Source organism: Chiloscyllium punctatum, chromosome 3, assembly GCF_047496795.1.
Source record: "Chiloscyllium punctatum isolate Juve2018m chromosome 3, sChiPun1.3, whole genome shotgun sequence".
Lineage (NCBI taxonomy): Eukaryota > Metazoa > Chordata > Chondrichthyes > Orectolobiformes > Hemiscylliidae > Chiloscyllium > Chiloscyllium punctatum.
Window position 1 is genome coordinate 38,292,852 of NC_092741.1, and position 558,706 is coordinate 38,851,557.

The 558,706-nt window shown below is 42.1% G+C and overlaps 1 protein-coding gene across 6 annotated transcripts; it reads left to right on the plus strand.

Annotated features, from left to right (window-relative positions):
* The first annotated feature begins 439 nt into the window (after positions 1–439).
* On the plus strand, positions 440–310,690 carry LOC140457887 (sodium/calcium exchanger 1-like). Of its 6 annotated transcripts, none has more exons than XM_072551648.1 (11): positions 440–494; positions 10,589–12,804; positions 246,735–246,841; positions 248,129–248,149; positions 250,432–250,449; positions 250,571–250,585; positions 250,889–250,957; positions 256,873–257,003; positions 264,038–264,137; positions 285,939–286,214; positions 309,256–310,690. In XM_072551648.1, exons 2-11 carry the CDS (start codon positions 10,613–10,615, stop codon positions 309,630–309,632), a joined length of 3,306 nt encoding a protein of 1,101 aa, XP_072407749.1. In that variant the 5' UTR covers positions 440–494; positions 10,589–10,612; the 3' UTR covers positions 309,633–310,690. The 6 variants fall into 6 exon arrangements, with proteins under 6 accessions (XP_072407749.1, XP_072407768.1, XP_072407734.1 ...); XM_072551639.1 differs by lacking the exon at positions 440–494 and adding an exon at positions 9,171–9,840; XM_072551633.1 differs by lacking the exons at positions 440–494; positions 250,571–250,585 and adding an exon at positions 9,170–9,854.
* The last annotated feature ends 248,016 nt before the right edge of the window (positions 310,691–558,706 follow it).

The window sequence follows — 558,706 nt, forward strand, 5'->3', positions numbered from 1 at the left end:
TGTGTGGTTATGCAGGAAGGTTGGTCAGCATGAAAATGGCTGTGCTATCTACAGTAATTTACACTGACACAATCAGATGAATAAATAGTGTGAAAAAGATTATTTTAAATCAAAGCTTTAGCTTTCTATTTATTTACGAAGTTTATAAGTATGTTCTAGGAAATACATGATGTTTTTCAAAAGAAAAACAATATTTGAGCTGTTATTGCTAGAGCTTGTGTTAGTCATAAAGACATTATCATTTATATGTTGGATCCAGCTAAAGACTGCCAGACAATGCTGCTCAGCAGCACTAAGTTACTGTTGGGAACAGATCCATGTATGGAAGCAAAAGCACAAAACTACAGATAAGCTCTGACAGAGCTATGCAAACCATGTTTAGAGACACTTAAAGGACAAGAATCTTCCCTGATGTCTTTCTGTTAAATTTAGAGAAGCTATCACATGCTGTCTTTTTCCATAAAGCTCCAAACAGCTGCTGGGACTCTTCTAAGGTAAGCTTTATAGGTATAATTCTTTAACTCTCATTTTCAAATCATATGGCACTTATTCTGATAGTTGTGGTTGAGCCAAACAATTGCAGGATGCTGTGCAGCTTTAACAAAAGTAATTACATCCAAAATACTATTCACCAAGTTCATCAGAAATATAGCTATAGTGAAGACAGTGCAAAATAGCAACTGCCATCTTTAAAACATGTTGAATAGTATGTACAATTGATTAGTAAATATTAGGGTAATCATGATTTTGCATGGATGTAATCGCCCAGACAAGATCATAAGCAAAATTAAGACTAAACAGAGTGAACTAAACTGAGCTGTGTTTTTTTTTTCACTTTGAAAATAAACGGGTGATACTTTGAACTTTTCTACAGTCAGTCTCCCTTCTAAATTGTTTAAATGTTATTTTCATCATTGAAACTATCATATTTCTTAACCTATCCACTGTCTGATGAAGTACTGAGGGAGTGCTGTCTTGCCCAACAAAATGTTAAACTTGGGCCCTGCCTGCCTTTCCCAGTCATTTGGATAGACTTAGATATTCAAATACTGGATTAATGGTGCTGGAAGAGCACAGCAGTTCAGGCAGCATCCAACGAGCAGCGAAATCGACGTTTCGGGCAAAAGCCCTTCATATTCAAAGAAAGCTGTGAATTCCCCTGATATTTTGGTCAGCACATATCTTTCAGCCAACAACATCATAAATCATTTCGTTTCTAATTGTCTTTTCTGGTATGGGATTCAGACAATGAGCAAAAGATTGACCAATTTATCTACAAAATATAGTCAGTGAACTTCAAGATCAGTAACACTGCAAGAAATGCTTTGAGATGTTTTTGAGAATTGTGAAAAAGAATGATATAAAAATAAGTCTTTCTTTTCATCCCCTGAATGTATTGACTGATGCACAGCACAACTAATCCTGGACTCCCAGTGCCTTGCACAAGCAACCTTTATTTAGCTATAAACCTAGATCTTGATTATTAGCATTAAAATTAGAATACCATTGATTTCGCATTGCTGAAACTGCCCAGACTAGGTCAGTCCCAAAGTGAGACTAAACAGAATGCAGGTAATTATGTAATTCAGGCTAAAATTACAGCCAGATTCAATTTTGCTCTGACCCCAAATCCACTGGTACATTTTCAGAAGGAAAAGCTGCAGAATGACCAAGGAACCAGAATCTTGAACAATCATGTTTTTTTCCCTAACCCAGGAGTGTTGAGAGATTGTAGCACGTCCAGGTATTGCTGTTGACAGTTTTATTGTTCAATCGATTGACATTTCACATTTATGACCGTCAACAACAGAGCATTAAGTAGTGGGAAAATGCATAAGGACCATCTCATTCTGAGACTCCGCATACTGGGATAACAGAATTGAGGATAATGATTTCCATTTAAGTCTTACAATTCATATGCCTTGGGGTGTATTATTGTACTATAATGCACTGTGCAATAGGTCACTTAAACAAAAAGCAAACACCAATCTTATTGTCGCACACAAATTGTTCACAAGCATCAGAATTTGAAAAGCATATCGCTTGAAAATAAATCGATTCTTTAAAGTGAGTAAGAAAGCAAAATCATCACAAATAATCGAAAGGAAAACTACAGGGTTGAGATGAGACCCGGGGAGTGAAGTGAACAATTGAATTGTAGAATAATCGATTCGAGATTAGTAATTGGAGTTCCTGCAAAGCCACGAAGACTGGTTGATGTAACATCACTCGAACCGTATGATGATTATGAAATGTCTGGGGCTTCTGGTCCTCACATCTTTAATCAAAATGCAGCAATTAATGTCTCCTTTTGGCTCTAGGCCAGAGGAATTCCAGCTCTGTCAAAGAAAATACACCGGAGCGTACAAACCTGCCGGATAATGGATGTGATTTACACAGCTACTGTTCAAGAATGATGTATTTTCCAAGTGTACACATGATACAGCTTGTAGTCGTTAGCCATTCCACAATTCACAGGCATGTTGGTATCTGTCCTTGGGTTGTAGTAATCCGTAGGTCTGCCAGAGGGCACAGCGTTAAGCATTTTTAATTTTTGCTTGCTACAATCGCCCTATCGCTGCAGTAATCCCAGGGCAAGAATGCCACATTTCATCAGGTGACTATTGTGTTGTAGCCAATTGATACTTTCAAGAAATGAAGTTTGTGCCCAATAAACAAGCTGCTGTAACCTGGAAGAATATTACTGCCTTGATTTGAGATGGCAGTAAGTAATCCCACGATTAGTGATTTAGCAGGAATCTAGGACAGGATGATTACTGCGAGGTCTGACCGATATGATTCATTTTTAGACATTTTGATTGGACAGAAAGTTCAGAAATACTGTGTCTCCAAACGAACCACTAGCGAACCATTAACGACAGACATATTACATGGCAATTCAAATCCGCTTCGGGTTCACTCTACAGTGGCATACCGGTGTATATTTATGAAAATTATTTCTCTAGATAGCGACATCTCTTCAACTGTTAATTTCCAAATTCATAAGTACATGACAAAAATGCATAATCCCGCGACAAATAATGTTTCTTTAGATTGATAGTTTCTACGCAAAACGAGACGCTTCTGTAGAAAACGCTGGGAAAAGTCTCTGGAAGCACTTTTGATGAGAAATGAATATTCACATAGAACCTTTCATACTCTCAGGATGTCAATACCAAACAGTCAACAAAAACAGAGTTCGCTTAAAAATCTGGGCTGACATTACAAAACAGGACTGAAGCAGTGTTGCAATGGCAGAATTGTCATCCTTGGAATGAGAAATTAAATGGAGGTCACAAAGCCCTCATGAGTGAAGGTTAAAAAAAACAATGCCGCATTTGGAGGGAAGAGCATGGGAGTTATCCCTTGGTGTCCGAGCCAATACTTAGCCAACATCCACACAAAAATAGCTTACTTCACCATTGTCATATTGTTGTTTGTGGAAACTCCTGAAGTGACTCCAGTAATTGCACTTCAACACTTATCGTCAATGGCTACATATAAACTTAGCGAATTTGTTTGGTCATAAAAGGTACTACTGTAAATTAAGGTGATCCAACATCCTAAACACCAGTATATAAGAGCAAAGTCTTGCCAATAGTGGAAATCTGAAACAAACACCGAGAATGCTGGAGGAACTCAGCAGGTCTGGCAGTATCAGAGGAGAGAGAAACAAATGAGTTCGTTAGTACTTCATAACACATAAAATACCTTTATATAACTCAGTACTTTTGACATCTTAGATATCCGTTAAGGTGAGGCAGGTCGCCTCCCACCCCAACCTTGTGTTTTTAAATAGTGATTTGGCAAAAAGATATTTCCACCTCAAAGAACAACAAGGACTTGGACTAACTGCAAATATAGACTTCTTTGGGTGCAGCAGCACCCTCTTCACACTCAACCTGGATGATGCATGGAAGTCCAGAGTGTGTGTCTGAATCCACAATCTCCACTGACAGCAACAGCCGATTCTAATATCGAAAAAAACTCTCGTCTAGATGTTGCTATCACCGGTGTCGAGGAACATCCATTTTGGATAAAACACAATCCATTAAAAAAATTATGCAGTCAATAAAACATTGCTTGGAAATATGCGCTTGAAGAGAAAGCAGTTAATCTGGCCCGAAATGTTTTTCCCGTCATTCTTGTCTTCCGGGGTGATTTTGGGGGCTTATTGGCAATAGTCCTTCAGAATTTAACTCAGCAGTCTATAATTGTGCAGTAATTAGCCATGTCCTGTGAGCGGCCTAGTAGGGACGGAAAACCAACTTCATGATCTCTGTGGTTGCTCATGTAATAGATTTTAGACAAAAAGGTCAAAGAACATACTTGTAAACCTTTCGTTTCAGATAGAGTCGAGTACTTCACACCTTTCTCTTATGTAATGGTAACTCTTGTTTCGGTGGTGGGAATCACGTACATTTTGATTAGAGACATGGTACAAATATCTTCTGTCCAATATTACAACAGCACAAGCTATCAGTCTGTCTGCAACAGCTCAGAAGATATTGCAATCCGTACCAATGTAACTTACCATTTCATTGCACTTTGTTTAACCTACACCTTATATACTTCGTATTCCGAAATGTTCTTCTTTGAAGTTAGTAAATGCTGCTTTTTGTTTCACATGGTAGAATGGAATACTAAACTCGTTTTCGTTTTGAAGGTGTGGCCACTGAAAATAAATTAGGATATGTGTCTGTGTAGTCAAGATAAGATGATTGATGATTTATTACAATTAGATTGAATGCGAAAGCGGCAACCTATCTCCAGCCGGACCAACAAGAAACTCAAGGCCACTACACGAAACCAAGTTCAGAATCAAATCAGACGCAAGCAAAAGAAAATATTCTTTGTTGGAATCTAAAAAGTCTTCAATGGGTATGGTTGGTTTGAAGAAGAGAGCCGACACGGCCTCTAACTACTGTAAACAAAATATTCTTCGACATTCGTCGCTTCTCGGGTGACAAGAAAATCAGAAGTGTTCCAAAAGCTGCTGTTACATCATTATTTGATTAAATTTTCAAGAGATTGCTTAAAATGCAACCACTTGACTTGCTTCTCACTATTGTCTCCTGACTCAATAGAAAAGCATATCATCTTAGGCAAAGTGATACCAGATAGAAATAGAACAAACAACTGCTTTGTCGCAATGGAAACTAGCATTTGTATTCTGTTGTACCCACGAACCATTAAGTGTTGATTAGCGACTTAGAACAGATTAACTGCAACTACCAAGAATTGGGTACTGTCTTGTACAAAGGCTTTCAAGACATTTAAGCAACATTACTTTCTTTGCCACATTCGAAGCTAAGATGTGGGAAATCTGGGGAGGCAAAGGCCTAGGTGTATTATCATGAGACTACTAATTCAGAAACTCAGCTAATGTCCAGAGATACCTAATGCAAATAATGGAATTTGAATTCAGTAAAGAATCTGGAATTAAGGGTCTACTGATGACGATGAAATCATTGTTGAAAAATACAACCTGGTTCACTAATGTCCTTTAGGGAAGGAAATCTGCTATTCTTATCTGGTTGAGCCTACACATGACTCCTGACCTACAGCAAATGCAGTTGACTCTCAACTACGCTTTGGGGAATTAAGGATGGGCAATAAATGCTGGCCTAGCCACAGATGCCCACATCTCACAGATGAAGAAAAATACCTTTTGCCATGCATGCCAACACATACAGAGTGTATCTTTATACAAAATTGAAGTGCAAATGTTATTTGATTGTTATAGAGGCTGCTTTTCACCCCAATTCCGCATGAAACAGTGAACACAACATCAGAAACCCCAGAATAGGGTGAGGTCTTGATATTGTGAAGAGAGTCCCTCAGGTCAAGTATCTCAGCTGTTTAAAGGCACCTGACTAAAAAAAACTCGTACTAGCTTTATTAGCAAAATTGTTGCTGATGGACATAAAGGGACAGTGGTTACATAAGTAGAAACCTTTCTAGGAGACAAGTAGAGAGCAGCAATGAATATTTCTCAGTTTGATGAGAAATATTGGAGTGGTACATCCTTGGCATTGATGTTATTAGAATAGCTGATTTGTTGGTGAGCAATATTGAACTGGACTTTGATATCCTGGGCATAATTTCAATGTTTGAAGAGGACACAAATTTGGAAATGTATGGGCCAGTAAGAAGAATAATAGCAAACTTTATCAAGACATATATGAAGGTAATTAGAAAACACACAGCAGTTAAAATTTAACATAGGCATAGCGATATATTTTGGGAAGAATAAAAATTTAAAAATCACACATTTGAAAGGGACTGAAAGATCAGACACAATGGCATTTATATATATAAAGCTTTGAACAAGTTCACAAGGCTATTAAGACATAAAAGATCCAATGATTACTTGGATTACTTGCTGCACCTGTGTGCTAGCTTTCTCTGTTTCATTCACAAATACCCCTGGTTTCTTTGCTTTGCCACTTTCTACAGCTGTTTAAATACTGTCCTTTTATTCTCCCTTCCAAAATGAACAACTTCACAGTATATTGTACACTACTTTCCAACTTATTGCCCAATCAATACATCAATCTCTCTGTGCAAATTGATTGTATCCTCTTTGTAACTTGCCTTTCCACCTACTTTTGCAATGTCTTTAACTTTGGTTAGAATACGCTTGTTTCCTTCTAATATTTGTGATGCTTATTTTTGTAATAGGGTACAGAAAAAATGGAATTATGATGAATGTTTAAATATCACTGGTTATGCCCAACTGGATTATTGTGTCTATATATAGGTACATATTAAGAGGAAGCATGAAGCCTTTGACGTGACGCAGAGGAAACTAATTGAAATCACATCAAGGGTATAGACTTTTTTGTTTACTCATGGATTTACCAACGCTTATTGCCCATTGCTAATTGCCATTGCAGTGAGCTGCTTCCTTGAATCACTGGAGTCCTTAGGTGTACATACATCCAATTAGTAATAAGGAGGAACTTCCAATATTTTAACCCTCTAACAGTGAAGCAATCCCAAGTCTGTCATCTGGAGGAGAAATGGCAGGTTTCTTTTGATCTTGCATGTTTGCTGCCCTTGTACCTCTAGATGGTAGATGTTGCTGGTTTGGAAGGTGATGCCATGGAAATCGTGGCAAGTTGCTGCAGTGTTTTTTGTAGTTGTCATCCATTACTATTAAGGTGCTCTGGTGTTGGAGGGAATTAATATTTAATGTGGTGGATGTGGGTCAATCCAGAGGGCTGCTTTGTCCTTGAAGATGTAAAGCTTTTTGAGTATTCTTGAAGATGCATTCATTTAAACAATCATGATATATTCCATTACATTCATGACTTTTGCATTGTAGATGGTGGAAAGGATATGGAGAGTCAGTCGGTGAATTGTTTTGCACAGAATTTCTAGTCTTTGACATGTTCTTGTGGTCGTTATTTATAGGGTTGCTGCAGTTAGGCTTCTGGTCAATGGTGACCCCAGTGATCATCAGTGACGAGGAATTTCCTTGGTGGCAAGGGAGGTGGGTAGATTGACTAGAGACACTTGTTCAACACTTGTCTATTGCAAATATTATTTGCCACTTATCACCATAAGCCTGAATGGTGCTTAACTCTTGTTGCTTAAAAGCCCAGACCGTTTCGTTATCAGATGAACTTCAAATCGAATTGAAATTACAATTATCAGTGATATTCCCACTTTTCACCTAATAATAGACAGCATTATAAAGATGGTTAGATGTAACGCACTGTGTTGAATAACTCTGATAACTGTTTTGTGTTTTGGCTCAGATAGTTGCCTCCTGATAACCATATCCATCTTCCATGTACCAGGTATGAATTAAATCCTGTGGAGTTTTCCCTCAACGTCATTAACCTCAACTACATGAAGAGACAAGAGAAGTTGGGACTGTTTTTCTTAGAGAAAGTTAAGACATTTTTAAGAGTTCTAAATCTTGAAGATTTCTGATAAAGTGAGGAAGAAGTCTGAACTACACCACACTCCCCTGCCCCTAACACTACCGCCAAATCTTCAAAATGATCACTTTACAGGGCATTTAAGTAGTACTGCATTGGTTTATCACACAAGATCATGTGCTCAGATCCTTAAGATCTTAAATCCATAATATTTGACATATAAGGAAGGGCTACCATTACAGCAGGGGCAACACAACCTCACTTACATGCATCAGCATATATTGGACCCATATTTTGGGAAAATAGTTCTCACGTGGCAAAGATTAATTATCAACCATTGCAACTTTTCCAAAAATGTGTATTTGAATTTTGCACAGCCGAACTGGCCATACGAAAGCAAAATCATTTCATTAAATCAATGCTATCATGTAACACTCTGGATTCTGCCTTTGCCTAAATGGTTTTGATAAATGAAAAACGTTTACTTTTATCAGGAGCAATTTGCTGGTCTCGAATTATCATTCTCTGGGTACCAAACTTCAAGAGCAGGAAACTACTCACTACATTTATTCAGTGAAGACTACTATAAGACATAAAACAGGACTCCCTTAATGTGCTGGTGCCCCTTTCATCATCAAATTGGCTTTTCTTTTCATTGCATGCCTTTAATTTGCAAAACATAAGAACTCTATGAGGCGTGAGTATTAATGAAATGATGCACCTTGCAGTATTTGGAAACACGCTTCAAGGGCAAACAAAAAATGAGATGCCTCAGTGGTTTAATATGACAGCTACTGCAAGTACAATTGAGTTTCTTCAGTTACTGGTCCGTAGAGAGAAATTAACGTAACGCAGACCACGGCACAATAATAGCAACAACCTATTGATTGGTACTACTTTATTGAAACTGCATTACTGGATCTAAGAGTCCCAGTAATAGAGTCCTTCAACAAACGTGTCCAAGGTTACAAACGTGCATGCATGTCTGATGCACATGCACACATACTATTCATGTGCATGCACAAAGGACATACGAATTATGTCAAAATGGAATTAAATCGCAAAGATGACTTTTCACTTTTTTTTAATCCATCACAGTGAAGTCGTCAATTTAAAGTATGCTTTCCAAACGTGCAAGATTATAGATGCCTGTAAATGGAAGATTGCGCGTGGGTGGCTATACTTCAGTGTTTTACGGTTTGGCGCATCACACCAATATCAAAAAGACCATGTAACGGCAGACCACGAACAGTACGCTAGGTGTCTGAAATCATTCGGCAGCTTGCCATAAAATATGCACGGAAAGCAGGATATGCCTATTCATTTCGCTAAGCATGGGTTGCGGGAATTCTAAAAGACGAAGAAGATTCTCTTAAAACAAAACGTGTTACTGTTAGAGAATTTCCCTTTTTCGATTCCACTTCCCTAGCCGATTGGAGTTCGTTCCTCTTTAAGACGGCCGGCAGAATGATCAATGAAGTAGGTGGGTCACACCGAGATAAGAGTACTGGCAAGAAGCCCATGATGCACTGCAAGCCTGGGCTTTCTCACGATCAGAAATTGGAAAATAGTAATTGCCTTAGACATCCGTAGTGCTTGGGTTGCACAGTACTCAGACGCTTGGTGACCACGATGGTTATATTACGCGGAAATGCTCTACGCATAATAATGAAAACATAATGCGGAGAAACTTTGACCATTCCACATCTCATAGGTTTCATCTCAGCTTCATACTTTGTTCAATAACCATCAATATTCCGTCGGATATGAAACTGAATGGTTGATTCTATGGCTGGGAGTAAGCGCGAAGTCTAGCGGATTTCATTGCAGCTCGCTTCTCTCAACACTATCATGGTAAAAACCTTCCGCTCCTGATCTACAAGAAAGGCGAAGGCAAGGGTTGACGGACCTCATACCGAGGAATCACCACCGACTAAACGCTGTGGGGGTATGTTCGACTCGGTTTGTATAAAACAAAGACGCTTTTTTTCTTAAAAAAAAGTGAAATGGAAGGTGGATCTTTGCTCGTGCGTTTCAAATAATTTAATTTTTTTTGCATAGCAAATAGGAAATCGACAGCTGTCCGTGGCTGGAGTTATCCACCGCTCACTTTCGGGTCAATTTTTATAAAATTGAAAACGGATGTACGCTTAGAAAATATTGCCACGCCGATGCGTGTTTAAAACATTGTAAAGAAGAAAGCCACAGACGTGTAGAGTGAAACTGAAGTAGCAATGGTAATTTAGAAAATAACTAATTGATTTACGTGGCGAGGCAAGCCCGGCACATTTAAACAGTTCTTATGGCAACATATTGAAACTGACATATGTGACTTTGGCCTTTTTTTTGCAATTGCTTGGTACCACTAAAGCCGAATGCATAAGATGAGCTGAGTTTGGTTCCTCTTTGTGTTTCTGAGGCTTAAGTGACGCAGGGGCTTGCATTTTAGGCAAGCTTCCAGAAAGCATCCGGAAAATGTCAGGACAGTTTTACATGGTGAAGCATCATCAGGTAAACGCTTAACTCTACTGGCCGCCCATCGGGACCTTAGTATGTTTCCTTAAAATGCAAATCAGTAACACCCCAGTCACACATGGGACGAGGGAAAGAGTGATCTACTAAGTAATGCATTGACAAGCAGACACTGACGAATTATTTTTAATATGTGTGTGTGTTTCTCTTTCTAAATGTTGCAGACGGAAGGGTCTGGAAAGCGGTTGATGGTCATCATGGCGAGGTGGTGGAAAGCGGCGCCCCGTGACCGTGTGCTGGAGGTTGGCTTGTGGCTGGCGGTGCCTCTCTTGCTGTTGCTGGTGGGCGGCGTCCGGCAGGTGGAGGCGAGCGAGAGGGGCTCGGCCGCCGAGCAGCAGCGGCGGCAGCAGCAGCATCAAGGGGAGGGAGAGGCGGCGGCATCGGCCGCCGCGACCCTCAGCGACGGCGCCAACGCCTCGGCCAACCTGTGCCAGGGCTCGTACAAGTGCAGCGAGGGCGTGATCCTGCCGGTGTGGTACCCGCAGGACCCGTCGGTGGGCGACAAGGTGGCGCGGGCCATCGTCTACTTCGTGGCGATGATCTACATGTTCCTGGGCGTCTCCATCATCGCCGACCGCTTCATGTCGTCGATCGAGGTGATCACCTCGCAGGAGCGGGAGATCACGGTGAAGAAGCCGAACGGCGAGACCAGCACCACCACCGTGCGCCTGTGGAACGAGACCGTGTCCAACCTGACCCTGATGGCGCTCGGCTCCTCGGCGCCAGAGATCCTGCTGTCGGTGATCGAGGTGTGCGGGCACGGCTTCCACGCCGGCGAGCTGGGGCCCAGCACCATCGTGGGCAGCGCGGCCTTCAACACCTTCGTGATCATCGCCATCTGCGTGTACGTGGTGCCCGACGGCGAGGTGCGCCGGATCAAGCACCTGCGGGTGTTCTTCGTCACCGCCGCCTGGAGCATCTTCGCCTACGCCTGGCTCTACCTGATCCTGGCCGTCATCTCACCCGGCGTCGTCGACCTCTGGGAGAGCCTACTCACCTTCATCTTCTTCCCGCTCTGCGTGGTCTTCGCCTGGGTGGCGGACCGCCGCCTCCTCTTCTACAAGTACATGTACAAGAAGTACCGGGCGGGCAGGCACCGCGCCATCATCATCGAGACCGAGGCCGAGCGGCCCGAGGTCAACCCCGCCGCCGCCGCCGCCGCCGCCTCCTCGGCCAAAGTGGACATCGAGATGGACGGCAAGATGTTCAACTCGCTGCAGGAAGGCGCGGCCTCCACCTCGTCCTCCACCCCGCCGGCCTCGCCCCGGCCGTCCGCCGAGCCTGCCCTCGACGGAGCGGCCTCCGCCGGAGCCTCGGCGCTCTCCAAGGACCAGGAGGAGGAGTCGAGGCGGGAGATGGCGCGCATCCTGAAGGAGCTGAAGCAGAAGCACCCGGACAAGGAGATGGAGCAGCTGATCGAGCTCGCCAACTACCAGGTGCTGAGCCAGCAGGCCAAGAGCCGCGCCTTCTACCGCATCCAGGCCACCCGCCTCATGATCGGCGCCGGCAACATCCTCAAGCGCCACGCCGCCGACCAGGCTCGCAAGGCCGTCTCCATGCAGGAGGTCAGGCCCGAGATCGACGAGGGCCCCGTCAGCCGCGTCTACTTCGACCCGGGCAGCTACCAGTGCCTGGAGAACTGCGGCTCGGTGGCGCTGACCGTCGTCCGGCGGGGAGGGGACCTCACCCGCACCCTCACCGTCGACTACCGCACCGAGGACGGCACCGCCAACGCCGGCTCCGACTACGAGTTCACCGAGGGCAGCCTGGTCTTCAAGCCGGGCGAGACGCACAAGGAGATCCTGGTGGGGATTATCGACGACGACATCTTCGAGGAGGACGAGAACTTCTGCGTCCACCTCAGCAACCTGAGGGTGGGCGGCCCGGGGCCCGCGGCCGGGCCGCTGAGCGGGAACCAGCAGCCGGCCGCCGGCGCCGCTACCACGCCTGCGCCGGGCGCGGGCCCGGTTAGCGCGCAGGCGCCCTCGCCCAAACTCGGCGGCGGCGGTGACGTCAACGACGCCACCTCGGTCTCCAGCGCCAACACGTCGGCCGTCCCCGCCCCGCCCCCCGGCGCCACGGCGAACCACGTGGCGGGCGCGGCGCTGTCGTCCGTCGCCGAGGTCGCCTGCCTGTGCGCGCCGTCGACCGCCAACGTCACCATCTTCGACGACGACCACGCGGGCATCTTCACGTTCGAGGAGAAGGTGACGCACGTGAGCGAGAGCGTGGGCGTCATGGAGGTGAAGGTGCTGCGCGCGTCGGGGGCGCGAGGCGCCGTCGTGGTGCCCTACCGCACGATCGAGGGCAGCGCGCGCGGCGGCGGCGAGGACTTCGAGGACACGGCCGGCGAGCTCGAGTTCGACAACGACGAGATTGTGTAAGTGGCGGCCGGAGAAGGGACGGAGGGACAGGGTGTGGAATGGAGCGGGGCAAGGCTCGTCATTACCCTCGTACTCACACACTTTCATCCTTCCCTTCTCTGCTTGTTTTATTTGTGTGTGTGTTATGTGCCCGTCTGTCTATCTCTGTGCCGCTTGGCCGTCAGTGATGCCATATTATATTGGGTTGAGGCACCAGTGCATTTATCCCGGCGATGGATAAAAGCTCACGCATTGACTTTTCTTTAGGTAGCAACACAGAAAATGGGGACAGGAATAGGCCATTCAATATGACCATGTCTGATCATTCAACCCAGTAACCTGCTTTCACCCTCTGATTCTTTTAGTTGTAAGGACTACATTGATTGGAATTTGCAAGAATAAATGAATTGTAAAATTCTAGGCCGCATAATTGCTGGAAAGATGCTCCCTGATGGCAGGGGAGTCCATATCCAAGAGTCACAAGTTTTAAAGAACGCAGAGTAAGACCATTCAAGGCTGAGATGAGGAGAAATTTCTTAACCCACAGAGCCTTTGCAATTTTCTGTCACAGGAAACAGTTGGGGAACAAAACATTAAATATTTTCAAGAAGGTGATTCCTGTAGGTCTTGGGCCTAAAGTGATCAAAGGGTTGGGCCGAAAGTGAGAAGCTGAGTTGAATGATCAGCAAAGATGATATTGAACAGTGGCACAGGCTGGAAGGGTCTACTCCTGTTCCTACTTTCTATGTTTCTACATTGATTCCTTTTTTGGAAATCCCATGAATCTTTTTTTTCTCTGCTACCCAAAGGAAGTAGATTTGTCTTTACTCCCACATGCTCCTTTCCCCGTCAAATAAAGGATTGCAGAGAATTGTCAACTAGTGCTGGCCTGTGTTAGAGGTTGTTACAAATAACGACAGGCAGTGTTCAGAATTAGAGCCTGGTCCACATGGGGTGATGCCAAGTGTCACTTCAAACACAGTCATGAAAATCTGGGGTCCTTCTCCCAGAAAGAACAGTTGGTGCTGGGTGGCTGCTTAGTCCTTCAAAACTGAGATTGATAGATTTTTGTTCAGTAATAATGTTAAAGTTTTCTGAAACAAGCTGGGTGAATGGTGAGGAACCTAACTAAATGGCCCATTTGGGTTTCTGTGTTCACAAGTTGCAGAAGTTTATCCAAAAAAAGGGTAGTGCTAAAATAATTAACCTTTTACTGAGGCTCTGAATTGAACTTTATGCAAATTTTCTTTTTCTGTTTTGGCGAATCGATTTGCCAGTATGGCAGTATTTTAAAAGAGTGACCCAAAGTAGCTGTATTTGTAAGTTTGATCTGATAGTTATCTCTGCTCTGAAATGAAGTGGGACAGTTGTCATGCTACAGCCAATAACACTATGAAAATCAGAATTTAGAATTGATCCATCTGGTTTTGCTGCCCATTCTTCTGACAACATTTGCAGCGTAGCTTGGACACAGATGGTGAATCATCTGATTTCATTTCATGCACTTTAATATGGTGAGCAATCATGTTGAACTCAGTCAGTAATAGTTAGTCTATTCAAATGTGGCAGTCTCTTGAAAATAGATAATTGGTTTCTATTTGGAGATTGAAAGAAATTTAACAAAAGTGTATTCTGGTTTTGTTCTGCATTTTATTTTCCAGTTTCTCTTATCTTACTCTGGAGGTGCTTGTATCATTGTAAAATGAACATAATATTGAACAACTTTGAGGTCCAGGGAAAGAAGGAACAGGAGCAGCAGCTCCAGATGAGCCAGCTGTTGAGAGTCAGTGTTCCTTGATTTGAGATAAATTGCAGAAAGAAGAGTGGGTGGCACGGTGGCACAGTGGTTAGCACTGCTGCCTCACAGCGCCAGAGACCCGGGTTCAATTCCCGCCTCAGGCGACTGTGTGGAGTTTGCACATTCTCCCCGTGTCTGCGTGGGTTTCCTCCGGGTACTCCGGTTTCCTCCCACACTCCAAAAATGTGCCGGTTAGGTGAATTGGCCACGCTAAATTGTCCGTAGTGTTAAATGTAGGGGAATGGGTATGGGTGGGTGCGCTTCGGCGGGTCGGTGTGGACTTGTTGGGCCGAAGGGCCTGTTTCCACACTGTAAGTAATCTAATCTAATCTAAAAGAAGTGGTTGCTCAGACAAAGTCGTATCTTACTCATGGTTTGCAGACCTACACTGAGGCTTAGTGAAGTGAAATGCGGTGTAGGAGGGTAATGCACTTCTCAAGAGTCAATTGTAAAACCTTCAGAAAACACCTACATGCTAAGATCTATATCATTAATGTATGGCGTCATTCATTGCATTTATGGTCATTAGAACTTACCAAAATGAATGAAGCACATTCATAAGCTGCAGAGGATTCCTTTTCCAACTATCTAGCTGATTTTAAACACAGACAATGGTTCACGCAGATGTACACTCACTTTCCAGGTAGTCTTCATAATGCTTATATCCTGGAGCAATCTAGCATTTTGTTCACTGAAAGAAATGCAGCACATTGTAGACTAGTTGACACCAGATAATAGGTATACTGTGTTGACTTGACGGATTACCTGACTTTGAAATCCAAGGATACAAGTGGAGATCAGAAAAAACAGTAAATGTATTTCGACCACAACAGTTATCAAAGGGCGCCGAAACAACAAATCTGTTGCTTGGAACAAAGTTGGGATTTCCTACACTTTAGCCTTGGGAGAAAGCCAAGATAATAGTGGTGTGCTTCCTTCTGTGTATCTTTGCTACTGTTGTCTACAAAGGGAGGAGAGTGCTAATGATTCAGAGTGGTGGAGAATTTCAGTATCAGCCTGCAGCCTCAGCTGTACTCCCATCAACTCATCAACCATCACTTTTCATCATAGGGCTCTTGTAGCACAGTGATAATGTCCCTACCTTTGGGCCAGAAGACCCAAGTTCAAGCCTCACCTACCCCAGCGATGTGTAATAGAATTCCTATGCAGGTTGATTAGAAAATATCATTTTTAATCATTCATTCTTTTCTACTGCATCTTTATTCCCTAACCACCACCTCATTTGAACTCAAGTATTGCTGAAACAAGAGGCGTGCTGGTGAAACTTTAAATTCCATGCTCATCAGTGCAGATGCATGCCAAATTTCAAAGGGAACAACAACTTACACTGCAAAAGAAAAGTCTGCTGATCAGTTGTCATGTCACCTCTGATTGGTCAAGCTGTTTTCATGGAAAATATACCAGGAACCTACAATCTTCTATAATCCAATAAAGGCTTGTGTCTAGACATGCTCATTTTTCCTGCAGATGACAGACCTCATTGTCTGAATAAATGTAGTTCTTAGCAAGTTTAAGTGAGCAACATTTTGAGCCTGACTGATGATCTTCAGTTAATTGTTAGTATAATTTTGTTCAGTTCTCATACAGTATAAATTGTTGCTCCCTTTGAAATTTGTCATTCTCGCATTTGTTCTGAGACAAGAATGAAACGCTTCAACAGTGTGTCTTCTTTTTCAGCAATACTCAGGTTGTGTTCCAGCAAGCAACTATCATTTGAACTAGTCCATTTACTCTTTAGTACATGCTGTTATACCAAAAGATGTAGGAGCAAAAGTAGGCCTTTGAGTCCACCAAAATAATGACACCATTCCATGAGATCATGATCTGATAACCTACAACTCCATTTTCGTGTCAATTGCTGAAAATACTTGATTCCCGTACTGATTAAAAATCTGATGTCTTAGCCTTCAATATGCTTAATGGCACAGCTTCTACAGCTGTATGCAGTAAAGAATTGCATGGATTCATTACCTTCTGAGAGAAGAAATTCCTGCACATCTTTGCTTGAAATGGATAACCCCTTATGTGGAGATTATGCTCTCAATCCTGTACTGACTGACGAGGGAAAACAATCTTTACGCATCTGCCCTGTCAAGTTCCTGAAGAATCTTGTGTGTTTCAGTAAGGTTGTCTCTCAATTTTGTAAACTTCAGAGCATACACACCCAGCCTACTCAATATCTCCTAATGAGACAGGTCCTCCATAGTCAGAATCAATTTGGTGAACTCCCTCTGGACTGCCTTCCACCTCTGTGTATCTTTCCTTGAATAAGAGGACCAACACTGTTCAAACTATTCCAGGTATGGTCTGACTAGTGCCTTGCATAGATTTATCAAAGCATCCTTATTTTTATATTCCATTCCCTTTGATCTAAAGGGCTACATTCCACTTGCCTTCCCTACTACCCATTTAACTTGTATGTTCGCTTTTGTGATGTATGCACGAGGATTCCCAAATCCCTCTGTGCTGTAGCTTTCTGCTGTCTTTTTCTATTTAAACAGCATTCAGCTTACTTATTCTTCCTGCCAAAGTGTATAAACTCACATTTTCCCACATTTTATTCCATCTTCTAAGTTTTTGCCCGCTCAATTAACCTGCCTATCTTCTACAGACTGTTTGTATCATGTTCACCATTTGCTTTGCTACTTTTTTTTGTGTTATCTGCAAACTTTTCTATAGTACATTCACTTTCCGTATCCAAGTAACCAATGCATATTGCAATTAATTCTGGCCCCAATGCTGATTTCTGTGGCATTCAACTAGTTACAGTTTGCCATCCTGAAATTGTCCCCCTTATCCCAATTCCTGAAGAAGGGCTCATGCCTGAAACGTCGATTCTCTGCTCCTTGGATGCTGCCTGACCTGCTGCGCTTTTTCAGCAACACATTTTCAGCTCTGATCTCCAGCATCTGCAGTCCTTACTTTCTCCCCTTATCCCAACTCTTGTTTTGTTATCCACCACCTTCTGAAAATTAAAATATATTACAATCAGTGTTTCCCTTTTATCCATCCTGCTTGTTAGCTCCTGTAAAGAAATGTATTCAATTTGTCAGGCAAGGTTTCTCCTTCATGAGCCAAGTTGACTCTTGCCTAACTAAATGCTGTGTTGTTACATCCTTTATAGTAGACTGTGACATTTTCCCAATAGCAGATGTTTAGCTAACTAGCCTTCGGTTACCTCATTTTGTCTCCTTCCATTCTTCAATAAAAGTGTCACATTGGCAGTTTTCAAATTCTCTGGGACTTTTCCAGAATGTAAGGAGTTCTAGAGGATTGCTAACATTGCATCCACTACCTCTAAACCTACTTCCTTTCATATCCTAGGATGCATTTCATTGAGTCCAGGGGACTCAAAGTTTGCAGATAACACAAAAAAAGGTAGCCCCATAACACTTCTTCACTAATGATATGTATTGTATTTATTTCCTCTCTTCCTTTTGCCCCTTGAATATTTAATAATATTGGAATGCAGTTAGTGTCTGTTGTGAAGACTGAATATTTATTCAACTCCTCTGCCATTTCTTGGTCCCCCATTATTATTTCCCCAGCCTCATTCTTGTGGCTTATGTTCACTTTAGCTTCTCCCTTCATTTTTATATATTTGAAGAAGCTTTTACTGTTTGTCTTGATATTACTTGTAAATTTACTCTCAATGTTTATTTTCTTTCCCATTATTATTTTTAGTCTTTTTTTTAAAGCTTGACCAATCTTCTGGGTCACCAATAATCTATCTTTGCTACATTGTATGTTTTTTTCTTTCATTCTGATGTTATCCTGAACTTCCCTGATTAATCATGGTTGGCTTATCCCCCTTCCTAGAATCCTTCATCCTCACTGGAATATGTTTTTGCTATGAGCTAGTTTTTTTTTAATATTTGCTGCTAAGCTACTTCCCTATCCATTCTAGAAAACTGTGCTTTCATTCATTTTTAATTATCCTTATTTAAGCTTACCACATTTGTTTCTGACCCAAGTTTCTCTCCCTCTCAAACTGAATGCTAAATTCTACCATGTTCTGGTCAGTTAGAACCTTAGGTATACTCATTGATGGAGCGTCTTGATTTGGTCTGGACAATTCTAAAGATTTATAATATCCTCAGTGAACATATTCTTCTCATCTTAGTTCTACATGATCAGTATCTTGTTCTGAGACTTCGTTCTCTCCCCATCAAGCGCTTCACTCTCTCCCATGTTACAATGAGATCACCTCTCGAGCTTCTAAATTCCAGTACATACTGCCCCAGTTTAATCATTCGGTCATCCAAGGAACCAATTCACTGAAACGTTGCTGTACTGCCTACAATGCAAGAATATCTTTTCTTGAGGAGCAAAACTGTACACGTTCTGCTCTGGTTATGGTCATGTCAAAGATTTATACAGTTGTACCATGACTTCCTTACTCTCATAGTCGAATCCCATGTACTAAAGGCCAACAGGCAATATGCTTTTCCAGTTGTTTGCTATACCTGTATGCTAACTTTATGTTCCTTGTATGAGTGCATCCAAATGCTTACCACATTTTAATAAAATGTCCTGCTTTTCAATTCTTATAGGCAAATCTAACACTTATCATATTGAACATCTTGTTCACTCATTTGATCTGTCTGTATTTCTTTTGGCCTCTTTGTGTCCTTCTCAACCAGTTCAAAGCTCTCTTCACATTCTTCTAACCTGGGTGTGAGTTCTTTGCTAATATGTGTGCGTAGAAAGGACTGAAAAAGTGCTGACGTGGAAGAGGACTGATGATGCATCATAATGAGGGTGATCCCCTTTGATTTCTTGCAACAAATCATAGAATGACACAGAGAAAATTGGAAAAATCTTAGAGTCAGGAACTAATGGGAAAGTGGTACAAAAACAAACACAGCACCATGATTCCACAATTGTACAGGTGATTTCCTAACAACAGGATAGGTTAAAGGAATTAGGTTGCACTGTATCACACTGGACTCCAGCCTTGCGTGCTGTCTGCTTCCATTATCTCCCAAGCTTCCTCTTCCAGCTGATGAAAGATCTGTTCAAAAGCTAGTTCTGCCCTCAAGTTTGGTTGTCTTGGGGGAGATAAATGTAATATCTCATTTGAGCAAAAGAGGTAGCGAGAATCAACTGCATTCTTCATTGTTTGGATAAGATAATTGAACATTTTCTGGCAGACCATCAATGCTCTGGAGTTGACATTCTTAGACATGTACCTTACAGATCTGCTGCAGCATCTTACAGGTCACCCCTCTCTAGAGAAGCAGACCTGTTTTCAGATCTTCACTTATCCTATTAGAATCTCCACTGCTGCATTACTAAACGTGATAGTCCCTGTAGAAGATATTTATCACAAAACCACTGCAACTTTTTTTTCAGTGTTAAGAGGTCAATGTAAACATCAAATTTACCAGTTATCCTGTTCTCCAAAGCTACAAGCTGCCAATCAAAATTACTAATGTACAGGCAGTGCATTTAATAGACTGAACTGAAGCCTGACTATCAAAATGACTTGCACTTGATGTTAGTGACATCATGCAGGCACCCAAATTGTCTTGTTCCCTGCCTTCTGCAATGTACATAGAATTCAACCACTTTGGTTTGAAAGTGGTGTATTTATAGATTCTCTTTCTAAAATTTTGAAACTAGTTTGTGTGTGTACATGTAATCTTTCTATAATTTACTTGGAGGCAAATTTATTTAAGGTAAAAGCAATTTATTAACACTTAGAATGGAGTCTGTTTACATTTAATACAGACAATAATAAAATTTGTTTTATATTATGTGTTCTTGATTTGAAGTTGTGATCAAGGAAAATGTAGTTATTTAATCTCCATTTGACAGGCTGTTTAGAAATATAGTTCCATTATGGTAACTGTTTTGTGGAAGAATGAATAACACACATTGTAGCAAGCTCAGATTTGCCTATTATGAGCTTGCTCTTGTGGTAGTTTAGCCACATTAAAACACTACGTGCAGACACCATAAACAACTATATCCCTGCATCTTAACTTAAGGGATAACTATTTTTCAGTCCAAAGATGTATGTGCATTCATTGTAAAATGCATTTTCCTTGTTTTTATTGAATAAAGATAATGCATTTTTAATAATACATGCTAAACTAGTCACACCATGAAGCCGTTGCTTTGAGGTATATAAGTGCAGGAAGACTACTGGTCTCCGCTAAGTAATATCTCACTTGGTGTGTAGAAGTATTTAGACACTACTGCAGTCATACTTTACATAATGGTTGCTTCACAGTCAGCATTAGTGGAGCTTAAAGAGTACATAATTTGTGTAATTCTTGGCTAGTAAGTAGAATTTCATAATTTCGATATAAACATCAGCTGCAATTGACAGTAAAATATCACAGAAGGTTGTCCTGGGTCAGAAGTTATAGGTTTATTGTCAGCTGTATTAAACAGCAAACACTGAAAACTGAAGAAGCATTGTCAGGGCAATTGCTATTATGTCCAAGTGCCATTCAGCATCTTGTTTCTCACTTGCTGTTAATACTTTCTTAGAGAAGTCAAAGGACCAAGGGACATGACAACCAGATCAATGAGAAGAGCAATGAAAGGAATTACATCTTACCTTATACTAACTTTAAGTCGTAAATTCTTAAATAGTGTCAGTGGAAGAAGGACTAAAGAAAGCAATATAGCAATGGGCATCTTGGAGAAGCAGAATTAGGTATTGAGTTTTGATGCCAGTAAACTGGAGATGAAGGAAAGAGGAAGAACATACGCAATGGCGGTAAAAAATGAAAGTCCCTTTGAGGCACAAATAAATTAACTAGTTTTAGACTTGATTGACAGCAAATTATATTGGACTTTTGTAATTAGGAGCTAAGTTCTAAAGGAACTGTTGTGGCTCAGTGGTAATGACCCTACCCCTGGGCTGAGAAATCTGGGTTCAACTTCCACCTCCTCCAAACATATAATATCTCTGAACAGAGTGTTTAAAAAAATAGGTTAATTTAAAAAAAAGCTGTGTTATTCCCAGTTGTATCTTGGTTTCAGGGCAGGGAAATGGGCAAGATGGAAACTGGTATTTGAGCTACACTATAAATTTACAATAAAATAATTTTAATTACTGAAATTCTGTTTCTGCCTCATTCAACATTTTAGTAACAATGTATGAAATGGTCAGTGGTGCCCTTGTAGAAATAATCATAAAATTGAATCATAGAATATTGTAGCACCAGTTGACCTATTGAGGTACTGACGTTTTGCAAAAGCAACTTACAGTTTGTTCTGCTATAACATGTTTGGTTAACGCAAATTCGCTCTAATACAATTGATGAATTGGGACAGTGTTTCTGAAGTGCGTATGTTTAAAACGAGTGTTGGCTTTAATGTGATTACATTGCCAACACTTTAAGCGTTGTTTCTAAAGTGCGGTGTTTCTATAACACAACATCGCAACCATCACATTATTAGAAGAACTACCTGTAGTCAGTCTTATAAGCTGTTTGAAAGTTGAATCTGCCTGCACTATACCTACAGGCAATGCATCCCAAGATTGAATAACTCCTCACTGCAATATGGACATTTCCTCATTACACATCTGGTTCTTTTACCAATTACTTTAAACCTGTGATATTCCCTCAGCCATGGGAATAATTTCTTCCTATCTACTGTCTCCACTACCTATAATTTTGAACAGCTCTTATCAGGCTTTCCTTCAGTGTTTGAAAAGAGGACAGCCTCAATTTCTTCAATCAATCCATGTGTTGAAGCATTCTTGAACCGTTCTTGAAATCTTTTCTGCAGCTTCTCTAAAGAATTCACAACAAAGTTCAATAAACACAGTGCTCCAATTAGGACGAAATAACAAATTTAAAAAGTTCATCTTAGGTTCTAAAGCATGAGAACATGCTAAAGGAAACAACTTGATTGGAGGGGTGTAGGCCAAATACGAGAAACAGATTGATGATGCTAGACAAATTGAAAATAGGAGCTGAAAACGTGTTGCTGGAAAAGCGCAGCAGGTCAGGCAGCCTCCAAGGAACTGGAGAATCGACGTTTCGGGCATCAGCCCAGGGCTGATTCTCCTGTTCCTTGGATGCTGCCTGACCTGCTGCGCTTTTCAAGCAACACGTTTTCAGCTCTGATCTCCAGCATCTGCAGTCCTCACTTTCTCCTCGAAAATTGAAAATAGGAGACTACTACAAGCAACTGGAGGGGAAGGCTCAAGATTGTGAGATGTGGAGAAATGTGCACAAGGGATTGTTCTTAGGGAGATGACTGTTCTTTTTATAACTTTGCTTTTACGCTCTATGCTTCAGTTTATAAAGTTGTGGATATTGTGTTACTGTGATTTATTGACCTCATTCTCCAATTACCTTGGCCCTTCAACAGTTTGCACTAATGTAATCTGAGATCTCTCTATGTGTACACACCTTGTTGAAGTGAATCTTTAGTTCTTTTACTTATTCTGATTCCTCTTCCCAAAATGTATCACTTTGCATTTCTTTCCATTAAATTGCACTGGGTGCACTCATTCCTACCTATGTCTTCATAAACTCTTTTCATTACCCTTCTGACAAAACCAGAAAGTGTAGTTTGTTTTATTCACTCGTGGAATGTGAGCATTGCTGAATGGCCAGCAGTTATTGCCTCCTTAGTTGCCGTTGAGAAGGTGGTGGTGAATTGCCTTCTTGAACCACAGCACAGTGGAGGAATGACGATATATTTACAAGTCAGGAGGGTGAATGGCTTAGAGGGGAACTTCAGGCGGTGGCATTCCCATAATTGTATCAAATTCATATTCTGAAATTGAGTCCTGCACACCCAAATCTCAGTCATTGAATATAAAAGACAACAGTGGTCCTAGTGCTGACCCCAGGGACATTCATTGTACAGAGGAACCTCAATTATCCGAACGAAATGTGCTTGGAGTTTTCTGTTAAGTCTGCTCCCCATTCAGGAGACGAGGCAGCAGCACACCACAACCCCCCGCCTGCTCCCCAATCCTGTTCAACACTGCCCACCGCCGCACCCAACCCCGTCCAACACCACTCCCCGCCTGCCCCCAACTTTGCCTGCCTCCCGCCCCCACCTTTCCCCATCTCTGTCCAACACCGCCTCCATGCCCCTGTCCCCTCTCCAGGGCGGCAGGACTGGACACCAAAAAGGCTGCTGCCATTGCCTTTTGGGGGTGAGTCTCCACACACACACACACACACACACACACACACACACACACACACACACACACACACACACACACAACATTTTACTGCAACTTTTTGACGGGTTCCACCTTTGCCCTGTACAGGACAATGTTGGAAAGATTATCTGGGGAAGGTGGGGTGGGGGGGGGGGGTGGTTAAAGTACATACTTGTATAGAACTCCAGGGAAAATGTGTGTGGAGAGAGAGAGAAGTCGGACAGTCAGTCATTTGGAGACGGTGCCTCGGCTCCCATCAATGTTCAGGACTGTTCTCGGCAGCATTTCAGTAAGCCGAGTTCATTTTTAGTCATTATAAACAAAAGATACAATCAGTGTTGGAAACACAAATTTCATGTAATGTTTCTATCGGGACCTTGAGATCTCTTTCGGATCATCCGATATTCGGATAATTGATATTCGGATAATCGAGGTTCCTCTGTATATGTATTGCAGACCAAAATTCACTTATTCACTGCTGCTTACTGTTACCTGCCACTCAGCCAACTTTGGATCATACTGTCTTTCTCATTAATTCCACTTGTTTCAGCTTTGCTGATAACTCAATTACATGACAGTTCATGATACACATTTTGAGAGTCCAAATAAAAAGGATCAACCGTATCATCTGCGCCAACTATTGTCTCATAGAAACCCTATCAAATTAGGTAAACAGATTTTTCTTATTAATTCATACTTGCCCAAGTGATTCTTAATTTTGTCTTGAATTATTGTTTGTAAGGTTAAATTGACTGGCCTGTAGTTGCTGGGTTTATCCATGCAACCTTTTGAACAAAGGTGTAACATTTGCAGTTCTGCAGCTCTATATGTGTGGAGGATTGGAAGAATATCAGCATGCACTGTTTCTGCCATTATAAGAGTCAGCATCCTCAAACACATCCAATCTGTTTGCTGTGACATATTAACTGTTAGAACCTCAATTGCTTTATTTCATCTCCTTGGAGGATGGTTAGCTCAGTTGTTTAGAGAGCTAGCATGTGGATCAGATTAATGCCAAACAGCCTGGGATTCAATCCCCATTCTGTCTAAGTTATATTTGGGACCTGCCTCCTTTTTCACTGACTTGGTAAAAGAAATGTCTTAGCAATACTGACTGTATAGTTTTGATAATTTAGGGAAAGACTAGAAAAGCTATTATGATGGAATGAACATTTGTTTTTGGGTGACAGGTAATTTACACTCCAAGATTAACAGAAACTTCATTCATGCAATGTATCAGTAGCTTCACTGAAATTACATCTGCTGATAGGCAAATCTCTGAAGAAGTGCCTGACAATTATGCGTATGCAACCATGCAAGTGTAATTATATCTCTACAGATGTACATGGAAGGAATAGTCTAGTATGTTCTTTTACAGATGGATATTTGTGTTTTTAATGTCATTGAAGGGTTCACTAATTTGCTTTATCACGTTGATTAAAATTTGCTTTCTCTGGAACGTTTGTTTTGCATTGAATGATTTAACAAAAATGTTTTTTTCACATCTGACTTTCCCAGTGTTGTTTTGCATCTGTCAAACTGATGGGCAGATTGGGAATTTGTTCAAGATTCTAGTAGATTTTTTCAGTTTTTACAAAAATTATTCATGGATATATATGTTGCTGCCAAGACAAGTACTGTGTTTATTGCTCACACCTAACTTCCCTTGAGAACGTAAGAATTAGGAGCAGAGGATGACCCATCGAGCACAATCCTATAGGAGTCTGAATGGTATGTGCTTTGCTAAGAAGTGGTGGAAGAAGCCTGATGAGCCCTATCTCAAAGCCACGAATAACTCACTACATCTTTTAACTACATTCTGGGTGACATTCTCATTAGGTAGCAGCAATTTGCCTGTCAAGGGCATTTGATTGATTTGATTTTATTTATTGCCACGTCTGCCTAAGTACAGTGAACAGCTCTGTTTATAAGCAGTACAGGCAGATCATACTAAGCAAGGATCTTCAAATCATAGGGTGAAAAAAACTTGGACAGGTAAGGCATACAGGTTACACCGGACAGGACATGTGCTAGGCAACATTAACAAGGTCAACATTGCTTGAAGTTAGAGGGTCTATTCATCAGTCGAATAATGGCAGGGAAGGAGCTGCTTTTGAACCTGCTGGTGCATGTGTTCAAGCTTCTGTATCTTTTGCATGCTGGAAGAGGTTGTAGGAGAGCATTACCGGGATGGGGTAGGTCCTTGATGATGTTGGCGGACTTTCCACGGCAGCAAGCTGTGTAAATGGAGTCCATGATGGAAGGTTGGCTTCCGTGATGGTCTTTGCCATACCAGGCTGTTATGCACCCAGACAGACTGTAAAAATTGGTGAGAGTCCTCGTGGACCTGCCAAATGTCCTGAGCTACCTGAAGAACAAGAGGCAATATTGTGCCTTCTTGACCATTGCAGCTACGTGGGAGGTCCAGGACAGGTTGCCGTTTATTGTCACTCCAGAGAACTTGATGTTGATGGGGATGTATTCTCCTCCTTTCTGTTTCAAGTTAATGATCAGTTCTTTTGTTTTACTGACATTGAGAGAAGGGTTGTTGTCATTGCACCACATCACCAAGCCCTCAATCTCATTTCTGTATTTTGACTCATCGTTGCTTGATGTCGATTCTGCCACGGTGGTGTCATCAGCAAACTTGGAGGTGGCGTTTGTTCAGAATTTGGCAACACTGTCGTGGGTGTGCAGGTGTACAGTAGGGAGCTGAGAACGCATCCTTGAGGTCTCCAGTGTTGAGTTTATCATGGAGGAGGTGAAGTTGTCTATTTTCACTGTCTGTGGGTCAGGAAGCTGAGGATGCAGTTGCAGAGAGCAGAGCTGAGACCTAGGTCTTTAAGTTTTGAGATCAGTCTGGAGGGTATAATGGTCAAAGGTGGAGCTGTAGTGAATGAGCAGGAGTCTGACATATGTATCCTTATCCAGATGTACTCGGGTTAAGTGCTGGGCAAGGGAAATGGCGTCTGCTGTGGACCTGTTACGTCAGTAGGCAAATTGCAGGACATTGTTGCTTGTTAACGACTGTGTTAACTTACAGAACTTATTAATATGCACTTTTCTAATGTACCACCCACCATGAACAAACCACTTCTCAAGAATTGTTGACATGGATTTCAGATCTGGTACCTGGCAACTTAAACTTGGTGCTTGCTCCAAAGGACTTTTATGTTGGACATCAGGCACCAAAATCTTGGGGCAAGTTTCATATTCACTAGATTGAGGCGCCTCAGTGTCGTCAAACATTGGCATCCCATATGTGCCTGTCTCTAAGATCTCTCGTGGCACTTCTCTGTCTCACTTACAGTGCACTTTGTTCGCTGTACATTGTGGTGCAGAGGTCACTATAGATGTTTCTGGTGCAAAGGATGCTGTCAATTCTGTGATATTCTGGCAGGAGTGAGTTGTTCCCAGTTTGGTAAGTCATAATTGGGGCTAGAATCTGACAAGAGGGGCAACATAAGGGTGGAGTAAGAAGTTACAATTTGGTGAGATATAGTGAGAAAACTCACTAGACCTCGCAGAGAGAAGCCTTCCGTGAAACTATAAGAACTGCCGCTTAGTCAGGAGCATAAGATTCAGCCTCTGGAGTCTGTTCTGTCATTCAATAAGATCATGGCCGATCTGTTTGTGTTTCATATTCCACATTTCCATTAACCCTTGATAAATATAGCTTATTGTATAGGGAACTAATCTACTTCTGCCTTAGACCTATTAAATGACCTGCCTCTGCTGCCTTCTGAGGTGGAGAGTTCCAAAGCCTCTTAGTCTGAAATAAATCATTTTTCGTTATCTCTGTCCTAAAAGGGCAATTGTACTCTTTTTTTAAAGTTTCCTAGTGCTATACTCACCTACAAGAAGAAGCTTTCTTTCCACATCCACCTTGTCAAGATTATTTAGAAGATGGTGGAAGTTGCCTTTTTGAACCACTGCAGTCCTTGGGGTATAGATAAATGTAGTATGATACTCAGGAAACAGTTTCAGGATTTTGACCCCGGAATTGTGAAGGAGTGGAATCATAATTCCAAGTCAGAACATTCTGTAGCTTGCAGATGAACTTGTTGGAGATGACGTTACAACTGTCCTTGTTCTTCTAAGTGGTAGAAATGACATATTAGAAAGGTACTAGTGATGGAGCCTTGTTAAGTTGCTGTGGCACATTTGTCGATGGTAAACACTGATGCTACTGTGAATCAGTAATGTAAGAAGTGAATTTTTAAAGGGGTTCAGACAAGCCAACATGTATTATGCTGGTCCTTAGTCCAGGTAAATTGGGAGAGTTCGTGGCAGGAAGTACTTATATCTGTAAAACAACTTGTCAGAGCCAAACTAAATTTTACCATATGAAGAGATCACCAACGAGCATTGTGGATATCTTATGTATTTTGGTAAAAGTTAAAAGAGGAAAGATGGTGTGGAGATTTATGAGTGATTTTTGAGCTTCACTAATCAGGCAACCGGGGAGTATTTTGTCAGTGTAACTAAAGTTAGAGGAATATACAGATTACTTTTTAGTCCCATTCCTGGTTCTAACAATTTGCAAATTTAACCAGATTGCTGAAAAAGCCAAATACGTAGGTATTAGATTGTATTTATTTAAGTGCTCGAAACAGTTAGCCAAGTTTCTTAGTCAGCAAAGAAAAACTAGTTTATTACAAACAAAACCTATTCAACAAATAGCCATAGATTATTGGCAGAAAATATTTAGACTGTATCAATAGGTATGACTTATGTTCTATCACACCAGACTTAACATATGGCAGATATGGTGAATTGAAAAACTATAATCAATCACCACCCAGATTACCTAAGTTAGAAAATATGATCAAGACAGTTCCCACAATTTCTAAGCATCTCTAACATCTAAGGGATTGCTATAGATCATCTAGTTTCATGAGAACATCACACAGGATTCCAATTCTTCATCTTTGATGATGTAGCCTTGGAACTCCATCAAAGCCACTGCAGCACAGACTATCCCAATTTTTTTTTTGTGATTCACCTTTTTTTTGGGATTATGTTTCCTTGGAAACTGCAGTCTAGCATTTTCACTGGTGAGGTATAACTCCAACTTTTCACTGACAGCTAGTTAGTACCGCTCCATAATTTTTCTGAGCTCTCATTTGGGTTAGTTGCACAAAGCAAATACAATTTGTAGGTTATTTCAGCTTTGCTCAAAACTGTGTTGAACTATTCCTTCCCTCTGAGCCCCCATAGCTTCCAGAACTTAACTGGAAGCCTTACTCCAACATTTAGCTGCCTACTAATTTCTAGAATATATTGCTGAATTATAAGATCACAGAGCCATCCAACTGTTATTGACTCTTCACTAAGTACCCAACCACACCAACTCAGTATTGTACAGTTGCCTTTTCAGCAGTCCACATAATAAGTTGTTTCCTGTATGGAGCTCTGTCCCTAACTCAAAGTAACTGTGATTTGGGACCTTCTCTTCAATGATCCCTGAAATATTTTGAGTGACCTATGAAATGCCTTGGAATAAGGACTACCATCATTCCTAGGTGAATTGCATGGAACTAATGTTTTGGAACAGTCAAGTGTAGGAAGCACTCAAAGCTGTTTGTCCTGTCTTTTTATAATATTCTGAATACTGATTCCTGCAGCACAAATTCATTGAATAAAAAGGATTTCATTACATATTTCTGACTTTTGCCTTGCAAATGGTAGACAGGCTCTGGAAGTTCTTGCTGCAGAGTTGTCTGCTTCTGACCTGTGCATGTAGTAACAATAATTTTATGAGTGGTCTAGTTCAGTTTCTAGTGAATTGCAACCTCCAAAGTGTTGATTGTGCGGGAATGAGTGATTATACTGAGATTGGATGTCAAGGTCAAGTGGCTACATTCTCTTTTGTCGGCAATGGTCATTGTGTGGCATGAAAAGTAACTTGCTACTTGTGAACCAAAGCCTGAATATTGTCCAGGCGTTGTTGCATGTGTACACAGACTAGAGTCGCAAATGGTGCTGAATGTTGCATAATTATCAGTGAACACCTCCACTTTTGACCATATGATGGAGGGAAGATCATTGATGAAGCAGCTGAAGGTGGTTGGACTGAGGTCACTACCCTGAGAAACCTCTGCAGTGATGCCTTGTTCTGAAATTATTGACTAACAACTGTCATAACAATCTTTCTTTGTACTCGTTATGATTCCAACTATTGGAGACTTTTTGATTCTTATTGAGTTCAGTTCCATTAGGATTCCTTGGTGCCCTTTGAATCTGGACTCCACAAGGTCAAATGTTGAAGATAATAAGACCTTCACTCTGTCATTACCTCACTCTTCTGCCATTTTTAATGAGTTTGGCTTGGTAATGAGATAGGACATTTCTAGCATTGGTGATGTAGTAATGTGAGACAATAACTATGTGACTGTCAAACTGTTGCTTGACTAGTCTGTGGGACAACGTGTCAAATTTGTATAACATTGGGAAAATTATGAGTAGAAGTGACTATGTCTCTTGTGATATATGTAAACACTCTTTTCTCATAACCTCATGTAATGGACAGTTCTTGGAGGAGACTTGCCTTTGACACCACCATCCCACAGCATAGCCTATTATTGACTTTACTGTTTCCTAGATACTGACATGTAAATTGCATGTCACCTGTTTAGGAAGTTGGAAGCCTATTCATGCAGTGTACCTGCTTGACATTCAGCCCTCCTGAACTAGTGAAATATGCTACCTCAGTCAACTGTCCTCAATACATCAATAGAGGCTATGGAAGGAAGCATTTGCTTCAGGAGACACAGAATTTTCCCTCAGTGGCATGGTTTCCAGGAGTGAAGAATGCTGTCAATTAGGTAAAAATAAAAGTTGATGTTGAAAGTCTGAAGTAAAAACAGACACTTCTGCAGATCTGGCAGAGTTTTTAGAGAGAGAGAAAAGCAATTAATATTTTGAGTCAAATATGTCTCTACCAAATCAAAGACAAGTCATTTTGAACTCAAGCCATTAACTGGTTTTCTCCCCTTATGTTTTCAGCCCATTGTTAAGGCTTTCACGTACAATACAGACAATTGAACTTGACAGTCACCTCCTAATGGGCAAACTATACTTACGTCCTTTAGTCAGGGATGACAGGCTTCTCTTGTGTGCACTTTAGGAAGCAACTTACCCACATGCCAGTCAGTAGGGAATTCAAGGTATTACTTCTACATTACTGCATCAATTCCCATGAATTCTGTCCTGTATTTCCACATTGGGGTTTCAGCTCATATCTCTAAATCTTTACATCTTCCTCACTCCTTACATGTATGTAGTAAGAGCCTTTATGACAGCATTTTCTCTGCAGTTTCCATTAAAATTATAGCAAGAGATTGAAGAAGAGCCCAACATAACATTTATCCCGAAATTTTTAATGCACAAAAAAACCCTTGGAAATTATGACTTGAAATTCAAGTATTTTGTTACAAGCAAAATGAATAAAAGATAAGAACGTTTAGAATTCTGGTGAGTTGAACAAAAGGAATTATAGCATCATGGGCAGAAAGTCAGTTGATGGACAAAAACATGGGATTAAGGTTAGAAACATTGCTGAGATATGATTTGAATTGGTGGGTTGGGAGCCGGAGACTGAAATTTATTGTTAGTACAAGAATGGGACTTCTGGCAAATAACAAGAACCACCATGAAATACTTCAGGAGGACACAGATGTTCAGGGCAGAATCCAGAATGGCAGAATGAGGTATAGTGATGTCGGGTGAAACATAGAATGGAATATAAATTCAACAGTAATACACTGAATGGTTTGAATGAACAAAATGTTAAAGGGTTCCAACAAAATTATTCCTCATAAATGGAGTGTAGACACATAAGTCTACTAAACTCTACTGGATACAAGCCTAGCCTGTCAAAACTTCCCTTACAAGATAACACACTGATTCCAAACATTAGGTAAGAAAATTTTCTCTGAAATCCCACTGAAACATTTACATTCTACCTTAAATATGAATATAGAGATGAATACTGTATACAGTACTGCAGGTTCAGTCTCACTAATACCTGTGTAACTGACGCATAACACCTCTTCCCCACTTTTATCCCATTTCAATTCTCCCTGCAAAAACTATGTGTTTCCTAATTATTTGCTCGACGTGAATCATTTTCAATTGATGCACGAGGACATCCAGGTCTTTCTGCCTCCCTGAGCTCTTTCTTAACACTCAGACAATGTCATAGAGTCATAGAGATGTACAGCATGGAAACAGATCCTTTGGTCCAACCCATCCATGCCGACCAGCTATCCCAACCCAATCTAGTCCCACCTGTCAGCACCCAGCCCATATCCCCCCAAACCCTACCTATTCATATACCCATCCAAATGCCTTTTAAATGTTGCAATTATACTAGCCTCCATTACTTCCTCTGGCAGCTCATTCCATACACATACCACCCTCTGTGTGAAAAAAATGCCCCTTAGGTCTCTTTTATATCTTTCCCCTCTCATCCTAAACCTATGCCCTCTAGTTCTGGACTCCCCCAGGGAAAAGACATTGTTGATTTATCCTATCTATGCCCCACATGATTTTGCAAACCTCTATAAGGTCACCCCTCAGCCTCCAGTGCTCCAGGGGAAACAGCCCCAGCTTGTTCAGCCTCTTCCTATAGCTCAAATCCTTCAACCCTGGCAACATCCTTGTAAAACCTTTCTGAACCCTTTCAAGTTTCACAATATCTTTCAATGTGTTTCTGTTTATTTCATCTTTATAGGTCAGTTTATAAATCAGACAAAAGGATTTAAAATTCAGTTTTTAGAAATTGTCCAGTTCCTACCACAAGTTAACATGTATTCATTTAATGCAATGCCCTACTTAATATTGAAATTAATATGTTTAGACAGTATGAAAACACTTTCACGCAAGGCATCACAAACCTTTACATTTGTGAAAGTCTTACATCAGATCAGGTCAATCCATTCATCCAAGCAAGAGAACCAATGAATTAGAAGTAGGCCCCTTGACTCTTTGAGCTGGAAATGTGTTGCTGGAAAAGCGCAGCAGGTCAGGCAGCATCCAAGGAGCAGGAGAATCGACGTTTCGGGCATGAACCCTTCTTCCTGAAGAAGGGCTCATGCCCGAAACCTTGATTCTCCTGCTCCTTGGATGCTGCCTGACCTGCTGTGCTTTTCCAGCAACACATTTTCAGCTCTGATCTCCAGCATCTGCAGTCCTCACTTTCCTTTGACCCTTTGAGCCTGATCCACCGTTTAGTAAGCTTAGAACATAGAACAATACAGCACAGAACAGGCCCTTCGGCCCACGATGTTGTGCCGAACCTCTAACCTAGATTAAGCACCCATCCATGTACCTATCCAAATGCCGCTTAAAGGTCGCCAATGATTCTGACTCTACCACTCCCACGGGCAGCGCATTCCATGCCCCCACCACTCTCTGGGTAAAGAACCCACCCCTGACATCTCCCCTATACCTTCCACCCTTCACCTTAAATTTATGTCCCCTTGTAACACTCTGTTGTACCCGGGGAAAAAGTTTCTGACTGTCTACTCTATCTATTCCTCTGATCATCTTATAAACCTCTATCAAGTCACCCCTCATCCTTCGCCGTTCCAACGAGAAAAGGCCGAGAACTCTCAACCTATCCTCGTACGACCTACTCTCCATTCCAAGCAACATCCTGGTAAATCTTCTCTGCACCCTCTCCAAAGCTTCCACATCTTTCCTAAAGTGAGGCGACCAGAACTGCACACAGTACTCCAACTGTGGCCTAACCAAAGTCCTGTACAGCTGCAACATCACTTCACGACTCTTGAATTCAATCCCTCTGCTAATGAACGATAATACTCCATAGGCCTTCTTACAAACTCTATCCACCTGAGTGGCAACCTTCAAAGATCTATGTACATAGACCCCAAGATCCCTCTGTTCCTCCACCTGACTAAGAACCCTACCATTAACCCTGTATTCCGCATTCTTATTTGTTCTTCCAAAATGGACAACCTCACACTTGGCAGGGTTGAACTCCATCTGCCACTCCTCAGCCCAGCTCTGCATCATATCTAAGTCCCTCTGCAGCCGACAACAGCCCTCCTCACTGTCCACAACTCCACCTATCTTCGTATCATCTGCAAATTTACTGACCCACCCTTCGACTCCCTCATCTAAGTCATTAATAAAAATTACAAACAGCAGAGGACCCAGAACTGATCCCTGCGGAACTCCACTTGTAACTGGGCTCCAGGCTGAATATTCACCATCTACCACCACTCTCTGCCTTCGACCGGTTAGCCAGTTTTCTATCCAATTGGCCAAATTTCCCTCTATCCCATGCCTCCTGACTTTCCGCATAAGCCTACCATGGGGAACCTTATCAAATGCCTTACTAAAATCCATGTACACTACATCCACTGCTCTACCCTCATCCACATGCTTGGTCACCTCCTCGAAGAATTCAATAAGACTTGTAAGGCAAGACCTACCCTTCACAAATCCGTGCTGGCTGTCCCTAATCAAGCAGTGTCTTTCCAGATACTCGTAAATCCTATCCCTCAGTACCCTTTCCATTACTTTGCCTACCACAGAAGTAAGACTAACTGGCCTGTAATTCCCGGGGTTATCCCTATTCCCTTTTTTGAACAGGGGCACAACATTCGCTACTCTCCAGTCCCCTGGTACCATCCCCGTTGCCAGTGAAGACGAGAAGATCATTGCCAACGGTACTGCAATTTCCTCTCTTGCTTCCCACATAATCCTAGGATATATCCCGTCAGGCCCGGGGGACTTGTCTATCCTCAAGTTGTTCAAAATGTCCAACACATCTTCCTTCCTAACAGGTATCTCTTCTAGCTTAACAGTCCGTTTCACACTCTCGTCTTCAACAATACGGTCCCTCTCGTTCGTAAATACTGAAGAGAAGTACTTGTTCAAGACCTCTCCTATCTCTTCCGACTCAATACACAGTCTCCCACTACTGTCCTTGATCGGACCTACCCTCGATCTCGTCATTCTCAGGTTTCTCACATACGCATAAAATGCCTTGGGGTTATCCATGATCCTATCTGCCAAGGATTTTTCATGCCCTCTCTTAGCTCTCCTAATCCCTTTCTTCAGGTCCCTTCTGGCTATCCTGTATCCCTCCACTGCTCTGTCTGAACCCTGTTTCCTCAACCTTATGTAAGCCTCCTTCTTCCTCTTTACTAGACATTCAACCTCCCTCGTCAACCAAGGCTCCCTCACACGACCATTTCTTTCCTGCCTGATAGGTACATACATATCAAGGACACGTCGTATCTGCTCCTTGAAAAAGTTCCACATTTCCACCACATCCTTCCCTGACAGCCTATGCTCCCAACGTATGCTCCTCAAATCCTGTCTTACAGCATCGTAATTTCCCTTCCCCCAATTGTAAAATCCACCTTTATGTGCGCACCTATCTCTCTCCATAACCAAGGTGAAAGTCACAGAATTGTGGTCACCATCACCAAAATGTTCACCCACTAACAAGCCCACCACTTGTCCCGGTTCATTACCGAGTACCAAATCCAATATGGCCTCCCCTCTGGTTGGACACTCTACATACTGCGTTAGAAAAGCTTCCTGGACACACTGCACAAACACCGCCCCATCCAATCTACTTGATCTAAAGAGCTTCCAATCAATATTTGGGAAGTTGAAGTCGCCCATGACTATGACCCTGTGGCTTCTGCACCTTTCCAAAATCTGTTTCCCAATCTGTTTCTCCACATCTCTGCTGCTATTGGGGGGCCTATAATAAACACCCAACAAGGTGACTGCACCTTTCCTATTTCTGACTTCAGCCCATACTACCTCCAGAGGCAGATCCCCCTCAAACTTCCTTTCTGCAGCCGTTATACCATTTCTAATTAGCAATGCCACCCCCCCTCCTTTTTTACCACCCTCCCTAATCTTACTGAAACATCTGTAACCAGGAACCTCCAACAGCCATTCCTGTCCCTCATCTATCCATGTTTCCGTGATGGCCACAACATCGTAGTCCCAGGTACCGATCCACGCCTTAAGTTGACCCACCTTATTTCTGATACTCCTTGCGTTGAAGTATACGCACTTGAGCCCATCTCTGTGTCCGCAAGTAGTCCCTGTCAGTGCTACCTTCTCCACAGCCTCCCTACAGTCTTGGGCATCCTGACACACAGCTAGCTTACTTGCTGGACTACAAGTCCGGATCCCATCCCCCTGCCAAATTAGTTTAAACCCCCCCGAAGAGTGCTAGCAAACCTACCCCCCAGGATATTGGTGCCCTTCTGGTTCAGGTGCAACCCGTCCTGTTTATACAGGTCCCACCTTCCCCAGAATGCAGTCCAATTGTCCAAATATCTGAAGCCCTCCCTCCTACACCATCCTTGCAGCCACGTGTTCAACTGCACTCTCTCCCTATTCTTTGCCTCACTGTCACATGGCACTGGCAACAACCCAGAGATGACGACTCTGTGTGTCCTAGCTTTTAGCTTCCAGCCTAACTCCTTGAGCTCTTGAATGACCTCCCCAACCCTCTTCCTACCTATGTCGTTGGTGCCAATGTGTACCACGACTTCTGGCTGCACACCCTCCCCCTTAAGGATTCTGAAGACATGGTCCGAGACGTCTCGGACCCTAGCACCCGGGAGGCAACAAACCATCCAAGAGTCTCGCCCAAGTCCACAGAACCGCCTGTCCGTCCCTCTAACTAGAGAGTCCCCTATAACTAGCGCTCTCCTCCTCTCCCCCTTTCCCTTCTGAGTCTCAGAGCCACAGACCCCTTCACTGCAGCTTACACCTGCAAGGCTGTCCCCCCCAACAGTTTCCAAAGCTGTATACTTATTTTTTAGGGGAACGACCACAGGGGAACCCTGCACTGCCTGCTTCTTCCCCTTCCCACCTCTAACTGTTACCCAGCTACCTCTGTTCTCCGGCGTAACTATGTCCCTGTAGCTTCTATCAATCACCCTCTCAGCCTCTCGAATAATCCTCAGTTCATCCAGCTCCAGTTCCAGTTCCCTAACTCATTCGGTGAGGATCAGGATCTGACTGCATTTCCTGCAGACGAAGTCGGCAGGAGTATCGGTGGTCACCCCTACCTCAAACATCCTGCAGGATGAACATTCCACCGCCTGCGCTGCCATGACTGTACACTTTGTCTCCAAAAACAAGAACACTGAGTCAATAACACTGAGTCACTTACCTGGGGTCTAGAACACACCCACTCAAATACTAATCACTTACCTTCCCGCCCAGCTATGCGCTCCAACCTCACTTCCGCTGCCCGCTACAGGTAAGTAATTTTGAAACAAACTGTCTTACCTTAGCTGTAGTCTCCCGGGTTCGCTTTTCCTCGGCCGCTGCTCCCACTCAAATGACCGTTGGTGATTAAAGGGTGAGTATTTATACTTGCTTATGACTGATTGGAATGCTCCACATTCCTGCCTGACCTGAGAACCTTTCAGACCTCAGCTTACGGTAACATAGCTAACTGTTTTAAAAATATTCTGATTTTTACTGACTAAATGAGGAAGAGTTCCAAAGACTATGATCTTCTGTGAGGGAAAATATCTTCCGTCTCTTTATTTTAAATGGACAACCCTTATTTTTAGACTGTGATTCCTAATTCCAAATTTTCCCACAAGAGAAAACATCCTCTGCACAACTACCCTGTCAGATTACCTCAGGATCTTATATGTTTCAATCAAGCTCCCTGTCACTCTACTAAACTCCACTAGATACAAGCCTAGCCTGTCAAGCCTTTCCTCAAAAGGTAACTCACTGATTCCAGACATTGGTTTAGAAAACTTTCTCTGAACTCCCACTGAAACATTTGCACCCTTCCTTAAATATAAATATAGAGATGAATACTGTGTATAGTAGTCCAAATGTAGTCTCACTAACACCTGTACAACTGAAGTATAAGGCCCAAACCTTTTATCCCATTTCAATTCCATTTGCAAAAACTGATAATATTCCATGTGTTTCCTAGTTATTTGCTCTACTTGCATTCAAATCATTTGCAATTCATGCACTAGGGCATCCAGGTCTTTTTGCCCCTCTGAGCTCTTTCTCACCATTCAGACAATGTGCTTTTTTTTACTGTTTTGTACCCAATTGGACAACTTTCATTTTCAAACATAAAGCTATATTTGCCAGATGTCTGCACACTCATTTAACCAATCTATAGGTTTTGCAATAAAAGCAGAAAGTGCTAGAGAAACTCAGCATGTATAGCAGCATCTGTGGAGAGAGTTAAAGTTATAAGTTCAATTCCAGTGACTCGGATCCGAAGAAGTCATTGGACTTGATCTGTTAACTCTGTTTACATCAGACTTTCTGAGTTTCTCCAGCATTTTGTTTCTATTTAAAATCTATAACATCCTCAGTATTTTGCTTTTGTAGTTTCTTTATATTCTCTTCACAAATTACTTTCTCACCTATCTTTGTGTTAACAGCAAATTCAGCAATCATACCTTCAGGTCATTAACCCAGGTCATTTATATAAATTGTAAAAAGTGGTAAACTGTGTTTTTATTGTTTTTGTAGGCATGACAAACCTAGCTAGTGCTCCATTTTGCAGGGTAGATCCCCACAAACTACCAGCAGCTATCCAGTTAACTTTATAATTTGATTTGCAATGCATCTGCCATTTTTGACCCTAACTCTCAGGTGTTAGTCTGAAGAATTTTTAAAGATAAACTGGGATATCAGTGCCTTTGTTGATTCCAGTGTCTAGATCTGGTAGTCTGTCCATTTTTATTCTAATTGTACTGATAGTGGTTCAGAATAACTCACTGAGTTAATAGACCATTTTGGAGTTAAAGGTCAACCCAATTATTTTGAGTTTGGAATCGCTTTTAGGCAAGATCGGGGAAAGACAGCAAAATTCCTTTCCTGAAGGTCAGTAGTAAACCAGTTCAGTTTTTATGACAATTCAGAAGCATTTTGGTCAGTTACTAGTAACATTTTATTCCAGACTCCAATTTAAATACGTGTTCTTAAACATGCTGTATTTTCTATTGCAGCGTAAGTTAATAGTTAGGACATTGGAATGTAGGACTGTGAAGCAGAAGTAGGCTGAAGAAGAGGAAAAACCTACACATAGCCATCCTCTCTCATCCTCTCAGGACCTTAATATTTTTCAATATGATCACCTCACATTTTTCTAAACTCTGATGGAGATAGACCTAACCTGTTTAACTTTTCTTGATAATATAAACTTTTTATCCCAGCAGTGAGTCGAGTCAATCTTTTCTGAACTACTTCTCCAAATATGAAGACTATCATTGTCCACAATACTAAAGATGTGGTCTGACTAAGATTCCATACACCTCCAGTAATACTTCCCTATATTTGTTTTCCGTTCTCAGTTTTATTCCTTCATGATATCTGAGATTAAAATTCTAATACAGAGGTGTCTAGGTAAAGGCAGCTATGTGGAGTTAGATTAGGTTCCCTACAGTGTTGGCCCTTTGGCCCAACCACTCCACACAGTAACCCACCAGACCCATTTCCCTCTGACTAATGCAACTAACACTTTGGGCAATTTAAAATGGCCAATTCACCTGACCTGCCTGCACATCTTTGGACTGTGGGAGGAAGCCAGAGGAGACCCATACAGACACTGGGAGAAAGTGCAAACTCCACACAGACAGACAGTCACCCAAGGCTGGGATTGAGCCTGGGTCCCTAGCGCTGTGAGGCAGCAATTCTAACCACTGTGCCAACTGTAAGTTGTAGATGAGACATGGTCTCATTGAATTGTAAATGGAATGCAGGCATTCATTGCAAGAGGAGTCAGTTATAAAAGTAGAGAAGTCTTGCTGCATCTGAACCGGGTCTTGGTTAGACTGCATTATGATTTAGTTTGATAATTCAGCACAGTACTGAGAGACCATACACTGACAGAAGTACTGTTCTTTGGAAGAGATGTTAAATTAATGTTTAAGTGAGATGTTACCAGTAAAAGGAGCTTTACCATGGCCCTGGTTAAAATTCATACCTCTACAAACATCACTAAAAGTGGGTATAGTAGCTTTGTCTCATTGCTGTCAGAACCTGATCAGTGAAGACTGGTTGCTGTGTTTCACATAACATTGAGGCACATGGTAAACTTTTATTCAGTCAATTATTGTGCTCAGAAGACGAATTGTTAGAAAATCAAATGTGATATAGCTCTTTTATCTCAAGGGAGTTAAAATTCAGAGTGGAGAAAGTTGGATCAGTTGCAGAGAGCCTTGGCTGGACTCCATCTGCATAATGGCACTGCATCTCAGAAATGTGTTGGAGGATGTTTGATGCAGGCTTAGAATAATACAGAATAATGTTGCAGTTAAAAACGATTAAATTATGAGGATAGGTTATATACTGTTGAGTTTAAATGGTTGAGAGGTGTTCTGGTTGAGGCATTCAAAATTATAAAATGATTACATAGGAGTAGACACCAAGAAGCTAATTCCTCTCGTGGGCGATCCTTAACAAAGGAGCAATACATGAAAATTAGAACTAAGCCATTCAGGAGTGAAATTAGGAACCACAGTTTCACATGAATTGTGCTGGATACAAATTTGGAATTCTTTCCCCAAAAGGCTGTAGATGTTATGTCAATGAGAAAATTCAGTACTGAGATTGCCAGATTTTATTGTAACATCCAGAAATGTCTTTTATACTTGTCAATGAAATGCGATATACAAGGTGAAATTTTAAAATAATTTTTAAATGTAATTGTTTTTGTTATAATCTCATTAAGAACAATTGATTTATTTATTGTCATGTGTACTAAGGTACAGTGAAAAGTTTTGTTTACAAGCTGTACAAACAGATCAAAGTAAGCAAGAATGTACACATCAAAAAGACTTAGAGGCATACATGTTACATTGAACAAGGCGTGTGCTTGGCAAGATCAGCGTTAACAAGATCAGCATTATTTGACGCTAGAGAGTCCATTCATCAGTCTAATAATGGATGGGAAGAAGCTGTTCCTGAAACTGCTGGTGCAAGAGTTCAGGCTTCTGTAACTTCTGCCTAATGGAAGAGGTTGTAGGAGAGCATTACTAGGGTGCAATGGGTCTTTGATGATGTTGGCAGCCTTTCTGCGGCAGCGAGTCATATAAGTGGACTCCATGGATGAAAGGTTAGCTTCCATGATAGTCTGGACTGTGCACACTTACAGTCTGGGCTGTTTCTTACAGTCCTGGGCAGAGCATTTGCCATCCCAGGGTATTATGCACCCAGACAGCATACTCTCAATTGTGCTTCTGTAGAAGTTGATGAGGGTCCTTGTGGAATGCAAAATTGGAAGTGTTTTGCAAGAAAACACTCCGATTCAGTTTGAAGATGCAATAAAGCCTCTTGACTGAAAATCTCAGATATATTTACTGCTCTGGAAACAGTTGAAAAATGCCCCCAAAACAATAAATGGAATCAAAGAATTTGAATAAATTTCAACTATTCAACCTGCTGCCAGTATGAAGCATGTCTGAATATTATTCATCACCTTGGTAGCACAATTGAGAGAATTAGCTCCTCTCTGAAGCAAGCTGCCTGGTAACCATTTGCCAAATTATTATAACACTAATACTATCTTATAATCCTTGTGAAGAAACAGTTATCCAAAATAGCCAAATTTGCTGAATGACCCACCAGAAGGAAAAACAAAACCAACACAAATTCTGAAAAGGTAAACTTTATTCATGCAGGTTGAGTGAGGCAAGGCAATGTTCATCGCCGTGGACCTAGCGGATCATTGGAGAGAGCCAACTGGTGGTAATTTAACCTAAGGATCATTACGAGGGGAGAGATCGAGAAGAGACTTTCATGGTTCCATAGCCAGTGCAGAAATGGAACCTATGCCGTTGTCATTACTTTTCATTGCAAACCAGCCATCAGCCAACTGAGTTTTCATCTCCAGTTCTAATATACAGTTAGTTCTGCTATAAGCGGAAGTTCTGTTCTTGTGTAGTCCCATGTTACAAGAATATTGTGTAATAGCAGCAACATTTAAACTAATGAGGCCAGAATTACATTAAAACCAATATACGTTTTAAAACTCTGCGCTTTCGAAACAGTGTCCCCAATTTATCAGTTGCGTTATAGCGAATTTGTGTTAACAAAATGTGCATTATGGCAGAACAACCTGCAATTATCATCAGCAAAGCCTAGAGCTGTAAACAGTCTTTCCTGTGGTTTGTGATAGTCCTGAAGGTGTAGCTTTTCAAGTTTTAGATTTTTTTTTAACTAGACTGCACAGAACTCTAAGAAATCCTGTCTCCTTTTCTGCCAAAGAGTAAAACTGAGTGCATCTTGCATGGTTTATGTCTTGCCTGTCAAGAATATGGTATGTTTTTTTTCTGCTTTTTCTTTTGGGCTTTCACCCTCCAGCTCCTATGCTCTCCTTTGTGTCTGTCAGCCAGTTGACTTTTTTTTACCTTCCTTGCCTTTGGTACTGTTTCTAGAGGCACTAGATCACTTGGACCAGTACTATATCTTAATTGTAATTGATCCTTTTTGCTATTGATGCAAACACTGTATAGTCTTTTCAAATATTCCTTAAAATAAAATGACAGATTCCACAGATCTGTTAAAGAAATTATAAATTTTGCTTACTGTATTGCTCCTGGACCCAAACCAACCACAAGGCAGATTTTTGTGTCTGGAACATTTTTAAAAAGTCCATGAATATTGGGAAAAAAAAACTAAGTTACTACCAAACTAATTATTTTTTGTCACGTCCAAAATTATACAAAGTTAAAATATTTTTGGGCTAAATTGTGGCTTGTTAATATTTTATTACATTTTATAATAAATTGCTGCACAAATTTTTTTTGATGGACTCTTGTATGTCAGGAATTTTACATAATGCATCAGATTTTAATTAGCACTATTAAGGCCATTTGAGAATAAGGCATTTTTGCTCTCTACTAGTCAGAATTCCCTTATCATTAGAGTTTTGTTTATGTCTTGGAAACCTCATTCTGTGTTGGCTGCTTTGCTCTATGGTGCTGAATATATCTCATCACTGATGCATTGCTGTCCATCTCAACATTTTTTTACCTTTCCTATCCATTTCAGTATGGAGTCCTGCTTAATCATAAAAATAATTATCCGCTTGGTGTTTGTAATGATATGATGCCATATATCTACATTCAGTGATAATATTAGCTGTCTTGTTGAGGAATGGCAGCGTTCCTACCTCTGGACTAGAATGTCAGAGTTCAACCCCCTTCTCCCACAAGGTTGTGTCATAACAAGACTGAACAAAACTGTACTTAGACAAATGCTCTTGCAGCAGTTTGAGAAGTCAACTCACATCTCCTTTTCAAGAACAGGTATGGATGGGCAATAAATCATGGCACATTCAGTGAAGCCCACATCCCTCCACTGATCAGCTCCAGCTTAAAATACAACTGGCATTGTTAAAAAATGTTGTCAATTTCAAATCCTTATTTATTTATTTTAATTGGCATTTTAAGACAGTGGTCAAAAATAAATTGGAGATGCCAGTGTGGGACTGGGGTGTACAAAGTTAAAAATCACACAACCACCTGATGAAGGAGCAGCGCTCAGAAAGCTAGTGCTTCTAATTAAACCTGTTGGACTATAACTTGGTGTTGCGTGATTTTTAATGTCAAAAATGAAGTTGGGGGAAAAGTAGTTAGAAAAGATAGTCAAGTGTTGAAATTGTAAATGGTTTTATAGCATTATTTTTAAAAAAATATGTTCATGGACTCTAACATCACTGACCAGGTTAACATTAATAGCACAACCCGAATTATTCTTGATCCATGTGGATAAATCTGTCCATGATATCGGCGCTGACTGGCAAAGGAACTAAAGTTATGAGCTGTGGTAAAACTTTAAAAAGTCAAGCTTTGTTTTTGCGGTATGTTATCTATCAAAAATTATGTTTGGAACTGTGACATATTCTAAGAGCTTGGATAATTGTGTAAACCTCTAGAGATTTGCAGCTGAGATTAATGGTATCTTGCAAGTCTATTAACACTGTTGCAGCTCTTCCAGCCATTCCTATTTCCTGTGTTATAGGTTCTTCAAGATGATATTAAATGCTGGTTTCTATTTTAATGGAGGAAGCTATGCTTCATAATGACACAATGTGTTATTACATATAAGACAGCTTTTGTGAGAAAGGACTTATAGCTTAAATATTGTCTGCTTTTGGAAAAATGAAAGTGGTACGAAATGTTAAACTAGATAACCTGTTAAATACATATCACCTATTGGAGGAAAAGCAACATTTCCTGTAATTTATTTAGACATTAAGCAGTGGTGTACAAAGTAGCTAATTCAGATGAAACATTCTATAAGTTGAAACACAAAGTAAAGTTCATTACCAGAAAAAGAGCTTTCTTTGACTTTTACAGGCTACAATGTAAAGTAGTAATAAATTTACCACTTCGTCTGAATAAACACTTTCACCGCAGATTTTGTCAGATTAATGTGAAATGTTAAAAGATAAAGCATTTCTAATGATAACTGAACAACAGAAATACAAGCTACCAAATCAAATTAATAAATGATCAGATATGCTGAATTTGCTACAGAAAGTTTCTTTTTTCATTTTAGAGAACAAAACCTACTAGTAATTGGTGATCTTTGTTAGTTAATATTAGAGCAAACTGTCAGCTGCATTTTAAAATAAATATATCTTAAATGCCTATTAAGTGATATGACTTGGTGTCTTGGAAGTTTATTGTATTAATATACTTTTCTACAGCATGATTCTGTGTATGTTAATGTAGGAATTTCTCTACATATAGAGTTTCAGACCAGGTAAAAGTATTATGGTGGGCTGAAGGCTTCGCAGTAGGAAGAAATGAGATGATTCAATTCACCCTTCTTTCCTGAATGCTAGGGACATGAGAGCTAAGAGGACATCATATCACCAGGCAACTTGTTGACAGTGAAATAAGAATTGGGTGGTTGATTTTGACTAATCATTTGGTCATTATGTCAAATAGACATCAGTTTTAGCTCAATTAATCTTGCTGGTGAGGTACAGAGTTGTCAGTTCAAGTCTCATTTCAGGATTTGAATACAAGAATGGCATTGCACTTCCTATATTACAACAGTGATTGCACTTTTATAAAAATCTTTACTGACTGTAAAACACTTAAAGATATTTGGTGGTTGCAAAAGTCTCAATATAAACACATTTCCTTATTTTTAACATGTTGTATTCATAAAAGTTAAATTTATTATTTGCAAGACTGTATTGCTATTTCCTAAGCTTCCAGGAATACAATGTTCATATAAAAGCTTAGACTTCAAAAAATAACATTATTGATGATACTGTAACATAGAGTGAACACATTGTTCATTTTGTCAAATGAGGATAACTGATACTTTATTTCACTCCATACAGATGTCTTGCCAAATGAAAAATGATTGCTCTGATTGCTGGCACAAATCACAAAGGCCAACATAATTAGTGTTTAGTTCGAAACAGGAACCAGATAACGTTCTTCTCCTGAAACGTGAGAAATACACCAAAGCAGGGATTGGTTGGTTAGATAGACTGAAAGTCTTTCTTCTGAAACTGTTACTGTGTTACTTGGTACTTGGAAATACATTTGACATTTTAACTGAAAAAAATATGAATTTGAATCAGGTCATGGGGATTTAAATTCTGTCTGCATCAAACTGAGGTGCCCTGGGAAAATTGTGTGGGAGCTATGTTGGAAATAATCTCTGAAGCAGCTTGATCTTTGGAAATGGTCTGCTCTCGAGTTAAGACCCCAAATGGCAGTGATTTTTGCAGCCCTAATATCAGTGGAGCAAGAAGCACTCTGCTGCAAGTGGAGCTTACCAATTGTCCTTAAAAGAACAGTGAATATGAAAGTGGCCAAGTGAGTTTGCTTTGTGGATCATCAGGTTTATTGCTAGCACATGTAGACTTAGTATCTCATTTGGTCCTGACCTGGATATCCTGAAGCTAGTGAGATAAAACAGCTCAAAATGTCTCAAGTCTGTATCCTGACCCAATCCTGTCTTCAATCTGCCCATATGTGACTCAGATTTAAGTTGAAAGATGGGTAGGAGAGTAACCCAATATGGATAATGAGATATTGCTTTTGAAAACTTAACAGCTATCCATTTTTTTGACCAGTGTTGAGTAACCTTACAATTTCCTCAATGTTATAGCGAGGCAAAGAATAGGGAGAGATATTAGCTAAACAAGTGGCTACAAGGATGGTGCATGAGGGAGGGTTTCAGGTTCTTGGATAATTGGGGCTCATTCTGGGGAAGGTGGGACTTGTACAAACAGAGCAGTCTTCACTTGAACCAGAGGGGTACTAATATTCTGGGTGGGAAATTTGGTGCTATTTGGGTGGGTTTAAACTAGCTCACTAGGGGGATGGGAACCGGAGGTGTAGTTGCAGTGCACAGGAGGATGAGAGTAGGAAGGACAGAGACAGGATTTCAGGGTCACAGGAATGTGCTGGCAGACAACGAAGAGGTTTGAAGTGTGTCTACTTGAACGCCAGAAGTATCCGAAATAAGGTAGGTGAGCTTGCAGCATGGATACTTGGGACTTCGATGTTGTGGCCATTTCGGAAACATGGATAGAGCACGGTGAGGAATGGATATTGCGAGTTCCAGGGTTTAGATCTTTCATTAAGAACAGGCAAGGCGGTAAAAGATGGGAGGCGTGGCCTCGTTAGTCAAGGATAGTATAACGGTGGCTGAGAGAACTTTTGATGAGGACTCGCCTACTGAGGTAGTGTGGGCTGAGGTTAGAAACAGGAGAGGAGAGGTCACACTGCTTGGAGTTTTTTATAGGCCTGCGCAGAGTTCCAGGGAGTTGGAAAAGAGGATTAGCGAAATTATTCTGGATAGGAGTGAAAGGAACAGGATGGTCATTATGGGGGAACTTTAACTTCCCCAACATTGACTGGAAATGCTATAAATCTAGTACGTCAGATGGATCAGTTTTTTTTCCAATGTGTACAGGAGGGTTTCCTGACACAGTATGTTTAAGGGCTGACAAGTGGCAGGCCACATTAGACGTGGTGCTTGGTAATGAACCAGGCCAAGCGTTTGATTTAGTTGTAGATGAGCACTTTGGAGAGAGTGACCATATTTCAGTTATGTTGAGTTTATTGATTTAAAGGGATAGGTACATGCCACGGGTCAAGAATTATTGATGGGGCAAGGGCAATCATAATGCAATTAGGCAGCGTTTAGGATGCACAGAATTGGGTAGCAAAATGCAGGGGATGCAAACAGTGGAAATGTGGAGCTGGTTGAATGCACAAATATTGCTTGTCCTTGATAGGTATGTCCCTGTCAGGCAGGGAGGAAATGATAAGGTAAGGGAACATTGGTTTACAACAGAAATTGCATCTCTTGTAAAGAAGAAGAAAAAGGCTTACGTGTTGATGAGGCAAGATGGTTCAGATGAGGTGATGGAGAGTTACAGATCAGCTAGGCAGAATTTAAAGACAGAGTTAAGAAGAGCAAAGAGAGGACACGAGCAGTCTTTAGCAAATAGAATAAAGGAGACCCCTAAAGCTTTCTATAGGTATGTGAGGAATAAAAGGATGATTGGGGTAGGAGTAGGGCCAATCAAAGACAGAAGTGGTAAGTTGAGTGTGGACCCTGTGGAGATTGGAGAGGTGGTAAACGAATATTTCTCATGGGTTTTCACTCAGGAAAAGGAGACTATTGTTGAAGAGAAGAATGAGATACAAGATATTAGACTGGAAAGGATAAAGGTTAGTTACGAACAGTTATCAATTCTAGGAGTGAAAGTAGACAAGTCCCCCGGGCCAGATGGGATTTATCCGAGGATTCTCTGGGAAGCTAGGGAGGAGATCGCAGAGCCTTTGGCTTTGATATTTGAGTCATCATTGTCTACAGGTTTAGTACCAGAGGACTAGGGAATTGCAAATGTTGTGCCCTTGTTCAAGAGATGACCCAGGTAATCATAGACCAATGAGCCTTACTTCTGTTGTAGGAAAGGTTTTGGAAAGGATTATAAGAGATAAGGTTTATAATCATCTAGCCAGCAACAATTTGATTTCAGATAGTCAATATGGTTTCGTCAAGGGCAAGTTGTGTCTCACAAACCTCATTGAGTTTTTTGAGAAGGTGACCAAGCATGTAGATGAGGGTCGGGCAGTTGACGTGGTATACATGGACTTCAGTAAAGCCATTAATAAGGTTCAACATGGTAGGTTATTGGAGAAAATGCAGAGGCATGGAATTGAGGGTGATTTAGCAGTTTGGATTAGAAACTGGCTTTCTGAAAGAAGGCAGCAAGTGGTGGTTGATGGAAAATATTCAGTCTGGAGTCCGGTTATTAGTGGTGTTCCACAGGGATCTGTTTTGGGGCCACTGCTTTTGTCGTTTTTATAAATGACTTAGACGCAAACATAGGTGGATGGATTAGTAAATTTGCAGACAACACTAAAGTCGGTTGAGTCGTGGACAGTGTGGAAGCATGTTACAGGTTGCAGGGGGACTTGGATAAACTGCAGAATTGGGCTGAGAGGTGGCAAATGGAGTTCAATGCAGCTAAATGTGAGGTGATGCACTTTGGGAAGAATACCAGGAAGGCAGAGTACTGGGTCAATGGAAAGATTCTTGGTAATGTGGATGTGCAGAAGGATCTTGGAGTCCATGTACATAGATCCCTGAAAGTTGCCACCCAGGTGGATAGGGCTTTTAAGAAGGCGTACGGTGTGTTAGGTTTCATTTGTAGAGGCATTGCGTTCTGGAGCTGCAATATCATGCTGCAACTATACAAAACGCTGGTGCGGCCACACTTAGAATATTGTGTACAGTTCTGGTCTCCATGTTTCGGGAAAGATGTGGAAGCATTGGAAAAGGTGCAGAGGAGATTTACCAGGATGTTGCCTGGTCTGGAGGGAAGGTCTTATGAGGAAAGGCTGAGAGACTTGAACCTGTTCTCATTGGCAAGGAAAGGGCTAAGAGGGAATTTGATAGAGACATACAAGACGATCAGAGGATTAGATAGGGTAGACAGTGAAAGTCTTTTTCCTAGGATGATGACATCAGCGTGTACAAGGGGGCATAACTACAAATTGAGGAGTGATAGATTTAAGACAGATGTCAGAGACAGGTTCTTTACGCAGAGAGTGGTAAGGGCGTGGAATGCCCTACCTCTAATGTAGTCAACTCAGCCACATTAGGGAGATTTAAACAAGCCTTAGATAAGCACATGGATGATTTTAGGATAGTTTAGGAGGACGAGCTGAGAATAGCTCACAGGTCGGCGCAACATCGAGGGCCGAAGGGCCTGTTCTGCGCTGTATTGTTCTATGTTCTATGAACATTTGGTGGGATTCAGGACCTGTGTGCATTCACATCCACCTCATGGACAGGTGACTGCCACTCTCCCAGCTCCCTGATGGATTTCATATCCCCAATCCTGGCGTGGGCAGACTTTACTGCTACAGCCATTAGTGAACAGATTGGCACTTGGTGCCTGGACCTTCACTTGGGTGAGGAACTAATGGTAGAGTGATGTGCAGGTAAACTTCATGTCATGTGGGGAAAACCTCAGTTGTCGCTGCACTTCAGCTTTCAGGCACATTGGCTCCCTACAGTCAACTCAGTAAAAATTCAATCCTTCAGATTTTTTAATGAATTGGTAAAAGAGATAGAGAAGTAGATCAGTACAAGCAGGAAATTTCAGACCGTCACGCTTTAGCAGCTGAAGGCAATGAAATGCAAGTAGTAGCATGATTAAAATTGGGGTTGCCTAAAAGACTAGAATTCTGTTTAATGGTATTTTAATTTCTTCAGGTAAGCAGTTACAGTGTAGACTCAATATCAAATATCCAATCCTGACATATTTTGTATCAGGATGATCAATTGCTAATTTTATGACAACATTAACTGTTTTTCTTCAAGATTCTTGAGACTGTTGTTGCTGTTTTAAACAAATGAATGACTGTTTTTGTAATGACATATATGTTATAACAGATTAGTACACACATTTTAACTTAGGATTCTGACTGTTCTAATAAAATTTTTAAAAATGTCATGATACAGTCATTTAGTTATGCAGTAATGTATACACCCACGTAGTATATTGTAAACTCGAGATAAATTGTGGCAGAGGTTTGAGCTCTCAGTTTAGTTCTGTTTATCACCAAAGCCCTTTTGTAATAAAGATGTAGTTCTTGGAAACAAAGCATGCAATCTTCTGTCTCAGGCTTGCTGAGGTGTCCTGGAGGAGAAACAACATCTCATCTTCCACTTGGTGATCTTACAGCCTTCGGGACTCAACGTCGAGTTTAACAGTTTTAGAACATGAACACCTTCTTCCATGTCTATTGCCCACCCCACGCCCCTGTAATGACATGGGTTACTTTCACTGCAGCTAATCTATTTTCGATTGCTCATGACCCCTATTATCACTTATCTGGCTTCTTCTTACCTGGCTTACTATCAACAAAAGGTCTGCCTATCTATTTTTCTCTGGACTCTATCTTCACCTATCTGCTCAAGAAGTTGGGGATCACAGAGATAGCATGTGAGACAATTTGGTAACTAGAGTGTAATGTGGGAAAATGTAAAGTTATTCATTTTAGAATGGAGAACAAAAAAAAATGCATTATTTATAAAGAGAAAAATTACGGTCAGCTGAAACACAAAGGAGTATGGGTGTACTTGAGCTCAAAACACCCGAAAGCTAGTGCACAGAAAGGCTAATGGAACATTGGCCTTTATTTCAAGGGGGATAAGAGTAGGAAAATCTTCCTGCTACTGCATAAAGTGCTGGGGAGACCACATCTGGGGTACTGTGAGTAGTTTGGGTTCTTTTATTTAAGAAAAGATATTATTTCATTGGAGCATTTCAGAGAACATTCACAAAGATGATTCCCAGTATGGAGGGTTTGTCATATCAGCAAAGGTATAACAGGTTGGGATCCTACTGATTGAAATTTAGAATAATGCGAGGTAGTCTGATTGAAGGATGCAGGATTCTTAAGTGGCTTGACAGGGTAAATGTTGAGAGTATGTTTCCCATCATGGAAGAGTCTAGGACTAGAGGGCATAGTCTCCAAATTAAGTGGTATCAATTTGAGGAGGAATTTCTTCCGTCAGAGGTATTAGAGTTTTTGGAATTCCTTGCCACAGAGACCTATGAGGGTATATTTAATGCTGAGATAGATTCTTAATCAGAAGGGATCTGGAGGGTTATGGGGAAAGGGCAGGAAAGTAGATTTAGGGAATGTTAGCACAGTCTTGATCCTGTGGAATAGCGGCACATGTTTGAGGGTTAGGATGACCTATTCTGATCCAGTTTGTTATGATCTTACAAATGGATTACAGACATCATGTGGTCTGTTTTTGAAGTCATTAAATTCAATGTTAAGACCTTCAATGTGAAAGCCTGTGGTAGGGTGGAAAGCAAGAGACATTTAGTGGCAAAAGGGGAATGATGCAAGGCAAAAGAGATGGTAAAAGAACAGGTAAACCAAATGATGGCCCTGAAAGAGGTGAAAACAGCAACAGCAGAAATATGCACATATTACTGTCCAAAGAAATAAGAATAGTGGCCAAGATTTTGACAGTATTGTGCCTTCCTCAGAGTTGTAACTGAAGCTGTGTGTTTTCAGTTTCTGTTGTTTTGCCTTTTATCATGTGATTATAATCAAAGTTCAATGTATCAGCAGCATGCATTCAAAACATGTTCAGTTTACCATCTGGGACATTTTTCAATGGTGCAACCTGCCATACAGTATTGAAGAGTCTTGTGGTCAAATAAGGAGACTTTGCAGCACAGTCCTGCTTAACTCCATTGCCTTTAACATAAGACTTGAGTGAACAAAGGATATTTTTAAAAATCAAACTCAATTTGTAAATATTTCATGTTACATTGGTTTGACTTCATTCATGTGTGCATCATCATTTGTTGAGACTAGCTTAATCAGAGCTAAATGTACTGGTACGCCTTCTGGCTGGTATGCATTGATAGTTATAGGGATGATATGGATATTTCCTTTGTTGTACAAGAAATAAGTTATGTTTTGCATTCACTCTTTTTATTGAATGTCCATATTAGTACACAGAGTTAGACTCAGCACTCTGGGGGACATGGCTAAGCTTGCAGATTTAGCTGGCTCTTCTTTCTAGACTTTAAAAAGGACAGTGAAAGCAATCTCAGGAGGAGCAATTGAAATGCGTTAGTTAAACTCTTAAGTGTTGTAAGTGCGCTGCTAACAAAAAAAACCTGAGATGGGGACACATTTGGATGATAAACAAAGTCCTCTAGGGCTGTCATTTTCTTATTGTGACTAAGTCTTCCATCAGTATTGTTCAGTACACCAACCTATTCCTGATCTTTCAGCCAGTGAATACATGCTTAGACGTAAGCTTGACCTCGAAAGAAAATTGGTACCCAGATAACAGACCTGGAACAAGCCTGCCCAGAAGCCACAAAGTTATCTGGGTGGGCTAATCAAGCTCACAGTTGGTTTTCCACAACTTACTGAAGTGGAGATCTCATCTTCTGGAGCTGTCGGACAATCATAGAGTCATAGCGATGTAGAGCATGGAAACAGATGCTTCCATCCAACTTGTCCATGCTGACCAGATATCCCAACCTAATGTAGTCCCATTTGCCAGCACATGGCCCTGCTCCTCAGATGCTGCCTGGCCTGCTGTGCTTTTCCAGAACCACTCTAATCTTGACTCTGATCTCTAGCATCTGCAGTCCTCATTTTTTTCATATCTCTCTAAACCCTTCCTATTCATATACCCATCTAGACGCCTTTTAAATGTTGCGATTGTACCAGCCTCCATCACTTCCTCTGGTAGCTCATTCCATACATGCACCATCCTCTATGTAAAAAGGTTGCCCCTTAGGTGTCTTTTATATCTTACCCCTCTCACCCTAAACCTATGCCCTCTATTCTGGACTCCCCACCTCAGGGAAAAGATTTTGTCTATTTATCCTATCCATGCCTTTCATGATTTTATAAACATCTATAAGGTCAGCCTTCAACACTCCAGGGAAGATAACCCCAGGTTATTTAGAGTCTCACTATAGCTCAAATCCTCCAACCCTGGCAACATCCTTGTAAATCTTTCCTGAACCCTTTCAAGTTTCATAACATCCTTCCAATAGGAAGGAGAGCAGAATTGCAGTATTCCAAAAGTGGCCTAACCAATGTCCTACACAGACACAATATGACCTCCCAACTCCTGTACTCAATGCTCTGACCAATAAGGAAAGCACACCAAATGCCTTCTTCACTATCCTATGACTCTACTTTCAAGGAGCTATGAACCTGCACTCCAAAGTTTCTTTGTTCAACAACACTTCTTCAGACCTTGCCATTAAATGTATAAGTCCTGCTAAGATTTGCTTTCCCAAAATGCAGCACCCTGCATAAATTAAACTCCATCTGCCAGTCCTCAGCCCATTGGCCCATCTGATCAAGATCCCATTGTAATATGATGTAATTTTCTTCGCTGTCCACTGCACCTCCAATTTTGGTGTCATCTGCAAACTTACTAACTATACCTCCTATATTAATATAGATAAACCATCAGCTCCAAAGGTTGCAGCCGTGCCAGAACTCCACAGTGGGCGTTACCAGCAGTGATTGAATCCTTAATTAGGTCTTGGATTTTGGGGGGGCGGAGCTTAGCTCATTTTGGGAGGGGGCAAGGAAAGGTGAGTTTTAAAAATGCATGAAGAACAAAAGGAGACTTGCTACCTTTTTGTAGTGTGCCCTTCACGTGAAAGGGCACCTCACATGACAGTACTTACCCTCCTACCAACGTTTCTATTGCAAGCAGCAATCCAGTTTGAACACTGAGGGGATGGAGTTATTGGAAAAAATTACAGCATTTGTGGCAATGAGTGAATATGATATTTGGCCCGAAGAAATTGCAGCAAAATCAAGACTGGATTTGAGACAAGAATCCACAGGTCAGGGACAGAACAGAAATATAAGGGCATGGTGGAGATCTAGAACCGTGTGTCATTTACCTTTCTCACAAGACTTGAGATGTTAGGTGAGTGTAATGGAATGTTTTATTATATTGAATGCACTGTATAATCCAATTTATTGTATGTTGAACATTTAAGTGGTCAAATACTGTGAAAGTTTAGAGGCAAAGCGCATCTTAAAGTTTCCAGACATTTGTTTACAAGGGTACACCAGTAACTCATGATTTATATTGTTTATTATGATGGTGTAGAGTTAAAACATTCACTGAAGAAGTTGGCTAAATGAAGTGGCTTTAATTGATCCTAGGGCACAGGTAGGAAGCACAAGTGCTTGAAGAAAGGTTATTAACCAGTTCACTGCAGTCACGCACCTCCCTCATATCCCCCTCAATGTGGGGAATAAGCACACTGGTACTTGGACACAGCATGAGACATATCTCATGGTGGAACTCAACTGGAGCCTCATAACTGAACTAGAAATCCCTGAGCTTTTGAAAAGTTCCATAAAAAGAATTCATTTTTGTTTTGCTCAATTTTTATTGTGGCCTGACCAATTGTACCTTTCTTTATCAATTGAGTAGCTGCAATGAGATGTTGACATCAGTGTCAAAATGCATCTGTGCTATTAGAGTATTTGCTGTAGGGAATCATGGTACAATGTCTGAAGAACAATCCGTCTGTCTTCTTCACTTTTAAGCAATTGACGCATTATAGATTGTTGCTGACTCAAAGCATTTTGGCTGGTGCTTGGATTAATGGTCACTGAGGTATATATTGATGTTTCATTATGCAGCATGGTAGTTAACTTAGAAAGAAACGAAGTATTACTCTCGAAATTGAGTCCAATCCCAGCCAAGCAAAACTCCAGTGGGAACATACAAATTTGAGCAGCAAATTTCCAGCATTTTAGGCTTTGATTTCTGATTTCCAGCAGATGCTATATTTTAACTTATGTTATTTTAAGTATTTGTATCCCGGTTTTATGAGGAGAATATGGGGTCTATGACTCAACAAAATGCAGTGGATGAAGACTCCCAATCCCATGCATTCCCTTTTCTCTGTTGGATTTTGATGTATATATGGTGAGACCAAGTATACCAGAGTACCAAGTTACAGTTTTACAACCTCGATTGGAATCCAGATCTGGACTTGATCTTGAACTTTCAAAATTAATCTCATGTTCAAAAGACACATTTCCTTCACTGTCTCAGGCAATATTCTAGCAGCCTGCTTGATATACAAACTTCTAGTGAGTTTCTGGCATTTTTTGGGCTTAGGACTCTGAAAGGCTTCTTCTCTGACCGTGTAATCTTTATAAGGTTAATAGCAAAGTTCAGCAGAGCATGCTATTTTATCTGTGTAATTGTTTTTCTGTGGCATCTTGGTATCTGATCCTTCAGTATTATAATAAAAACTATGTATCATAAATTATAAAAGAATCAAACACATAAATTGATTTTTTTAAATGTTCATTCATGACATGTGGTGTCACTGGCCAGGCCAGCATTTATTGCCCATCTCCAATTGTCCCAGAGGTCAGTTAAGTGTGAATCAAGTTGCTGTAGGTCTGGAGTTGCATGTCGGCCAGACCAGGAAATGATGGCACATTTCTTTCCCTGAAGAAGATTAGTGAAATAGATGGGTTTTACAACAATTGACAATGGTTCCATTGCCATCCTTAGGTTCTTAATTCCAGATTTTTATTGGATTCAATTTCAGTCATCTTCCAGTGCAGGATTCGAGCCTGTATCCCCAGACCTATTACTGGATTAATGTCCAGAGATGAAAAATGTGGTGCTGGAAAAACACAGCAGGCCAGGCAGCATCCGAAGAGCAGGAGAATCAACGTTTCGGGCATAAGCCCTTCAGGAATCATTCAACTCTGGTACTCCAGCATCTGCAGTCCTCACTTTCTCTTCCTTAATGTCCAGAGATACCACTAGGTTATCATTTCCCTGTTAAAATAATAAAGGGAAACATAAATAAATTAGGGACACTCAATGTCATCATTTTGACATTGGGTCATGAATTTAGATTGAGTGGCATACAGTTAAGGTGAGAGAGAAAAGATTTAAAAGGGCAGGACAACATTTTCACGCAGAGGGTGGTGTGTATATGGAATGAACTGTCAGAGGAAGTGAGAGGCAAGTACAGTTTGAACATTTAAAAGTCATTTGGACATGTACATGGATAGAAAAGGTTAGAGGCATATGGGTGAAATGCAGGCAAATTGGACTAACTCAGTTTAGGAAATCTGGTCAGCATGGATGACTTGGGCCTAAGCGTCTGTTTCTGTACTATATGACTTTATCATTCAGTGTTGCTTTTGCAAAGTAGACTACCATTGGCCAGCAAATCTTTCACATTATTTATAATTAAAAATAATTTTCAGACCAGAATTTCAAAATAAGTCTGACAGAGTCAGCAGTGTCATCAGGATCTGAATATCATTGGCAGTTGACAGTGAAAAGAAAAAGGTCTGTCTGGAGGAAAGTATCTCAGACATGGTTGTAACTGGAAAGGCAGCAAGATGTTCAAATTTGTACCTCAGGGGTATGTGTTCAGTTCTGGGCCCTGCAGCTGAGGAAGGAGATTCTGGCCTGACAGGGGCATAGATCTATCCAAATAACACCGTGTATCTTTGAAAGAACTTTCATTTTTAGTCCCAATCACGTAATGCATGATTTTAACCTATAAATTCCTAGTTCTCAAATGCAAGCTCCATTTTATAATTACTTATGGACTCAGGGTTCCAGAACCCCTTCAGGTGGAACGTTCCAGAATCCAACAACTCCCTGTTGATCCAGAAACTGCTGAAGTCCATTTTGAGTCCAGAGTTTATAAGGTGCTGAAATGCAAAAGGAGATGCCATTTCCTGAGCTCTCATTGAGCATCATTGGAACAGAACAAGAGACTGAGGTCAGAGTGGATGTGAGCAGACAATTAAAATGAGAAAATGACAAGGCTGTACTGTGAATGCTGCTTGGCTCAATGAGTGTTCTTGGGAGTTGGGTGAAGATACAGAGGTCAGTGAGACAGGGAGAAGGTGAAGCTGAAAAACTGGGTGCGGTGCTCAGCCTCAATCTGGGCAATTCAGAAAATTACACGGTTCCCACAGAAACATCCAATTGGTAAGTGATACCTGCAGAGGTATCACTTACATTTCTTACAATTTTTAAAGTGTAATATATTAGTTTAAGTGAAGGTAAGGGCTTTTGGTTATAATAGAAGTGTTTGAAACAAAGGAAAGTCCCTTGTTTAATTAAATTCTCTTAAAGGGAGTAATGTGCTTACTTTAGAGAGAAGAACATTGAAAAGGCTTCTGGATAGGCATATGACTAGAATGGGTTTAGTGGGATATGGTCCAAATAATGGCAACTGGGACCAGGTCAGATTGGGATGTCTGGTTGGCGCAGGCGAGTTGGACTGAAGGGTCTCCGTCTGTGCTGTATGACTCTATGACTCTATTTAAACATGGATGATTTGGTAAATATCTTATGGTTTAATTCTCTGAGTATATTAGAATTTAATTTCTGAAGAAGTTTATCAGTGGTTAGCACTGCTGCCTCACAGCGCCAGAGACCTGGGTTCAATTCCCGCCTCAGGCTACTGACTGTGTGGAGTTTGCACATTCTCCCCGTGTCTGCGTGGGTTTCCTCCGGGTGCTCCGGTTTCCTCCCACAGTCCAAAAATGTGTAGGTTATGAGAATTGACCATGCTAAATTGCCCGTAGTGTTAGTTGCAGGTGTAAATATAGAGGGGAATGGGTCTGGGGGGGTGCGCCTCGGCGGGTCGGTGTGGACTTGTTGGGCCGAAGGGCCTGTTTCCACACTGGAAGTAATCTAATCTAATCTAATCTAATCTAATTTGAAAAAAAATTATTTTGAAAAGTTAGAAAGTACGTTTCAGCTCTCCCAAGGGAGTTTATGGTCTCTTAAAAAAATGAAAGCCATTATAGTTACCAGTTTGTACTGATTAATGTGGTAGGGTTGCAAATTACATAGAAGTTTAACAATTCCCCTCGGTACTTCAAACTAAAGGCATTCTAAACAGAGATGTCATTCTTTACTGGAAGCAGTTTTATTACCATATACAGCCAAAATAGTACTGAGTATTGCACTGCTATTGGATAAAAATTATTTCAGCAGCCCTCTCCAGCTCATTGCATTGTATTATATCTTTTATGGGAAATAATATAACTATTAGTTTTTGGCTTTTAACAGTTGCTTTTCCATCATCCAACATAAAAGTCCCTTCGTAGAGATAAACCCCCTCCTGATGAACAAAGTGTAATCTAATATGCAATATAATCATACACAGACAAATATAAACTTGCTCATTAACTCAACGTTTATAAATTGGATTCCCTTATCACTTCTGAAACTGAAATTGTTCCAAAGACATTTTGGAATCAGACTTAATTAGCAAATAATCTGATTTGCTGATAGAATTCTAAAACTGCAGTTGACAAAGTTAGTTCAAGTGACTTAGTATTAAAGTCATTCACAATAAAGTTGTGGGAACACATCAGTTCAGTAACTTTTTGAAGGCTTACTCTGCAGATTTTTCACTCAATTTGATTCATTTTATATGATATCAATGAGTGACCAAACAGACTGGATATTGGTGGCAGCCTTTAATGTCACAAGATGATGATTTGTGCTGTGGTAAGCTGCCCTTTACATGCATTGTAGCTCAGGAATCCTACTCCGGCTGGTGTAACTGACTCTGCCTCATTTGCTGCAGAGAAAGATGGTGGTACAAGAATATGCACAGTTTGCTGACCTTTGTTTTCTGTAGGCTGTTTCTCAGCTATCTGGCCTTTTACTCTATGCTTGCCACTTCCAGTGCCCTTGCAAGCATCAGCCTCCAGATATCATATCCATCAGTGATTATCACCCAGTTGTTGATGTCAGTGCCTGCCATTTTCATATCTTGCTTGCAAGTGTCCTTGTGGTGCTGGTGTCCAGTGGATCAAGAGCCATTGGGTACATAGCTTTCATCCATCTACTGAATGTGGTTGAACCAAAACAGATGATGTTGGCTTGTAGCAAGTATATGCTGATGTAATTAGCATGCCTCTGAACCTTCAAGGGAGTGACTTTGACCTGCAAAGAGATGGTATTAATATATCTGAGACAGTGAAGATGAAAACTGTTCAACCTTTTCAATCCAACATACATTGTTCAAGTCAGGGTGTCATGTGCAGCAGTAGTGTCTCTACGTTGAGCCAGGAGGCCCGAGTTCAAGTCCCACATGCTCCAGAGATGTGTAATAACATCACTTATCAAGTTGATTAGAAAATACATGTGTTCCTGAGGTTCCACTGCTGTCAAGGAGGTGGCTGAGTATGCAGTTGGATGTTCTCAGGTCAATTGGTGTTGTTTCACGTGCTCTTATTGAGCTGGGCATTGCAGCTGCATCTTTTGCAACATGCTTGTTTGTTTTAGCATCAAATGACAGATTGTTGTTGATTGTGAAGCTTAGATTTGTGAAATTATCAACAACTTCCAGTCTCACGTTATCAATGCTGATAGATGTCAGCATGGCAACATCCTGGACCATGATATTCGTCTTCCTGATAAGATTGGGCAAACCAAACTTCATACAGGTGTGACTGAATCATTTCCATTTGTTTGCTGCTTAAGATGCATGGAATGTTGATGTATCATTGTCAACTTAAAGCAACTCTCTATGGATTTGCACAGCTTTTATTAAAGTTCTCAGGTGAGCTAGGTTGAGCAGATCTCCACCATTTTTGGGGTGGTATGTAGCTACCTCCTCCAGATGACCTGAAGGCAAATGAGACTAACAACAAAGAAATGTATGTGACATATTGGAAAGATGAATTCATTGTCTTTGGTCCCTGACACAAACGCTGATGACTAGTCATCTTCAGTCTGTCAGCTACCTGAGGCTGAATCAGACTCTTCATAGTGTTTGTGGGACATTTACTCCTGAAGTGAAGTTCCAACTACTTCGTGTCATCATTAAATCCATCTATTTTCACTTTTGTAACATGACCTGACTGCACCTGCAGGTATGCTTCAATGTAATTTGGACAAGTTGAGCATGACAGCTGAAGTATACTGTGGATAAATGAGGTGACCCACCTTGGTAACAAAAAACAAAAATTGGATTACTGATGACAATGGTGATAGATTGAGAAAGTGTGCAACAAGGCCTGGGTTTCTTTGTACACCAGTCACTGAAAGTAAGTATTCAGGGGCAACAAGCAAAGAAGAAGGCAAATGGTATATTGGTCTTCATAGCAAGAGAATTCGAGTACAGGAGCAGAGATGCCTTCCTGAAATGGTACAGGGCCTTGATGAGACCAAAGCTAGAGTATTGTATGTAGTTTTGGTCTCCAAATCTGAGGATTAATGTTCTGGCTTTAGAGAATGCAAATTAAAAGTTTACCAGATAGAACTGTGATCCCAGAAATCAGACATGTAAGGACAGACTGATTCATTTAGGACTATACTCACTGGAGTGCAGAAAAATGAGGATGTGTCTGATAGAAACCAATAAAGGTCTAACAGGACGAGAAATGGAAAATATAGGAAGGATGACCCTAATATCCAAGGAGTCCAAAACCTTAGTTTAAGGATATTGAGTACACTGTTTAGGACTGAGGTGAGGATAAATTTCTTCACGCAGTCTGGTGAACCTCTAGAATCTCTATCACAGAAAACAATTGACACCAAAACCTTGAATGTTTTCAAGAAGGAGATAGATACAATACATGCAGCTAAAGGAATCAAAGGGTATGGGGGAGAATGTTGGAACAGGGTATGCTGAGTTGGATGATCAGCATGCTCATATTGAGTGGCGGAGCAGACTCGAAGGGCTGAATGGCCTACTCCTGTTTCTAATTTTCTATGCTTTTCCATATTTTACCCTGTATTAACTCATATGTTGGTGAATCTCTCAACTATGCCTTTGCTGTCTCCAGATTCGTCTATTCATTGTGATTCTGGGCAGCCTCCAACACAATCATGTTGATTTCAAGTTTTCAAAAAGTCTGCTGTCATGCTGTAATTATTAGCAAATTACATTAACCCGTAAATTGTTCGCTGACCTACATTGCTTTCAATTACATAATGCCTTCATTTTAAATTTCTCATCCATATTTTCATCCCTCCGTGCCTCATTCCTCCCTGTCTCTGTCATCTCCTGCAGGCCCATGTCTCTCAAAAAATATCTGTGCTCCTTTAATATTGGCCACTTGGATATCTGAGAGTTTAATTTTTCCACCATTGATGGCTGTATCTTCTGCTTTGGCTCAAAGCACTGAATTCCTTCCTTAAACTTCTCTGTGCCTATTTTTGTCCTCATTTTCTTCCTCTGAGACACTTTAAATCTAACTCTGACTAAGATTTTGATCATTTTCCCTAATATCTCTGAGTGCCTTTGCTATATTTTGTTCCAAAATGCTCTTGTGTGGCAACTGAGGACGCTGTAAGCCACTATGTAAAAACAAGTTTTGTTGGTATCTTTGAGAAGAACCTTTTTTAATGTTATACTTTCTAACGATATAAAATATACAGAAGTATTCCATTGTAAAGTAATAACTTCTTGCTACTTTGAACATTCATTGCTTTCTGTATTAGAAAATTTTCTAATACCGTATACAGCCCAAGGATGACAGTCTTTTTTTTAATGCATTGTAGCGCTTTTAGCAGTGAGAGAATCAGTGGACAAAACTACCAGCAATCTCCAAGGATATGGCTCAGTTTATTGCAGAACATAATATTTTAAATAGGGAATAATTAATGTTTGGTTAGCTACCATTCGTTTCTAAATGGAGTAGTAAACTCAGTTAAATACTGTGCATTAACCTGTGCATCATATTTACCTCTGCCACTGAAGGTGTGTGGAAGTAATGTTTTCACTCTGTTTGTTCGGCTATTAGTCTATTTGTCTATAAACAGTATATTTTTAAAAATCATGGAAGGATTTTAACCGGGTAGAGTATGGCCCAACAAGAAACTGATGATTCTGGAATTTTATAAAAGATCTGCTGTCGCAGCGGGAATAGGTTGAATTCACTTGTTTTTATAATTTTGAATTGTTTGATTTAGGATGTCGTCAGTTGTGTTAAAATGATGTGGATTGTCTCAGTTGCTGGAGGCTATTTATTACAGCTTTCAAAATGTACAGGCAGTTCTCTTATAACGTGGTAGTTGCGTTCCCGAGTGACACCGTGTTATAGAAACTCCCTCAATATAAATAATTGGGCCTATGGGAAAATCAAGGTCAGGGATGAATCTCCAAAATTATCAGTAAAAATCAAAACAAAAATAGTAATTAACCTAACACAGTCTAAATAAATCTTTAAATCATACATTTTAATTAAATAATACAGTAAATTTTGACACTTTAAAATCATTGGCTACAATACTGTACCTTTCATGAAGCTCTTCACCAGAAAGTGCGTGAGTCGACTGACCACATGATGCTGATGAGGAAGTCCATTCCTCCTAAAGATTCTCACATGATTTCTAAACGTAGACTACAATTCCTAGTTTCAGGCTAAGTTTCAAGGTTTGCAGAGCTGATTACATTCCTGTTTTACCTGAACACGTACATTGCGTTTTGCAGACAGGATATATTGAGGCTGGGTTTTGCTATTCAGCTAGTGTCAGGGATGGAATTGCATAACAGCGAAGGGGTGTTTGTTTTTTTAAGAAAAGGCTCACAGTTCACAAATTGCTTTACAACCAAATTGTGTTTAATAAACACGTGTTATAGGAGAACTACCTGTACGCAAAGTTTTCCATATAGTTTGTGGATTGGGCTGAGCCACCTCAGTGAAAGGAAGACTTTTCATTGACATTTGTTAATCTAATTCAAGAACATCAACCAGACAGGGAAAACACAAACGTATGAATGAGGAGTTGTTGTGGGCCATTCAGATTCTTGAGCCTTTCCTACCACTCAATTTAATAATTCATGATCTGATTAAATGTTCAAATCCATATTCCTGCCTATCCCGATAGTCTTTCCAGCCTATGATTAACAAACCTCACGGAAAAGCTGCTTTATTTTAATCATGTTGAGTTAAAACAGTATGGAAGAGATATGCATTCTACTGAATGCCCTTTCCACTTGTTGCTATTGTCTTTATCTTTAATATCATGGCATGCATGCTAAGCCATTTCAGACAGTTTATGACTCAACCCTGTAGTGAGGGATAGGAATTGTTTTGGGTGAGACTTGGCAGCAGTGGTCCTTTTCCTGAAATGTACGTGACAGTTTATCAGGTTTTGTTGTTCATTTTTTCAGGGACTATCAATTAATAAAATTATTGAATTTTACTTTATAGATTATCACATTTGAATTTAGTAGCATGAATACTACACCAACGTATCAATTCACCTCTACGTATGGCAAAGTAAAAATGTACAGTGAAATAATTGCAGGGGTTCCGCCCACAAAGTTGTCTTAAGCAGAATTTCGAGGAAGCTGTGGAACCTGATGTGCTCTCTACATCAATAAATGACAATACAGTATAAATGTGTAAAAATGTCTTTACAAGGTCAGATGACTGAAAATACAGCAAAAGGCATTGAAAAGTGTCAGCAGTTCCACCGGTCACACAGTTAGTTAGAATTTGTTGATTTCAGTCACCATAATGGCCACTTACTGCTTTCTGTACAATTATTCAGAATATTTAAAAAATAGCATGATTCATTAATTAATTTAAAATAAACCGTTTGTTAGGACTGAAACATACTCTTGAGATAAATGACAAACACTGATTGCAATTAATTTGGATTAGAGTCTTTGGAACTTGTCACAGTCCACCTTAGATCCTTAGAGGTGTACATCACGGAAACAGGCCCTTCGGTCCAACTTGTCCATGCCAACCTAAATTAACCTAGTCCCATTCGCCAGCGCTTAAATCCCATATCCCCCTTAAATCCATCCTATTCATATACCCATCCAGATACCTTTTAAATACTGTAATTGTACCAGCCTCTGCCACTTCCTTTGACTGTTGATTCCATACATGTGCCACTCTCTGCCTGAAAAAGTTGCCCTTTAGGCCCCTTCTAAATCTTTCCCCTTAAACCAATGCCCTCTAGTTCTGGATTCCCCTAATCCAGAGAAAAGAACTTGTCTATTTACTCTATCCATGCCTCTAATGATTTTATAAACCTCTATAAGCTCACCCCTCAGCCTCCGACACTCCAGGGAAAACAGCCCCAACCTGTTCAGTCTCTCCCTATAGCTCAAATCCTCCAACCCTGGTAACATCCTTGTAAATCTTTTCTGAACCCTTTCACATTTCACAACATCTTTCCTGTAGCAGGGAGACCATAATGGCACATAATATCCCAAAAGTGGCCTAATCAATGCCCTGTACAGCCGCAACATGATCTCCCAACTCCTCTATTCCATGCTCTGACCAATAAAGGAAAACATACCAAGCACCTTCTTCACTATCCTATCTGCCTGAGACTCCACTATCAAGGAGCTATGAACCTGCACTCCAAGGTGTCCTTGTTCAGCCACACTCCCGAGGACCTTACCATTTTGTGTATAAGTCCTGCCCCGATTTACTTTTCCAAAATGCAGAGCCTTGCATTTATCCAAATTAAACTCCATTTGCCACTCCTCAGTCCATTGGCCCATATGATCAAGATTCTGTTTGTACTCTGAGGTAACCTTCGTCACTGTCCACTACACCAGTCAAGGAGAGAGAGAATGGCAGACATGTCAAGTAATAGGATAATAGTGGACAGCGAAAAAGGTTACCTCAGATAACAAGAGGATCTTGACCAGGTGGGCCAATGGGCTGAGAAGTGGCAGATGGAGTTTAATTTAGATAAATGTGAGGTGCTGCGTTTTGGGAAAGCAAATCTTAGTAGGACTTATACACTTAATGGTAAGTTCCTAGGGAGTGTTGCTGAACAAAGAGACCTTGAAAGTGGAGTCGCAGGTTAGATTAGATTAGATTACTTACAGTGTGGAAACAGGCTCTTCAGCCCAACAAGTCCACACCGATCCGCCAAAGCGTAACCCACCCAGACCCATTCTCCTACATTCACCCCTTCACCTAACACTATGGGCAATTTACCATGGGCAATTCACCTAACTTGCACATTTTTGGATTGTGGGAGGAAACCGGGGCACCCAGAGGAAACCCACGCAGACACAGGGAGAATGTGCAAACTCCACACAGACAGTCACCTGAGGCTGGAATTGAACCCAGGTCTCTGGTGCTGTGAGGCAGCAGTGCTAACCACTGTGCCACCGTGCCGCCCGAAGGTGGATAGGATAGTGAAGTAGGCGTTTGGTATGCTTTCTTTTATTGGTCAGAGTACTGAGTACAGGAGTTGGGCGGTCATTTTGCAGCTATACAGCACATTGGTTAGGCCACTTTTGGAATATTGCATGCAGTTTTAGTCCCTTTCCTATTGGAAAGATGTTGTGAAACTTGAAAGGGTTCAGAAAAGATTTACAAGGATGTTGCCAGGGTTGGAGGATTTGAGAGGCTAAACAGGCTGGGGATGTTTTCCCTGGAGCGTCGGAAGTTGAGGGATGACCTTATAGAGGTTTATAAAATCATGAGGGGCATGGATAGGGTAAATAGACAAAGTCTTTTCCCTGGGGTCAGGGAGTCCAGAATTAGAGGGCAAAGGTTTAGGGTGAGAGGGGAAAGATATAAAAGAGACCTATGGGGCAACGTTTTCACACAGAGGGTGGTACGTGTATGGAATGAGCTGCCAGAGGAAGTGGTGGAGGCTGGTACAATTGTAACATTTAAGAGGCATCTGGATGGGTATATGAATAGGAAGGGTTTGGAAGGATATGGGCTGGGTGCTGGCAGGTAGGACTCGATTGGGTTGGGATATCTGGTTGGCATGGATGGGTTGGACCAAGGGTCTGTTTCCATGCTGTCCATCTCTGTAACTAAATCTAAGCGATTTCAACTTCCCCAGTAGTAATTGGGAAGGACAAAGTGTGAAAGGTGTAGTGGACAAACTCCTAAAATGTATCCTGGAGGGTTTTTTAAGCCAGCCTGTGAGAGAGCGCAACAGTGAGAGAGAGCCTGCCCGCGCCGGCATCTTCAATTTAAACCAGGTCGACAAAAATATTGGCATTTGGTCAGTCTGTCAGATTCTCAAGAAATTCTGCTGAAAAAAGGATTTCGGAAGGAGAGTTTCAGATTTTGGGGTGTATTATTTACAATGTTTCCAGAGTCTGTAATACTGAGTCCTGAAAGATTTGCTTGTCCATTCAAAAAGTCCAACAATGACCATCAAATCACTCATAAATCATCATTGTTTAAAAAAGAATGACTGGTTCACTAATGTCCCTTGAGAAACAAAACTGCTATCCTTACTTGGTATGAGCTCTACCTGACACAACACCAATGAGGTTGATTCTTGGTGGACCTCCAAAATAGTTTAGCTAGTCATTCAACTGCTAGAAAGGGAAAAAGGATTGAAACTGGATGGAGCACCTTAGTCGATGCACTGTCAACCTGCAAAATCATTCTTACTAATGTGGGGGTTCGTGCTGAATGTGATAGAGCTGTGTCACAGACTTGGCAAGCAACAGCCTTCTATAACCTTACCTTACACAACATCCCAGGTAACATGTGGCAGAGGTGGTGGCACAGTATTATACAGTCAGAAGGAAGCTGCCCAAATAGTTCTCGTATTAACACCAAACCCCATGAAGTATGATAGTGTTAGGTCAAACGTGGGCAAGGAAAAACCTCCTTATGGTCACCCTATACTATCTGTCAAAGCCTCTTTTCTCCTTTCTGTTTCTCTCTCTCAGTATCTCTCTCTCTCTGCCCCCCTTCCCTTTTCTACACATCATCCCACACAGGACTATTAATCATTATCCCTCCTTGCTGAAAAGCATGGAGAAAGCACTGAGGATGACAAGGGCTCCTTGAGTCGAAGACTCCATTGTCTAACTCCAATGTCAAAGCTGGTCAGCAGCTCCATCATTGATCGAGTTGGTTGAGTCATAAAGAATAAAGCTACTAAACTGGTTCTTTGGCAAGTGGTCAGCTGCCAACAAGACGTAAAAACATAATTTCCATCATCCTCACCAATATGTCTACCAAAGATGCATGAGTCAGGACTATAATCAGTACATGTGACCACCAAGCAGTCCATGTAAAGATTAAATCCCTTCTTCCAATGGGAATATACTCCATTATCGTTCATGGTTCTGTATGCTGAATGGGATAGACTTCAAACAGATTTAATAACTCAAGACTGATTATCCATGAGGCAGCGTTAACTATCAACAGCAGCAGAATCGTACTCCATCAAAAATTGCAACTTCATGGGTCGGCATAACCTCCACTCTACTCTTAGCTTCAAGTCAACACTAGTTCAATGGAGAGTGCAGCAAGGCATGTCAGCTGTAGCACCAGACATACCTAAAAATCAAATGTTAACCTACTGACCACTATAAAACAAGGTTATTTGATAGCCAAACAGCATATGCAGCAACTAGGACATGAATGTATGTGGGGAGCACCCACACCATCCATCTCATCCATGGCTTTCGTTTCTCCGTTCCTCAGCACCTCGTCTTCACCATGGACATCCAGTCCCTAGACACGTCCATTGCCATGGTAAAGGCCTATAAGTCTCCGTTTCTTCCTCTCCCGCCAACCCAACCAGTACCCCACCACCGACACACTCATTCGATTTCCGGAACCAGTCCTCACCTCAACAAGTTCTCCTTCAAATCCTCCTACTTCCTTCGGACCAAAGGGGTAGGCATGGGTACCTACTTATGCCTGCCTCTCCATAGGATATGTGGAACCGTTCATCTTCTGCAGTTACAGCGGTACCATCCCCCACTTTTTCCAGCACTACATTGATGACTATATCATCAGTGCCACTTCGTGCTCCCATAAGGAGGTTGTACCGTTCATCAACTTCACTAACATCTTCCACCCTGATTTTAAGTTTACATGGAGAAAGTGAGGACTGCAGATGCTGGAGATCAGAGTCAAGAGTGTGGTGCTGGAAAAGCACGGCAGGTCAGGCAGCATCCGGGGAACAGGAGAATCAACATTTCGGGCATAAGCCCTTCATCAGGAATGAGAGCTTATGCCCGACAGATGGATTCTGCTGGTTCTTGGATGCTGCCTGACCTGATGTGCTTTTACAGCACCAGACTTGTGATTCTTAAGTTTACATGGACCATCTCAGACACTTCCCTTCCCGGAACTCTCCGTCTCCATCTCCAGTGACCAACTCAACACGGACATCTATTTCAAACCCAGCGACTTCCATGGCTACCTTGATTACACCAGCTCCCACCCGCCTTCCTGTAAAAACGCGATCCCTTACTCCCAGTTTCTCCTCCTCTGCCGTATTTGCTCCCTGGAGGAGCAATTCTACTTCAGGACATCCCAGATGGCCTCCTATTTCAAGGACTGCAATTTCCCCTCCCACGTGATTGATGATGCCCTCCAGCACATCTTTTCTACTTACTGCACCTCTGCCCTCGAACTCCACCCCTCCAACCGCAACAAGGATAGAAATATATACTAAAAGTATATTTTCTAGCCCACCCCATTTGCATTCCTTCTGTGTTCATTCCTCCTGTGACGCCTTCGTTAGGTCCACAACCCCCACCAATCCACGCTCCACACCCACACCTACCCTTGCCACCGCAAGAGTGTAAAACCTGCACCCACACCTCCCCCCTCATCTCCATCCAAGGTCCCAAAGGATCATTCACTTCCAGCAGAGATTTTTCTGAACATGCACTCACCTGATCAACTGTGTCCATTGCTCCAGATGTGATCGCCTCAACATTAGGGAGACAGGACGCCAATTTGCAGAGCATTTTAGGAACATCTCTGCGACACTTGCACCAAACAGCCCCCCGCCCTGTGGCTGACCACTTCAACTCTCTCTCCCACTCCCCCAAGGACATACAAGCCCTGGGCCTCCTCCACTGATAAATCCAAGCCACCTGACAACTGGAGGAAGAACGCCTCATCATGGGACCCTCAACTACACAGCATCAACATTGACTTCACTAGTTTCCAAAACTCACCTTCCCCCACGTCATCCCAGATCCACCTCTCCAACTTGGCACCGTCCTCTTGATCTGTCCTACCTGTCCGTCTTCCTTTCCATCTGTCCCCCCAACCACCGACCTATCACAATTACCCCTCACCTGCATCCACCTATTTTCTTGCCCCCACCCCCTTGTTTATCTCTCAGTCCTCTTCCTCCTCCATATTCCTGATGAAAGGCCTGAAATATTGACTCTCCTGCTTCTTGGATGCTGCCTGACCTGTGCTTTTCCAGAGCCACACGTTTTGACTCAGCATAAGCGGCAAGTAATAGAGTTAAGTAATTCCATTAACAGTGGATCAGATCTAAGTTCTATAGTCCTGCCAGTTCTCGTCATTAATGGTGGAATACAACTAAACAACCCGCTGGTGGAGGTGGGTCCACAAACATCCCCATCCTTAATTATGGATAAGCCCAATATATCGGTGCAAAGGATAAGATTGAAACTTTTGCAACCATCTTCAACCATAAATGTGGAGTAGATTATCCATTTCAGCCTCCTCCAGAAGTCTCTAGCATCACAGATGCCAATCTTCAGCCAATTCAGCTCACTTTGTGTGTAACATCAAGAAATGTTTGCAGTCACTGGATACTATTCTGGCAATAGTACTGAAGACTTGTCCTCCAGAACTTAATGTGCCCCAAGCCAAGCTATTCCAGTACCATTACAACATTGATCGTGTAGAAAATTGCCCAGCCCTGTCCAGTATAGAAAAAGCAGGACAAATCCAACCAGCCAGTTACCACTCTGTCAATCTATTCACAATCATTGGTAAAGTAAGGGAAGATGTCATCAACTCTGCTATCAAGCAGCACTTACTTTGCAATAACCTGCTTATTCTGATACTCAATTTGGGTTCCACCAAGGCCACTCAGCTCCTGACCTTATTACAGCCTGGGTCCAGACATGGATAAAGGAATTAATTCTGAAAGTGAGATGAGAGTGACTGTGATTGTCCTTGATATCAAGCCTGCCTTTGACCAAGTGTGGCATCAAGGAACTCTAACAAAACTGGTGGAACTTTAGCAGTGGAAATGTGGATAACCCTCCACTGGTTAGTCATATCTGCAAAAAGAAAAATGATTGTCATGGCTGGAGGTTGTCTCCAGTATGTCTCTGCACCTGTTCCCCTCAGTCGTGACCTTGTCCGAAACATCTCCAGCTGCTTCATCCTTGAGCTTCCCTGCATTGCAAGGTCATAAGTGAGGATGTTTGCTAATAACTGCACAATATTCAGCACCATTTGGGACTTCTCAGATACTGAAGCAGTCCAAGCCCAAATGTGGCAAGATCTGGATAATATCCAGACTTGGGCTAGCAACTGGCAAGCAACATTGGCACTGCAAGAATGCCAGGCAATGACCATCTTCAACAATAGAGCATATTACCAGTGCACCTCAATGTTCAATTGTATTACTATCATCACCATTAACCAGAAACTTAACTGGACTAGTCTTTCAAGTACTGCAGTTACAGGAGCAGGTCAAAGGCTAGGAATCGTGCAGCAAGTAACTTATCACCCGACTCCCACTATCTACCAGGCAAAAGTCAAATGTCGGAATACTTCCCACTTGCCTGGATGAGTGCAGCTTCAACAATACTCAAAAGGTTGACACTATCCAGCCAAAGCAGCACATTTGATTAACATTACATCCACAAGCATTAATTTCCTGTACCACAATGTTCAATAATAATAATGTTTACTATCTATAAGGTGCGCTGTAGAAATTCACCCAGTCTTCTTGGACAGCACCTTCCAAATTGATGACCATTTACCATCAAGAAGGATAAGGGTAGCAGATAAATGGGAACGCCATCATCTGCAAATTTTACTCCGTGCAACTCACAATTCACACTTGAAAACATGTCATGTCCCTTCAGTGATGCTGGCTAGGAGTCCTGGTGTTCCCTCCCTAATGACATTATGGATAAACTTACACCAAGTGGTCAAGATGCCAGCTCTCCATGATCTTTCCAAGGTCAGTGGATTGTGAATAAATTCTGGCCCAGCCAGCTATGTTCTCTCCTGTGAGTGAATAAAAACAACCTGAAGAAATAGTCCCATTTGTCCATGTTAAAAATGTCTCTTGATGTTGGTGGTGTCAGTGAAATTGGTTTGTAGCTAATAATCTCTCATTTTAGCCAAAGCTATAGCACCTTCACCAATTATTCAGCAGATGATAGTGTTGAACCTTCTCAGTCATCTTTTGCTGCAGGTGAACTTTTCGCAGCCCAGCCTTTTTGTCAACTCTGATATATTTTTTGTTTTGCTCTTCAGTTTTCATTTGTTGTATTACCTTCAGTTCCTCTCCAATCAACAACAGATTTAAATTTTTCACAGGTTTACCCATATATGGAGAGTTTGAATGCTGTTTCATTGGGATATCTTGATGGAAAATAATGGCTTGCCCAGAGCTCCATGTATTTGCATTCTAGTTCACTTAACTCTGGTCTGTTTGGCACAGTCATTTGACAAACTTGTATGAGTTCAGCTAATCTGAAGTTATCAGTCTGGAACTTGGATTTATCATAGCCTTCATTATAGTGGGTTTGTTATTCTGCTGGCAGGAATGGCTGGAACAGCTTTGTAACCAGGATTTTGAGTTATCTAAATTTGAATCATCAGAATTTCACAATAAATTTCACCATCAATTCTAAAACTAGTCAGATTTCCTTTGCTATTGTTAGCTACATTCTTCTTTGTTGTACTGCCTTGGAGTCACAAATATAAAAATGAGTTTGTTTCACTAGAGTAAGCACAACAATTTTCTATGCAAAAGTTAATCTCTCTTCGCTATCATAAATGTTTCATTCTAGAATTTATTTGCTCTTCTGTTTTCTTTGGCTAAAAGCTAGAAGATTTTGCACAACAATGTTATTTGTACAACTGTAAATTGTGTACCAAAATAAATGTGAATTCATATTAAAGTTTATTTTGTATATCTGACAAAGCAGCAAGCAAATTAATAAATATTCAGTAGAGTACCAGTTTTGTTTTCCCCCAGATAATCATAAAACACTGTGATGGTCTCTTTAGTTTATAGGAATCAAAAGAAATTTGTTACATATACGTAATGTGTTTCATTACCTTGAATATCTGAAATTCATTTGTTTTGTTTATTTAAGTAGAAACTGAGGTAAATCTAGCAGAATTAATCTGTCACTGTATCAAGACAGTTTACACTGCAGCCATAAATCTCAGGAAACTTTCTTGTTTAAGGAAGTATTAAGGAATATGATTTCACCAGTAAGATGATCATACAGGATATTCACAGCTTCAAAATTCCTAAGGCATGTGTTCTGCTGAGGTTTACAAAGGACATTATGGGTATAATTCCTTGTGAAATCAGAGAAATTTCATCTGCTAAAACATGTGTTTCAGCAGATGGGCAGAAGATCCAATGCACCCCTGCCCCAAGCAAGTCCAGTTGGGGCAAAGCCCTGAATTAACAAGATCTTATCCCAGATTTTTAATCCTGGGATGACAGTCAAGGTTTCTGTAATCGCCTGCTGTTGGAAATCTTAAGAGTTACGAAATTCAAGGATGTCCACAAATGTAACTTTTATTTTCAAATAAACCTGTTTGAATGTGTTATGTGACCCCCCCCCAAAAAAAAACTCTTGACCATCACCACCTGAGGTAGGACTTGAACCTGGATTTTCAGGAAGCAAAATAAGGCAAAACTGCAACTTGCTCACAAATGTTATATTGCTATACTTGAACCAAGACACCCTCATGCAATCTCACTTTGATTTTTGCTCTGGAACTCCTCAATATCAGCAAGCTATCCTTTACCATTTTAAGTTGCATCACTTGTTATGTTTCTCGATTAAATTTCATCTGCCATGTGCTTGTTAATTGTCCCAATCTATCTGCTCCTCTGAGTCTGTGACTGTCTTAATCAACATTTACAATTACTGGCTCGAACAAAGAACACAAATAGGCCACTCAGACTTTTAAGTCTGCCCCACCATTCAATAAGACCACATCCATCTGATTTTAACTGCAGCTCTATGTTACTGCATGTTTACATTTTCCATTGGGTGGCACAGTGGTTAGCACTGCTGCCTCACAGCGCCAGAGACCTGGGTTCAAATCCCACCTCGCGCAACTGTCTGTGTGGAGTTTGCACATTCTCCCCACGTCCGCCTGGGTTTCCTCCGGGTGCTCTGGTTTCCTCCCCAGTCTAAAGATGTGCAGGTTAGGTGAATTGGCCATGTTAAATTGCCTGTAGTGTTGGGTGAAGGGGTAAATGTAGGGGAATGGGTCTGGGTGGGTTGCTGTTCGGAGGGTCGGTGTGGACTTGTTGGGCCGAAGGGCCTGTTTCCACACTGTAAGTAATCTAATCCCCTTGGTAATCAAAAAACTATCTACCTCTGCCTTAAAAGTCTGATATAGAATTACGAAAAAAAAACTAGATATTAAAAAAATGCCTTGTGATTTGGCGTGGAAGTTGCAGATGGTGGTTTTCCCATACATCTGCCCTTGGGTAGAGATTGAGGATTTGGAAGGTGGTGTTCAGAAGATTTTTGGAGGTTGTGGTGAGGTGCCACTGTGCATTTTGTAGGTAGTAGACTGTGTTGTCGCTGTGTGTCAATGGAGAGAGTGCATTTGAAGGTTGTGGAATTGGTGTCCACAAGTGGTGCTGGAAAAGCACAGCAGATCAGGCAGCATCCGAGAAGCAGGAAAATCGACATTTCAGGCAAAAGCCCTTCATCAGGAACAGTGGCAGGGTGCCTACAGTGGAGAGATAAATGAGAGGGGGCTGGGGTGGGGAGAAAGTAGCATACAGTACAATAGATGAATGGGGGTGGGGATGGAGGTGATACGTCAGAGAGGAGGTGGGGTGGATAGGTGGAAAGGAAGATAGGCAGGTAGGACAGGTCATGAGGGCGGTGCTGAAGCGCTTCAGGGCAGAGGAGATGACCTGGGGTTGCAGTGAGAGAGAGATTCACTGAGATTCTTGTAGAGAGAGGAGGAAAACTTCTTCAAGGCAAGCATTCTTGTTAGAGGATTCGCAGTAGGGTTAAAATCAACTAGGTAAAAACAATGACTGCAGATGCTGGAAAGAAAGCCATTTCAACACGCTACCGTGTTCTTTGGCCAGCACCTCTGTCTCAGTCTCGCCATAAAGCTCCAGTGAAATTTGGTGGAAGAATAGCACCTAATTTTCCTCTTGGGAACTCTACAGTCTTCTGGACTCAATATCAAGTTCAATAATTTTAGGATAACCCCAAACACCAGGTCTTGTTATCACATGGGCCTATACCACAAACAACCCATTATCAACTTTATAAAATTATAAAATTCCTCGTTAGCAGCTGTTCATTCTCCCAAATTGACCTTTACCAATTCCTTTGTCTGCTGAACTGTTTTTCTCTCTCTCTCTCTCTCTCTCTCTCTCTCTCTCTCTCTGCTCTATCTCCCCTATTGTTTACTCCTTAACCACCTCTCCCACCCCATTCCACCCTTTTTACAGCTACAGTCACTTCAGAAACAGGGTCATTTGTCCAGAAACGTTAACTCTGCTTTCTCTCCACAGACGCTGCCAGACCTGAGTTTTTCGAGCAATTTATTTTAGTTATGATTTCCAGTATGTGCAGTTCTTCACTTTATTTGTTTTATATCACTTTAAAGATTCCTTATGACTTGATCGTAAATTCATTTCCATCTATTTTTATATCAAAGTCACTAATTTAGATACTAAGTAATTGAGGTCCTCAGGCTAATCCATGTGACATTCCATTATTCACAAATTTCCAATCTGAAAAAGCCCCATTAATCCCAATTTTCTGTTTTCTGCATGTTATTCAATCTGCAATCCCCTATGTTGTCCCAATATTCATGAGCTCCTGTTTTGTGCCATAAACTTTTATGTGGCAATGTATTGAATGACTACATGTGCCTGTTTCAGTTACAAGCTCTGCTTGTTATATCCTCCAAGTATTGGAGCAAATTTGTCAAACGTGATTTCTTTTTGATAAAACTGTGTTGTCTCTAATTGTACTAAGCTCTTCTAAATACCCTGCTTTTTCTTCCTTATTGATGAATGTTAGATTTTCCCAATGACAGAGTCATACAGCATGAAACAGACTCATCTGTCCAACTCATTCATGCCAACCAGGTATCTTAAACTGAACTACAGGTCATTCTGCTATAATGCGTGTTTCATCAACAGCATTCGATGTAACACAAGTGACGAATTGGGGGATGCTGTTTCTAAAACGCAAACCTTTAATATGTGTGTTAGCTGTAACGCAATTACATCACCAACACTCTAAGCGCTGTTTCTAAAGCATGATTTTTCTATAACACCGGGTTGCACAAGAATGCATCTGTCGCATTATAGAAGAACTGACTGTTGTCCCATTTGCCTGCAGTTGGCCCATATCCCTCTAAACCTTTCCTATCCATGTACTTGTCCAAATGACTTTTAAATGTTCTAATTGTAGTCGCCTCTCACATCCTCTGACTGTACCATCCCTTGTTGGGCTTTCTTCATATTGATACAAAAGAACTCCCCTGGATACATTTCAAGAAATCCACCCCCTCTAAAACTATAGCTATCCCAATATATTTTGGGAAAATTGAATTCCCTTAGTATATAATTACCTGATTATTACTGTTATACAGTTCTGTGAACCGTCTACGTATTTGTTCCTCTATTTCCTGCTGACTCTTTGCAGGCTTATTATATATGTCCAGTAAAGTGGTTTCCCCCTTAACATTCCTTAGCTCTTCCTACAAAGTCTTGTTTGAGGACCCTTCTCTCCTTATTGCAGTTATCGATTCCTTAATTAAAAATGCTACATTACCACCCTTTTTACATCTTTTTCTGTCTCCCCTAAAGATCCTATAGCCCAGAATGTTAAGTTTCCAGTCAGTCCTTCCCTCAGCCATGTTCTGTGATTGCAACAAGATCACATTTCCATGTGTCAATCCATGCCTTTAACTCAACAGTCTTACTTATTACATTCCTAGCATTGAAGTAAAGACCATCCAGTCTTATCCTACTCTCTTGATATTCAATGTAGCTGAACTCACTCTTACTTGCTTCCTTTACTGTAGCATGATGTGTCTCTATTTCATTAATATTCTGTGTCCCCTTCCCCTGCCAGACTTGTTTAAATTCCTCCCAAAAGTACTAGCAAACGTAGTGCATGGATGTTGATCTCAAGTGTGGTTCAGGTGCAGACTATCTGTTTGTATATGTCCCACCTTCCCCCAAAACAGTCCCAGTGATCCAAGAATCTGAATCCCTCCCTCTTGCGCCAACTCTTGAGTCATGCATTCATCTGTCCTATTTTCCTATTTCTATACCCACTAGCACGTGGCACCGGGAGTAATCCAGCGATTATCATCATTGAGGTTGTGTTCCTTAATCTATTGCCAAGCTCCCTGAATTCTTGATGCAAGACCTCATTCCTTGCTTTGCCCATATCATTGCTCCCAACACGTCCCATGACTCTAAACATCACCCACCCCTTTCAGGATGCTTTGCAGCTGTTCTGTGACATCCCTGAACCTGGTACCAGGGAGCCAACTCACCATCCTGGAGTCACGTCTTTGGCTGCAGAAACGCCTATCTGCTCCCTGATTAAAGAATGTGGCAGGACTGTAGAGCTTAGATCTGCTTTGTTGGTTATGGGATCATTTAGCCCTGTCTGGATGCTGCTTCCAGTGTTTGACATGCAAGTGGGCCTATGTTGCAGTTTCACCATGTTTACACCTTATTTTTAGGTACACATTGTGCTGCTCCTGGCATGCCCTCCTGCATTTCAACAAGGGTTGATCTCCTGTCTTTATGGTAATGGGTTTTGTGCCAGGCCGTGTGATTAAAAGTTGCATTTGAATACAATTCTGCTGCTGATGGCCCACAGCACTTTGTGGATGCCCAGTTTTGAATTGTTGGATCTGTTCAAAGTGTTCCTGTTCAGCACAGTGGAAGTGCCACACAACATGCAGAGAGTTTGTTCAGTATGAAATCACACTTTGTTTCCACAATGACTAAGAGTCATGGGCAGATTCACTGTGGCTAATAGAATGGTGACAAGGTCAATTCAGTTTTATCTCATTAGATCTCTCACTATCTGCTGTTAATTCACTCTACATAAATAATATAAATCTTTTACTGAAGTGAGGACATACCTTCTGGCTGATCCCAGAGGTTGGCAATTCATTGTTCAAATTTAGACTTCTACCTATGTCCTTGTAAAATAAACATTTGTAAGTTCTTAACTGTAATTAACTGCAAGCTTGTTTGAAATTAATTCCCTTGAAATGCTGAAAATGTGTTGCTGGAAAAGCGCAGCAGGTCAGGCAGCATCCAAGGAACAGGAGAATCGACGTTTCTTCAGGTATGCCCGAAACGTCAATTCTCCTGTTCCTTTGATGCTGCCTGACTTGCTGCACTTTTCCAGCAACACATTTTCAGCTCTGATCTCCAGCATCTGCAGTCCTCACTTTCTCCTCCCTTGAAATGCTGTCCAGTTCCTTAACCAGATGACCTTAATTTCAGTTTAAACTTCTTAATTCCTAAAACTAAATGTTTTATGATAAAATATACAAATCTTGAACTAGGAATTTGCAACATACTGAATCACCTGATTCCATGGTGACTATTTTTTGCTGATGACCTTTCATTTTGCTTTTCCTTGTAAGTGGAAACATTTTCTCTGCTTACCTTTTCAAAGCCTTTCATAAATTTAAAGATCTTGATGAGGTTATCACTCTGTCTTCTTTTCATGGGAGAGCAGGCCCAGCCTACTCATTTTTTACTGATAGGTATAACCTTGCATTTTTGGAACCATACTTGTGAATCACTTTGCACCTAATCAGTGTCTGCATTCATTTTTATAATACAATGACTAGACTTGTACAAAGTATTCCAAGTATAATTAATCCATGATTCTGTACAAGTTTAACATATCTTCTCTATTTCTATCCTTCTAGAAATAAATCCTGCTGTTTAATTTACTCCTTTTATGGCGTTATTGACTTGCATGACTACTTCTAATGTATTTGTGCATTTGTACTCTACTAAGAAGTTCCCTCTCTGCTTCTACCCAATTTATAATCTTATTTTCCAATATATAACTTCTATATCTTTTCTTATCACAATCTATCATGTTACACTTGACTATTGAAATTGCCAATTATATGCTCACTTGTTCATTTTGTTGATGTGTTTTAATTCATTTCAGACCTCAGTATTGACTATCCTCTCCAATCTGGAAGCGCAAATCGGGGAAAAGAGTAACCTGACAAAGCTATTCTCCTGACCCTTCTTTCCCCATGACTCCCATCCTGATCAATAAATTTAAAAATTGCGTTCCTTCTTACTGAATCCCACAAGTAGTACGTCTCAACTGTTGAACTTTAGGAACCATAGGCTGTTAGCCTCTTATAGGCTGGCAGTGGGACTGTGATTGGCCAAGGAACTTGCCCATGCTGTCTTGCAAACTTGTAAAGTACTGGTGGGCAATTGCATAAGTTACCTTGGTAATGATATAGCATTTTAGTCAAAATGGAACATGCTCAAGGAATTCAATCCGACCAATTAGCATCCTAATGTCAGTAATTAAAATGATGGAAAGAATTGTTGAGTGCGCTTTCAAACAACATTTATTCAACAATAATTTGCTCACAAATATCCAGTTTAGATTCTTCCAACACTGAGTTAGTATCAGTCTAAATTTGGCCAAAAGAGTTGAACTCCAGTGGTGTGTTGTGAGTGACTGCTTTTGACATCAAGGCATTACTTGAGTATTTATCAAAGAATCCTGACAAAACTGAAGTCAGTCTGAATCAGGGGCGAAAACATTGGTTGGAATCATACTTAATTCAAAGAAAGATGATTGTGGTTGTTGTATGCCAGTCAACTCAGTTCTGTGACATCATTGCAAGTTTTCAGCAGCATTCTAGACTTCAGGATGTTTTAAAGGTCATTGATGAAACAGCTTGAAGTTAAATGTGAGAACGTTTGCTGGTAATTACATGATATTCAGTACTATTTGCAACTTCTTAGTTGTTGAAGCAGTCCATGTCTAAACTAAATAAGACATCAACTACATCAAGGCTGATATGTGACAAGTGGCATTTGTAGCATAACAGTGTCAAGCAATGACTAACCAACAAGAGAGAATCAAACCAACTTCCTATTTAGATTACTTAGTGTGGAAACAGTCCCTTCGGCCCAACAAGTCCACACCAACCCTCTGAAGAGCAACTCACCCAGACCCATTCCCCTACATTTATCCCTTCACCTAACACTACAGGCAATTTAGCATGGCCAGTTCACCTAACGTGCACATTTTTTTGGACTGTGGGAGGCACCCGGAAGAAACCCACGCAGACACAGAAGAATGTGCAAACTCCACACAGACTGAGGTGGGAATCGAACCCAGGTCTCTGGCACTGTGAGGCAGCAGTGCTAACCACCGTACCACCATGCTGCCCTGGCATTTTATGTTGTTAAAATTGCTGAATCCCCTACTGTCTCCTTCCTTGGAGTTTCCATTGCCAGAAGCAGAATCCATACAAATACTGTGACTATAAGAGCAGGTCAGAGAATAGGAATTATGTAGTGAGTAGCTTATGTAACTCCCCAAAGCAATTCTGCTATCTACGAGGTGCACTTCGGAGTCTGATCAGTTTTCTAGATGAATTTGCCTGAATGAGTGCAGCCCAAGCAAAACTCTCAAGAAGCTTAATGCCATCTACGCCAAAGCAGTCCTCTTGATTGACACACCATACACCACCTTAAAGATCCACTCCCAACTCCATCGATGCACAGTGATTGCAGAGTATACAGGATGCATAGTAGCAATGGCGAGGTGATGGCCTAGTATTACTGCAGAGGCTGAAGTAATGTTCTGGGGGACCCATTTCCTAATCTGCCATGGCAGATTGTGGAATTCAAATTCACTAAAACTCTAGAACTAAGGGTCTAATGATGACCATAGCTAATTGTCAGAAAAGTCCATGTGGTTTGCTAATATCCCTTAGGGAAGGAAGCTGCCATCCTTAACTGGTCTGGCCTATATATGACTCCAGACCCACAGCAATGTGATTGACTCCTAACTGCCCTCTGGGCAAGTAGGGATGGGCAGTAAATACCTTCATCCTGTGATTGAGTATATTAAAAAAAATTACCAAGGCTGCTGTTCGGGATTCTCAACTTCTACTACCTAGCAAGACAAGGGTAGCAGTTGCAGGGGAACACCACAAACTGCAAGTTGCTCTGCAAGCCACACATCAGCCTGACTTGGAACAATGTTACCAATATTAGTTAATTGCAAAGAGCTAGTCAATTTTGGAATACAAATTGCAAAAAAAAAGGTCTGTACAGGTTTTACATTGGGACAAATATCCAATATATTCCATGTTTATATACCATGTTTAACATATAAACAGTGGATAATTAATCAAAGTAATGTGAATTATATATTTTTAAATTTGAAATTAAGTGATGTTTAAACTCTTAAAACATGTTAGTCACTAAGCAAAGAGTTATAAATGAAAACCTTTTCATGAAGAATTTTTAAGCGACTTCTTAAAATCCAGTGGCTGACTTTTGCAAACAGCTTTATAATTTTCCATTGGCACAAACTTGTATTAATATATACTAGGCAAGTTCAAGCAAATATGTGACAATGCGAAGTTAAGTTGTACAGACATGACTGTACATAGACTGAAAGTTTTTAACAGAGCATTAAAATATTCCATTTTATAATTTATTTTGCAGAGACTTTCACAACACCCATCCAACTTTAACAATTTATTATTGAGTAGAGTAGGCCTATCTTTCCTGAAATGTAGATGGTAAGAAGTTAATTGAATCATGTAAAATTCTTCTGAGACTTGAAAATGCTGAGAAAACATTTCCTTTAGCTGGGAAATTTAGAACTTGGGGTCACTGTCTCAGGTAATAGGTTGGCCACTTAGGACTGAGATCAGAAATTTCTTCACTCAAGGGATTGTGAATCTTTGGATTTTTTTTATCCTGTAAAGCCATAAATGTTCCATTATTGAGTATGTTCAAGTCAGAGGTTGATACATTTCTGAATACTATTGGAATCGATAGATAGTGGACTCTTGTGGAAAGTTAGAGCTGAAATAAAAGATCAGTCCTGATCATATTGATAGATTGAGCGAGGTCATTGGCCAAATGGTCTACCCATAGTTTCTATTTTTTATGGTCTGAAAGGTTGGTCCACTAATGTTTTTTTAACTGTGTTTTATTATAATTTACAAATCGCATGGTCATTAGATTTATACAGCACGAAACAGGCCCTTTGGTCCAACTTGTCTGTCCCAATCTGACCTTGTCTCATTTGCCAGCATTTGAGTTATATCCTTTTAAACCTTTCCTATTCATCTCGCCATCCAGATGCCTTTTAAATGTTGTAATTGTACCCATCTTCACTTCCTCTGGCAGCTCACTCCATACATGCACTACACACAATGTGAAAAAGTTACACTCCGATTCTTTTGAAATCCTATCCCTCTCACCTTAAAGCTATGCCATCTAGTTTTGGACTCCCTTAATCTTGGAAAAGACCTTAGCTACTATCCATGCCCCTCATGACTTTATAAACCTCTCTAAGGTCACCCCTCAAGCTCCAGGGAAAAAATCACAAGCCTAATCAGCCTCTTCTAATACTCAAGACCTCCAGTCCTGGCAACATCCTTGTAAATCTTTTCTGCACCTCTCAATTTTAACAACATCCTTCCTATTAGAAGGGTGACCAGAATTGTACACAATACTCTAGAAGTGACCTTATTAATATCCTGTATAGCTGCAACATGACTTCTATACTTAATAATGTATATAATCTACATATTGCTTTTTAAAAGTTTCTTATTTGGTTCTTGGTTCTTTATTTTTACTTCACAGGTTTTGATGTTCACCACATGTGGTTTTAAAGCATTTTGTTCTAATAATGTGTACTTATTCATAAGTGAGGATAGCTCTCAATGCAGCATTAATGTGAATAATTATGATTCCAGCAGACCAGACAAATTATCCCAGCAATTCCAGTTAAAGAAGTTGCAACTTTCCAATAAAATTTCATCAACAATCTTGCTTGCTTTTTGACATTTGAGAATTTGCTTTAAGTGATATTTCGATCATCCTTTCATTATGATTTTTTAAAAGTAGTGGTTAGAGTTTCAAAAGATGAAAAGGGAAAAGACTGATAAATAAAAACTGATATTGACTTGTTGTATACGAACATTTGAGTTAAGAGCAGAAATAAGCCAATTAGCCCTTCAAATCTGTTCCATCAATTAATAAGGTAATGGATGATCTGATTCTAATCTGAATTCCCCATTCCTGTCGACACCTGATAACTTTTGACTCCCTTGCCAAACAAGAATCTGTCTATAAATTTAGAAAACCAAGAATCTGTCTACCTCTGACTCAAAAATATTAATTAATCCTGCCTTCACCACCACATGAGGCACAGAGTTCCAAAGTTGTACAAACTTTTGAGGAAAATATATTTTTAGCACTGCCTTAAAAGTATGACCCCTAATTTTAGAACAGCAGCCTCAATTTCTGAACTCATCGATTTATACAGCGCAGAATCAGACCCTTTGGTGCAACTGGTCCATGCTGACCAGATATCCTAATCTGATCTACTCATATCTGCCAGCCTTTGGTCCAAGTCCCTCTAAACCCTTCCTATTTTTGTACTTATCAGAATGCCTTTTAAATGTTGTAATTGCACCCACCTCCACCACTTCCTCTGGCATCTCATTCCATACACGCACCACCCCCTGCGTGAAAAAGTTGCCGCTCAGGTCCCTTTTAAATCTTGCCCCTCTCATCTAAAACCCTCTAGTTTTGGACTCCTCTACCCTAGGATAAAGACCTTGCTTATTCATCCTATCCATGCCCCTTATGATTTTATAAACCTCTGTAAGGTTACCCTCAGCCTCCAACACCACTAACAAAAGTAAATATCCTTGATACATGCACATGTAAAGAACATTCAGGATTTTATAAACTCCAAATTCCCCCTTACTGTTGTAAACTCCAGTGGAAACAAACTGAACCTTTTCAACCTTAGTTCATAGACAACCTGCTGAACCTCTTCTGAATTGCCAGCAAATCATTTCCATCCTTCCTTAAATAAGGATACCAAAACTGCACACAGTATTCAAGATGTGGTCTTACCAATGACCTGTGTAACTGAAGCAAAACACCCTTATTTTTATGTTTAATTCTCCTCACTTTTTGTTTCTTGTGCACTACAACACTTAAATTCCTCTGCAATTTGAAATGCTGTAATTATGCGTTGCTGGAAAAGCACAGCAGGTCAGGCAGCATCCAAGGAGCAGGAGAATCGACATTTCGGGCATGAGCCCTTCTTCAGGAATCTTCAGGCTCATGCCCAAAACGTCGATTCTCCTGTTCCTTGGATGCTGCCTGACCTGCTGTGCTTTTCTAGCAACACATTTTCAGCTTTGATCTCCAGCATCTGCAGTCCTCACTTTCTCCTATTCTGTAATTATGCTCTATTTAAATGATACTCTGATTTTTTTCTTCTTCCTGCCAAAGTGAACAGCTTCAAATTTTCCCATATTATACTCCCTCTCACTTGACTTGTCTATATTGGTCTGCATCCTTACCTGCATCTGCCACCTCCAAATGGACCCCACCACCAGGGATATATTTCCCTCCCCTCCCCTATCAGCGTTCTGAAAAGACCACTCCCTCCGTGACTCCCTCGTCAGGTCTACACCCCCCACCAACCCAACCTCCACTCCCAGCACCTTCCCCTGCAACTGCAAGAAATGCTAAACTTGCGCCCATACCCTCCCCCCTTACTTCCTTCCAAGGCCCCAAGGGATCCTTCCATATCCGCCTCAAATTCACCTGCACCTCCACACACATCATTTATTGTATCCGCTGCACCCGATGTGGCCTCCTCTATATTGGGGAGACAGGCCGCCTACTTGCAGAACGTTTCAGAGAACACCTCTGGGACACCCGGACCAACCACCCCGTGGCTCAACACTTCAACTCCCCCTCCCACTCCACCAAGGACATGCAGGTCCTTGGACTCCTCCATCGCCAGACCATAGCAACACGACGGTTGGAGGAAGAACGCCTCATCTTCCGCCTAGGAACCCTCCAACCACAAGGGATGAACTCAGATTTCTCCAGTTTCCTCATTTCCCCTCCCCCCACCTTGTCACAGTCAAATCCCTCGAACTCAGCACCGCGTTCCTAACCTGCAATCTTCTGACCTCTCCGCCCCCGCCCCCACTCCGGCCTATCACCCTCACCTTGACCTCCTTCAACCTATTGCATTTCCAACGCCCCTCCCCCAAGTCCCTTCTCCCTACCTTTTTTCTTAGCCTGCTGGACATACTTTCCTCATTCCTGAAGAAGGGCTCATGCCCGAAACGTCGATTCTCCTGCTCCTTGGATGCTGCCTGACCTGCGCTTTTCCAACAACACATTTTCAGCTCTGCATCCTTATTATGTCATCTTCACAACGTGTTTTCTCCTACTCATGTTTCTCTTTGTTCCTTGCTATGATTGATTTTGCATGCTGGTGTTTTGAGCTTTTGCCTTGACTGTATCCCTTGACTTGTTATATTTACCCACTGTTAAAGGCAAATTGGGCTGAAGTAACGTAATTTGATCTCTGATGAAGAAGCAGAAAGGATAATGCATTTCATATGAAGTATTGTTGATCTGTGTCATGGACTTTGGACTTTGAAATCACAATTAGCACATTGTGGTACTCGGGAGGAAATTTAAAGCCAGGGATTAATGGGACAATGGAAAAAGTGTATGAAATTGTCTAAGTGACCCAATATGGATTATTTTTAATTGTGGAGGGCATAGTACAGTAATGTTGCTCAAGAGACCAATTAAGATCACGGCTGTTTTTGATGTCTAGACCTAGAATTGGGTAGAGAGGGCATGATTGCAAAGTTTTCTGATGACCCAAAAGGGAGGAGAATTACCACAGTCTTCAGGAGAAGATGTTGACAAACTGCTGAGGTTTAATGCTGTGGAAAAAGAAGAGCTGCTTTTTTTGTGTACAGATATGCATTATAAACTAAATAATACAGTTTAGACTGAAATGCAAGAACAGGGAATTGGGTGTATGTACATAGATCTTTAAAGATGACAAGACAAACAGAATTTCTTTACAAAAAGAGACATGGAACCCAAATACAACTTGTACCAAACCTGTACAAAATACTTACATTAAGCCTCACTGGGTTAACACATTGAAAATCAAGCTCCTTTATTCCTGGAGTCATCATAAAGTACACAATCTGCTGCAATTTAACAAAAATTACTGTTTATTGCAAATATGTAGATTTTTGCTACAGGTAAATGATCATCAACCATCAATATATTACTCTACCAGTTAAAACACGAACAACCTTATAAAACTGCCCCAATACACATACACAGACACGGAAAAAAATGAGTAATTGAGGACTGGAAATGCTGGAGATCAGAGTTGCTGGAAGAGCACAGCAGTTCAGGCTCCTTGGATGCTGCCTGAACTGCTGTGCTCTTTCAGCACCACTAATCCAGAATCTGGTTTCCAGTATCTGCAGTCATTGTTTTTACCTCGCTGGAGATCAGAGTCAAAAAGTGGGGCGCTGGAAAAACACATTCCCAATGAAGAGCTTATGCTCAAAACGCCGACTCTCCTTCTCCTCAGATGTTGCCTGACCAGCCGAGCTTTTCCAGTGCCACACTTCTTGACAAAAAAAATGAGTGTTATGAGTGGAGGGAAGGACTGGGAAGAAATGGTCTTTATCCACATGGTTCACTGAGATGATCATTTTAGCTTGTCAGGACTTGCTGTTCTTCAGTCTTCCTTAAGGTGCTTTCACTTGCAGGAGGCACAGAGCGACTTGTTTGCACTCATAAGGTCTCTGATGTATTAGTTAAAAGCCACAGTTTACAGCAACTGATGAGGGAATGTAAATTGGCTTGCTTCAGGCTTGAGATTTTTTATTACAGCAGAGGAAAGCATGGCACCTTATTCAGAAGTCCAAAGGCTTCTGACCAAATATTGACACCCACAGCTGAGAGTCAATCACACAGTTGTTGGCAGGCAGAAGGCAGTAGCTGGTCACCATTTCACAGACCAATCAACTAATAGTTGTTAGCTGAAACTTCCTTTGTACATTCCCCTTGTCTCCAGCTAGTCTGCAGTAACCTCTTCCATTGCTTGAACAGCAATGTAAACGGCACGAAGAATGAGGGTTTCTTGTTTGAAAACATTAAGTAATCCTTTTCACAGTTCTTTGTTTCAGTCCACAAAAAAAAATGCAAAAAAGGTTAGTGTTCACACCAAAATCAGACCAAGAACTGCAAATGTTGGAGGTCTGAAACAAAAACAGAAATTGCTGGACAAACTCAGCAGATTTGGCAGCCGTTGTGGGAAGAAAGCACAGTTAAGATTTCAGTCCCAGTGACTTTTTATCAGAACTGTTAGTAGATATGAAACCGTAGTATTTAGGCTGAAGCTGAAGTGGAGGAGGGGGCAAGGGGACAGGTGCGTAGATAGATCGAGACAGAGTCGAGATATCTATATATGAAAGGGGTACGTAAACAAGGAGATAATAGATAGCAGGCCAGGACGAAGAGAACGGAATAAGTGATAATAAGAGTTAAGAGTGAAAATATGAATTAGTTGTGCTGAATGCATCCCATGTAATGTAATTATGGGCCTAAGAGTACATGAGAATGGGTGACTGTGCTAAAAGCAACCCATGTCACAACAGGAGCAGATGTGGGGTGGGTAAAGAAAGAACATGGAAGAATGGAATCAGGCTGTAAAGTTCTTGAATTTGATATTGAGTCTTAGAGGCTGCAGGGTCCCCAAGTGGCAAATGAGATCTTGTTCCTCGATGTTGTGCTGAGGCTCACTTGAACACTAAAGCCCTGCGACAGAAATGTTGGCATGGGAACACAGTGGTATGTTGAAGGGGCAGGCAACTGGAAGCTCAGGATTTTTTTTTAGGAAAGAACGTGTTCTGCAAAGCAGTCACCCAGTCTGTGTTCGGTCTTTACACTTGATTGACCCCAGCTGAGTATTCTGTATGCAGTCAAAGTGTACAGTGTATAAGTGTAAATGTACAATAGTTATATGAGAGTACACTACTTTAAGTTAATTTCTATTAATAGACCACAAATAAGGATCTTAAAATATTCTTTACATGTCTTTGCAACTAAAGAAGTTATTTAAAAAGAAAGATGCTTTACAAATTTAGAGAAATGCTTTTATTACATTTTGAAGTGCAGATTTGTGCAATAAAATTGTATATCTTTAGTGTCTTTAGTAAATGAGAGTAAATTTATAAGGTCTTTTATTCTTGAAGTATTACTGGACCTATTGCTTGTTAGTTCTTAGGATGAGATCTTTATTGGCTTTAAAATATTTGATGAAATTATAAGATAATTTTCTGACTGATGTTTCGATATGAAGTTTCACCAGTTGAAATCATGTTTGGGAAATTTGGGAATGCTCTCCATGTGATTTTTCTAGCTAGAGTAAGAGAGTCATAGATTCATACAGCATGGTAACCGACCCTTTAGTTCAACTTGTCCGCACCAACCAGACATTCCAATCTAATCTCATTTGCCACCATTTGATACATATCCCTCTACACATTTCCTATTCATACACCCATGCGTATAACACCTCCATTTACACTTCCTGCCACTGCAGAAAGGCCACCGACATCATCAAAGGTCCTTCCCACCCCAATAATGCCCTCCTACAACCTCTTCCATCAGGCAGAAAATACAGAAACTTGAACACATGCACAAACAGATTCAAGAACTGTGTCTTCCCTGCCATTTCTAGACTGATGAATAGATTCTCTAACTTCTAATAATGTTAACCTTGTTAATGTTGATCCTACTTCCCACATCTCCTGTGTGGTGTAACCTATATGCTTCGCTCTGTCTAAGCACCCTAGAATGTCTATGTCTTTGCTTACTATGAACTGCCTGTACTGTTGCAAGCAAAGCTTTTCACTGTAACTAGGTACACATGACTTCAATAAATCAAATCGAGTCAAATCAAAATGTTATATTTGTACCAGCCTCCCAGACATCCTCTGACAGCTTATTCCATGAAAAGGATGCCCCTTAGATCCCTTTTAAATCTTTCTCACATTAATTTAGTCAGAAAATCATGCGTAATCCATGTTTGAATATTTATATGGGTTGTTAGCTGGTGACGCCAAGTGTAGACTGGCAGAAGGAAGGAAGAACACAGCAAGCCAGGCAGCATCAGGAAGTGGAGAAGTCAAGGTTTTGGGTGTAACCCTTCTTCAGGACTTGGGGTGGGTGTAGGGGGGGCTGCAGATAACGGGGATAGTGGGGACGGGGTGGTGAAGTGGGGATAGGTGAGGACAGGCAGAGGGTCACAGTGTTGTGGCAGCGAGAAAGGGACTTACTGAGTGCATGTCTGAGGGAGGCAGAGAACTTCTTCAATATGTGCATGATGCCAGGTGTACAAAGTAGGAAGGCAGCTGAAAATGTGTTGCTGGAAAAGCGCAGCAGGTCAGGCAGCATCCAAGGAGCAGGAGAATCGACGTTTCGGGCATGAGCCCTTCTTCAGGAATGAGGAAAGTGTGTCCAGCAGGCTAAGATAAAAGGTAGGGAGGAGGGACTTGGGGGAGGGGCGTTGGAAATGCGATAGGTGGAAGGAGGTCAAGGTGAGGGTGATAGGCCAGAGTGGGGGTGGGGGCGGAGAGGTCAGGAAAAAGATTGCAGATTAGGAAGGCGGTGCTGAGTTTGAGGGATTTGCCTGAGACAAGGTGGGGGGAGGGGAAATGAGGAAACTGGAGAAATCTGAGTTCATCCCTTGTGGTTGGAGGGTTCCTAGGCGGAAGATGAGGCGCTCTTCCTCCAACCGTCGTGTTGCTATGGTCTGGCGATGGAGGAGTCCAAGGACCTGCATGTCCTTGGTGGAGTGGGAGGGGGAGTTGAAGTGTTGAGCCACGGGGTGGTTGGGTTGGTTGGTCTGAGTGTCCCAGAGGTGTTCTCTGAAACGTTCCGCAAGTAGGCAGCCTGTCTTCCCAATATAGAGGAGGCCACATCGGGTGCAGCGGATGCAATAAGTGATGCGTGTGGAGGAGCAGGTGAATTTGTGGCGGATATGGAAGGATCCCTTGGGGCCTTGGAGGGAAGTAAGGGGGGGAGTTGTGGGCTCAAGTTTTGCATTTCTTGCGGTTGCAGGTGAAGAGGATGAACTCAGATTTCTCCAGTTTCCTCATTTCCCCTCCCCCCACCTTGTCTCAGTCCCAACCCTCGAACTCAGCACCGCCTTCCTAACCTGCAATCTTCTTCCTGACCTCTCTGCCCCCACCCCCACTCCGGCCTATCACCCTCACCTTGACCTCCTTCCATCTATCGCATTTCCAATACCCCTCCCCCAAGTCCCTCCTCCCTACCTTTTATCTTAGCCTGCTGGACACACTTTCCTCATTCCTGAAGAAGGGCTCATGCCCGAAATGTCGATTCTCCTGCTCCTTGGATGCTGCCTGACCTGCTGCGCTTTTCCAAGCAACACATTTTCAGCTCTGATCTCCAGCATCTGCAGTCCTCACTTTCTCCCCAGAGTAGGAAGGCAACCTTATTTATGACAACAACAGTTGAAACTTTAAAATTATAAAGTGCTGAAGTTGTTTACAGAATTTTAATGGAGCAAAAATAGATGGTGAGACAAAATATTGGGAGAAATTATGAAAAGTTTGGCCAAATGGAAGTGTCTTTAAGAAATCAGCCTTATAGCAAGCTCTTGCATAATTTTAATATTAAACCCTTTGATGAAAATAGCCATTCCCTAGTAATGAAGCTTCAAAATCAGTCTTCATTTTCTTGAGCCTATTATGTTTTGACAATCAGACTTTGCCATGGATAGCCGAGGAGTCCACGTTCCATTTTAGAATAGAGTTATCACTGGGGCTTATTGGCAATGCGATAGATAGAAATAAATAACATTATATTGCCCCTTTATATTATTATAATGCTCCAAGAAACTTCACATCCATTAATGTATTTTTGAAGGACAGACACTGTTGTGATATAGGAATTACAGCAACTAGTTTGTGCATGTTGTAGATAATTATGCAGCAATGTGAACATAATAACATAATCTGTTGTTATGTTGAAAGATAAATATTGGTCAGTTCTTCAAAATAATGTCATGGAATAGTTTCCATTCACCTTAGAGAATCAACTGGCCCTTGATTTAAAGGCTCATTGAAAAGACAGTATCTCTGACAGTGCAGTATTACCTCAGTACTGCATTGGAGTGTTAAGCTATATTTTGGTGCTCAAAGTGTGTGGAATAGGACTTCAACACACAAAGATTTGACTTAGAGGCAATAGTGTAACCAGTTGAACTATACTGATCAGATATTCAAGATGTCCATATAATCAATGTAAAAGCACACATTAAGTAATAGAAACGTAAATGCAAGGAGTAGACATATCACTGTTATTCTTTATTTTCAGCATAAATCACATCAATAATAATCCATTTTTGCCCTGAATAAAACTTATCGGCAAAGAGCTTTCTTACTCACATCCTTAACTGACTCCTCAGCCATTGTAAAGATTATGATAATGTAGTAAACTTGCAGTATTTGAGATGTATAATTTTTGCTAGTTTATAAAGTGCTGGTTCATAAAGTGCCGAGTAATGCAAAATTTGTTGTAAATCCTTCTTAATGGTGTGGCGACCAGATCTACACACCGTACTCCTACTGTTGCCAAACCACTCCAACATAAGCTCTCTGCTCTTATAATTGATGCCTCATGTATCCCATATGCCTTGTAAACCACATTACTAACTTATTCTTCAGCTTTCAGGGATCTGTGGGCAAGCTTCCCAAGATACCTCTGTTCCTACAAGGTTCCTAATAATCTGCCATTTATTGAGCACCCTCTTGTCTTATTGCTTCTTCCAAATCGCATCATCCCCTACATTTCTGGGTTAAATTCCATCTGCCACTGATCTGCCCATCTAACCAACCTGTCTGTTTTCCTGTAACCTAAAACCTCCTTCCTCAGTATTAACCACCTGACAAATCTGAATCGCAATAAACTACATCAACTGCACTACCTTCATTTACACAACTGATTGCCTCCTCTCAAACGTTGATAGGTATGACCTCCCTGTGACAAAGGAGAAAGTGAGGACTGCAGATGCTGGAAAATCAGAGTCGAAAAGTGTGGCACTGGAAAAGCACAGCAGTTTAGGCAACATCTGAGGAGCAGGAGTGTTAACATTTTAGGCATAGGCCCTTCATCAGGGATGAAGGGTTTATGCCCAAAACATCAACTCTTCTACTCCTCAGATGCTGCCTGACCTGCTGTGTTTATCAAGTGCCACACTTTTTGACTCTCTGTAACAAAGCAATGCTGACTATCCCTGATCAAACCTTGCCTATCCAAGTGAAGATTAATCCTCTCTCTTCAAACTTTCTACTGTGGTTTCCCAACCACTGATCTGAGGTTCCTGGATTTGTACTTCACTGCTCTATCCCTACCATCTTCCTTGAAAAATGGAACCACATTAGCTGCTCTCCAGTTCTCAGGCGCTTCACCTGTGCTCAGAGAGGAATTAAAAATATGGCTCAAAGCCTTTAACTTCCTCCCTCACCTCCTACAGCAGCCCAAGATGCAACTCATCCAATCCTGGGGATTTGTCCACTTTTAAGTCCGCTAAATCCCCCAATCTCTCATACTTCTGTAGTATTTTTTGTTTAAATTTAGGACTCTACTTTCATAGAACATAGAAAAGAACATAGAAAAGTACAGCACAGAACAGGCCCCTTGGCCCACAATGTTGTGCCAAGGTTTAATCCTAATGTAAAATATAATAACTTAACCTACGCACCCCTCAACTCACTGCTATGTCCAGGAGTCGCTTAACTGTCCCCAATGACTCTGCTTCCACCACCACAGCTGACAACGCATTCCATGCATTCACAACTCTCTATGTAAAGAATCTACCTCTGACGTCTCCTTTGTACCTTCCTCCTAATATCTTCAAACTGTGACTCCTCGTGCCATTCAATCCTGCCCTGGGGAATAGTCTCTGGCTATTGACTCTACCTATTCCACTTATTATCTTGTATACCTCGATCAGGTCTCCTCTCTTCCTCCTTCTCTCCAGAGAGAAAAGTCTGAGCTTATTCATCCTTTCTTCATAAGGCAAGCCCTCCAGTCCAGGCAGCATCCTGGTAAACCTTCTTTGCACCCTCTCCAAGGCCTCTGTACTTTTCCTATAGTAGGGCGACCAGAACCGGACACAATATTCCAATTGTGGTCTCACCAGTGACTTGTAGAGCAGTAGCAAAACTTCGCTACTCTTAAACTCGATCCCCCTGTTAATGAAGTGAAAACACCATGTGCTTTCTTAACAACCCTAGCCACTTGGGTGGCAACTTTGATGGATCTATGTAGTTGCACACCCGGATCCCTCTGTTCCTCCACGCTGCCAAGAATCCTGTCTTTAATCCTATATTCAGCATTCGAGTTCAACCTTCCAAAATACATCACTTTGCAATTATCCAAGTTGAACTCCATCTGCCATTTCTCAGCCCGGCTCTGCATCCTGTCCATGTCATGCTGCAGACTGTAGTAGCCCTCTATACTATCGGCGACACCTCCAACCTTTGCGTCATCTGCAAATTTACTAACCCACTCCTCAACCTCCTCATCCAAGTCATCTATAAAAACTGCAAAGAGCAGAGGCCCAAGAACAGAGCCCTGCTAGACCCACTCAACATGACCTCCAGGCAGAATACTTTCCATCTACAACCACTCTTTGTCTTCTGTCACCCACCCAATTCTGAATCCAGATAGCCAGATCTCCCTGTATCCCATACTTCCTGACTTTATGAATGAGCCTACCATGGAGAACCTTATCAAATGCCTTGCTGAAGTCCATGTACACCACATCAACTGCTCGACCTTTGTCAACCTGTCTTGATACCTCACAAATCCATGCTGACTGCCTTTAATCACACTATACTTTGCCAAATAGTCATAAATCCTATCCCTCAGAATTCTTTCCAAAACTTTGCTGACCACAGACGTAAGAATGACTCCTCATTTTGTATGTCAACCTGTTCAAGAATCCCCCAGTCGCTCTTTCCAAACTCTGTTCCTAGATTTTACATCAGAGTGAAGTGGAGTACTCTTTTAACACCCTACCAATGTCCTTTGCTCCACATACATTCCCCCTTGTTCCCTATTGGACCCAACCCTTTCCCTGATTTTCCTCTTCCCCTTAATATGTTTATAGAATAGCTCCTTAAGAAAGAAGTCCTATGCATATTTCAAAAAAGAAATGGCTTTCTGAGATAATCAGAACAAAAATGTTATCACATCACAGAAATAGTACAAATTGATGAGAATTTAATTTGTCATGGAACTGATTTAATCGTATACACTATTTGCTCTAAAGTAACCGCTAGAGACAAGTACTGAGAAGAAATAGTGTGATTGGAAGTTCAATTACCTTGAGCCACAAAGTGCATATGAGTGCCGTTATTAGTTTACAAAATCAAAACCAAGTTAGAATTTACAAATGTTTTCTGAAATACCAGGAGATCGTGAGATGAGTGTACAGAGTACAAAACACCAATCTCAATATTTATAGGGAGTTACAGAGTGTGATGCTGTGATATTTCAACTTCTGAATGAAGTAAAGTTGCTGTCAAGACACACTGTAGTAAGTGCACTGCAGTGTCTCGATTGAATACTGCACAGAACAAGTGAATAAGAGCGATATATTGCCTGAAAATATGCACAGAGTTGCATTGCATTGACGACTCTGAACTGGTATCACTGTGCAAATTATTTCAGAGAAACAGTCAAAGCTGCATTTTGCAGAGACCAGAATTAATAAACTGTAGACTCTGTAACTCAGTGAACATGCATTTTGGAGTGAAAGGCTTCTTTCAAGTAAGTGATGTTGACGCTGCTGCTATCCTTCAACTTGTTCAACTTCTGTGTTGATCAGGCTGCAGTTACCAATGCAACTGATTATTAATTCAGAAAAGAGAGTGTTGTGCAACTTATATTCCACTCTTAGACCAACTATGATGAAATATGACCAGAAAGATATGTAAACAATGCTCCGATTTCAATTTTATGGTTGTAGAACAAGTCAAGATGAATTCCATTCAGATGTTGTAATTTAGTGGACGATAACCTACAAGGCAACCTTTTTCAAGAAATGTCCAATTATCTGGACATTTCTGCAACCTTTCAAGCATCAAGTGAGTGTGATTTAACTTAATGAACCTAAATAAATCAAAATCCAGAAATAGACTAGAAATAGATCACTTGAAGAACTAGACGCAAATGAGTTGTCCATTTAATCTGGACACAATATCAACCCGGATGTAATATACAATCATTGAGTGCAAAGAGCTGCTAAGAAAGGACTGAAGAAAATACTAGTGTCCTCTTTTGGTCATGTATTATACATGGTGTACGTATCACCACCATTAACAGATCCCCAGACTTCTGTGCTGAGCAAACACATTTGTTTATTTTATCAGGTAGAATACCTGTAATTCTAAAATAATGTAGATCCTTGCTTTAATATTTGATAAACACAGCATAAAAGCTTTCCTATTACTGTAAAGTAATATAATTGAACATTTTAATAGTCAATAAACAAACTGCAAAAATATTGCAGTATGATTTCTGTTCAATCAATGCAGTGCACCGCTCAGACTATTCAGATTTCTGTACAGGCACCAGAAAAATTAAAGGGAACATTAGTGGTAGGTGTCCAGAACTTGTTGCAAGTTAAGAAGTGGGCAACAGCTTTGGTTAATCCCAAATTTACAGAGGGTCGTATGTCAGAGACCAGCCACTAGTTCATTAGAATAATCAAATCTAAGGGTAACAAAATTATGGATGAGGGTTTGGTTAGCAGATAAGCTGAGATAGGGCAATATTACAGAAATGGAAATGAGAAAACATCTTGGCATTAGATATCATACCAAGGCTGTGATAAGACTGGTGAAGTCTCAGTTGTCAGGTAGAAGGAGGAGTTGGAAGCTAGGGAACAGTATTTGGAGCAAGGACTGAAAACAATAGAAAACAAATGTAAAAACTACAAAAACACTCTGAAGACCAGGGAGCATCAGCATTGAAAACAATGTAGTCAACACCTCGAGTTTCTGCTTTTTCATATGCTAATTTAGCAGTCTTATTAACTTACACTTCCACCTTCAAAGATTTGGGAAACGTTTAGATCTCTTTGTTCATGTATAGCTTTTCTCTTAATTTTTCTTCACACTCTTTTCAGTTAAGTTTCATCTCTCTTGGAACTTCCCATTCAGCAGTCTGACTTCTGCATGTCATGCAGTCTGGTCCATTCTTTCTCATTGTTCATAATGCGGGCAAGAATTATGTGTTCAACCCTGAGTTAGAACATTGTGGTCAGGTTTTGCACTCCACAGTACAGGGAAGATACGGAAGTTTTAGAGAGAGAACAATGCCAATTCAGTAAGATGTTTACTGGTATGTGGAATTAAAACTATGAAGAAGGACCTGAAAAATGAGGTCTGGTGTCATCACAACAGCATGGATTATGAGATGATAAAATTGAAGTGTTTAAAATAGACTGGTTGCGACAGAGTACATAAAAGTATACTGATTCACTCCTAAATAATTCTGAATGATTTTCAAAAAGCTAGAACTTGAATATTCAGCATTTTTTGTGGCAACGCACACTAAATTCATAAGGCCAGAATTTACTGTTGGTGGCAAATGAACCTTGCTAATTACTTCTTCAGTATATCCATGACCATTCATTTTTTCTGACTTTCTGCACATTGCAAATCCAGATGGCACAGAGTCTTTCTGGTAATTGTATTTTCTTGACCAACCATATTGGAGTATTGTTCATGAACAGCACAGAGTCAGAATCAGGAAGTGTAAGTTAGAATAGTGAATTCAATTTCAATTCTGGTACAAAAAGTGAAATTAAGTTGCTGACAGTACAGAACTTGAATATTGTGGAAAAGGAGGACATGTTGTGAAGCTTTTCACCTTACACTCCTCAGGACAAATGCAGGAATGCCAAATTTAAAACAATCACAAAATTCTTCAATGTGGCTTATTTTCAGGCTTAGTTGTCACTTCATCTCTCCAAAACAAACTTTTGCTTAATGTCTGTTGTCTGAAACTGTGGATCTTCTTTTTATCTTCTTGCCTTGGGCTGTCAGCTCTCTTGGGTCTGAGCATTGTTCCATCGTATGGCGTCAACTTTACAATTGATAACTTCAGTTTTGGGTCACTGTCTTGAATCACATGACAAAGATTTGCAGAGCTTATGATATTCCAAATATCGTGAATGTCTATGTGAAACTTCAGGTCCTTGATTACAATGTTGTCATGATTCCAAGGGTAACAGATCATTTTTTAACCTTGAGATTTGATGGTACCAATCATTTATAGGGTGTAGAGTGATTATTCAGAATCAGCATCTGGCACCTCTACATTAACGATCATTTTAGATTTTTTAGGTTTTGTTTTCTTCTTGCCAACAAACAATTCAGCTTCTTGCAGTTAATGCCACCTTTTCCCAGCCTGGACACGTTTCCTTTCCTTTTCTGGAATGCCCTTTGCAATATACACATCGTGTAATCTGGCTTTGATCTTTCTGCTGTCCTTCCATAAATAGTTCTTCCTTTCCTCCATTGCACTATGCTTGTAAGATTTAGACCACCTCTCCGTAGGCTGCAAAGTCGCATCACTTCCCCCATTAATACTGTGGAGCTGATGCAGAAGTGTAGCATCTATAGGTTTGTGGTAAAGTGAGGATTTAAATATGAAAGAACTGAAACCAACATGGTCATTTCACAAGATGAGAGACTTAATAAACAATCCAGGTCTCTTTCAGTTGCATCACACTGTAAAATTGTGCTATAAATGCTGTGTCTTACGATCTTATACTCCATAACCATCTGATGAAGGAGCAGCACTTCGAAAGCTAGTGCTTCCAAATAAACGTGTTGGACTATTACCTGGTGTTGGATGATAAACAACCTTCTGATCATGTCAGTAACATGTTTATTCTCCATTTTATAATTTATTTCTAAAATCTGCAATGTTGGAATTTTTACTTCTCTATTTTTATGTGAACTTTAACTGAAGAAGCTGTGCTGAGGGACTTAGGTGCCATAAATGGTGATTTACAATGTACTCATTTGAGTACATGCAACAATAATGCTAATTTTAATTCTGATTCTTTCTTGAGAGTAAGTTCCTTTTCTCTAATTAGGCATTCTCTGGTAATCTAGATTAGAGTGGTGCTGGAAAAGCACAGCCGGTCAGGCAGCATCTGAGGAGCAGGAAAATTGACATTTCGGGCAAAAGCCCTTCATCAGGACTGAAGGCAGAGAGCTTCCAGGGTGAAAAGATAAATGGGAGGGTGGGTGGGGCTGGGGAGAAGGTAGCAAAGAGTACAATAGGTGGATGGGGGTGGGGATACAGGTGATAGGTCAGAGATGGGGGTGGAGCGGATAGGTGGGAAGGGAGATTGGCTGGTAGAACATGGTTGAAGAGCTTCAGGGCAGAGGAGATGACCTGGGGGTTGCAGTGAGAGAGAGAGAGAGAGACAGACCCACTGAGATTCTTGTGGAGAGAGGAGGAGAACTCACAGCTCTTGAGACCCGGGTTCAATTCCCACCTCAGGCAACTGTCTGTGTGGAGTTTGCACATTCTCCCCGTGTCTGCGTGGGTTTTCTCCATGTGCTCCGGTTTCCTCCCACAGTCCAAAAATGTGCAGGTTAGGTGAATTGACCATGCTAAATTGCCCGTAGTGTTAGGTGAAGGGGTAAATGTAGGGGAATGAGACTGGGTAGGTTGCTGTTCGGTGGGTCGGTGTGGACTTGTTGGGCCGAAGGGCCTATTTCCACACTGTAAGTAATCTAATCTAAGTAGGCATCCTTGCAAGAGGATTTGCAGTAAGGTTAAAATCAACTAGGAAAAAGTGAGGATTGCAGATGCTGGAAATCAGAGTCTAGATTAGAGTGGTGCTGGAAAAGCACAGCCAGTCAGGCAGCATCCGAGGAACAGGAAAATCAATGTTTCAGGCAAAAGCCCTTAATCAGGACTGAAGGCAAGGAACCTCCAGGGTGAAGAGATGAAAGGGAGGAGGGTGGGGCTGGGGAGAAGGTAGCAAAGAGTAATTTAGGTGGTAGTTAGTTTCACCTCATGTTTGTAGGGACATCTTATCTCTGCTCATCCTTTAAATGTTCAAACTCTCAAGATTTAGTGATATTGCTCATTGAAAGCAATATTCTCCTCTTCCGGGGTTCTGGTATTGAATGTAGAGTGATCATAAATAATGGATTCAAATTTCAACATAGCAGCAGGAGAACTTTAAAAAGAAAGCTGGTATGAGTAATGGTAATTGTGAAACTCAAGGACTGTTGTTAAAACCCAACAGGTTCACTAATATTCTTGAGGGAAATCAATTATATGGCCGAGGCTAATATGTGATTCCAGATGTTTAGCAATTTGGTTAACTTTTGATGGCCTAGCAAGTTACTTAGCTGCTGTATTCAAGAAGCAGATTCACTACTACCTTCTCCAGGGGATATAGAGATGGGCAATAAATGTCTTCCTGCATTGCCCATACTCTAAATTTAAAAAAAAATGCTGACAGCCAGGAAATATTTTTACATACGAGCAAAAGTAAATGCTAGCAAATATATATGCAACAAAATTTGTTTTACTTGGCACCTTAAGAACCAGCACTCTTGATAAATTGACAAAAATTAGAAAGAATATAATAGAAATTTATTGTTACGTGTACTTTTACATGAAATATAGTAAAAAGTTTTATAAATCGCCACACCAGGACACCTATATTAATGACAGAAGTCATACATTATAATAAAAAATAGGAAAATTAAGATGAAGTCCATTACAGTTCACTTAATGACTTAACGGGCAAGAGGAAAGCTGATTAAGGAATGATGGAATGCCCAGAAGATGCAGTTAGGGCGAGACTGCCATGCAGGGATATGATAGGATGAGACTGCCATGCTGGGCTGTTGGAAGCCACCTCATTGCTATGCTGGAAGAAGCCTTCTGTTCCCCATCCAGTGCCTCTTCATATGTTACCGTTGATCCGCCGTCGGTCCCTTTTGTTGATGTTTCCACTCCTTCAGGTGTCAAGGCTTAGCTGCAGACCAGCAGCAATGCTGCAACCTGCGAGTCCGCACTGAGGGAGTAATGCCCGTGACCTGCTCCTCACTCAACGAGATTTTCCTGGCATTGTTGCTGCTGCCACAGGAGGCCTCCTCCGTCACCTGCCACCCGCCAAGCTTTAAAAGAAAGAAAATGAAGTCTGAAATACAACAAAGTTTATTATATTATTCTGTCCAATTATTACAGCTTTTCAATTCATTGTAAATATTCCTCTCGTTCAAACGGCCACACGAAACATCAACAGTTGATTCAGTTTCTCCTCAAATACCGTGATCTACTGCTACCTCCAAGTAGTCAGTTGAAGGTGTGAGTCAGAAGGCTCTCTGCCAGTAAGTTTTATTTAAGACAAAGTTGCATTATTATTTTATATTATTTTATTTGATTTAGGCTGTAAATAAAGTATAACAGTGATGTCCAGCATCTACAGTCTTCACTTTCATAACAGTGATGTGTGTACTCCCTTATCACGTTTCCATTACTTAGTGTGTGCTTTTACATTGATGATGTGGACCTCTTGATTATCCGGACTATTTGATCAATTGGCACACTCCTGGCCTGGTAGCTGGCAGACAATAATAAGTTAACTGTAAATGAAAATAATTGTATGAAAGAATATATTGGTAAATGTGAAAAGATGTCAGAGTCGATTTTAAAATTTTTCCAAATTTCCAAATAAAAACTTTTTATTATTGGGCATGCATATGTGCAGAATGAGAAAGATTAAAGGTGATCATATGCATATGTCAATTATCACTGGTGTCAGCAAACACTTAGCAACTCAAAATAAAGAGCTTTTAAGTTTCTCTTGTGAATTTAGTCTGTAATATGATACAAGGACAGATGAGCCAATGGACTGAGGACTGGCCATTGGAGTTTAATTTAGATAAATGTGAGGTGCAGCATTTTGTTAAGGCAAACCAGGGTAGCACTTATACAGGTGGTTCTGCTATAACGTGTGTTTCATCAATACAAATTTGCTGTAGCATGATAGACGAACTGAGGACACGGTTTCTAAAGCGTGAACTTTTAAAATGTGTGTTGGCTGTATCACGATTACATCACCAGTACTTTAAGCATCATTTCTAAAGTGCGATTTTTCTATAATATGGTGTTGTACAAGTATGCCGCCATTGCGTTATAGAAGAACTACCTGTGCAGTAAATAGTGGGACTCTGGGAAGTGTTGCCAAACAAAGGGGTGCAGGTGCATAGTCTCTTGAAAGTGGAATCACAGATAGAAGGGTGGTGAAGAAGGTGTTTGGCATGCATGCCATCATTGGTTAATGTATTGAGTATAGGAGTTAGCATGCTATGTTACAGTTGTACAGGACATTGGTGACTTTTGGAGTGATGCATACAATTCTGGTGGCCCTTCTGTAGGAAGATTGTTGTTAAACTTGAGACGGTGCAGACAAGATTTATAGATTCTATTAGATTTAAAATAGTGATGGAAAAGGATAGACCAGATCTAAAAGTTGAAGTTCTAAATTGGAGAAAGGCCAATTTTGATGGTATTAGGCAAGAACTTTCACAAGCTGATTGGGGGCAGATGTTCACAGGTAAAGGGGCGGCTGGAAAATGGGAAGCCTTCAGAAATGAGATAACAAGAATCCAGAGAAAGTATATTCCTGTTAGTGTGAAAGGAAAGGCTGGTAGGTATAGGGAATGCTGGATGACTAAGTAAATTGAGGGTTTGGTTAGGAAAAAGAAGGAAGTATATGTAAGGTATAGACCAGATAGATCGAGTGAATCCTTAGAAGAGTATAAAGGCAGTAGGAGTATACTTAAGAGGGAAATCAGGAGGGCAAAAAAGGGACATGAGATAGCTTTGGCAAATAGAGTTAAGGAGAATCCAAAGGGTTTTTACAAATACATTAAGGACAAAAGGATAACTAGGGAGGGAATAGGACCCCTCAAAGACCTACAAGGCGGCCTTTGTGTGGAGCTGCAGAAAATGGGGGAGATACTAAATGAGTATTTCGCATCAGTATTTAATGTGGAAAAGGATATGGAAGGTATAGAAAGTAGCAAAATAGATGGTGACACCTTGCAAAATTTACAGAGGAGGAAGTGCTGGATGTCTTGAAATGCATAAAGGTGGATAAACCCTCAGGACCTGATCAGGTGTACCCTAGAACTCTGTGGGAAGCTGGAGAGGTGATTGCTGGGCCTCTTGCTGAGATATTTGTATCATCAATAGTCACAGGTGAAGTGCCGGAAGACTGGGGTTGGCTAACGTGGTGCCACTCTTTAAGAAAGCACAGTAAGAACAAATCAGGGAACTATAGACCAGTGAGCCTGATGTTAGGGGTAGGAAGTTGTTGGAGGGAATCCTGAGGGACAGGATGTACATGTATTTGGAAAGGCAAGGACTGATTAGGGATAGTCAACATGGCTTTGTGCGTGGGAAATCATGTCTCACGAATTTCATTGAGTTTTTTGAAGAAGTAACAAAGAGGATTGATGAGGGCAGAGATGTAATCTAGACAAGGTTACATGGGAGACAGGTTAGAAAAGTTAGATCTCACGGAATAAAGAGAGAAGTAGCCATTTGATACAGAACTGGTTCAAAGGTAGAAGACAGAGGGTGGTGGTGGTGGTGGAGGGTTGTTTTTCAGACTGGAGGCCTGTGACCAGTGGAGTGACACAAGGATCGGTGCTGGGCCCTCTACTTTTTGTCATTTACATAAATGATTTGGATGCGAGCATAAGAGGTACAGTTAGTAAGTTTGCAGATGACACCAAAATTGGAGGTGTAGTGGACAGCGAAAGGGATTACCTCAGATTATAACAGGATCTTGATCAGATGGGCCAATGGGCTGAGAAGTGACAGATGGGGTTTAATTCATGTAAATGTGAGGTGCTACATTTTGGGAAAGCAACTCTTAGCAGGACTTATACACTTAATGGTAAGGTCCTAGCGAGTGTTGCTGAACAAAGAGACCTTGGAGTGCACATTCATAGCTCCTTGAAAGTGGAATCACAGGTAGATAGGATAGTGAAGAAGGCATTTGGCATGCTTTCCCTTATTGGTCACAGTATTGAGTACAGGAGTTGGCACATCATGTTACGGCTAAACAGGACATTGGTTAAGCCACTGTTGGAATATTGCGTGTAATTCTGGTCTCCTTCCTATTGGAAAGATGTTGTGAAACCTGAAAGGGTTCAGAGAAGATTTACAAGGATGTTGCCAGGGTTGGAGGATCTGAGCTACAGGAAGAGGGTGAACAGGCTAGGGCTGTTTTCCCTGCAGCGTCGGAGGCTGAGGGGGTGACCTTATAGAGGTTTACAAAATTATGAGGGGCATGGATAGGATAAATAGACAAAGTCTTTTCCCTGGGGTCGGGGAGTCCGGAAACAGAGGGCATAGGTTTAGAGTGAGAGGGGAAAGATATAAAAAGATCTAAGGGGCAACGTTTTCACGCAGAGGGTGGTACATGTTTGGAATGAGCTGCCGGAGGAAGTGGTGGAGGCTGGTACAATTGCAGCATTTAAAAGGCATTTGGATGGGTATACGAATAGGAAAGGTTTGGAGGGATATGGGCCGGGTGCTGGCAGGTGGGACTAGATTGGGTTGGGATATCTGGTCGGCGTGGATGAGTTGGACCGAAGGTCTGTTTCCTTGTTGTACATCTCTATAACTCTAAGCGTGTTACTGGGACTGGAGAAATTGAACTATAGGGAGAGGCTGAGAAGACTGGGGATTTGTCCCTGGAGCATTGGAGGCTTAGGGTTGACTTTAGTAGTGGTGTATGAAATCATGAGAGATATGAATAGGATAAATAAACAAGGTCTCTTTCTTAAGGTGGAGGAGTCCAATGCTAGAGGACACAGGTTTAGGGTGAGAGGGGAAAGATTTAAAAGGGACATAAGGGGCACCTTTTCATGCAAAGGGTGATGCATGTATGGATTGAACTGTCAAGAGGAAGTGATGGAGGCTGGCATAATTACAGCATTTAAAATGATAAGTACATGAATAGGAAGAATTTTGAGGGAAATGGGCCAAATGCTGGTAAATGGGACGAGGTCAGTTTGGGATATCTGGTTGGGGTGGATGAGTTGGACCAAAGGGTCTGTTTCCGTGGTGTATGACTCCATGACTCTTAAATATAGGAGCTTCCAAAGATAGAGTGCTGGAGAAAGTCAACAGATCTGGCAGCATCGATGGAGAGAAAAACAGAGTTAATGTTTCAATCCCAGTGACCTCTTGTCATAACTGAAAACAGCTTAGAAACTGAGGTTTTCATGCTGATGATAGGGGTGGGATGGCGAGACAGATGAATAGATGGAGACAGTACCCATAGAGTGAAGGAGAGAAAAAAAGGAGAAGGAGGCAAAGAGATTACTGATAATAGTAAATGCTGAAGAGGTGATAATTCAAAATGTGAATAGTTGAAAATTGGTTGGCTGCACAACCTGTGTAGGTCCAGACCTAGAGATGTGGGTTGTGTAACGCATATGGCGGGAATTTTCAAGCTCTGAAATTGTTAAATTCACTTTTTGGTCCTGAGGACTTTAGGGTTCCTAACTGTTGTTCCTCCAGCTTCCATTGAACTCCCCAGAATACTGCAGCAGGCCTGGGATGTTGGCATGTAATCTACAGTACGCTTGAAGTTAGAGTCAGGCACTGAAGGGACTGGTGCAACTTGAACAGCACCTTTTGGTATTTTCACTTTAGATTATTGCAGATCTGCAATAGTTAAAGTTGCAGTTTTATTTGCATATAACTTTGTTTGAGTTCTGTTATCTTCACTTTTTTTCAGTCAACTCTGATCCATTGCGTTTTTTTTCACATTTCAGAGAGAAAGACGATCTGAGAGAAATTGAATCAGATAGTGGTAAAGAGGTTGGTTAGAGAACCTTTGCCCTACTTTATCAAGGGTAAGAATTCAAAATAAGTGGCTATTTCTGGGAATGCTTACTTTGCTTAGTGGAAAGATCAAAGTATGTCTTGGCAGAGGATATGATTTCACATTTATTAATTTCACAATGAATAGAACAAATTTGCAACTTTTTGAGTTGCTATCTCAGAACAAAAGTTTTGAACTATTTTGATTTTATGGGCAAGTGATTATTATAATATCTATATGTTATTTTTATTTATGATAAGAACTTAAATAGAAATCAATATTTCCATAAAGGTCTGTTTATACAGCTGTGCTAATTATGCATTCATTGCAGTAGCTTCTTGAAGTAGGATAATCTCTAATTCAGTGAACAGTGCAGTGCAAGAGCTTCCACCTTATACTAGATTTTAAAAAATGATGAAACATTCTATGCTGCCCATGTGCCATGTTTCTGTCAAGGCATTGTTTATTTTTCAAAATAAGACCACATCAGATAAAAATTGAAGAATGTAAAAATCAAAAGTGCTAAAATTGGCTTGAAAGCAAAAAAAGTGAACAACCAGTCAGAAGAACGGAAAAGAAAACAGAAGTGAATAAATTAGATTGTTCCATATATTTTTAATGGTTTTTGATCAGTCCATTTCCCACCTCTACCCCACAACATTTGAAATATGCTTCTTTGAGGTAAACAGACAAAAATCTATTCCTATTAACTGACTTAGCAACAGGCCAAAAAAATTCTGAAAATTTTTTTTAGGTGAGGGTGAATCAGCAGTGGAAAAGACTTTCTAGCTTTTTAAAGACCTATATAAATTTTAATACAATAGATATAGTTAAAGCATGTGTGGCATGGGATTAAGTTGATCTGGCTGCAATGTGATCATCGAATGATACAGCGTAGAAGAAAGCCATTGGCCATCTTCTTTGTTCGACAGTGGTTGGCCAAGTGTTGTCTTCCTTCTATGCTGTGAAATTTTATTGTCAACAAAATAAGGGTTCTAGCTTAATAAATTAAACAAATGACATCACTAATTAAATTCAATGGTGACATTTTCTTTTGTATTATTCCAGAAGACGGCATAAGCAGGAAAGAACCAATGAACCAATAAGAAATTGAGAAAGAAAGGAAGGAAAGGGTTTTTCCCATCAAATGTACTTTCTTTTGTTAAATTCATTCAGTAATTATTTCAACATTTAAAAAAATAGAACATGATTAATAATTTAGAACATTTCCACAGTATCTTTTCTCATTCTGTAAACTGACTTTTGAGGTGAAGTGGTCTCAGTTGATTGTTACACAAAAAAAAACCTGGCACTGGTATTTTTAGACTTTTAGGTTAAAAAGATTCTGGTTAATGCAGTTATGTAAGTCAGGGAAAATGAAGAGCAAGAATCTTGAAACCACAGTTTTTTAATGTAATATTTTAGATATAAACTGTTATCAACCCTTCCTGCACTGCATTCATACTCCTGACACTATCCCTTTGTAGCTAAACTCCATGACTCTGTTTTTCAGGGCTACTAAAATTCAGGCATGTATCTCAAGATTGTACATAATTGGAATGCAAGTATGAGTGGACCATCTTGCAAACATCCCTAGCTGCAGCCTGGATTTTTTAAATGCAGGGAATGAGGGCAATGTCACCAATTGTTTCTCATTCCTAATTGCTCACAAGGTCATATGAAAGGGCAGTTAAGAGTCAACCAGATTGCTGTGAATGTGGCATCGCATGTGTGCAGGTCAGTTAAAGATGACTTTGTTCCATAATGGGGATTAGAGAACCAAAAGAATTTTTACAATAATAATGAATTCACATTTCGCAGTCTAGTCAAACGGACTTTCGACTCAAAATATTAACACTGATTTTATTTCCAAAGATAACGCCAGACCTGCTGAGTTTTTCCAGCATTTTCTGACAGTAATTAGGTTGTTCCTTGGAACACCTTTTTTCATACTGGAGGTCTGTGACCAGTGGAGTGACACAAGAATCGGTGCTGGGCCTTCTACATTTTGTCATTTACATAAGTGATTTGGATGCGAGCATAAGAGGTACAGTTAGTAAGTTTGCAGATGACACCAAAATTGGAGGTGTAGTGGAAAGTGAAGAGGATTACCTCAGATTACAAGATCTGAACCAGATGGGCCAATGGGCTGAGAAGTGGCAGATGGAGTTTAATTCAGATAAATGCGAGGTGCTGCATTTTGGGAAAGCAAATCTTAGCAGGATTTATACACTTAATGGTAAGGTCCTAGGGAGTGTTGCTGAACAAAGAGACCTTGGAGTGCAGGTTTATAGCTCCTTGAAAGTGGAGTCGAGGTAGATAGGATAGTGAAGAAGGCATTTGGTATGCTTTCCCTTATTGGTCACAGTATTGAGTACAGGAGTTGGGAGGTCATGTTGCGGCTGTACAGGACATTGGTTAGGCTACTGTTGGAATATTGCGTGCAATTCTGGTCTCCTTCCTATCGGAAAGATGTTGTGAAACTTGAAAGGGTTCAGAAAAGATATACAAGGATGTTGCCAGGGTTGGAGGATCTGAGTACAGGGAGTGGCTGAACAGGCTGGGGCTGTTTTCCCTGGAGCGTCGGAGGCTGAGGGGTGACTTTATAGAGGTTTACAAAATTATGAGGGGCATGGATAGGATAAATAGACAAAGTCTTTTCCCAGGGGTCGGGGAGTCCAGAACTAGAGGGCATAGGTTTAGGGTGAGAGGGGAAAGATATAAAAGAGACCTAAGGGTCAACTTTTTCATGCAGAGGGTGGTACGTGTATGGAATGAGCTGCCAGAAGTTGTGGTGGAGGCTAGTACAATTGCAACATTTAAGAGGCATTTGGATGAGTATATGAATAGGAAAGGTTTGGAGGAATATGGGCTGGGTGCTGGCAGGTGGGACTAGATTGGGTTGGGATATCTGGTTGATATGGTCGGGTTGGACCGAAGGGTCTGTTTCCATGCTGTGCATCTCTATGACTCTATGACCTTAAGGATGGCAGGACTGGTGGTGTATCATAATGCAGCATGTGTAAATTTATGGATACAGGATTGGTCCAGAGCGAACATGTTTGCAGCAAGTATTTGAAGTTCAAGCAACTTTGGCTCACAATGTATAAGCTGAAGGCTGAACTACAGACACTGCTACACTGCAGGGCAGGGGAAACTTACTGGAATCTTTGTACTAGGAGATAGTTGAACCTCTTAGGATTGGATCTTCTGATCTGGTCAACATTCGGTGACTGGAGGGTGTGACTGTGACTGAGGTGGGTAAGAAGCACCCGGGGTAAATGTGCAGGAGCCTTAGCCTTTCCCGTTGTTAAGAGGTTTGAGATTCTTTCAGCTTGTCAGGCTGAGAGTGAGGGCTGTGGCCTTTCTTTGTCAATGACCATTGCGCCTTGGTTCAGGATGCCACTCGTGGCAGGTTGAAGGGGGGGGTGAAGATAAAAAGGAATGTCGTGGTAATTGTAGTGAGATGGATTGACATGATTCTGCACCGCAAACAGCATGAGTACAGAGCCTGATACCAGGGTTCAGTATATCTGCTCAGGACTGGCAACAAATTTGCACTCCGTGTAGATACCGATGACATATGCAGGATAAAGGATGTTCTACATCATCAGTGTGAATAGCTAGACACCAAATTAAGAAGCAGGGTCAAGATTAAAGTAGTGCTAGAAAAGCACAGCAGGTCAGGCAGCATCCAAGGAGCAGGAAAATTGACGTTTTGGGCAAAAGCCCATCATCAGGAATGCCAGAACCTCATAATCTCTGCACTATTACCTGAGCTACATGCAAATTGGAATTGGAAAAACTAACTTAGAGAGCTGAATGCATAGTTCAAAGACTTTGTGGGAGAAATGGGTTCTAATACGTTTAGCACTGACATCAGTACTGGGGAAATTGGGATCTGTATCAATCTGATGATCTCCACTTGAACATTTTACTGGTGTCCTTCCCAACCAGGTAACAAGGGAAGTAGTGAAGGTCTTAAACTAAATAGTGGAGATAAGGGATCATTCATACTCCAGGCACTATCCCATTGCAGCTAAACTCCATGACTGTGTGTTCCTCAGGGTTACTAAAATTCAGGCACATATCTCAAGGTTGTACATAATTCGAGTGCAAATATAAGTGATAAATTAAAGAGTGGAGCCAAAGCCAAAGGGAAATAGACCATAACAGATTCATAATTTCCACTCATTTCTTAGAGTCAAGGACAAAAATTAACTAGAAATGTATCAACATCAAAGAAATAACTTATAATTTTGCAAAGGAGCATGCGAAACAAAACAGAGGAACTGAAGGTACAAGTAGATATAAGTCCAGTCTAGTAGCATGACAGAGACATGTCTGCAGGCTGACCTGGAATGGTCCTAGGTCTTGAAGAACACGGGACTTTTACGAATAGCAGGAAATGAGGAACACATGGAGGGTTGACTTTATTGGTTAATGGTGGTATCAGCACAATTAAAAGGGATGTCCTAGGTTAAAGGAACTAAGATGTGGAACCAGTTTGTGTAGAGATGAGAAATGATAAAGGGGATTTTAATCTACATGTCGACTGGAGAGGTCAGATGAGCCAAAGTGGCTGAGAGAAGGAGTTCACATCAGGTTCTGGAGCTGACCAGGGAGCAGAGTACATAAGGCCTGGTATTGTGCAGTGAGATATGATTAATTAATGATCTCATAGTTAAGATTACCCCGAGGTAGTAGACAAAATAATATGGTTGAATTTTAGATTCAAGTGGGAGGAAGTGAGGAATGGGTTCAGGACATTTTCTTTTTAAATTTAAGAAATTGCGAAGACATTAACATAGAGATAGCTAAAGTGAATTTGTAAATTAGATTAAAGAATATGTCAATAGAAGTACATTGGCAGAGATTTGCAGAACATGCAGAATGGATATATATTTTAATAAATAGGAAAAACTTCAAAGATGCGCTTACCATTCGTGGTTAACTAGAAATGTATCAAAATCAAAGAAATAACTTATAATTTTGCAAAGGCAGCTTCTGGGTCAAAAGATTGGACAGAAATTAAAAAACAAGCAAAGAATGATCAGAACAAAGAAGAAAAATAGACTATGAAAGAAAGTTGCTAATTGTTTAACATTTTTGGATAAGAGTTTCGATAAACATTTAAAGAAAAATAGAGTTAACAAGGTGACTATTGGTTATTTAGACTGGAGAATTAGTGGTAAACAAGGAAATGACAATAAACAGTAAGTGCAGGAGTAGGCCATTCTGCCCTTCGAGCCTGCACCACCACTCAATATGATCGTGGCTGATCATCCTTAATCAGTATCCTGTTCCTGCCTTATCTCCATGACCCTTGATTCCACAATCCTTGAGAGCTCTATCCAACTCTTTCTTAAATGAATCCAGAGACTGGGCCTCCACTGCCCTCTGGGGCAGAGCATTCCACACAGCCACCACTCTCTGGGTGAAGAAGTTTCTCCTCATCTCTGTCCTAAATGGTCTCCCCCGTATTTTTAAGCTGTGTCCTCTGGTTCGGCACTCACCCATCAGCGGAAACATGTTTCCTGCCTCCAGAGTGTCCAATCTTTTAATAATCTTATATGTCTCAATCAGATCCCCTCTCAGTCTTCTAAACTCAAGGGTATACAAGCCTAGTCGCTCCAGTCTTTCAGTGTAAGGTAATCGCGCCATTCCAGGAATTGACCTCGTGAACCTACACTGCACTCCCTCAATAGCCTGAATGTCTTTCTTCAAATTTGGAGACCAGAACTTCACACAGTACTCCAGGTGTGGTCTCACCAGGGCCCTGTACAGCTGCAGAAGAACCTCTTTGCTTCTATACTCAATCCCTCTTGTTATGAAGGCCAGCATGCTATTAGCCTTCTTCACTACCTGCTGTACCTGCAAGCTTACCTTCATTGAGTGGTGTACAAGAACCCCCAGATCTCTCTGTACTGCCCCTTTACCTAAATTGATTCCATTTAGGTAGTAATCTGCCTTCCTGTTCTTGCCACCAAAGTGGATAAGCATCCATTTATCGACATTAAACTGCATCTGCCATGCATTTGACCACTCACCTAACTTGTCCAGGTCACCCTGTAATCTCCTAACATTCTCATCACATTTCACCCTGCCACCCAGCTTAGTATCACCAGAAAATTTGCTAATGTTATTGCTAATACCATCTTCCATATCATGAACATATATTGTAAAAAGCTGCAGTCCCAGTACTGATCCTTGCGGTACCCCACTGGTCACTGCCTGCCATTCCGAAATGGAGCCGTTTATCACTACTCTTTGTTTCCTATCAGCCAACTAACTTTCAATCCAAGTTAGTAGTTTGCCCCCAATACCATGCATCCTAATTTTGCTCACTAACCTCCTATGTGGGACTTTATCAAAAGCTTTCTGAAAGTCCAGGTACACTACATCCAATGGATCTCCCTCGTCCATCTTCAGAGTTACGTCCTCAAATGACAGATGAATTGAGTAATGTCGTGCATCAGTTTTCACTATAGTTTATGCATGCAGTAATAACTCAGAAAATTGATGAAAGAGAGTAAATCGGGAATATCAGTCACCTCGCAGTTAGTACTGAGTAAATTATTGGAGTTGCAGGCTGACAAGTGCATGGGTCCTGATGGACTTTATGCCGGCATCTTAAAATAAGTGATTACCGTCATCATTGAATTAGTTTCAGTTTTCCAACACCCTTGATTTGGAACCTATCCCTTCAGATTGGAAGAAGGTGACTGTAACTCCTTTACTCAAAAAGGGGAGAGACACAGAAAGCAGGAAACTATAGACCAGCTTGTTTAACATTTGTCATAGGGAAAATATTAGAAGCTATTATTAAAGAAGTTATATCAGGCCATTGGATAAGTTTAAGGTAATCAGAGTCAATGTGGTTTGGTAAAAGGAAAATAATGTTTGACCAGTCTCTTGAAGTTCTTTGTGGAGATAGTATGTGCTGTAGATAACAGGGAGCCTGATGATGTACTATACTAGGGTTTGCAAAAAGGCAGTTGTTAAGATGCCCCATCAAAGTTATTGTAGAAAATAAAAGTTTGCGGTATAGTGGGTGACATATTGACATGGATAGAAGATTGACTAGAGAATAAGAAGCAGAGAGTAAATGGGTCTTCAGGTTGGTCATATGGAGAAAGTGAGGACTGCAGATGCTGGAGACCAGAGTTGAAAAATGTGGTGTTTTTCCAGCACCACATTTTTCAGCTCAAGGTTGGCCACATGTGCCATCTAGTATGCCGCAGGGATCAGTATTGGAACCTCAACTGTTTACAATTGACACGTTCTTGAAATGGCAGTGAGTGCAGAACCTTCAAATATTTCTAAGACAAACATAGATCAATTCTTCACTACCAGGGAGGTGAAAGATTCTCGGGGATATGTAGGATTGTACAGTTGAGGTTAAAACCAGATCTGCCATGATTCTGTTGAATGTAAAGGCATGGCTGAATGGACTGAGTGGCCTACTCTTGTTCCTTGTTCACATTTACGTTTTTATATAAATGACTTAGATAAAGAATCAAAGGTATGACTGCTGAATTTGCAGGCAGCCCAAAGATAGGTAAGAAAGTAAGTTGTGAGGTGGACAAAAAGTTATAAAATATTCATTAGTTAATTGAGTGGCTAAAAGTGTGGCAAATGCAGTATAACGTGGGAAAGTGAAATTGTCCATTTTGGCAGGAAAAATAAAAAGAAGCATATTTTCTAACTAGTGAGAAAATGCAGGCTCTGAGGTACAGAGATATCTGAGGGTCCTGATTCATCAATCACAAAAGGTTACATGCAAGTACAGCAAGTAATTAGGAAAGCTAACAAAATGTTATCATTTATTGTAAGTGGAATTGAATAGAAAAGTATATAGTGTTGTTCACCTTGTTAAAGAAAAAATGTAAATGTATAGTAGGAAGTTCAGAGAAGGCTTACCGGACTAATACCTGGAACGGGCTGCTTGTCTGATGAGACGGGTTTGGCAGGCTAGGCTTCTGTCTCCTGGAGTTTAGAAGAGTAAGAGGTGATTTATTGAAACATGTAGAATGCCGACAGGTCTTGATAGGGTAGATGTAGAGAAAATGTATATTCTGATGGGTAATGGCTAAAATTAGGGATCACTCTTTTATAAGCTAGAAGTCATCAGTTGAAAAGAGATCAGATAATTTTTTCTCTGAGGGCACATGTTTACTTGAAAAGTTGGCAAAAGCAGAGTCTTTAAAAACAAAAGTCGAGAGATTCATGTTAAACAAAAGACTGAAAGCTTGTCAGTGATAAGCAGAAACGTAGATTTGTGATTGCAATCAAATTTACCGTGAACTTACTGAATGGCGGGAGCAGACTCGAGGGATCAGGTGGCTTACTCCTGAATAATATGTTTATATGTCTGTATGTATAACCTTCTTGAGAATTGTTGGAACTGCACTCGTCTATGCAAGTGGGGAGTATTTCAGCATACTCCTGACTTGTGGCTTGTTCCAGACCTCCAACAGCCACAGCTATCTTCTTTTATACTACGTTTGACAGTTACAACTAATGGGTTATGCTATATAATCATCAAAAATATTACTAAATCATGACAAAAGACAATGAATGCAATTATATAATACACATACTACTTAACTTTCTTTGATATTGAGACCAAGTATCAGAGAGGGTATAATTTAAACTTGGTTTGATATAACTAATTACCCATTTAGATCACTACCTCACAGTAGCCTTATTAGTAAATAACATCTGATTTTTGTATTATTTATGGATACGTTTATAAACTGAAGCTAAGAAAGTTGTGAAGTAGAATTGATTGAAACACGAAGCTAAAACACAGATTGAACTGGGAGATACAGGACTGACACCATTGGCAGAGGGTTGTAGTTTCTCTGTGACATGATTACATAGATAATTTCCAATATTATGGACATAGGAATTTTTAAAGTACATGCTGATTTCTGTTTATGTGTATATGAATTCTGACTTATCCTGAGAGAACTTGCTTGCAACCCTTCCTAATATAAACATTAAGTTTCACAAAGGGCTATCTATAGATTTCTGTCTTCTGTTATGGAAATGCCAGACACCACCTGCAAAATAATTTAGTTTATAATTGTAGTTACAGATTTCTTGCCCAAGATCATTTCAGATCATGCTCAATAACAGTAATGAAAGCAAGTGATTGAAATAGCAACTTTTTAAAATAAGCTTGAATGATAGCATAACAAAACAATTGTTAATGTTCCTAAGGAAATAAATTGAATTATTCATAACTTTTAACGTTCATTTTGCTTTATTTTTCATCCGTGGAAATACCCATTGAGTCAGATGTTCTGGCACGAGTTCTTTTGGCTTCTTTCTCCATGCTTTGGCACAGTTCCTTGTTTTGAAAAGCTACATAAACTACAGCAGATTTTCCATTACCCAGGGTTTAAAAAAGTAAAAGAAACATACTTAAGAAAGGAAAGAAAACACTTGTTCAACATCGAGGAAAAATATTCAGCAAGATGTATAGGAAAAAAAATAAGCACGGTGGTCTACTGTTCAAACAAAAGTTTTGAGATTAAATCATGCTACAGCGTCATAGAAGTTCTGTTATTGAAGTAGCAACGGATCAAAATGCTAGTTACAATCTGATCACACTGTGAAATCTAACTGAATAGTCATGAAATTTGGCTCTTTAATCCTCTGTATTTTTGATGCAGTGAGTGCCAATTTGCCTGCAGAATGGTGTCTGATGCACCTGGTGCTGGATGGCATTTAGGTCATTCTGTTGGGTAGTATCAATCAGAAATCCAGAGAGTAGACTGACAGTGACATTAGTTGGCTTACAGCTGATTTGGTGCCACCACTGTCATTTTGGAGTTTTTGCACTTGCTTATCTTAACATAACTAAACACATTCATCATCAGAAAGGATCCCACCTGTCGATTGCTGCTCTGATTGCGGAAGTGTTGTGGTTTTGGAATTGTGGCTGATGTGTGGAAGAAGCTGTATGGCATGTGCTGTCAGACTTATCTGCCATATCACTTGTTCCTATACATAGGTCCAGTACTTAGGATATCCCTTTGATTACATAATGACATGCAAACTGAGCAAATACAGAAAATGAAAGCTATTCGAAGGGGGAAGATGAAGAATTGGAGAAGAGTTCTGAGCACGGGGCACAATCTGCCCAGCAAGCAATTCTGACCTGAACATCAAAAGGCAACACTATGGCAGACATTCTTGCTGAGATCTGCCACTTACAACAGTCAAAACTACAGTCTTGAAACAGGTCATGGACAACATTGACATTGGCTGTGTAGTTGACTCTGGCATCCGCCTGGTGTCAACAGATGATATTTGCAAAATCACTGTTTGCTTTCCACTGTTGCATAAGGCTGTGTATTCCAAAGAGAGCTGTATATATTTCATGCTGTAATGCCAGTCAGACAAAATTTGTAGTAAGTGCTGCAGATTAACACCGGGGCATACCTGAACTGAAAGACATTCTAGCAAATGTGAGACCATACATGAAGAATCATGTAGGTCAGTACTGGAATCCAGACAGCAGTAATAGTGCTTTAAATCTTTAGTCTGCTGAGTCATCTGCATTTCAGCCCGCGCTTCAAACCAGAGGTGGCTACTGGATAGTAAGTTCTAACAATTGGCCACAGGATTGTTAGTTCTAATGCATACATAGCCCATGTATGTGTGGATGACATGCACCTAACAAAAAGTTTGCTGCCACAGTAAATGTGATAGAGCTCTGGAGAATTGGCAGAGCGCTTGTCAAGCTTACTGTTGCCTGCTACACAACCTGACCATGAGGAGGATGTACCAATAGCTATATGAGATTCAATTGAATAGGAGGAAGTAAAAAGAAGGCAACCAACATATACCTTTATTGCTAGGCTGTCCATGAAAGACTTATCCAACTGAGAAACTAGTAAGCTTAGCTCCAATTCCCCATTCTTCAACAATCATATGCCTTAGCTTCATTCTATTACTGACCTTCGCAGCATCAAGTTTTCACAATGCTAAAATTCAATGCAAAATAAAAATTCCAAACAAAATTTATGGATTAAAGCATGTCATATCGCATTTATTTTTAGTAATCGATCTTGTGTGTTCTTCTAAGGCCTCTCTTATTTCATCCACACGGTGTTACCACACTTGCTCCTACACAATGCTACATGCGGCTGTAACGTGGCTGCTGTGTAGATAGTGGGTTACTCATGCAGCATAATCTCAAATAACACTGGCAGTAGAATGTCCCATTGTAGGTTCCCCAAACTCAACATGGATGGCAGTCATCTGAGCTGGGTAGCTGAGAGACAACAGCAAAGGCATTGGCAGAATGCTAGTGATGGGAAAAAGACTGCTGTTATCAGAACAGACAACAGCAGGTTTATGTTCTGTTGTAACACTATCATTCCTTCAGTGCTACAGCGGGCGCACAGAGAGGGGAGCCGGAAGGTAAGCGGAGACCAGTTTAAATTAACGTTTTTCTTTTTGCAGTCTCTGTTTTTTTTCAACTAGGACAGGGAACCCAGAAATCATCAACAGAGGCTTCTGGGAAGGTAAGAAGTTTGAGTGGAGAAGGAACCCGAGACACTACACGTGTAGTGTCTCCCATCCTCCCTCCTCCTCTAACCTTAAAAAAAAGACTCAGTCGGCTGAACAGGTAAGCTACTTAGTGTTCTTGCTTTGGAGACTAAGTGTAGAGTTATGGCAGCGCAGGCAGTGGAATGTTCCTCCTGCAGGATGTTTGAGGTAGAGGTGACCACCGATGCTCCTGCCGACTTCACCTGCAGGAAGTGCAGCCAGCTCCAGCTCCTCACAGACCACGTCAGGGAACTGGAGCTGGAGTTGGATGAACTGAGGATTTTTCGAGAGGCTGAGAGGGTGATAGATAGAAGTTAGAGGGACATAGTTACACCAGAGAACAGAGGTAGCTGGGTAACAGTTAGAGGTGGAAAGGGGAGGAAGCAGGCAGTGCAGGGTTCCCCTGTGGTCGTTCCCCTCAACAATAAGTATGATGCTTTGGATACTGTTGGGGGGAGGAACGGCCTAGCAGGAGTAAGCTGCAGTGACTGGGTCTCTGGCACGAGGTCCGGCTCTAAGGCCCAGAAGGGAAAGGGGGAGAGGAGGAGAGCGCTAGTTATAGGAGACTCTATAGTTAGAGGGACAGACAGGCGGTTCTGTGGACATGGACGAGACTCTCAGATGGTTTGTTGCCTCCCGGGTGCCAGGATCCGAGACGTCTTGGACCGTGTCTTCAGAATCCTTAAAGGGGAGGGTGTGAAGCCATAAGTCGTGATACACATTGGCACCAACGACATAGGTAGGAAGAGGGGTGGGGAGGTCATTCAGGAGCTCAGGGAGTTAGGTTGGAAGCTAAAAGCTAGGACGGACAGAGTCGTCATCTCTGGGTTGTTGCCGGTGCCATGTGACAGTGAGGCAAGGAAGAGGGAGAGAGTGCGGTTGAACACGTGGCTGCAAGGATAGTTTAGGAGGGAGGGCTTCAGGTATTTGGACAATTGGACTGCATTCTGGGGAATGTGGGACCTGTACAAGCAGGACGGGTTGCACCTGAACCAGAAGGGCACCAATATCCTAGGAGGTAGGTTTGCTAGCACTATTCGGGGGGGTTTAAACTAATTTGGCAGGGGGATGGGATCCGGACTTGTAGTCCAGCAAGTAGGTTAGCTGTTTTTCAGGATGTCCAAGAATGTAGGGAGGCTGTGGAGAAGGTAGCACTGACAAGGAATACAGACATGGACAGAGAGATGGGCTCAAGTGTGCTTACTTCAACGCAAGGAGTATCAGAAATAAGGTGGGTGAACTTAAGGCGTGGATCGGTGCTTGGGACTACAATGTTGTGGCCATCACGGAAACGTGGATAGAAGAGGGACAGGAATGGTTGTTGGAGGTTGCTGGTTACAGATGTTTCAGTAAGATTAGGGGGTGTGGCGTTGCTAATTAGAAATGATATAACAGCTGCAGAAAGGCAGTTCGAGGGGGATCTGCCTTTGGAGGTAGTATGGGCAGAAGTCAGACATAAGAAAGGAGCAATCACCTTGTTGGGTGTTTACTATAGGCCCCCTAATAGCAGCAGAGACATGGAGAACCAGATTGGGAAACAGATTTTGGAAAGGTGCAGAAGCCACAGGGTAGTAGTCATGGGCGATTTCAACTTCCCAAATATTGATTGGAAGCTCTTTAGATCAAGTAGATTGGACGGGGCGGTGTTTGTGCAATGTGTCCAGGAAGCTTTTCTAACTCAGTATGTAGATTGTCCAACCAGAGGGGAGGCCATATTGGATTTGGTATTTGGTAACAAATGCGGACAAGTGATGGGCTTGTTAGTGGGTGAGCATTTTGCTGATGGTGACCACAATTCTGTGACTTTCATCTTGGTTATGGAGAGAGATAGGTGCGTGCAACAGGGCAGGTTTTACAATTAGGGGAAGGGTAAACGCAATGCTGAAAGACAGGATCTAAGGAGCATAAATTGGGAGCATAGGCTGTCAGGGAAGGATGTCGTTGATATGTGGAACTTTTTCAAGGAACAGATATGACGTGTCCTTGATATGTATGTACCTGTCAGGCAGGAAAGAGATGGTCGTGTGAGGGAACCTTGGTTGACGAGGGAGGTTGAATGTCTTGTAAGGAGGAAGAAGGAGGCTTACATAGTGGGAAGTTTGGCCAGTTGGATAGAGAACTGGCTAACCGAAGTCAGAGAGTGATGGTAGATGGTAAATATTCAGCCTGGAGCCCAGTTACAAGTGGAGTTCCGCAGGGATCAGTTCTGGGTCCTCTGCTGTTTGTAATTTTTATTAATGACTTGGAAGAGGGAGTCGAAGGGTGGGTCAGTAAATTTGCAGACGATACGAAGATTGATGAAGTTGTGGATAGTGAGGAGGGCTGTTGTCGGCTGCAAAGGGACTTAGATATGATGCAGAGCTGGGCTGAAGAGTGGCAGATGGAGTTCAACCCTGTCAAGTGTGAGATTGTCCATTTTGGAAGGACAAATAAGAATGCGGAATACAGGGTTAACAGTAGGGTTCTTAGTAAGGTGGAGGAGCAGAAGTATCTTGGAATCTATGTTCACAGATCTTCGAAAGTTGCCACTCAGGTGGATAGAGCTTGTAAGAAGGCCTATGGTGTATTAGCGTTCATTAGCAGAGGGATTGAATTCAAGAGTTGTGAGGTGATGTTGCAGCTGTATAGGACCTTGGTGAGGCCACATTTGGAGTACTGTGTGCAGTTCTGGTCGCCTCATTTTAGAAAAGATGTGGAAGCTTTGGAGAGGGTGCTGAGGAGATTTACCAGGATGTTGCCTGGAATGGAGAATAGGTCGTACGAGGATAGGTTGAGAGCGCTAGTCCTTTCTCATTAGAATGGCGAAGGATGAGGGGTGACTTGATCGAGATTTATAAGATGATCAGGGGAATAGATAGAGTAGACAGTCAGAGACTTTTTCCCTAGATACAACAGAGTGTTACAAGGGGACGTAAATTTAAGATGAAGGGTGGAAGGTATAGGGGAGATGTCAGGGGTAGGTTCTTTACCCAGAGAGTGGTAGGGGCATGGAATGCGCTGCCTGTGGGAGTGGCAGAGGCAGAATCATTTAAGTGTCAATTGGATAGGTACATGGATAGGTGCTTAAGCTAGGACAAATGTTTGGCACAACATCGTGGGCCGAAGGGCCTGTTCAGTGCTGTATTGTTCTATGTTCTATTCCACAACAATCCTAATAATCTGTTGGAGGTGGTTGGATTGCTGAACCTGTTAGACAGCCTGCAGACTGTTTTGAGCACTGGGGCTGGATTTTTCATCAAGAGTCAAGACCTGGAAATGATTACAAATTCTAGGTCCTGACCCTCTGCAGCAAGTTTTAAGCATGCCCACTGCGATCCTCAATGATCTAGCCAATTACTATTGTTTACTGTTCATTGGGGATGGTAGCTGGATTCTGGATTTTACAGCACAATTTGGAGATCCTCTAGCACTTGGAGATTGCCAGCTTCACCAGCCAAGCTAGGAGCTACCAATGTAAGTATGGTGGCGCTGAAGACTCAATGTAGGCAAGTACTTAAAAAAAATACCAAAATCACCTGGCCATGCTCCAAGAGATCAACTCCTCCACAACTATACCAGCGGATCAGACAACACCACCACCCCCCCCCCCCCCCTCCCCCATCCTGAGGTTCACCATGTGAGACATCTGCCCCCATCCTGAGGTTCACCATGTGGGACATCTGCCCCCATCCTGAGGTTCACCATGTGGGACATCTGCCCCCATCCTGAGGTTCACCATGTGGGACATCCGTCCCCACCCTGAGGTTCACCATGTGGGACATCTGCCCCAATCCTGAGGTTCACCATGTGGGACATCTGCCCCCATCCTGAGGTTCACCATGTGGGACATCTGCCCTGACCCTGAGGTTCACCATGTGGGACATCTGCCCCCATCCTGAGGTTCACCATGTGGGACATCTGCCCTGACCCTGAGGTTCACCATGTGGGACATCTGCCCCCATCCTGAGGTTCACCATGTGGGACATCTGCCCTGACCCTGAGGTTCACCATGTGGGACATCTGCCCCCATCCTGAGGTTCACCATGTGGGACCTCTGCCCCCATCCTGAGGTTCACCATGTGGGACATCTGCCCCCATCCTGAGGTTCACCATGTGGGACATCTGCCCCCATCCTGAGGTTCACCATGTGGGACATCTGCCCCAATCCTGAGGTTCACCATGTGGGACATCTGCCCTGACCCTGAGGTTCACCATGTGGGACATCTGCCCCCATCCTGAGGTTCACCATGTGGGACATCTGCCCTGACCCTGAGGTTCACCATGTGGGACGTCTGCCCTGACCCTGAGGTTCACCATGTGGGACGTCTGCCCCAATCCTGAGGTTCACCATGTGGGACATCTGCCCCCATCCTGAGGTTCACCATGTGGGACCTCTGCCCCCATCCTGAGGTTCACCATGTGGGACATCTGCCCCCATCCTGAGGTTCACCATGTGGGACCTCTGCCCCCATCCTGAGGTTCACCATGTGGGACATCTACCCCATCCTGAGGTTCGCCATGTCCGATGTTCCCCCCTCCCCCGGCCATCCTGAAGTTCACCATGTGGGACATCCCCACCTATATCCTGATGTCCACCATGTTGACCAGGACTGGGGCTTCTCACGTTACTGACAGGAAATCTCGGTTGGCATGGATGAGCACGGTGCCTTCATAAGTTTTTTAATTAAAAAAGCTGTGAATGTTACAAATGGCATCTTGAGGAGTCAGACAGTTTGCATATGATCATAGAGTCATACAACAATCAAACAGCCCTTCAGCCCACCCTATCAATGCTGACCAACAAACATCAAACTACAGTAATCCCATTTACCTGCACTTGGTCGATAGCGTACTGTGCCCTGACATTTTAAGTGCTCATCTGGATACTTCTTAAATGCTATATGAGTACATGCCTCCACCACTCTCTCAGGTAGCACATTCATATTTCCACCATATTCTGGGTGAAAATATTTTTCCTCTGATGTCCTTCCTCTTCATCGGAAACTTATACCTTCTGGTCTTGAACATATTTGCCTGGGAAAAAATCTATTCTGTCTATGCCTCTCATGATTTTTATACTCAATCATCTACTTCAATCCTGTCTGAGCTGTCTTCATAACTGAGACTCTTCAACCCAGGTAATATCCTGGTGAATTCCCTCTGCTCCCTCTCCAGTGCAGTCACGATCTTTCAATAGTGTGGCAACCAAAACTGCACACGTCTGTGGCCTAGCCAATATTTTGTAAGAACATATCTTTGCTCTGATATTAAACACCCTGGCTAATATGTCACCTCTGAAGGTGTCTGTGCTGACACCTTCAGGGATCTATGGATTTGTAAACCATGGTTCCTTGGTTTCTCTGTACTCCCAAGGGAGCTACTATTCATTGTGTACATCCTTCACTTATTGACCTCCCAAAATGCATCACCTCACCCTTAGCAGGATTAAATTCTATTTGCCTTGCTCTGCCCAATTTACCAACTCACGATATTGTCCTCCTCACTATCAACACTACCACCAATCTTCATGTCATCTGCAAACTTACTAATTATACTTCTTACATTCACATCCAAGTCATGAATATGGATAATAAACAGCAAGAGTCCGAACACCATATCCTGTGGTTTGCTGCTGTTCATAAGCTTCCAATCACAACAGCCCTTCACTATCAACTTTTGCATCCTGTTTGCAAGTCAGTTTTGGATTCAGTTAGTCAACTTGCCCTAGATTCCATGGGCTCTTAGCTTTTGGACCAGCTTTCCATGTGGGTCCTTGTAAAAGGCCTCACTATAATCCATGAAAACCATATCAATTCTATTGCCCTCATCAATATATTTAGTCACCTTTCCAAAACTGAATTAAATTTGTCAGCCAGGATCTCCCTTTAACGAATCTGCACTGACTATTCCTGATGAATTCCCGCCCTTCCAAGTGTTGATGAATCCTGTTCCTCAGAATTTCTTTCAAGAATTTCCTAATGACTGTTTTAAAAATCATACTACACCAGGTTATAGTCCAACATGTTCATTTGGAAGTGCTAGTTTTCAGAGCGCTGTAGCTTCACCAGGTAGCTATGGAGCAGGATCAAAATACACAGAATTCATAGCAGAAAATCACAGTGTCATGCAACTGAAACAATATTTTGAACAAACCTAGAATGCTGTTAAGTCTTTCATCTTTTAGAATGGATTGCAGGAAATCTAGGTTTGTTCAAAATATCATTTCAGTTGCTGTAAATTCTGTGACCTTTTGCTGTAAATTCTGTATCCTCCCCTTTCTTTTAGCTTTACTTGTTATATTCTCTGTCACAATGTCCTCTCTCTCTCTCCACCCCCCCCCCCCCCCCCCACCCCACCCCACCCCACTCCACCCCAGTGGGACTGTCTGTTCTTTTCAGTCTGACGGTTAGACACACCATTGGTCCGCCATTCTCACATTCCAATCACTTAATCTGAACTATCAACATCCTTTCTCCCCCAGCACTCCAATCTCAGCCCCCACTATCAGATAAATGTTGCCCCCTTCAACACTTCACTTCAGCTCTGATGAAGAGTCATCTAGACTCGAAATGTTAGGTTGCTTTCTGTCTGTGGACGCTGCCTGACTCGCTATGATCTCCAGTATTTTTTGTTATTCAGTACAGATTCCAGATTGTGCTCCTATATTTAATATCTCCGCCAGGGTCCCAGCAATCTCTTCCCTTGCCTCCTTTAACAGCCTGGGATACATCTCAGCAGGCCCTGCGGATTTATACACCTGTATACTAGCTAAAACGTCTAAGTTAAAAATCACACAACACCAGGTTATTGTCCAACAGGTTTATTTGGAAGCACTAGCTTTTGGAGCACTGCTCCTTCATCAGGTGGTTGTGGAGTATAAGATCGTAAGACACAGAATTTATCACAAAGATGTACAATGTGATGTAACTGAAATTATATATTGAAAAAGACCTGGATTGTTTGTTAAGTCTCTCATCTTTTAGAATGTCCATGCGGGTTTCAGTTCTTTCATATGTAAATCACAAAACTTTTTTTAAAAAGTTACATTCTCAAGTGAACTTTAACAGTAGGTGCCATGTCGACCCAGATAATGCATTGAAGGTGTGAAGTACCCTGTGTGAGGCCGTCTGTGCCCCAGTGGTCAGACAAATTCTATTTCTAAAAAAGGGATTTACAGAATCTTACATGGATTCATGCAGTTTTGAAGTAAAATAAAATGTAATTCTGCAAGTACAAATTTAACCCACAAACTTTGTGTCTGTGTGCATTTGAGTGTGTGTCCTCGAGGGGGTATTAAGTGTCTGTGGGAGAGTGTGTGAGTGTAGTGTACAGGGGCATAAGTCTGTGAGAGGTTGCATGTATGTGTGAGCGTATGAGAGAGAGCTTGTGTATGAGAAAGGGTCTGCGTGAGTGTATGGGTCTGAAGGAGTGTGTGTGTGTGTGTCTGTAGGAGTGTTTGTATAGGAATTCTGGATTTGTGGTGCTGGAAGAGCACAGCAGCTCAGGCTGCCTGAACTGCTGTGCTCTTCCAGCACCACTAATCCAGAATTTGGTATCCAGCATCTGCAGTTATTGTTTTTACCTGTTTGTAATGGAATGTCTACCTTCTCCTTATTAATCTGAATATGTTCCAGACCCTCACTATCCCAATCATATCCCCAGCTACAAAGGCTTTCTCCACTGTGAGTACAGATGAAAAATATTCATTTTAAGACCTCATCCACATAGAGTCATAGAGATGTACAGCATGGAAACAGACCATTCGGTCCAACCCATCCATGCCAACCAGATATCACAACCCAATCTAGTCCCAACTGCCAGCACCCAGCCCATATCCCTCCAAACCCTTCCTATTCATATACCCATCCAAATGCCTCTTAAATGTTACAATTGTACCAGCTTCCACCTTTTCCTCTGGCAGCTCATTCCGTACACGTACCACCCTGTGTGAAAAAGTTGCCCCGTAGGTCTCTTTTATATCTTTCCCCTCTCACCCTAAACCTATGCCCTCTAGTTCTGGACTCCCTGACCCCGGGGAAAAGACTTTGCCTATTTACCCTATCCATGCCCCTCATAATTTTGTAAACCTCTATAAGGTCACCCCTCAGCCTCCGACGCTGCAGGGAAAACAGCCCCAGCCAGTTCACCCTCTCCCTATAGCTCAAATTCTCCAACCCTGGCAACATCCTTGTAAATCTTTTCTGAACCCTTTCAAGTTTCACAACATCTTTCCAATAGGAAGGAGACCAGAATTGCACGCAATATTCCAACAGTGGCCTAACCAAGTCCTGTACAGCCGCAACATGACCTCCCAACTCTTGTACTCAATACTGTGACCAATAAGGGAAAACATACCAAACGCCTTCTTCACTATCCTATCTACCTGCAACTCCACTTTCAAGGAGCTATGAACGTGCATTCCAAGGTCTCTTTGTTCAGCAATACTCCCTAGGACCTTACCATTAAGTATATAAATCCTGCTAAGATTTGCTTTCCCAAAATGCAGCACATAGCATTTATCTGAATTAAACTCCCATCTGCCACTTCTCAGACCATTGGCCCATCTGGTCCAGATCCTGTTGTAATCTGAGGTAAATCCTCTTCGCTGTCCACTACACCTCCAATTTTGGTGTCATCTGCAAACTTACTAACTGTACCTCTTATGCTCGCATCCAAATCATTTATGTAAATGACAAAAAGTAGAGGGCCCAGCACCGATCCTTGTGTCACTCCACTGGTCACAGGCCTTCAGTCTGAAAAACAACCCTCCACCACCACCCTCTATCTTCATCCTTAGATATCACACACAGATGCCCCTCTGGTCTCAAATGGGTATCATTCTTTCCTTGGTAATTCTCTTACTCTTAGTAAACTTATAAAAACTTTGTGTTTTCCTTAACCCTATCTGCCAAAGGTACTTCGTGGCCCTTCTTCGCCCTCCTAGTTTCTCTTTTTAAGCCAAGCCTTACACTCTTCATGACGAAGGCCTCCAAGCCCTCTGTTTCTTCCCCTCCCACTGACCCAAGCAGTACCCTTCCACCGGCGCACTCATTTGGTTGGCTGAACTGGTCCTCACAGTTTCTCTTTAGAATCCTCCCACTTCCTTCAGGCTAAAGGGGTAGGCATGGGCACCTGCATGGGCCCTAGCTATACCTGCCTCTTCATTGGGTGCATGGAACAGTCCATCTTCCACAGTTACACCAGCACTTATCCTCTGCTACATTGGCACTGCCTCGTGCTTCCACGAGGAGATTGAACAGTTCATCAACTTCACCACACCTTCCACCCTGACCTCAACTTCACCTGGACCACCTTGGACATCTCCTTCCCTTCTCTGGACTTCTCCATCTCCATTTCCAGCGACCTACTCAACATGGATATCTATATCAAGCCCACCAATCCCACAGCTACCTGGACTACACCTCCTCCCACTCCCCTCCTGTAAAAACGCTATCCTTTATTCCCAAATTTTCCACCTCTGCCACATCTGCTCCCAGCACCTTCCCCTACCATCACATGAAATGTAAAACCTGCACCCGCACCTCCCCCCTCACCTCCTTCCAAGGCCCCAAAAGATCCTTCCACATTCGGCAGAAATTTTCCTGCACATCCAAACACCTCATCTATTGTGCCCATTGTTCTTGATGTGGTCTCCTCTACACTTGCGGAGCGTTTCAGAGAATATTCCTGGGACACACTAAACAATCCCACCGCCCTGTGGCCGATCACTTCAATCCGCCTTCCCAGTCCGTCAAGGGCATGCAAGTCCTGGGCCTCCTCCACTGCCAAGTCTTAGCCACCTGGCAACTGGAGGGAGAACACCTCATCTCCGCCTTGGGACCATCCTACCACATGGAATCGATGTCGATTTCACCAGTTTCCTCATCTCCCTTCCCCCGCACCTTATCCCAGATCCAACACTCCAACTCGGCACCACCCTCTTGAACCGTCCTACCTGTCCATCTTCCTTCCCAACTATCTGCTTCATCCTCCACTCTGACCTACCACCATCACACTCCACCTTCACCCACCTATCGCATTCATAGCTATCTTCCATCCAGCCCCCATGTCTTCCCATTTATGTCAGCTGTTCTTCCCCCCCCCCCCCCCCCCCCCCACACACACACACAAAAACACACTCCTGATGAAGAGCTTATTCTCGAAACGTTGACTCTCCTGTTCCTTGGATCTCGCCTGACTTGTTGTGCTTTTCCAATGCCACACTTATCAAGTGCCTCTCCAATTCTTTAGTGTGCTCTACCTCATATTCTTTCTTTTTCTTTATCAAGCTCACGATATCTCTTGACATGCAAGGTTCCCTAGTCGAAAAGTGTGGCTCTGGAAAAGCACAGCAGGTCAGGCAACATCCAAAGAGCAAGAGAATCTACATTTTGGGACATAAGCCCTTCATCAGGAATATCAAGTTTCCCTAGTCTTAGTGCTCTTGCCATTCTCTCTATGAGGAACACACTGGCCCTGAATTCTCACGAGACTACTTCTAACAGATTCCCACTTTCTAAATGTAGACTTACCTACAAATAAATGTTCTGTGTTTGCCAGATCTTGTCTAATGATTGAAATTGGCCTTCCCCCAATTTAGACACAACTTCTGCACTATCCTCATCCCTTTCCATAATCACTTTGAAACTATTATCCCCAAAATGCTTACCCACTGACACTTTAACCACTTGACTGGTTTTATTCCCCAGGATTTAGTCTGACACTATCCCATCTCTATTAGGTCTGTCTGCGTACAGGCACAGTTATGTGGACAGAATATTATGCCCAATTAAGTTGATTTTGTATGGTCAGTGCCTGGATGCGGGACCAGTTGGCATGGGAGACGAATCTGCTGTTGGATCACTCTTCTTACCAACACATTCGCCACATCATTTATAATCTTTACAAAGACTTGAAATCTTGAACATAGAACCCAATTGCTTCGTCCCAAGTAATTGATATGTCTGTAGTAAAAAGCTGATGTCCCGATGCAGGTATGAAAATGGAAAATGTCAGAAAATCCCAGCAGGTTTGGCAGGATCAATGGAGAGAAAAGCAAAGTTAACATTTCAGATCTTTTCTTCAGATTGAGTTCTGAAGAAAATATAGGCCCAAAATATTCACTGATTTTCTCTGTACAGATACAGCCACATCTGGTGAGTTTGTCCAGCATTTGCTGTCTCCATTTCAGATTTATAGCATCTGTGGTGTTTTCCTTTTATTTAAGTGCCCCAATACAGATTCCTGGGGAGCACCACTTTTCACATTCTGACAATCAAAAGTATATGTATGTCTATTGATGTTCCCCTGTTCATCTTTTTAAATGATCTCCAATAAGATTAGTCAGACATTTTCCTTTCATGAATCTATGCTAGATCACTGATACTTGTCCAAGTGCACAGTCATTTTATTCCTGTTGAGATATTCCAATACCAGTCTCCACAGACACTATCTGCTACCTTATTTCTTGACCTTAGTTGCTTTAGTTCGGAAGTGGAGCTCTTGTCTGACAAGCAGACAGCTGCTAACTGTGTAGCAAATCCCTCGGGAGGCCTGAACGTGGGAAATGCTGACAGAAGGAATCCATGCCCTTTGCTGTGTCTTTAACTTCAAATGCCTTTTTAAGGATAGAAGGTCTACTGACCAAATATGCTTTTTAAAAGGCTCCAGTGTAAAGCTGGAATCCAATATATCTAGGTTCGAACGTAAACTCTGCACCTTCTAGCACTACCCTGCTGAGGTGATAATGAGTAAGCGTTGAAAGGCCATTGAATTTTGCCCTGAAGTATTTGGCACAAAAAAGTAGAACATATCATATTTTCAAAATATACCTGGATATTTCCTTGGAATTCCTCTCTTCAGTTTCACCATTTGTGAAGAACAGTATTGCTGGGTTGTGATGTTAGCAATTTCCCTTTGATCTCTTGACGAGGTGGCCTTTCATGTACAGTATAACCCTTTTTTACATTATTGTGCCAGGTACCCTGTCACCTTTGTACCTTCATATATTTGTTGGAGTGTTTTGGAGGCATTTTGTTGATTGGTATTGGTTTTGTGAACACTGTGGGTGCCAATGCAGACCAGCAGCTAGGAGAATAAATAATATTGTGGGTTGACTAGATTTCATACCTTCCTGCAGATTAGAGAATAAATTCAGTGTGGGAAATCTTGATTCCATCCATTACACCAGAAAATTAGTTTAGAGAAGTAGAGGAAAATTTAGGAAAATTTGTGAACCAAGTTGCCATCCTGACGTCTGTCGTGGTTTAAAGTAACATTTGAAAGCGTTCTATTTGGGCAATTTTTATTTCTCTCGTTCACAGGATGTGGGAAATTGGATGGCTGAGTTAGCATTTGTTGGCTATCTTTGTTCTCCCTTCAGAGGTGATGGTGAATTGCCTTCTTGAACTGCTATAGGACAAGTGGTGGAGGTACAGCTATAATGCGGTTAAAAGTAGAATCTCAGCACTTGGACCCAGCAACAGTGAGGGAGAGGTGATATATTTCCAAGTCAGGATGGTGTGTGGCTTGGAGGGGAACTTGCAGGTGGTGATGTTTCCATGTATCTACTGCCCTTGCCAGATGTGCCAAGCTGTTGTCAGGATAATATCAGGGTGTGGCATTATAGGAATGAGAAAAGACTAAAACAGGAAATACAAAAGAATGTCAAACCTACAGAGTAGTAAAGAGAAAGGATTGGTTATTACATTCTGGCATTTTTTTAATTATTGGAAATTTTTGATGAGCAGAAATGTGACATACCAGGCCTATTTTCACCGATGCAAAAAACTAAATGGAATATAATAAAATTGCCAGAAACACGCGAGGAACGTTTTTGAGAGTGAATGTTATTTGTCCCATTAGATTTGTGAGGTACTGATAACCATTTTGAACAGGTTGGTGAATGAAGCTGTTAGTACATCAGGAATAAGCCAATGTTATTTTTAATTTATAAAATGTAGTAGAGCCACCAGAGGCAAGAACAAGCTTATTAGTCTTATTTCAGTTCTGTGTTAAATAATGGTGCAATTATGTGAGCACAAACCTAGCAAGTAGCAGTCAACATGGCTTTAGGCATGGAATGCCCTACCTAACTCTTTATGTTCTGTCCCACGGTTGGCAGGGGAGCATCTGCGCACACATTCGCATCTCGAATTGCCCATCTGTTACCTTAATATAGTCATTAAAAGTGCTGATACCCAGGGGTCAATATCTGAAGCAGGTATTCACTGCTTTTCATGCAGAAAGTAAATAAAGTTGTCAATGCCATTTAAATGTTCTATTTCAGACTGGTTTTGCTCTTAACTATGCTAGTATAAACCAATTTTTGCATCCATACTCTTGCCATCTTGCCACTGTTGTCAATTGACCATGATTTTGTTCAAGGAAATGAAAGCCCAAGTCAACTACTATAATGCATCAGATCTGTGTAGTTAGACTTTTGAAGGAGAATTATTAAAAGTTTTGCTTGAGCAGCTAATTAACTAAAATTAAAGTTGTTGGAATTTTGTTGCATATGAATACACAATTGGCTAAAGCGTAAAAAACAAGTAGAAGGAAGTACTGAATGAGGGTCAGCAGGCTCAGTGTTGAGACATTGCTATACCGACATAACTCAGCGCAAAAATAAATTTCTCCTCCTGCCTCTCCTCACTTGGTGAGATTTTAAAATTTATACCATGTAGTTGCCAACTTCCTGTCCAGGCACAAATGTTTTTCTCTACACACATTTAATATTCTCCAAAATTAAAAAAAAATGATAAATATTCTCTTGAGCATCTATAATAGTCCCAGTATCTCAATTCTCTTCACATAAATGTCAATCTTAGAATCCCTGCAGGGTGGAAGCAGGTCATTCGGTCCATTGAGTCCACATTGCCCCTCTAAGCAGCATCCCACCCGGATCAACACTACTACCCTATCCCTGTCACCCTGCATTTCCCATGGCTAATCCACCTAACCTGCACATCCCTGGACACTGGACAATTTAGAATGTCCAATCCACCTGCCCCTGCACATCTTTAGACGGTGGAAGGAAACAGGAGCAGTCGGAGGAAACCCACATAGGCATGAGGGGAATATGCAGACTCCACACAGATAGTTGCCTAAGGCTGGAATTGCACCTGGGTCCCTGGCGCCATGAGGCAGAAATGAGCCAGTGTGCTGCCCATACTTTTATCATCATTCTTCACTTGCATTTGCTGCAGGGGTCATTTTTTTGAGGGCTTATTTTGAAATTTTACTCTGGAGCGATATTTTGATTTTTCAGTAGTTCCTTTCTTATTCTTACTAAGTCCTCAATTAGGAGATGTAGTCATATCGCATTACTTACTGTATCTGTGTTGATTTCTTTTTTAGAATTTCTTGCTTTGTATAGACAAGATGGCATAAATGCCAAATTTAAAAATCTGCATATTATATCACAATCCATGATTGACTGGATCAAAATAGTATATTAACCACATGTCTATACTAGACTTCTGTGAAGCAGCTCCTTCATTTGACATAATGTGGCTTATGCAAATTGATGTAAACAAAACCAGAACAAAGATGACATATGGAAATTGAGTAAACAGCAGTTTTGCTTGTATTTAAAGGCTCCATTATAACCAAAAGTATAAAATGCTTAAATTTAATCATTAGTTTATCCCACGTTTACCTTCTATTAACCATTGAGAGTGTCAAGAAATACACTTAGATTCATAGAGATATACAGCACAGAAACAGACCCTTTGGTTCAACTCGTCCATGTCAACCGGACATCCTAAATTAATCTAGTCCCATTTACTAGCACTTGGCCCATACCCCTCTAGACCCTTCCTATTCATATACCCATCCAGTTGCCTTTTAAATGTTGTAATTGTATCAGCCTCCACCAGTTCCTGTGGCAGCTCATTCCATGCACGTACCACTCTTTGCGTGAAACAATTGCCCCTCAGGTCCTTTTTATATCTTGCCCCTCTCACCCTAAACCTATGCCCTCTAGTTCTGGACTCTCTTACCCCAGTGAAAAGACCCTATCTATTTACCCAATCTATGTCCCTCATGATTTTATAAACCTCGATAAGGTCACCCCTCAGCTCCAGGGAAAACAATCCCAGTCTATTTAGCCTAAAACTCAAACCCTGTGACCCTGGCAGCATCCTTGTAAATCTTTTCAGAACCCTTTCAAGTTTCACAATATCTTTCCTGTATGTATAAACTCGCCAAAATACAGTACCTCCCAGAAGCTAAGATTGCCTGTAGTGTCACCTGGAAAGTCTTGCTTCTTCACCAACATAATGTTTCCAATTTGCAAAACTAAGAATTAATCTCAAATTCCAACTATTTGATGCAGTTAAACAGAGGCTAGACAAGACTAAGAAGTTTTGGTTGTTAATAAAAAAGCCATATGGATATGCACTTTTTTCATTGCCTTCCTAGTTTCTAATCTTGTCCACCTCCAGCACAGAAAATTAAAATGACTGACTGTCCCCTTTGGCTGCCGCACTTATTTTTATTGCCGGTGGTCTTCTAACCTTTTTCCCAGCTAGCTTTCTGGGTTTCTTGCATCCCGATCCTTTTCCTCCTTTTTTCCCCCCCCCAAATCTGCATCTTGGTCATCTAGGATGTCAAAAGTTTGCATTAAACTGGTTGTTGTGATTCTGAAGAATATGCAGTGTTTGAAGGAGCCAGACCATCAGCTGACAAATTTGCTTTAGCTCCTCTGACAGATCCATTACTCTTTCTGTCTTTGATGCATGTGTAATCATAACTTTTGCCTCTGGAGGAGCAGCAAAGGAAGAGGCAGTAGCCTGACATTAGAGGAGCTAAAGCAGCCAGCATGGGAGAGACAGAATCTGGGTTTGGAAGATCTGCTGCTCTCAGATTCTGAATCCCACACTTGTTCGCTGCTCCTGCAGTTATACCATAGGGTGCTTTCCGTTTGCTCGTGGCTTGACTTTTCGACACTGAATACAAATCAATGATTCATTCCTAGTTTGGTGAAGAGTCCAGGAGGGCATGCTAGGAGCAGCACTAAGCATACCTAAGAATGAGGTGTCAACCCAGTGAGTTACAACACAGGACTCATTACAAGTCTACCATTTAAACCAGCATGCAGTGGACAGTCCTGAGCAATTCCACAACCAATGGATTGTATCTAACTCTGTAATCCTTCCTCATTCAACTATGATTGGTTGACAGTTAAACAACTAAGAGGAGGAGGCATTTCCACAAATATCCTCAGTGATCAGTGCAGCCCAGCACATCAGTGCAAAAGACAAGACTGAAGCATTTGCAGGAATTTTCATTCAGAAATATAAAGTGGGTGATCCATCTCTGCCTCCTTCTGAGGTCTCCAACATCACAGATGCCAGCCTTCAGCCAGTTCACTCCATGGAATATTAATATTGACTGAATACCCTGGATACTGAAAAAGCAATGTGCCCTGACAATATTCCTGCAATGATAGTGAAGACCTGTTCTTCAGAATTAACCACCTGCTAGCCAAGCTGTTCAAAACAGCTACAATATTGGCATTTACCTGGCGAAGTGCAACATTGCCCTGATGTGTTCTGTCCATAAAAAGGACTGATCCAGTCCAGCTAATTACCACCTCATTTGCTTACTTTTGACCAGAGCAAAGTATTGGAAGGTTTGTAGGCAGTGTTATTGAATGTCACTTACTCACCAATATTCTAAAGCTATTCAACTCCTGACCTCATTACAGCATTATGCCAGACAAATGCAATGTACCATTGCTGCTGGGTTTCAAACTCATGTTTATGTACAACTGAGGAATTTGTGTGCAGTGAAGAGATTTGCAATGACGTTATTTAGCATCACTGACACATGGGGTCAAATCCTGAGCTCTTCCATTTTTGGCTCAGCAGTCATACTTGTATCTTATTTCATTTCCCATCATATTTTCCTGTCATTCATTAATCTCATAGCCTGCCTTTTGCATTTTAGTGAAAAACTTTCAGAGCTTTTCTTGCCCTAATATGACACTTCCCTTTCCTTGTGGTGGAAATTGGTCCGACCTGAACTAGGGCCTGTAATCAGTGGTATATTTGAAGATTTTGGACAACCTGAACTTGTCCTTGAACTTCATTAATATGTGTGTATAAGCTGCCTGCCTCAGACATATTATGTATATCAGTAAATTTCATATGAAGTTACTTGTAAAAGTAAGTGTTAGGTGACGTGGAGTGGATGATCACCATTTGTATGGCTGTGGGGATGCTTGTTTTCCTGACTCTCTTGAAACATTTTTAAAAACACCATGTTTTGTTAAGAGAACATTTAATGGTAATTGTACTTAAGGTATAGTCTCTGCTATCAAATCAAGAAGTGTTCATAACAACTGCAGAGTCATACAGTCATGCAGCATTGGAACAGATCCTTTGGTCGAACCAGTCCATGTTGATGAATATCCCAAACTAAACTAGTCCCACCTGCCTGTGCTTGGCCAATATCTCTGAACATTTCTTATTCATGCACTCGTCTAAATGTATTTTAAAGGTTGTAACTGTATCTGCCTCCACCACTTCCTCTGGAAGCTCATTCCATGCATGAACCACTGTTTGTGTAAAAACATTACCCCCATGTCTTTTTTAATCTTTCTCCTCTAACCTTAAAAATATGTCCCTTTGTCTTGAAATCTCTCACCCTAGTGAAAAGACACCTTATCTATGCCCCTCATTATTTTATAAGCCTCTATAAGGTCACCTCTTAACCTCTTAATGCACCAGTGAAAGAAATCCCTCCCTGTCCATGTTCTCCTTAACTCAAATCCTCCATTCCCACCAACATACTGATAAATCTCTTCTGAACCCTCTCCAGCTTAATAACATTCTTCCTTAAACAGGGAGACCAGAACTTAACACAATATGAGGCTCTTCTGGAGAGCCTCATGTTGTTATTACACTCAGATGAGGAGCCTAATGTCTATATTATCTCTATGGCAGCTCTCATATTGCTATTCAAATATTACCTCATGTCCAGCTCCTTTGATTGCTGTACCCGCTACACCTGCCAAATTAGCACTTGGCAATTAAAAATGATCAGTTCAGCAGGTACCTTACCAAAGCTCCCAGTGCTTCTGCGACCAAGAAAGAAAAAACAGCAGCATTGGGACACCATCACCACTGAATCACTAACCATCCTGACTTGGACATGAATTTTGTTGATTCTTCATCACTTGTCAAATCTAACTTAATGTTCTTGTGGGAACTGCATCAGCAAAACAATTGCAATAGTTTAAGTAAAAGGCCATCACACCATTTTAGGCAAACTATGAATAACCATTAAAATGACTTTACATCATTTTGGCAAGGTTACTATCAGTTCAAGATATCAGGTCTACTGTTGTGAATCAATTAAATCTGATTTACAGCATTAGATAAAAGACAAAAGGTTTTTCTGCTGCCAGATTTCTGCAGTTTGGAATGCTGATGAATTTAGTTCTTAAAATGCTGCTCCTGAATCAGTTAAGGCCCTTTTCTTGTGTTTATCATAACATTCAAATTGAGGTCATGGGTTTGGAAGATGCAGTCAGAGGGGCCCTGTGAATTGCTGCACTGTATCTTGTAGTTGGTACAATTTGGAGCCACTATGTATTGGTAGTGAAGGGATTGAATGTTGTCTGGAATAGAGTACCATTTAAGCAAGTTGCTTTACCTAGATGATGTCAACCTTGTTGTTGATTCTGCACCCATCAGGCAAATGTGGAGTATTCCATCATATTCTTGACTTGCAACTTGTAGCTTGTTAGATGGACACTAGGGAGAAAGGACGTGAATTACTCATTGCAAGATTCCTAGGCTCTGACTGCTCTTGTACAGACAGTATGCCGGTATATGGCCGGTAACATGTTTAATAATCTTCTAAGTATAAACATTGTTATATTGATTTTGTAGCAGCAAATGAAAGATATTGTACTAATTACAATGATTACTTCATTAATGAATAACATACTATAATGTTTATAAATTTTAATGAATCATTGATTAATTATTTACAGTCAGGAATGTCCATTAACACAGTGTGTGTCTTTGTTCTTTAGTGTATTAGGTATCAATGTTAAAACAGTAAAACAGCCTTGAGTGCCATTTTTAAATTTATGTAACTGACTTTACTGAAGTGTACAATATTGTTGAATATACAATATCAATCTGTCTAAAATTCATGATCTTACATAATGAATGGTTTGTGCATTAAAACATCTCCGTTTTACTATAATACTTTTTGTCAATACACAATATTCATCCTATAAGTTTGAAACTTTCTGTTTATTGAAACTGAAGTTGGATCATAAGCAGCTGTGAGTGCCTTATTGATTGGACAGTGGTAATGCAATTTAGTTGATATAAATTTCAGAAGCTTTTCTCACAATGAAGGTGCATTGGAAACCATAGATGGTATTACAGCCTCATAAAATACTCCTGACCATCCATTATTCAGCGTAATACTGTGTCTGCTTATTCATGCATCATAACTTGCGGTGTTTCAAGATACTGTTTATCCCGTTTAATGTAATAGATTGTAATGGAGTTTCATAATCTCAAAAAATATTTGTGAGACTGTTGCAAAGCATATCTGCTGCACTTCTACATTAAAACATTAATACTCTTGACACTCTCAGGGTGGAATTACGTTCGTACAGTGCATGCAACATCTGGTATACAGGAGTAAGGTAGAATTATTCTTTCCATTTATTACATTCAACATAATGGATAGGTGTTTTGAAAATAAAAATATGATCCACTAATCTGGTATATTTTTTAGCAGAGTAATTTTAGCTGGACTACCACTGAAGGGAATGGTAGCCCCGGCTCCTTTAGTGGGACACCTTTAAAGTAAAGGTAAAAGTTGTGTGTCTGAGGTTGATGTTATGGGAAGGGAGTAGAAGTAGTGTGTTTCTGTGAGATGGGAAAGCCAATCAAAATAAAATGTGTATAAACAAATACAATGTATTTTCAAAGTAAAAATATGACTTGCTGTGTAAGCCAGTCAGGCAGCATCTGTGTGGAGAGAAATAAGCAGCTGGTCAATGACTTTCAACTGGAATTAGAAAATGGAGTGTGTGTGCTCAGTGCAGGCAACAGGTGCCACCATTAAAGATCGCTGCTGAGATCCATTTATGTGTGTCCATGTGCACCCAAAGCACAACTCTAACTTGTAGAAACATACAGTAAGGTTGTTGCATATTTCACTGTCAGCATGGTCAGTGATATTCATGTTGTGTAGCATGATTCAACAGGGCAAAATGGTGGCTTAGTGGTTAGCAATGCTGCTTCACAGCACCAGAGACCCAGGTTTGATTCCAGCCTTGGTGGCTGCCCATGTGAGTTTGCACATCTGGTTTCCTTCCACAGTTCAAAGATGTGCAGGTTAGGTGGGATAGCTATGGAAAATGCAGATTTACAGGGATGGGGTGTAGACTGTCCCTCGGAGGATCATTATAGACTCACTGAGCTGAATAGCCTGCGTTCACAGTGTAGGGATTCAATGACTTGTAAAATAATTCAAACATGTAATTAAGAGAAATAAAATTTCATGCAGTAAGAACTTTGCCAATCATCAAGACTGGGAATGTGAATGGACTTGATAATCCAAGCTCATGATTTATCCCAGAAATTCCCTGCACATGTTGGGTAGCAATGGGCTTGGGACCGATGTGTACTGAACTGTAGGAAGTTTCTAATTTGAAACAACACTAAATGTCTGACAAGTAAATTCAATGTCATACTGCAATGCTGCATATCTGCACGTGTTCATTTAAACATAGCTATTGGACAAAAGAGATGTAATCAGGTTTTAAGCAAGTGCAGACGCAGGGAAATTGGGAGGGGAAAAAGGAAGAAAAAGGACAAGTCTGTGGTAAGGTGGAAGTCAGGTGGAAAGATTAAATGACAAAAGATGCGATCTTATCCAGCAAAAGGCGGATGGTTGTCAGGCACATCAAGAAATTAAATCTGGGTCTAGAGAATGAATGGGTTATATGGGAATAACTTTATCATGACCAGCAAATAATTTTCAAAGAACACAAACAGTGGTTATGACCTAAATTGTTGTTTTGAGCATTGTGTCTGGAAGGCTGTGAAGTGCTTAAGCAAAAGCTAGTTGTCTGTTCCTTGAGCTTCGGTGGAAATGTGTTGACTTTGACACTGAGACCAAAGAGGTCAGTGTGGGACTGAGGTGGAGAATTAAAATAACAAGTGATTGAATTGCCTACATCAACAGCATTTATGTAATTCATTTAGATGACAGAAGTACAATATTAGGAATTACAGTACAAGATGAGCTATTGATCTCAACAAACCAATGCTATGCTAGGTCTTGAACTAGAATTGCCTGCTCAACATTTATTTTCATGCATTTTTACTGTATGTTTTCATATACTTTTTATATCTCTTAATTAAAATATGTCACACAAGTTTCAGAATCCTACTGGGGATGTGCATATGATCAATACAATTTATAAAATGAAAGCTAAATTCCATCTTGTCACTATATAAAACTGAAGTGTGTGGTGCCACATAGTGGTAAAAGACAGGTTGGATAAAGTACTTTGTAAATTTGATCTCTGCTATCTTATCAGTGGATGGTGTTGAGCAAACTTGAAGTACTACTTCACAACGAATTCTGGAAAAAAAACTGGAAACATTTTACATTTCACAACCATCGATTGGACTGGTAATGAGAGCCTGTCATTGATCTGGTATAGGATTAAGGAAGGAAATTGCAAATAAAGATGCTTAATACATAAATTTACATATTAACGTATTTTATTGATGGTTCTGCCATCGTAAAACAAGCTCATTTTGTTTGTTTAGATTTTTGACACCATGAAAATTCCTTTGTGCTGTGAATTGAGTTACTAAATTAGATAGCGGTTCTGTAATTACTGCATGAATTTATTCATCTACACAAAGCAAAACTACCTCAAATACAATAAAAATAAGAAACTGTGCAATCTGGAAAGTTAAATAGAAAATACTGAAAACATTCAGCAAGTTGGTCAATATCATCAGATGACATACCTGCACCTGAAAAGACAGGTTTTCTGTTCAAAGATGCACTTGAACTACTCGGTGTTTTCATCAATTTCTGTTTCTGCCATTTTTCCATGCTATTTTCATACAGTTGAACTCAGTCACTGAAAATATTCCACAGGCGGTATTTTAAGCTACACTAGGAGCAAATATGGTGGTAGGCAGGTGCTCAAACTAAAATCATTTGTGTTGATTGCTCCTGCTCTATCCCTACCCCACAGTTATTTTGCCAGAAGCAAGATGGTGACAGAGAGTTGTGTACACTAAGTACCCACAAGCAGCAGATAGACGAATAGCCTAATTGAGCATTTAGTGAGATCTCTTATCAACTGGGATTCTCCAATCTATCTCCAGGTCAAGAAATAGTGGAACACAGGACAGCTGCCTAGAGACTGACACATGATGGCAGTCAAAGTGCTCCAGCTGGGCTTAGGGGTCCCCCTCCACTTTCCTGGATTCAGCTTTAGGCCTGTTTGTGGACAGCTCTTCTGCCCCAAAATGGACCAGATGCGCAGGCTATTTCTATTTTAAACGTTTAAAAATTTGTAAAGAGAAAGCCTCCATTTTGGGGCAGCCCTCGCTCACTTCCTGACCATAGCAATCTGTTGTCACTTTCAAGATTGAGGGTTTCTCATTGATGTTTCAGCTTTCAGAAGCTGCCTGCTGTCCTTTATTGGCCAACACAAGACAGTAACAGACAAATGATTTCTTCCCATTCAGCGTGGACTTTTGACTTATGTACTCTGCCATCAGTAGGTGTATATATGTTCTTTCTTCCCTGCAAACCTGCCCCCCCCCCCCACCAATGTTTTAAAAAAATGTCAGTTACCTCTGAGCTGTTTCTACCACCTCCTTCGAGTTCCCCTCCAAATCACTCACCATCCTGACTTGGAAATATTTTGCTGTTCCTGCACTGTCACTGGGTCAAAATCTTGGAATTCCCTCCCTAGTGACATTGTAGGTGAATGCACCGTAGGTGGATTGAAGCGGTTCAAGAAGGCAGCTCACCACTACCTTCTCAAGGGCAACTAGGGATGGGCTATAAATGCTGACCAGCCAGCGATGCTGACTTCCCACGAAATGGATAAAAAGAAAGAAAATTGGCAAGTATTCTTTCTGAAGTTCAATTGAAGCATTCAGAAGGGCATTAGATGATAATTCGCATAGAAACAATATCCAGCGATATGGGAAAAAGGCAGGAGAATGCATAGAAAGTCATAATACTCAGAGAGCTGATACAGACGTGATGGGCCAAATGGCTTCCTTCTGCTCCGTAAATGTTGCAAGTTGGAACTGAGTGCAAGAAATCTTTTCGACAATTCATCCATCCAGCAAACATTTTCGCAGATATCAACAGAATAAATGCATGGGACTGAAGTTGAAAAGTGTTTAAAAATGATAATGCTTAGAGCACTGTACCATGAATATTTCATTGGTTAGTCAGGGCTTTCCTGTTACAGAGGAAATCCACATCTGTCATGAAGAGATTTTGATATAAACTAAGCCACTGTTTAAGATCGAATTGCTGTCATTCTGAGAAACCACCCTAATTTAAGGACTTATTCGGCAAATCAGTTCCAAATAAAGCTCATTCTAACCATTTATTGTGATTTTTTTTTGCTCACCAATTTCCATTCTATATTATTTTGTGAAAATACGTAATATTTATTTGCATTTGTCAGTGGATACGTTTTAGTTGCTTCCGTTGCTCCTCATTTAATGTATGATTCTTGAAATCCTAAGGGATGAATTTTATAACCCTGAACAACATGGGTTATGACAAGAAATGTAGCAAGTCATGTGAGGTTGCTCTACTTTGGGGACAACTTGCTGCATCTTTTACTAAGTACCAACTGTTGAGGTGAGATTCTCTCGAGGCAGCAGTAAGTTGCGTAGTATTGGGGATGATTGCTTATTAATGATCTTATTAACTGCACACCTACCTCATTGTATGTAGCTTCCTATTCCACCACCTGCCACGAGCAAACTAGTTATGAAGAGAGTCTGGGTAGGCTGGGTTATATTTCCTTGGAGTAGAGGAGCCGAGGGAAGGATCTGATTGAGGTCCAGAGGCATAGATACAATAAATCATGAGAAACTTTTTTCATATGGCAAATATGCCCAAGACGAGAAAGCATAGGTTTAAGGTGAAGAGTAAGTAGTTTTGAGGAGATCTGAGAAAAACATATTTCACCCAGAAGGTGGTAGAAATATGGAACGCACTACCTAAGCGAGTGGTGGAGGCAAGCACTCATGCAGCAGTTAAGAAGCATTTGGATGGGCACTTAAAATGCTAGGGTGTAGTATGCTATGGACAGGTGAATGGAATTAGTGTCATAGAGTCATAGAGATGTACAGCATGGAAACAGACCCTTCGGTCCAACCTGTCCACGCCGACCAGATATTCCAACCCAATCTAGTCCCACTTGCCAGCACCCGGCCCATATCCCACCAAACCCTTCCTATTCATATACCCATCCAAATGCCTCTTAACCGTTGCAATTGTACCAGCCTCCACCATATCCTCTGGCAGCTCATTCCATATACGCACCACCCTCTGCATGAAAAAGTTGCCCTTTAGGTCTCTTTTATATCTTTTCCCCTTTCACCGTAAACCTATGCCCTCTAGTTCTGGACTGCCCGATCCCAGGGAAAAGACTTTATCTATTTATCCTATCCATGCCCCTCATATTTTGTAAACCTCTATAAGGTCACCCCTCAGCCTCTGACACTGCAAGGAAAACAGTCCCAGCCTGTTCAGCCTCTCCCTGTAGCTCAGATCCTTCAACCCTGGCAACATCCTTGTAAATATTTTCTGAACCTTTTCAAGTTTTACAACATCTTTCCGATAGGAAGGAAACCAGAATTGCACGCAATATTCCAACAGTGGCTTAACCAAGTCCTGTACAGCCGCAACATGACCTCCCAACTCCTGTACTCAATACTGTGACCAATAAAGGAAAGCATACCAAACGCCTTCTTTACTATCCTATCTATCTGCAACTCCACTTTCAAGGAGCTATGAACCTGCACTCCAAGGTCCCTTTGCTCAGCAACACTCCCTAGGACCTTATCATTATGTATAAGTCCTGCTAAGATTTGCTTTCCCAAAATGCAGCACCTCACATTTATCTGAATTAAACTCCATCAGCCACTTGGCCCATTGTCCCATCTGGTCCAGATCCTGTTGTAATCTGAGGTAACTGTCTTTACTGTCCACTACACCTCCGATTTTGGTATTATCTGCAAAGTTACTGACTGTACCTCTTATGCTCGCATCCAAATCATTTATGTAAATGACAAAAAGTAGGGGACCCAGCACCGATCCTTGTGGCACACCACCGTCATTTATTGTTTGTCAGCATTGACATGGTGGGCTGCAGAGTCTGTTTCTGTGCTATATGACTCTATGACTCAGGCACTGAGAATTCTTCTTGTAAAAGAGTGGATCCCTGGCGAGTTCAGCCCATTGTTGGTCGCAAATGGCTTGCATGTTGCTCACCAGGCAACAGCATCTCGGTGCATGATTCCTGGGTACCAGCCAGATGTATCCTTCATACATGCAAATTGGTATATGATAATTGCCAACCCCTCTGGTTTCCCATGGCATCTCTTTGATCCACATGCAAGACACTTTAGAAGTACAGACCTGCATTAAAGAGTACACTGGCGAAGACATTTTGTATCCACCCCATGGATTAGACCAGGCTGCATCATGGGGCTCTTCACTTGCAGTTTTACCAGTGGCTCACTTAGCATCAACCCTTATACTCGACTATATTGGGAGATACAAACCAAACAGGACAATTGGCACTTGTTTTCAGTCAATGCAAGGTGGATGCAGCAGACAATCGTAGACTGTAAAATAATCATTGGTCACTATGCTAACATTTTGTTTGTATTGTGGGAGTGAACAGCAGCCTCTGTTCATTTTGTTTGTGTGCACGTTTGCTGGCTGTAAATAAAAACTCATGTTTGGAATTGTCCAATTGCTTGCCTTTATATGACTGGATGGGGTTGTGTAGTGGTATTGGGTGCAGATAAGCAATGACATAGAGAGGTGTTTAGACTAAGGACAGGTTAACAGTGTCACCGTCTCTGTGCTGGAAGCAGTGTGACTTTATGGCTGCTGCAATATCAGATTGCCAGTGCTTGTCTGGATTTAAAAAAAATGATCATGGGATAGGCATCACCGGTTAGGCCAGCATTTATTGCCCATCCCTTAAGAGTCAATCACTTTGTGTATCCAGAGTCAATACACAGATGATATTTTACAACAATCGGTAACGGTTTCATGGTCATCATTAGACTCTTAATTCCAGATTGTTATTGAATTCAAATTATACATCATCTGCTACAGAGGATTCAAACCCAGGTTTCCAGGACACAGCCTGGGCCTCTGAATTAATAGTCCAGTGACGACATTGCTGGGCAAAGTCTCCCAAAGTGCTTAGCAACCTGTAAAGATGGTATGGTTGTCAGGATGCTGGTTTTTTGGCTGTGATGATGCTGCTCCTTTAACAAAGTGATGCTGTAAATGGCATTTTTTTCAGAGAGGTCGTAAAAGCAGCAATTCCGAAAAGTCTGACTTGGATGAGTTGTAAGGCCCATTTGATTATAGCTAGCGGATGATGCCTCGGCAAAAAGACTTTCAAGTTTTTTTAAAAAACACTTGTACAATGAAAGAGGAGTGGCCAATTCTCCCAGCTCAGCTTGCCTCTGGCTTGATTTGATTTTGGCAGTCTAGCTATTCAGTGAAAGCAGCCAGGTAGTGTTGAGGCTGCTAATCAAAGAAACAGCTACATAGAAGAGGGTGTTCCATGATACCATCTATCTCTTTCCTGTAATAGAGTCATAGAGATGTGCAGAATGGAAACAGAGCCTTCGGTCCAACTTGTCCATGCCGACCAGATATCCCAACCCAATCTAGACCTGTAAGACCCTATGTTTGATTTTATCTTTTGTACCAAGGATTGTTGCAGGTATTTGGAACAGCATCATTAAGTTGGTATAATCTTTTGGGTTGGTTAAGACATTCTGTATTCTGTTCTCTTTTATTTGTGTATCATTTGGTAATCTTGCAAATAAATTCTGTTTTGATTTAAGCTAAGTGGTTTGACCAACTGCATCCCTCCTGGAATATCTATGTTATCCATGCTTAGAATAACTAGCAAAGTTGGGGTCTTTCTTGAAATGTTTTGACGGGGTCTGGCCGAGTCCATAACATGGCTGGCATCCGACGAGTGAGTTGTTGTTCTCGGTAATAGAATGGAGATAGAATTGTGCTGTTCCGCAAGTTTAAGGTGCATGGGAGAGATCTCAAAGGAGAAAACTTCCGTGCAACTTGACGAAACTGACACTGGAAAAAAACATAAGATTCAATCCATTAGATCTATTTGCTTTGAGAAAAATCTTAAAAAGAAATACCTATACTCTATTGTAAATATGTAGCCCTTAAAATTGTGCCAGGGATTGTTGCAGCAATCTGAAAATGAACTTCATTGCACTATATGCTAACTACAACATAACATAGCATTTAGAGGAAGGGGAAGGCAGGGACTATTACCTCACTACAATGGACATTAGAATAATAATCACAGAAATATTCTGAAAAGGGTGAATATGTTTTCCAACTGGAATTGATTTCAGACATACTGCTTTAAATATTAAACAGTGAAAGTAAAGGAACTCCTGTAAATAGAACTTTTAAAATAAATTCGCTTGGGAAAACTGTAATTAAGAAAAAATGCTTGCATCTGTTTTTATATCCCTTTTCAAGTCTGGCTTACCATGCTCCTACAGTCAAGGGAACAAGAGGATCTGGGTCAAAGACCTTTCCAGATTATTGGAAACTTTCCCCCTTAGGGATTGAGACAAGTCAGAGTTTTGTGCAGCTGTCAAGATCTCCCTGTGGATTTTTACTTCATCTGATGAAGAGTACTTTGCTACGACAAAGGATGCCACCATGGCAAGATGTTCAGTTGATCTATTGGTTAACAATCAGAGTCCTATCAGGTAGAGCAGCTAAATTAAATACCAGCTGACAGAGCATTTGAATACAGTCCAAGTCTCTTCCAGAGTCCAGAATATTGATTTGAAGGTAACTGTATGAAGAGTAATTCTGCATGTGTTTCTGGGCTCTGTTACAGATTTTACAATTTTTTTTCTGTGGAAACAGCATATTATTCCATGGTGTAATAATTCAAGCAATTATAATGTTGTCAAATGCAAATTGGCAGGATATTACCTCATTCATTTTTCCACTCAAGAACACAAGGTACCATACAAGTGTGTGTTTTTTATGGTTGTTCATAAAATGAAAAGAAAAGCTGTTGTGCACCGTGACTTGTTTTGCATATTTCTCATCTTCAGATGCTTATGGCGGTAAATGTTGCTAATACCAGAACTTTTTTTTTAATATTTAGAGCAACCTATGTAAAAGTAAGATGATGTATCTTCCTATTTAATGTCATGGTTCCAGGTTTACTTTTGACAATGAGCTGCCTTAGTTTAAATTTAATTGACCTAAATTAATGTTGAGCGTTACAATTCATTGTAGGACTGTAGTAAGGTAATAGTTTTGAAGGACCATTAGTACCTTTATTTGGAATTTCTTTATTCTTCCTAATGATTTGTTCCATCATTCTTTCTTCAAGAAGTCCAACACCAACATTAAAACAAAACTGAACCAAGTGAAAAGGATATGGTCACAGCAGGATTACCCTGGCAGAACAAAGAAGCCCTGTTCCAGTGTACTTCTGATGATAATAGGAATTAAACAGGACAGGTTAATCAGAGCACTTTTGTCACAATCAGTGTTGAGTATAAGAGAACATCAGTCTAAACTAGTAAAGGGCAAGTGCATGCGGGATGTCTGGAAGCACAGTGTCTTTAAACGTGGAATGGTCTTCCATGGGCTAATTAAATAAAATAGTTTACCTTATACACACCAGTGAAATGCATTGATGGGCATGTAGCATTCTAGATTATCTGCACAGGCTAGTAAAGTTTTCTTTATCTGCACTTACCTTTGCAAATCAGCACGATAATTACACTGAAATATGATTTTCATAAAACGCCACGGTAATTGCGCAAGAATGTGATTTTCTTCACTTTTTTTTAACCATTTGACTTTTCTATCTTTCTCTCCAGAAGTGCTGGAGTATTATTCTCTGGACATCCAACTGATTATGTTTTTGCCAAAGACTCAGCCACTGTCGGTAGGCTATTTGACAGCATGGGCACTGGATTTAAATTTAATTCCATCATATCCATGCATACGTTGTTAGAGTTTGCTGGTTAGTAACCAGGAGCTAGTACACAGGCAGTTTGTTAGAGTGCTCCAAGAAGTGTGCTGTCTCAGAATGTAATGACAGTGTCCCTACCTCTGAGCCAGGAGGCCTGGGTTCAATCCCACCTGCTCCAGATGTTAGTCATAACATTCCTGAACAGATTGATTAAAAATATCCACCACTGTGCTGGATAAGAATGTCTATATCAGCAAATCTAAATCATTGGTTACAATCTGATTCATTGTGCTCAGTGTGGTTTAATTTCACTTAATTAATGGAGCAGTTAGGGAGTGTTAAATCAAGATGTTCATCTGTTAACAGCACACTTTTAAAATTCTAATTGGCTTAAGCCTCAAAGAATCAAGAGTCACATTCCACACATAAACAGCCTTCCTAACACCTCAACCAGACAAAAGCAAAGAACATTTGAACAAATTATTGAGTAATCTCTAGGGAGGGGATGAAAAAGCAAAGGAAAATTCAAGAGGATAGATGTTACAGTGAGATAAAAGTAAAGAAGCAGTGAACAAAAGTGAGCTTGATTGTTAGCAATATGAACAGAAACAGACAAACAGGAGCATAAAGACAATGGCGTAATGTTTAATTTGCTAGACTATTGATCCAGAGAGCCAAATAATGTTAAGTGTATAAGTTAGCTCACTGAGCTGGAAGGTTTGTTTTCAGACGTTCGTCACCATACTAGGGAACATCATCAGTGAGAGTCTTCGGTGAAATGCTGGTGGTATGTCCTGCCTCTCTATTTATAGGTCTTGGTTTCTTAAGGTGGGTGATGTTATTTCCAGTTCTTTTTTTCAAGGGACGATAAATGGATCAAAATTGATGTGTTTATTGATGGAGTTTTGGTTAGAATGCCATGCCTCTAAGAATTCTCGTGCGTCTCTTTGTTTCACCTGTCCTAGGATATTTGTGCTGTCCCAGTCAAAGTGGTGGCCTTCTTTGTTTGTATGTATAGAAACTAGTGATAGTGGGTCGTGCCTTTCGGTGGCCAGTTGGTGTTCATGTATCCTGGTGGCAAGTTTCCTGCTAGTTTGTCTGATTTATTTTTACAGTTTTTGCATGCTATCTTGTAAATGGTGTTAGTTTGCTGGTGGTAACTATTGGATCCTTTAGGTTCATTAGTATCTGTTTAGGACAGGCAAAATGAAGACGCTCACAAGAATTTTTAGAGGTATGGCATTCTAACCAGATCTCATGAATAAACACACCGATTTAGATCCTATTTACCTTCCCTTGAAAGAAAGAACCAGAAATTACATCACCCACTTTAAGAAATCAAGGCGTATAAATAGAGAGGCGCGATATATCACCAGTGCTTCATCAGAAACTCTCACTGATGTTACCTAGTATGGTGACGAAACATCTGAAAACAAACCTTCCAGCTCAGCGAGCGAACTTAGATATTTATCATCAACCTGAGGTACAAATCTCAAAAGTGGCTAGCCCAAATAATGTTCTGGTGACTCGGGTTTAAATCCCGCCATGCCAGATAATGGATTCGAGCTCAATAAAAATTTGGAGTTAAAAGAACTAAGAAAGCTAACCATGAAACCATTGTCGATTATTGGAAAAACCCATCTGGTTTACTAATGCATTTTGATGGAGGGTTTTCCAAAGATCGTCTTTAGACCTGATTAGGTCATGATAAAGTGAATTTATTCAAGCTTGTACTGCATGCATAGAACATAGAACAATACAGCACTGAACAGGCCCTTCGGCCCACGATGTTGTGCCAAACATTTGTCCTAGCTTAAGCACCTATCCAATTGCCGCTTAAAGGTCACCAATGAATCTGCCTCTGCCACTCCCACAGGCAGTGCATTCCATGCCCCCACCATTCTCTGGGTAAAGAACCTACCCCTGACATCCCCCCTATACCTTCCACCCTTCACCTTAAATTTATGTCCCCTTGTAACACTCTGTTTTACCTAGGGAAAAAGTCTCTGACTGTCTACTCTATCTATTCCCCTGACCATCTTATAAACCTCTATCAAGTCACCCCTCATCCTTCGCCGTTCCAATGAGAAAGGACTAGCGCTCTCAACCTATCCTCGTACGACCTATTCTCCATTCCAGGCAACATCCTGGTAAATCTCCTCAGCACCCTCTCCAAAGCTTCCACATCTTTCCTAAAATGAGGCGACCAGAACTGCACACAGTACTCCAAATGTGGCCTTACCAAGGTCCTATACAGCTGCAACATCACCTCACGACTCTTGAATTCAATCCCTCTGCTAATGAACACTAATGCACCATAGACCTTCTTACAAGCTCTATCCACCTGAGTGGCAACTTTCAAAGATCTATGAACATCGACCCCAAGATCCCTCTGCTCCTCCACCTGACTAAGAACCCTACCGTTAACCCTGTATTCCGAATTCTTATTTGTCCTTCCAAAATGGATAATCTCACACTTGGGTTGAACTCCATCTGCCACTCCTCAGCCCAGCTCTGCATCATATCTAAGTCCCTTTGCAGCCGACAACAGCCCTCCTCACTATCCACAACTCCACCAATCTTAATATCGTCTGTAAATTTACTGACCCACCCTTCGACTCCGTCTTCCAAGTCATTAATAAAAATTACAAACAGCAGAGGACCCAGAACTGATCCCTGCAGAACTCCACTTGTAACTGGGCTCCAGGCTGAATATTTACCATCTGCCACCACTCTCTGACTTGGAGCAATTAGCCAGTTCTCTATCCAACTGGCCAAACTTCCCACTATCCTATACCTCCTGACTTTCCACATAAGCCTACCATGTGGAACCTTATCAAATGCCTTACTAAAATCCATGTACACTACATCCACTGCTCTACCCTCATCCACATACTTGGTCACCTCCTCAAAGAGTTCAATAAGACTTGTAAGGCAAGACGTACTCCTCACAAATCCGTGCTGGCTGTCCCTAATCAAGCAGTGTTTTTCCAGATACTCATAAATCCTATCCCTTGTACCCTTTCCATTACTTTGTCTACCAGCGAAGTATGACTAACTGACCTGTAATTCCCAGTGTTATCCCTTTTCCCTTTTTTGAACAGGGGCACAACATTCGTCACTCTCCAGTCCCCTGGCACCACCCCCATTGACAGTGAAGACGAAAAGATCATTGCCAACGGTTCTGCAATTCCCTCTCTTGCTTCCCACATAATCCTTGGATATATTCCGTCAGGCCTGGAGGACTTGTCTATCCTCAAGTTTTTCAAAATGCCCAACACATCTTCCTTCCTAACAAGTATCTCCTCTAGCTTACCAGTCCGTTTCATACTCTCCTCTTCAACAATACGGTCCCTCTCATTTGTAAATACTGAAGAAAAGTATTCATTCAAGACCTCCCCTATCTCTTCTGACTCAATAGACAGTCTCCCACTACTGTCCTTGATCGGACCTACCCTCGTCTCGTCATTCTCATGTTTCTCACATACGCATAAAAGGCCTTGCGGTTATCCTTGATCCTACCTGCCAAAGATTTTTCATGCCCTCTCTTAGCTCTCCTAATCCCTTTCTTCAGCTCCCTCCTGGCTATCCTGTGTCCCTCCAACGCTCTGTCTGAACCTTGTTTCCTCAACCTTATGTAAGCCTCCTTCTTCCTCCTTAGAAGACATTCAACCTCCCTCGTCAACCAAGGTACCCTCACACGACCATCTCTTTCCTGCCTGACAGGTACATACATATCAAGGACACGTCGTATCTGTTCCTTGAAAAAGTTCCACATTTCAACGACATCCTTCCCTGACAGCCTATGCTCCCAATTTATGCTCCTCAGATCCTGTCCTGCAGCATCATGTTTACCCTTCCCCCCAATTGTAAAACCTGCCCTGTTGCACGCACCTGTCTCTCTCCATAACCAAGGTGAAAGACACAGAATTGTGGTCACCATCACCAAAATGCTCACCTACTAACAAGCCCATCACTTGTCCCCGTTTGTTACCAAGTACCAAATCCAATATGGCGTCCCCTCTGGTCGGACAATCTACATACTGAGTTAGAAAAGCTTCCTGGACACACTGCACAAACACCGCCACGTCCAATCTACTTGATCTAAAGAGCTTCCAATCGATACTTGGGAAGTTGAAATCGCCCATGACTACTACCCTGTGGCTTCTGCACCTTTCCAAAATCTGTTTCCCAATCTGGTTCTCCACATCTCTGCTGCTATTGGGGGGCCTATAGTAAACACGCAACAAGGTGACTGCTCCTTTCCTATTTCTGACTTCAGCCCATACTACCTCCAAAGGCAGATCCCCCTCAAACTGTCTTTCTGCAGCTGTTATACTATTTCTAATTAGCAACGCCACCCCCCCCTCTCCTTTTTTACCACCCTCCCTAATCTTACTGAAACATCTGTAACCAGGAACCTCCAACAACCATTCCTGTCCCTCTTCTATCCACGTTTCTGTGATGGCCACAACATCGTAGTCCCAAGTACCGATCCACGCCTTAAGTTCACCCACCTTATTTCTGATACTCCTTGCGTTGAAGTATGCACACTTGAGCCCAACTCTGTGTCCATGTCTGTATTCCCTGTCAGTGCTACCTTCTCCACAGCCTCCCTACATTCTTGGACATCCTGAAAAACAGCTAACCTACTTGCTGGACTACAAGTCCAGATCTCATCCCCCTGCCAAATTAGTTTAACCCCCCCCCCCCCCCCCCCGAATAGTGCTAGCAAACCTACCTCCCAGGATATTGGTGCCCTTCTGGCTCAGGTGCAACCCGTCCTGCTTGTACAGGTCCCACCTTCTCCAGAATGCAGTCCAATTGCCCAAATACCTGAAGCCCTCCCTCCTAAACCATCCTTACAGCCACGTGTTCAACTGCACTCTCTCCCTCTTCCTTGCCTCACTGTCACGTGGCACCGGCAACAACCCAGAGATGACGACTCTGTCCGTCCTAGCTTTTAGCTCCCAGCCTAACTCCCTGAGCTCCTGAATGACCTCTCCATCCCTCTTCCTACCTATGTCGTTGGTGCCAATGTGCATCACGACTTATCGCTGCACACCCTCCCCTTTTAAGGATTCTGAAGACACGGTCCGAGACGTCTCGGACCCTGGCACCCGGGAGGCAACAAACCATCCGAGAGTCTCGTCCATGTCCACAGAACTGCCTGTCTGTCCCTCTAACTATAGAGTCTCCTATAACTAGCGCTCTCCTCCTCTCCCCCTTTCCCTTCTGGGCCTCAGAGCTGGACCTCGTGCCAGAGACCCAGTCACTGCAGCTTACCCCTGCTAGGCCGTTCCTCCCCCCAACAGTATCCAAAGCATCATACTTATTGTTGAGGGGAACGACCACAGGGGAACCCTGCACTGCCTGCTACCTCCCCTTCCCACCTCTAACTGTTACCCAGCTACCTCTGTTCTCTGGTGTAACTATGTCCCTCTAATTTCTATCTATCATCCTCTCGGCCTCTCGAAAAATCCTCAGTTCATCCAACTCCAGCTCCAGTTCCCTGACGTGGTCTGTGAGGAGCTGGAGCTGGCTGCATTTCCTGCAGGTGAAGTCGGCAGGAGCATCGGTGGTCACCCCTACCTCAAACATCTTGCAGGAGGAACATTCCACTGCCTGCGCTGCCATAACTCTACACTTAGTCTCCAAAACAAGAACACTAAGTAGCTTACCTGTTCAGCCGACTGAGTCCTTTTTTTTAAGGTTAGAGGAGGAGGGAGGGTGGAAGACACTACACGTGTATTGTCTCAGGTTCCTTTTCCACTCAAACTTCTTATCTTCCCAGAAGCCTCTGTTAATGACTTCCGGGTTCCTGCTCCTAGTTGAAAAAAAACAGAGACTGCGAAAAGAATAACTTTAATTTAAACTGGTCTCCGCTTACCTTCCGGCTCCCATCTCTGTGCGCCCGCTGTAGCACTGAGCATGCAGGAGGTCTTCCAAGTCAAATTCAGACACTCTGCCATTTACAGCTCATAACAAATATACATTTTTGTGTCACAGTGGTTACTTGTAATATTGCTTCAGAATGAACCATGTGTTAATCAGGTGTCGGTCATTCTCTTATTTTCATAATGTATTCTTTGATTATAATTTCATGTCTTGTGAATCTTAGGCCTGTCAATCTCTGTGGTTTGTGCTGCAGCTTATGGTTCTATCAGAACTTCAGCTTGTGTTATTTTTACATTTTCACAGGGGGTGTGGCCTCTTGGAAAAACAACATTAGTTCATAGCATCGAAGGTAGCTCTGCTGCACAGAAGAGGAGGAAAACAAACAACAGGGCTATTGTGATAGAGGATTAAATAGTAAGGGGTACAGACTTGCACTTCTGTGGCTAGAGAGGTGAATCCAAGATTATATGTTGTCTCCCTGATGCCAGGTCAGGAATGTTACAGAGCGGCTGCAGGACATTCTAGGGGCAGAGAGTGAATAACCAGCGGTCGTCTCATACACAAGTACCAATGACATAGGTAAACAAAAGGAATGAGGACATGAAAACTGAATATAGGAAGTTAAGAGATAAATTAAGATGCAGGACCTCAAATGTCATAATCTCAGGATTACTCCTTTTGCCATGTGCCAGTGAGAGCAAGAATAAGAGGACAGATCAAATGAATGCAGGGCTGGCTAAATGGTGTGCCATGGAGTGTTTGAGGCACTGGGACTGTTTCTGGGAAAGGTGAGACTGGTACAAGCCTGACCGATTGCACCTGGGCAGAGATGGGACAAATATCCTCGCAAGATCTTTTGTTAGTTGTGCTGGAGGGGTTTTAAACTAGCATGGCAGAGCAATAGGAACCAAAGCATAGGCTCAGATGAGTCAGATTCAGATCCCCAAACCGAAGATAGGACATTAGTTTGTGATGTGGCCAGCGACTCAGAAAGGCAAAAGCAGCGAGGATTAACTTGCGTCCAGCAAAGGAAATTGATGGAATTAAGCTTCAATGCAAGGAATATATCAAACAAGGCAAATGAATTGGGGGCATAGATACCTGCCCTGAGTTGTTGGCACAATACAACGTCATTGCTATAACAGAAACCTGGCTAAAGGAGGGGCAAAATTGGTCGCTAAATGACCCTGGATAGGGTTTTCAGGCAGGATAGAGTGGGTGACAAAATAGGAGGGAGTGCTTGGCAGTATTGGTTAAAGAATCAAATAAAGGCATGAGAAGGAATAATAATCCTAAACTGGTTAACTAGTGAGGTTTTATGGGTTGAGCTTAGAAATAAAAAAGGGGTAATCACACTACTAGGAGTATACTACATACTCCCACCGTGTCCAGGAAATATTTTTAAACAGTACGTGACAAGAGGTGATGATGCAATTCCAGATTTAGCTTTGGGAAATGAAGATGGGGAAGTGGGTAAAGTGACGTGGACAATCATATCAGGGATAGTGACCATAATTTAGTTAACTTTAATATTATGGAAAGGACACACATAAATTAGAGTAAGTTGGGGGAAGGCAAATTTTAGAAAACTGAGAAGTGATATGGCTGAGATAGACTAGATAAGGAGATTAAACGATAAGCGAGTGGTAAACCATTGGGAGGTACTAAAAAGTGATATCCTTAGGGCACAAAGCAGACACGTCACCTTCAAAAATAAGAATGGTAATGGTAAATCTACACTCCTCTGGTTATCTGGAAGAGTACAAAGAAACATTAAACAAAACAAAGAAAGCTTCTAATAGTCACAAAAAACTCAACACTGCAGATAGCCTAGAGAAGTATATAAAGTGTAGGGATCAAGTTTAAATGAGGAAACCACAGTGAGGATATGAAAAAAAAATTAGAACGCAAGGTAAAGGAAAACTCAAAGACGTTTTACCAATGTATAAGGTGTAAAAAGTTATTTAAAGGAAAGAGTGGAACATATCAAAGGTGAAGAAGGGAACTTGTGTGAAAATGCAGAGGATATCTGAAGAATTTGAAATGAATTTTTCACAAAGGAAAGGGATATTGTAATTAAAGTAATCCAAGAGGGACAGTGTAAAATATTGGACAAAATAATCATAACGAGAGAGGGAGTGTTACAGCAGTTAGAATCTTTGAACGTGGATACGTCTTCAGGGCTGGATGAATTGTTTGTTAGGATATTGAAGGAGGTGAAGATGAAAATAGCAGATGTTCTGAGGATATTTTTCCAATCTTCACTAAACCCAGGTGAGGTGCCAGAGGACTGGAGGAATGCAAATGTTCTATTGTTTAAAAAGGGTTCAAAGGAAATGCCAACAAATAATAGGCCATTTTGTCTTCGGGGGTGCGCACATTGTTTGAATCAATCCTGAGAGATAAGATAAATTGGTACTCAGAGAGGCATGGACTAGTCAGGGATAGTCAGAGTTTCTTTGTTAAGGGTAGGACATGCCTTACAAATTTGAATTATTTGAAGAGATGACTGCTTTTTCTCAACACTCCTTCCTCTTGTCTTTAGGTGTCTGACAATTCCTGCATTTCAAGGATCCCTGATTTGCGGGCTTGTTCCTACACTCCTGGGCAGATGCCCTAGTTTTCCACACACACAATTCCCAATTGGCAATTCATTCAATAACATGTGTTTTTTAGCCTTAAATAGCTCTTGGACCACGATGACAGTGGTCTGTCCCCCTACATGTTTCTGCCCATCCCTTAGAGGGGCCATAGGATCCCATTTCCCCTGACTCTCGTCTGGAGGGTGGGGGTTCAAACCCATCGTGATGCCTGTGTGCGAATGCTTTGTCATTCAACCCACTCCAGTCAATGTCATCATCGTCGAGAGTATCATCTGGTTCCCATTCTTTCATTACCAGTGGACTAGTGGACGTTGCCCTAGAAGCAATTGCTACCATCCATTCTTGTGGTTTTGTTTCATTCTGTTTGAATGCAGCCACACGTGCTGTATTCAGTTTATGATTAGTTTAACCCCTTACTATGGCTGTCAATTTTACTAGTTCCCTTTCATATTTGTCTTTCTTCTGTCCCATCCATGAGCTTGTTTGCTTGGGGCTAGGGGCTTTACCCTCTTTCAATCATTTTGCCAATTAGTTTCTATTATAGTCCCAAAGTCTGCACAATGCCCCATTTAATATCATCCTTCCTTTCGATATCCCTTACCTTTTGTTGGTAAACATGCATCTTCCCAATTCACCTCATTACCTTTCATGTGGCTGAGGCTTCTCCCTTCCTTATTCGTTTCTTTTACTTCCTAGGTTTCCAGGTATTCTACTGGATATGAGAGATTGTCACTCCTGTAGCTAGATTACCACAATTTTCTTATTTTGTTCTACTCAGTCCGACACAGCCTTCAGTAGTTCTTTGGTACCACAACTTGCATCCAGTAACCAACCACATGATTATCTCCTATAACTAAAAAATGGTAAAATAAGCATACTCACCCAGGAGTCATTATCCAGTGTGGCTCAATGCTCCAATTGGTGAAGGGTTTTCAAAGATTGAGTCTTCAGAATGAGTAGCTTGTGACAAGTAAAATTTATTCAAGCTGGTACCACATGTAGGTGGGAAAGGTCTTCCAAGTCAAGTTCGGAAACACTCTGCCCTTTACAACTCAAAGCAACATACTTATAGATTTTGTGTCACAGTGGTTATATGCAGTATCACTTCAGTATAAACCATGTGTCAATCAGGTGTCTATCATTCCTTTTTCATCATATTGCAAACTTGGGTTGTGGTTTTGTATCTTGTTAATCTTAGGCCTCTCAATCTCTGTGGTTTATGCTGCAGCCCACAATTTTATCAGAACTTTAGTTTATGTATATCTCATGGTTTTACCGGTCCTCACCATTTCCTGCCCCACAAACTTCTCCATAGAAGTGGCAGGTGGAGTTTAAATCAGATAAGTGCGAGGTGCTGCATTTTGGGAAAGCAAATCTTAGCAGGTCTTATACACTTAATGGTAAGGTCCGAGGGAGTGTTGCTGAACAAAGAGACCTTGGAGTGCAGGTCCATAGCTCCTTGAAAGTGGAGTCACAGGTAGATAGGATAGTGAAGAAGGCGTTTGGTATGCTTTCCTCTTTTGGTCAGAGTATTGAGTACAGGAGTTGGGAGGTCATGTTGCGGCTGTACAGGACATTGGTTAGGCCTATGTTGGAATATTGCATGCAATTCTGGTCTCCTTCCTTTCGGAAAGATGTTGTGAAACTTGAAAGGGTTCAGAAAAGATTTACAAGGATATTGCCAGGGTTGGAGGATTTGAGCTATAGGGAGAGGCTGAATAGGCTGGGGCTGTTTTCCCTGGAGCATCAGAGGCTGAGGGGTGACCTTATAGAGGTTTACAAAATTATGAGGGGCATGGATAGGGTAAATAGGCAAAGTCTTTTCCCTGGGGTCAGGGAGTCCAGAACTAGAGGGCATAGATTTAGGGTGAGAGGGGAAAGATATAAAAGAGACCTACGGGGCAACGTTTTCACACAGAGGATGGTACATGTATGGAATGAGCAGCCAGAGGATGTGGTGGAGGCTGGTACAATTGCAACATTTAAGAGGCATTTGGATGGGTATATGAATAGGAAGGGTTTGGAGGGATATGTGCCAAGTGCTAGCAGGTGGTACTAGATTGGGTTGGGATATCTGGTCAGCATGGATGGGTTGGACCGAAGGGTCTGTTTCCATGCTGTACATCTCTATGACTCTATGAGTAATTCTGATTGGTTATTTTGAGTAGTATATACAGTCTCTGGACCCTGAGTAACTGTTGACTGTATTTTTTATGGTTATGTGGTTAAACCACTGAAGCTGCACTAACTATTGTCATATATGGATGGTTATTTTGTTCTTAACCCTACACTCTACTGCCTGTCCAAGCTTGTTTTTTTTATTTTGTGCAATGTTTTACAGTATTCAGCTCCTTTCCTTGCATTTTCCCCTTTTACACCCTCCTATCTTCCTTAACCTCCTTCACCTATTAAGGCAGGAAACTACTGTCGTTAACCAGCCTAGTCTACATGCAACTCTACATCCACAGCAATGTGGTTTACTCTGAACTGCCCTCTGGGCAACTAGGAATGGGCAATAAATGCCGAGCCAGTGACACCCTCATCCTGTTGAACGAATAAAGAGAAATTACTTAAAATAGTAAATCAGCAGTTCTTGAATTATGCTAATGCAGGATGGGAAGATGCTACTATATTCTGATTGACTTTCTCCAAGTGTTCACAAGGGAAATTGTGAACTGTGTGCACATCTCCAAATAGAGAGAAACTGAGCTTTGACAAAGGGTCAGTTAGACTCGAAACGTCAGCTCTTTTCTCTCCTTACAGATACTGCCAGACTTGCTGAGATTTTCCAGCGTTTTCTCTTTTTTGGTTCGAGAGAAACTGACCCCAGTCACTGACATTGCTACAAATGATATGAAAGCCCTAAACAATTTATAAGGAGTTAATGATACCATTGTAGTTGGTGATACCAAGTGTATTTGGACTTGCACTCATCCAGGGAACTGGGAATGCAACTTCTTAAAAAAAAGTTTTGTGATTTACACATGAAAGAAGTGAAACTATCACTGTATTCTAACAGATGAAAGGCTTAACAGACAATCAATTTTTCAATGTATAATTTCAGTTACATCACACTGTAAATTTTTGCTATAAATTCTGTGTTAGGATTGAGTCCTCCACTATCACCTGATGAAGGAGCGTCGCTCCAAAAGCTAGTGTGCTTCCGATTAAACCTGTTGGACTATAACCTGGTGTTGTGTGATTTTTAACAGGGAATTGGGAAGTATTCAATCACACTCCTGATATATATGGTGGGCATGCTTTGGGAAATTAGGAGGCGCATTACTTTCCTCAGTTTTCCTAGCCTCTGACCTGCTTTTGTAGCCACTGTGTTTTATGTAGTAAGTCCAGTTGAGTTTCTGGTCAATGATAACCTCTAGGATGCTGATAGCAGGGGATTCAGTGATGTTAACACTGTCAAGGAATGTCAAGGAGCATTGATTAGATTGCCTCTTACTGGAGCTGGTCATTGCCTGACATCTGTGGAGTGTGGTTGATACTTGCCATTTGTCAGCCCAAGCCAGGATATGATCCAGATCTTGTTGCATTTGAACACAGGCTGCTTCAGTGTCAAAGAAATCAAAAATGGTGCTGAAGATTGTACAATATTCAGCAAACAATCCCACTTCTGACCTTACGATGGAGGGAAGATCATTGATGAAGCAGCTGGAGATGCTTGGGCTGAGAGCACTATCCTGAGGAACTCCTGCACGGATGTCCTGGAGCTAAGATGACTGACCTCCAACAGCCATGACCATCTTCCTATTTGCCAGTCATGACTCGAACTTCAAGAGAGTTTGCCCCCGATACCCAGTATTTCCAGTTTTGCTAGGACTCTTTGATGCCAAACTTAGTCATTGAGTCATAGAACTGTACACTTGGAAACAGACCCTTCAGTCCACCTAGTCCAAGCTGACCAGATATCCTAAATTAATCTAGTCCCATTTGCCAGCACTTGGCCCATATCCCTCTAAACCCTTCTTATTTGTGTACCCATCCAGATGTCTTTTTAAATGTTGTAATTATATCAGCCTCCACCACTTCCTCTGGCAGTTCATTCCATATACGTACCACCCTTTGTGCAAAAAGGTTGCCTATTAGGACCCTTTTAATTCTTTCCCCTCTCACCCTAAATCTATGTCCTCTAGTTCTGGACTCCCCCAACCCAGGGAAAAGACTTTGCCTATTTACTCTATCTATGCTCCTCATGATTTTATAAACTTCCCCTCAGCCTCCGACACTCCAGGGAAAACAGCTCCAGCCTATTCAGCCTCTCCCTGTGGCTGAAACCCTCCATCCTTGTAAATATTTTCTGAACCCTTTCACAACTCTCTTCCGATAGGAGCCTTGATGTCAAGGGCTATTACTCTCACCACCTCTCTGGAACTCATCTCTTTTGTGCATGTTTGAACCAAGGCTGTAATGAGGTCAGGAGCTAAGTAGCCATAGTGGAATGATTGGGAAGAATTTCAGGAATTTGGGAAGAATTTTGACTTCCCTGCTCCCACGCCACTGTTAGAATCAGGTGTCACTATGTTTTTTTTTGTTGGTAATACAATTAATAAAATTTGGTGAACTAAAGGACTCATCTGAAACAATTTTGTAATTGCAGAGTGCTGTTAAATGATTAATAATAAATATTTTAAATTCACTTTTGATTCCTGCTTGGGTGTGGAAATCCCTGTCCCTTGCACAGCTTGCATTACTCCATCTCTGTGCTCAAGAAAATTCCCAAGGAGGAACACTGCAATCAGTTGCACTGCGATAGAATTGAAATTTTCATCATGGAGATTGCTAGAACTCATTGAGGCTGAATCCTTGGCCAACAGTGAGTACCTTTGCTTTGTCATTGATAACAAGTAAGACAAATGGCAGCAGAGCAAGATGTTCCAGCTGGAGATTCTCTGATCGGCAGACTCTTTTCCTTTTGTCCCCTCCTTGCTGAAGTTTTTCTACCACCCAGAAGTGAGTCACAGCTGGAGCCCGGAGTGGGAAGCAGAGTGATCATGGGCTAAATCCTGGAGCAAGTCACAGTTGGAGCCCAGAACAGGTAGCAGCAAGCACAGGCCGGCCAGGGGGACGAGTCCTGTGCAGAAGCCAGCGCATAAAGGCAACAAGGCTTCATGTTCTGAAGCCCGGTGGGCATGGACTCAGTGGAAAAGAACCACAAATTGAGTACTTTTAAGATTTTATACTTCTTATTATCTTTCTGGACTTTTTAAACTCTGTATTCCATGCTTGTCCAGTTTTCTACTATTTCAATTCTGTAACGATGCTTGAAATATCTGTACCTGGCACCCTGTACCTAAGATGGCACCGAGAGGTGACAATCCAAACTTTTCACTGCACTCATTCACGTGAGCATGACAATAAAGGTTATTCTATTCTATAACCAACTCCAGGCTGTTCCTTGATTGGGCAGTGAGTGCCTGTGAATGAGCAATCTCCCCACTGTGAGGCTGTAAGCACACGTAACATGGTTTGCTGTACTGCTTTTGAGGGGCACGAGAGACCTATTAGAGTCCTTTAAATCTGTCAGCCACTACTAAATCCTGGTGGACTCCATTCATTCCTTTTCAGTAGCTCATTGAAATCATGAGATTATTGCTCCTTTCAACCAGATTTGTACACTGGTGTTTTAGCTGATTCTGCACCCGTGTCCAATGTCATGTGCAATCCAGTGACCTCCAGTAAAATCTGCAGCCCATTTCAAGCCAATGACTTCTCAACAGCAAATTAGTATAAGGCACTCCATACAAGAAACAAAAAAAAAGTAGCGTCAGTAGTGCGTGACTGTTTATTATAGTGAGTTGATGCCTGGCCTGTCAGAGCACAACAAGAAATAACAGCATATAATGTGCAAAATACTCAGGAGGCTAAGTACCATTAATGGAGACAGAAATAAAGGTAATGTTTTAAGTTGATTATGATATCTGGCTTTGTGACTTTCTATCAGTATGGAGGCTGGAAAACCCAATGGAATGTTCTTGGAGATGTGGCGATCTTAATTTGCCAATGGACTCCCAGGTGCAAACAATATATGATCATCCCATATTCTTAAGATGATGCCTTGAAATGTCTCTCAAAAATCTTTGAATATCTTTATCTTAAGAGTGTGTAGGATGATGGTTGCTGATTTCTGAATAGTTACAATAGGGCACATAGAAGAAAGAGACCACCACATTTATTTATTTTCGAACCTCGACAATGTGGAAGTAGGCCATTCAGCGCATTGAGTCCACACTGACCCACCAAAGAGCATTCCACCCACCACCCTCTCACTATATTTCCCATGCCTAACCAACGCAGCCTGCACATCATGGACAATTTTAGCATTGCTAATCTACCTAACCTGCACATCTGGACTGTGGGAAGAAACTGGAGCACCTGGAGGAAACAGATGCAGACATGGGGAGAATGTGCAAACTCCACACAGATAGTCACCTGAGGCTGGAATCAAGCCCAGGTCCCTTGGCGCTGTTAGACAACAGTGCTAACCACTGAGCCACTATGCCACCCCATCAATGGGCTGTAAAATTATTGTTCGAAGTTCCTCCTCCTTACTGCAGAAAGTGAAGACTCCGCTTTGTGCAGTGTGCTACTTTCATGTTTGGACTGTATCACTAAATATTTATTTAAACACAGCCTAAAAAGACCTTATTACACAAACTGGATTATCACCCATTTTTGTTTTTAAAATTGTTATGGTGCCAAAATCAAAATGACTTCGACATTTCTCACAACTTTTAAAAAGCCTCCAGGTAAAAAGAATACAGCTCAATGTAAAGCAACATAGAAGGCATCTGTTTTAAGGGCAGCGACTAAAGTTGCATGAACAGTTATTTAGTTGGTATTAACAGTATGCAATCTTTCAACTGATAACATAAACACTAGAGCTTGTCAGGTAGAATTTAATTTTGTAAGTGGCATTTTAACACATCTGGTCAGTATCTGAAACAGTGATGATGACTTCAAAAAAAAACTGCTGCTTATTAGCTGGTGGGATGTATTCAGAACACTGAATGTTAATTCACTGGCCTGCCATTCTTCTCAGTGCTTTGAGAACAATAGGTTTGCTGTGTCATTCGAGAGAGGCGTCTGGTAATGGTTTAACCTGAGGATCACCGTGCCTCAGGTGAAGGGAGAATTTGAGAAGGAGAGTCCTTCATGGTAACCTCAGCCAGTGCAGGAATTGAACCCCTCACAAACCCTCTTGCAACATCTTTCTTGCTTGGTTTTGAATCAGTACAGGTGTCAGAGTGTGTCTTATAGATGGTAGTGTTTCATACATATTTATTTCATTACTTTGATTTGTTTCCCTGTTAAAATGACCCATGGATGAATGATACTTTTTTGAGTACATGTTGATGGAGTTGATTGTGAATTGACGTACGCTTCAGAACCTTGTATCTGCACTTTTACCATTTGTTCAGACATATCACTGGATTGTAACACTGCAGTGATTATTTTACTGGGCCAGTAATCCAGAGTGCAGGATTTATAATGTAGCAGACATGAGCTGAAATCCCATCATGGCAGGTCGATCACATGAATTCAATTTAAAAAAATGATATTAGATGGCTGCAAAACTTCGTTTGGTTCATTAATGCCCTTTAGAACACCATTCTCACATGGTAAGGCTAGTGTGCAACTCCAGTTGCATACTGATATGGCTAACTCTTGGCTGCCTTGTAATGAGATAATGTGAACCAATTTGCTATGTCCAGCTACAGCATAAATTAATTGCAGTGATTTAGAAGGAGACCCGCCCACAACCATCAGTTTCTAGGGGTGCATAGGAATGGATTATACATATCCTTTGCTAGCAGCTTTCACATTTTGAGAACTGACGATTTTTAAAAGAATCATTCAGGCCTTGAAGTTGCCTCAAATTCACAGCTGGTTAACGTGGAGGAACTGGTAGAATTCTGCACAACTGCTATTAATGTTATATGATGTGGCATCAGGAAAAAAGGTTGAAATAAAGTTTAAAACTAAGTAGAGCTATCGGAGTAATCTGAGTTAGGTTCTGAAGGAGGGTCACTGGACCAGAAATGATAGCACTATTTCTCTCTACAGATGCTGCCAGAGCTGCTGAATTTTCCCAGCAATTTCTGTTTTTGTGTTTGATTTCTAGCATCTATAGTTCTTCCTTTTTTTAAAAATCAGAATTAGGGATGCACAAGAGTCGAGGACCAGATGAGGGCAGGCGTCTCAGAGAGTGTGAGACTGAGAAAGATTACACCGGAAGGAAGAGATTAAGCTATGGAAGGAATTGAAAACAAGGGTGATTTCTGTTTAAAGCCAGGACATTTGTTGAGCAGGGGTCAATATATGTTAATGGACATGGTCAATGGGGAATGGCGCTCCTTGTGTCTCAGTGGTAGTGTTCCTGCTTAGATTAAATCCCACCGGCTGCAGGCATGTATCGTGGTTTATTAAAGGTGAAAAGAGCACTGGCAGCCAACTTTACAGAGGGTAGGACGTGAGAGTTTGCAGCTAGGAGTACATTGGATGAGTTGAGAGGGAAGATAACCAAGGTATAATTGAAGACTTCAACAGCAGATGAGGTGAATTTTTGTTTAAATAGCAACAATGGAAATATCAGCCTTGTTGACGGCACAAGTGTGTGATCACAGCATCTTTACAGGGTCAGAAATGATGTCAAGGTTTAAGAGTGGCACAGTGGTTCCACGGATAGCACGCTGCCTCACAGTGACAGGGACCCATGTTCGATTCCACCCTTTCATGGCTGTCTGTGTGGAGTTGTATATCCTCCACATGTCTGTGTCTGTCCTGCAATGCTCCGGTTTTCTCCCATAGTCCAAAGATATACAGGTTAGGTGGATCGTCCATGCCAAATTGCACATTAGTGTCCAGGGATATGTAGGTTAGGTGGACTCGCATTGGGAAATGCAGGGTTACAGGGATGGGCTAGGGGGTAGGTTGGATTGGGTTCCTCTCTAGGGGGTTGGTGTGGGCTTGATGGGCTAAATGGCCTGCTACCACACTGTAGGAATTTTATGATTCTAGGAACTGACTGGTGTGGTGCTGAACTGTTGCCAGAGTGAAGAATGGAGCCACTGTCTAGAGCATAGAATTTTGAATGGGGACTGAAAGCAGTGGCTTTGTGCTTCCCGGTGTTGGATGAACCTTTTGCTCAACCAGTACCAGATATCAGATTGTGATCTGAAAACTTAGTAAATGTGGGATTGTAGTGTAAGGGTTGTGGTGAGGTAGAGCTGACTATTATCAGTGTACAAGTGAGAAATCATACTGTACTTTTAGATTATGTCACCCAGAGACGGTGTGTAGATCAGAAATACGAGAGGACTAATGATAGATTGTTGAGAAATGATAGAGATAATGTTGTGGAATACGAAAGAGAAGCCAATCCAAGTGATGATCCAGCTGTGATTGGACAAGATAAAAATGAAACCAGGTGACAGCAGTCTCATAACATCTGGACAATACAGGTATTGGAGGAAGACGTGTGATAAATTGTGTGAAAGACTGCTGACCGATTGAGAAGGATAAGGAGGAATACTTTACCTTTGTCACCATCACATAGGATGTCATTTGTAACTTGAAGAAAACCTGTTTTGGTACTGCAGCAAATAGAATTTCAGGAAAGGTCGTTATACGTTGGGAGTCAAAAATGTGCTCGAGGTCTTTGTAGAAGAAGTGAATGCTAGTCATGGCACAGTGATGAGCAAAATGGGTGGAGTCAAGTATTGCCTTTCTAAGGAGCAAACCTGAATACAGGCTGAGTTAACGAGTTGTTGTCAGGAACAACTGCTTAATAGATGTTCTTAGTAACATAGGTGGCAATAAAATGGCTTCTCAATGCAAATAACAGGACAAAATGATTCTGGGCTACAAATTGACAATTCTGCTAAAAGCATGATTTGGAGATGCCAGTGTTGGACTAGGGTGTACAACGTTAAAAATCACACAACACCAGGTTATAGTCCAACAGGTTTAAATGGAAGCATTAGCTTTCGGAGTGCCGATCCTTCATCAAGTGGTTGCAGTTTAAATTGGCTTTTCAGTTACTAACTGTTAAATCTGCTATTGCTGCATGACTGACTAACCACAGTCTGGTTCAATAGAGATTAGCAGACAATGCTCCCTTTGCAACATAAAAATAACTTGACTAGATAAGACATTACTGGCCATCCGAACTGACCTTCAGATACAGGTGCAAAGGCTTGGTTAGTGAGATAAGGATGGCCTGAGTGTTGGAAAACAAAGGAGAAAATGAGGACTGCAGATGCTGGAGTTCAGAGTCGAGAGTGTCTGGTGCTGGAAAAGCACAGCAGGGCATGCAGCATCCAAGGAGCAGGAGGATCAGTGTTTCAGGCAGGAGTCCTTCATCAGGGATATGGCTGGGAGCCTCGGGGTTGGAGAGATAAATGGGAGGGGGATGAGGCTGGGGAGAAGATAGCTGAGTGTACAGTAGATGGATGGAAGTGGGAGTGAAGGTGATAGGTGGGACAGGTCATGGTGCTGAGCTGGAAGGTTGAAACTGGGGTAAGGTGGGGGAGGGGAAATGAGGTAACTGGAGAAGTCCTCATTGATGCCCTGACATTTTTTACAAACCACTGACTCCCACAGCTTCCTGGATTTCACCTCCTCTCACCCTCCCTCCTGCAAAAATGCTATCCTATATTCCTAATTCCTCCGTCTCTGCCGCATCTGCTCCCAGGAGGACCAGTTCCACCACAGAACACACCAGATGGCCTCCTTCTTTAAAGAGTGAAATTTCTCCTCCCTTGTGGTTGAAGATGCCCTCCAATGCATCTCATCCATGTCCCGCCTCTCCATCTTTGAACCCCACTGCTCCAACTGCAATAAGGACAGAACCCCCCCCCCCAGCCCTCACCTTCCACCTCACCAACCTCTGCATAAATCTCATCATACACCGACATTTCCACCACCTACAAATGGACCCCACCACCAGGGATATATTTCCCTCCCCACCCCTATTCGCTTTCTGCAAAGACCATTCCCTCTGTGACTACCTGGTCAGGTCCATGCACCCTAACGACCCACTCACCCCTCCTGGAACCTTACCCTGCCACCACAGTAATTGCAATACCTACGTGCACACCTCTCCCCTCACTTCTGTCCAAGACCCCAAAGGAGCCTTCTACATCCATCGAAGTTTCACCTGCACTTCCACATATGTCTTTATTGTATCCATTGATAACAGATCAGTGGTCACACTTATTTCAAATAAATCCATTAACTTCTTGCAGTTATTTTATGAAGTGAGGTTGAAGAAGACGAGGGAGAAGGATTAAGAAAATGTTTTGACATAGGTGAAAGGAACGGGTGGGGAGTTACCTTCATATTTGAGGAAGATTCTGGAAGTTTCAACAGGTGTGTCTTCAGGCTCCAATATTGTTTTATGTGGTGCAGTCAGAGCTAGTGGCGAAAGGCTGAACACTTGTCCAACACAGCCTTATAAATCTGTCTCCCTTGAAGCAGTGATGAGAGCTGTACTGGGGAAGTGAGCAGGGTAAGAGGGAACAAATTATGGTTGTACTAAAATGCCACTGAATAGGACTTTTCTGAATTGCAGTGCCAGCAACCAGAATCAGATTTCAGGATACTGTAGCAAGCGAATGGAATGGGGAGGTGTTGAAGCTTGAAGTAGCCACATCAGATATGTTTTTGGCTTGGAGAAAATAACAATATCTGGACACGTTCAGTCATGAAAGGTACAAGTTATCAAATGCCTGGTTGAACATTGGCATACTAGTCCTACAATGAGTGATTCCCAACTCATTAAGATAAGAATTTTGTTTCAGTGTGTCTCAGTTCCTCACTTAATCACTAGAGAATAAATATTGTGTCTTCCATCTTCTTGCATTGAACTTGATTTTTAAATGGTTGCATTACATACATGTGCTTTGAATGCATCTGCTAACTGACTAACAATTTTGTTTTAAACATTGATCTTGCAAATGTGACATTGACATAATAGAATTTGTAATTTTCTAGACTTTATCAATTTCCAGTATTATAACCCTTAATAACCCTCAAACAGATTTGATAAGTTTGCATTGGAAGATATTTGATTTAATTTATTATTGTCGCATGTACTGAGATGCAGTGAAAAGTATTGTTGTGTGTGCTAACCAGACAAATCATAACTGACATAAGTATATCAAGATAATAAACCGAATGCAGAGTATAGCGTTACAGCTACAGAGAAGGTACAGAGAAAGGTCAACTCTAATAAATGGGAACACTGTACATAAGTCTCACAACAGCGCTGATGAAGCTGTTCTTAAATCTATTGGCATGTGTTTTCAAATCTCTGTATCTTCTGCCTGATGGAAGTGTATAACTGGGGTGGGAGGGATCTTTGATTATGTTGACTGCTTTCCGGAGGCAGTGGGAAGGGAAGTGTAGATGGAGTTAATGGAAGGAAGGCTGGTTTTCATGGTGGTCTGGGCTGTCTTCACAACGTTCTGTAATTTCTTGTGGACTTGAGCAGAGTAGTTGCAATACCATACTGCGATGTATCCAGATAGGATGCTTTCTATGGATATTAGGAAATAGATATTATGATAGGTAAGGAAAAGCATCATTACAGAAGAAGTGTTTAAAGCAGTTCAATAGACAGCACCTGTGGGAAGAAAGCACAGTTAGGTTTCGAATCTTGTGACTCTTCATCAGAACTGAGTTTCTCCAGCAATTTCTGTTTTTTAATTTCAGATCTCCAACATCCTCAGTTTTTTTATTACAGTAGACAGTATCTTGTTTTAAGTCTGACCTTTTTATACATGTTTAAAGGGCCGAGAATTGAAGCAAAATCATATATAACACTTCAGACTTTATCCACACTCCACACTTGTTTACATCTACTCCATAGATATGTAACTCCCAACTGCAAGCTAAGACTTTGAAACAGTGGAAGTGGGATTTTGTTTGTATGATTTACACCCTGCCTGCTTCCCCCTGCCAGCAAAAATAGCATCGATAAGAAATTGGGACAACACTTTTATATATCTTACTCCACTCCATTTTATATAATCTCCAAGTTGGCCTGACTCATGAAAATCTGTGATAAAATGTGACAAAATCGAGGGTTCACACTGGACCTTCTGTACCTACTGTCACATCCTTCTCATAGCTACCACACATTGATGTTAGGGATCTTTATGTATTAGATCTGATGCCATTGCAAGTTAAATTCACAAACTATTTTGTTTCTGTTTAACTGGCTTGCCAGCATTTTTTAACAGATCACTTTATCATACTTGCTGAAAATTCTTTAGTTTAAATTGATAGTCTTGGTTCTTTAGCTGATAAAATAAATAAGGTTGAAATGAAGGGTAATTATCTAATGTTTCTTCTGTATTCAGAAAAAGAACATACAACTGCCTTAATTGTGGCTACTTTGTTCAGAGAACTTCATAATTATCTGAAAGTATAGCTTATATAAAGTCCGTTGTTTTCTGTTGGTCAATCTACACCAAATAAGATCAGAAAAATGTTCAATAGTTTACTCATGACTGCTACCCACCAGAGTGTAAGTTAAACTAACATTCCTGTAGAGTATTGTAATGACTTCAGCTATTTTAAGCAGTTTTTTTTATAAAAGCAAAGCAGCTTTCTGCAAAAGCTAGAGTTTACCAAGATATGTATTTGTTGAAGCCATTTACTGCTTGAAGTAACTCTTATTACTTGCTTGTTGTGAGTGTATGGACCTGACCATTATGTTTCAAGAAAGGCGTTGGTTGAAAGAAAGAGAACTTGTGTATATATAGGACTTTTACACAAACTTAAGATGTTCCAAAGTGCTTTACAGCCAAATAAATACTTCCCAAGTGTAAATGCGGGAAGTCCAGCATTACATTTCTCACAATGAGATGCCACAAACAGCATGTTATAATGCTTAGATAATCTGTTTCAGTGATTACAAGCTAAATATAGGCCGGGATACAGGGGTCTTCAAACTACCGCAGGACCTTGGTTTAATATCCCACTGAAAGGTTGCATTTTCAACTGCAATATATTGTGTGTCTAGCTTTTTGTGCTTAGAGAGAGAAGATCCCAATTAGTGAAGGTGTCAAGACTGGTTGAGAAACTGGTTCAAAACGTACAAAACCCTGGGCTTTATAAATAGAGGCATAAAATATAAAAGCAGCATTTTATTTCAGAAATGTAATTTATTTATAAAGCATTCTTTATATATACATGTCACAAATGTGGTTCGTTTCTGTTTAGTTGCTTATCAAATACACAAACAAAACATTGGAATTGGACTCTATCCACAAAACCGAAGACTCCTCTTCCATATGCAATACTAATATTTACATATATTTGAGACATTGGGAGGGAGGTCCCCATTTACCTTCAGCAAGACCTCAGAAGTGGTCTTTCCCCACTGGTTCTTGGTATCAGCTGCTCCAATCTTTAGTGCATCCCTTAGCATCTAATCCTGGACCTTGGAATATGCCAGTCTGAACACTGTCAGGTCAACTCCTTTTTCTGGATGATCAATAAGTTTTGGGCAGACCAAAGAGAGTCTTGTCACCAAAGAGATGGTCCTCCAGGCACAGTTGATATTTGCCTCGGTGTGTGTCCTGGGGAACAGACAGTAGAGCACAAAATCCCATGTTACAGAGCTGCCTGGAACAAACCTCGAGAAAAACCACTGCATCTTTCTGCAGGCTTCCTTTGCAAAGGCATATTCCAGCAGGAAACATGTAACAGTCTCATCCCCCACCACAGCTGCTTCAAGGGCAGCACGTGGTGATTCAGACCAACCTGGCATGCATGAAGGCTCTCTCAGATAGTGCCTTTCTCACCAACTGCAAGTTATAGCGATGAGACATTCTGGCAAAATATAAAAGCACAGAAGCGATGATGTGCCTTTGTAAAATATTAGCTTGGCCTCAATTTGGTACAATGTCTAATTGTAGGGTTTACACTTTAGGAGGGGTGTGAGAACTTTGGATAGAGTTCAAAACGTATTAATAGAAATGGTACCCGGAATGAAAGACTTCAATTAAGTGGATGTACTTGGAGAAGCTGGGGAGAAAATAATGTTAATGACAGATTTGATGGAGGTTTTCAAATTATGAAGAGTTTATTTGGAGAGAAAGTGTTCCTATTGGCAGGTTGGTCAAGGACTTGAGAATACTGATATAGTTTTCAGGCAAAAGAACCAATGGTTGATTGGTTTATTGCTGTCACATGTACCGAGATGCAGTGAAAAGAGTCATTTTGCATTCTGTAAGGCAGATCATACCATATAAAGTGCATTACGGTAGCAGAACACAGTGCAGAATACTCTGTTACAGCCACAGGGAAGGGGCACAGGGAGAGCCATTGAGATATACAGCATGGAAACAGGCCATTTGGTCCAATTCGTCCATGCTGACCATATATCCTAAATAAATCTAGTCCCATTGGTCAGCACTTGGCCATATCCCAGTAAACCCTTCCTATTCATATACCCACCTAGATGTCTTTTAAATGTTGTAATTGTACCAGCCTCTGTCACTTCCTCAGGCAACTCATTCCATACATGCATCACCCTTCGTGTGAAAACGTTGCCCCTTAGGTCCCTTTTATATCTTGCCCCTAGCCTAAACCCCTAGCCTAAACCTATGCCCTCTACTTGTGTACTCCACCAATCCAAGGAAAATACCTTGTCTGTTTACCCTATCCATGCCCCTCATTATTTTATAAACGTCTGTAAGGTCACCCCCTGCCACCCCACTTCCAACGCTCCAGGGATAACAGCACCAGCCTATTCAGCCTCTCTCTATAGATCAAAGCCTCCAGCACTGGCAACATTCTTGTAAATCATTTCTGAACCCATTCAAGTTTCACAACATCCTTATTATAGGAGGGAGAGCAGAATTGCACGCCGTATTCTGAAAGTGGCCTAACCAAGGACAACATGACCTCCCAACTCCTATACTCAGTGCTCTGACCAATAAAAGAAAGCATAATAAACCTCACCTTCACTATCCTATCTACCGGAGACTCCACTTCCAAGAAACTATGATCCTGCATTCCAAGGTCTCTTTCTCAGTAACACTCCCGAGGATGTTACCATTAAGTGGATAAGTCCTGCCCTGATTCGCCTTTCCAAAATGCAGCACGTCACATTTCTCTAAATTAAGCTCCATCTGCCACTCCTCAGCCCTTTGGCCGATCTGATCAAGATCCCAATGTACTCCAAGGTAACTTTCTTCGCTATCCACTACACTTCCAATTTTGGTGTCATCCACAAACTTACTAACAATACCTCCTATGTTCACATCCACATCATTTATATAAATGATGAAAAGCAGTGGACCCAGCACAAATCCTTGTGGCACATAACTGGTCACAGGCCTTCAGTCTAAAAAGCCAGCCTCCACCACCACCCTCTGTCTTCTACCTTCGTGCCAATTCTGTATCCAAATGGCTCATTCTCCTGTATTCCATGTGTTCTAACCTTGCTAACCAATCTACCATTGGGAACCATGTCAAACACCTGATTGAAGTCCATATAGATCACGTCCACCACTCTGCCCTCATCAACCTCTTTGTTACTTCTTCAAAAAACTCAGTCAAATTGGTGAGACATGATTTCCCATGCACGAAACCTTATTGACTATCCCTAATCAGTCCTTGCCTTTCCAAATACATGTAAATCCTGTCCCTCAGGATTCACTCCAACAACTTGCTCACTGCCGATGTCAGGCTCACTAGTCTATAGTTCCCTGGCATTTCCTTACCACCCTTCTTAAACAGTGGCACAACGTTAGCCAACCTCCGGTTTTCTGGCACCTCACCTGTGACTATCGATGATACAAATATCTCAGCAAGACGCCCAGCAATCACTTCGCTAGCTTCCCACAGAGTTCGAGGGTACACCTGATCAGCTCCTGGGGATTTATTCACTTTTATGTGTTTTAAGACATCCAGCACCTCCTCCTTTGTAATATGGACATTTTTCAAGACCTATTTCCCCACATTCTGTATCTTCTGTGTCCTACTCCACAGTAAACACTGATGCAAAATACTTGTTTAGTATCTCCTTCATCTCGTGCAGTTCCACACAAAGTCTGCCTTGCTGATCTTTGAGGGGTCGTATTCTCTGCCTAATTACCCTTTTGTCCTCAATGTATTTATAAAATCCCTTTGGATTCTCCTTATCTCATGTCCCCTTTTTGCCCTCCTGATTTATCAGTTAAGTATATTCGTACTGCCTTTATGCTCCTCTAAGGATTCATTCAATCTCTGCTGTCTATACCTGACATATGCTTCCTTCTTTTTCTTGACTAAACCCTCAATTTCTATAGTACAATCCAAATAAGGGAATTATTTCTCAGTTCCACCCAAATAATTTCCCTGGACATATTCCCAGGAATATCCTTCCTAAGTACATCTGTAATGTTATCATGTTATCCCTTATCTAAATGCTACTGGCCATCTTTTCTCGCCCCCCCCCCCCATCCTTCTTTTTAGCATTTGTACCCTAGGACATAAAGCTGCCAGTCCTGTCCATCCCTGATCACGTCTGTAAATTGCTATGACATCCCAGTACCATGTTCACCTGAGTCTAGATTAGAGTGGTGCTGGAAAAGCACAGCAGGTCAAGCAGTATCCGAGGAGCAGGAAATTCGACGTTTCGGGCAAAAGCCCTTCATCAAGAATGGAGGCAGGGAGCCTCCAGAGTGGAGATATCTCCAGCACCACTCTAATCTAGACTCTGATTTCCAGCATCTGCGGTCCTCACTTTTGCCATGTTCATTGGAGATCATCTGCCTTCCCTGTTAGGCCTCTTGCATTGAAATGAATGCAGTTTAATTTGCCCCTTCTTAAAAATTTTGTTCCTGCTTGCCCTGACTGTTTGACTTGCTCCTTTTCCCAACTGTACCAGTGGCAGATTGAACTGCTTCCTTACTATTTCTCTGGGGTTCCCCTTCCCCCCCCCCCCCCCCCCACTCTCACTACCACCACCACCAACCCCCCACTAGTTTAAATCCTCCCAAGCAGCTCTAGCAAATTTCCCTGCCAGTATGTTAGTCCCTTTCCAATTCAGGTGCAATTAGTCCTTCTTGTACAGGTCACTTCTACCCTGGAAGACATTCCAATGATCCAAAAATGTGAACCCTTTTCCCCTGCGTCAGCTCCTCAGCCACACATTCATCTGTTCTATCCTTCTATTTCTACCCTCTCTCGTTCATAGCACGAGGGGTAATCCAGATATTACTGCACTTGAGGACATACTCTTTAAATTCCTGCCTAATTTCCTATCTTCTCCCTTCAGAATCTCATCATTTTTCCCTCCTATGTCATTAATTCCAATGTGTACAATGGCCTCCAGCTGTGAGGTAATGCAGACCTGTGCATCTGACTAGAGAGTCCCCTCTCACAACCGATCGCTTGGAACCTGACATACCCCTTATTACATTAGAGCCAGTCTCAGTACCAGAAACTTGGCTGTTCGTGTTACATTCCCCTGAGAGTCCACCATCCCATATATTTTCCTAAACAGCATACTTATATAAGATGGAGATAGCCACAGGAGACTCCTTCACTACCTGCTTCCCTCTCCTGTCTTTCCTGGCAGTAAGCCATCTACCTGACTATCTGCGGTTTTTCTCCCTTACTATAACACCCAAGCTCTTGTAAATTCCTCACTGCTTCTAATGGCTGCTTCAACTGATCCATGTGATCTGATAGGGTTCACAGCCAAACACACTTACTGCAGACATAATGATCAGTAACATGGAAATACCCCCTTATCTCCCACATCCGACAGGAAGAACATATCACTCTAGTATAGGCCATCTTTGCACCTTAACAGTATACAGAAAATAGCACAGCCTTACAGTTCTAAAAACACTGCTCCAGGCTAACTTAGTAACTATGTTTTATATTGAGACAGAGCTCAATAAAACATATAACCAAAAAGAACCCACTCTACTCACAATTAAAAAAGACAACAAGGTTACACTTTAAAAACATGCACTTATCTGCTCCTGTGCTCTGAGCTCTCCTACACACATTCCTTCAAGGTCAGCTGTGAATTTCACTGTTTATTCATTTTTCTTAGATGCACTCTGTCCAGAAATACTTGAACTCAAACAGCAAAGGCAGTAGCTGTGCAGATTCACTGTGTGTCAGACGGCAGAGTAGGTTTCTTTCTTTCTCTTTCTCTCTCTCTCTTTCTCTCTCCCTCCCTTTGTACTCTTCCTCCTTTAACACGAGGTTATAGTCCAACATGTTTATTTTGAAGTACAGAGTGCTGCTGCTTTACCTGACGAATGAGCAGTGCTCCAAAAGCTTGTATTTCAAAATAGACCTTTAGACTATTACCTGGTGTTGTGTAATTTTTAACTTTGTACACCCCAGTCCAACACCAGGACCACATCAAAAGTCTGATAACAGCAGGGAAAAAGCTGTTCTTTAACCTGTTCATATGTGCATTCAAACTTTTATATCTTCTGCCCAACCAAAAAGGGTTGTAGAGAGTATAAACAGGGTTGGAGGGGTCTTTGTTTATGTTGGTTGCTTGTTGGCAACAAAAAAGATTTTTTTTAAGTGATTAGGAGCTGGAATGCACTGCCTAAGACAATGGTGGAGGGAGATTCATTTGTAGCTTTTAAAGGATATCAGATAAATAGCTGATGAAAACGTACTCTATGTTTTTGTGTCTTTGGAATGAGTCTTGAAAGCAAAACCTCTGCCTCATTGACAAGAGTGAGCCTGCAGAATTGTGACTAGCATTGAAGGGTAAAAGTAGTTTTCAGTTATCGTTCTCTGTTGGCTTGTTTTAGCTGCTGAGTATAATTAGTGTTCTACTTTTGATTGCTATAACAAATTCATTCATAAATTGATAGTACTCCACCAAAGTATTTCTTCAGAAAATCCACAAGCTATTCCTTTAAGAAGAAAGTGAAACTGGACTAGTCTATACCTGAACGAGGGATTAGGCTGGTGCGAGAAAGGGCTCATTTATATCCTTGTTGTAAAGGAGCCTTTGAAAAATAGTAAAGGTAATACTATAGAATTTCACATAAAGTTTGAACAAATGAACCTGTGAAGAAATTTAAGGGTCCTTTTGGTAGATTGGGAAAATACACGAAAAGATTTGATGGTCGACAGGCAATGGCTAGTACTTAAGGGAACATGACATGGTCTATAACAGAGATATATTCTTCTAAGGCAGTGTCTAAAGGGAAAGGTGAATCAATCATGCAAATGAAAGAAGTTAAAGATTACATTAGATCAAAGGAAGTGCCTCACAAGGATGTCAGAAGACCTGATAAGCCTGATAATGAACTATTTAGAACCTAGAGGAGAAGAACTAAGAAACAGATAAAGAAAATGAAAAAGAGAATACACATGCAAGCGAGCAAGATACATTAAGCTGGACTGTAAAAGCTTTTTCAGTTCTGTGAAATAGTAAGTTAAGAGTCAAGCCAAATGTGTTCCATTACAGGTGGAGTTCAGAGAAATGGTGAAGAAGCTAAACAGTTAGTTTGCATCTGTTATCAGGGAAGAAGATACAGATAATATACCAGAAATACAAGATGACTCAAGAACTTGTGAAACTGAGGAATTATAAGAGATTAGTGAGAGTGAAGAGGATAGGATTAAATGTTAATAAATCCCTTGGACCAGATGAGCTATGTCCCAGAGTGTTGAAGGAGGTGGCTATGAGATAGTGGATGCTCTGGTGGTTATCTTTCAAAATTTTACAGATTCTGCAAAGGTTCCTGAAGTTTGGGAAATAGAAAATGTAAGCCCCTGTTTAAAAAGGAGGGAGTTGGAGAATGGAGACTTGATAATTTGATATCAGTAGTAAGAAAACTGTTGGAATTCATTATAAAAAATATGTAAAGAAGTATAAAATTGGGCAGAGTCAAAGTGGATTTATAGAAGGCAAATCATATTTGACAAATTTGGTGAAGTTTTTTTGAGGTTGTTACTCATGAAGATAAAGAAGAACCAATGGATGAGATGCATTTAGATTTTCAGAAGGCTTTTGTTAAGGTCCCACACGAGGTTAATAAGTAACATGTGAGTGCATGGGATTAGTAGCAATAATTGGTATGTATTCCAAATTTGTTGACAGACAGAAAAAAAGAGAGAATAAACATATTATTCTTTCAGTAGTAGGCTGTACCTAGTGAGATACCACAAGGATCAGTGCTGAATCCATGGTTGTTCAGTCTCTGTAAGTGATCTTGAAACATAAAGGATTCTTAAGAGACTTGACAGGGTAAATGCGGAGGGGATGTTTCCCTTCACGGGAGCGTCTAAGAATAAAGGAGTTCCAATTTAAGACTGAGATGAAGAGGCATTCCTTCTGAGGGTTGTGAGTCTTTGGAACTCCTTGCTAAAGAGAGCTGTGGGGACAGAGTCCTTGTGCATATTTAAGCCTGAGCTAGATCGATGCTCGATTAGTAGGGGAATCGAGGGTTACGGGGACGTACAAGAAAATGGACATGGGTGTGGGATCATCCTTGATCGTACTGAATCAAGGGGATGAACAGCCTACTCCTACTGCTATTTCTGCGGTCTAGTGGATGTGGAGGTCAATTGTAAGATTTTCAGCTTTGCTGATGACACAAAAATGGGTAGAAATTTAAGTTGTGAGGAGGATGCAGTAACGCTTCAAGAGGATCCAACAGGCTTCAACAGGGATTCGTGTTGGGACCACTGTCGTTTGTGATATGCATAAATGATCTGGAGGAAGGTACAGATGATCTGTATAGCAAGTTTGCAGATGGCGCTAACATTGGTAGAGTAGCAGATAGTGAAGAGAATGCAGCAGAATATAGATAGATTGGAGAGTTGGATGGAGAAATGGCAGATGGAGTTCAATCCGGGCAATGCGAGGTGATGCATTTTCGAAGATCCACTTCAAGAAAGAACTATATGTAAATGGAAAAGCCCTGGGAAAAGATATCTGGGTGTTCAGGTCTATTGTACCCTGAAGGTCACAACACTGGTCAAAAGAGTGGTCAAGAAGGCGTGCTTTCCTTCTTTGGATAGGGTATTGAGTACTAGAGTTGGCAGGTCATGCTACAGTTGTTTAGGACTCTGGTTTGGTCACATTTGGAATACTGAGTACAGTTCTTGTCACTAAATTACCAAAAGGATGTGGATGCCTTGGAGAGGGTGCAGAGGCGGATGTTGCCTGGTTTGGAGGGTACTAGCTATGAAGAGAGGTTAAGTAGATTAGGATTATTTTCATTAGAAAAACAGAGGTTAAGAGGGGACCTGATTGAGGTCTACAAAATCAATGTAAGGTATTGGCAGGGTGGATAGCAAGAAGCTTTTCCCCAGAGTGAAGGACTCAGTTACTAGGGGTCACGAGTTCAAGATGAGAGTGCAAAAGTTTAAGGGAGATCTGCATGGAAAGTTCTTTACACAGAGAGTAGTGGGTGCCTGGAACGTGTTGCCAGGATGTGCTAGAGGTGGGCATGATAGCATCATTAAAGATGTTTCAAGACAGATACATGAATGGGCGTGGAGCAGAAGGATACAGATACTTGGAAAATGGGCAACAGGTATAGGTAGAGGATCTGGATCATTGTAGGCTTGGAGGGCTGAAGGGCGTGTTCATGTGCTGTAATTTTCTTTGTTCTTTGACTTGGATAGGCTACATACATAGGCTAGTATATGACAGATGGAATATAATGTGAATAAATCTTAAGTTATTCATTTTGGTGGAAAAAGCAGAAAGGCATAACATTTCATAGAATCCCTACAGTGCAGAAAGAGACCATTCTGCCCATCATGTCTGCACTGACCTGACGAAAAGCATCCAGACTCCCACCCTATCCTCGTAATCCCACATTTGCCATGGCTAACCCACCTAGCCTGCACATATCTTGTCAGTATGGGCAATTTAGCATGATCTTGGAATTTCAAAGAATGAGAAGTGATCTCGTTTAAGCTTATAAAATTATGTCAGGATAGATAAAACCAAGGGACGTCTTGAGATAAGAAGTAGACGATTTAAGACTGAGATGAGGAGAAATTTCTTCAGAATGTGGTCTATTTGAGAATTCTCTACCCAACAAGGCTACGATAGCTCGATTATCGAGCATGATTAAGGTAGAAATTGATAGATTTCTGGAAGAAATGATATCAGGAATAGAATAGCATTGATCCACTTGAACAGCAGAGCAGGCTCAGTAAGCTCAATAGCCTTCTCCTGTTCCTTTGTTCATAAGCACAGGTACGCGTCGGTTTTGAGATTGAAACAAAAAGTACTTTCTTTACAATATATTTTCTGTTCTGTGTTAGCTTGAATCATATCCTTACTGTCATAGAATTTTACAACATGGAAAGAGACCCTTCAGCCCATTGTGCCTGTACCAGTTGTCAAGCACCATTTTCCAGCACTTGGCCCATAGCCTTGTCATGCATAGCACTTGGTATATTCATTTCAATATTTTTTCTATGTCATGTTGCTGGTTCCTGCCACTACCAAGCATTCAAACAGTGAGTTCCTTGTGCCTTGATGAGTAGATTCTGGAAGTTAAGTTTTATTTGAAGGCTCCTGCTTCCAAAGCGTAATTATGTTTAGTTGTAGTAAGTCTAATATTAAAGAGATTAAGACATCTATTATAATTCGCCTAAGATTATTACTATGTGCTAATAATTGAGATGTATGGACCATTCATGCCTCTTGATTGGCATTCTTTTATTGGCTTGAAATCAGATGGCAAAATGGACACCTCTAAAATTGGTAATCTGAGTATTTAGATAAAGCACAATTTTATCTTGATCATGTAGGAATGAAACATAACATAATGGTAGCAGAACCTGTTTCATTCTTCTTCCATTCTTAAAGAGATGTACAATTGTGCTGCTAGAATTTTGTTTCAACAATCTATCAATATGTAGTAAAATATGAGCATGGTGAAAAGGTGTCTCACCAGATCCAAGGCTCACTGCAGGTAATTATACTTACTGCTATCATTCAGAATCATATTGAGCAAAAAGGTGCCGAACCTTTTTAGACTAAATGGCCTCATACAGGCAAAACAAAAACAAGAGTTGAGGAAGTCCTTCTAACTGATAGTAGTATCCTTTGGCCAGTTATTTATTTTTAAAAGTCAACACATTCCTGCTCTTGATCACTATACAGCAACCTGTGGTGTAAAGTATGCAGGTGTGGATGGTAGCACTTACAGAGGCATAATCAAAAAAAAAGAACCAATTGCATATGAAATTGAATAATTCATTTTAATTATGCACTTTGCTGCAAATGTCAGTGAGAGTTAAGGACTAATCCAGTGTAAAGTGGCACATTTACAGTTCATTGACATGTTTTTTAATGAAATATTTCTTGATGTAGACAGTTGAGATGTTTGTTCCTGTTTTATTGGTGTCAGTTTCTGAAGTCTCAAATATAAAATATGCACTATAAATTGTGAGTTCTACACAGTATTAAAGGCCTTGTCTAAACTACTTTGGATTTTTAAACAGATGTAATTATCCAAATTGCGATCAAAAAGATAAATCATGCAAATACATGTGTTGATGTATTTTCCTACCCTGGGAGTTTGAGGGCATAGTTTTGAAGATGTCAAAATGAATACCAGTTTCCTAAATTTATATTAATAAACTACGGAGAACTGTATGGTGGGAGTCAGTTCCGTTTAGGTCAGGTCAGGTCTGATAACATAAACTGGGTTTTTCAGCAGAGCTCACACTTATGTTGGTTTAGCCATTGCCACATTGCTTTCTGTAGCAAAAGAAAAGTGCCTGTTCATATAACTAACAGCATGGGAGTGAAATTCAGCAGTCACATTTTATGCCTAACCCCTTACCTCATTCCTTCTGAATAGTTTTACTGGAATTTGTCCCAAGCAGACTTCTTCAAAATAGTAACCCTAACCACTGGCCCTTTTCAATTTTCATCTGTCATTTTTCTCTTGGGTTCTTATAATTGCAATAAGGCATAAATGAGCAGTAGCTATTTGGATCAATCTTATTATTATGCCTGACAACCAAGAAAATATATTCCTTCTAGTTACAAAATTCAGTGGTTGAAACTGCTTCAGATTAGCATCTATTTATGAAGCCCCTTTAATGTTGCAACGATTCCAAGATTAAAATTGAAACAGACTCATAGTCACCAAAAGAAAAGTTTTGTGGCATGACCAGAAATTTGGACAGAAGTGAATTTGTAATAAGGTTGAACAGAAGGTCTTGGTACTGAATAGTCAGGAGGGGGTTAGAGAGAACCGGTAAAAGGGATAACTTCCATTGTTAAATGAAGTGCGCTGGGGAGATGGGATGCATAAACACCTTCAGTCAGAGGAAGAAAGGAAGAATTCAGGAAAGATTCTGAGAGACTGAAAAGGTTGTCCGGATGAGGAGTAGTGATGATCATGAAAAATTGCAGATCTTATCATTGAGGCACTGGGGACCTGTGAGTTACACCGGCCTATGAAAGGCAGTTACAATGGACGTGGAACGGGATGGTATATGACCAGCAGAATTTTGGACAAACTGATAGAGTCATAGCTTTTTTACAGCATGGAAATAGGCCATTTTGCCCATTGTGTCTGTACAGCCATCAAACCTGCATCAAACTTGTTGGGCCGAATGGCCTGTTTCCACACTGTAGGGGAATCTAATCTAATCTAATCTAATCTAATTCTAATGTAATTTTCCAGCACAAGGTCTTTTAATCAAACTGTTCAGATGTGCTATCCCTGCAGTCTTCTCTGCTCTAAGGAAAACAACCCCAACTAGACTTTCTTCACAGTTGAATTACTCCAACACAGGCAACATCCTGGTGAATCTCTTCTGCAGTTTCTCTAGTGACTAGTACTGTACAGGTAGATAGCCTTTTTCCGAAATGTGAAAAACTCCGAAATCCAAAGGTTTTTCCTGAAGTTTTTGTTTCTATTAACAAGTTGGCGTGCAAAGAGTTAAAGCAACTCCACACCCACTCAACCCATGTCACTCAGATGTGAAGTAGCGGCGTGGCCCAGCACTGGCAGGCATCAATTCTGTCTCAGTGCTGGTATTAATCACAGGTGGGTCTGCTGCCTGTATTTTTAAAACATTTTACAATGAAAATGTCATTTAATCGTTTTTCCAAAAAATTCCAAAATCTGAAAGACAGCTGGTCCCGAGGATTTCAGATAAAAGATTGTCTCCCTGTACATAGTATTCCAGTTGTGGCCTTAGTAATGTTATATACAGCTCCATCAAACCTCCTTGCTCTTATATTCAGTGCCTTGACTAATAAAGTCAAATCTTCCATATCCACCATATTTGCCCTTCAACAATCCATGGACATGCACAGTGAGGTCCCTCTGGTACTCTGTACCTCCAAGAGTTCTAACAGTTAGTTAATGGTAGGACCCTGGTAAGTGTTGCCAAACAAAAGGACCTAGGGGTGCAGGTCCACAGTTCCTTGAAAGTGGAGTCACAGGAAAACAGGGTGATAAAGAAGGCTTTTGATACGCTTGCTTTCATTAGTTAGTGTAGTGAGTGTAGGAGTTGGCAGATCATGTTGCGGCTGTACAGGACATTGGTTAGGCCACTTTTGGAATAATGCATTCAGTTCTGGTTCCCTGCTATAGGAAAGATGCTATGAAACCTGACAGGATTTTAAAAAGATTTACAAGGAAGTTGCCAAGGTTGAAGGATTTGAGCTATAGGGAAAGGCTGAATAGGCTGAGGCTGTTTTCCCTGGAGTATTGGAGGCTGAGGTTTATAAAATCATGAGGGGCATGGATAGGGTGAATGGCCAAGGTCTTTTCCCCCAGGGTGGCAGAGTCCAAAACTAGAGGGCATAGGTTTAAGCTGAGAGAGGAAAGATTTAAAAGGGACCCGAAGGGCAACTTTTTCATGCAGAGGATGGTGAATGTATGGAATAAACTGCCAGAGGAAGTGGTGGAGGCTGGTACAATTATAACGTTTAAAAAGCATCTGGGAGGGTTTATGAATAGGAAGAGTTTAGAGGAATATGGGCCAAATGCTGGCTAATGGGACTAGCTTAGGATGGGATACCTGGCCGGCATGGACGAGTTGGACCAAAGGGTTTGTTACTGTGCTGTATAACTGTATGACTCTATGTACTCCCTTGCCTTGTAGTCCTCCCAAAATACATCACCGTACACTTTTATTTAACAGATATTTATAATGGATTGTGGATGGGATGGCAGTCTGAGGAATATTGGAATAATTTAGTCTGCAAGTGGCAAAGAAATGAGCGAGGGTTTTAAATGGTCACTGGATATTTTCTACTAGGCCAGTTAACCCCTCCTGAACCTTGATGCCTCACCTCTGCTAGGAATCCTTAATCCTTGATACTTTACTCCGTCTACATGAGAATCTTAACAATAATTAAAGTCAGATATCCTAACCACAGAGGCTTCATGATAAAATTGAGTGAGTTAGAAACACAACTAAATTGAGTGTATTTACATTTCTGTTCGGGAACCAGCCTTGAATATAAGGGAGATTCCATTTTGTAGTTTCATCTCTAGCTAATATTTCATTTTGACCACCTGCTGTGAGCATGGGATCACTTAATTTACCCTGCAGTTTCAAATCGGTTTTTAGCTGTTGCAAAAACAATTCCAATAATGTGAATCATCTGCTTGTATTATGTTACCATAGTGACATTAGAGGAGCTAGAATCAAGTGTAAAGATCATTTTTAACCTTGGAATTAAAAAGTACAAAACAATTTGACCTTTATTGTTTATAAGTAAACATTTCTAGCTTTTAACATACAAAGCATAGAATATAGTAAATTTTACCTAACATTGGCTAAATGACAATTTTTGGGGAGATTCACGGAGAGTTTCTTTCCACATGCTCTAATGAGTTATTCCTCACAGTTTTCCAATGCTCATGTCATTCTGTACACACCTTGCCTCTGTGGCATCACTCTCGGATTATCTTGAGTACTTGTCACTGCCAGGATCCTCTGGGATTTCTGCCACTAGCGCCATGTTGAAATCCACCTGTGGATTAGGTCGAACACTGTCATCCATAAATACACAGTGCACATTGTGGGAGGAAAATAAAAAATAAAGTTTCTGAGGGCATATCAGCTCTGCAGGTGAGATGACACTCCACTGTCAATAAATATAAAGACATTTGCAAACATTTGCCTCTTTACATCATCACCCATCTGATGAACTGTAATTGTAACTGCAGCTGCAAGACTGAAGCTACACAGGCTACCTAACCTTAGTTCTGTTCCATGTTTGAGCCATGTTTAAGGGAGAACTACATTTCCCTTAACATTCAGTATAGCATAACGTCTAGTCATTGTTCAGGTCTGATAATGGCCCAAATATCTAACTGACTTGGATGCATAGCCCTGACTGATGAGTGACCAGACTTTTGACGGATATCGTTTCAGCTCCTGATACCTCTGACAGATATCTGTTCAGTTTCTGGTTGACCTGCAGGCCCGACTGTGGCCAAACCCCATATTGTATTGATAAGCAATCAATGATATTGACGGGCCCAAGAACCTGATCGATCGTATCCAAGCCAGTGGACTGAGGTTGGATGTTGTTCTTGACATACTTTGCTGGTAACCCTTGACTGATGATAGCCAACTTGACTAAGGACTACTCCACTTAGACTTTGAGACATGGCCATTTAGTGAGAGACACGTTCGGTGTGTATGCTGCACAGACTAATTGCACAAGCTGCAGTGTGATGTTGATGTAGCACAGTGATTTTAGCAATGTGTTCGCCCTCTTCACTGATCACTACTAACAGACATGGCAAGCTTTTTGACTTTGCCTGTGCATTAGGAGGCAAGGCCATTCGGAAATACAGTGCACATATGAGTTCTAAATGATTTGGCAATGTGGAAAAAGGCAAGGCAGGGATGTTATGAGCATTCGGCTTGGCATAGAATGAGTGAGCACTAACAGAGCTAGCTAAGAGTTCTGAGATATACCCCTGCCTTAATCGATGAGATAGATGCCTGTCTTTGACTGCAGTGTGACCCGGCTACATCCTTATAATGCAAAGTGTTAGTGTGCTGTAAAGTGCAGCATTGAAATTAATAATCATATTCTGAATGGGTTTGTGATGTTCTGTGATGATGTGGCCAGGTTGCTACTTGGCTGATGCTAACATCTGTGGATGGGGCTCAGGTAATCATTACCCATGGAGTGAGCTATCTCCTCAGACAAACATGTCAGGAATTGTCACTGTCTAGTATTTCTCCACTTTGGGGCAGAATAGAAAACTACATATAAATATAGTAAAACTTGATATTAATGAGACATTAGTGCATACAAACAGACTTTTCGCCATTCGCTAGATTCTCACCTTATCATTCAAACCTTGAGTGGAAAATTGGACTTTATTTCTCAGTGTCAAGAATCTAATTTTTTGCACTCCTGCAGTATTTGCTCAATTGATTGCCTAATGCTCATATCATTCAGGGGCTGATGAAGTTTAAACCTATAAAACCCAAGGAACAGGTATGAAGCTTTGAGACTCCAGTTTGGTACTTGTGCATTATTTTGTTCTACACCAAGGAGAAGCCTTTGAGGATTTAGAGAATTCTTTTAACACCCTCCATTTTAGACAATACAGATGTGCAGAGCTGTACAAACCTTCCTCTAAATCACACATCTGACTGGAAATTCTTTTCTAGTCTTTGGGTCAAAATCCTAGGATCCATAGCTGAAACAGAGTGGTTGTACCTGTATCACAGGAACTGCAGTGGTTCAAGAAGGCAGCTCACATTCTGAAGAGGAGTTAGAAATGGGCTATAAAAGATAGCTGTCGAGATTAGAGTGGTGCTGAAAAAGCACAGCAGGTAAGGCAGCATCCAAGGAGCAGCAAAATCGATGTTTCAGGCAAAAGCCCTTCCTCAGGAAAGGCTGATGAAGGGCTTTTGTCCGAAACATCAATTTTCCTGCTCCTCGGATGCTGCCTGACCTGCTGTGTTTTTCCAGTACCACTCTAATCTTGACTCTAATCTCCAGCATCTGCAGTACTCACTTCTGTCTATAAATGATAGCTTTCTAGCAAAGGTGATCTCAATGGATGACCTGGGACAAAGTCTTCAAAATGATGTAACAAAAAGACAAGGTAGATGCAAAAGTTTTTAATGCTCGAGGAGATGAGAATGAAGCGCCATAGACCCAAATCTAAATTTAAAGAATTAAAGGAGGACAGAACAAACATCTTTACATGGGAGCTTTGAAATACTGGAATTCACTTGCAGGGTTTGTAGTCCATGCTAACTTTAGAATTAGGCTAAAAGGTGGATGCCAGAAAACCCACCAGTATATGGCAAGTGAAAAATATATGGCATGAATGCAGATAAAGGCAATTAGAAATTTACTCATTTACAGCAACAGACTGGTTGGTCAATGATCCTTTCCATTTTCTAACATCTCCAACAACAGCAGATCATCTCAATTAATTATATCATATTATTGTCTTTATATTGAAGTACATTGAAAAGCATGTAAATTATATTGAAATTACTGTGCCTGAAGAATGGTTTTTAAGTTATGTTTCAAACATGAGACTGATCATTACTAAAAATGAGAGTATGTGTGTTCCATAAAGTCTAGAAATTAGCAACAAAATATATGATTGTGATGTGTTGGCTCACTTAACCTGGTTTTTGTGTGCACACAACAGTGACCAAGCATCTAACATGTTGTCTGTTGCCTATAATTGACAGGCAGCATTCATGAATGTAGTAGCAGAGGTTGGATGCTTCATTAACACTAAGCGTCTCAATTAGCTGAAGTTTCAAACAATTTAAGCAGGCTTTGCTATCACAAAATTCATGTTGCCATACACAGAGAATTGCATAGGAGAAGCTTGAAAGAATATTATTTAAGTAGGAAATCTTCAAATTAAATTCAACTTAAATGTTGACCAGCATGCAGTGTGTAAAATGTATAATTGGTTCCTATTTGGCCAACAGATCAGTTTAATGTAAACTGCAGATAGATGCTCTAGTTATAGAATAGAATATCATTTTTTATAATGAGACTTGTGCCTGATCAGTGCTTTCCCAAAGACTCAAAGTGCTTTGGGAAATGAATTCCATTCTAAATGTATTAAAGTTGTTCTGCAGGCAGTTCTCAGGTTGCAAATGGGTTCTGTTTCGGAGTCCATTTGCAAGTCAGTTCGTACATAAATTGGAACACAATACAAAACAGCTGTTTGTAAGTAGAGGAAATGTTCATGTGTCGGATATTTAGAAGTAAGCTCCTGTATGGGATCATATTTGTAAGTCATACAATTCAAAAAAAACTCCACCACCACCATCTGTCCCAACAGGTACGTCCAATCTCTTAAAAATGGTTTGACAGAGTCCTTGGTGCCAGAGACTGCCTGGACCTTCTTGCAACTCCTTTCCTGAAACCCAAGCTCCTGGAAATGACAAACAAACATTTATTGAAAATTGAACAAGTGGGAATAGTAACAGCCACTCTTTTGATTGATACGCATTAAAAAGCAATGACTAAAGGGGAAAATTGTAACCTCTTGGCCATCTCCAAATTTAATTGCTCCTTTGTTCCATTATTTGCTGCTTAAGTGTTTTTTTTAAATGCCTTGGTCCTGGCTATTACTCTCTCCTTGTTAAAGATGCTCCTTAAAAACTGACTTTTGACAAAGGTCTTTATTTACTTCCAAATATCCTCCTATGATGCCTATATTGAATTTAGTTTGCTTCCTGTAAAGAATATTGAGATGTTACTCAATGTCCAATTCTAATGGAGTAAACATTTATTCCTGTCTTACATCACTGTCTAATTGTACATCCAAACCATTAGCTTTCAGATCAAATGATTATTGGATCTGGCCTATAATCCTAGAAAACAGTACTGCATTTCTATTGGACTTTTTCAGATACATAAATTAAAATCCATTTGTTACTCCTGCAGCTTATTCTCTCCCTATCCAGCATATTTATAAGCTTTAATTATGCAGTAGATTTATGTTCCAGTGGAAAACCAGTAAGCTAATGTTGTGTTTACCCTTGTCCTTGAGGAAGTTGTTGATTTGTATCTTTAAAACCCAATGCAGTTGTTTCCCCACTATTGTGCAATCATGCCAAGCCTAATGAGAGAAATAGAGCTGCATTTTTTCTAAAATTAAAATTTGCATCATGCCACTGCTGTTGAATTTCTATTCTATATTATGACAAACAAATAACAAATATTTCTAATTTGTTTTTGCAGTCAAATTATTGTGTTGTCCATTGGACTTTTCACAGTTTTGAAGCATTCTATCTCATATAAATCAGAAAGAGGATTTTAAAAATCCTTATATGCACTGACTGGAGTGCCTTATTTTTGGGTATAAACTCATACATTAAAACTTTACAGTTCCATTGGCTGCTAGTTATTCATGATGTTGTACATTGAATAGGGTGAAAAGATTAATAACTATTGTTCTCGTTGATTCAGGATAACAGGAAGGAAAAAAAAATCTGTTTTGTCTTTACTGCAAACAGTTTACTAAATAGGTGGTGTGTTACAGATCATCCAGAGTGTACATTGCTGAGTCTATATATAGGTTGTAGAGCAGAGTTTTTGGATTGTAGTGGGGTAGCCTCACATTTCTTTCTATTACATGGCTGACCAGGAAAACCTCTTATTTTTATCACCTGCCACTGGTGTATGCTGGAAGGATTCACAGATTGATAATCAATCAGTTTGGTCAAGTTATGAACAGCCAACAGGTCCTGGACTTCTCATTCAAAGATGGTGAAACTGCCCACTACCCACAGCATTTTAACATGTTGATCTAGAGCAGTTCTGCATAGTTTGAACCAGGGTGCTTACGATGCCATCTTGAGTTTGTCATGTAATCAAGAGGCTGCAACACTGCCTTCAGTAATACAAAATGTTCTTGAAAATAAAACTCAATATTTGCAGGACAAGGTGGCCAGTTAGTTCAGCTAGCTAGATGAATATTGTCATCAGAATGTGATTTATTCCTGTTCCAGCTAAGGTAAACTTTTGACCTACCTCCTCACTTTTCTAGGAGTAGAAGGCAATAACAAACCACTATTGACAAAATCTGCCAGTGAAACAGCTCAGCATAAAGCAGCTGAAAACAAAAAATGCTGGAGATGACAGCGGGTCTGGCAGCATCGATGGAGCAACAGCAAGTTAACATTTTGAGTCTAGAAAACTCTTCATCAGGGCTGAAGTGAAGTATGGAGGGGGCAGAATTTATACAAATAGTGGGAGGGGGCTAGGGTTGATGTGCTGGGGGAAGAAAGGATGTTAATAGTGCAGATAAAGTGATTGGAATGTGAGAATGGTAGAACAATGGTGTGTCTATGCCAGAGTGGAAGTCCCACTGAGGGGGAGAGGGTGACAGAGAATGTAACAAGCAAAGCTGAAAGAAGGGGGAAGAATGGGTTCACAGTTTGAAAGTGTTAAACTCAATACTGATCCCAGAAGGTTCTAAACAGTCTAGTTTGAAAATGTTGCTTGTAAACTACATAACGCAGCAGCAGAGAATGGGCCAAGGACATTTTTTCAATTAGAGCCCAACAATATTGCTTTAGTGTACTTGTTTCAATCTTACAGCTTTACAATTTATGAAGGATTGATAACAATAAGTAAACTCATAAATATAGTCAAAAGAAGTTTGAAATTTATATAACAAGTTACCAATTTTCAATGTATAAAACAACCAATGAGATGCTATGTAGGCAAACCTATTAATCTACAGTGACAAAGTAGTCTGCCACTTTATTCATGGTTAAAAATCACACAACACCAAGTTGTAGACCACCAGGTTTAGTTGGAAGTACAAGCTTTCTGAGCGCTGCTCCTTCATCAGGTAGCTGATGGAGTAGGACATAGGACACAGAATTTATAGTAAAAGATCATAGTGTCATACACTGATGTAATATAATGAACAAACCTAGATTGCTGTTAAGTCTTTCACTTTTAGAATGGGTTTCAGGTTTTGATTCATTAACATGTACATCCCAGAACTTCTTTCAAATCATATTCCTGAGTTAACTTAAGGTTTTATAAAAAAAGGTGACATCTCAGCTCAGAGAATATGTTAAAGGTGTGAGGTTAGAGTCTATCTGTATCCCAATTCTTAGCCACACTGATACTATTTCCAAAGTAGGAATTTATAAAATGTCACAAGGATTGACTGCCTACAGATTGTGTGCTTTTTGAATAAAATTGAATGTATCTGCAAATGCAAATTCACCTCACACAGTGTGTGCATGAGCGTGATGGGGTATATGCCTACATGAGGATGTGCGCATGGGTGTCAGGATGGGATGTATGTGTGTGCCTGAGAGACAGCATGTTTATGAGAAAGGGTCTGCGTGTGTGTATGTAAGTGTGTGTGATATGTAAAGGTATATGTGTTTGTGTGTGAGTGTGTATAGTGTAGTGGAGTCACCTGCAGTGTGACATGAACCTATGGTCCCAGTTGAGGCCATCCTCATGGGTACCAAACTTGGCTACCAGCCTCTGCTAGGTCACCCTGCGTTGGTGCACCGAGGCATGGTACATTGGTAAGACCAAGCAAACACTACAACAACAAATGAATGGACCATAAGACATAGGAGTGGAAGTAAGGCCATTCGGCCCATCGAGTCCACTCCGCCATTCAATCATGGCTGATGCGCATTTCAGCTCCACTTGCCCGCATTCTCCCCGTAGCCCTTAATCCCTCTAGACAACAAGAACCTATCAATCTCGGCCTTGAAGACATTTAGCGTCCCGGCTTCCACTGCACTCCGTGTCAATGAATTCCACAGGCCCACCACTCTCTGGCTGAAGAAATGTCTCCGCATTTCTGTTCTGAAATGACCCCCTCTAATTCTAAGGCTGTGTCCACGGGTCCTAGTCTCCTAGCCTAATAGAAACAATTTTCTAGCATCCACCTTTTCAAAGCCATGTATTATTTTGTACGTCTCTATTAGATCTCCCCTTAATCTTCTAAACTCCAACGAATACAATCCCAGTATCCTCAGCCGTTCCTCATATAATGGAGACCGCACAACAGTCATCAGACAGGGATATCCCCTCCCACTCGGAGAACACTTAAGTGGTCAGGGACGTTCAGCCTTGGATCATCGGGTGACCATCCTCCAAGGTGGACTTCGGGATACGCAACAACACAGAGTAGCCGAACAGTGACTGATAGCCAAGTTTGGTACCATGATAATGGCCTCAACCGGGACCTTGGGTTCATGTCACACCACAGGTGACCCCACTACACTATACACTGTCACACACACACTTGTACACAAGCACACATATACACACAATCTTCCCTATTCATACTCACACAGACTCTTTTCATAAGCAGGCTATCTCTCAAACACACACATACTCCCTACCTTCAAGCCATGCGCACGCCCTCTCACAGGCATATACTCCATTGCACTCACGCACACACTGTATCAAGCATGCACACCCACACACACACACACGCATGCTCTCACATGCACACTCACACTCTCTATCTGTCTCTCACAAACACACACCATACTCTCTCACTCCCTCACATGCAAACACACAACACACATAAGTCTATGCGGTGAATTTGCATTTGTAGAATTGTATTTGCAGATATATTCTATTTTGTTCAAAAAGCAGACAATCTGTAGGCAGACAATATTTTTTATAATCCATTTGACATTTTATAAATTCCTACTTTGGAAATAGAATCAGTCTGACTCAAGATTGGAATACATACAAACTCTAACCTCACACCTTTAATGCATTGTCTGAGCTGAGATGTCACCTTTTTATATAACCTTAAGTTATCTCAGGAATGTGACTTGAAAACAGTTCTAGGGTTTACACATTAATTAATTAAACTGCAACACATTATAAAAGATGGAAGACTTAACAGCAATCTAGGTTTATTCAACATATCGCATCAGTGTATGACACTATGATCTTTTGCTATAAATTCTATTTCCAATGATCCTACTCCACTAGCTACCCGACAAAGGAGCAGCACTGTGAAAGCATGTACTTCCAAATGTACTTCCAAATAAACCTGTTGGACTATAACCTAGTGTCGTACAATTTTTAACTTTGTCCACCCCAGTTCAACATCAGCACCTCTACATCATGACTTTATTCAAGGACAAAATAGTTAGCCCTTCTCTAATGTTTGAATAATCCTCCAACAATTTAACAATCTTCACATGGTATCCTGAATGCAGTCTTTAACTTAGATAAAAGAATGATCCCAACTGAAATAACTTAACGCCAAGCTTTCATTATTTAGGTTTGTTATTATATCCTGTAGTTTTAGGAAGGCACCTTTTGAATTTGCAGCTACAGACTAGGACATAAAACATTCAGACGTCAGTAGTGGAATTTCAGAATATCCATTCCTCATTTACTGTAATCAGATATCAACACTAGTTGATTTGAATTTATGCTGCCAGGTTGGAGATTTTGTTTTTTAATTAACCTGTTTGGATATATTATGACACATCTCTTTGGCAGGTGGAACTTGAACCCAGACCTTCATACCCAGATAAAAATTTTAAAAATTGCAGGTTTTGGAGGTTTGTGCACAACATTTATAGCTGGATTACAATTGCTTGCAGTCATTACTTTCAATAGGAGATGTTAGGAGGGGTTGCAAATGTGAAATGTGGTTTGCCAGTAGATTAGACTACACATGAAATACACAAGTTCATGAAATTATTCCAGCAAAGCCACTAGAAAGGCATAAAACAGTAATGCAATTTCAGGGTGTACCTTTCTCATGTTATCAAGTATTAAGGCTTGTCATACCATTTTAGATTATCAAACTGAGTGCTACACAGTGCTCCATTTGTCAACAACATAATGGGCACTGGCAAAGCACAGATTATTGCAAATGTTTCTTAGGATCATGAGAATATTTAAATTGGGAAATCTGCCCATAACGTGGCAGGAGTATGTGTGCAGCTCATTATGAAGAGTAGACACCCATAAAGTTTTTGCTTACAGCGTCTCATTCCCTTGTTATTTTTTATTCTTCCCTCCCCCTGCACACTCCCACCCAAAAGCCAACATCAGCCAATTCAAAATCAACAGACTTTTATTACTATAAAATTCTAGCATTCCCACAGTGTCAGGAACGCTAGAAAAATACATTAATTATGTGACTTCCCAAGTTCATTTGTGATCATGTTAAAAAAAACACAAACACAGACAGGATTCAGGAAAAGGAATGAAAATGGTTAGTATTTTCAACTATGAAGAGACAAAGGAATCTAAACCTATTCTCAGATAAACTGAAAGGAAAGGAAGATAAAGTTCATTTTTATAACCCACAGTTTTCACATTCTTTGAATTGTACATCGGAGCAATTTGAACATGGATGAAACTTAAAGCAAATTACATTTTACAGATTAGTTCATTTTAATCAAATTATATTAATCAAATGACTTATCCCAAAGGATATGATCCTGAATATGAATGTTAGCTTCCCATAAGATCTCTTCAAATTAAAGCTGCAAATTTTTCACAGTTTCCATATGGCAGCATCATTGCCCTAATCGAACATTCTGGACTTTGTTCAGCCACCCTATCATCCTCATACTGTTGTTGAGATTTTGATTGCATACCATTCCACCATTTCACCTTCAAAAATACAAAAAGCAGACGAAATCTGCTGCACCTCACTTGCATAATTAGTTCTAGAGGAATTTGTTTACCTTGATCAGCCACATCTGCAGCTCCATCACTCCTAATGTCCTTTCAGCAACATGCCACAGTGGGGCTTAATTCAAATGATAAGTTTCATGCGCAGGGTTGAGAATCACTGTGACGGTTTCGAAGGCAAATGCCTCCATATAATTTAAACCTTGGTACGGTTAAATTAAAACAAATGCTTTTGATCTGTTTAAATTAATTTTAACTGATAATATAATGGTGAAATGAACAGTTGAGTATATAGGGCTTGCTGTTGTTTTGTGCGATATTAGAATGAATGTATTTTTTTAAATTATTTCAGTAATTCATTAGAAGCTTTGTTTCAATAACAAGTAAAAAATTTCTTAACAATAAGTTGACAAGTTCAGTATAATTAGTGCCCTAGATGAAGTTAGTTAAACAGAAGCTCTGTCAGAAATATTGAGCTGAATTTTTCCAGGCAAAGGCAGTCAGGATTTGGAGAATGTGGCAAGGTGAATCCCCCAAAATTACGTTGGTTTGGATCCTGATTATCCCATTGTTTTCCGGGTTTCACTCAAGTAAAATTGAAGGTGAGCAGAAAACAACAATGCAGCTGTCAGCGAAGCGTTAATATGATGAAATAGGTAATTAATTATTGTTTTAATTTTCAATTCTGGCTTCCTAACATTTTAACCTGTGTCCCGGTCTATCAATTACTCATCCGCGTCAATGAGGAAAGTACACAAGGGCCTCTTCATGAAGCACAGGCTGAGAAGGTTTGGGTGATTGAGCAAATGAGATGCTGCTGATTGTAGCACTCCGAATGGCTTGATAGGTAATTACTAGCCTCACTTGTCGAGCACTTCACTTACCTTCTCCTGCACTTTCCCACTGTCAACCTTCACTGGGGCATAGTGGCAGCTAATACACCTGCACCTGTGCAATTGATGAGGACTAAAGCAAGAACGCCAACACCATTCCCATTAGCAACTATCTTCTCTTCAACCAAAAATACCCCACATAGCAGAGGGGATAAACACAGATCAAGCTGGAAGGAAATGAACACCACGTAGGGAACCATTTTATCACCAGTAGTGCTTCATCCTGAAGTGCCCTAGGATGAGACACCCTTCTGGTCCAGCTCGGTGTATGTTGCTAGTGGGGTGGCCAACAAGGTGCTAGCGACTAGAAAACATGTGATCGCATCCAGGCTGAAGGAGACAATATATGTAACATCTCCCAGTTCACCATCCACTCTTTCTTCAGTTATGCCAGGAGAAATGAATTCATTGTGTTCTTTTAAGCAGAGAAGCATTCAGATTATACAGGTAGCTTTGACGTAATTCCATGGTCAACTGCATCTATGTAGCTTGATGAAAATGTTCTCCATTCTGCAAAAGTTACCCTTTACTAAAATGAACATTTGGTGTGGGCCCACAAAGCAGGTCAAACTGGTGGACACCTATTGTCGTGGAAACAGTCATGGTGCTTTCATTCTCTCCTGTTCTGTCAGTCTTAGAGCCATCACCTCATGGCAGAGGGAGACTGCTGTGGAACAGGAGAACTTCACTTCATGTCTGCTCCTGACTTTGCTTTGCAAGTCAACTACTCTGGCCTGGTATGTGTACAGTAGAAGCTGTGCTGCTCATGGACAGACCATTGGAGTTCTAAAGCAACAGGCCCATTGTCTGATCTGCTCTGGAGGAGTCACTCAGTACATGCTGTCGAGTATGTTTTTGCCATAGTTAGTCCACTTCACAGGATTTACCAGCAGAGCTCTGGGCCTTTCTGTGATAGTACTACTTCTGCACTAGGGCAGGCAAAGGCACGGAGAAGAAATTAAGGTCATAGGTAGTCAGTTGGCATACATCTGCAATATGGCAACATTTGATTGACACATTTGCATTGCAATGTCTATGTAATATAAGCAGCACATGACAGTGATGGCTTTTATTTTACATTGGCCAAGTGGAGACTCGCATGTTTCAGGCAGAATGAGGTTAAGATGCGGGACTGCTGATGCATGGGAAGTCAGAGTTGCAATTGCTAGTACTGCAGTTGGATTGACAGCCCAGCCAGAAAAGCTCTCCTCCCATTCCCTTCTGCTTCCTCTTCTACTCACCTCTGCTGCTGCTTGACATTAAACTGTAGCAAGAATTCTGCTCTTGTGATAAGGAGGTGATAGAGCGAGAACTTGGCCATAACAAATCTTGATTAATGGGCAATAATACCTGGCAATAATACCAGTAATGTTATGCTGGCTGAATGCTGTGGAAGCCAATCCCTTTTGGTTGTAGTATTCTTTGAGATGCAGTTAAGGTGCAGTGTCAACAAGATAATATGCATGTAGTTAATGTCTGCCTGCATGATGCCCTGGATCATATGAAGCCACCATTGTAGAGATATATTTCAACAGCTGGCTTCAATACTTAGACTAGGACTGGGAAAATGCTAATTACGGTTCCTCATGATAATCTGGTATCTGTGACTGCTCAGATACTGAACTACGTTCTGTCGATGGACAGCAAGACCTAGACAACATCCAGGCTTGGGCTAAGTGTTGAGTAACATTTGAGCCACGCAACAGCCAAATAATGATTATCTCCACCTTAAGAGAATACTACCCCTTGATGTCCAATGTAGAATCTCCCACTACCAACATCTTTTGGAGTTGCCATTAGCCAGAATCTAAATGATACTAGTCATATACAAAGATTATAACATCAGGTCAGAATCTAGAAATTCTGTGGCAAACAACTCACCTTCTGTTTCTCCAATGGCTTTCCACCAACCACACAGGCACAAACCAGGAGATTGAATCCTCCGCTTGCAAATTCCAACAACAATAAACTCAATAACTTCAATAAACTGTACTTCACACAGGACTAAGTATTCTGCTTGATTGGCATCATGTCCACTACCTTCAGCATTCACTCCCTTGGTCAATAATGGACAATGGAAGTTGTGAACTGTCTACAAGATGCACTGCAGTAGCTCACATTCCTTTGACAGTACCTTCAAAATGCACAACCTCTACCGTCTGGAAAGTCAAGAGCAGCAGATGCATGGAAAGTCCCCTCCCTGCATGTTCTTCTCCAAGAAACACATCACTTGGAACTGTATCACTTAATTCACTGTCATGAGTCAAAATCCTGGAACTCCCTTTCTGTCACAGCACACTACACACACCGTAAGGATTGCATTGGTTGCAGACGGCAGCTCACCACACTTCTCCAGAGCAGTTGGGGATGGACAATAAACTCAGGCATAGTCAGTGAGGCCCATATCCCAGCAATAAAAAAATATAAACTAGGTGAAAGTATGAATATTTGATATTAGGCTTTACACATTTGAAACAAACACTCAAGAGTGCCAGAGAAACTCAGCAGATCAGGCAGTGTTTATGGAGAGAAAAATAGAGTTACATTTTGAGTCCAATATGATGTATTTATTTATTATTTATACTTTATTTAGCTATATGAGCCTCTTTAATTTGGGAAGAGCCTATCAATTTTCATCCTCATTTCCTCATTCAGGGAAAACTTTAAGAAAGTGATCAATGACTTGAAACTTTGAGCCTGAAGCAAGGCAATACTGTTGAGATGACATTTGGGAGAAAACATTAGGAAGAAATGGAAATATTAAGAAATCTGTTATTGACAAGTGCATTTTATATCTGAAAAATTACTGCTACTCTTTAGTTTTTGGTACAGTCACCTACGACCTCAGGAGTTCATGGTATGTAACCCATTTGCTGGCTCCCTCCAGTGAGTTCCTTGATGGAGAATTTCTCTCTTGTTTTCTTAGTGTCAATCTTTGTGAAATAGCATAAGCAGTCCTAACATGCAGCAAGGTTCCAAGCAGCTCATCATGAACTATGGGAGATGTTTTATGTGGGAGATGGTAAGTGAGCTGTATTTTTTTGGCCCAGGTGTGGCACTGCATTGCCTAACTGTCCAGCAGAGAAGAAAATAATACACATCTATATTACTTAAAGAATTGAAACATAAAGCCTGATTTCAATTGGACCCAGATGAAAGTTGGTGTTGATTTGTTTGTTTCATGCTGTGCTCTCTGCTGTCTTCCAGTGCCAAGCTCACAGTGGACAAGTTTAGTCCCTTTCCAGTGCCAAATGGGCCTGAACAAAAACGTGGAAGAGAGTTTGACTTTGACTACACTCATGCTGAACCTGTGAGTTGGCACTCCAAGCCCTTGGTTAAGATCCACAGGAAAACAGAATCCCTACAGTGTGGAAACAGCCCTTCAGCCCAACATGCCCACACTGACCCTCTAAGGAGTAACCCACCCAGACCTGTTCTCCTACATTTACCCCCATCTAATGCAACTAACATGCACATCCCTGAACACTATGGGCAATTTAGCATAGCCAATTCACCTAACCTGCACCTCTTTGGACTATGGGAGGAAACCCACACAGACTCAGGAAGAATATGCAAACTCCATACAGACAGTCGCCCAAGGCTGGAATCAAACCCAGGTCCCTAGTGCTGTGAGGCAGCAGTGTTAACTACTGAGCCACCATACTGCCCCAGCAAGATCTTGGATATTACTGGGGATTGTATCCAAGGCAGTTTTTGGTTGACAAGGAAATGATGGCCAAAGGAGCTCTGAGCAATTTAAGGTGCCACGTTTTACTTGTAAAAACATGACTAATCTGCTTGTCACAACTGTAAAAAGAGAGCTCTTCCTGTTTGTGACAGCTATGCTTTGGTGGATAATTTTAAGGAGCAATGTACACAGGGATTGAAGGCAGAAATTGAATGGATATAACTTAGAAATTCATGTACAATCACATAATTCAAATGCAAATTTTGGAGTCACGGTCAGTGTATCTTTTGTATTAAGAAAGTGGAATGTCCTCAGCTTGTTCCATTAGTCCAGTAAAGACACTAGAATGGCTCTGCAGGATCTAATAACATGTAATGTGGCCACTGATTAGAATGCTGGCAGGATCTCCAAAACAGTTTCTAGTGTTCATCATGGTAAACGCTTTGTATTCTGTAGCTAATTTTGATAATCTTTTATAAGCATGTACTTTATAGACATGTATGTATAACAGTATGCCCCCCCCAAACTTGCACCTCCTACCTCAACGATCACCCTTTATGTCCGTTATTTGTAGGGGCACAAGTGAATCTCCACAAACTGCATACAGTTAATAAACATTTAGCACATTGATAGAGAAAATGAGTTCAAATTGGGCCAAACATTTACTGTCAATAATTTAAACCTTGATCAGTAAGATCAGTTTGCTGATATTGCATTAGATAAAAAATGAATATTCCTTTACCTTGACTGAAGTCCAAACAAAGCTGAGTATTTGTTCTTCCAATATCTCTACTCAGAATTTGGAGAGCAGAACTGTCAGGAAAGCGGAGAGTCTCTTGTGTAGACCATTTAGATTATAGCCTTTAATGAAAGTACTTTAAATATGTCCCTTCTGCTCATTAACTGAGCCTGTTACTCTCCATTAAACTACAATCTACTTCATGGTATGTTGCATTATCCATTGGTTTGACCTCTGTACTCTACTGAGAGGAAGCTGATGATCCCGGGTTTCCTTGGGCAATTTTTCCATTAGCACCTTGTCAAAAAACTTTGCTTAAGGCCACTTTGTCAGTCTGGCAATGGAGACAATCTTGCGAATAGTGCTGCACTTAACAGGGTCCCAAAAATCACATAGGAGTTGAATTGACACATTAGCAGTTCCACTTTCCAGTTGGTGAGATTCTCTTTCAAGTTGCCATGATGTATGAACCAGCTTGTATGATTAGGTCCACTTTTTCACTTGGATTTCATGAAGTGGAGAGCTCTCTTTATTAGTGATATATTATTATTGTGAGGGGCACTCAGTGTCCCTGTCACCACAAAAACTTGGCCGAGGCGAGTAGCTGGATTCCTTCACCATTTGACTGTGTGCAATTTTGAGTTAAGATTTGAATTAGAGCTTCTGAAGGATAGCTACAGCGTATCTTCTTCTGTCTATTTTCAATAAAATGCAGCGGCATTATAATCCACCAACTCCATACGCTGGATGTTTGATTTACATTAGATTACATTTTACATTTCCTGACCAAATGTGTAATGTGTTAGAGCTTTATTTCAACCATTTATATTGTGGTACAAACCTTGAATATTACTGAAAAAAGAGATATGTTACGAAAGCTCTTCGCATTATGCTTATTAGTTCAAATACAAGAATGCCAACTTACAAACCTTCACAACAATTTACACCATCGGAGGAAAGGGTGCTGATTGGTGGACATGTCAACTCTGATTGGCTGTGGCATTGTCATAGAGCAAGCACCAGGGAACTATGGGATGCCTAAGCCTCCATTTTTAAATAGCCAGGGATCTTGGAAATCCCATAGCTTTCTCCATGGTAACACCTCAGCCAGTCAACCTTTATTTGAGTTAGATTTAAGTCTTGAGTTATCAAGTGGGTCCCATTGAACATTGATCATTCAATTTGCAAATCATGGGCATTTTAGTTTCTCTCCATCTTTTTTTGAACCCAGATTATGTAACCCGAGGAACATGAAGGCCAAACCAGGTAAGGACAGCTGATTTCCTTCTCTGCACGATGCTGGCGAATCAGATGGGTTGTTCCAACAATTGGGAGTCATTATTAGACTCTTTATTCTAGTTTTTTAAAAATTGAATTCAAATTCTAGTTCCAAATCCTGATCCCATGTTTTAAGCAGATTGTCCATATCTCCTGATACTTCATCATGTAATAAATGATAAATAGTACTGACGGAAGATACCCCCATTGGCCATAGCACTCTACGTTCTCTATCTGATTTATAAAGACTGTCTAATAACATAGTCTTCTTCTGTATGTAATCTCGAATTTGGAAGTATCGAAAGAGGTCTCCACCAGATAATCCAAACTTCTGACGCAGCTGTTCAAAAGACATCAGAACACCTTCTTTAAACAGATCCCCTAAACATGAGATACCCCTGGATCTCCAGGGTTTGAAAGTGGCACCTGTAAGTACAGGTTGAAATCCCCATGCTCCCACTTTCGGAGCATAGGGGGATTTTCATGTGAGTTGCCCTCATTTTGCCGCATTATATTCCAAGCTTTAATTGTGTTCAGTATTATAGGGTTTTTACAGTGGTCTGTAATGATTTTCCTCTTGTCTGAAAATAAAAGGTTAATAAGCGGGCATTTTAGTTGAGAAGCCTCAATGTCCAGCCAGATTGATTGTGGGTCAGACAAGACCCAATCAGCTATGTAACTTAATAGGGAACTTAACTGATATTTCCTAAAATCTGGGAAATCCAATCCTCCCCTTGCCTGTGGAAGCTGTAGCTTCTTCAGCTTAATGAGGGGCCGTCTATGATTCCAGATAAAGGAACCCAACCAGTCATATAATTTACATAGTGCCAGCCTCGGCAGTATCACCGGAAGCATTCTCATAGGGTATAGAAGACGGGGCAGGACATTCATTTTAATTAGTGCTATTCTACCCAGCCAGGACATTGGAAGGTCTCCCCATCGCTTCAGGTCCTGTCTTATCCTTTCCAGTAAATGTACAAAGTTAGCCTTGTAAAACTGACCAAATACTGGGGTAATAAAAATGCCTAAATATAAGATACCCTCCAGGGACTACCGAAAGGGAAAGTGGGATCCGTCCAATAAGTGGGATATACTAGCAAGGCCGCCAATTGGCATAGCCTCCGATTTTGAGAAATTAATTTTGTAGCCTGAAAATACACTAATTGTATTAATAACTTGGATTAAGCGAGGCACGGACCTCCGAGGATTACTGAGGAATAGAAGAACATCATCTGCATAAAGGGTAATTTTATGTTTACCTGTACCAATCCTCGGGGCCGTTATATTAGGATCAGCCCGTATAACTTCCGCTAGTGGCTCAATTATTAGTGTAAATAACAATGGCGAAAGGGGACATCCCTGATGGCAGCCCCTATCCACACTGAAGCTGTCCGAGCCTAATCCATTGGTAATCACACTGCCTTGGGATCACTATACAATGTTGAGACCCATTTGGTAAACACCTTTCCAATGTGTAAAACAAATATGACCATTCAACCCTATCGAATGCCTTTTCCATGTCTAATGAGACTACTACTTCTGGTATCTTTCCCTGATGGCAGGCTTGAATCATATTCAAAACCCTTGTAATATTATTGGATGATCTACGGCCCTTAATAAACCCCATCTGATCCTCCTTTATAATATGTGTCAATATCCTTTCTAGCCTCAATGCTAACGTTTTAGAGAGGATTTTAAAATCTACGTTTAGCAAGAATATTAGTCTGTATGACGCGCAATCTTCTGGGTCCGTTCCTTTTTTGAGGATAAGAGAGATATTTGCCTCTTTCAGCAAAGGCGGGAGACAGCCCTGACTGAATGAATAGTTATACATGTCCATAAGTGGACCAGCCAATATTCCTGTAAATTCTTTATAGAATTCAGCTTGAAAGCCATCTGGGCCCGGTGTCTTACCGCTCTGAAGTTGCCTGATTGCGTCAAGTATTTCTTGGACTGTTAGGGAAACATTCAAGACCGAGACCTGTTCCGGAGTTAGGTCCAGAAAGGTCAGGTTTTTAAAAAATGACTGCATCCTCCTAGTCCTGTCTTCACAATCCTGTGATTTATATAAAACAGAATAAAATTTTCTAAAGATTGCATTAATCCTTTTATGATCATGAGTCAAAATACCCGTACTTTCCTTGATAGACGTGTTAGTCTGAGGGGCCTTCTTTTTCTTTGCAAGAAATGCTAAGTATCTACCAGGTTTATTGCCAAATTCATATAACCTTTGTTTTGCAAATAATATTTCCCTCTTAGCCGTTTGGGTAAGCGTGGTGTTTAGAGCTGTCCTAAGGGCCGTAATCCTTTGCTATTTGATAATAGAAGGTCTGTCAGCGTATGCTGTTTCAGCTGCTTTTAAGCGAACTTCGAGCAGACGCTGTTGCTCTCCCTTTAATTTTTTCTGGGTCGCTGAGTATGAGATGATCAAACCTCGCGCGGTTAGGGATGGTTAATAAAGACTGGCCTGGCCAGCAGTGCCCACATCTCGCAAATGTCATTCAGGGAATTTTCAGGGTCTAGTTTCAGGAAAACCTTCACGAGTGACAATTATCGATAAGAAGGTAGGGACTTCAATCTTCCAACCCATCTCTGCTACATTATTCACTGTTAGTGATTCATGGCACAATACTGGAAAGGGAGACCTACATTAACCCTTTTTGAATGCAGTCAATTTATCACCATGAAAAATTCACTAACAGTTTAAATAAATAGATTGTAAAGTAGAAGTCATGCAAGTGCAAAAGATGGAACATAGCCAGCCCTGCTATTTTCCAGCTCTATCTTGGGACCAAATTGACTTATTATTTATGCCAGTAAATCTGACTTCTCCAAATAAGAACTAGGAGAAATAAAATATTTATTACAAACAAAATAATGTAATTTCATACAATTTAACAGTGGCCCATTTTCCACAAAGAACCTCATACATTATTAATTACCTAATTATTCTGTCTGCACTGCATTAATATAATCAAAACACTTTAAATAAAACATTACATCAAAATATGTAGGCATGACAATCCAGTTTTTTAAATTAAGGGTTAAAGTTGAGTTAATTAACAATCAAGTGGATGAGGTAGATTTCCTATTCATTAAACTGCAATTTCTTGAGTTTGGTCCAGGAAGAAAGAGGGCAAGACTTCGACCTGTCATCTCAATTCCACAGTGGTCTGATCATATTTTCTTCCTCAGGGTCTTATTAACTAAGCAGCCAACTCCTGGAAGCAAATGGAGTTTAATCACTGCTGTCTGGGGAGTTAGATGCGGTGGTGCTTTAATGGGCTTATCACTGCAATGTCTGAAGCACAGGACTCTGAAGATGTCAGGCAGCTTTTCAGCTAGGCATTTGACTGAGATGGTCAGTAGGGAGCCTTAAATATTAGGGCCTGTCGAGAGGCCAAGTACCCAGTCAGAGAGAATTCCTCCACACTTGCTACTTCCTCCACTGTTGTCCTCGTGTCCACTGCATTGAACCAAGAACAATTGAAAGGTCATCATGAGCTGCAAATTTAACTTGTTTCCCCTCCACAGATGCAGCATGACTTGCTGAGCTTTTCCTGCATTTTTCTTTTGTCATTTCTTGCTCTCTCATCCTTGGGAGAGATTACTTCATTGCAGCCTGTCAGATCTGTCAGTGAGGCCTCCAGGTAGGAGGTGGGAGAGGCCAACCCAGTTCTCCTCTTTGCTCCCAGGGATTCTGCAGCCTGAAAATGTCTGAATGGTGCTGAGGTTTTCTGAAACACGGCATGCTCCCTTTAGACAGAAAACATCTGAAACGGTTACTGTACCATCGTGCTTGCCATCCCTCATTGACTAAGGTACTCAGAGGTGGGCTCTTAATTGGTTTGGCTGACAATAACTGGAAAGCCTAGTTATCAGAGGTAAGGCACGTGGTCCCAAAATGTGGCAGAAGCTAAGTCATATGGTTCTGACCTAGAATCTCTTGTTCTGTGTTCTATCTAGGTCACTTGTGCCTCTAATGCAGGATCACTCTGTATTGGGTCCTCTCTGTTGTCTGCAGTAACCTTGATCTACTGTCTTCTAAAATTGCTATCTATTAGCTTCCCTTAAACAGAGATAATCTGCATTTGAGAGCTGAAGGCCATTTATGATATGACTAGTCGAGCAAATTAATCCGTTATAACACCAGGTGGAGTTACAGAGATGTACAGCATGAAAACAGATCCTTTGGTCGGCATGGACAATTTGGACCAGATATTCTAAATTAATGTAGTCCCATTTACAGTCACAGAGATATACAGCACAGGCACAGACCCTTCGGTCCAACTCGTCCATGCAAACCAGATATCCCAAATAAATCTAGTTCCATTTGCCAGCATTTGGGCCATTTCCCTCTAACCCCTTTTTATTCATAAACACATACAGATGCCTTTTAAATGCTGTAATTGTACCAGCCTCCACCACTTCCTCTGGCAGCTCATTCCATACTTGCACCACCCTCTGTATGAAAAAGTTGCCCTTTAGGTCCCTTTTAAATCTTTCCCCTCTCACTTTAAACCTATGCCCTCTAGTTTTGAACTCCCCCAAGCTGGGAAAATGACTTTGGGTATTCACCTCATCTATGCCCTCATGATTTTATAAACCTCTATAAGGTCACCCCTCAGCCTCCAATGCTCCAGGGAATATAGCCCAGCCTATTCAGCCTCTCCCTACAGCTCAGCCCTCCATCCCTGGCAACATCCTTGTAAATCTTGTCTGAATCCTTTCAAGTTTAGTAACATCCTTCATATAGCTGGGAGACCAGAATTAAACACAGTAATCCAAAAGTGGCCTAACCAATGTCCTGTACAGCCACAACATGACCTCTCAACTCCAGGCTCAATGTAGCCAGTCCTGAGACAATCATGGTCACAAAGTGCCAACATCTAATGGGCATGCTGCCAGTTCCAACACAACTGGCAACATCAGTGGCAACAACAACAGAACTGTCTGGAGAAACTCAGCAGGCTTGACAACATCAGAAAGCAGAGTTAACACTTCAGGTCCAGTGAATTTTCTGAAGACCCTCTGAAACATTGCCACGGATACTGCCAGGCCTGCTGAGTTTCTCCACCCACTTCTGTTTTTGTTTCAGATCTTCAGCAACTGCAATTCTTTGTTTTATTTTAGTTGCAAAGACTGACCTCTACACTCAAAAACCAGGAGGATCCAATTTTTAGCCCTATCTTTCACACCAGGAAAGCAGAAGTTACTCGCACACAAAACATTCTGTCTTTCCCTTTTGTATTACGTGCAGAGCAATTTATGATGCAATAGTCATAAAGCCTGTTCTTGCGAAGATACTGATGGATACAGTTCAGCTTCTTAGAACACAAAAACTTGTGGTAAAAGTGTGTGTTGATTTCAGTGATTAGATAGGAGGCAGCAGCTTAACACATAACACATTTATCAGATTTTAATGTGTATTGTGTTTCACCATGTAAAAATCTGCTAGCAGGTGTTTGCTTGACGACTCTATGAATAAATTCAAGAATGTAAGAAATGTCATGGATGATAGAAATTCATTCAGCTCAGCAGCCAGGTTTTGACTTCTTCTTTATTATGCTGCCTGCCAAATTATTCCAGACCTATATTTTCCTTTGTTTAAAAACATTCCTTCTGAAATCTCATCCCAGTTCTCTTGTCATTTATTAAGTCAGAAGTGGGTACTGTAGATGCTGGAGAGTAGAGTCAAGATTCGAGTGGTGCTGGAAAAGCACAGCAGGTTAGGCAGCATTCGAGGAGCAGGAAAATCAACGTTGGTGGAATTTGTTCGTGAAGTTGATACCATCATTAACTTCAGCAACACATTCCACCAACGTCAATTTTCCTGCTCCTCGGATGCTACCTGACCTGCTGTGCTTTTCCAGCACCACTCGAATCTTTTCATTTATTAAGCCTGCCTATTCCTGTTTTCAGGTAATATGTCAGGTAGCTCCTAATTATATCACTTATTAACCGCTTCAGACTCTTGTAAAGATTTTTATTTTATTTCCTCATCTCTCCTCTGCTTTTCTCTGTGCTGCTGTTAATTGTCCAGGGTGATGACCATTAAACAAGTCACACCAATGTGTACTCTTAATAAATGTTCCTCTATTCTAATTATATAGCTGGCCAGACCATAGGCTACCAAGCGATGAAACAGATTATATATTGGTTCCGATCCTTTTCTTTGATTTTAACCACCATGATATTGGTGGATGATGCAAGTGTTAATTTCAAGTCAGCAGAAACACAAAAGGTTTTAGCCTTATGAGGGGAATTTCAGTCTGCCCTGCTCTGTATCCCCTGTCCCATCTGTATCAGTTACCAAAGCTAAACTATTGATCGACAGCCTTGCACCCTCTTCACTCCCTTTTTGTTCAGGAGAAGCATTTAAGTAGCGCCTAATGGGTCTGTTTAAAGGAGCCTTCAGCTTCCTCTTGAGCATTACGGCTGTTGGAAAATAGTTAATGACTCTGTTGGAAATAGTTTTTTTTTAATGTGTCACTAGAGAGCTCACTTCAAAGTAAAAACATCAGCTATTTATTTTAGGCTCAAAGATTTAAAATACAGCAGATCCCATTTGTTTCAAATGTCTCTGTTACTCTGTCATTTTCAATAAGGAGCTTGACCTTCCGACATCCTGAAAGTAATTAGAACATTATGATCATTATGAAAGAAAATACTGCAAATGCTGAAAATACGAAATTAGAAAACACCGACGCCTCTCTCGAAATCATTCTGCATCCATAGTTACGAAAGAAGAATTGCCAGGTTTTGCCTCTACATCATTCTTCAAATTAGACCCAAAACTGCAAAGACAAAAAAGTTCTTAGTAAAATTGCAGTGACTTGATTTTCTGTTTTCATAGAATCCCTACAGTGTGAAAACAGGCTATTCGGTCCAACAGGTCCATACCGACCTTCTAAATAGCATACCATCCAGACCCACCCCCATACTCTATCCCCGTAACCCTGCATTTCCCATGGCTAACACACCTATCCCACACAACCCTGGACACTATGGGGTAAATTAGCATGGCTAATCCACCTAACATGCACATCTTTGGACTGTGGGAAGAAACCAGAGCACCCAGAAGAAATCCACGCAAACACTAAGTGAACGTGCACATTCCACACAGACAGTCGACTGAGAGTGGAATCAAACCCTGGTCTCTGGCACTGTGAGGCAGAAGTGCCAGTTACTGTGCCACTCCATGGGCTCAATTTTACCAGAAACAGGCAAAGAGGCAGCTTTGGCAAGTTTCGTGGTGGGTTTCTCTCCGTGAGATAGTCAGGATTTTTCATGCTATCTTCCTAATCTAGTCTCTTTCCCATTGCACCTTATCCCTATGGCACCCTGATTTTTGTATTCTCTACTGCTGCAAGCAGAAATGCTGAGACCTCCCAGGTTTCCAAGAGCCATCAGCACCTTTAAGACTCACTCATGCACCGACTGAAGTGCTCTCAGTATGCAGCTGTACTACATGGTTCCTGTCAGTTACCCCAAATGTGTGGCACAGAGGCAAATCGATACGTTGTACAGCCAGCGGTGGCATGGAGATTCTGTGGGCAGAGGGATGTCATTGTTGTAAAAGGTAAAAACAATGACTGCAGATGCTGGGAACCAGATTCTGGATTAGTGGTGCTGGAAGAGCACAGCAGTTCAGGCAGCATCCAAGTAGCTTCGAAATCGACGTTTCGGGCAAAAGCCCGTTGTCCATGGAATGTGTCCTGAGATGTTGGTGACTAATGGAGGGCCTGTGGAGCAATTTGTAGTTCCAATTTTCATGGGCAAGAATGGTTGCCGCCCAGTTTCTCTCCAGGTGGTGAGATTGGCTAACTGCTTATTGATGAGTGGGGTTACAACTTAATGAGGATGGAATTGCATACAGCTAGGCCTCTCACTGCTGACTTGCAAGTATCCCATCTCACTGTTATTATATATGTGTGACTACTTGCTCTTAACATTGGGAAGCTCCTGGCTGTGACTCACCCAAATTTCTTGCTATTGACCATGTTGATTAGGGGCTGGGAAATTTCCACCCGGTGAGTCTTTTAGTGATTTAGTGGTAGCCAGGTGGAATGCTGCTAATCGTAATTTTTTTATTATTTCTATCTCTGTTACATGGTGTAATCTATACTGATACTGAGTTTACTCAGCATGAGGGCCATGTGTAATCAGCCTCAAAGGACTTCTCATGAGCATTTGGTTCCACTTACCATCATGACCAGTGCTGTTCTGTTTAAAAAACACATGGATGTCTGTGCTTCAAAGTTGATCAACATTGAAGGTAAAGCAAGGTCAAAGCAATAACTTTAAAATCTATTTTAATAAGGACGATGGCTGTGGTAAAATAAATACAGCCACATGCAATCTCAGCAATAATGGCAAATAAATCATTCAGGCTGATTAGAGCAAAATATTGCTGTCCTCATTTATTTATTAACAGGAAAATATTCCTCAACCTTGCAAGCCTTTTTAATCTTTTGTTTGAAAGATAGATCACAAAGAGAGCTTTCAACCCTAGTGGGGGTGTATTATTCCACGCCTGACTCAAAATGTGATTATGATATTTCATTGAAATTAAAGTGTAATACAACAGTAAATGCTATTTTCTGCAAATTCCCCAAAGAGAAGTTATTGCTCCAAACAATATTTGTATTCCAAAATGCACTGAAGGACTTGCTCAAGTCGTAGAGGCTGAGACTTTCATGGGTGTATTTGTTTTTGGTATCATGTATGAACCTTTGTAATGCTGAACAATCTGTTATATGTTAATGCCAGATTGAGTCTGAATGTTCCATTCCTTATTTGAATGTCACATCTGTGACATCAGGTCATGCCTGTATCTGCAATTCGAGTTCACAAGCACCATTGAACTTCAAATCCCTAGACCTGTAACTACAGCTTCACAAGTTAAGGAAATTTGCCTTGCCCTGTGGCCTGACTTGCTGTATGTTTCCACTTTTCTTCCCAGAATTTGTCATCTAACTTTTCTCCATCATTTTTCATCTAATCAACTCAACGAACTAGCCCTGGATCTTTGCCATTACAGACACCTATAAAAAGATCCGATACTGAATTTAGCCTTTGTGAGAACAGGATTGGAGGATGGGTGGGGGTGCAGTTTTATTAGCATAGCTTGCACTACACATTTCACGTGGGGTTGGGAGGTGTTGGTAATGTACTTTTTGGAAAGGCTGTGTGCAGAAAGTGCATAAATGCTTTGGAACTGTCAAGAAGTGTCATGTTGTCAAGACTTGTCAAAAAACACCACACTGTCAAAAAGTGCCAAGAATGGTCAAGATCTGACAAGACATGCCAAGAAGTGTCCAGATTTGTCATGATATAGCAAAACATTGTCAAGAAATGTCTGCAAATAATGAAATAGTATGATCCTCCATGCATATGGGCCAACTGGCATGAGGTAGCATAGGGAATATGGAGGATAGGTAGAGGAGTTGCACGGATTGGCATGGATGGAGCATAGGGAGTGTGTGAAGGTGTTGGGCAGTCAGGGAAGTGCAATGAGTAAGAGTTGGAGGAACACTTTATATTTCAAAGAATTGTTTGGTTGTACAGAATTTGATTATTACTGAAAAAAGACGTTTTGTTTAAGCTTCTTCTCTTGCACTTTCTGAATATTTATGAGATTTCTACTGTAAAAAGGAACAATGTTTTAAGCTGGATGAGAAGAAAATGTTAATTGTTTGACCAGTGGACTGTGATTGGCAGAGGCATGACATGGACAATGCACCAGTTCAATGGTTATTGACAATTACCTGCCAAGATTATGGTTGCTGTTTATTTTTTAAAGATGGAACAAGCACAACATGTTTTTGGCTTTGCACATACAGACCCCAGATGCCTCATACCTAAGCCCCTGTTATATGAAACAGAGGGAACAAGTGTACACCTTGCACCTGTTTCAGCTGAACAAAATAGTTAACAACCATTGTCTGGTTCATTCCTCTGGTCATGGTAGTTGCCTAATCAGAGTCAGGATAGGCGATATCCAAGTGATATTTTTGCTAGTTTACTAATCCAGAGATCCAGATAATGTTCTGGGGACCAGGATTCTAATCCCACCATGGCAGATGGTTGAATTTGAATTCATTAATAATTGTGACATAACAGTTTCATGTTGACTGTGAAACCATTGCCGATGTCAGGATAAACCTATCTGGTTCACTAATCCCTTTGGGGAAGGAAGTCTGCTGCCCTTATCCATTGTGGCCTACATGTGACTTCAGACCCAAAACGATGTAGTTGACTCTTAACTGCCCAATGGGCGATAAATGCTGGTCCAGCCAATAACAACCACATCCTATTCATGAGTTTAAAAAAAATACAACCTGCCTAGTTTAAATTTAAACAAAGATTGGCCATAAAGTGTTAGCCATCGTTGAACTGATGCATTTACCATAGCAATGTCCATACCAATCAATATCCACTTGCCGACCAATCAGTTTTCTTGATTCATGCATATATAATATTGTTTCTCCTTGTCAATGGCATTCTTACAAATGACTCGATGAGTTTAAGACAAAAAGCACAGTTCAAGACACTTTTTTCAACAACAGCATTCCCACATGGTCGATGCTGCCCTGCAGTGCATTTCCTGAACTTCCCACACCTCCGCCCTTGAACCCCACCCCTCCCATTGCAAGAAGGACAGAACCTATACACCCCCCCTCCCCCCCGTACCTCACCTTCCACCCGCCAACCTCCGCATGTATTGCACCATCCTCCACCACTTCTGCCACCAGCAAATGGACTCCACCACTCGATATATTTTTCTCTCCCCACCCCTGTGAGTTTTCCAGAGAGACCATTCCCTCAGCAACTCCCTCATCAGATCCATGCCCCCAACCAGCCCACACCCCACTCCCGACACCTTCCCCTGCCACTGCAGGAAGTACAAAACTGCGCCCACATGATTGCCCTCACCTCCATCCAAGGCCCCAGAGGATCCTTCCACATCCAACAGCAATTTACCTGTACCTCCACCAATGTCATCACAGCTTCAGGCAGACTGAGGCATGTGTCGGGTCATGACTGAACCCAATGGTATGAATTTCAAGATAATTCTATCATTTCCATCATCAAATAACTTGTATTACTAAGAGGTAGATGTTCAATATTACAAGGAGTCCAGACTGAGTGGGCGAGACAGCAAATGTTTTCCTGTTGACAAAAAGATCTAGTAATTAGAGTGTTCAGACTCGAGGTGATCTGCAAAAGAAGCAAAGGCAAAATGAGGACAAGCTTTTTTAACACAAAGTGTGATTACGATCTGGAATGCTATGTTCGAAAAGTTAGTGAAGGCTATTTCGAACAGTTTCACATGTCCGAAAAATCCGTAAAGCTAATGATTCACAGCACTGCATGGATAAAAAAAAACTACATTGCATTTGCTCATTTGAGTAAAAGATTTTTTCCCTGAGCTAGGGGTAACAAAATGACAAGTCTATTGCCTATCAAAGTGTTAATAATTTTATTATACACAGAGCACAGATGTCCCCATTTTAATTCAGTCATCACTGCTGAGTCTGTACTCAGTGTATAAAACCAATATTTAATCACCTGCTGAAAATAAAACCACCACTCATTTTTCTTTTGATAACTATTAAACTGAGCCACTTCCCTGGATACAGCTGCGGAAAGCTGTCAATGCACTATTTGACAAATTGAGGAACACTGCACACAAAGTGCTCGATTCCATGATGGAGTGTGTAAACTCACTGTGAACAGACAGTCCAAGGAATAACCTAGAACTTTCTGATTGCTTTTCATCGTGCACCACTGGAAAATAATGTAGATCTCGTAAGTCGATCATCTTCTAAGCTGTTGCTTCTTCAGATATTATTACATCTGTTTTCCACATTTTACACCTTTACCATCTGCACATGTGCACTCTGATGCTCAGGTTGCTCAATTTATATCAATTAACTACATTTAGATCCTTTACAAATTATCCAGTTATTTTCACTTAGTTGTCCAGTCATAAACTGTCCAGTCATGGTTGTAGCCACAGTAGGTTAAAATCCTGAACTGGTTCCAAATTCCAGTGTTTCTTATTTGAAACTGGGTTACAATTATACTGACGTGCAGTGACAGATCTGGGATTCAAGGCACATTCTTAGAAAGGTTCCCTTCCAAACCACTCACCATCCTGATTTGGAATTATATCACTGTTCCTTCAGTGTCGCTAAATCAAAATCCTGGAACTCCCTCCATGACATGCATACCAAGGTCCTCTGATCTCGGTACTTTCCAGAGTCTGATCATTTTTGGTATAATCCCTTGCATTTTTAACCTTCAGAGAGTGCATTGCTTCTTACTTTTTGGGGTTGATTTCCATTTGCCACTGTTCTGTCCAACTGACCAGTCTTTAAATACCTTCCTACAGTTTACAGCCACCTTCCTCACTGTTAACTTCCGTACCAATTTTGGGTGATCTGCAAACTTCTTGATCATACCTTGAGGAGCTATCGATCCCAGTTGAGCTGGAATTTGGCCTGAACATATTGTGTCACATTAGGAACAGCAAGTTACTGAGTCATTTTGCTCTAGGAGGTATTATACCCTCATATTAGGTAATTTGATCTTTTATGTTTGAGGAGATAACCTAGAATGTGGCTGATAACTTGGAATGTTGCATTTGGTGTGTTTAACATGGACATTAGATTTTGATAAGGCCCCTCATAGTAGACTGATGAAGAAACTAAGCTCTATGGGATCCATTGCAAAGTGACATGTTGGACCTTAAAGTTGGCTGAGAGCCAGGAGGAGGCAGAGATATGTTGAAGCCCAAGTCAATAATGTTCAACACAAACAGCAATAGCCCTAACACTGAAACCTCTGAGACTCCAATAGAAACATGGAGGAGGGAATGGCTGAAGGGTTTTTGCCCGAAACATTGATTTTCCTGCTCCTCGGATGCTGCCTGACCTGCTGTGCTTTTCCCACACCATTAATCTTGACTGTGATCTCCAGCATCTGCAGTCCTCACTTTCGCCTACTGGTTAATTCAGAAACCCACATAATGTTCTGGGGACCTGGGATCGAATCCTGCCACAACAGATTGTGGAATTTGAATTCAGTAAATGGCTGGAATTATGGGTGGCATGGTGGCACAGTGGTTAGCACTGCTGCCTCACAGCGCCGGAGACCCGTGTTCAATTCCCGCCTCAGGCGACTGACTGTGTGGAGTTTGCACATTCTCCCCGTGTCTGCGTGGGTTTCCTCCGGGTGCTCCGGTTTCCTCCCACAGTCCAAAGATGTGCAGGTCAGGTGAATTGGCCATGCTAAATTGCCCGTAGTGTTGGGTAAGGGGTAGATGTAGGGGTATGGGTGGGTTACGCTTCGGCGGGGCGGTGTGGACTTGTTGGGCCGAAGGGCCTGTTTCCACACTGTAAGTAATCTAATCTAAAGAGTCCAGTGATGACCATGAATCCATTGTTGAATTTTGGAAAAAACCCATCTGTTTTACTCATGTTCTTGAGGGGAGGAAATTGCAATCCTTACCTGGTCTGACCCACAGCATTGAGATTGACTCTTAACTGCCCTCTGGGCAAATTGATTTAGGCAATAGATGCTGGCCTGGCCAGTGACACCCTAATCCTGTGAATAAATTATTAAAAAGAGTCTTCCACTCACAGAGTCATCCCTCTGCCATCACCCGCTGCCTCTTCCTGGCTCTCAGCCAATGTTTAGGTCCAACATGTCACTTTGTCATGGATCCCATGGGGCTCACTTTCTTCATTAGTCTACTCATTAGTCTACTACGAGGGACCTTATCAAAAGCTAAATCCATGTTAACACATTAAATGCAACATTCCAAGTCATCAGCCACATTCTAGGTTATCTTCTCAAAAATAAAAGATCAAATTATCTAATCTGAGGAGTATGACACCTCCTGGAGCAAAGTGACTTGCTGTTCCTAATGTGACATAATATGTTCAGGCCAGATTCCAGCTCCTCAACTTGGATCGATAATTCCTCAAGCAACAAATGTGTGCTGAGTGTATGTTCACCCTGGAACACCTTGGTGTCAATCAGCTCCCACATGCTGCAGTAGCAGCACATCTTCATCTTGTCATCAGTTTCATGTTTTATTTAATTTATTAATTAGTACTGCGACTCTTTAAAGTGTAATTTTGTTTTTCCACCAGAATCAATCTTATACTTAACCAGATAATTTTTAAGAAAGAGAAAGAAAAAGACTAGAGACCTGAACACAAATTGAAGACCTTACCTTTTCTTCAGAAACCATAAATGCTCTCCAATCTTACTCACAGTTTGCTGCCTTCGCTTCACTCACATCATGTTGTGGTGTGTGATGAAGGATTTCTTTGTTACAGACATGAGACCTCAGATGAGGCACAAAGTAACATTACATTTAATCTTGAAGAAGATTGCTCCCCATGTGACAGTTTAATAAGGATACAGATTTTTAAAAGACATACCTGACATTTCCTTCTATCCCAGGCACTCCCATATTAAACAGCAGTTCTGCCAAACTTTACAATCGAGCATGCAAATGATCTGAGCTTGAAATTAGAAGTAGGTCATTGCTGGATGAATTGCTGGGCATTACTCATCAAGGCAGCTGTTTGCATGCGATTTCAGAGCCATCTTGTCTAGCTTAAGTACAGACTTGTTTTAGAAAGGACTTTGTGTTCAAACACAAAGAAAGGAAGAATATATTTTAGGGAATCCTGTTCAGAGGCATCTAATGCAAAGTGCCTCTTACATTATTAGCAACTCATAGAACATAGAACAGGCCCTTCGGCCCTTGATGTTGTGTCGACCTGTGAAAATAATCTGATGCTCATCTAACTTACACCATTCCATTATTATCCATATGTATCTCCAATGCCTATTTAAATGCCCTTAAATCTTTCACCTCTCACTTTATACCTATGCCCTCTAGTTTTGAACTCCCCGACCCCAGGGAAAAGATCTTGGCTATTCACCCTAACCATGCCCCTCATTTTATAAACCTCTATAAGGTCACCCCTCAACCTCCAACATACCAGGAAAAATGGCCTTAGCTTATTCAACTCTCCCTAATGTTCAAACCCTCCATTATCCTTGTGAACCTTTTCTGAACTCTTTCATGTTTCGCACTATTCTTCCTTTGCAGGGAGACCAGAATTGAACATAGTATTTAAAACCTGGAATTAATGGCTAGTCTAATGGTGACTATATAACCACTGTTAATTGTTGTTAAAAAAAACCTTTTTGGTTCACCAATGCCCTTTAAGAAAAGTAAATTGCTGTCCTTACCTGAGCTGGCTTACATGTGACTTCAGACCTACAGCAACTCCTAAGTATCAAGCCATTATAAAGTCTAGGTAAAGAAGTAAATCAGGTAAACACCCAGCATCAACCTAGACTCTGAAATTACAGGGGCAAACTTAGTCTTGTTGACCATGCAAAGTCCTCCTCACGAATCTCTGAGATTTTATGCCAAAATTTGGAGAACTGTTCCATACAACTAATTAAGCAATAGCCTGATAATGTTTGTATGATGTGATTAAATGACATTGACAGTATGACAATGTCCTAGGTACCACCATCGCCATCCTCAAGTATGTAGTGTCTCACTGTAGGACAGACCCAGCAGAGGTACCGGCATAGTCGCATGGAACCGGGGGTGGGGGAGCGGGGGGAGGAAGGTGTTGTCCTAAGAATCCTGAACAGACTGTCTGAGCTGAGATGTCATTTTTTTTAATAAAACCTTAAGTTATCTCAGCAATGTAACTTGAAAGAGGTTCTGGGAATTACATATTAAATTAATCAAAACCTGCAAACCATTCTAAAAAATGAAAGACTTAACAGCAATCTAGGTTTGTACAATATATCCTATCAGTTGCGTGACACTATGATCTTGTGCTATAAATTCTGTGTCTTATGATCCTGCAGCACTAGTTACTTGATGAAGGAGCAATGCTCTGAAAGCTAGTACTTCCAAATAAACCTGTTGAACCTAGTGTTGTGTGATTTTTAACTCTGATTATCAAGTTCCCACTGAGGATACTTTTCATCATGTTGAATGGCACTACCTCTGTGCTACATAGAACAGACTTTGAACAGATCTAGTAACTCAAAACTGGGTATCCATGAGGTACCATTGACCATCAACAGCTTCATTACTTGGGCATCCTTACTGCTTTTTAGGGAGGGTTGAGTGAGTGGGGGAGATGATGTCATAAATCCTTGATTTTTTCACACTTGAGGATGCATGATGCTTCTTGATGTCTTTCAGCGTCTGGTATCCTTTCTGTCTATCTGGCAGGTCAACCCACGCAGAACCAATGAGGGCTGACTCAGAAAATCATTTGGGTCCCATACAGACTCTTCTTGGCCATGACTGTTAAGACAACTGATGGTTGGCTGAGAGTTCTAAAACAGTAATTCAATTTTGTGGCGCCAATGATGTGATTATTCTCAACAGTAAAGCTTAAGCAGTTTATGAATGCCAACAGAAGTGTTAGATTGAATTACTTTGCAAAGTCTGTTGCCAGACGTTTGTTATTCTTTATAACATATCGTTGTACTTTGTATTTATATTTCATTATCACGTTCACTGAATTCATTTAAGGGATATTGTGAGAAAGTATTTATCAGAGAAGGAAGAGAAGAATAAAGCATTCAGATATATTATGTAGACCATACATATTAAAGTGTTCATATACAAAATTATTCAGCACTTAGTGAGAATTCCGTCTTGACTCGTTCAAGAGTATTTTTGCCTGAGTTAAACCAGTGAGGTCTGACCTCACTGAAGAATGTTTTCATTCATACAGTCACAGTATGTGGGCTTCTCTGTCTGGGACAACATTTATTGCCCATCTCTAGTCGCTCAGAGGGCAGTTCGGAGTAATCCACACACTGCTGTTGGTCTTGAATCACATGTAAGCCAAATCCATAAGAATGGCCGATATCTTCCCAAAAGGACATTAATGAACTAGGTGGGTTTTCCTCACAGTCCGCGATGGTTTTGTGGTCATCATTAGACTCTAAATTCAGTTAAAAACAAAATCTAGAATTCAATGAATATTACTGGGAATTTTTGGGGACTGAAAGTGATGGCTTTTGGTTCATTCATACATTTGCACTGTAAGGATCATTGGGCAAGAGCTGTAACAGTACTTTCAGAGATTGTGTCAAGATTAGTGACATGCTCAATCCCTCCATCACCATGAGGGCATTACCTTTCAAAAGTGCCTTTCATGACCAAGGGACGAGCACAAAATGCCTTACCAGCTGATGAAGTACTTTTTGGAGTGTTATAACAAGTTCAGGTGTCTGCAATGTAGTACCAAGGTGGTTCGGTGGTTAGCACTGCTGCCTCACAGCACCAGAGATCCAGGTTGAATTCCGGGCTATGTGAAGTTTGTTTATTCTTTTCACAAGAGCGTGGGTTTTCTCCGAGTACCCTGATTTCCTCCCACAGTCCAAAGATGTGTAGGTCAGGTAGATTGGCCATGCTAAATTGCCCATTGTGTCCAGAGCTATGCAAGCTGGGTGAATTAGCCATAGTAAATGCAGGATTTTGAGGGGAGGGTCAGTGCAGACTAGATGGGCCGAATGGGGTCTTTTTCCACTACTGATTTCATTAATGTATCCAAAATGGCAATGTGGTACTGGTCAGATAATCTGATTTTATGATGTTGATTAATAGATAAATTTTGGCTAGTACACTAGAATAACTCTTCTGCTCTGCTTCAAAACAATGTCTTGTCATCTTTCACATTCACTTGAAAGAGGACTCAGGGTCTCAGTTTATTGTCTCATCCAAGAACTGGTGAGATATTTCCAAGTTAGTAAAATGAGTGGCTCAGAGAGCAATGTGCAGGACAAAGTTTTGTGTAAATTGAGTCAGCAGGTACTAACGAGAGACAAACCGGCACACTTGGATGTCAGCACCCTGACAGTGCAGCACTCCTCAGGACTGCATTACAGTGTCAGCTTTTTGCTTTTGTGATCAAGGTTAAAATGGAGAGGAAATGAGAAGACACCCTAGATAGATCTTTCCTGACTGGGCTGTCTCTGAAGAACTCATCTGAGTGTGATAATAGTTATTAAGTGTCTATTTCTTCATCTAGCAATGAGAATTAGAACATAGAACATAGAACAATACAGCACAGAACAGGCCCTTCGGCCCACGATGTTGTGCCGAACTTCTATCCTAGATTAAGCACCCATCCATGTACCTATCCAAATGCCGCTTAAAGGTCGCCAATGAATCTGACTCTACCACTCCCACGGGCAGCGCATTCCATGCCCCCACCACTCTCTGGGTAAAGAACCCACCCCTGACATCTCCCCTATACCTTCCACCGTTCACCTTAAATTTATGTCCCCTTGTAACACTCTGTTGTACCCGGGGAAAAAGTTTCTGACTGTCTACTCTATCTATTCCTCTGATCATCTTATAAACCTCTATCAAGTCACCCCTCATCCTTCGCCGTTCCAACGAGAAAAAGCCGAGAACTCTCAACCTATCCTCGTACGACCTACTCTCCATTCCAGGCAACATCCTGGTAAATCTTCTCTGCACCCTCTCCAAAGCTTCCACATCTTTCCTAAAGTGAGGCGACCAGAACTGCACACAGTACTCCAAATGTGGCCTAACCAAAGTCCTGTACAGCTGCAACATCACCTCACGACTCTTGAATTCAATCCCTCTGCTAATGAACGGTAATACTCCATAGGCCTTCTTACAAACTCTATCCACCTGAGTGGCAACCTTCAAAGATCTATGTAATAGACCCCAAGATCCCTCTGTTCCTCCACCTGACCAAGAACCCTACCATTAACCCTGTATTCCGCATTCTTATTTGTTCTTCCAAAATGGACAACTTCACACTTGGCAGGGTTGAACTCCATCTGCCACTCCTCAGCCCAGCTCTGCATCATATCTAAGTCCCTCTGCAGCCGACAACAGCCCTCCTCACTGTCCACAACTCCACCTATCTTTGTATCATCTGCAAATTTACTGACCCACCCTTCGACTCCCTCCTCTAAGTCATTAATAAAAATTACAAACAGCAGAGGACCCAGAACTGATCCCTGCGGAACTCCACTTGTAACTGGACTCCATGCTGAATATTTACCATCTACTACCACTCTCTGACTTCGACCGGTTAGCCAGTTTTCTATCCAATTGGCCAAATTTCCCTCTATCCCATGCCTCCTGACTTTCCGCATAAGCCTACCATGGGGAACCTTATCAAATGCCTTACTAAAATCCATGTAAACTACATCCACTGCTCTACCCTCATCCACATGCTTGGTCACCTCCTCGAAGAATTCAATAAGACTTGTAAGGCAAGACCTACCCTTCACAAATCCGTGCTGGCTGTCCCTAATCAAGCAGTGCCGTTCCAGATACTCGTAAATCCTATCCCTCAGTACCCTTTCCATTACTTTGCCTACCACAGAAGTAAGACTAACTGGCCTGTAATTCCCGGGGTTATCCCTATTCCCTTTTTTGAACGGGGGCACAACATTCGCTACTCTCCAGTCCCCTGGTACCACCCCCGTTGCCAGTGAAGACGAGAAGATCATTGCCAACGGTACTGCAATTTCCTCTCTTGCTTCCCACATAATCCTAGGATATATCCCGTCAGGCCCGGGGGACTTGTCTATCCTCAAGTTGTTCAAAATGTCCAACACATCTTCCTTCCTAACAGATATCTCTTCTAGCTTATCAGTCCGTTTCACACTCTCCTCTTCAACAATACAGTCCCTCTCGTTCGTAAATACTGAAGAGAAGTACTTGTTCAAGACCTCTCCTATCTCTTCCGACTCAATACACAGTCTCCCACCACTGTCCTTGATCGGACCTACCCTCGTTCTCGTCATTCTCAGGTTTCTCACATACGCATAGAATGCCTTGGGGTTATCCTTGATCCTATCCGCCAGGGATTTTTCATGCCCTCTCTTAGCTCTCCTAATCCCTTTCTTCAGGTCCCTTCTGGCTATCCTGTATCCCTCCACTGCTCTGTCTGAACCTTGTTTCCTCAACCTTATGTAAGCCTCCTTCTTCCTCTTTACTAGACATTCAACCTCCCTCGTCAACCAAGGCTCCCTCACACGACCATTTCTTTCCTGCCTGATCGGTACATACATATCAAGGACACGTCGTATCTGCTCCTTGAAAAAGTCCCACATTTCCACCACATCCTTCCCTGACAGCCTATGCTCCCAACGTATGCTCCTCAAATCCTGTCTTACAGCATCGTAATTTCCCTTCCCCCAATTGTAGAAACTTCCTTGTTGTGCGCATCTATCTCTCTCCATAACCAAGGTGAAAGTCACAGAATTGTGGTCGCCATCACCAAAATGTTCACCCACTAACAAGCCCACCACTTGTCCCGGTTCGTTACCGAGTACCAAATCCAATATGGCCTCCCCTCTGGTTGGACAATCTACATACTGCGTTAGAAAAGCTTCCTGGACACACTGCACAAACACCGCCCCATCCAATCTACTTGATCTAAAGAGCTTCCAATCAATATTTGGGAAGTTGAAGTCGCCCATGACTACGACCCTGTGGCTTCTGCACCTTTCCAAAATCTGTTTCCCAATCTGTTTCTCCACATCTCTGCTGCTATTGGGGGGCCTATAATAAACACCCAACAAGGTGACTGCACCTTTCCTATTTCTGACTTCAGCCCATACTACCTCCAGAGGCAGATCCCCCTCAAACTTCCTTTCTGCAGCCGTTATACCATTTCTAATTAGCAATGCCTACCACCCTCCCTAATCTTACTGAAACATCTGTAACCAGGAACCTCCAACAGCCATTCCTGTCCCTCATCTATCCATGTTTCCGTGATGGCCACAACATCGTAGTCCCAGGTACCGATCCACGCCTTAAGTTCACCCACCTTATTTCTGATACTCCTTGCATTGAAGTATACGCACTTGAGCCCATCTCTGTGTCTGCAAGTAGTCCCTGTCAGTGCTACCTTCTCCACAGCCTCCCTACAGTCTTGGACATCCTGACACACAGCTAGCTTACTTGCTGGACTACAAGTCCGGATCCCATCCCCCTGCCAAATTAGTTTAAACCCCCCCGAAGAGTGCTAGCAATTAGTGAGGAATATTGATGTAAAAGAAAGAGGCAAGATTAGACATGAAGATGTAGGTATCTCTGATAGTTTCAGTGTCAGCCCCCACCCATAGCCCAAAATCAATGTTCTACATGGATGAGGACATGCAAATGTGCCTGTTTCTCTCTCGTTAGTACCTGCTGCCTCGGTTTATACACAACTTTGCCCTGCACATTGCTCTTTAAGTCACTCATTATCCTAACTTGGAAATATCTCATCAGTTCTTCACATCAGAGTCAAAATCCTGGAATACGTTCCCTGGTAGCACTTCGTCCTACTTACACCAAATCGACTACAGTGGTTCAAGAAGGTAGCGCACCGCCACCTTCTGATCAGTAACTAGCGGTGAACAATAAATGCTGGCTCAACTAGTGTGTCCACAACCCATGAGTGAGTAAAAGAACAAACAAACTTCTGAAAGGTGCAAGCTAGCTTTAAGCATGCAGCCTAGAGACAAGGCTTCCACTTCCTTATTCATCCAGCCAATCAATATTGCAGTTGGCGCTGGTTTGATGCTACAATATATAAACTCAACAGACAGCATGCTGTTTGTGTTGCCTTTGACAGGCAATAATTAAACATACATCAGGATCCCTGCATCAGTTTACAAATTTAGTGTCAAAGTTAGACCCAGAATTCAGTCATGACTCAAGATTAGAAACAAAGTTTCCTCAACTGTAGGTAGACATGTGGAAGAGATTATCCACCAAGTAGTTAATAGGTTCAGCATGAACATCTGGTCAGCAACAGGATTGGGAGTTATGGATATAAGAGCATTAGAAAAGCCATGAATTATAAAATTCCATCCAAATCCATCCTTGCTCTGGGAGACTGAATTGCCCAGTCAACATCCAAATAAATTTAAATCCCTTTTTATACAGAGCACCTGATTACACTGAATGATTACACCAAATCTCTACCACCCTTTAAGAGTATCTTTCTGATTTGTTTTAAATTTAGGTTATCTCATTTGACTGGACTGACTTGCTTTGTATTGTTATTTTGGAATCAATTTATGCAAAAGCTGTGTGTGATCTGTTATCTGCCATCCACCTCTAATCTTCTCTCGCCTCCAGAGATAAATGTTGAAGGCAGTGATGATTAAACATTGTCTAAATTTTCAGTTTTCTGAGGTGCTGGAGTAACAATACTGGCATACTAATGAAATTGGCAATGAAGTAATAATATTGAAATTAACTTTATATAGTCAGTCTGGCTCATTTTTTGCAATTATCTTCAAAGAAAGGTGTAGGCAAGGAAGGATTTAAATTCTTTTTTTTTGAAAGAAATGTATTGACCACTAGACTTGACGTTAGTTCAGGTTGTACTTTGCGTGGTGAAGAGAGGTAAGAATAACTGGACCGGGGAGTTCAAATACTCTGATCTTTGTATGTGCCAGGGAAAGTTGAGACGGCAGACTGGCGGGGGGTGAATAAATAAAAGCTAACACAGAGAGTTCAAAGGCATGTGTCACTACTTTCACCTCAGCTAGAGTATTATGTTTAATTCTGAGCATTGCACTTTATACTATGGAGCAGAGGAGAATGGTACCAGCAATGGGCGACTTCAGTTATTTGAAATAACCAGAGATGCTGAGATTGTTCTTCTTAGAGCACAGAAGATTAAGATGTTAAGGTTAAAATTATGATGGGTTTTGATTGACTGAAATAGGGAGATACTGTTTCCACTGTCAGCAGCATTAGGAATCAAAGGAGACAGATAATCATCAAACAGGAGGGGAATCGATGCAGAATCATCATAAATTTGAAAAGGGTAAATTTTCATGATTGTTGAAAGAATAAGAGAGTAAAGCTACCTAAAGTGCTCTTTCAGTCTGCAAAGACACAATCCACGTTGTATATTGTATAATTCTCTGAAGGATATCTTCAAGTTCCTTTTTGTTTCTGTGTGCTAGCATTAATATTTTGTTTATTGTTTGTTCATTGGATATGGACATGGTTGGTTAGGTGTGCATTTATTGCCCACCCTATAAGCTGTCATCTTGAACTGCAGCAGTCCATGTGTTGTAGGTACATCCACTGTAATGTTAGGTTGGGAGTTCCTGGATTTAAACTGAATGACAGTAAATGAGTAATGATATAGTTTCAAGTCAGGATGGTATATCTCTTGAATGGGAACTTACAGATGATGGTGGTCCTGTGTTACTACTGCCTTTGTCCTTCTAAGTGGTAGATGTGGGTTTAGAAGGTGCTGCCAAAGTATCCTTGGTGGGTTCCTGCATTCCAGCTTCCTGCATTCCACTGTTGCTACTGTGTGAAGGAAGTGAATGTTGATGGAATGGTTCCAGTTAAGTCCTGCTTTGTCCTGGATGGTGTTGAATTTTTTGAGTTTTGCTGCATGTACCTCACCAAGTAGCGAGCACTCTATTATAGTTCTGACTTGTGCTTTATGGATGGTAGATAGACACTGGGAAGACAAGAGGTAAATGACTCGCCACAGAATTCTGAGCTTTAAAGCTGATCGTGTAGCCACAGTATTTATATTTATGCTCCAGTTCTGTCTCTGGTCAGCAGTAACCCCATGATGTTTAAAATAGGGGATTCAACAATATTCCATTGCACACCAAGGGAAGACAGCGCCACCTCTCACCTCTGGGCTGACAATTGCTGCTGTTGTGAACTCTTTGAGGGGTCACTCTCCCCGAAGAGCCAACTCCTGCTGCCGCATATGCTTGAAAGTCCCACTCTTGCCCTACCAATGACACAAAAAGACTTCCAAAAAGAAGAAAAAGATAAAAGAAAGAGAGCAAAAGAAAGCAGCTAAAGTAAAAAGTAAAAGGGGGGAGAAAAAGCAAAGAAAGCAGATAAGCCCCAGGCCAGAAGCACTGATGCAGTGCCACTACTCTGCCGCCATCTTGGATTGTTGATTCATTAGTGGACATGGAACACAAAGTGGAGACCCTCCACTCCTGATGTCAAGGAGAACACAAGAAGGGAGGAAGGATTGTCTTTTTTGTAATATCTTACTATCTTCTGTAACTCAAAATGGTGCCGGAGCATTTATACTTTTCACTGTATTTATTTGTTAAATACAAGTGACAATGAGTTATTCAATTCAATTCAATCCAAGTTGGTTAAATTCACTCCTGATGAAGGTGATCATTGTCTGGCCAACGTAAGGCAATGAAATGTTAATTGCCACTTACCAGCCTGAGCCTGGATGTTGTCCAAGTCTTGCTGCCCAAATCACAGTTTCTTTCTATATCTACAAGTTGTAAATGATGCTGCAAATTTTACAATCCGCACCAAACACTTCAATTTTGCCCTTATAATGGAAGGAAAATCATTGCTGAAGATAGTTGAGCCTAGGACAGTACTGTGGGAAACGTCTCCAGAGATGTACAAGGAACTGAGATGACTGACCTCTGAAAGCCACATCCAGTTTCCTTTGTGGTAGTAATGACTCCAGCCACAGGGTAAATTTCCCCTGATTCTCATTGTATCTACATCCCATTTGCTCGGGCTTTTTGATGATATTCCTATGATGTGCCATTTAGCATAAGCACGTAGGAAGTGTAGCACATGCAAAGATATAATAAACTTAGTTTTAACATTTGATAGCTTGACTCTTTACCAGCTCCCCAACCTGTGGGCTTCACTGTAGTCGAGTGAACTGGTCTTGCCGCAGGTTAGAATTGCTGAGGGAGACAATGGGTGACCAAAAGGCAGAAAAAGAGTAGGATTCAGTGCAGGTGTCCCCTGTGGTCATCTCCCTCCGAAATATGTATACCGTTTTAGATACTTTTGGGGAAAGATGGCTCACTGGGAAGGGCAGCAGTTGCCAAGATCATGGCACGTGGTGGGCACTGCTGTTCAGAAGGGCGGGGAAAAGACTCATAGGGGCATAGTCATAGCGGATTCTATGGGGAGTAGATAGGCGGTTCTGTGTCCGAAAACGGGACTCCCGGATGGTATGTTGTCTCCCAGGTGCTCGGGTCAAGGATATCACGATCAGCTGCAGAGCATTCTAAAAGGGGAAGGAGAACAGTCTTGGTGCATATGGGCACCAATGATATAAGTAAAAAATGAGATGAGGTACTGAAAGCAAAATTCAGGGATCTAGGAGAGAAGTTAAAAAGGAGGACCTCAAAGGTAGTGATCTTGGGATTACTACCAGTGCCACATGTAGAAATGAAAAAATAGGCAGGATGAACACGTGGCTTGAGGAATGGTGTAGGAGGGAGAGGTTCAGATTGCTGGGCATTGGGACCTGTTCTGGGGAAGATGGACAGTCTACATCTGAACCAGACTGGAACTAATCTCCTTGGGGGAGTTTTTGCTACTGCTGTTGGGGAGGTTGTAAACAAATGTGGCAGGGGAGTGGGAACCAGAAGAGAAGGCAAGTACACAACAAGGTGGTAACTGGACACTATTAGAATCATGAAGATAGCATTAATAAGGGGAAGAGTAGGCAGAGAGCAGATGAATGCAAAAGAACTGGTGGCCTGAAGTACATCTACTTTAAGGAATATATTGGATAAGGCAGTTGAACTTAGGGCTTGAATTGGTGCCTGGGAGTATTACATTATTGCAATCACAGAGATTTGGTTGAAGGAAGGGCTTGATTGGCAACTAAATGTTCCAGGATATAGATACTTCAGACAGGATAGGGAGGGAAGTAAAAGGGAGTTGCATTGCTAATCAGGGATGATATCATGGCTGTGCTAAAGCAGGACACTATGGAGGGCTTGAGTAGTGAGGCATTGTGGGTGAAGCTGAGAAATAAGAAGGGTGCAGTTACATTATTGGGGCTGTATTACAGGCCTCCCAACAGTGAGCATGAGGTAGAAGAACAAATAGGTTAACAGATTATGGAAGGATGTAAAGGCAACAGGGTAGTGGTGATGGGAGATTTTAATTTTCCCAACATTGACTGGGATACACGTAGTGTCAGATGTCTTGAGGGGGCAAAATTTGTAAGAAGCGTCCAGGAGAGTTTTCTAGAGCAGTATGTCAATAGTCTGACAAGGGAAGGGGCCATATTGGACCTGATGTTGGGGAATAAGCCACGCTAGGTGGTAGAAGTTGTGGTGGGGACCTTCTTTGGGAACAGTGACCAAAACTCTGTAAGTTTTAGAATACTTGTAGACAAAGATGAGAGTGGTCCTAAGGGGAGAGTACTAAACTGGGTTAAGGGCAATTATTATCAAAATTAGGCAGGAGCTGGGAAATGCGGATTGGACACAGCTATTTGAAGGGAAGTCCATATTTGATATGTGGGAGGCTTTCAAAGATAGTGCAGGATAGGCATGTCCTGTTGAAAGCAAAGGATAGGAAAGGCAAGTTTCGTGAACCGTGGCTGACAGGAGAAATCGTATGACTAGCCAAGAGGAAACAGGAAGCATACGTAAAGTCCAGGCAGCTAAGAACAGAATGGGCCCTGGAGGAATATCGGAAGAGAAGGACCAGTCTTAAATGAGGAATCAAGTGGGCTAAAAGGGGTCATGAAATAGCTTTAGTGAGCAGAATTAAGGAGAATCCCAAAGCTTTTTATTCTTATATAACAATGGACCGAAGGGTCTGTTTCCATGTTGTATATCTCTATGACTCTAACGAGTAAGCGGGTAACTAGAGAAAGAATTGGCCCACTAAAGCATAATGAAGGAAGGCTGTGTGTCGAACCTGAAAGAATGAGTGAGATTCTGAATGATTACTTTGCATCAGTATTCACTGAGGAGGGGAACATGATGAATGTTGAGATTAGAGACAGAAGTTTGATTAGTCTGAATCACATTGACATAACTAGGGAAAATGCGTTAGGTAGGCTAGAGGTTATTAAGGTGGACAAATCCCCATGACCAGATTGCTGAGGGAGGCGAGAGAGGAAAACGCTGGGGACCTGACAGATTTCTTTGTGGCATCCTTAAACACAGGTGTGGTGCCGGAGGACTGGAGGGTTGCTCGTGTTGTTCTTCCATACAAGAAGGGTAGTAGGGATATTCCGGGTAACTGCAGACCAGTGAGCCTGACATCAGTGGTGGGAAAGTTGCTGAGGAAGGGACTGAGGGATAAAATCTATTTATATTTAGAAAAGAATGGGCTTATTAGTGATAGGCAACATGGTTTTGTGCAGGGGAGATTGTGCCTTACCAATTTAATAGAGTTTTATGAGAAAGTGACCAAGTTGAGAGATGAAGGAAGAGCTGTAGATATCATATACATGGACTTTAGTAAGACATTTGATAAGGTTCCCCATGATAACCTAATAGAGAAAGTGAAGTCACATGGTGTACAGGGTGTTCTAGCTATGTGGATAAAGAACTGGTTGAGCAACAGGAGAGAGAGAGAGTAATAGTTGAAGGGAGGTTCTCGAAATGGAGAAAGGTGACCAGTGGTGTTCCACAGGGATCAGTAATGGGGCCACTGTTGTTTGTGATATACATAAATGATCTGGAAGAGGGCACTGTTGCTATGATCAGCAAGTTTGCAGATTACACGAAGATTGGTGGAGTAGCAGAAAGCATAAGGGACTGTCAGTGAATACAGGAGAATATAGATAGACTGGAGAGTTGTGTGGAGAAGTGGCAGATGGAGTTTAATCCAGGAAAATGTGAGGTGATGCATTTTGGGAAGTCTAATTCTAGAGTGAATTATACAGTAAACTGAAGAGCCTTGGGAAAAGTTGATGAGCAGAGAGATCTGGGAGTGCAGGTCCATTGTACCCTGAAGGTGGATAGAGTGGTCAAGAAGGCATATGGTATACTTGCCTTCATCGTACTGGGTTTTGAGCATAAGAGCTGGCAGGTCACGTTAAAATTGTACATGACAATGGTTCGGCTGCATTTAGAATACTGTGTACAGTTCTGGTCACAACATTACCAAAAGGATGTGGACACTCTGGAGAGGGTGCAGAGAAGGTTTACAAGGATGTTGCTTGGTATTGAAGGTGCTAGCTATGAAGAGAGGTTGAATAGGTTAGGTTTGTTTTCATTAGAAAAAAGGAGATTGAGGGGGGACCTAATTGAGGTCTACAAAATCATGAAGGGTATAGACAGGTAGATAAGCTTTTTCCCAGGGTGAAGGATTCAATAACAGAAGGTCACGCTTTCAAGGTGAGAGGTGAAAAGTTTAAGAGGGATACACACGGCAAGTGCTTTACACAGAGGGTGGTAGGATGTCTGGAACGTGTTGCCAGAAGAGGTGGTACAGGCAGGCACATTAAATTCATTTAAGATGCATCTGGACAGTAGGTGGGGAGCAGAGGGATACAAATGCTTCGGAATTGGGCGACAGGTTTACTTAGTAGATTTGGATTGGCTCAGGCTTGGAGGGCCAAAGGGCCTGTTTCTGGGCTGTAAATTTTCTTTGTTTTGTTTTCTTTGTATCTATACCATAATGAAATCCAAACCATTAGCTTTCTATCAACCATTCCACTCTTTCAACCTTGTTGGTATTCTATACTATGAACCACACTGATGAAACAATGCCGATTTTTTTTTCAGGTGGTCTTTTTCTGGAAATGCTTTGAATGTTATAGTGCAAATTGACCTATGGTTTGGTTTTTGTTGTGAAAACATTCTAGTGTGTTATTCTACTTACATATAGATTGCAAAGACAATCTATACAGCCAATTCTCCATATGCTAAATGGCAGTTTTCAAAACTGTGAAATTGTTTTTGTCTGTAGTATCAGAATTAAACGATGATTCAGAATATTTTGCTGTTTCAGTCATTGCTCTGACTGGAATCAGTGACACTCCTTTCTTGCAAAAGAAAGTTTAGAAACGGAGAAATGAACATGTTTAGCCAAAGAGTGAATTTAAAGTTCAAAAATTTTTTTTAAATTATTGCTGATATTTTTAAAAATGCCGGCTAGTGCACATTATAGCTATAGAAAAATGGCCAAATTCACTGCAATATCTACTAATAGACCACAAGCAAGCAAGGATTCCTTTGGAGGAAATTCAGCATTGTAATAAGGGAAATGCCATTGGTACACTCATGTTATGTAAAGTCAACTAGTGACAGGCGTCATCTGAAAAGCTTAAGAAGGCAGAAGTAATGGCAAATATGGATTTCAATAATTTGAAATCCTTGAATCTTACATTTGGTTGTTGTAGCTTTTTTTATTTAAAAGTGCACAAAACTCAAAACATTTTTATTGGTGAAAATTCAGTGCAATTAACTTTTGACTCCATTAACTGAGCTGATATCATCTTATAGCCCTCACAGCAGTATGATCTGGGAGCTGATGGACTAGTGGTATTGCTTCTGGGCCAGTAATCCAGAGACTGTAGTAATGTTCTGGGGACCGAGGTTCCAATCCTACTGTGGTAGATGATGGAATTTGAATTCAGATCTGGTGTTAAAAGTTTGTTGATGTCCACAACTTCCATTTAGGGAAGTAAATATTCCCATCCTTTGCTACTTGCCCACATGTGACTCAAGACCCACAGCAATGTGGTTGAATCTTAACTGCCCTTTGAAATGACACAAGCAAGCCACTCAGTTGTGTCAATTGCTAAAAAGAAAGAAAGACAGGAATGAAAGTGGTTGGCTCACCTGTAATGTGGAATCAGACATTGCTCACAATGTCCCAGACAGAACCACCAGCTTACCTGGGTATGATCTATCCCACCGGCTGGACACATCTAGCAAAGGTGGCAGCATTGTAATATACAGTCAGGAGGGAGTTTCTCTAGGAACCCTTTGCTTCTGAACACTACAAAATTTCATGGCAGCAGGTTAGACATGGGCAAAACAAATACATGCTTGTTACTATGTTTTGCCCTCTACCCCTCAGCTGACAAATCAGTACTCCTCCACATTGAACAACACTTGAAAGAAGCACTGAGGGTGGCAAGAACACAATGTAGTCTGGGTATGGGATTTTAATGTCCATCACCAAGAGTGGCTTGACAGCAGCAACACTGATTAAGCTGGCCGGTCCTAAAGGACAGTGCTGCTAGATTGGGTCTGTCCTGGTGATGAGGAACCAACAAGAGGGAAAACATACTTGACCTCATCCTCACCAATCCACCTGTTACAATCAGTTGTATCAACTTCCCCTATTGGTAAGAATGGCCAAAGCATGTGTCTGCTTTCTGCAAGATGCACTGCAGAATTCACCAAAGATCCCTAGACAGCACCTTCCAAACCCATGACTACTTTCATCTAGAAGGACAAAGGCAGTAGTTATATGAGACCACCACCATCTGAACATTCCCCTCCAAGCCACTCACCACCCTGACTTTGAAATATGTCACCATTTCTTCATTCTCACTGGGTCAGAAACCTGGGGTTCTCTCTCTAATGACATTGTGGGTCAACTTGCATCGTGTGGACTGCATTGATTCAGGAGGGCAAGTAGGAATGGGCAATTTACTCTGGCCAGCCAATGATATCCATGTCCCCGTGATTGAATGAAAAAAAAGTCAGGAGGTCATGTAAGAGAAGCAGCACATACACCTAAAAATGAGGTATTAAACCTGGTGAATCTACAAAATACGTCAAGCAGGATAAGCAGCAAGTGATAGGACAGTCTCGGGCCAGAGGGCATAATCTCAGAGTAAGGGGTTCCCATTTAAGATAAAGATGACAAGAAAATTCTTCTCTCAGAGGGCAGTAAGTCAATAGAACTCTTTACCACAGAGAGCTGACAAGGCTAGGTTATTAACTGCATTTATGGTTGTGATAAGCAGGTTTTTAATCAGTAGGGGATTAATGATTATGGAGATATGGCTGGAAAGTGCATGATCAGATCAGCTACTATCTAATTGAAGAGTAGAACTGCTCACTGCTCCAAGAGGCTTGATTCTGTTCTTATACCTTATGGTCTTATGATTTAAGAATAGGTATTAAAAACCAATTCGAGCTGGTCTGTGTATATTCGTAGAAGAAATTGTGATTTGAGATATGTGTGTGTGTATGAGCTTGTGTTTGAGATGGTGCGCTCTGAAGGTAACAGTTGAAGAAGCAGACACTAGCCACCCTTGTTTTGTTGGTAAATGTTTCTGACTCTGAATGCTGAAAGCCAACTAGCCTGTCAGCAATTTAATCAAAAGAAAACAGGTCAAGAGGATTGTAAATAACCTACAAAACCAAGAACCGGAGGCACGGTGGCACAGTGGTTAGCACTGCTGCCTCACAGCGCCAGCGACCCGGGTTCAATTCCCGCCTCAGGCGACTGACTGTGTGGAGTTTGCACATTCTCCCCGTGTCTGCGTGGGTTTCCTCCGGGTGCTCCGGTTTCCTCCCACAGTCCAAAGATGTGCAGGTCAGGTGAATTGGCCATGCTAAATTGCCCGTAGTGTCAGGTAAGGGGTAGATGTAGATGTAGGGGTATGGGTGGGTTACGCTTCGGCGGGGCGGTGTGGACTTGTTGGGCCGAAGGGCCTGTTTCCACACTGTAAGTAATCTAATCTAATCTAAAAAACCCTGAACCTAACTGTTCAACTGTCAACATCCTATGATCTACTCCTCACCAACAACCCACAGAGACTGATCCATATATCTTTTAATTTTTATCTTTTTTTGGGACTCACTTCTCTTTTCTCATCTGTGTATATGTGTGTTACATTATCATTTCTTCTCACAGTTAGTAAGTAGTAATCTTGCTGTGACCACTGAGAGGCCAAGTGAATAACGAAGAAGATTCAGTTCACCCTTCCTCACCCAGAGGCTTGACAATTTGGAGTACACCCATCAGGAACAGTAATAACTTGGGGAATCTTTCAGAGGGTCTGAACTTAACAACAGTTAGTTGCCAGGCTCTTTTTACATTTAAACTAGGTAAGTTGGCACTGATTGATCCAGAATCGAGATTGGAGTGGGACAGGAAAGGCGCAGCAGGTCAGGCAGCATCCGAAGAGCAGGAAAATCAACGTTTCGGGCAAAAGCCCTTCATCAGGTATTGATTGAACTGATTGATCAAGGCATTGCATTGAGGAATGAACTAGAACAAGGCAGCCACCAATTATTTTATTGAGTTGAAATAATTCTTTCTGTTTTCAAAGTACAGGGTTTCTTGCACCAATGTGCATAGCTCCCAGTAAAAGCAAGTGCGCTATACCATAAACCTGACTGGCAATCTTAAATCGGTTCTCTGTAAAATTCTTTGAACACTCTGGATTATTCAATGAATATTGTCCGATTATGGACTCACATCTAATATTAACTGCATGTTTTGAGTTTTGCAAATGCAGGCTGCATAGGTATGGTCAATACTTTGCCTGTTATAAGCAGCCATAAGGACCATAAGTCATAGGAACAAAGAATAGGCCATTTGGCTCCTCAAGGCTGCTCACTGTTCAACACAATCATGGCTGATTTGACATTTCCCACTTCCACTGTTCATCTAAGCCTTGGTTCCTCCACTGATGAAGAACCTATCTAGCTCAGCCTCAAATATATTGAAGGATTTTGCCCCCACATGTCTCTGTGGCAAGGAGCTTCAAAGACTCACAACCGTCTGAGAAAAGAAATTCTTCCTCATCTCAGTCTTAAATTGTCACTCCTTAGTCTGAGACATGCTGTTTGATATGTTCTGCCAATGTTTGGGACATAACAACCCATGTACCTATCATCATATTAAACATAGAATCAAAGGCCATTAAGCTTGTTTATCTCAACTGCCCATCCAATTTTCTTTTGAAGACCTTCATTATCTCTGCATCCACCTTGCAGATAGCAAATTCCACGTCCTTGACATCCACTGCATTAGACAAAAATCTTCCCATCCTCAGTTAACCTCACATCCAAAATCCTAAATGTGATTAAGTGTCCTCACCACCAAACTTGCAATGGGACAAACCTCTATCTCCTAGTCCTTGTCAGATGATGCAGATCACATTTCTTTGTCTCCCCATGCTAAGTCTGTCATAGTCATGTTCATTTCCTTCAAACCTCTTTCAGTCTCCTTTTCTCTAAGATGATCAACCTCATTTTCTCCAAAATAACTGTAGCGAAAATCCCTCAAAATGAAACCATTCTGGTAAACCGCCCCTGCATCCCCTCAAGCCTCATGTATTGAGTATTGTGCTGAAGTTTGTAGCACTCACGTTGCAAAACCGTTGTGTATATTTTAATTTTTGACAATGGCAAGATGCCAGTGAGCTATCCAGACATCTGAGATGTTGATGGAATATGATGAAATTAGGATGGAAAAGACTCATTTGGAGTATATACACAACCAAAACCGTGGTTGTGACCTAACCAGAAGTCTCTAAATGTTCAGTATAACTGACTTTGTACTGAATCCATTTATTATGAAGCCCAACATCCATTTGGTAACAACTCTTTCAATATACCCTACCATCTTCAAAGATCCCTGCATATAAACCATTGGTTTCCTCTATCCTTGCATAATCTACAGAACTGTGCCATTAAATTTTTATTGCCTCTTCCTATGTCTGCTGCCAAAATATCTTTAACTCGGATTTCTCTGCATTACATTCTAGGTATCACCTTTCTGTCCATTCTGTTAATCTAAATACACCCTGCTACAGTCATTCTCACTGTCTACTATATCTCCGGCTTTGTTGTCATCAGCAACTTTTGAAATTTTAATCTGTTCCAATGTCCAAGAAATTTATAGAAATTTAAAAAATGGTTGTTCCAGCACTAACCCTTGGAACATGTGACTGTCAAGCAACCTTCCAGTCTGAAAAACAATAATGTACCACCACTAACTGTTTTGCCCAAGTTGACACTAACTCTTGTATTGCACGAGCCTCAATTTTGTTAACCAGCCTTTGTGGTGCATTTTGTTACGTTGTCGGTTTTGGTAATGTAAACCATATTTCCTTCATCAACTTTCTCTGTTACTTCATCAAAAAATACAATTAGATTGATCACAGGCAGAGCAGTTCTAAGACTGTAGATGGATGTAATTATTATGTATGTAGTGACTGTGAGCTATCTAGACATCTGAGATGTTGATGGAGTAAGATGAAATATGGATAGAAAAGGCTCATTTGGAGTATGAACATAAACATAGACCTATTGCAGCAAATAGCCTGTGTGTCTGTTGCCCTTCTACGTTATCAATGTAATTATACACCATGGACTCCTGATAGCAGCATAATTTATTTTCAAGAATTGCTGGGCCAGGATTGTGCTGTCTATGATAATTGTTGCAAATGCAATGTGCTGTTTTAATTTTGGCTGTCTATTTTCCATACCACTCTTGGAATCATTGACACGAACCATTAAGTTAAAGTCTAATTGGCAGCGGCATGAACATTGATTTAAGTGCATAATGGTCATCAGTTTCATTGGAGGCAAACTTATAATAATTATCTTCTGACTGTTTTTGGTGAGGGTAATGGCAACAAGCTCAAAATATCAGAAAAATGCACATTGAATTATGAATAACAAGTCTTTTTTTTTTGTTGTTCAAGGCTGCCTGTGACATAAATTCATGTAAATCTCCAGGAAAATTTGATATTGTTGAATAAGTGAATAATGTCTTCCATTATTGTACTACTTTGGGATATTAAACTGGTGCCATTGCTCTTGCCAAAAGCAGTTCGAAGCTGATTGCCATTGGTCTGCTGTCATTGAAATCAGTGGGATTTGTGGATGGAGTTAGCAGTTGTATTTTCCCAGATCTTTAAAAGTACATGCCACCTATGCATTTTCATTATCATGACTAGACTTTCTCCCAATAAAGAACGCTCATCAATGTTTCCCAGAAGTATTATACGCAGCCAATTGAATATGTTCTTCATAAATGGAAAAGCCTCATGTATTGAGTATTGTGCTGAAGTTTGTAGCACTCACATTACAAAACTGTTGTGGATATTTTAATTTTTGACAATGGCAAGATGCCAGTGAGCTATTCAGACATCTGAGATGTTGATGGAATACGATGGAATAAGGATGGAAAAGGCTCATTTGGAGTGTATACTCAAACATAGACCTGTTGCACCAAATATTCTGTGTCTCTGCTGCAGTTCTGAGTTATCGCTGTAATTATACACCATTTGTCTTCCCAGTTTCTCTCTCCTTCTCCTGAAGTCATAGAGATTTACGGCATGGAAACAGATACTTTGATCCAACTCAGCCACACCGACCATATATACTAAGTTAATCTAGCCCTTTTTGCCAGCATTTGGCCCATGTCTTTCTAAACCCTTCCTATTCAATTATCCATCCAGATGCCTTTTAAATGCTATAATTGTACCATCCTCCACCACTTTATCTGGCAGTTCTTTCTTTACATGCACTTCCTTCTGTGTGAAAAGGTTGCCCCTTTTAAATCTTACCCTTCTCATCTTAAACCTATTCCCTATAGTTTTGGACTCCCCTATGCTGGAGAAAAGATCTTGGTTATTCGCCCAATCCATGCTCCTCATGGTATTTCGAGCTTCTATGAGGTCACCTCTCAGTCTTGGATGCTTCAGGGAAAATGACGCCAGCCTATTCAGCCTCTCCGTATAGCTCAAACTCTGGCAACATCCTTGTCAATCTTTTCTGAACCTTTTCAAGTTTCACAGCATCTTCCCTTTAGCAGGGAGACCAGTATTGAGTGCAGTATTCCAAAAGTATCCTGAGCAATGTGCTGTACAGCTGCAGCATGACCTCCCAACTCTTCACTGACCTAGAAATTGGTTTGCAGCAACTCCTGCACACTGTGCATAAGAAATAATCCTGATGTAATGCAGGTAGGACCCAGTGTTGAGCATTGTGCCCCACTAGCACCATACAGAGAGATCTGCTGCTCACTCCCAGGCAGCACGTCGTTGATGAAGATTTCAGGGTGTTTTTGTGCATTTCCATGACCAGTCGCAGTTTTCAGGCGACTCACAGAGTCATAGAGATGTACAGCACGGAAACAGACCCTTGGGTCCAATTCGTCCATGCCAACCAGATATCCCTAATCTGCTCCCATTTGCCAGCATTTGGGCTAGCACTTGGCCCACATTCCTCTAAACCCCTCCTATTCCTATAACCATCCAGATGCCTTTTAAATGTTGCAATTGTATCAGCCTCTGCCAGTTACTCTAGCAGCTCATTCCATTCACACACCACTCTGCGTGGAAAAGTTGACCCTTAGGTCCCTTTTATGTCTTTCTCCTCTCGCCCTAAACCTATGACGTGGGTGGACTCCCCCACCCCAGGGAAAAGTCTATTTATCCTATCCAAGCCCCTCATGATTTTATAAACCTCTATGAGGTCACCCCTCAGCCTTCGATGTTCCAGGGAAAACAGTCCCAGCCTGTTCAGCCTCTCCCTATAGGTCAGATCTCCTAATCCTGGCAACAATCCTTGTAAATCTTTTCTGAACCCTTTCAAGTTTCACAACATCTTTCCAAAAGGAATGAAACCACAATTGCACACAGTATTCCAAAAGTGGCATAACCAACATCCTGTACAGCCGCAACATGACCTCCCAACTCCTATACTCAATGCTATGACCAATAAGGAAAGCATACCAAACGCCTCTTCACTATCCTATCTACCTGCGACTCTACTTTCAAGGAGCTATGAACCTTGAACTAGCTCTTGAACATGATCTCTTTGTTCAGCAATACTCCCTAGGACCTTGCCATTAAGTGTATAAGTCCTGCTAAGATTTGCTTTCCCAAAATGCAGCATCTCGCATTTGTCTAAATTAAACTCATGTGCCACTCCTCAGCCCATTGGTCCATCTGATCAAGAACCCAGCTATCCAATCTCCCATGGGGAACCTTGTCGAATGCCTTATTGAACTCCATAAAGATCACACCTACCGCTCTGCCCTCATCAATCAATCCTCTTTGTTACTTTTTCAAAAAGCTCAATTAAGTTTTTGAGACATGATTTCCCACGCACAAAGCCATGTTGACTATCCCTAATCAGTCCTTGCATTTCCAAATACGTGTAAATCCTGTCCCTCAGGATTCCTTCCAACAAACTGCCCACCACCAACGTCAGGCTCACCGGTCTATAGTTCCCTGGCTTGTCTTTACCACCTTTCTTAAATAATGGTACCATGTTGGCCAAGACCATCAATGATACAAATATCTCAGCAAGGGGCCCAGCAATCACTTCCCTGGCTTCCCACAGAGTTCTAGGGTGCTGAGGAATCGATAGGGGTGAGGCTCTCAGGAGGTAGGAATGGCAGGGGCTGCAGGCAATATGGAGGCCTAGTTTTCCTGAATGGAGCCAGTTCAGTGTGAAAGTGATTGGGGTGGAATGATTTGAGAAAGTGGAACCAACAGAGGTTAAAGTCTTTACTTGTTTATGTACAGTTCTTTATAGTTGCCGGCGGTGCCTTAACCAGTATGGTAGGGGATGTACCTGGTGACACATGCTCCCTCCAAACAATATTTGAAGCTTAGGCACCAGTAAACAGGCCCAGTAACAACCAGTTTGTGGGTCTCTTCCTTGCTGGGATATGGGTTCCTGTCAAATATGAGTTCAGATCGTGAACCTTGGGAAATTGTAGACCCTGGCAACATCACATACCAGCCCAAATCTGTCATCACTCTCAGAAGGTCTGATCAGATAGTGTTCCTGAGGGGAATTATGGTTGCTATTTGTATTCTTGCCATCTATTAGGAGCATCTCCTCAGGCTTGGCTTTCCTGAGGAACATTTCAATTTGAATTTGTACCATTCCCAACCATAGAATATGCGGTCGCTGTCAGAAAATTATTCTTATCAAGGCAGGAAACGTGATGCAGAATTTGAGCTATAATTTAAATTCCAAACCGCTATTCTAAATTTTGCTGATACTTCACAGAATGAAATTAATGCCTCCAGTTGTCATCTCCAAACTTCAGGCATGCTAGTTCACATAAAATCCCTTAAAACCCTCATAATACCATGTTTATTCTCCAGAATTTTATTGAATGGGAATGGATAAGGAGTGGAGCTGGAAAAAAAACACAGCAGGTCAAGCAGCTCAGAGGAGAAGGGGAGTTAACATTTCAGGTCGCAACCTTTCATTAGGCCTGGGGGAGGGGAAGGCATCTGTGAAATAATTAGAAGGAGGGGTTTGGGACTGGGGGAAATAGACAAGAGCCATGTTATACTATGCAAATCAGGTTTCTATTACAACAATAAGATGTTGTGAAACTTGAAAGGGTTCAGAAAAGATTTACAAGGATGTTGCCAGGGTTTACAAAGTTAAAAATCACACAACACCAGGTTATGGTCCAACAGGTTTAATTGGAAGCACTAGCTTTTGGAGCACTGCTTCTTCATCAGCTGAAAGAGCGGCGCTCCAAAATCTAGTGCTTCCAATTAAGCCTGTTAGACTATAACCTGGTGTTGTGTGATTTTTAACTTTCTACAGCCTAATCCAACACCGGCATCTCCAAATCATTGTAAGGGTTGGAGGATTTGAGCTATAGGGAGATGTTGAATAGGCTGGGGCTGTTTTCCCTGGACCATCAAAGGCTGAGGAGTGACCTTATACAGGTTTATAAAATCATGAGGGGCATGGATAGGGTAAATAGAAAAGGTCTTTTCCCTGGGGTGGGGGAGCCCAGAACTAGAGGACATAGGTTTAGGGTGAGAGGAGAAAGATGTAAAAGAGACTTAAGGGGCAACTTTTTCACACAGAGGGTGATAGGTGTGTGGAATGGGCTGTCAGAGGAAGTGGTGGAGGCTAGTACAATTGCAGCATTTAAAAGACTGGGTATATGAATAGGAAGGGTTTGGGCCGGGTGCTAGCAGGTGGGACTAAATTAAGTTGGGATATCTGTTCGGGATGGACATGTTGGACCGAAGGGTCTGTTTCCACGCTGTACATCTCTATGACTTAGGAGCCCACAGCTGTTTTCAAATCTTGGTGATGGAGTATGCAGTATATGTCCATCCTTAGTGATACAAGATGTGGAGGGTACTTTTGAAAGGACCACTCTAAGAAAGGGCAGTTCAGTTTCTGCTTGACTTTTATTCTTCAGTGCCTTTCTGTTTCCTTATTAAAAAATCACTTTTCCCCACTCACAGACTCTCTTGAGGTCATGTGAATACCATTCCCCAGAGGCACCAACCTTACAACCATCACTCAGTTGTCCATCAGTAATCCCGACATAAGGACAGCTCTCTGCAATGAGGAAACGTAGCCACGAGTATCATGAACCAAAATACCTGAAGGAGAGTGTTCCCTGGTTATATTGCCCAGCTCACTAGAATTCCCTTTTGAGGTTTAAAGGTGGCTTTTCCATTATGCAAGAAAAGGGAACAACAGCACAGTTTTCTAGGTTTTCTGTCAGGCTCACAATAGATTCTCACAAGTGGTCTAAATATGTGAGCAAGAACCTAACTTGAAATCTCTTAATGTTCATGATGCAGTAGCCATTGTCTATTGACAATCAAATTTGAGCAACAAGCCAAGTTTTAAAGTAATCACTATAGTCCCTGAGAGGGTCGGGCATTGCTGCCTCACTACCCACCTTCACACAAGAAGCCTGGCAGGGTGACAGGAGGAGTAGCCAATTGTGGCACCCTTGGTCATGTGAGGAGGGATGTCCCAGCTCAGAGATGGTGGTAAGCCTCACTAATCATACTTTCCATCACCCTCCATCATCATCAGTCTTGATTTCATGCAGAACCACAGAGTAAAATCCCAAGTGTTAATGCGTAATTGTCTCCAAACTTGAACGTCTCTGAAATCAAAATATCTAACTACGCAGAGAGAGTAATAGGTTTGCATGGGAATGACAACCTCCTGCAAGTTCCCACTCATGCTCCACTCCATCCTGACTTGGAAATATGTCTTGCCTGGCCAAAATCGTCACCGCTGTGGCTCTCCCTGCAACCTAAGGACTGCAACAGTTCAAGAAAGCAGTGCACCACCAATTTCTCCAGGGTAGTAAGGAATGGCATTGCCAGAAACATCCACAAACCAACAACAAGTAAAACATATATTCTTGACAAACATTATTCTTTTTTGAAGCAGTGCTCCAGATTGCTTTTTGTTTAATCCTTACTTTAAAGTTAACATTCAAATATAAAATCCCAAGTGCTGACTATTTGCCAAAAAGATTATTAGTATATAATATTCATCACAATAAATATAGAATCATAGAGATGTATGAGGAGAAAGTGAGGACTGCAGATGCTGGAGATCAGAGCTGAAAGATGTACAGCACGGAAACAGACCCTTTGGTCCAACTCGTCCATGCAGACCAGATATCCCAACTCAATCTAGTCCTACCTGCCAGCACCCAGCCCATATCCTTCCAAACCCTTCCTATTCATTATACCCATCCAGTTGCCTTTTAAACGTTTTAATGGTACCAGCCTCCACCATTTCCTGTGTCAGCCCATTCCACACACGTACCACCCTCTGCGTGAAAAGGTTTCCCTTTAGGTCTCTTTTATATCTTTCGCCTCTCACCCTAAACCTATGCCCTAGAGTTCTGGACTCCCCCACCCCAGGGAAAAGACATTTTCTATTTCCTCTATCCATGCCCCTCATGATTTTATAAACCTGTATAAGGTCACCCCTCAGCCTCCGACTCCAGGGAAAACAACCCTTGCCTACTCAACCTCTCCCTATAGCTCAAACTCTCCAACTATGGCATAATCAGTCCATTGCCACTGCCTAACGGATAGGTCTATTTTTAAGTCTATTCATTGATGTAAAATAGGTTTAGTTTTTATTATTTCATGACATATGGCTATCATTGTTAAGGCCAGCATTTTTTGCACTTCATCCTTGACATGAGCATTTCAGAGCAGTTAAAAGTCCAACATATTCCAGTGGTCTGAAGTCACTTATCGTGAGACTGGGTAAGGCTAGCAGCTTTCTTTCTCAAAAGAATATTAGTGAATCGGATAGATTTACAACAATTGATGATAGTTGTCATTAATCACAGGATTCGAAATTTTGATTTGAGAATTCCGTGAGTTGCTGTGGTGTGAATCAAATCCGCGTCTCCAAAGTATGAGGCTGGGCCTTTGGGTTACTAGTTTAGTGACATATGCCACTACCTCCCTTGAATTTCTAGATAGGTTGATTTGTCAAGTCTTTGGTGGTGACACAGCAAATTAAATGAATTGGTGAAAAATGTGATTTTTGAAATAACAATCCAACCGTAACATTTCTTAACTAATAAATATGAGTCAAAAATCATTATAACAGTATTAAGTTGTAACAGAGTCTAAAATTGATAAACTATAGTAGGCGTATTAAGATCTTTCAATCAATTAAGTAGGCAGAAATTTGAAGAGAGCATTATTCGTAGTTGTCAGATTAGGAGTATTTAATTGAGGCATTATAATGATATAATTGTGATTACTTGTTATTTCATGTCACTTCAGGATTGTCATGTCGTGCAGTTTTTTTTATTTCTGGCTCTTTTTATTTGACAAACTATAAGTTTGTTCAAAGTCTTCTGGCAGGTTTAACTTGACTGGATGTGGGTTTTTAAAGAATTTTTTCCTCTCATTCCATGAGCAGTCCTTAACAGTGTGAGGAGCAGGACATTTGCATAATTTGGTTCTGAGTCCTGCTGTATCTTCATTCTGCACAGAATGATATAATACATGAGAATGTGCTTGCTCATTACATGTCGGCTCCAAAAAAAATGAGAGATCTTGTATTGTTATATTATCACGGAACTTAAACAACAGCTGGTGATCAATACCTGCATAAATTGACTCTTCAGTTCATGTTCCCAATGGTGAGTAGTTATGTTTTAATCAGACATATTCCGACACACCTACAAGACTGGAAGGACTTCCTGGCCCCATGCTGAGACACAATCACTAGACCCCAACCAAAGGTGAATATGTTGCCATTAGTTTTGGCTTGGATGACCTCCCAAGTGTGCCTTATTTTTAAGTTCACTCTTGGGATGTGGACATCACTAGCTGGGTAGTACTTATTGCCTATTCCTAGTTGCCCTTGAGAAGGTGGTGGTGAGCTGCCTCCTTGAGCTGTCGTCATCCATGTTGAGGAAGGTGAGTGTGGATTCAGGATTGTGATATTGCCAATAAAGGAACAGCAATATAATTTCAAGTCAGGATGGTGACTAGCTTGGAGAGGAACTTGCAGGTGGTGGTGTTCCCACGTATCTGTTACCCTTATCCTTCTAGATAGAAGGTTTTGGAAGGTGCTTAATAAGGACCTTTGTTGAATTTCTGCAGTGCATCTTGTGAATTGTCTGCAATGCTACTACTAAGATACTGAGGCGGAAGAAATGGATGTTTGTGGATGTGGTGTCAGTAAAGGAGCTGCTTTGTCTTAGAGATGTTAAGCTTCTTGAGTATTGTTGGAGCTGCACCTATCCAGGCAAGTGAGGAGCATTAACTGGGAGAAAGTGAGGACTGCAGATGCTGGAAGTCAGAGTCAAAAAGTGTGGTGCTGAAAAAGCACAGCCAGTCAGGCACAATCCGAGGAGCAGGAGAGTCAACGTTTTGAGCATAATTCCTGATGAAGAGCTTATGCTGGAAATGTCAACTCTCCTTTCCTCAGATGCTGCCTGACTGGCTGTGCTGTTCCAGCACCAGTCTCTTTGACAAGTGAAGAGTGTTCCATGACATTCCTGACTTGTGCCTTGCAGATAGTGAACAGGATTTGTACTGAACTCAGCAGACTATGTTAACATAGCTGCAAAGGGGACTGGAAGCTTTGCTTGATTGACACCTTTGTTACCTTGTAACACACGTGAGAGTGTGTGAAGCCGGTAATAGCTTTTTGTCATTGATACTATGAATAACTGTAGCTGATTGAGAAAGCAAGCAGATAATGCATTGCAAAGCCCATGTAGAATGGCTAGGACTCCTTCATGGTCCAGGACTTCTCTGAGAAGCCAGATGAACTACATCTCCTCACAGACTGGGCCCGACTCCATCAAAATTGCAGGGATTGGTTAAAATGCCCACCCTTGCCAAAGAGTGAGCTACACAGGATTGTTAGCATAAGGCTGGTGATCTGTACCATTAGATTGCACCAGTAAAATTGGCTGGAAATGGGAGTAGGGCAAGAATCTTGAAATTGTATCTTACCCATCTTTTTTTAAAGGCTTCCCAACTCCTCATCAATCTCGGGATTTACATGCCATCTCTGGGTCTCAGCTAAAGGAATTTTAGTTAAGCTGCATCTAAATGGAAGTTATGGCAGTCCCAGTGGCCGACCCCCTCCCTAGGTACTGGTTGTGAAGAAGTAAGGGCATAACTGAAGGAGGTTATGAAGCCAAAGTTTTCAACATTCCTGTTTATGTGCTGTAACTTAACCCTGCAAAGAAATGTTACAGGCAGAGAGACATCAGAGTTGCAACCATTTACACATCTGCAAGGAAGTAAAATAAAGCAGCTCCTCCATATCATTCAGTCAAATATTATATCCATAAAAACAGCGACTTTTCTCCCAGCCACTTAAAACTGTACCATTTCAAAAGAGCTTCAACTCATACTACAATATCATCATCCCAACCTGCACTCACCCAGGATATGGTACAGATATAACACCTGAATGTTTCTTTTAAGTGGAAGTGCGTATATGTATTTTTCTGTTTTTGAACAGTATGCTTCCTTTAAAGATTTTATTCGGGGGAAGAACAAAGGGTGGATTGTTGCCATGTTCATCTTTAGGAATGTTGGTGTCAGTCTTTGTTAGCGTGTGACCCTGAAAATAGGTCCAACACCATTTGGATTGACATATGGCTGCATGTGTCTATCCTATATGTAACTATTCATGCTGTCAGTGTGGAATTTGCACATTCTCTCCATGTCTGTGTGGGTTTCCTCCAGGTGCACAGTCCAAAGATGTGCAGATTAGGTGGATTGGCAATGCTAAATTGCAGATAGTATCCAGGGAAATGCAGGCTATGTGGATTAGCCATAGGAAATCCAGGGTTACAGGGATAGAGTAAGGGGTGCATCTGGGTGAGATGCTGTTCAGTGGGTCAAATGACCTGCTTCCATACTGAAGGGATTCTGTGGTTTCCTTATCACGTTGCGGTACAACAAAAAGCCAGCTTCACCCACAAAAGTGTTTAATACATGGCTATGTTCTCCTGCTTTCTATCCCATTACTGACCTTTTATCCATTCTACTCTATACCCACACATTGGTTTTGTCTTTTAACTCCTTGCAAGGTTTCATGGTCCTCACCCTCAACACTGTTCAGCTCCCAAGTAAGCATACATATTCCACAATGGAGATTTATCCTTTATCCTCCAAAAATATTTGTTGTCAGATTTTCCAATATGATTGTTGGAGTTCAATTCCAACCTTTTCCGTAGTTTCATAACATGGTGTTGGGCATACAACCAGAAAGCCACCAAAATGTCTAATTTTCACCTTTTTTGAACATTATTATTTATATTATAATGACCCAGATGGAAAGAATACATTTGAAAAATGTGGTGCTGGAAAAACACAGCGGGCCAGGCAGCATCCAAGGAGCAGGAGAATCGATGTTTCGGGCATAAGCCCTTCTTCAGGAATCCTGATTCCTGATGCTCCTGTTCCTCAGATGCTGCCTGGCCTGTTGTGCTTTTCCAGCATCACATTTTTCAATTCTGGTAAGATTCCTGAAGAAGGGCTTATGCCTGAAACATCGATTCTCCTGCTCCTCGGGTGCTGCCTGGCCTGCTGTGTTTTTCCAGCACCACAGTTTTCAATTCTGGTAACTCCAGCATCTGCAGTCCTCACTTTCTCCAGGAAAAAATACATTGTTTTAATCCGGCCACTCGACAGGTCACAAGATGAATTTGATTGTTTTACCTAGTTCCCAATATGACCATCCATTTGATTTCTCTATATTGAACTTAAAAAATAAAAGCTTTTGACTAGTTTAGATTACTTACAGTGTGGAAACAGGCCCTTCGGCCCAACATGTCCACACCGACCCACTGAAGCGCAACCCACCCATACCCCTAACACTACGGGCAATTTAGCATGGCTAATTCACCTGACCTGCACATCTTTGTGACCGTGGGAGGAAACCGGAGCACCCGGAGGAAACCCACGCAGACACAGGAAGAATGTGCAAACTCCACACAGTCAGTCGCCTGAGGTGGGAATTGAACCTGGGTCTCTGGCGCTGTGAGGCAGCAGTGCTAACCACTGTGCCACCGTGCCACCCATGGTGGCACAGATGTCTTTGAAAAGCACAATATTATTGATTAATTATGAAATATGTTTCATAAGGATGCAGAATTGATTAATGCACATAGTTTGTCATATGAAATTATAACTATTTACCGATCTAAAATATTCCAACACAAGATGTAAAGGGGAAGGAGGGATTCCACTCTGCAGAGATTCAGGGGGGAAAAAACACACCTTTTGGTTAGTTCTTCAAGAGTAAACAATAGATAACGTATGAAGTGTCTAGGTGGCTGTTAACCTGACATTCTGACGCGCGCACACACACATACACACACACACACACACACACACACACACACACACACACACACACACACACACAGACATGTCATAAGTCATGGCATTTGCTTCTATGTTCTTATTAGATGCAGCTTGCTCAGGAAACTCAGCATTGAGACATCTTCCAGTCTGTTTTCAAGAGGTCAGTGAGTTTTCACATAGAATTCACATCAATGGTGCTGCAGAAACAGGAGAGATAAGCCGAGCAGTCTATTACCCAGCAGGCTTTCCCAAATCTCTAGCTTCCTTCACAAACCTTTTCAAACAATGCAGCCATAAAAACCCAAGTAGCTGGACCTTCAGCAAACAAGTCCAACAATTAGTGGTAACCCAGTGGTTTCCAAGGAATGTATTGTTTAAGAAAAGTTCCAATGTGTCTTATGTGACCTTGAAACAAAAATCAATCCAGATATCACTACTGAATGTGTTTTCCACAATCTTTCAAATTTTTCAAAAATATTAAAAGTGAAGCCTTCATAATGATATGTTCAAAATGGTTTTAATTTACTATGGCTTTCCCTTCTCTGTATTGTGCATACAGTTGATATCGTGCACATCATTTTACATTATTTAGTATATCATTAGTTTAAAGTAAGTTTTGAGTTTAATAGATTAGGTATGTAATGATGTATTTATAACTCATTCTCAGGCCATATTCAGTACTGCAACATCAGTATTGCCCATCCCTGATTATCCTTGTTAATAGAATCCATTCTTGAACTCTTGTAGTCTGTGGGGTGTAGTTACTCTCACCATACTGCTTGGTAAGGAGAAAAAGACTTTTGATTCACTGATGCTGAAGATATATATTCAGGTCAAATTAGTGCGTGACTTGGAGGTGAACATGTACTTGCTGTCATTGTCATTCTAAATGGTGAAAGTCATAGGTTTAGAAGGTACTGAAGAAGTGTTTGCGTCTTGTTACAGTGCATTCTATAGGTAGCGCACATGTAAGGAATGTTGAAGGCACAAATCTATGAATAAAATTTATTGCTTGCCTAATCTGTCGGATTGTTCTCTGACTTTGACAGCAGACCCCAGATGTTAGTGAGGAAAACCTTGCAGGGTTTCCTCAGGATTGAAAGGTAGGCATATGACCCATCGAATTCATGTTGGTTTTCCTCAGAACCATGCAATCAGTTCTACTCTCCTGTTTGATCTCCATCAACCTGAAAGTTAGGGACATATGAGTTGGAATACACTATTCAATCTGGTCAGGGTTGATCGGACACTTTATTGCCTTATTTCCTGCAAGTGCTCATTAAAATTCCTCTTTAAACAATTGCTTCCGAGTCCACTACTCTTGTGAGCACTATGTTCCAGGCCATTACCACTTGTCATGTAAAATAGGTCTTTTTCACATTTCCCCTTCATCGTTTGTCCTTAAAACTATGTCCCTTTGTTCACATACCATTAGGCTAATGGGAAAAGGGTTTCCGTGTATACGTAACTTAAGTTTACCATACATCTTGTACACCTCAGTCAAATTTTTCTCCTTCGCTGCAATTGCAGTAACCCCAGCTTTTCCAACCTAACTTTCTTAACTAAACCTCCCTTCCACATCCCCCACAATCCTTCCACCATTCCAGTAAATGTTCTTTGCTCCATCTCAAGGATCTTCACATCATTCCTCAAGCATGGTGAATCGAACTGGATGCAAAACTCAAGTTTGAGTCCAATCAGAGCTTTGTAGAACATCAGCGTGAATTTGCTGCTTTTGTACTCAATGTCTCTAATTGTGAAGGAGAGGATCCTATATGCTTTCCTAACTGCTCTAAATGTATCTTACCTTTTTCAAATATGTATGCACATGAGCCAACTGTTACTGAAGAACTGTGCCATTAAGTCTGTAATGCCACTCCCCATCCCTTCGACTAAAATTCAATCATTTCACAATTTCTCTGCATTGAATTCTATCTATCACTTAAACACCCATTCACTCGCCTATCTATGAGTCAGTACCACTCTGTTTTGTACCGTCAGCAAATCTTAAAATTTTACTTTGTATTCCAAGATCCCTATAATTTATAGATAGCCTTTCTGCTGCCTATTCACTCATTTAGGACACCTCACCACCTTTCCTCCACCCCACCAACACTAACATTTTTGCCACCCACTTTCACCTCATTTAATCCCTTTCTGTCTCTCTAACTCCAGGTAAAAACAACCCACAAAAGAACAGAAAGAGCCAAGGTAGGCAGTGGGATGTCTGTGGGACATCCGTCACCTCAGGGTTGCAAATACGGTTTCCAGTCTTAATTGGGAGATCTGGGGCATAGATCTTTTTTCATTCTTGACAATTCTCTTGAGCAATGTTTTTACTTACTGGCTTTTGATACTCAGTGTTATTCACAAGATACTGTGCACCTATAATCAATATCTTCGAGATCTTTACAGCTTTTATTTTGGGAATTTATCGGTTGGTAAATGCATTGTGATCTAAGTGGAAATGTAAGACCTAAAGTATATGGCATCACATGACTGAAACTACTAAATTTTGAGTGTTTTATTATTAGAAGATTGCTGTTAATTACATTAATGAAAACGTTTTCAAAATTAATGATCATGCATAGACATATTTACATTTGAATTCTACATATTGTGAATTATTAGTATTTATTTGATGATTGGATATGCAAATTAGCCAAATCTGCAAAGTAAACAGGTGTTTTTGTTAAATTTAGGTATTTATTATCTTAAAATAGTTTGGATTTTGATAAATTTGTACTTTCACTTTTTCTGAATTAACGTAAATGTTTATAGCAAATTGTGATATTCAATATTTAATGGAAGTTGAAATAAGTGCAGTGCAGTAGGAAAATATTAAATCTGTCAATGCAAAGAAGCATTAAATTTAATACTGGACATGTGGTTTGGAAATGAATGCCAAGATCATCAGTTTTGAGGGCTGGACCTATTGCTGAGACTCTCTCTTCATATTCGTGCCCATGCTTGTTGCAAACCTCTCTGGTTTATAAAGAAATGTTATGTTCTGTATACCATATTTTTTATGTATGAGAAGAATCGATTGTTATTAAACAAATTAATTGTCAATTAATTACCCAATTGAAATTCCTCTCCAATTCAACAATTATGTACACATGTAACACGAATGAGAAATGCAGGATGCACTTTTGATACTTGCTTCTGTTTATTTCAGAAAAAAAAACAAGTTAATAATGTGCAGTTGGTTGAGGACATAACAAACCCAAGTTTTGAAAGTCACTGCGTTTCACAGCATTTTTCATGAGCAACTTTGCCTAAGATGGAAGAAGATGTTGGTTAACATAGCTTCAATGGTCATTGTGTCTCAGCTGGAAGTCTGCACTTGACCAGATGGTGTTGTCCTGTTCCAACACCCTGTCCCAGCCCACAGCCTCTTTTCTGTAGCCCTAGTTAGTTTTTTCAAACGAATTTGATGACTTGTAACCCAGTCTTTTCCAACACCAGTGTTATTTGTTAACCCAGTTGCTTTGTTCTGGGTTGTAATCACCATTACCAAACCTAGTTTCTGTTTATGTTGCCCTGTCTCTTCTTTTTAATTCTCATTTTATGTCAGTCCAAATGCATCAAAGATTCAAAGTGCCAAATCCAAGTCTGGAACAGCCCAACTGACTAGCAAATTGTCTGTAGGATTTGGGGATCATTTGTACCACTGTCCATGAGATAAAATTTACTATTGTTCTCTTCACTTTGTAGTTTAGAAAACTGCATCAGTTCTATTCTCCAGATGTCCATTTAAAAAAACCTTAAAAGCATGAGAAACTCAAAAAAAACTTTTAAAATAAGATACAAAAGTCAATTGTCTCCTGTGCTCTCTTTGTTCTTAATTCTTGCTTTTTTTCCCAATTCTTTTTTTCTCTATTTCAGCAAGACAATAGCAATCAGAGTAATTGATGATGAGGAGTATGAAAAAAACAAGAACTTCTTCATTGAGATTGGGGAGCCACGCTTGGTGGAGATGAGTGAGAAGAAAGGTGGGGTACCTGCTCAGAGCTAAGGCCTTAATGCCATGCCTGAATGTCACAGGGATGCTCGGCACTATCAGATGCCCAGGACATAATTGCACACATTTAGATATGTGTAATAGGGTAAAAACATAAAAAGCCAACTTATTAATGGGTAATTGAATACAACTTGCAAATGTCTTGTAGACCTTCTGATGATAGTTTCAAAAATGCATATGTAACCTTTGATATGGTACACCATGTGTCCATTCAATAAAAAGTGTTACCTGAAAGACTTTAAAAATCATTACAAGTTTAAAACCTTATGTATTTTGGACTAAAAACCGCATAAAAGTTCAAAAAAGTAAAGTTCTTCTAAATGACAGATTAGCTCATTGAGTTTTAAAGCAGCACTAATAAGTTTATACCCTATTACATATCGCACTGTCTGAATGTGATGCAGGATCCCTCCCTTCATAACATCTCACTAACCATCACTTAGTTTACTTAAGCATGTGTGACTGTGATGGACAACTCCAATCCATTGTTTGCCTTTGTCTTATGTTCTTACAGGAAAACCATTACCATTAATATAGTTGACCGTGGGGAATATGAAAAGCAAGGCAGTTTCTTCATTGCACTTGGTGAACCTGTATGGATCAGAAGAGGAATGAAAGGTGTGAGAGTAACAAAAGACATTTTGAGAGTTGTTCTCTTCTCTGTTTGTGTCCTACTCTCACACTGACTTTCTCCTCTTACTTTACTATCTAAGTCCTTTATCATATCAGATGTTGGGTGTATCTTTCTGTGTTTATTTTCCCATGATGAATGTTGAACTGTCTTTGTGCTGCACAGATTCTGAGAGTCAGGTTGTCTATGTTTACACACAGTACAACAAGCTAGTTCTATTGAGGATATTTTCTTTCTCTGTGGTGTTCAAATAAAGATGAAAACCAATTGAAATGATCAGAAGAAAGTTTCTGAACAACCAATTCATTTTTTTGTTAAAAAGTGTATAAAAACATCAATCACTTTTAAACGGGAGGCTTTTTAAGAAGATGTGTTATGGTTATCCAAATCTTATTTATAGGGACTAGATTTTGACATTGCTAATATCTGCACATTTGTTCCCTGTAATAAACTAGTAGAATTTACACACTATCCTGCACAGAGTTGAAATAGTCATTTCACGTATCACCCCAGTGCTATTGTCGTAAAAACATGTATTTTCTTTTCTTTTTGTAATCCTTTCATTGTTCTAACTTTAAGTTCCTTATTTTGTCTTTCTTTTCTTTTAAACATTTGTTCTCTTTGCAGCATTGTTGTTGAATGAGCTGGGTAAGCTTCTTTAACTTCTTTGTTTCTGTTTGCTATGTACATTAGCTGTACCATGCTAGCTATCCATGTGATATAACATGTGTAGGAAGTTGCTTAGCTTACATTTACAGTATAATCTTTCAGTCTTTCTTTTCAAGATTAGACCATAATACACTTTATTACTTTTTACAATAAAGCTTTCCATTCTGTCTGAATGAACAGATACACTGTGTCATGTCATTTTGGGACATACACAACAAAAAAGACTCAGGTTTGAATCTTGGTTGTGCTGTTGTAGTGAGATTGTCAGTATTATTGGAATAACCAGTCTGAAACTGTGCAAGAGCAGTTTCTATGAGTTCAAGACTTGGCTAATCTGAACCTATACTGAGTAGCATAGCACTCGACAAGCTAACTTTATTTACAGCTGTTATTAGCATGTGAATCCCTCTTCCGCAAAGCTTCTGTGTTCACAAACCTTCCAGATATTCAGGCAAGATAGTGGAAGGCTGCAAGTCAACTGTAACTCACATCAATTAAGTCACCATCTCTAAATAGTGGGAGGAATTCAATGATAAAATAAATAAATGCATTAACTTTAAATGCATTTTGCTTGAATTGTGCTTTTCTCCAAGAATCTCTTGAAAGGATCAGCTTAGAACTACAATTCAAAGGTTCTGACCTGGCCTTTTGATTGAAAATCTAGATTAATTTCTAATCTGCTGATGCCTGTTCAGCTCCTTGAGTCTAGACTAGTTTCTTCTCTCAGACTTTTTTTCTGCAGTGAATGCTAATCAAATTCCACATCTGTGTTCATGGCAGACAGTTTTACTTTCTGACCAGTTCCCTCAACCCACTGACCATCCCTGTGGATGTTACAGTGCCTATCAGAGATCAGGCTCTAACTGAGTCAGAGCCCTCATCTACCTCAATATACAAAGACTTAAAATGTTACTTTTAGCTTCTGCCACACTACTCATTGATTAGTTACTGGTACAAAGTCAGACAAAGCCATAACTTCTCCCATTTGACTTGGAACTTGGCATCAACCCTCTCACCCTGTCCAGTTCTAAAGCTTCCTTATTTAATCCCCTACAATATTGCCAACCTCTTTCTTTAATTCAGATTCTTTGCCATTGAAATTCTTATCCTGATTTAGTCACCTCTCGATTCGATTTCCCTGTCAGGTTCCTCAGTGATCTTAACTCATCATATCTCAGCAATCTCCTCCAGTCTTCAGTCTGCCTCAGTGACTGTCAGTTTCCTGTAATTTCTGTAAAGCACCCTTTCTCCCATATACACCACCATTCCCTTGGCTGCCATCAGTTGGAAAGGCGTTGGTTGCTTTACCTTTATCCTCTGGAACCCCCCCCCCCCCTCACCCACCTTTGAAAGTCACCTTTCCTCCTCTTCCTGAATTTTGAAAGTCTTCCATCAAACCCAACCAAGCTTTCAATCAAACCTCTCAACCTCTTCCTGTTACTTCCTTGGGAGCTCATGCCTCAATTCTTATCTTCTCTTCCAAAAGCTCTAGTAAGGAATCTGAGAAGCTCAGGTTGAAGGTGCTACATAATGTAATTTGTTGCTAGAAGCGTAACTGGAAGGCTATTAAACATTAATTATAATCCTTTGAAGATGTATTGATGACTTTATAGATTCCCATGCTCGTGCTGTGAAAAGAATATTGGGACAGCTTGGAGGAGCTGTTGGGTCAGCATTTTAATTACACTGTAATTCAGTGACAGAATTAAATCCAATTATATGTCGATCTCATCTTGGTTGTCTTTTCCTTTCTCCATCTGGAATGTCAGGAATATTCCTCAGTGGGCACTTTTTTCTCAGAGTTTGAAATTGCCCCTTCACCTCCCGAGCAGGGAAATGTTTGCACGATGATACAATGTAAGTAGAACAATGCAAATTATCTGCTAATATCCTAGACCCTTTATGATAATCAATTGAGTACTTACAACAATTATCACGAGGAGTGGAAACAAATAAAATATCATCAGTAGCCCTACTGTATGTAGCTTGGTCATACACCTGGAGTGGATGGAGAAAGGGCTCATTGAGGATTCCATTCCCGGTAGAGAAACAAAAGTGGTGCTAAAATAAGGTCAATTTATAATTGGATTTATTTCTGCCACCAAATTACAATGGAAATTAACAGTGTTGCTCACCAGCTAAGGAGTATAGATAGAATTGTCTTTTAAAACTGTGCTAGGAAAATTCAATGAAAATTGTCTTCTGTAATATAACTATTATATTTTGAACAATAACAATATTTTTGATATTATTACTAATAGGACCCTTCACAAAGACAGGTATGACATTGTTTATTAGATACTATTTCTTTAAATTCCAAATGCTAGTTTTTAAGTTAATGATATTTTTAAGTTATTGAATATACTTTCTTGTTTCTCTTTTCGCTCTTTAATTTTGAAGCAAAATACTTCAGTGGTAAGAATTTTCTAAAATGAATTTCCAGTGCACCGTGTAATATTAGTTATTACTTAGTTACATATTAGATAAACATTGTAGCACTTTATAACACTCGGAATACTCAGGATTTTAATAATATCTTGAAACCTTGCACACTTTGCAGTCTAACATGAAAATAATAAAGACAACATTTTTAAATTATCATTTTATACAAATTAATCCAGAATTTGATACTAATAAGAGAATATGTTAATTTTTTGTTGTCAATGAGTTCTGAACAGGAAAATTATTTTATGCTGTGGATCATTCCCATGTTTTTAGGCCATGCTCTCTACAGGAAGGTTCATTTTAGGGACAATCCGATTCCATCTACTGTGATCTTCTTTGCAGGTATAATGAGTACTGTACTTCTGTTTTGTGAGTCATTAGCCGCACTTCAGTTAACACAGAGAAGTTCCAATCCTTTGAAAAATTAAACATGCATTTTTGACACATTCGGTAATCTATATTTCATACCTCACTCACTCACTAAGATTCTGCCTAAATGGACTGAGGCACCATAATTACATGAATTTATCAACGTGAATATAAAGTGATTCTTTACACTTTGTATTTGTCATCCTGTTGCATTGACAGTTAGCAGTAGTTATTACTAAAGCCACTGGAGTAATATTTTTATTAATTAAGATTTGCATGTACTTGTCTATTAAGCATTAATCATATATAGCACCATTCCACCCACTGGAAGCCCAATAACTCATTATTAATATTTAGAAGATTATAACATATTTGAATGTCAGATTTTAAAATGAGAGTGTAGGATAAATATATTTACAGTATATAAACGTGGAGAATATGAGCAAATAGTGATGCTATCCCTTCAGATCAAGCATTATAGTTTGCTAGTTTCTGCAATCATGCTCTCGTTCCAATCGTTTACTGTTTATAGATTAGAGTTTTTTTCAGATAGCACTGTGAATTTAATAAATAATTTTTAAATATAGCTGTTGGTAAGCCTTGTAAAGATTAATATAGAATAGATATATCTAAGATGAATCTAGATAAATACATGAGATGAAATTTGCTAATTGAGCTAGACAAAGAGGGTAAAAGATTTGTGTGAAGCAGAAACATTGGCATAGACTGTTTGGGTTGAACAACTTGTTTGTGCATTGGAAAGTCTAGGTGATTACAGTACAATCTCAATTATCCGAACATCAATTATCCGAATTTTGGATTATCCGAACAAGATCTCAGGGTCCCGTAAAAATGGGATTAGGCAACTCAGCATTCAGTTATCAGTTAAACGGCATAATAGCGTGCTTTGCCAGATAATCGAGGCATCTTCAATAACCGGTACTCATAAATTACTGCTTGTTTACGATCAGATTAGTTATGGAAATAATCAGTTATCCGAACAAAACCCTGTGCAAGCATTAGATTTTGCAATGACATGTGGCCATGGTATCAACGTTCCCTCTAACAAACTACAAATGTGCCAGGATTTGATGACAATGATATTATTATCATTCAAGACAACAAGTATTAGAATATTACTGTTATTAGTATAGCAGATATAGAGTATCATGATCTTCATTCCTAGGTTTGATGACATTTCATATGAGTATAAAGTGGTTTTAATGCAAATAGTTAAAATATGGATATCTCATGCACACTAAGTAGCTAAGCATCATGAACAGCGATAGAAACAGAATTTTTTTCCTAAAAGCAACCCATTTGATACCGCTTCTCAATGGCATTTGTAGATTGTTACTTTCAGCTGCCCAAACTCTAGACTGATATATTACAAATTAACAATGTCAAGAATTTAATAGGTGTCAAACGTGAACTGACCTGCATATAGTGGGGGAAAAAAGACAATGGGACCTGATTATATACTAAATTAAAAACATTGAAGTGTATTATTGCAAGTCTGAAACATATTCAATATAACTTTATGTACAGCATTCAAATCACACTGAGTTCCTGACCATGATGTTATGAAGCTAATATAATAATTTGAACTATTCTATTTATCACTAGATGGCTATCATTTTTTTCTGTAATACTTCTTAGTACTGCATTGCTGAAGCAGGTTATAAGATATTCTTCTAAAAACAAAGTTTAAAAATCACACAACACCAGATTATAGTCCAACAGGTTTATTTGGAAGTACTTGCTCGTGCTTCCAAATAAACCTGTTGGACAATAATCTGGTATTGTGTGATTTTTAACTTCGTCCGCCCCAGTCCAACACCGGTACCTCCACATCTAAAAACAAAGACGTTCTCAAAGTTGATTCAAATTAAATTTATATTATAATTCTTCATGTGTAATGTGCTTCTAGTTACAGTTACCTGGCTATAGTTCTAATGGTCATGCCGCATTCGCATCTACCTGTACCTTTCAGTGCTATCGAGTTTTGGGTGAATCAGTTACCTAATTTATTAGCCATTGTTTGGGGAATAGGGTTCCTGCAGGGGAATCCACCTGTTTCCTGATCATCTGGGGCTTGCTCATCATGAGAGCCAAATTGACCAATCCCTATGCGTCCTGAAACTTCGGTATAAGTTCCCATACCCCTGGGCAAGGACGCTGATGCATTATTTGTTAAAAACAAACTTCTTTTAAGATTTTCTGGCCTTGATACCACAGTGAAACGTAGTATTGATTTCAATGAATATATAAATATGTAAGTGAAAATAATGGGAATATCTGTTCTTCTGATGCCATTGATCTTCTAGTGAGGCAAATGTTAGATCCCCACTTTAAAAGGTCACTCACAAAATTCCAGAATTGAAGGCTCCCTTCATTAATGTCCTGGGTTCCAATAGATGACTGCTCGATTCAGAATGAGTTGGCAAAAGTTTTAATCAGATTTGGCAATTAAGTGCAATTAGTGTGTTGCACATAAAAATACATTTTGTAAAGTTTTAATCAAAGTGCAAGTGCAGTGCTAATATATTAATAATGATATTTGTGAAAAAATGTACTAATGGAAACCAATTAAAGTTTGAGAGATGAGGCTGTTAAGAGTGGCCCAGCACTTGTATCCTTTTGCTACTTAATTAAATAATTATAAATTGAACTGAGTAAATGTTTTGGAAATATGCAGCTAAATGTAATTATATATTTTCAATTTAAAATCTTCAGAATATTAAAAATTTCTATCTGCTTTGGATAAACTAGTGATCTGAAAGTTGTAATATACAGCCAAGTAAATTGCATTACTTCATATGATTCAAATAGTTTATCTTTTAAACCTGAAGAATTCAATTGAGACTCGGACACTCAAATTTCCGAAACAAGCTATCAAAGTTAATTGTAGTGTGATGAAATGTAAAGGGCTCTTCTTTATAGATATAGTTGTTGTCCTGTTTCTTTCCTTTAAAGCAGATTGTTCACCTTCTCTAGGCCAGACACTAGCTTATAGAGCTTTTCATCACTAGTATCCTTGCTACACTGTGAACAAGGTGTTATTATCAGAATGTGATCTGCAAAATGTAAATTTTCCTTTCCACTGCTTGCCAAGTGACCCAGATGGGGATAGATAAAATTCAGGTTGTCCAGAGCAGGTAAGTTGAAGAGACAGAGAAATATCTTAAGACTCAATCCTTGGCCTTGCCCTTTTGAAAGTCCAGTGCTCAACCACATAAACTGTGATGGTGAGCAATTGTAATGGATTGAGAGAGTTTCCAAAGACTGAAATAAACTTGCATAGCCTTACGTTGCCCATGAGTATTTCAAATCAATCTGGATTTGAAACTAAACATGTCACAGAGGAATACACTTCTACTTTTTGACTAAGCTTAATCTTTTTGAAATAAATATCTTGATACATATACATAGTCTAGGTATGCAGGGTTATTATTCATATTGCACTTCACTACATTCCATGAAGACTATGTCAAAACAGAAAATAGAAGGGATGGCTAGAGAAAGAACATTTCCCAGCAACATCACCAGAAGTAAACAGCACAAGTTCATTTACAATCCAAAACATTTCCTTTCTATTACTTTCATTTTACTAAATGTTTTATGTTAAGAGAACACATTATGAAACATTTTACCATATAGTCTGCATTCCAGTTTTGGCACTGACCAGGACTCACTTATGACTTTATTGCTCATAAGTTATTGGGTCAGCCTATTCTGTCTTTTAGCTTACAATTAAATTGTCTTGATATTGCATCCACTATTTGTGGGCGGCACGGTGGCACAGTGGTTAGCACTGCTGCCTCACAGCGCCGGAGACCTGGGTTCAATTCCCGCCTCAGGCGACTGACTGTGTGGAGTTTGCACGTTCTCCCCGTGTCTGCGTGGGTTTCCTCCGGGTGCTCCGGTTTCCTCCCACACTCCAAAAAATGTGCCGGTCAGGTGAATTGGCTAAGCTAAATTGCCCGTAATGTTAGGTAGGGGTAGATGTAGATGTAGGGGTATGGGTGGGTTACGCTACGGCGGGGCGGTGTGGACTTGTTGGGCCGAAGGGCCTGTTTCCACACTGTAAGTAATCTAATCTAATCATCTTTCTACTGTTATGGACTAAGCCAGACCACTCAAAACAGCAGGCAGCTCAGACCATAACTTTGCAATTTGTTTCAGTAAGTGTATAGTGAAAATTTTCCGGATTAAGTTAACTAGGTTGACTACTAGATTTTAAAACAGACAAAAATTTATTCACAAAATTACACAATGAAACACAAAGAACATGATAAATAACTCCTACAGAATTCAACCTATCCAACGAGACATAATTATGCTGTTCCGAGAATACTCAACAGTCCCAGTAAGCAAACTCCCTTTAAAAAACAGTATAAATGGAACACATGCTTATAGCTTGGAGTTCAAGGGCGAGAGGGAGAGAGAGAGAGTTTCCACACAGCTCCCTGTTGAACTTCCAACCAGTTCAAGACTCAACTAAAACTGCCCAGCTAGAGAGATGATCACTCTCTTTTCATTATACAGGTCACTTCTAAAACATGACCACTTTGGCCTGAAGTCTCATCTGTTTACATACAAAGAAAAGGCCTCTCAAGATCCTTTTCATCTCTGTACCAAAGCAGACTGATTGGAGCCCGGACCGGTTTATTACCCCTCTGAAAAAAATTAAGGACAGAGTCTCTTTGAGCCAAGGAACAGCTTTTAGAAAAAAAAAGTCACTGGTTTTGTGACACTAGCGATCAAGTTAATTTGTCTGGGAGATGCTATTAAATGAATATTGTAAGAGATTGGTTTTCCATATTTTATGCATGTAGCATATAGAAATAGCTGAGGTGGGGGGGGGGGGGGATTGCAATCATATATCAGAGCCTGCCTGATTTTCCATCTATTAATTTTAGAATGAATAGAAAAGTGACATTTTCTATTGTGCATACCTAGTTTTGCTTTGTCAGTGGAAAATCTGCATGATTGTATTGAGCAAATATTTGTAAAGTAACTGTGTGTCATAATAAGCTGTTGTGCATCTTGTTATCTTTTTGTATATGTAAAAGACACTAGCACCCTACAAAAATATTTTGTGTGATGCAGTGTATTAGCGATCATATAAGGCTAAGGAGAAGGGAAAGTGGCCTTGAAAAGGGTATAATTTCAGAGTTACGTACTGACAGGTTCACAGAGACCCAAACAAGAACCAAAAAGATTAAAGACTAAAAAAGCTTTATAACCAATGCATGTGTTAGTTTTATGAATATGACAAAGTCCTTTGACAGATAAGGACTTTTTGTTGAGTTTATCACCTTTTTGCCATCCACAAACATCTTCCATAATGTCCCAACCTGTCCATTTCAGAACGTTTTATTCATTCTTCTCTGATCTTCTGTGCAATTTCAATTCTAATCTGTCCTTTACGAAAAATGTAGTGTCTTGTGTCTTTCTTAATCTAGATCTTCCCTTTGTCCATGTGGTTTGTTGCTAGATGTGTAATTGAGATAAATTGTGGCATGACCTCGTATTGTGAAAAAAATATAGCACATATTTTAGTATTTAGCCTTAGCCAGATTATTTGTAAAACATATGATTCGAAATGGTAATTGAAAAAAATCATTGTATAGATGTTGCCATGTAAAATTTATGTAGTTATATATGTACCATGTGGATTGACACTAAAGTTGAGGACAATGTGGGAAAACAATTTCAGATATGGTAAGTGTAATAAAGTGTAGGTGGTTTTACATAGAACTTGGTAAAGTTGAAGCAAGTGTAACTAAACATTTAGAAGTTTTACAAAGAAGAATTTAGTTTCATAGTTCTCTTGTAAAATTTATTTGATTCTATTGATATTGAGTTATTTGGTTGTATTGTAGGTGATACTGAAGATAATCAGGCCATTGCAAATAAAAACGAGGAAGAACGGCGGATAGCTGACATGGGCCGTCCTGTCCTTGGAGAAAATACAAAGTTAGAAATCATAATTGAAGAATCCTATGAATTTAAGGTATCAAACAATTTTATATTTCTGAATCTCTGATTTAAAATATGCCAATACATCAGTGCTGTTGTAAATATTTTCTAATCATGTGTACTCAGACATGTTATTATATACTTCTGGCAAGAGCAGTGAAAACAAAGAGATTATGATTATGTTCTCCAACAACCTTATGTTTTGTATCAATGGGCTCCTACATACAATAATGCAATAATAATAGCTGTTTATGTGATTCATACATGTAAAACATTCTTAATTTCTAAAGTACAATTTTGCATGTAGATGTAGTTGTATACATTTCAATTAAAAATTCATTGCAAACATGTTTAGAAAGTATATTTATTTGCTAGTTATAGCAATTAAAGAAGTTATCAGGAGGGTAGATGAAATACTTCACAGACGTCCTTAGTCCTCATAGCCTTCCTGAAAAACAATGCAATATCCCTGCCAACTTGTAAGAATCTCTACCCAAGGCTATTCAAACTGAAGAAGGAGCATCCACAAGGGTGCCAACCATTGCAAGTATCTTTGATAATCAAAGGTGGATGCTAAGCACAAACAGCAGAAGGACTGTGTAGAAATCTGAGCATCCCACCCTATGTCTCACCAATGGAAGGCTGTTTGGATGCAGCATTGGATCAGTTAGTCATTTTAGGCTATGCAATTCCAGAATCAGGAAAGGATGGCATTTTTCTTTGCATTTGTGAAGATGATGGGCTTTTAGAACAGTCTGTTCAATTTTCCTTCATGTGCATCATTGCTCAGGCCATATTTGTTGACCATCATACTTAATCATAGAAGGATTTGGAGGCCAAGTCACTAAATATGTTTAAGAAAGAAATAGATTGCTAGAGACTGGACATGTCAAAGGGGAGAGAGTGGAAATATTGAATGATGGTGTGGGCTTAATGGACTGAATGTCTTCCTGCTCCATTTTCCTGGGTTTCTGTCCCTAATTGCACTTCAACTGAATGGCTTTTGAGTAACATTACAGAGTCAACCACATTGCTGTGAATCTTACAAAGAGTCTGATTTCCTTCTGTAAATTAGTTTTATGTTCAGGATTTAATATTTGAATTTAACAATTAATCCACAGTCTTGCAGCTCATCCCCATTCCTCATCATCTTACTTTATAGCTCTAATAATCGTTCAGCTCTTCCATTTATTTTGAACAAGTCTTCAATTCTGCTTTTCGTGCTGTATGAAATAATGCCCAATAAGAATGGGATACAGCTTGGTGTCACATTTAGTTGGTCAGTTGTGCTCTATCCAGAGTCACAACGTTGTGGATTGAAACCTCATTAAAGACCTGAACACACAATGACGGCTAGAAATTCAGTACAATACTGGAGAAACCCTTCAGAGAAAATATTATTGATGGCAATTCTGCCTGTTCAAGTTGATGTGAAGGATGCCACAGCACTGTCTGCAGAAAATAAAGCAAGGAGTTTTGTGTGACGGTGGCACAGTGGTTAGCACTGCTGCCTCACAGCGCCAGAGACCCGGGTTCAATTCCTGCCTCAGGCGACTGACTGTGTGGAGTTTGCACGTTCTCCCTGTGTCTGCATGGGTTTCCTCTGGGTGCTCCGGTTTCCTCCCACAGTCCAAAGATGTGCCCGTCAGGTGAATTGGCCATGCTGAATTGCCCATAGTGTTAGGTAAGGGGTAAATGTAGGGGTGTGGGTGGGTTGCGCTTCGGCGGGTTGGTGTGGACTTGTTGGGCCGAAGGGCCTGTTTCCACACTGTAAGTAATCTAATCTAATCTAGCTAACATAGCTTCCTCAATCAACTGTGCCATTCATTCACATACTGCCGACATGACCATTATGTCACTAGAACATCAAATTATGTCTGTTATTGTCATGAGAGCAATAAGGTGCGACAGAATGTAAATTGTTTCTGACCCCAGATTTTAAGTGGCTGTGTTACAGAGGCCTCCACACATTTCGTTCACTCCTGTAGATCCCTTCAAATGCTGATCTTGTCAGTGACATTCGCATCCTATTAAAGAATTTTGAAAAGATCAAGTCAGGCCTGTTAAATCCAGGCCCTTGTATCAACTTTGGAAGAATGGCTTGGGTCAGAATCCAGTGAAAATCACTCTCTGGCTGGTGGCTTTGTGCAGGATTTCACCGGACAGGAGAAAGCACTCTGTCAGAGTATTAAGGCATCCAGCACTAAATCAAACGGTCAGGAGAGAGTCTTGGAGGGCATCATTGTCAGAGGAGGGAGGTCCATTGCAAGGAAGTCTAAGTTCATGGCAGAGCCTTGAGGAAAACTCCTTCACACTCTTAACCCACAAACCCATTTCTGAAAGGGTGGGTGCTAATCGGGCATTTAACTCAACCCACAATGGTAATACCAGAAGACGTTTGGTAGAGAGGACAGCCCTGGACATCGAAGGAGGTGGACTTACCATTTATCCCTCCTTGTAGCCTTAGGACCAATTCCTACACATCAATATAACTTGTACTTGATTGCTGTCATGCAATACATGTCATGAGGCTCTTCTCATTAAACTACAAATTTTCTTACAAAGCAGGACCTGTAGATTTCAACCTAAAGGGAGATTGGTTGCAGCAAATCAACCTTAGAGTAATTGCAACATAGTCAGCAAAGACCATACAACACGGTGAGGATTCACCATACAACACGGTGAACAGCCTTGAAGATCCACCATGCAATACGATGAGGGTCCACCATGCAATATGGTGAGCAGCCTTGAGAATCCACCGTATAACACGGTGAGGATCCACCATATAACATAGTGAGCAGTAGTGAGGATCCACTGTACAACATGGTGAGCAACAGTGAGGATCCACCATACAACATGGTGAGCAGTGGTGAGGATCTGTTGTACAATGTGGTGAGCAGCGGTGAGGATCCACCGTACAACATGATGAGAAGCGGTGAGGATCCACTGTACAACAGGGTGAGCAGCCATGAGGATCCACCATACAACCCGTTGAGGATCCACCATACAACAGGGTGAGCAGCCATGAGGATCCACTGTATAACACGGTGAGAATCCACCATACAGCACGGTCAGCAGTGGTGAGGATCCACCCTACAACATAGTGAGCAATGGTGAGGATCCACCGTATAACACGGTGAGGATCCACCATACAACACAGTGAGGATCCACTATACAACACAGTGAGCAGTGGTGAGGATCCACTATACAACATGGTGAGGATCCACCATATAACACGGTGAGGATCCACCATACAACACAGTGAGGATCCACTATACAACACAGTGAGCAGTGGTGAGGATCCACTATACAACATGGTGAGGATCCACCATATAACACGGTGAGGATCCACCATACAACACAGTGAGCAGTGGTGAGGATCCACTATACAACATGGTGAGGATCCACCATATAACACAGTGAGGATCCACCATACAACACAGTGAGCAGTGGTGAGGATCCACTATACAACATGGTGAGGATCCACCATATAACACGGTGAGGATCCACCATACAACACAGTGAGCAGTGGTGAGGATCCACTATACAACATGGTGAGGATCCACCATATAACACGGTGAGGATCCACCATACAACACAGTGAGCAGTGGTGAGGATCCACTATACAACATGGTGAGGATCCACCATATAACACAGTGAGGATCCACCATATAACACAGTGAGGATCCACCATACAACACAGTGAGCAGTGGTGAGGATCCACTATACAACATGGTGAGGATCCACCATACAACACAGTGAGCAGCGGTGAGGATCCACTATACAACATGGTGAGGATCCACCATATAACACGGTGAGGATCCACCATACAACACAGTGAGCAGCGGTGAGGATCCACTATACAACATGGTGAGGATCCACCATATAACACGGTGAGGATCCACCATACAACACAGTGAGCAGCGGTGAGGATCCACTATACAACATGGTGAGGATCCACCATACAACACAGTGAGCAGCGGTGAGGATCCACTATACAACATGGTGAGGATCCACCATATAACACGGTGAGGATCCACCATACAACACAGTGAGCAGCGGTGAGGATCCACTATACAACATGGTGAGGATCCACCATATAACACGGTGAGGATCCACCATACAACATGGTGAGCAGTGGTGAGGATGCACAGTACAACACGGTGAGCAGTGGTGAGGATCTGTTGTACAATGTGGTGAGCATTGAAAAGGATTGGAATTTGATTTAACTGCGCCATACAAAGGGTTAGACAGCAGTGCACCATCCAGTGAACTCAGAAGAGAAATCCAACAGTATAAGATAGAAGCTCCGTGGAGCTTGAACACTGCTCGTACTGAACAATTATTGGGCATTGGATGTCAGTGAATTTTTGGAGTGGTCTTGAGGCAAGTCTCAGCTGGAGATTTGAGGCTCCTTAAGTGAATTTGAAATACCTGGTGAGCAAAGGGATAACTGTAAAAATTCAGCACATTTACAGAGTGTGAAAACTAGAAATCAGCAAATTATGTACAACTCACAGCCAGCATAGTGAGTAAGTATCATAAGGCAGTTACTGTCAGAGAAAAGGATACAGATTTAAAAATGAGGTTGCAGTGCCAGGAATGTTGGGCAGCTAGAATCAAAGTGATAAAGGGAAAGTTTAGTAACCTAACCAGACAGAGTCTAATGGAAGAAGAAAGTAAGGTGGTTATTAAGACAACAGTAAGAGCCGTAGATCTTGAATTAAGAGTGTGATAATAAGATAAATAGAGGAAGAATTTGTTAAGGCTGCAGATAGTTGGATTCATTCAGAGAAGCTATTAAAGAGAATGGGAATCTTTATTGAAACTGAAATGTTGTTAACAGTACTGCAGAAAGTGTAACTCATCCAGGTGAAGTCATTAAGGGAATGGATTCAACTCTGAAGGCACAGACAACAGGATTCCTTTGTAAAGAATTTAATATCTTTAAAGTAAGAAGAATAAATAATTAAAATGGGAAAAATGGCAGCAGAAATAATATTGCGTTGGAAGATTTAATTTCAGCAGTGGATCAAATAGAACGCAGAAAAAAATTCTTGGAGGAACCAGTCCTTAAAATATAAAACTTAAAATACAGACATTAAATCAGATGCATAACAGGTAAACCCATATTTATATTTAATTGGGAAGTTACCTGAAGTCATTATAGCTTGCCAAGGTATTAAAGAAGGCACAGATATTGTTAATGAAGTTCTACAAAATTTTGAAATATTCATTAATCTTAGAGCAAATAAAATTCTTGAAAGAGCAAGATTTAACAGAAGAATTCAGCATCTTGGGAAATCCATGGATAATTTACCTATTGATTTCTATAGATTAGGGTAAAACTGTGACTGTGAAGTTTTGAAATGAGAATCCATAAGAGACAGAATTGTTGATGGAACTACTTATGACTCTTTGTCATAATTATTACTATACAAAGAAGACTTGTCTTTGGCGAAAACCCTTTAGACAGTGCTGGAAGCTGAAAGCAAAAAGAAGAACCAGAGAAACCTTAAGAGTTTTTTTTCACTCAGCATGTAGTCAGTCTGTGGAATTCTTTACCACTGAGGGCTGACATTGTGAAATCATTAAATCTACTCATGGTTGAGATAGATTTTTAATCAGTTAGGGAATCAAGGGTTATGAGGGTAAACTGGAAAGTGGAATTGAGGATTATCATATCAACCATGATGTTGAATGGTGGAGCAGAGTGGATGGGCTAAATGGTTTACTTCTGTTCCCAAATCTTGTGGTCTTCCAAGAGAGGGAAAACCTTATCTCAGGAGGACAACAGTGGCATAGATTTATAGAGATGTACAGCATAGAAGCAGACTCTTCAGTCCAACCTGTCCATGCCAACCAGATATCCCAACCCAATCTAGACCCACCTGCCAGCACCCGGCCCATTTCCCTCCAAACCCTTCCTATTCATATACCCATCCAGATGCCTATTAAATGTTGCAATTGTATCAGCCTCTACCACTTCCTCTGGCAGCTCATTCCATACACGTACCACCCTCTGCGTGAAAAAGTTGCCCCTTAGGTCTCTTTTATATCTTTCCCCTCTCACCCTAAACCTATGCCCTCTAGTTCAGGACTCCCCAACCCAAGGTAAAAGACTTTGTCTATTTACCCTATCCATGCCTCTCATGATTTTGTAAACCTCTATAAGGTTACCCCTCAGCCTCCAACACTCCAGGGAAAACAGCCCTGGCCTATTCAACCTCTCCCTGTATCTTCCAACCCTGGCAACATTCTTGAAAATCTTTTCTGAACCCTTTCAAGTTTCACAACATCTTTTCAATAGGAAGGAAACCAGAATTGCACGCAGTATTCCAGCAATGGCCTAACCAATATCCTGTATATCCACATCATGACCTCCTAACCCTTGTACTCAATACTCTGACCAATAAAGGAAAGCATACCAAAAGTCTTCTTCACTATCCTATCTACCTGCGATTCCACTTTCAAGGAGCTATGAACCTGCACTCCAAAGTCTCTTTGTTCAGCAACACTCCAAAGGACTTTACCATTAAGTGTATAAGTCTATTCAGTTTGTAATGTGCAAACATCCCTCAAGTCAGTAGAGCAGATACTCAGTCACTGCCAACACTGTGTAACAAGGAACTCCCACAGGCACCAGCATTGCCCAGCTTTTAAAAAGGAATGTAATACAAAAAATCATGTAAAATAGTATTATGTGTATACCGATTTCACAACCAAGGATTTTTACCCCACCCATGAATGTATATCTTGACCTAAACCTGGAGTCATGTGTAGATCTTGAAGGCTATTGTTAATGACAATTCAGCAAGTTTCAATGATGTATCATTTTTCTGTCAATCCATAAATAACGAGCTATATTCAATTTAATTTGAACTTGCAACATCTGGATTTCTAATTCTGTGGCATAATCAATTCACTACCTTATCTGTTCCCAGTCAACTTTATACAGGCTTTTGTTTAAAGGAATAACTAATATTAAACTGCTTCATTCGTCATGATATCTGATCTGTAAGGTAATTGAAAACCTAACTTTTACAAATACTTCCTTTATTGCTGCAGAATACTGTGGACAAACTGATAAAGAAGACAAACTTAGCCTTGGTTGTGGGGACGAACAGTTGGAGGGATCAATTTATTGAAGCTGTCACTGTCAGTGCTGGTAAGTTAAAAAAATTACAGAATGAAGTGAAGCAATTCAGAATAAGGCACTTTGTTTGGTGGCTAATGTTTCTATGTGTAACAGGTTTGACTTGGGTGGAATGTAAAAACAAAGTTAAGTATCTGATGCCTTCTGCTTTACCACCAACTTTAAGTACATTTAAGTCATCATTGGACAAACATATGGACATACATGGAATAGTGTAGGTTAGATGGGCTTCAGATTGGTATGACAGATCGGCGCAACATCGAGGGCCGAAGGGCCTGTCCTGCACTGTAATGTTCTATGCTTATTCACTTGTAGATCTAAGTGCCAGGACATCATGGGTGGCATGGTGGCTCAGTGGTTAGCACTGCTGCCTCACAACACCAAGGACCTGGGTTTGATTCCACCCTGGGTGACTGGCTGTGTGGAGTTTGCACGTTCTCCCAGTGTCTCTGTAGATACCTCCCAGGTGCTCTGATTTCCTCCCACAATCCAAAGTTGTGCAAGTTTGGTGGATTGGCCAAGCTAAATTGCCCATAATGTCCGGGCAAGTGCAGGTTAGATTCATTAGCTATGGGGAATGCAGGGCTACAGGGATGGGGAGGGATGGTGGTTTGGGTGTGGGTGGGATGCTCTTCAGAAGGTCAGTGTGGACTCAATGGGCTGAATGGCCTACTTCTACATGATAGAGATTCTCTGCTTCTAGGACAGAGGACACACGATGGTCACTTGGCAGGGCCTAAGGAAAAACTACCTTCTTGCATTTCCAAATAGCAATGTTAATTCCCTGCCCCAATCCCACCTTAATGATAAGATTGGCACCATTGTCACAAATCCAGTACTTTGCAAACGCATTTTTACAGTGATTCTTTAATGTTTTTTGCTTTTATTTTATCAGCCCCAAGTGAGCATGTATGCTTATTGTCGTAAGGTGGGGTGGGGAATAAATCTTTTATTCAATAACTTCTCTCTGAAATTAGTTTTGCAATTGTGAATACAGATATTCTATCAGAATCACATAATCATCAAATGAGTCAACATATCAGGAAGCCATTCGATCTGTTGTGGCTGTGCCTGTTTGCTGCAAAGACAATTCACCATGTCCTAATCCCCTGAGTTTACCCACAACCTGCAGTTTATTTATTTCCAGGTAATTATCTCATTCTCTTTTGAAAGCAGCACAGTCCAGATCCTCCACTCGCTGGTAAAAACTTACTTCTCCTTGTGCCGCAGTTGATTCCTTTGCAAATTGACACCATCCTGACTTCAAAACAATATTGAGAGACCATGCTAATAATTTTTCTGCTATTACAAATTTTTCTGCTTTCCTTTTGTTACTGAAGAGCAGTTGGAAAGAAAGGTGAATAAATTTGCAGCAATTTGAGATTATGGTAATTCTAACTTATTTGCTAAACCACCTTCACAGCAATATCATATATTCTTAAAGGTTAGAAATCACTGTTAGTGATAGTAGAAGACAAAGACTTAAAGTGGTAGATAAGAATTAATCTTCTTACTATAAACAAAACATTAGCTCCTATCTTTCAAACATTGACTAATCCTTAAAATTGTAGACAGAGGAGTGCTGTCCAAACGCATTAAACATTTAATACATTTAAGAACTAAAATCGTCAACATTAAGTTTTAACCTAAAATGAACTTGTTTGTGCAGTGAATGCATTAATGGCCCCATATACTCCACTTAAAGAAGTAATTTTAGGGCTTTGTTTCAGTATACACAATGCAATATACAGCCCATGTTGGTGTCCATGTTGAGTGTCTTGAATAGATTCATGGATGAGTTTCCATGTTTCAGAGCAACTGAAAAAAATGAGGTTAAATTGTATTTCAACCTATCAGCTGCTGATAGTTTTAAATTATCTTCACAATTCAATTGAGAGCAGTTAGTTCTTTACTTTCATCTGCAGTAAAGACTGCATTCTATGCTCCCTTATCAACATTTCCTCTGAAGGTCCATTTAAACTTTTAATCCTATGAGAGAGTCCTATTCACAATCCAGACAGAATGCACTGGATTATAAGACAACTAATTATCAAATGTAGATAAATTAAATCATTCGCATTCAAATTCATATGTTACGTGCTATTTTGATAAATTAGTTCTGCATTAATATAGTGATTATTTGATGTTTTGACTATAACAATTTTAGCATTAAAATATTTGCCTTAAGCTGGTAATACATTCTCATACTGATTATCCTATTCCTCCATTACCTTGTGCTTTCCTACTGCTGTACTTCCCTAACTTCTCCAGACTTGCAAATCTACTCCGACATGCCTTTTGCATATCAGTAATTTTCAAGGCTGCAACACCAGTGATTCTTTCAGCTGCTTAGGCCCTCGTTATGGAGTCCCTTCAGAAACCTGGTGAAGTTCAGAACTGCACACTAATGTCCACCAAAGCCCTGGACGGTTTTCACAAGGTGCCTTATTCATGCATTCCATTCCCCTTGCAATAAAAGCCAACATGCATCCATCTTCCTGATAGATCGCTGTACCTGTGTACTCACATTCTGTATTCCTCTGAACAACATTTATAAAATGTTAGGCCTTTTAGAAAAATATTCTGCTTCTCAAATCTAATGGCCAAAATGAATTAGCCTCACATTATACTCTATCTGCCAACTTGTTGCCCATTCATTTAACCTGTTTATATCTCTTTGCATCTCTTTGAGCCATCCTAGTTTAGTATGGTCAACAACATTTGTGACATTATTTTCTGTCAGTTCATCAAAGTCATTAATATACATTGTAAATACATGAAACATCAATAATGATTCTTGCTGCCCTTCAATAGTCACAGCCTGCCAATTTGAAAATGCTCCATTTATCCAAACTCTGCTCTCTGTCCATGAAGCAATCCTCTGTGATAAAATGTTACCCCAACTCCAATCTGCTCATTCCAGCTGTTAGTCGAGTCAACCATTTGCTCCTCATCTGGATACAATGTTATAGCCATGTAAAGATGGCTGATGTTACTTGCTCATGTCACTGTTAGCAACTGGCTTTGAGACAGTTAGTGATCACAGTCATATAGAGTCATAGAGATGTACAGCATGGAAACAGACCCTTTGGTCCAACCCATCCATGCCGACCAGATATCCCAACCCAATCTAGTCCCACCTGCCAGCACACGGCCCATATCCCTCCAAACCCTTCCTATTCATTTACCCATCCAAATGCCTCTTAAATGTTGTAATTGTACCAGCATCCACCACATCCTCTGGCAGCTCATTCCATACACGTACCACCCTCTGTGTGAAAACATTGCCCCTTAGGTCTCTTTTATATCTTTCCCGTCTCACCCTAAACCTATGCCCTCTAGTTCTGTACTCCCCGACCCCAAGGAAAAGACTTTGTCTGTTTATCCTATCCATGCCCATCATAATTTTGTAAACCCCTCAGCCTCTGACACTGCAAGGAAAACAGTCCCAGCCTGTTCAGCCTCTCCCTGTAGCTCAGATCCCTCAACCCTGGCAACATCCTTGTAAATCTTTTCTGAACCCCTTCAAGTTTCACAACATCATTTTCGATAGGAATGAGACCAGAATTGCATGCAATATTCCAACAGTGGCCTGAACAATGTCCTGTAGAGCCGCAACATGACCTCCCAACTCCTGTACTCAATACTCTGACCAATAAAGGAAAGCATACCAAACGCCTTCTTCACTATCCTATCTACCTGCGACTCCACTTTCAAGGAGCTATGGACCTGCACTCCAAGGTCTTTGTTCAGCAACACTCCCCAGGACCTTACCATTAAGTGTATAAGTCCTGCTAAGATTTGCTTTCCCAAAATGCAGCACCTCGCCTTTATCTGAATTAAACTCCATCTGCCACTTCTCAGCCCATTGGCCGATATGGTCCAGTTCCTGTTGTAATCTGAGGTAACCCTCTTCGCTGTCCACTACACCTCCAAATTTGGTGTCACCTGCAAACTTACTAACTGTACCTCTTGTGCTTGCATCCAAATCATTTATGTAAATGACAAAAAGTAGAGGGCCTAGCACCGATCCTTGTGGCACTCCACTGGTCACAGGCCTCCAGTCTGAAAAACAACCCTCCACCAGCACCCTCTGTTTTCTACCTTTGAGCCAGTTCTGTATCCAAATGGCTAGTTCCATGAGATCTAACCTTGCTAATCAATCTCCAATGGGAACCTCGTCGCACGCCTTACTGAAGTCCATATAGATCACATCTACTGCTCTGCCCTCATCAATCTTCTTTGTTACTTCTTCAAAACCTCAATCAAGTTTAAGAGACATGATTTCCCACGCACAAAGCCATGTTAACTATCCCTAATCAGTCCTTGCCTTTCCAAATACATGTACATCCTGTCCCTCAGGATTCCCTCCAACAACTTGCCCACCACTGAGGTCAGTTCACCGGTCTATAGTTCCCTGGCTTGTCTTTACCGCCTTTCTTAAACAGTGGCACCATGTTTGCCAACCTCCAGTTGCCCGGCAATCACTTCTCTAGTTTCCCACAGAGTTTTTGGGTACACCTGATCAGGTCCTGGGGATTTATCCACCTTCAACCGTTTCAACTCATCCAGCACTTCCTCCTCTGTAATCTGGACATTTGCAAGATGTCACCATCTACTTCCCTACAGTCTGTATCTTCCATATCCTTTTCCATAGTAAATACTGATCAAAATATTAATTTACTATCTCCCCCATCTTCTGTGGCTCTGCACAAAGGCCACCTTGCTGATCTTTGAGGGGCCCTATTCTCTCCCTAGTTACCCGTTTGTCCTTAATATATTTGTAAAACCCCTTTGGATTCTCCTTAATACTATTTGCCAAAGCTATCTCATGTCCCCGTTTTGTCCTCCTGATTTCCCTCTTAAGTATACTCCTACTTCCTTTATACTCTTCTAAGGATTCACTCGATCTATCCTTTCTATACCTGACAAATGCTTCCTTCTTTTTCTTAACCAAACCCTCAATTTCTTTCGTCATCCAGCATTCCCTGTGCCTACCAGCCTTCCCTTTCACCCTGACAGGAATATAATTTCTCTGGATTCTTGCTATCTCATTTCTGAAGACTTCCCATTTTCCAGCCATCCCTTTACCTGCAAACATCTGCCTCCAATCAGCTTTCGAAAGTTCTTGCCCAATACCATCAAAATTGGCCTTTCTCCAATTTAGAACTTCAACTTTTAGATCTGGTCTATCCTTTTCCATCACTATTTTAAAACCAATCGAATTATGGTCACTGGCCCCAAAGTGCTCTCCCACTGACACCTCAATCACCTGCCCTGCCTTATTTCCCAAGAGTAGGTCAAGTTTTGCACCTTCTCTAGTAGGTACATCCACATACTGAATCAGAAAATTGTCTTGTACACACATAAGAAATTCCTCTCCATCTAAACCTTTAACACTATGACAGTCCCAGTCGATGCTTGGAAAGTTAAAATCCCCTACCATAACCACCCCATTTTTCTTACAGATAGCTGAGATCTCCTTACAAGTTTGTTTCTCAATTTCCCTCTGACTATTGGGGGGGGTCTATCATACAATCCCAATAAGGTGATCATCCCTTTCTTATTTCTCAGTTCCACCCAAATAACATCCCTGGATATATTTCCGGGAATATCCTCCCTCAGCACAGCTGTAATGCTATCCCTTGTCAAAAACACCACTCCCCCTCCTCTCTTGCCTCCCTTTCTATCCTTCCTGTAGCATTTGTATCCTGGAACATTAAGCTGCCAGTCCTGCCCATCCCTGAGCCATGTTTCTGTAATAGCTGTGATATCCGAGTCCCATGTTCCTAACCATGCCCTGAGTTCACTTGCCTTCCCTGTTAGGCCCCTTGCATTGAAATAAATGCAGTTTAATTTATTAGTCCGACCTTGTCCCTGCCTGCCCTGACTGTTTGACTCATTTCTGTTCTCAACTGTACCAGTCTGAGATTGACCTCTTTCCTCACTATCTCCCTGAGTCGCACCCCCCCCCCCCCCCCCGACCTTCCTCGTTTAAATCCTCCCAAGCAGTTCTAGCAAATTTCCTTGCCAGTATATTAGTACCCTTCCAATTTAGGTGCAATCCGTCCTCCTTGTACAGGTCTTTGCTATCTTTGATCCAAATGATGCTGAGTGGCAAATGAAACTGGATGAAAGCAGCAGCTTTCTAACTACATTCTGAATGCTACGCGAAGGTTAAAGATGGTTGTGCATGCCGTTTTGCATTTGCACTATCATTTCCACACAGACATCACAGCATAGTCCATGATCTATCTGGAGCAGGTGCAATTACAGGTGATCTTTTATTTATTCGTTCTGTGCGATGTCGGCATCACAGGCAGGGCAGCACTTATTGCCCGCACCTTATTGCCCTTTAGAACGTGGTGGTGAGATGCCTTGAACTGCTGCAGTCTACCTACTGGTAAATGCTCAATGCTATTAGGGAGGGAATTCCCAGGATTTTGACCCAGCGACATTGAAGGAATGGCAATATATTTCCAAGTCAAGATGGTGAGTGGCTTGGAGGGGAACTTGCAGGTGGTGGTGTTCCCATACAACTGCTGTCCTTGTCCTCCGAGATAAAAGTGGTTGTAGGTTTGGAAAGTGGTGTCTGAGGATCTTTGGTGATTATCTGCAGTGCATCTTGTAGATAGAACACTGTGCTGCTACTGAGCAGCAGTGCTGGAGAGAGTGAATCTTGTGGATGTAATGCCTCTCAAGTGGGCCGCTTTGTCTTGGATGTTGTTAATGATGGTAACACCATTGAATGTCAAAGGGCTGTCGTTAGATTGTCTCTTAGTAGTGATGGTCATAGCCTGGCATTTGTATGGTGCAAATGTTACTTACCACTTCTCAACCCAAGCCTGGATTTTGACCAGATCTTGTTGCATTTGGACACAACTACGTCAGTCGCTGAGGAGTTGCGAATGGTGCTGAATATTGTGCAATCATTGGCGAACATCCCCACTCTGACCTTATGGTGGAGGGAATTGATGAAGCAATTGAAGATGATTGGACCTAGGACACTTCCTTGAGGAACTCCTGCAGAGATGACTGAGCTCCAGCAACCAGAACCATCTTCCTATGTGTCAGGTATGTCTCCAACCAGCGGAGGGTTTGCCTCCAGATTCCCGTTCATTCTAGTTTTGCAAGAGCTCCTTGATGCCACTCTCGGTCAAATGCAACCTTGATGTCAAGGTCTGTCGCTTTCACCTCACCTCTGGAATTCTGCTGTTTTGTCCATGTTTGAACCAAGGCTGTAATGAGGTCAGGAGCTGAGTGGCCCTGGTGGAACCAAAACTGGCGTCACTGAGCAGGTTATTGCAGAGCAGGTGCTGCTTGATAGCACTGTTAATGATACCTTCTGATGATCGAGAGCAGGCTGATGGGGCGGTAATTGGCCAGATTGGATTTGTCCATTCTTGTGCAATTTTCCACATTGTCAGGTTGTAACTGTACTGAAACAGCTTAGCGAGGAGAGTGGCAAGTTCTGGAGCACACATCTTCAGTACTATTGCCGGAATGTTGTCAGAACTCGTAGCCTTTGCAGTTTCCAGTGCCTCCAATCGGTTCTTGATATTACACGGGGGGAATTGAATTGGCTGAAGACTGGTATCTGTAATGCTGGGGACCACTGGAGGAGGCTGAGACAGCTCATCCACTTTTGGCTGAAGGTTGCTGTGCAAGCTCCAGCTTTATCTTTTACACTGATTTGCTAGGCTCTTCCATCATTGAGAATTGAGATATTTGTAGAGCCTCCTCCTCCAGCAAATTGTTTAATCATCAACCACTATTCACAACTGGATGTGGCATGACTGTAGACCTTAGATCTGATCCATTGGTTGTGATTGCTTAGCTCTGTCACTTGCTGCTTATGCTGTTTGGCATGCAAGTAGTCCTGTTTGGTGGCAATATTAGGTTGACATCTCATCTTCAGGAATGCCTGATGCTGCTCCTGGCATGTCCTCCTGCATCTCCATTGAAGCAGGGTTGATCCCTTGGCTTGATAGCAGTGGTTAAGTAGGGGACATGCAGGGCCATGAGGTTGCACATTCTGCTGGAGTACAATTCTGCTGCTGTTGATGGCCCACAATGCTTCATGGGTGCCCAGTCTTGAGTTACTAGATCTTTTCAAAGTCTGCCCCATTTAGCATGGCGATCATACCTCACATCACAATGGAGGTTATTCTTAATGTAAAGACTTTGTCTCCACAAGGATGTGTAGTGCTCACTGTTACTGATACTGTCATGGACAGGTGTATTTGCAGCTGGCAGACTTGGAAGGATGAGGGCAAGTATGTTTTTCCCTCTTGTTGGTCCCTTCACCACCTGCCGCAAACCCATTCTAGCAGCTGTGTCCTTTAGGACCCGATCAGTTCGACCAGTAGTACCGCTGCCAAGCCACTCTTGGTGGTGGATATTGAAGTCTGCCACCCAGAGTACATTTTGTGCCCATGCCATCCTCAATGCTTCCTCCAAGTGTTGTTCAACATGGAGGAGTACCGATTCATCAGTTAAGGGAGGATGGTACGTGGTAATCAGTAGGAGGTTTCCTTCCCTATGTTTAACCTGAAGACATGAGATGTCATGGGGTCCAGAGTCAATGTTGAGGACTCACACTCAACTCCATCCCAACTGTATACCACTGTGTCATGACCTCTGCTGGATCTATCCTGATGGTGGATAGCCATTAGGACATGAATGGTGATGGTGGGGGTGTCTGGGACATTGTACGCTACAATTCCATGAGTATGACTGTGTCTGGCTGTTGCTTGACTAGTCTGTGAGACAGCTCTCCCAATTTTGGCACAAAATTAGTAAAAAGTATTTTGCAGGGTTAATAAGGAAATTTCTGCCATTGTCTTTTCCAGTGCCTGGGTCAATGCCATGTGATCTATTCGGCTTAATTTCTTTGAGATTTTGTAGTATTTGGTACAACTGAATGGTTTTCGAGACCATTTCAGATGGCAGTTGAGAGTCAACCACATTGCTTTGGGTCTGGAGTTACATGCGTACCAGACCAGGTGAGGATAGCAGTTCTCCTTCCTTGAAGGACATTAATGAACCAGATGGGTTTTTCTGACAATCGGCCATGATTTCATGGTCAATAGTGGATTCTTAATACCAGATTTTTAAAAAGTTGAATTCAAAGTCCACAATCTGCCATGGTGGGATTTGAACCCCAGTCCCTAAAATGTTATGTGGCTCACTGGGCTAATAGTTTAGTGATAATACCACTAGGCCATCTACTGATTTCTAGCGATAGTGACACAATGAAAGGATTTGTTGCAGACTGTGATCAGAATCTGGTGTGACTACTAGAGAGAGCTCACCAGATGAAACTGAAACTGAACAACAAAATAATACAATTGAAGATGTCAGAAGCCAACTACATAGGTCATGAACTGACCACTGGGCTGAGCTTGGATCCTGACAAGATGAGACCAGTAACAGAAAATGTGACAATCAAAGGCTATGAAAGCAATGCATCAATTTAATGGACTCATGTTCTATTTAGCAACGTTCTTAGCTAATTTGTCATCAGATTATGAACATTTATGGAAGCTTATTGCTAAGGACATGCAGTGGTCAGGACAAAGAAAGGAAACAACTCTGATGACAATCAGACAACTAGTGGTGACAATGGTAATTGATTACAGTATGAAGCAATGGCAATCAATGATGAAGTCACATTGCAATGTTTACTAGCAACTCTTATATAGCCAGGACAACCAATTGTACTTGCATCCAAGACATTAGGCAAACTAAACAATGCTACACTGTTAGAAAAAGAATGCCTGGCTATTGTCTTTGCTTGTAAGCATTTTAATCAATATCTGTTCAATAAACTGACAGTGAAACCCAACCACAAGCAACTTCAAAGTATCTTCCTCAATCCACTCCTATCTATGCCAAAGCACCTGCAGCGAATGTTTCTTCGTGTACAGAAGTATCATCTGGGTGTGACCTATAAGACAGTGTTAAATCTTCCAGATTCAATAGAATGCGACAGCTTGATATACTTTTGTCTTCAACACAACAGACATTGAATCTGAAAGACATGTCGCATGCTCATATCAAGCCAACTAAACAATAAGATGCAAATTGATGAAAGGTTGGCCTTAAAACATCAAGGGCACATCTGTTGGTATAAGAAAGTATAAGGCATGCAGTTGCCCAAGGTGGCTCATTATACAAAGAAAATAGAATTATTATCCCAAAGGAGATGAGAAAAAGTATGTGTCTATACAACCTACATTAGAATTGAGTCTAGTTTGAGGATGGCAAGAGAATGCGCTCAAAAATAAAGTAAAGAGCTGCAGATCCTGAAAATCTGAAACAAAAAACCAAGTTGCTGGAGGAACTCAGCAGGCCTGTCAGCATCTGTGGAGAGAAAGGAGAGTTAATGTCCAGCGACCCTTCCTGAGAACTCCTTCAAAACTAAGAAAAACTGATCCACTGGCCAAACAAATACTAAAGAGTCTAAAGATCAGCTTATAATACATGACATCTCAACAGGCCAAGGATGAAGTAAAAACGAAAACATGCTGGCAAATCTGTTGGAAGGAAAACAAAACTAACGTTCACTATGGCTGCTGTTCTTCAGATTTAAAAAGGGCTGAAAAATAGTGTTTTTATGCAATTCATAAAGCGAAAGGAGGAACAAATAGAATAGATGGTGAGGGTGCACAGAGAAAATGACTGAGGAAGTGTTAATGGTAGCAGAGAAAAGATATTGATGAATAAAAGATGTTAGTGGTTGGTATGAATAGTTGAAACCAGGTCCTTTGAGTCCTAAACATTGTAAATTGCCTAATACAAAAATGAGAAACTATTCCTCCAGCTTTTGTTGAACTTCCCTGGAGTACTGCAGCAAGCCTTGGAGAGAAATTTTAGCATGAGAGCATTGAAATGGCAAGCAATGTGAATGTTGCAGTTATTCTTTCGGCCAGAGCAGATGAAGATCGGAGTATGCACTCTCATTGTTCACTCTTACAGGAATTTATTATCATGTTACTGATGACTATTCTAATTGCTATGAGATAGACCAGCTCACGTCAATGACTACCAGTGAGGGTGTAGAGTACTGCAAAGTATGTATTATGACATTCTTGAAATTGTGATAAGTGCCAGGGGCCACAATTCACAAGTGAAGCATTAGGAAATTCAATACCATACATAATCTGTACACTATCCCCAGTCATTAGATGAAAGTGAAAATCATCAAAGGAATCATTAAAAAATCAAGAAAATCCAGCAGAGTTCATACAAGGCAAACTTTTGAATTGAGAATTTCACTTACTGAAGGAAAAGTAGTCCAATTTGTTTAAAAGCTAAAACCATGCAGCACCCAAACTATTCTTCTGAAGCCAGAAGTAAGATCAGAAGACGTAGGAGTGGAAGCAAGGCCATTCAGCCCATCGAGTCCACTCCACCTTTCAATCATGGCTGATTGGCATTTCAACGCCACTTACCCGCACTCTCCCCGTATCCCTTAATTCCTTGCGAGATTAAGAATTACCAATTTCTGTCTTGAAGACATTTAACATCCCAGCCTCCACTGTGCTCCGTGGCAGTGAATTCCACAGGCCCACCACTCTTAGGCTGAAGAAATGTCTCCTCATTTCTGTTCTAAATTGACCCCCTCTAATTCTAAGGTTGTGCCCACGAGTCCTAGTATCCTTGCATAATGGAAACAAATTCCCAGCGTCCACCTTTTCTAAAGCCATGCATTATCTTTTAAGTTTCTATTAGATCTCTCCTCAACCTTCTAAACTCTAATGAATACAATCCCAGGATCCTCAGCCATTCATTGTATTTTAGTCCCACCATTCCAGGTTTCATCCATGTGAACCTCCATTGGACATGCTCCAGTGCCAGTATGCCCTTCCTGAGGTGTGGGGCCCAAAAGTGGACACAGTGTTCTAAATGGGGCCTAACCACAACTTGATAAAGGCTCAGTAGTAAATTGCTGCTTTTACATTCCAACCGTTTTGAGATAAATGACAACATTAAATTTGCATTCTTAACCACAGACTCAACTACAAGTCAACCTTTAGAGAATCCTGGATGAGCAGATCCCCTTGTACTTTGGCTTTATGAATTTTCCCATTGTTTAGAAAATAATCCATGACTGTATTCGTTTTTCCAAAGTACAAGGTCTCACATTTGCTCACATTGAATTTCATCAGCCATTTCTTGGACCACTCTCCTAAACTGTCTAAATCTTTCTGTAGCCTCCCCACCTCCTCAGTACTATCCACCTGTCCACCTAACTTCCTTTTGGAAGTCTAGATAGATAACATCCACAGAGTTTCCCTGGTTTAACCTACTTGTTGCCTCTTCAAAGAATTCTAACAGATTTGTCAGGCACGACCTCCCCTTACTAAATCCATGCTGACTTGTTCTAATCCGACTCTGCGCTTCTAAGAATTTAGAAATCTCATTCTTAACAATGGATTCTTTTACCAAAACCAAGGTTAGGCTAATCGGCCTATAATTTTCCAATTTTTGTCTCGATCCTTTCCAATCATCTGGGACTTTTCCTGACTCTCGTGATTTTTGAAAGATTACAACCAACGCCTCCGCTATTTCTTCAGCCACATCCCTCAGAACTCTAGGATGCAGCCCATCTGGGCCAGGACGTTTATCAATTTTTAGACCTTTTAGCTTTTCTAGCACTTTCTGTTTTGTAATGGCTACCATACTCAACTCTGCCCCTTGACACTTATTAATTGTTGGGATATTACTCATGTCTTCCACTGTGAAGGCTGACACAAAGTCTTTATTAAGTTCTTCAGCTATTTCCTTATTTCCCATCACCAGCCTTCCTGCATCAATTTGGAGCAGCCCAATTTCTACTTTTGCCTCTGGTTTGTTTCTTATGTATTGAAAGAAATTTTTACAATCATTTCTAATATTACTGGCTAGCTTACCATCATATTTGATCCTCTCCTTCCTTATTTCTCTCTTTGTTATCCTCAGTTTGTTTTTGGAGTCTTCCCAATTGTCTGATTTCCCAGTGCTCTTGGCCACTTTATAGTCCATCTCTATTTCATGATAGTCACGATTGTTGGATTGTGACTAAGAATAGGATTCCAGGGAGATTTTTCCTGACTTCCAACAAGGGACTCTCCCCAAGGACATTATGATTCAACCACAGCAGGTGGATTACAACAGTTCAAGAAAGCAGCTCATCACCATCTTCTCAAGGGTATCTAGGGATGGGCAATAAATACTGACTCAGCCAACGACGCCCACATCCTATGAGAGAATTAAAGGAAGTATATAGACAATTATACCAACCTCCATTCTAAATATAATCAGTTAATTTGGTTCCCTTTCAATTTTTCATAAATCTGCAACAAGTCAGTCTTTTGCGGAAATGATCCATTATATGGGGGACTGATTTTGGAGATTTATAAACCAGCAGATTTCAATTCATATCAATGACTTCAGGTAACCTTAATTCATCCTTGACACCAAGATGTATTTGTACATTTGACATATAGTAAACTACATCCATATGTTGCTTCTCTGAAGCATCATGTTAAAAATATTATCAGTGCACAAAAGTCATTCGATGAATAAGTGTTCGCTTTAACCCATGCCTTGGGAGTGCAGAATATAGAACTTGAATAATATGTCACCACATTTCTGTATATTATGTACACACTAGGCCGAATCTTGGGAAAACCCAACCTGCTCACTTTTGCAGCATGCAGACCGTGCACCTGACACATGTAAAATCACCACAAGTTGTAGGAGCAGAAGTAGAACATTAGGCCGCTTCTAATATGCTTTGCCATTCAATTAGATCATGGTTGATATAACAATCCTGCACTCCACTTTACTGCCTTTTCCCATAACCCTTCATTCCTTTACGTGATTACAAATCTGTCCATTTTTGCCTTGAATGTACTTAACGACCCAGCTTCAACAGTCCACTGCTGTAAATAAAGTACAGTCTACCTACCGAGAAAAACAGATACTCCTTTTCTCTTCTTAATTGAGAAACTTCTTACTCTGAGATTATGTTCTCTAGTCCTAGAGACCCTCACAAGGTGAACAACCTTTCCTTAGTTAAGGGAACCAGAATTGTTCACAGTATTCCAGATGGGTATGACTGGTGCCTTGTAAAGGTTTAGCAAGACTTCTCTATTTTTATGGGTAAAAACAAGGACTACAGATGCTGAAAACCAGAGTCTAGATTAGAGTGGTGCTGAAAAAGCACAGCAGGTCAGGCAGCATCCGAGGAGCAGGAAAATCAATGTTTCGAGCAAAAGCCCTTCATCAGGAATAGATGAAGGGTGCCTGCAGAGTGGAGAGATAAATGAGAGGGGGGGTGGGCCCACACCTTCCTCTCTGACCTATCACCTGCATCCCCACCCCTATTCACCTATTGTACTCTATGCTACTTTCTCCCCACCACCCCCCCCCCCCCTCTCATTTATCTCTCCACTCTGCAGGCACCCTGCCTCTGTTCCTGATGAAGGGCTTTTGCCCGAATCGTCGATTTTCCTGCTCCTCGGATGCTGCCTGAACTGCTGTGTTTTTCCAGCACCACTCTAATCTAGTTCTCTATTTTTATATTTAATTCTCCTTGAATTAAAAGCCAATTTGCCTTCCCAATTATTTGTTGAACCTAAATGTTTTTGTGTTTCATGTACGTGGACTCTTTAATCCCCCTGTGGCGTTGCTTTCCTCAACCTTACCCAATCTGTTCTTCCTGCCAAAAGTGCATATTCTCACATTTTCCCACCACTTGTCCTGCTATCTATTTTTGTCTCACCTGCAAACTTGTGATACTACATTTAGTTCCATTCAAATCATTAATAGATCTTGTAAATAATTGTGACTCCCATCACTGATCACCAGTGCACTCCCCTCATTTCAGGTTGTTATCCTGAAAATGCCCCCTTTGTCCAAACTTTGTTTTAGTGAGCCAACCTTTGTCCATGCTAATATACTACCTCAACACCATGGGCTCTTATTCTATTAAGTAGCCATTTGTGCTGAACCTTATTAGACGCCTTTTGGAAATCCAAATATATTGGCTATCCTTTATCTATCCTGTTTGTTTCCTCCGCAAGGAAAAGTGATGCATTGGACATAATTTCATTTTGTGAAGCCATGCTGACTGTGTTTAGTTCTACCAAGAAGACTAATGCAAACTAGTTAATCTTCTCCTCTGCCATTTTCTGGTTCACCATTATTATTACCCACGAAGCAGCAGAATCGACGTTTCGGGCATAAGCCTTTCTTCAGCAATGAGGAGGGTGTGCCAAGCAGGCTAAGATTAAAGGTAGGGAGGAGGGACTTGGGGGAGGGGCATTGGGAATGCAATAGGTGGAAGGAGGTTAAGGTGAGGGTGATAGGCCGGAAGTGGGTGGGGGCGGAGAGTTTGGGAAGAAGATTGCAGGTCAAGAAGGCGGTGCTGAGTCCGAGGGTTGGGACTGAGATAAGGTGGGGGGAGGGGAAATGAGGAAGCTGGAGAAATCTGCATTCATCCCTTGTGGTTGGAGGGTTCCTAGGCAGAAGATGAGGCGCTCTTCCTCCAGGCGTCATGTTGCCATGGTCTGGCGATGGAGGAGGCCAAGGACCTGCATGTCTGTGGCGGAATGGGAGGGGGAGTTAAAGTGTTCAGCCACAGGGCAGTTGGGTTGGTTGGTGCAGGTGTCCCAGAGGTGTTCTCTGAAACATTCTGCAAGTAGGCGGCCTGTCTCCCAATGTAGAGGAGGCCACATCGGGTGCAGCGGATGCAGTAAATGATGTGTGTGGAGGTGCAGGTGAATTTGCGACGGATATGGAAGGATCCCTTGGGGCCTTGAGGGAAGTGAGGAGGGGCAAGTGTGGGCGCAAGTTTTGCATTTCTTGCGGTTGCAGGGGAAGGTGCCAGGAGTGGAGGTTGGGTTAGTGGGGGGTGTGGACCTGATGAGGGAGTCACGGAGGGAGCGGTCTTTCCGGAACGCTGATAGGGGAGGGGAGGAAAATATATCCTTGGTGGTGGGGTCTGTTTGGAGGTGGCGGAAATGACGAAGGATGATACGATGCATCTGGAGGTTGGTGGGGTGGTAGGTGAGGACCAGTGGGGTTCTGTCCTGGTGAAGAAGTCTTCTTCAAAGATCGCAATTTCCCCTCAGACATGGTTGACAATGCTCTCCACTGCATCCCCTCCACTTCCTGCTCCTCCACCCTTGAAACCCGCCCCTCTGCCCTTGGACCCCGCCCCTCAAATCATGTGTCTTCAGACCCATAGCAATGTGGTTGATTTTTAACTGCCCTCTGAAATTGCCCAAGCCAGCCATTCAGTTCAAGGGCACTTGGTGATAGAAAATGGATGCTGGGCTTGCTGACAATATCCACGTTTCACGAAAGAAGAACAAAACCAATTTACATTACAATCCAGCACCTGACAACAATAATTGACAATTGAAAACATTTTGCATTTGTTTTCCAAATGTTCCCAACTCTTCAGTAGGTTTCACAAACTCTTCGACCTGCTGGTCTCTTATGGATTTCCAAAGCCCCAGATGAAAATGGTATGACTGAGGAAATGCGATTTTCATTTCTCATTCAAAATGTATTTTGAACATAAAGTATTTCTGAGCTGCAGAAAAGGGTATATGGTGCAGGATGTGAAGTGTGGAAGAAAATTAATTTCTTTCAGCAATTTGGCCACTTGCACATGTAACCAAATGAAAATACGGCCATTGGGTTTTCACGTTGTTACAGCATCAACAAACTTTTGATTCAGATGGTAATTAATTCTACTTCATTATGTTCTTACAACACATGATTCTACTGCCAAATGAGTCATAGTAAACAGCAGTGAAAATTCCTGTCTTTTTATGGTTCAATTATTATGAACCCCATGATTAACCTGAGTTAGATTATCATGTTTTCCAAATTCAGAAATCAGGAAAGTCAAAACGTTACAAAAACATTGGGAGGGGGCGGGGTTGGGGTAGGGGTTTGTATATTAAATTCAAAAAGCAGGTGGTGGTTAAAAGTGTTAAAAGTGGCAGTACTTCATGAGGGTAGCTCTAATCCATTAACTTTTAGATTTAACTGCTCTTGGCTGCCTGAGGTGGTTTGTGAATTTGAATATTTTAAGATGTCATTGACAGCTATTTTAACACAGTTTTTCACCACAGCAGGGACCTGAAAAAAAAATGATTGCGATAAAAGCCCAGGGATACCAAAATGCTTTCTTGTCTACGTGAAAAGTTTCACTCTCTGACCTCTTGCTGGGAGTGTATTTTCAATAAAATAAAACAAAATGAAATTGCAGATGCAGTAGATTTGAAACAAAAAAAAATGAACTTGCAGGTGAAATTAAGCAAGGCTGTGGGAATAAACCTCAATTAATGTTGCAGGTCTGGTGACTTTTCGTCAGAACTGAGAGCAAAAAAAGTGGTATTCATATTGAAGATGAGGTTTGAGGGGGACATGGAGAAGGACAAATGAGCGGCTTAGTGGAGACAGAGCCTGGAGAGAATGAGACCGAAATGAAAAGGATAGGTAAAGAAGGAGGTTATTGATAGCAGGCCAGGTCAGAAGAAAAACTGAATAAGTGATAATAAGAGCTAAGAGTTCGAGAGAATGGAGAGTGCTACAACTAACACATGTCATGACAGGAGTAGGTATGGGGCTGGGTAACAAAACATGGAAGGATGAAATCAGGCTGTAACCTTAATGAACTCAATGTTGAGTCCTTCAGGCTGCAGGATCTCAAAGCGAAAAATGAGATCTTGCCCTTTGTGCTTGTGCTGAGGCTCACTGGAACACTACAGCAGGCCTGAGACAGAAATGTTGGCGTGGGAACACAGCGGTGTGTTGAAGTGGCAGGCGAGAGGAAGCTCGGTCTTGCTGTCAGAATTAAGGTGTTCTACAAAACGGTCACTCAGTCTACATTTTGTCTCCCCAGTGTAGAGGAGATTGAATTGTGAGCAGCGAATACAGTAGACTAGATTGAGTGAAGTACAGGTAAATCGCTGCTTCACCTGAAAGGTGTGTCCGGGGTCTTGGATAGTGAGGAGGGAGGAGGTAAATGGGCAGGTGTTATGCCTACTGCAATCGTATGTGAGCTGTAACAATGTAGGGAGCGGGAATGGAGAGGAGTGTGCCAGAGTGTATGAGAGGAAACGGTCCCTGAGGAATGGTGATAGGAGAGGGGAGGAGAATGTGTGCCTGGTTGGCATCCTAATGGAGGTCATGGAAATGGTGACTTACAATCCTTTGGATGTGGAGGCTGGATGGGAGTTAAGTGAAGACTGGGGGGACCCGATCATTGTTGAGGGAGGCAAGTGAAGGAGTGGAGGACAAAATGCGGAAGATGGATCAGACATGCTGACAGTCCTGTCGATCCCAATGGTGGGAAATCTTCGATTGAAGAAGAAGATGGGCATTTCCTGTGGAAGGTGGCATCATCAGAACAGATGTGATGGATACAGAGAAAGCAGAAGAATGGGATGGAGTCCTGGAGTATGTGGAACATTTCTTGTTCCACTCTGACCTGGGTACCTCCCCACAACTCTTTCTACAGTACAATGATGACATAACTGGAAGGAAGGAAATGTTTCCTTCTCTCTTTTAGAATTGAAAGAAATCATCAGTTTCACCCAGTTTCCACCCTGCTCTCATCTTCATCTGGTTCATGTCCGACTCCTCTCTTTCCTTCCTCAATATCTCTGTTTCCATATATGGGGATAGGCTGGCCAACAGTATCCATTACAAACCCACCAACTCCCACACTTATCTGGACAATACATCCTCACACCCTGCTTCCTGTAAAGAGTCCATTCCATTCTCCCAGTTTCTCTATCTCTGTCACAGTCTTCCAGACCAGTCTGAAATAATGCCTATCCACTAGCAATGTGCTTAAACAACACAGCTCACTCTTCCAGACTTGTAGTCTCCCTCTTTCCTTACCCTCTTGCAGATGTCTTACGACTTCAACTTCACTTCCAAACTCACTAAGACCTTGCAGCCTCCCTCTTTCTCTGTCTTCAGTCTACCTTCCTCTGTCCCACCACCCCCAATCCTAAGCTACTTTCTCTGACCCCACAGCCTTCCTCCCAACCTTCCTCTCGATGCCCAAAGCATCAGCCACCCCACCCCCCCACTTCCAACTTCTTCTTCCTCTCCCTATTTCACTCTCGCAATCCCTACAAGGTCAGCAAACAGCTCTAGTCCAGCCCCAACACTGTTCCTTCAGCAGATGTTGGGATGGCATGGTGGCTCAGTGGTTAGCACTACTGTCTCAGAGGACCAGGCCCCCAGGTTCGATTCCAGCCTCAGGTGACTGTGTGGAGTTTGTACATTCTCACTGTGTCTGTGTGGGTTTTCTCCAGGTGCTCCGGTTTCCTTGCGCAATCACAAAGATATGCAGGTTAGGTGAATTGGCTATGCTAAATTGTCCTTAATGTTCAGGGATGTGTAGGTTAGGTGCATTAGTCAGAAGTTAGTATAGAGTAGGGGAATTGTCTGGGTGGGTTACTCTTCGGAGGGTAGGTGTGGACTTGTTGGGCCGAAGGGCCTGTTTCCACACTGTCGGGATTCTATGAAATAAAATGGAAAGAACACTGGATTCTGTAAATCAGAAACAAAAACATAAGTTGCTAGAAAAGCTCAACAGGTCTTGATCTCAGAACCAGTTCTGAGGAAGGGTTACTCAACCTGAAACATTCATTCTGATTTCTCTCCACAGATGCTGCCAGACCTGTTGAGCTTTTCCAGAAATTTCTGTTTTGTTACCGTTTCTTCAACCCTGGTTCCTCCAGCTGATGCCCTGCTTCTCTGGCCCCACTTTTCCAGCCCCAGCCCTCATCTCAATCTCCACCACAACCAGGGCTTCCTGTTGCTCCTCTCATCACAGTGTTATTCTGTCTTGTGTTTGATCAGTAGTAAGCCTGTCAGCAACAAGCACAGGAGAGAACTAGCCTATAATTTGGAGAGCAGCTCCTCAAAGATTCTGATTGCCCAATGTACTGATCCCCCATGATTGAATTTCCCCAGGCATTTTGGGAGGGATATTTGCCCTCTTCTCCCCGGCCGTGTCTCATTGCTCAAAATACAATATTCCTGGGTCCATTTAGAGCGCGGATCCCCATGATGAGCTGTATTTGTATCCCTGATTCAGGCCAGAGCACAAATGCCACTGAAGGTTCAAATTGCAAATCAGGGCAATCAGAAATGTTGCAATCAACAATGTGACATCATAAATATTGCATCTATAGGTCTCAATGCATGTCCCTGTACAGGAACACATCATCCAGAGCTGATGGGGGGGGTGGGGTGAGGTCTAACACTGTTAAATGCGAATAATCTTGCAGCAACCAGCAATAAAGTGAACATGCGGCAAGCATGCTTTAAATGGAATTAAGCATTTATTTACAAGGAAGTTTCAAGAAAGATTTGCCTTTCATATTGCTCAGAAAAGCAGAATCCACTTGAAATAAGGCAGTTAGTATTGTCTTTGTTGAACTGTTTGAAAAGAAACTTCTGGTAAAGAATAAGATCAAGGGCTACAATGAAAATATCAGGAACATGCAATACAATTCACATGAATATACGATGATGAAACGTTGCAGAATCATTTCTGATAAGTCTGCAGTCGAAGACACTTCTATTATCACAGTTTTGTGTCTTCAAAGCAACTTTGGATAGTGATTACTCTAACTTCTCAAGTTATAGTTTATACATTACAATGTAATGTTTTGCAATTTGAAAGCAGTATAACTAGGGTGGCATGGTGGCTCAGTGGCTAGCACTGCTGCCTCACAGTACCAGAGACCCAGGTTCAGTTCCAGCCTTGGGTGACTGTATGGAAGTTGCACGTAGACATGGGGTTTCCTCTGGGTGCTCTGATTTCCTTGTGCAGGCCAGGTGAACTGGCCATGTTAAATTGCCCATAGTGTCAGGTGCATTGGTCTGGGTGGGTTACTCTTCAGAGGGTCGGTGTGGCCTTGTTGGGCCAAAGGGCTTGTTCCCACTCTGTAGGGAATCTAATCTAAAAGTGTCTGTTTGCCTTTGTACTGATGCTGTTAAATCCCTAGCAACAACCTTAATGTCATGTACACATTTATGCAGTAACCATGCCTCTTGAGCATTTTGATTTGATTCTCTGAGCAAACTGAGGGGAATATCTGAATTACCTGGAACATGATCCTGGACTCAATTCACCTTATTAATGCATTCTCTTTTCTATAAAAAGAACATTACACACATGCTAAAGGATTTAAGAGAGAAATTCCTTGCCATATATTTATTAAACCTCAACACCAGCTCCCATATGAGTTTGACTCTTAGAAAAGTTTAATCTGTTTTTAAAAAGAAAACTCAAGCATCACATGATAATGATGAACATATTGATCCAAAGAACTTCTCATTCAATTGTCTGAAATTCTACCGTATGTTTGTGATACTTCAGGCTGTTCTGTGTAATGAATTTACTTGTACTGTTCTTGAATTGAGGCATTCAAAATGGTGTTGGATGATTATTTGGATAGAAATAGTGTGCAGGGGATTTAGAAAATACAGGAGATTAGCACTAAGTAATGATGTTCATTGAATGAGCCGGCGCAGGCATGATGGACTGAATGGCAGCCTCCTGCACTGTAACAATTCTGTGATTTTGTGAAAAGAGCATGTAGCACAAAAACTAACTATGTTTTTGAAAATCTTTTCATGTTAATGATGAAACATTTGTGATGCAGAGTTCTGAGTCTATTGATGTTGATGCTTATTATATTCGTGTGATGTCCCCACAGGCACTGATTCCTGAAACAATTTGGTTTTAATTAAAAATCTTCTGATATTTTATTTCAGGAGAAGATGACGACGACGATGAATGTGCTGAGGAGAAACTGCCTTCATGCTTTGACTATGTGATGCACTTTCTGACTGTCTTCTGGAAAGTTCTATTTGCTATTGTACCTCCTACGGAGTACTGGAATGGCTGGGCCTGCTTTGTAGTTTCCATTTTTATGATTGGCATCCTAACTGCAATTATTGGTGACTTGGCTTCCCATTTTGGCTGTACCATTGGACTGAAGGACTCTGTTACTGCAGTAGTGTTTGTTGCATTGGGAACCTCTGTTCCAGGTAAAGAAACGTTTCTTTGTTCTTTGAATAATCTTAATACTTCAAACGTTATTGGCTGCCAATTAAATTTTGCAAGGCAAGTGTTTGTTCTAAACTTGCAGACAAGAAAGTTGACTTTTGCAGTTCTTCACAATTATTGTCAATTAAAAATTCAGTAATTCAATTTACGATTTAAAATATTATCTAGATTTGGATCCTGAATTGTAAGTATCTTCTCAACATTTTTCCAAGTATAGTTGAAAGAACACAGTTCATTGACCTGAAGCGTTAATGAAGCATTTTCTGTTTCTTTTTCAGATTTCCAGCAATACCAATAATTTGATTTTTATTATTCAGTTGTAAGATGAAATACCATGAAATAGTGAAAGAGTTGCTGGAAAGTCAATGCCTTGTACAAAATCAAAGAAAACTGATAAATACCAAAAATCTGAAATACATTTCATTGAAATAAGTAGTAATCATCCTGCCCACATCAAAATCTTTGTAGCATATCTCCAGCAATGAGAGTGCACATCTATATAGTATATATAAATAAATAAACTGCTCAACCAGAGATTTTATAACACATCTTCACTTTAGCCAAACTTCAGTTCTTTAATTTGACTGTCACAGCACATAGTTAATGTGCTCATCCTGTAATTGTGTCGAGTTATATGACTATCTGGGTTTTATTTATTTTGACGAAACCCACAAATCTCAACATGTCTAAGGATAGATTCTCTTTCTTACCTGTCTGTGTGTTGGTACTCCCCCTGTCATATCTCTCTCTTTCTGCTGGTACTCTCTCTATTTTACTTTATTTTTCTCTCTCTCTGCTGTTCTGTTGTGTCTTATTAACAAATCTTTCTTCACTGACTTTGTTGCTGAGATGTGCTGCTCGTGTAATATTGAAGGTGACTTTAACACTGGTGTTTATAGGGTACTGCTTGTCAGATGTATTTTGGATCACAGACTAGGAGAAGCGAACATAAGAACAGTCTTTGTTCCATACCCTTTGATAAGCTTATCTCAAAAAAGAATCTATCTATCTCAGTCCTCAGAGCATCAATAAGATCTGACATTCACAGCATTTTTCAGGAAGTGAGTTCTAGATTTACATGAATCTTTTTGAAAATTAATTTGAAATGGCCTTTCTGTAATTTAGAGGTGATTTCATCTTGTTCTTAATTCTCCTTTTGGAAAGGAAAAACACAACTAAACCCAGGTCACTGATGACATTTATGTCTGTCAGTTCCCAAATGGATTGGCATTGCAGACACAATTTATCAATAAAGTTCTGTATTCAGTTCATAGTTCAACTGTTCCAAGAGAGACAAACCAATAGACCATAAGATATAGAAGCAATATTAGGCCATTATGGCACATCAAGTTCGGTCCACCACTGGATCATGGCGATATGTTTCTCAACCCCTTCTCCCTGTAACCCTTGACCTCCTTACCAATCAAGAACCTATCTATCTCTGTCTTAAAGGCACTCAATGACTTGGTTTCAACAGCCTTCTGCAGATCTTGACATTATGCTTGGTTTATGTTTTCTGCCTGAACATCCTGCTGTTATGATATCCTGTGAAAAAGTAACCACTGTTACTTCAAGTCTGAAACTTCAGAAGAGACAAATATTTCTCTTGATTGCAGTTTTCAAAGTGTAAATTCTCTACTAAACTTTTGTAAAAGAGTGTGCGTTCGCCTCTTCTGTACATTGCATCCTATAAAGATGGCCAGCATGCATGCGTCCTGCTGACAATTGCCCCCATTAAACGGCCCTGAACCTCAACCTATCGGCTATAGAGACCTGCAACTGTTTCCTAGTTTGTCGTGAATGTGGGAACTAAAGCCTCGAGCTCATTTCTAAGGATCCTCCAGGTGTTTATGATTCCTTGCAGTCCATATTCAGCTGTTAATCCCCTTTTACCGTCTCCTCCCTCCTGAAGCTCCTCTCTGCAATATACCTTCTAAAAACAGAAAATGTTGAAATACCCTCAGAGGAGAGTGAGCATGGATATAATGGGTAGGAAGACCTCCTGTGCTGTATCGATTGCATGGTCCTACTTGAAAGACTTCCTGAATAATCCCAGCATTTCTATTTTTATTTCAGATTTCCAGTTTCTCCAGTATTTTGCTTTAGTTAGCAAGAATTTTATGTTTACAGCATGGGAAAGGATTTTGCATTTGTTTTACACATTAATGCTTCACAGCAATCGGTTCTTAATGGTAGCAATGTTACAATACTCATAAATGCTGTCATGCAACACAAAGTAGTTTTGTGCCTGAGATGCTTAGGAACTCTTCGTATCCTTTGTGAGTGGTGTACTTTTTAATGATGCTTCTAATGTACTTCCTAAGTACTGGACATGAAGGTCCATAGGCAAAATGTTATGCCCAAAATGTTGATTCTCCTGCTCCTCGAATGCTGCTTGACCTGCTGTGCTTTTCCAGCACCACACTCTCGACTCTGATTTCCAGCATCTGCAGTCCTCATTTTCTACTATTACCTGGTGTTTACAACCTGAGGATTTCTCTTTTCCCCAATTTATATCCCTTATAGACTGAAATTGATGTTGAAATATAAACTTTGATTTATGAACTAACTCATAATCATCTGCCATTTCTGCTACTAATTTTGCAATTTTAACGATGCTCTTTCACGTGAGTTCTCACTACTTCAGGAAGTGAATTTTTAGATTCCTCCAAAATAATTGTCTAAGAGCATCATATGTTTGATCTATTTTCAATGTCCTTATTCACCTATCAAAATTACTTTGTTTGATTGTTTCAAACTCAATGTATGTTTGGCCAGGGTCCCTCCTTGGATTCCTGAAGCGTCTGTAGGCTTCTGTTACCAGCTCAAAAGCACTTGTTTTTCACCTTATCCTACACCCCAGATACCTCTTCTGATAGTGATGCAATTACTTCACGAGCTCTACCTACCAACTTTGTTTGAATCAACAATATCCACATGGGTCATGGGCCATTTAAGTTGTTTAGCCATTTTCTCAATAAAATGAAAAAAGCTTCTACACCTTTCTCACCAAAATCAGGCTTGGACATGTTTGAACAGGTTCCCACCAGGCCTTTGGCTCCAATGGGATTGCTCTTCAACACTTTCCTCATCACTACTCCTACCTTTCACCTCTACCTCCGCCACCTTAAGTCACCTTCAAGTTCTCAGTTCCAATCTCTGAAGTTCAAAAACTCTCTCTCTCTCGCTCTCTCTCTCTCTCCCCTTCTTCTGCTAGGGCCTTCCTCTCCATTTCTTTTTCCTCTGCTTTCAGTTGTAATTCACACTGTTCATAGAGTCATAGATAGACTCGTAGAGATGTACAGCATGGAAACAAACCCTTCGGTCCAACCCATCCATGCCGACCAGATATCCCAACCAATCACCTGCCAGCACCTGGCGCATATCCCTCCAAACCCTTCCTATTCATATACTCATCCAAATGCGTCTTAAATGTTGCAATTGTACCAGCCTCCACCACTTCCTCTGGCAGCTCATTTCATACACGTACCACCCTCTGTGTGAAAGAGTTGCCCTGTAGGTCTCTTTTATATCTTTTCCCTCTCACCCTAAACCTATGTCCTCCAGTTCTGGACTCCCTCACCCCATTTTTTCTATTTACCCTATCCATGCCCCTCATAATTTTGTAAACCTCTGTAAGGTCACCCCCCCAGCCTCTGACATTCCAGGGAAAACAGCCCCAGCCTGTTCAGCCTCTCCCTATATGTCAAATCCTCCAACCCTGGCAACATCCTTGTAAATCTTTTCTGAAGATCCTTTCAAGTTTCACAATATCTTTCTGATAGGAAGGAGACCAGAATTGCACGCAATGTCCTGTACAGCCGCAGCATGACCTCCCAATAAAGGAAAGCATACCAAACGCCTTCTTCACTATCCTATCTACCTGTGACTTCACTTTCAGGGAGCTATGTACCTGCACTCCAAGGTCTCTTTGTTCAGCAAAACTCCCTTGGACCTTACCATTAAATGTATAAGTCTTCCTAAGATTTGCTTTCCCAAAATGCAGCACCTTGCACTTGTCTGAATTAAACTCCATCTACCACTTCTCAACCAATTGGCCCATCTGATCAAGATCCTGTTGTAATCTGAGGTAACTCTCTTCGCTGTCCACTACACCTCCAATTTTGGTGTCATCTGCAACCTTACTAACTGTATCTCTTATGCTTGCATCCAAATCATTTATGTAAATGACAAAAAGTAGAGGGCCCAGCACCAATCCTTGTGGCACTCCACTGGTCACAGGCCTCCAGTCTGAAAAACAACCCTCCACCACCACCCTCTGTCTTCTACCTTTGAGCCAGTTCTGTATCCAAATTGTCATTTCCTTTTCATGTTCAAGCTGCTTCATTTTCAGTTGATTTTAGCTATTTCCAAAGATTCCAATGGTATTTCCAGCAATTGTAAATGCTACAGGATTGCCACAACTATCTCCCCTATTCTCAAAAGCTACTCCAAAATTAACTTGTTTATCAATTCAGAAAGCTTCGTCTTGCTCACTTCCTCCAACCTTATGGAATGACTCACAGGAAACTCTTCGTGACTGGAAGAGCCATTATTATACAAAGCAGACTCTTTTTAAACCAATCAAAGTAAACACCCAAACCAAAAGGCGCGAAATTTGTCACTCACTGCCTTAGCTTCCAATATGCTTAAACCCAACCTGGAATTAGAGATTTTGATCCAGACAAGAGTCCCTAATTTGTTATGGGCCAGAGCAAACCACCTCAAAGTATTCAGAAGATAGTCTAAATTCTAACCTTTTCCTATTTAAGGGTAAATGTAAGGTGCTGCATTCCAGGTGCAATTAAATTGGTCAAACTACCAAATTTAAAGCAAAACATGCTTTATGCATCCACTACAGTTAAAATGCAACAAAAGAAAGAGGAATTTGAAATAACTTAACTCGATTGGAAAACTTAACAGAATAGTAAATTATTTAGCTAGATTAGATTACTTACAGTGTGGAAACAGGCCCTTCGGCCCAACAAGTCCACACCGACCCGCCGAAGCACAATCCACCCAGACACAATCCCCTACATTTACCCCTTCACCTAACACTACAGGCAATTTAGCATGGCCAATTCACCGAACCTGCACATTTTTGGACTGTGGGAGGAAACCCACGCAGACACAGGGAGAATGTGCAAACTCCACACAGTCAGTCGCCTGAGGCAGGAAATGAACCTGGGTCTCTGGTACTATGAGGCAGCAGTGCTCACCACTGTGCCACCCTGCTACTGGTTAACTGTTCCAATATAGTAACATCTTATAAACACAGTCTTGGCAAAAGGCAAATTCAGAACACACATTGTCCCACATGTAGTTCTCCAATCGAGGAAAGAGCATCAAAAGATAATTCTGAGAGAGAGACAACTCCAGCTTTCAGCAGTAGCAAAGAGAGATTTGGGGAAAAGAGGGAAAAGGGAGATTTGGCAGCTTCTGATACTGAAAGCTACAACTAAAGATCTGGGTTCTGTGGGAACTTGACCACACCTGCTGAGCCTGCTTCTATTGTTCCAACTTTTAATAAAACCCCAAGACCTCACAAGTTGTTTACTGGTTTTACAATTAGACAGCTCATGACTTCAGTCTTAAAGCTTCTCTTTAAGAAAAAGTTAGAACAAAATAACCTCTTAAAGCCACAGCATCATCTGTGTGTCCTGGATGCAACAAATCAATAAACAGTATTGGATTTAGTAACGAGCTGGATTTAATTGGTAACCTAATTGTGTGTAAACATATTTGTCAAATTGTGATTGAGCTTAATGTAGCATTTGAAACTGAAAAGCATAAATCAACTCCTAGACCTTTAGATTTAGGTAAGGCGGACTTTAATAAGATGAGACAAAGAGTATCCACAGTAAACTGGAAAAATCTACTAATGGGTAAAACAACAGAAGAACAGTGGAGGATGTTTAAAGAAACATTTAATACAATACCAAACCAGGTTATACCCCTGAAAGGGCTAACAGAATGCTTTGAATTTTTTCAGTTAATCAGGGAGAGCTAATGTAGATTCAAGACAGGTAGGTCATTCCTGACAAACCTCTCTGAATTTTTGAAGAGGTGACTAAAATACACAAACTTAGGTGGCATTGTCGTGTGGACAATAGCATAAAATTACAAAGGGATATCGATAGACCAGTTGAATGGGTGAAAGTGTGGCAGCTGGATCTCAATTTAAACAACAATAAGGTTATCTATTTTAGACCATAAAAGGATAGATCGGGGTATTAAGTGGATGTCCAAAGAGTCTTGGGGGTTCAAGTGCATAGATCTTTAAAATGTCACAAGAAACAGGTGCAGAAAATAATCAAGAAAGCTAATGGAATGCTGGCCTTTATATCTACAGGACTGGGATACAGGATGCAAAAGTTATGCTGCAGTTATCCAAACCTAATTAGACCCCACATGGAATACTGTGAGCAGATCTGGGCACCACACCTTAGGAAGGATATATTGCCCTTGGGAGTAAAACGTAGGTTTACAAGAATGATAGCTGGACTTCCGCGATTAAGTTACAAGGCGAGATTACACCAATCAGGCCTGTCTTCTCTGGAATTTATACGGTTAAGGGGTGATCTGATCGAAGTCTTCAGGATATTAAAAGGAAATGATAGGGTTGATAAAGATAGCCTATTGCCATTGGTTGGGGATTCTTGAATTAGGGGCCACAGTCTGAGAATTAGTGCCAGACTGTTTAGGAGAGATGTTAGGAAGCACTTTTAGACACAAGGATTGGTAGATATTTAGAACTCTCTTCTACAAACAGCAGTGGATGCTATATCTGTTGTTTATTTTAAATCTGAGATAGATTATTTTTTATTCAACAGAGGTATTAAGGGACATGGACAAAAGGTAAATTGGTGAAATTAGGCCACAGATCTGCCCGTGATCTGTGAATGGCGGAACAGCTCAAGGGGCTGAACTGCCTATCCTAAGTTCTTACGTTTTCCAAAATATTTTAATGATTCATGGATGATGAGACCTCCCTTTAGAATTTATCTTTATACGAGCAATAATCTTATTCCGAGTATTCTGAAATATTCTCTGAAATTCTGCCTCTCCATCTCTCATGATCTCTCTCCCACCCTAGTATGCCAATCCCAATACCTATGCAGGTTGAGGCAGTGCACCTATTTGGCTGAATGGGAAGAATACTAATTCCCAAAGACAGGTTAAATGCTTTAGAACACTTCTAATAAAGTTTAGCAAGCTTTGTAATCAAGTGCACTAGGAGTACTATTGCTCAATTTAGGTATCAGGCTCATGAACATGCTTCTTAACTTTGTCATATTTGATTCTAAGGTGTGCTTGAAATCACTAATCCATGCCACTGATCCATCGCCCAACTCCATTATTGGCTTTCCTCTTCTTCTGCTGAAACTCTCATGCAAGCGTTTGCTCCTTCTAAAATTGACTATTCCAATGCCCTTATGGCTTGTCTCTCACATTCTACCATCTGTATGCCTGAGGCTGTTGGGGTTAGAATTATAGTTGAAGATGAGATCGCTGAATCCTATCCCCTCCTTCCTATGACCCTCAACCCTGTAACCTACATCCCACCTTCACTCACCTGAGTCCAGAGAGAGCCAACAATGATCACAGATCTAGTTCCTGGAACATTACAGCCAGCAGCCACTATATCTGGTGGTATAGCCTGCAGTGGACAGCTTTCTTTTCAATTCATCCATAGGATGTGTGTGTTGCTGACTGGGCCATAATTTGTTCTCTACCTCTAGTTAACCACGCGAAAGGTGGTAGTGAGCTGCTTTTTTGAATCTCTGCCGTCCATGTGCTATCAGTAGATCCACATTCCCATGAGATAATGTTGATATATAACAATGATATAGGACAAAGTGTGATGTTGATGATAAGTAAGTTCATGGATGACACAAAGATTGACTGGGTGGTTGACAGTGAGAAAGCAGATCTTAGGTTATAGTACGATACAGATGGATTGGTCAGATGGTATTTAACCCTGATAAAAATGAGGTGATGCACTTTGGAAAAAGGTAACAAGGAAATACTCAGTGAATGACAATACACTCAGAAGCTCAGAGGAATACAAGAATCTTGGGGTGCTTGTCTATAGATCCTTGCAGGTGGCAGGGCAGGGTAATAAGGTAGTTAAGACTTTTTAAATTCATTCATGGGATCAAGGCCAGCATTTATTGTCCCAGAGGGCAGTTAAGAGTCAGCCACATTGGTGTGGTCTGGAGTCGTATGTGTGTCAACCCAGGTAAGGATGGTAGTTTCCTTCCCCGAAGCACGTTAAAGAATAGATACATTTTGCTGACAATTGACTAATAGTCATCATTAGACTCATATTTATTGAATTCAGGTTCTACAGTCTGCCATGGCAGGATTTGAATCTGGGTCCCCAGAACATTACCTGCATTTACCAGATTAATAGCCCAGCCATAATACCACTAAGCCATTACCTCCCCTTAACGGGATGCTTGCCTTTTTCAGTTATGGTATAGATTGTAAGGGCAGGGAGGTTGTATGTGAGCTGAACAGAACTTTGATGAAGGCACAGCTGGAATATTGTGTGCAGGTTTGGTCACCACACCTTAAGAAAGATGTGATTGCACTGGAGGGGGTGCAGAGGAACATTTCAGCTAGGGAGAGCGGCTGGAAATGCTCAGTTTGATTTCTTTTAGCAGAGAATGTTGGGGGGAGAGGGGGAGCCTGATAGAGGTGCATAATATTGTGATGGTCATACGCAATGTGAATAGAAAGCAGCTGTTTCCCTTAAAAGAAGGGACAAGAACAAGGCAGCACACTTCTAAAGTAAAAGGCAGGAATTTGGAAGGAACTTGAAAACATTTTTCACTCAGAGTAGTGGGGGTCCGGAATGCACTGCCTGGGAGGGTAATTAAGGCAGGAAACCTCACAACCTTTAAAAAGTACTTGGATGAGTACTTGAAATGTCAGAATATTCAAGGCTATGGGCCTTATGTGGAAAAGTGGGACTCTTGTAGGTAGGAGTGTATTTTTAGCAGCAGAGACTCGATGGGCCAAATGACCTCTTCTGTACTGTATGATTCTACTATATTAAGGATAGCTCACGGGATTATTTTTCTCAGTGCATGCCTTACAGTACCTGTTTGTAATGACATTTTTGAAATTGTAGATTGGAGTCAGGTATGTGTTGGATACCTTCCCCAGGGAAGAAGTGCTAGCAAACTATACTAAAACAAAATATAATTACAGTCAACTCAGAATGATTAATTGTTGAGCTATACAGGTCTTCACAGAAGAATTTTTTTTCAACAGATCTATCAAAATGATGAATTCTGCAAAAAACATTATCAAATGAATATTTGACATGGTTCTTCACAGAGGAGGCACATGTATGCATTGGAGTGTGTTTTAAAAGGGGCTGTGTCAGCATTTAAGACAGCTAGTAAACTGTCATTGAAAGTCATTGATATGGGATAAACATCTCTGCTGCTTGCAGGAATTAACTTTTGAACCTTAATATTTCAGATTGCGTTATTGTTGAATAAGCTGTTTTGCTGATTATAAATGAATCAACTGTCTATACACAATTTGGCATTTATATGACAGTGTGGGAAATTGCCTTGATATATCCTGTTCAAAAAAAGCAAGACAAACCTAACTTAACCAGTTATTGCTGAATCGATTTATTCTTGATTATCAACAAAGTAATGGAAGGGGCTACTTATATAATTTACTGATGATCAACAATACATAGCTAGGTTGATAGCAGTGCATACAAGTGTCACTTCCAAACAAATAACCTGCCCACTGATGCTCAGTTTACTTTCTGCCAGGGTCAATCAGTTCCTGGCCTCATTGCAGCCTTGGTTAAAACATGGACAAAAGAGCTGAATTCCAGAGATGAGGTGAGAGTGATATCCTTGACATCAAGGCCAAATTTGACCAAGTGTGGCATCAAGGAACCCTGGCAAAATTGGAATTGGGGGGAAATTTCTCCATTGGTTGGGTACCAGATTCAAAGGAAAATGGCGTTGGCTGCTGGAGCTAAACTATTTCAGTCCCAAAACATTGCAGCAGAAATTCCTCAGGATAGTATCTTGGATCAAACATCTTTAACGCTTCATTAGTGATCTTCCCTCCGTCGTAAGATCAGAAGCGGGGATACTCACTGATGATTGCATAATGTTCAGCACCATTTGTGTTAAGTATGCCAAAAGCTGGAGCCATGTTCAATGAAAGGTTGACAGCAGGAAAGCTGACAAATATAGAAAAGTGAGCCTAATTTAAGAGAATAGCGTGAAAAATTTGGACAATTTGTGCCTGCAGCATATTAATTCCATAGCTAAGGCAACGCCAATACTTGCTTCTGTTCATTGGGGGCCAAAGGATATGGGGCGAAACCCGGAATAAGTTACTGAGTTGAGTAATCAGCCATGATCATATTCAATGGTGAAACAGGCTGGAATGGCATACTCCTGCTTCTATTTTCTATGTTTCTATCTATCAGATCAATGAAACCAAATATCAGAATTCTTCTGAACTGATCACTGGGTGGAAACATCCTAGGCTTCCATGCCACCCCTATAAGGACACCTGCAAGCAAGACAGACTTTGACACAGACACCAGGAGACAGTTGTAAATCGCTGGCACCTCTGAAAGCAGACTCTTTAGAGGGGCACTGGAAGAGACAAGCAGAAATGTCAAGCTCAGCTAGCCTGGAACAGAGCCCCTTGGAAAATAAAGGCTAGGGAATCACACACCTTCTCTGTCCTCTGTCGCCTGCAGCAAATGTGGCTGTGATTGAGTAGGACTCCATCCTAAACCACATCAGGCAATATTTAAGGCAGTGTTGACCCTCACAGCACAAAGCTGAAGGTGGAAGACTGCTACTAAATATATCAGACCCCAACTGGAGTGTTGTGTCCAATTTTGATAATCACACCTTCGGTGGTTGCAGAGAATATTTACTAGAAAGAGACCGGCGAAGTGGAACTTTATTTGTAGGTGCATACAAAAAACTGGGATTGTTCTCTTTAGAGCAAAGCTAGTTTTGGAAAGGTTTTAATTCAAGGTTTTCAAAATCATGAAATATTTTGATAGAGTAAATAAGGAGGTGATTTCCTTTAGCAGGAGGGTCAGTAATCAGCAGGCACAAATTCAAATTTCAGTCTGAAGGACTAAGTTAATGATGAGGGAAATATATTATATGTCAGAAGTTGTAATGATCTGAAATATGTGGAACCAGATAACTTGGGATTGGTTAACTGAATAAGAGAATAAGGGCCAGGAATTTTGACTCATTGACTAACACTGTCAGTGTCTGCTCAAACATAGTAGGCCCACTGGCCTCCTTCTCTGCTGTTCTATTCTTAACTTCAATCACATTGACCAATTGCTTCTCCCTTTTGATTCCCAACGTCACACTGTCCTGTGAAGACTGAATGTGTTATGATCGTAGAATGGTTACAGCAAAGAGGAAGGCCATTCCACCCATAATATCTGTGCTAGCCCCAGGAACAACTCAGCTAGCCTTTCCCTCCCCTTACTATTTGCCATCACCCTGCAATTTATTTTTCTTCTGATTTGTAAATGTACAAACTTATTGTGATGTGCAGAAGAAGCAAGAGTGATGTGAGAAAAACCTTTCTTACCCAGCGAGTGGTTAGGGTATAGAATGCACTACCTGGAAATATGGTGGAGGCAGTTTCAGTTGAGGCATTCAAGAGGGCGTTGGAGGGTTATTTTGATAGAAATGATGTGCAGAGAAATAGAGAAAAGGCAGGAAATTAGCCTTTGGTAATAGAGTTGGTAAAGGTACTATTGGCTGAATGACGTCCTTCTGTTCCACAATAATTCTGTAGTTTTGTGATTTGGTCTCAATAGTTTGCAAAATAATTGGCCTCATGTTTGATTACATTATCTTCAAATAGAAATATAAAGCTTACCGGTATGTCCACCATACATGATAGCTTGCTCTGATGTCACCTCTCATATGTGTTAATTGCTTGGTCTTTCCTACTTTGCACTCTGCCTCTCTTTCATTCTCAGCCACCGCTGCTGGTCCACCCTGTTTTGTTCAGGTCCACCCTGTTTCCCCATTCTCTCTCCTTCTCTATTATTCTGTATAACTGCTTTGGTGTCTGTGAGCAGGATCATGCTCCTTCCCCACTCACTGTTATCCCCTGCCTTTGTAGGTGTTTATGATCGAGTCTGCGCTTTACCTATCTTCACCATTCCTTCGTTCTCCGTGAGATTTGCTTTTGCGCCCCGAATGGTCATATTTACGCTTCAATAAATTAATTTATCCTCTGTGTTACTCATTCTGATCATGATGCTCCTTCTTTCAGAATTGTTCGCTGTACTATTTGATTTTCTTTTTTATTATTATTCATAGATTTTTTAAAAATTTCTCTGTTTATAAAGCCTCATTTGATTGTTTATTTTGTTTATTATAGAACTTGCGCTCCATCAGTACAATTTGTGTTTCATATACCAACAGAAATATTAGTTGCTTGAATTACCTAAAGGGGAAGCAGTTTACCTGAGCTGTTTCTTTTACCTCAAATCATGTTGAATGTTTTTGTTACTTACCTCTAGGAGATCAGATTTAGGAGAGGTGGAGAGTGTGCGCATATTATATATATGGATGTGTAAGATAGACATATGTGCAGATAAATGAGATACAGAACATATAGCAACTCAGGCTTGTCCACTTTTGTTAGCTTAATTACTAATCATTCTCCACGTTAATAAGTGCAGCTAAGGATGGAATCATTTATAATAGAATCAATTTTTTTGGAAAGTTCATAGATATACAGCTATAAAAGACATTTTACTGTAAAGAATAAGGCCTCGGTTGTAGATTAATCATATGATTGATGTAACTTCCTCGACAATGCACAGAAAAAAAGAGCACCGTTAGGCAGGTATCATTAGATAAATTTGTCCTAAGTGCAATTTACAAGGCAGAATATATGCAGGGTTTTTCTTCTAATTGGATGTAAATGTCAGTAATGGCTAAGTAATGTGTTTCAGATGTATTATTAGCATTCGTTATTTGTCATTGTTGGCTTTAAACTTGAGGTTTCTTTTCTCATTGTCTACACTAGAAAGTGGACTATAAACTCTGGAGCCCAAATTTGTCAGCATACTCTTTCTTAACATCTGCTGCACATCCTCAGAGTCACCCAATGACTGGACATGCCTTGCAAGCATCTTCTTTCAAAAGTAAGGCCCATGACATTTGGCTTTCAAAGCTATTCAACTGAGATCAGATATCTCCTGATCCTGCAGTGAGCAACTGCTCTCTTTCTTATCTTAGTGTCCAGATTCTTCTATCCATTTAAGCTCCGTGCACCCCTCACTGCATACGTCACTCTCTAAATACCCCCAGATTGCTGTCTCTTAACCAGGGCTCAAAACATAATGTGAGTGACAAAGCTGGATATGCTGGAAAGGCTGATTGTTCACTCGTCTAAATCTTGATTATTTTGTCTCTTAAAATTCTTAAGAATGGGTTACTGTGGAATTGAGTAGTTTTAAAAAATTAATGCATGGGATGCGAGCATTGTTCCCAAGGCAAGCATTTATTGCCCATCGCTCATTGCCCTAGAGAAGGTGAGGTGAGTTGTTTCCTTGAACTGCTGCAGTCTTTAGACTTAAAGGACTCTAAAGGGAAGAACAATAATGGGCAGCGCAATCATTCCAAGTCAGGATGATGAGTAGCTTAGAGAGACACTTGTAAGTTCTAGTATTCTCAAGCATCTCTTGCCCTTGTATTTCTAGTTGATAGAGGTTTAGTATACAGAAGTTGCTGTTGAAGGCGCTCTGGTGAGTTACTGTAATGTACTTTGTGGATCGTAAACATTATTCCCACCTATTCGTCAGCAGTGCAGAGAGTGAACATTGAAGGTCATGGAAAGGGATTCAGTCAAACAGCTCACTATATCCTGAATGGTGTCAAGCTTCTAGAATGTATTGGAGTTGCACTCATCCAGGCAAGTGGGATGTATTCCATCACATTTCTCACTTGCGCCTTGTAAATAGCGGACAGGCTTTGGGAGTCAGGAGATGAGTTATTCACTGAAGTATTCTGAGCATCTGATCTCTTGTATCAATAGTATTTGTATGGCTTGTGCAGTTCAGTTTCTGGTCAGTGATAAGGTCCAGGATGTTGATAGCAGGAAATTCAGAGATGGAATATAAGAAGCAATAATTAGATTCTGTCTTGTTGGAGCTAAGCTGAAAATTTTTAAAAATTGAAGCAAAGGTTGACCATTCAGCCATTGATTCCTGCCCTTTCATTCTACCCCAGGTCTCTATTTCTCTTTTGTGCCAGATTCTCATGATCCTCAACAGCTCACTATTTCACAATATAGTGAATGTCTGGCACTTGTGTGACAGGGTTGTTACTTGTCACTTATCAATCCAAACCTGGGTATTGTTCAACTCTTGCTGAATATGTACACAGACTCAGTGAACATTGCCACTTCTGACCTTATGATGGTGGGAAGGTAATTGATGAAGCAATTGAAAATGTTGGGCCTAGGACACTATCCTGAGGAATTCCTGCAAAGATGTCTTAGAGCTGAGATGACTGACCTTCAACACCCATGGCCATTTTCCTATGTGCCAGGTATGACTCCAACCACTCCAGAGTTGATTCCCATTGAGTCTAATTTTGCCAGGTCTCTTTGACGTCATACCCAGTATGTTGTCTTGACATCAAAGACAAGTCAGTCTCACCTCGCATCTCAAGTTCAGCTCATTTGTTCATGTCTGGACCAAGAGATCTTAATGAGATCTAGAGCTGAGTGGAACTCAAACTGGGCATCACTTGAACAAGTTATTCCTTTGCATGTGCGCTTGATTTTACTGTTGATGACACCTTCCATAAAGTTTGCTAATGATTGCGGGTGGACTGATGGGGTGTTAATTAGCAGAGTTAGATTTGTCCTGATTTTTACATACAGGACATATCTGGGTAATTTTCCACATTGAAAGTTAGGTGACAGTGTTGTAGCTGTACTGGAATAGGAGAAAGTGAGGACTGCAGATGCTGGGACACCCACACCCACCAACCCCACAACCCCGTGCCTGAAGGGACACCCATACCCACCAACCCCACCACCCCATGGCTGAACATTACAACTCTCCCTCCCACTCTGTCAAGGATATGCAGGTCCTGGGCCTCCTCCACTGCCAAACTGTTACCACCCAATGCCTGGGGGGAGAATGCCTCATATTCTGCCTTGGGACCATGCAACCACACCAGATAAATCTGGATTTCAACAGCTTCCTCATGTCCCCTACCCCCGACATTATCCCAGTCCCAAGCCTCCAACTTGGCACCGCCCTCCGGACCTGTCCATCACCTCCCCCCCCGCCCCGGACTATCACCTTCTCCCTTACCTTCATCTACCTATCACTTTCTCAGCTACCTTTTTCTCCCCAATCCCACCCCGCCCCCTCCCATTTATCTCTCAGGTCCCCAACCGCCCCCAGCCCATAAGCCTCATTCCTGATGAAGGGCTTTTGCCCGAAACGTTGATTCTCCTGCTCCTCAGATGCTGTTGATCTGCTGTGCTTTCCCAGTAACACACTCTCAACGCTGTACTGGAATAGCCTGGTTAGGGGTGGCAACTATTTTTGGAGCACAAGTCTTCAGTACTATTGCTGAAACATTGTCAAGGCCCATAGGATTTGCAGTATCCAGTGATTCCAACCATTTCTTGGCATCACTTGGAGTGAATTGAATTGACCGAAGACTGGTATTTGTAATGCTGGGGATCAGTGGGGAAGCTGAGATGGATCATCCATTTGGCATTTCCCAACTAAAATAGATTTGAGATCTCACAGAGCCTTTTAACACTGACCCCTTGCCTGAAAATTCAGGGGAAGGCCCACTCATGGCAATGATGAATGCCCCTTTGACTTTAACAACATACTGGCAATGAATGGGCTGAATGTGGCATTTCCAACTGGATGGCCTATAACTCTGTGATCCTTGCATGGCCATCTCAGGAAGTTCCCTTCATTCTCAAAAACAATTCCTCATCAACACTTGAGGAAAGCACACTCCACAGGTAAACAGCTCTGCGACAGGCCATTCTTATCTTCCTCATACCCATGTTCTGTACTTATCAGCCAGAAATGCTTTCAAACAGTATCCAAAATGTAATGTCGCAATCTGTGTGAGAGCTGACACAAACTCAACTGGACTCACCACATAAACACAGCACCTACAAGAGCAGGTCAAGAGAGACTAGAAATACTGCGGTGAGTAACTCACCTAACTCCCCAAAGCCTATGTGGTAGAACATTTCTACTTGCCTGGATGAGCATATCCCCAACAACACTCAAGAAGCTTGATACCATCCACAACAAAGCAGCCCACTTGATTGGCACAGCATCCACAAGCATCCACTCCCTCCACCACCGGCACTCAATAGCAGCAGTGTGTACTATCTACAAGATGCACTGCAGAGATTCACTGAAGGTTCACAATACAACACCTTCCAGAACCCACAACCACTTCCATCTAGAAGGAGAAAGGCAGCAGATATATGGGGCCATGACCACATTTAAGTTCCCCTCCAGGCCACTCTCCATTCCTGACTTGAAAACATATTGCAGTTTCTTCACTGTCTCTGGGTCAAAATCCTGGATTTCCCTCCCTAATGGTATTGTGGGTCAACTCACAACAGGGGGACTGCAGCAGTTCAAGAAGGCAGCTAACCACCATCTTCTCAAGGGTAACGAGCATCCCACAAATAAAAGTTTCAATATGTTGAATTGGAATCCTTATTTTGCTGTATTGTTCGGAGTTTATTTGAATTGATTTAAGGAATACGAAGGGAATTCCAGGATCCACAGATTTTGTTTTGATTGGAATAAATTGGGATTAGTTTTTATACATGGAGAACATTGTAGAAGTGTAGGCCTGTGACCAGTGGTATGCTGCAAGGATCGGCGCTGGGTCCACTGCTTTTTGTCATTTATATAAATGAATTGGATGTGAATATAGGAGGAATGGTTAGTGAGTTTGCAGATGACGCCAAAATTGGAGGTGTAATGGACAGCAGCATCTAATGCATTGAAGATGGTGATGTAGATCTTTTCTCCTGCAAAAGAAAGTGAATGATATATATAACAAAGTTTAATCAAGGTAGCAGAAGCATTAAAAGCGGAGAAATACGTCTATTTTTATGACATCTGAAGTAAAATAACTCTGGTTCCCACGCGATTGCCCTTCTCAGACTGTATTTTTATTTGAAACTATCCAGTGTGCTTGGGAAAGCTCATTCCAACCAATTGTCATTCAATACCCAGTGACTTTATTCTTTGGGCGAAGTAGGTACATGAGATTTCTACAATTGATTTTCTTGGATTGATCTGTTAAAATGGGGCAGTCATTTTCTGCAGCAGACACAGAAAGTACTCAGTAATACATTAAATAATCTCATGTCTGAACCACAGGTCACAACAGGGACAGCTTTACCTCAGCAACTTCTGGGACCAGATTCTGGGGCAGTCTGGTACCAATGAGCTGCTCCCATCTGCCTCCAGAACCTACTGACTAATCAGAAACAATTTCTAATCCCAGCAGCAGTTCCACTGGCAGTGATGGGTACTGCTCTTGGCAGGAAGTACATGGGGACTGAGTTGCTGCAGTCAGTCACCCGGGCTCAAGTGTGCGGGCTGAGAGAGTGGGAATGATTGTGGTTGGTGAAGGTGGCATGGTAGTTGTCACAAGGGTGACTATTCTTGCTGGAAATACTTTTCTGTAGGATTCAGAGTCCCCAGTTGTGAGGGGCCCCCATCCATCCCTATGCCCACAGGGAGGCACTGAACATTTGCTGGGCATTTTCCCATCTCCCTGAAGGAACCAACACTGCTGTTCAAAAGGGCAGGAGAAAACCCTTAAGTTGCCCTTAATTGTCTATTGAAGGGCATCAATTGGCCTGTGGCTGGGGGAAACAATCCTTTGCAATTTCCATCTATTTCCGTAGCGCTGAGAAGCTTTGGATCTTCCTCACCCACCTTCCCTGATTTAAGCCGTCCCTCCCTCCCTCCCTCTCACTCCCCACTCAATCATTCACTCACTCACACTCGTACTCATTCACACACACTCAGTTATACTCATTCATTCATACTCACTCACACAAACAATATATACACTCACACTAGCATGCTTTCATACACACTGTCTCTGTCTCCCCAACTCTGTTTTCCCACATTATTTTAAGTCCCCCTCCCCCCACCAACTACCATGTCCCTGGAACCTAATTTTAGAAAGGTTCAACTGAAGTTTTAATGGGTGTAGGTTTCTCTGTAATCTGGTTTTGACCACAACACTGGGATTCTACATGCGTCAGGTACGAAATAATATGTTGTAACTAAGATTTGTGTCACTGTGTGGAAGGAAAAACGGTCATGGTATCCTTTATTGTTTTCTGAGACCTGACTCATCACGCTGATTCTTTTTTTGACAGTGATACAGTGTACGTAGTATGAAGGAACAAATTCAGGTTTTGAAATAAATTGCAACCTGGGAGGAGAGCCAAGACTATATTGTGATTGGAACTCAGAATGGAATTAAAAAATAAATTACAATGAGAGAGTTATGAGTGGAGCATTCATCAAAATGTTGGTGCCAATTGAGTTTCAGGAAAATTGGAAAAAACTAAAGGTTACCTGAATTTGGAAGCACATTCTAGTGAAAGGTATTAAACACAAAGGTTGTTCACAAATTGCTTGATGAATGCAACGGGGTGAGGGCGGTTTTGGTGGAATGGGCAACACTGATGGAAATTTCCACTATGCACATTTTATAACTGGTTGACTCAGCCAATAATGCAAAAATCAATTAGGGAATTTAGTAGCTTCTGAAAGTGATATATATTGATTCAGATATTATTTAATTTATTGTGATTATATGTTGCAATGGATACAACAGAGTACTTCATATACAAGTGGCTGCCCAGTCTCTCTCAGTATGTATGAAGAATGCTAAGAAAGAAGTTAATTCTTTTTTACATGTTAGATTCCTCCAGATTGGACCTAAGACTACTCTGAAGTAATGTCTCGGTCGACTATTTATCACTGGAGCATGGAACAGCATTGTGACAGAATTGTGAAATAAGTTACAGTGAGAAAGGTATGAGTGGAGTGAGTGTTGTTGAAGTGGTCTAGAAGTGAATCATAGAATTCCTACAATGTGGAAGCAGGCTGTTCGGCCCATCGAGTCCACATCAACCTTCCAAAGAGCATCCCACCCAGATCCACCTCCCCATTCTTACCCTAAAACCCTGCATTTCCCTTGACCAATCCACCTAATTTACACATCTTTAGGCTGTGGGAGGAAACCCGAGCACCCGAAAGAAACCCATGCAGACTGGGCAAGAATGTACAAACTCCACACATACACACAAGAGTGGAATCAAACCTGGCTTCCTGGCGCAGAGAGGCCCCAGTGCTAACCACTGAGCCACCATGCTATCCTAAAATGTTGTAGTGTAATGATTCTGTAGCTGGACCTGTAATCTGTAGGCTTATATGAACAATTCTAAGGGCATGGATTCACATTGCAGTGTGCTGGTTGGAAACATTGTATTTGTCTTAGCATGTCTTAATAGGAACAGCTGGCCTTTATAAATCCTAAAGTCCGGAATAGTTCCCCTAATGAGATGGGAATGTGCTGTCCTTATCCATCTGGTACATTGAAGAGAAAGTCATCTGCATCCCATCAATGGTTTGCTTTTAAAAATTCAACATGGCTCTTACTTGGAATGTAGCATGTCACAACAGCTTAGTTGCATGAAACGTTGAAGTTATTGTTTTGGAATTTCACGTAGTGCCAGGCAGGGACACTGCACCCACCATAATCACCCATCCCCCACCCCCACCAAGTGAACGGGTCCACTCTGGCAACTAGTCCCACAACATTACTATCCACAGACCATTCATTTCCTTGAGCTGAGACTTCTTCCTGCATCTGGTAAGAAGGTCCCTCCCCTCAGAGCTCCTGACCAGACTGCAGTCGGACTTTATTGGAAACAGCCATATTAATGGGAGTGTGCGGTATTGCCAAGGCCAAGTTGGCACCATGCAGTGAGGGAGGTGAAAGAGTGGAGGGCCTATACTCTTTGGAATTTATCAAAATAAGAGGCATCCTTATTGAAACATACAAGATTCTAGGGGACTCCAGAGGGTAGATGTGGAAAGACTGTTTCCATTTCCTCTTGTGGGAGAGTCTAGGACTAGAGGGCATAATTTCAGAATTAGGGCCACCCACTTAACACAGACATGAGGATGCTTCACCACCCAATCTTCACTCTTTAAACTTGTCTCTGTGTTTCCCTCCATCTCTATTTGCTTCTCTATTTTTTCCAATGTATTTATCTGTAATTATTTTCATCTCCTCTTTTGTCTTTCCTTCTCACTCACTCGCTCTCAACCTCTCATTTTCCCTAACTCTCTGTGCTTTCCTTTCGCCTCTCTTCAATTTGCTTCTCACTGTTTCTGACAAGAACATATTTTGAGATAGGAATTGGTTTGCATTTTACAGGTGAAAATGGTTATGGTGCCTGGTAAACCACATTGCTTTCACTGGCTCCTACTTCGACCTTAATTCAAAGCTGGCTCAGATTATGTCCACAAATAGGAGCTGTGCATCTGGTCTATAAATTTTTCTTTCATTTTCCAAGGGGCATGGATATCATTGGCTCAGCCAGCCTTTGTTGCCCATCCCTAATTTCCCTTGAAGCAAGTCTTTTGCTTGGCCATTACAGAGGACAGGTGAGAGTGAAGCACACTGCTGTGGGTCTGGAGTCAAGTGTGGGTCAGGTAAGGATGGCAGATTTCCCTTCCTAAAGAGCTTTAGTTAACTAGATAGTTTCTTAAGACAGTCAACAGTAGAAGCATAGAAGATAGGAGCAGGAGGAGACCATTTGGCCCTTCAAGCCTGTTCAGCCGTTCATCATGGTCATGACTGGCTGTCAGTAGATTAATCCTGCTTTCTCCCCATTCGCCCTAAGTGCTATATCTAGCCGCTTCTTGAATGTATTCAGTGTTTTAGCATCAACTACTTCCTGTGGTAATAAATTCCACAGGCTCACCACTCTTTGGGTGAAGCAAAGTCTCATCTCCGTCCTAAATGGTGCACCTAAATCCTCAGACTGTGACCCATGGTTCTGAACACACCCACCATCGGGAACATCCTCCTTGCATCTACCCTGCCTAGTCCTGTTAGAATTTTATAAATCTCTGAGGACCCCCTCACAGGTCTGAACTCCAGTGAAAATAATCCTAACCTAGTCAATCTCTCCTCATATGTCAGTCCTGCCATCTCCAGAATCAGCCTGGTAAACCTTCGCTGCACTCCCTCGGGGGTAAGATCATCCTTCCTCAGAAAAAGAGACCAAAACTGCACACAATATTCTGCACCAAGGCCCTGTACAACTTCAACAACACATCTCTGCTCTTGAACTCGAAACCTTTCATAATGAAGGCCACCATGCCATTGGTCTTCTTTACGACCTGCTACACCTGCATGCTTACTTTCAGCGACTGGTGCTCAAGAACACCCTGGTCCCGCTGCACACTCCCCTCTCCCAATTTACAGCCTTTCAAGTAGTAATCTTGTTTTTGTTTCCAAAGTGAATAACCTCATATTTACCCAATTATCTGCCCATTCATTTGCCTACTCACCCAACCTGAAAGATCTCTGCATCCTCATTACAGTTCACCCTCCCACCCAATGTGGTATCATCTGCAAAATTTGAGATGTTACATTTTCTTCCTTCATCCATATCATTAATGTTTATTGTGAATAGCTGGGGTCCCAGCACAAATCCCTGTGGCATCCTACTAGTTGACTGCCAATTTGAAAAGGACCCATTAATTCCTTCTATTTGTTTCTTCTCTGCCAAGTGGTCTTCACTCCATCTAATACACTTGCCACAATCCCATCCGCTTGTATCTTGCACAATAATCTCTCATGCCGGACTTTGTCAAACACTTTCTGAACGTCCAAATGTACCACATCAATTGGCTCCCCCTTGTCAATTCTACTAGTTACATTTTCATAGAATTCCAATAGATTTGTCAGGCATAATTTTCCCTTCATAAGTCCATGCTGACTCTGATCCTGCCACTGCTTTCTCAATGCTCAGGTATAAGGTCCTTGATAATGGATTCGAGAACTTTCCCCACTACGAATGTTAGGCTTGCTGGTCTATAATTCCCTACTTTCTCTCTGCCTCCCTTTTTGAGTACTAGAGTTACATTAGGTACCCTCCAATGTGCAGGGACTGTAACAGAGTCTATAGAATCCTGGAAGACGACCAACAATACTTCCACTATTTCTAGAACCACTTCCTTAAGTACTCTGGAATGTAGATTGTCAGGCCCTGGGGATTTATCTGCCTGCAATCCCCTCAATTTGCCCAGCACCATTTCTCTACTCATATTGATCTCCTTCAGTTCTTCCCTGTCACTAAATTTTGCATTCTGCATCATTTCTGTTAACTGATTTGTGTCCCTTTTTGTGAAGACAACCAAAGTATGTATTCAGTTGCTCAGCCATTTCTTTGTCCCCTATTATACATTCCCCCATTTCTACCTGTAGGGGGCCTACGTTGACATGGTCTCTATGAAAATAGTTCAGATTTTTGTCAAATTAATCTTTCACCATCTGCCATGGTGTAATTTTACATTGCCAGAACATTGGTGTTGCATTACTGTTACTAGTCCACAGAGATTATTATTATTTTACTGCCTCCCCATCCTAAATCCAAACCATTTTCCTGGGCCATTTTACAAGTGTGCAGTGGAAAATATTGTCCAAAAACCCAGTGTATTTGAGCCTGTTATGGCCTTGTGAAAACTAATAGTTATTTCTTCCTCAGGTGACATTTATTACGGAGAATTTACTCGCTGACATGGAAATTAATGACCAACAAGTTGAATTAATATTACAACCTGCATAAGATGACAACTTGATAGTCTAACAATTTAAAGAGCTCGTTGTTTCTTGTTTTGTTTTACAGATACCTTTGCCAGTAAAGTAGCTGCAATTCAAGACCAGTATGCTGATGCTTCTATTGGTAATGTGACTGGGAGCAATGCTGTGAATATTTTCTTAGGAATTGGGGTGGCCTGGACAGTTGCAGCAATCTATTGGAATGCTCAGGGAAAGAAGTTTGAGGTGCTGCCTGGAAACCTGGCCTTTTCAGTCACTCTCTATACTATATTTGCTTTCATAAACTTTGGTGTGTTACTGTACCGAAGGAAGCCAGAGATTGGTGGCGAGTTGGGTGGACCACGGACTGCCAAGATTTTAACCTCAGTAATTTTCACTTTGCTTTGGTTAATGTACATTCTTTTCTCATCTCTGGAAGCCTATTGCTACATAAAGGGCTTCTAATAGTGAACAGAACATGAACAAAATGGACGTTTAGTATTTCACTCACCTGCTAATGGAATGCTAACTTCTGAGAGGATTCCTTTTACTAGGTAGAAGTGGATCTCGCAGTATTCCATCTGCAGGGGCATCATAACAGCAAAGGCTATGAATGTAGGGCTCAATCTGCTACTGTACAGATAATTATACCAAATGGGAAATATTTTTTATTGATGATAAAGAGCCGAAAGCAGTATTTATGGCACTTTTAACTGCAGTAGCATGCCCTCCTCCATTTATGGAATGATGCCTCTGTACTAATGTGACTGTATGAGATCAAATTGCTTAACACACAAGAAAAATGGCTCATCCTGTTATTTTGTTTTGTTTTGGATCTGCGTGCCCTACACTTCATTTAACATATTGTGTGCTGACAGCTCCTGATTAAACTCTAGTGTTGTCAACATCTTGGAGTTTTTGATTTAATTTAATCTGGGTTCCTTAGTAAAAATGCACAAAATATGCATAACTGCAAGACATTTACCCATACACCGTGTCATTTGTTATTTTTGTACAATAGTGTTAAATGTGATACTGTAATGCTGTGCATGGTTAAGACATTTGTCCTGTATGTAATATAAATATGTCACCAATCTCAAGACCTACTGTGTATTGTTTATTATTAGGAATTGCTTGCTGCATATAGTGAGGGGAAAGAGCTTTAGCTTCCACCTAAAATGTACCACAATCACTTAGAAATATTTCTAAGTGGTATTATTGGAATGAATACCTTCACAAAGACATACTTGATCTATAAATATGACATTTTTTAAAATCTTAGAAGTCAGAGAGTGTGTTTTAAAATTGTTCATGGTCATCTGTTTTCATTTTATTATTTAAAATGTCAGTATTAATATTTCTGTTGTCTGGTTGCTTTTGTTCCTGTCAGTGTTGTGGCACAGTAAATCAGGAAACAGTGTAATTGGGATGGTGCATTTAAATTACCCTGAGCAGAAAGACAATTAATGTAAATGTTAAAAATTATTAAGGGGTCATCAGAAATACAGCAATCAATGAACTCATGACTATTGCTGGTGATTTGGGTCATTTGTTTAAGTATTGTCCAGCCATCAAAATCCAATTCCACACCTTCTGAGTAAAGTTGTTAGAAGAAGCACGTGTTCTAGAATGCTGGCTGTGCCCTGTGGCATTAAATGTTTGCAGGTGAATGCCACTGGAGCGGTTGATCAGGAAACAGCAGACAGGTTATATGTAGAACAAGTGATATATGCAAAATAAGAACTGAATAAGAACTATTGAAGCAAAAACATTATGCAATTTCTTGTGAGCCATAAGTTAAGGTCTATAAGGACTAATGAATGAAGAACTAAGTGCACTGTTCCCTGTAGGCTGCAAATTGTGCAGCAACCGAAAAGTTCACCAGCAGGTAGCACACAAGGACGCTCCTTCAGGTTTTCACACTTGCATAGCCCCACAATAAATCCTCAAGGGGTTGTGCACTTACGTCGTTCACATACACACTCCAGAAAAAATAGAGGGTACATTATTAAGTGCACTAAGTATTTTTCTTCTATTTTGGTTTATTCTATACTTTAAATGACATAAGGATAAATTTTCACATTTGGTCTCACTGGGTCAATTGATCATTTGAAGGCAGGTTACGCTTAATCCTCATTGGATATTGAATATTGGTTGAACATAATCATCACACAGCAAATACATACATCCTTCAACGTGTCATGCATTATTTATTTTTTTAAAAACACTGTATCCGCCCCCCCCATCATGAAGTGCTGTAGTGTGTGCTTGCTTTTGTTTTGAGTGACCACTTTAACTTGTAATGACTTAGCTGTCAGATTGCCTATTTTTCCCTAAAAATTAGTAAAAGATGTTGCTATATAATTAAAGGACATGCCAGTAACAAGAAAAAAGAAACAATCCTCCACGATTTAACAATGCCACAGGCTCTTCTCACGAGTTTTTAAATGATTAGACAGGTTCCCAATATGAACCATGTGTATAACTGAAGACAATAGCATTGGTTAGTTTTCTGTCGAAGCAAGCAACAGTTCCATCAGCAAGTCATATTCCTCCTGGGTGAAGAAAGAGAAATGTTTTCTAATTCTTGCACTGGATGTGGGTGTTGCAGTCAAGGCCCAGAATCTATTGCCCAGCCCCTTTTGCCTATGAACTGAGTGGTTGCTGGTTGATTTCTGGAGAATAATTAAGAGTCAACCACATTGCTCAACTCACATGATATACAGGCTGCCCAAAGATAGAAAGTTACCTTCCCTTCAGTGAACCAGGTGAACTTTCACTACAGGAAGTGCTAGAGGTCTGGCAGCAACAGTGGAGAGAATAAAAACGGTTAACATTTCGAGTCCGACATGAGACTCTTCATTAGAACTTTCACTAAGATAGCTGTCAGTCATCATGGCCACGATTACTGAGACTAGTTTTATATTTCAGATTTTAAAATTGAAGTTCCACTCGATGCAGCATGGGGTTTGATCCCTGTGTTACTAGCCTGGTGATATGACTATGAGGTCACAATCGCCGCAAAGTTTTATTCCATTGAGATTTACACATGCACAAAGTTTAAGTCATTTCAGCAAAACCTATGATACTAGAATAATTTGAAGCTTAGTGGCAGGGCCATTGACTTATGGCAACTGGATAAGTCTTGGAGATCACATTCCATGGCTCCATCCATTTTTCAGTGAAACTATAAACCAGTGGCCTTGATCTTTCACATTACTACACAAAGCACTGTCATTCAAGATCTGTTTGTTCTGATGCCACAGTCACAAACGTGTCATAGTACACTGAGGGAGATTAGACTGTAAAAATCCACTTTAAACAGTTGCTGTTATTGCTTTAATGAAAAATATAAGACATTATTTGATTTGCACATTTAGCTCAGAAAATGAATGGTCAGATCTCGAAAAAGAAATCTTAGGAGCAAATGTAATTATTCAATGACAGAGTATGCTGCTGTTCTGCTGTCTAGTCCTTTATGTTTAAATACATTTTTATTGTCAATATTACAATTTTATTCTCTTTATGAGTATAGTTCTTGCCTTATTTGATGATGTGTTGCTGAAAAATATTTTCCATCACAACACTATAAAAAGGGACCTTGCAGGGATCATTAAATTCTCAAGAAAAATATTTTATATTGGCTGAGAGAAGGAGACAATCTTAGTGGTGCAAACTAATTGTCTAATGAAGGACAGATGTGATGTGTTTGAAGCAAAATAGATGCAAGTAGTTCTCGTGGATGGTTGTTGAGCCTTGCAACTGAGTTTGATAGCACTTGGCATGGTGATTTTATTTGTTCAAGCACATAACAAGAAAGATGAGCATTAGAGTGCTGCACCAGAGGACTGGCAGCATATTTGATAGAGGCAGAAGTGGGTGCTGCAGATGCTGGAGATTAGAGTCAAGATTAGAATGGAGCAGGAAAGCACAGCAGGTCAGGAATCATGAAGGCCTTTTGTCCTAAACATTGATTTTCCTGCTCCTCGGATGCTGCCTGACCTGCTGTGCTTTTCCAGAACCACTCTAATCTTGACAGCATATTTGATAGAGCCTTTTGCATTTTCTTTGTGACACTGTCGTGCATCTGACCCAGTCCTCTTTCAATAATGTTGAATTTCAGCACCCCAAGAAGATGCAACCTGTATATTGTTATTATTTATATTTATCATCTTGTCCATTTATCATCTTGTCCATTTCTCATTGGGGAAAGTGATGTGCAAATGCTCAGCAGCTGTCCTGGTCATGCACTAAAACTTGGGACTGACAAGGTAGGGGATTCCATGGTGATCACCAACATGCATTCTTTCTGCATGGGCACCATGTGAGTGCATGTTGTAGCTATAACTTAGCAGTTTATTATTGGAGTATTATTTTTATATTGTGTCTTATGGTTTAGTGAAAGTATCTCTCCCACATCCTTGCTAGTAAGTTGCGTAAATGCACATGGTTATTAAAGTTAATGTTCAGCCATATTTATTATTGTTTGCGTTTCAGGGACAGTCGTTTATTTAACTTTACCTAATTGAAAATTAAGGATCCTATCATAAATATTGTTCTAGTGGGGATATTAAACAACCCATCTGTGAAACTCAGTCACGGAACTGCTGCTCTGCAATAAATACATATTCTTCACAATATCATGCAAAATAAACTTCATTTGATCATCATTGCCCTTTTAAAATTAGATTTAAACATGACAGGTAAACATAAAAATCAAAGGGATAAGATTCACTTTACAGTTAGCTAAACCATATGTTTCTCAAGGTACTTCTTGTCTGACCAGAGTCTAGTGAAATGGGTACTTTGATTCCTGTCGGTGTCACTATTTATTGCCCTTCCATCAGCATAAAATGCTTTATTGACCCAGGTTTGAGAATGAACAAAGGGCTGTAATTACACAATAAAATATATCACCTTTGAACTAAGTAATTAAAATGAATTGTGTTCAAGCAGAATTTATTTCTGTTTACCACATCCTAATTTCCTATTAGTTTTACTCATGGGAAGACCTTTAAAACTGAAAAGATCATATGCGTGACTTAGCTCATCTGGTTATATGTACAAAAAAATCAGCATGTTGAGCAGTAAGTTGAATCAGATGCTAAACAGGGATATGCTGGTAAATGAAAAGCAATTTGTTGTTAATGCTACTTATGTAGCTAAAAACACCTAAAGCAAACAATGTAATTAATATTAACACTCCTGAATTTGGCACAACAGTGCGCTTATAATGTTTGCAACATCGAATGATAAATCTCCCTTTTCAATTAGTATTGCACTATTGAACATTTCACTACTGTCTCTGACAGTTGCAAAATGCATCCATTTTGTATGGATTATCTCAGACAGTTTTCAGTGTTTTTAAGTCATCCTGTTGGTATTATGTCACCGGAAGACACTTCTGACCTTGTGCATTTGATACCTGTTCCAGAATTACAGATTTACCTGTTATCCCTGTTGTAATTCCACGGCTGCACTGAATCAATGCTTTGCTTTAGGGATGACTTGGAGATGCCGGTGTTGGACTGGGGTGTACAAAGTTAAAAATCACACAACACCAGGTTATAGTCCAACAGGTTTAATTGGAAGCACACTAGCTTTTGGAGTGACGCTCCTTCATCAGGTGATAGTGTAGGGCTCGATCGTAACACAGAATTTATAGCAAAAATTTACAGTGTGATGTAACTGAAATTATACATTGAAAAATTGATTGTCTGTTAAGCCTTTCATCTGTTAGAATACAGTGATAGTTTCACTTCTTTCATGTGTAAATCACAAAACCTTTTTTTAAAGTTGCATTCTCGGGTTAGCTGTTAACAATGGTGATAGCTAGACAATATGTTGAAGGTGTTGACCCCCTGTGTTCTCTGTCTATGCCATGATGTTTAGATTGATTCTAATCTAAAAAGTGAGATAACAGAGTTTTACATAAATTCATGCAGTTTTTGAGCTCAGAGTTCTACATGAATGCATGCAGTTTTTGAGCAAAGTACAATGTAACTCTGCAAGTACAAATTCACCCCACAAGATATATGTGTGCATGTGGGTCTTTGTGTGCGCGTCTGTGTGTACCTGTGTCCGTGTGTATGTGAGAGTGTGTGTGTGTAGGAATATCTGTGTGTGTAGTGCAATGGTGATCACCTGTAATGTGACATGAACCCAAGGTCCTGGTTGAGGCCCTCCCTATGGGTACCGAACTTAGCTATCAGCCTCTGCTTGGCCACTTTCCTCTGCTGCCTGTCCCGAAGTCCACCTTGAAGGATGGTCACCCGAAGGTCCGAGGCTGAATGGTGTTAAATGGGTGTCTTCTGTTCATTGCGATGTTAGTGGTCTGTTATTAATACTTCAACTAAAGAGAAGCTGATATGTTGCTGTAGCAATTTTAATGCCCATTGAGAACAGGCTACAGCATTCTTGCCCCAGTGCACACAGGCAAATTCAACAATTTTCTAATTCTACTTTGATATAATAATTTACAGACTCACATAAAATATTTTGAAATGTGCATACTTTGAGAAGTGTGAATAAATTTTCTTTCAAAGCTAATATAAGATCAAAGGGAAGCTTAGGATATGGTTGAATTACTTCAGTTAATGCTATTTTCTTCAGCCTGTCATGTTATAACAATGAGTTTAAAAATATCAACAGTCAAGAATTTTGTGCTGCTGATATTAACTGTCAAACTTGATGCATTTTTTTTCCTATCTGTAATTTTAACAGGGGAATTAGCCCAATTAAAAAAAAGCATTTAATGCACCCATCAGGCAGATGTACCTTTGTGCAAGCCTGTTATCACAAGCACTCCCATCATCTCTGATTTTTTTTCCCCAGTGTAATTGCAGGAGAAACAGAAATTTGTTTCTAATTAGCAACCAGGAGGTCAGCAAAGTGAGCAGCTGGGTTTGGTAGGAGGGTTCAGCCAAAAGCGAAAACAGGGAAGCCAGACAGGGACTGGTCAGAGGGAGGCTAGTCTGGGACTGGTCAGAGGGAGGCTAGTCCGGGACTGGTCAGAGGGAGGCTAGTCCGGGACTGGTCAGAGGGAGGCTCGTCTGGGACTGGTCAGAGGGAAGCTAGTCCGGGACTAGTCAGAGGGAGGCTAGTCAGGGACTGGTCAACGGGAGACCAGTCCGAGACTGGTCAGAGGGAGGCTAGTCAGGGACTGGCCTGAAGGAAGCTAGTCTGGGACTGGTCTGAGGGAGGCTAGTCCGGGACTAGTCAGAGGGAGGCTCGTCTGGGACTGGTCAGAGGGAAGCTAGTCCGGGACTGGTCAGAGGGAAGCTGGTCAGAGGGAAGCTAGTCCGGGACTGGTCAGAGGGAGGCTAGTCCAGGACTGGTCAGAGGGAGGCTAGTCCAGGACTGGTCAGAGGGAGGCTAGTCAGGGACTGGTCAGCAGGAGACCAGTCCGGGACTGGTCAGAGGGAGGCTAGTCCGGGACTGGTCAGAGGGAGACCAGTCCGAGACTGGTCAGAGGGAGGCTAGTCCGGGACTGGTCAGAGGGAGGCTAGTCCGGGACTGGTCAGAGGGAGGCTAGTCCGGGACTGGTCAGAGGGAGGCTAGTCCGGGACTGGTCAGCAGGAGACCAGTCAGAGGGAGGCTAGTCAGGGACTGGTCAGAGGGAGGCTAGTTCGGGACTGGTCAGAGGGAGGCTAGTCCTGGACTGGCCTGAAGGAAGCTAGTCTGGGACTGGTCTGAGGGAGGCTAGTCCTGGACTGGCCTGAAGGAAGCTAGTCTGGGACTGGTCTGAGGGAGGCTAGTCCTGGACTGGCCTGAAGGAAGCTAGTCCGGGACTGGTCAGAGGGAGGCTAGTCCGGGACTGGTCAGAGGGAGGCTAGTCCGGGACTGGTCAGAGGGAAGCTAGTCCTGGACTGGCCTGAAGGAAGCTAGTCTGGGACTGGTCTGAAGGAAGTTAGTCTGGGACTGCTAGCAGTAGTGGGAGATTTAGCCATGGATGTTATTGCATTGCAGGGGCTAGTGGATGGGAGACCGGATCTGGATATGTCACAGGGAGGCCGAGCCTCAGCTGATTGATGTACTACTTGCTGCCAGACTCTAAGGGGAACAGATGGCCTCCAGCAAAAACCAAGTACTTTGAGAGGGAAATGATCATTGTGAAGAAAGGCTCTGCTCCATTTAACTGCACTATCCTTACAGTGCAGCACAGTGGCTCAGTGGTTAGCATTACTGCCTCACAGCACCAAGGAGCTGGGTTCAGTTCCACTCTCTGGTGCCTGTGTGGAGTTTGCACATTTTGCCCATAGTGTCCAGGGATGAGCAGGCTAGACGGATTAGCCATGAGAAATATAAGGTTACAGGTTTTGGACAGCAGGAATGGAATGCTCTTTGGAGGGTTGATGTAGACTCAAGGGGCTGAATGGCCTGCTTCCACACTATGTGGACTCTAGGATTTCCATCAGCAGTTAAAATCGACTCTAAAACATTTGTTGCAGAATGTCATCAGATCCCTTCAACAAAAATCTGGGACCCAGCACTAAAATGTTAATTGATTAAGTTTCATGGCCAGTAAGTAATTGCTCCAGCCCTCACACCCTGCAACATGTGCCAGAATACATTTCTAACAGCATATTGATTGCTTTTTCTTTTTATGAACACACCCACTACCGAGAGCAAAAGGGCCATATGATTTCTATGTAATTGTGACAATTTAGGCTGCAGCATCTTGAATAGGCCATTAGCTGGGCTGTGTAGGTAGTCTGTGGTGCTTCCAATAAAACATAACATTTCTACCTCTGATGTGAATCATCCAATGCCTCGGAGTTGAAATCCTTACATTCTTTTGACAGCACTGTTAAAATCCTGATATTTCATTTTCATCTTCATAGCAGCAATTTGGGCTGGGGAGGTTGGGGAACACATCTTGGTTTGGATAATAAAGAAATAGAGCATGTTCATAAGGATTAAAAGAGTCAGTATATTGAGAAATGTTTAAGCTTACCCAGTGTCTGTTCACTTATGGATTGATGTTTAATGGTGCATGACGTATCAAGGTGACCATTTTTGTACAGCCATGGTGTCATTGGTATGTAAACAGAAGTGAATTTATATTTCTATTGGCATGAATTGGATATGCAATACAATATTACCTTGGTGAAGCAACATTAGAAGCTAGTAAGAATTAATACTGCTGTATTATTGTGACAGTAAGTTGACAAACACTTTCATTTGCTCCTATACCTGTGAGAATTCCATCATACAACATAACAAAAATCAGCAATGCCAAAACAAGGTTTATGGCTCTTCAATGAATTGCAAGGTGTACAAATGATCTCAGTGCAACTCTGCTGTCAAACTTTGCTACAGTAGCTTTTGAGTTTACTCTGTGTTGTGTATGTCCAGAGGTTTTAGTTAAAATATTTTAAAAGAAGGCTTCTTAATTTTGTACATAGTGAAGAGGAAAGAAGTCAAATATGGCTAAAATATTTTTTAATTTTACAACATGTTGCAGATTGGAGGTTTTTCTCCAGTAAATTAGAGATTTCACAGAAGAAACAGTTTGTGCATGCTGCATACGTTGTGACTTGAGAAAATTTATCAATGACTAAATGCCTTATACAAACAAATTCTATAGTACATAACCCAGAGATAGTCTGAAAATAGTTCATCACAAATATGTGTGGACTTAATGCTGTTTTATGTCATACTACTCCGCTTGATTTGTCTGTCATTTCTGTATTTCTTAAAGAACCGTTAATCTTGTAAAATTGTGCTGTGTAACTCTCATTGCTTGAATTGAATGGCTTTGTATAAATCAATGTCATAAGCTGTTTCCTCTCTTGCCATATTTCCTAACACATTAAATATAGATGTTTGTAAATTCTCCATAATTTCTCGTTCATTCTGCGTGTCTTGATCTAATCAAGTCCAACAGGCATTTCATTCAGTTTACTGTGTTTAAAAATTTCACTTCAAGTTATTGGAAGCTTCCTAACGATATCATAGCTCTTTTAGATAAAGTAAGTAAACTTTTTCAATTTGTTTGCAGTCTTCAATGCAACCAAAGCGCCAAATATTGATCATTTTAAACTTGAATTTGCTACTGCAATTCACACATTTTTAAACTTTAATCAATCCTGAAGAAGCCGTGCAAATATCATTCATGATAAATGTTACATTATGTTTCAATTTGTGATCAAAATTATTAAGCACATTATGCTTACCATAATTTGAAATGCAGACTATAAAGTCTTAATTCTATTCATGTAAAATGTGACATGTGATTCCCATCCTTGTGTGTTCTTGTTCAGTGCATTCTGCTAAATGTTGTCACTAAAGAACACTCTGATTATGCCAGGAAAGGAATTTATTAAAAATGCCTAAAATAAACTCATTATCGTTTCTCACTTTTAGAAGGATTACATCTTATTTCACTGCTTTTCTTTACTGTGTTGACTTATAATTCCCTTCACTTCATTGTTCTGATTTGTTAGACTCTTCACCACACATTTGTGCGTCATCAGTTATATTCCTAGCTCAGTCTCTGTGTATCTCTACTATTCTGTCAATTGAAAATCCTCTTCTTGATTATTCTATAAATTAATTAATATTTAAATATTTGTGTTTATGTATGGAAGACAAGATTTGAGACTTTTTAATTCATTCATGGGACATAGGCATTGCCAGTATTTATTACCGGTCCCTAATATCTCAATTCCACATGCCCAGAACATTAATCGGGAGTACTATCCCATTGACATTACTTCACTGCTGTCTCAAAAGGTGATGGATAAACTTGAAATCATTTGCGATTGTACTTTAAACCTGGGGTTCCTTTCCTGAAAGTCAGTAAAGCCCAGGGACCCCTTCTAAAAGTAAAGAACTGAGCTCTCAAAAATTGTTTCTGTGAAAATCAATTTACAACACATTGTCTTCTAAAGGTTGCATTGCTGCTGTTTGTAAGTGTCTTACCACAGGTGCAAGGAGTGTCTGCTCACAGTATAACCGGTGTAATGTCATTCGTGTGTAAAATTTGATTTAATGTTTGTTCTGCCGTTTTGGAGTTCAATGATTCAGCAAATGCATTTTGTTAACCTCACAGCTGAGCACAAGTTAAACAGGAGAATCATGTTGCCCATTCTGTCCCCCACCACTGGCACTTTCAGGTTAGTTACTGATTTGATTAATAATGGGTGTTGAGTTTTAGAAATGATCATTGATTTCCAGTGTTCTTTACAGTTGCTGAAATCTACAGAGTGTAAAGAATCCTGGGAGATTCTTGATTCAGACTGCATGCAAATCACTCTGTGAAAAGTAGGATGCATGGGGGACAGATTTATTAATTCATTTATGGTAAATAGATTTATTGTAATTTGGTCATGGGATGTGGGTGTCACTGGCTGGCCAGAATTTATTGCCCATCCCTAATTGCCCTTGAGAAGATGGTGACAAGTTGTCTTGTTGAACTGCTACAGTCCACAGGCTGTAGGTAGACCCATATGCTGTTAGAAAGAGTTCTTGAATTTTAACACTGAAGAAACAGTGATATATTTTCAAGTCAGGATGGTGAATGGCTTGGAGGAGAGCTTGCAGATGGTAGTGTTCCCATGTATCTGATGCCCTTGTCCTTCTAGTTGGTAGTGTTCATGGGTTTGGAAAGTGCTGTCTAAGAAGATTCAGTGGACTTGTAAAGTGTATCTGTAGACCATACACACTGCTGCCACTGAGCATCAGTGATAGAGAAGTGTATGTAGTGCCAATCAAGTGGGCTGCTTTGTCCTGGATGGTGTTGAAGCTGCACTCATCCAGGCAAGTGAAGAATATTCAATCACCACTCCTGACTTGTGCTTTTAGATGATAGACAGGATTTGGGAGTCAGGGGGATGAGTTACGCACTGCAGAATTCCTAGCCTCTGACCTGCTCTTGTAGCAACAGTATTTAAATGGTTGGTCCAGTTCAGTTTCTGATTAATGATAATCCCCAGGATGTTGATAGTGAAGGATTCAGTAATGGTAATGTCATTGAATGTCAAGGGGTGAATGATAGATTCTCTCTTGTTGGAGATCGTGGTTGCTTTGTACTTGTGTGCTACATGTCAACCAAAATCTGGAAATTGTTTAGGTCTTCCTGCACTTGGACATGGACTATTCAGTATCTGGGGAGTTGTGAATGGTGCTGAAATCTTTGCAATCATTCATGAACATTCCCAATTTTAATCTTATGATGGAGAGTATGCTATTGATGAAGCAGTGAAAGATGGTTATAACGAGGGCACTATCCTAAGGAACTCCTGCATTGAGATGACTAACCTCTATTTTCCATTATGCTAACTATGACTAACCAATGGAGAGGTCTCCCCATTCCCATTGACTCCAGTTTTGTTAGGGCTCTGAAAGTGTGGCCTTAGTGTCATAGACAGGCAGTCTCACCTCACTTCTGCATTTCAGCTTTCCTGTCTATATTTGAACCAAATCTGTAATAAGTTCAGGAGGTAGGTGACCGTGGCAGAACCCTAACTGAGTGTCAGCAGGGTAATGCTTCAGAAGTGATGCTTGAAAGCATTGTTACTGACCCCTTCTATCACTTTAGTGATTATTCGAGTAGACTGATGAAGCAGTACTTGGTCCGGTTGAATTTGTCCTGCTTTTTGCATGCAGGAGATACTGGGGAAATTTTCCATATTTTCAGATAGATGTTAGAGTTGTAACTGTACTGGAACAGCTTGAATAGGGGAGCAGCAGGTCAGTACTATTACCCGATGTAATTAATTTTATTAAAATAGACTTTGGAGTAATGTGACTTAAACACTTCTCACTTTTTTTTGTAAAAATACAAGTGATAATAAATTACTGTTCTGTTGTTATGGCCCACAGCTTTTGCTGTATCCAGTGCCTCCAGCAATTTTTGATTTTTAAAAATTCATTCGTGCAACTGTGGGCATCATTGACTACGCCAGCCATTATTGTCCATCCCTAATTGCCCTGAGGTCTTTTTGTTAATGGTTAAACACATTTGCTGGAGGTGCGTGTAAGCCAGACCAGGTAAGGATGGCAGATTTCCTTTCTTAAATGAAGATATTGAACCAGGTATGTTTTAACAACAGTCAACAGTGGTTACATACTTGCCCTTAGATTAGCTGGTTTTATTCCAGATTTTTAAAATTGAAATCAAGTTTGCAGTATGATGGGATTTGAACCCATGCCCTCGGTACTTTATTCTCGGCTTTCTGGTTTACTACACCAGCACCTTCCCTAAATATGAAGTAGCGATGACTGATACAATAAGAGTGCTGTGAATGAAGATGTGAATATTTGTGGAGCTTGCTCCTCCAGTGAATTGTTTAATTGTCCACCACCATTCATGAGTGGATGGGGCAGGACTACAGAGCATAGATCTGATCCATTGATTGTGGAATCATTTAGCTCTATCATGTGCTGCTCATGTTTTAACACAATGCTTAATAAATGTAGCGATATGCAGCCATTTCACTTCAGAATAAAAGCAAAATACAGCAGGTGTTGGAACCTGAAATAAAAACCAAAAGTGCCAGAAAAAATCAGCAGGTCTGGCAGCATCTGTGAAGATAGAAAGAGTTAATGTTTCAAATCTGATTTAACTGTTTTGCAAAAGCATTCTTCTTTGTGGCCAGACCTGTTGAGTTTCTCCAGCAATTCCTATTTTGTTGGCACCACTGTATCTGCTAGTCTTCATTTGACCATCGTCGTCTTATTCGGTACTTCTCAGTGTGTGTTGTGCCATTCGAAGTTGGTGCTTAATAAACATTCAGCATGTTGTATAATTTGAATTCTCTTTTTTTTAAATCATCTAAAGTTAAAAGGCTAAACTAATTTACAACATAAAGCTAAAAGCTTGAAAAACTCGCCATTGTTTTCTTTTCACAGTAAGCCTCTGAGTTATAAATCACAAATGCTGAGTGCAAAACAGTATAATGGACAACTCAGACTGGATTGATTCACCCTTAAGGTCTTTACAGAAATAGTCTGCAATTAAACAATGCAAATGTAGTTTTTTTCAAGCCTATGACCATGTGATATATCTAACTTGACAAGTAAGGATGCACCTACAGACAAAGGCATGACCATATGATGTTTGAGCGTCTTACGCCAATTATAATTCAGGTGAATGCAATACAGGGTATTAGTATAATTGATTAATATGCTTCAATTACTTGATTTTGCCACTCCAATCTAATGTTTTGAAAAATAAACTGAATACTGCAAGTATGTTATATGATATGTGCAGAAGGCTTGGTGCTGACTAAATGGATTCTGTACAAATCACTTCCTCTCAGGCATAGATGAAATTGTTTGCAACTTCCTTGGATTACAGTATAATGTGGAGAATGTTAGCTAGTTCCCTGATCACCAATTCCTTTTGAATCTGGATGGTAATATTCCCAGGTGAGAAAGGAGGAGCTAACTCCCTTTTCTATGTAACTGTCCTCAATTCAGTTGCACTCATCAAGGTTAAGTTAACACAAGGGAGTCCTTCCTTTGTGAACATCTTCTCCAGTTCCAATGTATTTATGTTTTAAAAGGACTCAAAACAACTTGGTTTTCTCAGGTTAAGGCAAGAATGAATTTATCAGTTACTAGGCCACATGGAAAAATGATAAAATCATATCCAGGTCAGAAATGTAAGGTGAGCAAACATATAATGAGAAAAGAGATCCTGAGATCAGTCTTTGGCCTGCCTATGAGGAGAATTTCTGGGTTGGAGGTAAAAAGTAAGGAGATTTTACAAAATACCAGCCACAGCTGGAGCACTGTGACCAGTTTTGGGTTTCTTACCGAAGGAAGGATAAACTGGCCTTGCAAGCAATCCAGGGAAGGTTCACTAGGTTGATCCAGGTTATGGAGAGATAGGTAGGTTGGCCCTGTGTTCAGTGGAATTTAGAAGTTTGGGAAGTCACCTTACTAAAAACACACAAGATTCTCAGAAGGTTTGACAGGGTGTAATTTTTCCATCTGAGGAAGAGTCTGGGACCACAGGGCGTAATGTCAGAGTAAGGGGTCACCCGTTTAAGTCAGAGATGAGGAATGTTTTCACTCAGAGGGTAGTGAATCTGTGGAATTCTCTACCACAGAAGCTGTGGAGGCTGGGTTATTAAGTATATTTAAGGCTGAGCTAGATTTTTAATCAGAAAGAGAATCAAGGGTTATGTAGAAAAAAAAAGAGTTGATCATTGCCACATCAGCTTTGATCTCATTAAATAGTGAAGAAGACTTGATGGGCTGAATGGCCTACTTTTGCTCCTATGTCGTTTGGTCCTGGAGATGGTGAAGTGTTGCTGCTGACATCGGTCAGTTGACCTGGAGATTCTTGGTTCTTCAAGTAGCCGAAGGAATTTGTCCTGTTACCTTTTTGATAGTGACTTTGCTGAGTTGTGACTCGTTTCCAACAATCAGTGAGAGAGGAACCTTTTCTTCAGCTGGCAACTGCAGGGGTGTCTGGTGGATGTTCAAGCTGTGACCTTCACAGCCCACACCAGCTGCTACGCCATGTGAGATTCCGCCGTCTCCCTCAGGATTGGGATTGGAAATATCAGAAAGTCGCAGAGTTCCATTCTCAGAATTTAAATTTCCAGCCACCTTTGTTCAGTGTGTCCTTTATTTCTATTTTTTTTACCAAAAAAAACCTGTCTGAAATCCATTCGTAATGACTGAGAGTAATCAGGGTTATGATCCATTGCCATGACACTTTACTGCACTATGAATGAATTCTGATTCATTCTCATTTCATTCCAAAAGGGCAGGGTTAAAAAAAAAATTGTATATAAACCACAAACACATTCACATACATGTTCTCCGAGTCCTGGTAAATGTTATCTTTTCAATTCTGACCTGATCTCTCTACATTTTAGATAAGGCTTCAGTGATACATTTGATTTCCCATTCATTTTTAGGTTGTACAAATGGGGGATAAGGAAAGACTTGGCTTTTAGCCTAAACCTTTCCACAAGGGGTAATGTCTTCTGGTTAGTATAGACTGTGGAACTCTCCGTGCCCATTTCAGACATAGATTTCAAAGTGCTTGTGAGCTGGTAATACACCAGCGGTTTCCTTCTGTACTGAGGAGAATGGTCACTGATGTTTGTTTAGATTTTTGGGGAAGTACCCAATTGGTGCCTATTCTGGATTGGTCTGTCTGAAAAAGGAACATGAAAGTGGGTGCTACAGATGCTGGAAATTAGAGTCAAAATTAGAGTGGTGCTGGAAAAGCACAGCCGGTCAGGCAGCATCAGAGGAGCAGGAGAATCGACGTTTCAGGCAAAAGCCCTTCATCGTGAATTCTCCTGCTCCTCGGATGCTGCCTGACCTGCTGTACTTTTCCAGCACCACTCAACTCTTGAAAAAGGAAAGGCCCTGCCCTAATGTCACTCGAATGGAAGGTAACTTACAGTGCTGGTTAACATTTGGAGCTGCTGTTAAAATGACCTGCAGATTCTCAAAAGGTGTTTGTTTCTCTCTGTAGTAGGTCTGACAGTGGAGTGGCTGTTCTGCTAATGTTTGGGACAAGCTTCCAGTAGAACCTTTATGTCCCTGAGAGCCTCACAATTCCCTAATCTGTTCTGGGTAAGGCGGACAGTGCTACTGCTTGCACCATTGCACCCCTGGGAGCCCACTATGGTTCCCTGGACAGGACAAGACTCTTGGACTTTACTGAACTTGCTCATTGTGAGATTGACCAGATTATCTGACTGTACTCCCTGGAAGAGAGTTTCCAGTTGCTATATGTGCATTTATCTCCCAAGCATTGCAGCCCAATAGGAACTCACCTAAAAACACTATGCAATGAGAGAAGCCAGCCACGATTTGCTTCATCAGACTTTAAAAGGTGGTCGGAGCGATTTGGAGACTGAATGACATTATAAGATACCATTGTAGCTCAACTGGAATTACAAAGGCAGAGATTTCCTTCAGAATTCAGTCAAGGAGTCCTGCCAGTGTCCATTGAGTGAATCAATCGTTATGATGTAGACTGATTTACCTACCCTATAATGCAGTATTTCAGCTGGGGGTATTGAATTTGAGTCAGTTCAATAACTTATCAGGAATCAGAGCCATCCAGACCAGCTTGGGCATGAGCACAACCAGGGAGCTCCAACTCTGCTGATTAGCTCTATTAGTCAGTGCTCCAGTGCAGGGTTATTCTCCTCCCAAACCGGGGTCAGCATCTCTGGGCCAGTCAGTAGGCATGTTGATTTGTGGCAGTGCCTCCCACATTCACATCACATGGAACTAGCATGGTGCAGCCAGGCCCGTCCCTGTATACATCTTGAAATGCGGTGAGCAGCTCACCAGGCCGGCTCACAATTCTGCACTGAGCTTGACTAATGTGGTGTCTATCTATATTGGTTAGCCACATGGTAGGTTTGAGGCTGGTCTCACGTCTCCCTCTAAATCATGCCCACTTCCAGCTATAGGTTGGTGACAATGAGACAGGACATTACCACTTTAATGATAATATTCCAAGACACACCCTTTGGATTCTCTCCAGATCTGGGGTCACAGTTTGATGGTGTACCTCTCTGACCCTCTTTGCTATTTTGCACAAACCAGTGAACTAGGATTTTAAGGGTTCACCAAATATTGGTTTGGAGCGTGAACCCCTGGTCGCCTGAGAGAAAGGTTTGGGCCTTGGCATGTTTGTCGGCCTGGTTTTTTTTCACATCTGGGAGATGTTCACGAATTCTCTGGTCATATCGCAGTCTTAACTCACTCATTGAACAGCACTCTCTAGTCACACACAAAGAACTGCTCCTTCTATTCTAAAAGCCTCTCATTGATTAATTGAAGAAGCCCTCACTTTTGGTGCCTACAACACCAACTCAAATCGAATGAACTCAGTGGATGAGTCCCTGGCAGCAAACAGAACAAAACGTGTCATGGGGATACTCATGACAGTGTGAGCTGATCATTGTTTTCAGGGTCTGGTGTCATTGTCCCAGTGGCCCCTGTGAATGTGAGTGATACACTGAGGATGTCTGGTTATCCGTTTCTCCCTGGAATATCTTAAACATGACACTTGAGCCTTGATCCAACTGAATCTCAATGGGCAGACCATACCAGGTGAAGAATTGGATCAAGCCCCTCAAGAGTAGGACCCATTAAAGACACCAGTGGGAATTTGTGTAGGGAGCCGAAGGATGAAGGTAGGGTTCCACTTTGTGTCAGTATTCACTAGCAGGAAGGACAATACAGTGGGTATAGAAACCAGGGAGAAGGACAGTACTTAAACAAGTTAGTGTAGACAGAGAAGGTTCTTAGTGATATAGTCTGCTTTAAAGTAGATAAATGTCCAGGGCGGGAGGAAATTTAACACAGGCTCTTGACTGCGAGAGGGAGGAAACAGTAACAGCGCAGGCAATAATTTTCAGTTCTTCTCTGACCACAGGAGAAATGCCAGAAGACTGGAGAACAGACAATGTGGGGCCACTATTTAAGAAGGAAGTAAGGCATAAACCAGGACACTACAAGCCAGTCAGTCTAACCTCAGGGAAACTACTGAAGCAATTCTGAGGAACAGCATTAATCTGCACATGGATAGGCAGGCATTAATCAAGAACAGTCAGTATGGTTTTGTTAAGGGACAGTCACATCTGACCAACCAGAATGAACTTTTCAGAGAGGTGATCAAGTGTGTTGATACAGGCAATGCATTTGATTTCGGCTACTTAGACATCAGCAAGGCTTTTGATAGCTACAATACTTCACTAAGGTATCTTGGCAGCACCTCTAGCTGATGGTTCATTTCCCCTCCTCACTTGCAGGGATCTCCATTTCCCCTGTGGCAGCAACTTATTGGTAAGGCGATATGATCTGGGGAATCAGTATGAGCACTTGGAGCTGATGTTTCTAACAGTGGGTCAGCTTGCCAGGCTGTTACCAAAGAGGATTGAGTTATTACGTTCTCATTATCTTTGAGTTTCTGGACAAAAGGATTTCAGATAATAGGTGAGGAGGGTCTCCTGCTTGCGTCCTGCACAGATGGAGCTTGGCTGGTCATAGTCCGTATGGTCACACAGTCAGGGAAGATATTAGCATCTTCAGTCTCCCAGACCTCAGTAAGCATCCCAGAGGCCACTGGGAATGCTACTGATTGTGTCAGATCATTGCCAAGAAGGACAACCCCATTGATATCTCCCTGCTCTGGACAAAAGGTGTCCGAATGGACCTGGTGAAGGGAAATGGGCATGGAGCCAGTTCCCCCCATCCTTCTCCTCAATCTACCAACACCTTGCCACTTCACCACACACTCTAGTAGGAAGATCAGGCCTTATCCTTTGTAGGAGAGTTTTGCAGACCCCAGTATCCCTTATTGCAGACTTGCTCACGTCATCCTGGAGAAACATGGCCACACTTCCTTCAGACACAAAGTCCTGGTTGCTGTCAGGGATTTGCTTAATCTCACGCATGTACTCAGGATTACTGATACACAGATACATAGTCCCCGTCAAAGCTGTGGCCTGACCTGCCAGATTCTCTGACTGACTCCCATCCTTTACACGGGATGTCTGCCCCCTGATAAATCCCATTTGTCCTTTTACGTCGCCTCCAGCCTGGACAGGCCTTACCTTCCAGCAGTTAAAAAACACAGGCTTCACCCCTCTATCCTGTGGAGGAGGCCCCCAGTGTTTCCCTGTCTGCCATGGCCACTCTGTTTCCTCCCATTTTCTGCACCTCCGTCCTTTCCAGTTGGTTGAGGGAGAGATATGGGAGAGGGTCTACTCTGGAACAGGGGTTTATCAATCAGCCCAGCATCTGCTACCCTCTGTTCCCCAAGCGTGTGTTCTTATTGGCAAGGGCATGTTTCGACAGTGGGTTCTGCTGTAAATGCCTGTGTGCACAGGTCAAAAGAAAGTGGCTTAAGCCTTTTAAATTCCAGGTATATCTGGTCGAAGGCATCAAATTTCTTAGAGTACACGTCAAAACATTTGACGTGTACATTCTTAAAAAGTGCCCTTTTTTGCTGGCTTAGAGTCAAAGGGGCATTCTTAATGCAGGAGGGAATAAACATTGTGAGCCTTTCCATTGGGTTAACTCTGCAGTAATGAGGACCAATATGGGACTGGCCACCTTAACCCACCTGCTGCTAACCACATTCAAGCTAAAGAAGGATTCTGCCTCTCCTTCTTCAAGCTTAGAGATGAATTTAGCAAACTGAGATGACTCAGCCCTCAATTCTGAGCTAGTGAAGCTATCTTCACAGGGCACAGTAGAATTCCTGACCCCAGCTCGCACTGCTTTAGCCTAAACTCCCTTTCATTCTCTCCGTCCTGAAAGTTGCCCTCAACTCTCAAGGGCCTTTCCTCTTTCACTTTCCTTGTCTTTTTCATGAAAATCTACTTTCCGCTGCTCCAATTTTAATCTCTTTGCTGCCATTCTCTCCATTTCATTATTCTCACTTTCATTAGTACCACTACCACACAATTTCTACAACTGTGTTGTTAGTTGGCCTCCCATTATTGCTGAAGCATTAGGGGATTACAGGGTTTTTTTTTTGCATTGTATCTGTTCCTTTGCAGTGTCTGAAGTTCACTGACACTATCCAAATGCAACATTCATGGAGTCTCTTGGGATTGAACTACTGAACTACGTTGTCAGAATTTGCAATCATTGGCTTGCACGTTCTTCTTATTTTTTTAACAAAGTAAAATGATCTTACTTAAAACTTCAATATGTTTATAAGATATTTTATAGGACTGTGATCTGTTGTCATGACAGAAGGTGGTAGCACAATCTGCTGGAGGAGGGATAATAAAGACTGGGAGACGCGATCTCAGCAGGAAGTTTTGTTCCATGGTCAAGAACACACTCCTGCAACTAGAGTTGAGGCTGTCAGGTGCAGAGGCAGTCTGGATGAAAGGCCAACCATGGTGCTCCAGCACGAAGAAATGAATAAAGAAACGCAACAAAAGACAACCCTCCACTCTCACCTGACAAAACCCCCAAAATATACAGAGAGAAAGTAAGGACTGCAGATGCTGGACATCAGAGTCAAAGAGTGTGGTGATGGAAAAGCATGGCTGGTCAAGCAGCATCCGAGGAGCAGGAGCATAAGCTCTTCATTGTGAATTCTCCTGCTCCTCAGATGCTACCTGACAAGCTGTGCTTTTCCAACACCACACTCTTTGACTGCAATTTTCACACCACATCCATTTCAACTAATGCCACTCAAGTCCCCCACCCACCTACATGGGCTGTTATATCTACATGCCAATATATACCCTTGTACACATGCCCACATGGCTCCTCAAAGTGTGTGTACCTGACTGCACAACCCCTTCAAAGCACTATGACAAGTTGTGCCAGCCCATGCTCTTACACCTACCACCATCAACTCATTTGGCATCATCAACGTCAGATTTCAGGACCCATGCTCGGATTTTAAAACATTCTGAAAATTTTTAAAATCCAATCACTGTATTTGACTTTCTTTCATTCCTGGTTAAAAACAAGCATTGGAATTCATAGTCCCACGTCAAAGAGATTGTTGCCACTTGGAGGTGTCAATCAAACTGGAAGATGAGTATAATAACAGACCATAAGATATAGGAGCAGAATTTAGTGCATTGAGTGTGCTCCATCATTCAATCATGGCTTGCATTTTTCTCCACCATATTCTCCTGCCTTTGTCCCATTATTCTTGATCACTTTCGCAATCTAGAACCTATGTTTCCCTGTCTTAAATACCCTCAATGATTTGGCCTCCATAGCCATGTGCGGCAATGAGTTCCACAGATTCACCACCCTCTGGCTGAAGAAATCCCTCCTCATCTTTGTTCTAAAGTGTCACGCCTTCACTCAAACTCAGCAAAAATGGCCTCAACTAATTCCCCCGGATTATAAATCTATAACATGAATAGTTTTGGTCCTAACACAGACCCCTGTGCAACCCACTGAGCAGTTGGCAAGTCAGCTCTAACTCATCAAGGCTTTGCCATGGAGGCTGCATTAGTGAGCTGTTGTTTAATTCTAAAATAGTACAGTGCCCTGGACATGATCCTTATGCCTGCACAGGGCAGGTTTCCGGAGATGAATACTAGCAAGTGGATTGTTTAGTCTGACTCATAGTTTTAAATTGTAAGTTAGTGTAATAACTAGCACAGTCTGGATTATTCAGTAGTGCTGTCCAATTGTGCCACCACATCCTAATGTTAGTCATTATATATTGAGTTTTGGAAGCGAATATTAGCTGAGTGCAGTTAGTCTTCTGCCAATTATGAACAATGAATGAGACAAGCTGTTTGATATGTCCTTTTGACAGTTCAAAATTTCTACTAATCTCTGTGTGAAAAAAGTATTTTCCAATTTCATTGCTGAATGAAAGAACTGCAGGTGCTGGAAATCAGCAACAAAAAATTGTTGGAATATCTTGGCGGGTCTAGCAGCATGTTGGAGAGAAATCAGGGTTTAACGTTTCAGATCCAGTGACCCTTCCTCACAAAGTTGCTGAATAGCCTGATTTTAAGTTTCTAAATTTAGACTAGATAAAGTATATGTGACAGCAAAATATACACCCAACGAGCATTAGGACACTGCAACTCAAACAATATCACAAACAATATGTGGGCGGCACGGTGGCACAGTGGTTAGCACTGCTGCCTCACAGCGCCTGAGACCCAGGTTCAATTCCCGCCTCAGGCGACTAACTGTGTGGAGTTTGCACATTCTCCCTGTGTCTGTGTGGGTTTGCTCCGGTTTCCTCCCACAATCCAAAGAAGTGCAGGTCAGGTGAATTGGCCATGCTAAATTGCCCGTAGTGTTAGGTAAGGGGTAAATGTAGGGGCATGGGTGGGTTGCGGGTCGGTGTGGACTTGTTGGGCCGAAGGGCCTGTTTCCACATTGTAATGTAATCTAATCTAATGACTCAATGAATGAAAGGTTGCAGCAACTGATCACATTTTCTTCAAAAGACGAGTGACATGGCTAATTTTTCATCTTTTTGCTTTCGATTTTCTCTTCTTGTTATGATTTCTGTACCAAAGTACATAACTCAATGATCATTTTTTGTGTTTTGTGGTTCCCTGTCTGTATTTTCCTGCAACAGTCATGTTGCTTGCTCTATTTTGCTAAACAGTGTTTGTGTGTTGCACGTGGAATGATGGCACACTTCGGAGCACGGCAAATGATCTCTGCTGATATATAGTATTTCATTATAGGAAGGAGTTGAGTGAGTGCCCATTTTTGTTACTAACTTGCAATCGGCTTTTGATTTAGCACTGTTATTTATAATTATTCAATCTCTTCTGCCCTGCTCAATGTGGTTTTACTATTGACTTTAATGGGGCATTGTCTCACACCCCCAATCTTTCTTAACCTCACTTTCTTTTGAAAATTAGCTGGGGGAATGAGATTTTACATTTAGGATTTGACCTGATCTTAACAATCCCTTCCCACAAACATTTTTGCTTGACAATGAGAGCTTTAATTGATTCTGCCCAAGTGTTGCTGTACTACACAGAGGGAAATTCAAGTAAATTGTAATGAATCTAAATAGTTGTGAAATACAGTCTACTGCAGCACAGGTGGCACATATGATTAGTAGAGTATCAAGCAGATTGGAATGAACCATTAAAATAACTACTTGTAATAACAACAAACTATATTGCTTTTCCAGAAAGTCTGCTAAGGTGCCACACAAGAGCATTACGAAGCAAAATTTGACACTGAATTACTAAGTCAGATATTAAGTCAGATAAACAAAATCTTGGGTCAAACAGTTGCCTCAAAAGAGAAAAGACAGTATGAGACCTGAACTTGATAAGATGTGTGTATGCCTTCAAGGAAGTGTATCTGAAATTGGTGCCAATCATGACACATCTCATCAGGATATAATGTATTACTCCCATGACTGATCATCAATCTATAAGCAGCAGTGATCAGAGACAGATGGACAATACTTAGGTCCCAATGAATGTTATTTGTATATTGTCTCATTCAAATAAAGAACTGGCAGTGTAGTTTCACCATGTTTTGTGGGTGATTGATAAATCTATGTCCAAACATAGTGGCAGCATGCAGCTTTTTAATTTTTTAAGTGCACTGTCCATTATACAATAGTAGTTTGATTTTAAAAATTTGACTAATCAGAAATCAAGCTTCAACTGCTTCACATCTGACAGGAGGAAAGGGCTGCTGTGAAAGTGATGAAGATACCAAGCCTCACCATATGTAACATAGGATCAGGAATAGCCCATTCATCTGATTGAACCCAGTCTTCCATTTAATTAGGTAGTGGCTGAGCATCTGCACTGATAACATTTTCACACACAATGTCCATATCTCGTGATGGGCATTCTGCAGTTCCACACCTTCATTCTGGGATTGCACTTCCCTGGAGCAAGCATGCATCAGCTGCCAGTGAGATTATTCCAATCAGGAAGCGCTCAATTAGTAAACTCTACATGCTGAAAGGTCTTTGCAGGGACAAAAATTAAATGACAATGTCTGGAGGGTCTCACTGTGAGCACACTTCACAGATGGTGGGGGCAAGGCACCTCAGTCTGCTTCAGTGGAAATTGAAACACTGTAGACTGAACAGGGGGTCAATTCCACTCACAGGAGCAACCATTAAAAAGACTTATTTGACTGTTTGCTTGCTCTTTCCAAGCAAGCAGCAAAATTCCCACCTAAAGCCATTTTCTGCGCCTGAACTTGGAGCAAAAACGGGCAAAAATTAATCAGAGTGCTCAAGATCAGCACCATTGCAATCAAGGAGCAACCTTAAACAGCGAAGGTAGTAGCCACTAAAGGTACTGCAATTCTACAGTCATAGAGATGTACACATGGAAACAGACCCTTCAGTCCAACTTGACCATACCGACCAGTTATCCTAATCCAATCTAGTCCCATTTGCCAGGATTTGGCCCATATCTCTCTAAAACCTTCCTTTCATATACCCATCCAGATGCCTTTTAAATGCTGTAATTGTACCAGCCTTCACCACTTCCTCTGGCAGCTCATTCCATACATGCACCACCCTCTGCATGAAGAAGCTGCCCCTTTAGGTCCCTTTCAAATCTTTCCCCTCTCACCCTAAATTTATGCCCTCTAGTTCTGGACTCCCCAACAGGAAAAAGACCTTGTCTATTTACCCTATGCATATCCTTCATTATTTTATAAACGTCTATAACGTCGCCCTTCAGCCTCCGACGCTGCAGGGAAAACAGCCTCCATCTGTTCAGCCTCTCCCTATAGTCAAATCCTCCAACCCTGGCAACATTCTTGTAAATAAATCTATTCTGACCCCTTTCAAGTTTCACAACATCCTCCCTATGGGAGGAAGATCAGAATTGCACACAATATTGCAAAAGTGGCCTAACCAATGTCCTGTACAGCTGCAACATGACCTCCCAAGTCGAGAGTGTGGTGCTGGAGAAGCACAGCACCTCAGGCTGCATCCAAGGAACAGGAGAATTGACATCAGGAATGAAGAGCTTATGCCCAAAACGTCGATTCTGCTGCTCTTCAGATGCTGCCTGGCTTGCAGTGCAGTTCCAGCACCACATTCTCGACTCTGATCTCCAGCACCTGCAGTCCTCACTTTCTCCAACATGACCCCCCAATTCCTATACTCAATGCACTGACCAATAAATGAAAAGCATACCAAATGCCACCAATTCTTGTGGCACTCCATGGTAACAGGCCTCCAGTCTGAAAAAACAACCCTCCACCACCACCCTCTGTCTTCTACCTTCGAGCCAGTTCTGTATCCAATTGGCTAGTTTTTCCTGTATTCCATGTTATCTAACTTTGCTAACCAGTCCCCCATGAGGAACCTCATCAAACGCTTTACTGAAGCTAATTAAACCTTAGAAATGCGTGAAGCAACTCACCTATTAGTAAACGTTCCACACAATATTAAAACTCCCACAAAAATTAAAAAGATGACCGTAACATTTCCAACATTCAATTGGAAAGCAGTGTATCTCCTATCTTCATGTATTTTTATCCAATAATAAGCTAACCTATATTCAATATTCCTGAACCAGATTTTTAAAATACTATTAAAATTAAAATCACTTGAAGCAACAAAGAACTCCATGGACTGAATATGTCAAGTCTGTCCAATGACCATCGGAGTAAAAATGTTCAACATTGGAAGATCAATTATGAGTGAAGTTCAAGTTGTGGATGGATGATCCAGAATCCGGCACAAACAGACAGAGACAACTTCAGAGTAACCAGCTGACAGACTCATTGAGCTGTGTGCATCCCCAGAAAAAGCATCTTGGACCAAACCAAAGGGTTACAACATGGCAACAGCGCAACAAAGAGCAAGGCCATTATAATGGGTAGACAGCTTCAACAGGATATGTATAATTTGTCTGTCACTGCAGATGATGCAGGCAAGTCCAGTGAGTCATTTGCACAGTGTGAGCTTATACATGCAGCCCGCAAATGTGCAGCTTTTAATGCTATTTGCAAGTCGTGTGGCTACTAGAGGGCATTGGAAACACCAATGGAGAAGGCAAAGGCTGAAACAAGTGACTTATGGTCACCCGAGGTATTTTATACCATGAACACCATGGCCTACCAGCATACAAAGACCTATCTTTCGACATCATCTCATAATGTCATCAAGACAATGATGAGGATATAGGTCACAAGTGGCATTGTTAAAATTGCTGCATTTACACTGGGGAAAACCTACCTAAATCCTGCAATACAGACCATCAGTCAGCGGGCTGTACAACACTGTTTGAACCAAATGTATAGACCCATTCCAAACCTGTGTACTTCACTGCACTGCAGAACCAATACAGAATTGTTATTCAGTCAACAATTGCAGACAACCAATGCCATCTGTCACTCATTGATACTTCCAGGAGTACCTGACCCATTACTCAAAAAAAAACAAGAGTGAGGTGAAAGATGCCCAGGACCAGGGTGAGGGTAATGATTACCCAATGAGTTACCCAAAGTGAATATCAGACACACAAAGTTTAAGTATAACACCCGATGAATGGAACCATCGACTTCAACAGAAATTGTCACTGCGTGCCCACAACCGAGATTGTATTAGATGCAAATACCGAATGACTTGAGTTGCAACAAAACAGCTGTCAAATCAGAATGATACAACAGCTAGAAATTTCAAATAATCTTGTTGCAACCAGAACACAAACAGCACATCCCGAACCAACATTTTGAAAAGCTAAAGCTTCCTCCAGCAAAAATTCCCATGACTAAATCTGGACAGATAAACACATCACTGCTACACATCAAAGACTTGGAAACTTATTCCTCTGTGTCAAAGTTCATGCTGTCACAATGTTACCTTCAGTTTCATACTTTACGAGTGAGCTTTCAGTTAGAAAAAATGACTATGTTGTAATATTATGTACATATTCCTTTAAAGGATATATCTTAACCTGTAGCCGATCACCACCTACCTCAACAGAATGCAACTTATAAGTCCCATAACTGAGAACAGTCTATGGGCAGCACTTTATGACCATTCCTTGCGTGACTCTCTCATTAGACCAACACCCCCCACCAATCCACCCTCCACTCTCGGCACCTTCCCTTGCCGCCACAAGAGGTGTTAAACCTGTGCCCACACCTCCCTACTCACTTTCTTCCAAGACCCCAAAGGATCTTTTCACATCCGGCAGAGATTTTCCTGCACATCCACCCAGCTCATCTATTGTGTCCGTTGCTCTCGATGTAGTCTCCTCCACAGCAGAGAGACAGGACACCAGTTTGCAGAAAATTTCAGGGAACACCTCTGGGACAAACACACCAAACAATGCTACCACCTTGTGGCCGGCCACTTCAACTCTACCTCCCACTCCCCCAAGGATATGCAAGTCCTGGGCCTCCTCCACCACCAAATCCTAGCCACCTGATTGGAGGAAGAACGCCTCATCTTCCTCTTCGGGACCCTCCAACCACATGGCATCAACATTGACTTCATTCGTTTCCAAATCTCCACCCCCCCCACCTTATCCCAGATCCAACCCTCCTACTCGGCTCCACCCTCTTGAACTGTCCTACCTGTCCATCTTCCTTCCTACCTATCGACTCCACTCTCCACTCTGAACTATCACCATCACCCCCCCCCTTTCATCGACAAGCTTTTCCAGCTTCACACTTTTCGACTGTGGGCAGCATTGGTTGAGATCTGATGAACTACACTTAGCTTCCAGAGAACTTTAACAGTAAGATTATCCTCAGCTGAAGAAGGCATGTCATTGTTTCACCAATCCTTGTGAAAGATTGGTACATTTCATCGAAAAGAAGAATCTCACACCAGTATATATGAGAGGCTGAAAGTTGAGGAGTACAGAAATCTTAAAGGCTTTTCAAGCTAAAGGAGCTTCAAGTGAAAGGCAGGGGTGAGGAGCAATTGGAATTTTAGAATGAGACGCTGCCCAATCAGTATAGGTCAGTGAACACAAGGGTGGTGGGTGAGCAGACAACACAGTTTCGGGTGACCTCAAGTTTCTATAATACAAAGGATCATAAGTTCCTGCTCATTGTCTGTTGATTATCAATAATTGAGTTTACAGTGAATAGGTCACTACTTCTTAAGATCAGTGTGTATCATGTATATTTATAGAAGAAGAAGAAAGAGTACTTGATGCAAAATCATACTTCCCCACGTACAGAAATCTTCTGTGTATTATTCTGATTTTTTTTGTTCTGCGTTCTCCCTGTGATGGGATACTGCCATTATGTGTTTGCAGCTTGTTCCTGGGTTTTCCCTTCCACATTGAGGTGACCCATCATTATCATCAACAAGACTCTCTCTGATTCCTCCAGCACTGTCAGCCTTCAGAAGTATCTCCTGAGCGAGATGGGTCACGGTCTGAATATGAATTAAAGAAGGAGATAGCCAAAGATGGAACTTGGAAGGAGGGTGGAGGGTCTTTCCATAGGGCAGGGGGAGAATTCGGAACTGAGGAAGCAGGCAGCCTGAAAATGCCATCTCCAACAACAGGGCAAAGAGAGTGGGGGAGGTGGTGCCAATGGAAGGTGGTGCTTCAACAGGCCTGGCATTAACCCGGCTGCCCAGCTGAGAAAACAGCAGAACCCACGGGTTGCTGCAGGCTGGCAATGTAAAGGAGATGTCAGAATGTTGCCCCAGGAATGTCAGACCCTTCCAACGATCTTACAGTGTTTGCAATGGTAAGAAGAAAGCATGAGGGGGAAGCAAAATCACACCTCAAAGGGATTCTTCTCTTTTTTGCCTTCTTCTCTCAATGAAATAAAAGATGCACAGCATTTCCATCTGGGCAGCACGTTATGCATTACTCTAATGGTAGGATCTGTGCCTTAAGGCAGGCCCACATTCTTCAATGAGATTGTTTTCTATAAGCGCTCTATAAGTGGCCATTGTATTGTTACAAAAATATCTGCTTCTATGTAAATCAAAATAAAAGTAGATCTTTTGTCAGGTTCCATTTCCTAATTTTTAGTGAAAAATGCAATGCGTTTCACTGTTCATGGGTAAACCACATTTAATTTTTATTCACTCATGAAATATGGAAATGGCTGGCTGGGCCAGCATTTATTGCCTGTCTCTCATTGCCCTTGAGAAGGTGGTGGTGAGCTGCCTTCTTGAATCGCTGCAGGCCATGAGCTGTCTGTAGATCCACAATGCCTTTAGGGAGGGAACACATTGTGAGCAATTGCTTGCTTGCCTAATGTCGTGAAAATTTCAGGATCTGGGCTTGAAATAGTCTTTCAAGGAAGTAAAGAGAGAAATCTGAAAAGATGTTCCAAGCTTTCACAGAATCAATAGAAATCTAACATAATACTCAAATGTGAGAACGACATTATAACATGAAGAGGTCAATTTCACATATCTACTCAATCATAATAGTCACAGCTAAAATCAGAATGTGGTCAGTGATCACACACAGTAACATGAAAATGTCGGAATATCTAAGGCCTGCCCTTACCGACTGATGAACGATGATTCCTCTGAGTTGTTACATGTGTGTGCAGTGTTCCAAGGTTCCATACGTTGATCACAGCATTGCCTGCTGGTTCCAAACACATCAGTCAGACATGAATCTCAGAGGCCAATGCAGCCAGGAAGAAAATACTGCTGATGGGATAATATCAAATTTCACTCATTGACTGGTTTTCAGGTTAATTAGGAGAAATTTCCTTGTGTATGACAGTGGTGGACACAAAGAGCTATTGGTGCTGTCAAAACATTCACTGTACAAGATAAACCAGAATCAGATAAAATGACATTTGCCTGTCCCTACACTAATGCTGCGTAGTTCTCTGATTGAATTTACATGGCTATCTATAAAAGCTGAAAAGTGTGTTGCTGGAAAAGCGCAGCAGGTCAGGCAGCATCCAAGGAACAGGAGAATCGATGTTTCGGGCATAAGCCCTTCTTCAGGAATGAGAAAGGTGTGCCAAGCAGGCTAAGATAAAAGGTAGGGAGGAGGGATTTGGGGGAGGGGCATTGGGAATGTGATAGGTGGAAGGAGGTCAAGGTGAGGGTGATAGGCCAGAGAGGGGGTGGGGGCGGAGAGGTCGGGAAGAAGATTGCAGGCCAAGAAGGCTGTGCTGAGTCTGAGGGTTGGGACTGAGAAAAGGTGGGGGAAGGGGAAATGAGGAAGCTGAAGAAATCTGCATTCATCCCTTGTAGTTGGAGGGTTCCTAGGCAGAAGATGAGGCGCTCTTCCTCCAGGCGTCATGTTGCCATGGTCTGGCGATGGAGGAGTCCAAGGACCTGCATGTCCTTGGTGGAGTGGGAGGGGGAGTTGAAGTGTTGAGCCACGGGGCGGTTGGGTTGGTTGGTCTGGGTGTCCCAGAGGTGTTCTCTGAAACGTTCAGCGAGTAGGTGGCCTGTCTCCCCAATATAGAGGAGGCCACATCAGGTGCAGCGGATGCAGTAAATGATGTGTGTGGAGGTGCAGGTGAATTTGTGGTGGATGTGGAAGGATCCCTTGGCGCCTTCGAGGGAAGTGAGGGAGGAGGTGTGGGCACACGCTTTGCATTTCTTGCGGTTGCAGGGGAAGGTGCCGGGAGTGGAGGTTGGGTTGGTGGGGGGTGTGAACCTGACGAGGGAGTCGCAGAGTCGAGTGGTCTTTCCGGAATGCCGATAGGGGAGGGGAGGGAAATATATCCTTGGTGGTGGGGTCCGTTTGGAGGTGGCAGAAATGACAAAGGATGATACGATGTATCTGGAGGTTAGTGGGGTGCTAGGTGAGGACCAGTGGGGTTCTGTCCTGGTGGTGGTTGGAGGGGCAGGGCTCAAGGGCGGAGGAGCGGGAAGTGGAGGAGATGCGGTGGAGGTCATCGTCGATCATGTCTGGGGGGAAATTGTGGTCTTTGAAGAAGGAGGCCATCTGGGTTGTATGGTATTGGAACTGGTCCTCCTGGGAGCAGATGCGGCGGAGGCGAAGGAATTGGGAATATGGAATGGCGTTTTTACAGGGGGCAGGGTGGGAGGAGGTGTAGTCTAGGTAGCTGTGGGAGTCAGTCAGTTTATAGTAAATGTCCATGTTGAGTCGGTCGCCCGAGATAGAAATGGAGAGGTCTAGGAAGGGAACGGAGGAGTCTGAGACGGTCCAGGTGAATTTGAGGTCGGGGTGGAAGGTGTTAGTCAAGTGGATGAATTGTTCAACCTCCTCGTGGGATCACGAGGTAGCGCTGATACAGTCATCGATGTAGCAGAGGAAAAGGTCGGGGGGTGGTGCCAGTGTAGCTGCGGAAGATGGACTGTTCCACATATCCGACGAAGAGGCAGGCATAGCTGGGGCCCATGCAGGTGGCCCTGGCTACTCCTTTGGTTTGGAGGAAGTGGGAGGATTGGAAAGAGAAGTTGTTCAGCGTGAGGACCAGTTCAATCAGTGGAAGGAGGGTGTTAGTGGAAGGGTACTGGTTGGGTTGGCAGGAAAGGAAGAAGCGGAGGGCTTTGAGGCCTTCCTGATGGGGGATGGAGGTATATAGGGACTGGATGTCCATGGTGAAGATAAGGCGTTGGGGACCGGGGAAGCGAAAATCATGGAGGAGGTGGAGGGCGTGGGTGGTGTCCCGAACGTAGGTGGGAAGTTCTTGGACTAAGGGGGACAGGACCGTGTCGAGGTATGCAGAGATGAGTTCGGTGGGGCAGGAGCAGGCTGAGACAATATTGGCAACATCTCTGTCCAAAGGTTGGTCTGAATAAATGTAGGCTACACTGAGCAAATAGGATTCCAAGATGCAGTGACACTGAGGACAGGTAACCCGTGTAGCTCATTTCTTGAATGGAAACACATTTGCGAATATGCCTGTGTATTTGTAATGACTTATCAGCCATGTACTCAAAAGCATTGTCTTTTGGTCTCCCTCTCACTCTGCACATGATAAAGGCTAACTCGTGCCTAGCAGGACTTCACCAGCTACAAAGCTTGGCTTTAAAAAGGATAGTGGTAACGGGAATCCCAGGAGCTTCTGATAATGGTGTGTATTTCCACCTCTGGCAAGTTGGAAGATAGGGTCATGCTGCATGGCTAAAGAAGTGAGTCTCACCAGGACTCATGGAGGGAAAGCCTCTGTGAAACTCCATAGAATATTCAATATGAAATTATTTTTCAATTTTATTAATGGGATTAACACCCATCTGTTGAAGTGGGATCTGAACCAATATTGACCTGGTTCTCTGGATCATTAATCTAGTGGCATAATTACTGCCAACACACAGACATTCAGAACTTTGCATACAACCAGGCCAAGTCAACAGATTTTCTTCAAGGGAAATCATACTTGACTAATTTATTTGATTTTTTTAAAGAAGTAATCAATAAAAGGGAACATGTAGTTGTGGTGTATTTGGATTTCCCAAAAGCATTTGAGAAGGTGCTGCACTGAAGCTCAATTGGCAACCTAGGGGTTAATTGGTGCAGTTAATGACATTTAGCATGGTTAGACGATTGGTTAGTTAAATGTGAAGCAAACTCAGAATAAATAGGTTATTTTCAGCATGTTAAAAGTATAATGAGTAAAGTTCCACAAGGATCATTACTGAATCCTCAACTATTTGCAATCTAATTGATCAAAGTACGAAATGTATGGTGACTAAATTTGCTGATAGAAACAGAGAAATCAGGAGCAGAAGTAAACCATTTATATGCCAGGAATGGAGGGACGTGAACCAAGGGCAGGCGGGAGAGGTTAGTTTAATTTGGTGTCATGTTCGGTACAACATCATGGCTCAAAGGGCCTGGGGTTCCTGTGCTGTACTGTTCTGTGTTTTATGTTCTATGTTCTGTGTAGTCCATCAAGCCTGCCCCACCAATCAATATGATCACGGCTGATCCTTTATCTCAATGCCATATTCCCATCTTCTCCACCTACCCCTCAATGTCTTTAAAATCTGAGAAGTTACCTATCTCTTTCTTAAATGAATTCAGTGATTTGGCCTCCATGACCTTCTGTGGTAGAGAATTCCACAGGTTCACCACCCTTTGTGTGAAAGATAGTTCCTCATCCCAGTCCCAACTGGACTAGCCCCATCCCGAGACTCTGCCCCCCCCCCCGTTCTAGATCCTTCAACCAAGGAAACCATCCACCCTGTATCTGTCCAGGCCTGTTAGACTGTTGGCGATTTCAATCAGGTCCCCTCTCTTCCTTCTAAACTTGAGAGAGTACAGACCCACTCAAAGCAATCTCTCCTCATAGAACAGCCCATCCATTCCCAGTCTCGTGAACCTCTGTGCGCTCCCTCAGAACATAGAACATCAAACAGTACAGCACAGTACAGGCCCTTTGGCCCTCAATGTTCTGCTGACCTTTTATCCTACTCCAAAATCAGACTAACCTACATACCCTTCACTTTATTATTTTCCATGTGCCTATCCAAGAGTCATTTAAATGTCTCCAATGTATCTGACTCTACTACCACTGCTGGCAGTGCATCCCACACACCCACCACGCTTTGTGTAAAAAACCGACCTCTGACATCCCCTAAACCTTCCTCCAATCGCCTTAAATTATGCCCCCTTATGATAAACACTTCCACCATGGGAAAAAGTCTCTGACTATCCACTCTATCTAGGCCTCTCAATATCTTGTACACCTCCATCTAGTGCACCCCTCATCTTTTTTCGCTCCAATGAGAAAAGCCCTAGCTCCCTCAACCTTTCTTAATATGACATACCCTCCAGCCCAGGCAGCATCCTGGTAAATCTCCTCTGCACCCTCTCTAAAGCTTCCACATTCTTCTTATAATGAGGTGACCAGAACTGAGCACAATATTCCAAGTGTGGTCTATCCAGGGCTCAACAAAGCTGCAACATAACTTCACTGCTCTTAAACTCAATCCCCATGCTAATAAAACACAACACACCATATGCCTTCTTAACAACTCTATCAATCTGGATGATAACTTTGAGGGATCTATGGACATGGACCCCAAGATCCCTCTGTTTCTCCACACTGCCAAGAATCCTGCCTTTAACTCTGAAATCTGCATTCAAATTCAACCTTCCAAAATGAATCACTTCACACTTTTCCAGGTTGAACTCCATCTGCCACTTTTCAGCCCAGCTCTGTATCCTGTCAATGCCGTGTTGCAACCTACAACAGCCCTCCACACTATCCACAACTCCATCAACCTTTGTGTCATCAGCAAACTTACTAACTCACCCTTTCACTTCTTCGTCCAAGTCATTTATAAAAATCACAAAGAGCAGCGGTCCCAGAACACCACTGGTCACCAAGCTCCAGGCTGAATACCTTCCATCTACCACCACCCTCTGCCTTCTATGGGCCAGCCAGATCTGTATCCAGACAGTCAGACTTCCCTGTATCCCATGCCTCCTTACTTTCTGAATGAGTCCACCATGGGGAGCCTTATCAAATGCCTTGATAAAATTTATGTACACCACATCCACTGCTCTACCTTTATCAATGCATTTGTCACATCCTCTGCCCCTTGCGACCTGCCCCTCACAAAGCCAAGCTGACTATCTCTAATCAAATTATGGTTTTCTAAGTAATCAAAATCCTGTCTCTCAGAATCCTCTCCAACACCTTGGCCACCACTAATGTAAGACTGACTGGTCTATAATTCACAGGATTATGCCTATGGCAAGTTTATCATTTCTTAGTGAGGGAGACCAAACAGTAGTCTAGGCGTGTTCTCAACGAGGCCCTACATAATTGCAGTAAGGTATCACTACTTCTGAGCTCCACAGGTATATCAGGAATAAAAGATTGACTAGAAAAATATTAGGGCCAATCAAGGATAGTATTGGGAAGTTGTGAGTGTAGTCTGAGGATATGGGGAAGTGCTAAGTGAATAGTTTTCATCAATATTCAAATGGCAAAAGACAATTTGGTCAAGGAGAATACTGAGAAACAGACTACTAGACTAGGTGGGATTGAGGTTCACAAGGAGGAGGTGTTAGCAATTCTGGAAAGTGTGAAACTCTTGTACTCAATTCTTTGTCCGATGAAGGAAAGCATGCCGTACGCCCTCTCGACCACTCTACTGACCTGCATTGCCACTTTCAGGGAACAATGGACCTGTACACCCAGATCTCTCTGTACCTCAATTTTCCCCATGACGTTTCCATTTACAATAGAGTTTACTCAAGAATTGGATCTTCCAAAATGCATCACCTCACATTTGCCTGGACTGAACTCCATCTGCCATTTCTCTGCCCAACTCTCCAATCTATCTATATTCTGCGGCATTCTCTGACAGTCCCCTTCACTATCTGCTACTCCACCAATCTTAGTATCATCTGCAAACTCGCTAATGAGGCAACCTACACCTTCCTCCAAATCATTTATATATATCACAAACAACAGTGGTCCTAGCACGGGTCCCTGTGGAATACCATTGGTCACAAGTCTCCATTTTGAGAAGCTCCCTTCCACTATTACTCTCTGTCTCCTGTTGGCCAACCAGTTCTCTATCCATCTTGCAAGAACACCCTGGACCCCATGTGACTTCACCTTCTTCATCAGCCTACCATGGACAACCTGATCAAACACCTTATTAAAGTCCATGTCTATGACATCTACATCCCTTCTCTCATCAATCAACTTTGTCACCTCTTCAAAGAATAAAGTGAGCCTTACATCGGTTGTGGGTAAAGTGTTTTAAAAGGTTATAAACGATAGGATTTATAATCATCTAGAGAGGAATACGTTGATTAGGGACAGTCAACACAGTTTTGTGAAGGGTAGGCCATGCCTCACAAACCTTATTGAGTTATTTGAGATAATGACCAAACAGGTGGATGAGGTTAAAGTGGTTGATGTGGTGTATATGGATTTCAGTGAAGTGTTTGATAACATTCCCCACAGTAGGCTATTGCACAAAATACGGAGCCATGGGATTAAGGGTGAGTTAGTGGTTTGGATCAGAAAATGGCTAGTTGAAAGAAGAAAGTGGTGGTTAATGGGAAATTTTCATCCTGGAGTTCAATTACTAGGAATTGTACCAGAAGGATCTGTTTTGGGGCCAATACTGTTTGTTATTTTTATAAATGACCTGGATGAAGGCAAAGAAGGATGGGTTAGTAAACTTGCAGATGATGGTCGTTGGAGTTGGGGATATTGCTGAAAGATGTTGCAGATTACAGAGAGACATGGATAAGCTGCAGAGTTGAGCTAAGAGGTGGCAAATGGAGTTTAATGAGGAAAAGTGTGAAGTGATTCACTTTGGAAGAAGCAACAGGAATACAGAGTACTGGGTTAATGGTGAGATTCTTGGTAGTGTGGATGTGCAGAGAGATTTGATGTCCATGTACATAGATCCCTGAAACCCAGGTTGTTAGGGTTGTTAAGAAGGCATACAGCGTGTTAGCTTTTATTAATAGAGGGATTGAGTTTTGGGACCATGAGGTCATGCTGCAGCTGTACAAAACTCTGGTACGGCGGCACTTGGAGTATTGCTATCAGTTCTGGTCACCACATTATAGGAAGGATGTGGAAGCATTGGAAAGGGTGCAGAGAAGATTTACCAGGATGTTGCCTAGAGGGAAGATCTTATGAGGAAAGGCTGAGGGACTTAAGTCTGTTTTTGTTAGAGAGAAGAAGGTTGAGAGATGCCTTAATAGAGACATATAAGACAATCAAAAGGTTAGAAAGGATGAAGAGGGAGAGTCTTTTTCTTTGGATGGTGATGGCTAACACGAGGGACATAACTTTACATTGAGGGGTGATAGATATAGGACAGATGTCAGAGGTAGTTTCTTTACTCAGAGAGTAGTAGGGGTGTGGAATGCACTGCCTGCAGCAGTACTGGACTCGCCAACTTTAAGGGCATTTAAATGGTCATTGGATAGGCATATGGATGATAATCGATAATGTAGGATAGACAGGCTTCAGTTTGGTTCCACAGGTCAGTGCAATATCAAGGGCCTGTACTGTACTATAATATTCTATGTTCTATGTTCTAAATCTTCTTGCAATGAAGGCCAATCTACTGTTTCCTTTCCAAATTGCTTGCTGCACCTGCCTGTCTACGTTCCTTTTGTACATCCACACTTCCCTATATACTGCCATTTAAATATTACTCTACCCTGTTGTTTCTCACAGCAAAGCATATGACAGCACATTTAGCCAGATTGTACTGTATCTGCCATTTCATTGCCTGCTCAATCAACTTGTACAAATTACCTTGAAAATTCTTTGCATGTTCCTCATCCAGTTTATTTCATTACCCAAACTTGGAAATGTTGCATTTGGTTCCTTCATCCAGGTCAGTTACATATATCGTGAATAGCTGGGGCCAAACACTGATCCTTGCAGTACCCCACTAGGCTAAAGGATAGCTGGGAATGTAAGTTGAGATCATAACATTTCGAGAGGAATGTATTAGCTTCAGTGAGTCAACACACAGTTAGCAGATGGAGTTTAACATGAGAAAATGTACACATGTTCCCTTTGGTGGGAAGAACAGACAGTAGCATATGAGTTGAGTGGAGAGAGACAACTGAACTCTGTTATGTTGATGTATATGGACGGCCATGTACATGTATCACAAGAAATTAGTATGCAGGCACAGCAAGTGATTAGGAAGGCAAGTTGAATATTGGTAATGGACCTCGGAAGGTCTTACAGTAGCTGTAGAGGGCATTGGTTAAACATATCTGGAGTACTGATTTCAGTTTTGGTGTCCTTACTAAAGGAAGGACATAAATACATCAGAAGCTGTTCAAAGAAGCTTCACCTCTGATTCCTGGCCTGAAGAGAATTAAAGAGTTAGAGTTGAGGTTGGCTCCTGTTCTCATTGGAGTTTATAAGAATAAACAGTGATCTTTTTGAAACATTCTGAGGGGACTTGACATTGTGGATGTTAGGAGGGATGATTCCCCTGGGGGAGAATCCAGAACTTGGGCACATGGTTTAAAAATGAGAGATTGCCTATTTAAGACTGGGACATGATTTTGTCAGAGGCTGTTATTTTATGGAGTACTCCCCCTGAAAAGCAGTAGAGGCTGGACCTAAAGTTAGAAATGTTTTTGGCTAACGGTGGGGTCAAAGGTTATGGGGAGACAGACAGTTAAGTAGAGTTAAGGCCACAAACAGATCAGTTGTAATCTTATCAAGTGGGGCTGAATGGCCTACTCCTCCTCTTAATGCTTGTGTCCTTGAGGCAACCTCAGCTAGGTCCTTATTGTTTCAGCTGTGACAGGTCCTGGGTTCAGATCCTGGACAAGCCACTATTGCCTGTTTTCATTGTCCATGCTGTTTGACTCTATGTCTCTATGCATTGTTGTTATAACCATAATTATACAATGTGTTCGATTATGGAAATTACTAAAACATATTGGAGCCTTCTGATAGCTGCATGAGGCTTGAATGAATGCTTTGGCACAGTCTGTGATTACTGGGCAATCATTATCCTACTAGTTTCGGTGTTCCTATGGGTAGATGTCTCGATGTAGGTGTGTAAACAATAGAGATTGTACCTGATAGCTGGCCATTCACAACACAGTGGTAGTATACCCTTGGGAGAAGCCATTGATCTGCTTGCTGTATTTCTTGAGGAATGTTTTATTGATGTGGTTGACATAGAGCAAGCAGACAACAAGCCCACACTCACTCGGGATAAAATGATAGATGCTCAAAGAAAGAAAGTAATTTTGAAATTGCTCACTTGGCCATTAAAGAAAGCTACCAGATTTCCACAAGCACATCCCATCACATCATTTGTCAGCACTGAAGTAACTTTGAATGATGTTCAGAAACACAAGTGATAACCCATGATCTATCATAATAAAGATTTTCATGTGCAGATTTCTATCTCTGAGCAAAAGCTAACCTTAGTTTTAATAGTATTACACATCACCCCCATCCCTCATGCAATGTCAATCCTCCCCAATCCCCCTGAAAAAAATCCCAAAATAGAAAGTTAGGTACAATTTGAACCACATGGCAGGGAAAGCAGTGCTACCTGTCACAGCCAGTAATATAATTCTGATGAAACGTTAGATATAGTCCTTGCCTATATTAGGGGATTACGTATCTGGGAATCTTTCAGAAGGTGCCTTTTATGGGATTGGCTGTGCTTGGCAGAATGATGATTACATTCTGTAGCAGACCCTCGTCAGCAAGTCAGAGAAATATATGGCCACGAACAAAGAGATGCTGTAATTAAATGTAAGTATGGACAATCCAATTAGGAGCCATAATTCAATTCATTGAAGATTGACAATGGAGGCCAAGAGGGAAGAACGAATTCTCTTGTTTATAGTTTTAAGGTTCATATCGTCACGACATCCCAGAACAGTTCACAGCCACTGAATGCCATGGAAGTGCAACTCATTCTTATGATATTAACATGCAGCACTACTGCCACCATGACATTGAAAAATTGTGCAACGTTTGGTGGAGTGTTTTTGCAGCATTTGCAATATTTGCTTTTGGTTAAATTCCAGACAACATATAGTAAAATCCCAGAAATGGAAACAGACCATATCTGAGGATGAGCCATTCATGGTTATCCATTACAAACCCATCAGCTCTAACACTTGCCCTGACTATACATCCTCTCATGCTGATTCCTAAAAAAACTCTATTCCATTCTCCCAGTTTCTCTGTCTCCTTCACATCTGTTCTGATGACGCTACCTTCCCTCCCTGAGGGGGAGGCCACAGAAATGTTCACCTTTCTCCTTAATCAAGAATTCCCCACCACCAGGGCCCGTAGATATGTCTGACTCATTTCCTACACTTTTACCCTCACCCAGCCTGTCTCCTGGAGAATGGGTCACCCTGGTCACTTAACCACACCCCCCCCCCCCTTCAGTCTCTATATCCAAAGGTCATTAGCCACCATTGCCATCACCTCTAACAGGATGTCACCATCAGACACATATTCCTCTCCCATCCCATGTCAGCCTTCCGCAAAGACTATTTCCCCCAGGACACCTTGGTCCACTCCTCTTACATTACCTAAAAACTACTTAAATAATTGTTATCCTCTCAGTCTTTCCCATGCCTAGTAGCACAGGAGACAGGTGAAGCATGGACATATGCCTGTTTCATAGAATCCCTACAGTGCAGGAAGAGGCCATTTGGCCCATCAAGCATCTGCACCGATCCTCTGAAGACTATCCTGCACAGACCCTGTCCCCCCCCCCCCCATCACTATCTCTGCAACCCCACATGTCCCATGGCCAATCCACCTAACCTGCACATTTTTGGACTGTAGAGGAAACCTGAGCACCCGAAGGAAACCCACGCAGATACAGGGAGAAATGCAAACTCTACACAGATAGTTGTCTGAGCCTGGGATCGAAGCCGGGTCCCTGGCACTGTGAGGCAGCAGTGCTAACCACTGAGCCACCGTGCTGCCTTTGCTGCAGCAGGTTACTAGCCTGTCACTGGTGGCTATCGTGTGAGGTCTGACCAGGTTACTGCTATTAATTGCTGCTGGCACATTGGACTGACCTATGGGTTAATAATCAATGTTATTGAGGCACTTTTTGTGAACGTCAAGTCCTGGATTGAGTCTGAATCTGGAGCTTCTGGCTGGAAGGCAGGGATTCTGTCAAGGTACAATGTTATATTTATTATCTTCTTTAACAGCTTACAAATCCCATCAAATAGACAAACATTATTTGACAAACCATTTAAAAATTGTCATCGTTTTCAGATAAATAAAATATATCAATCAAAATAAACATTGTCTTAGACAGCTGCACACACAAACTCTGCTGTGCAAAATGCACAAGTGGTTTAAGAGGCAGCCAAATATTAATAAATGCATCGCTGTGAACAACTGTGTAAGCAAACTCTCCAGAACAGATTCATTTGAGCTTTTGAAGATAGTCAAATCTCAGGCTTCTATCAGAACTTTGAAGGCAGTTATAAAGATGGCTGTGCTGAACTTTAAAATAAATTAAAGCAATTTTGCATGATCTAGATCTGGATTTCAAATGGAACTGTTGGTAAAATTATACAATCCAGACTTGCCAGTTCATTTCACCGATAATCTACTGCACTGTATCTGAAGACTTTCCACATTCTCAGTATTTCTCAGTCCTTTCCTTTGATAACTTGTCAGGTGATAGAAATATCAACCTTGCAAACAATTCATTTAATTTGTAACTTTACCTTTTCAAATCAAAGCACTATCATCACTCAGCACTGTAGCACAAGTTTCTTTTACCATGTCATTATGATGCGCAAACCAGGCAATGCTTTTTGTACTACCTTTCACATAGCTCCTACCTTCAAACCATCGTGCACCAGGGGCCCACAGCACCTCTCTGCTACTGTGGTGTATTTGCTGCCTACTAAAACTTATCTATAACTACCAAAGATACAGGTGTTGCAAAATAATGCCCACTGGTGCTGGCAAGATTGGTTAAGCCAGCATGCAGGCTCTTGGCCCAGTCCCCTCCCTGTCCTTGTGCTGACGGAAATGAGTGCTTGCATCATACAACTGGACGCTGCCCACACCACCCTCTTCACCCCCACCCCCCAAGAATGTTAAAAACTCACTGGACATACTTTGGTCTTGTGTTGGGATTGGAAAGCTTGACTTATCCCACTCCCTATGTTGCACTTGTCATGATTCGTGCTTATCAGATTGGCAGCCACTGCTGTGATAAAAAGTTTACAATTTATACATATATATTTCAAAATAGGTGCATGTGGGGAGTCACTTACTTCTATGAAGGATTTCTTTTAAAAATTGACCATATCAGAGATTGCTTCCTGAACAGAGTTTAAAGTAAACATTTTGTTCGATAGTATATGACTGTATCCCATGGTGTTAATGGAAAGATGATTGTACTGTTAGTTTACAAAAGGTAAGGTAAACCTTTAAGGCCATTAGTTTTTTTTTACACTTTAGGAGAATCTAGGCTAAGCAAGCTTTTTTTTAAAGTCAGTTCAGAAGCAAGTTTTTCAGTTATGTTCTCTCGTGTAATAAACTGCTGCTCTGTTGTGAAAGAAAATCTGTAGGCATGTGTGAACATTTCTCCCTGTTACAACTCACCAGCACAATGCACTGGGAATCGAACCCACAATACCCAGAGTCACCACAAAAGGTAAAGATGTGATAAAAGTACACAATATTCCTCAAGCTGCTGTCTGGGTTGATAAAAAGCAGGGACCCAGTTACTGCACTTAACAAGGATTACCATTTATTGTAAACAAACAGATTCCAACTACAGGTAAACAATTATGAAACATATACCTCTACTGGTTAAAGCTCTGATCCCTTTATAAAATATATTGGGGTCTGTGGGAGAATTCCCAGCCTCATTAGCCTCAAGGTGAAACCTGGCGCAGTCTGAAGTCAAGGCCCTGTACAGGCTGGACGCTAGGTACCAGCGTGGACTCAGTCGGAAGGATTCTTATTCTGAACTTGTTAATTTCTCTAATTTTTTTCCAATGACCTGTATTTCTGGACTTCTTATTTCTTTATTTTTCTAAATTTGTTTTCCCGATGAACTTGTACCCAGATATCTTTGTGCTTAAGGTGGTGCCATAAGTGACCACTTGCACATGTTTCATTGCACTCATTTGACGACATGTGATAATGAAGCTAATTTAATTCAGTCCCATTCAATTCAATTCAAAACTCTTCCTACACACAAAGCGGATAAACATGGACAAAAGTACATACATGGTATGGGCGGAGGGAAAGACTGTGAGGACAGCTCAATGATCTCTGTTTACAGGGCAAGTTGACATGATCCGTTTGGCTTTTCAGGACAGTATTTTTGTCCTTGATCGGCCTTTTCCAAATTCTTTCACTAGCTTGCAAGAAAGAAAGGTTAGCTGGTTCACAGTTACAAAATCTTTGATGTCCTGGTTATAAAACTATAGCTTACAGCAAATGCTGAGAGGAATTGCTTTCTTCAGGTTTTGGGTCTTACCTATTTCAGAGATAAAGGACAACTCCTTCGGTCTTGGAAATGTAATCGTTTCTCTCTCAAACATTCCAAACACAAGCTGTTCAGCGAGCTGGGTGCCAATCGCATCGTTGTTGTCAGGCAGACCATGTTTGTCATCAATAATGTTCACCAAGCCATGTGCTGTCAGTAAAAGCCCCATTTGTATACACCTCTTAGCTCTAGCTCACCTGTAACTAGACTTTTTCCACTGCTTGAACAAGTAGCTGTGTAAACAGTACTTACAAAGAGTGCCAAGTAAAAGGGTCAGTAGTCTTTTCTACAGTACTTTCAAACAATCCTTTCAAAAACACAGAAAATAAAAGGGCACAGTCTTGATATCAGTGATTAACCGCCACATTAACTAACAAGAAAAATTGACCTATCAAGGCAGACTTCATTCTGGCTTCTGTCTTATCCACTGTTATCATCAGCTGGCATTATAAAACTGCAGCAGTTCTTATGCAAACAACATTATGACAATAATATGGCAAAACCAAAAATCAATCAATCAGAGTCGTTTGTGTTAGACCTCCTGATGTATGTCTAAATTATACAGGAAAGCAAAACAAACTGAAATCTAGCAGATAATTGCCCCAAATCCTATTTATCTGCCTAGCAACATTGGTTCAGTTGAATTATTTTCATACAGAAAAAAGCAAGGCCAGATAATCAGTTTGCAAATGTTTCTCTGTGCAAATTCCAGTTTCAGCCTGTTGAACATGGAGAGAAAATGCTGGTAACATTTGGATAATTACTCCCCAGTGCTAAAGAAAGAAGTTTTTCAAAGGTGGACCTTTTAGAATTTGACAGAAATGCTAGGATCTGTGGAGCACTGGACTTTAATGCTGCAGGAAAATTTAAACCCAAAACCTTGAACATAGTTCTGTTTTGTCATCCAATACTTCAAACGCAGATGGAACTAGTTGCTTTGGCATTTTACCGTAAGTGGTCATTCATTCCCTGTGTATGTGGCCCAGCAGTCTATTTAGCTTGAGGAGTAGCATTACTGTGTCCCACTCAGTCTAATGGCTTGCAAACAAGTATGGAGCTATTGATCGAAACACCTAAGGGGCAACTTTTTCACACAGAGGGTGGTACGTGCATGGAATGAGCTGCCAGAGGAAGTGTTGGAGGCTGGTACAATTGCAACACTTAAAAGGCATCTGAATAAGTATATGAATAGAAAGGTTTCCAGGGATTTAGACTAAATGCTGGCAAATGGGACTAGATTAATTTAGGCTATCTGGTCGGCGTGGATAAATTGGACCGAAGCCAGTAGGGATTGCTCAGTCACAGTGATAAACTGCAATTCTCGACACTGACCATTAAAGGCATCAACACCCAGACTGAGGTCAGTCCCCATGCCAAGGACCAAGACTGGCATCTTTGTTGCTGATAGCTGTACTCTCTTGGTTCCAGTGTCATCCTTGTCAATCTTCTCTTCACGTCTTCCTGTGCCTCAATCTCCTTCCTGTCATGTGGAAAGCCAGGGCATGGTTTTATGGAGGGTGAGGTTTGCCAAGCGCCCAAAGAGACTCAGTGCAAAATGTCTCCCCTCCATTCACAGTGGCGGCCCAGCCATTAATCACTCTGAGGAACGTGAATGGTTTGGAGAGGGGATATCCACACCTCACACTGGTGGAGGCCCTGCTTCAGAGAGTTTCCTGTCTGTCACAGCCAGGACTGGGTCAACAAGCAGTCCCCAAGTTTTTGCTAATTCGGGGGACGTGGGTGTTGCCAGATGGGCCAACGTTTATTACTGAACCCGAACTGTCCTTGGGAAGGTAGCAGTGAGCTCCCTTTGTGAATCCTTGCAGTTCTTGGGGTGTAGAGTTATCCACAGTACAATTAGGGAGGGACTTCCAGAATCTTGACCCAAGGACACACAAGGATGACCTAGATCTTTTTCTGTTCCCATTGGAATCTTCCTGTTAGTTTCAAAAATGAGAATTCATCCCTAAATGGTCCAACAACTGACCAGTTGAATCCTTCCCTTAGAGCGACAGTCGAAGGTGTTGACCACACCATGTAAAATTGCAGACAGATCAAGGAGAAGCAGGAAGGCAGCAGGAAGAGTCCCCAGGGAACTTTAAAAGCCCACCCCCGATTGCCTACAAACCCAGAAGCCAGGGGTTGCAGGATTCAGCTCTGGGACTGTGCACAGTACTCTAACTACGGGCTAACTCAGTTTCGATACAATGTCAACATAACTTTGCTGCATCGGAATTCTGTTCTACTGGGAACGAATCTCTTATGTTTCATTTGCCTTTTCCAAAATTTCACTAATCGGTGTCAATCCTCCTAGTGATTGATAATCCCATTTCTCCACTAATCCAATTTTTCCAAGGTGAAGGTTGCTGCCTTAGTCCGCCAGCGTAATATCAGACCTTTTGATATTGAAATTAACTGTCCATTTATACATCCATTCTGCAAGTTTGGTACGTTTTCATGTATCTTGTCACAGCCTTCCTCAGTATTTAACGTAACACCAGTTTGGTGTCCTGCAGGTTTGAAACCTTACCTCTGAATCCAGAGTCCAAACCATTTGTGTAACTGTTGACCAGCAGCCCTTCCAGTAGCTCACCCTGTGCGGCACAACTTCTCCAATTCCTCCCTGACTGAGTAATTACCCTTAACCCTGCTCTCTCTGTTTTCCGTGTTGGAGCCAGTTTGTCACGCATTGTGTGAGTTGTCCTTTGAATCTACTATCTCTGACCTTAGTCACAAGTAATAAATGTGCTACCTTTTCAAAGGCCTTTTGAAAATCTAACTACAGTTATTACAGCTGCAGCATTACGTTGGTGTACTCTTCCTCTTATTTCTTCAAAGAATTCAACACAGCTGTCAAGGCTGACCTTCCTGTTTGAAATTCACATTGGCCAGTCTTTATACTGTGTTAGTAAAGTGTCTGACAGAGATCAGAATAAAAGATCCATTGACATCGAGATGAACATTTTAAAAGGTAAATCCTTGGGCTGTTGGGTGATGGTGGTATCATTGGTATTTATTGCTCACTCTTTGTTGCCCTTGAGAAGTTTTAGGGAGTCTGTTTGAACCACCACAGTCAGTCTGATGAAGGAGTTCCCTCACTGAAACTTGATTGGATTTTGACATAGTGGCATTTATGTATGCCTCTACATTTCCAGGTTTAGATGGCATGTGACTAGTTGGGGAACCTGGAGCCTGTGCCTGTGGAATTCGCTACCACAGAAAGTAGTCAAGGCCAAACGTTGGATGACTTCAAAGAGTTGAATATAGCACTACAGGGGGTGGGGCTAAAGGGATCAAAGGATATGGTGGGTAAAGTGGGAGCAAGTTATAGAGGTGTGTGATAGCCATGCTCATGATGGGTGGTGGAGCAGATTCCAGTGGCTGGTTGATCTATACCTTCTCATATTTTCTATTTTCCTTCCTATTGTTAAACAGAATTTTCTTTCATAAAATTATGTTTACTCTGCCCTACAACCTTGAACTTACCTAAGTTTCCTGCCTTAACCATTTCCATCACAGGTGCCACATACTCCCTGTAACAGCTGTTCACCTACCTGGTTTATATTGCTCTAAATTTTTGCATTAAGCGATTACTTTCAAAAGTTTTCAATCAAATGGAACCTTGCTTGAATCTAGAATACTTTGGAAAACTGAAACCAATGAAACAGTATCTCACCTGTCACTGCTTTTAAGATTCAAGAATAAGGTCTGTGAGGTACATAGTACATAAAGTACATGAATGTGCAGGGAGCAGAGGGATACAGATCCTTGGAAAATAGTCAACAGGCTTGGATAGAGGATTTGGATTGGCAGAGGCTTGGAGGACCAAGGGACCTGTTCCCCTGCTGTAATTTACTTTGTCCTTTGTTTATTCCTTAACCTAGTGAGTTATTTAGAATCAGAGTCATAGCGCATGGAAACAGACCCTTCAGTCCCACTAGTCCTCACTGACCACGTTCCCAAACTAAATGAGTCCCACCTGCCTGCATTTTGACCATATCTCTTCAACCTTTCCTATTCATAAACTTATCCAAACATCTTTTAAACTTTGCAACTGTATCTGTATCCATCACTTTCTCTGGAAGTTCATTCCATATACAAACCACTCTCTTGAATAAAAACATTTGCTCCTCATGTCCTTTTTAAATCTTTCTCCACTCACCTTAAAATCATGCCTCCTAGTTTTGAACAGAGGGAAAAGATCCTTGTCATTCACCCTATCCATGCCCTTCATGATGTTATAAACCTCTACAAGGTCACCCCTCAACCTCCTATGCTTCAGTGAAAACAATCTCAGGTTTTCCAATCTATTTCTGCTTAACTACCCTAACTTAAGTTTAAAATAGCCATCTTACACCCACTCTTTTCACTTTCAAATTAAATGTAAAATCAACTGTGTTATGATATTTGCTACCTCGGGTCCTTTCACTGTGAGACATTGATTAATTGCTTCATATTGAACAATACCTGGATCGAGTACAACCTGCTCTCTGGTTGGTTCCAAGAAACTAACCTGAAAATATTCTATGGTTCCTCATCTAGAACACCTTTGTACATCTGATTTTTCCATTCTATATGTAAATAAAATCACATATACTTTTCTGACAAGCTCAAATTACTTAGAGTCAAAGAATCACATGTACAGCATGGAAAGGAACCCTTTAATCCAACTTGTCCATACTGACCAGATATCCTAAATAAATTTAGTCCCATTTTGCAACACTTGGCCCATATCCCTCTAAATCCTTCTTATTCATATACCCATCCAGATGCCTTTTAAATGTTGTAATTGTACCAGCCTCTACCACTTCCCTGGCAGCTCATTCCATACACAAACCACCCTCTGTGTGAAAGGTTGCCCCTCTCACCCTAAACCTATCCCCTCTAGTTTTGGACTCCCCTACCTCAGGGAAAAGGCCTTGTCGATTTATCCTATCTACACCTCTCATGATTTTATAAACCTCCATAAGGTCACCCCTCAGCCTCCAACATTCCAATGAAAACAGCTCCAGCCTATTTAGCCCCTCCCCATTGCTCAAACCCTCCAGCTCTGGCAACATTCTTGTAAATCTTTTCTGAATCTTTTCAAGTTTCACAACATCTTTCCTATAGGAGGGACACCAGAACTGCACACAATACTCCAAATGAGGCCTAGCCAATGTCCTGTACAGCCGCAACATGACCTCCCAACTCCTGTACTCAATGCACTGACCAATAAAGGCACTTGGGTGAATCAGCTGTGTAGGATGGGACAAATTAAAATGGAAGAGTAACAGTCACAGTAGATTCCATAGTCAGAGGCTCTCAATGTCAAGGGTATCAGGGAGCAGCTGCAGAGGATTCCATGCTCAGGGGATCAGACAGACATTTTGTGGCAGCAAATGTGACCCCAGGATGGAGTGCTGCCACCCAACTGTCAAGCTGAGGAATGTCAGGGGGTGGCTGCAGGACATCTGTCTGCTGGAGGGAAATCAGCTCTGAGTCATTGCCCATATTTGTGCCATTGAGGTTGTTGGAAGAGGGATGAGGACTTTAGACAGGTTTCAGTTGGAGTTGGGAAGGAAATTAAAAGGTAGGACCTTGAGCAATAATCTTATGTTTACTCCCAGTGCCCATGCATAAGGACAGGAAAATTGAGCATTTGAAAAAGTGACTCAAGTAAAAAGACACATAGAGAATATTTCATATGTGGAATGAACTCCCAAAGGTACTGGTGAATGTGGGTACAGTTAACGTGATTAAAAGGCATTTAGATAAGTACATGAATAAGGTTTGGAGGGTTATATGCCAACCACAGGAAGGTGGGGCTAGTTTAGTTTGGGATTATGGTCAGCATGGACTGGTTGGGCCAAAGAGTCTGTTTCTGTGCTGTATGACTCTATGACTCAATAACTGGTGATAGGAAGGAGGTGGTCAGGTTTTTGAGGAATTGGGACCTGTTCTGGGACCTGTCCAATCTGGCCACGTTTCACCTTAACATCCTGATATGCTCACAGGGAGACTTGCCAGTGCTGTTTGGGGCATTCATTCACGAGACTCGGGCATCATTGGCTTGGCCAGCATTTATCTCCCCATTTGTAAGTGCCAGCATTATACAGCACAGAAACAGGCCATTCAGGCCATCACTTCTGTGTCAGTCAAAAACAACCACCTAACTATTCCAACCCAGTATTCCAGTATTTGACCTATTGCCTCGAATGGATTGCAAGTACAGATCCAAATACTGTACTGTTTGAGTATACAGCAAAAACAAATGTGGTCATTACAGATTGCACATGAGTTGATTTTGTCAATTTGGCATCCAGATCTCAAGCAATGCAAAATGCAAATTTTGCTTTCCTTGGAGTTGGTCGGAAGGCTTTGAGGAACACATCTCTTCCTATACCCTGTCTCCTTCATCAGCAAATGCCTCTGAAATTATTTGGGAAAATGAGCTCGCATTCTACAATCTTTGATAGGCTACGTTTAGTCTGTTGTGTATGTCTTTAAGTAATTAGAGTTAAGCAATGCAACTTATCACTTATTCCTCAGATTAAGAGCTAATATTTGAGACATATCTCCTAAACATTTTCGGTGTATAATCTTCTCGGTGATGTGTTCTGGTTTTTAGCAGCTGGCACTGCCATTCTTAAACAGTGAAAAATGGGCACCATATGGATATCCCACAGGTTTGTAGAGTTCACTGCTAGAATGTACTGAAGCCGAAACCAGTCCATCTGTCCCTTTGACAGCTTCTCATGGCATCTCTGACTGAAGGCTTTTGAAGTAGCTCTTGGGGGAGGATTTTTATTTAGTACTTTGCATCGATCAAGACTGCAGCCTCCAAATTCTCAGGGCTGCATTCTGGAACTGAGCATCACTTTATTTCCTAATATCAATGTCTGCCAAAAACTTGACCAGCATCCAGTCAAATAAAAAGCAATGGTTTATATTGTTATCTCCGAGATTGGAAGAATATACTGGTTTTCTTTAGGCCCAGTACTCTGCATGCCTCAACTTAAATGTAATTATTTTACTCAGTTACAGAAATGCTATTTTAGAATTAAAATGAAAGTTTAATCAATCCCAAGCTTCTTTAATGCACAAAAGTATTGGTGATAAAATAAAACTTCAACTCAGGTGCAGAATTCGTTCTCACACACATGCGCGCGCACACACACACACACACACACAGCAGAAATTGCTGGAAAAGCTCAGCAGATCTGGCAGCATCTGTGGAGAGAATTTAGAGTTAACATTTCAGGTTCAGCGACCCTTCCACAAAACTGATGATAGCTGGGAAAATGTTGGTTTATAGGCAGGAGGGGGGAGGGTTAAGGAGTGAATGATAGGTGGGGATAGAGCTCAAAGAGAGACCAGAGCAGTTGGATAGACAAAGGATATGGCTGGGAGACTGAAAGCTGTTAATGGGACTAACAATGGGTGGTGTTTAATAGTGGGCTATGTGATAACAAGGTCTGGCATGTGGGGTTGGGGTGACAACATGGGACAACTCAAGCCCTAAACTTATTGAACTCAATATTAAGTCCGTGGGGCTGCAGAGTTCCCAAGCGGAAAAGTGTTGATCTTCCAGCAGCCCTGAGACAGAGATGTTGGCCAGGGAGCAGGGTGGTGTGTTGAAGTGGCAGGCAACTGAAAGCTCAGGGTCTTTCTTTTAGACAAAACGTAGGTGTTCTGTGAAACAGTCTCCCAGTCCATGCTTCGGTTCCCCAATGTCGAGCATTGTGAGCAGCGAATGCAGTAGATTAGATTGTGAGAAGTGCAGGTAAAGTGCTGCTTCACCTGGAAGGTATGTTTGGGCCCTTGGATACTGAGGAGGGAGGAGGGAAATGGGCAAGTGTTACAGCTTCTGCTGTTGCTGGGAAAGTGCCTTGGGGCTGTGGGGAGGGGTTGGCTTTGAGGGAGGAATGGGTCAGGGTGTCCTGGAGGGAATGGTCCCCGCGAAAGGCTAACAAGGGAGGGGAAGGGAGGGAAATATATGTCTGGTGGTGGCTTCCTGCTGGAGGTGGCAGGAATAGTGGCTAATGATCCTCTGGATGTGGATGCTGGTGGGATGGTAGTTAAGGACAAGAGGGACCCTATCACTGTCATGGGAAGGAAGAGAGGGGGTGAGGGTGGAGTACAGGAGATGGGACAGACCCCATTAAGGGCCCTGTCAATAATGGTGTTGGGGAATCCTCGGTTGAGGAAGAAGTGGGACATTTCTGTTGTTGAAGTTGGCCTCATCAGACCAAATGTGATGGAGACGGAAGAACTGGGAGAATGGAATAGAGTCTTTACAGGAAGCAGGGTGTGAGGATGTATTGTCCAGGAACTGTGGGAGTCAGTGGGTTTATAGTGGATATGAGTGGCCAATCTATCCCCAGAAATGGAGACAGAGATATTGAGGGAGGGGAGGGAGGAGTCAGAGATGGACCACGTGAAAGTGAGGGCGGGGTGGAAATTAGAAGCAAAATCGATAAATCTTTCTAATTCCGGATGAGAGAGAGAGGCAGCAACAATGACATTGATATACCAGAGAAAGAGTTGCAGGTGGAGGCTGGAATAGGACTGGAGCAAGGAATGTTCCAGACACACACAGACACACAAACACACAAAAAGCTTTCAGCTAATAAGTCTTAGTTCTTGATGGAAAAAACGAGAATAAGGTCTGAGATGGTGGAATGACTGTTAATGTGTTGTTCTAGCCTCAGTAGATGGAAGTTGTTGTCTCTGGGAACTATAGAACCACAACTTCTCCAGGAAAGGCAGTACTGAAGATTCTTCCAGACAATCTTCCATAAGGTAATCAGTTTTCACTTTGGATAAAGAACAGGGATTTTTCCAGACCGAGGCTGGAAAAACCTCTTTGTTCAGCAAGCGATCATCAGCCACTCCAAAACAATCTTCAAGCCTACAAAATCATTTAAATGGAGCAGCCACAAAACCCAGTCATGAAATAAAAAGCCAGGCATTTTCCCTGAAGTAATTTCAAGCAACCAAGACTAGTGATTATCAGCAATGACGCAGTTTCCATGAAATGTCTTGTTAAAAAAATGTTCCAGTGTCTTTTCACTGAAATTTAAAACAAAAGCAATCCAGGAAACTCCTGAATGCTTTAAATATATTTCCATAAAAATGATTAAATATGAAGCCATCATTCAAATACACATGTCTCCTCATGTCGTGTTGTCATTGGCCTTCATTACCATGGACTGTCAATCTACAAGGTTTAGTTATGACAACAACTGGGCAATTTGCTGAAAATGTCAAATTAGTTTTATGTTTAAATTTCCTGGAACCTCTAAAAATCTGGAGGTCTTCCTTAAACTAATAATTAATTCAAATTACCCAGGGGTTGTGGTCTTACTTCAATGTAGAGCCTGAACAGTATAGCACAGGAACAGGCCCTTCCACCCTTTGTGTCTGTGCTGACTACAGGGGGTCATTCTAAACTCATCCCATCTGTCTGTACACAGTTCATAGCCCTCTATTGCCTGCCTGTTCATGTGTCTGTCTAAATGCCTCTTAAACTTCGCTAATTTACTTGCTTTACCACCTCCCCAGCAGCATACTCCAGGCACCTACCACCCTCTGTGTAAAACATGCATATATCTTTTGAACTTTTCCCCTCTCATCTTAAAATTGTGTCCCCCAGAATTTGACATATCCACCCTAGGAAAAAGACTTTGATTATCCACCCCATCCGTGGCTCAGTGTCTTTCAGAAAAAGTACACCAGCAATGATTTACTGGAGCTTGCAACTCACTGACAGTCTTTCATTTTTTTTTTGGAATGTACAATGAAATGTATTCAAAGTAAAAGGTCTGTACCACTTTGGGTTCAAAGTCTTTTTAAGTGAAAGTCCTCATTCAAATGATTTTGCCACTTGTAATTATTTGCTGCTGATTGTGACCATTTCAGAACAGTGTAATTAAAAGCAAGTTAAATGATCCATTTGTCTTTAATCTCATTGGCCATGGAGGTTGGAACTAGAATAAGGACATTTCTCATTCTTTGACATCCTTACCACTTTGTCAGTTCACTGTGTGGAGTTATCCTTATCTGCAGACTGTGCCTCTGTACTCTAGGTTTCTTGATTCCACAGCATATGATTCCAGGAAAGTGTCATCTTAATTTTTTTCCTTCCTTGCTGTGAACCTTTGTGTAGTGTTGATGGAGATAATGAAACGCAATGTTCTGATTTTTCAAGATTCAGATCCACTGTTTGTAGTTGCCTTTTCAAATTATTTAACAGCCAACTCCTTAATATGTATCTTGTTTTATCATAGACTTTAACAAAGTCTGGGGGGAGACGGGGTGCAGGGTGATCACCAGGATATATAACTTTTCTTGCCTCCTGCCTTCAGCACCAAAAATGCATCACACCTTCAGTGGAGTAGTCCTCTTTCTCAACCTTGTTTGACCTTTAAATCTCTCTTCACAGATATTCTGCTATACTATAGTACAGCAAACTCTCAAACTGCAGAGTATGTAATGGAGAAGTCAATAGGAGGCAAACACTTGAAATTGTGACAAATTGTTCATTACAGATTAGCTCAGAAAAGAATGAAACTCAGAAACTGGATAAGTTTCATTTATATTGATTGGAACTCATCTTTAAATGAGTGCTTGCATTTGAAAGGGACTGCCTTTTCTTCCCCCCACTGACAGTTGTTTCATTACAAGAAGCAAAATGTTTGCTTTTTATTAGATGGTAATATTCTAGCATTTACAAAATGCTCATTGGAGTTTCGTTCTATGGATAGAATTGCTTTTTTTACAATCGATGGGCAATCTGCACTGCTAAATGGAAATTTAACCTGTTAGTTCATTTCTTAATGGAAAATGCAATCCAAACGAACATTTTAAAATGAGCGAAATTCCAGCCCATCTATTAAAGATGCTTTGTATCCTCACAAAAACCTTGGTTGTCATAGGATCCATTTGGCATCTTGTAAATGTGGTAAGTCTTAATTATGTTGCTTAAATTCCATATTCTGTGTCTAGACGTCCAAATTGATTGGAATGCAAGTGTTTTTTTGATCCAGTGTGTGTCTGGTACTCCATGAAACCCATCATACTTTTTCAGAAGGCTCTGAATCCAGCTACTGATTAATCTACGCAAGTTGGGTTTGTGGTTCCCTGCATTTAACCAGTTCTGAAAAAAGATTATCGACCTGAACCATTGACTCTTTTTTTCATTCCCCAGATGGTGCCTTTCTAACATTTTCCTATTTTTTGTCTTACTTTGGGTACCTCTGCTCCCTGCAGGTTTTTGCTTTTTCAAAAATCTTTGAAGTAGGTTGTGAGTAGTGAGGCTTAAGGGCCTTTAAGTGTGTTCAGGGTTCCAACTGAAGACCAACCTGCTCTGTGATTTTCTTAAATCACAGAGAGCACTCCCTGTGTCTGTCTGTGATTAGCGTTATTTGGAGCCAGATGGAGAGAATCATAACTTTCATTTCCATTAGTGGACTGTCTGCCGAGTCGGTCACTGATTGTGTAAAATCCTAGAATCTCTATAGAGTGGAAGCAGGCCATGTGGCCCATCGAGATCAAACCGACTCTCTGAAGAGCATCCCACCTCTCTACCCATAACACCACATTTCTCATGGCCAATCCACTTAACCTTCGTATCGCCGGACATTAAGGGCAATTTAACATGGCCAATTGATCTAACCTGCACATCTTTGGATTGTGGGAGGAAACCACAGCACCTGGAGGAAACCCACGCAGACACGGGGGGGAGAATGTGCAAACTCCACACAGACAGTCGCCAAAGCTGAATGAAGCCTGGATCCCTAGTACTGTGAGGCAGCAGCGCTAACCACTGAGCCATCATGTACTCAAGTATTCCAGGTGAGTATAAGGCATATATGCTTTAGACATTACAATTCAGTAATCATGAAGGATTCATGTGACTCCATTGCTACAGGTGTATCGAGATTGTGTAGCTGGAAAAGCACAGCAAGTCAGGCAGCATCCAAGGAGCAGGAGAACTGGTGTTGCGGGCAAGAACCCTTCATCAACCCATCATCCACTCCTGATGAAGGGCTGTTGCCCGAAACATTGATTCCTGTGCTCCTTGGATGCTGCTGTGCTTTTCCAGCACCGCACTTTCAACTCTGATCTCCAGCATCTGCAGTCCTCACTTCTTCCATTGCTAAATGTATTGAGTTGGAGTCACCTCAAGAATTATCATTTTAAAAATCTCAGAGTAAATGCAGGAACCTTGTGTACTAACCGCAGTGCTTTTTTTAGCTGGGAGCACAATTTGGAGACACAGTGCTGGGTTGTGTTAGATTTTACAGTCAGTATGTCAGCAAACCTTTTTAGAAACATGCTCATTCTATCATCACTGCATTATAGAATGTGACCTGTAAGTATAAATCACCATCTTACCCAGGGGATCATTTGAAGCATGATAAGCTACTGGATGTATGCTGCTTGGTCAAAACCTGCTAAACTAATACAAGCCCAGTTACTGATGTGCCTGCGGATGTAATGTTTGCATATAAGAGTTAGCTGTAATAAATGTTAATTGGGTTTTTCAATGCCACAATAACCATGCCAAGTTTCTATTTCTAGTTCTGAGGAAGGGTATCTAAAGCAGAAACATTGACTCTGTTTCTCTTTCTGCAGATGCTGCTAGACTTGCTGAACTTGAGATTATATTAGATTACCTACAGTTTGGAAACAGGCCCTTCAGCCCAACCAGTCCACACCGACCCTCCGAAGAGTAACCCACCCAGACCCACTTCCCTCTGACTAATGCACCTAACACAATGGGCAATTTAGCATGGCCAATTCACCTGACCTGCACATCTTTGGATTGTGGGAGAAAACTGGAGCACCCGGAGGAACAGACACATGGAGAACATGCAAACTCCACGCAGACAGTCACCCAAGGTGGGAGTCAAATTCAGGTCCCTGGTACTGTGATGCAGCAGCAGTTTTGGTTTAGTCCCAGTTTCTAATGTTATGGGAGATAACATAAATATTATTGCATCAGGCAAAATATCCAATTGGATGCAAATTCCCATCATATTTTGTCCTAGATTTAACTTCCTGTAAAGTGTGATATCCATTCTGGGAGCAAGTAGACTTTATTACAGACATGCACATTATATCATCACTACATTATAGGATGTGACCTGAGACTATAAAAGTCTCAGTCACTATATTACACTATCTCAGTAGACATTGCCTTCAATATTCACAAATGTCTGTTTCAAGAGGAATTCTGTTCCCAGTTCTTAGCAACTGTAATGACATGGATCTTCAAAAAAAAAAGAGACTATACTCTTGACAGAACATAGGGCTGCTCTCTCCAAGAGAGATGACTGATGAGGGGTTAACTGAAGGGTCATCACCACACTACATGTGAGGGGTGAAGTTGGGAAGGAGAGTCCTTCATGATAACCTCAGCCAGTAAAGAATTCAAACCAATGCTAGTGGTATCCCTCTGCATTATGCGATCACTATCCAGCCAACTGAGCTAAATCAGCGGCCACCCCAAGCCCATGAATGAATCATTTATGAAAGTAAAGCAACTTTCAACACAAAGTCAATCCAGAGGTTTGCAGTTAATTAAGTTCTTATGGAGGTTTAGGCATTATTGTGTTTAATACTGCGGCAGCCTGTTTATGCACAGCAAGATCCCACTAACAGCAATTCTGTAATATATGATTTATTTTGTTGGTGTTGGTTCAGGAATAAATATTGGCCAGGTCTTCCGAGAGATCTCCACTGTTTCTCCTCAGAACAATGCGGTGGAATTTTTCATATCCACTTGCAGGAGAAGGTGGGGATCTGGTTTAGTATCTGATCCAAAAGACAACACAGCACTCATTCAGAATGACCCGGGAACACGAGCTCAGATGGTTTGTCAAACTCCCTGAAGTGGGATTTGAACTCTTAACCTTCTGGCCTGAGAAACAAGAGTACAACCAATGAGTCACAGCTGACATGTAAATTGGGACTCAACTTGATTGAAAATTGGCAAATGACCAACAACAACGCTTGCAGTCAGAGTGTGAGACACTGTGTCCAGATAAACAGTGACTGTGATGAGGACATTGTGGGTCTGTCATGCTTGTAACCAACAAAGTAAACCTCCTGATACAAAAAAACTGTTTCATTTCGGCATTGCTTCAAACAAGCAGCGTTCTAGGCTGGTGTCCAGCAAGCAAATATCACAAAACAGCCAACACAAGACACCGAATATCCCCAAGTCGCAATAATAATGTGTTCCAGTTACATATGGCACGTGGCTGTACTTAACTGAGTCTGATGTAAGAACACAAGACGAAGCAGCTCTCTCCATACTCGAACAATGCTACTTGGTGAAGAAAATAACACGTTTGCCTTGGTCTAGCCAAAGTCAGGTTATATTTTCCACTGCTGAAGTGGGAAACGATGTCTTACACTGGCATGCAGTTGAATGAGGAAACGTTACACTTCTGCTGGATTTGGTTCAGTGAGCTGAATGTCAATTGAACCAAATGGAAATTGCTCTGAAATTACTGTCCATCTTCTATTCTAAAGGTGATTTTAACAATAGCAATATAGCAAAGGAAGGTGACAATTATTGATTGAATTTAATGTGGAACTTTTTAATAAACTCAACTAAGCCAACTTGGCTTCCTAATACTATGCCTTTTATTTTTAAATCATCTGCCAATCAATGTTTTGACATTTTCATTCAAAACTACAGACTGAGTTTTACTTGTCTCCCTGGTGAGGGGCTTTGGGGTGACAGGAGGTTGGTGGCTGGCTGGGACAGTGTGAGAGACAGAGCAGTTTATTGGATAGAGGCAAGCAGCCAATTTCAATATGTAAACTTTTCAATATGTAAACTCCCAAGTGGGGACCACCAGCATTTTGCCGCAGGGAGAGGCTCCCCACACCATGAGAGAGGTCTCCAACTCAACAGAGGGGACCTTCCTGCAGTAGTAGATGGAGGTCATCAGAAATCAAGATTTCAAAAAGGGGATCATTGGCAGGGAAAGCTAATTCCATAACCCCCATCCTCCTAATGGTCCAATGGTATTTCTGCCTTCTCATCCCTCCAAGGGTACCACCATGTCTCGCAATATGGCCACCCAGGCTGTGAGCTGCTGGCCCTGAGATGGGGGTCTTCTTCATTGAGAGTCTGTGAAGGACAATGGACACAGAAGTGGCTGTGTAGTAGGTTGCTTCCTGCAATATTGTCAAGACAGACATATTGTCGGCGAATGGAGAGTGAGGAATTCAGCTCCTTAATACTGGCCCTGAAACCCAGGTGAAAAACAGGCTCTGCAGCTCAATCCATTGCAGTGAAAGCTAAGCATGGATGAAGAACTCTAATTGTCACAAGATTTGCCTTATCTTGACATGCTCAAGGAACAGACACTTACAACATACAAGGCCAGGACACTTCAATTCTCTGGCACAGTCATGCAGCAGATGAAAGCAGTAAGCAGATACTCTTACCTCTAGATGCTTACCAGCCAAACAGATGTTGACAGATAATCACATTGCCTGCACCATTACCCCTCCCACAACCCAGTGACAAAGCTTCCCTTTATCAATAATATGACCTGTACAGCAATGGTCAGAACAGTGTCTTCTATCTCTTTGTCAGAGTCAGACTGCAGATTAACATTAACCGCTCGACACTGCTTCCTCAACACTCCATCCTCAGCACGGCACCTGTCCCCTCAGAGTTATCCCCTTCACCAGCCCCCTCTCAACACTCTCCCTTACTCATTCCCACTCAAATCTCACAACCACACCACCCTCTTCCCACTCCACTCTGCTCCCTTTCCCACCCTCCCAAGTAATCCACACAATTGCCTACAATGGACAGTGTACTGCCTCACCTTCAATCTGATCACACTCACCTTAGTCACCCACAGGCACGAACAGCAACCTGCTTTCACAGCTGAAGAACTGCCAAACTCTTCACTCTTCTCCCAACTAATTGTCTTTCAGAGTGGAAGCACTTGCTTGTACATTAAACTGCCCCACAACTCTTCAATTATGCTGCTCCCTGTTGGCAGCCTGGGTAACTTTGTGAAGCTTTGTGACCCACAGGAGTCTTCCTCAAGAAACATGCAATCACTCACTCCCCCGTGTGTGTGAGGAGCAGATGTGGACAGTGGGAGCTTCCAGCCTCGGTGCAGACCTTCATCTTGATGGGGGGATGGAGCCTTGGAGAAGGAGAGTGAGAGAAAGGTAAGGATAAGGTTGAAGACCACAGTCAGCAAGCTACGTGCTGTCAGGGTTGAGGGACTTCAGTTGCATAGAAAAATAGTAAAGTTGGGAATGTTTTCCCAGAGAAGAGAAGGCTGAGACGATATTTGTTAGATTTATATAAGATGATCAGAGGAATAGATAGAGTAGACAGTCAGAAACTTTTTCCCCGGGTACAACAGAGTGTTACAAGGGGACATAAATTTAAGGTGAAGGGTGGAAGGTATAGGGGAGATGTCAGGGGTGGGTTCTTTACCCAGAGAGTGGTGGGGGCATGGAATGCGCTGCCCGAGGGAGTGGTAGAGTCAGATTCATTGGCGACCTTTAAGCGGCATTTGGATAGGTACATGGATGGGTGCTTAATCTAGGATAGAAGTTCGGCACAACATCGTGGGCCGAAGGGCCTGTTCTGTGCTGTATTGTTCTATGTTCTATCTATGTTCTAACATGGTGAGGAGGCCGGGCAGATCAGGTAGGGAGGAACTTTTGTCATTGATGGAAGGATCAAGAAGAAAAGGGCCCTAATTCAAGGCAAATTGACCAGAAGAAGCAATGGCAATATGAGGGAAAACTTCCTCATTTTGGAATACATTCCCAGAAATTGAAGTGGAGGCAGGCTCAATCAGGGAATTCAAAAGGGAAATTGGATCATCCAGTAGAAAGGAACAAAATGCAGGGCTCTCAGGTGAGGGTGGGGAGAAGGTGAAGTGGCACATGATTTTAAACACTTCATTCCAAACGCTGCATTCTAAACTCTTACCCAGACGTACTTGTGTAAGGTACGATTTATCTGGTGAGCAGGCAAAACACAACTTTTTACGCGATGATAATACATCAAATCAAATCAAAAATTGTGTATCAGCAAAAGGATGTTTCAGTTTGCTGTTTAGTTTAGCTCACTCATTTTTAACAGGAGTGTATTCCACCCTTGTGTCTAATGACCTTCATAGATCTTTGGATACCATCTTCTATCTTTCCAATACTTCAGGCTTTGTGGTTCCACTAACACTTCTGTAGTTAGCATCGTATTTTTCATACCTGGTGTGGTAGCACCATGTCTCTGTCCAACCTTCCTTTCTGTAATTGAACCATTGTCGATGCCTTTTTTGTAATGCCTGAAGGGCTCGTGCCCGAAACGTCGATTCTCCTGTTCCTTGGATGCTGCCTGACCTGCTGCACTTTTCCAGCAACACATTTTCAGCTCTGATCTCCAGCATCTGCAGTCCTCACTTTCTATTAACTCAAATAATAGTCTGTGTGCATCCTACCTAATTAATTACACTTAATTTACAATGAAACCTATGTCTCTAAACAGGTAGAGTGGCACCCAGTAAATTGCTTCAGCAGTTGGTTAGTATGGTCACGACGGGATAAATGGCCTCCTTGGTGCTGCAATGATTCCAATACTTAACGCTGGTTGCTGTAATGAGTGTGTAGAAAGTGCAGCAAGTTGGCTTTGCCCAGTGTTGTCCCCAATCCCTCTCCAGGTACTGCTGTCCATCCAAAGTCTTGGTTCCTACATTACATAACTCCAAGGAGCACAGGCCTCCTGTAGCAGCATTGGCATCGACTACACCCGCCTGTAGAAGTAACACACAGATAATGGTCACCTGTTTGGGATAGATTGTTTGAGAGGGTAGCACTTACTGAAACATTCTGAGAGAGGCAGCACGGTTGTGAAAAATCATAGCTGTTACAGGGGTACATTTGGCAGCTTGCTGAGCCGTGGGCAACAGAGATGCTATCTCTAGGGATGCAGCTTTATAATAACAACTACCTAAAGTTCGTTCCCTCTTGCCTCTTTCAGCCCAAAATTGAAAAGTGGACCCTTGCTTGTAAGACAACAACCTTCCATCATACAATGATGGTATAGTCAATGCATTTACACCATTAACTTTTACCAACCCTCCGGTTCAAGCAGAATTGTTTTGGGGTTAAGCACTACACACTCTGGAAGTCCAGGCTTCGGATGGATCTGAATGGTGGCCTCGCTATGGAATCAGGAGTTCAGTGCCATGTGTGACAGTCAGGCACAGAGTCTGCGATACAAAGAAAATAGGCTTCTCATCACCATATGAACTGCAGCTCTCAGGAGGGTGCGAAGTGAATGTGGGGTAAGTGGGGAGTGATCAGATGAAAAGACCAGTATAAGTGGGGAATAAAATCCTGCAAATGGTGGAGTTCTGAAATCTAAATAGCAAATGCTGGAAACAATCAATGGATCAGGCAGCATCACCAAAGAGACACAAAATCAGGGGTAAAAGTTCAGTGGTTTAGCAGAAACATTGACTCTGCCCTCCTCTCCATAGAAGCTGCATAACCTGCTGAGTACCTCTAACACGTCCCAGAATTGAAAATATCCCACCTGGCTCAAAACACAAGACAAAATGTGGGCACATGGGATTGTGATCGCGGTTAAATTGCTTGCAAACACTCATATCTCTGTGAACTGCTCCCTCCAAGATTGATTGCATCATTATTCAAACAGCTCTGTCTGAATGACTCCAGGGATATTACTCATGTCCACATTGAACAGAAAAGCAAATGCTTCAAAATCATATTGGTTAGCAAGGAATCCAGCAGCGCAACAACAGAGTTCATATCTTGGTGATCTGTTTCCTGTGGAAGATTCAGAAAGAACGAACTTAGTTTTTTTTTCATAATGCTTCATCGCGTTCTCAGGAAGCCCCAAAGCATCCCACATTTGATGAATTACATTTGAGATGAAGTCACTCTTCGAGAGGAAACTGCCACACTTCACTTGCACACTGCTCGGATGCACAAACAATGAACAAATGTCCGGGCATGTTGACTGCTGCAAGTTAAAGGAAGTGAGTTAACAAAGTGAATTATTAGGAGGGGCTTAACAGTGTTAATGGTGAGGGGACCCAGTACGTCGGATCATAGTCTCATGACAGGATTCATTTAGGACTGAGGGAAAGTTTCTTCACTCAAAGACGTGCAAATCTTTGGAATTTTATTTATTCATTCAAGGATGTTGTGGGCTGAGCCATCATTTATTATCCAGTTGTCCTGGAGAAGGTGGTGGTGAGCTGCCATCTTGAATCAGAGCCATTTATTTGGTGTAGTTACACCCACAATGCCCTTCAGGAGGGAGTTCTAGGGTTTTGGCCCAGTGACACTGAAGGAATGGTAATACATTTCCAAGTTTGGATGGTGATTCACAGTTCCAGGGAGCTGTGGCTGTTCAATGATTGAGGATATTCAGAGTTTGGGAGATTGTTGGATGCAAAGGTAACCAAGGGATATAATGCAAAATGGTAACATTGAGGTACATCTTTTTGAAGGCGGAGAAAACACAAAATGCCAAATAACCAACACCTGCTCCATTTCTTAATGTTCTTATGTTTTCCCTGTAAAATACAAATATGGGATTCTCTAAATTCCCAGGAACTTGATTTGGGTAGACATTCATCTGTCAAATCTGCAAAGTTCTCCTGGGATCCTAGTGCCAAAATTGGGAGAACTGTCTCACAGACCAGTCAAGCAACAACCTGACACAATCACATATATAGACTTTACATGTAAAGTGCCAGACAACCCCAGCACCATTCATGGTGCACTGTACAATTCCCAGTGGTGCCACAGTGGTATACAGTTGGGGAGGAGTTGCTCAGGGACTTCCAACATTAATTTAAGACTCCATGAATGTTCCTGACATCAGGATTATTATTGTCAAGGAAACCTATCACTGATAATTCCCTCCTGTCCCTCCTTTGACAGATGAATCCCTATTCCTCCATGCAATCAGCAACTGCAGAAGTGGTGATGTTTGCAAAGGCACTCTGGTTTAGGGACTCAAATGCCCGTCACCAAGAGTGGCTCCACAGCATCACCATTGATCGAGTTGGTCAAGTCCAAAAGGAGATAGCTGCCTGACTGGGTCAGTGGCAGGCGGGGAGGGAACCAACAAGAGAGAAAAATCCATTTGGTCTTGGCTTCACCAATCTGTCTTCCACAGAAGCATCTCTCCATGACTCTTGAGAGTGACCATCACACTGTCTTCGTGGAGTCAAAGTCTGGTCTTCACTTCGAGAATATCCTCCATTATGGAATGGGATAGATTAGAACTGATCTAGCAACTCAAGACTGGGCATGCACGAGATGCTGTGGGCAATAAACACCATCAGACTCATTCCTGATGAAGGGCTTATTCCTGTAAGGTCGATTTGCCTGCTCCTCAGATGCTGCCTGGCCTGCTGTGCTTTTCCAGCAACATACTCTCGACAGCATCAGATTCATACTCCCACAAAACCTGTAACCTCATGGCTCAGTGTATCTCCAGTCTCCCACACCATCAGCCACGGGTCAGGAAGAGAACAGGAGGGCATGGCATAGGCAGCACCAGGCGTATCTAAAAATGAGGTGTCAACTTGGTGACAATACACAACACGACCAATTACATGCCAGACAGCATAAACAGCAAGTGAGAGACAGAGCCAAATAATTCCACAACCAACAGATCTGATCTAACCTCTGCATCCCTTCAACATCCTGTGTTGAATGGCAGTGGGCAATTAATACAATTCATTGGAGGACACGGTTGCACATCTATCCCTATTCTGATGATCGGGAGATCCAGCACATCGGCAAAAGAAACAGTTAAAGCATTTACATCAATCTCCGGCCTGAAGTACTGAGTGGATGATTCTTCTCAAACACCTCCATAGGCCCCAGTATCACAGGTGCCTGTCTTCAGCCAATTCAATTCAGTCCATGTAAATATCAAAAAACAGTTGGAGGCACTGCATACTGCTGACACTGTGAGAATGAGTGACTGTGCAAATAGCAACAAGACCAGGGCTGGGTAAAAAATAAAAAGGATGAATTCAGGCTCTAAAGTTATTGAACTCAAATACTGAAGCAATCAATGTGACAAGATTTGGACAAAATCCTGGCTTGGGCTGATAATTAAGAAGTAACATTCAAACGACATAAGTGTCAGGCAATGCCCATCACCAGTGAGAGAGAATCTAACCAATATCCCTTTACCTTCATGGCTTTACTATCACTGAGTTCCCTAATATCAATATCCTGGGGGTTTACTGACCTGAAACTTCAGGATCATCCCTATTCACATCGTGGCTTCAAGTGTACATCAAAGGCCAGGACTCCTGTGAAGAGTAACTCACCTCCTGACTCCCAAAGCCTGTCCTTCATCACATGACCCAAGCTAGGAGTGTGATGGAATACTCCCCACTGTCCTGGATGGGTGCAGCTCCAACAACACTCAAGAAGCTTGACACCTTCCAGGACAAAGCAGCCCGCTTGATGAGCACCACATTCACAATTTTGAACATTCACTTTTTTCCACCAATGATGCACAGCGACAAAGTATCTATGATCTAAAAGGGACAGTGCAGTAATTCACTAAGGCTGCTTTGACAGCAATTTCCAAACCCACACCCTCTATTACCTAAAAGAATAAGCCATGATGTGGAGGCACCAGTCTTGGACTGGGTTTATTCAATACATTCACATCAGTTATATCACCCTCTGATCTTTTACTTATAAATTCTGTGTCTGATGCTTCCTCTTTCACACACTGGATGAAAAAGCAATGCTCCAAAAGCTGATGTTTTCAAATAAACTGTTGGGACTATAACCTGGTGCTGTGTGATTTTTGACCTTAAAAGAGCAGCAGCTGCATAGGAACAGCACCACCTATCAGTTCCCCTCTAAGTTACACACAATCCTGACTTCCTTCAGTATCTCCGGGGCAAAATCCTGGAACTTGATCCTTAACAGCACTGTGAGTGGCGGCTCACAACCACAGTCTCTGGGATAATTAGGATGAGACAATAAATGCTGGCCTAGCCAAGGCCAGCCATATTCCCTTAAATGGCAAAGCCTTCTTCTGTACTGGAAGCACTCTCTGGCCCAATTCCAAATCTCTAAGTACATTGGTAACATTCCAAAAAGCAATACAAGAATGTAAGAATTAGAATAGTCAATATTTATCCATTTTTCTCAGGATCACAGAATTCTTGCAGTGCAGAAGGAGATGATTCGGTCTATTGTGACTGCACCAGCTCTGTTATCCGGTGCTAGTCTCTTGCCTTTTCCCCATGTCTCTGCATCCTATTTCTATCCAAATAAATCATCCAATACTCTCTTGAATGTCACAACTGAACCTGCCTCCAGCCCATTCCCAGGCAGTACACTCTATACCCTAAACGCTCGCTGTGTGAAAATGACTTTTTCTTACATCACCCTTGTTTCATTGCACATTATTTTAAAGCTAATCCCTTTCATTTTTGTATCTTTTACAGGTAGAAACAACATCACACTATCTACTCTGTCCAACTTACTCATGATTTTCAACATTTCAATCAGATCTCCTCTGAGCCCCCTTCTCCCAGTCTTCAATCTATCCCCAGAGCTGAAGTTTCTCAGACCTGGCATCATCCGAGTAAATTGCTTCCACAATCTCCTTAATGCATTTGCATCTTTGCTATTTTGTGGTATCCACAACAGTATACAATATTCCAGTTGAGGTCTATCAAGTGTCTCGCACAGTTTTTATTCCAGGGTGTGTCTTTAGTTTGAGTTTGCCACCAATAGGTTGTTTCATCTGCTGGGTGAGGATGCTATGGTATTGAAGAATCCAACAGACATTCCTGTGAGCAGACGATCATGTACAAACATTACATTCTTCAAGCATTTAAGTCTGTTCTGGTATAATGTTTTTAACTCACAAAGTAGCAGCATGCATCCAGGAGAGTGTTATGTTTCAAGTAAGATGGACATGAGGCTTTTGTACCCTCAGACCACTTACTATAACACAGTGATGATATCATGTGTTTGTCTCTGAAAGGCTTGCTGACTATAAGACATAACACATCAGTGTCATTCAGGGAACTAGCCTCACTCATTTAAATAAAGGTAGCATTTCATGAGAGGCTGCTGAGTGACTTTTTTTGCAAAACATTATATATATAAATAAAAAGCAGCATTTCCTCATCAATAATGCATACTTAATATTTAGCTATTGATGTGAAATATTCCGATTCACTAGATTGCAGTTAACTCATTCATAGCCATGGACAGAAAGTCTCCATTAATCAAATGCTCAATATCCATCATCAATAGACAGCCAGGCACAAAGCTGAAGGTATGCTTCAACCTATAAAAGGATAATGCAAAAAGGCAGGATAAAGTATTCATTGACATCAAGAAGGCCATCAAAGGGAAGTTTGTGTACATTCATTCTCAGGATCTAAGACCTGGCAAGGCCAGCAATATTGGCCACTCTGAGCTGGCCTTGAGAAGCTACAACTGGACCATCCTCCTGAGCTGTGTTTGTTAATAGGACATCTAAGATTTTGACCTGGTGGTGACACAGACAACAGACATCACTGAACCACAAATCACGGAGGTGTTACGGTGCAGCAGAGCTCATTCACTCCATCAGCTCTGTACTCGTTTCTCAAATCAGCATCAAGACTCCCTACCACCCTCCTGCCTTTTCCCCAGACACACACATTGTTTCTACTTAAATAAACCTCCAATTCCCTCCTAAATGCCCCAATTGGACCTATCTCCACCACATTTCCAGGCAGTGCATGCTAGGCCCAAACCATTCAATGTGTGGGAAAGTTTTCTTCTCACATCATGTTTGATTCCTTTGTAACACACTGTAAATTTATGTCCTTTTATGTTACAATCAGGAACAGTTTCTCCCTATCTATTCTTTACAAACCCCCATGAATTTGAAATTTTCTTTCGGACTTCTTTCCCTTTCTATGGTTCAAGGAGAACAGTCCCAACATCTCCAATCCATCCCCATTACTGAAGTTCATCATCTACCTGAAAGCCTTCTTGTAAATCTGTTCCACACTCTCTCCAATACATTCACATCTTTCTTACAATGAGGTGTCCAGAACTGTACATAATGCTCCTGTTGAGGTCTCACAAATTGAGCATCACTTCCTTGCTCTCACAGTCTGTGCCCCTATTAATAAAACTGAGAGAACTCTCCACTAGACGGAGTCATACCTGGCACAGAGGAAGATGGTGATGCTGGAAAAGCACAGCTGGTCAGGCAGCATCCAATGAGCAGAAGAATCAACATTGCCCATAAATCCTTCATCAGGAAGGCTTATGCTCGAAACATCAATTCTCCTGCTCCTCAGATGCTGCCTGACCAGCTGTGCTTTTCCAGCACCACACTCTTGGACTCTGATCTCCAGCATCTGCACTCCTCACTTTCTCCACATAGGAAGATGGGAATGGTTGTTAGACATCAATCATCTCAGCTCCAGAATATCTGTGCAGGAGTTCCTCATGGTAGTGCCCATGGCGCAGCCATCTCCAGCTGCTTTAGCACTGACCAGCCCTGCACCAAAACATCAGGAGCGGGGATGTTCACTGATGATTGTACCATGGTCAGCACCATTTATGACTCCTCAGATACCGAAGCTGTCCATGTTCAACTGAAGCAATACCTGGACAATATCTGGCTTTGACCTGAAAAATGGGAAGTAACATTATTGCTAAGCTATGAACATCTTAAGCAAGAGAGAATGTAATAATTGCCCCTTGACATTTAATGGCATCACAAACACTGAATCCTCCACTGTCAACATCCTGGGAGTTACTGTTGTGCAGAAATTGAACTAGATTCACCATATAAAAGCTGTGGCTACAAGAGCAGTCAGAGGCTAGGAATACTGCAGTAAGTAACCCACCTCCTGACTCTCCAAATCTTGTCCACCATCTACCAAGAACAAGCCAGGAGAGTGATGGAATACTCCCCAATTCCCTGGATAAGGGCAGCTCCAACAGCACTCAAGATGCTTGGCACCATCCAGGTCAAAGCAGTCCACTTGATTGGCACCATATCCACAAGTATCCTCTCCCTCCAACACTGATGTACAGTATCAGCAGTGTGTACTATCTACAAGATGCACTTGGAGAAATGTGCCAAAGTTCCTTCAACAGCATCTTGTAATCACATGACCTTTTCTATTTAGAAGGATAAGGACAGCGAACACAAGGGAACACTGCCACCTGGAACCCACTCACTATCCTCACTTGGAAATACATCACTGTTCCTGGGTCAAAATTATGGAATTCCCTCCCTAATAGCATTGTGGCACTACCTACTCTACCGACATTGTAGACTGCAGAGATTCAAGAAAGCAACTCCCCATCTCCTTCTTGAGAGCAACTAGGGCCAGGCAATAAATGCTGCTCATATCTCATGAATAAATTAAAAACAAATCCACATTGGGCCTTTCTGATCAACCCACCGTTTTTCATGTGACTATGAGTTTTATTTCAATTAATTGTATCTGGAAGGTTCCCCATCACTGGGGACCCTCTTCATCATCTTCTAAATCGTTTCCAGCTCAAATTGGGCTTCACCAATAGGTGAAAGACTTCCACTGAGATGAACCTGTGATCCTGACTGGTTTTCCAGCTCTAATCAGAGGAAAGTGGTTGCTGAGGTTCGAACGCATGAGCTTCAGACTCAGAGTCAAAGTAAGCCACAGCTGAATTCTACCTTCAAACCAGTCGCCATTCCCAAAATGTCTTAATTGCTTATTTAGAACACTGTGCAAGTACGGAACATCACCAAATTATTTCACAGGATCTTAATGACAGACTTGAAAAAGCCAATTGATTCTTCATAACTCAACAGTAAGGTTTAAGCATTTATTTGATGGTGAAAACTCTGAATTTAGAAAGATGATATTAGCTTTATGATCTCAAGTCTGCCAGGAGTAAATCATTCAATGTAATGCTGATAACTTGAGTGTTTTGAAATAATGTAATATCTAGTTACTTAAACTAATTGATTCCACACCCAATTAATTAGTTCAATTGTTTTTGTTGTCTGGTAGTGATATATCATAATGTCCAATTGGTATAAACATTCAGACATCCAAATACATCAGTAGAAGTAATTACTATCCTTACCCTGTCACTTGATGTAATTGCTCCTGCTGTTCTTCTGCCTCTTTTAACAATTCTGCCTGTCACACTTAACATCTTCATCACTCTGAACCATCTCCAACCAATTTTGACTGTATCCTCTGAAAATCCACTATCAAATACAGCAAACACTGAAAAACAATACCAACAGCTATCTCCAGTGACTGCCTCTTCCTGCCCTGAGTGATATGTCCTCTCAGATCCCTTTCCAAAGCCCTGATCCTCCCAGGTCCTGCATTGTGACCTGTCTGAAGGTGAGCACATGCTTTTATTTTGAGGGAGGAAAGGAGGTAGTAAGTTGGAATAATCCATAAACACAGCTGGGAATACACACCACCCCAACTCCACTTTGGGCTCACTTTCTCCTTGGCAACAGGGTGTGGGTTTCTTCCCAATGACTGCCTCAGTTGTCATTGTGGTACATGGCTCAGGAATGACATTGACCAAGGAAATCCTCAGCCTGAGAGTTGTAAACACAGCCCAGTCCATCACAGAAGTCAACCTCCCATTCATTGACTCCATCTGTACTTCCCAATGCCTTTGGAAAGGCAGCCCACATCATCAAAGACCATTCCCACCCCAGTTATAATCTCCTCTAACCTCTACCAACTGGCAGAAGGTACAAATGCTTACACACTCATACCAACAGATTGAAGAACAGATACTTCCCCACTGTTATTAGACTTCTGAATGGACCTCTCAAATATTAAATTTATTGTTGATCTTGCTGTTTGTGCACCTTCTCTGAACTGTAGGATTGCATTCCAGACTCTGTTCTGTTACCCCAATGCACATGTAAGGCATGATCTGCCTGCACTGCACACAAAACAAACCTTTCACTGTGCACAGGTACATGTGACAGTAATAAATCAAATCAAATCAAATATTTGGGCTAGGCCTGTTTTCTGGTACATTTCCTCTGCAGCTGCTCTGGATGGTTTGATAAATGTGGCTTCAATGAAACCAAGCCAACATCCTCAATATCAGATAAACACATTATTTTCGCGGTCATGGGCTGGTTTTACAAATGAGGTGCAAAACGCAAATGATTCCTTGAAATGCTTTGCATGTTTCTTACATCTGCACATATCAATCATTGAAACTGATAAATAGTTCAATCGAGAGTGAGAAGGAGGATCACATTGATACCAAAATAAAATATTAATGGAAGTCCAACCACCTCTCACAAATAACAGCAAAATACTGTGGACCCTGGAAATCCGAAACAAAATCAGGAAACACTCGCACAAATGGATGAAATCTTTCACGGTGGGCTTTGTCTTTGTTCAGGCAGCACCTAAGAAATGCTACAAAACCAACAATGTTCAGGTGAAAACAAGCAGTAGACTGGAATAAAAAGTGGCTATGCCCACATGGGACTAAACTAGCCCCCAAGCCACCAGAAAACATGTCATTACAATTCTGTAAAATATCGGCAATGATCCAAAAGAACGGTGAAACTGAAATGTAAATGAAAATGTTGGTGAAAACTGCTTGATTCGCTCTATCCAGTTTATCATTCGAAGACCAGACATATCTGATGTATGTTGCACTCCAAAGGCTGCCAGGATTAATGGCAGTAACAATTCAAACACTGTACTGCAGCGTGAGAGATGTCAGACCCTGACAGGAGCCTTGTACGGGGAGAAATTGAACAAAATCCATCAGCAACACAGCTTTTGTTTAAATATTCTGTTCCATTTGTTTCAAAAGTCAAGGTCACAGGCTTTCAATATAATGCAAATATTGTTGCAAATTTCTGCGGTCTTTTTGGTAACATTAACAGCAAGTTCCTGACAAGCTCATTATTACCTGGGAGCCCTTCATACCTCGCTAACCCAAAGGTGTACCTCTGTCAAACTCATAATTAAATGGAGTTTGACTTCTTCCAATTACACAATGGAATCTGCTGGCATCTACCATATGAATAGTGTCACATATCAATATAACACATTGTCTAGACTGCCTATAAATCTTGTCTCCATCTGTTGCTAACCAAGGTCTCCTTCCTCAAAATATGACAAAGTGTTTCTTTAGGTGATGTACGTTGCTCATCTGTTATCCAATATACGAGGGTTGAATGTGACAGAAATACAATTTAAACGATCAGAATTGTTTGCAAATGTGTACCATGGATCCTTCCTTCAGTATGCACAGCTATAATTGATAAACTCTTCAGAAGTTTCCAACAGGAACTTCCTTAACCTCGGAACCCCAAGTTCCGACAGTGCCGTGTCACACACGGCAGGGCTAAAGGCTGTGGGGTCAATGGGAGGACACCTTAGGCAGGTACTGGTGTCGGCAAATAGTCACCCAGTCAAACCGTGCAGAACAGGCCCTTCGGCCCATCAAGTCTGCAACGGCAAAAATAAAACAGGCAGATCTTTGGGAAATGTGTGGTGCTGGAAAAGCACAGCCAGTCAGGCAGCATCCGAGGAGCAGAACAATTGATGTTTCAATCATAAGCTCTTCATCAGGAATGTGTGGGGGTTGGGGGAAGGGTGCCAAGGGAGCTGAGAGATAAATAGGAGAGGGGGATTGAGGCTGGGGAAAGGTAGCTGGAAATGTGATAGGTAGATGAAGGTGAGGGGTGATGATGATAGGTCAGAGCGGAGGGTGGAACAGATAGGTGGGGAGGAAGATGGGCAGGTAGGACAGGAGGATAAGAGGGTGGTGCCGAGTTGGAGGGTTGGATCTAGGATAAGGTGGGGGAGGAGAGATGGGGAATCTAGTGAAATCCACATTGATCCCGTGTGGTTGGAGAGTCCCAAGGCGGAAGATGAGCTGTTCTCCCTCCAGGTGTTGGGTGGCTAGAATCTGGTGGTGGAGGAGGCCCAGGATTTACATGCCCTTGGCAGAGTGGGAGGGGCTGTTGAAGTGTTCGGCCACAGGGCAATGACATTGATTGGTGCAGATGTCCTAGAGATGTTTTCTGAAATGTTCCGCAAATTGGCGTCCTGTCTCCCTCCGTGTAGAGGAGACCACATAGAGAGCAACGGCCACAGTAAATGAGATGGAAAATCTCTGTCGGATGTGGAAGGATCCATGGTGGCCTTAGATGGAGGTGAGGGGGGGAGAGGTGTGGGCGCAGGTTTCACACCTCTTGCAGTGGTACGGGAAGGTGCTGGGAGCGGAGGGTGGTTTTGTGGTGGGTATGAACCTCACAAGGAAGTCTCAGAGGGAATGGTCTCTGTTGAATGCTGAAAGGCATGCAGATGGAAATATATCTGGTTGTGGGGTCTGACTGTAGGTGACAGGAATGGAGGACGGTGATGCATTGTATCCAGAGCCTGGTGGGGTAGAAGCTGAGGACAAGGGGGGTCCTGTCCTTGTTGCGATTGGAAGGGTGGGGTTCAAGGGGAGAGGTGCAGGAAGTTGATGAGGTGAGTTGGAGGGCATCGTTGACCACGTGGGAGGGGAAATTGTGGTCCTTGAAGAAGGAGGCCATCTGGGAAGTTCTATGATGGAACTGGTCGTCTTGTAGCAGATGCAGTGGAGGCAGAGGAATTGGGAATAAGGGAAAGCGTTTTTACAGAAGGCAGGGTGGGAGGAGGTGTAGTCCAGGTAGCTGTGCGAGGTGTGTTTGTAATGGATATTCGTATTGAGTCAGTCACCAGAAATAGAGATGGAGGAGTCCAGGAAGGGGAGGAAGGTGTCTGAGATGGTCCAGGTGAATTGGAGGTCAGGGTGGAAGGTGTTCATGAAGTTGATGAACTGTTCAACCTCCTCATGAAAGATTGAGGTGGCGCAGATACAGTCATCGATGTAGCGGAGGAAAAGGTGGGGACTGATACCGGTGTAGCTGCACATTCCTGGTGAAGAGCTTATGCCCAAAATGTTGACTCTCCTGCTTCTCGGATGCTGCCTGACCTGCTGTGCTTTTCCAGTGCCACACTTTTTGACTCTGATTCTACAGCATTTGCAGTCCTCACTTTCTCCTGGGTTACAATGAAGTTGGGTGAGAGGGGAGGGAGGAGTTGAAATGGAAATAACCAAGTCTTCAACATTTTTCATCCCCCCCAAATTAAAGTGGTACATCCCGTTGTGGAGTCTCTTTGTATTTCTCTTCTTCTACACCTGTATGAGGACGGGGAACAGGCAGATGGGCCAATATTCCCTCTTCCTCTACCTCAGGGGCATTGTAGCCTGTTGCCCATTTCAGTATCACTGGGATTTACTCAGTATGAGTTTGGATTGAATGCTGAGTCCTTCCTGTATTGTAGGCTCGCTATTCAGATACTTGTTGTTGACAAAAATGTTTTGAAAGTGTGAACATCTGCCTTTTGCAAGACCACACCAGAAGGAAAAACCAGTAAACCCAGCCTGGGAGACATATTGATCTGACTCCCTTCAAAATGGAGGCCCAGTATGATTAGTATGGTCATTTCTTAGTAATACGCCTTTGTTTTTACTGCTTTTTCACCTTCCCTTGTAACAAAAGCACACTTTGTACGATGTTTCACATTATAAACCATTTCATAAATTAATGTTGCCCATTTGAAGACTGAACAGGAGCCAAACCTGCTGTGAAGTAAAATGGACAGGCAGTTCGGTGTCGATTAGTCTCTATTCTTGTGGTAGACTTTCTGATAAACTCGGTGCCCATGTTATAAAGGCAGCTCAGTCCTTCCTGCAGCAAGCAGCTTAGGGATCCATCTGGTGTGTAATCATCAACATCCTACAACAGGGAGAAAATGAAACAAAGGATTAAAGTAACACTTAATAGCTGTGATTTATCATACACTGCATCAAGCGATTGAAGTTTTGTTCCCAGTATTGATATGACTGAGCAGCTGTTCCCATGCCAATGACAACACGAACACATCAATCCCACATATATCCCAAACTTCTTTCTGTGCAAACAGGCTTTAACCAGTGGAAAGGGCACAGCGCGATGGAAATCAGTCAGAGTTTCCTTTGAAGCCAGGCTCGGAACTGTACAAGCAGCCAGTATTGAACAGTGAGCCATCTTGAAACTGGGCTTCAGATTTCGATTTCATGCCAGGCTTCCCAAAAACGTAAGGGGAAGGACTCAGTAGCTGCCCTTCAGTACAATCCGGGAGGGGGTGTCAGATCTTTAAACTAGGGATGGTTGGGCGGGAGCTGGATCAGGAAGGACAAAGGGACCTCTTTCCTGAGGGATCCTTCGAAAAGTTATTTGTAAGAAGGAATAGTTTATGCTTACTTTTAGTTAGTAGCTATAGGGGGCTTTGAAGGACTCAACCCAGGCAGGCCTGAAGGTCGTACTTGATGGGTCTTCCTGTAATTTACACATAGATACACACACACACACAAATATATATATATATATATCAACACAGGGCTTAATGCCTGTTTTAGACTTCTGCTCAGAATGACTAAAAAAAAACCCTTACAAATTAAGCAAATTTGCACAGAATAAACACAGGACCATCGACAAACCAGTGGAAAATGCATTGCAACTTTGAGATATTTAGAAGAAAGAGATTAAGCTATCGCAATTGACCCAATAAAGAATGAACAAGACAGAAGAGCCGATAATAATGGTAACAAAAATAAGCAGGAGACACCAGTGACCAGCCTCAGACCAATTGGTGGACACTTATAGGGGTCTGAGTGGGCTATGGTGAGATTTGTGGCACAATCAGACAAGAAGAAATCCTTGCCTCCATCTATTATGTGGTTAGACAAGCAGATCATCACTTTCTCATGAGACAGCAGCAGGTTGCTAATTAACGGCATTATTGCTTGTTAACCACCCTGCTTACAGAATAACTCACCTCATTAATTCAGTGCCCTATCTTACCGAAAGCACAGATCAAGTCAGATGTCGAGAATCCTTGACGTGGAAATCAGAGCAGGTACCTGGTGAATTCATCAATGCTCTGAAGGACCGCCATCTTGGACACCAGGCAACAATATCTCAGAGTATGCTCCAGGGGCACTAGACACTCACACCACACATCCATGGACATTGGAATCCATCATGTGCCTGTGTCTAAGAATCCTTTTGGCACATCTCTGACTCACTTACAGGATGTTTCTGCACCTCAGGCTGCACCAGAGACTCTCATTGTGATGCTGCAGCAAAGACACTGTCCACTCAGGGGCACACACCCAGCTCATTGACTGAACCAGGCTGCAACTCCAGGCTCTTCACTCACTGTCATAGCTCTCACTCACTCATTGAGTCTCGCTCGATACTCAGTATCCTAGTCTTGCATTACTGTGCCTTGCCTTTTTGTAATTCTTCCCCTCAGTCAGAAATACCAGGTTGATATTACTTCTGTCTTGCTGTACTGTTCAGTACATTCACAATGGCAGGAAGCTATCTTTGTTGTCAAGTGGCCTCAGTCAGGTCAAGGGAGCTAGCCTTCAGTCAAGAGGTTCCAGCACAGTCAGTGAAGAGCATCTCCAATACCAGGCCAAGGGCTGGCTTAGAACTGATGAAGAGCTTATGCTCGAAACATCAACTCTCCTGCTCCTTAGATGCTGCCTGACCAGCTGCGCTTTTCCAGCACCACACATTTTGACTTGGAACTGATCAGTCAGCCACTTAGACAGGCAGAGGCAAGACTCTCTCCATGTTAGTGTCAGGCTATCCACCTCCCAACTCCCCACTGCCTGAGTCCCTCTGCCCCTGCCTGTGGGCTGTTTTCCTCCTGGAATGAGACAGAGGCAGGTCTGAAGGGAGATGGAAGTGGGTGGCACAACCATTACTGTTGGTGAAGGTGGGGAGGTGCCCTGGGCGGGTGAAGAAGCAGCACAGAGGGTAGGCAGGGTTACTGATGCCAGGGTGGGGGTAGGATCGGGTGAGTGATGTTACAGGTAACAGTGAGAGTGGTGGGGACATGGGCCTTGTTGGGAGATTGGTACAATATCCGAGAGTGAGTGAGTGGGAGGTATCAGAGAGATGACGGTGGCGGATTGGAGAAGGATATTGGCATTTTTTCCTACGGCACTGGGGCATTCCTCCTGGTGGCAGAGACTGGTTTAACCCGGGAGACAACCTCGGACAGGCTGGCACGGTCTGGTGTTGTAGCCTGTGCTGCCAATCCTGGGGGAGCAGGGAGTCCCTCCTGTGTACCAGCCCCTCCAGCAGGAACTCCAGGTCCCTGCCCACAAAGTGGGCACTGAGTTCCCCCAGTCTGCCATGTCCAGGCCAAGTGTCACACACTCTGCAGGCCAACTGTGGGCCGACCCTGCTTATCCTCATGACCAACGCCTTTTTAAAGTTGGTGTGGGTGCAGGGGATGCTGACATTTTGGCAGATAGCTGGTGAGTTCTGGTGTAGTGGTAAAGTCATTGGATTAGTAAGACCAAAGCTCTGAATAATCCCTCTGGGGAAGTGAGTTCAAAGCCTGCATTGTCTGGTAGAATCTTAAATTGATTCATAAATTTGGATTTGAAAGTAATCTCAGCATTGGTGCAATATTCAATTGTAACAAAATCCCTCTGGTTCCATAAAGACCTTTAAGGTCGGAAATTTGCTTTGTTTTAAACTGAGTTTGTGAGGTGGCACGGTGGCTCAGTGGTTTACACTGCTGCTTTACAGTGCCAGGGACCTGGGATTGATTCTACCTGTGGGTGACTGTGTGGAGTTTGTACATTCTCCTTGTCTCTGCATGTGTAGGCTAAGTGGATTAGACATGAGAAATGCAGGATTACAAGGGTTGGGTCTGGGTAGGAGATTCTGTGGAGGGTCAGTAAGAATTTGATAAGCTGAATGGCTTGCTTTTGCACAGCACTGATTCTAGTCTGGTCTGATTTCCTTCCCCATTACCTACTCCCCCCCTCTCGCCCAGGTTCTCAGTCACTCTGCCCAAATGAAACCATTTTGAAACTCTGTTTCTGTTTTACACTCATGCTGCCAGACCTGCTGAGAGTCTCCAAATTTCCAGTTGTTTTGAGGTCATACAGAGCTCAATGAACAACACCTTGCCTTGCCTTGCCTCAGAAATCATAGCAGACCCACAGCAATGTGGTTGACTTTTGAATGCCCTGGGAAATTGCCTAGCAAGCCACCCAGTTCAATGTTAATTAGGACTGGGTGACAATTCCAGCTTGTCTTGCCACTATTATCTTTTGTAAGAATTAACAGAATAAAGGGAAGGTTTGTTAGCAGGTGGATGTCAGGAGAGATTAGAGCGTGAGTTCGTTGGATGGTAAAAGACAATAGGAAATACTAATGGGACAATGAGGGGAATAAAAGATGGTAATAGAATCACCAACAGCTCCTTTTTGAGAAATAATGGGGTGTAAAGTTATGATTTGTGAGCGTTGAACCCAATGATGAAGTCTGTCAGGTGTCTAATTGAAACGCAAGATGTTGTTTATTGAGCTCTGTATGATCTCCATTGGAACCATGTAGGAAGCTGTAGGAGGACACAGGCATCAATGTGCCAACCGGATGAAGAATTAAAACAACTGGAAGCTTGGAGTCACACTTCAGGACTGAGCACAAAGCAGTCACTCCGTAAACCAGCCGAGCAAACTGAAAGGTTTCCAAGTTTAAAATCAGAAGGTGTTGGAGAAACTCAGCAGGTCTGGCAGCATGAGTGTAAAACAGAAACAGAGTTAAAGTTTTGACTCTTCTTCAAAACAGTTTCACTTGGGCAGAGTGACTGAGAACCTGGGCAAGAGGGGGGGAGTAGGTAATGGGGAAGAAGAATAAAATAGGTTTCTTTCAATTTTGTACTCTGTACTAGCCACTTACTAAACTCAAAGACTGGCACTTTTTACTGGACCTTAGTCAGTGTGGTCCCACCCACAATGAAATATAGATTGCAGTTGGCATCTGATGTAAACTAATGATTAGGAAGTAGACACAGTCATAGAGTCAAACAGCACTGAAACAGACCCTTCGGTCCAACCCATCCATGCCAAACATAATCCCAAACTAAATTAGTCCCACCTGCCTCTTCCTGGCCCATACCCCTCCATTTTCTAATCAATGCCCCATTCCGGTGTGCAATATAGTTAAACTCCCACTAGGAGGGGGGAATGCTTGGCCCATAGCTCAGCAATGTGTAGGACGCAGCGAGTAAAGCAAACTCACCTCGATGAATCACCAACTATACCATACCATCAGAGTACTGTTATTACAATGGTTATTGGACTCAACCCACAACCTAGCGCTCAGACGTGCAAATCCTACCTTCGCAAGCTATGAAGGGGAATTCAATAAATGTGCAGGCTGCCTGTGGTTATGAAAGCTGTCTGATTTATGAAAGAAACCTCCCTAGAATGCACATAAGCAACTTCACACCCTGTGGTTCTGCTACTGGGGCTGAAATCTCAGGATCAAATGTGTACTTAATCTGCAGAAGCACAAGCAGTAATACATGGAATACAGAATGGCCGGCATGAACCTTTCACAATGCACAGAATTACATGGAGGTCATAGGATAGAAATAGACTGTTCGGCACAACTGAAACAGGTTAAGAGGTAAAGTTGGCGGGGAAAAAGTGACAGGAATTTAAGAAGATATTTCATAACTCTCAACAAATATATTCCACTGAGGGAAAATGACTCTCCCAGAAAGATGCACCATTCATGGTTGACTAAGGAAGTTAAGGATGGTATCAAATAAAAAGAAAGGTATACAGTTCTGCAAAGCTTAGTGGAAGATTGAGAAAGCTTTAGAGACCGACAAAGGATGAGTGAAACAAAATAAAAAGGGATGAAATTGGATTATAAGAGAAAGCGATCAATAAAAAGAAACAGTAGAAGTTTCTGCAAGTGTATAGAAAAAATAAATAAAGCTAAAGTGAGGTTAGATCCTGAGAGAGTGAATTGGAGAATGAAGAATTAGAATCTATGAAGTAGCTGAGACTTTAAACTCTTTGTCTTTTGTGACTAACTTCACAGAAGAAGACAGAAAAAAGTATTCTAAGAATAGTTGAAAATCAAAACGTAAAAGGGTAGCAGGACTTTACAGAATTCCCATCACTAGAGCAAAGCATTGGGAATATTAATGGAACTTCAGGCCTACAAGTCCCCAGTGCTGATTACCTGATTCCTAATAAGTCACTGCCTACACTATGAGCTTCTAAATTGCACAATATTCTTTTATGTGTCCAATGCCTTGTGGAAATCCAATGACTGCATGCCTACAGATTTCCAGCGAATTGGTTAAACATGATTCCCTTCTTACAAAACCCATGCTGACTCTTCCCGATTCCCTTGTGATTTCTAAATAAATTAGAGTCTGATTAGATTAACATAGAGGGTATGGGGATGGGCTGCGATGGATGGGGCATTGGGAATGTGTCTGGCTGTTTGAGGGATGACAGCTAGAGGTTTCAGATTTTATTCCTCCTTCATAATGTTTGGTCAGAGTGCAGAAGCAATCCTCCAACCTAGCTCATCACCTCAGCTGACAGCCTCTGGGCATCGCAGAGAATCTGTACAATCTGGAACAAAACTTTCAATTTCTGCTGTTACTCTTCCTGGGTCAGCGTTACAGAACAGGTAAGAAGTTCAGACTTGGGAGCAAACATTCAGCCTCTTATGTTTCAATGAGATCCGATCTCATTCTGCTGAAATATATACATTTTCCTACTCAACTCTCCACTCCTGGAAATCAATCTTCATATCAACTCCTTTAAATCAAGGTATCCTGCACTTCAGGTGCAGTTTCATCACAGCCCAATATAACTGTGGCGAGATTTCCCAATCCTTACACTGCAACTCCCTTGCAGAATCAATCATAGAATCCCTACAGTGCTGAAAGATGCCATTTGGCCCATCAGGTCTGCATCAACCCTCCAAAGAGCATCCCATTCAGCCCTTTACCCTACCCTACAGCTCTGTATTTCCTTATATAACCCCCCCTATGTAACCAATCCACCTAACCGAGGCAAAAGTGAGGACTGCAGATGCTGGAAATCAGGGTCTAGATTAGAGTGGTGCTGGAAAAGCACAGCAGGTCAGGCAGCATCCGAGGAGCAGGAAAATCAATGTTTCAGGCAAAAGCTCTTCATCAGGAATGATGCACATTCTTGGGCTGTGGGAGAAAGCCTACACTAGCAATGTGCAAACACCACACAGACTATTACCCAAGTCTACAATTGAACCCAGGTCACTAGTGCTGTGGGATAGCAGTGCTAACCACTGTGCCACACACACTAACATACTATTTATCATCTGGCTCAGTCAGGTCAATCAATCTCTTGTGTAGACTTGATACAGAATACACATTTGAATAAAATTTAGAGTTACAGCTTCCAGCATTAACATGAAGATCACAAGGCACTGGGGGAGGCTGGGTGGGATAGTCCTCAGAAGGTCTGTGTGGATTCAATGGGCTGAATGCCCTGCTTCCACGCTATGGGGATTCTATGATTTGAAAGTCCATTTCCACTCACTGCTCTGCTTCATTAAGGCTTTTTTTATTAGTGTCACACGCCCTGATGGCCTATCCAACCCTCAACATAATTTCTCACATCCAATACAACACCAGTCCTCACTTTCTACACATCCTGGGGTGGTCACATAGGTTTAAAGATGAAAGTCATGAAACACGTCCGCAGGAACGTTTTGCTGAGAAACAAAACCATGGTCGTTTTGGGTCAGGCGTTTGTGCAAGAGTGCTCTCTTGTGGATGAACACAAGCTACTGAACGTGATCCATCCGCATGGACTAGCGTTGCTGCGATACTCTTGTATCGAGCAGCAGCTGCCAATTGAGATGATGTTATTGCCCTCTGCTTTAGAGCGACAATGGGCAAGAACATGGAAATCTGAGGTCATTGAAGTTGCATTGTGAAAGCCGAGTTTGTTCTGGTTTCTGACAGCCAGTGTCAGGGATGCAATCTGTTGCTTCAATCCAATGATACGATCACATCTTGCGGTGTAGTTATTTTTAACGGGAGGCTCAAGTGACCCCCCTCCTAGTCAACACTTGAGCTGGAGGGAGATGAAATAACAGTCCACAAATGAATTCTGAAACGTCCATGGGCAATTGATGGTTTTGATCTCTGAAATAATACGTTCACTATGTTAACAACTTGTGCTGGTGATCAGTCTTATTCCGACCGTCAGATTATATCTAATATTTAATCCAACATACGTTGAACCAGATCAGGTAGCGCTCACAATGCTTTCCACTATATTTTGATGTCTATTCAGGGCTGATCTCTATGCTCCCAGCAGTAAGACTATGTGGGGTGATCTGTGATTTCTTTGAAGGATCTGTCCGTGTCAAGTGCAGGTGAATATTTTATCTGCAATCTCCAGAGGCTTCATCAATATTTCCATAAGTGATGGCAAGCTGCAGATTGATGGATGTAACAGAAAACTGCGAGGTGAAGAGTTGCGCTTGCAGGGGGCTGATCTGATCCACAGGATCACTGTCAGAACGGTGACAGCTACTTTAAAGAGAAGAAAGGTACTTACATTCAGGCACTGTTACCATCAGACAGCGCCTGACAAAGCACTCCTCAATTGGACTCGTTTGAATGAAGCTCACGTACTGCAGATTGATGTGTTTTGTTTCAAACTACTCCTCCCTGCTGATACTGAGCCTTTGAAGCTGCCACCAATGGAGACTCAGAACTGCTCATAAACAAGCCAGCGTGTCCGCCCCACTCCTTCTCATTCATCTGCAATTTTGTTCGGGCAAAACCCACTCCCTGATTTGGCGGGGGAAAAAAAAAATCCTCTGCTTTGATTCCTGTCACTGATTCAAAACTTTGCAAGATGAGAATGGTTCCACCCACAAGGTGTGACTGACAATGTCTGGGCCAGACTATGTTTATTCCCCTTCTGGGATTGCCCCTTGAGAGGGTGGTGGAGAGCTGCCTCCTCGAACCATTGCAGGTGGGTGAGGACTTCCACAATACCACATGGAAGGGAGCTCCAGGATTTGGACCCAGTGACAGTGTAGAAACAATGATATCTTTCCAAGTGAAGCTGGTGAGTGGCATGGAGGAGAACTTGCAGATAGTAGTATATCTGCCACACTTGACCTTCTGAGATGTTTGTGGGGCTGGGTTTAAAAGGTGCTGTATAATGGTGCCTTGGTGAGTTCCTGCAGTGCAGCTTCTAGATTGCTATTACTGCCAATACAGTAAGATGGTTGTGAAGGGGATGAATGTTGTAAAGTGTGGATCATGTGACAATAAAGGTGGCTGCTTCACTTTGAATGGTGTCAAGTTCCTTGAGTGTCCTTGGAGGTGCACTCCCATTAACAACTGGGAAGTATTCCATCACAATCCTGAATTGTGCCTTGTAGATGGTGGATAAGCTATGGGGAAACAGGAGGTGAGTTACTCACCCTAGTCTTCCTACCGTCTGTACTACCCTTGTTCCCACAGGTGTTATATGGTTAGTCCAGCTCAGTTTCTGATCAATCGTAACCATCAGTGGGGAATTAACTGATACCATTGAATTCTAAAGGGTGATGGTTAAAAATATTGTGACATGCTTCTGGAGCAAGAATGACTTGCACCCAAGCCTCCTGGCTTGGATGTAGGGACACTACCATTGTGCCATAAAAACCAAAATCACATGTTTGTTTACACACAGCCTGTTATGCAGAGATCACCAACAATGGCTGGTTTTGCTCTTGCTGGAGATGTTTATTCCCTGGCATTTGTGTAGCATAAAGTTTGCTTGCCCTTTGTCAGCTCAAAAATAGATGTTGCCCAGGTCATGATGCATTTGGGCCACTTCAGTATCTGAGGATTCACAAGTGGTGCTGAATATTGTGGAATTATCCCACTTTGGACCTTATGATGGAGGAAAGGTCATTGCTGAAGCAGCTGGAGATAGTTGGGCTGAGGAACTCCTGCAGAGCTGAGATGACTAACCTCCAACAACCACAACCATTTTTCAATGTGCCAGGTATGACTCCAACCAGAGGAGAGTTTTTGATTCCCATTGATTCTGGTTTTGCTAGGACTCCTTGACACCACACTTGGTGGCACTAGTGTCATGGGCTGTCACTCTCACCTCCCTCTGGAATTCAGCTCTGGAATTCTGGAATTGGCACCTTCCAGCTCAGCACTGCCCTCGTGACCAGTCCCACCTGTCAATCTTCCTTCCCACCTATCCACTCCACCCTCCTCACCCACCTATCATCTTTACCACCCTGCCCCCCCCATCCACCTATTGCACTCTCAGCTACTTTCTCCCCATCCCCACCTCCCCCCCTCCCATTTAGCTCTCCACCCCCGAGGCTCCCTGCCTCATTCCTGATTAAGGTCTCCAGCCCGAAACTTCGATTTTCCTGTTCCTCAGATGCTGCCTGACCTGCTGTGCTTTTCCAGCAACACACTATCAACTATGATACACCTCTCTGTTGAAGGAGTCCATTTTGAGGGTATAGCTAACTACCTCACAAGGTAGAGAATATAAGGACGTGCAAAATCTCAGCAGTGAACAGGCCATTCAGCCATGCAAACTTGACCCACCTTTTTACAAGATCATGACTGAATCATCCTAGATCCCAACTCCTTTTTTGTGCCTGCTCACCAGATCCATCGACTCCTTAATGTTTCAAAAATCTGTCTTCTTCCTCTTTAAATAACTTCAGTGATGTAGCCTCTGCTGCTGTCTGGGGATACAGAATTTCAGACATTCACTCAAGAGTACAGGTGCAAGGCCTCTTCTTCATGTAGTGGCTACCAGTTTGTAAACCTTTTCTCTGAGGAACAGGCATAATATGGCACCTTTTGTCACATTAAATCAGCCCCAGGCTATGGTTAGTTAGGACCAGCTTTATCAACCCCCTCAAAAAATCATTTCCTATGGTCAGTTGTCTGCCACAAGCCCACCCAGTTACAGACAGGAGGAAGTGTTTCGACATGTGAATCATGTTTCACACACTGATCAGCATTGCCTTACTCTTCTCCATAGTATATTCTATCTGCTGTGGCTTAGATCATTTACTTAATTTATTCAGATCCTTCACAGTGCTATCAGTGTCTCTCATGCTCATTACCCGACCCACATAGCTTGGTATAGTTGGCAAATGTGACAAGGCCACAACAAGTCCCATGAACCAACATAGGGCGGCACAGTGGTTAGCACTGCTGCCTCACAGCACCAAGGTCCCAGGTTCAATTCCAGTCTCGGGCAACTGACTGTGGAGTTTGCACGTTCTCCCCGTGTCTGTGTGGGTTTCCTCCGGGTGCTCCGGTTTCCTCCCACAGTCCAAAAATGTGCAGGTGAATTGGTCATGCTAAATTGCCCATAGTGTTAGGTGCATCATTCAGAGGGAAATGGGTCTGGGTGGGTTACTCTTCGGAGGGTCAGTGTGGACTGGTTGGGTCGAAGGGACTGTCTCCACACTGTAGGGAATCTAATCTAATCTAATCTAATCTAAAATTATCTCCTTCATATCAATAATGAATAATGCATTCCAATAGTGTAAGGGTCTTGGGGAGCAGTCACCACAGTTCTGCACATAGTAGGTCACTCCTTGTGAATTTGTGGGTTATAATTTGTTAGATCACTCCAACAGGCCCTCACACAATTTCTCTGATGACTGACATTTCCTTATCCACACATCATTTCAGCTTGTTTCCTGTTGCCAAGTCAATTTGCAAACTGGCCAGCTAATGTACGATTAGTTCTATTTTAATCTCTATTTAAGATGTCCGATGAGGATTCTGATCATAAAGTCCAAATAAATTACATCTGGTATATTCATGAGTGACCTATTGCTTACAAATCCAAGATGACTGTTCCCCATAGGCTATGACCTCTCTCCAGATGGATATTGAACACATCCTGTGGAATCCTCTTATTAAGATTACATGAGATTCCCATCAATCCATCATACAAATATAACCCTGTATTCATTGATGTCTGAAGATGCCTGCTTACAGTTTCATTCTGTTGTGGATTCTGAGGTTTATCCCTCTGACCCAGTTCCCTCTAAGCTATTTTGTTACTCATGTTTAGGTGTATTGATCTTTATCTGAGGTGTAGTTTTGAAGGAAGTTTGACTCGGTCTCAAATTTGTCCACAACTTTCATTTCTAAAAATATGAAGAATTCATTTGAAATGTCCGTCACTTTCCTAACTCCTATAATATTTCAAAGTCATTTTGTAAAGTATCCATGATTTTAACATTCTACATGATTAATAAAATATCATTTTGTCTCAAAGCTGGCGTTTTTTTTCCATAAAGCTGTAGCTTTTCTCAAGGATACTGTGTCCATGATTTTATTCTGAGGGGTTGTAGATGGGCTGGGCTCTGATTTCACTGGTTTGGTACAGAGATTAAATGGTATTTTGTTTATATGTAAACAGATGAGACTTCAGGCCAAAGTGGTCATGTTTTAGTAGTGACCTGTATAATGGAAGGGGAGTGGTCAGCTCTCTAGTTGAGCAGTTCAGTCCAGAACTAGTTGGGAGATTAGCAGTGGACTGTGTGAACACGCTCTCTCTCTTTCTGCCCTTCTAACTTCAGGCTGTAAGCATACCCTTTTTTACTGTGTTTTAAGAGGGTTTGCTTAGTGGGACTGTTGTGTCTACTCAGAACAGCATAATTAAGTCTAGTTTAGATAGATTTAGTTCTGTAGAGGTCCTGTTTTCTGTTCTTTGTGTTTTGTTGTGTAATTTTGTGAATACGTTTTTGTCTTTTTTAAAACCTGGTAGTCAACCTAACTAACTTAACTTGGGTAATTTTCATGGCACACTTACCAAAACAAATTGCAAAGTTATGGTCTGGGGCTGCCTGCTTAAGAATGTTTTGACTGGTCTGGCCTAGTCCACAACAATTTTAAAACATTTATCAAAATCTACAGTCTGTAATTCCTCTGAACATTCCTACTGCTTATTTTATTTATCCTCAACGGGCTTTATGCAATAAGTTACCCTGAAATTCTTCAAGTTTTCCACTGCTCTGCTGCCACAAGGTACAGGGCTGGTGCTGGGGTGACCTAATGTCTAAGATGTGACAGGAGACTGGAGGTATTCCAATGAAATTCCACAGCCTCGGATGGTTGCAATTGCCTGGTAGGTCAGTTTCCCCCACACATTACCTGCAAACCTGATTATTCCAAACCCCCAGCTCTTCCTCCGTGCTTCCTTCACTTAAGCTCATTCGAATTTCAGCTGGTCGGATCATGATGCCTTCCAAGTATCCTTCAACCTGTGTTTGCTCCAATCATCCTCTCAGTGTCACTTCCACCATTGCCTCACCCTTCCTGTCTCTGTAACCTACTCAGCCCAAAATACCTGCAGTCTGGCCTCTTCTTCATCTTACACTTTCTTTTGTCCAACCACTGGCTTTGCTGAATTCAACTGTACATTGAAAATCCTCAGACATTGTTTCTAAAAAGAGCAGTGGAGATTTCCTTGGCTTCCTGACTGTTTATCCCTGAGTCAAAATCAGTGAACACAGATTATCCCCTGGTTTTAGGTGCCCATTCGACATAAATTGGCTCCCATGTTCCCTCCAAGCTACAATTGTTATACTTCAGACAGACCTAACTAACTCTCTGGTGGTTGTAGAAGGCGCAATATATGCTCATGTTGGGTAAGGAAGTCCTTTTTTAAGAGCCCTTCGGCCAGCCATGTCCCTAAACATTAAACTACACATAATCCCGTTTGCCTGCACTTGGTCCATACCCTACAACAGAGAAAGTGAGGACTACAGATGCTGGAGTGTCAGAGTCAAAAAGTGTGGTGCTGGAAAAGCACAGCAGGTCAGCAGCATCCAAAGAACAGGAATGCCTGATGAAGGGCTTAAGCTCAAACCATGACTCTCCTGCTGTTCAGATGCTGGCTGACCTGCTGTGCTTTTCCAGCGCCACACTTTTCAAACCTGCAGAGCCTACAAAGTCCTGGTGTATTGAATATAGATGCTTCCCAAATGGTGTGAGAGTATCTGCCTCCAACACCTTTTTTTAATTTCAAAAATATATTTTAATCATAAAATTATTTGGATCTCTATACAATTGGTCTGGCCATTCTTGTGCACACATTACATTGCTTTACACACAGACATTGAAATTTATTTTTCCTATATACAAGTCTGTACATTTACTATCCAGCTCTTCAGCAGAGCCTGAATGACTGGATGGGCCCCCTGTTCTTCTTAGGCAGGCAGATGTTACACGGTGGTCTTTCCCCACCGCACCTTGGCAGTAGCTGCCCAAGCTTCAGCGCGTCCCTCAACACGTAGTCCTGGACCTTGGAATGTGCCAGTCTGCAACACTCAGTTGGGGTCAACTCCTTCAGCTGGAAGATCAACAGGTTTTGGACCACCCAGAGAGTGTCCTTCACCGAGTTGATGACCCTCCAGGCGCAGTGAATGTTCGTCTTGGTGTGTGTCCCGGAAAACAGACTGTAGAGCATGGAGTCCTGCGTTACGGCACTGCTCGGGACGAACCTCGACAAACACCACTGCATTCGTCTCCAGACTTCCTTTGCGTAGGCACATTCCAGAAGGAGGTGTGTGACCGTCTCGCAACCCCCCCCCACTCCCCGCAGCCACTTCGAGGGCAGCGTGCGGTGCGGCTGAGAGTCCAGGCAGAGCCCTTCTCACCACCAGCCAAGCCATGTCCTGGCGCTTGTTGGAAAGTTCAGGTGATGAGGCATTCTGCCAAATGGCTTTGACAGTCTGCTCAGGGAACCGCTCGATAGGATCCGCCCTCTCTGTTTCCCGAAGGGTCTCAAGGACACCACTTCCTATCTGCCTCCAACAGCTGCTAAGGCAGCACCTTCCATATTTCTACCACCCTCTGGATGTGAAATAACTTCACAGAGCTCGGTGTCCCTTCACCCAGCCACCTTTCATTTACATGTACACAGTCCATGGGCTCTGACCAACCAGATAAGAGCCAGTCTCTGAAATGATGAAACCTTCTGTTTAATTTTTTTTCTCTAAAGGGCAATGCTGTGTGAAATCTCCTGTTTATTTATTTTTTCTTTTTTCTTTTTTTCCTTGTTTTGGTGTGTGTGTGTGTGTGTGTGTGTGTGCAGGTGATCTCCTGTTTATATCTGCTAGCCAGAGTTCCTAATTGGTCCACGTTAACAGCCCCAATCAAGGAACTCATAGTCAATGAGACCCACTTGGCCCTCTCAGTCTTTTGCCAGACCCTGTTTGATGATATTGTAATTGGCCTTCCCCCAGTTTAGACACTTCTACACTGCACTTATCCCGCCACTGAGCATTGACTGGTTTTATTCCCTAGGTTTAGGTCTAACACTGCCCCACCTCTATTAGGTCTGTCTACGTACTGGCACAAATAGCTGTCCTAGGTGCAGTTTAAAAATTCCGCCTTGTCTCATCCTTTCGCACTAAGATGATCCCAGTTAACGTCAGCAAAGTTGAAATCCCTAATGCTATGACCCTTTTTCTCTCAAGCCTCTGTGTGATTTGCATATATAATTGCTCCTTTATTTCCCTCCGACTGTTGGGAGTCCTTCAGTCACACCCAGGCAAAGGGAACACCTCTTGTTCTATTTCGAAGCTCTATCCAGACAGCCTCATTTAACTCTGCTTATCTGGCATATTGTAAGACGGACGGTTCAGGGGAGATATTAGGAAGCACTTTTACACATAAAGGGTGGTAGAGGTTGGAACTCTCTTCCACAGACGGCAATCGATGCAAGACCAGTCAGTAGTTTTAAATCTGAGATAAATAAACTTTTGTTAATCAAAGGTATTAAGGGATACAGGTCAATGGAGTAAGGCCAGAGATCAGCAATGATCTCATTCGATGCCATAACAGGTTCAATGGGCTGAATGACCTGCCCTGTACCTATGTTCTTACATAAACAGAAACATCATTGTGTTAAATATTAGGAAAAACGTTCACCATATCACTGCCCATTCTATAATGTTTCCCAGCTGCACCCTGCCTACGAAACCCCTATTTTTATTTTTGTCATTCTGGACCAAATTATTCCAACAATCCCAGCCATGTGGCTTTCCCGGATTCCATATCTATAAACGTTCAGGTTTCCAGAACTCTGCTGCCTGTGCCCTTGCTTAACGCACGTCACCCCTCACAGACCACGCCTGATCTACACTGACCAGTACTGTCCTGATTTTAGAATTGCCTAAAAAAGAACAAAGGGTGCTGGAGATCTGAAGCAAGCAGAAAACAAAATTGCTGATGAAACTCAGCAGGTCGAGCAACATCTGGGAAGAGAAAATAGAGTTAATGTTTCAAGTCCAGTGACTCTTCTACAGAGGTCGGAGCAGCTGGGAGAAACGGTGGGACGTGGCGGTGGTGTTAAAGGTTTGGGCAGGTAGGGGCAGTTAGTACTCAGAGTGAGGCAGCAAAAAAGGGTAGTTAGACGAAGGGATTGTTGATAGTAAGCTAGGGCAATTGAAAAGCTAGACAGCTCATAATGGGGGCTACGAGTGGGAGGAAGTGGTTTGGCTGAAAGCAGCCCATTTCACAATAGGACCCGGGGATAGACATGAAAGGAGGTGCTCATACTGTAAAAGCCTTTCACTCAATGTTGAGTCCTGAAGGCTGTGGGGTACCTAGGCAGAAGATGGGATACTAGCATTGAGCCATAGAACAAAAAGAGTAATGTGCTACATAAGCTCAGCAGGTCTGGCAACATTTGTGGAGAGAAATTCTGAGGGAGGGTCAGCAGAGCTGATACATTCACTCTGATTTCTCTCTACAGATGCCGCCAGACCCACTGAGCTTTTCCAGCAATTGCTGTTTCTGTTTTGGATTTCCAGCATCTGCAGTTCTTTCTATGTACATCTTGCAACGAGCTTCACTGCAGCAGGTCCAAGACCATAATGTTGGCATGGAAACGAAGACGTGAGTTCAAAAGGCAGGCAACTGGAAGCTCAGGGTTATTCTTGAGGGCCGAATGTAGGTGTTCTGCAAAGCAGTTAAACAGTTTGTGTTGGGTCTCTCCATTACAGGTGAGACCACTTGTGAGCAGTGAATAATGTAAATTAGATTGAATGAAGCATAGGCAAATCAGTGCTTCACCAGGAAGGTGTGTTTGAGGCCTTGGATACTGAGGAGGGAGGAAGCAAATGTTACACCTGCTGTGATTGGGAAGGTGCCGTGGGGTGCGAAGGGGTGTGGGGACTCACTAACTAATACTCCACCAATTATCAGCATAAATACTATTGTGATTGTAGCAAAGTCAGCCCAGGTGGACCTCATAGAATACGAGTTCCTTGATTGGGGTGTTAATCTGGTTCAATCAGGGAGCCCTGGCTGACAGATATAAACAGGAACATAGAACATAGAACATAGAACAATACAGCACAGAACAGGCCCTTCGGCCCACGATGTTGTGCCGAACTTCTATCCTAGATTAAGCACCCATCCATGTACCTATCCAAATGCCGCTTAAAGGTCGCCAATGATTCTGACTCTACCACTCCCACGGGCAGCGCATTCCATGCCCCCAACACTCTCTGGGTAAAGAACCCACCCCTGACATCTCCCCTATACCTTCCACCCTTCACCTTAAATTTATGTCCCCTTGTAACACTCTGTTGTACCCGGGGAAAAAGTTTCTGACTGTCTACTCTATCTATTCCTCTGATCATCTTATAAACCTCTATCAAGTCACCCCTCATCCTTCGCCGTTCCAACGAGAAAAGGCCGAGAACTCTCAACCTATCCTCGTACGACCTACTCTCCATTCCAGGCAACATCCTGGTAAATCTTCTCTGCACCCTCTCCAAAGCTTCCACATCTTTCTTAAAGTGAGGCGACCAGAACTGCACACAGTACTCCAAATGTGGCCTAACCAAAGTCCTGTACAGCTGCAACATCACCTCACGACTCTTGAATTCAATCCCTCTGCTAATGAACGATAATACTCCATAGGCCTTCTTACAAACTCTATCCACCTGAGTGGCAACCTTCAAAGATCTATGTACATAGACCCCAAGATCCCTCTGTTCCTCCACCTGACCAAGAACCCTACCATTAACCCTGTATTCCGCATTCTTATTTGTTCTTCCAAAATGGACAACCTCACACTTGGCAGGGTTGAACTCCATCTGCCACTCCTCAGCCCAGCTCTGCATCATATCTAAGTCCCTCTGCAGCCGACAACAGCCCTCCTCACTGTCCACAACTCCACCTATCTTTGTATCATCTGCAAATTTACTGACCCACCCTTCGACTCCCTCTTCCAAGTCATTAATAAAAATTACAAACAGCAGAGGACCCAGAACTGATCCCTGCGGAACTCCACTTGTAACTGGACTCCATGCTGAATATTTACCATCTACCACCACTCTCTGACTTCGACCGGTTAGCCAGTTTTCTATCCAATTGGCCAAATTTCCCTCTATCCCATGCCTCCTGACTTTCCGCATAAGCCTACCATGGGGAACCTTATCAAATGCCTTACTAAAATCCATGTACACTACATCCACTGCTCTACCCTCATCCACATGCTTGGTCACCTCCTCGAAGAATTCAATAAGACTTGTAAGGCAAGACCTACCCTTCACAAATCCGTGCTGGCTGTCCCTAATCAAGCAGTGTCTTTCCAGATACTCGTAAATCCTATCCCTCAGTACCCTTTCCATTACTTTGCCTACCACAGAAGTAAGACTAACTGGCCTGTAATATCCCGGGTTATCCCTATTCCCTTTTTTGAACAGGGGCACAACATTCGCTACTCTCCAGTCCCCTGGTACCACCCCAGTTGCCAGTGAAGACGAGAAGATCATTGCCAACGGTACTGCAATTTCCTCTCTTGCTTCCCACATAATCCTAGGATATACCCCGTCAGGCCCGGAGGACTTGTCTATCCTCAAGTTGTTCAAAATGTCCAACACATCTTCCTTCCTAACAGGTATCTCTTCTAGCTTATCAGTCCGTTTCACACTCTCCTCTTCAACAATACGGTCCCTCTCGTTCGTAAATACTGAAGAGAAGTACTTGTTCAAGACCTCTCCTATCTCTTCCGACTCAATACACAGTCTCCCACCACTGTCCTTGATCGGACCTACCCTCGTTCTCGTCATTCTCAGGTTTCTCACATACGCATAGAATGCCTTGGGGTTATCCTTGATCCTATCCGCCAGGGATTTTTCATGCCCTCTCTTAGCTCTCCTAATCCCTTTCTTCAGGTCCCTTCTGGCTATCCTGTATCCCTCCACTGCTCTGTCTGAACCTTGTTTCCTCAACCTTATGTAAGCCTCCTTCTTCCTCTTTACTAGACATTCAACCTCCCTCGTCAACCAAGGCTCCCTCACACGACCATTTCTTTCCTGCCTGATCGGTACATACATATCAAGGACACGTCATATCTGCTCCTTGAAAAAGTTCCACATTTCCACCACATCCTTCCCTGACAGCCTATGCTCCCAACGTATGCTCCTCAAATCCTGTCTTACAGCATCGTAATTTCCCTTCCCCCAATTGTAAAATCCACCTTTATGTGCGCACCTATCTCTCTCCATAACCAAGGTGAAAGTCACAGAATTGTGGTCGCCATCACCAAAATGTTCACCCACTAACAAGCCCACCACTTGTCCCGGTTCGTTACCGAGTACCAAATCCAATATGGCCTCCCCTCTGGTTGGACAATCTACATACTGCGTTAGAAAAGCTTCCTGGACACACTGCACAAACACCGCCCCATCCAATCTACTTGATCTAAAGAGCTTCCAATCAATATTTGGGAAGTTGAAGTCGCCCATGACTACGACCCTGTGGCTTCTGCACCTTTCCAAAATCTGTTTCCCAATCTGTTTCTCCACATCTCTGCTGCTATTGGGGGGCCTATAATAAACACCCAACAAGGTGACTGCACCTTTCCTATTTCTGACTTCAGCCCATACTACCTCCAGAGGCAGATCCCCCTCAAACTTCCTTTCTGCAGCCGTTATACCATTTCTAATTAGCAATGCCACCCCCCCTCCTTTTTTACCACCCTCCCTAATCTTACTGAAACATCTGTAACCAGGAACCTCCAACAGCCATTCCTGTCCCTCATCTATCCATGTTTCCGTGATGGCCACAACATCATAGTCCCAGGTACCGATCCACGCCTTAAGTTCACCCACCTTATTTCTGATACTCCTTGCATTGAAGTATACGCACTTGAGCCCATCTCTGTGTCCGCAAGTAGTCCCTGTCAGTGCTACCTTCTCCACAGCCTCCCTACGGTCTTGGGCATCCTGACACACAGCTAGCTTACTTGCTGGACTTCACGTCCGGATCCCATCCCCCTGCCAAATTAGTTTAAACCCCCCCGAAGAGTGCTAGCAAACCTACCCCCCAGGATATTGGTGCCCTTCTGGTTCAGGTGCAACCCGTCCTGTTTATACAGGTCCCACCTTCCCCAGAATGCAGTCTAATTGTCCAAATATCTGAAGCCCTCCCTCCTACACCATCCTTGCAGCCACGTGTTCAACTGCACTCTCTCCCTATTCTTTGCCTCTCTGTCACGTGGCACCGGCAACAACCCAGAGATGACGACTCTGTCTGTCCTAGCTTTTAGCTTCCAGCCTAACTCCTTGAGCTCTTGAATGACCTCCCCACCCCTCTTCCTACCTATGTCGTTGGTGCCAATGTGTACCACGACTTCTGGCTGCACACCCTCCCCCTTAAGGATTCTGAAGACACGGTCCGAGACATCTCGGACCCTAGCACCCGGGAGGCAACAAACCATCCGAGAGTCTCGCCCATGTCCACAGAACCGCCTGTCCGTCCCTCTAACTAGAGAGTCCCCTATAACTAGCGCTCTCCTCTTCTCCCCCTTTCCCTTCTGAATCTCAGAGCCACAGACCCCTTCACTGCAGCTTACACCTGCAAGGCTGTCCCCCCCAACAGTTTCCAAAGCTGCATACTTATTTTTTGGGGGAACGACCACAGGGGAACCCTGCACTGCCTGTTTCTTCCCCTTCCCACCTCTAACTGTTACCCAGCTACCTCTGTTCTCTGGCTTAACTATGTCCCTGTAGCTTATATCGATCACCCTCTCAGCCTCTCGAATAATCCTCAGCTCATCCAGCTCCAGTTCCAGTTCCCTAACTCGTTCGGTGAGGATCAGGATCTGACTGTATTTCCTGCACACGAAGTCGGCAGGAGTATCGGTGGTCACCCCTACCTCAAACATCCTGCAGGAGGAGTGTCAGAGGTTCTGTTCACTCTGAGAGCTGGCTCTGAAGGAGCTGGATCAGTGTCAAGGACCCTCCACGTGTAAACAAGGGGTGACTTATTGATGGGATACTTGTGGAATTATTTCAAATAGCACCTTTATGGCGCAGTGACCCTACTCCTAGACCAGGTGGTCTGGGTTCACGTTCCACCTGCTCCAGAGGTGTGTAATAACAACAATGAACAGGTTGATTCAAAAAATAAGTTAATGTTTTTAAAAAAGATACCACCTTTAACTAACTGCTTCTCATTCTGAAGAAGGGTCACTGGATTCGAAACTTGAACTGTTTACTCTTCGCAGATGCTGCCAGACCTGCTGAGTTTCTCCAGCAAACTCCTGTTTTTATTTTAAAATTCTCCACTTTGTTTTTAAGGACTCACCCTTCCTTATCTCTGTGACTTCCCCATCCTGAACTATTCAAGATATCTATGTACATTGACTTTTGGCCTCAAAACAGATGATTTTGCTTCAGCACTAGCCTCTAGAATTCCCATTCTAAACCTCTCTCCATCTCTACTTCTCCTTTGTGACTGAGCTTTTACCACCATCAGAGGTCTCATTTCCTCATGTGGCTCAGTGTCTAATTTTCAGTGAACAGAACTATATAAATAAAAAGTCTTGTTGTTTCTGCTCAACCAAATTGTTTCTTAAGGATTTGTAAGGAGAAGAAATTGCATTGAAACAAATTTAATCATCATTAATGAACTCAATATAATCAGTTTATTACCCAATCACTCAGACAGATGGACCAGTGATAAATGATCATGGTTCAACAATAATGGTTAAATGTCAAACTCTCACTTCTGAATGTTTCTTCAGTTAATTGCAAAGATTAAAGTCTGTGATATGTAACATTGAAAAATTTCTGCATTTTATTACAAAAGCTTAATGGTATTCTTGCCAATATTTATTTACATACACACACACACACACGCGGATGACTTCTGGTACAACATATCCAACAATATAAACTTTAATTAAGATGTGCAAATGAGTGACTAAATTGTTTTGCCATCAATTAATATATGGATAGAGTAATTAATATGTAAATTGAATTTTTGTGGAATTTATCACACAAGCATGATGTTCTGTTATCCCACTCTCTGATGTAATAAGTTCCATCAATTTGATGTGCAACAAATGTGGCAGAGGCATCATCTTTTAACCTTTAAGCCCAAGCTCTGAAATAATTGATGTGTGCTTTGATTTAATTAGTTTTAGGTCTCTCATTCTCATTGTACTGTACCTCAACAATCACAAAATCTCATGATTGCTTTTTCACAGTCATAGACTCAAACAGCACAGAAACCAACTCTTCAGTCCAACTAATCCACGCCATCCACATTCCCAAACCAAACTAATCTCACTTGCCTCTGTTTGGCCCATATCACTCCAAACCTTTCCAATTCAAGAACTTATCTAAATGTCTTTTAAATACTGTAACTGTACATACATCCATCACTTCCTCTGGTAGTTCACTTCACATATGAACCACTTTCTTTGTAAAAGGTTGCCTCTTATGTCCTTTCTCCTCTCACCTTAAAAGCATGCCTGTTAGCTTTGAATTCCATCCGCTAGCAACAGCCCCCCCCCCCCCCCCCCCCTCCACCCGCACCCCAGGGAAAAGATCCTTGCTATTCACCTTATCGATGCTCCTCATGATTTTATAAACCTCTGTAAGGTCACCCTTCAACTTGCTGTGCTCCAGTGAAATAAATCCTAGCCTCTCCAGCCCATCTTTATAACTCAAACCTTCCATTCCAGGCAACATCCTGGTAACTCTTTTCTGAATGCTTTCCGATTCAATGATATCCTTCTTATCAGATCTTGTGGTGGGAGAGCATTTTGGTGATAGTGACCACAACTGCCTCACATTCTACATAGCTATGGAGAAAGAGAGGATTAGGCAAAATGGGAGGATATTTAATTGGGAAAGAGGAAACTATGATGCGATTAGACATGAGTTAGGAAGCATGGATTGGGAGCAATTGTTCCATGGTAAAGGCACTATAGACATGTGGAGACTGTTTAAGCAACAGTTGTTGCAAGTGATGAATAAATATGTCCCTCTGAGACAGGCAAGAAGGGGTAAGATAAAGGAACCTTGGATGGTGAGAGCGGTGGAGCTTCTCGTCAAAAGGAAGACGGTAGCTTACATAAGGTGGAGGAAGCTAGGGTCAAGCTCAGCTCTAGAGGATTACAGGCAGGTGAGGAAGGAGCTTAAAAATGGTCTGAGGAGAGCCAGGAGGGGGCACGAGAAAGGCTTGGCAGAACAGATTAGGGAGAACACAAAGGCATTTTACACTTATGTGAGGAATAAGAGAATGGTCAAAGAAAGAGTAGGGCCGATCAGGGATAGTATTGGGAATTTGTGTGTGGAGTCTGAGGAGGTAGGGGAAGCCCTAAATGAGTTTTTTGCTTCAGTCTTTATGAAAGAAACAAACTTTATAGTGAATGAAACCTTTGAAGAGCAGGTGTACATGCTGGAATGGATAGAGATAAAGGAAGCTGATGTGCTGAAAATTTTGTCAAATATTAAGATTGACAAGTCGCCAGGCCCGGACCAGATTTGTCCTCGGCTGCTTTGGGAAACGAGAAATGCAATTGTTTCACCACTTGCAAAGATCTTTGCATCCTCGCTCTCCACTGGAGTCGTACCTGAGGACTGGAGAGAGGCAAATGTAATTCCTCTCTTCAAGAAAGGAAATAGGGAAATCCCCAGCAATTACAGACCAGTCAGTCTCACGTCTGTCATCTGCAAGGTGTTAGAAAGGATTCTGAGGGATAGGATTTATGACCATCTGGATGAGCATGGCTTGATTAAATGCAGTCAACACGGCTTTGTGAGGGGCAGGTCATACCTCATAAACCTTATCGAGTTCTTTGTGGATGTGACTAGAAAAGTTGATGAGGGTAGAGCTGTGGATGTGGTGTATATGGACTTCAGCAAGGCATTTGATAAGGTTCACCATGGTAGACTCATTCAGAAGGTCAGGAGGAATGGGATACAAGGGAACTTAGCTGTCTGGATACAGAATTGGCTGGCCAACAGAAGACAGCAAGTGATAATAGGAGGAAAATATTCTGCCTGGAAGCCAGTAGTGAGTGGTGTTCCACAGGGCTCTGTCCTTGGGCCTCTATTGTGGGCGGCACGGTGGCACAGTGGTTAGCACTGTTGCCTCACAGCACCAGAGACTGGTTCAATTCCCGTCTCAGGCGACTGACTGTGTGGAGTTTGCACGTTCTCCCTGTGTCTGTGTGAGTTTGCTCCGGTTTCCTCCCGCAGTCCAAAGATGTGCAGGTCAGGTGAATTGGCCATGCCAAAATTGCAAGTAGTGTTAGGTAAGGGGTAAATGTATGGGTGGGTTGCGGGTTGGCGTGGACTTGTTGGGCCGAAGGGCCTGTTTCCATGCTGTAATGTAATCTAATCTAATTGTTTGTAATTTTTATTAATGACTTGGATGAGGGGATTGAAGGATGGGTCAGCAAGTTTGCAGATGACACAAAGATTGGAGGTGCCGTTGACAGTATTAGAAGGCTGTTGTAGGCTGCAGCGGGACATTGACAGGATACAGAGATGGGCTGAGAGGTGGGAGATGGAGTTCCACCTGGATAAATGCGAGGTGATGCATCTTGGAAGGTCGAATTTGAAAGCTGAGTACAGGATTAAGGATAGGATTCTTGGCAGTGTGGATGAACAGAGGGATCTTGGGGTGCAGGTACATAGATCCCTTAAAATGGCCACCCAAGTGGACGGGGTTGTTAAGAAAGCATATGTAAGAAACAGTATCAGGAGTGAGCCTCTTGAGTTTGTTTTCATGATTAAACATGATTGTGGCTGATTTTTTATCTTGACTGCACTTTTCTGCCTTATCCCATATCGCTTGATTCAATTTACATGGTAAAATCCATCTATTCTATTCTGGATAATGAACGATGATGCAGCCAGCATCCATAGCCCTCTAGAGAGAGAATTCCAAAATTTCACAATCTCTGATGGGAGAAATGCCTCCTCATCTGAGCCTTAATTAGCCGACTCCTTACCCTGGGGCTTTGGCCCTTTGTTCTGTCTTTTCCATGTGGAAGAAGCAGCTTTTGAGCAATTGGCCTGGTTGATGATGATGCTGCGGAGTGCTTCAGAACATTTTGCAATGTCAAAGATGCTATATAACTGTTGAATGGTCGCCACTGTCAGAACGATCAACACACTCTTAATGCATGCTTCCATTTTAGCCAAAACAACCCTCAAATTCAGCCAGTGCACAATCCAGTTTCTCTGCTATATTGGGGAACAATACAACATTTCCAACTATCCAGCCAGAGAGTCATAGGGTGATAGAGATGTACATCAGGGAAACAAACCCTTCAATCCAATAAATCTAGTCCCATTTGTCAGCATATCCCTCTAAACCCCTCTTATTCGTAGACCCATCCAGATGCATTTTAAATGCTGTAATTATATCAGCCTCCACCACTTCCTCTGGCAGCTCATTCTATACATGCACCACCCTCTGGGTGAAAAAGATGGCCCTTAGGTCTCTTTGAAATCTTTCCCCTCCCACCTTAAACCAATGCCCTCTAGCTTTGGACTCCCTACCCTGGGAAAAAAGACCTTATCTATTCACCCTACTCATGCCCCTCATGATTTATAAACCTCTGTAAGATCACTGCTCAGTCTCCATCACTCCAGGGAAAACAGCCCCAGCCTGTTCAGTCTCTCCCTGTAGCTCAAGCCCTCCAACCCTGGCAACATCCTTGTAAGTTTTTTCTGTACCCTTTCAAGTTGTATAATAAGATCTTTCCTAAAGCAGGGAGACCAGAAGTGAATGTGATGTTCCAAAAGTGGCCTAACCAATGTCCTGCACAGCAACAACATGACATCCCAACTCCTGTACTCAATGCACTACACCTTTGATCTTCCCAACCGTCTTCATCAATAGAAATGTACTGCTGGCAGGGACCATTAACAGCAAAAAACAATTTCCCTACATTAACAAAGTTAGGTCTGAGCTGTGCGATGCCAAAGAATCCATTAACTGATGAGATTTTGAACAAGCTGAAGTTCTAACCTCATAGTGAAAAGCATCACAACTATCCTTGGGACAATCCTCTGATTTGTGGGGGCAGCATAAACTGTCCGCAGTTTGTGTCTCGGAATTTATCCTTGTCTTTCTTGGTGGCAACAAAAGCATTTATCTTGGTTTAAACACTGCACAGAGCTGTCCAGTAACATCTTCAGTCAGAGGAGGCATTAACTGACTGGCCCAGAGTGTCTTGGTATACATGTCACATTCTTTAGAATCCTGTGTTAGGTTTAGAGCATGCATTGTGTCATAGCTGATTGATAAGCAGATACTAACCTCAACCCACAATGTCCCTGACCAGCAACGCTGTTCAAGTCACTATTGAGCTGTGCCTCATTCCATAAATTGGGAACGGTTGAAAGAAAACCTTATTGTTGGGCTTACAAGTGTCAGGAAGGACTTAAAATGCCCTCACTGAGACTTTTGTATGTTTTCTTTTTCAGAAAATCTCCATAATTATGCTGTCCTTTGACTAAAATTCACAAAACACCGCAAAATCTTTTGTTTACAAACCACAGGCTGAGATTTCCCAGCTCAGCTGTCTGGATGAACGTGAGCAATAAATGCCATGAAAATAATCGACCAAACAGCTACCCTTGGGGGAGCTGCAGCCACACTTGATTTTCTGAAATTAGCCACATTGAAAACCGCAGTTGCTGTCAAAAGCAGATAAAGGAGAACAAGTGACTGCCAACAGAAGGGCTTAGATTTCTCTGTGCAAATAAAAGATTCCCACCATCAAGAGTGGCCCCTTGGATGTGATTGCATCAGGTTATGCAAAGAAGCAACAAGTCATAGAGTCACAGAGTCATAGAGATGTACAGCACGGGAACAGACCTTTCGATCCAACTAGTCCATGCCAACCAGATATCCCAACCCAATCTAGTCCCATTTGCCAGCACTCGGCCCAACTCCCTCTAAACCCTTCCTATTCACGTACCCATCCAGATTACTTTTCAATGCTGTAATTCTATCAGCCTCCACACCTCTGGCAACTTATTCCACACACGCACTATCCTCTGCATGAGAAAGTTGCTCCTTAGATGCCTTTTATATCTTTGCCTTCTCATTCTAAACCTATTCCCTCTAGTTCTGGAACCCCCACCACAGGGAAAAGACTTTGTCTACTTATCCCCTCATGATTTTATAAACCTCTTTAAGGTTACCCCTCAGCTTCCAACTCTCCAGGGAAAACAAATCTTCCAAACTTGGCAACATCCTTGTAAATATTTTCTGAACCCTTTCAAGTTTCACAACATCCTTCCGATAGGAAAGAGATCAGAACTGCACACAATATTCCAAAGATGACATTCAAGGAGCTATCTCAAAATTGGACGGGCAAAAAGCCAGCTGTCAAACTCCAGGCAATGGGAGGGCAAGCTGACAATGGACAAGTTGGGATCACTGCAGCTGGCCAGATCATTGAGGTCTGGGTCAAGAAAACCTGATGACCTGGAGACAGAAGGACACCTTTCAGCATCAGCAGATGTAGGAATATTGGTTGGAACTTCCTGGAGCTCAACGCGTACAAGAGCTGAAACTACTGTAAACTGTGCTGAGGCGTAAGTGCTGGAAAATGGGGTTGGGATTGGTTAGGTTGTTTTTACAGGTGCAGCCATGATGGGCCAAAGAGCCTTTTTTTTCTGTGCTGTAGATCTCCATGTGACTATTTATTGCCTATAACCTATGTAGAAAAGCAGGTCTTCTCTTGACAAATTCCCCAATCAGGCCTCAGGGTCATGTGATCTGGCCATCATCATGACATCACTCCTTATGCACATGCTCAGAAGCTATTATTGCCATCGTGGCACAATTAACCTTTTTACCCTATGTTTTCCTGAAAGACTTTATTTCATTTAACTGTTTATACTATTTACAAATCCTCCTTCACCTCTTCCAAAGTCTCTGTTTTTAAAGAGATATTTGTCAGGGCGGTTTTACCAATCTCCTTGCATTGTATTCAAAGTGTCATTTTCTGAGGATAAGTAGGGTCTGTGTACTTTGTACTCATTCTCTGGTTTCCCTTCTTGAGGATCAGGCCACATCGTCCAACCTGTGAGCTGTTCATTTTCTGCCAAGTCAAGACTTTCCTGTACCTTCAGATAATGCCACTTTCTGATTTTGATTTTGATTTTGATTGAATTTATTGTTGTCACTTGTACCTAAATACAATGGAACGTTGTGTTTAATTGGCAGTAGAGGCAAATCATAGCAAACAAGGACTTACAGATTATAGAGTGCTTAGGTAAAGAGAGGGATACAAGGTTACTGCTGCACTGGGGGTGCACAAAGCAATATCGATGTTAGATTTGAAATTAGAGAGGCCCGTTCAGCAGTCCAGCAACAGCGGTAAGGAGCAGTTCTTGAACCTGTTGGTGCGTGTGTTCAAGCTTCTGTACCTTCTGCCTGACAGGTTGGAAGAGAGTATAACCAGGCTGGGAGGGGTCTTTGATGATCTTTGCAGCCTTTCCAAGGCAACCAGAAGTGTGATGGAGTCCATGATGGAAGATTGGCTTCTGTGATGGTCTGGGCTATGCACACAACCTTCTGTGGTTTCTTATAGCCCTGGGGCAGAGCAGTTGCCACACCAGGCCGTTTTGCACATGGATAGAATGCTTTCCATGATGCATCTATAAAAGTTGTTGAGGGTCCTTATGGACATGCTAAATTCCCTGAGCCTGAGGAAAAAAGAAGGATTTGTTGTACATTTTTGACTGTCACATCAACGTGGGAGGTCCAGGACGGATTGCTGGTTACCGTCACTCCTAGGAACATCATGCTTTTGTCCCTCTCCACCTCAGCTCCGTTGATGAAGATAGAGGTGTGTTCTCCTCCTTTCTTCCTGAAGTCAATGGTCAGTTTTTTTTGTTTTGCCGAGATTGAGAGAGAGAGAGATTGTCATCATTGCACCATGCCACCACATGCTCCCCCCCATCCCCCCCTCTGCAAGCATTTTATCTCTTTCCTGTATGACCAATGTGTGATCTCAGTGGCTGCAGCCTCACAATCTCACTGCTGCTCCCTGAGCAATAACATCTCTCTGCTTCCCTGCTTATGGTGCCAGTTTCTCTGACTGAAGCTGGTTAGACATTTAGACTCTTCCCCACCAGCCGAAGTTTCCAGAACCCACTGTTTGCATCTGGCATGGTGATGATTTTCACAGTGTGCGAGTTTTGCCGGGTTCAGCTCTTGGGGCACATTTCTGATTACACGACTTTGTTCAAATGTATGATGTTAATATGGATCCATTTGCTTTGGGAACTGGTACCATAGCGGATCATCAAGTAGTCCATTCTGTTGAAGCATCACCTCAATTTCACCTCTTACCCTCTTTAGAAAGGGGTCATTCTCAGCAGATAGATTTAGCCTCCCCTTTCCGTGTGATATGTTATGCAGTGTTCAGTTTTCCCAGGCTTCTGAAGAGTTTCAGGATTTGTTATTTTTAAATTCAGCTACTGGTTACTGATCATTGATTTATCCACTGGAAGAATGATGTTGAAGTGCCTGCAGGATGTGCAGTGATTGTGGCTGGTTATGAATAATATGTTTCTCAGATTTCCATGCTTTTGACATAATGTTACCTGAACCTGAACCTTGACACAAATTGCTCCTACTCCTTGCGATTTGATGGCTGCAGGACGTGAGGTAATTTTTTGTCAGTCATTCAAGTCCATCAGACGAACTAGTCACTGGCTCCATGGCTAATTTCAAATCTGAATAGTCTATTGATTTCAATGTAACCAATCCAATATTGATCCTCATTGTCTACAACCTCCCCAAGAGAAGTGCTTCTTGTTTTTGTGTCGGCTTTCCTTGAGAGTCAGCTGTCTTGTGTTTTATAAACACAGGTTATTTTTCAAAACACAGTTCTTTTCTTCAAAATGCAATGTCCTGTTTTAAAATCCTTGCTGTGCTCTTTCGATCGAGAACCCTCCCAGGTCAGCACTGGCAAAGGACTTGGAGCTGCTCTGCCCTTTCCCAGGCTTTCTGAGGCCCACTGCATTCTGGGATGTTTTGAGTGGAGTCAAAAGGGTCTCATTGTTGATGTGAGCTAACATCCCTGTCTCCTGCAGCACTGCCTGTCCTCTCATTGCTGGACTATGTTGGCAGTTTCCGGACTGGCCTCAAAATGCATCAGCCACTGCACTTTGACACTGCTGGGTTTCTCTCATCTTGCCACTTGCTTTTTCTGCTAGTGTCATGTTCTAACAGGGTTACTTAGTGATTAGCACCACTCCCTCACAGTGCCAGGGATCTGTGTTCAATTCCATCCTCGGGCAACTGTCTGTATGGAGATTGCACATTCTCCCTGTGTCTGTGTGGATTTCCTCCCACGGTCTGAACATGTGTGGGTTAGGTGGATTGGCTATGCTAAATTGCCCAGAGTATCCAGAGATGCGCAGGCTTGGCGGATTAGCCATGAGAAATGTAGGCTTTATGGGATAGGATGGGTCCAGGTTGGATGCTCTGCAGAGGGTCAGTGTGGACTTGATGGGCCAAATGGCTTGGATTCCACACTGTAGGTGCTCTGTGACTTTAGCTCTTTACACACATTCTCAGCAGTGGTTATTAGAATTCTGGCACTATTAACTCCTTATTCACAGCACAGAGCAAAAGCAGTAAGGTTACAGTTCAGTATGAAGTGTCTATTTGATGTGTGGGTACATCAGATGTAAATCATATGCACATAGAATAGGTATTCAACTTAGTAAATAAACAAAACATCAAGGAAATAATATCCCAACATGAAAACAAGTAGATTTTAGCTCTACATGAAACTAGCTTTTGTACCAGTCCCTCAGTGCGTTTACTCAGTAAAAACACAGCAATTTCAGTGGAGATAATGGTCTAGTGGTATTATTACTGGTTTATTGATCCAGGTAGCATTATGGGGACCTGCAGTGCAATTTGAATTCAATAAAAATAAAGTAAGCCATGAGTACATTGCTGATTATTGCAAAAGGCCCATTTGGTTCACTTCTGGCCTTATCTGATCTGGTCTGCTCCGGCCTGCTCCAGACCCACAACAATGTGGTTGACCCTTAACTGCCCTCTGGGCAATCAATGCTGGTCTGCTTAGCGCTATCCATACCCTGTGAATTAATTTAAAAAATGAATGTTTGCAAGCTCAAATATGCTTTTGAACTCTGAAATTGTGAAGATTTTGATCTTTCTACACCTTTTTAAGTAAAATCTCTGAATTTGAGAGCAACTTGCCAGTGGAAGATGTGGAATAGTGTTCTGGTGTCCACAGGGGAAACATCAGTCTCAAAGACCGCCACCAGCTGACAGCTACCCTCCCACCAACACAGGACTTTGAAACAAAGGTCACGCACTCATCCGCTATCCTGTCATTCCTGACTGGAACCCACTCCACTGTCTACAAACTGACAACACCCCCACATCTCCGGGACTGACTGCAAACATCACCAACCCTAACCAGGTCACCGAGTCACGAGTTAATGTCTCCAAAGTTCATCCTTCCACGGAAAACTTGGGTAGCTAGGATGGCACAGTGGCTCAGTGGTTAGCACTGCTGCCCCACAGCGCCGAGGACACAGGCTCAATTCTGGCCTCGGGCAACTGTCTGTGTGGAATTTGCACATTCTCCCTGCATCTGTGTGAGTTCCCTCCCACAGTTCAAAGGTGCGCAGGTTAGGTGGATTGGCCATGTTAAGTTGCCCAGAGATGTGTAGGTTTGGTGGGTTAGCCATGGGAAATCCAGGGATGGGAGGGTCTGGGTAGGATGCAGTTCGGAGGTTGGGTGTGGACTCGATGGGCCAAATGGGGATTGTGTGATTCAATGAGCTGCTCCAGGGTGGGCCAGGGAAGGTGTGGCCACTTGCTCTGCTGGGTGGATTTGGGGGAACAGCTCAAATCGTCACTGTAGACATTCACGTCAGACCTGCAGACTGAACCACCGACTCTGAGAGATTCGACCCCATTCACCACTGTGTCAGCTGGAGCTGCTGAAGAGGAAGCGTGCTTCAACGTCAAACCCTGTCAGCTTCCCCTAGCCAGCCATACAGATTAAACCAACTCCCCCAGTACACTCAGGAAGCCTTCTGTCAGTGGCAGCTGTCTGTGGCAAACTAAATTACTTTACAACTAATCTGCTCACAAGAACAACTATCACTTGAGATACACAGATGCACCAGTGTGATGCCAGCTCCATCCTCTCATCGGATTTATAAATCTGACGCAGAATCAAATCAGCATTGGTGTGACATTTCCAGTTTCAAAGGTTCATTTCTGAAATATTTCTTTTTTACTATTTACTTATTTAATTCTGCTTTTTTTCCACCAACCCCCCCCCCCCTTTCCTTTAGATAACACTGGCCCCTGCTATACTACAGTTGAACTGTACAGGGTCCTTTACAATGCAGCATCAAACCTATTTGTGGGTTAGCCATGGGAAATCAAGGGATGGGAGGGTCTGGCGTTATCAGGCATGAACTAGAATATTGATTTCTAATTACTGGCCAAAACGACTCAGTAATCTGTTGCCCCAGGTAGGAATTTCATGCAGGCAAGACTTCTCTTATGCATTTTCTACATAATTTATGCTTTGTCTTTGGAGGAAATGCTGATTCGGAATGTGACCACAGGAAATAGGTAGAGGAGTAGGCCATTCGGCCCCTCTGAGCCTGCTCCACCATTCAATAGGATCATGGCCGATCTGACATTCCTCATGTCCACTTTCCTGCCCTTTTCTATAAACCTTGGTTCCCTGACTGATCAAGAATCTCTCTATCTCAGCCTGATCTGTTCCAGGATAGTGTGGAGGGTAAGGGAGGAAAGAGCTAGCGCATTCACAGATATCTTTGCATCCTCTTTGGCCTCGGCAAGTTTCCAGAGGACTAGAGATTGGCCAATGTTGTTCCTTTGTTTAAGAAGGGAAACAGAGATGGTCAAGGTAATTATAGGCAGGTAAGCCTGATGACAGTGGTTGGGAAGCTGTTGGAGAAGGTACTGAGAGACGGGTTTATTCACATTTGGAAGTGAATGGACTCATTTGTGATAAGTAGCATGGGTTTGTGTGGGGAAGGTCATGTCTCACCAATTACACTGAATTTTTTGAAGGGGTGATAAGAATGATTGATGAGGGAAGGGCAGTGGGTGTTTCCTACATGGGCTTTAGTAAAGTATTTGACAAGGGAGGCTGGTACACAAGGTAGAGTCTCATGGGGTCAGGGGTCAGCTGGATAAATGGATACAAAACTGACTTGGTCATAGAAGACAGAGAGTAGTGGTGGAAGGGTGCTTTTTGGGATGGAGATCAGTAAATTGTGGTGTTCTGCAGGGATCAGTGCTGGGACCTTTGTTGTTTATAATATATACTAATGATCTAGAGGAAAATATAGGTGGCCTAATTAGTAAGTTTATAGATGACATCAAAATTGGTGAAATTGCAGATAGTGAAGAGGATTGTCAAAGGATATAGTGGGATAAATATAGATTGCAGACTTGAGTAGAGAAATGGCAGGTGGAGCTTAATCCAGACAAATGCGAGCAAATGCATTTTGGAAGATCAAATTCAGGTGTAAATTATACAATAAATGACAGAACTCTTAGGAGCATTGACAAAGAGAGGCATCTGGGCAGACAGATCCACAGAACCCTGAAAGTGGCAACCCAGCTGGATATGGTAGTCAAGAAGGCATACAGTGTGTTTACCTTCATTGGCCAAAGTGTTGAATATAAAAGTTAGCAACTCATGACACAACTGAATAAAACTTCAGTTAGGCCACATTTGGAATATTCCATACAGTTCTGCTTTCCACACTACCAGAATGTGGATGCTTTGGAGAGGGTGTCGGGGTTTACAGAATATTTCCTGATCTGGAGGGTTTTAATTGTGAGGAGAAGTTGGATAAACTTGGATTATTTTCAATGGCCCGATAGAGATCTACAAAATTACAAGAGGCACGGATAGAGTGGATAGTCAGAGGCTTTTTCCCAGGGTGGAAAGGTCAACTGCAAGAGGGTACAGGTTCAAGGTGGGAAAGGGGGAGTTTTGGGGAGAACTGCAGGGAAAATCTTTCACCCAGAGGGTGGTGGGGCCCTGGAATATACTCCAGTGGAGGTGGCAGAAGCAGGAACATTAGCAATGTTTAAGGGGTATCTTTAATAGAAATATGAATGAGAGGCAAACCGAGGGATAGAAACTGTGCATTGGCAATAATTAGTGGGTCTAAATAAGGACTGGAATTGGCACAGACTTGGTGGCCTGTTCCTGTGCTGGACTGTATTGTATTGTATAGGCTTCTGCCCCCACAGCTCTCTGTGGCAAGCAGCTCCAAAGACTCACACACCCTGCGGAAAAGAATTCCTCCTCAGGTCAGTCTTAAACTGATGCCCTTTAATTCTGAAACTATCCTCTCTGTTCCTAGACTCTCCCAGGATTCCCCTCCATATTTATCCTGTCAAGCCCTTTAAGAATCCTCTCTGTTTCAATTAGATCACCTCTCATTCTTCTAAACTCCAGTGAGTAGCGTTTGAACCAGTTTAATCTTATATTTAATGGATATTAAGTCTAGTTTCTGGATGGATGCATGGATCACTGTGCAGATCTGGTGGATAATCTGAATTCTGGCTGGATCATTTTAATCAATTTTGAAAGGCGAAAAGGAGCCACGGAGGAATTTTCACCATTTTGGTTTGACCCTCATGACTCAAGCTATGATTCAATTTTTCACTGTCTTCATCTGAATGGTTAATGCGTGCATCATGCTACCTGTGATCAGCTGACTGAAGAAGATGGATCTGGTCTTTTGCTGGCGTGTCCTTTCATATGCTCATGTGATATACTTAAGGTGTCTTCTGGATGAGCATTCTGTCTGCTTTCTCTGTCATTAACATCACTACATTACAGGTTAGAGCAACTCTGTAGTTAAACCAGCTCTGATAACATGTGGCACTGGAAAAGACACAGCAGGTCAGGCAGCATCCGAGGAGCAAGAGAGTCAATGTTTCGGGCAGGATCCTTCATCAGTCCTGAAGGGAGTCCTGAAGAAGGGTCTTGTCCAAAGCGTCAACTCTCGGATGATGCCTGACCTGCTGTGCCTTTCCCAACACCACACTGTATCAACTCTGATTTCCCCAGTATCTGCAGTCGCCATTGGCTCCTAGTTACACCAGGTCTTATTACATTTGAACAGCTGGTCTGAGGGAGTGCTGCATTGGCAACAAATCAGTACTGCAGCAACACCACACTATCAGAGAGTCATACTGAGGGATTGCTGTACTGTCAGAGGGTCAGTACTGAGGGAGTGCTGTACTAACAGCGAGTCAGTACTGAGGGAGTGCTGCACTGTCAGAGAGTCAGTACTGAGGGAGTGCTACACTGTCAGAGAGCCAGTACTGAGGGAGTGCTGTACTAATAGCGAGTCAACACTGAGGGAATGTCACACTGTCGGAGAGCTCCACTAACAGGGAGTCAATACTGGGGGAGTGCTGCGTTATTAGAAATTCAATACTGAGGGAGTGCTGCATTGTTGGAGGGTCAGTAATGAGGGAGTGCTGCACTGTCAGGGGGTGAGTCACTGAGGTAGTACTGCACTGTCAGAGGGTCAGGGCTGAGGGAGTGCTACACTGTCAGAGGGTCAGCACTGAGGGAGTGCTGCACTGTCTGAGGGTCAGCACTGAGGGAGTGCTGCACTTTCTGAGGGTCAGCACTGAGGGAGTGCTGCACTGTCAGAGGGTCAGTATTGAGGGAGTGCTGCACTGTCAAAGGGTCAGTACTGAGGAATTTCTGCATTATCAGATGGTCAGCACTCCTGCAAAAATGCTGTCCCATATTTCCAATTCCTCCATCTTCGCCATATCTGCTCCCAGAAGGACTAGTTCCACCACAGAACACACCAGATGGCCTCCTTCCTTAAAGACCACAATTTCCCTTCCCATGTGGTTGAAGATGCCCTCCAACGCATCTCATCCACCTCCCACACCTCCGCCCTAAAGCCCCATCCCTCCAAGTGTAACAAGGACAGAACCCCCCTGGTCCTCACCTTCCACCCCACCAACCTCTGCATAAATCACATCATCCGACGACATTTCCACCACCTCCAAATGGACCCCACCACCAGGGATATATTTCCCTCCCCACCCCTTTCCGCCTTCCGCAAAGACTGTTCCCTCCGTGACTACCTGGTCAGGTCCACGCCCCCCAACAATCCACCCTCCCGGCCTGACACCATCCCCTGCCACCGCAGGAATTGTAAAACCTGTGCCCACACCTCCTCCCTCCCCTCCATCCAAGGCCCCAAAGGAGCCTTCCACATCCATCAAAGTTTCACCTGCACTTCCACCAATATCATTTATTGTATCCGGTGCTCCCGATGCGGTCTCCTCTCGCAGAGCACTTTAGGAAACATTTCTGGGATACCCGCACCAATCAACCCTCCTGCCCCGTGGCTGAACATTTCCACACCCCCTCCCACTCTGCCAAGGATATGCAGGTCCTGGGCCTCCTTCACCACCACTCCCTCACCACCCGATGCCTGGAGGAAGAAAGCCTCATCTTCTGCCTCAGAACACTTCAACCCCAGGGCATCAATGTGGACTTTTCCAGTTTCATCAATTCTCCTTTCCCCACCTTACCCCAGTTCCAACCTTCCAGCTCAGCACCATCCTCATGATCTGTCCTACCTACCAATCTCCCTTCTCGTCTATCTGCTCCACCCTCCTCTCCGAACTATTACTTTCATCCCCACCTCCATCCACCTATTGTACTCTTGGCTACCTTTTCTTAAGCCTCACCCCCCTCCCACTTTTCTCTCCACCCCGGAGGCTCCCTGCCTCATTCTTAATGAAGGGCTTTTGCCGGAAACATTGATTTTCCTGGTCCTCGGATGCTGCCTGGCCTGCTGTGCTTTTCCAGCACCACTCTAATCTAGACACTGACGGAGTGCTGCACTGTCAGAGGTTCAGTGCTGAGGGAGTGCTGCACTATCAGAGAGTCAATACTGAGGGAGTGCTACATTGGCAGAGGGTCAGTCCTGAGAAAGTGCTGTGCTATCAGAGTCAGAGAGTCAGTATTGTGGGAGTGCTGCACTGTCAGAGGATCAGTATTGAGGCAGAAATGCACTGTCAGAGGGTCAGTACTGAGGGAGTGCTGTACTGTCAGAAGTTTAGTACTGAGGTAGTGCTACACAGTCAGAGGGTCAGCACTGAGGGATTGCTACACTGTCAGAGAGTCAGTACTGAGGGAGTGCCACACTATCAGAGGGTCAGTACTGAGGGATTGCTGCACTGTCAGAGAGTCAGTACTGAGGGATTGCCACACTATCAGAGGGTCAGAACTGAGGGAGTGCCTCGCTATCAGAGGGTCAGCACTGAGGTAGTGCTACACTGTCAGAGGGCCAGTATTGAGGGATTGCTGCACTGTCAGAGGGTCAGTATTGAAGGATTGCCACACTATCAGAGGGTCAGTACTGAGGTAGTGCTGTATTATCAGAGTCAGAGAGTCAGTATTGTGGGAGTGCTGCACTGTCAGAGGATCAGTATTGTGGCAGCACCGCACTGTCAGAGGGTCAGTATTGAGGGTGTGCCTCACTATCAGAAGGTCAGTACTGAGGGAGTGCTGCACTGTCAGAAGGTCAGTATTGAGAGATTGCCACACTATCAAAGTGTCATTATTGAGGCAGGGATGTGAACAACATTTGTGTGAATTGGGTTTTTTAAGCCATATGAACCTTTCACCAGCTTCATCAAGACAATTCTGCTTACGTCTATTTTCTGGGGCACTGGTAAGACCCCATCAGGAGTACTGTGTCCGGTACTGCTCGCTGTACTTGTGGAAGGAAACAGTTCAGAGATTTACGCCATTAATACCTGGAATGAGCAGATTACCTAATGAGGAAGGACCAGACAGAATAGCCCTGTTTCGTCAGAAGGTTAGAAGTGACTTACTTGAAACATAGAAGATCCTGAGGAGACTTGACAGGATGGATGATGAGTGGATGTTTCCTCTTGTGGGAGAACTCTGAGGGGTCAGAGGTTAAAAGTTATGGGCCACCCATTTCAAACAGAGATGAGGGAATATTTTCCTCTCAGAGCTTTGGGCACCTTTAAAACTGCCTTCCTCAAAACGCAGAACCTTTGAATATTTTGTAAGGCAGAGGTGAATGGATTCTTGTTTACCCAAGGGATGAACAATTATTCAGATGTCTGTAGGAATGAAGAGATGAGGTTAAAACCAGAACCGGTGCGATCTCATTGAATGATGGTGCAGCTGGAAGGGCCAAATGGCCTACCCTTCCTCCTTGTTCATACGTCTGTACAGCTTTGCTTCACAAGGCTGTGATGTTGCAGTTGGTGTGTTCAGGCACATACACCATTTTTCAGCCTTTATGCTTAGAGGGCTAGCACACAATAATGTCAGCATGTGTCCTAAGGACTGGCCTTGATGGATACTGGGAGAGTTGGCACAACAGCTGCAGCAACAAAGTGTAGTGGATGGGCTTGGCATAGGTGCTATATAGACCATTGGCAACTAGGTATAAGAGCAGAGTTTGACAGGCAAGGGCCATGGCAGAATGGGTATCGGGCCGTAAGTGGGCATGGATGCTCAGGGAGTCAATGGCCTAGTGGTATTATTGCTGGACTGTTAATCCAGAGACCCAGGTAATATCGCAGGGATCCACATTCAAATCCTGCCATGGCGGATGATGGAATTTGAATTCAATAAGTATTTGGAATTAGGTTGTCTAACGATGACTGTGACTCACTGTTGATTGTTGGAAAAACTCATCTGGTTCACTGATGTCTTTTAGGGAAGGAAACTGGTCTGGCCTACACATGACTCCAGACCCACAGCAATGTGGTTGACTCTTAACTGTTCTCTGGGCAAGTAGGGGGTGGACAATAAATGCTGGACCTAGCCAGCAAAACCCTCACTCCATGAATGAATAAAGAATCTTAGGGACCAGTGGGGGTGAGACAAGAAATGGAATAGCATGGATTGGCATAAATGGGGCATGTGGAGTGGGAGAAGGGGTGAGGGCATGGACGGAAAGCTGATCTTTGCTTTGTTGTCTGTTTCAAAGCTTTGACAAAGACACTGAGGCATGCTCGACCCTCGACCCAGCTCGACCCTCCATCCTGCACTGTTTCTAGGCTCACCGTCCATAACTTCCAGAACACCTGGCCAGCCCATCCGGAATGACAATCCAAAATCCCAGGGCAATCCCTCTCAGGTGTGCAGAACTGGGAATTGTCCTGACTCTGCCCTCAGACTTCAGGCTAAGGATAAGCCTTAGGGTCTAATGTTTGAAGTCAGGACCTCACCGGTATGAAGTTTGGAAAAATGAAAAGACAGAAGAGTATACAGTTGGAATTCTCTCAGACATGTGGGGAGGAATCTTTTTAAGGTATCTGGATCTCATCGGCCATCTGGTAAGCTGGTAGGAGACAGCTCTGCCTCTTCTAGTGAAGATCTACAGAGCCCCATGTTAATGGGAAATGGGGAAGCTGGTTGATGGTCTTTGACCCGGAAGTCCCGTCTCCTGCTGGCAATCAATGGGAGAGGAGGAGGCTGAGTCTGTAATACCCACTCACTCCAGAGTCACAGGCTCCTTGGGGGAAAGTGATGTGGTAGGGGAGGTGTCAATTCCAGGGTTGAAAGGGAGAGGGGTCAGGTGGGTCAGAAGCAACATCAAAGGGCTAGTTCCCAGCTGGCACCACCATGCCCAATGTCCAGTCCTTGTATATGGCACTGATAGCCTTTGATTGAGGGACTATCCACCTGAAGTGATAAAATATCCACTTGGTACCATAGGAATGGCCTCAAGCCCTGACTTGGTCACCAATTAGCCATGTAAATGGCCTCAACTATCAGCAGGGAGATGGGTTATTCCCATCATGGGTGCTCTGGCCAGTAAGTAATTCTGTCAGAGGCAGGAAGGAGGAGTGATTTGGATACGACAACTTCCTGCCTAAATTAACTACTCTTCCTGCTTCCAGACTCGCCACTTCTGGGAGGTGAAGGTTCCACCCAATTTTGTCCATAACCATTAGACATTGGAGCAGAGGTAGGCCATTCGGTCCATCAGGTTTGCTCTACTGTTCAGTGAGATTATGGCCAATCTAATAATCCTCCACCAATTTATACAGTCATACAGATGTACAGCACAGACACAAACCCTTCAGTCCAACTCATCCATGCCCACCTAATATCCTAAGCTAATCTAGTCCCATTTGCCAATATTTGGCCCATATCCCTCCAAACCCTTCTTATTCATATACCCATCCTGATGCCCTTGAAATGTTGCAATTGTACCAGCCTCCACCACTTCCTCTGGCAGCTCATTCCATACACGTACCACCCACTTTGTGAAAACGTTGCCCCTTAGGTCTCTTTTATATCTTTCCCCTCTCACCCTAAACCTATGCCCTCTAGTTCTGGACTCCACCACCCCCAGGGAAAAGACGTTATCTATTTATCCTATCCATGACCCTCATAATTTTGTAAACCTCTAAAAGGTCACCCCTCAGCCTCCGACGCTCCAGGGAAAACAGCCCCAGCCTGTAGCTCAAATCCTCCAACCCTGGCAACATCCTTGTAAACGTTTCTAAACCCTTTCAAGTTTCACAACATCCTTCCTATGGGAGGGAGAGTGGAATTGCACACAATATTCCAAAAGTGGCCTAACCAACATCCTGTACAGCTGCAGCATGACCTCCCAATTCCTACACTCTGTGCTCTGACCAGTAAAGGAAAGCATACCAAATGCCTTCTGCACTATCTTATCTACCTGTGACTCCACTTGCAAGGAGCTATGAACCTGCACTCCAAGGTCTCTCTGTTCAGCAACACTCCCCAGGACCTTACCATTAAGTGTATATGTCCTGATTTGCCTTTCCAAAATGCAGCACCTCACATTTATCTAAATTAAACTCCATTTGCCACTTCTCAGCCCATTGGCCCATCTGATCAAGATCCCGTTGTAATCTGAGGTAACCTTCTTCGCTGTCCACCACACCTCCAATTTTCCCAATTACCCTTACGTCTCTTAATGACTAAAAATATGTTTCTCTCAGCCTTAAATATACTTAATGAACCAGCCTGAATGCTAGCAATGGTTAATTTTAAATCTGAAGATGATAGTTTATAACAATCTAAAAGTGGAAACAGATTTCGGGTAAAGTTACAAAGGTATGTATAATTAGGGCACTGATCAGCTATGATCTCAATGAATGACAGAACAGATTCAAGTGGCTAAATGTTTAAATATTTCCAAGAAGTGTCTGGACTAAGAGGTATAATATTGTCATTCAGATCTTTACTGTGTAAATGAAGTTCTATATTTCTGTTCTTCAAAAAGATTAATTGTTTTATGTACTTTTAGCTCTACGTTATTAGAATTTTGACAGGACCTCAAAAATATTCTTCATAAAGTTCAACCAGCAAATGTTCAAAGCAATTTGCATTTTTAAATTTGTTTGTTCCAAGCTGGATTTAGACTTCACACAAAAAAATCAGCTGCAGCTCAACCCAATGGAATAAATGTTAGATTAGCAGCAAACAATTCAGCATTTCCCCCCCATCCTCTGTGCCAACAGCTCTGGAGTAATCACAGCTTCAAATTGCATTTTATGGTAATGTTTTTGATTCTGGGCCCTACTTCAAATGGTGGTCATTTGCATGCCAATTTTCTGTGCCTTCGATAATGGCAAAATTGATAATAAAGCTACTTTGGATGGCCTTTGATGCCAGATTTGCGATGTTTTTGATTTTAATTTGATTCAGGAAATTGGTTGCTATCTGCGGATTAAATGACACTAATTTAGTGAATTGTGAACTAGCAATGCAGAAGGAGGCCATTCGGTCCTCTGTGTACATGGATTGCAATCGTTCAACTAAGAATGTAAGAACTCGGAACTCGGAAGGAGTTGCCAATTCAGCTCCACCCCCCCCAAGACTTGCTCCCCCATTTAATACAATCATGACTGATCACATCTTGGCCTCAACTGCACTTTCCTGCCCACTCTCCATAACCCTTCAACCTGTTACAAAACAAAAATATATCTGTATATTAAAGTGTTATATTTCAAAATTAAGGATTTTCCGTCATAGGCAGATAAGTCAAATGATTTTTTAAACCCTTATGATACTGACAACAAGTCAATTCATCTCTTTGGTGTTCACTTCTTCACTGGATTATATTGATGCACTTGCAGCTGAGGAATACAGGTCCAGAAAATTTAAGTTTATTGTTTGAAAATGAAAGAAAACATGAAGTTAAGTTTGAATTCTAAAATAGATATGTCAGTTGTAATAACTAATGAAAAGGAAGATCAATAATAATTTAGAGAAAACAAGGAGGGAAAAATGATTCAAAGTTGGGAGCTGTAGTTGTCAAGTATCTTTATTATAGGAAATATTTCACTTACTACCATGATAGAGTCATAGAATCTCTACAGTGTAGAAGAAGGCTATTCAGCCCATTGAATGCACAACAAACCTCCAAACAGCATCCCATGCAGACCCATCACATCCTGGTAACCCTGAATTTTCTCACTGTGCTGAATTATAGCTTTGCTATAAAAACTTGTGCTTTCTTCTAACACTTTCGATAATTACTTTCACAGTTAAAAAGGTGCTTTTCTCCAAGAGACGTAATTCCAAGGATTGTAATCTGAGACAAAAACAGAATTTGCTGGAAAATCTCAGCAGGTCTGGCAGCATCTATGGAGGAAAAAACCAGAGTTAACGTTTCAGATCCAGTGACCCGAACTCTCAGTTCTGAAGAAGGGTCACTGAACCTCCAATTTCTCTCGCTATAGATGCTGCCAGACCTGTTGAATTTTTCCACCAATTTCTGTTTGGGGTTCTGATTTCCATTGTCTGCAGTTCTTTTGGTTTTAATTAAAATCTGGCTATTTTACACAAGCTGTGTATGAGAAAGCAAACAACAAGGAAGGAAATTACCCTTTTAATTTCCAGAACTTGTCAGAGACTAGTCAGGTCCCCCTCAGATTTCAGAAGGTGTAAATTGCCAAACTCTTGCGATGCGATTAAGACTGACATCACATTTCTTTACTTCAAGATTAATTATACAAGCAGAAATATAAAGCAATAAATTAGCACAATGCAGCTTGATGTACCACATATAATAACAAATGGTTAAAGTCCCATTTCAATAACTTAATGGAAACATTACTTGGACAATGGACAGTGTAGAGTCAATGATTTGTTTCATTCAATACCTCCATTTCAAATGGTTCTATGGTGGTACTGCAGCAGATACATTGGCTGCTGCATATTCACTGCATTTTCTTATATTAATGGTCTGGGCTTGTGAAAGATCTTTAAAATTAGTCTTACTTCCAACTAAAATTCTAAGGAAGGTGATTTACTTGCTTTTTTTTGCTGGCTCTCTCTGTATTTGATTTGATTTATTAGAGTCACATATGTACCTAAGTACAGTGAAAAGCTTTGTTTGCGAGCAGTACAGGCAGATCATGGCAAGCAAAGACACACAGATCATAAGGTGCTTAGACACAGTGAGGCGTACAGATTTTACTGCACAGGAGGTGCGTGAAGCAAGATCAACGTTAATAAGATCAACATTATTTGAAGTTAAAGAGTCCATTTATCAACCTAATAACAGTGGGGAAGAAGCTGTTCATGTACTTACTGGTGTGTGCATGTGTTCAAGCTTCTGTATCTTCTGCCATATTAAAGAGGTTAGAAAAGAGCATTGTGGGAGGGATCTTTGATGATGTTGGCAGCCTTTCTGCGACAATGAGAAGTGTAGCTGGAGTCCATGGATGGGAGGTTGGCTTCTGTGATGGTCTGGGCTGTGCTCACAACCTTCTGTAGCTTCTTACAGTCCTGTGCAAAGCAGTTGTCATTTATGCAGCGTCACCTGATGAAGGAGCAGCACTCTTAAAGCTTGTGATTTCAAATAAACTTGTTGGACTATAACCTGGTGTCGTGTGACTTCTGACTTTGTCCAACCCAGTCCAACACCAGCACCTCCACATCCATGAGAAAGGATTTCTCTTGTTTCTTTGGCACTGCCACTCACTCTGCAAGCCTGCTGAAGAACACTGATAACCTCAACAGGAACGTGGGCTAGGAGATGTTCATGGATGAAGGTACATGAAGCTGGACTAACTTGTCCAATAGATTGCATGTGGGCTTCTAAAGAAACCAGTTCAATCCTCACATCCATGCTGATCTCAATACCAGTTCATTCATACTCACTGATAGTGACCCTTAGCCAGATCTCTCCGTGATATGGACGTGTTTAAAATTGGGAAAGTGAATCATAATAAGTTAATCTTTTAAAAAGCTGCCAAACAATCATTTCTTGCAGCCATCATTCAAGCTAACCTGGGATAAGAGAGGTTCACAATAAGAGAAGATCCGACAGAACTGAATGTGAAAGGGGTTAAAGTGACCTCTCATTTCAGGGGAAACTGGAGAGTGAAGGATATGGTGTTAGGGATGATTAGGGTTGGAGTAAGTGGCGTGTTTAAATGCTGTAAATGCAGTCACACTGTCTATTACAGTCTCCCCTTTGGATCAAATTGACCGTTGCATTACAGAGCTGGACACTATTGGGAGGTGGGTCAGTCAGTAGGGTCACACACTTTTCTCAAGTCAGGAAGGGCAGCTTCCTCTCTGCACTTGCTAATGACCGACCATCAAGGCAGCATTTGGTCTGGGACCAGATATGGCGATAGACTGCAAGCGACCTCTCCGAAGAAATGGAGAGAGAAATCACTGCGAAGTAAATACCACAACAGCATAGTTTGGCTGCATAGCTTCATTTCCATTTCAGTTCCTGTGCCAGGAAGAAGCCAGCAGATGGTCACCACAGCTGTGAGGAGAGACAAGGAGCTGGAGGTAGTGATATCAGAGTGGCAGTATGGTGGATATGAGTTAAATTATCCATGGCCTTGATCATCCCTATTAACATTGATGAAAAGCTTCACATTTCCTACACATCAATTCGAGCCTTGGTTTGAAAAGTCAATAATTATACAATGCATTCACTGTTAATGTGCCATTCGTTTCATTTTTAGTCCAAAATTATATATTTAGGTACCAACCAGTGAATAATTACCATTTTAAACAGGCTTTTGAATATGCATTAGTGGAAGGAACATTCAAAGGGTCACACTAAATGCCTCCGTAATACTGTATCCGAATCCCTTGGTTCAGAAAGATGTGAATAGTGTGAATCCATAATGGAATAAAAAGCTTTAGTTTTCAATGCAACAATGAATTAGAAATAGAAGAATGCCATCAAAACCTAAATGGGGAGACACAAGAAGAGTTGAGCATCTGAATATATATTGGCTTTATTGTTTCACAAACGCTCATGGATCTTTTTAAAGGGACCATCATTCTTAGTCAATGCTGTGAACAGCCAATGGCTTTGTGGAGTATGAGGTATTTAAAAGCAGGGCCTACAATAGATTGCTATGTCACTGAACCTACCTTCAGATAGAAATTAATACAGGACTTAAAGTTATTTCTTATATTGGAATTTGACATGAATAGTCTGCAAGAGCTATTGGAAATCATGTGGCAACAGAGTCTACTTGATATACCATCCTACAGGAAGGATTTATGGCAAAATTACTGTCTCAGAATTGGTGGCAGCCCACTCTGAAGGCACTTAGGATCCCTGCACAATGGGCATCAATCTGCAAAACAGCATTATTTTGCTCTGAAACCATCTGAGCACTTATATGTTCCATTTTGATTGATGGAGCCTTCAATGGTTCTCATCTGTAACGCTCCAGACTCCTGAGAAATCATCCAGGAATAAAGGTCACGTGCCATCGCTGACTGATGTCTCTTTTCTATCATAAAAGTGATAAGGTTGGTTCTACCTCAAACTTTGTATGTTTATCAAACTGTAGCTTAGTTCAACTTGACAAATGTGTCCTGCAAGAATCTGACTGTACGAAAGGATTTGTGACTCACCCAGCCAGCCATCTTACTTCTTAAGTAAGTCACAAAGTCAGCAGCAGCATGTCAGCAGAGCTCATCAAACCCAAGTTTTATTGTGAGGGGAACTGAATGCAAGAGTAGGGAGGTTTCGCTTTAGGTATATAGGGACTGGTGGCTTATGTCCAGTCCTGGTCACCGTAATTACAGAAGGATGTTAATGCACTGGAAACAATTCAGAGCATGTTAACTGGATTAATACCTGAAAAGAGCAGATTATGAGGAAAGGATGGACAGGCTGGGCCTGTATCCTCTGGATCTTAGAAGAATCAGAGATTACTTCATTTAAATATATAAGAGGCTGAGGGGACTTCATTGGTGGATGTGGAAAGGATGTTTCTTCTTCTGGGAGAATCTAGACCTAGGGGTCAAAGTTTAAAAATAAAGGGGAACCCATTAAAGACCAAGATGAAGGAATATTGTTTCTCTCAGACAGTTGTGAGAATTTCAGAATTCCCTTCCTCAACAGGCAGTGGATGCAGAATCTTTAAATAGCTTAAGGCGTGGGTAGACAGATCACTGATTACCAAGGAGATAAAAGATTATCAAGGCATATGCAGGAATGGAGGGTTGAGGTTAAAATCAGGTCAAACAGGATCTTACTGAATTAAAGAGATGGCCTGAAAAGCCGAGGGGTCTATTGCTGTTCCTTTTAACATGTTGATAACGCAGATCAGTCATTTGCTCTACAGTGCTGCAGGCATCAAAAATATATGCTCTTTAATGTACTCAAATTGGTGTGATCTGCTCAGTAAGTCTGTCTCCTCAGAAGTTTCCTGAGGAAATTCATCTTCAGACCTATGGAATTTGTCACTAATCTCCTGTCCAATTCAAGCAGCGTTATGTGTTAACCCCCAATGGGATTCTCATCCTTCCAACAGGTATCACAACTGAAAGTCGGCGAGACTACAGGAATGTTTGTAAGCTGAGTGCTATCTTCCACAATAAAAACAGAAAGTTATGGAGAATGTCAACAAGTCGGGCAGCAAAAAACAAGAGTTTCTCTGAGTTTCATGGACAGAGAAAGAGAGATAAAATTTCGAGTCTGGTATGACACCCCTTCAGAATGCAAGAGTCATACCCGACTTGAAATGTTAATTCTGTTTCTCTCTCCATGGATGCTGCCAGACTTGCTGAGTTTCTTCAGCACTTTTTGTCTTCCTTTCAGGTCTCCAGCCTCAGGAAGTATTTTGCTTTTCTTTGCAATATTCAGTGGTTTGCTGTTTGATTCTGGGTGTCTCGTGTCTGCTCTGAGTATGAGATTAGTTAAAGGTGCAGTTACTGAGAAAGTGGAGACCAACTGTCTGTCAGAAGCTTGAAGGAACAGACAGTTCAAAGTGTTGAGTAAAACTTCTCTTGATCGTGCATACCATCTCTGCATATTTCCAAAGGTATGAGTCTCAATCTGAGGGCTGGAATAAATAAGGAGGACATGTATATAGCTGAAAAATGTTCAATGCAGTTGGAAAAGTGCACAACATTCGATTGAAGACCAGTAATTGAAACCAACAGTTGCTTAGCTTTAAGAAGCACTTCAAATTAGGGGCCTGCAAGGTTTACAAACCTGATTTTACACTGCTGTCCAGAAGGTCCAAACCCATCAGTGGATCCTTCCAAAGTCATGAATCACAGCATCCATACAGTGTGGAAACTGGCCATTTGGCCCAACAAGTCCACACCAACCCTCTGAACAGTAGCCCACCCAGAATCACTCCCTCAACCCTATCACTCCCCCTGACTAATCCACCTAGCCTACACATCTCTGAACATTCTGGGCAATTTAGCGTGGCCAATTCACCTAGCGTGGTCATCTTTGGACTGTGGGAGGAAACCCACGCAATAAAGGGAGATTGTGCAAACTCCACACAGACAATCGCCCGAGGCTGGAATCAAACCTGGGTCCCTGGTGCTGTGAGGCAGCAGTGCTAACCATTGAGCCACCGTGCTGCCCAAGAGTTGCTGGTAACCGCAGAAAAACTAACCATCTCTGCCATATTATAGGAAGGATGTGAATGCATTGAAGAGAGTGCAGAAGTGATTTACAAGAGAGGTTCCAGGAATGAGAAACTTTGATAGTGGGGATAGACTGAGCAAGTCAGGACTGTTCTCTTTGGAGAGAAGAAGGTTGACAAGAGATTTGACACGGCCTTCAAATCTATGTGCAAGCTGGATCAAGTCAATAGAGGGAAACTGGTCCCACTTGGAGAAGAAAAAGAGAATTTAAGATTTAAAGTGAAATGCGAAAAAGGCAGGGTGATGTAAAAACAGCAGCTAGATGGCTGGCTCACTTGTGGTGCAGTGTGATGCCAACAGAGTGGGTCCAATTCACATACTGGTTGAGTTTATCACGAAGGACCCTTCTTCTCAACCTTTCCCCTCACCTGAGGTATTGTGACCCTGAGGTTAAACCACCCACCAGTCATCCTTCTCCAGAGAGACGGAGTGAATCTCCAGCAGTTCTGGTCACTGCACTACAGGAAGGATGTGGAAGCTTTGGAAAGAGTTCAAAGGAGATTTACTAGGATTTTGCCTGGTATGGAGGGAAAGTCTTAGAAGGGAAGGCTGAGGTACCTTACAGCTGTTTTCTTTAGAGAGAAGAATGTTGAGAGGTGACTTAATTGAGACAGATAAGGTCACCAGAGGGTTATATAGGGTGGAAAGTGAGAGCCTTTTTCCTCAGATAGTGATGGATAACATGAGGGGACATAGTTTTACATTGAGGGGTGATAGATTAGGACAGATGTCAGAGGTAGTTTCTTTACTCAGAGAGTAGTCGTGTGGAACACACTGCCTGCATCAGTAGTAGATTCGCCAAGTTTAAGGGCATTTAAATGGTCATTGGATAGGCATAGGGATGATAATGGAATAGTGTAGGCTTCAGATGAGTTCCACAAGTCAGTGCAACATAGAGGGCCAAAGGGCCTGTACTGTGCTGTAATGTTCCTATGTTCTATGTTCTATGTTCACTACAGTGAATTTCCCTTGATTTAGACACACTGCCTGGGAAGGTGGTGGAGGCAGGTTCAATTGAGCCATTCAAGAGGGCACTGGATGATTATTTGGATAGAAATGGTATGCAGGAGTATAAGGAAAAGAGAGGAAATTTGCATTGTCTATAAAACTGGTGCAGGCATGATTGGCTGAATAGCTTCCTGCTGTACAATATCCCCGTTCTGTTATTCTGTAACTTCTAATTTCCACTTTCTTCAGCAAGAGTTCGCATTTCCCATACGACTGTCTTTGTGTAGGTAGAACACCCATTTTGTGGATAAGGGAGACCCACTAGGAAGGCATTTTGCCTTTTGTCATCGGGACAAACTGAAATCGCCAAATTTCAAGTGATCAGAACTAAATACCACAGGGGACATTGGCTAATGACTGGTTGGAAGTTGTTTCGCCAGGGCTGATGATGAACTATAATCTCCCTTAATCTGCTGGGTAACCCAAAAAAAGGCACAAGCAGGAAATATATTTCTTTGGTTTGCAGAGATCAAGACCCTCATAGAGTTCTGTCCTTTCCCACCCTGCTATCCCTGTGCCTGCCCCCCCCACCCCCCCCCCCCCACCCCAGCCTTTGAGCCTGACCCTCATCTCCCTCATGACCAAGTTGAGGTGATAACCTAGACCGATTAATCCAGAAACTCAGTTAATGTTCTAGGGACGAGTTCAAATCCTACTATAGCACTTGGTGGAATTTGAATTCAATGTTTTTAAATCTGAAATTGAGATGCTACTGATGACCATGAAAACCAAATTCAGAAAGATTCATCTACTTCAGGGAAGGAAATCTGCTGTCCTCACCTGGTCTGGTCTACACGTGACTCCAGACCCACAGCAATGTGGTTGACTCTCAATTGCCCTCTGAAAGGACTGAACAAGCCATTCAGTTGTCTCAAAGAAATGAACCTAGATGGATCACCTGGCATTGACCTAGGCACTGGAAAAGACAACAGCAGAAACAACTCTGTCGACCCTACATACCTTTCCTTACTGACATCTGGGGATTGGTGCCAATTGGAACAGCTGCCTCACAGACCAATCAGACAACAGCCTGACATAGTCATACTCACATAATCGTACCTTACAGACAATGTCCCAGACACCACCACCATCCCTGGATATGTCCCGTTCCACCGGCAGCACAGACCCAGCAGAAGTGGTGGCACACTGGGATACAGTTGGGAGGGAATTACACTGGGGATACTCAACATTGACTCTGGGCCCTGTGAAGTCTCATAGCTTCAGGTTAAACATGGGCAAGGAAACCTCCTGCTGATTAACAGTCACCGTCCTCCCTCAGCTGATGAATCAATACTCCTCCATGTTGAACAACACTTGGAGGGAGCACTGAGGATGGCATGGATGCAAAATGTACTCTGGGGGGGGGTTTCAATGTTCACCACCAAACGTGGCTTGGCAGTAGTAGTACTGATTGGGTTTGTTGGGTCGTAAAGGACATTGCTGCTAGACTGGGGCTGCAGCAGGTGGTGATGGAATCAACAAGACGGACAAACATATTTTACCTCATCCTTACCAATCTACCAGCTGCAGCTGCATCTGTCCATGACAATATCAGTAAGAGTGACCACCGCACAGTCCTTGGGGAGACAAAGTCCCACCTTCACACTGAGAATACCCTCCATTGTGTTGTGTGGCACTATCACCATGCTAAATGGGACAGACTTCGAACAGATCGAGCAACACAGCAGAACAATGTGGGCCATCAACAGCAGCAGAATTGTACTCCAGCACAATCTGTAACCTCATAGCTCAGCATATTCCCCACTCAACCATTACTATCAAACCTGGGATCAACCCTGGCTCAATGGAGAGTGCAGGAGGGCATGCCAGGAGCAGCACCAGGCAAACCTGAAGATGAGGTGTCAACTTGGTGAACAGGACTACTTGCATACCAAACAGCATAAGCAGCAAGTGATAGACTGCGCTAAGCAATCCCACAATCAACGGATCAGATCTAAACTGCAGTCCTTCCACATCCAGTCATGAATGGTGGTGGACAATTAAACAACTCACTGGAGGAGGAGGCTCCACAAATATCCCCACCTTTAATTATAGAAAAGTCCAGCAAATCAGTGCAAAAGATAAGGCTGAAGCAGTCACAGCAATCTTCAGCCAGAAGTCCCGAGTGGATGATCCAATCTGGCCTCCTCCTGTGTCCCCACCATCACTGATACCAATCTTCAGTCAATTTGATTCTCTCCACATGATATCAAGAAATGTTTAGAGACACTTAATACTGGAAAGGCGACAGGCCCTGACAACATTCCTGATGATGTGCTCCAGAACCTGCCGTTCCCCTAGCCAAGCTCTTCTGGTATAGTTCCAACCCTAACATCCACCCGACAATGAGGAAAATTGCCTGAATATTTCTTGTAAATGAAAGCTACTCTTGATCATCAGTAAGGTGATGGAAGGTGTCATCAACAATGCTATCAAGCAGCACCTGCCCAGCAATAACCTGCTCAGTGATGCCCAGTTTGGGTCCCACCAGGGACACTCGGCTCCTGACCTCATTACAGCCTTGGTTCAAACATGGACAAAAGAGCTGAATTCCAGAGGGCAGGTGAGAGTGACAGCCCTGAACATAAAGGCTGCATTTGACCAAGTGTGGCATCACGGAGCTCAGCAAAACTGGACTCAGTGGGTGTCAGGGGGCAAACTCTCCACTGGCTGGAATCATTACTGGCGCACGGGAGGCTGGTTGTAGTGGTTGGAGGTCAGTCATCTCAGCTCCAGAACATTTCTGCAGGAGTTCCTCAGGGCAGTGTCCTGTACCCAACCATATTCAGCTGCTTCATCAATGACCTTCCCTCCATCATAAGGTCAGAAGAGGGAACGTTTACTGATGATTCCATAACATTCAGCACCATTCGTGACTCCTCAGATACTGAAGCAGCCCATGTTCAAATTTAACAAGATTTGGACAATAGCCAGGCTTGAGCTGACAAGTGGCATGTAACACTCATACCACAGAATTGCCAGGCCATGGCCATCACCAATAACAGACAATCTAACCATCACCCCTTGACATTCAACAGTGTTACCATCATTGAGTCCCCCACTATCATTAGCCTGGGTATTACTATTGACCAGAAACTCAACTGGACTCACCACATAAACACAATGGCTACAAGAGCAGGTCAGAAGCTCAGAATACTGTGGCAAGTAACTTGCCTCCTGACTTCCCAAAGTCTGTCCGTCATCTACAAGGCATGAGTCAGGAATCTGATGGAACACTCCTCACTTGCCTGGATGAGCGCAGGCCCAACAACACTCAAGAAGCTTGACATCATCCAAGACAAAGCAGCCCGCTTGATTGGCACTGCATCCACAAGCATCCACTCCCGCCACCACCAACACTCAGTAACAGCAGTGGGTACACTCTGCAAGCTGTGCTGCAGACATTCACCCAAGATCCTTAGACAGCACCTTCCAAACACACAACCATTTTCATGCAGAAGGACAAAGGCAGCAGATACATGGGAACATCATCACCTTCAAGTTCCCCTCCCAACTACTCACCATTCTGACTTGGAAACATATCACCGTTCCTTCACTGTCGCTGGGTCAAAATCCTGGAATTCCCTTCCAAATGGCATTGTGGGTTATCCCACAGCAGATGGATTGCAGCACTTCAGGAAGGCAGCTCACCACCGCCTTCTCAAGGGCAACTGGGGATGGGCAATAAATACTGGCCCAGCCAGTGATGCACACATCCTATGAACGAATAAAGAAATGATGCAGCTAGATATCTTACAGCACTCAGGGTATTTTTCAGCACTCAGGGTATCTTACAGCACTGCATTTGACAACTTCAGAATGTGAACACCCTCCTCCATGGTTATTACCTTCCCCCTACTCCTGTTTTCTCTGGGTTGCTCCCAGCACAACTAACCCATTTTCAACTATTCCTACTTCTTATACCTCTCTCAGCTTATCACCAGCATTCCCTTTGCTTTCTTGTCACTCTTCTCTCCCTGTTTTTGTGTTCCTGACACCACCTCCATGTACTGTATTTATACACCACCTCCCCCACCGTCTTCAGTGTAAATAAAATCCTTTCCTGACTGTTTTCAGTCCCAACAAAGGGTCATTGGACTTGAAACATTAACTATGTTTCTCTCGACAGATGCTGCCGGACCTGCTGGGTTTCTCCAGCACTTTGTTTCAGTTTCAGGTTTCCAGTATCTGCCATTCTTTGGTTTTATTTTAGTGTCAGGTTAGCCAGTTCAACTGTGTGATGCCAATGATACCGTCACTTCAGCTGTTTCCGATGGACATAGGGATCTCTGCATGAGGCCCCTTTTCAAATCTCCACTGGGAACGACAGGCAGCACTGCACAGACCCACAGGACACGACAGAGCTTCTTCAGTTTGGTCTGTATCTTTAGAGTTCAAGTGCACTAACAGAAGCTGCAGCTCATTAGCTTAACCAATCTCCACATAATAATTAGTGCTTCTCTGTAATATTTCTTAAAAAAAAGGATAACACTTTACTTCAGTTCCATGGAAGCTCAATCATTGACACATCCTAGTTTGAGGGGATTTAACATCTTCCACTGATCTACTTATTACTTTTATTTTCTTCCCAACGCATTAGTCCATACCTTGTCCCTTTTCAACCCAATCGCTTTAATTAATTTTCATGTCATTGTAGAGAGGTGGACCTCACAGAATATGGGTTCCCTGATTGGGGCTGTTAATCTGGTCCAGTTAGGGAGCTCTGGCTGACAGATATAAACAGGAGTGTCAGATCTGCTGACACTCTGAGAGCTGGCTCTGAGGGAGCTGGATCAGTGTCAAGGATCCTCCACGCATAAACAAAGGATGACTTGGTGACAGGATTCCAGCCTTTGTGGAGTTATTTCAGCCAGTTATTTCCATTCTGAATTTTTAATCTATTTTTATTGTGAACCGAATTAAATTAGGGGACTATTTCTGCAAGCACTTTCTAGTCGAGGTCACGTACTTGTCTTGCTTCATTACTTAGAAGCACAGCATCATTGCTGCTGCACCCATGACCTGTGATTAAGGAACCTTCCTGTGAGCATCAAACACACCCATCCCACTGACTATGGCCTTGCTGCTATACTAGTTTGAGGATGTTTGATCTCAGAAACTAAGTAGATTCAGGATGGGAGACTTTGTTAGAATAGCAGGAAGCATAAGGGCTGCGTAGGCCAGTGGTAACATTCTCATCTCTGACTCAGATATTCTGGGTTCAAGTCCCACCTACCTTGGACATATATCTAAACATTATGACTTTTTCTTTAAAAGGAAAACTCTTACATTTTGACCACAGAGTGTGCAAAACAGAAGCAGACAATTCAGCCCCTCAAGCTGCATGGCTGATCTGTTTTTGCGTTTTGAATTCTACGCTCCCATCTCCTCCCAAAAGCATTTGAATCTCCCGCATACCAAGAATCCGTCCATTATAATAAAATCAAAGAATGGCAGATGCTGGAAATCTAAAATGAAAACAGAAATTGTGAGAGAATCTCAGCAGCATCAGTAGAGGGAAAGCCGAATTTGGTTTAGAGTCCAGCGGCCCTTCTTCAGAAGGTCACTGGACTCAGAACGCCAATCAAGAATCTATCCAACAGTCTTTGACATTGCCCCCTCCAGAACCTGAGATAGCTCCAACATCACACAAGCGTCTGAGGGAGGAACAAATTGCCATATCCCCCTCCTGAAAGATTGGCTCTTAATTTTAAAACAGTGCCCTCCCCCCCCACCCCATACAGTTTCGGACTGACCCATGAGGGGAAACGTTTTTTTTCAGCAGTCACATTGTCCAGACCCAATTGAATTTCATGCATTTCAACCAAGTCGCCCTCTCAGTTTTCTAAACTCCAGTGGAAACAAGCCTTACCTGTCCAAACGTTCCTCATCAGAAGACACATTCCTTCCAGGTATCAGTGCAATGAATGTGCTCTGACCTGCCTCCAATGCATTTCCATCCTTATCCTTCCTGCAGTAAAGAGAACCAAACTGCACACAGTGTTGAAGGCGTGGGTCTCCCCAGTGCCCTTTATAACTGAAGCATATTGTCCTTACTTTCAGATACCTCTCATAATAAAGAATAGGATTCCTCAAACTTTCTGGATTACTTGCTGTGGCTGTCGACCTTCGAATAGTTAGTCTCCCATCGTTACGGCTTTATAAGTAATCCAACCCTGTCCAGGGTTCTGCCTCTCTCTCGGATGTTTACTCTGATTGTGAGGAGGCTGGGAGGATGTACCTAGTCATGATAAACTCCCAAAGAACTGCGGATGCTGGAAATCAGAAACAATCACAGAAATTGCTGGAAAAGCTCAGTGGGTCTGGCAGTATCTGTGGAGAGAAATCAGAGTTAATGTTTCAGCTCCAGGGACCCTTCCTCAGAGCTAGGAAAACTTATGCAGAAAATAGGGTGAGAGGAGAGAGTAGGAAGTAAATGATAGGTTGAGATAAGCCCAAAGAAACACACAGCTTATTGTTTACCACAAATTAGTACCTATTCATTCTCCAAGGCTGATTGTTATCCAATCTTTTGTCTGTCCAACTGTTCTTCTCTCCCTTTGGGCTGTACCTCCACCTATCATTTACTCCTTATTCCCTCCCCCCAGCCTATCTTCAGCATAAAAACTGACATTTTCCGAGCTACCATCAGTTCTGGCAATGTCCGCTTTTGTACCTGCTCATAATGCTTGGCCATCACGAGAGAGGGGCAGGGGTGATGGGCCATTGGATATTTCCTTGCGACATGGTTTGTGGGCAGGGGTTTGAAGGGTGGCCAGAGTTTGCACCAATCACCATCCCCGCCACCTCTCTCCTCCCCTCCCATTCCCTCCCCTCCCTATCACTCTGCCCCAACCTGGCGGGTTACCTCTCAGTCACCTAAGGCTTAGGGTGAGACTCCTGCCCCCACACTGGGAGGAAGGGCCATCTCTGAGAGATGCTGGCCAACCCAGATGTCCCAGCAGCAATACAGTGGGCGCTGGCTAGTCCATCCTCACTGGAGTCAGATAGGGACCCAGGTTGTAGATGACAAGGGTCAGGATAGAGGGGGGTAGAGGTCAAGGAGGGGTTACTGATCGACCCTGGGCAGGAACTATTTCCATCCTCTCTGTCCCATACATAGAACATAGAATGTTACAGCTCAGTATAGGTCCTTGATGTTGCACCGACCTGTGAGAATAATCTGATGCCCATCTAACCTATACTATTCCATTATTATCCATATGGATGTCCAATGCCCATTTAAATGCCGTTAACATCAGCAAATCTACTACTGTTGCAGGCAGGCCATTTCACGCTCCTCCTACCCTCTGTTTGAAGAAACTACCTCTGACATTTGTCCTATCACCCCTCAATTTGAAGCTATATCCCCTCGCGTTAGCCTTCACCATCTGAGGAAAAAGGCTCTCACTATCCACCCTATCTAACCCTCTGATTATCTTATAAATCTCGATTGAGTCACCCCTCAACCTTCTTCTCTCCAACAAAAACAGCTCAGTTCCCTCAGCCTTTCCTCATACGACCTTCCTTCCATACCAGGCGACATCCTAGTAAATCTTCACTGAACCCTTTCCAAAGCTTCCACATCCTTCCGATAATGCGATGACCAGGTGCTGCCTTACCAGTGTCTTGTACAGCTGAAGCATGACCTCGTGGCTCTGAAACTCAATCCTCTACCAATAAATGCCAACATTATATGCCTTCTTCACAACCCTGTCAACCTGGGTGGCAACTTTCAGGAATTTATGTACCAGGACACTGAGATCTCTCTGTTCATCTACACGGCTAAGAATTTTAGTCTAGTACTCTGCATTCCTGTTACTTCTTCCGAAGTGAACTACCTCACAGTTTTCTGTATTAAACTCCATTTGCCATTTCTCAGCCCAGCTCTACGTCTTATCTATGTACCTCTGTAACCCACAAGATCCTTCAGCACTATCCACAACTCTGCCTACCTCAGTGTCATCCACAAATTTACTAACCCATCCTTCTACACTCTCATCCAGATCAGTTATAAAAATGACAAACAGCAGTGGCCCCAAAACAGATCCTTGTTGTAGACCACTGGTAACTGACAATCCACCTTCCTGACAATCCACCTCAGGGCTGTACAAAGTTAAAAATCATACAACACCAGGTTATAGTCCAACAGGTTTAATTGGAAGCACACTAGCTTTCAGAGCAACGCTCCATCAGGTGGTACTGGCTATCACCTGATGAAGGAGCGTCGCTCCGAAAGCTAGTGTACTTCCAATTAAACCTGTTGGACTATAACCTGGTGTTGTGTGATTTTTAACTTTGTACACCCCAGTCCAACACCAGCATCTCCAAATCATCACCTCAGGGGTAGTATTCTTCTGTCTATATGCTTGTAAATTGTGCCATTGTATTATATTTCTGTAAAATTGTCAATGGGATCCACATTAAACTGCAAATCCCTCAATCTCCCACCCAATCCCCACTAAACTATAATACCACACCTATATATGTAACACATAAGAGTGGTAGTTCCCTCATGAACGCTCGGTTTCTGAACAGTTTCACAGGAGCCCACTATGTTTGTACAAACTGCAGATATGCTTCATCACATGAAAACTATTGTGAAACATATTTTAGGTCAAAACAAATTCCATTAGGAGAACATTGCAAAAGAGAAAATCCTGCTGGAAGCTATAGTTAGACATGAATATCATTGTGAAAATAAGAAACCCTATTGGCAAAGTCTGGACAATTTGCTAACGATTGTAGCTTGTAAGGGTACAGTGAACATTCACAATCATAGGATAATTTATTCGGACAAATTATTTTAAATTAAACTTAACAAAAATGTAGAAGAGAGAGTAGAATAATAAGAAAAACTGAAATGGGATTGTTTTCTGCTTCTCATCACCATGGCTTAAAATAGCTGCAAAATAAAGGCAAGGAAATGCAAATGGAATGCAAGGTGCCGAAGAACAGAAAATAATAAGGGACAACAGAAGACAAGTCAACCATAATTTCTGTTCCACGATTTGAGAAGATCATGGCTGATCCGATTATACCCTCAAAATCACTTTCTTGTCAGCGTCTCACAGCTGTTGATTCCCTTGCTAAACAAAAAACTTTGTCGAACACAACCTGAAACATGTATAATGACCGAGCCCCCATGAAGGATCTATTGAGAGGACTGGGCGGGGTGAGCACACAGTGACAGACAGTCAGTGTCACTGAGAGGAGTGGGCGGGGTGAGCACACAGTGACAGACAGTCAGTGTCACTGAGAGGACTGGGCGGGGTGAGGAACCTCGCACAGAACTGGACAGACCAGTGATTGAACTGATTAGGAGTCTGCAATTACACAGGAATAAGATGTTTCTCGGAGTCAGAGCAAAATAAAAACAAGCTTTTGCATTCTGTTTATTTACGATGGGCCTGATAAAGTTGTGACAATGACTGTTCATTTGAGGAGACCCCTGAGAGCCAAGGACTGAGGCAGAGCAGGTGGTCGAGCTGCTTGGGGAGATGAGGGGCAGGAGAGGGGAGAAGTGAGGAAAATAATCAGGGTGGATTATTGTTAGGTTCATCAGGGCACCTAATGTGTTTAACCGTTATGGGCGAGACTTCAGGATTGTCTGGTGCCACCTGGGTGGAAGCAGTCAAGGGTGTGATGGGATGGATGCAGGACTGAAGAGGGAGAGTGAACATCCAGAGGTCAGAGACCATGTTGGGACCAATGACGCAGGAGAAAAAGGAAAGGAGGTCATTATGGATTTGGCTTGGATATTGAAAGGTGGACTTCAGTAGTAGTAATCTCTGGTGCTCCACAGTTATGAGTCTAGGAGTTGAAGGACAGAACAATATGAGTCTGGAGAAGGGGTGCAGGATGGAGGACTGGTTCTGGGGGATTGGGACTATATGTACTAGTTTGATGCATTATATCTGAACAGGACAGGGTGAGTGTTCTCGTGGGGACGTTTTCCAATGCTGTTGGGATGGATTGAGACATATAACGGGGTGGGGGGAGCGGCAATTATGACAAGCAGTTCGGGGAAGAGCTGAGCTGGAATTAAAAATTTAAAGGCGACTCAGTAAATGCAGAAGGCAGAGAAAACAAGAAGGAAAAGAGTTTAACAAGGCCAAATGGAATAAATTTAAATGCAAGAAGCCTCAGGACAAAGACAGTCGTACTCAGGGCACAGATAGGCATGTGGTGTATGTTATCATAGCTATGGCCAAGACCCTGGCTGAAAGATCGGCACGATTGGCAGCTCAACATTCCTGGCTGTAGGGTATTCAGACAAGATAGAAATAAGGAAGGGGTGTGCCAGAATGGATCGTAATAAAAGACAGAGAAGGGCCGAATATGCTACTGGGAATCTACTGCAGGTCCTGAAAGAGTGTGGGGGCAAAAGAGGATCGAATGTGTTATCAATTTTCAGCCAAGTACAAGAATATTAAGGCATCAATAATAGATTTGAACTGTCAAAATATTAACAGGGACTCCAAGCAGGGAGAGAACGGACTTCTGAAATTGCATGCAGGAGAACTTTTGTGTAGAAAAGCCAGTAAAGGAAGGGCAGTTTTAGACCTGTGAAGGAAACCTTGACAAAGGATTACATTAATAATCAGCTTGAGTTTGATCAAAGCTGTGTTCTCAACGCACATTCGGAATGCGAGATGATGATATCAAAGATAAAGGCCAGGATTGAAAAACATACAGATGAGGTTTCCCACATGCTCCCTCACCCAGCAACAAACTATGATCCAACAGCAGTATCAGGAAAGGGTGGTTCCAAAAGTGTTGAGGACATGTGAGGTACAGCACTTACAGAACCAACTACCCAGGGAGTTGTTTCATTGCAGCTGAGCTAACTATCCTAGCATATTGGAACATCAATGTACAATGACCTTCACGCAGTGGGATAAGCTGTGACTGATCTACACAGCCCTGACTCGCTCACATTGCAGATGCTTTCAAACAATTCGCAGTGTGACAGTATTGACCAGCATTTATCCCACAGCTGGGAAGGAGGGGGGTCATCCTTGAAGGGGCACTTAATGTAATCAGTTGTTATTCCCACACACACCACTTTACAAAGGCCCTCTCACACAGCCACCCACAGATCACTGAGCAGAGCTCCTCCAGGAGCACCAGAGAGCGTGAGAGTTTTATTCAGGTTCCTCAGAGTGTCGAGTTTTACTAACAGCATGTGGATAAATAAAGCTACACAGAGCCACCAGAAAAGAAGGCAGGTGTGGTGTCAAGTAGAAAGACTTGCCTCCATTTTAACATGAGCAGATTCAAACAATTTTGGATTTCTTTCTCCGATGGGAAAACATCTTTTCCAAGAATAAACGGGATTCTTATCCTAAGGAGGAGGTTCACAGGTGGCAGCTTTCAGCCAGGTTGAACGATTAATCCAGGTTTTTTTCCCCTCCCACCTGGAATTCTGCTCTTTGGTCTATGTTTGAACCAAGGCTGTAATGAGGTCAGGAGCTGGAGGAAGCCAAACTGGATGTCTCTGAGCAGGTTATTGTTTGATAGCTGTATTGATGACACCTTCCATCACTTTACTGATGATCATGAACAGACTGTTGGAGCAGTAATTAGCCATTTTGGATTTGTCCTGCTGTTTGTATACAGGACATACTTGGACAATTATCCACATTGTGGGGTAGATGCCAGTGTTGTAACTGTACTGGAACAGCTTGGCTAGGGAAACGACAAGTTCGAGAGCACACGTCTTCCCTGCTACTGCCAGAACATTGTCAGGGCCCATGGCCTTTGCAGTATCCAGTGCCTCCAATTGTTTCGTAATATTGCCTGGAGTGAATCAAATTGGCTGAAGACTGGTACGTGAAATTGTGGGGACCACTGGAGGGGGCTGAGATGGACCATCTATTCGGCACTTCTGGCTGAAGACTGCTGTGAATGCTTTAGCACTAATGTGCTGGGCTCTTCCATCATTGAAAATGGGGATACTGTGGAGCCACCTCCTCCAGTGAGTTGCTTAATTGTCCACCACCATTCACGGTTGGATGTGGAAGGACTGCAGAGCTGATATCTGATCCGTTGGTTGTGGGATCGCTTAGCTCTGTCTATCACTTGCTGCTTATGCTGTTTGGTATCCATGTAGTCGGTCACCCACAAAAAGACCCCACCACAAGGGATATATTTCCCTCCCCACCCCTATCAGTGTTTCGGAGAGACCATTCCCTCCACGACTCTCTTGTCAGATCCATGCCCCCCCCCCCCACCAGCCCACCCTCCCCTCCTGCCACCTTCCCGTGCCACAGCACGAAATGCAAACGCTGCACCCACACCTCACCCCCTTCTTCTCAATCCAAGGCCCCAAAGGATCCTTCCACATCCGACAGAAATTTACCTGTACTTCCACAAATGTCACCTACTGTACCCTTTGCTCTCAATGTGGTCTTCTCTACATCGGGGAGACCGGATGCCAAGTAGCGGATTGTTTGAGAGAACATCTCTAGGATACCCGCACCAACCAATCCCAACGCCCTGTGGCTGAACACTTCAACTGCCCCTCCGCAGGTCTTGGGCGTCCTCCTTCACTAAACCCTAACCACCTGACACCTGGAGGAAGAACACCTCAGCTTCCACCTTGGGACCCTCCAACCCCAAAGGATTAATGTGGATTTCACCAGTTTCCTCATTTCCCCTCCTCCCACACTGTCCCAGTCCCAAGCCTCCAACTCAGCTCCACCCTCTTGACGTGTCCATCATCCTTCCCACCTATCCACTCCACCCTCCCCTCTGACCTATCATGTTCTCCCTCACCTTCATCTCCCTATCGCATTCTCAGCTACCTTCCCCCAGCCCCACCCTGCCCCCTCCCATTTATCTCTCAATCCCCCCGGCCCATTCCTGATGAAGGGTTTATGCCTGAAACATCGAATCTCCTGCTCCTCGGATGCTGCCTGAACTGCTGTGCTTTTCCAGCATCACACTCTCGACTCTGATCTCCAGCATCTGAAGTCCTCACTTCCTCCTATGCAAGTAGCTTGACCATGTTGACATATTAGGAACAGCAAGGGAGCAGTCACCTTGTTAGGGGTTTACCACAGACCCCCCAATAGCAGCAGGGAGATGGAAGAAAGCATAGGTCGGCAGATTTTGGAAAAGTGTGGATGTAATGGGTGACTTTAACTTTCCCAATATTGATTGGAACCTCCTTCGAACAGAAGATTTGAAGGGAACTGTTTTTGTAAGGTGTGTTCAGGAAGGTTTCCTAACTCAGTACGTTGACAGGCCGACGAGGGGAGAGGCCATTCTAGATTTGGTGCTCAGAAACGAGCCGGGGCAGGTATCAGATCTTGTGGTGGGAAAGCATTTTGGTGATAGTGACCACAGCTGCCTCACATTCTACATAGCTATGGAGAAGGAGAGGATTAGGCAAAATGGGAGGATATTTAATTGGGGAAGAGGAAACTATGATGCGATTAGACATGAGTTAGGAAGCATGGATTGGGAGCAATTGTTCCATGGTAAAGGCACTATAGACATGTGGAGACTGTTTAAGGAACAGTTGTTGCAAGTGATGAATAAATATGTCCCTCTGAGACAGACAAGAAGGGGTAAGATAAAGGAACCTTGGATGACAAGAGCGGTGGAGCTTCTCGTCAAAAGGAAGACGGTAGCTTACATAAGGTGGAGGAAGCTAGGGTCAAGCTCAGCTCTAGAGGATTACAGGCAGGCGAGGAAGGAGCTCAAAAATGGTCTGAGGAGAGCCAGGAGGGAGCACGAGAAAGGCTTGGCAGAACGGATTAGGGAGAACACAAAGGCATTTTACACTTATGTGAGGAATAAGAGAATGGTCAAAGAAAGAGTAGGGCTGATGAGGGATAGTATTGGGAATTTGTGTGTGGAGTCTGAGGAAGTAGGGGAAGCCCTAAATGAGTTTTTTGCTTCTGTGTTTACGAAAGAAACAAACTTTGTAGTGAATGAAACCTTTGAGGAGCAGTTGTGCATGCTGAAATGGATAGAGATAGAGGAAGCTAATGTGCAGAAAATTTTGTCAAACATTAAGATTGACAAGTCACCAGGCCCGAACCAGATTTGTCCTCGGCTGCTTTGGGAAACGAGAAATGCAATTGCTTCGCCACTTGCAAAGATCTTTGCATCCTTGCTCTCCACTGGAGTCATACCAGAGGACTGGAGAGAGGCAAATGTAATTCCTCTCTTCAAGAAAGGAAATAGGGAAATCCCCAGCAATTACAGACCAGTCAGTCTCACGTCTGTCGTCTGCAAGGTGTTAGAAAGGATTCTGAGGGATAGGATTTATGACCATCTGGAAGAGCATGGCTTGATTAAATGCAGTCAACATGGCTTTGTGAGGGGCAGGTCATGCCTCATAAACCTTATCGAGTTCTTTGAGGATGTGACTAGAAAAGTTGATGAGGGTCAAGCTGTGGATGTGGTGTATATGGACTTCAGCAAGGCATTTGATAAGGTTCCCCATGGTAGGCTCATTCAGAAGGTCAGGAGGAATGGGATACAGGGGAACTTAGCTGTCTGGATACAGAATTGGCTGGCCAACAGAAGACAGTGAGTGGTAGTAGAAGGAAAATATTCTGCCTGGAAGTCTGTGGGGAGTGGTGAACCACAGGGCTCTGTCCTTGGGCCTCTACTGGTTGTAATTTTTATTAATGACTTGGATGAGGGGATTGAAGGATGGGCCAGCAAGTTTGCAGATGACACAAAGGTTGGAGGTGTCGTTGACAGTATAGAGGGCTGTTGTAGGCTGCAGCGGGACATTGACAGGACACAGAGATGGGCTGAGAGGTGGCAGATGGAGTTCAACCTGGATAAATGCGAGGTGATGCATCTTGGAAGATTGAATTTGAAAGCTGAGTACAGGATTAAGGATAGGATTCTTGGCAGTGTGGAGGAACAGAGGGATCTTGGTGTGCAGGTACATAGATCCCTTAAAATGGCCAGCCAAGTGGACAGGGTTGTTAAGAAAGCATATGGTGTTTTGGCTTTCATTAACAGGGGGATTGAGTTTAAGAGCCGTGAGATCTTGTTGCAGCTCTATAAAACTTGGTTAGACCGCACTTGGAATACTGCATCCAGTTCTGGTCGCCCTATTATAGGAAAGATGTGGATGCTTTGGAGAGGGTTCAAAGGAGGTTTACCAGGATGCTGCCTGGATTGGACGGTTTATCTTATGAAGAGAGGTTGACTGAGCTCGGACTTTTTTCATTGGAGAAAAGGAGGAGGAGAGGGGACCTAACTGAGGTATACAAGATAATGAGAGGCATAGATAGGGTCGATAGCCAGAGACTATTTCCCAGGGCAGAAATTAACACGAGGGGTCATAGTTTTAAGCTGGTTGGAGGAAAGTATAGAGGGGATGTCAGAGGCGGGTTCTTTACACAGAGAGTTGTGAGAGCATGGAATGTGTTGCCAGCAGCAGTTGTGGAAGCGAGGTCATTGGGGACATTTAAGAGACTACTGGACATGCATATGGTCACAGAAATTTGAGGGTGCATACATGAGGACCAGTGGTCAGCACAACATCGTGGGCTGAAGGGCCTGTTCTGTGATGTAGTGTTCTATGTTCTATGTTCTATCTCATCTTCAGGTATACCTGGTGCTGCTCCTGGCATGCCCTCCTGCACTGTCCATTGAGCCAGGTTTGATCCCCTGGCTTGATGGTGATGGTTGAGTGGGGGATATACTGGGCCATGAGGTTACACATTGAGCTAGAGTACAGCTTTGCTGCTACACTTGACACTCTCACACACCACACACACACCCCCACCCCCACACACACACCCCCACACACACACCCCCACACCCCCACACACACCCACCCCCACACACTCACCCCCACACCCCCACACACACCCACCCCCACACACACACCCCCACCCCCACACACACACACCCCCACACACACACACCCACCCCCACACACTCACACTCACACACTCACACTCACACACTCACACTCACACACACACACTCATCCTCACACAGACTCACACACACACACACACACACACACACACACACACACACACACACACACACGGACTCACAGTCACACACACACACACACACACACCATAAAAGCCATCACTGTCCAGCTCTGCTTAGTTTAACTGGAAAATTTGACTCCGTTCCCTCTCCACAGATGCTGACAGACTTGCTGAGTTTCTCCAGCACTTTGTTTTATGTTGATAATTGACAGGGCAGACATGAGGCAGAGGGCAGGGTTGTTATGCCTCAGTGAGGGAGGGCTTTGGTAGCCATGGGGGTGCACTCCTCTCCCTGAGGAGCAGTAAAACTCTGAGTGCAAGTCTTGGTCCTTTTCCAAAGTGATGCTATGGGCCAATTCCATTTGCAGATCATTGCTCCACAATTTGTAACAATTAGGTGGTGGAATAGGAAGTAATTTTCCACCTTTTTTATCCTTATTTCAATACAAAATGTTGAATACGAATGCAGATTAAAATAGGATTCCAAAAAGTAGTATTCATTTTTATTAAGAATGACAGTCCACCAACTGTGAGTAAGTAGATTGAGATTCATTGAAAATAACACTCATAAAACTATCCAGAACCATTTTATTGTTTACTTTGTGCACATTAGTCAGCTTCTGAGTTAATTAAATATTTAAAAACTTTTAAGAGATTGTCCCGGGCAAAGATTAACTGAAAGAGCTTCCTTGGCAGGCCATAACCAAGTGTAATTGTCAGAAACCAATGCTGTTCATTAGTTTGATCAGAAGGTATGGCGTCTTTTAAGGACCAAACCACTGTAGTGTGTGGCTCTTTAAAGCAATGTAAAAGTTCAGAGAAACTCCACGCAGGACATAAAATGCACTTCAAATTTCTGAGACATTCCCATTGCAAAAACGAGTACAAAAGTAGCCGAAATTCGAGGTCAGGATTTTAACATTAAACTCCTCCTCCTAGATCTACAGTTCTCAGAAACAGTAACCATTCTTCAATTTCTCATTCATGTGTCTGGCAGATTCAGCATCTCAGAATCAGTAATGGGTCTACTGGCAGAGATCAAAGCCTAGCCTGTTGCAAGGGAGCATGGAAGTAATTTTTGACTGATCGTCATATGTGACTTATGGAAGCAATTCATCTCAGGGAGCATAATAATCTGGACTAAATACAGAATTCTGTCTCCAGCTGCAGAAGTGGCGGGGGGTGTTTAATGCCAGATAATCAGAAGTCACTGGGGAAAGTATGTGCAAGAATATTTAGCAGAAGAGGCACAGAATGTCACAAAGTAGACCAAAGACCAATAAGCTTGTACGTCTTGAAATCTACAGTTTGCTTTGTCGCAAGTCTGAAGACTGGAGAGGTTTTGTACATTTGTAAACCTAGTGAGATTTTACCTTGAAGGTGAGAGTCAGTAGTGGCAGGATTTCCTGACATCCCAATCCTGTGTCCGACCCAACAGTGCCCACTGTTGATAGTGTAATGGGGAGAGGTGCTGGAAATGAGCCTGTCACCAGCAACTGCAAGCCTGATGTACAGTCAGGTTTAAAACTGTTCTTCTTCTGCTCACTGAAACCATTGCCCAGATTTACAGTGGCTTCACACCTACCTCACTGACCCCCATATTCCTCTCACTCCCACATCACAGAAGTCTCACGGAGCAGAAGAGGGCCATTCAGCCCATCGTGTCTGCACCAGCTCCTCATTACCTAGTGCCAAGCTCCTGCCTTTTCCCCATGTCCTTGCACATCATTACTATCCAAATAATCATCCAAGGCCCTCTTGAATGCTTCGATTGAAGCTGCCTCCACCGGGTTTACAGACAGTGCATTCTATACCTCAACCAGCTATTGTATGAAAAGATGTTTTTCTCCCTACACCACAAGTCACTTATTTTGTAAATCACTTGAAATCTGTGCCCTCTCGATTCAGATCCTTTCACAAGCAAGAATAGTTTCTCCGTGTATTATTCCTGCTCATGCTTTTGAAAATTTCTTATTAGCTTTCTTCACTCCAAGGAAAACAATCCCAAATGCTTCAGTAAATTTCTCATCCCTGCAACTACTCAATCATTTCCCCAGTCTCCCATCCTTCCTATAATGTGGTGCCCAGATTTGCACACAATATTTCAGCTGAGATCTATCTTGTACAAGTTTAGAATCACCTGCCTGTTCTTGTACTCTGTGCCCTAATTAATAAAGCCAAGGATAATGTGTGCTTTATTTGTTGCTCTCTACACCCTGTCCTGCCACCTTCAATGATCTGAGCACATACACATCCAGGTCCCTCTGCTCCTACACCCCCGTTAGAACTCAACTCCCGATTTTATACAGTCTTTCAATCCTCTTCCTGCCAAAATGCAACCCCTTACACATCTCTGCATTGAAGCCTACCTGCTGCCTATCTGCCTACTCCACCAAGTTAACAATGCACCTTTGTAGTTCTATTGTAAGCTATCATAGAGTCATAGAGATGTACAGCACGGAAACAGACCCTTCGGTCCAACCCATCCATGCCGACCAGATATCCCAACCCAATCTAGTCCCACCTGCCAGCACCCGGCCCATATCCCTCCAATCCCTTCCTATTTAATTCTTTCCATTTTTGTGTCAGCTGCAAACTTTGAAATTACCCTCTACACACCAAGATCTAGATAATTAATTTCTAACAGGAAAAGCAAGGGTCCTAGTATGAGCTCCTGTGGAGCTCCACAACAAACCTTCAACTAGCCTGGAACAAATTCTTTGACCACCACTCTCTGTTCCTTAACAATCCACCAATTTTCCATCCATGTTCATACAGACCATTTTATACAACTATAACAACATTGTGAAACCACTTTTAGAATATTGAGTACAATTCTAGTCACTCTTCTGTAGGAAGGATGTTGTTAAACTTGAGACGGTTCAGAAAAGGTTTGCAAGGATGTAGCCAGGACTGGAAGATTTGAGTTATAGGGAGAGGCTCTACAGGCTGGGGCTGTTTTCCCTGAAACATCAGAGGCTGAGGAGTGATCCAATAGAGGTTTCTCGAATCATGAGGGGCATGGTTACGATAAATAGACAAAGTATTTTTCCTACGGTGGTGGAGTCCAAAACCAGAAGGCGTGGGTTTAAGGTGAGAGGTGAAAGATTTAAAAAGGTCCTAAGGGGCAACGTTTTCACACAGAGAGTGGTGCATGTATGGAACGTACTGCCAGAGGAAGTGGTGGAGGCGGGTAAAATTACAATAATTAAATCTACTCTGGATGAATATATGAAGAGAAAGGGTTTGCAGAGATATAGGCGAAATGATGGCAAATGGGGCTAGATCAGATTGGGGTTGGCGAGTTTCGAGAGGATTTGTAGCTCAGGTTGAGGCTCTGGATGTAGGTTTGCTCGCTGAGCTGGAAGGTTCATTTTCAGACGTTTCGTCACCGTACTAGGTGACATCATCAGCGAGCCTGCAGATGAAGCCTTCACCGGAGACTCTCACTGATGATGTTACCTAGTACGGTGACAAAACGTCTGAAAATGAACCTTCCAGCTCAGCGAGCAAACCTACATCCAGTCAGATTGGGGTGTCTGGTCAGCATGGGGGAGTTGGACCGAAGTGTCAGTGTCCTTGACTCTATGACTCTGTAACATTCCTCACAAGTCTGCTGTTGTGGCTCTGTATCAAATGTCTCCTGGACTTCCTTGTATGTCACAATAGGGTCATTGAGCCTTTCTTTTTTACCTCTTCAAAATAATCCAGGAAGCTAGTTGGTCACAATTCCCTTTAGAAATCCATGCTGACTCTTCCTAACCAATTCAATTTTTTCTATGTTACTATGAATTCTATCTTGAATAAATGTTTCTATGGCCTCAACCCCCTCAACTCCATAGCCCGGCAATCCTTCCTCACCTCCTCAAATGCATTCACCTGGTATCCATTACGTACAGAACTCATGTGCTCTATAATGGCATTGAGAATTCTTTAAGAGGCTCAAAAGTCTATCAAAATTAACAAGGAGCATTTCAAAATCAATTAAAAATAAACCGTAATGCTCTTACCCACTCATTAATCTATCAAAATAAACATAGCACTGCAAAATCCACTTGCTACAACGATCATCACTTAACTGTTAAGAAATCGGTCAATATAACCAAGCTAACTGAATTTCCATGTGCCAATATGCCTTGCTGAGCGGAATTCATTGTGAAGTTTGGCACTCATGTTGAGATTACATTGAGCAACTGTGTCAACAAAGCCCCCAAAATTTAATATACTCATTACTTTGAAACTAGAAGCTCAGCCATAAGGAACAGTCAGCCAGGTGGTTAAGCTGAAACTCAAGGAATAAGCATTTGAAGGGGAAATTGACACACTCAAATCTAAATTTCAACAACGTACAATGCAGGTAGATAACGTACTGCAAGGCATCTATATATGTTTCCACCTTCACTTTACTGTTCAATGTGAACATTATTTACCATTTCAAGTCATAGTGTTTTAATCAATTACTGTATTAAAAATGTTTGTAACTTATCGTACAGCATTTCTGTTTAAAATATTAATCTGACAACATCTTTTGACATGCCTATCATATGATTTCATATTTGAGACTGAGATCCTCCTGGTTGACTACAATTTTGAGCCGATTTGACCCATATCGTCTCCAAAAAGCAGCCTGCCTCCATGAAGATGGTGTGGGGGTTGTAATGTCCACTTCAGTAACGGAGCTGACAATGGCAGAGGAGTGAACCCACCTCTTATCTTACAGCGATCAAAATTGACCACGACAGAAATGGGAATGACAATCCCAGAATCAGGTTCCATCTGGCCTTTTTTAAACCCACCTAAACCAGGAATTGGAAAACCCATCCCATCCTGTCTGAAAACATGAAGATATGGTACAGGGCACGTTTTAAAAAAAATGTTACTTCCATTCACCTTAAGTGTTTGGAAAGCTGCAAGGTAAGGACATAAGCTCAGCTTTATCATTGAAATTTCCTTTGGAAATGTGGTAAATCTAGGAACTGTCCAAGCTATGATTTGAAGGAAGTATGAAACTTACAAGACTTGAATTTTTTGCACGTCTTCTCATTAATGTGGATGAGTACAGAAGTATTGATAAAGATTGTCGAACGGCCACATACAGCGGAGTCACCAGAAACATTTAAACGAAAGGGATTTCAAATATTGTGGCTGAAACAAAGAATTGGATGCCTCAATTATGACTGATTTTATGAAGGTAGTGCCATCTTGTCAGCGAAACAACTTGCCCACCTTAGAAGGAAAAAGTAAGAAAACTCATTACAAACAGTGACTTGGAACCTTAGCCAAACGGCTTGGTCACTTGTCGAAGGGTCAGCAGGAAATGACTGCCCCCTGGTGATCATATGCATGATTTCTTGCAACATATTGGAACTATTGTTAACGGATATGTAACAGTGGCCAGCTCCAGGGGAGGGATTTGCATTTGACTTGAATTTTAAGTGTTGTAGTCACCTTTCACATCATTCGCACATCCAAACAAAAGGGGGAGGATTTATAAATTACAAGCTCTGAGCAGGGCCCTGAGTAATCATTTCTGCTTGCCCTGGAGCACATATGGTGGGTGAGAGTAAGCAGAAAGCATCTTTAAAAGGTTTCCTTCAGTTTATGATATTACTTGGCAGTTGGTGAATTGCAAGTGCAGATAAATTATTTTCGACTTCAATGCCGTGCCTCTCATTAACATCCAGATTGAGGATACGAGATGAGGCGAGATTAAGTGTCTGGCTGTGATGGCCCCTATATGATGAAGTACCCTGTCAGTTCTCACCTTGTCAGCTTACACGAATAATGACTATTTGGGCAAACTACCAGATGACTGCAAGCAGCTGTAAAACCTGAATCTGAGTGTTCAGGTTTTCATCAGAGGACATAGTGTGAGGGAGGAAAAAAAATTAGGTCAAAAAATATCAGTTGCTGTCAAGGTGAAAGGAATTGGAAAACATTTGATCCTCCACAATATTTTTAAATTAAATGGATGTTTACTTTCTTCTGTATGTTTAAATCAGATTTATCGATAAACACGGATTTCTTCTGCTAGACCAGCATCTGGAGTGTTTCACTTGTTCTATTATGTAATAAATTGCATAATTACAAAAAAGAAATGGTAAATTGAATGAGTTTTGCTGAATTAGAGCAAGGAAGGAGAAACTTCTTCCTAAACTCATCATCCTCCAACTCACTCAAGTCACTTTGTACGCAATGTGGATTGTGAACAAGACCTACTTTTCCGCAGTCTCACCTGAGTCTGCATATTGGCAGCCAGTTACTCAGCACCAGCAGGTCTTACCACAAGTGGCTGTACAGGCAGCTGGGATCATCATCCTCTGCAGTCCTGGATGCCAATCATCTATTTCTAACTCAGTGCTGGATAAGCATCAGTATAGTAATTATATAGAACAGAGTCTTCTTAATCTGCTCTCCTTTCTCAGGTACCGAGAGCAGAATAGTCCTATTTACTCTCTGAAAGATCTCCCCATATATAGGCACATGGATTTTTCAACCAGATTTTAGTGTCACAACAGATATCTCCAAACTTTTCAACAATATATTGCTGGTGCACATTGCATTTGTGAAGGGACTTAGTGTATAACCCCGTTTTCAGCCTGAGTCAATACAGGGACTTTTAAGCAAATGGGTGGAACAAGACTGTTAAATTGACTCGGGGCACTTACTGCATTCTAAGGGTGTGTTGCCAGCATTGACTGTGAGATCAGCTCCTAGCCATCGTCAATTAGCAGCATTTTTGCCATTACTTAAAGGCAGCCTGTACCTCTTAAAGGGGCAGTGCACTCTTACTGCTAGCAAACTGAAGGTTACTCAAGACCAGGATGGAGGGCGTTCCAGGATTCCTCCACTTCTCCAAGGAGATAACAATTTCTTCCGGCAGGAGGAGCTTGGCAGGAGCAGTGAGGTGCTTTTTTCCTTCCAAGTAGCTGCAAGTTTTCCTGTTGGTGATTTGGGATGATTTTGAGCAGGAGCACCAGTGTTTGCTTCGAGTTACGGGAACAAACCCTGCTTGAGTGACCATAGAGTCATAATGTACGGAAACAGATCCTTTAATCCAACCAGTCCATGTCAACCATAATCCCAAACTGAACTATTCCCACCTGCCTGTGCATGGCCCATATTCCCATCATAGCTGACATTTCTGCCACCTCCAAATGGACCCCACCACCAGGGATATCTTTCCCTCCCCACCCATTTCCGCTTTCCGCAAAGACCGCTCCCTCCGTGACTACCTGGTCAGGTCCACGCCCCCCCAACAACCCACTCTCCCGTCCTGGCACCTTCCCCTGCCACCGCAGGAATTGCAAAACCTGTGCCCACACCTCCTCCCTCACCTCTATCCAAGGCCCTAAAGGAGCCTTCCACATCCATCAAAGTTTTACCTGCACATCCACTAATATCATTTATTGTATCCGTTGCTCCCGATGCGGTCTCCTCTACATTGGGGAGACTGGACGCCTCCTAGCAGAGCGCTTTAGGGAACATCTCTGGGACACCCGCACCAATCAACCACACCGCCCCGTGGCCCAACATTTCAACTCCCCCTCCCACTCTGCCGAGGACATGCAGGTCCTGGGCCTCCTTCACCGCCATTCCCTCACCACCAGACGCCTGGAGGAAGAACGCTTCATCTTCCGCCTCAGAACACTTCAACCCCAGGGCATCAATGTGGACTTCACCAGTTTCCTCATTCCCCCTTCCCCCACCTCACCCCAGTTCCAAACTTCCAGCTCAGCACTGTTCCCATGACCTGTCCTACCTGCCTATCTCCCTTCCCACCTTTCCACTCCACCCTCCTCCCTGACCTATCACCTTCACCCCTCCTCCACTCACCTATTGCACTCTATGCTACCTTCTCCCCAGCACCCCCCTCTCATTTATCTCTCCATCCTGGAGGCTTCCTGCCTCTATTCCTGATGAAGGGCTTTTGCCCGAAACATCGATTTTCCTGCTCCTCGGATGCTGCCTGAACTGCTGTGCTTTTCCAGAACCACTCTGATCTAAACTTATGGACCATATCCCTCCAAACATTTCTTATTAACATACTTATCTAAGTGTCTTTCAATTGTTGGAATTTTACCTGCATCTACCACTTCCTCTGGAAGCTCATTCCACATGAATCAGATACATTTTTCTTTCTGGGTCAGCTCTGGCTAATCATTAATATCCCTATATCCTGAAAGTTTGCTCAAAATAGCTCCCTGCTTGCTGCTTTCCTCTCTCCAAGAACCATATCAGAGGTTTGTGTCAGAATTTCCATTTCTAACTCAGCAGCTCGCCCTCGCTTCCTCCCTCTCCTCCTCTTTATCTTGAACTTCATTTACTTGCAGCAACCCTCCCCATTCGACCCCACCCCTCCCCACTCCACCAACCCTGTGAATTGAAGTGTCACCCTGTTCTGTGCTGGGATATTCTTAGCCATGCAGAAATCCTTCTCACCAGTATCCAAGGGTGAACATACCCCCTGAACATCGCCTGGTTCTCAGTGGCACAACCTTGGTTGGCCCAGAAGTGCCCGAATTAGACATTCTGTTATAAAGCTCTGAGTGGACACCTAGTGACTCCAGTATGGGAGAGCAGGAGGCCAGACGCAAAGGCACTAGGAGCTGGGTGGGAATCAGTCTCTGGCTGACTTCCAGATTGACAGCAACCGCAAGTCGCCACTTCACTTTTTATCCATCTCTGGGATGTCAGTGTCACTGGCAAGGCATGCATTTATTGCCCAGAGGGTAGTTAGTCAAGCGTGTTGCTCTGGGTCTGGAGTCACATGTAAGCCAGAACAGATAAAGGCATCAGCTTTCCTTCCCGAAAAAGAAACCAGCTGGCTTTTTACAACAATGATCATATCATTGTTATTGGGCCACCTCTCCATCCCGGATTCTTTGTTTATTGAATTCAGTACGACGATCTGACGGGCTCGCATTTGAACCCACATCCCCTGATCATCGGGCTAGGGGTCTGGGGTTGCTAGCTCAGTGGCATTACTCGCTATTGAAAGACAATGTGGTCTCCTTTATGCTACCCTGGGTACAAGCAAAACCCCAGGCACGTGGGTCAGTTTGAAATCCAGCTGCTGGCTGAAAACATCACAACATATTCCAACCCAGAATGTAAATGAAAATTAACAAGATTGTCGGACCCTGTGACAAATGAGGCCTTGGTTCTGACAAAAATGAGGAAGAAATACCATGAAAACTGAAGCCTGTGGGTGGTAACTCCTGTGTTCGATAACTGAACATCTTACTAGGATTGCCAATAACTCAAGGTGGACGTGGCAGCTGTTGTCACATGATCTCTTAGTGTCAACTGCTCCTCCCTCAGATTCCTGCCATTGATCACCTAACATCACAGCAATTCATGTTGTTTAAGCTTGCTAATATGTCTCAGCTTTGACTTTCGTAAAGCTGCTCACTCAACCCTTGGTTTTCTTTTTGATCTCCCTGTTTTCTCACAAGTAAACTGACTTAGTTTCCCTTGATTTCCCTTGGACCCTCTACTTGTCCATTTGTGCCGTAGATGGTGCGAGCTCACATTGGGGAAACATTCCTCTGGTATCTGTCTTGTGCACCTTCCAAAGGGATGACCAACTGACAGTCAAAAGAAGACACCACTCTCAATTTTCCACTGAAATGGAGTAAAGAAATGCAGATTTTGGAGGCCTGAACCTAAAACAGGAGAAACTCAGCAGGTCTGGCAGCATTCGTGGAGAGAAGGCAGAGTCAACATTTCAAGTCCAGTGAGTTCTGAAGAAAGGTCAAAATCTTAACTCTTGCTTTTTTTTCCCACAGATGCTACTACACCAAATTTTCCACCCGTCTATCACCCAGGGAACCTCCAAGTCTGTGGTACTGCCATGGCATTCCGCAGCCAGCAGTGTTAAACCCAGTGCAGACGATAGATCAAAGCTGGACTTTTGGTATCCAGTATCAAATGGTGCTGTATTTTCACACCATGGGGGCTCCCTAAGCAAGCTTTTAAATCACCATTATCATTTGTCACATCCTTAAAAAAAAATTATTGTTCTTGCTGTTTTCGCTGAGACCTGAACTGCTCAGTTTGGATGAACTCATTTGTCACACTTTTTTTTTTAAGATTGGCTCGACCTTTAAGTAAATTAAAATCTGCCAGTAACAGCAATGCCTGAGGCTGATTCACTCACTGCACTCCGCAGTGTTATATATTTCTCTGCTCAGTTCTCACTGGCAATAGCTGACCCTTCATCGCTGATGTACATTTCCAATTGTGTTTTCCTTTTCTGTGTTGGAGTTGGAATTTGTACTTGGCAGCTTAAATGTTAGGAATGTGTCTGATGCCAATCATCATCCTTTCCCTTCGAAACAGCAACAAAAGAGCAATGATTTTGAACACCACAACCCAGATGTGGCTGTATGCGATGCACGCATTGATGTATACTCATTGAGGTATTGGATCTTTTAAAATGAATGCACTGAAACTTAAAGTGGATGCACTACAAATTCAAGTCATTTATGTGCATTAAATACACACACACCCAATGTCAGAGTAGCGTACAACAAAGGGAGATATAGGTTACAAATGTTGGCGTTCATGCCTCATTAGTCTCAATACTTAAGAGACCAAAACCCTGGAACTCTTGAATATTCCTGCTGCGCTAAGGCAACTTGTCACCCCATTAATACCATTAATATTTAAGCTCACACCTTGTTTTCAAAATGCTATTGGTTACTGTGAAGCTCATGTCCTCCTGGTAACGTCCATTCTTTAATATTCTCTCGACTGAGAGAGAAGACCCATCCAAAGCACTTCTCCAGAGTCAAGGGAATTGTCAAAGGACTGGAGAACTGGAATGTAACAGAGCAGCCAGTTTAACAATCGTGGTGAAACAGTTATTCAGGAAAGCATGAATAGTCACATGGAAAAAATGTGGGTTAATTTGGAAGAACTAGCATGGATTTCTTAAGGGAAAACTGTGTTGAACTGACTTGCTGAAGCTTTTTAAAGAGAAATCAGAAAACATTGATGAGAGTAATACTGTTGACATCGACCACCAAAAGGCATTTATTACAAAGCCACAAACAGACCTGAGAGGAAACCTATTGCTCATGAATAAAAGGGAGAGTGGGAACATGGATACAATATTGGTTAAGGGATGGGAAGTGAAAAATAATAGTTGATAGGCATTTTTCAAGCTGAAGGAAGGTTTGTAGTGGAATTCCCCAGGGACTTGTACCTTTGTCTTTTCTGATGTATGTTAATGATCAAAATCTTGTTTGCAGGAAGCAATTTCACAGAAGCACAGTGTCGAACTTCAAAAGGCTATTCACAAATTGGGAGAGTAAACAGATAGGAGGTGGATGAAGTTTGACTCAGAGAAATGTGAGGTGATTCATTTTGGTGGAGAGAACATTCGGAAACAGTATAAATGAAATGGTGTTATGTTACAGGTGTACAGGAGCAGAGAGACTTGGGTGGACATGTGCATAAGTCCATAAAGGTGAAAGGATAGGTAGAGAGAGCAGTTCACATAAACAAATCAGTATCTTAGGCTTGATTAATAGGAAGATAGCATAGAAGGGCAAGGCAGTTATGCTGAACCCTGAAGTTATATACTGAGGTTATACTAAGACACCAGTTAGACCTTAGCTGAGGGTATTGGTATCCCATTCTAGGAAGGATATGAACACTTTGGAGAGAAGGGAGGAGAGGTTTACAAGACGTTCCCAGAAATGAAAAACTACAGTTATGAAGAGAGATTGGAAAAATTGGGACTATTTTCCTCAGAGAGGTAAAGGTTAAGAGGAAAGCTGGTAGAAGTCGCAGAATCACAAAGGGTTTGAACCAAGTAGATGGAGAGAAACTGTTCCTTCTCATAAATGGATCAAGAAAGAAGGGGTGCAGCTATAAGGTAAATTGAAAAAGAATGCAATGTAAGATGAGAAAAAATATTTTCACACAGCAAGTAGGTAGCATCTGGAATGCACTACCTGGTAGTGTGTTGGAGGCCGAGTCAGCTAAGACATTCAAGAAGACATTAGATGGTTCAATGAAAAGAAACAGTCAACAGTTATGAGGGACAGGCAGGAAAATGGCTCCCAAGTGTACGCTCATTCAAGAACTGATGCAGTCATAAAAACTTCCTTCAGCACCATAACAATCCTGAGATTCTGTGATATCTGAGTTCACGTTTCTGCTTTCTCTCCACAGATGCTGTCAAACCTGCTGAGTTTCACTGGCAATTTTTTGTTTTCATTTCCGATTTCCAGCGTCCACAGTTCTTTGTTTTATTCTGTGACATCTGTTCTTTCAGAAAGCATGTTATAGTTCAGCAATTAAAAGAAGATTGATTGCAGAAAATCAATATTGTGTTCAGACACTTGGACTAGTTTCTGAAAATAATGCTGCAGTGATTCAAGAACTACATTTCCATCACGAATGTACACCCTTGGAGTCAGCATTGGGGCCAATATTTTTCTGCAGTCCTGGCGTGTGGGGATCAGTGACTGGGCCAGCATTTATTGCCCATCTCTAGTTGCTCCTGAAAAGGTGGTGACAGGCTGCTTTTTAAGCCATTGCAGTCCATTTGGTGTCAGGTCATCCATGCTGTTTCTCTGGACAAGGTCCCATATGTCCCTGCCATTGTAGCTTTTACTGTTTACTCAAGCAGTGTTGGGTTCAGTCAGTGATTCACTTCATTTCTTTTTAATTTGTAGCTGGAGTGGTTGTCAGCTGTTGCTGGGCTGATACCACTTTTGCCTGTGTCTCAAAAGCTTATAGAGTCAAGTGCCAACTTAGGACTTGAGCCCAAAACCCCAAGCTAGCGCTCGGGATTGAGGACACTGCTGAAGCAACGAAGACATTAAATCAAAGCCCTTTCTGCCCTCTCAAGTGAACAGTCACAGGGACTACTTTGATGAAGAGCAAAGGAATAAACCTCTTGCTCACACCAATACGTAGCCTTCAATCAACATAACAAAAACAGGTGATCTGGTCATTGTCACTAGTTGTGGGAATAAATGGACTGTTATTTTTTCCTAAATTAAACCATTAGCTGCAATGTTGGTGCTATGTAAAATCATTTTTCAGCATAAAAAACAATTTACCAATGTTGTTACTAACAAATCTTGTTTTCCTTTCTTGCCCTTCTTTGAGGTGAAGGTAAACATCTGGAGTGATTAGTACAGTGTGTGAGTGATTGGTTGATCTCCATGCAAAAGACTGTGCTATCCCTCAAAGTCGGGTTGTGGATGAGAAACCATACCTTTTCCTCAAGGATGGTATCTCCTTGCTCTTTCTCTCTGCCTCCGCTATGCACTCGCTTTTGAAGGAGGCTCCACCACTTTTAACAAAGAGGACATACATGAGTAAAAACCACAGAATTGTAAATCAGAAACAAAGGGTCACCGGACCCGAAAGGTTAACTCGTATTTCTCAGATGCTGCCAGACCTACTGAGCTTTTCCAGCAATTTCTGTTTTTGTTCCGGATATGCATGATGGTGGTCATGCATTCCTTCTAGTGTTAGTTGAACAAAGGAAACATTGCAAGTGGGGACTATTTACTTTATGAAACTGGAACTGACAATGCGATGTAGACTCTGCTGCCCTTCAGTATGTCCATACATGTCAAAACAAGTCTTTACTTTTTGACAAACAAAGTATTGTCAGCAGATCATGCAAGGCTAAGAGTCTTTGTTGTTGGTAATAATAGGTTATTATTTGGAACATTTTATTGCCAGGCTTTCAATAATCACCTTGAAAGGTTTTTACATGAATATGCTGGCTGTTGCTAGGATGAGCTCTCTCTCTCTCTCTCTCTCTCTTTCTCTCTGGTTAACTGTTATTGGCAATATTTTTACAAAATATCCATAGTGCTTCTTTTGATAATAACATTACATCTGTCATCTCTCATTTTTGATCTTTTCACCAATAAGTGGAGTTTCTCCCTACTGGTATCCATGGAAACATAGAAAATAGGAGTAGGTACAGCCATTCAGCCCTTCATGCCTGCTCATCATTTACTATGCTCATGGCTTATCATCCAGTTCAGTACCCCATTCCATTAGACCATAGACAATAAGACACAGCAGAAATTAGGCTATTCGACCCATTCAGTCTGCTCCACCATTCAATCATGGATGATAAGTTTCTCAACTCCATTCTTCGACCTTCTCCCCATAACCTTTGATCCCCTTGAGACTCAAGGACTCTGTCTTAAATATACTCAATGACCTGGCCTCCACAGCCTTATGTCTGAAGACGTTTCTCCTCATCTCCATTCTAAAGGGTCTTCCCTTTGATCCCAGGCTGTGCCCTTGGGTCCTAGTTTCTACTGCTAGTGGAAACATCTTTCCAATGTCTACTCTATCCAGGCCTTTTGGTATTCTGTAAGTTTCAATTAGATCCCCTCCCATCCTCCTAAACTCCATCAAGCTTTCCTTCTATCTCCCCATGCCCTTTGATCCCCTTAGCTATAACAACTATGTCTAAATCCTTCTTGAAAGCAATCAATGTTTTGTCTTCAACTGTTTTCCATGGCAAAGAATTCCACAGACTCACCACTCTCTGAGTGAAGAAATTTCTCCTCATCTTGGTGGTAAATGGATGACCTCATATCCTTAGACCGTGAGCGCTGGATCTGCTTCTGATCCATCATCATTTTGAATACTTTGATTAAGTTTCCTCTTAACCTTTTTCCCCAAGGTAAACGCCCCAACCTCTCTAATACATCACTGCAATTGAAGTTGCTCATTTGTGAAAACCTTTCTTTGTGAATCTTTTCACACTCTTTCCTAAAGTGTCACATACACAACTGGTTGTAAATTCGAATCGAGGTTGAACCAATGCAAGTTGAACATAATCTCTTTGTTCTTGCACTCTGTGCCCCTATTAACAAAACCTGGGATATTGGTCAACTGCACTTTCTTGACTGGCATAAGAAATGGAGCTGAAGTATTTATATAGTCACAGCCCTCACATCAAATATTCTCTCAAACCATTCTGCCACCTTCAATGATTTATTCACATGTATGGTGAGATCTTTCTATTCTTGCCTTTCTTTTATATTATCTCTCCACCTTCTTCCAAACTAAATGAAAAAGTTCACTCCTTCCTGCCCTAAATATCACTGTCCTTCACAAACCTTCACAAACCTTGCAAAAATCACGGTCCACTTTTCTGGCTATCCCACCAACTGTTTAAAACCCACAACATCCTTTTCATGGTTCACAAGACTTTCCCAGGTTTTGCACCATCTGTAGGTTTTGGTCATTCATATGTGTTAGGAAGAATAGGCGTCCTAACATCGATTCCAGGGAAATGTTCCTCCAGTCTGAAAAAGACATGACTCTCTGTTTTCCTGTCATGCAATCAACTGTTCTCCATGGCTGTGTCTTTATTCCATGATTTCCAACTTCACACCAAAGCCTGTTGTGTGGCACTGTATTAAAGGTCTTTTGGAATGCCATGTGCACCACATCAACTGCATTACCTTTATCAACCCTCCCTCTTACCTCATCAACAAAATAAAATGAGTTAATTAAACATGATTTGTTTTGAACAAATCTATGCTGACTTTCCTTATTTACCTGCATTTTCCAATATTTGCCCAAGTGACTATAAGCTTTGCCTCAAATTATATTTATATTTATATTTTATTGTCACATGTACTTAACTACAGAAGTACAGTGAAAAGTATATAATGTCACTACCCACAGCACCATCCTACAAAGGCCCCTAGGTACAAAAAGCATAAGTAAAAATTACCAAAAAAAACCAAAGTTACAAATAGTTAAGAATTACCTTCATAGAATAAGTAGAAAAATAAAGAAATAAGGTGCTAGTTAACAATAAAGTCCTTCTTAATGTAAATATTAATATTCTTAATCTAATTGTTGTTTCTAGAGACTTTCTCACCAGTAATGTTGAACTGAGCGCCTTGTAATTGTTCTCATTATCCTACAGTAAAAGTTTAGAATTGTTTTGGAATTTGGATTCGAAAGTAGAGGTTAGTGTGACTTGGTTTTAGTTCTGTGGACATGACCTCTTCAAAAAAAGTCAGAAGTCACCTTGAATAGTGAGCTTAAAGTAGCATTTCCAATAAAGCTGAATAACCAGATAAGCTACCTAGTGAGATAATTGCTGAAATGTTTACTCAGTTGAGTTTGTGCAATCTGCAGGAAGAGAGATATGGGGTCAGAAGAAGAAATAGTTACAGCCCAGAAGGATTGTTTTTAAATTTGGCAATTTCCAGGCCATCATTGCTGGAAGAATTTCTTAAACTGTCTTAGCAGTCCAAGTAAACGTACTGAAAAACACTCTGAGCAACTTAGAGTTCAGTAAAACAAATGTTAGTGAATAAACCTGTGTCTATGCACCTCTATAAGAGATGGAGAAAACCATATCTGGTTAACGTGCAGAATGTCACCAAAATGAAATTCTTGTGACCTCATCAGTTGACTAAGTAATTTTAAAGTGAATATAGGAATAACACTACACCGTGTTTGAGTATCTGTAAAGGATGTTGCTGGGAAAAAGAGTTGAACATTTCTTTGTACTGTTTATGATAAATTATTTCTAGATTGTCTGAAGTACATACATTAATACATTTGATTCTTTTTAGTGCAATCAGCTTGCATTTCATTATACAATGCAGTGTCATGAGAATAAGTTAAGAAATTATCACATTCACCAAAGGGCAAAAGAATTTAAAAATTATGGACTGTACATCTCTATGACTCTATGACTATCAAACCAGAATCCAACTTGTCCATTTTTACCATCAGCTAGGATCATAGCAATCTTCCAACCCTTTCTGGAATGGTATGGCAACCTGGTATGGCAACGGTACCATTCAAGATCGGAGACGGTTACAGAGAGTGGTGAACTCGGCCCAGACAATCACAAAGGCCAACCTCCCATTTATAGAATCCATCCACCAGCCCTGCTGTCAAGGAAAGACGGCCAGCATTCGCAAAGACCTATCCCACCCTGGCAATGTTTTTCTACAATCTCTATCATTGGGGAGAAGGTACAGAAGCCTGAACGCACGCACCAGCTGGTTTCGAAACAGTTTCTACCCTACCGTTGTTAGAATGCTGAATGGTCTCTCAAACTCTTAACATTCGCCTGTACCTATGTTTTTGCTTTTGCTGCTGTTTACCTATTATTTACTTCTCTATGCTCCTTAACTCTGTGATCTGCCTGTATTGCTCGCAGACAAAACTTTTCACTGTGCCTCGGTACATGTGACAATCAATTCAATACAATTCAATTCAATGCAAGCTTTCAGAGTCATGGGATTTACATATTAATCAGTTGTAACCAGCATCTCCATTTTAAGCGATTAAAGACTCAACAGCCATGTAGATTTGTCTAATACATTGCACCAGTTGAATGATACTTTGATCTTTTATTATAAATTCTGTGTCCTATAATCCTGCTCCACTAGGAGCAGCACTCCAAAAGTTTGTACTTTCAAATAAACCTGTTGAACTACAACCTGGTGTCATGTGATTTTCAACCATGAAAATGTTACCAAGTGTCAGGAAAAAACCATCTGGTTTGTTAATTATCTTTGGGGAAGGAAACAGCCACCCTTTCCTGGTCTGGCCTCCATGTGACTGCAGACTCGCATCAATGTGGTTGACTCTGAATGGTCATCTGGGCAATTAAGGATGGGCATCAAATGTTGGTCCAGCCAATGACACCCACATCTCATGAATGAAAAAGAATCCTCCTTATCCCTTTTTAAAACCTTCAAGTCTCTGAATTCACTTCTCTTTCACCATGACCTATACAGAGGCCTTTATAGAATCTTCTTCAGCATAGTGTCTCAGTCATTGGTAATGCTACCTCACAGCACCAGCGACCTGGGTTTGATTTCAGCCTTGGGTCTCAGTCTTGGAAGGGGGGAGCGTGGAGTGTTTGCACATTCTGCAGTGTCTGTGTGGGTTTCTTACAAGTTATGTTTCCCCCCACAGTCACAAGTTGGGTTAGCCAAGGTTAGTGCTCGTGTGGGTCTGGGTGGGATGTTGTTCAAAGGGTTGATGAAGACTTGATGGGCTGAATTGCCTTTTTTGACTCTGTAGGATTCGATGATTAAATACAAGTACAAAGTATTCATTTAATACCTCATCTATGCCCCTGGTTCCATGTGTAAATTTTCATCATGCTCTCTAATTAGCCCCATTCAATTTAGCTACCTTTTACTAGCAATCAGCATCCATGAACACCAACTAGACACTAAAATGTCATGACCAGTGGTCCCTCGTAGCTAAACACAGATGACAAGGACTACAAATTCCATTCAACGATCATAGGACAAGCTGAACAGAGGATAGCCAAAGAATTTCTAGAAGCGTGGCACTCATTCATGGAGTCCATCAACAAACATGGACCTAGACCCAATATATTGACCATAACAATGACCAAACGGAACATGCAACTGGAAGCAGCAGGAATGTAACCAAATATATTCCAAAAGACACAGAACAGCAGCGCTTCACAGGAGGCTCCAAAGTGCTGAAGATGTCACCTAGATGGGGGATGAAATCAACTTCCCAGCTTGGAACGAACATACCCACAACTACGACAACCTTTTGCCGTTTATGTGCCTTAATTTAAGGTCTGATCTAACTGGCAACACCACGTATGTTGCTATGGTTGTTTAGTGCCAGCTCAGGTCCCTGGAGAAACTTTTAAATTCACAGTTGTCTAACTCAGAGACAGGAGTACTAACACTAGGGTAATACTCTTTCGGTTTGGAGATGAGAGTTCACAAAGAGTAGTGACTACTTTACTGGGATGCATGTTACAATATTAAGCATAGACAGACGATCATCCTGTAAAATCCAAAACAGGGTTATTTTGAGCTGCTGTTTCTAGCTGTCTAATTGCTCCGAACATGGGACAGTGTCAATTTTGAAATGCTTGGTTATGAGGGGAGTACACACTATTTCTCTACATCTCACTTTATTGATGGCCCATCTCGCGGGATATTATCCTATTGAAGGGCATGTTTGATTGTCCGAAATTTAATTGCCTCAAGTCCTCATGTGACCTTAAGGCAAACTAAGGTGGAAAATGCATTAATTCTTTCCTCTCTCTGCCTGAGGGAAAATTGCATTGATGCAGATGTAATCAAAATTCTGCGGAGTAGCTTTACATCAATGATGCAGATCACATCTCATCATTACACATCCGCAGATTGTTTTTGGGGGGTCTTTTTGTTCTACATTAGCTTCAATCAGAATGAAACGCAGCTGTATGAAGGGTTAGGATTGCACAGCTGAGTGTAATGCTAGTCTGTCTCCAATCTCTTCTCGGCACCTGTCTGGTTGTCACTGAGAAACCAGGGGAGAAGCAATTAAATATATCCACAGCATTTTATCTGAGAGCTGCAGGCTGCTGCCCTTTTCCTTAACCATTGATGTATTGTTGTCTGAAGACTACCTGGTTCCTCTCAGCTCCTGCATACCCAATTGGAAAGTCTGCTATCACATACATGCCTCCTGCCGGTTTATGATATGTTAAGATCCAGTTATAGAAAGTAAACACAATAATTGCCTCTTTGTGAAAGAACTTACAGAAAATGGTGTTGAAAACTGCCAACAATCCCTATAGCAGACCCTGTCTGCCCCAAGCTGAGCCGAAAAATGTGTTGCTGGAAAAGCGCAGCAGGTCAGGCAGCATCCAAGGAGCAGGAGAATCGACGTTTCGGGCATAAGCCCTTCTTCACCTGAGCCCTCAGTTTCAGACCATTGTATCAGCAGTAACAGCTTTCTGATAGATTCAGGGACAAGGAGGTCCACAACGGGGAGAAAAAAATGGTAAGAGTGAAGTAATAACTGAGGGAAGAGCAGGGGTTTTCAGTTTAGTGGTGGACACGAAAGGACATCAGGTCACATAGAACCTGCTTTAGCTCAATAGCAGAAATACTAGTCTAACACTTAGGCTTTATTAGGGGATATAATGATGTCCCAACTGGGTAACCTGTAGGTCCACTGATATTCCCAAAAAATATTTCTTTACCCTGCTCCATGTCATGTTTCATGTCTGCCTTTTTGTAGAAGGTTTACTCAATATCCTCAGTATGTCATCAGTGGTTCCATCAGTGCTCCAACTATTTTACATTAAATTACGGGTTTCTTTAGTGGCTTTACTGTGTTGTCACACTCAAATATACACCAATTAATACCTTGTATTCCTTAACATTGTACCAATGTTTACTACTTAGTGAACGAAGCTAATATTTTAGACAAAGTTGCCCCTTTGCTGCTGAAACACATGTACTGTCTAGTACTGCACAGTTCAAGGAGTCCATGGCTAGCACATTCATAACATGACAAAAACTTCTTGCAACCACAATTATTTATTCAAGTTCATCACTGTGAGGTGATTCACTTTGGGAAGAATAACAGGAAGTCAGAATATTGGGTCAATGGAAAGATTCTTGCTAGTGCGGATGTGCCGAGGGACTTGGAGTCCATGTACACAGATCCCTGAAAGTTGCCACCCAGGTTTATAGTGCTGTTTAAAAAGGCATACAGTGTGTTAGGTTTCATTGGTAGAGGAATTGAGATCCAGAGCCGTAATGTCATGCTGTAAATACACAAAACGCTAGTGCGGCCACACTTGGAATATTGTGTACAGCTCTGGTCATCCCATTACAGGAAGGATGTGGAAGCATTGGAAAAGGTGCAGAGGAGATTTACCAGGATGTTGCCTAGTCTGGAGTGAAGATCTTATGAGGAAAGGCTGAGAGACTTGGGTCTGTTCTTATTGGAAAGAAGGCGGCTAAGAGGGGATTTGATAGAGACATACTAGGTAATCAGAGGATTAGTTGGGTAGACAGTGACAGTCTTTTTCCTGGGATGATGATGTCAACTTGTACAGGGGGCATAACTACAAATTGAGGGGTGATATATTTGAGACTGATGTCAGAGGCAGGTTCTTTACTCAGAGATTGATAAGGGCGTGGAATGCACTACCTGCCAACGTAGTTAATTCAGCCACATTAGGGGCATTTAAACAATCCTTGGATAAGCAAATGGATGATGGTGGGATAGTGTAGGGTGATGGGCTTAGATTAGTTCATAGGTCAGTGCAACATCAAGGGCCAAAGGGCCTGTTCTGCGCTGTATTGTTCTATGTTCTATGATCTATCATTATCATCATCCCCAGCCTCAGGTGCGTTTCTTCATGTTCATTCTGGACTCTGCCTCTTTGTTCAGAATACTTCATTGCAAAGTGTTATTTCGACCATATCTATAGCATCAATTAACTGGCCATTCATGGCATTCAGTTGCTTACCTTTTCATCTTCCTACTGTAATAAGCAGGGATGCTGCCACTATAATCTTCCTGCCTTTAATCTGCCTTTGTCGAGTATCCAGACTATTTTGACGTGGCAATCATTGGTTCTATGGTTTGTGTCACCACAAGATGTCTCAGTTTTTCCATGAAAAGTGTTAGGAAATGGTTGGTTTCAGCTGACACTTGATCTAACAGCACCTTATTCCCTGAGGACCAACATCAACTGGGAATAATGTTCTGTTTATACAAGCTACCTCAGCACAATCCATCAGTTCTTGGATGTCCCAAACTGAATTTTCACTATTATTTTGTATGATCTGATACATCCATTTCTGGAATAATCAGTTGTTTCTGATATTTATCAAAGTCTGCTTCATTGGCATTCAAAATGTTACCTTTCTTGTAGATTTCATCCAAGAACTCAAATATCCAACTGGCAGACTTTCAGGGATTTTTAAAAATTCATTCTTGGAATGAGGGTGTTTTTGGTAAGGCCAGGATCTGTTGCCTATCCCCAAATGCCCTTGAACTGAACGATGGCAAGTTTCCTTCCTTAAAAAGTCACCAGATGGATAGTTACAACTTCAAGAATAGTTAGGTGGTCATAATTAGACTAGATTTTTAAAATTCCAGATTTTTATTGAATTTAAATATCAGCATCTGTCATTGTAGTATTTGAACCTATGTTCCCAGTCTACGCTTCTGGATTACTAGTCCAGTATCTTTGCCATTACTTCACTCTCCTCCCCAGAGCAGGTTAGATTTTACAACTGGTAGGAAATGGCAATGCCAAGGCCATGTTGTGTTCCCTTTTGGAAAGGTTTTACTCTGTATCACTTATTCACTTGATTCTTCTACTGTTCCTGAGGTACATGCTCCCACAACATCAGAGGAAATTGTGCTCCAACAATTTGCACCAGTCATTTTCCACCATGACCATAAGAAGTTAATTTTTCTGTCTTAAAACTATTTTATTAGTTGTCAACCTTCACCTTTTGACAATATGTCTCTGATACCATATTCTATTTTAGAAAACTAAGTGTTAAAGTGTAGAACAAATTGGATACAAAATTGGCTTGATAGTAGGACACTGACGATGATGGTAGAGGCTTGTTGTTTAGATTGGAGGCCTGTGACCAGTGATGTGTGGCAAAGATTGGTGCTGGGTCCACTGTTGTTCGTCATTTATGTAAACAATTTGGATGAGAATATAGGAGGCATGGTCAGTACGTTTGAGATGACACCAAAACTGGTGGCATAGGGAACAGTGAACAAAGTTTTCTAGGATTACAGTAGGATGCTGATCCACTGGGCCGAGGAATGGAAGATGGAGTTTAATGCAGATAAATGCGAGGTGTTGCATTTTTGCTAAGACAAACCAGTTAATGGTAGGGCCCTGGGGAACGTTGTTGAACACAGAGATCTAGGGGTACGGGTTAACAGTTCCTTGATAATGGCATCACTGATAGACAGGGTGATGAAGACGACATTTGGCACACTTGCCTTCATTGGTCAAAGCATTGAGTACAGGAGGTGGGACGTCATGTTATAGCCGTACAAGACATTGGTGAGGCCACATTTGGAGTACTGCATACAATTCTGGTCACCCTGCTTTGGGAAGGATGTTATTAAACTGGAAAGGGTGCAAAAAAGATTTACAAGTAAGTTATCAAGACTGAAGGGTTTGAGTTGTAAGGAGAGGCTGGGTATGCTGGGACTTTTTTCCCTGGAGTGTCAGAGGTTGAGAATGACCTTCTAGAGGTTTATGAAATCACAAGAAGTATAGATAAGGTGAATAGCCAAAGTCTTTTCCTCAGTGTAGGGGAGTTCAAAATTAGAAGGCAAGGGTTTACGGTGAGAGGAGAAAGATTTAAAAGGGACCTAAGGGGCAACTTTTTCATACAGAGGTTGGTGCGTAATTGTGTGCCAAAGGAAGCCGTAGAGGTGGATACAATTACAACATTTAAAAGGCATTTGGCAGGTGTATGAATAGTAAAGGTTTAGAGGGAAATGGGTCAAATGCAGGCAAATGGATGAGTTGGGCTGAAGGTCTGATTCTGTGCTGATTGACTCTGTAACTCTATGACCCAATCTTTAAAGTTTTCACAAGTGGTTATCTACAGGGATACACATTAGAAGCAGGTCCTCAACAATCGCAGTTTCAAACTGTTGATATATGATTCACATATAATTAACCCACGTGGATACTTAGACAGGAAATGTTAATGGGTTCATTCCCGGTCTCAATCACTGAGACTGAAGTGAGCACCACAACTGACACTTCCCACCATGTATCCTCACTCAACCCTCTAAACTCCTAAACTAACCCAATTTCTGCCACCCAAAGCCAATAAATCCCACCCAACCACACACCCACAGTCTTGCTCATCAACTCACCCATTCCATTACCTCTCTCACCCACCCACTACACCACTCCTCACACCCACTCATTCACCCACATCATCACCTGCCACACCCATTCAGCCTCCCACTCCATCTCCCTCTCACACCCACTCACCCATCCCCACACTGTCATCCGTCTCACACCCATTCACCCCCCACCCCCATCACCCCTCTCACACCCATTTATCCCCTCACTTCATCAACCCTCTCTAATTGTATAGAAGTGGTGGTGTGCTTCAGTCTGCATTCTCACCTGCTTGTTTATTTTCCACAGGGATGGTCCAAGGCTGTATCAGTTGGACGTCCACACTGACAGGGTGCAAAACAATTAGGTCATAGAAATCCCAACGGGCAGCAACATTGCACACAGACCTGGCTGTGATCTGAAGATGTGGGCCAAAATGTTCACTCCCCAAAAGTGTTCCTTTGTTTTCTCTTCTAGCACCATTTCTTTAGAATTGACCATTTACTGTGGAACCATTCTTCATGTGAGAGTTTGGAGAGAAATGTCTACTGGGCTATTCTCCTTTAGGGAGTAGGATAGCTAAGTTTGATTCCATTATCACTGGCCTGCACTGTTTTCAGCAAAAGGTCAGTGGGTATCTGGAACTCGGAACAGGACCATATCTGGTATTGCTGAGGTCTGAAACTTAACACAGCTCAGGATTTGAACCTAAATGCCTCCCTGACCCTATAATTGTTTCATGTCATTCAATGTTTTTGCTACAGAATTTACCAGCCACTTTAAGGGGCTACTGGTGGTAATCTTATCCATTGAGAATTCAACCCATTCTTTTGATTCTTCTCTTCAAAACTTTATTGCCTAATGTAGCAAAAGGAATTTAGTGAAAAGGATACATATGGTATCATAGACTTTACATTCTCTCTTCTGTTGTCCAGTTCAGAGTGACTCAGTCACACTCCCACCAGCCAGAGCCACAACATTTCCGGTTTTACCTTTGCGGCAAGCTCCACATCGTGACCTCGAAAGCCCCTTCAAGAATTAATCCTGGGATCCCCGTCCCTCGTGTATATATCAGGATGACACCATCGAAAATATAGGGTCAGGATTCACATGCAAAATATTGGGACCCAGCTTTCAAACTCCAACATCTCTCTGACCATCTCCACTGCTCTGTTCCATCAGGACACTGCTGCTCACATAGCCCTCGATGAGTCACTGTCATATCCAATTAAATACCAGAAAGTCTGAAGCCCCACCACAAATGGTTGCACACTTCCCATCAATTTCAATGCAGACTCCATCTCTCCTCAGGGTGAAGTATCTTGTTTGATGCTGATCTGAGCTTCCAACTATATTTCCCATCATCACAAAGCCCAGCTACTAAAACCTCTCAGATATTGCGTGTGAGATCTCCTGCCTGAGCCTATCAGCTGCTGAAGTCTGTGTCTTTGCTTCCTCCTGACTGGATCTTTTCAATGCTTTTCTGATCAGTTTCCCACCTTGAACCATCCTTTGATTTCAACTCATTGAGACTTCTCTCACCAGCATCCTTTCAACATCAAGTCTGATTCACCCAACACTTCTGGGTAGGTCAACTGCTGATCCCCCAACTCCCTCACAGATGCAAAGACAACCCTTAACAAAGTAGATGTAGAAAGGATGTTGACAAAGCGAGCTGTAGAGAAGATGTTCCTTCATGTGAGGCAATCTAGAACGAGAGGTCATCGTTTCAGGGTAAGGGGTAGCAGGTTTAAAACAGAGACGAGGAGGAATTACTTCTCTCAAAGAGACATGATTCTATGAATTCATCAGCACGGAGTGTGGTGAATGCTGGGACATTAAGTAAATTTAAGGAGGAGATAGACTTTTAATTAGTAACAGGTTGAAAGAGAATGAAGAACGGGCAGGACAATTACGTTGAGGCCTAGATCATATCAAATGATGGAGGGGCTGAATTGCCGAATCCTGCTCCTGGATCTTATGTTCTTAACTACAACTTGTCATGCTAAAAAGGAGAAAAAACCAAGAGGGTACAGACTTCAAGTGATGCGAGGAAAAAACGTTTCCACACAGCAAGTAGTTAGGGTATGGAATACACTTGCCTAGAAATGCCTAGGCAGCTTCAATTGAGATAAGAGGGTGTTATTTGAATAGAAACGATGTGTAGGGTTTTGGGGAAAAGGCAGGAGATTGACACTAGGTAACAGAGCTGGTGCAAGCACAATGGACCAAATGACCTCCTTCTGAGCTGTAACAGTTCTGTGATTTTGTGTGACTTTATCACATCTTTTTACATTGATAAAAATCACACAACACCACGTTATAGTCCTACATGTTTAATTGGAAGCACTAGCTTTCGGAGCGCTGCTCCTTCAACAGGCAGTTGTCCTTCATCAGCACAATCACCTGATGGACTATAACCTGGCGTTGTGTGATTTTTAACTTTGTACACCCCAGTCCAACACCGGAATCTCCAAATCATTTTTACATTGACTTGATGTGTTAAGTAGATGAACCATCTTATCTCTGCTCACTAGCTTCACCTTAGTCTGTAAAGCCGGACATCAATTCATGTTCGCATATTGCAATTTGCCAATATACTAATACACTGAGCGACTAAATATAAATACACAGTTTGTTTTGTTGTTAATCACATGTACTTAATCAATCTGGAATTTTAACAAAAGGGAATAGTCCATTACAAGTAAGTAAGTTAATGCTTTTCTCAAATATTATTGAAGGGTCTGTCATTTGAAGTCCTGAAGAATTTGGTTATTAAAATTGCCAAAAGCAGTTAAGCTGCAATCGCTCAATCGCTCTGGCTGGTGTTGTGATGTTAGTTACTATGTGAATAAATATGTGAACACGGTCTATTGTTGCACACATTCCTGTTCCAATTCAGATTAAGAAGATGCATACTCAAAGCCAAATCCAATAGTCGGTTCTAACGTGCTGCCTCTAAGCACTTATCTTAAAATCAACTATTTACCATGGATTTGCACAAGTAACAAGGAGGGACTGCATCTCAAAGAGATGCCTTTCATCAACAACAACATCAATGCTTAGCAACTGATATTGATGATGCTGAACACAGAAGTCCTCCTTTCAATGCAATGTTGTTTTTTTATGTAAATACTTCTCAATTCCATATATTTATCCATTGAAGCTTATAATTATGCTGCACTTTACTGCTGTAGATATCTCAAATCACTTTATTCACATTTCATTTTGGGGTAAAGTTTCTTCATGATATATTTATCCCCTGTTCCACATTTGTTCTGCCTGATGTCTCCAGGTTAAAGGGCACCGCATTCTCTGATGTCATATGTTCACAAGATATAGGAGCAGAATTAGGCCATTCGGCCCATCGTGTCCGCTCCACCATTCAATCATGGCTGATCCTCGCCTCCTATCTTTCTGCCTTCTCCCCATAATCTTTCAAGCCATTACCAATTAAAGATTGTCTGACTCTTCCTTGAATTTCCTCACTGTCCCAGCATCCACCGCAGTTTGGGGGAACGAACTCCACAGCTTCACAACCCTTTAGGAGAAATAGTTCCTCCTCAACTCTGTGTTAAATTTGCTACCCCTTATCTTAAGACTATGACCTAGAATGCCAAACAAGAGGAAGCATCTCCTCCACTTCTATTTTACCTGTACCTTTTATCATCTTCAACACCCATCCATAACTTTTATCATGTCAGGTGCTGCCTGAGCCAGTTACAGAGAAGTATCAAAGATCACATCAGACTGACGTTTCTCTCTGACACTTCCTCCCCATTGAAAAGGCACAGCACCTTGACTTAGCACATTCTGAAATTGGATCCAACGATGAATAGAACTCCAGCGATGTGTTTTTGATGGCATGGATTACTGGGAGTATCAGTAGGTTAAAGTGAGGACTGCAGATGCTGGAGTACCAGAGTTGAAAAATGTGGTGCTGGAAAAACACAGCAGGCCAGGCAGCATCCGAGGAGCAGGAGAATCGACGTTTCGGGAAGAAGAAGGGCTTATGCCCGAAACGTCGATTCTCCTGCTCCTTGGATGCTGCCTGACCTGCTGCGCTTTTCCAGCAACACATTTTCAGATCAGTATCACTGAAAAAGACATTGTGTTAGAGCTCTTCACCTTGTACTCATCAGAACTATCAAAGATGTACTATTGAAAAGGGAAATCAATACTGTATGAGAGGAGAATCCTGATTGGTTGGTGTTCTGATTATGCGAAAGTGTGTACTGCAGATGCTGGAGATCAGAGTCAAGATTAGAGTGGTGCTGGAAAAACACAGCAGGTCAGGCAGCATCCGAAGAGCAGGAAAAATTATAACAAGTTCAACCAGGTACACCGCATAGATAATGAGTTCCCTGATTGGGGCTGTTAATCTGGTCCATTCAGGGAACCCTGGTTGATGGATAAAGACAGGAATATCTCCATGTAAACATTACCTTTATCAGACTTTGCTTGTTCATGGTTCACTGGCTACAAGGGTGTTTTTCCTCATGGTGAAAATATCGATTAGATTCTTCCAAAATGATGTATTTTTACTGATTCGCAGCACATACACACTCAATCACGGGTGATATGTGGAAGAGATTGGAACTACTGCTGCACAGTGGTAGTGGGGGGATGGATGGATGGATATTTAAAAACCAGGAGTGTCAGAAAGTCACCTCAGGCGAGGGACTGGCTTTGAGCTGGCTGCTCAGTGCCCATGTGCTGTGCACATGTAAATAAAGGGTGACTTGGTGATGGGATACTGGCCTCTTTTCAATTATTTCACTATCTCTGTCTTAAATAAACTCTACACCTTTGTATGGCAATGAGTTCCACAGATTCACCACCTTCCGGCTGAAGAAATTCCTCCTCAGTTGTAAATGGTCATCCATTCACTTCTGAGGCTGTGCCCTCAGGTCCTAGTCTCTCCCACTAGTGGAAACATCTGCTCGATATCCAATCTATCCAGGCCTTTCAGTACTCTTCAAGCTTCTGTAGGAATGAGGTGATTTACCTATTAGCTACCCATAAACAAAAGAGGAGTGTCAAAGGTTCTGTTCACTCTGAAAGCTGGCTCTGAGGGAGCTGGATCAGTGTCAAAGACTCTCTGTGTGTAAATAAAGGGTGACCTGGTGACAGGATACTGGCCTCTGTGCGGTTGTTTCAGTTGGAAAGTGGAATTTGACTGATGGAGACATTGTCATGGAGAATGTATCAGTTAATGGTGATTGACTCTTAACTGCCAGGCTTTGTTTAAATTTTCAGACTAAGCAGGTTGACTCCGATTAGTCAAGGTATATCCAAATAAAGTGATTCGGTGTACGGATATCACCTGTCTTGTTAAGTTGAAACAGGTGTAGTGCACATAGATGTTCTTTTTACCTGTAAAGAGCAGCATCATGTGCATTGATATTCATAATGTCTAGCACACACAAGTGCACCAACCATAAGCTCAACTGACAATTTGAAACTAGTTGTCAGTGTAATTATTCATACACTCAGGACTATTGTTATGGACCAGGCCAGACCCTCCCCTCAAAACATTTCAAGAAAGTAGCATGGACCCTAACTTTGCTAATTGTTTTAAGCAGGTGAACAGTGGATACTCCAGGAATAATGCATCTGGCCCAACCACTTTGTTTCAAACAAAACAGGATTTAATTGCAAGATTACCGAATGAAACACAAACAAGGCAGAACAGAATACAGAATAATTTAACCTATCCAAAAATCCAACAGATTATCCCAACGGCAGCCACACTGCTAAATCGCAGGAATCAGAGTGCTGCTCATTTTGTCAATGGTATGGGAAACTCTCCAATTACTTTTGTTTTTGCATCCTGTGGGGCCATTTATCATGCTCCAATAACATGGCCCAGGAAGGTGACTTGGGCTTTGGCAAATTCACTTTTAGCCAGCTTTATCAACAAACCTGCCTCCTGAAGTCGATCGAACAATTCTGATATATGTTGCAAATGTTCCTCCCATGTGTGACTAAAAATCACTAGTTCATCAATATAAACTACATAATTAGGTAATCCAGAAATTACCTTATTGGTTAGTTTCTGAAATGTGGCTGGCGCACTTTTCATACCAAACAGCATGACTTTAAACTGATACAGTCCATTTGGCATTACGAAAGCCGAAATTCCTTCGCTCTTTCTGACAAAGGTACCTACCAGTAGCCTCTAAGCAAGTCCAACTTAGAAATATAAGTTGTTTGTCCCAACTTTTCAACACAGTCTTCCAAATGTGGAATCAGATATACATCAGTCTTTGTAACTGCATTGTTTTTGCAGTAGTCCACACTTAACAGTTGGGTACCATCTGGTTTTGGCACTGTTACTATGGGTAAGCTCCAGTTACAGTAACTCACTTAGATTACACCATCTTGGAGCATTCAGAAGGAGCTCCCCTTCTGAACCTGTACTAACTTTAGAGGATTATGTCGATAAGGATGTTGCTTAATCAGAACTACATCTCCTACACCTATATCACGCATAATTAATTTAGTACTTCCCAGCTTATTTCCACATATCTCCCCAAGTGATAGTAATAATTCTTTCAGGTCATTTCGATTTTCCTCTGAAAGGTAACTCAATAAATTAATCCAATTTTTGACAACTTCCTCATTGTCCAATTTAATTTGAAGAATGTCCAATTCAGGATCCTCTGAACTTGATTCTTCCCTCTGTGTTGTAACCAATAACACAGTCTCCTTTGGCTTTCCTTCCCTGTCAAATACCTTTTGAGCATATTCACATGACACACTCTGTGAGATTTCTTTCTGTGTAGAGTCTTTATCAAATAGTTGACCTCACTCAATATCCTTTCAACTTGATAAGGTCCATTAAATCTTGCTTTTAAAGATTCACCTGGAAGTAACACGAATATCTTATCACTAATAGCAAAATTGCAAATTTTTGATTTCTTGTCAGCTTCCTGTTTCAGTGTCTGCTGTGATAATTTTAGATGCTGTCCAGCCAACTCCCCTGATCTATTTAATCATTCTCAAAAATTTGACACATAGTACAAATATACTGTCTCTGATATATAACTTAACAATTTCTTCTTAATCAATTTTAACAGCCCTCTCACTTCATGCCCAAACACTAATTCAAAGGGACTGAATTTGGTCAAATCATTTGGTGCATCTCTGATCGCAAAAAGAGCAAACAGAATTCCCTTATCTCAATCATCCAAGCAGCCTTGACTATAAGCCCTCAACATGGTCTTTAATGTCTGATGCCATTTTTCTAGCACTCCCTGTGACTCTAGATGGTATGCAGTAGATTTGAATTGCTTTATTCCTAAGCTGTCCATAGTTTCCTAGAATAATTTTTATGGGAAGTTTGTCCCTTGATCTGATTGTATCTCTGTGGGTAGTCCCTATCTAATTAAAAATTTGAGTAACTCCACTGCAATCCTTTTAGCTGCAATATTGCACAATGGATGGCCTCTGGAAATTTAATGGATACAAATATTTGATTCCCACATTTTGTTTTAGGTAGGGGTCCTACGCAATCAATTCAGACTCTTGTAAAAAGTTCCTTAAATGCAGGAACAGGTATTGGAAGTGCGGGTTTTATTACAGCCTGTGGTTTTCCAATCATCTGACATGTATGACATGTCCGGCAAAATACAACTACATCCTTGTGCAGTCCAGGCCAGGAAAAATGTTTTTGTATTTTAGCTCGAGGTTTTCTTATTCCTAAATGACCCCCTAGTGGTAGTTCATGCACCACCCACAACTCCTCTTTCCTATAACCCACTGGCAATATGACTTGAGGAAGTTCTACCCATTTCTCATCTGCTTGAATATGTGATGGTCTCCATTTCCTCATTAAGACATCATGTTTAAGATAGTAACATTCAGGGATACATTGGATTATTTTTCCATGTATGTCTTTTGGCACAGTTGGTTTAGTTTTTCACCTTTCTGCTGTAATTTAGGTACTTCATCTGACTTAAGGATGTCTGCTTTGTCAAATATCTGCTCCTGGTTTGTGTCAACCATTTAATCCAACAGGGTCTCTGCTAATTCCACTTCAACCTTCTTATCTGTATTCTTTGATCGGGCCTGGTTCAATTGGTTACTGTGAGACCTCATTACTACACAGTCAGGAAAAATCCCAGGATATGTGACCTGTAATAGTTCAGTTGACTGAGTTTCCACTGGCCTTTCAACCACAGTAGGCAACACTCTTATTGGTGAACCAGCTATATGTGTATATATATATATATGATATAGAAGATGGTATTAGTAACAACATTAGCAAATTTGCTGATGATACTAAGCTGGGTGGCAGGGTGAAATGTGATGAGGATGTTAGGAGATTACAGGGTGACCTGGACAAGTTAGGTGAGTGGTCAGATGCATGGCAGATGCACTTTAATGTGGATAAATGGATGCTTATCCACTTTGGTGGCAAGAACAGGAGGCAGATTACTACCTAAATGGAATCAATTTAGGTAAAGGGACAGTACAGAGAGATATGGGGGTTCTTGTACACCACTCAATGAAGGTAAGCATGCAGGTACAGCAGGTAGTGAAGAAAGCTAATAGCATGCTGGCCTTCATAACAAGAGGGATTGAGTATAGAAGCAAAGAGGTTCTTCTGTAGGTGTACAGGGCCTGGTGAGACCACACCTGGAGTACTGTGTGCAGTTCTGGTCTCCAAATTTGAGGAGAGACATTCTGGCTATTGAGGGAGTGCAGTGTAGGTTCACGAGGTCAATTCTTGGAATGGCGGGACTACCTTACACTGAAAGACTGGAGCGACTGGGCTTGTGTACCCTTGAGTTTAGAAGACTGAGAGGGGATCTGGTTGAGACATATAAGATTATTAAAGGATTGGACACTCTGGCGGCAGGAAACGTGAGTGCCGAAACAGAGGACACAGCTTAAAAATACGGGGTAGACCGTTTAGGACAGAGATGAGGAGAAACGTCTTCACCCAGAGAGTGGTGGCTATGTGGAATGCTCTGCCCCAGAGGACAGTGGAGGCCCAATCTCTAGATTAATTTAAGAAAGAGTTAGATAGAGCTCTCAAAGATAGTGGAATCAAGGGTTATGGAGATAAGGCAGGAACAGGATACTGATTAACGATGATCAGCCATAATCATATTGAATGGTGGTGCAGGCTTGAAGGGCAGAATGGCCTACTCCTGCACCTATTGTCTATTGTCTATATCATTAGCAAGGACAAATTGTATTCCTGGAGCTGAGAGTTTGTCTAGTACTCCTACTTCTCCATCCTTCACTGGACACTCTAACCTCACTTTACATAATTGAGCACTTCTTGTCTCACCGTGAATTCCCGTTACTAGCACCTTTTCAGGCAATAGTCCTTCTGAGGTATATATCTCCTCATCTTTCAACATCAAAGATGAAGAAGATCCCGTATCTCTTAATATTGTAACCTCTTTACCTACTGCGCCTGCCCTACACCAGCCAACTTCACCTTTGCATGCATCCGGTTTAAGAAGATCTGGCACTTTCCCCTTAACCAACCTCCGACCAGCTTGTACATTCTGGTGCAGCTTTTTAGCCTCAACTGTGCTTTCTGTTACCACTCCAACAAAATTCACTGGCTTATCCTGTTTTCCTATATCTGGCTTCCCAGTGCTTTTCCTAACCCACCGACACTGTGATTTATTGCAGTGACAACACCTGAGTTTTTAAACTTCTCTTCCCCCTTCAAAGATTTCCTTTTTACCCTGTGGTAAGTTATCCTTATGATCTCCACCGAGTCTACCTTTCCCTTTCCACATGAGGATTTCTCTTTTCCCCAATTTCTATCTCTCATGGATTGAAATTGACTCTGGAAGCCAAACTTTGATTTATGAACCAACTCACAGTGATCGTCCATTTGAGCTGCTAACTTTGCCGTTTTAACTCTCTGTTCTTCCACATGGGTTTGCATTACTTCAGGAAGTTAACTTTTGAAGTCCTCCAAAATATTGTCCCTCTCAGAGTTTCATAGGTTTGCTCTATTTTTAATGCCTTGATCCTCCTATCAAAATTACTTTGTTTGATCGTTTCAAACTCAATGTAGGTTTTTACCAGGGTCCTTCCTTAGATTCCTGAAACGTTGTCTATAGGCTTCTGGCACAAGCTCAAATGCACTTAAGATGGCTTTCCTCACCTCCTCATACACCCCAGATACCTCCTCTGATAATGATACGAATACCTCACTAGCTCCACCTACAGGTTTTCTTTGGATCAACAAAAGCCACATGCTCACTGGTCTCTGCATTTAGGTCTCCATCTTTTCAAATGAGATGAAAAAGGCTTCCACATCCTTCTCATCACATTTAGGCAATGCTTGAATATATTTAAACAGATCCCCACCAGGCCTTTGGTTATCAGGGGTTTGCTCATCCTCATTATCTTCCTCACTAAGCTTATCTATCGCCTTCATCTCCATCTGTTTAAGCTGACTTTCCTGTCTAGGTGCCAATTTCAGAAGTTCAAACTCCTCTTTTTTTTCCTTTCTTATCTCTCCTTTTCTCTCTCTTCTCTCTCTCTCCTTCCTCTGCTTTTAATCGTAATTCAAACTATTCCATTTCGCTGGTCTTTCCTTGTTTTTTTCGCCTCTAACTCAAGCTGCTCATTTCCAATTGAACTTTAACCATCTCTAAAGATTCTGATGGTGTTTCCAGCAAAGGTAAATGCAAGTTATTGCTGTAATTATCTCTCCTTTTCTCACAAAGGAGACAACTCTAACTGCAGATTGTCTGCTAATTCCAGCAGCTTGGCCTTAATCACCTTTTGTAAAACCCCCAATGTCACTTCTTCAACCCCCCCAGAAAACGCTTGGTGACTGCAAGAGCCTCAAGCACTATTTAAATCAACTGAAATCAACACCCAGAACAAAAGACACTAACACCAACCACTCGCTGTCTTCAAGCCCAGCAACCCTAATCCTGACTCGGAACTATAGACCAAATCCCACAAAGAGAGCCCAATCTCTCATGGTCTAGGCCAGATCCCCTCCAGACGTTTCAAGAAAGTAACTCAGACTCTAACTTTGCTAATTGTTTTAAGCAGGTGCGAGGCAAGTATTCACCGAGGGATACAGCTGGCCTACCCACTTAGTTTTAAACAAAAAAACGTATTTGCAAGATTCCAGAATGAAACACAAACAAACAAGAACAGAATATAGAATAACTTAACCAATCCGAAAACTCAATAGATTATCCCAACTTAATGATGCTGTTCCAATGAGTTGTAAAAATCTCCATAAACAACACTCTGGCAAAAAAGAAAAAAAAAACAAACACAGGATCTTATAGGAAAGATGGCAGAGAGTGTCAGTGTGGAACACCTTCTTCCATGTGGCTGTTTCATGGACCAGCAGCCTCAGAAATGACTGACTGCTTTCTTTGAACAGCCAGACTGCTAAAACCAAACCAAACCAGAGAAAAGCTGAGCTGGGAGAGCTGGCCATTCCCCTTTCATTGTACAAGGGGAGTGGCCCCTTTTTTAAAATTTAAACTTAAAAGCTTCCCAAATAGATCAACCCAGGCCTTTTTGGCATCTATGTCTTTGTGACATCCTGAAAAAAAAAAGGACAACCTAACCTTGTTGAATGAGCAGCATTCAACAAATATCACCCATTTGTAAAATCACATGATGGATCCTGTTGAGTTTTTCAAAGCACAGCTGATTGGGTCCAGTCAGCTTGTTTCAAACAGCCAAAGGGATGTTTGATACAATCCTCCAGTCTTTGGGACCTAAAGCCCATTTATCTGGCATCTCACTGGTATTAAAATTTGTTTCCCGCATTATTCATTTGTGCGACTGGCAGTATTTATTTTAGCTTGACACCATCATTCTATTATTGGCTGAGACCACTCATGTTGCTACTGCATTGCAGCAATGTGCAACAGCTAGTTTCAGCTAGCAAGAGATGCTTCAACCTTTGCGATTTTTTTACCTTTCCAGGGTAATTTGAAAGAAACTGCACAATTTTCAGAACCAAATGCGGCATATTCTTTTGGATGTGGGGAAAGTGGATGCTGTATCATTAGTACAGTCTACACATGAACAATGCTGGGACCCCAGTGTTCTAGTGAGCTGCATGATTAGGGAAGTAGAGAAGATTTTAAACTGAATAGTTGCAGCAAGAGATCAAATCTGGGAAGATGTGGCAGGTGAAAGAATGGAGACAAGGCAAGAGAAAAAGGTATTAATATAGACAGTGATAAACTGATTGTAGATAACAGATTGATAAACAGGAATAGATATGAGTACAAATCTAAGAATAATTCAATAAGGCTAGAGGTTGTAAAAATAATAAATGGAGAAAACTAAAGACTCTGTATAGATAACATTTGAAACAAATCATATTAACTGTTAATACAACTAGAAATAAATAAGCACAAACATATAACCACGGCAGAATCATCGCTGCAGGATCATAGATTGGAACCTGAATACTGAGGGTACATGACATTTAGAAAGAATAGGAAGGTCATCTATGATGGAAGGTTGTCTATGTTAATTAATTACAGTATTAGGACAATAGAGAGGGCGACCTTAGATCAGGAAAACAGGATGCAGTAGCAGTCTGGGAAGAAATAAGAAATAATAAAGGCAAGAAGTGACTTATAGACAGGCTCCCTAACAGACACCCCACAGTAGGGTGGAGCATAACAATAGGAGTTTGTCAGAAAGTTACAGTCAGAATCATCAAGGAATTTAGTTGCATATAGGGTGGAAAACTTAAATGAACAAAGGTAACCCAGATGCTCATTGAATGTTTTTGGGGTAGCTTCTTAGAACAGTAGGTTATTAAGACCTATTTAGTTTCTCCAATATTTCCTGTTTGTATTTCAGATTTCAAGGATCTGTGGTATCTTGCTTTTATACAAGACCCTATATTGCCCAATGAGATAGGATTAATCAGCCATTTCATAGTGAAGACTTCCCTAGGTAACAGTGATCATAATAAGATTGAATGCTACATTTAGTTTGAATGTTAGAGGAGTAGTCCAAGGCCATTATTTTAGACTCATGTAGAACTTTTTTTAAAGGGGGCATGAAAGGAGAGCAAGCTAAACTGGGAAATTAGGTTAAATTATAGGCCAATAGAGGTGCAGTGGCAAATATTTAAGAGAATATTTCAGGATACACAGCAAAGATACATTCCAAAAGAGAAAAAAAATCACAATGGGAGAACCCATCATCCATGCATTAGCTTAACACTTTTGATAGGAAAAGTTGCTAGAAGCAATTGGCAAGATAGACAAGTACAGCATTATCAGACAGAGTTAACATGGTTCTGTCAAAGAGAAAACATTTTTAATCAATTAATTGAAGTTTCTTTGAAGAAGTGGAATGTATTCTGGATAAAGGAGAACTGGTTGGATGTACCCTACTTAGATCTTCAAAGGGCATTTGAGACGGTTCCATGTCAAAGGTTATTATGGAAAAAAAAAGCTTGTGAGATAGGGAGTACCAGATTACTGAGGATAGAATATGGGCTAGCTATGAGGAAAGAAAGTAGTCATAAGTGATTCTTTTCTTTGATAGAATAAGTAAGAAGGAAGGATTTCCTATGGCAGATGGATTGGGAACCAGAGGAAGAATTGTTATCGTGATTGGCAAAAGGACCAGTGAAAATATGAAGAAAATCACTCAGTGAGTTGTTGTGATCTAGAGTGCACTGCCCACAAGGATTCAATAGTCATCTTCCAAAGGGAATTAGATAAACTCAAAGATGGCACATTTTCAGGGTGATGTGGAAAGAGAACAGAGGAGTGTGACTTATAAGATCACTCTTTCAAAGAGTTGCACAATGGGTTCAATGGCCTCTTTCTGTTCCATGATGATTCTGCGCTTTCCACAGCAAGTTTGAAAGGGTGAAAAAAAAATCATTGGCATCTGTTCTAACTCTTTGAGTAGGTTCTGTGGTTGCCAGAGTGTGGAGGCAGGGGGAAACAATATTCAATTATCATTTCTTCTCATCTGACAAAATCAGATAAAATATAGAGAGAAATAAACCATTAGTTTTCTAGTGGAGTCAGAGGAATTTCAACAAAGCATGCATTTATTATTCACATCAGTGCCTGTTAGTCTAAAGCCCATTGCAGAGAGATGGTCACCAGGAAAAGGAAAGATATAAATTTTACATTTGCCAAGTGCTCATTAGCTTCTGCATGTGGAACAGAAGAACTGCATGTAACAATTCAACTTCCAGTTGAATAAATGAAACACTTTCTGTTGCTGTCAACTGTTTGCCCAATTGTTCTAAAGAGTTATAAGTCATCATCGTCTCAGGTTTAATTATTCTACCCTGTACTGACATGACTGAACTGCTCCTGACCCCTCATTATATTCCACTACCACTCTTTCCCAGACTGATACATATGGTCCAAATCCCAGATTAACAAGTAGCCCACAGTCAAAGGCTCAATTTTTAACCCGGCCAAACAAAGTGTGCCTGATTAGATAGGTGGACTGGGCATTGTCTAGGGCCCAGGCTTTAAATAGTATAAAATTCATCATATTGAATAAATAAAGGTAAAATATTATTCTAGATCCCTCAGTTTTCTCCATATTGAATGCTGGGATAGGGGCACATAGCTCACCTGGGGCTCCAAAAACCGTTGAGCCTAGTGAAGGTCCACCAACCCCCCCACCTACTCCAAACCCAGGCTGAAGGCCTGACGTTGCTCACCCATCAGGTATCTCTGCAATGCCTACAGCAGCTCAAACATCACTGATGATTGACTGACAGATCATTCCTTCCATTCAAATGGGCCAGAAACTCATTTCAGGGGTATGGGGTGACTCAAACCTTCGCATTCAGGCACAGCCATCACATCCTGTGACCTTTGTGTACCCAAAGCATTCACCTCCAGGTTAGACTTGACTGACACATACGTCAGGGGGCAAGAGGCCGACAGGGTACTTTAGGACAAAGACACCGGATCAGTCATGATCTTAACAAATTGCAGAGGTTTGAGGGGCAGAATGGTCTACATGTGCTCCTAACATTTACGTTTTCCCTATGCGCATATGGAGGTTGGTCTGTGTCATTGGTCAGCGGAATCTGGTCTAACGTCATTATCCCAAAAGCAGTGTCTGTGCTAGAATTTGTCACAAATCTCTGCAGGATCCATTGAAGCTGCTCCTTAAAGCAGTTTTTAAACAAAATTAAGCCAAATTAAACCAAACTGAAGGTAACTAAAGAAAATATCAAATCGAAACATGGTTTTGAGAGCTCATGATGCACCCCAGCTCCTGTGGTGTCTACCAATCACAGAAAACCAAATCCTTGTGCCCTTACTCCAATACCATCTAGGGTACAGATGTAACTATTGAAGAAGGGCAGGCAGTCAGACCAAATGAACTCCTTGAATCCCTCTTGCCTGGACTTGTTTATGGCTGCCTGTGGCCAGGCCCAAACACAAAGCTACAAGAAAGTTCTCCAATCTGCCCAGCCCACTCCATACCAGGTGGCCAAAGATCAGGAGTGAGGAGCTGAAGTGCCAACAAACTTTCAGTAGACATCACTCAGAAAGGAGGAAAGGGAATGGAATCTAACATTGTGTATACTTGGAACACAGGCCCCACAAGACCACAAAAAGAAACACACAGGCAGGGAATCTGTGACCCAACCTTAACCATTATTTTTTATTCATTCACAGGAGCTGGGTGTCACTGGCTGGGCCAGCATCTATCGTCTGATCCTAGCTGCTCTTGAGAAGGGGAGGGTGAGCTGCCTTCTTGAACTGCTGCAGACCACCTACTGTGGGTTAACCCACAATGACAATTAGGGAGGGAATTCCAGGATTTTAAACCAGTGACCAGGGAAGGAATGGCGATATATTTCCAAGTCGGGATGGTGAGTGGCTTGGAGGGGAACTTGGAGGTGGTGGCATTCCCATGTATCTGTTGCCCTTATCCTTCTAGATGGAAGTAGTTGTGGGTGTGGAAGGTGCTGTCTGAGGATCTTTGGTGAATCTCTGCAGTGCATCTTGTAGATAGTACACACTGCTGCTACTGAGTGCTGGTGGCAGAGGGAGTGGATGCTTGTGGATGTGGTGCCAATCAAGTGGGCTGCTTTGTCCTGGAAAGTGTCAAGATTCTTGAGTGTTGTTGGGGCTGTACCCATCCGGGCAAGTGGGGAGTATTCCATCACACTCCTGACCTCTGCCTTGTGGGTTACTCATTGCAGAATTCCTCTTGTCTAACCTGCTGTTGTAGCCACTGTGTTTATGTGACGAGTCTAGTTGAGTTTCTGATATTAAGTTTCTTGAGTTCTATTGCCCTTGAAGCTGTATGCTTTAATTAAAATGCTGTTTCAGTTAATATTCAGAAATGATGGAAGCATGGAGGATGAGATTTTTTGTGTATTATTTTTAAACCGGCTTTATTTCCATATCTGTGTTATTCTAGCACGACTTTCCTTTGACTTTAGCAATCCCTGGGGCCATAATTTTCTCAAAAAACTAGCACCTCATTGAATGGATGTTTTATTGCCAAATTATACCGTGATTTGTAAGCTCAGTTACTGTGTATGATGTTCAAGAGCAAAGCCCATTTCATATTTGCTACTTTGTAGCAGGAGACAAACATGTTGTGTATTGTAAATTAGAAGAAGTAAAATGGCCATGGGCATTTGTAAGACAGAAATTACAATCCTAATGAGATCTGGAAGTTTGTTTGATGTTGGAATGTATGATATTGTGGGAGACAGCAAAAGCTGCTTGAGTCAGGTTACGTCAGTGAGAGAGCATTCTAGCTGGGCTGGCAGATTTTTATGGAAGTTAACATTGAAAAAATCCTGAGCAAACAGACATTTATGCCCTGATTTTAAAGAGGCCAGGGCAATCACAGAATCCCACAGTTGTTATGATACAAAAGGAGGTCACTTGGCCCATCATACTCTCACCAGCTCTATTAACCAGTGCCAACCTCCTGCCTTTTCTCCATACCCCTGCACATCATTATTATCCAAGTAACCATCCAACGTTCTCTTGAATGCCTCAATTGAACCTGCCCCCAAGCACATTTCCAGGCAGTACATTTTATACCCCATCTAACTTGCTGTGTGAGGGTCAGTTTAGCTCAGTTGGTTGGACCAGCTGGTTTGCAAAGCAGTGTAATACCAACAGCATGGATGGAATTCCTACACCACCTGAGGTTACCAAGAAGGATTCTCTTTCTCAACCGCTCCCCTTGCCTGGCTCTCAGATTAAATCAACATTCGTCACCTCTTTCTAATGAAAGAACAGTCCTATGATCTGGTAAGACTATGGTGTCACAATTTGATGTGTGAAAAGCTTTTTACAAATGCAAAATCCAGTGTGTGCACAAAAAGCAGGAGACCCCATTGATCAAGCCTGGCCTCGTTTAATAGGCCACATGTTAGAAGGCTGCTGGGCCTGATACAGCATCGCTGCATTATCTTCTGGCAGGCTGAGGTTGGAGTGGGAAATCGCTGACCAGAGGCTGCAGCCAGCGAGAGTGGCAGTCAGGCAGTAGGAGAGGTTTGGAGGCAATTGGGACTTGGGTGTGGGGCAGTGGAGGAGGGGGAGGCCAGAGACTGGACAGCCTGGGGATTCTTCTCAAGGCAAAGTCTGGGAAGATCTCTCTTGATGCTCCTGACCGAGTGCTGCTGTAGACATGGCAGCCCTGGTGATGTCACCAGGCTATGGCAACCTTTGAACCTAAGGACACCTTGGTCACCTGTAGCCTGCTGATGGTAGTGTAGTACAATTGTCATGCGAGTTTGCAATCCAGAAATTAAACAACTAATTAATCACAAAAAATAACCTGGAATGAAAGTCTGTCTTCATAATAGTGTCTGTGAAATCACCATCAATTGGTGGAAGACACCATTTCGTTCGCTAATACCTGTTAAGGAAGGAAATTTGCTGCCCTTGCCTGCTCTGGCCTGTGTGTGTGTGCGCGATGGGACTCCAGACCCACAGCAGACTTTCAACATCCCTCAAAGGGCAATATGGGATGGACAATAAATGCTGCAAATGCCTACATGCCAAAAAAAATAAACACAAAAAAAACAGACGCTATGGATTTGCAAATCCAGGCAGGGACAGAGTGACTGAACTCAGCCTAAACTTTAACCCATTCCATCCTCAGGACTCTGCAGAGTAACAGTGCCTTGGAGCAATGCAGAGCTTCATATTTTATGAAAGGGATTCAACAATTGATGGGACTGAATAATTTCTAATGCGTTAGATGCATTAATTCAACCGACGACCTGGGAATACATTTGCAGGGGTGAATGGAGGACATTTTAGAAATGCCAGGAGTCAAGCCATTTTGATTTAAACTCTTAGCAGGTGGATTTGCATCAGCTTCATCTGGGCTTGGGAATTAAATCCCTGAAGGAACATTGTTCAAAGGGAGTAAGTAGCTGTAGGAACTGGAACAATTTCAAGACACAGATAACACATTGTGCAGTGATGGTTCTGATCCTGACATTCTTCCTCCTTAATAACAGCTATCAGACCAGAAAAGAGCTTATTAAGAAAGTCCCTAAGGCTCTGACAAAGCTAGATAATTGAGTAATGATCCATTTGGTCCAGCCTGAATTCCTACAGTGAGTTAGCTATTCTCAGCCCAGGCAGCCTGTGGGAAACTGTCCTGAGGTCCTATCCTTCCCACCCTCTGATTGCTAAGTAGTGAAATCTGCTGCAAGTGTCCATATGTTGCTAAGCAGAATTGGGCCCAGCTACAATGCTTCCTCAAAAAGACTGAAGGAACTGTCAACACCCGAGATCCGTGCTCTCAGAAGTGCTCCCCGTAGGAGTGAACCTCCCAGGCAGCATGCAAGGAAGGCGAGACCAAACACAGATAGCCACCCACTCCAAATTTCCTGGCAGCTTTTTTTTAATGGCTATGTTATTGATAAAGCAGTGGTTGCATCACAGGCCAAGGAAACATTTACATCCCAATTCAGTGAGGAACTCTAATATTCCCTTGAGAATTTCTATCTTCATTCTATCTAATAACAGTGCCCATGTTCTAGCTCATCTGTCGTTATCTATACCTTTGTTACCTGGCGACTCAGCTATTTCAATGGCCTTATGGTATTATCAAAAACTGTAAGTACAACAAACTTTTATCTACCCACCTCCATAACCAGTGCTCCTCAAACATGCCAGAAGATTCCCCTGGCCTCTGGAACTACTCGGACTCCATTAGCCATGCAGCTGATGCAGCTGCCACCCCCACACTGATTGATGATGTCACTTCCGCCCCCATCATGGCCACTCCCACAACCACATCCGCCCCTCACAATTCCTCATACATCACACATGACATCACTTCCGCCCCTCACATCATCGCTGATGTCACATATTCAGTGACTTCCGCCACCCCTACTGCCATGTCTGCCACCACTTCCGCCCTCACCAACACCACTCACCTGCATTCTGCTGAAACGCCCCCCACATATCCTACTGTCACCATTCCCAGCCCCCAGAACCCTGAGGGGAGCACCACCCCTGCTCATGACTCCACCCCCATTCCCCCCACCATCACACTCCAGTTACTGGCTCCGCCCCCACTCCCAGCTCCACACCCACACCAGATCCCAGCTCCCAGCCCTGCCGAGTTTTCACCATCCCTCCAGACCTTCCCCTCACTGAGGACAAACGATCAGTCCTCAGCAAAGGACTCACCTTCATCCCCCTCTGTCCACGCATCAATGAATTTAATACACGACGTGACGTCAAACATTTTTTCCGCCACCTCCAGCTCCGAGCTTACTTTCACAATCAGGACTCCCGCCCACCTTCCGAGGACCCCTTCGCCCACCTCCAACACACTGCATCTACCTGGACACCCCGCGCTGGCCTATTACCTGCCCTCGACCTCTTCACTTCGAACTGCCGCCGGGACATTAACCACCTCAACCCCTCTCCCCAACTCTAACCTTTCACCCTCACAACACGCAACCCTCCAACCCCTCTGCTCCAATCCCAACCTCACCATCAAGCCAGCAGATAAAGGGGCGCAGTGGTAGTCTGGCGCACTGACCTCTACACCGCTGAATACTGGATTAGTGGTGCTGGAAGAGCACAGCAGTTCAGGCAGCATCCAACGAGCAGCGAAATCGACGTTTCGGGCAAAAGCCCTTCACACCGCTGAAGCCAAATGCCAACTCGAGGACACCTCTTCCTACTGCCCCCTCGACCATGACCCTACCCCCCATCACCAAACCATCATCTCCCAGACCATATAGAACCTCATCACCTCAGGAGATCTCCCACCCACAGCTTCCAACCTCATAGTCCGGGAACCCCGCACTGCCCGGTTCTACCTCCTTTCCAAGATCCACAAGCCTGACCAACCTGGCCGACCCATTGTCTCAGCATGCTCCTGCCCCACTGAACTCATTTCTACCTACCTCGACATTGTCCTATCCCCCCCAGTCCAGGAACTCCTAACATACATTCGAGACACCACCCACGCCCTCCACCTCCTCCAAGACTTCTGTTTCCCCGGCCCCCAATGCCTCATCTTCATCATGGATATCCAATCCCTCTACACCTCCATCTGCCATGACCAGGGCCTCCACGCCCTCTGTTTTTTTCCTCTCCCAACATCTCCAACAGTACCCTTTCACCGACACTCTCATTCGTTTGGCCGAACTGGTCCTCACCCTTAACAATTTCTCATTCGAGTCCTACCACTTCCTCCAGACCAAAGGGATAGCCATGGGCATACGTATGGGCCCCAGCTATGCCTGTCTCTTTGTTGGCTACGTAGAACAGTTGATCTTCCGTAATTACACCAGCACCACTCCCCACCTCTTCCTCCGCTATATTGATGACTGCATTGGTGACACCTCGTGCTCCCGTGAGGAGGTTGAGCAATTCATCAACTTCACCAACACATTCCACCCTGACCTTAAATTTACCTGGACCATCTCTGACACCTCCCTCCCCTTCCTGGACCTCTCCATCTCCATTAATGACGACCGACTTGACACTGACATTTTTTACAAACCCACCGACTCCCACAGCTACCTGGATTACACCTCTTCCCACCCTAACTCTTGCAAAAATGCCATCCCTAATTCCCAATTCCTCCGCCTCCACCGTATCTGCTCCCAGGAGGACCAGTTCCACGACAGAACACACCAGATGGCCTCCTTCTTTAGAGACCGCAATTTCCCTTCCCACGTGGTTAAAGGTGCCCTCCAACGCATCTCGTCCACATCCCACACCTACACCCTCAGACCACACCCCTCCAACCATAACAAGGACAGAACGCCTCTGGTGCTCACCTTCCACCCTACCAACCTTCACATAAACCAAATCATCCGCCGACATTTCCGCCACCTCCAAAAAGACCCCACCACCATGGATATATTTCCCTCCCCACCCCTTTTCGCCTTCCGCAAAGACCGTTCCCTCCATGACTACCTGGTCAGGTCCACGCCCCCCTACAACCCACCCTCCCATCCTGGCACCTTCCCCTGCCACCGCAGGAACTATAAAACACCTCCTCCCTCACCTCCATCCAAGGGCCTAAAGGAGCCTTCCACATCCATCAAAGTTTTATCTGCATATCCACTAATATCATTTATTGTATCCGTTGCTCCCGATGCAGTCTCCTCTACATTGGGGAGACTGGGTTCCTCCTAGCAGAGCGCTTTAGGGAACATCTCCGAGACACCCGCACCAATCAACCACACCGCCCTGTGGCCCAACATTTCAACTCCCCCTCCCACTCTGCCGAGGACATGGAGGTCCTGGGCCTCCTTCACCGCTGCTCCCTCACCAGCAGACGCCTGGAGGAAGAACGCCTCATCTTCCACCTCGGAACACCTCAACCCCAGTGCATCAATGTGCACTTCAACAGTTTCCTCATTTCCCCTTCCCTCACCTCACCCTCGTTCCAAACTTCCAGCTCAGCACTGTCTCCATGACTTGTCCGGACTTGTCCTACCTGCCTATCTTCTTTTCCACCTATCGACTCCACCCTCTCTTCCCTGACCTATCACCTTCATCCCCTCCCCCACTCACCTATTGTACTCTATGCTACTTTCTCCCCACCCCCACCCTCCTCTAGCTTATCTCTCCATGCTTCAGGCTCTCTGCCTTTATTCCTGATGATGGGCTTTTGCTCGAAACGTCGATATTACTGCTCCTCAGATGTTGCCTGAACTGCTGTGCTCTTCCAGCACCACTAATCCAGAATCTGGTTTCCAGCATCTGCAGTCATTGTTTTTACACTCATGGTATTATCGCTGAACTATTTATCCAGAAACTTAGCTAATGTTCTGGGGACCCAGGTTCAAATCCCACCGTGGTAGATGGAGTGGAATCTGAATTCAGTCATGGATCTGGAGTTAAAAGTCCACACATGACCATGAAGGGATTGTCAGAAAAACCCCATCTGGTTCACTCACGGCCTGTCGGGAGGGAAATCTGCCATCCTTACCTGGTGTGGCCTACATGTGACTCACAGACCCACAGCAATCTGGTTGACTCTTAACTGGTTTCTGTGCAATTAGGAATGGGCAATAAATGCTGCCTAGCTAGAGGCGCCCACATCCCGTGAGTGAATAAAAAGGTACTCTTGTCTGGCTTCCCATATTCTACCCTCCTTATACAATAAAATTCTGCTGTCTTAACCACGTATTAAATCTTTTTCCTTATAGCTTTGCAATTGCTGACCTCTATTGACCTCTCATTCTTGTTTTCAAGTCCCTTTCTTACTTTGCCTCTTCCGATCTCTACAATCTTCTCCAACCCCAGAACCTGCCTGGATTATCTATCGTTCTCTGATTCAGGCCTCTGAACATCCCCAGTATAATTCCTCCACTGTTTTTGGCCATGCCATCAAACACCCCTGGCCGTAAGCTCTGGAACCCCCCCGCCCTACAGCTCTACACCTGATTGAGGCAATAAGACTGAGCATTAGACCTTCCTCTTTACCCCAGTTTTTGGTCCTCTGACCTAAAATGGTACTGGAGCCATATTTGACACCCAGTGCTTGCGTTATTTATGTTATTGTTTTTAGCTATCAGCTTTCTCTCACTGCACTGCGTTTTAATTCTGCAACTTGAAGCTCCAATAGAAGATGAAGAGGGCATTAAACTGCTCAAATTTGAGTCCTTCTTCTTAGGACATATTCTGCTGTTCATTGAGTTTAGAATCTTTCAAGACAAAGTGCACTTACTCTGTCCTGAGGTTTTTTTTCTTTTTCTCAAAATGAACAGAACCTGTAACACTCCTGTTTATTTTTTTTATTTTTTTTCTTGTTGTGTGTGCGCACATGTGTGAGACACGGTGAGAGACGCAAGGTGCACCAATCTTTATTCAGTTTCCACCACCAGGAAGAAAGGAAACACCCGAGTGGCCAGTGACGAGCAGTGCCCTTCACATCAAAGGGCAATGCTACGTGATCAAACAGTGAAGGGGAGGGCAGGGATTAAACCAAAATAGAGTTGGAGGGGGAAATAATGCACTTCACTCCCTGCGGCGCCCACCTCTCCCTGAACAACTCCAGGGTGTTGGTCGACACCGTGTGATGGTCCTGAGTTATTAACTCAGGCAATGCATGTTCATCAAGGATTCATGATGTTCAGATAAGAGGATATTATTTAATCAATACAATTGAAAAATTCATTGGTTGCAGCAGAGACTTGGGGTCTTGCTAAATTTACCAAATAAGAGCACACAATTTATTAAACTCCTAACTTTTCATGGAAGCAATTGTTGTAATGTATCAGATTTAAATGGCAGGGTGAACTTGTCCTGGATGCACCAGGTTCTCTGTTTAATGTGAACAAAAATGTACGTTGAAATCAGGTGGCAGAAAAATAGAGCATTTCCCTTCACAGGTACATGCCTCGAGAGATCTGATTATCCAAGAGAGCCCAGTGCACTGTTATCACCCAGAGAAAATTGCCAGGAATATGAGCTTGGACACAATGAGTCACAAGATCTGCCAGTCCTTCACTCAGAGTGGGGGGGGGGGGGGCGATAGTCCCAGTCAGGGCAGTGGGGAGCATTGATCCTGCAAGTGAAGGTTTCTGTGTCCTCAAAACCAGCAATGTGGAGCCCAGAGGCCCCAGAAGTACTGAGGAGGGGCCGCTAGACAAGGGAGGTGGCACAGTTGCCACAGCAGCTTCAATGGCTGCTGGGGTTTGGGTCCGTGCCATTTAAGTGACCCTCCCTTGCCCCCTTCACCCTCACCAGATGTTACCAGGCAGTACCAGGGGGTCCCAGTGCCACTGGTGAAATGGTGACAAAAGTGGTGAGAGGAGACCCTTAATCGGCCACTCCAGGGGTCAATTGACCTCAGAGAGTCTCCCTCCCTGCTGCTAACAAGATGGCACTGCAGCAGGAAGATGGCACACAATCTACTGGTACCAGTTTGTACCGTTGTACTCCACCTTCCCCCTGCCTCCCCTTCCCTCCCCAACCTCCCAAATCCACACCAAGCCCAAGGACTGGTAAAGTTGAGCCCCAAGTATCCCAATCTGACATCTCAATACTGGCCCTGAGTGTTCCCAATTTTAATCATACTAATTAGATTAGATTAGATTAGATTACTTACAGTGTGGAAACAGGCCCTTCAGCCCAACAAGTCCACACCGCCTCGCCGAAGCGTAACCCACCCATACCCCTACATCTACATCTACCCCTTACCTAACACTACGGGCAATTTAGCATGGCCAATTCACCTGGCCTGCACATCTTTGGACTGTGGGAGGAAACCGGAGCACCCGGAGGAAACCCACGCAGACACGGGGAGAACATGCAAACTCCACACAGTCAGACGCCTGAGGCGGGAAATGAACCCGGGTCTCCGGCGCTGCGAGGCAGCAGTGCTAACCATTGTGCCACCGTAACTGCTATTGCCATCACCATCACTAAACCTTTCCATCTCTTAATCCTCTTGCCTCCTTAAAGAAACACCTTAAAACTTACCTCTTAGACCATGTTTTCAGGATGACCTGTCCTAAAATCTCCCTCTGTGGTTCAATGTCAAGTTTTGTTTTGTAACTCTCCTGCAATTAGTCTTGCCATGTTTTATTACAGCACATAAGTGCACATTGTTGCTGTCACTGTAATTGGCATTCTGTTCAGGAAAGACATTGCTCAACCTGCTTAACTGTGAGATGCTGAGAAAAGTGTACTGACCATCTGGCTGTGCTGTCTGGAAGTAATTGCAGTCAGTTAGAAGGCAGTTTGTGAAGGGAAGATGAACAACATGACTGCCATTTACTTGACTGCGCAGAAGGTTGTTGATGTATAATGCTTTATTTCACGTGGTTTTTACCTTCCCTGAAAATCATTCAGAGAACAAAGTTTGCTTCTAGAGGTCATAGCATATCAGAGACTCAAATCAAGTATTTTTAAACCAATTTACTCCCATTAGAGAGAATCCATGAAGGTATGGAGAGGGTCAGAGATAGATGGTGGAGGGCAGTGGTTTAAACTAGTCAAACTGTGAAACTTATAGAGGCTTATAAAATCATGAGGGGCATGGATAGGATAAATAGACAAAGTCTTTTCCCTGGGGTGGGGGAGTCCAGAACTAGAGGGCATAGGTTTAGGGTGAGAGGGGAAAGATATAAAAGAGACCTAAGGGGCAACATTTTCATGCAGAGGGTGGTATGTGTATGGAATGAAGTGGTAGAGGCTGGTACAATTGCAACATTTAAGAGGCATTTGGATGGGTATATGAATAGGAAGGGTTTGGAGGGATATGGGCCGGGTGCTGGCAGGTGGGACTAGGTTGGGTTGGGATATCTGGTCAGCATGGACGAGTTGGACCGAAGGGTCTTCTTCCGTGCTGTACATCTCTACGACTCTATAAGCCCAGGCTGTTATGAATGTACCAAATTTCAGTTGACTGTCAGACTTAGGGATGTCAATACTGGCCCACTTTAGAGAGATTTGCCCCTTCCAATTTTGTGAACCATTTGAAATTAATGACTTCAATACACCAGCTGCAGTCTAACCAGAGCTGTCAGCATATTCTTTGTAATTAATACCTCGACTTATGATGCACAAGATTCCATAAACTTTGCTAACCACCATTCTACCACCTTTAAAGGCCTTTGTCAATGAAAACTGGGTTCCTTGGTTCATTCACAACTAAGAGAACTGCACGATTTAAGTTTTATCACCTATACCTATTCATTCTGCCAAAAATGGTCAGTTCAATCTTCTCCATATCAGATCTGTTACCAGCCCGCCCATTTACAAGCCATCTTCTTATAGTCAATTAGCATCAGCTGCATTGTCAGTCATGTCTCCTAGTTTAGCATCACCAGCAGGTTGTCAAACTTATATTTTGTATTCAAATATCCCAAGTAATTTGCATGAAATAGTTGTGGTAATGAACCTTGGGCAAACACCACTGACAACCGTCTTCAAACCTGAAAATCAACCATTTACTATAAGTCAGTGTTTCCTGCCCTTGAGCCAATTTTTGTCAAAGTTGACATTAAACATTCTATTCCATGGGCCTCAATTTTAGCAGTCAGTCTCTTATCTAGTATTCTGTCAAAAGATTTCTTTAAATATATAATGACAACATCCACTGCAGTCTCTTCATCAAATGTATCTGTTTCATCATCAAGAAAAAAATGCATAAGAATATAAGATCTTAATTAAATGGAGCAGGAGTCGGGCAGATACTCAGTTGAGCCGGCTCCACCTTTTAATAAGAGAGGAAACATTCTCTCAGAATCCACTTGAAAAGCTTCCCCAGAACCTTCAATACTGTTCAATGAGATCAATTCTCATTCAACAAAGCTCCAATATAGGTAGACCTAAACTGCTGAACCTTCATGAAATTATCCCAAATGACTACTCCTGGCTGCTTGTGGTAATTGTCACCTCTACCACTATCAAGTACTGTGTAAGGGTTAACTCACTGCCCTCAATTAAAATCATAGAATCATAGAATCCCTACAGTATGGCAGCAGGGAATTTGGCCCATTGAGTCCACACCAACCCTCTGAAGTGTAACCATCCCTGACCCAGCCCTTTGTCTTATCCGTGTAACCCTATAACTCTGCATTTACCATGGCTAACTCGTCTAGCCTGCGCATCCCTGGAGACTTTGGGCAATTTAGCATGGCCAATGCACCTAACCTGCAATTCTTTGGACTGTAGGAGGGAACTGGAGCACCTGGAAGAAACCCACACAGACACAGGGAGAATGTACAGACTCCACACATAGTCACCTGAGGGTGGACTAGAACTCAGGTCTATAGCACTGTGAGACAGCGTTGCTAACCACTAAGCCACCATGCTGCCCTACTCTCTGTCCCTAGTTGCCCTTGGGAAGGTGGTGGTGAGCTGCTAATCAGCAAAGGCTTTTCCAAGTACAATTTTGCTTTTATGAAACTATATTGATTTTTGATTGCATTGTGATCTTCCAAATGTTCTATCAAATTTTTTTTTACCAATAGATATGAGCTTTTCCAAAGAACAGATGTTAGGCCAATTGGCCTATTGTTTATTGTTTTCTCTTCCCCTCCTTTCTATGATGAAGTATTTCATTTGGCATTTTCCAGCCTGCTGGACCTTTCTGGAGTCTTGGACTCTTCCTTCCAGGTCACTCTATCTGTCCAATAAACTGCCAGTGGTGAATGTTGGTGGCACGGTGGCTCAGTGGTTAGCACTGCTGCCTCACAGTGCAAAGGACCCAGGTTTGATTCCAGCCTTGGATGACTGTGAAGAGTTTGCACATTGTCCCTGTGTCAGTGTGGATTTCATCCAGGCCCTTTGGTTTCATTCCATAATCCAAAAATGTGCATGTTAGCTGAATTGGCCGTGCTAAATTACCCACAGTGTTCAGAGATGTGGAGGTTATGTGCATTAATCAGGAGTAAATGTAGAGTAATAGGATATGGGGAATGGGTCTGGGTGGGTTGCTGTTTGGAGGGTCAGTGTGGACTTGTTGGACCAAATGGCCTGTTTCCAAACTGTAGGGATTCTATGATGATGCCTAAGCATCAACCATCACCACCACTTCTCTGTGAGTCATTTAATGCTGGGACCAGTGTTAATCACTTTAAGGTCCGATTTCCAGCTCTACCCTTGGGAAGTGCCGATCAGCATCAGGCAGGAATTGGTGGCCACTGCTGAGGTGACAAATCAGCAAAGGCTTTTCTAAACATGATTTTGCTTTTATGAAACTACATTGACTTTTTGATTGCATTGTGATTTTCTAAATGTCCTATCAAAATTTTTTTGGAATGGATATGAGCTTTTCCAAAGAACAGATGTTAGGCTAATTGGCCTATCATTTATTGTTATCTCTTCCCCTCCTTTCCATCCCGATGAAGAGAGGCCTGGAGTTAATGTAAGCCTGCAGCACTGCCGGGGCTAGTCTGGAAGTGGTCACCAAGGAGGATAAGAATTTTAGAAGTGAGGGTCGGGGGGGGTTGTGTGGAGCTAAAGGGAGAGTATAACCTGGTTAAGGTCAACATGTCTCCGATGGTCAAAATGAGGTGATTCAAAAACAGCACATGCACAAAGGAGGCTCCAAATGGTTTCCCCCCCTCCATTTTAGGACAGAGGAAATGTTTTTTCTCTATCAGGAGGCTGTTGGTCAATAGAATTGTCTTTCCTGGAGTGCAGAGCAGGCTTGGTCATTCCTGACGAAGGGCTTTTGCCTGAAACATTGATTTTCCTGCTCCTAGGCTGCTGCCTGACCTGCTGTGCTTTTCCAGCACCACTCTAATCTAGACTGTGATCTCCAGCATCTGCAGTCCTCACCTTCGCCTGGGTCATTTTAAAGGTTGAGTTTGATAGATTCTTCGTTGACAAGAGAATCAAATGGTTATTGTGGATCGACAGGAAAGTGGAGTGGAGGCCAAAGTCAGACCAGCCATGATCTTATTAAATGGTGGAGTGGGCCCAAGGGGTCCAAGTGACCTACTCCAGCTCCATGTGTATGTATATTATATGTATGTGTGTATGTGTTTGTGTGTGTTGTGGACATACATCTTGTAATGCATACATGTATATAAATATATATTACTCCCTCCCCCTCTTGCCCAGCACCAGCCTGTGCACCTAAACCTGTCAGTTTTCACTTAGTGTGAGCTTCCTTCACAACAGGTAAAATAAAGGTCCAGGCCAGGCGTCGCAGTCTCAGGATATGGGTAGATCTTTTCAGATCACCCAGAGAGTGCTGAGCCTGTGGAATTCTCTGCCACAGGAAGTGGTTTTGAGGTCAAAATATTGAATATTTTCAAGAAGGAATTAAACATAGCTCTTGGGGCTAAAGGGATGAACAGTATGGGGAGATAGTAAGAACAGAACACTAGGTTAAATGATCAGCCATGATGTTAATGGTGGAGCAGTGCAAAAGGTCAAATGGCCGACATTTGCTCCTGGTTTCTCTGTTTCTATACTTCTCTGAACCTCTCCAATTAGCTGTAGATATTTTCTTTGATTTTTGGTGCTTTATTCTTTCACAATCTCTGGATATTGTTTTCTGTCCCTAACATCACTTGAGGAGCTGGTTGTGAGCTGCTCTTTTGAACCACTGCAGACCACTGCTTTTGCTGTTGTGATCCAATCATTTTCACCATCCATATGTGCTGTGGATACTAGCAGTCTGTGGTGATGGTTACAGTTGATGCTGGCGAGTGTGGTGTAACTATAGCTTTAAGAAGTGTATTTTGCCCTTTTTTTTAATGAAGCAAAGTTGAGACAGAGGTTGAGAGCAGTCTGTAAAGCCAAGAATGTAAACAGCTTGTGAGGCCTTGGGGTTTTTTCAAGTTGGAATAATAGAAGCAGCCTGAATGGGTGGGTCAAGCTACCACAGGAGGACGATTTTAGTTGTAGCTTTTAGCAGTTGCTGTGGTCTTGAAACTGGATGTAGAGGCTCTTATTCCTTTCTCTGTTAGGACTAAAAGCTGGGGTTCTCTTCCTGTTGCTAGAATTACATGTAAGACAATCTATTTTATGGAATGTACTTTTGCCAAGGGTGTGGTTATGGAATATTGCTTTATTGGAAGAGTTAATTAGTTGTATTTAATATATATTATTGTGTTAAGCATTTTGATAGAGTTACAGATCAACCAATTATTTTATTTTACTTTTATTTTGTCTGTATTTTAACTGTTATGTAAAAATAAAGCGTGTTTTGCATTAATGTCAAGTAGCTTGACCAATCGAATTGCATCAGGAACGCAACGCCTTACACTTACCTTTAAAATAAGGAAACATTAGAGTGTGTGCTATCTTAAAGTCATAGAGTCATAGAGATGTACAGCATGGAAATAGACCCTTACATCCAATTCATCCATGTCCTAAATTATCCAGATATCCTAAATTAATCTAGTTCCCATTTGCCTGCACTTGGCCCATGTCCCTCTAAAACCTTCCTATTCATGTCCCCATCCAGGTGCCTTTTAAATGTTGTAATTGTACCAGCCTCCACCACTTCCTCTGGCAGCTCATTCCATACATGTACCACCCTCTGCGTGAAAAAGTTGCCCCTTAGTTCTCCTTTAAAACTTTCCCCTCTCACCTTAAACCTGTGCCCTCTAGTTTTGGACTCCCTTTACCTGTCTATTCACCCTACCTATTACTTCATGGTTTGACAAACCTCTATAAGGTCACTCCTCAGCCTCTGACACTCCAGGGAAAACAGCCCCAGCCTATTCAGCCTCTCCCTATGGCTCAAACCCTCCAAACTCGGCAATACTTTTGTAAATCTTTTATGAACCCTTTCAAGTTTAGCAACCTCTTTCATATAGCAGGGAGAACAAAATTGAATGCTGTATTCCAAAAGAGGCCTAATCAATGTTCTGCGCAGTTGCAACATGACCTTCCAACTCCTATACTCAATGCACTGACTAATAAAGGAAAGCATACCAAACACCTTCTTCACTATACTGTCTACCTGCGACTTCTTAATACATTTTGAGGGGTTTGGTCTGGTCCATAACACTTGGAACAAAGGTAGGTCTTATTCTGCAGTTTTAAGTAGGTCACGAAAATTAGTTCAAGAGTCAGTGAGCAATAATTGGTCAGAGGAGGAGAAGAGCTGTCACCAAAGGAGGAGGCTCCATACAATTAAAAAGATGTTTCTGGTAACTCTGAGGTACTGGGGCCTCATTGAAGTCCCACCATCTGGTTGGTAGCTCCATGCAGTTACCACTAGGAGAAAGGCTGCTAGCCATTTGGAGCCAGTGACTGTTGGGATCAAGGAAATCCATAAGCTATTTGCTTGGTACAGATTGGGAAACTAGACTTCCGGGACACCTGGGTGAGTTCCAGCCTAGCTAACTGAATTGTTTGTCCTGTCTGTCGAGCTGAGGTATAGCCTTGTGAATCCAAGGAGGGCAGTCTTGGCAGAAGAGTTTGAGCAGTTGGATGGTGAACAATTGCTGGGATATTCTGGGTTTGAGTTCTGTTGCATGACAACTACCTGCAGTCCAAAAGCAAAAACAGGAAGGCATCTTGGCTGGATGGGATGGAGCTCCAAGCCTACATCCTTGGAAGCAAAGTTATTGGGATAGGAGAAGGAGACAAAGTTTTAATGTGATTTACTGAAGCAATGTCACTAATGCCCTTTGGGTTTGTGAGAAATCCATGGAGTGTGTCTTGATGACATTTGTGTGTTAACTTATTTAACTCATGTTAATTCTGGATGTTAGAGCATAAGTCTTCCATATTTTTATTCCATATTTCCTTGAACCACCAATCTAACCTACTCATAAATGTTGACAGATGGCTGTTAACTACCCAAACTGCTGTGCGTCCACTCTCACTCACTCTGATTCACATATAAATAAATATTTTTAACAAACAAACAAAGTAAACGTGATGATGCAAAACTAAAATATATAAATTGTTTTACTTTTCGAAGTTTGCCTGCAAAGGTTTATTTTGTTTGTCAAAAATCATGAACTCTTATGGCTTTAGTTTCTTTGTGGGTACCTTAGGTGTCAAACTTTCACTACTTGAAACAAAAACATTACTGATTACTAACGTGATTGTAACAACTTTAACAGGCTTGACCAGGATGGACTGAAGCAGTCCATGTTCAAATACAAGATCTGGATAATATTTGGCTATGGCTAGGGCTGACAAATGGCAAATAGCATTCACACTGCACAAATGCCATGCAATGACCATCTTCAATAAGAGACAATCTAACACATGCCTTGCCATTCAAAGGGTGTTACCATTACTGAATCCCCAACTATCAGCACCCTAGGAGTTACCATCGACCAGAAACTCAACTGGACACACCATATACATATAGCAGCTACAAGAACAGGTCAAAGGCTCGGAATATTGCAGCAAGTAACTCACCTCCTGACTCCCTAAAGCCTTTTACCATCGACAAAGTACAGTGGAAAACTCCGCCTTTGCCTGGATTCAAGAACAACATTCAAGAAACTTTACACCATCCAGGGTAAAGCAGTCCACTTTTGGTTGGCACTACATCCTTTAACATTCACTCCGTCCACCACCAAAGCTTAGGAGCAGCTGTGTGTACCATCTACCTAATGTACTGTAGAAATTCACCAAAGATCCTCAGACAGCACCTTCCAAACCCATAACCACTTCCATCTTGAAGGATAAGGGCAGCAGATCCCCGGGCACACCACCACCTGCAAGTTCCCCTCCAATCACTTACCATCCTGACTTGGAAGTACATTGTCGTTCCTTCACTGTCTCTGGATCAAAATCCTGGAATGTCCCTCCTAATGACATTGTGGGTCTACCCACAGCAAGTTGATTGCAGCGGTTCAAGAAGGCAGCTCACCACCACCTTCTCAAGGGCAACTAGGGACGGGAAATAAATGCTGCCCACCCAGGGATGCTCACATCACATGAGTGACTTTAAAATAAACAGAAATTTGGTCAATTCATCTGGGATCATAACACCATGCATTAGATAGAACATAGAACATAGAACATAGAACAATACAGCATAGAACAGGCCCTTCGGTCCACGATGTTGTGCCGAATATTTGTCCTAGCTTAAGCACCCATCCATGTACCTATCCAATTGCCGCCTAAAGGTCGCCAATGATTCTGCCTCTGCCACTCCCACAGGCAGCGCATTCCATGCCCCCACCACTCTCTGGGTAAAGAACCCATCCCTGACATCTCCCCTATACCTTCCACCCTTCACCTTAAATTTATGTCCCCTTGTAACACTCTGTTGTACCCGGGGAAAAAGTTTCTGACTGTCTACTCTATCTATTCCTCTGATCATCTTATAAACCTCTATCAAGTCACCCCTCATCCTTCACTGTTCCAATGAGAAAAGGCCTAGCACTCTCAACCTATCCTCGTACTACCTATTCTCCATTCCAGGCAACATCCTGGTAAATCTCCTCTGCACCCTCTCCAAAGCTTCCACATCTTTCCTAAAGTGAGGCAACCAGAACTGCACACAGTTCTGGCCTAACCAAAGTCCTGTACAGCTGCAACATCACTTCACAACTCTTGAATTCAATCCCTCTGCTAATGAACGCTAATACCATCGGCCTTCTTACAAGCTCTATCCACCTGAGTGGCAACTTTCAAAGATCTATGAGCATAGACCCCAAGATCCCTCTGCTCCTCCACCTTACTAAGAACCCTACCGTTAACCCTATATTCCGCATTCTTATTTGTCCTTCCAAAATGGACAACCTCACACTTGACAGGTTGAACTCCATCTGCCTCTCCTCAGCCCAGTCTGCATCATATGTAAGTCCCTTTGCAGCCGACAACAGCCCTCCTCACTATCCACAACTCCACCAATCTTTGTATCATCTGCAAATTTACTGACCCACCATTGTAAAGGTAACAGATAGGAACCTATGAATATCAAATCACACATCCATTTCTTCCTATTATTTAAGGAGTTGACTCCTTAAAATGTGTAAACAGTGTATAACAGTATGAATGTGACATATGGATGTCAGCATGGATTGCATGGTACATCCTGGGTGGGCAGGCAGGAACACCAGTCTCTTTCCTATCCACACCTTTGAATGTCTGCAGGCCAATGGGCTCCACAGCATGTTGCTCCCAGTGTGTTAACAATTTCTGTGCTTTTCTCGCTCTGCTCTTCCATGTAAAACAGTTGTGTGAATTAATAAGCTGACATATACAGTCAATTCCTTCGAAGTAAGTGTTTTAAAAAGCAAGTAGGTGAAACACTTAAGTACATAGATGATTGCCTGAGTGCAGAAGGCAGAGAATGTGATAAAGGGGTCTTTTTTAGGATGACAAGCAGTGGTTCTAGGAGTTCTGCAGTAGGGGGACCACAACTATTTGCATTCTACATTACCAATCTGGATGAAGGAACTGAGGGCTTTGTTGCTAAGCTTTCAGATGACACAAAGGTAGATGGAGGGACAGCTTGTGCTAAGGAAGCAGGGAGATTGCAGAAGGACTTGGAAAGGCGAGAAGTGTGGGCAAAAAAGTGACAGATGGAATATAATGTGGGAAAGTGTGAGTTTATACATTTTGGGAGGAACAATAGAGTTGTTGATTACTTTCTAAATGTGTAAAAGCTTTGGAAGTCTGAACCACCAAGTTCTAGTTCAGGATTCTCTGAAGGTTAACATGCAGGTTCAGTTGGCATTTAGGAAGGCAAATGCAATGTTAGCATTCATTTCAAGAGCATCTGAGTACAAGAACAGGGATGTACTGCTGAGGTAGTATAAAGCTCTGGTCAGTTCATAGTTTTGGGGCTCTTTTATAAAGAAAGATCTGTGGGCATTGGAGACAGTCCAGAGGAGGTTTACAAGAATGATCCCAGGGATGAAAGACTTGTCATACAAGGAGCGGTTGAGGACTCTGAGTCTATACTCAATGGAATTTAGAAGGATGGGGGGGATCTGATTGCAACTGAGAGGCCTGGAGAATGCAGATGTGGACCATTAGGAGAGATTAGGACCCGAGGGCACAGACCTGAGTGAAGGGCCTGCCCTTTACAGCTGAAATGAGGAGGAATTTCTTCAGGTGATTAATCTATGAAGCTCAGTGCTTCAGAAGGGCTGTGAAGGCCAAGTCACTGAGAGTATTTAAGACAGAGATAGATAGGTCTTTGATTGGTCAGGGGAACAAGGTTTACAGTAAGAAGACGGGAGAACAGGGTTAAGAAATAGAGAAGTTACGATTGAACAGTAGAGTAAAATCGATGGGTCAAATGTCCTAATTCTGCTCCTGTATCTTAAGGTGTTATTTACATCCTTTGTAGTTATAGCAATCCAGTTCAGCCTGGTATTTGACCATTGCAATGTTTTATTTACTGGACAATAATGCTAACATTTGCTAAATTTGGTAGCGTGCTCACCACAGACTCATGAGATTCTGGTTTCAGTATACACCCCAGGTCTTGGACATGAAAATCCTGGCTGATATTCCAGTGTAGCTCTGAGAGAGCACTGTGCTGTTGATTGTGCTGTCCTTTCTGTAAAACATTCAGCTCAGGCCCAATCCATGAGTAGATGCAAAAAACAAAGTGGCACTATTTCAAGAAAAGAAACAGGGCAGTTAGCTCTGGTTCCCTGACTAATATTTATGCTTCATTCGAAATGCTAAAAGAAAATCATTTGGATCATTATCATGTCACTGTGTGTGGAATCTTGATACCCCAAATTGGCTTACAACAATAATCACCCTCTGAAAGTAATTATTGGCTAAGAAGAGCTTTTAGATTTTTAGATTTGATTAGATTAGATTAGATTACTTACAGTGTGGAAACAGGCCCTTTGGCCCAACAAATTTAGATACACACTCTTCATGAAAAGCATTATATAAATGCTCGTCTTCTTTTTCTAGCTTATGTAAGCTGCAGTCCTGATCCCTTCTTTTCTACTTCTTCTTAACCACCTTCCTAACCTATGCTTAAAATGTTGCCATGTCGGTGTTAATTTGCTCAAATCAGGTGCCTTCTGTGGATTTAATATCATTGAACATACAAAGGGGCTCTCCAGCCCAGCTTCCTCCCCCCTTTCCCATACCTTCCCCCCAGTTATTCTGTAACTGTAATTATTGACACACCTCCAGGGGAAGTTCAACAGGCAGTGTCAATGCAACGTCAAAGGCATTCACAGACATGCTCTCTGCTTCAGTCAATAACTCCAGCAGTGGAATTCATTGTGTGCGTGAAAACATTTCTCATTATTACACATTATTATAAGTCTCACCGTAAATCTTGTATCTATGCTCACTTGTTCTACATCCCTCAACTATTCAAAGTATTCTCGTTATATGTATACAGAGCAACAGAGAAACATAAAAAATGGGAGTGGAGGAGGCCATTCAGCCCTTCGAGCCTGCTCCATCCTTCAGTACAATCATGGCTGATCATCCAACTCAGTCCCCTGTTTCTGTTTGTCTCCTCAGACCTTTGATCCTTTAGTCCTAAAGACAATACCTGACCTCTTCTTGAAACATTCAGTGTTTTGGCTTCGTTTTCAATGTATTCACCACAATATCTATACCTAGTTTCAGTTTCAATTCTAGTTTTAGTATGGAAGGGCAAGATGTGTCAGCACAGGCCTGAAGGGCTGAAGGGCCTGTTGCTGTGCTGTATTGTTCTTTGTCCTTTCTTTCTTTGTTGTCTATAAATATCCCCTTTCTTCATAAATTTAAAAACCCCTTCTCAAACCATGAATGAATTCCTTTTGTTCGAATGAAAGGAGCCTCAATTTTTCAAGTCTTTCTCATGACTTGTATTTCCTCATTCCCATAAAAATAAGTGATAATATCACAATGAATCTGCACCGTCCCTTAAATTCTTCCTGTGGTGAGGATCCCGGAGATGCACAAGATCTCCTTTTTCTCAGGCTTTCCACATTTCCTTGTCTTTCTTACGATTTCATTTTGGAGCCTCTCCCTGGGCCAAGCTGCGCTGGATCTAGCCTTCCATCCTGTTGGCGATTTATTGCAGAGCAAGCTGCACCCACACAGTTATTTACAGCCTGGCTTTCAGCCTCGACAGAACTTCACCATCGATTAGAATCTCCAGATGGTGCTCACGTAACCCCACTCTCTGAAGCCTGCACTGCCCTGCCACAGCGTGTGAGATTTCCCCAGGGAAATTCTGGTGAAATAACCCGCTAATTAAATGAATTAAAAGCTATTAACAAGTGGGATCAAGTTATTGTTACATTCGACAGTGAGTCATTGGACCTATCTGTTAAAGAATACACTGCAGCGGAGGTTGTGTCTGAATACACCAGCCCGAAAGTTCCCTGGGAATGATCAAATTGCTTTTATGAAGGCTAAATGGTTCTATGTTAATTAGCCCAGTCATGACTCAGGCATCATGTACGAATCTTACCATAGTTCAAGAAGCTTGATGAGGAGAGGAAAAACAATTGTCATCCATTGATAATCAATCCAAAGACGGTACACACATGACCGTGATGGAGCGGCACTGTGGCTCAGTGGTGAGCACTGCTGCCTCACAGGAACCTGGGTTCAATTCCGGCCTCAGGCAACTGTCCATGTGGAGTTTGCACATTCTCCCCATGTCTGCATGGGTTTCCTCCCACAGTCCAAAGATGTGCAGGTTAGCTGTGCTGTGCTAAATTGCCCATAGTGTTAGGTGCATTAATCAGGGGTAAATGTAGGCAAATGGATCTGGGTGGGTTACTCTTTGGAGGGTTTCATTTGGGCTGAAGGGCCTGTTTCCATACTGTAGGGAATCTAAAAAAATTTACATCAAATGAAATAATGTTTATTTCCTGTACAAGTTTGATACAAGTGAGCCTTACTTTGGTTGTGGGTAAAGTGTTGGAAAAGGTTATAAGAGAGAACATTAATAATCATCTAGAGAGGAGTAAGTTGATTAGGGATAGTCAAAATGGTTTTGTGAAGGATATGTCGTGCCTCCAAAACCTTATTGAGTTCTTTGAGATGGTGACCAAACAGGTGGATGAGGGTAAAGCTATTGATGTGGTGTATATGGATTTCAGTGAGGCATTTGATAAGGTTCCCCATGGTAGGCTATTGCACAAAATACAGAAGCATGGGATTGAGGATGATTTAACAGTTTGGATCAGAAATTGGCTAGCTGAAAGAACACAGAGGATTGTGGTTGATGGTTAATGTTCAGCCTGGAGTTCAGTTACTAGTGGTGTACCGCAAGGATCTGTTTTGGGGTTACTGCTGTTTGTCATTTTTATAAATGACCTGGATGAGGACATAGAAGGATGGGTTAGTAAACTTGTGAATGACACTAAGGTCGGTGGAGTTGTGGATAGTGCTGAAGGATGTTGCAAATTATGGAGGGACATAGCTAAGCTGCCGAGCTGGGCAGAGAGGTGGCAAATAGAGTTTAATGCGGAAAAGTGTGAGGTGATTCACTTTGGAGGAGCAACAGGAATAAAGAGTACTGGGTTAATGGGAAGAGTCTTGTTAGTGTAATGAGCAGAGAGATCTCAGTGCCCAAGTACATAGATCCCTGAAAGTTGCCACCCAGTTTGATAGGGTTGTTAAGAAGGCATATGGTGTGTTAGCTTTCATTGGTTGAAGGATCAAGCTTCAGAGCCATGAGGTCATGCTGCAGCTGTACAAAACTCTGGTGCGGCCACACTTGGAATATTGCGTATAGTTCTGGTCACTGCATTATTGGAAGGATGTGGAAGCTTTGGAAAGGGTGCAACAGAGATGTTGCCTCGTATGGAGGTAAGGTCTTATGGGGAAAGGCTGAGGGACATGAGGCTGTTTCTTTAAAGAGAAGAAAGTTGAGAGGTGACTTAGTTGAGACATATAAGATAATCAGAGGGTTAGATAGGGTGGACAGTGAAAGCCTTTTCCTCAGATGGTGATGGCTAGCACGAGGGGACACTGCTTTAAATTGAGGGGTGATAAATATATGACAGACGTCAGAGATAGTTTCTTTACTCAGCGAGTAGTAGGGAAGTGGAACGCATGGCCTTCAATAGTAGTAGACTCGCCAACTTTAAGGATATTTAAATGGTCATTGGATAAACATATAGATGAAAATGGAATAGTGTAGGATAGATGAGTTCAGATTGGTTCCACAGGTTGGCGTAACGTCGAGGGCCAAAGGGCCTGTACTGCGCTGTAATGTTCTATGTTCTACTTATGCTTACTTAATATTCCATATTTGAAGAAGTAGCACAATTTAGATTAGATTAGATTCCCTACAGTGTGGAAACAGGCCCTTCGGCCCAACCAGTCCACACTGACCCTCCGAAGGGTAACCCACCCCGACCCATTTCCCTCTGACCAATGCACCGAACACAATGGGCAATTTAGCATGGCAATTCACCTGACCTGCACATCTTTGGATTGTGGGAGGAAACCAGAGCACCCGGAGGAAACCCACGCAGACACGAGAGAATGTGCAAACTCCATATGCACAGTCGCCCGAGTTGTTTAATTGTTCATCACCATTCACAACTGGATGTGGTAGCTGTGCAGAGCTTAGATCTGAACCATTGGCTGTGTAATTTGTCATCCCTATTGCACTCTGTTTCTGCTGCTTGGCAAGGAAGTGCTCCTGCACTCTTTTTTGAAGTTTTTCACAATTCAAATAAATTGATGATGGTTTCATTGTATCTTGTCCTTCTATTGAAAATGAAAATCCATCTCTTCCTACTCTTCTGACTGCAACTCTACATTCTCTTGCTTACAGTATCATCATCAATATATGAATCCCTGGAATTTGAAAAGTACTGTGTCCAAACAATTACCAGGAGACTGGCTGCACTCCACTGATCAAATCTGTAATGAGAAATGGAACTCACCTGAAACTAATGAAGAAGCATGGACACCATTGGAAAGAGTTACGGGAACACAATGGCAGAGGGGAATATAAAGCAAGAATGCTTCTACATCGCTAAAGTCAGAAGTGTATAAAACAGAAGCAACACAGACCGAAGATAATATTAAGAAAATCAAAACCACTTTTGAAAGAATTATGTCAGACCCCTTTCTAATCTCAGATGGTAGAGGGAATAAATCACAGTCAGCGTATTCATTCCATTCTCTGTCCTGGAGTCTGTCAACTAGATACTAAAGTGCAGAATCAGATCTGCTGTAACCATATTGGATGGGGAGTAGCCTTGATGGGCCTAATGGCCTATTCCTGCACCTATTCTTATGATGTTACGTTATTTGATGTAATCTCTGTCATGCATAGTCATCATATGCTGGAATGTGCAAATACTTCTCCAATAGCATCAATTACTGACTACCGTGAATTGACTTAAACCTCTCAATGAATGTGGAATGACAGCGGGGAGATCTGGTTTGATGTGGACACTGATGCCCCAGATCAGAGTCGATGATCTGATCAGTCGATGAACTGACGTTTTTCCCTCCCTCTGCTAAGGTGTAGCCAGATGAGAGTTTTGGGAAAAAAAGACAATGAACAAAAAAGAATCAGAAACATGATGTTGAGAAAACGTTTTGTGATTTTCCCCTTAAGCTTAAAGTGGGGATTTCAGAATCTTGCCACTGAGCAGAGCCCACCTTATTTTTCATCTCAGTAATACTACGACTTGACTCATGTATATGTCACTTGTCCTCCCCTTCCCCCGAGTCTAGACACCACAAATTCCCAATGTGTGGGTCAGGGTCAGTCAGGCAGCTGTGGCTTGCCTATTGCTTGTCCTGGCCCTGCGTATGTCATGGACCCCCATCCTCTGTGATCCTTCCTGCAGTTTACTGGCAAACATGCAGTCCATGTGCTCCAGGCAAATGTCAATGACTACAAGTCAGAAGATAGTAGTCCTTAATGAGATGAATGGTCAGTTAGTGGGTACTGCCACAATCAGTCAAGAGGCTTGGATACAGTCAGGTGGGCCCTCCCAGTGCTTGTGATCTGAGAATAGGATCCAACAGGACAAAGGGAGGGCATGAAGGACGCCAGAAGTGAATAGAATTGGCCGAAATGGTGAAGAAGGAGGAGGAGAGGTGTCCCTTCTAGGTAAGTAGGAAGTACAGAGGGCGGGGGGGGGGGGGAGGGGAGGTGGGGGCTGAGGTGAGGGAAAGCCCTTAAGAGGCTTATGCTGCTGTGGGAGTAATAGTCCATGAGACTTGATGGGAGGTGTGTGCCTCCTGTGCCAATCACCAGGATGAAGGACTGGCCTCTTTTCCACCTCTCCATCTATTTCAACATCCAGGTCCCTGTCCACAAAGCAGGGAGGAAGCTTCGATATCTGTGCCACGATGGTCCAGCAGCACATCTGTTCCTAGATGCAGTGGTGAGCAGCTGACCTTTATTAGGATGCCAGCAGAGTGACCCCTGGAAGGTCGTAACAGTAGTGGGCACTGGTGCCACACAATTCCTCCAGACGGGCACTAGGAGCTCAGCTGCATAATTAACACTTGCATGAGAATATTCTCTCTAAACCACGATAGACTAGGGAAGCCATGGATCCTGCTCAAGAAAACACGACTGGCAAATGGGGAAATTGCACTGATACAGCTGAGCAGTAACTGACATCATCCCTCTCAGACCTAACTCTGCACTGCAGCCTGTTTCTCTCTCGTTTATCATCAGTGCCACTGGAGCTGACCACTGTGTTGGCTTCATTTATCAGCTGCTATCCTGCAATGTCTCCCAACCACATTTTGTTTTCCCCAAGGGTGAAACAAAGAAGAAAGCATGGCTATTAGTGCAGTGGCAATTAAAGTGAAGCACAGATCTTCCTTAGCAGATGCTTTGAAGCAGACAATTGACACACTTGTCCTTTAGGAAGATGGAGGAACAATATCAGTAGAGAAGTTCTAGATTGAGTGCCAACCATCATGCACTTCTTGTTTGAGTATATCTGCCTGACCCATGCAGTGTCCTTGGGACATGAATCATTTTGGAGGAGAAAGTGAGGACTACAGATGCTGGAGATCAGAGCTGAAAATGTGTTGCTGGAAAAGCGCAGCAGGTCAGGCAGCATCCAAGGAACAGGAGAATCAGGAAGAAGGGCTTATGCCCGAAACGTCGATTCTCCTGTTCCTTGGATGCTGCCTGACCTGCTGTGCTTTTCCAGCAACACATTTTCAGCACATGAATCATTTTCCAAAGTTTGATGGAATTTCAGCACAGTTCTGCAAAACACACGTCAGGGTCGCATGAATGGTCATGTCGTTCATCAAATCACATTCTCAAGTGGGGAAGGGTGAGAGGGGATATGGAGCCAAGATGGTGGATTCTGGATTAGTGGTGCTGGAAGAGCACAGCAGTTCAGGCAGCATCCGAGGAGCAATAAAATCGACATTTCGGGCAAAGGCCCTTCATCAGGAATAAAGGCAGTGAGCCTGAAGCGCGGAGAGATAAGCTAGAGGAGAGTGGGGGTGGGGAGAGAGTAGCATAGAGTACAATAGATGAGTGAGGGAAGGGATGAAGGTGATAGATCACGGAGGAGGGTGGAGTGGATAGGTGGAAAAGAAGATAGGCAGGTAGGACAAGTCATGGGGACAATGCTGAGCTGGAAGTTTGGAACAAGAGTGAGGTGGGGGAAGGGGAAATGAGGAAACTATTGAAGTCCACATTGATGCACTGGGGTTGAAGTGTTCCGAGGTGGAAGATGAGGTGTTCTTCCTCCAGGCATCTGGTGGTGAGGGAGTGGCGGTGAAGGAGGCCCAGGACCTCCATGTCCTCGGCAGAGTGGGAGGGGGAGTTGAAATGATGGGCCACGGGGCAGTTTGGTTGATTGGTGTGGGTGTCTCGGAGATGTTCCCTAAAGCGCTCTGCTAGGAGGCATCCAGTCTCCCCAATGTAAAGGAGACCGCATCGGGAGCAACAGATACAATAAATGATATTGGTGGATGTGCAGGTAAAACTTTGATGGATGTGGAAGGCTCCTTTAGGGCCTTGGATGGAGGTGAGTGAGGAGGTGTGGGCGTAGGTTTTGCAGTTCCTGCAGTGGCAGGGGAAGGTGCCAGGATGAGAGGTTGGGTTGAAGGGGGGCATGAACATGACCAGGTAGTCACAGAGGGAACGGTCTTTGTGGAAGGCGGAAAGGGGTGGGGAGGGAAATATATCCCTGGTAGTGGGGTCTGTTTGGAGATGGCGGAAATGTCAGCGGATGATTTGGTTTATGTGAAGGTTGGTAGGGTGGAAGGTGAGCACCAGGGGCGTTCTGTCCTTGTTACGGTTGGAGGGGTGGGGTCTGAGGGTGGAGGTGCAGGATGTGGACGAGATGCGTTGGAGGGCATCTTTAACCACGTGGGAAGGGAAATTGCGGTCTCTAAAGAAGGAGGCCATCTGGTGTGTTCTGTCGTGGAACTGGTCCTCCTGGGAGCAGATACGGTGGAGGCGGAGGAATTGGGAATTAGGGATGGCATTTTTGCAAGAGTTAGGGTGGGAAGAGGTGTAATCCAGGTAGCTGTGGGAGTTGGTGCGTTTGTAAAAAATGTCAGTGTCAAGTCGGTCGTCATTAATGGAGATGGAGAGGTCCAGGAAGGGGAGGGAGGTGTCAGAGATGGTCCAGGTAAATTTAAGGTCAGGGTGGAATGTGTTGGTGAAGTTGATTAATTGCTCAACCTCCTCGCGGGAGCACGATGTGGCACCAATGCAGTCATCAATGTAGTGGAGGAAAAGGTGGGGAGTGGTGCCGGTGTAATTACGGAAGATCGACTGTTCCATTGGAACAGAGCACCAATCAGCTACCACCTACTCGAGCAGGCTCCCAGGGTTAAGTAGCTACGTATGTCCCTGTGGGTGGGAATGTGGAGAGCAGTGGATTGTCAAGTGTGCATACTGTCATACTGGGTAACTCAGATCCCAAACTGAAGCCTGTCTTGATAGATCATATTTTGTTTTGATTTGCTTTTAACAAAGTGAAACATAAGCGCGCAATGCAACAGAAGTTTACTGAAACCAATTAAGATACAATAGAACAAAACAAACCACCTGTTTATAACATAACTTCAAAGATGTAAAGGTATAATTGTATCAATGCCAAAACAGTCCTTTATAAATTGAAAAGAGTAACAACAGCTTTTGTATAGTAACCAAAGCGTACACCTTGTACAGAATCCGAAAAGACACCTTGTCTCTTACCTGAAAACATCACCACCAGGCAATTTCAGCTCACCGTTTGTGTCAAAGGACAGTTCAGTATAACATTCCGTGGGTATCATTCCATGTGCCAGCCTTGACGAACCATTCATGACATATTTTCCAAACCACTTACAGGATCCTGCTACACCTCAAAGCTGTACTTCAGTGCTGCACCAGAGACACTTAGTGTGATGCTGCAGCAAGGGCCCGTACAATCAGGAACACACACCCAGCTCATCGACTGGACCAGGCTGCAACTTCAGGCTCTTCACTCACTGCCGTAGCTCTCACTCACTCATTGAGCCTTCCTTGTTACTCACAGTATCCCCAGCCTGACCTTACTTCCTTACCCTTCTCCCCCTCAGCCCGAGACCCCAGGCTCCCCATAATGTTTAACACAGACACAGAGCCAGGAGGCTGGGCATGGTTGTCAGCCGTCCCCAGACATGTCAAGTGGCATCGCCTTGGTCAGTGAGGGTGGGGGGGGGGGGGGGGGGCTTGGAAGTCCCAGCACAGAGAGTCAAGGACGGCCCCCGGGACCAGTCCAGGGGCTTGGACACAGTCAGTCAGCTGCTTGAGGGGAGCGGGGTATGGGTGGGGTGGGTCAAAGGCAGGAACCCTTCCTCATAAAAGGGGACGTGCAGTGTGTCGGGCAGTCTACCACCGCCCCCACCCCCATCCCCACTCCTCATGGCCTGAATCCCTCTGCCCCTGCCTGTGGGCTGTTTTCCTCCTGGAATGAGACAGAGGCAGGTCTGAAGGGAGTTGGAAGTGGGTGGCACAGAGATTACTGTTGGTGCAGGTGGGGAGGGGCCCTGGGCGGGTGAGGAGGTGGCACAGACAGCAGACAGGATTGGTGATGCCAGGGGGTTGAGGTAGGTTAGGGTGAGTGGGGAAGCCATTACAGATAATAGTGAGATTGGGGGGGGCGCGCGTGGGGGGGCATGGGCCTTGCTGGGAGGTGGGAATAGTGGCAGTATTGGAGTAAGAGAAGATGTGGCACGGGTGGAGTGAAGAAGGATATTGGCATTCCTCCAGGTGGCACTGTATTGACCATGGGTGGCAGTCTGGTTTTGGCTGGCATGGCCTGGTGTTGTAGCCTCCATTGATAGTCCTGGGGGTGTTGATGGCCCATTCTGTAGCCATCCAGCAGGTCCTCCTGCTCCCTGCCCATAAAGTGAGGTACCAGTTTTCCCTTCTGTGGCCTGTCTAGGGCAGGACCTGTGGCAGGGGAGCTCCAGGCCAACACTGCTCATCTGGGATATTTGTTTGAAGATGGCACTGGCACTAAGGATGACATTCCATTCTGGGATTTCCCGGCAGTAGTGAGCTGGGCCGAGAATTGAGTGAGAGACACGGGGTGGGTAGGTAATGAGAAGAATCTGATAGGATACGGTGAGGCAGCTTGATAGGCCTCATTGAGAGAAACTCTCCATGAAACTGAATGAAACAGACATTCACCAATAAACCATGAAATCCATTCCTGTGCTAGCTCTGTTCCCAAACAGCTAAATCATAAGAACTAGGAGCGGGAGTAGGCCATCTGAACCAGTGAGCCTGCTCCACCATTCTTTAAGATCATGGCTGATCTTTTTGTGGCCTCAGCTCCACTTACTCGCACATGCACCATAACCCTTAATTCCCTTACTATTCAAAAACCTATCTATCTTTGCCTTAAAAACATTCAACAAGGTAGCCTCAACTACATCACAGTTGAGCAGGGAATTCCACAAATTCCACAATTCCACAAAGGTCCTCCTCAACTCAGTCCTCAATCTTTTCCCCCCTTATTTTGAGGCTATGCCCTTGATCTCGTTTGACCTGCCAGTGGAAAACAACTTCCCTGATTCTCTCCTTTCTACTTCCTTCACAATTTTATATGTTTCTAAATGAGCCCCCCTCATTCTTCTGAATCTCAGTGAAGATAGAACATAGAACAGTACAGCACAGAACAGGCCCTTCAGCCCACAACGTTGTGCCGACCATTGATCCTCATGTGAGGTAAACTTAATGTATGCACCCTCAAATGTCTGTGACCATATACATGTTCAGCAGTTTCTTAAATAACCCCAATGACCTCGCTTCCACAACTGCTGCTGGCAACACATTCCATGCTCTCACAACTCTCTGCATATAGAACCCGCCTCTGACATCCCCTCTATACTTTCCGCCAAACAGCTTAAAACTCTGACCCCTCGTGTTAACAATTTCTGCCCTGGGAAAAAGTTTCTGGCTATCGACTCTATCTATGCCTCTCATTATCTTGTATACCTCAATTAGGTCCCCTCTCCTCCTCCTTTTCTCCAATGAAAAAAGTCCAAGCTCAGTCAACCTCTCTTCATAAGATAAACCATCCAGTCCAGGCAGCATCCTGGTAAACCTCTTCTGAACCCTCTCCAAAGCATCCACATCTTTCCTATAATAGGGCGACCAGATCTGGATGCAGTATTCCAAGTGCGGTCTAACCAAAGTTATATAGAGCTGCAACAAGATCTCATGACTCTTAAACTCAATCCCCCTGTTAATGAAAGCCAAACCACCATATGCTTTCTTAACAACCCTGTCCACCAAGATAATCCTAGTCTACTCAGTCTCTCCTCATAAACCAGCCACCTCAACTCCAGAATTAACCTAGTGAAGCTCCTCTGCACCTCCTCCAATGCCAGTACATCCTTTCTCAAGTAAGGAGACCAAAACTGCGCGCAGTACTTCAGGTTTGGCCTCACCACACTCTATACCACTGCAACATAACCTCCCTGTTTTTAAACTCTACCTTCCGAGCCATGTTGGATGATATTCCATTTGCCTTCTTAATTACCTGCTGCATCTGCAAACCAACTTTTTGTGATTCATGGACAAGGACACCCAGGTCCCTCCTGGACAGCAGCAAGCTGCAAGTTATCACTATTTAAATAATAGAACATTTTACTGTTAATCTTACCAAAATAGATGACCTCACATTTACCAACATTGTATTCTATCTGCCAGATCCTTGCCCACTCATTTAACCTATCTACATCCCTCTGCTGACTGTCAGTGTTCTCTGCACACTTTGTTTTACCACTCATCTCGATGTCATCTGTAAACTTTGACACATTACACTTGGCCCCCAACTCTAAATCATCTGTATAAATTGTAAACAAAAAAATATTGATTAGCTTTTATTGCACTTCATTTGAATTGGCCTCTGAGTTATTCTGTATCTTTTACTGATAATTACTGCAGTCCCTAAGGCTTCTTTCACTTTACTGTACAGTCAGTTCAGCTATAACACAGTCATTCCATCCTTGCCCAACCCCGCGTTATAAGAAAATTGCATAATAGCAGCACCATTTGAACTTATGGGGCTGGAATCACACTATAACCAAGACATGCTTTAAAGGTTTGCGCTGTAGAAACAGTGTCCCCAATTTGTCAATTGTATTATAGCGGATTTGTATTAATGGAAAGCACATCATAGCAGAATGACCTGTACTTTAAAGCCATTTGATAATTCATGAGGTACACGATCTGATTCAAGCAAAAATGTATGTCTTCTCTTGTCCACTTAAAGTTGTCCATAAAACTGCATTGTAATGAAATCTACTGCTGAAATGTTTGTTACCGTTTAGTAATGAAGAGCAGCAATATATCACTTGCTTTCATTTATATGCCGGTGAAGTTTTTTTTGAGATATTTTTGTAGCTCTGCCATTACTTTGTATATTTTTTAACTGAGTTTGAAGATTGTGACTGGAATGACTGCAAGGAACAGATATAATGATGTCAGCTGCTCCCTTCCAATTAAGTTTTACTTGAGAGTAATGACTCCTCCAAGTCCCACACCAGAAAATGAGCACAAACATTTTGGCCAAAGTTCCAGCAAAAAGCATTGCCCAATTATTTGGTATTTATTATGATTGTGTTGGCTTTGGCAATCTAGGCATATAGGGATTGCACAGTGGCTCAGTGGTTAGCACTGCTGCCTCACAGCATCAGGGACCCAGTCTGATTCCAACCTCAGGCGACTGTCTGTGTGAAGTTTGCACATTTTCCCCATGCCTGTATGGATTTCCTCTGAGTGCTCCGACTTTGTCCCACAATCTGAAGATGTGCAAGTTAGGTGGACTGGCCATGCTAAATTGCCCATAGTGTCCAGGGATGTGCTGCTTAGCAGGATTAGCCTTGGAAGAGGCAGGGTTATAGGGAAGGGGAGAGGGGGGAATTGGATCTGAGTGGAATGATCTTCAGTGGATTGGTATGGACTTGATGGGCTGAAAGGCCTGCTTCCACACTCTAGGGGATTCTATGATTGCTTATTGTTTATGTTAGGCCGAAGTGTTGCGATGGAGAGAGAGAAACTAAGCTGTAGGCAAGTAGCTGGAAGCAAGAGAGTAGACATTTTAATGATCTGAATAAAACTCATGTTCAACTTAATAACCTGAATGGGCCATCCCTGCAAATCTCCAAGGCATAAAACACACAAGGGAATGATTTATTGTTGTAAGTGTCATTATTTATGATTCATTGAGTAGCGGCTTAGTCTGTCCTGCTCTTTCAATACAATAGATCCTCTGTCACTGTTGCAAAGCAGAACTGGCCAAGGTTCTGGTCAATATTGATCATTCAATCAACATGGCAAAAACAAATGATCTGATCAATATTGCATTGCTTTTTTGAGACTGTTTAGTGTCTCCAAGTCAGCAGCTACACATTCTCATGACCCCAAATTGCGAAAGGACAGATCAAATTTTTAAATTCTAAAGGGCGTTAATTAAAAGTCAAGATCACTGCTGATCCTTGAGAGGAAATCTCGAATGTCACACCTGCAGGTGTCAAAGAAGTTCCAAAGGGAGAAACTACATTCCAAACTGAACTTTCATTCTCAGGGAGTCACTTCATATGGTGAACACAATGGAAAAAAGAAAGCAGCATGGGAGAGAGACAGGTTTAAGACTTTCTCTTTCATGAATACACAAGAATGAGGTTTAAAAGTCAGTTCAAGTCATAGAGTCACATGGATGTACAGCATGGAAACAGACTGTTCAATCCATCTCATCCATGCCAACCAGATATCCTAATCGAAGCTAGTCCCATTTGCCAGCACTAGACCCATATCCCTCTAAACCCTTCCTATTCATATACCCAGCCAGATGCCTTTTAAATGCTGCAATCATACCAGCCTCCACCAGTTCCTCTGGCAGCTCATTCCAGACACGCACCACCCTTTATGTGTAAATTGCCCCTTAGGTCTCTTTTATGTCTTTCCCCTCTCACCCTAAACCTATAGCCTCTAGTTCTGGACTCCCCGACCCCAGGGAAAAGACTTTGCCTATTTATCCTATCCATGATTTTATAAACTTCTATAAGGTCATCTCTCAGTCTCTGACACTCCAGGGAAACAGCCCCAGCCTATTCAGCCTCTCCCTATAGATCAAATCCTTCAACCCTGGCAACATCCTTGTAAATCTTTTCTGAACCCTTTCAAGTTTCACAACATCCTTCCGATAGGAAGGAGACCAGAATTGCATGCAATATTCCAACTGTGGCCTAACCAACGTCCTGTACAGCCGCAACATGACCTCCCAACTCCTGTACTCAATACTCTGACCAATAAAGGAAAGCATACCAAATGCCTTCTTCACTATCCTATCTACCTGCGACTCCACTTTCAAGGAGCTATGAATCTGTACTCCAAGGTCTCTTTGTTCAGCAACATTCCCTAAGACTGTACCATTAAGTGTATAAGTCCTGCTAAGATTTGCTTTCCCAAAATGCAACTCCATCTGCCACTTCTCAGCCCATTGGCCCATCTGGTCCAGATCCTGTTGTAATCTGAGGTAACCCTCTTCACTGTCCACCTTCAATTTTGGTGTCATCTGCAAACTTACTAACTGTACCTCTTATGCTTGCATCCAAATCATTTATATAAATGACAAAAAGTAGAGGGCCCAGCACCGATCCTTGTGAGACTCCACTGGTCACAGGCCTCCAGTCTGAAAAACAACCCTCCACCATCACCCTCTTTGGAGGCAGTTCTGTATCCAAATAGTTATTTCTCCTTGTATTCCATGAGATCTAACCTTGCTAATCAGTCCCCCATGGGGAACCTTGTCGAACGCCTTACTGAAGTCCATACAGATCATGTCTACAACTCTGCCCTCATCAATCCTCTTTGTTACTTCTTCAAAAAACTCAATCAAGTTTGTGAGACATGCTTTCCCATTTGGACTATCTCTAATCAGTCCTTGCCTTTCCAAATATATGTATATCCTGTCCCTCAGGATTCCTTCCAACAATTGCCCACCATTGATATCAGCCTCACCGGTCTATAGTTCCCTGGATTGTCCTTACCATCTTTCTTAAATAGTGGTACCATGTTAGCCAACCTCCAGTTTTTCGGAACCTCACCTGTGACTATTGATGATACAAATATCTCAGCAAGAGGCCCAGCAATCACTTCCCCAGCTTCCTACAGAGTTCTCGGGTACACCTGATCAGGTCCTGGGGATTTAACCACCTTTCTGCGTTTCAAGACATCCAGCACCGCCTCCTCTGTAAAAGGACATTTTTCAAGATGTCACCATCTATTTCCCTACATTCCATATCATCCATGTCCTTCTCCACTGTAAACACTGATGCAAAATACTCATTTAGTATCTTCCCCATCTCCTGTGGCTCCACACAAAGGCTGCCTTGCTAATCTTTGAGGGACCCTCTTCTCTCCCTAGTTGTGTGCTCATGGAAAAAGATGCTCCACTGAACTGATGTGTACTTGTCTGGCTTTGAATAGTAGTGGCTGTGAAGGTCACAGTCAAAGAACCACCTACTAGTCACCCCTGCACTCCAGGTAAAGTATCTCTTGCGCCGAACAATAGAAACTTGTTTGCTAACAAGCCAGTCAAAGGAAACAAGACAAAAGAAGATCCCTCTTGCTCTGAGTGGTGCCATCCAACCACCAGCAGAATGAAGTGAAACAAAGGGATTTCAATTAACTTACAAAGGCAAGAACTTCAAAATCAACTGTTCAACTATCAACCCCTCACAAATGACCCATAAAATCAGATCCATAAATATCCACTTTTATCTCAGTTTAGACATACTTATCATAGAGTCATAGAGATGTACAGCACAAAAACAAACCCTTCAGTCCAACTCATCCATGCCAACTAGATATCCCAACCCAACCTAGTCCCACCTGCCAGCACCCGGCCTATACCACTCCAAACCCTTCCTATTCATATACCCATCCAGATGCCTTTTAAATGTTGCAATTGTACCAGCCTCCATCACTTCCTCTGGCAGCTCAATCCATACACATACCACCCCGTGAAAAAGTTGTCCCTTAGGTCTCTTTTATATTTTTTCCCTCTCACCGTAAACCTATGCCCTCTAGTTCTGGACTCCCCCACCCCAGGGAAAAGACTTTGTCTATATCATTTCTAATATGTGTATAAATGTGTTGCATTATTTTTTTCTTGCTTTAGGATCTAATAAAATCACTCACTCAAGGACACCTGGATAAATTGGATCCTTTTAAAACATAAAATTCATTTGTTCTGGGAGAAAGGTATTCACAAAGGGAGAGGATCCTTTTTAGTTAGTCTTGTTGTGAACAACCACTGGAATAGTTGAATAAAGAAGGGGAGCAAGTTCGTTCCTCATCACCTGGGAGATGGAGAAATGACGGTATCCCATCTGGAATCAGAATGACCCCTGGTGAAGTCCCCAGGTTATACCAATTACATGACAGCTAGATGAAGAGGGGTTCATTACCCCCTGTTGTCTGCAAAAAGAATGTATACATTTTCAGTGCATAGCTATATAAAACTTCAATTAAAATGTAGGGATAATCAAAATTAAGGTTCTCTTCAGTAAAGGAATGAGAAATGACATTACTTACCAAGGTAAAAATCACACAACACCAGGTCACAGTCCAACAGGTTTATTTGGAAGTACAAGCTTTTGGAGCGCTGCTCCTTCATCATATGCCCCACTAGCTATCTGATGAAGGAGCGGTGCTTTAAAAGCGTGTACTTCCAAATAAACCTGTTGGCCTATAGCCTGGTGTTGTATAGTCTTAAACTTTGTCCACCCCAGTTCAACACCAGCACCTCCACATCATGATTAGTTACTAACACCAAAGTAACAAAATACAACATCAAACACAACAGATATTGTTATAAAGTTTAAAAAGGGGAAGTGATCTATTACGAAAGGGAAGACCAAGAGTAGGCGGTTTAAGAAGTACGTATTGAGGTGTTGGAGCTTGAGACCTCAGTTGTGTATTTGATGCCTTGTGTCCTCAGCAAGTGGTAATATTTATTGATATCCTTGTGTTCTCAATGAATGGGTGGCTGCCCTCCTTACTTTCTCACCAGGCACAAGGTTTTAAAAGGCTGAGAGAGACAGGATGAGAGAGATAGAGAAAGCAAACCTTTCAGCTCTGTTGTAACAAATCAATTACTTTTTTTCCTCTCTGCTCAACTCCCACATGTCACTGCCTCTTCCTTTGACTATTCCCATGTCTGGCTTCTTTGTTTTCTTTCCCAAGTTGGACAGTGTTCAGGTAACATTGATTTTTATATGTGATATTTCTTCCAAAAAGGAGGAGATCAGACGATATGTACAGACCTGAGTGACAGCCTTCAGTCATTTCGATGGCATGTCAATTTCAGCTTCAACAGAGTCTTGTTTATTGATGATTTGATTTGACTGCCACATGTACAAAAGTACAGGGGTATAGTGAAAAGCACCACACAAAAGCACCATCATAAGTACGAGTACCCAGGTATAGAATCTTAAGAATGAGGTCAAAAGAAAGAACACAATTAAAAGTTAAACATTGCAGTAATTATAATATAGCATAAAACATACGAAATAAGATTAAAAATTGCACATTGCAGACCTACTTAGTTTTAAGCAGAAAATAAAGAAAAAAGTAAAGATGGATTCATAACCATAGAACTGTAGAATCCCTACAGTATAGAAACAGGCCCTTCAGTCCAACAAGTCCATACTGATCCTCTGAAAAATAACCCACCCAGACCCATTCCCCCAACCTATATTTACTCATTACTAATCCACCCTAAACTACATATCCCGAAACACTATGGAGCAATTTAGCGTGGCCAATTCACCTGACCTGCACATCTTTGGACTGTGGGAGGAAACCGGAGCACCCAGAGGAAACCCAGGCAGACATGGGGAGAATGTGAAAGTTGCCTGAGGTTGGGATCGAACCTTCACTCAAAGTTGTCAAGTCAGTGCTTTATCTTTCTTAAATCCATTTTAGCTCATGAAAGATTGCCATGAAATGTATTAAGATCAAATATTAGAAGGTGAAGATTGACGGGTCACTTTTACCATTACTATAACAGTTTCCCACACTCAAACTGTGGCCACTATCAGAAGAATGTACTTCACTGGTTGTAAAGTGCTTTGGGATGTCCAGCTGATGTAAAAGGCATTACATATGGTCATAATTTTTAATGACATGTTACTGCCTTTTGGAGGTTATACACCTGGAGACACCACAACAGCCTTGATCAAAAACTGTGTTTGTTTTAGTCCAAATGCAGACACTACATGGGAGTTCCTGGAATGTGGAACTTGTGACTGTTTGGAGTGTCTGATGTGACTAATCTATTTGAAGGGCTGGAAGGTATGTAATTGAATGGGAAAGGATATGTTTAGAAGGTGAGATGAAATGGAGAATCACAGAAAAAGACACAATCTAAACATTCTTCTCTGTAAAACTCCATGCAATTCACGTCCAGTTCTCCCTATGCTATGTTGTTAACTTCAGCAAATGTCCATGGAGATCTGCAGCAGGGGTAGGAGTCTGATGGTTTCCCATCAGGCAAAGCTATAGGCAACATAATCCCAGCTTGTTCTCTTACACAACCTGCCACGTTTTCACAGTATCTCGAACAGGGGTCTGACAACACACAGATTGCCTGCACTCTTTACAATACTGAGTGTGTAGCAACAATATATATGCATTTAGGAAAAGGCACTGCAGACTCCCATTCAGTTTTGTTTGCAATCCACAGGATGTTGCGAAAAATGAATGTGTGAACATTGAGCCCGTTACTTTCAGTCATCGTTGAGGAAATTATCCTGTGACCACAAAATCACAAAAGGTCATGACAGTAAGGCTAACGTCAACAATTGAAAAAACATTCAATAAGTGCTAAATCTCAAAAGACTTTCACTGGGAGACATCCACAAACACAATCAAAATGTGTTCAATAAAGGAATTAGAAAGATTAATTTGTCAGAATTAAAGAACTATATTTAATTAATTAATTATAGAAACTATCCATAACATAGCTGTTAGGAAACAGTAGAAGACAGAAAATTAAGAAAATACACATTAAAGATTCTTTATTAGTTCATATCACATTTCCAATTACTAGACCTTTTAGATAATAGTCACCAAAGATACATTTAAATTACAGATGCTTCCCATGGGCAAAATACTTAATGTTTTACAGAAATATAGTTTAACTCCCTAACCAGATCTGTTATATAGGAAGGCAGACCTTTAACTGCCTGGGCCAAGTAAAACATGGCAGATGCTGAAAACATGAAATAAAATCAGAAGTTGCTGGAGAAACTCAGTGGCTCTGACAGCATCTGTGGAGAGAGAAACAGAGTGAACATTTCAGGTCCAGTATGCCACTTGTGAAGATGGGTCATATTGGACTCGAAATGTTAACTGCTTCACATCCACCTCAGAATCCGATATGATTGAAAGATTATTGCTAGTCCTTTTTCAATTTCCACTCTCACTTCCTTCAATATGTTTGAATGCACCTCATCTGGTTCCAAGTTTTTCTCAACTTCTGGTATAAACAGCATATCTAATACTTCCTCCTTATCAATGCTAAGCCCTTCTATTGGCTGAGTTTCCTTTCCTCCTTTGGCATATGACCTGGGCAGCCTCGACCTCAAAGGTAAAGACAGATGCAAAGTATTAGTTTAACATTTCATCCATGCCTCCTGTCTGTGAGCGTAAATCCTCTTGAGCCTATAATCAGCACTAGTCCTTCTTTTACTATTTACGTCCTTACAGGATACTTTGAGGGTTCCTCTATGATAGCTGTCAGTCTTTTCTCATAATCCCTCTTTGTTTCTCACATTTGCTTTTTCACTGTCCTTCTGAACTTCCTACATTCAGCTTGGATCTCAATTTGTGCTTACCACCTGACACGAGAACATTCTATTTTCTTTATATCTATTTCCTTTGTCATCTAATATCTCCTGGTAGGCTTTTCTTCACCTTTCTTGAGCTCTAATATTGTACACATATTGTTCATAGGGTTCTGGTAACTTCTGGTTCAAAGTGTGCTTTAAAGGCTTCAAAGTTTCTGCTGTCTGTTTATCTTTCCTGTTCTTCAGAGAGATTTAAGGTGAAATACACTCTGAAATATTCTGGTCTCCTTCCTATCGGAAAGATGCTGTGAAACATGAAAGGGTTCAGAAAAGATTTACAAGGATGTTGCCAGGGTTGGAGGATTTGAGCTATAGGGAGAGGGTGAACAGGCTGGGGCTATTTTTCCTGGAGCATCGGAGGCTGAGGGTGAACTTGTGGAGGTTTACAAAATCATGTGGGGCATGGATAAGGTAAATAGGCAAAGTGTTTTCCCTGGGGTGGGGGAGTCCAGAGCTAGAGGGTATAGGTTTAGGGTGAGAGGGGAAAGATATAAAAGAGACCTAAGGGGCAGCTTTTTCACACAGAGGGTGGTGCGTGTATGGAATGAGCTGCCAAAGGAAGTGGTGATAGCTGGTAAAATTGCAACATTTAAAAGGCATCTGGATGGGTATATGAATAGGAAGGGTTTGGAGGGATATGGGCCAGGATCTGGCAGGTGGGACTAGATTGGGTTGGGATATCTGGTCGGCATGGACGGGTTGGACTGAAGGGTCTGTTTCCATGCTGTACATCTCTATGACTCTATAAGTCAACAGTGTAACTACTCTTAGCTATTCTGGTGTGTTTAACAAATTTATTGCAGTTTTGTAACTTCACCATTGCACATGATAAAGTGGCCAGTTCTGCTTCATATCATCGTTGCTGTGAAACGGCACTGTGAGAGCCATTTCCAGCCTTTATGTTTTAATCACCTGTGGCTTTTTTCTCATTTACCTGTCGTAGCTTTCACAATTCTGAAATTCCTTTTTTTTAATCAATAAATGTGCTTTTTACAGCTCTTCCACATTCAGTCTCAGCTTCATTCCTGATACCATGCCGAGGTTCACAGGACAGCATTCTTGTGTCTACTGTCTCCTCATTGACATGCTTCTAAGATGGCTGCCTCCTGTGGGTCTCTGCGTTGCATGATAGAAGTCACATGATCACAGAGAATCTGGAAGGATATTTGGATTTAACTGCAATTCGACAAACACTTTACAGATACTGCACAACCCTTAACTGGAACCTTTTCTTCAGTTCAAGTGCCAAAATTTTAGGAAGGGTGCCAGAGCCTTCACGATGCGCAGGGCAGATTATTTAGAATGTTGCAAGGAACGATAAGTTTCAGTTCTTTTGGAAAGACTAAAGAAATTGAAATTGTTCTCCTTGGATCAGTAGTTGTTAGGGTGGATTCAAAATCAGGAATGGTTTGGATAGGGGATTAGTGGTGCTGGAAAAGCACAGCAGTTCAGGCAGCATCCGAGGAGCAGTAAAATCGACGTTTCGGGCAAAATCCCTTCATCAGGAACACAGGCAGAGTGCCTGTACTCTGCCTGTGTTCCTGATGAAGGACTTTTGCCCAAAACCTTGATTTTACTGCTCCTCGGATGCTGCCTGAACTGCTGTGCTTTTCCAGCACCACTAATCCAGAATCTGGTTTCCAGCACCTGCAGTCATTGTCTTTACCCATGGTTTGGATAGAACAAATACGGACAAACAGTTTTTCTTGGCAGAAGAATTGCTAACAAGGGTCACAGATTTAAGGTAATAAGGCAATTGAACCAGAAGGAAACATGTACGTTGTCAGTGAATTGTTCTGATTTAGACAGTTCTGAAAGCAGATTCAATGGTCATTATCAAAACAAAATTGTGTGAATACTTGAAAGAGGGAAATCTATAACCTCATCTGGAAAGAACAGAATGTTATATAAGATATTAGTTCCAGAGGGATTAATGTTCATGCTGCATTGGCTCCACCTATTCGACTGATGCCATACACAGTCTGTGAGTGGCGACAAGGAATTCTATTCCAGTTTTCAGATGGAGCCAATGGATCTGTATCAACTCCCAAGGTCCTAGTCATTATGTCTGACCGTGAGCTGAACTTAATTGTATCATGCAATAACTTCTTGTTATTTAGGGACAGTGCCCCTTCTATAGATCTTCCCTGGTGATGTATACACTACGATAATCACTAGTTATGTCCAAGACAATGAAGCAACAGAAACAAAGGATTAGTGGCAACAGCTTTGTCAAACAAACTTTCCCCAGTACTATGTACCAGTAGAGGTGGTAAATACTACAACATATGAAGAGTGGTCATCTGGGAAACTACACAAGGAGAGTGGAATTAACTGCGTAGCTCCTTAAGTAGCAATCATTGACACAATAGAGAAAGTGGGCTCCATTGTTGATTCTAAAAGATTCTAATTGGAAAGCACTTCAGTGAGTCCCAATAGACACAAAGGGCTACACAGATTCCTCTTACTCTGTCTGATTCTACATACAGTACAATAGCGGATTTGAATCATATTAAACACTTGTTGGTATTTACATTCACTCTCACTTCTTCACTGCTGCAGTGGTAAAGTCAAGACAGGTCTTCATTGTCCCACAAATAAGAAAACCAGCAAGTTATTTTTTATTAATTATTGTGAGAGTTGTTCAGCTCTGCCAAGCTGTTTGTCTGAACTCCGGCTTGTAGCTCTGTGAAAATGATTCAGGAATCTTCCTCTACAAGGCTCTGCCTGGATTTCAGTTGCTTCACTTTCCACCCAAATAGTAGCTGCCCTGCAGCTTTAGAGGAAAGAATGTGCCAGGCAACACCCAATGTAATACAATTGCTCAATGTCCAGTAGTGAAAACATTGTCCACCAAAATCGGAGGATAAATTACACTCTTTGTAACGTTAAGAAGCATAATGCCGGAAGCTAAGAGTCAAATATTTCCTACTGTGTTAATCATGGAAACTGAATACTCCACATCTTTAACCACACATTACAAAGTGTTGATGATATAGGATACTGGAGAGCAACATTTGACCAGGGCAAGGTTCAAGAATCATTTTTACTTCAAAGTGAAATTATTTGGCTGCTGGCATCAGTAAAAAGAATCTTAAATGTTCCATGTACTTGGACTAACCTTGTTCTAGTGGAAAAAGAGACTCACTGCAATGTTGCAATGTATTGCACAATTATTGTGTGGTCAATGTTATTTCTGGGATAATGGGTCTTCACATCTTTGTATAAATGAAGATGAGCCTCTTAATCTAGATTATATTCTAGAAGAACTGATAGTACTTATTGCATTATGTAAGAATGCCCATCCTACTGCAAAAACTGGTGCATTGTTTTTACATTTAAGTCTTGTCACAGAAAGGTTATTTAACTTCCTATGCAATAGTGACCTCTGCTGGCTTGAGATGTTAACAACTTCTTCTTGAAATTGGTCACCTTTACCTTTTACATAGCAAATAATTACATATAAAAATCTACTAACAACAATAACAGCATAAACTACCCATAAACTGATACACATTATAAGGAAGTTTTTATTCCACATCCAACTACTGTACAATCCTAGATGCAAAATCATATGTAATGCATTGGAAACAATCTACTTTATAATAACAAAATGAACAGAAAAATTATATTCAAGCAAGATACCAAATGAGAGTACCTGTATCCAATAAATTATCTATGCTGTGATGGAGGTATGTAATTTATATAGATATTAATATTATTTTGTAGTTTGGATTTTAAGTAATGGTATGGGTCTTGATTACTTTTGTGAAGATTTTCTTTATAAAAAAAGGTCAGAGAGTCTTTCAAGAATAGTGACCTGATCTAATATTGATTGGAAAGCAAGTGGCTGTAGACTCCAGTGGTGTTAATGGAAAAATATTTATACAGTGGTGGTTTATGACACGTGAGTAAACATTGAAAGCCTTGAGTATTGAAAACATTGTTTTTAGTTCAGTGTAATGAAGGATTGAGTTTCATTTCAAAAACCAGAAACTGAAAGACTTTAGGGCAGCTCAGAGGAAATATGCCTGGGCTCTGGCGTAAGTATAGTTTTATCAGATAGATGGGGGAAACACAGTTACTTCAGCAGAGCAGTTTAGTTTATGAAAGCTCCAGACCAGGACAGTTTTGTTAGAAATCTGCAAATTATTAGTAACTGTCTAAGCTTTCAGTTTTGTGTATACTCATGCACCCACAGTATAGGAAAGAAACTAGGGAGAATCTGTAAGTAGAACTTAAAGATCTAATGTAGAGGAGTAACTTAACTTGAAGTTCTGTAAATAGATGGTATTTGGTCCTAGTCTGAAAACATTGTTTTGTTGTGTTTTTATAAGATTTTTTTGAAAGTATTTTCTATATCCAGATAGCTTTCTTTTATCTGTTTTCTTCTTTGCAGTGACTCAGTGGTGATGAAAATCATGTTTTATTTGGGCTGGGAGTTACAACTGGACATTAGCTCAATTTCCATTAAAATGTTGAAATAACTACCAGCTTGAACTCAAGGAGAGGCTCTGTTTGCTTCACTTGACAATAATTAGATTTGCTTGTGGTTTCTTGCACCATTGAACACAAACAACTGGGAAACAAACCAACATCTAACTACTCCTAACAAACTGAAGTTCTGAGCAGCGGGATATTCAACTCCGCATTCATCTCTCCCACACACAAGACCTTATCCATATGTGCCAAGCTGAGTATCTCTTTCTTTTAAAAAAAACTGAAGTGATTGAAGCTTCATGAATGACTAAACTTAGAAACTGAAATGTAAATGTGTTGCCTCTTTATTTCAAATAGAAATCATTGAGCACTCAATGAAAATATTGGATGTGACTATTTTACACATTTTCTTAAGAAACTCAGTTACTTGGAACAGAAAAGATGAACTAAAACGATGAAGTATTAAGTGTGATGCATTGAGTTGGATAGCCTTCACTGACATATTCCAGATCTTACACCCAGAGTCTTCTGTGGAAGCAGTTGCTATGTATAAACCTCTCGTCCCCACCCCTCCCCTGCCTCAGGCTAGTCATTCCCATCAAAGTAAACAACTTCAAGCTCCCATGAGTCATCAAGGAAGATATGGATAGATGTCTCCGTTCTTCAGGATTATTCATGTAAATAACTTTCAAAACTTTTTTATTTGTTCGTTCCTGCACGGTTGGATTCCAGGCAAAACAATTTCCACATTTATAACACCAGTCCTATTAAGTTTAAAGATAATGAATTATTTTTAATCAATTTGCTTTTCAGCGATGGAGGCATCTGTCAATTTCCTAATATTGATAACATTGATACAAATACTATACAACCCCTACAAAGCAATGGTTTGGAGATGCCGGTGTTGGACTGGGGTGTACAAAGTTAAAAATCACACAGCACCAGATTATAGTCCAACAGGTTTAATTGGAAGCACACTAGCTTTCGGAGCGATGCTCCTACATCAGGTGATAGTCACTACCACCGATAATTCGAACAAAGTGACTAAATCAACAGACTTGAGAGATTGAATGGCTTCCTTCTGCATTGTTTGGTTGAAGAAGTGTTTGCTCATCTCAATCCTAAATGGCCTATTCCATATCCTCAGTCTGTATCCCCAATTCCAGACTCTGCAACTGGGGAACATCCAATCAACACCCAGTCTGTGCAGTCCTATAACATTTCAATTAGATCCTCTCTCATCCTTCTAAAGACTGGTGAGTAGATGCCCAGTCAAACTAATCTCTCATCGCAGAACAGTCCTTCTGCTCACTGATCTCCTGTCCAATCCAAATGGCTTGGCTAACCCTTTTGAATGAACCTATTTGCCTTAATTCGTGACTATGTCATGCCAGCTCATTTGAAGATTCTTGCCACAGGAATGAGGCCTGTATGTGCCAGGGCTCTTACTCCCTCCCAAGACCTTGAATTGACTGTCAGGTCATTGAGTGAGCTGAGATTTCAGGTTTTGGAGTCACAGTATCATATCTGATCAGTTCCTATGCATTTTAAACAGAACATATAACATACATTTTTAAGCACTGGATTGAAAAGGTTAGAAGATTTTGAATCACCTAGGCCTAGGAAATAGCGCTCATCCCTCTGGTCAGAAAGCTTTAAAATTAAACCCACCATTGAGTGTGTCATTGGGAATGATACAGTGTTGAGGGTGTACTGCAGTCTGGAGGTGACACACTTCAAGTGAAGCTTCAGCCTGAGGTCCTGACTGATTATTCAGGAGGATGTTTTTGCTCTTACAGAGACATGGTTGAGAGACTATCCAAGAAGACCAAAATCAAATGTCCCAAAGCTAACATTTCATTCAAACTTACCTAATTAATTTTAAAGAATCGCGAGCGAATTATTGTATTTCTGAAATGGCGAATTCCTGATTATGGACTTGAATGAACTTCACGGCTGAGAATTCCCAGTTTGATTTTCCAAAGAAACAGTATTTGCTGAGAACTTCAAGTGAAAATGACACATCCTCATTTCTCAGCTCAGTTGGTTTGATGGCTGGTTTGCGATGCAGAATGATATCAACTGAGTGGGCTCAATTCCGACACGGGCTGAGGTCACTATGAAAGAGCCTTGGGAAAAGTTGATGGACAGAGAGATCTGGGAGTTCAGGTCCATTGTACCCTGAAGGTTGCTGCACAGGTGGATAGCGTGGTCAAGAAGGCATATAGTATGCTTGCCTTCATTGGACTGGGTATTAAGCATAAGAGCTGGCAAGTCATGTTAATATTGTACAACACATTGGTTCAGCCACATTTAGAATACTGTGTACAGTTCTGGGCACCACATCACCAAAGGGATGTGGACGCTTTGGAGAGGGTGCAGAGAAGGTTTACGAGGATGTTGCCTGGTATGGAAGGTACTAGCTCTGAAGAGAGGTTGAGTAGGTTAAGTTTATTTTCATTAGAAAAAAGGAGATTGAGGGGAGACCTGATGGGTTTGCAAAATCATGAAGGGTATAGACAGGGTGGATAGAGACAAGCTTTTTGCCAGGGTGAAGGATTCAATAACGAGAGGTCACGCTTTCAAGGTGAGAGGTGGAAAGTTTAAAGGGGATACACGTGGCAAGTACTTCTCACAGAAGGTGGTGGGTGTCTGGAACCCGTTGCCAGCAGAGGTGGTAGAGGCAGGCACGGTAGATTCATTTAAGATGTGTCTGGACAGATGCAGGAGTAGGTGGGGAGCAAAGGGATACAGATGCTCAGGAATTGACCGACAGGTTTAGACAGTACATTTGGATTGGCTCAGGCTTGAAGGGCCGAAGGGCCTGTTCCTGGTCTGTAACTTTTCTTTGATCTTTGTTCTTCAAACCACCTCCAGTGAGAGAGCAGTCCTGTGATTGGGTCGGACTATGGAAACTTTCCCTTTATGATTCATAAAGTCATAGAGATGTACAGCACAGAAACAGACCCTTCAGTACAACTCGCCCACATCTACAAGATATCCTAAATCAATCTAGTCCCATTTGCCAGTATTTGCCCAATCCTTTCAAACCCTTCCTATTCATATACCCATTCAGATACCTTTCAAATGGTGTAATTGTACCAGCCTCCACCATTTCCTCTGGCAGCTCATTCCATACACACACCACCCTCTGTGAAAAAGTTGCCCCAAAATATCTATCCCCTCTCACCTTAAACCTATGCCCTCCAGATTTGGATTCCCCTGCCCTGGGGAAAAGACCTTGTCTATTCATCTTATCCAAGCCACACATCATTTTATAAACCTCTATAAGGTCACCCCCTCAGCCTCCGACGCTCCAGGGAAAACAGCCCCAGCCTGTTCAGCCTCTCTCTGTACCTCAAATCCTCCAATCCTGGCAACATCCTTGTAAATCTTTTCTGAGCCCTTTCAAGTTTCACAACATCTTTCCGATAGGAAGGAGGCCAGAATTGCACGCAATATTCCAACAGTGGCCTAACCAATGTCCTGTACAACCACAACATGACCTCCCCACTCCTGTACTCAATACTCTGACCAAGGAAAAGCTACTAAATGCTTTCTTCACTAAAAATAAAAAAATGCTGGAAATTATAGCGGGCCAGACAGCATCCATGCAGAGAGAGAGCCAGGCTAACGTTTCAAGTCTAGACACTTCATCAGAGCTGATGTAAAGTGTGGAAGGGGCAGCATTTGTGCAATAGTGATTGGATCACTTTATCTGCAAAATCTATACCTTTTCTGCCCCAGCACTCCACCCCCACCTCCACCCGCTATTATATAAATGTTGCCCCCCCCCCCCCACCCCCCGACACTTCACATCAGCTCTGATGAAGAGTCATCTAGACTCGAAATGTTAGCTCCACAGGTACTGTGTGTGGTCCACTGTGATTTTTAGCGCTTTTTTTGTTTTTAGTACAGTTTCCAGCATCCACACTAATTTAACCCTGGCTTCTTCACTACCCTGTCTACCTGCAATTCTACTTTCAAGGAACTATGAACCTGCACCTCAAGGTCTGTTTGTTTGGCAACACTGCCCAGGGCCCTGCTATTAACTGTGTAAGTCCTGCCCTGGTTTGCCTGACCAAAATGTAGCACTTCATATTTATCTAAATTAAACTCCATCTGCCACTCCTCAGCCGATTGGCCGATCTGATCAAGAAGGGCTGAAGAAGGGCTCATGCCCGAAACGTCGATTCTCCTGCTCCTCGGATGCTGCCTGGCCTGCTGTGTTTTTCCAGCACCACATTTTTCAACTTCTATCTGATCAAGATCCCATTGCACTCTGAGGCAACCTTCTTCGCTGTCCATGACACCAGTAATTTTTGTGTCATCTAATACTACAAACGTACCAACCGTACCTCCTATATTCTCATCCAAATCATTTATTATAGTTATATAATTGATTAGTTTTGTTCGTCCTGTAGCATAGTGACATGGCATATCAACCATATTTACGTGTTAGCTCTCCACCCAGCTAGTGTCTGCCATTTTCTAACCTTTTTTTGAGCCTATTTCTATGGGTTGCTAGGATCATGTATTTCTCCACAGCCACACCCAGTCAAACTGCTTTGTCTCTCTAGCTCCAATATTTTATAAATAGCGAACAAAGATTCGCTGGAAATGAAAAGAAACAGAACACTTTCTTTAATGTCCCCATGGTTTTTTTTTCCCTCCAAGGCTGCTCAGAACATTCTGCAGGGGATTAATATTTAATTGCTGGAGAATTTCAGACCGTCTTAGAGCACAGGTAATCATATTGATTTATGCACAGTCTTTTTGGGATCAAGACTGCAAGTTATCTGTAATCAGAGGGCAATCTCCATTAAATTCGCTGAGCCGACTTCATCCTCACCGTCTTCTAGATAATCATCAGGCACAATAAATTTGGTGAAAGTGAGGACTGCAGATGCTGGAGATTAGAGTCAAGAGTGTGGTGCTGGAAAAGTACAGCAGATCAGGCAGCATCCGGGGAGCAGGAGAATTGACGTTTTGGGCAAAAGCCCTTCATCAGGAATGAGGCTGGGAGCCTCGGGGGGGTTGAGAGATAAATGGGAGGGGGGCTGAGGCTGAGGGGGAAGTAGCTGAGGGTGCAATAGATGGATGGAAGTGGGGGTGAAGGTGATAGGTCAGAGAGGAGGGAAGGAAGATGATAGGTAGAACAGGTCATAGGGGAGGTGCTGAGCTGGAAGGTTGGAGCTGGGATAAGGTGGGAGAAAGGGAAATGAGGAAACGGCAATCTACATTGATGCCACCTCCTGAGGATCCCAGCCTCAGTCCTGATGAATGGCATCAGTGTCGATTTCACCAATTTCCTCATTTCCCACTCTGCTGAGGACATGCAGGTCCTGGGCCTCCTTCACTGCCACTCCCTCACCACCCGACACCTGGAGGAAGAACGCCTCATCTTCTGCCTTGGAACACTTCAACCCCAGGGCATCAATGTGGACTTCACCAGTTTCCTCATTTCCCCTCCCCCCACCTTACCCCAGTTCCAACCTTCCAGCTCAGCACTGTCCTCTTGACCTGTTCCACCTGCCAATCTCCCTTCCCACCTATCCACTCCTCCCTCCCCTCTGACCTATCACCTTCATCCCCAACCCATTCACCCATTGTACTCTTTGCTACCTTCTTCCCAGCCCCAAACCGTGCACCTCCCCCCCCCCCCCCCCCCAACACTCCCACTTACCTCTCCACCCTGGAAGCTCCCTGCCTCCATTCCTGATGAAGGGCTTTTGCCTAAAACATCGATTTCCGTGCTCCTCAGATGCTGCCTGACCTGCTGTGTTCTTCCAGCACCACTCTAATCTAAACTCTGATTTCCAGCATTTGCAGTCCTCACTTTTGCCCAGTGGGCTGAATGGTCTCCTTCTGCACTGTAACAATTCTGTGATTCTGTGAAGTCTTCCATCCAATTTTTCTGGGGCCTGTGAAGAACTCTGAGTGATCTGCGTGACACACTGCATCCATTGAGTGGAGGGTACATTGCAAATTACTTTCACGATTTGTTTAATAACTATTAAAAGTGTGCATTTATATTATTTTAAAGTTACAGGCATTCTACTTGCTAAAATAAATAAAATTGCTTTCTTGGCTCAACAGTTTGGGGACCTGTTTAGTGGTGGCACACAATGTGTAATACGCAACCAAAAGAGGACACTAGTAATTGCTTCAGTCCTTTCTTGGCAGCTTTTTGTGCTGATGTATATTTGCTGTCCAACGACCATTCGTGTTCATTGAAATGTACAACTTAATTCACGTCAAATTGCCCAAGTTATCTATTTCTGGACTTGTACTTAATCATGTTCATGAGGCTAAACCCATAGAAATGTCCAAAAACATGGTCGTTTCTTGAAGCTGGTCATCTTGTCTGCCACAGTCCAATAAATGTTTGAATGGAACTGATCTTGACTTCTTCCACACCATAAATATGAAATCAGAGTGTTGTTCACATATTTTTGTGGCTACGCACTCATGATAATTTGGGATAAGCATGGAAAATCAGTCGCAAAACACTGTCTTTTCTGAATTAATAATCAGTTGTGTTGGTAATTGCAGCCTGATCAAATGGATACCACTCCAGCAATTCCTCCTCTGGAAGTGTGTTTCCAGGTGCTCACACAGCAGTTGAATAAATTGAAAGATAGCAGCAGTGGTATTGTGAGAACAGCCAGGACCTTCTTAACATCATTATTTCAATAAACACATTCACATAGATACTGAGTCTTCAGTTTATTGATCTTGGCCTTTGCAAATTGTATGGCTGCAATTGTTGTGAAACAACTTCTCTGCAAGAACTTGCCGTGATGCCAGCTCACCAAGAACATTATTCAGATCTGTCAATGCAACATAACCCTGCGGCTTTCTGAGTATTTTCAGACACTATTTGCTTTATTGGATCGTCGCATTTATTAACAAAGTCTGTGCAATACTCAGTCAAGTACTGATCATATTGGTACATTCATTGCAAAGTGTTCTGACAACCACCTCACATCATTCAGAGGTCAAAATATCAGTGTATCACACTCAGAGGATTTGCCAGAATCTTGAAATAGTCCTTTCTTCACAGACCTGCTGAACATTGCACACACAGTGTCACAGCTGCCAATGGCTGAATGTGACAAAATGGCTGCTAGTGTTTTTTTAGCTGACACAAGATGGTTCAAGAAAAGTGTAGCTGATGCAGCATTTCATATAGCCCAAGTCACGGCCTTCACAGACGGATAACAAAATGTTTCTGAGAATTACAATAGAGTCTTAGTAAGATGGGGCTAGAATGCAGACAGTAAGACTCTGATAAGACAACTCAGATGGAAACTGCTTGATATAAAATTTTCGATATTAATATGAAATAGAAAGGGAAAGGTGCACCCACCTTAGATGAGTCTTTACAAACAATTATAATTATGTAATAGAGTAGACACATAATAGAAGTTTTAATATATTAGATGTTGGGAAATTTAATCAAATTTCTATAGGAATGCTTCCAGCCTTGGATACAGAGACTGGTCACAATAAACACTCTTGGAGAATCTTGATAAGGGTCTAAGTAGCATTTGTTATTTAGTACAGATTAGAAGAAAAGAATGATCCCACAATAATCAATAGTTAATTGTCACTACATAGTAAATACACTAATATGGATATGTTAAAATTATAAATACGACTGTAGAACTAACACCAAAGAATTCAACTGAATTTCCTTTTAAATATCATATATACTGGTGTATAGGTTGACCTCATGTATGTCAACCCCTTATTTTTGGTGAAAGAATCTGGTATTTTTCATACACGTCGTGTATAAGTCGACCCTAGTTTTTCACGGGGTCTCTTCATGACCATGCAGCTTTAAGGGGCATGATTTGCACATTTTTGATTCAACACTTCCATCATCACATATTACACACACCAGTATATATTTGTACAATGTGATTTTCAATTTGTTAAACTGAATATTCTATATATATATGTGTATATATACACATTCTATATATATTCTGTATAGTTACTGTATATATTTATTTATGTAATGTTTACATACATATATTTGACCTGTGTATGCAAATATCTATGGTACCTTATGGCTGCTATCAATCTTGTCTTCCTGCTGTTGCCTCAGTTTCTTAGAAGTAGGTGTCGCATACAGTTGTACTCTGAACTTATTGTAAGATCCCCCTCAGATTTTCCTGACAAAATGGCATCACGAAGGAGCAAGTATACAGCACAGTTTAAACTAATAGTTATTAAATTTGCAGACAAGAACAACAAGGGAGTTCTGTGTTTCTGAAAAACTTCTGAGATTGGAGGAACAAAACCACACAGTTAAAGGCTGTGCCAAAACAGAAGTATGCCAACCAAGGAAAGCTGAACAAGTGGCCACACCTACAAGAAAAGATTGCTGACTGGGTAATGCAGAGTCGTTAGAATAGAAGCATAGTGACTCAGCAATGTATCAGAATGCACACCAAAAACAAAGCAAAAAAAAATGGATTCAATAATTCCAAAGCCAGTGCTGGAAGGTGTAGTGAGTTTATGAAAAGTACTTAGTACTTGGTGCTTAGACAGAAAACCAAGATTGCCCAATGTCTACCAGCAGAACTTAATGACGAGTTAATTGGGTTCCATTGCTTTGTAATCAGAAGCTGGAAGAAAAATGGGTAAAGGCTCTCATACATCAGCAATTTGGACAAAACCCCAATGAACTTTGATGTCAAGGAGCAGAACTGTGGACAAGATTGGAGCAAATACAGTTTTGTTTACGACAACTGGCCATGAAAAAGAGTCGATTCACTGAGGTACTTGCAGATGGGACAAAGTTAAAGACTTTGGTGATTTTTAAGCGGAAAACTGCCCAAACAGAAATTTGCGAAAGGCATTGTTGTCCTTGTCCATGAAAAAGGGTGGATGGATGAAGGTGGCTGCAAGACCTGGATTAGGGAGGTCTGGAATATGTGACCAGGTGGACTCAGAAAGGGGAAAAAACTTACTGGTTTGGGATATGTTCAGATCACACAGAGTGAAGAGTGTTATCAGTGAACTTTGGGCTACTGATATTGCAATGATTCCTGGAGGCCTTATGGGCACGGTGCAGCCACTGGATATTAGCATCAATAAATCTTTTAAGGACTTAGTACGGAAGAAATGGGATGCTTGGATGCAAGAAGGGGATAAAAGTTTCACAAAGGATGGCAACGTGCTTGTTCCATTACCTGCAACTGTACGGGAATGGATTGTTGAGACCTGGAAGGAGACGAAAACTGAAATTATTGTGAAAGCCTTTCAAAAAATGTGGAATTTCTAATGTCTTAGATGGTACATAGGATTACTATTAATGGTTAGATGGAAGTGATGACAAATCAATTGAAGATGCCTTTGTGAGTGCAGATGAAGATGATCCATATGAGGATATGCTTGATGCAGACAACTGGAATGAATTATTCAGTGGTGCAACTGATGAGGACAGTGCAAGGGTTCTAATTGACTTTTGCATTTACCAGTAACTTTTATTTTAAGCAGCTATCCCATAATATTTGTGATATATGGTGAGTAGAGTTTTTTGCTGTGCGTAATGGAAAATTATCCATTTACTGTGAAATTAATTATCCATTTACTGTGAAATTTATAAGAGAATGCTTTTCTTAAATTCAATGTACTGAGCTTTGTAAACGATGCTTTGATGAAGGTTTGCAGTCAGCTTATCTCTGTTGGAATTCTGTAAACATTCAACTCGACCTTACAATAGTCGAACTCAGTAAAAGCTGACAAACTGTTATGTCTAGGACTAGGGGATGAGAGGATAATAACTTGAGTTTCCCCCAGTCTTTCCCCTTGTGAGTGTGATAAGGAACACTATAAGACAAGCATCTGTACAATGTTCAGTACTCCTCACATTGAGGCATCTGGCTTAGGGTAATGAGTCAATCCTGCAGGATTTAAAATAAAGATCCTTTCTTTGCTCTTGAGTCAAGTTGATTTAATTTCCACGACACTGTGAATATCAGTTTTTTGATGTAAAGTGTTTATCGTATATTATTAACTGTTCCATGCGGTCTTTTTTCAATAAAGTACTATCAATTTTTATTTTGTTTATACTGCTCCACTGTTTTTATTTCATGAATTGTGTGTTGTACAAATACCCCCAGTAGATGGCCTGACCTCCTGCAGGTATATCCATTAACCTTTATACATATGTGTAGACCTACACGCACTTTACAGTACTGGTAACTGGAATATGGTACGACTGTACCGTTCTACTGTAGCAGGCAGAATGGAGACAGTTATTTTGTAGATAAATATTCAACAATGTCCATAACTCTTTTTCCTTTTGTTGTTTATTATTTTATATCGAGATCTGGCTCTTGTTTGTCCACTCTTTTGTCTCATGTCAAGCAAGAATTTCATCCCCTTTGAAAACAATACCTCGTGTATAAGCCGACCCTCCCCCAATTTCAGCTGAAGAAAATGGTCTTCAAAACTTGACCTATATACACGAGTATATATGGTAAATAGCTATTGGCAGTATAGAGAAACTTTCATTCCATCAGAGGGGAGGTTAGGTCAACAAAAAAAAGTATAAACAAGAAAACTTTGTAAAAATAGCAAGGTGGGGCAGCAACAGTTGATCAACAGGGTCACTATGACCTGGAGAGAATAAACTATCATTGTTTCCCAGCCAAAAGAACACGGGAAGAAAGGCAGAGAATGATGAGAAGTCAGGGAGAGAAAGAAGTCATATCCCCTGGAACCTTAAAGAATCCAAATAAGCTCTTCCTTAATGACTTCAATAAGCTGTATAAATGATTGAATTTCATTCCTATCAAAGGGATTTGATTAGTAAAGAAAACTAGTATGAAAAGTATTTAAAGTAATGACAATAAAGTCTATCCTGGTATCAAACTTCCATCTTAAACCATCTTACAGCATTTAAATAGAAGAAGTTGTAAGTGGCAGCTGCTAGACAGAGAGTGTTTGTTTGACCTTTCAAAGTCAAGTGAGAGGGAAGCTGCATCCAAAACTGTCAGCTTCCTCACAGAATTGTCGTATTAGGTGTTACGATGTTTGACTTTATAAATAACTTTATATTAAAGCTGATATTACAAACTTTATAACAATTGGTAGAAATTCACATCCTTTCTAATCTTCTGTACTGAGGTTATCAAGGTTTGTAAATTACATAACAGAATTTGAAAAGTCATTAATATACAATTCAGCTAGCAAATGTCTGGGAAGGGACGTAACTGTCAGTGTTGGAATGTGGTCAATAGATGTATTGGAAGAGGCCAAGGTCAGGTGATTGGGGATCTGGCAAACATCATGAGATGTTGGGAGGAGCTATGGTTGACCATGAAGTTGTCCATCATTGATCATGTATTTACAGGATTGGGTGTGCAGATCAGAGGGGATGTGGCAAGCACTGATGTCAATGTTGCATATAAGCATTGTAATGCAGCATGTATAAATATCCTGTTTTTTTTTAATTGGGAAAGATAGAGTGTCCTAGAGACCTAATTCACACTGTGTTGGTAAGGAGCTCTGAATAAAAATTGATTTGTGCTCTGAACACGGGACTCAGACTCCTCTTTAAAATCTCACTCTAACAGACAGTTCTTGGAAAGTATTGCTAATTGACAGCTGCCTCCAAGCAGTATCTACTCCCAGATTGTCTCTGTGAACAGCATACTGGCTGTTCCAACAAATGTTTGAGTTGGCGTTGCAAGGTTGTAGATATTCCATTTTTCTTTCTCATTATAACATTTGATCTGTGAAGATCACCATCAAGGTTACTGTTAACATAGAATTGCTTGATTGTTATCACAGTGGAGATGCTGTCACAAGCAGTCAGTTTCAAACTTTCTGCAAGGATGGACTTTTAAGCAAGTCCATGTGTTGGTCAAGGCTTGTTGTACAAAAGAGACATTTTTTTGAAATGCAATTTCCTTATTTTCATCCACTTTAGACGTATGAAAATGGATTTGTACAATTTGTCCAGGAAGTGTCTGTATAAGACAAAGCCAATACACTCTACAAACTCAAAGGTGTAATTTTTTCTGTGCCAGCTCTCAGTAATTGCTGTGTACTTTGCTATATTATCATCAATGTCTTGTACAGGAAGCACAGATTCATTCATCTTTACTGCAAGCATGACATTAGCAATGAGAACTTTCACCACATAAGCATTGATCTTCTTGCGCTCTGAGCTCTCCACCTTTAGCTCACAATCTCTGAGTGTTTGAAAGCTCATTGACCTTTCCTTTGGACAATTTTTAAACTTATCAAGGAAACAATGCTTTAAAATATCAAACAGAAACATCATTCATGAGTGGCATCACATGTTATTTGCTTCTGGAATGGTTGTCTGCTCTCGGACCTGGTGCCTGATCCTCCTGGTCACTGCTGAGAGGACGGTAAACTCCCCAGGTCTCCCTGAGCCTTTTCCTACAGCTTTTAACTCAAGTTCCCAACTGGAGGTGATACAATCTGCCTTCTTCCCCTTCCTGCTTTGATGATCACGTGCTTTTACAATTAATCAGGAGCTGGAAATGGCTGTGTGGTCAAGTGGATGATCTTGAATGAGCAGAGCAGGCTTGATGGGCCGAATGGCTGAATCTTGCTCCTATGTTCTTACTTTATCCAATTATCTAAACAGCATGTAATCAATGAGCCAAATGCTCTGAAAAAACTGGACACTGCTAGTTGAGGGTAAGATGGAAGAGTGGAAGCAAAGGGCACTGTGAAGTTGTGGACAAACCATAGAACAGAAATAAAATTTTGTCAGGTTTTCTGACACAATAATGTACCCAGTTGCCCTTCAGTGAATGTGGTCAAACCATTCCATTTCCAAAGGCTGCTGAAGCCATCTGCTGGCAGTTAATTTGTACTAAATTAAATTTTTCACCAGTAATCACATTCTAAGTAGGTGCGAAACATAGAGCAGGTTGATTTTTGCATTCTGCCATACTACTCAACAATAAATGTGTCATTTTAGCCCATTAAATAACATTCTAGATTAGAGTGGTGCTGGAAAAGCACAGCAGTTCAGGCAGCATCCGAGGAGCAGTAAAATCGACGTTTCGGGCAAAAGCCCTTCATCAGGAATACAAATTAAATAACAACAAACCAATTCAAATGTATTTCTTGTTTGATGAAATTTTGTGTCAAGGTGCTAGATCTCATCGTATGTGGTGTGACAGCCTATTTCGTCAATATGTCCCTTCCAGTTTCCTTACTGGTTATACTCAGAGCTGCTCAGGCATATGGCCCCAGCACAGCAAAAGCATTCAATTTAACAAGGATGAGAGAAGTAGAGGAACCTCTGCCGGCCTAAAGCTTCTAACTCATTAGAATATTCCCACAGCCATCAACTTGAGACGGGTGAATCAGATTCAAGGTGAAGAAAGGATGGAAAGGATTAAACAGATTGGAATGGGGGGAAGGGGGTGGACAGAGAGTGAGCTCAAAGAGAAAAAGAAAAAAAACTGAGAAAAACATTAAATGTAACTTTTTAAAAAATCTTTAGGAACATGCTACTGCACGCACAAATGAGAATTCACAGTTTAACTTGTTTAAGCCAGAGATTGATTGGAACATATTAACAGATGTCATATCTTTTATAGTGTATTTGTATTCTTAATGACTAGTCCTATCTTTCTGTTGTGTACTCAATGGGTAATTAATGAGGAAATATAGCAAATTCTTAAAAATAATAGGGAGGCTAGGGACAAGATGCCATTTTTGCAAATTGAGTAGTGTAAATTGAATTGCAAATTCTGGAGATTCACAATTCGCATCTTCACTCTTTATACTGTAAATCAACTGTCTGATTTGTAGTTTATTAATGGTATTTGTTTTCAATGGGCCGTCATTTTTACCAACATGATTCAGCACATTATTAATTTCAATTTTTCAGTAAAAATGCCTTCTGAGGAACACAAAAATGGAAGGAAAATGGAATATCATCTGCTTCAATGCTTATTAAATAATATGCAGTATACTGCAGTACTTGTCACATCACCAAGATATTTTGAGTCATTTGCTCGTGGCATTTGCAAGTGAACATGGAGCGAAATACCAATCTCCTTCCACATGAACATAATTCACCACCTACACAAAATAGCCTTTTCATTATTGTGCTCACAAGGCTGAATGTGCTGTCAAACATGAAAGTGCATTTATCAAGGTTAGTCTGGTCACGTTTAATATACTGTAAATTTCCTTCTCTTGGTATCTCACATTGTATCGATTCTCCAGAACACCACATATCTACCTGTACGTTTGAATAAATTGATGTTCATGTATTATGCTTTAGTACAGATACATATCTGTCAATGTATGACAATTTTGAATAATATATATTCCTCACTAAATATATTTTACGGAGTGGAATCGAACATAATTCTCACTTTCCGAGATTATTTTAAAATGAGTGACTTCTTGTTGATGCCTCTTTCAGTAAAGGAAATAGGTTATTCCCTGTAAGACCTGTCAAATTCCATTGTAGAAATGGCAAATCTAAAGAATAAAACTTAAATAGGGACAAAATGTTAATCAGTGCAAGTCACCTTGAAGTAATGGCCCAGATGTTCTGAGGGACAGCAAGTTATCAGGGCAGCACTGACTGGAGTTGTGTATCAGAGCCATGGGTGAAGATAGATACAGTAGACTCCTTGGGAATTGCTTCAATAATTGAAGATTCCGATAGGCAATTCCCATGTGCCTGGAACACTCTAAAACAGTTAATTACAGGTGTAGCATTCAGAAGGTTTCCTTGCAATTACATTAATAATTACCCAAGAGACGTGGGTCTGCAGGTACAACAGGTAATTAAGAAGGCAAATGGAATATTGTCCTTCATTGCTAAAGGGATTGAGTTTAAAAGCAGGGAGGTTGCAGTTGTACAGGGTACTGGTGAGGCCACACCTGAAGTACTGTGCGCAAGTTTGGTTTCCTTACTTGAGAAAGGATGTACTGGCACTGGACAGGGGGGGCAGAGGAGGTTCACTAGGTTGATTCCGGAGTTGAGGGAGTTGGCTTGTGAGGAGACACTGAGTAGATTGGGATTATATTCATTGGAATTCAGAAGATTGAAGGGAGATCTTATAGAAATACATAAAGTTATGAAGAGAATAGATAAGATAGAAGTAGAGAGGATGTGTCCACTGGCAGGTGAGACTAGGACAAGAGGGCATCGCCTCAAGGTTAGAGGGAGCAGATTTAGGACAGAATTGAGGAGCTTCTTCACCCAGAGGGTTGTTAATCTATGGAATACCTTGCCCAACGAAGTAGTTGGCACTACTTTAGTAAATGCTTTTAAAACTAAGATAGATTTTTTTTAACAGTAAAGGAATTAAGGGATACAGTGAGGGCACAGGTAAATGGATCTGAGTCCACAAAAAGATCAGCCATGATCTTATTGAATGGCAGAGCAGGTCAAAGGGCCAGACAGCCCTGCTCCCAGTTCTATGTTCTTATGAATGAAAACCTAGTCTAACCCTTGAGTAATTGTTAAGCTGATTCTCAATTTGAGATGGGATATAATACTCTAGATGTGTATATAGCAAAAACATATGACTGTGATAGGCAGCGAATGCAATCTATCAGGAAGATTGATTGGTATGTACAGCAGCTTTTACCCTTCACTTCATTCCCTTCCTCGGGATGGATGCCTGAATGAAATATAAACAGGGCCTTTGATCCGATAAAGATTTACTTTATTTCCATAACGCTGCAAAGTGTTCCGTTCTTTATCCTAACTTTGAATTTAATGTCCAAGCTTGGATGTTAAACTACCTTCCGTTACTCCCCTAGGCAGAGCTTTTTCACATATTTTGGCTGTATTTTTAGTTTATCTTTTCCTTATCACCTCTCAAGCTGACTTTCCCAGATGTATTTCGTTCTTTTATAATATTTCATCATAAGCTAGACTGTTCTTACCATTTATTAGACTGGTGAACTGAGCACTTGCTCATTGCAGTAGTGTTCCCACATATCACTGGTTACATGTATTCCAGCAAGCATTTTAGTCAATCAAAGTTAAATGGGAAGTCTATGACAGTTTCACACATTTCCCTTTGTTTAAACTCACTCAGCCTTATCTAAGAATGATGATTTCTGGCCTGGTTTCCATGACAGTGGAATTTTAAGCAATTTCCATGGGAATGAAATTAAAACAGAAAGAATTTAAGGCACAATCCTGATCATTGACCTATTTCACTTTAGTTTCATATATTCTAACCCTATGCATAATTTCTAAACATTTATAAGTTCTAACAAAGGTCATCAGAAGACAGATTAAATTCAGACGTGGATCTAATTGAAAAAGGATTCAGAAGGAAGAGGAAAAGAATTATTTTATGCAGTAAGTTGAAATGCACTATTTGAAAGGAGGATGGAAGCTAAGTTGTTAATAATTTTCTAAAGTGAATTGTTTAAATATGTAATTTGCAAAGATATGTTGAAAACACAGACAAGTAGGAATAACTGGATTGGTCCTTCATAGGCTCATGGGACCAATTGCCATCTTATCATGCTCTTATGATTCTGAAACTATTTACATACAACTTAGTTCATATAATAGAAATAGTTAGCAAGTGGACTCTAATTGGTAGAGGTGTGCCATGGAGAAAAATAAATTTACAGTACCTTTCAAATAGTAAAGTGTTCACACGCTCCTGCAAGGAGAAAACATAAACCTTACTTTTTTTGGATAAGTACAAGTTGTGCCACATTTTATGCAAAGATTCTTGCTCTATGGCCCAGCAAGTTCTCATCCTAAACCTGCCCCATTACTTGTCGCTCCTGCCCCAATATCATTCATCACATCTGTTTTCCATCCTATATGACCATACACCGTTCCCAGAAGAACTAGCCATGCGCTAAGACCAGCATCCATTGCGTGCATGCCAACTTTGACGACTCACTGCTGTCTTGGAGAGGCGCTGCCATTTGACAGCTGCCTTGCTCGGCTTCATAGGCTGTGAGGAGAGATGCCCAAGGAGGGGAAGCTGGCACTGTGTTTCTCTGGAAGAGACCTGGAGATCCTGGTTGATGGACAGGTGTCCTTTTCCTGGAGGACCATCAGAGGAGGTGGCGCTACCAGACAATGATTGCTACCCGAAACTCACATCCCCAGAACTTTAGTCTGGGATTCTGGATTACCAGGCCAATGACATTACCAACACACCACTACATTCCCCCCAGATATAGCATTGGCAATTCAGCCCCTCAAACCTGTGTGTGGCCTAAATGTGACACCAGGCCAAAAACAATACACTTAACTCCTAACTTCCCTCTGAAATGGCCGAGCAAGCCATTCAGTTCATGAGTACTCAGAGACAGGTAACAAACGCTGGCCTTGTCAGCAATGTCCACATCTCATGAAAGAATAAAGAAATAAAAATCATTTAAAGCCCATGAAGGTTCGACATTCTTCTAAAACAATGGTGATGTGAATTGGACATAAACACTTCAGATCAGGTCAAACCAGTGAGTTATCAAGGCCTCCTCAACTTATACTCTTATGCCACTATTTATAAAGCTAAGTAACCTATATGCCTTTCGAATAGCCTTAAGAACTTGTCCTGCCACCTTCAAAGACTTGTGTAGCTATATCCCTGGATCACCTTGCTCCTGTATTTCTTTTAAAATTGTGTCAGTTTAACTTGCCTCTTCACATTCCCTTATTCTGAATTAACATTTCAGTCTTTGGAGCCAATACTTCAACTCCTTGACTTCTGACATTAGTTCCCTTGAGTTATGCTGTTCGAAGCTATGCTGTTGTCTACAAAGTCAATTCCCTGTAGATCTCATTTGGCAACTATTCACTTGGAGTTATTCATTCTGTACCCAGACTCGTAAGGTTCAGGTAGCCCAGGACTAATCCAATTAACACATTTATGTTATTCATTTAGAACTTTAGCCATTGTCTCAATGGGCTAACATGCTGTGTCCTTGTGACAAGATAAATGTTGCATGCTCCTCACTTGTGCAAAACCCTTGTAATGTATACATCCTACTTATTGATTTATCAATCTCAACCTTCTCCAGAGCTCCCCAGATGCCAATTCTTCAACCAATTTGATTCACTCCATGTGATAGCAAGAAGCAGTTGGAGACATTTGATATTGCAAAGGCTATGGGCCCTGAGAACACTTCAGCAATCATTCTGAAGAGTTGTGCTCCAAAACTTGCCACACCCCGAGCCAACTGTTTCAGTACAGTCAGGACAATGGCATCTAACCAATAATGTGGAAAATTGCTGAGATATGTCCCTTGTTGCCCTTGAGAAGATGGTGTTTAGCTGTCTTCTTGAACCACTACAGTCCATGTGCTGTGGGTAGACCCATAATGCTGTTAGGGAAGGGGTTCCCAACCTTTGTCCCAACAACACTGAAGGAACAGTGATGTATTTCCAAGGATGGTGAGTGTCTTGGAGGGGAACCTGTAGGTGGTGCATGTCAATGTTTTTGTTGCCCTTGCCCTTCTAGATGGCAGTGTTCATGTGCTTGGAAGGCACTGTCTAAGGTGCCTTGGTGAATTTCTTCAGTCCATCTCATAGATGGTACACACTGCTGCTATTGAGCATCAATGGTGCTTGTGGTTGTGATGTCAGTTAAATAGCTGCTTTGTCCTGGATGGCGTGAAGCTTTGTGAATGTTGTTAGAGTTGCACTCATACAGGAGGGTGGAGGGGTTTGTACGTTGGCGAACAGGCTTTGGGACTTCAGGACAGGAGTTACTCTTTGCAGGATTCCAATACCAGGACCTGCACCTGCAGCCACTGCATTTATATGATCAGTCTCGTTCAGTTTCTGGTCAATGGAAACCCTCAGGATGTTGATAGTGGGGGATTAAATATTGGTGATACCATTGAATATCAAGAGGTGATGGTTAGATTGCCTCTTGTTGGAGATGGTCATTGCCTGACACAAATGTTACTTGTAATTTTGTCAGCACAAACTTTCATATAGAATCCCTACAGTGTGAGAGCAGGCCATTTGGCCCCTTGAGTCCACACCACACCTACAAAGAGCATCCCACTCAGACCCACTCCCTTCCTGTATCCCGGTAACACTACATTTCCCATGGCTAACCCATCTAGACTGAGGTAAAAACAATGACTGCAGATGCTGGAAACCAGATTCTGGATTAGTGGTGCTGAAAGAGCACAGCAGTTCAGGCAGCATCCAAGTAGCTTCGAAATCGACGTTTCGGGGCTTTTGCCCGAAACGTCGATTTTGAAGCTACTTGGATGCTGCCTGAACTGCTGTGCTCTTCCAGCACCACTAATCCAGAACCCATCTAGACTGCCCATCCCTGACTCTATGGGTAATTTAGCATGGCCAATCCACCTAACCTGCACATCTTTGTACTATGGGAAGAAAACAGAACTCTCAGAGGTAACTCACACAGATATGAAAACGTACAAACTCTATGCAGCCAGTCACCTGAGACTAGAATTAAACCCAGATCCCTGGCACTGTGAGGCAGCAGTCCTAACCATTGGGACACCATGCTGCTGTATTTCGAAGGCTTGCTGCATTTTAACATGGACTGTTTCACTATTTGAGGAATCGTGAGTGATGCTGAAAGTTGTGAAACCATCGGCAAACTTCTCAACTTCTGACCTTATTGATGAAGCAGCTGAAGATGGTTGGGACTTCTGCAGCAGCGTTATCACCCCATGAATGAAGATAAAAAATGCTGTGGAGCTGACCATCTTCCAAGCATTTACATTGTAATGATTACATTCGTACTTTCCTCATTTCCTTTGTTAAAATTTTAACTTGAACAACTGCCTTTTCTATCAAAACCATTCATGAATGTTCTGCTAAAGTTCATTTAAAGTCTTTTCTGCTGCAGCAATAATAATTTGGGTTCCCTTGCAACTGGAAATTTCCTTAAAGCTGACTTCTTCTGCATCTTTTGTCATTCTGATTAGGCAATATTTCTGAAAACATGCTTTGTTCCTCAGGCAAAGACCAAGATGGATCATCCATTTGACATTTCTGGCTGGAGATGCTTGTACATTCTGCAACATTGTATTTTGCACTAATGTGCTGAGCTACCCCACCAATGAGACTGGAGATATTTGTGGAGCCTCCTCCTTCAGTGAGTTTTAGATTAGATTAGATTCCCTACAGTTTGGAAACAGGCCCTTCGGCCCAACCAGTCCACACTGACCCTCCGAAGGGTAACCCACCCAGACCCATTTCCCTCTGACCAATGCACCGAACACAATGGGCAATTTAGCATGGCAATTCACCTGACCTGCACATCTTTGGATTGTGGGAGGAAACCAGAGCACCTGGAGGAAACCCATGTAGACACGGGAGAATGTGCAAACTCCATACGTACAGTCGCCCGAGTTGTTTAATTGTTCATCACCATTCACAACTGGATGTGGTAGCTGTGCAGAGCTTAGATCTGAACCATTGGCTGTGTAATTTGTCATCCCTATTGCACTCTATTTCTGCTGCTTGGCAAGGAAGTGCTCCTGCACTCTTTTTTGAAGTTTCTCACAATTCAAATAAATTGATGATGGTTTCATTGTATCTTGTCCTTCCATTGCAAATGAAAATCCATCTCTTCCTACTCTTCTGACTGCAACTCTACATTCTCTTGCTTACAGTATCATCATCAATATACGAATCCAGTACTTAATACATTTCAATTATTTCACTGTAGTGTTGCATTCATGGCTGAAAATGTGTTGCTGGAAAATCGCGATTTTCCAACAACACATTTTCAGCTCTGATCTCCAGCATCTGCAGTCCTCACTTTCTCCTATTGCATTCATGGCTATACTTAGCACATTGCAGAAGTGAATTAACAAAGCCTTACAAAAGCCTGGTTACTCATGGATGCCTTCCAAGCCTTCCGGGTATTTTGAAACTCATGCTTATAGGAAACCTCTCTGCATTTTTAAAAGTTAACTAGTTATATCCACTATAGCATTTGCTGTGCTAAAAAAAAGATGAGAGGGCTGTAAAAGATCTACCAACCTATTTATTTCTTCATTTAATTTCTCTGATGTTATATCGCAAGCATTACTTCTAATTCACTCAGACTTGGAATTTTGAAAATTTAAATCTACATTATAGCAATTTATGACATTCATTCATCCATGTCCATGATCTAAAGGACACTCAGGCAGAGGTAATTACCCCTGCACTCTGTGCATTTTTCTAGTCAGAGGCAATCAACTAGACTGCAGTGTGATTTATGTAAATGACATACTCAAGCCATCTGTGCTACCACCGGAGACAATATGATTGTTAGGGTTATTATTCTTTCTAGTTTATCTGACTATTAATCAGAATACATGGGTGCAAGTGAGGTTTCACTTACTAGACAATGCCTATTATTAATACCCATTGGTATTGATTTGAATGCTTTGGATGCAGTGTTGTGCCAAAGGAAATACACCACGTAAAGAAATGTCCTTGTGAACTGATAGCAACCACATTGACTTTTCTAAATCTGAGACCAAGATCTTTTTAGGTCCAACTCTTAGAAAGTTCATATTGGCATTATGACAGGAAAATCGACATTTTGGGCAAAAGCCCTTCATCAGGAATACAGGCATGGAGCCTGAAGAGTGGAGAGATAAGTGAGAGGAGGGTGGGGGTGGGGAGAAAGTAGCATAGAGTACATTAGATGAGTGGGGGAGGGGATGAAGGTGATGAGGGGGGGGGGGGGGGGGGGGTGGTGGATTTGTCCTACCTGCCTATCTTCTTTTCCACCTATCCACTCCACCCCCCACCACCACCACCCCCCACCCCCGGACCTATCACCTCCATCCCCACCCCCACTCACCTATTGTACTCTATGCTACTTTCTCCCCACCCTCACCCTCCTCTCACTTATCTGTCCACCCTTCAGGCTCTCTGCCTATATTCCTGATGAAGGACTTTTGCCCAAAACGTTGATTTTACTGCTCCTCGGATGCTGCCTGAACTGCTGTGCTTTTCCAGCACCACTAATCCAGAATCTGGTTTCCAGCATCTGCAGTCATTGTTTTTACCTATTATGACAGGAAGTCTATCAACTGCCTCAATGCAAGCAGCAGAGATCATAATGCAATTAATTATATTGACCCAGAAACTAAATTGTAGAATGCCTGGATCTACTGGAAGGATGGTAGTGGCCCTAATTTAAAAGGATTTTACACAAAATCTTTAAATATCCCTAAGGAAGAATCTCAAAGTGCCCTTGGATCCCTTCATCAACACCACCCAAAGTATCTGTTCAGATTCAATTATCAATGGCAGTTTCTGCAGAGAACTGCAAGACATCAGTTCAGATCTTGTATAATGAAGAGTGCCAACAATGGTTATATTATCTCTAACCTTCTAAACTGCCCCCATTCTCCCAAGCCAATCACTAACCCTAACCAGTGCTGCAGCATAGTCTGATTACACATGGAGGATGGTTGCCATGTCAATGAGGTGTTGGTAGAAGACTATAAGGCTCCAAGCATGCCCAATTTAATTATGTTGTGATATTATTTCCTTTCAAAAGAAAGAAATACTTATGTTTCATGACCCATATGAAGCTTGAAGCTACAGGAATACATGCCTAAATATAGATTTTTAGCTGGGATGTATAAATCAATGTTACATATACCTTATAATCTTTTATTTTCAAATAAGGAGACCAAAACTGCATACAGTACTCCAGGTAGTGTCTCAACAGGCCCTTTATGCCTGATGTAAAGGTTCCTTACTTTTATATTCCAATCAAAGTGCCAGAAACACAACATTTCATTTGCCTTCCTAATCACTTACTGTGATTTGCATACCAGGACACTCCAATTCCTCTCTATCACCAAGTTTTTTCATTCTTTCTCCATTTACCTAATATATTGTTTTATTCATCTCCCTGTCAAAGTGGATGAGTTCACAGTTTCCCACATTGTAATCCATCTACTAAAACTTTTTTTCCAACCACTTAGCCTATTTATATCCCTTTAAAGATTTTAAGCTCCACTTGAGAACGTATCTTCCTAAGTATCTTGTTGTCATCATCAAATGTAGTTAGCAAAAATTTGGTTCCCTCATCCAGGTCATTGATAATGATTGTAAATAATTGAGACCCTGATATTGACCCTTGTGGAATAACACTACTGAAAGCTTGTCACCCCAAAAGTGACTCATTTATCACTACTCTCTGCTTCCTATTAGCTAATCAATTCCGTTTCCGTGCTAATATATTACTCCCTACACATGAGCTCTTATTTTGAGGTGTTTAGAAATCTATGTTCAGTATATCCACAGGTTCCTCTTTATTTATATCACATGTTGATTCTTCACAAAACAGTACTAAATTACTTAAACATGATTTCAAATTCACAATTTCATTCTACTCTGCTTGATCCTATTATTATTTTCTAAATATCCTACGAGAACTTCCTTAGTCATGGATTCCAACAAGTTCCCCATAGTAAACGTTAGGTTAAGTGACCATGTTTTCTACCTTCCTATTTTCTTCAATAAATAGGTTTCACTTTACTATTCAATTCAATTCAATTCTTTCCCCCCAGCTCTAAATTCCACCATCTGCCATGACAGGATTTGAACTCCTGATCCTAGAACAGTAGGCTGGGTATCTGGAAAACCACACTAGGGATGGTGCCACAAAGTCACCATCTCCCAAACTATAAGGGAAGGCTATTGAAACTGGGATTATTTTTCACTTAAACAAAGATGATCAAGAGAATTCTCTGATGAGTTCTGGCTGAGTTGAAATAAGGAAATCTGGATGTAGGTTTGCTTGCTGAGCTGGAAGGTTCGTTTTCAGACGTTTCATCACCATACTAGGTAACATCTTCAGCAAGCCTCCAAATGAAGTCTCATTGGTGATAAAACGTCTGAAAACGACCCTTCCAGCTCAGCAAGCAAACCTACATCCAGAACTTCAACCTGAGCTACAAATCTTCCCATAAATAAGGAAATGGTCAGTGGCTGATGAACCAAGAACTTTGTTTATAAATGTTACACCCAAAGCCATTGCCTACTGATGTTTCATCCTGAACAATTTTTCTTGGCAGTTTTTGTCAGCGGTGCTTTGCAGTTTGTTTCAATTTACAGAAGCCAGGTAAGGTGGCAGATCCCAAGTTCACCAGAACAAGAACTGTTAGCGTTATTCTGAGCCACACAGCAGTCAACTGAGCTAACTTACCCCTAGTGAGCAATTAGACAGCATATTTTAAATCATCCCCAAAATAATGAAAAGGTGATTACCAGATCATGCTTAATGCACAGCTTTGTTAAAAAGTGGAACGCTTGACTAGAATCAGTAATGCAAGCAGAACAGCTTTTAAATGGCTGATGGATGAATTAAGAGAAAAATGAAAGGATTTTGAGAAACGACAGAGGATTGGGACTCTGGATAGCTCTGAGGAGAGTTAGAATAGCATGGGTGGAAGTAAAATCCTATGAATTTGTAATGACAAAAACTGAATATAGAATACCTATTCATATGTGGAAAAAACCTGCTTGTTCAGTTCCCTAGTGTTGGAATTATTTAACTGTCTTCTCCGATTCACCTTATAAGTTTCACCAGGGGAAAATGCTAATGGTCATGCACTGCCATGATGTGAAACTAATTAACCTTTTCAAAATGCTGCATAAGGGTTATATAGAATGCAATTTCAATGCATGTATATGCATTTCCATTTATATATCTTCTTGGATATGCAATTAAAATTTATATTATAGGGCAGATGTAATTATCCAGACTGATATGGGACCAACAATAGATAATATTTGTGTAATCAGTCGTCAAGTAATCGCTACCAATTAGGGCGCAGAGCAAGAATAGCAAATGAAGGTACATTTCATTAAAAGTTTTTGTTACTATTTTATTCTCCGTAAGTCATAATTTATTGTGATACCACATTGATATCAAATAAGGGCATATGAGAATGGAGCAATGATGAACCCTTACTTAATGACATCAGGATCATCTTGATTCACAGGAACATAAGAACAGGGAGTCAATCATTCAAACCTTTGTGCTATTCTGTTAGGCCACTGATGATTTATTTAAAATACAAGTGATTTACCTGATTACTTTAAAGCCCTTAGAAATTTTACCAAACAAAAATTAAAGCATAAATTTATGGTCTTCCTGAGATGTGTGGAACTGCCAGCATTAGGTATAGGTATGTTCGGAATAAAAGAATGACTAGGGAAGGAATAGGTCCAATCAAGGATAGTAATGGGAAGTTGCGTGTGGAGGCTGAAGAGATGGGGGAGGCGCTGAATGAATACTTTTCGTCAGTATTCACTCAGGAACAGGACATTGTTGTCGATATGAATACTGAGGCACGAATAAGTAGAATGGATGGCTTTGAGATATGTAGAGAAGAGGTGTTGGAAATTCTGGCAAGGGTGAAAATAGATAAGTCCCCTGGGCCTGATGGCATTTATCCTAGGATTCTCTGGGAAGCAAGGGAGGAGATTGCAGAACCATTGGCCTTGATTTTTGTGTCCTCTTTGTCGACAGGAGTAGTGCCAGAGGACTGGAGGCTAGCAAACGTGGTTCCCTTGTTCAAGAAGGGGAGTAGGGATAATCCTAGTAACTATAGGCCAGTGAGTCTCACTTCTGTTGTGGGCAAAGTCTTAGAGAGAATTGTAAGGGATAGGATTTATGCACATCTGGATAAGAATGATGTGATCAAGGATAGTCAGCATGGTTTTGTGAAGGGCAGGTCGTGCCTCACAAACCTTATTGAATTCTTTGAGAAGGTGACTAAGGAGATAGATGAGGGGAAAGCGGTAGATGTGGTATATATGGATTTTAGTAAGGCGTTTGATAAGGTCCCCCATGGTAGGCTACTACAGAAAATACAGAGATATGGCATAGAGGGTGAGTTGGAGGTTTGGATTAGGAATTGGCTCTCTGGAAGAAGACAGAGGGTAGTAGTTGATGGCAAAGGTTCATCTTGGAGTGCCGTCACTAGCGGTGTTCCGCAAGGATCTGTTTTGGGACCATTGCTGTTTGTCATTTTTATAAATGACCTGGAGGAAGGGTTAGAAGGTTGGGTGAGCAAGTTTGCGGATGATACGAAAGTCGGAGGAGTTGTAGACAGTGAGGAAGGATATGGCAGGTTACAGCGGGATATAGAGAAGCTGCAGAGCTGGGCAGAAAGGTGGCAAATGGAGTTCAATGTAGCTAAGTGTGAAGTGATTCACTTTGGTAAGAGTAATAAAAAGATGGATTACTGGGCTAATGGTAGACTACTTGGTAGTGTGGAAGAGCAGAGGGATCTTGGTGTCCATGTACACAGATCTCTGAAAGTTGCCACCCAGGTAAATAGTGCAGTGAAGAAGGCATATGGCGTACTGGCTTTTATTGGTAGAGGAATTGAGTTCCGGAGTCCTGAGGTCATGTTGCAGTTGTATAAGACTCTAGTGCGGCCGCATCTGGAATATTGTGTGCAGTTTTGGTCGCCATACTATAGGAAGGATGTGGAGGCACTGGAACGGGTGCAGAGGAAGTTTACCAGGATGTTGCCTGGTATGGTAGGAAAATCCTATGAGGAAAGGCTGAGGCACTTGGGGTTGTTTTCATTGGAGAAAAGAAGGTTTAGGGGTGATTTGATAGAGGTGTACAAGATGATTAGGGGGTTAGATAGGGTTGACAGTGAGAACCTTTTTCCACGTATGGAGTCAGCTATTACAAGGGGGCATAGCTTTAAATTAAGGGTATTTACCCTCTTTATGGGTATTTAAGCGGGCATTGGATAGGTATATGGAGGATAGTGGGTTAGTGTAGGTTAGGTGGGCTTTGATCGGCGCAACATCGAGGGCTGAAGGGCCTGTACTGCGCTGTATTCTTCTATGTTCTATGTTCTATTAACAAGGTGCAGACACAACACCAAAGGGCAGCACGGTGGCTCAGTGGTTAGCACTGATGCCTCACAGCACCAGGGACATGGGTTTGATCCCTGCCTCACGCAACCGTGTGTGTGGAGTTTGCACATTCTCCCTGTGTCTGGGTGGGTTTCCTCCCACAATCCAAAGATGTGCAGGTAAGGTGAATTGGCCATGCTAAACTGCCCAGAGTGTTAGGTGCATTAATCAGGGGTAAACATAGGGTAGGGGTATGTGTCTGGGTGGGTTACTCTTCAGAGGGTTGGTGTGGTCTTGTTGGGCTGTAGGGAATCTAATCTTTAAACCAGAGAATTATAAAATAAAATAATCATAGAAAAGGAAACTGTTAAAAGAGGCTAATCACAGCTTGGGAAATAGTTAAAATAGGATAATCACATTTAAGGATGTAGCACAGAAAACATAATACAAAGTGGAAAAAAAATTACAAGTGGAAAAAAAATTACATTGTGACGACATGCTAGCATGTTCAGGGAGGAAATAGAAGAGATACAGATCATAATCCTTTGAACATCTGAGGGATGACATATAAAAGTTTAGAAAACGTGAAGTGCATGGGTAGAGTAGATAGACATGGTCTTTTCCTCGGGGTGGGGAAATCCAAAACTAGCGAGCATAGTTTTGAGGTGAGAGGGGGAAAGATTTAAAAGGGACCTGAGAGATAACTTTTTCATGCAGAGGATGGTGTATGTATGGAACGAGCTTCCACAGGAAGTGGTGGAGGCTGGTAAAATTACAATATTTAAAAGGCATTTGGATGAGTATATGTTTAGGAAGAATTTAG

Bases quoted from the DNA above. Each gene is read 5' to 3' on its own strand.
- LOC140457887 (XM_072551633.1), top strand. The intron at 12,805-246,734 runs GTAAGTGGCGGC...TCTCTATTTCAG, and splicing joins TTCGACAACGACGAGATTGT to CAAGACAATAGCAATCAGAG. The intron at 250,958-256,872 runs GTATAATGAGTA...GTTGTATTGTAG, and splicing joins TACTGTGATCTTCTTTGCAG to GTGATACTGAAGATAATCAG.